The following is a 576,716-nucleotide window of genomic DNA, read 5'->3' as shown; positions in this document are numbered from 1 at the left end:
CTGATCATGAAAATTGCTTGAAACTCAATGTACAATTTCCAGATTTTTTTCTCGGGTGAAAATCTACAGATTTAAGATTTCAAATCAAGACGTTATTTTATAATTTTCTTGATGACTTACAAAAGATGTTAATGATTCCTCTAAAGTTCAAACAAAAATGGTTCTTATAAATCCAGAATCTTACATAGTCTTCATAGGTAAAATCTTTAAATTTATCTTCGGGAAGTGTACTGTTCGAACTGCTCTGATTGATCTGTCCTCAAACCCCCCTGCAATTTCAAAGGAAAACCTCATATTTGATTCATGGTGGTGGGTATTTAATATTCGGCTTGGCCGAACTTACTGCTGTATATACTTATTTTTTTTTGTGGTAATGAAATTACGTTCTTTTCGGTATAGGGCGCATTTTGATTTTCCTAGGAATTTTGAATTTTTTGGGGTAGCCATGAATTAACGTCCTTTCCACTTTAGGACGTATATATGGCAAAAAAAATCTTCATATAAAAATTTGGACTTTTTGAGGATTTTCATTGGAACTTAATTTTTTTGGGGAGGACGCATATTTAAGGAGATTTGGTCAAAAGCAATTTTCATATAAAAATTTGGATTTTTTGAGTATGTTCATAGAAATTTAGTTTTTTTTTGACGAATTGACGTTCTTTTCGCTCTAGAACGCATATTTAAGGAGATATGACCAAAATAATTTTTCAACTAAAAATTTGGATTTATTCATGATTTTCATAGGAATTTTCATTTTTGAAAATATTCGTATAAACTTTGATTTTTTGGGGTGGTAATTTCGCTTTAGGACGCATATTCAAGGAGATATGACCAAAAACAAATTTTCAAATAAAAATTTGGATTTGTTGATGATTTTCATAGGAATTTTCATTTTTGAGGATATTCATACACCCTCAAAAACAATCGTTTCTGTACCATATACCCCAAACACATTTTGCTTCAAGGATATATATTTTCAGGATTGGTCCAAACAAAATATTGGTTGTATTGTTCAAACATATTATGTTTCACCTTAGGGCATACACTGGTAGTAAAAAATTTTAATGAAATTTTCTTTGTGTAGATGTATTTTTAAGGCGCCAATTAGTTATATCCATTATTTTACTTGCAGCATACTCTCTAGGTCTCTCTTTCTAAACACATATATGTTTATAGGCTATTTCCAAATTAATAAATGTTTGCATCTAAGCATATTATATTTACAAACATTTTATGTCCCAAACATAATATAATCTAACATATTAACATATATGTCCCAAACATTGTATGCTAGTTTATGAACATTATATGCGTGCACTTAAAAATATTGTGTTAAAAAATATGAGTTCCAAACATATAATTTTTACATCCAAACATATGAAAAACAGTATTTTTCGTCCTTGTAGGAACTTTGATTTTTTCGGCTGGTCCTTTTCGCTCAAGGACGCATATTTAAGGAGATATGACCAAAAACAAATTTTCGAATAAAAATTTGGATTTGTTGAGGATTTTCATAGTGGTTTTAATATTTTTAGTGTGATCATGAATTAACGTAATTTTCGTTCTAGGATGCATATTTAAGAAGATATGGCTAAAATAAAATTTTCATATACAAATTTGGATTTTCGCAGGATTTCCATAGGAATTTTGTTTTTTTTTTTTTGCCGAATTAACGTTCTTTTCGCTCTAGGATGCATTTTTAAGGAAATATCGTCAAAAACATTTTTTAAGGATTTTCATAGGAACTTTGATTTTTTGGGATGGTCCTTTCGCTCTAGGACGCATATTTAATCAGATATGGCCAAAAATGATTTTCATAGAAATTTAGATTTTTGAAGATATTCATAGGAACTTTGATGCATATTTTAGGAGATATGAAAACATTTTGTGATGATTTTTGGCCAAACACAATTTTTCATAAAAAAACTTTGGGGTTTTTAGGATTTTCATAGGAATTCAATTTATGGGGTAGTCATGAATTAACATCCTTTTCGCTCTAGGATGCATATTTTAGAAGATATGGCTAAAATAAAATTTTCATACAAAAATTTGAATTTTTCGAGGATTTTCATAGGAATTTAGCTTTTTCCAAAAATGATTTTCATAGAAACTTTGATTTTTGTAGATATTGATAGGAACTTTGATTTTTGAGCTGGTCCTTTTTGCTATAGGACGAATATTTAAAAAGGTATGGTCAAAATAAGGTCTTCTTCTAAAACTTTGGGTTTGCATTGAAATTTTATTTTTTTGTGGTGGTAACGAATTAACCTCCTTTTCTAGAGCGCACATTTAAGAAGATATGACCAAAATAAGTTTTTCGTATAAAAATTTAAAATTTTTTGAGGATTTTCATTGCAATTTTAACTTTTGTTTGGGGTTGGGGCAGGGGCAGGGGGCGCATATTTAACGGTATATGACCAAACTAAATGTTTCATATAAAAATTTGATTTTTTTAGGATTTTCATAGGAATTTTAATTTTTGTTGGAGTGGTCATGTATTCCTTTTCCCTCTAAGACGCATATTTAAGGAGATATGGCCAAACACAATTTTTCATATAAAAATTTCAATTTTTAAAGATTTGCTTGAAATTTTAATTTGTTTTTGGGGTAGTCACGAATAAGGGTATGCATTTCATATAAAAATGTAGATTTTTCGAGGGTTTGCATTGAAATTCTGATTTTTTGGGAGTGGTCATGAATTGTCGTCCAGTATTAACGGCGCATATTTAAGGAGATATTGTCAAAATAAGTTTTTCATATAAAATTTTTGATTTGTCGAAGATTTGCATTTAAGTTTTTTTTGTGGTCACATTTTCACGTCATTTTCGCTCTGGGACGCATATTGAAAAAGATATGGCCAAAGTAAGTTTTTCATATAAAAATTTGGATTTTTTTTTGGATTTTCATAATTTTTTTTTCGCCACCACCCCAAAGGTGGCGAATTAACGCCCTTTTTACTCTAGGATGCATATTTAAGGAGATATGCCCAAATTAAGCTTTTCATATAAAAATGTGAATTTTTTCTAGGATTTTCATGTGAATTTTAATTTTTTTGGGGGAGGACGCTTATTTAAGGAGATGTAACCAAAAATAATTTATCATATAAAAATTTTGGTTTTTTAAGGAATTTTCATACGAATTTTGATATTTTCTGGTTGGTCATGAATTAATATCCTTTTCGCTCTAGGACGCATATTTAGGATATATGACCAAAATGCCCCATAAATAAAATCGCGAGAAAATCGTCGTCATTTGTGTGGCTAAAATCCATAGAATTTTCATTTATTGTACAATTTAATTTATTGTAATAAAAAAAAATTGTGCTCATAATGTTTTTATCTATGATGCGCATTAGAAACTGTGTTATACAAAGAAAACGTATCTTAAAATGTAATTAATTTTATGTAGCGAACTTTAGCTCATCCAAATCCAGCACTTTCCAAGAAGCAAGTATTAGTTAATCTTATAACCCAATTGTATGGTAAATTCCAACCCCTATAAAATATTTCAATCCCTATTTCTTTCTCAAAAAATAAAAAATAAAATAAAATTGAGTGTTAACAGTAAAATATTAGGCGTTGTCGAGTAAAATAGGCGTTTTTGTGGGGCTATGATAACAAAAAAAAAAGAATTCACGCTGTTAATTCACTTTCCCAGACAGACTCACAGCTTGCCATCGACACACTGAATGAATAAATGAATGAATTCCACAGTCTCTCCATAGATCCCCCAATTGATGTTGGCAAAAAAAAAACTGTAACAGTTTTCAATTTCTGGGTTGGGGTGGAGATGGTTGTGGTGTTGGATGGATGGCGATGGTTTCTTCTGGGGCGGGCAAAATGGTCAATGGATGTCGTTGGAAAGGCGTGCATACAGTCGACAAGACAATCGCTGTTGTTTCACATGAACAAGGAAATGCTCCAGACATGCCAGTGTAACAAAAGAAAAGTAAAAGTAATCATTGAGGTTATGGTAACACAACAGTCACAAAGATCAATGAGCGTTGGTGGCGGCATCGGACATTTGGTGACTTGAACGACTACTATGTTAGCTGACCCAACTGCAGTTACGGTAGTCATTCACTTCTCACGTACTTCTTGTCAAATGCAATACGTAACAGGTTACGTTGCATTGTGGTGTCCAGTATTTAGTATTTCTAAGAAGTGGATCGATCAATCGAATGAGATGGTTTCCTTCCCTTCTTTTTGAATGACAAGCTCATAGTAGGAAAATCCCACAGAAGTGTGCTACGAAAGGTGTGGTTTTTAAGGAGTCAACGAATCATGGCAAACATTTTAAATATACCTTTGGCACTTTAAGGAAAAAGCGTTAGGAAATTGTCGATAAAAATATGACAAAAGTAAAAAAAAAAATAATAAATGAAAACAAATTCTATGAAAGAAACAAGTATATACAGTAGTAAGTTCGGCCGGGCCGAATCTTAAATACCCACCACCATGAATCAAATATACTAGTTTCCTTTCTGGGGGGTTTGATGACAGATATTTTCCCAAACAGATCAGTTCAACCAGTACGCTTCCCACAGATAAATGTAAAGATTTTACCTATGAAGACTGATCTAGATTCTGAATTTATAAGAACCATTTTTTGTTTGAGTTTTAGAGGAATCATAAACATCTCTTGTAAGTGTGCAAGAAAATGATGAAATAACTCCTTGATTTGAAATATAAAATCTGAAATTTTTATCCTAATTATTTAAATGATTACGAGAAGTAAAATCTGGAAATTTGGTATTCAGTTTCAAACAATTTTCATGATCAGTGCGCCTTCTATACCCTCAATTGGTGAAATCGGTCTATATGGAGGCCTTACCAAATGGACCGATAAAACTAGATCAAATACACTAGAATGCTAGTATATTTAGGAGTTAAATCGGGAGTTCGGTGTAATGGGGGCTATTCCAAAACATGGAAAGATACACACAGTATTCAGCATATTTAATTGTAGTTCTAGAACCTGGACCCTAAATCGGAGGGCCGGTTTATAAGTGCGCTATATCAAAAACTGTAACGATACTCAATATATTCGGCACACCCCTTTATGGTACTAGATTATATCTAGATTTCCAATTTCTAGCAAATTGGTTAAGAACTACGGATTCTAGAAGCACAAGAATCAAATCTGGAGATCAGTCTATGTGGGGGCTATATCGAAACATGGTCCGATAATCACCATTTTCGGCACATCTCTTTATTTTCCTAGAAACCTCTAGATTTCCAATTTCAGGCAAATTGGGTAAAAACTACGGATTGTAGAAGCCCAAATAGTAAAATCGGGAGATCGGTCTATATTGGGGCTATATCAAAACATGTACCGGTACTCACCATTTTCGACACACGTCTTTACGGTCCTAGAATACCTTTAGATTTCCAATTTCAGGCAAATTGGATAAAAACTACGGATTCTAGAAGCCCAAGAAGTAAAATCGGGAGATCGGTCTATATGGGTGCTATATCAAAACATGGACCGATACACCCCATTTTCGGCACACCTCTTTATTGTCCTAGAATACCTTTAGATTTCCAATTTGAGGCAAATCGGATAGAAAATACACTTTCTAGACGCCCAAGAAGCAAAATCGGGAAATCGGTCCATATGGGGGCTATACCAAAACATGGACCGATAGGCACCATTTTCGGTACACTTTTTGATGGTCCTAAAATACCTCTAGATTTCCAATTTCAGGCAAGTTGGATAAAAACTACAGTTTTTATAAGCCCAAGACACCAAATCGGTAGTTCGGTTTATATGGGGACTACATCAAAACTTGGACCGATATAGTCCATCTTCGAACTTGACCTGCCTGCAAACAAAAGACGAATCTGTGCCAAATTTCAGGACGATAGCGCCATTATTGAAGGCTGTAGCGTGATTAGAACAGACAGACAGACGGACATTCTTATATCGTCTTAGAATTTCTCCCTGATCAAGAATATATATACCTTCTATAGTCGGAAATCGATATTTCGATGTGTTACATACGGAATGACAGACTTATTATACCCCCGTCACCATTCTATGGTGGTGGGTATAAAAGATTCTACGAAATGTTCTCTAAAATTCTATAAAATAAAAAACATCTACGAAATTTTCTCTGAAAAATCATATTTGTGAATTTTTTATACAGAAAAACCTTATATGAAATTGTCTTTATAGAAATGATTTCGATTAAATTTGTTCTAAATCAAAATTTCAATAGATTTTTTTCTAAAACAAAATTTTTATAAAAATTTCTATATCAACAAAATTACAATAAAATTTAGTCAAGGAACAAAATGTCAATGAAACTTTCTATAAGGACAAAATTTTCTCCAAGGAAAAAAATCCTGTGAAATATTCTGCAAAAACAAAAGTTCGATGAAATTGCCTTTAAAGACAAAATATCGATTAAATTTGTTCTAAAGGAAATATCTCGATGAAGTTTTATCTAAAGACAAAGTTTCAGTGATGTTTTTTTAAAGACAAAATTACTATGAAATTTTCTCTAAGACAAAATTTTCATGAAATTTTCTATAAGACAAAATTTTTATGCAATTTTCTCGAAGAAAAGTTCTACGAAATTTTCTCTGAAAAATCATATTTGTGAATTTTTTATACAGAAAAACCTTATATGAAATTGTCTTTATAGAAATAATTTATATGAAATTTTCTGTACAGAAAACGTTTATGAAATGTTCTCTAATGAAAAAAATTCTATGGCCAAATTTCGATGACATTTTCTCTAAAGACAAAATTTCGATTAAAACTGTTCCAAATCAAAATTTCAATAGAATTTTTTCTAAAGACAAAATATCCATAAACATTTCTATATCAACAAAATTACAATAAAATTTACTCAAGAGACAAAATGTCAACGAAATTTTCTATAAAGACAAAATTTTCTCCATGGAAAAAATTCCTGTGAAATTTTCTGTAAAAATAAAGTTTTAAAATTTCGTTATATTTCATGTTAGCCTGATACTGAAACAGGCAATTAACGTCCAAATGCATTATATCTAAAAAGGCTGTGGAAATATTCATTCGCCCGAATCGAAACATGTACAGTCCAGGCGTGTATAGATTTGTATCTGGCGTTTTCTTTTCAATGACTCTATTAATCATGTTCCTTAATCTAAATCTGTCCATAAAGCTCGATTAATAATTGTAAAGTTTTAAAATTTCTATGAAATTTTCTCTAAAAACAAAAGTGCGATGAAATTGCCTCTAAAGACAAAATATCGATGAAATTTTTTCTAAAGACAATATCTCGATGAAATTTTATCTAAACACAAAGTTTGTGTGACAAAATTACTATGAAATTTTCCCTAAGACAAAATTTCCATGAAATTTTCTATAAGACAAAATTTTTATGCAATTTTCTCGAAGACAAAGTTCTATGAAATTTTTTCTGAAAAATCAAATTTGTGAATTTTTTATACAGAAAAACAGTGGGAGAAAAAATGATTCAATTTGTACCCCCCGTCACCATTCTATGGTGGTGGGTATAAAAGATTCTACGAAATGTTCTCTAAAATTCTATAAAATAAAAAACATCTACGAAATTTTCTCTGAAAAATCATATTTGTGAATTTTTTATACAGAAAAACCTCTATGAAAGTGTCTCTATAGAAATAATTTATACGAAATTTTTTGTAAAGACAAAAAATTATGAAATTTCCTCTAATGAAAAAATCACTAACGACAAAATTTCGATTAAATTTGTTCTAAATCAAAATTTCAATAGATTTTTTTCTAAAACAAAATTTTTATAAAAATTTCTATATCAACAAAATTACAATAAAATTTAGTCAAGGAACAAAATGTCAATGAAACTTTCTAAAGGGTGATTTGTTAAGAGCTTGATAACTTTTTTAAAAAAAAAAACGCATAAAATTTGCAAAATCTCATCGGTTCTTTATTTGAAACGTTTGATTGGTCCATGACATTTACTTTTTGAAGATAATTTCATTTAAATGTTGACCGCGGCTGCGTCTTAGGTGGTCCATTCGGAAAGTCCAATTTTGGGCAACTTTTTCGAGCATTTCGGCCGGAATAGCCCGAATTTCTTCGGAAATGTTGTCTTCCAAAGCTGGAATAGTTGCTGGCTTATTTCTGTAGACTTTAGACTTGACGTAGCCCCACAAAAAATAGTCTAAAGGCGTCAAATCGCATGATCTTGGTGGCCAACTTACCGGTCCATTTCTTGAGATGAATTGTTCTCCGAAGTTTTCCCTCAAAATGGCCATAGAATCGCGAGCTGTGTGGCATGTAGCGCCATCTTGTTGAAACCACATGTCAACCAAGTTCAGTTCTTCCATTTTTGGCAACAAAAAGTTTGTTAGCATCGAACGATAGCGATCGCCATTCACCGTAACGTTGCGTCCAACAGCATCTTTGAAAAAATACGGTCCAATGATTCCACCAGCGTACAAACCACACCAAACAGTGCATTTTTCGGGATGCATGGGCAGTTCTTGAACGGCTTCTGGTTGCTCTTCACTCCAAATGCGGCAATTTTGCTTATTTACGTAGCCATTCAACCAGAAATGAGCCTCATCGCTGAACAAAATTTGTCGATAAAAAAGCGGATTTTCTGCCACTGATTTTGGTAATAAAATTCAATGATTTGCAAGCGTTGCTCGTTAGTAAGTCTATTCATGATGAAATGTCAAAGCATACTGAGCATCTTTCTCTTTGACACGATGTCTGAAATCCCACGTGATCTGTCAAATACTAATGCATGAAAATCCTAACCTCAAAAGAATCACCCTTTATAAGGACAAAATTTTCTCCAAGGAAAAAAATTCTGTGAAATTTTCTGCAAAAACAAAAGTTTGATGAAATTGCCTTTAAAGACAAAATATCGATTAAATTTGTTCTAAAGGAAATATCTCGATGAAGTTTTATCTAAAGACAAAGTTTCAGTGATGTTTTTTTAAAGACAAAATTACTATGAAATTTTCTCTAAGACAAAATTTCCATGAAATTTTCTATAAGACAAAATTTTTATGCAATTTTCTCGAAGAAAAGTTCTATGAAATTTTCTCTGAAAAATCATATTTGTGAATTTTTTATACAGAAAACCCTCTATGAAATTGTCTCTATAGAAATAATTTATATGCAATTTTCTGTAAAGATAACGTTTATGAAATGTTCGCTAATGAAAACATTCTATGGCCAAATTTCGATGACATTTTTCTCTAAAGACAAAATTTCGATTAAAATTGTTCCAAATCAAAACTTAAATAGAATTTTTTCTAAAGACAAAATTTCCATAAAAATTTCTATATCAACAAAATTACAATAAAATTTGCTCAAGAGACAAAATGTCAATGAAATTTTCTATAAAGACAAAATTTTCTCCATGGAAAAAATTCCTGTGAAATTTTCTGTAAAAATAAAGTTTTAAAATTTCATTATGTTAGCCTGATACCGAAACAGGCAATTAAAGTCCAAATGCATTATATCTAATTTTACAATTATTAATAGAGCTTTATGGACAGATTTAGATTAAGGAACATGATTAATAGAGTCATTGAAAAGAAAACGCCAGATACAAATCTATACACGCCTGGACTGTACATGTTTCGATTCGGGCGAATGAATCTTTCCACAGCCTTTAGTATAGATCTGGCTGGGAGACATAACTCAGTTTTGGGCTCTTTATGCTAACTCCTTATGGAGAAAACATTTGGGAATTTTTCTCTTACAAATCTGTCCATAAAGCTCGGTTAATAATTGTAAAGTTTTAAAATTTCTATTAAATTTTCTCCAAAAACAAAAGTTCGATGAAATTGCCTCTAAAGACAAAATATCGATGACATTTTTTATAAAAACAATATTTCGATGAAATTTTATTTAAACACAAAGTTTGTGTGACAAAATTACTATGAAATTTTCTCTAAGACAAAATTTCGATGAAAATTTCTATAAGTCAAAATTTTTATGCAATTTTCTCGAAGACAAAGTTCTATGAAATTTTTTCTGAAAAATCAAATTTGTGAATTTTTTATACAGAAAAACCTCTATGAAATTGTCTTTATAGAAATAATTTAGATGAAATTCTCTAAAGAAAAAAATTCTATGGCCAATTTTCGATGACATTTTCACTAAAGACAAAATTTCGATTAAATTTGTCCTAAATCAAAATTTCAATAGAATTTTTTCTAAAACAAAATTTCCATAAAAATTTCTATATCAACAAAATTACAATAAAATTTAATTTAAAGACAAAATTTCAATGAAACTTTCTATAGAGACAAAATTTTCTCCAAGGAAAAAATTCCTGTGAAATTTTTTGTAAAAAAAAGTTTTAAAATTTCTACGAAATTTTCTCTAAAACAAAATTTCTATGAAATTGCCTCTAAAGACAAAATATCGATGTAATTTTTTCTAAAGACAATATCTCGATAAAATTTTATCCAAAGACAAAGTTTCTGTGAAATTTTCTTTAAAGACAAAATTTCTGTGAAATTTTCTTTAAGGACAAAATTTCCATGAAATTTTCTATAAGACAAAATTTTTATGGAGTTTTCTCGAAGACAAAGTTCTATGAAATTTTCTCTAACGACATAAGGACAATTTGTATGAAATTTTCTCTAAGGAAAAAATTTTTATGATTTTTCTTCTAAAGACAAAATTTTTATGAAATATTCTTTATGGGCAAAATTTCCATGAAATTTTCTCTAAAGACAAAATTTCCATAAAATTTTCTCTAAAGACAAAATGTTTAATAAAATTTTTTTCTAAACACAACATTTCTATGAAATTTTCTATAAACACTAACTTTATATTAAATTTTCTCGAAAGACCAAATTATCCATGAAATTTTTTCTAAAGACAAAATTTATATGAAATTGTTTCTGAAGACATAGAAGAAATTTTCTCTTAGCACAAAATTTCTATCAAATTATCTCTAAGACAAAATTCTATGAAATTTTCTCTAAAGACATGAAGATAATTTGTATGAAATTTTCTCTAAAAATAAAATTTTTATAAAATTTTCTCTAGAAACAAATTTTCTATGAAATTTTTTCTAAAGACAAAATTTATATGAAATTGTTTCTGAAGACATAATTTGTATGAAATTGAGGACAAAATTTCTATGAAATTTTCTCTTAGCACAAATTTCCTATCAAATTATCTCTAAGACAAAATTCTATGAAATTTTCTCTAAAGACATAAAGACAATTTGTATGAAATTTTCTCTAAAAACAAAATGTTTATAAAATTTTCTCTAAAAAAAATTTTCTTTGAAATTTTCTCTAAAGGCAAGATTTTTATGAAATTTTCTCAAAACACAAAATATTTATAAAATTTACTCTAAAGATACATTTTTTTATAAAATTTTGTCTAAAGACAAAATTTCTAAAAAAAATTTCTCTAAAGGCATTATTTTTATGAACTTTTCTATAAGGACAAAATGTCCATGAAATTTTCTCTAAAGTCATAATTATGTATGATTTTTTTTAAATACAAAATTTCTATGAAAGTTTCTCTAAAGAAGAAATTTATATCAGACTTTCCCTAAAAAAAATTTAAATGAAATTTTCTCTAAAGACAAAATGTCATCGAAAACAAAAACCAAATTCAATGAAATTTTATCTAAAGAAAAATTTTCTATAACAATTCTCAACACTGAGGACTTTGCATCATCAGTTCATTCATCATCATCGGATCTGCTACCAATACTGAAGATGATTCCACTCCATGAGTCTTCTTAGACGCAATAACATACAATAGGTACAGGAAGTTGTCTGAAGAGCTTATCAACTCTCAAGCACCTTGATCTTCAGTCGCTGAATTCCTGCTCCACCTTTTGGTTCGAGTTCGAGCCAACAAAAAATGGTTCATACACAAACAGGATAATGTCCGGGGCATGCGAAAATTCAATCGAGAGCGATATCAAATTACCTTTCCTCAAAAGCCCAGTTTCCGTCATTAACGAAAGCCTTTGATTTTAAGTTATTTTTATGTATCATCCTACAAGCTGGCATCCAAAACGTCCCAGCTGCATAGTTATAATAAATTGATTAGCAAAGAGGCTTGAAATTCTTGTCATCATTCAATATTTGACACTCAGACAACATTTCATTCATTCCAAACAGCTTTATTACTATGACACTCCTCACAATGCACAAGCTCCATCGCATACACACCAACCGAAATGAAACTTCCGTATTTTTACAAAATGTTCAGGCAAATTGAGAAAAAACTAAGGATGCAAAACAGTGGAGGAAATGTTGAAAATTTCTGAAAATTCTTAGCGAAATTTTTCTGATGATTGGTTGATAGTTTCACTAAATGTGAAAATTCATAATATTTTATCTTTTAAAATCTTGGCATTTATGATTTTTTTTATTGAATTTAAAGATAATTCTAAAAAATAATCTTTTTAAAGTAATTCAAAGAAGATTTATCTTAAGGAAATTTTCTTAAAAATATTATCTTCTAATTTTGTATTCTAAGACATTTTATAGGAATATTTTTCTTCTGGGAAATTTCATAAAAATTTTATATTTAGAAAAGATTTAATAAACAAATTATCTTTAGAGAAAATTTAATTGACATTCATTCTTCAGTGAAAATTCTATTCATTTTTCTTGATATAAAATTTCATAGAAATATTGTCTTTATAGAATATCCTACTAAACTCTTTTCTTCTTTTTTCATATATCACCCACTGTGTTTCTTAACGGACACATTACTTGCGGTTTATCCAAAAACTCATAAATTATTTTAACTTTCCTTGTATTTTATGCCTGTTTTCATCCTGTTTTCAATTGAAACATTGTGCAATCAACTATAGCTGAAGCGACCTTGAAAGTATTCCCATTGCCATGGCAGTATAAGCGAAATATAAAAAAAGCTCAATTTATGCGCAAAAAATGAAATGTCCATGCAATGCAACCGCATAATACAAAGACTCAAAAAGTTTTCAATAAAAAGGTTGAAGAGCATTACTTACAACATCCTTTCAGTTGCCAACATTATAAAGGCGTTATTTGTTTTTTTTTTATTTGTGAGGACTGCATTTTCAGTTATTTGATTAATTTATGCCATGTAGAATACATGAATATTGTCCAACTAAATCCATTGAGGATTTTATCTTTAGACACATTGGTCAAAGGTGATATTCATAGCATTTCAATGTAAAACTTTTCTTTTCTTGTTTTTGTGATTGTTTTCTCGGAAATAATTAACAACTTCTGTTACATTCCTTTACAATGCCCTATTGTTGGCAATGACCTGAAAAAAAAAAATAAAATTTTAATACTTTTGTCCGACGATGGCTTACAATGCAATCAGAAATTGTATTTGGCGTAATCAAAAGACTTAAGCAACGAACTTGAACTTGGCATGCTATGCCTATTGAGGTGGATCATAGTGACCCAATTCGCTGTGTGTAATTGCGGGAGTTGAGTTGAGCTTTAATTTCGATTTCTTTTGTGTGTTTTGAAGATTGGATAAATTATGATAAAATAAATATTTTTTGCCTACTTAAAGTTAAATCGAGATTGACGGGGCGGGCCGTACTTAATTTTTTAAGGAAAGTCGAAATTAATTTGGTAAAACCCTAGTAAATTATACTAAACTACACAACTATTTGGACAGAGTATCAAACATCATCTGCTGTTTTCAATTTTTTATACCCTTTACCACCATTAATGGTTTAAGGTATTACAACTTCTCGATTCTTTCGATTGAATTGAAAACCAAAAATTGCAGTTCATTGGGCTAAGCCATTAAATAAAATCCAATTATATTCGGTACAAGAAATGAAGCAATTTTGATAGTCCAATTTGGTTTGCAATCCATAATTATGGCAATGCTGTCACTATTAGTAGTAGTGGCGTGAAATAGGTATTCGCTAAATACAAAATTCTTTAAAGCAGCTGCTCTCACCTATAAAATATTTTAAGTTAACCAAAAATAGTAGTGAACAAGAGCATTTAATGTTGAGTCAATTGGGTGTAAAACTGACTGGCTTATATATTGTCGCCAATTGACTTTTACTTTACGGCAGCAAATTGATATATTTTTATATATAACCATTTGGAGAATGGTGGCAAAAAAATACGTGATAAACTGGTTCAATTTTTCGAGACGTTGTAATTTACAGCAATGGTGTAATTTTAATATTGACACAAATGTCAAAGTGCTTTATATTCAGGCATAATTTTATTTAATATACAAATCATTTAATGATGACCTAATTGGTCAATAAAAGCCAGAATATTTATATATGCAAATTTATTTATAATTTTTTTTTTTGATTTTTCTAATAGGGAAAAACTCTCTTTTGCTTATTAAATCCAGTATTATAGTTATGAATAACACACACGCCCACATTCTTATTTTTATAAACACAACCATAGAATGTTGATCACGGACATCCAGAAAAAAAGACAACGAATTTTTTTATAGCCGATTTAACTTTATTTTAGTTTTTGAAAATTAATTTTTTTTAGTTCAATTTTACAAATGTGGGAAAATGTTTTTATTTATGCTTAATTTAATGAAGTGAACTAAAAATGAGAAGAAAAAAATTGTATACAAATGAAGTACACAATTTTACTAAATAGGAAAATGAAGTCTTGAACTTCATATGGCGTTCAAAATATTCATCAATTCTTAATTCCAATTTTTTCTTCCAAAATGTGAAATTTATTATTTTTAATACATTGTCTTCAATTTGACAAAAATTAATCACTTATGTTATTTGTATGACGTTGCAATTAATAATATATTTATATAATATATTAATAATATATTTAATATATATAAACCTACGTTTTCAATGAAGTTTTCTCTAAAGACAAAAGGTCAATGAAACTTTCTATAAAGACAAAATGTCAAAGAAACTTTGTAGAAAGACAAACTTTCGATAAAATTTTCTTTAAAGACTAATTTTGATGAAATTTTCTTTAAAAACAGATAAATTTTTTTCTAAAGACAAAATTTCTATGATTTTTTTTTTTCTAAAAATTTTCTCTAAAGACAAAATTCGATGAAATTTTCTCCAAAGACTTAATTTCTATGATATTTTCTCTAAAGACAAAATTTTTATAAAATTTTTTCTAAAGACAAAATTTCTATGAAATTTTCACTAAAAACAAAATTTTTATGAAATTTTCTCTAAAGATAAAATTTCTTTAACATTTTCTCTAAGGACAAAATTTTTATGATTTTTTCTATAAAGACAAAATTTGTATAACTTTTTCTCTTAAGAAAATATTTCTATAAATTTTTCTCTTAAGAAGACATTTTTATAAGATTTTCTTTGAAGAAAAAATTTAGATGAAATTTCCTCTAAAGCAAAAATGCGTATAAAAGAATTTAGATCTATTACATTTAAAAATAAAGTTATACGTAATGGAATTGAGGTGTGATAATGTTATTCCTTTTTATTTGGCTGGCAATCCACAAATGTGAATAAATCGTTTGTTTCTCGTAGCAGTACACAATATTACTAAATATGAAAATATTGCTGAATGAGTTCATAAGTTAGTCAAATAAGTAAAATTTTCTCAAAATTGTGTCTGTCTTGAATTTCATATGGCGCTCAAGATCTTTCATCAATTTTTAATTCCAATTTTTTTCTTCCAAATTGTGAAATTTATTATTTTTAATAAATTTTCTTCAGTTTGACAAAAATTATTCCCTTATTTGTATCACGTTGCAATGAATAAAATATTTCTAATATAAACCTATGAAATTTTCTCTAAAGACAACAGGTCAATGAAACTTTCTATAAAGACAAAATGTCAATGAAACTTTCTATAAAGACAAAATTTCGATAAAATTTTCTTTGAAGACAAATTTTTTATGAAATTTTGATGGAATTTCCTCTATAGATTTAATTTCTATGAAATTTCCTCTAAAGACAAACACTCTATGAAATTTTCTCCAAAAACAAAACTTTGATGAAATTTTCTCTAAAAAAAAAACAATAGTTCCATGAAATTTTCGCCGCAGACAAAATGTTGATTAAATTTTCCCTAAAGATAAAATTTCTACGAAATTTTCTATAAGGACAACATTTTTATAAAATTTTTCTAAAGACATAATTTTTATGAAAATTTATCTAAAGACATAATTTTTATGAAATTTTCTCTAAAGACAAAATTTTTAAAAATTTTTTTTTTATGAATTTTTTGTAAGACAAAATTTCAATAAAATTCTCTCTAAAGATAAAACGTCAATGGAACGTTCTATAAAAACAAAATTTCGATATAATTTTCTTTAAAGACTTAAAAATTTGATGAAATTTTCTCTAAAAACAAAATTGTGATGAAATTTTTTCTAAAGATTCAATTTCTATGAAATTTTCTATAAAGACAAAATTTCTATGAAATTCACTCTAAAGACAAAATTTATATGAAAAAAACAATAGTTCCCTGAAAATTTTGATAAATTTTTTTCTAAAGACAAAATTTCTATGAATTTTTTTCTAAAAACAATATTTCTATAAAAAAATTCTGTAAAGACAAAATTTCTATGAAATTTTCTCTAAAAACAAAAATTTGATGGAATTTTCTCTGAAAAAGCAATAGTTCCATTAAATTTTCGCTATAAACAAAATTTCGATTAAATTTACTCTAAAGATAAAATTTCTATGAAATTTTCTCTAAGGAATAAATTTTTATGAAAGTTTCTCTAAAGGCAAAATTCTAGAGACAAAATTTCTATGAAATTTTCTCTAAAGACAAAATTTTATAAAATTTTCTCCAAAGACAAACTTCTAGAGACAAAATTTCTATGAAATTTTCTATAAAGACAATGATGATGAGAAGCCACTCCAAATTGAGAAGTTTGTGAACAAACAAAATGATCGGGTCTATTTGCTATAAAAGTCAGTTGAAAATGTGCACCTTCATATGGCATAAAAACTCAAACGCCGAAGATGGTTAAGGTGTAGGCCGCCTTACCAGGTATACCGACATGAAGTGAGCGCCAAGATACAAATGTCTCGATAGGGAACATTTGTTGTGAACGAGCTCTTATTTTTTTATTTGTTTGCTATGACATCTATGAAAAATATTTAGTATACACCAAGTCATTGAGCAGACAACATCATAGTTTTTCATCGTGTTAATGTCGAATTTTGTACGAGAAAGTGATGATTTGCCTTAATTTTTATACCCTCCACCATAGGATGGGGGGTATATTAACTTTGTCATTCCGTTTGTAACACATCGAAATATTGCTCTAAGACCCCATAAAGTATATATATTCTGGGTCGTGGTGAAATTCTGAGTCGATCTGAGCATGTCCGTCCGTCCGTCGGTTGAAATCACGCTAACTTCCGAACGAAACAAGCTATCGACTTGAAACTTGGCACAAGTAGTTGTTATTGATGTAGGTCGGATGGTATTGCAAATGGGCCATATCGGTCCACTTTTACGTATAGCCCCCATATAAACGGACCCCCAAATTTGGCTTGCGGATCCTCTAAGAGAAGCAAATTTCATCCGATCCGGCTGAAATTTGGTACATGGTGTTAGTATATGGTCTCTAACAACCGTGCAAAAATTGGTCGATATCGGTCCATAATTATATATAGCCCCCATATAAACCAATCCCCCGATTTGGCTTGCGAGGCCTCTAAGAGAAGCAAAATTCATCCGATCCAGCTGAAATTTGGTACATGGTGTTAGTATATGGTCTCTAACAACCATGCAAAAATTGGTCCACATCGGTCCATAATTATATATAGTCCCCATATAAACCGATCCCCCGATTTGGCTTGCGAGGCCTCTAAGAGAAGCAAATTTCATCCGATCCGGCTGAAATTTGGTACATAGTGTTAGTATATGGTCTCTAACAACCATGCAAAAATTGGTCCACATCGGTCCATAATTATATATAGTCCCCATATAAACCGATCCCCCGATTTGGCTTGCGAAGCCTCTAAGAGAAGCAAATTGCATCCGATCCGGCTGAAATTTGGTACATGGTGTTAGTATATGGTCTCTAACAACCATGCAAAAATTGGTCCACGTCGGTCCATAATTATATATAGCCCCAATATAAACGTGCTAGTATATGCCTAACTTGGTCCATATCGGTCTATAGTTATATATAGCCCTCTGATAAATCGATCCCCAACCACACAAAAATTGGTCCATATCAAGTTCATAATTGTATATAGCCCCCATATAAGCGACCCCCATATTTCAATTCTGGCTCTCTACGTACCGTGCAAAAAGTCCATATCGATTCGTAATTATTTGTAGACTTAACTATACATAACTTTTTTGTTTAATATATACCACGTATGGACTAACTCACAATTTAGAAAACGAAGTTAAGCAGTTTTAAGATACCACAACCCAAGTAATTCGATTGTGGATGACAGTCTTTCGTAGAAGTTTCTACTCAATCCATGGTGGAGGGTACATAAGATTCGGCCTGGCCGAACTTACGGCCGTATATACTTGTTTATTTTCATTTGGAGAAAAGTATTGCATAGTCGCATCGAATGCTGGTCGAGGCATATGCTGACCATGCTCTATCATAACCAACATGCAAAAGATGGCTGATTTGAGAAATGAAGAAAGTGGAAGACCACCAAAAAAAAGTTTGAAGATGCCGAATTGCAAACGATATTGGATGCAATTGACACTTTGAGTCAAAAGCAAATGGAAGCAATGTTAAATGTTGCACAACAAACAATTTTTGACCGTTAAAAAAATTAATAATTAGTGTTTTATTTTCCAAAAAAAACCCTCATTTCATACCGGTAATTCGGTATAAGTGGTATTCGTCGATCATGGGATCAAAATATTGCTTCAGTAAGAATGACTCATTTCTACAGCACAATGGTCACCAAAATATACGGATCTCAATTCTTTGACCAGGAGCAGTTTGAAGAGTAAGGTTGGCACTAAAAATACTAAAGTGGCGAACATCTCAAGTGGCGAACGGGGCTTTGCCGGGAAAGAACCAAAATACCGTAGAGCCCCTATCGTGCAGCGTGTCATTAGGTTAAAGTGGCAGCCCGATTAAGTTTCAGGCTCACTTAGACTATTCAGTCCATTCTGCAGCGTGTCATTGCTTTGTCGTCTGTTTGAGGACAATTATTTCTGTCAAAGGTAGTCAATTCAAAAAAATTAAATGATTCCAAAGTATGATGTTACTTCCGACATTTTCTCTATTGAACAATAAAATTAAAAAAGTGCAATGAAATATAGACTCAATATGCAAAATTTCTTGTTATATATGTTTTTAAATAATTTAAAATACCTTTGAAGCGAAATTAATGTTAGTACCCATGTCTATATGTCAAGTGGCGACGCCATGCCCATCGGTTTACAGTAAGATTTAAGAGAAAACCCTTTTTAATGCGTTTGACCTAATTTGAAAACCGTTCATTTGTTTATTTCATACTTAATGTTCGTTAATATTAATTGGAGTTCACAGCTCGTATACATTTTGGTGGTATTAAGTTAAAAAAATGTGTGCAAAAAGATAATTGAGTTAAGTAGACACATTAAATAGATGTGGGAATTTGAAAATTAAGATATCTCTATTGTTAATAAGTAGTTGAATGAGTGTTGTGTCTGTGTGTGTGTGTTTGAATTTGAATTTGAGATAAGCCATTCGTTCAATGTTTCTTATGCTGGGGGCTATGAATTTTGGCATTGCATGTGTATATTACACGCATGTGTCTTAAGTCTTTTGTTTACATTTTCTTTATATCAATCAGTAGATTTTCTACAAGGCACTAAGAAATTATTTTCGTAGGCCAATTTAATTTTTTGTTTGCATGAAATACATTCAATACCTTTTGTTTCTAAATAATTTGGTATAAATGAAATGAAATAATTTTATTGCAATTATTTAGCATGAATTGGTTACATACATTTTTTTTCTTATATAAAAATATAAATTAGAAAACATATTAAATGTGATATGATGACATAAACAAATTACAAGCATGTTTCTGAAACCAATATCTTTGAAGTTAACAATCTAGATAGTACGCATGCCGTTTCTTGGCCATATGTTACTGGACTATGCGTTTATTGGTGTGTACTGTTAAGTCAATTTACACGTAAATTGAGCAAAAAAGCCCATACACATGTTACACATATTAAAACTTTATTTCATCCAAAAAAATAATTAAAAATAAAAAGTAGCCATAACAAACGCTTTATTTCCAGCTAGTTTGACAACCTGATAAATTGAAAGTGATTTTCGGACAAAGGAATTGTAAGGGACCAAACAAAAATATATCAAAAAATGCAATGGTAAATTATTACCTCCTCAAAATCATATAAAATGGAAGTAATATATCTTAGTACGAGTTGACAAATTTAAATGACACTATTAAGGAAATTTTCATAAAAAACACACATACAAAGAGTTTGGTAACTACCTATGATTGTCAAGTGCAAGAGCCATGGCATAAACCAAATATTTCCATTCACTTGACCTTAAGTGATTTTACGCATGAGATTTCTGAACATGTCCACCTCACAGCATGTATCTATCCCCTTTGGGGTGATGGAAGTAAAAACAAAACTAACAAAACAAGTGCTCACATCGCACCATATTCAATTGGCTATTGCTATGTTAAATGACACATGGAAAGGGTGTTCAATTGTACTTCAATTACCAGCTGAGCTGAAACATTTAAATTGATCTGGTGATTATTGTGACCCAATTGATTGTTGTCGCAGATCTTTGATTGTTTCGCTCGTTTTTTGTCTCTATATGACATATCTGATTGTTGGCTTTTGTGGTCATTGTTAGATTATGTCCTTCAACCTATGACTTGGAATTTATTTTGTCTTTAAGGTATGGAGATTTTGATGATATCTGACTGTTGGATTTTATTAGATTTTTATGAAAGATTGTTATAATAATGAGATATTTGTCCAAGTCATCCATCTGCAATATAATATAATTTCATATGCTATTTTGCATATTAACATTAATGTAATTATCTTTCTCATAGTTTTGATTGGATGTGGTTGCCAAATAAAATGAACTTTTTCGTTTGAAACAAATCTTGGTTCGTGATCTTGAAGAATTGCGTTTTGCAATTTATTAAAACTGTCTAGAGATTTAAAATATTACCATGCATTTAATAAATCTACACACATGCAATGTTGGCATCACCCAAGAAAACACCAAACATAGTTGGGATTGTTCGTTTATGTCATTGTACATTCTCTACAATAATGATGAACATTAGAGCACATCACCGATATCTTGGATTTGCTTTAAAATTGCCAAAGAAGTTAAATGTGGGATTCTATTGTATATATTATAATATATTATATTTATAACACATGACGATAGACTCGGAAAGGTCTTCTGAGCACGATCGCCACTCGAACCAAAAATAATCTACCAAAATTTGGAGACAAATTTACCAAAAAAACTACAAAAACAAAAAAAAAATAATATTACTTTGCAAAATTTTATTTCAATAGAAGAATTTGTCAAAATTTTAATTCGACAGAAAATTTTCTCAAAATTTTATTTTTATAGAAAATTTTTTTCAAAATTTTATTTCTATAGAAAATTTTGTCAAAATTTTATTTTTATAGAAAATTTTGTCAAAAATTTTATTTTTATAGAAAATTTTGTTAAAATTTTATTGCTATTTGTGTTTTTATTGTTGGAGTTTTTTTGGTTTCAGCTTAAAACCATGCATTGACTATTTCTATAGAAAATTTGGCCAAAATTTGATTTTTATAGAAAATTTTGTCAAAAATTGTATTTCTACAGAAAATTTTGTTAAAATTGTATTTCTATAAAAAATTTTGCCAAAATTTTATTTCTATAGAAAAATTTGTCGAAATTTTATTTTTATAGAAAATTTTGTCAAAATTTTATTTCTATAGAAATTTTGCCAAAATTTTATTTTTATTGAAAATCTTGCCAAAATTTTATTTTTATAGAAATTTTTTTATTTTGCCAAAATTTTATTTCTATAGAAAAATTTGTCGGAATTTAATTTCTACATAAAATTTTATCAAAATTTTGTTTTTATGAAAACTTTAGCCAACATTTTGTTTTTATAGAAAATTTTTTATTTCTATAGAAAATTTGGTCAACATTTTATTTCTATAGAAAATTTTGTCAAACTTTTGTTTCAAATTTTTAGTTCTATAAAAAATTTTTTCAATTTTACCAAACAAAAAAAATATTACTTTGCAAAATTTTGTTTCTATAGAAAATGTTGTCAACATTTAATTTCTATAGAAAATTTGGCCAACATTTTATTTTTGTCAAACTTTTATTTCTATAGAAAATTTTGTAAAAATTTCATTTTTATGGAAAATTTTGCCAAAAATTTATTTTTATAGAAAACTTTTTATTTCTATAGACAATTTTGTCAACATTTTATTTCTATAGAAAATTTGGTCAAAATTTTATTTCTATAAAAAATTTTGTCAAACGTTTATTTTTATAGAAAATTTTGTCAAAATTTTATTTCTATAGAAAATGTTCCAAAACTTTATTTTTATAGAAAGTGTTTTATTACTATAAAAAATTTTGTCAAAATTTTATTTCTATAGAAAATTTGGTCAAACTTTTATTTCTATAGAAAACTTTTATTTTTATAGAAAATTTTTTCAAAACTTTATTTCTATAAAAAATTTTTTCAAAATGGTTTTTCTATTGAAAATTTTGTCAAAATTTTATTTCTATAGAAAATTTTGTCAAAATTTTATTTCTATAGAAAATTTTGTTAAAATTTTATTTCTATAGAAATTTTGCCAAAATTTTATTTCTATAGAAAAATTTGTCGAAATTTTTTTTTTATAGAAAATTTTGCCAAAACTTTATTTGTATAGAAAATTTTGCCAAAAATTTATTTTTATAGAAATTTTTTATTTCTATAGAAAATTTTGCCAAAAGTTTATTTCTATAGAAAAATTTGTCAAAATTTTATTTCTACATAAAATTTTATCAAAATTTTGTTTTTATAGAAAATTTTTTATTTCTATAGAAAATTTGGTAAAAATTTTATTTCTATAGAAATTTTTGTGAAACTTTTGTTTCAAATTTTTATTTCTATAGAAAATTGTGACAAATTTTTATTTCTATAGAAAATTGTGACAAAATTTTATTTCTATAGAAAATTTTGTAAATTTTACCAAACAAACAAAATATTACTTTGCAAAATTTTGTTTCCATAGAAAATGTTGTCACCATTTAATTTCTATAGAAAATTTGGTTAACTTTTTATTTCTATAGAAAATTTTTTCAAACCTTTAATTTCTATAGAAAATTTTGTAAAAATTTTATTTCTATGGAAAATTTTGCCAAAATTTTATTTTGATATGAAACTTTTTATTTCTATAGACATTTTTGTTAAAATTTTATTTCTATAGAAAATTTTGCAAAAATTTTATTTCTATAGAAAAATTTGTCGAAATTTTTTTTATAGAAAATTTTGCCGAAATTTTATTTCTATAAAAAATTGTGCCAAAATTTTATTTTTATAGAAAATTTTCTATTTCTTTAGAGAATTTTCTCAAAATTTTATTTCTAAGAAAATTTTGTCAAAATTCTATTTCTATAGAAAATTTTGTCAAAATTTTATTTATATACAAAATTTTGTCAAAATTTTATTTATATACAAAATTTTGTCAAAATTTTATTTCTATATATAGAAAATTTTGCGAAAATTTTATTTCTATAGAAAATTTTGCCAAATTTTATTTCTATATATAGACAATTTTGCGAAAATTTTATTTGTATAGAAGATTTTTTATTTATATATAAAATTTTGTAAAAATTTTATTTATATATAAAATTTTGTAAAAATTTTGTTTCTATAGAAAATTTTGTAAAAATTTTATTTCTATAGAAAATTTTACCAAAATTTTATTTCTATACAAAATTTTTCCAAAATTTTGTTTTTATAAAAACTTTTGCCAAAATTTTATTTTTATAGAATTTTTTATTTCTATTGAAAATTTGCTCAAAATTTTATTGCTATAGAAAATTTTTCAAACTTTTATTTTGTCAAAAACATTACCAAACAAAAAAATATTACTTTGCAAAATTTTGTTTCTATAGAAAATGTTGTCAACATTTAATTTCTATAGAAAATTTGGTTAAAATTTTATTTCTATAGAAAATTTTGTCAAACTTTTATTTCTACAGAAAATTTTGTCAAAATTTTATTTCTATGGAAAATTTTGCCAAAATTGTATTTTTATAGAAAACTTTTTATTTCTATAGACAATTTTGTCAAAATTTTATTTCTATAAAAAATTTGGTCAAAATTTTATTTCTATAGAAAATTTTGCCAAAATTTTTTTTTATGGAAAATTTTGTCAAAATTTTCCTCTGTTGGATAAGCTACACTTGTAGTTTAGTCAATGTATGGTTTTAAGCTGCAATAAAAAACAACAACAAAATTTTATTTCTATAGAAAATTTTCTTAAAATTTTATTTCCATAGAAAATTTTCTCAAAATTTTATTTCTGTAGAAAATTTTCTTAAATTTTCTATATAAATTATATAGAAAATTTTCTCAAAATTTTATTTCTATCGAAAATTTTCTCAAAATTGTATTTCTATAGAAAACTTATTACGTACATTTTAGTTGGAGAGGAATATTTTCGAAAATCTATGAAAACTTCAAGAATTCTACGAATATACCAAACAGAAAAAATTACAATTTTTGTCAGAATTCTACCGACTGTGGCAACCTTGCATTTGAATCAATGTATCCATCTGTCTATGTATCGGTCTAGGTGGCCAGATTGTTGTTTGGAATATGTTGATTGCAATAGTTAATCGACATAACATATATGAATAACTAGTGACAATAACACTATATGTTAAACACTACCAAGGTTGTCTGTTGTATTTCGGGGATCGAGAACAGAAACAATCAATCATAAGCAAAAAGTAAAAATATTGTTCTTTTTTCGTATATTTTATTGTCGTTGCCAGATTTCAATAAAGAAAATCCCTGAGGAAGATGGAAATCCCCATCGAAACGTAAGATAAAAATATGAAATAAATAATTTTTTATTTGCATATACTCATGACCTTGAAAGCCTGACTAGAAACTCTAGAAATCATATAAAAAACGAAGATACAATAAGATCGATCTTTTTTCTAAATAAAAAGAAACAAATATTAATGAATGAAAATAGCTTTATTGTTTTTCAAAATATTCCCCACTAGTATCTATACAATTTCCATGCCTTTGAACCAATTGTTAAATCACTTTTTCCAACCTTATTGAACGCATCAACCGCTTCTTCAGGTGTCGAAAAACTCTTTTTATTTTTAAGTGTGGGAATAAAAAGAAGTCAGGACTATAAGGCGGATGACCCATCAACTCGATGCTCAAAAATGCAGTTGTTTGAGCCGGTGTGTGGTGAAGAGTGATCCGTCTGCAGGGGTTGGTTGGAAAGTGACTGTTCTGTAACTTTTCTTATGTATTTTGATCTGCTTAATTCGAAAATGAAAGTTAGTTTTCTTTATGGAACAGGAAATGCCTAAGAATTTGGGCACACAGCATAAGTTATGTGAAATCTGGTCCCAAGTATTGGGGCAATCTATTGATTTAATATTGGGCCTTATGAATAATAAATATATGAAGTTATGAGCTTATTCTCTATTCTAAATCTAATTTTCTGATTTAATCTAACATATGGTCTAGACTTCCTTCAACGACAACGTTCTTTGTTTCTGTTGATTTCACAAACTAATTTCATTATTATTAATTACTTAGCCGTGGGTGTGCAATTATACAATGTAGTCTTGTCTTATTATTGATAAATATTTTTATGGTATTGAACTAGATATTAATATTCATATTAATTGAGGGGCATTTGGTACCTGCATTTAATTGGTATTATTACAAGAATTCTGCATGCACTTGGTGTATAAGTTATAAGTTGTACTTGTTGGACAATGGTTGACAATTCGGAAACAGTTTTTGAAAAGCGTTTTATTCGGTCGTGGAAAATAAGAATTAGAAATTAGATAGTCTCAGAAGTAGTAGAATGTTTTAGATATACACTTACATCAAACGGTGGGGTTTTGTATTGGAATGCACTCGTATGGCTATATTGAAGACATTTCTATTCGATCATCTGCAAAATTGGCACAAAGTGTTTTGATTCTCAAACGTGCAAAATTTAAATAATAATTTAGCTCCCATATAGAGGTACCGTCTGATTTTCTCATATATTGCACTTTCAAATCTAAACCGAAATAAGAAATTCGAAATATTATTTTCCATAAATTTAAAGACAGTAAAAGGTGGAACTTTTTTTTCTGGTGACAATTATATTGATATTTTGTGTATATATTTTGTGTATATATCATGTATATTTTGTGTAAGAATTTCTAAAATATCATCCACTGTGGGCAACTCAGCATAGTAACTAGAATAAATACACCTTGCTTTTTAAGATCTACAAACTTTCTTAATCATTGACTATTTCTAGTTCATACAATAAATAATATATTTAAATTACTTTGTCAAAATTCATATGGATAAGTTGAAATGAACGGATATGTGACAAAGAAATTACAGACAAATGGAAAGTTTTAACGTTTTTTTTTTGATTCCAATAAGTTTAATAAATATATTCAATTTTCTATTTTGTTTCTTTTAATTTTTTTAAAACAGGTTCTATTAAGATAACGGTAATGCAACATGTAGACAATGCAAGAATGTGGATTGGCAAATTTGTCCAGTGGCAATATCGTAAAATTAGATTGATTTAATTCAATCAAATTATAACAGGTAAATATGCACATAAATTATATGTAAACGTTATTGTGCGGCAATATGACATCATTGCGTATCCGCATGTCTTACTAAACGCAAAAACATATTTCCTATAACGAAATCACATATTAATTGAATATCTTCTATCATGGATTGCACGAAACTAATATATCTGAACATCATCAAATTATGTATAGTATTAACATCTAGAATTACGCAAACAAACGCAATTTTTGTTTAGTTTGTAGGCAGTCTGCAAGAAAATTGAAGGACACTTTTCTCTTCTATACTGACCCCGCAAAAAAATTTGGAAGTTCTTCACACAACTTTAAAAGAACTTCCAAAAATGCCCTCCCAAGGATGTTTTTTATTTTAACTGCATAGGAAGTTCATTTGAGTCAATTTTTTATAACTCGCTTTTTTCATATTTTTAATGGGAAATTTATTTTTGTTTGCTTCGAATAGGTTAAAAACAGATTAAGAATTAACAAAATGGTACCAATAATTTAAATTTTGCCGAAAAAAATGCTAAATCCTTTCAAGACAAATTGTGAATTTTTGAAAACGTTTGATGACAAACGTTCCAGACAAGCGTTGTAATGAATTAAAAATCATAAAAAAATTAAAAATTATTTATTTGTCAAAATATCACAAAATTTCTTAATTCACATCCAAAACACTGAATTCGCCTCACACCTTAAGAAGTGATGCAAATTCAGTGCAGCGGCTGTTGAAATGGTGGACATCACTCCAATGACAAGCCCATGTAAAATTCATCGCTTCTGCGTCATTTTGGCACCACTTCCGGATCCAAAAAGAACATTTTCACCACTTTTCTGGCAACGCTTTTTTTGCTGGGGATCTATCCTATGCTGCACATCCTTTGGAAATATTGCAAAAATTAGAAATAAACCTTGGATTTTGACCTTAGTGTGTAAGGAAAGAATCAGAATCAGTGTAAAAACTTGTATATTTATGAAAATGTGCCTGCTAAATTGTTGTTGGGCAACGAATTCCCTCTTATGACGATCTCGTCCCGAATGTATTAGTATGATATGAGTATGCCTGCAGGGCTATCAAAAACTAATTAAAAAAGAGATTGATTTTTGTGTGGATCTCTTATTCAAATCTTCACTCTTGACCTCTTTGTGAAAATAAATCTTAATGCGATAATTTAATTATTGAAGACTACAGCGTGATTAGAATCCATTGGTAATGCGATGATCTAAACTGCCTTAGAAAGTGTTAGTGACAACATGCTGTTTACATCAATTTTGATTTACATTTTTCAACTAAGTATAAAGTGGTATAGTATGTATCACATTCTCAATAACAAGAAATGAATTACTTTTGTAATTTGTTCATATTAAAAGAATGTTGTCTATTAATTAAGAATTATGATCTCAAAGTCATATAGTATTTTCAATACGCACATGGAAAACTAGAAAGGCTACCAGAATATTATCATAATCTTTTAAATAAGTAACATTCTTGGCATTAAATAATATCCGATACGCGTTTATAATGGCTGATCCCAGAAAGGTGTCATTTTATTTGATAACTCATTATATAGGCGTCTTTAAGACAATGAATAAAATACTGTCGTAAATACAAAAATTATATTTTCCTTAAAACTGGTATTTAATTCTTAATGACATAGAAGACACATTACTCTGATTTGAAGAATTTGTTATTTAGCAACCCTTCAGGGCTTATATATTAGATGTGTGCACGTGAGTAATATTTTACTCGCGCCAACGCACACTCACTACGAAAAAATCTTACTCACGCACGATATTGTTTGATAGGACTCACGTGAGTCACAAAACGTCTTCACTCACGAAATATATCGATTCACGCGTGAGTCACGAAATTGTTCATGATTATATAAAAGCCTACACTGAAGAAAAGTGAACCCACCAGGAAGAAATCTTTTGGTTAATTTTAGAAAATTTTAACTAAACTGTATCACAAACGTGAGAAATACGAATTTAGTAAATCTTTATGCTTAATTTTTGTATAATTTTTTAGTTAATTTAACTAGCGTGCAAAAAAAAAAACAAACATATTTTAAGGACATGAAATCATTGGCCTCACCATAATATTTTTTCAGTGTAATTAAGTATTCGGCTTGTTGCGTGCTCTAACTTGTTCTTTCCATCGTACCTTTCTTTTATCTCTGAATTCCCTAATTTATTTCCCAGCCAGACCAATCACTTTTTTACCGATATGGTTAACTCATTGCCTAGTAAAGGCATGCCAGTGACAAAGATAGTGTTCCAAGGTTTCATCAACCTCAAAAGAATCCTGCTTGCACCATCCTCTGCTGATGCTATTCGGCACAGGTGTGCTCTCAATTCCAGGTGCCTGGTCATTTTTCGCACGGTCTTCCTGAATGTTGTCCTACCTACCTTGAGTAGTTCTCCAGTATGTTTATTATCTGGGTCACCCCATAGTATTTGCGTTGCCCTTCCGACTGTTGCATTGGTCCTCATCGCTTTATGTGTCATCTGTTCATCCAACTCGTTAACTCGGCCCGGGTTGCCCCTATTGGCTTTGCATTCTCTAAGTTCACTTCCCATATGTCTTAGCTTCTATACCCAATTCAATTGGCCTTTACGTTTCCTCTTATTCCGGCATGTCTCGACACCCATGTGAAGCGGAACCTCACGTAATTCGAGTATTCCTTGATCATGTTTTTGCATTCAAATACGCTTCATGATTTAACTACCATGTGTGATATTACCTTTATTGCCCTTTGTGAAAATGTTTACGGTTTGTGGTTTCGTATTATTTCCGAGCCATTTAACACATTCTGTTATGACACGCACTTCCTGCAGGATTGTGCTGCTGTCCGCTAATCGAAAAAGGATCTCGTTGTTGGGGCTTCCACATATACACCCAGTCATGTCTTCTAACCCATCTTTGATCCATCGGTGTAGCAGTTATTTTTCTATGGTCATCCACAATTTCACCAACCGTCTGTCCTATTATTGGAAGTCACCGTGATGCAATGGTTAGCATCCCCGCCTTGCATACATAGGATCGTGGGTTCAACCATAGTTTTGACCGAACAACAAAAAGTTTTTGGATTATCCCTTCTCAGTAATGCTGGTGACATTTCTGAGTGTTTCATAGCTTCCCTATGTGGATCGCCGTTCGGTCTCGGCTATAAAAGGTAAGTCCCTTGTCATTGGGCTAAACATAGAATCTGGCAGCACTTAGTGATAAGAGAGAAGTTCACCACTGTGGTATCACAATGGACAGAGTAGTCTAAGTGAGCCTGAAGAGATCAGTATCGACTCCAATGTTCTGGTTGATGTAGTCTTCATTGTGATGTAGTCTTCATGTTCATTTGCCAGACTACGTGTCCGTTGGATCGCCTGTAAAATTTTTATGTTGCACTTCCACTCCATCGACACATATGTTAGAATTATTACGCTCTTATATATCCAGTGCATCATCTTTGGATTCTGGTCTCATTTAGGTGTCCAACATCTATATGCTTTCTCAGTCATCTCTTTAGGTTAGGTAGGCAGCCCGATTTATTTAAAGCTCAGTCCATTGTGATACCACATGAACTAAAATTACTTTTACAAATAAGCACTTCTGGTTCCTACTATTGGATCAACCCGATTAGTTTTTCTGTTGAACCAACCTGATTGTTCCAAACGTTAACAGACTGCTTAAGTTAACATTTTCTAGGTCCGCCAGTAATTTAATTCTGGCGCTTACGTCTTACATAAAATGCAGGACATTTTGATGTGGCTCTTCCTTTCTAATATCACTCCTAAGTACTTTCTGGTATCGTCTTTCCCAAAAAACTCGATTCGATGTATTGGACAATTTTGGTCTTTCTAAAGAATATGCATATTTCTGTTTTCTCCCTGCTGACATTGAGGCACCTAGGTCTTGCCAAGTCATATGCCATCCTGCAGAGACTGTTAGGTTTCGTTCGCTGCAGAAGTATTTTAATATCATCTGCGTAGCAAATCCTTCCTTAACGAGAATCTTTAGCAGGCCGTGTATTTATGTTGTATGTTTTAAATATCTGTAAATTTTATTCTAACATACATATTTCATTTCTAGTTTTTGGTCAACGAATTTCATTTATGGAATTGGATAATAAATCTCTCTTATTAGTTTCTCTAATATGCCATATTATATAACACGCTAGATCGACACTTTAGATATCATTTATTAAATTGCCAATTATTTCAGCTTTATGGTAAATTCATTAATCAATATTTTGGCAATTAAAGTTGATCCAGCAATTAATTTATACACAGTCAAACACGGTTATAAAGAACTCGCAGGGATCGGGATTTTTAGTTCGTTATAATCGTAAAGAAAAATTATGATACATTCAGTAGCATAGAACTTGAGGGTTGGAGAGACATATAGTTACTTATAACCATAAATTCGCTAAAACCGTGTCCGTTATAAATGTCGCCACATGTATGGCGAAGTCAAGAAAACTCGTTTGGATCTGAAAAATGTGTTTGACTGTATATTTTATTTTTTTTTCAATAAACAAGATATAAAATTCATATGAAAATGAAAGTTCATGACAAGTTATTAAAATTGATCGACCCTTGATATAAAATTGAAATCGGGGAAATAAAAACAAAACGATGATGAGGTGGCAATTTCAATTCATTGAGCATTGTTTCTTATTCTTATTTTCCATTGTATGCAACCATCAACATCATGTAGAGCCAATTAACAAAAACATATATGTGACTTAAAAAATGGTCTAAGTACTTTAAAGTTGCTTTCTGGTTTCATACAGAAATTCTGTTTCAATTGTTGGACCAAAACCACAGTAATTAGTTGCAGTGACTAATAATTTAATAATCCATCATCTTACCAAGTCGGGTTTTCCCTTCTACATTGCCACCACAAAAATCTAATGACAATCACTTTGGTCACATATTTATTTCATATATTCAAGTATGGAAAAAAACCTAATATTTTGGTTGGTGGTCATTTCGTTGTTAATTACGTTTTGTTAAAAAACACAATAAAACACTTTGGAGCATTGGAAGGTACCAAATAGTTTTGAAACTTAAGCAAAATTATTTAGTGTTTAAAATGGAAAAAGACGTTCAAAAAAAGTGAAATCAAGATAATTTGATATTATGAAATCAGATAATTAACAATCGAAGCGAACCGGGTGCAATTGTTTGCCTTTTTTAATTTCCATTATTCCCCTTAGTGGTGCTAGTATTATTTCTGAATGTATTTGCCGTATAAATTTCTATGTAGGTTAGGTGGCAGCCCGATATATATGGCTCATTAAGACTATTGAGTCCATTGTGATACCACAGTGAGGAACTTCTCTCTTACCTGCTGCCCGATTCCATATTAAGCTCAATGACAAGGTACCTCCTTTTTATGTAAGTAGTGACCAATATTGGTTGGTACACCGTTCGGAATAGGCTATTACAGGGATATATTAGGTTAGGTTAAATTTAAGGGGCAGCCGGCTACATTTCAGACTCACTTAGACTATTCAGTCCATTGTGAGACCACATTAACCAAAAGTACCTATTACGTACATGCACTTTTAGTTATACCCTCCACCATAGGATGGGGGTATATTAACTTTGTCATTACGTTTGTAACACATCGAAATATTGCTCTAAGACCCCATAAAGTATATATACTCAGGGTCGTGCGGAAATTCAGAGTCGATCTCAGCATGTCCGTCCGTCTGTTGAAATCACGCTAACTTCCGAACGAAACCAGCTATCGACTTGAAACTTGGCACAAGTAGTTGTTATTGATGTAGGTCGGATGGTATTGCAAATGGGCCATATCGGTCCAATTTTACGTATAGCTCCATATAAACGGACCCCCAGATTTGGCATGCGAATACTCTAAGAGAAACGAATTTCATCCGATCCGGCTGAAATTTGGTACACGGTGTTAGCATATGATCTCTAACAATCATGCAAAAATGTGTGCACATCGGTCCATAATTATATATAACCCCCATATAAACCGATCCCCAGATTTGGCTTGCGAAACCTCTAAGAGAAGCAAATTTCATCCGATCCGGCTGAAATTTGGTACATGGTGTTAGCATATGATCTCTAACAATCATGCAAAAATTGGTTCACATCGGTCGATAATTATATATAGCCTCCATATAAACCCATCCCCCGATTTGGCTTGCGGAGCCCCTAAGAGTATCAAATTTTATCCGATCCGGCTGAAATTTGGTACGTGGTGGTAGTATATGATATTTAATAACCATGCCAAAAGTGGTCCATATCAGTCCATAATCATATATAGCCCCCATATAAACCAATCCCGAGATTTGGTTTTGGAGCCTATTGGAGGAGCAAGTTTCATACGACTAAGTTGAAATTTGTACATTGTGCTAGTATATGACCGTTAAAAACCATGCCTAACTAGGTTCATATCGGTCTATAGTTATATATAGTCCTCAGATAAATCGATCCCCAATCACACAAAAATTGGTCCATCTCAAGTTCATAATTGTAGCCCCCATATAGGGAGCAACCGTGGTGCAATGGTTAGCATGCCCGCCTTGCATACACAAGGTCGTGGGTTCGATTCTTGCTACGACCGAACACCAAAATGTTTTTCAGCGGTGGATTATCCCACCTCAGTAATGCTGGTGACATTTCTGAGGGTTTCAAAGCTTCTCTAAGTGGTTTCACTGGAATGTGGAACGCCGTTCGGACTCGGGTATAAAAAGGAGGTCCCTTGTCATTGAGCTTAACATGGAATCGGGCAGCACTCAGTGATAAGAGAGAAGTTCACCACTGTGGTATCACAATGTACTGAATAGTCTAAGTGAGCCTGAAACATCGGGCTGCCACATAACCTAACCTAGCCCCCATATAAGCGGCCTGGCCGAACTTACGGCCGTATATACTTGTTTTTTTTTTTTTACCGTTCAACCACCCGATTATTTTCTTCTGTTGAACCAACCTGTTTGATTCAAAAATATTAGCAGACTACTTAAGTTGATATTTTCCAGGTTCGCCAGTAATCTAAAGCTATCAGGCCTGTTCTGGCAAACTCATTCGCAAACATTGGCTTTTTTGGCGTGTTCCGGCCACCCGAATACGCAAAATTTTGCATAATTTTTACAGAATATGATCAAAACCAAAAGTTATATAACAGACAATACGCTTAAGAGTTGATTTGTACCAATCAGGCCCACATGCCAAGTTTACACACACAGAATCCAAAGATTTTATTGCAGGTTGACTATCTGAATATATATATTTATCCCAACATTTGTTGGAATATTACCTCTAGACCATTCTTCTTTTCCCATTTCTCAGTCTTAAAGCTACTTGGATTTCTACTTTAGAATTTAAAATGAATTTAAAAACGTGGAAAACATAGACCCTTTGCTCCCACACACTTTTTTTCCTTAGATCATTAACAGATAGTGAGCTTTCAATAAAGTTGATTAGTTCATGAAATGCGGTGTCACCCTTCGAGTAATCATTTTGTCATTTCGCGATCAATTTTGAATCGATGCTAGTTCCGTGGTGCAATGGTTAGCATGCCCACCTTGCATACATAAGGTTGTGGGTTCGATTCCTGCTTCGACCTAACATCAAATAGTTTTTCAGCGGTGGATTATCCCACCTCAGTGATGCTGGTCACTGAGTGTTTCAAAGCTTCTCTAAGTGGTTTCACTGAAATGTGGAACTCCGTTCGGGCTCGGCTATAAAAGGGAGTTCCCTTTTTTCGAGCTTAACATGGAATCGGGCAGCACTCAGTGATAAGAGAGAAGTTCACCAATGTAGTATCACAATTGACTGAATAGTCTAAGTGAGCCTGATACATCGGGCTGCCATCTAACCTAACCTAGTTCTAAGATAAACTTCTATCAGCCTCTTCAGAATATTAATAATGATTGGTCGGAAATTCTTCGCACTCGAGTGAAAGAATTTTTGCTTTATGAATGAAAACGACTTTTGTTTACTCCCCTTTCCTGGAATAAATACTAACCCAGCAAAAAAATTTGCAAGTTCTTCTAAAGGCATAACTTTAAAAGTGCTTCCGAAAATATCCTCCCAAAGATGTTCTTTATGTTAACTGCACAGGAAGTTCATTTGAGTCAATTTTTTATAACTCGCTTTTTTCAAATTTTTAATGGGAAATTTAAAGTTTTATTGTTTTAAATGGGTTAAAAACAGATTACAAATTAATAAAATAGGGCAAATTATTTAAATTTTGCCGAAAAAATGCTAAATACTTTCTAGAAAAATTGCGAATTTTTGAAAATATTTGATGTCAACGTCCCATAAAAATCGTAAAAAAAAAATTAAAATTATTTATTCGTCAAAATATCACAAAATTTCTTAATTCACATCCAAATCACTGGATTCGCACCACACCTTAACAAGTGATGCAAATTCAGTGCAACGGCTGTTGAAATGGTGGGCATTCGTCCTATGACAAACCCATGTTAAAATCATCGCTTCTGCGCCAATTTTGCACCACTTCCGAATCCAAAAAGAACATTTTCACTACTTTTTTGGCGACGCTTTTTTTTGCTGGGAAGTTATACAGCCTTTTGTCAGTCTCTGCTTGTAATTCCATCAGGTCGGGGGGGGATTAAAAACTATTTAAAGGCTCATTTATTCTAGATTCCGATGCAATTACCCCGATTGGAAATGACCGTTGAACCTCTATGGTACTGCCAGAACATGCCGTTTGATTTCCAGGAAAATGTTTGTCCAATAGTCACATCACTGAACGTTGTCCAATATTTTAATGAAACTCGGGACTCCGCAAAAGGTAAATTATTTTGAAACAACAATGAACTACCTCACGAGAAAATTGAAATAAATTATATTCCACATTTTGAAATTTCCATAAAGCTTTGTTAAAGCCAGGAACATTTAATGCCGTCGTGAACATTTTAACTAAAACTAACAAAATTACATCCTCTCATAGAAGAAAAAATGAACTAAAAGGAAAGAACTAAATCATTGGCGTCAAACCATATTGTAGTTCATTCTTACTACTTTTGGGAAGGTCAGTTCTCATCGATTCATCTTGTACATCGTCCCAATCCACCGGAGCTCTGGTTCATATTGTCCTGTTAAAGAGCTTTCTGCATAATTTTTCTCATATTACTACCATGGTGGTCGAGTTTTCTCTCTCTTTGGTTTCCTCACGGCTTCCAGTGAGATGTTGAATGTCTTCGTAATCCGCTCCACGGTGTATTCGATATCCTGTACATTTGTCGCTCGTATTTCCGGTATCATCATTAGAACTGGTATGTATTTTATCGTTGAGATGAAAAAAAAAAAAAATCGAGATGTATAATTTATACAAAAGAAATTCTGCCTTAACAATTATGGAATCGTGGGATCTATATATCTTACATTACTCATAAGAGGTATGCAGTGCCAAAAAGTTCGGGTGAGTCGAATTCTAAATATCGAACTTTGTCTTCGGTTATCAATTGACAAAAGGCTCCGATAGCTCTTCCTTACTGGTTTGAAGTATCTCTAGCATAAGTCAATCTTGATGAACTTCTTATAGATATAATTGGCATTCGATTTCTTAAAAATTTGGTATATGAGATTATTTGAAGAATTTCTTAGAAAAGCTGAACACCTATTTGCTGATTGCAGAATGACACTAACCAACATGTCCCCATTATTCAAAATCCCCGAACAGTTCAGTATCGTGCATGTATGTTATCCACTGATACATATGGGCGACCACATAACAGCACCATCGGTCATGGTGCTTCGGTGAGTGATAAGAGTGTACCATCAGCCGGTTAAGGGTAAAGTTATCGGAGAATGTTCTATGCCAGGACTGTACTTTGCCAAATTATTGGGTCGTTTCGACAATTTCAAATTTGTATATGGTATCTTGGAAGCTTAGTTACGTTTATCAAGTCTATTTTCCTGTTACAGTCATTATTAACAATTTGCAAATACTTGTATATTATAGTTTTTGTTGTTTTTCTGGTCTTGAGAATATGTGTCTATCGATGCCTTAGGCCAGAAAGTTCTGACAGGAAATTTCATTACAGAATACAACTTTTTGTTCCAATAATTTTGCTAATTCGCTTAATAGACAAAACAATTCTAGAGTAAAATTCTCCATTCAAGTTTGAAGTTTGTGTCTTGAGTCTTTCGTTTTAGAAAAATGTTAATTTTTTTAAGTTTGTATCTTAAGTCTTTCGTTTTGTTTGCCTTGAGAATGAGCGATTTTTGTTTCTTGACGCTAATTAATTCTTAATCTGTAATGGGAAATACTAACGGAAATGTCGATAACCTGGCCAAAATTTTATACTGACAAGCTCTTATCTTTAAAGCATAAAACAAAATGATTCTGTCAGTTGTTTTTTGTTGTTGTTTAATTTTAAACCTATTTTTTCCAATTGCAAATTGTACCAGATCTCATATTGATAGAATTAGCAATGATCTGAAAAAGAAATCAATTTTAGTAAATTAATTAATTAAATATAGCATTCATATGGTCATTATAGGGTAATACAAAGACTTCTATATCGAAATAGAAATCAAAAAATTGAAATCTCAATAGTAATCGATCTTGGACAAAGAATACAAAAATCAAATCAAAACAAAAATTGCAAATTCATGCCATTTGTGGCCTTTACAATTTTTTGTGAAGGAAAAAGCAATCTACATGGAGTTTAGAATAAATTTAAAATTGAATAGATTTGCGAATCCAAAAAAAACGCTAAATTCAACTTCAAGTTACCATGGGGGAATAGAAACCATAAACAAACAAATCGACTACTACAACAAACAAGAGCGGCAATTGTTAAAATGCAAAAATGGCAGAAAAATAGTAACAGAGTCAATTTAAGGTGGAGCACAGTTTGTTGCTGACCATAATGGAATCAACATCAATTCACTAACAATGGATCATTGCAGTTGGACATATGATTGAAACGGCACTGGCAGTAACACCAACACTCTTCGTTGGGTTAAGGAAGAGGTGTTATCATGAAGGGAAAGTATTTATCTATAGAACAAATTTAATTGAATTGGGTTGACTTAAATTCTTTTTGGTATAGGTTAACTAGACAGAGGCCTAACTGAATTAAGTTTCATTCTGGATAAATGTCAGCCCGACTGAATTAAGCATTCTAAAAAACAGCTTAATTTTAGAAGTGCAAAATTAGGTTTCAAGCAAAAAAAAAATTAAATTAGATTTAATTTGATTTTGAATTAGGAAACTATAATTGAAAATGACGAATAGAGGATATTAAAAAAAATTTTTCATATTAGAGAAAATTTTTATTTACTAAATTATATCTTTTATTTAAAATCTTTAATTCGAATATCTGTATTAAGATATAGTCTAACTTAACTGCCTGATATTTTTGTAGGAGAACTTTAAATCTCCTTTGGAGAATATTTTGGAAGACACATTCCTAGCCTTTCAATACCACCCCACTAAATTCTCAAATTTTCGTTGTCCTCTTCTTGCACTCTGTAAACTGTTAAACAATGCTTGTTGTTTTCCAAACGTTAATAGTTTGCTGTCTATAAGATTTCGTCTCAGTTTTGTTTAAACTCATTCATTTTCAGAATCTCAGTTGCGCAATGACTTAACGTATTGGGAAACTAAAGTAAAAGTAAAAATTATTTTTATTTTGATATGTTTTTTTTTTCTCGTCCAATTGTCCATTTAGAAGGTGTGGTGATTTGTACAAGTAGAGTAGTGATGTAGTGGGTTGATGGCTCATGCTGTTCTGACTAAACCTGGAAGTTGCTGGTAATATCTTAGGCTGTTTGAGCTTTGTTTTAAGTGATGTAAATGGCTTATGGGGTTTTGGAATAACAATTTGAAAAGCAAAAATGAAAGGTGATAATGGAAATATTGATCGTAGGGTAGACTTAAATGCTATTAAACGCATTGTGCTTTGGAATATCCGATTTGTTTGGCGTGGTTGTTTATGATACATCCGGAATGGTGTTGAAATGTATGGTTTTTAGAATAGAATGGAGAATGCTATACACAGAAAACATATTGGTTGGAAAATGTTTGCAGTAATAAATATTCGACACTCAGAATATAATATAAGTTGTCTCAATAGTTTTCCAGTATTGTTGAATATTTTTTTGTCACCTACAATCATTTGATGAAAATTCCAATTAGTTTTCTTGTGTGTTGCAAGATAAATAGTTGTGGCAACCAAATGTCTCTTCTATGAAAAATATTTCCTGACATCGGTACATACGACCTACCGCAAAGAAATTTATCAATTTATCAGAAATTTATTTAGTAATCATCAGTCACATTTGGTAACCACAGCCGAACTCGATTTGAATAATTTTTCAAATGTCAATGGCATCATTGTTAAATTCATTATATTTTGTATTATTAAATCCATAACATGTGAAAATGGATTTCAATTCAAAACGAGTACATATGGTGGAAAATACTACCAAGATGTAAAACCTCCACGGGCCGCATACATGGTATAATCTTCAAAAACTCGCAATGGACTGAAACCGAATAAAAAACAAAGGTTTGGAGCTGAACTGTTTATGCTTAAGGACTCAAAATAAAATTTCGAATTTCAGGAATCAATGAAATCATCAAATGCGGCCTGAGGAAATCAAGTTTAGTTTTTGGACCGTAAAGCATACTACGATGGGTTGTGGGCGCTAACATTGTCAGTTGATTCTTTCGTTGAACTGTTCATCAAATTTTTCATTGAGGAGGTGTTTGTGTCATGGGTAAAGATGAAAAGTCTAAGATTTTCGCAAATTTCAATCTCTTGTGGCATATGTACTTCCCTTGGGCCGGGTATGCCGTCTATAATCATTTTTTGTGCTTCTGTATTATGCTCTAAATAATATTTAAATAATAATAAACCTATAATTTGTAATTTAATAAAATATATGTATCAACTTTTCAATTCGATTGGGGGTATTAATATGGTTGGGTGGTACAATCGAATAACGAAGTCATCCATAACCTATTTCATCGGCTGACACAACCAACACCAGAAGTGGTATCAGTTGCATCTCCCATCATTCGATTGTGTCGACCGAATTAGTTAGGTGACACAACTGCCAACAAATAGTTTCTGCAACGTCCAAAATGAGGTTGGCAATAAATTTGATTATCACAACCAATCTGTATTCTCTGTGTACATATAAGAGACTTTAATGCGTCATAGTTTATGTCGTTTTAAGAGCTTATTCATTTGTATTTCCACTCTAATATGGTTTAGAATATTTTCCATTAGATATCTTCATATCACCAGATCAGTTCTTGAAAATGTTAAAAGATCACATCACGTTTGGATATTTCCAATCGAGAACGAGAATTAAGAAACACCGAAATCCTTTCTAGAATGACATACTGATTAAAGCATAAATATATGTGAACCTGCTTGATACCGATTCTTTATGGAGCAGAACTTCAAGTGAGTGATTATAATGAGAAAAAATGTTGAAATTACGACGAGATTATTGAAAAGTCGGCTTTTGAGTGCGATTCTCGACTTATTAGAGTAGGCTAGCCCGATGTCCGGGATTCACCGGGATTGTCCGGAAAGCTACAATAGCCTGGATTGTCTGGTGAAATGGTTCTAAAAATATATCCCGATCTAACAACCATGCAAAAATTGGTCCATATCGGTTCATAATTATTTATATAACCCCCATATAAACCGATCCCCAGATTTGACCTTCTGAGCCTCTTGGAGGAGCAAAATTCATCCGATCCGGTCTACCTATTTGGTCTCTAACAACCATGAACAAATTGGTCCATATCGGTCCATAATTATATATAACTCCCATATAAACCGATCCCCAGATTTGTCCTCCGGAGCCTCTTGGAAGAGCAAAATTCATTCGATCCGGTTGAAATTTGGTACGTGGTGTTAGTATATGGCTTCCAACAACCATGCAAAAATTGGTCCATATCGGTGCATAATTATATATAGCCCCCATATAAACCGATTCCCAGATTTGACCTCCGGAGTCTCTTGGAGGTTCAAAATTCATTCGATCCGGTTGAAATTCGGTACGTGGTGTTAGTATATAGTCTCCAACAACCATAAACAAATTGGTCCATATCGGTCCATAATTATATATAGCCCCCATATAAGCCGGTCCCCAGATTAGACCTCCGGAGCGTTTTTGAGCAAAAGCAAAATTCATCCAATCCGGTTGAAATTTGCTAAGTGGTGTTAGTATTGGGTCTCTAACAACCATGCCACAATGTATCCATATCGGTCCATAATCATATACAGCCTCAATATAAACCGATACCCAGATTTAGTTTTGGAGCCTCTTCAGTTGAAATTTGGTACATTGTCCTAGTATATGGCCGCTAACAACCATGCCAAACTAGGTCCATATCGGTCTATAGTTATATATAGCCCTCAGTTAAGCCGATCCACAATAACATAAAAAATTGGACCATATCGGTTCATAATTGTATATAGCTCCCATATAAAGCGACCCATAACAGGTTGGCTGATAAGTCCCCAGTCTAACAAAGAAAAACACATTTTTTTTTTGTCAAAATTCGTTTTTATTATTCAACATAGTTCCCTTCAACAGCGATACAACGATTATAACGACCTTCCAAGTTTTTGATACCATTTTGGTAGTACTCCTTCAGTTTTGCCTCAAAAGAGGCCTCAGTTTCGGCGATCACATCTTCATTACAGCCACATTTTTTCCCTGCGAGCATCCTTTTGAGGTCTGAGAACAAGAAAACGTCGCTGGGGGCCAGCTCTGGAGAATACGATGGGTGACGAAGCAATTCGAAGCCCAATTCATGAATTTTTGCCATCGTTCTCAATGACTTGTGGCACGGTGCGTTGTCTTGGTGGAACAACACTTTTTTCTTCTTCATATGGGGACGTTTTGCCGCGATTTCGACCTTTAAACGCTCCAATAACGCCATATAATAGTCACTGTTGATGGTTTTTCCCTTCTCAAGATAATCGATAAAAATTATTCCATGCGCATCCCAAAAAACAGAGGCCATTACTTTGCCAGCGGACTTTTGAGTCTTTCCGCGCCTCGGAGACGGTTCACCGGTCGCTGTCCACTCAGCCGACTGTCGATTGGACTCAGGAGTGTAGTGATGGAGCCATGTTTCATCCATTGCCACATATCGACGGAAAAACTCAGGTGAATTACGAGTTAACAGCTGTAAACACCGCTCAGAATCATCAACACGTTGTTGTTTTTGGTCAAATGTGAGCTCGCGCGGCACCCATTTTGCACAGAGCTTCCGCATATCCAAATATTGATGAATGATATGACCAACACGTTCCTTTGATATCTTTAAGGCCTCTGCTATCTCAGTAACATTATCTTCTGGCGGAGTAAAACACTATAATACGGATTAATACATAGGCTGTCAATTCAAGACGCTGGTACCTCATCTACAGTATAAGTCCACAATGCTTTCGGCAAAGAAACATTGTGGTCTCCTCACTCATCAAAAACTTACAAAGTGCAGTGGTGTCAACCATCCCAAATAATCTCAGGCATTATGTTGTCCTCAAGGAGACCAAATTGATTTGGTTCGATTTCATCAGCAATCACTTGGTTGCACACCAGGGATGATAAATAATGTTGACGAACAAATTTAGTAAAAATGTACTTTTCGAAGCCAAAAGGTGCTAAACTTACATAATATCAAATTTAAGGACTATTGTAAAAGTATACGTATATTTAAATTTAGACCGATTTTGAATTTTTTTATATTTTCTAAAATAAGATTTTGTCAAAATTTTATTTCTATAGAAAATTTTGTCAAAATTTTATTTCTATAGAAAATTGTGTCAAAAGTTTATTTCCATAGAAAATTTATGAAGAAGTACCTCTTTTCAAAATCTACCAAATTTAGAAATTCTGCCACAACAGTAAAAAATCCACCAACTGTGGCAACCGGCTCAGGCCTGCTCTAAGCATTATTGCTAAAGACACCATCTGTGTATTTCGTCTCCTTCTGGGCGTTTTAAATATTTACACTATCTTATAATATCCTGTTCCCCAGTGTAGAGGAAAAAATCACATTTCACGTTTCACATTTGCGCACGAATTTGGTATAGATTGTCTATACTCTCTCAAAAATGTTGAGATCCTGTAATAAAAATTAAAATATCCTCATTTTGGAATATGTTTATTTCTACAATGCCCGCTATTTATAAATTTCAGAGTTGAGTTGAAATCTCAGAAACGTTCACATTTAGGGCAGAATAACTCTATATAGAGTAATTGTGATGAAAAAGTACCAAATGGCTCGCGCTCCTGCCACGGTGCTTTTGGCAGTCGAAATGTATCAAAAAAGGACAAAAGTGTCAACTTTATCAACACCATTTCGGTGCTATTCTAGGCCGATAACCACATTTGTAGCTAAGGATTTCCATGTCCCAGAATATTTTAATTTTCTGCAGACTTAATGTGGTAATGGTGCTTATGCAAGGAAATATCGTTGAAAGCTCGCTAGTGGAATTGTGAAATGCTTAGCAAAGTAAACATATTGGTTCTAGAGAAAGCTATGATTAAGTAGTTGGTTAAGAACTAGAATCACACGTGCTTAATTTTTAAGCCAATATTCTAGTTTAATAAATCAACTTTCTACACATGTTTTTAGTCAAGGAACATTATACGAACCACTATATGTGATATCAAGAACTGCTCTCAAATGTGCATATATGCGACACTCATAATCAATCACCTATAATATTCAGATAACTGAATGAATTGGCCGCAAGGTCTAAGTTTTTTAGTACCACAACTAAGATAAATGTTTGTTTACCTAACCATTTCATCTCTTGAAGTCATTACGCCAGCAATTAAGAGCACTTCAACAACAGATTTTTTTTGCTGACCAATAAAGTGTTGACGTTGATTACTCAGTAGCCAGCAGTAGTAGTACATCTGTTTTACTTTCCATACCATATACCATTGGGAAGGTCAACCAGTAAACTGGGCTGCTGCTGGTGGTTAGCAAACTAAACGAGAATGGACTACATTTAGAATTGATTTGTTTGCACTTAATCTCTGGTAAGACTTTCAGTGTTCTTGGGCCTCACATAAAGCTACTGATCTTACTTGGAAACCAAAGGCAGGCCATTGCAATGATCAACGATTGTGATATATTAATTCATGGGTTGGGTTGATCTTGTCCTTCTCGGTCGTTGTCTTTTCTACCAACAGTTTACACCAATGCATTATGACCAATAACTAAACTAGAATTTCGATTTATTTTTAATGTCATATTTTTGTTGCATTTTTTGTTTTGTGTTAAGTCAATATTTCTATTGGATTAGTTCCTATAATTGTAACGAAGTTTTTTTTTTTAGTTATTAGACAAAGGTGTTTGGTTAGGGGTTTTGCGGTTACACTTTGTGTCAATCAAGGTGTGTCTTTGTTTTTACAATAGTATTGTTTCGTTTAACAGGAACTAAAAGTTTTTTTCTCTTCCATTTATTGATAATTTGCTGATATTTTATATTATTTTTAATAATATAGAAAGGAAAACATGATTCTCAATACTATTGCAAATTTTAGAAACAGACAGAGCTTTATTATATATTGCATTATTTGTTGACTAGGACAGGATATTATATGCTTGGAGATAATTTTTAATATAAGATTATCTCGCTTGGAAAATAAAAATTGTAGCTTTTGAAAAAAAAAAACACAAAATCCCACAAAACCATTCCTCAAAATGGTATTAAGTTTGTCATTGCGTTTGAAGTAAATCGAAATATAGGTCTGAGGTAATTATGCAGTCTGAGAATGATTAAATTTACGAATATGTCTAACCAGAAAGGAACATTTTTAGAAAATTTTTGTTAATTTTAGAAAATTTTTGTTAATTTTAGAAAATTTAAACTAAACTGTATTACAAACGCAGTTGTGATGCCGAGTAATAAGTAAACATTTTTCTACAAATTCTAAAAGATTTTGTAGACATAATAATATTTTTTCACTTTTTACAGAAAATTTCGTAGGAAAAAGTTGGAGTGCAAAAGTTGCAAAATTTTATTTAGTACCATACGAAGTTGCATTATTGGAACAATTTTAAGAAATTCTGAACTATTTTGTGGGAGACATGAATTTAGTAAAACTATAATTTTTCCCTTTTTTTGGTTCATTTATCTAAGTTACAAAAAAAAATAAAACTTAAGTGATGAAATGTAATGTAATATTTAATGCAACAAAGTGAAGCGCTATATTTTTTCATTTGTTTATTGTTGAGAAGCAAAAACTGTCGGAAATAACATCAAATTTTAGAATCAGTTCAGATTTATTCGAATTGGCTACCTTTGGCACGAATTATGGTTTTCAAATGGCCGATAAAGCCTTCACACGCTGCCCGAAAGTGGCTCTGCAGTATTTTTGTCCATTCTCGGTGAGGAGACTTGATTTTATCGACACTTTGGTATTTTTTTAGTGTCAACATAGAAATACCTAACCAAAGTCCAAAGGATTGTAATCCACATTTTTTGGTAAAAATGAAGTTAGAAACCTCCTTTTTTAAGCCATTCTTGGTTGACATGTGCTGAGTGCGTTGGTGCTGAGTACTGTTGGAATGCCCATGATTTGCCACAGAAATGTTTGTCTACCAAGGACTTCAATGGGAGCCACCGTGGTGCAATGGTTAGCATGCCCGCCTTGCATATACAAGGTCATGGGTTCGATTCCTGCTTCGACCGAACAACAAAAAATTTTTCAGCGGTGGATTACCCCACCTCAGTAATGCTAGTGACATATTGAGCTTAACATGGAATCGGGCAGCACTCAGTGATAAGAGAGAAGTTCACCACTGTGGTATCACAATGGACTGAATAGTCTAAGTGAGCCTGATAAATCGGGATGCCATCTAACATAACCTAAGGACTTCAATACTGTCTATAGGACATTTTCCCGTTAATATTTTGAATCTATTTTAACCCTACGGTCGATAAATAATATGGGGAAGCGATCATCGCACTATGGGGTCAACGACTGGTTTTAGAGGCAAACATTACAAAAATGCACTTATAGGTTTCTAATTTGGAATACATGCTCTACATTCTGTAAGGAGAGCTCATAAGAATTTTCGCATCGATCCACACACTATAACTGTAAATATTTATACCCTGTACTAGTTAGCTTGTGAACACATTTTTGTAATCAATGTCTAGATCGCGATTTTAGATGCGATGTATTGGGTCATAATAGAAACTTATTGATTTTGGATGAAATCAGTTCAGATTTAAGTATAGCTCCCATATTTAACTTTCGGCCGATATGCCCAGAAGCCAGAGTTCCACACTGATTTCAATGAACATTTTTATAAAGAGTGCTAAATTTGGTTGAAATCGGTTCACATTTAGATATAGCTCCCATATATATCCTGCGCCCGATATACACACATGTGACCACAGAGACCAAAGTTTTACTCCGATTTACGGAGAAAGCCATATTCGGTAACTGGCCACTTTCATGCAAGCAAAACAACTCTTTGACTCTTTCAGGTCTAACTTTTTTTGTGAATCGGTGAGCTCTTGCACTTTTTGGAACGTCAATGACTTTCCGTCATTCCCGCTATATATTCAGCTCACAATCAAGATTTCCTCCACTGTGGCGTGGATTTCGATCAAATTTGGTCTTCACTTTTCGGATTTTTTCTGGTGTTGTTACCTTTATTTTACGTCCATGTTTGGGCGAGATGCAACACTATCAGTATCATGCTAATGGGCAAAGGTACGAGAAACAAAGATTTTTGTTTAAATTTAACGAATGAAAGAGACCAAAATACTTTTCTATACTTGTAAACAATAAAATGAACTGTAAAAAATTTGTCAGCTGCCAGTCGAACGGTTTAGAAATGATACCGAGCTGTAGAGGGTTGCAATACATATCAGCCGAACTGTATAAACAACAATATAGCGACAGACAGACGGACGGTCACCGATAAATGGATTCTGAACTTGATTCTAAAATGATTTGAATAATAAATAATAAATATATACAATGCGATATATACAAAGGCACAAATCCTATCCTATATATACAAATATATATACAAAGGCACAAATCCTATCCGTAAAAGGTATAAACATCAGAGTTACTAAAGTTCTCACAATTTTAATCTAGATAGCTGCATACTGTGACAATGAAGGTGTGTCTATCTTTGTGTACTGCTTATTTTAACAGAAACTACTCTGCTACTCCTCTTCCATTTATTAACAATTCGCTGCTATTTTTTTTCAAAAAAAAAAAAAAAACAAAGAAAGAAAAATGTGGTGCTTAATATAACAACAAATGCTATAGAGATTTGCAAAATACAATTATGTTAATTTATTATAATATTAATTACATTATTTGTTAACTTCTGTTAACGGAAACAGGGTATCATATGATGTGAGTACCTTTTCATAAGGGATTATCTGGCTTAAAAAATGAAAAGTGGTGGCGTTTGAAATAGAAACTAAAAATCCCATTACCTGTAAATAAGAAATAATCAATCATATTAGTTACTTTAAGGTTCTAATCTTAAGAACGGTTCATTTATCGTAAAGCATTGATTAATAGAATTCCTGTGGCATATAAGTGAAGGGAAGTACTCTGGTACGAGTTGTTATTAACAGTAAGGCAAATGTTTAACGAGAATAAGGAACTATGTATAACTATCAGTTTCTATACAAATGTGAATGTCAATGTATGTCTAAGTTAGAGTATAAACCGTAATAGTGGGCGGATTTTTACAAAATGTTCAATAGAAATAAAATTTTGACAAAATTTTCTAGAGAAATAAAGTTTTAATTGCTTTTCCTATAGAAATAAAGTTTTGGCAAAATTTTCTATAGAAATAAAATTTTGACAATATTTTCTATAGTAGTAAAATTTTGAAAAAATTTTCTATAGAAGTAAAATTTTGACAATATTTTCAATAGAAATAAATATTTGATGAAATTTTCTATAGAAATAAAATTTTGGCGAAATTTTCAACAGAAATATAATTTTGACAAAATTTTGTATAGAAATAAAATTTTGACAAAATCTTGTACAAAAATAACATTTCTACAAAATTTTCTATAGAAATAAAATTTTGACGAAATTTTCTATAGAAATAAAATTTTGACGAAAATTTCTAAAGAAATAAAATTTTGACAAAATTTTTTATAGAAATAAAATTTTGACAAAATTTTCTATATTAATAAAAATTCGACAAAATTGTCTATACAAACAAAATGTTGACAAAATGTTCTACAGAAATAAAATTTCGACAACATTTTCTACAGAAATATAATTTTGACAAAATTTTGTACAAAAATAAAATATTCACAAAATTTTCTATAGAAATAAAAATTTGACAAACTTTCTACAGAAATAAAATATTCACAAAATTTTCTATAGAAATAAAATTTTTACAAAATTGTCTATAGAAATAAAATTTTGACGAAATTTTCTATAGAAATAAAATTTGTTGTTGTTTTTTGATTTCAGCTTAAAACTATGCATTGACTTAACTATAAGTGTAGCTTAACTAACAGAGGGAAAGAATGTTTGTCAAAATTATTTGAGCAAAGCCCTATAGACTGCAGGATGGTTGGATGGACGCACGTTTCGGAATTACCACATTCTTCATCAGTATCCTCTACTTGCAGCAAAATTATCAACCAATTACCAGAATAAATTCAGGCAGGAAACGGACTTTTTACCACGTTTCGAGGACAAAAATAGAAAAAAAATCATAAGTTTATTTTATGGGGAGAAGATTACCTTCAAGGTCATGTAATTTTTAGCCACGGTAGTTCATGCTAATCTAAATCAATCTAAAGTCGCAAAGTCAAATTTTCCAAAATGCGAAAGGGAAAGAAATAAGTATCCACATACCTACACGGACGAAAAAGATTGTTTTTCATATGTTTGGGTGTAAAAATTATATGTTTAGAACTTAACATAATATTTGTAAGTGCAAGCATACAATGTTTACATAAAATGTTTTTAAATATAATATGCTTAGATGCAAACATATATTAATTTGAAAATAGCAGCATAGAGAGTATGCTGCAAGTAAAATAATGGATGTAACCAATTGGCGCCTTAAAAATATATCCACACAAAGAAAATGTCATTAAAATTTTTTACTACCAGTGTATGCCCTAAGGTGCAACATAATATGTTTAAACAATACAAACAATATTTTGTTTGGACCAATCCTGAAAATATGTATGCTTGAAGCTAAATGTGTTTGGGGTATATGTTACAGAAGCGATTTTTTTGAGGGTGTATCCAATGTGGCTTCTGGCACCTTGATGAGGAACCTTGATTTGAAATAGGAATTGCAATGAGAAACAAAAAGTCGACTTTTTAAAATTTTGAAAATAGATTGTTCGAGCCTGCGCCTTTGTTAAAGTTAAACAAACGTAATTTTAACTTTTCGTATTTTTGGTACAGTAACTTATCGGCCTTTTTCAAGATTGGAAAAGTTTGTTTTTACACTTTTTAAAATTTGTAAAAAAAATGTTTCTTCGATTTTTTGGCGTCAATTAGGCGTAAAAATGCTAAATCCTATTCTCATTTCAATTCAAATTCCACTTTTTGATTATTTTCTTGTCAAAACTATATTTTACTTGATATTCTCTTACATAACCAGTGACTTTATTGCTACTGACTCATCAATTAAATTTTTCTCCTGAAAGCTTTACTTTCAATATTTGCTTAAAATAAGCTAGCATTTAGGTATTAAGTTATTTGTCTGATTCAATCATTATGGAACGGTCCCTACTTCGTCGGCAAACAAAACAAGCTGTCTGTTTGTCCCTCTGGACTTCTTGGGTAATTTTCAACTTCCAGTTGCAACATTTTTTATTCGTTCATGATGTGTAAGTGTTTTCATAGATTTTACAGAAATTTCTGCTTATAATGCGATAAATTATTTAATTGGGGTATGATTTACTATTTTCGGTACGATATTTGTCTGTGGTCAAAGTTGTCTTATGCTGTTATTTAAAAGATTTTTAGTATGAAATTGTAACTAATACAAATTAGTGGGCATAGAAAATAAGCCTAAAAATATAACATATTTACCAGAGAACGCAACATGTAACAAGCAATCTTGATGAAAGGCACAGTAGGTTGGGATAGAATATATATAGCATACATATGTGTTTCTCACTAACATCAAGAAAACGTATGTTAGAAACTAATTCACCACACCCCCAAAAAAAAATCGCTTCTTTAACATATGTTCCAAACATATTTTGCAGGAAGCACATATATTATTGCATACTGCTGAAACATTAATATGTTTGTTTTATGTGAACATATTATATGTTTGGAAGCATTTTGAGCCAAAAATATTATATGCTTGGAAGAATTTTTCCCAAACACGATTGTGCTCATTCCCTAACATACTCGTAATTTTCACTTCACCGAAATTTTTTAGTTATTGGCACCTTTTTCTGTAATACAAATAATGTTGAAGAAATTATTCACTTTTATAAATTTTTTAAATTTTACCTTTCGCCTGTACGGAGAATCGAACCGAGGACCATACAGTTTGTAAGCCAACACACTATCCACTGGGCTACGTAGCTGTTATAGTCACCAGTAGATAATTATCGTTTTAAGTTACATTTATATAGCATAGTTTGCAGCCCATGCAAACATAACATTATTTAACAGAAACATACATTTGTTTGCCACGTGGAGCAGTGGTTAGCATGTCTGCCTTGCATACAAAGGGTCGTGGGTTCAATCCCTGCTCCGACCGAACATTTTTTTTTTTTTAATTAAAACATTTATATTTATACTATATTTAATTTTTTTAAATGAAACTTCGAAATGTGTGTTTTTAAAGATTTATAGTCAGTAACAGTGCTTGATATAAACGAAATTGACTGATTTTTGGATAAAATATTATTTTTTATTGCAAAAATAACAACTTTAAAAAAAAAAACTGTTTTTGTACAAAACTTTAAAATTTGGAAGGAAATCAAAAACTAACAAAAGAAGAACGTGGAGTCGAGTATAAACATACATACATAATTTTATAATATAAACATAAATTTATTTAGGAGTGAACATTTTTTTACTAACATTTAACACCATCACTCTAAAATTCCTTTTATTTTTCTTTAATAATTCATTTTAAAGAAAATAAACTTTTTAAATTGTTTTAGCTGTAAAACTCGAACTTAATGTCCGCTTTTATATTTGATGGTGTCCGTCAACTCCTCGTGGACTACTTTTTAATAAAGAGGAACTAAAGTTTGGTTTTTACATTTTACTGTGTAATTTTTCACTATTTCCTCCTTATTTAATTTTACTGTCCCAACTCTAAAAAGAGTATAGTGCCCTTTCGTTATTTTTATGAAGATCCCTGATTTATTTTAACGAAAAATTGTGCCCATAATGCCAAAATGATAAACAAAACACATGTTCACACATGCATAAAATGCTGCTCTCAAGGCGAAAACATATGCAGTTTGTTTTTCAAATGTCTATTCTCTTGGTTCCGAATGTCTATTCTCTTTATTCAAATTAAATAATATTTAGACTATCAAATTTTTAGCCTTATCATAAAACAGTTTTCCGAAACAACATACAAGCGGTTTCACAGAAATTGTTCTTTTTTCATTCTCTCGCTTTGTTGTGTTGATATCTTTCGTCAACCCTCCCGGTTTCCATCTCTATTTCTTTCTCTGTACTCTCTTTTTGTCGCTCTCTGAATAAAATATCACAACATATATATGTTTACTCGAAATTTGTTAATTTATATATGTTTACATTCACACATATTATTTTTATGAAACATTCATGCCCCAAACATAATATATTCTAACATATTAACATAGATGTCCTAAACATTTAGTGTTAGTTTAGGAACATTACATGTTCGCACTTAAATATATTGTGGTTTAAAATCGTGCCCGAAACACATTTTGTTTATATCGGAACATATGAAAAACATATTTTTCTAACAGTGCACAAATAATTGGTGGTTGATAAGTACATATAGAGAATTAAAAACTCGATTCATGGATCTCTCAATTTGTTTAATATTTGGGGAAATGTACATTTTTCGATTGTTTCATAATTTGGACTATTAATACTTTTTGAGTTTTAGACATTTTCATTCAAAGTCGATTGATCGATACTGGTCCAACATCAAACGTTAATTTGCGTCAATATTCAAAAATCGATTTTTCGAGTTTGAAGAGGTTAGGTTAGGTTAGATGGCAGCCCGATGTATCAGGCTCACTTAGACTATTCAGTCCATTGTGATACCACATTGGTGAGCTTCTCTCTTATCACTGAGTCAGAGAATGAAGCCGACCCATTTTTGTCGGCGGCTGACATTAAATTTTTGCATCCGGCGGCGGCGGATTGACGGCTAAGCCGATATAAATAAGTCTCTTCGACGGCGGACAATTATCCATTATAAAATCAATTTGAAGTTATTCGAATGGTAATGAGATTAGTTGTACAACCAATCTTACAATCAAACTTACATTTCATTCAAATTTTCTGAGGTAAATTTTTGCAAAATTATTATAACACTTTGAAATAGATTGATTCTCAAAATTTTGGCTAAAATTACTACAATTATTAATAAAGTTTTTTGATTTAAACTAATATTTTTGATTAATTGGCGGCGGCGTCGACTGGCACAAAATGGCCGGCGGCGACTGAAATCGGCTGCGCGACTCGGCGGCTTCATTCTCTGCACTGAGTGCTGCCCGATTCCATGTTAAGCTCAATGGCAAGGGACCTCCTTTTTATAGCCGAGTCCCAACGGCGTTCCACATTGCAGTGAAACCACTTAGATAAGCTTTGAAACCCTCAGAAATGTCACCAGCATTACTGAGGTGGGATAATCCATCGCTGAAAAACTTTTTTGGTGTTCGGTCGAAGCAGGAATCGAACCCACGACCTTGTGTATGCAAGGCGGGCATGCTAACCATTGCACCACGGTGGCTCCCAATATAGAGTTTGAAGACAATAAGTCGATTTAAAAAAGCTTACTTGGATCCTAAGATTTTTACTTTCCCTTAAATATTTTAATATTGATGCGTCTTCTTCAAAATACAGACATCTTTTAGGGGGCTATCCATATGTTTTTATTTCATATTTAAGACGGAGTCAATATTTCAGTTTGTCTAGAGATTAGTTTTTTAAATCTATAATATTTCTATTTACTTTAAGGCAAATTTGCCTTACTCCAAAACCATAATACTTTAAGTTAGGCGCAGTGGTAGCTCGTTAATATTTCAAGTTTGTCTAGAGATTAGTTCTTTAAATCTATAATATTTCCCTTTACTTTAAAGCAAATTTGCATTACTCCAAAACCATAATACTTTATGTTAGGCGCAGTGGTAGCTCGTTATTTCAGACTCACTTAGGGTATGGTCAGACTAGGCAAATATTTGACCAAAATGAGGGCCAAACGTTTTTCAATACCATTTTCGAAATATCTCGATACTGATTTTGGGAATTATACCTATTGTGATCTTATACACCTAATATGAGCTAAAAACGTTGTTTGTTTCCACTACGTTTGGCACATCTGACAATATTTTGAGGACCGAACTGTGATCATGCCGTTTTTCCGAGTACAGCTATAGCTCAACCGTAGACAGTGTTGCTAGTATTTTCCTGGCTCTTGTCCCCAAATTTGGACAATTTTGTCCTCAAAAATCGCCAAAATAAATTAAAATTTTCAACAAAAATCCACAACACATCTTTGGCAAGTTTTTTGAAAATAAGTAAAAGAATAGACACCTCTGTAGAAAATCTGTATTAATTTAAAAATTTTAAAAATATGCAATTTTTGTTATGCTAGTTTGTGAGTTACAATAATAGGAAGATTTCAAAACACAAAACCAGGAGACGGGCGTTGAAAATACCATCCGATACAAGCCCTCATATTAATTTTGGGTATAAAGAGTCATGAAATTTTTATCTATGGAGATCGTCTATTAAATGCTCGAGAATTGAATATTAGACTTCGGTTACTATGTCTATTTAAGAATCAAATTTTTGTTCTAAATAAAATTTGGTGATCGATCAATATGAAGGCGTTGTTGGCCCAATATGAATTGTATTCTATATGTATAGGATATAGTTTCCAAACCAGTGATGTACACAGATGAGGGAACATCACTTTGATCCGAGTCCTAAAAATAATTTCACAATAATAGAAAGTTTTCTTAAGCAAGCAGGGTAAATTGTAAATTTGCTCTTGGGTACCCAAATAAATGTCGTGGGATCAAGAGGAGGAAAGCTTTTTTATATTTCGAAGGTTCGCTGTAGTTCTTTAATTTTATATAAACCATAACTCTAAACCTGAATTAAGTACCAAACTCAAAAATATATTCCCCATTTATGGAAAAATATCCCCAATTTGAGGAAAAATCCCCAATACTGGCAAGACTGACCGTAGAGCCGTTGTTTCGGTTGACTGTTTCACCAATAACATATATCTAAACGCAGCATGACGTTAAGAGAATATGTTCCTGTCTTACTGAATGCGCCTGAGATACAAAACTTTATCTAAACTTGCCGGCTGTTGAAGTACTGGCCACCAGACCTGAATCGATCACGAAATTAATTGATCCAATTAATTTTTTAATTGAAATGTCTTCAATCACGAAAATGATAATATCAATCACAGTTTTAATAAAAACTTAATAAAAAATACTTGATTAAAAAATTAATTGGTTTCATTAGCAAATTGCTATTATTTTTATACCCTTCACCATAGGATGAGGGGTATATTAACTTTGTCATTCCGTTTGTAACACATCGAAATATTGCTCTAAGACCATAAAGTATATATATTCTGGGTCGTGGTGAAATTCTGAGTCGATCTAAGCATGTCCGTCCGTCTGTTGAAATCATGCTAACTTCCGAACGACTTGAAACTTGGCACAAGTAGTTCTTATTGATGTAGGTCGGATGGTATTGCAAATTGGCCATATCGGTCCACTTTTACGTATAACCCCCATATAAACGTACCCCAAGATTTGGCTTGCGGATCCTCTAAGAGAAGCAAATATCATCCGCTGAAATTTGGTACATGGTGTTAGTATATGGTCTCTAACAACCATGCAAAAATTGGTCCACATCGGGCCATAATTATATATAGCCCCCACATCAACCGATCCCCCGATTTGGCTTGCGGATCCTCTAAGAGAAGCAAATATCATCCGATCCGGCTGAAATTTGTCACATGGTGTTAGTATATGGTCTCTAACAACCATGCAAAAATTGGTCCACATCGGTCCATAATTATATATAGCCCCTATATAAACCCATCCCCCGATTTTGCTTGCGGAGCCTCTAAGAGAAGCAAATTTCATCCGATCCTGCTGAAATTTGGTACGTGGTGTTAGTATATGGTCTCTAACAACCATGCATGAATTGGTCCACATAGGTCCATAATTATATATAGCCCCCATATAAACCGATCCCCAGATTTGACCTCCGGAGCCTCTTGGAAGAGCAAAATTCGTCTGATTCAGTTGAAATTTGGTACGTGGTGTTAATATATGACCTCAAACACCCACGCAAAAATTGGTCGAAATCGGTCCATAATTATATATAGCCTCCATATAAACCGATCCCCAGATTTGACCTCCGGAGTCCCTTGGAAAAGTTTGGTACGTGATGTTAGTATATCGTCTCTAACAACCATGCATGAATTGGTCCATAATTATATATAGCCCCCATATAAACTGATTATATATAGCCCTCAGATAAATCGATCACTAATCATACAAAAATTGGTCCATATCAAGTTCATAATTGTATATAGGAGTAATCATAGAGCAACCTTTTAGTATACGGATCGGAGTAGAATTGAATTCTGAGTCGATTTAGCGATGTCCGTCTGTCTGTCTGTCTGTTGATGTATTTTTGTGTTCAAAGTACAGCTCGCAGTTTTAGTCTGAGTGTCCTAAAATTTGGTATAGGGTCCTGTTTCGGCTCAAAGACGATCCCTATTGATTTATATAGCTGCCATATATATTTTTCACCGATCTGGTCATAGTTGGCGTGTATATCAACCGATCTTCCTCAAATTCCGTACATCTGAATATTTTATGAGTCTCGAAAAACTTGCAAAATATCAGCCAAATCGGTTCGGATTTAGATATAGCCCCCATATATAGCTTGAAATTTTGCATAGGGAGTAGAATTAGCATTGTAACTATGGGTGCCAAATTTGGTTGAAATCGGTTCAGATTTGGATATATCTCCCATATATATGTTTCTCTGATTTCGACAAATATGGTCAAAATACCAAAATTTTCCTCGTTAAATCGCCACTGCTTATTCGAAAAGTTGTAAAAATGACTCTAATTTTCCTAAACTTCTAATACATATATATCGAGCGATAAATAATAAATAAACTTTTGCGAAGTTTCCTTAAAATTGCTTCAGATTTAAATGTTTCCCATATTTTTTTACTAACATTGTGTTCCACCCTAGTGCATTAGCCGACATAAATTTTGAATCTATAGATTTTGTAGAAGTCTATCAAATTCTGTCAAAATCGAGTGACATTTAAATGTATGTATTTCGGACAAACCTTTATATATAGCCCCCAACACGTTTGACGAATGTGATATGGTATCGAAAATTTAGATCTACTATGTGGTGCAGGCATTAGCGTAGCTAGACAATTTTCCTAGGGGGGGGCTATAGCCCCCCCAGCTAAAAATTTATAGACTGAACTTATAGGTTCAATTAATGTTTTATTTCATAAAATTGAATAAAAAATTAGACATCAAAATAACTCGACAATTAATTTATAATAAAGCAACTAAAAGTAGTTCCACACTTTTCGCAGCAAAAAAATTTTGAGTTGTTCTAAAGACACAACTTTAAAATTACTTCCAAAAATGTCCTCAATTATTTTAACTACACAGGAAGTTTTTTTACTTCATTTTTTTCATATTTTAATGTGTAATTTTTTGTTTTCTTTTTTTTCAAATAGTTTAAAAAAGAGTAAGAATAAATAAATTGGTACAAATTATTCAAATTTTGCCACAAAACTGCTAAATCCATTATAGGAAAATCGATAATTTTGGAAATTATTCGAGGAAAAACGTTTCAAACAAGCGTAAGAATGCCCTAAAAATCATAAAAACAATATAAAAATTATTTATTTGTGAAAATATCACAAAATTTTTTAATTCACATTCAAAAGACTGTATTCGGATCTCACCTTAAGAAGTGATGCAAATTCATTGCAACGGCTGTTGAAACGGTGGACATTTGTCCTATGACAAGCTCATATTACATTCATTGCTTCTCCGCCAATTTTGCACCACTTCTAGATCCAAAAAGAACATTTTCACTACTTTTTTGGCAACGCTTTTTCGCAGCATTATTAAGATATTAATTTATGAAAGAATAGTTTTAATATCAATTACTATTTTTTAAATTAAATTGACTAAACTAAATCAATCAAAAGTTCAACCACAGCTTTATTTCATAAATATCTGACTTCAAACATTGCCATCGGCAACTGCTAGCACAACCCAAGTAATTCGATTGTTCATGAAAGTCTTTAGCGGAACTTTGTGCGATTATACTTGTTTAATTTTTATAAAAATTAAAAAAAACTATTGACATTTATTGAAAAATGGAAAATCATAAATAGAGTTTCAAATTCTGAGGGGGGCTAAAATTTTTCTGGGGGGGTCTAAGCCCCCTCCCCAGAGGCCTTCCTACGCTTATGGGTGCAGGGTATAATATAGTCGGCCCCGCCCGACGTTAGACTTTCGTTACTTGTTTTAATTAAATACGTAACGTTTTCTTAACTGACTTAGTATTTTTAGAAATTTTAAAAATTTCTATCATTGACTTAATTAACTTATTCTTTCTTTCTAGATTAAAAATTTTCAACTTCAATCAACTTTTTAATTGGAAATATTTTGGTGATATTTTTTCTGTGCATTGGCTGTATACGACAGTATACACTGAAAAAAGCATGCCAGGTTTCAAAGATTTTGTCTTTGGACTAATGATTTTGGTATTGATTCCGAGCGAAAGAAGCGGAGAAATGAAATAAAGTCACAAGACACAATTTTCATCTAAAATTGAGTTTTGTGTACTTGATTCTAGGAAATAAATTTTAATTTTTTAGCTATTTTCTTCATGTGCTATCAAAGTCCATTAAAAGCGTGTCAACTACAACTTAAATTTCCAAATTCAGACTTGACTACAATAAAAATTGAGCTATGTTTCAAGTAAAAAAGTCTTTGAAATAGAGTGTTAAAACCATCTCCTATTTTTAAAAGATTTTTAGGTTTGTAGCAAAAAGTCAGCAAATTTAAAGACAGTTTCATTAATATCATTGTGAAACACTGTGCTTGGTTCCATGTGTCCACCATTGCCAAAGAAGTAGTTTTTATGAATGAACTTCCCTGACGTTTATAAGCTCACATGCACATGAGTAGGCCATAGTCACCTATTGAGCTCGTTATAGGCCAACGTATTCATGTCCAATCTATTCAACGTGTAACCCCACAAATATGCCCGCTTAAGTAGTTCGAAAAGGTTCAATGAAGTTGTGTTCAAATCACAAATTAAAATGAAGCGTGGACAAGGTTAAATATTTGAAAACGCACTTTTTTCAGAGTTTTTTGAAATTACAAGCAGGCGTAACTACTGCCATTATCGTGGTATCGTGTCATGTGGTATTGCTGTTGTTACATTTTGACACATTGAGTATTATTGAGTTGTGGCTATTATCAAGAAATTGGCCTAATGCGTTAACTTTATTGTCATGTTGTTGTCGCTTCCAATCTATCTGATATATAGGCAAACCATCGATTTGAGCAGATGAGCACGAGTAGGAATTCGAAACGTCGAAACAGTTTAGATATTATGGAATATACTACAAAAAATTGGCCAGAAGATAAACTATCCACAATGGGAAACTCGTTAGTCAATATCACTAGTTTACAAAATAAAAATTTTTTCATGTACATTTGATGAGATGCGACTTTTCTTATGTATTTTGATCTGCTGAATTCGAAAAAAAACTAAACTATTTTTTATGGAACAGTTTTTGAGATATCCCGTTATTTTTAGTCTTCGCTCTTTTTTACTAAACAAATTGTATCCCGAGTTAGAAATGTCCGATTTATTCTGCTTGGAATCTATAGTTCGTTTATATTTTCTTTCAGATAAAAGAATTTACGCTTTTTTTTTTGATTTTCCGCGGCGTTTGACAAGATTCCGCGTAATCTTCTGTTCTACAAACTCAGCCAGATCGATATTTCCTCCAAGTTCCTAAACATATGGCGTAAGTTATACGAGAATACGTCGTTTCGAGTCTGGGATAGGTCATATCTATCCGAACCATTTCATGTTGCTTATGGTGTCAAACAGGGATGTCTTCTAAGCCCTACTTTGTTTTCGATTTATCTCAACGATCTTCCAGATGTTTTGTCACATGGTGTATCGATTGCTGATACTTCAATCAAAGTCTTAATGTATGCGGACGACATTGTCCTATTGTCGGATTCTCCAACGGAGTTACAAATTATGATTGATGAACTTTTTTCGTACTGTGCCTTGTGGGCTTTAGATATAAACCTTAACAAGTCCAAGATAATGGGTTTCAGGAAAGGCGCCAGAATCAGTGGCAACATGGGTTGGCATTATGGTGAGCAACGCATCGATATTGTTAACGAATACATGTATCTAGGTTTTTTGTGACCTTCAACCTGTCTGCCAACAAACATCTTGATCAGAAACTTATATCTGCTAAGACAGCAATTAACGATAATTGGTTGTGCTATATCTACAATCCCAAGATAACCCTTTCAAACAAGTTGAAGATTTTTGACTGCACTACAAAATTGATCATGTTTTATGGTGCCCAAGTTTGGGGTTCCAATGTTTTGAACAGGTTGAAAGGTTGCAACGATTTTTTCTCAAGAAGATGGTATTTCTTCCTGCGAACATGCCTAATTATATGCTCCATTTGGAAACTGGCTTGCCATCGCTATATATCAGTACGCTTCGACTACATTTGAATTACATTAATAACGTTTTTAAACTAGGTATGGAAAGATTGCCTATATTATAAGCGGAGGAGACAGTACGAAAGGGTACGTTTTGGTACACGAAATGGGTTTCTTTATGTAACCAATTAGATTTCAGTTTAGATTTTAGACAGAGGAGAACTGATCTACCAGTTTCACATACATACATACAAAATCATGCACGGCGTGCTCATTTCAAAACGATTCGTTCATGAAAGTGAATCAATACACATGTGGTGTCAAACTGTGAACAGGTGGTGCCAATCTGACAACGATAAAATGACACCATGCGTTGTCAAAACAACAACCAGCGTTCATGATCTGAAAACGTTATGGTTAGACTTTATAAACAAAATTAAAAAAATATTTCCGCTAGCGTGACTCAAACCTGTGTTTTCTGCACCATACGCGTTAACAGTCGCCTTAGCACATTGCACCACCGAGGGAGTTGCCATAATAACGTCAAACGATTATTTTAAGACTTTTCATGGCCAAAGAAAACCGAATGCCGTTCATGAAATCGTGAACGCCCGTGGACGAAATTGTGAACATTCCGTTTTGATTTTTTGTGAACGTTTCCGTTTCATTTTGTCACCGTCCGTTCACGACTATGGAACGTAATTTTTTCTATTAGTGTATAGTCGATTTATATTCGACATTACGGTATGACATAACTCCTTACTTTATAGATAGTAATTCAGCACATTTCGTAGGTTCGATTATGAAGATTAGAGGTGGTTAGTCGAACCTAAACTCTCGTGCTTTTCGATCTGTGAATATTAATCTACACTCAAAAAAAAGTGTACTTGGATCCAAAGATTTTGACCTTCCCTTAAGGATTTTGGTATTGATTCCGAGCTTCTTTAAAATAAGGACCAATAAAATTAAAATTAGGATACAGATCTCATTTATCAAATTTTCAATCTATTTTCGCGGTTTATTAATAAAGGTACTCACGTACAAACAAATGCCAGTTTAAAAATACAAATTATGACGGATACTTCAAAGTAAAAAATGGTTTCTTAATTCCAAAACAAACTTTAAAGCAAAGACGTTAAATCTTCAAAATAAGTCTTAGACTATATTTTAAGCGGTTTTATCTTAAATCAAAAGTTTTAATATTTCAGTTAATTTAAAGACAATTTCTTGTAATCAAAAGTGTGTTTCTTTACTTTAAGGAAAATTAGCCTTAGTCCGAAGACATGGGACTTTAAGGGAGTGACGCAAATTTACCAAATTTGTGTCCTAAATTTAATGAAAAAAGTATTGAAACAAAGATTATAAACTTCTTTTTAATTAAAATTTCATTATTTTAGAGAAATTTGTGCTTAATATTTTGTAAATTTCGCATCCTAAAATTTAGGTTATGTAATCTTTAATATCACGTCAATATTTTTTTCAGTGTATGTATAATTTGTAACCGTGGTGAAGTGGAAGATACATATCATTTCTTGGGATTATGCCCAATATGTGCAAGCTATCGTCTATATTATTTTGGAAAAAAGAGTTTTTAAAATCGATGAAATTAGAGAAGTATTGAACAGCACCGACTATATGCGGCTATACAAAAATTTACAAGATTGCATTAAATACAGATCTCTGTTAATTTCTGAATTCGATCAGATTTAACATTTTATTTTTATATTTATATTTTTAAATTTATTTTGTCTTACTATGATTTCCCAGCAAAAAAAGCGTCGCCAAAAAAGTAGTGAAAATTTTCTATTTGGATCCGGAAGTGGTGGCAAATTGACGCAGAAGCGATGAATTTAACATGGGCTTGTCATAGGACGGATGTCCACCATTTCAACAAACGCTGAACTGAATTTGCAGCACTTCTTAAGTTGTTAGCCGAATTCAGTATTTTGGATGTGAATTAAGAAATTTTGTGATATTTTGACAAATAAATAATTTTTAAAATTTTTTATGATTTTTAATGCATTATAACGCTTGTCTAGCTAGAACTTTTGTGATAAAATATTTTCAAAAACTCGAAATTTTTCTACAAAGGATTCGGCATTTTTTTCTGCTAAATTTAAATAATTTGTATCATTTTATTAATTATTAATCTGTTTTTAACCTATTTGAAATACAAAAAAAAAAATAACAAATAAAATTAAAAATATGAAAAAAGCGAGTTATAAAGAAATCGACTCAAATGAATTTCCTGTGCAGTTAAAATAAAGAACATCTTTCGGAGAGCATTTTTGGAAATTCTTTTAAAGTTGTGCCTTAAGAAGAACTTCCAAATTTTTTGCTGGGTTGTTTATACAATTTTGCTTTAACAAACCATTATTATTTATCATTTGTAATTGGAATTTATATACAATAAAATAAATTATACATATAGTCTGAATAAACCTGAAATAACATAATTTAATTTTAGGATTTCAGAAAACTTAGGTTCTGTATGGAATTATAAAAGCAATGACAACGGCAAATCCTTTATTTTAACTACCTCATAAATTTTATCATAACACTTGATACATTTGTGTTTTTCATTATTGTAACTTCCAATGGTTACTTTTATTTGGAATGACCTTAAAATTTTTCAACAATAGAATGCGGAGCATTTTTTTGTTTTGTCGATTTTTGTTTTTCGAAATATCATTATATATCTAAGCTTTACCAAACACAAGACAATTGGCTTATGTCTGAGGGTTTTCAATTGAATTTCATGCAATCGTAATCGTTCGATGGCAATCGTCAGCATGAAAATTGGGAATTATAAAACTTCCTGACCAACTAATAGAAATAAAGATCTCCATTGTGACATTAATTACAAAGTTAGACATGGTTGTGTCTCAAATCATATAAACCTCCTAACCGAACAGAAATTAATTATTTTTGATTTTAATGCATCTGTGTAAGGGCAATTGTGAAAAGTAATCAAAACAACACAAGCATGAAATTGTTACAAAATAAAAATAATTAAGTAATATCAGTTTGATGTCTCTATGTTTGCATGATCATCTATCGGATGGCTAATGTGATTCATATTGATTATATGTGGTTAATTTTGATCAATAGGTTAGATAGAAAAAGAAGATTTTCTGATTTTAGCTAATCAGGTTAAGTAGAAAGCTGACTTCTAGCCACTGGTCAATGTCATCACTTTTAGCCCTTCTTTTTCTATGAAAATTTAAAAGAAATTTTAATGGAAATTGTGCATTATAAAATTTTAGGATATTTTACCAAAATAAATAATTTGTATAATTTTTTATGGTTTTTAATGCATCTTCGGGAGAACATTTTTATACCCTTCACCACTACTGTGGTACAGGGTATAATAAGTTTGTGCATTTGTATGTAACGCCAAGAAGGAAAATTCTGAGACCCATCGCTTAGTATACCGATCATCAGAATTAAATAAAGAACTGAACTTGAAACTTTGCACAGGGAGTAGAATAAAGGTTCTGGATATGCGTGCTAATTGTGGTTGAAATCGGTGCATATTTTGATATAGCTCCCATATACATCTTTCGCCCGATTTTCCGTCATATGACCACAGAGGTCAAAGTTGCAATCCGATTTACGTGAAATTTTGCACAGGAAGTGGAATTAATATAGCAACTATACATGTGGAATTTTATTGAAATCGGTTCAGATTTCGATATAGTTAAGACGGTAACACAAATTGTGGTCTACAAAGTGGTGAAGGGTATAATATAGTCGGTCCCGCCTAACTTTAGACTTTACTTACTTGTTTGAAATGATTTAGAAGTTGTGCCTTTAGAATATGTTTGTTAACTTTCAAATATTTTTGCTGGAAACTTTTAAAATTGACAAGGCATTTTTTATTAAATTCGGAGTCATATTATTTAATGTCTAGAAAGGGTAATTTTGTGGATTCAAATATATAAACATTATAAATAAATAAGAATACAGACTAGTTCATGCATGCAGACTTAGTGTTCTGGCGATTCAAGAAAGGATTTCATATTGAGAGCAATTTTGCCTTCAGTTTTCAAGATTAGTTTTTTGCTTAAAATTTTCTTCATTTCCTCCTCACCACCCTAATATTCATATCAACATGGATAATTAGTAATTTCCTTTCAAATTCGTAACAACCAAATTAGCCAATGAAATTAAACCGTAATCAACATCGAACTTATATTCAGTTACCTTATGCACTACCTAACTAATAATGCGTTTTTGATTTTAAAGTTACTTTACACACTACCAGTAACCGTTTTAGGAACTAGATCTTCTGTTCCACATTCACAAATGACTACCTTATACACTACAAGTAACCGATTGGAGAACTAGTTCCTTTACACACTACCACTAAGCGATTGGAGTACTAGTTCCTATATACACTACCAGTAACCGATCGAGCATAGTGTGTAAAGGAACTAGTTCTCCAATCGGTTACTTTTAGTGTATGAGGTAGTCATTTAGAAGAACTAGTTTTTCAATCGGTTACTGGTAGTGTGTAAAGGAACTAGTTCTTACCCAATCGGTTACTTGGCAAAAGGGAATCGACTGTGGAACAATGTAACTAGTTCCCCAAGCGGTTACTGGTAGTGTATATAGGAACTAGTTCCCCAATCGGTTACTGGTAGTGTATATAGGAACTAGTTCCCCAATCGGTTACTGGTAGTTATAAGGTAGTCATTTGTGACTATAGGACAGAATAACTAGTTCCTAAATCGGTTACTGGTAGTGTGTTAAGTATATACGGTAATCATTTAGATAGTGTATAGAAGGAACTAACATCCCCAGTCGATTATATTCTATAGATATAGTTCCTTTACATACTACCAATAAGTGATTGGGTAACTAGTTCTTCTAAATGACTACCTTATATACTTAACACACTACCAGTAACCGTTTTAGGAACTAGTTCTTCTGCTCCACATTCACAAATGACTACCCTATCCACTACAAGTTACCGGTTGGAGAACTAGTTCCATTACACACTACCAGCAAGCGATTGGGTCACTAGTTCTTCTAAATGACTAGTTCCCCGAGGGGTTACTGGTAGTGTATATAGGAACTAGTTCCCCAATCGGTTACTGGTAGTGTGTAAAGGAACTAGTTCTGCAATCTTGTGACTGTGGAACAGAATAACTAGTTCCTAAATCGGTTACTGGTAGTGTGTTAAGTATATAAGGTAGTCATTTAGAAGAACTAGTTACCCAATCGCTTGCTGGTAGTGTGTAATGGAACTAGTTCTCCAACCGGTAACTTGTAGTGTATAGGGTAGTCATTTGTGAATGTGGAGCAGAAGAAATAGTTCCTAAAACGGTTACTGGTAGTGTGTTAAGTATATAAGGTAGTCATTTAGAAGAACTAGTTACCCAATCGCTTATTGGTAGTGTGTAAAGGAACTATATCTATAGAATATAATCGACTGGGGATGTTAGTTCCTTCTATACACTATCTAAATGACTACCTTATATACTTAACACACTACCAGTAACCGTTTTAGGAACTAGTTCTTCTGCTCCACATTCACAAATGACTACCCTATACACTACAAGTTACCGGTTGGAGAACTAGTTCCATTACACACTACCAGCAAGCGATTGGGTAACTGTTCTTCTAAATGACTACCTTATATACTTAACACACTACCAGTAACCGATTTAGGAACTAGTTATTCTGTTCCACAGTCACAAGATTGGAGAACTAGTTTCTTTACACACTAGCAGTAACCGATTGGGGAACTAGTTCCTATATACACTACCAGTAACCGCTTGGGGAACTAGAATCGACTGGGGGTGTTAGTTCCCTCTATACACTACCAGTCACCGATCTTTACTTCCACTTACGGTACCCCCACAATAGAACTATAAATTAGTGGTATTAAAATGAGATTTAGTTATATTACCCGGAGTCGACTCCGGAGTCGGAGTCGAGCTGATGAAAAATGCTGGAGTCGGAGTCGAGCAAAATTGGCTCGACTCCACAGCCCTGGTGTTAAGTACATAAGGTAGTCATTTAGAAGAACTAGTTACCCAATCGCTTACTGGTAATGTGTAAAGGAACTAGTTTTCCAATCGGTTTCTTGTAGTGTATAAGGTAGTCATTTGTGAATGTGGAACAGGAGAACTAGTTCCTAAAACGGTTACCGGTAGTGTGTAAAGTAACTTAGTTAAGTAGTGCATAAGGTAACTAATCATAGCCATATTCAGGAGTTTTATACATTCTAGCATTTGGCGAAATTTTTTACCACTACAAGTAACCGATTGGGTAAGAACTACCTCCACCAGTAACCGATTGAGGAACTAGCTCTTCTAAATTACTACCTTATACACTAAAAGTAACCTATTGGAGAACTAGTTCCTTTACACACAACCAGTAACCGCTTGGGTAACTAGTTCCTATATACACTACCAGTAACCGATTGGGTAACAACTAGCTCCTATATACACTACCTGTAACCACTTGGGGAAGTAGTTACGTTGTTCCACAGTCGATTCCCTTAGCCATTACCTGTAATCCTTATTCACTAAAAGTAAAAGATTGGAGAACTAGTTCCTTTACACACCATCCCCGATCGATTACTGGTAGTGTATAGAAGGAACTAACATCCCCAGTCGATTACTGGCAGTGGCATAAGGGAATCGACTGTGTGTATAGAAACTAGGTACCCAATCGGTTACTGGTAGTGTATATAGGAACTAGTTACCCAATCGGTTACTGGTAGTTATAAGGTAGTCATTTGTGACTATAGGACAGAATAACTAGTTCCTAAATCGGTTACTAGTAGTGTGTAAAGTAACGTTAAAAACAAAAACGCATTATTAGTTAGGTAGTGCATAAGGTAACTAATCATAGGCATATTCAGGAGTTTTATACGTTCTATCATTTGGAGAAATTTTTACCAAAAACCTACCAAACAAAAAAAAAATTACTAACTTATACACTTCAAGTAACCGATTGGGTAAAATCAATAAAAAATCAATTGATTCAATAATCGTTGATTGAATAGACACGACCCAAACATAAAAAAGTTTTTTAGTCAATTGTTTATTAATTTAACGGTCAATATTATGCATATGTTTATCAATATTTACGTTAATTTATTTGTTTTGTTTTTTTGTTTTTCTAATCCAAATCTCATGACAAAAACATGTGGGGCTTGGAGTATCCGTTTATAGAACCCATGCACATTTCAACTTCCATTACATTTCACTTAGTAGTTCCCCCGATTGAAGGCTGATCGATGTGGGGAGGACAGATTTTGTTACCATTGTCTGTCCATCAGTCTGTCTATGTGTCCTTCTTTTTCTTCGTGTTCGATTGGGGTGCGAAAAGTGTTAAGTCATTTTGGCAAATCATTTGTGTAATGTTTTAATCAAATAGCTGCGGACTTATGAGAGTCTATGCCAATGAATTGTCCATTTTGGCTTGTAATGAATCAACACCGGCTTTGTATGGTCCAGTTTGATCTAACGTAGTCGGGTGATCGTAGAAGTCCACACCCATGTGAGCATGTATGCCTATTGTTGAACATGTTACACTTTTCATTTATTGGCTCGTTAGCACCAGTGAAGGACGATTTGTTTTTGCCGGTTGGTTGGCTGGCCGGTTTGACCATTGGATGGATGGATTCATAGTATTTCTACTCAAAAAGTCAAAGTCAAAACCGTTGTTAAATCTGAGTATTGTTAAATTACATGATTTGCTATTTTCTTGTTGTATCGCAATTAATCCCAATTATTTTAAAGGATGTTGTGGTATTCCAAATTATTCAGGTATATGTATGGAGATTAGTATCAGGAAAGGAAGTCATAAATTTGCCAGTACCCTTTTAGACTTAATTATAAAAGGGAATATCCTCAATCTATACAAAACAGACTCTTTTTGTGAGAAAAATTTATATATTAGGAATTAATTTTAGTGAAGAAAATACAAAAGGAAGGCTATCTTATAACTCTAACCCCCATTTTCAGGAAGCTCCGTTAGTGCTACGTTAGCTAAAGAACTTTTAAACAGTACTATGGACATGTCTGTAATTTTGTCTACATATTTTATATGCCAGTTAGGAACTTAACTGCTAAAAATTTTTCAGTTAAAGTTAACCGGAGAGAAGATATTTCGATTTTACTTTCTGATAACTGGGAGTTAAAGTCTAACGGAGATACATGAAAATGGCCGTAAGTAAGTTAGAAGCACAACAAAAACGTGTGAAAAAAACTTTGAAAATGTTTACTTTCATTCCCAAAGTGGTTGACAACACATTTTTCACAGGATAATCTGAAGCATTTACATGTCGTACGGTGAAACGAGATAATAATAAAACTATAATCTTCCATTTGTAGGCGGGAAAAGATAGATTTAGATGTGCAAAATTTTACGATCGTAGGTGAACCAGGGTTCTAGTGGCAAGTGCCTAAAGTTGATAACTTCGGACTACTGAAGTTTCAATCGGAGTTCCGTTATTGTTTTGGGCTTAACTTTACTTTACGGACAACTCACGAAATTGCTTGCTATCAATCATGGCTCTATGATCTAGGAGATAATAATAATAATAGAAAAAACAAGTAAGGAAAGTCTAAAGTCGGGCGGGGCCGACTATATTATACCCTGCACCACTTTGTAGATCTAAATTTTCGATACCATATCACATCCGTCAAATGTGTTGGGTGCTATATATAAAAGTTTGTCCCAAATACATACATTTAAATATCACACGATTTGGACAGAATTTGATAGACTTTTACAAAATCTATAGACTCAAAATTTAAGTTGGCTAATGCACTAGGGTGGAACACAATTTTAGTAAAAAAATATGGGAAACATTTAAATCTAAAGCAATTTTAAGGAAACTTCGCAAAAGTTTATTTATGATTTATCGCTCGATATATATGTATTAGAAGTTTAGGAAAATTAGAGTCATTTTTACAACTTTTCGACTAAGCAGTGGCGATTTTACAAGGAAAATGTTGGTATTTTGACCATTTTTGTCCAAATCAGAAAAACATATATATGGGAGCTAAATCTAAATCTGAACCGATTTCAACCAAATTTGGTACGCATAGCTACAATGGTAATTCTACTCCCTTGTACTCCTCCAATTGTACTCCTTGTGCAAAATTTCAAGCTAATCGGGATAAAACTCTGGCTTCTGGGTCCATATAAGTGCATATCGGGCGAAAGATATATATGGGAGCTATATCTAAATCTGAATCGATTTCAACCAAATTTAGCACGCATAGCTATAATGCTAAATCTACTCCCTGTGCAAAATTTCAACCAAATTAGGCCAAAACTCTGGCTTCTGGGGCCATAAAGTTCATATCGGGCGAAAGATATATATGGGAGCTATATCTAAATCTGAACCGATTTCAATAAAAATTTGCACAATTGACTATACTACTAATTGTACTCCTAGTGCAAAATTTCAACCAAATTCGGCCAAAAATCTGGCTTCTGGGGCCATAAAGTTCATATCGGGCGAAAGACATATATGGGAGCTATATCTAAATCTGAACCGATTTCAATCAAATTTTGCACACTTGATTATACGACTAAGTGTTATGTTTGTACAAAATTTCAAGCAAATCGGTATAAAACTCTGGCTGCTGGGTCCATATTAGTGTATATCGGGCGAAAGATATATATGGGAGCTATATCTAAATCTGAACCGATTTCTTCCAAAATCAATAGGGTACTGACCCAAATTAGGAACATGTGCCAAATTTGAAGGCGATTGGACTTAAATTGCGACCTAGACTTTGATCACAAAAATGTGTTCACAGACAGACGGACGGACAGACGGACATGGTTATATCGACTCAGGCACCCACCCTGAGCATTATTGCCAAAGACACCATGTGTCTATCTCGTCTCCTTCTGGGTGTTACAAACATATGCACTAACTTATAGTACCCTGTTCCACAGTGTGGCGCAGGGTATAAATATGGGAAACATTTAAATCTGAAGCAATTTTAAGGAAACTTCGCAAGAGTTTATTTATGATTTATCGCTCGATATATATGTATTAGAAGTTTAGGAAATTAGAGTCGTTTTTACAACTTTTCGACTAAGCAGTGGCGATTTTACAAGGAAAATGTTGGTATTTTGACCATTTTTGTCCAAATCAGAAAAACATATGTATGGGAGCTATATCTAAATCTGAACCGATTTCAACCAAATTTGGCACGCATAGCTACAATGCTAATTCTACTCCCTGTGCAAAATTTGAACTAAATCGGAGTTAAAAATTGGCCTCTGTGGTCATATGAGAGTAAATCGGGCGAAAGCTATATATGGGAGATATATCTAAATCTGAACCGATTTCAATAAAATTTGGCACACATGACTATACTACCAATTGTACTCCTTGTGCAAAATTTCAAGCTAATCGGGATAAAACTCTGGCTTCTGGGTCCATATAAGTGCATATCGGACGAAAGATATATATGGGAGCTATATCTAAATCTGAATCGATTTCAACCAAATTTGGCACGCATAGCTACAATGCTAAATCTACTCCCTGTGCAAAATTTCAACCAAATTAGGCCAAAACTCTGGCTTTTAGGACCATATTAGTCCATATCGGGCGAAAGATATATATGGGAGCTATAACTAAATCTGAACCGATTTCAATAAAATTTTGCACACTTCACTATACTACTAATTGTACTCGTAGTGCAAAATTTCAACCAAATTCGGCCAAAAATCTGGCTTCTGGGGCCATATAAGTCCATATCGGGCGAAAGATATATATGGGAGCTATATCGAACCCAAGACCTTGTGTATGCAAGACGGGCATACTCACCATTGCACCATGGTTGCTCCCATAATACAATAAACAGTAGCTTTTATTCCCACAATTTTTTATCAAGTGTGAAACGATGGTTATTACAAGCCCTTCACTCGAACAGTGTTTTGATTAATACCATGAAATAACATGGTACACAATGTGTGCTTATCATTTCCTAATCACTGCTCGAGTTTTGGAAATATTTGAGAAATGCACTCAGTTGAAGACTTGTTCAAGTGGTCATTTCGATCGGCCAGGAAAAATAAAAAACCAAAACATCATCATTAATTACCCAAATTAAAAAGCTCACACCACAGGAGAATAAACTAATTACTATGCTTACATAAAGTCATGTGGAAAATTATTAATAATATCAATTATTGTTAAGAGTAAGTATATTGTAACACCCATTTGCAAAGAAAAATACAAAAAACGAAAACAAAATCCGTAATTGTATGTATTTCAATGTCGTACATACATGATGCAACCAAATGCATGTGGCGGTGAAAGCTTTAACCACAAACCTAAAAAATGATTTTTGTATAAGATAATTTTTCAAAAAATGTGTTTAATATTTCAAAAAATCTAGAGAATACTACATAAAAAATGTTTTGGGCTTTTTGGTTTGGTTTTGGGAAAATTTTGGCTTGGTGTATGTGTCTTAAGTCTTTTGTTTTCGATCAAATCATTATCTTAATTTTCACAATGACCACAAGAGTTTCCCTTTATTTTTTTGGAAATGTATAATGACCATTATAAATGCCGCCTTTTTTTATTCAACAAATCAATCATATCAAGAAATACACAATTAGTGCTCAAAAGGCTTAATTTTTACATCTTTGAGTAGGAGGATGGATATCACTATAATATTTGTATGATAATCAACACCCGTGAAAATTTAAAAACAATAGAGCATTCGTTTGTAATTGAGTAAATTCCAATTTTATTACTTAAGTTGGGATTTTATAAAAAAAAAATACAGTCAAAAAAAAAAAGTTTACTTGGATCCCAAGATTTTGACTTTTCCTTAAGGATTTTAGTATTGATTCCGAGCCAAAGATGCGCCTTCTTTGAAATAAGGAGATTTTTTTGGGAACCTTTCTGGCTTTAAATTTAGATTAAAATTTAGGATATTACAATTTAGGATATTGAAGTTTTATTCTCGTTTTGCGATATATTAATGAAGGTATTCATGTACAAACAAATTCCAGTTTCAAAATGCAATTATGACATATACTTCAAAATAAAAGGTCTTCTTATTTGCAAAAAAAAACTTTAAACCAAAGATGCAAATCCTTAAAATAAGTCTTAGCCTATATTTGAGGCGTTTTTATCTTAAATCTAAAGATTCAATATATCAGTTGACTGAACGATTAAAATTTGCCTTACTTCGAAGACCTACGACTTTACCAGAGGGACGCATATTTCCAAAATTGTTGTCCTAATTTAATTAAAAAAACTCATTTTTTGCACACCTATTTATTGTCCTAAACACCTCCAGGTTTCCAATTTCAGGCAAATTGGACACCAACTACAAACCCAAAAAGTAAAATCGGGAGATCGGTCTATATGGGTTCTATACTAAAACATTGGCCGATACTCACCATTTTCGGCGCACCTCTTTATGGTCCTAAATAAGCCCAAGAAATAAAATCGGGAGATCGGTCTATATGGGTGATATTCCAAAACATGAACCAATACACGCCATTTTCGGCACACCCCTTTATGGTCCTAAAATACCTCTAGATTCCCATTTTAGGTCTATATGAGGGCTATATCAATATATGGATCTATACTCACCATTTTCAGCATACCTTTTTGTGGTCCTAAAATACCTCTAGATTTTCAATTTCAGGCAAATAGGATAAAAACTACTGTTTCTATAAGCCCGAGAAGTAAAATCTGGAATTTGGTCTATATGGGAGCTATATCAAAACTTGGACCGATACTCACTATTTTCGGCATACATCTTTATGCTACTAAAATACCTCTAGATTTCCAATTTCAGGCAAATTGGATAAAAAGGTTTCTATAAGACCAGAAGTAAAATCCGGAGATCGGTCTATATGGGGGATATACCAAAGCATGGACCAATACACGCCATTTTCGGCACACGTATTTGTGGTCCCAGAAAACATCTAGATCTCCAATTTCAGGCAAATTGGATAAAAAACTCCGGTTTCTATAAGCCCAAGAAGTAAAATCTGGAGATCGGTCTATATGAGGGCTATATGAAAACATGGACCGCTACTCACAATTTTCGGCATATCTTTTTATGGCCCTAAAATACCTCTAGCTTTCCACTTTCAGGAAAATAGGATAAAAACTACGATTTCTATAAGCCCAAGAAGTAAAATCTGATGATCGGTCTATATGGGGGCTATATGAAAACATGGACCGATACTCACAATTTTCGCCACACCTCTTTGTGGTCCTAAAATGCCTATAGATTTCCAAATTGGATAGATAGAGCAAATTGGATAGGATAGGGCAAATTGGATAGAAACTACGGATTTTATAAGCCCAAGACCCTAAATCGGGAGGTCGGTTAATATGGTGACTATATCAAAACCTGGACCGATATAGCCCATCTTCGAACTTGACCTGCCTGCAGACAAAAGACGAGTTTGTGCGAAATTTCAGCACGATTGCTTCATTATTGAAGACTGTAGCGTGATTACAACAGACAGACAGACGGACATGGCTATATCGTCTTAGAATTTCTCCCTGATCAAGAATATATATACTTTATATAGTCGGAAATCGATATTTCGTTGTGTTACAAACGGAATGACAAACTTATTATACCCCCTTCACCAATCTATGGTGGAGAGTATAAAAAATATGGGAAACATTTAAATCTGAGGCAAGTTTAGGCAACTTCGCGAAAGTGTATTTATTTATCAGTCGATAGATATGTATTAGAAGAATAGGACTAGTAAAAGTTTTCGACTAGTAGTGGTGATTTCATACGGAAAATGTTGGCATTTTGGCCATTTTTGCCGAAATCAAGAAAACATATATGTATATGGGAGCTATATCTAAATTTGAACCGATTTCAACCAATTCTACTTCCTGTACAAAATTTCATGTAAATCGGATTACAACTTTGACCTTTTTGGTCATATGAGTCAAAATCGGGGAAAGATATATATAGGACCTATATCTAAATCTGAACCGATTTCACGTAAACCTTTGGCCTAAGTTTATATATATAAACAAAGACACCATATGTCTATCTCGTCTCCTTCTGGGTGTTATAAACATATGCACTAACTTATAATACCCTGTTCCACAGTGTGGAACAGGCTATATACCCTGGGTGGACATTAACTTATAAACTTCCTTTCAATTAAAATTTTATTATTTTTATGAAATCTGTCCTTAACACTGCGAAAATTTCGAGTACTACAATTAGGTTGCATATTTTTCAATATTAGGTCAATATTTTTTTAGTGTAAAGCAAAAATCTCAAATGCTTCGTTTGCGATACGTCCTATATATCATCGTATTATGTTCTTTCTTTATTGTGAAATTTGAAAACTGACTAAAATTAGAAACCCCAATATGAAATGAAAATTCGATATACTCGCCAATAATTTGTCGAGTACATGTGCACCATTGATTTGGCGTGTGGCACTAAGTTCGGAGCTGATATTTGACCGATATTTTGTACCAAGCATTAACATAGGGTGGTAAAATTACCCTATACCGCAATATTCGTTATATATGGAATATTTTATTGAATAATTGTTTCTGTGAATTTCAAATAAATATTTTCTATATTTGTCAGAAACCTCATGATATAATAAAATGACAGGTAATTCATAAAGAATTTAAAAGGCAATTAATTTGTCATTAAATGATTGATAGAGAACGAAAAGTGAAATGATATTTCATAAAAAAGGCATTAAAGACACAGTCAATGATAAAGCTCCCTTGATCAGAGATAAACCACACTTGAGGAATTAAAAGAAAAGGAAACAGAAATAAAACAAAAGTTGTATCATTAGACAAAAATTCAAAATCATACCGAAATTCGAGCATGAAAAATGTTTTAGTTTAATTGAGCAATTGTACATTAAACTTAAATTCCGGTATTATGACGTAAAGTGAATGGCCATGTGAATTAAGAAATAAACAAACAAACAAAAACTGAAGTGAATTGAGACCAAAAGACAAGACCCAAATGAATAAACAACGAATGTTGTTACCAATTTGTCACATTTGTTAAGGTTAATTAGATTTAAACCAATGGACAAGTACACCAAGGTAGCTGCAGTACATTTTCATGTGCTTCCATTTTTTTTTTTGAAGTTCGTTGCACAAAAAATTACTTAATAAAATCATTAAAATGAAATAAAAAAACCCATGACAAGAAATTCAATCATAAAAAGGCCTCCCTAAAAATTTAAAGTCTAACAAGTTTATTTCAATTTTTCGTCACTTTTTATAATATGCTTTTGTTGTTGTGAGCATTTTGTGTAACGGAACTAGAAAAAGTACGAGTTAGTCTTAAATATGAAATGCTACCTTTTAAAATAAAATAGATTTTCCTGACCGGTACTTCTTGGTTACGTTTTAAATAAGATTGCAAGCCAAGTGAAATAAAGTTGTATCACAAAACGAATATGGTTACAGAGTATTTCATTTTTTAATGGGATTTAATAAAAATAATTATTAATATTGAGCGGTTTTTATGTGCGAGTACTTATATATGGAACTATACTTTTATGTTTTTTTTTTTTTATTGGGTTAAGAAAAACCGAGGTGCATGTAGATTGTTTGGTTCATCATGGTCTGTATCAAACTTTTTTAGGTTTGTGACTGTCGCAAAGTTGTAAACGTCGTAAACGTCACATACGCGTCGTAAATGCAGAATAAGCAACAAACGTCGCAAACTCGAAATACTTATGTCGCTTCAGCTATCCAGCGAAGCGATGATATCAAAAATGATGATATGTGCGAAAAAGTTTTAATTCTCAGGAATGTTCATAAAAATATTAACGACATTAAAAAAAAACTTGAGAATAGACTTATTCAATGAGAGACACCAAACCAAAGTAGCTATGACTACTCGATGGTCCAGCAAACGTCACGGTCGGTATTCGCTCATAACAGATTGGCTGATAACCGGGGACTTACACATAGATGGCGTCGCTAGTATTAAATGCATATTATTTTTATATAGTACCAACCTTCAAATGATTCGTGTCAGAATTTGACGTCTGTAAGTCAATTAGTTTGTGAGATAGAGAGTCTTTTGTGAAGCAACTTTTGTTATTGTGAAAAAAATGGGAAAAAAGGAATTTCGTGTTTTGATAAAATACTGTTTTCTGAAGGGGAAAAATACGGTGGAAGCAAAAACTTGGCTTGATAATGAGTTTCCGCACTCTGCCCCAGGGAAATCAACAATAATTAATTCAAGCGTAGTGAAATGATTAAAATTAATTCAAGCGTAGTGAAATGAGCACGGAGGACGGTGATGAGGACGCAGTGGACGTCCGAAAGAGGTGGTTACCGACGAAAACATCAAAAAATCCACAAAATGATTTTGAATGACCGTAAAATGAAGTTGATGGAGATAGCAGAGGCCTTAAAGATATCAAAGGAACGTGTTGGTCATCTCATTCATCAATATTTGGAAATGCGGAAGCTCTGTGCAAAATGGGTGCCGCGCGAGCTCACATTTGACCAAAAACAACAACGTGTTGATGATTCTGAGCGGTGTTTGCAGCTGTTAACTCGTAATGCACCCGAGTTTTTCCGTCAATATGTGACAATGGATGAAACATGGCTCCATCACTACACTCCTGAGTCCAATCGACAGTCGGCTGAGTGGACAGCGACCGGTGAACCGTCTTCGAAGCTTGGAAAGACCCAAAAGTCTGCTGGCAAAGTAATGGCCTCTGTTTTTTGGGATGCGCATGGAATAATTTTTATCGATTATCTTGAGAAGGGAAAAACCATCAACAGTGACTATTATATGGTGTTATTGGAGCGTTTGAAGGTCGAAGTCGCGGCAAAACGGTCCCATATGAAGAAGAAAAACGTGTTGTTCCACCATGACAACACACCGTGACACAAGTCATTGAGAACGATGGCAAAACTTCGTATTCTACAGATCTGGCCCCCAGCAACTTTTTCTTGTTCTCAGACCTCAAAAGTATGCTCACAGGGAAAAAATTTGGCTGCAATGAAGAGGCCTATTTTGAGGCAAAACCGAAGGAGTACTACCAAAATGGTATCAAAAAATTGGAAGGTCGTTATAATCGTTGTATCGCTCTTGAAGGGAACTATGTTGAATAATAAAAACGAATTTTGACAAAAAAATGTGTTTTTCTTTGTTAGGCCGGGGACTTATCAGCCAACCTGTTAATTAACCTTTCACAAATTTCTGCAGAAAGTGGAAGGAAGGAAGTCTACGTAGGTCTTGCAAAAGTGAACTGCTTAGAGAGAATTTTATAAAATCACTTTTTGGCTTATTAAAGCCAATTTCCATACTAATTAAACATTTTTAAAATTCTATGATGCAACTAAAGCTTGGAGGTGTAAAACTCTATAGAGTTTTAAATAAATATAATATATAAGCATTATTTTGCTTCCCTTTTATCGCGGAGCCAAACAAAATTAAATAAAAAAATTTTGACAATTTTTTTTTATGCAAAGCTAGGTTTTCTACATTAATGGAGTTTTCGTTTCGCAAAAAGTATATTGCCTTCGTGTTGCACTACTTTGTTCCTCATTGTTTTTTCGCCCAAAAGATAGTGTCATTCCAAAGTTATTGTTAGTTCATAATATTGTGAGGGATACAGGATGAAAAATATATGGCAGTGCAATTAATTTCGAGAATGTTGCACCTTTTTCCCCAATCGAAATCACCATAAGTTAACGACCTTTGCCACATACGTATTATACCGTCGTAAACGTAAGTCGCAAAAGTAACAGTTTGCGACAGGCCAACCCTGAATCTAATACAGAGTAAGAGTTAGAATTTCAAAAATTCATCATTGTGTACTATGAGATCGGTGACATAAGGTCTTCCTAACCAGCTAATGCAAGCATTTCGAAGAATACCAAATGCAATTAAATATGACGTTTCTCATAAAAGAGTGGCATCGATTTGTATACCCTGCGCCACGGGAGCCACCGTGGTGCAATGGTTAGCATGCTCGCCTTGCATACACAAGGTCGTGGGTTCGATTCCTGCTTCGACCGAACACCAACAAGTTTTTCAGCGGTGGATTATCCCACCTCAGTAATGCTGGTGACATTTCTGAGGGTTTCAAAGCTTCTCTAAGTGGTTTCACTGCAATGTGGAACGCCGTTCGGACTCGGCTATAAAAAGGAGGTCCCTTGTCATTGAGCTTAACATAGAATCGGGCAGCACTCAGTGATAAGAGAGAAGTTCACCAATGTGGTATCACAATGGACTGAATAGTCTAAGTGAGCCTGATACATCGGGCTGCCACCTAACCTAACCTAACCATACCCTGCGCCACACTGTGGAACAGGGTATTATAAGTTAGTGCATATGTTTGAAACACCCAGAAGGAGACGAGATAGACACATGGTGTATTTGGCAATAATGCTCAGGGTGGGTCCCTGAGTCGATCTAGCCATGTCCGTCCGTCTGTGACCACATTTTTGTGATCAAAGTCTAGGTCGCTGTTTAAGTTCAATCGCCTTCAAATTTGGCACAAGTTCCTGTTTTGGGTCAGAATAGAACCCTATTGATTTTGGAAGAAATCGGTTCAGATTAAGATATAGCTCCCATATATATCTTTCGCCGGATATGCACTTATATGGAACCAGAAGCCAGAACCCTGATTGGCTTGACATTTTGCAAAAACATAACACTTGGTCGTATAGTCAAGTGTGCAAAATTTGATTGAAATCGGTTCAGATTTAGATATACGAGGGCGGTACTTAGCCAATCAATGAATGAGAATAGTTAGTTTTTCAAAAATATTTTTATTTTTCAATATAATCTCCTGAAACTTCAATACACTTAGTCCAACGCTTTTCTAGCAATTCTATCCCATGATTAAAATATTTTCCTCAAGGTCTTCAAAATAGTGGTTTACAACTGTAATTGCATCTTCATTTGAAGTAAAACGCTTGCCAGCGAGGAATTTGTTTAGATTTGGGAACAAGTGAAAGTCACTGGGAGCTAAATCAGGAGAATAAGGTGGGTGGTCAAGCAACTCGTACTTTAATTCGTTGCCTTGTCTTGATGAAAAATTATTTTTTGTGTTGTAAGCCAGGACGTTTTTCTCGAATTTGTACATTTAATTGATCCAAAAGTTGCAATAGTACTCTGAATTTATTGTTTTACCCTTTTGCAGATAGTCAATCAATAAAATACCTTTGAAGTCCCAAAAAACCGTGACCATAACCTTACCAGCCAATTGAATTGTTTTGCCTTCTTTGGGGCACTTCCTCCAGCATCAGTCCATTGTTTGGATAGTTGTTTTGTTCATTCTTATGCGTTTTTGATCGACTGTTAACAAATGCGGCACTCATCGCGCAGAAAGCTTTTTCATCTGTAGTTCTTCATGCAAAATTAAATGGACTCGATCATTTGAGATGTCCATGATATTAGCCATCTTTAATGCTTGTACGACCACGTTTAAATTCAGCAACCCAATTTTTTACTGTTGCATATGAAGGAACACTTTCACCTAACACATTCACATCATTATGAATTTCTTGTCCCGATAAACCTTTTTTATGTAAATATTTAAGGCAGCACGCATTTCTAATTTTTCCATTGTAAAAAAATTGCGGATGCGTCTTTTTTGAACGCCTGTTTCTATATGAAGGAGTTGCCAGATCGAAACAAAATTTAACATGTGTTCATAACAGAGATGGAAGTTTCCAAAACACTTAACTTTTTTCTGTTTATACCACGCTTTTTGTGCTAGGCTAAGAAGTTTCCGAACTGCCCTCGTAAGTGAATACAAATTACAAAACAATTTACTGACGTAACAATAATTAATATTGTTATCGTTCTCAGTAACAAATATTTAATTTTCCATCAGTTAGGATTCATTTTCATACAGTCGTTTAAATCAAAAGTGACAATGAGCCCTAATTCTGGTCTGGGGTCGATTTTAATGCTTTGGTTACATTTCGTTGGGGATCTTCTTCATTTGGGCTTCGGGACTCATTTTCCTTTCGGATGTTTATGTTCGGTTTATGTGGATGGCATAATCTTTCATATTAGGTAAACTTTTCCCCATTGCATGAATCTTCAACATATGTATGTTCTTGGCATTAGGACTGAAATCATAATACCATCCTCGTTTCGCTATATAACGTGTGCTGTGTGTCTAAAAGAGTGCAAGTTATGTTGGTTTTTGGCGTGGCATACAATTGCACAATTTGCCAAGCTCAGTCACCGGCCACAGTAGTAGACTAGAGACCAACGAGAAACCCCTCTTAGAAAAAAATGAAACATTTAATCTACCAAAAGACATTCACTTTATGTAGTTTTAAGGCTTTTTTTATGAAAACCTATGCTGTTTTATTTAATTTTCTAAACGTCGAAAACTGCATTTAGTCGCTGTTACCATGGCTATTTGGTGCTCTTGTTGTTTTATCAAAACTTCAAAATCTTTTTTACCGTTTGCATTTTGTTCCCTACCCAACCCCGTAAATTATTGAAAATATCAAAGTGTTATAAAACAGCTACGACTAAATGTTTGCTAGTGACTAACATATAGGACTTTAGTTTTGTGGTGTTTCATTTATAGAGTTTGGGTGCAGTGACCCGTTTTAGATTGCAGAACAATTAATTGCTGCCAAATTGTGTCTTGTCTTGACCAATGGTTATTTAATTGTTCCTTAAATGTGGGAACATTTTCATTAGATAGGTTAAGTTTTTGCATTAGATATGAGTCACCTGCTATGAACCAAAGGTTGATGGTCAAATTTCATTACAAATGATGGAAATAGGGATCATTTAAATATTTATAGCAAGTTGACCCAGATCTACACAGAAAAAAAGCATACCCGGTTCCAAAGATTTTGTCTTTACTTTAAATAAAAAAAATTTGGTATTGATACCGAGCCAAAGAAGCGGAGAATACAAGTAAGGATACTTTTAAGACACAATTCTCTTTTAAAATCGGGTTTTGTGTACTTGCTTCTAGGAAGCAAATTTTAATTTTTCGCTTTTGCAGCTTTTTTTCTTCATATGCTATCAAAGTCCTTTAAAAACAAGTTAACGACGACTTTATTTTCCAAATTAAGACTCGACTTCTAGTAGAAATTATGCTGTGTTTCAAGTAAAAAACTTCTTTAAAATAAAGTGTTGAAAAACATGTCTTATATTTGAACGATTTTTTGCTTTGTAGTCAAGATGCAAAAAGACAACAAATTTAAAGACAATTTCATTAAATTTAAAGATTTTTTCTAAATTATTAAAGTCAAGTTGACCTTAGCCCAAACATTTTTTCTTTCATGTTATGATATCCATTTTTAAATCAAATCACTTAATTATAAGGACAATACGACTTCATTGAAAAGTTTATCGACCTTTGGTCAAGGAAAAAAACTTTATACTAGAGAAATGCGTCTTCTATGCTAAGCAAAATTTGCATTCGTATTTTAAAGACATGAAATCTTTGACCTCACGACAATATTTTTTTTAGTGTACTACTACGAAAGTTATATGTGTCATAAAGTCGTATTCAACAATATCGGGTGAAGTTTAACAACAAAGATGGTTGGACTATAACGTCCTTAGCAGCATTCAAAAACCGGTTTACTTGGATCGAAAGATTATGACCTACCCGTAAGGATTTTGGTATTGGTTCCTAGCCAAATATGCGGCTTCCTTGAAATAAAGACATTTGTTAGGACCTATCTAGCTTTAAATCTACGATCAACAAAATTAAAATTACGATACATCCCATTTATCAAATTTGCATTCTCTTTTTACGTTATATTAATAAAGATATTCACGTACAAACATTTATTAGTTAAAAAAAAAAAAAAAAACAAATTAAACCAAAGATTCATGAAAGTCATTGCCTATATTTGGAGCGTTTTGATCTTACATTTAAAGATTCAATATATAAAATAATTTAAAGATGGTTTTTCAAAACAAAACTTTTTTTCTTTACTTTAAGGAAATTTTTCATTCGATCAAAGACATACGACTTTAAATGAGGGACGCAAATTTCTACGATTCGTGTCCTAAATTTAAGGAAAAAACTTTATGAACTTTTAATAAAAATTTCATTATTTTAAAGAATTTTTTCCCTCAATATTGCATAACTTGCGTGTCCTAATATTTGGGTTGTATAGTCCTTCATATTAGTCAATATTTTTCTTAGTGTGCCGAGTGTGACATTCTGACGTCAGAAAAATTGGTTCTAGGAGAGTGGGACCTCCGAACAGATACCACAGAAAACTATCAGCTACACAGATGGATCGAAGATGGGTCAGAGGGTGGGACTGGACGTATATAAGGAGATATTACATTGAGACTACCGAACCACACCATTATCCTGCAGACAGAAGTGCGTGCCATAAATGGCTCGGTAATAACACGAGGAATATTTTCACAGATTGCCGGATATAGCAGAGAAAAGCGTAGCCAAAAAAGCAATGAAAATGTTCTTTTTGGATCCGGATGTGGTGCAAAATTGACGCAGAAGCGATGAATTTAACATGGGCTTGTCATAGGACGGACGTCCTCCATTTCAACAGCCGGTGCACTGAATTTGCATCACTTCTTTAGGTGTGATCCGAATCAAATATTTTGGATGTAAAAATTCTGTGATATTTTGTCAAGTAAATATATATACCCCCCCTATAACCCCCCTAGCTAAAAATGAATAGACTGAAGTTATAGGTTCAATTAAAGTTTGATTTTATAAAAATAAATAAAAATTGGAATTCAACATAACTAGACACTTTATCTATAATAAAGCAACTAAAAGTAGTTGCACACTTTTTCCCACAAAAAAAAATGTTTTCACAAAAGATTTTTTTTTTAATTACACAGGAAGTTTTTGTAATTAAATTTTTTATAACTCATGTTTTTCATATTTTTATTGATTATTCTTTTGTTTTTTTTTTCCAAAAGGTAAAAAAGGGTAGGAATTAATAAAATGATAAAAAATTTTCAAATTTTCAGTTTTGCCATTTGATCAATTCTAGAAAAATCGATCACTTTTGAAGATATTCGGGGTGAAACGTTTCAGACAAGTGTTAGAACGCATTAAAAATTGTACAAATTATTTATTTGGGAAAATATCACAATTTTTTAATTTCATTCAAAACAAATTCAGTGCAACGGCTGTTGAACTGGAGGACATCCGTTCTATGACATGCCCATGTAAAATTCATCGCTTCTGCTCCAATTTTGTACCACTTTCGAAACATTTTCACTACTACTTTGGTGACGTTTTTTGCAGCTGTCATTAAGAAATCCATTTATGAAAGAATAGTTTTAATATCATTTACTATTATTAACTTTGTCATTCCGTTTGTAACACATCGAAATATTGCTCTAAGACCCCATAAAGTATATATATTCTGGGTCGTGGTGAAATTCTGAGTCGATCTGAGCATGTCCGTCCACCCGTCTGTTGAAATCACGCTAACTTCCGAACGGAACAAACTATCGACTTGAAACTTGGCACAAGTAGTTGTTATTGATGTAGGTCGGATGGTATTGCAAATGAGTCATGTCGGTCCACTTTTACCTATAGCACCATTATTAACGGACCCCCAAATTTGGCTTGCGGATCCTCTTGGAGGAGGTGTTAGTATGTGGTCTCTCACAACCATGCAAAAATTGGTCCATATCGGTTCATAATTACATATAGCCCCCCATATAAACCGATCCCCAGATTTTGCTTGCCGAGCCTCTAAGTGTAGCAAATTTCATCCGATCCGGCTGAAATTCGGTACATGGTGCTAGTATATGGTCTCTAACAACCATGCAAAAATTGGTCACATCGTCAATAATTATATATAGCCCCCATATAAACCGATCCCCAGATTTGACCTCCGGAGCTCCTTGGAAGAGCAAAATTCACCCGATCCGGTTGAAATTTGGTACGTGGTGTTAGTATATGGTCTCTAACAACCATGCAAAAATTGGTTCACATCGGTCCATAATTATATGTAGCCCCCATATAAACCGATCCCCAGATTTGAACTCCGGATCCCCTTGGAAGAGCAAAATTCAGCCGATCCGGTTGAAATTTGGTACGTGATGTTAGTATATGGTCTCTAACAACCATGCAAAAATTGGTCCATACAGGTCTTAATTATATAACCCCCATTTAAACCGATCCCCAGATTTGGCCTCCGGAGCAATTGGAGGAGCAAAATTCATCCGACCCGGTTGAAATTTGGTACGTGGTAAAATTTGGTACATTGCGCTAGTATATGGCCGCTAACAACCATGCCAAAATTGGTTCATATCGGTCTATAGTTATATATAGCCGATCCCCAAAAATAATAGAAAAGAAACTATAGAAACTGAATTATTTACGTATTTAATCGCCCTTTTTTGTTTAATATATACCCCGCATGGACTAACTTACGATTGAGAAGACGGTGTTAAGAAGTTTTAAGATACCTTGCCATCGGCAAGTTTTACCGCAACCCAAGTAATTCGATTGTGGATGACAGTCTTTAGTAAAAGTTTCTATGCAATCCATGGTGGAGGGTACATAAGAATCGGCCTGGCCGAACTTTCTGCCGTATATACTTGTTTTAAATTAAATCGACTAAAAATCAGACTAAACAAAATAATAAAGAACTTAAATCATAATTTCAACCATAGTTTTATTTCATAAATATCAGACTTAAAGGTAACTGCTACCACAACCCAAGTAATTCGATTGTGCATGAAAATCTTTAGCGGAACTAATGGAAAATCGTAAAAAGGTTTTCAATTCAAGGTGGGGGGGTTACAATTTTTGTTTTGTGGTGGAGGGGAGAGGGGTGATGTCTAAGCCTCGTCCCCAGAGGCCTTCCTACGCCTAGGCGTATTAGAATGCAAAACATGATCAACGAATACTCGGAATACGGCCACATGCGACATGCCAGAGTAAGGGGAAACATAAAGGCATAGAGCCGGGACACATAGACAAGGAACTTAGAAAACGCAAAGTCAATAGATGAAACGTGTGCTGAGTTTGATGAATACCCATGGGAGACATATAAAGCGAAGTGGACCAATGCAACGGAAGGACGACGACAATACTATGGGGTGACCCAGATAAGAAAAACATTGGAGAACTACTCAAGGGGAGTAGGACGACAGTCAGGAGGTTCGCGGCAATAATGACCGGCTTCCTAGAATTGAGAGCCAAATAGGAAGAATGGTGTATGTAGGGTGTATTTTTGCGATGATAATACCTTAGAATACTACCTTTGTCACTGCCCTGCTTTTACTAGGCAAAGAGTTAACTACTGGAAACATATTAGGGAATTTGTAGGGAATTCGAAACACAGAGTTCCTGAAATAAAAGACGGGACGATGGAAAGAAAAAGTTAGAGCGCACAAAAAACCGATTAGGTGTATGTAAGCCGACATGAAACAGGACAACCGGAATCCTCTTTTCAACCTATCCTAACCCTAAAGTCAAATATAGAAGGGACGAACACTCCACCGCCAAATTACATTACTAATAATCATCACTCATGAAATGTTAAGCGAAATGAATGAAAATGGTTCCCTAAAGGCTTAAGAAATCAAATCGGAGGACTGGTGGAGACTAAAGGTTATTGTGGACGGAAGTAATTTTTGAATGTCCTTGAAGGGATGGATACACGCCGATTAATTCAGGATCGGTTTATATGACCCTTTATTATTATGGACTCATATTTCTTTTTATTTTAGCCTTAGTACTTCCCTCTATGTTTCTTAAAATGGCTTTAATACCACATATTCCAGAGGACCCCCATCTAGGTTTTTTTGTTACAAATATAGAGAAGTTCCATTTCTGGTATAATGGTTTAGTTGTTTTAAATTGAATTGTCAATAAGAATATGATTCAAATAAAGATCTTAAGAACCGCCCATAGATGGCGCCCAATCTTATAATTTGTTTGTTTGATGAAATTGATTGGCAATTCTGAAGAAATCATATTTCCATATTGAGAACAATAGGATATATCAAATTATTACAATTTATTCTAATGTGGGTTTTTGATTACAGTAATATTAGCAAGCGGTGGAGCAAAGAACGATTAGTTTGACGTTGTTTGGTTTGTGTCTTAAGTCTTTTGTTTTGAAAAGTTCTTATTGCCCAAACAATGGTATATCGATATATTGATTATTATTTTGCAATTGATAATTGAATTTATGGATATTATCTGACAACATGGCGCCAAAAATATAACAACAAATATTACGTTTTGATTTTATACGAGGAAAACATTGGAGACTATAACGATATAAAATCATAAAAAATCAATAATAATTTTTTTTGCAATACAGAATCGATTGTTTCTATAGATAATATCTGTGTAAAAAAACATACTCTAGTAAATAGATTTGGTTGTTCCAACATGGACAAAAGACGACATTAAATGTTTCAAGTAATTACTCGAACAACAATAACTTCTTGTTTAACTACTTCACGAAACCCAAAAAAACGTATACCACTGTCAGATTATGTTGCTACACGTCCTTGTGAACTGTAAATCACGATTTCCACTATCGTTGTTATTATTTCCGCCCGCAACGTTCATTTATAGTTATTACAATTTTTGGGTTTATCTTTTTCTTGAAGGGTTTTTGCTATTAGTAAAAATAATAAATGACAGTGTATCAACTTGTAGATGCATTATAAGTGCGGTCTCCCCTTTGCCATATGACTGAACGAGTGAATGACTCCAGTCAGACCTTTTTAGGCATTTATTAAGTTACCTCAATGTTTTAGTTTTTGAAAGCTAAGCTTTTGTTCTTTCATGTTGGTGGATGTTTTTTTTTTTTTTACAGAAATGTCTAATGTGTCCATATTAGTACCCCCAGCTGTAAAGCAACCCACGACAGTTGCTTGGGTTTGACACTAAATTTTCAATTCAATTTTGTTTTTATTCTTTAAGCGATTTAATTATTTTGGCCAGTCATAGCGTTGGTTTTTTGTAATGTTGGGTTTCCCCTTTTTTCAGAAATAGCAAAAAGGTCATGATAATACAACTAAATGTTTTTAATTAATGGCGATGGGGCTGTTGTGTCGGAAAATTCTTTAGTAATAAAAAATACTCATAAATCACTTCCAAAGAGGAATTTTTTTGGCTAACAAAATTAATTTCAATCGAATTAATTACTAGCGCATTCGTGAATGTCTATGATAAGTAAAAGACGTTGGAATGTTTTTTTGTACTATAGGATAAAGTGTAATAACTTTGTATTATCCACTACGAACAAACATGGACTAACATTGTATTTATTGGACTATTCTTATTTTCTATGGTAATATAGTTCGGAATTTTTTTCTGCGCCAGGTCATATATCTGTATGTGCGAGGGGAGCTTTATCTGGCTATGGATATATACAGTGTGGATAATATGTACTGTAACTGACCTCAGTTTATTATGCCGACACCCAGCAAAAAAAAGCGTCGCCAAAAATGTAGTGAAAATGTTCTTTTTGGATCCGGAAGTGGTGCAAAATTGGCGCAGAAGCGATGATTTTAACTTGGGCTTGTCATAGGACGGATGTCCACCATTTCAACAGCCGTTGCACTGAATTTGCATCACTTCTTAAGGTGTGATGCGAATCCAGTGATTTGGATGTGAGTAAAGAAATTTTGTGATATTTTGACGAATAGTTTTTGATTTTTTTTTTTTTTGATTTTTAATCATTTTTAACGCTTGTCTGGAACGTTTGACATCAAATATTTTCAAAAATTCGCAATTTTTCTAGAAAGGATTTAGCATTTTTTTCGGAAAAATTTAAATAATTTGCACTATTTTATTAATTTTTAATCTGTTTTTAACCCACTTGAAATAATAACATTTTAAATTTCCCATTAAAAATATGAAAAAAGCGAGTTATAAAAAATTTACTCAAATGAACTTCCTGTAGAGTTAAAATAAAGAACATCTTTGGGAGGACATTTTTGGAAGTGCTTTTAAAGTTATGCCTTAAGAGGAACTTCCAAATTTTTTTGCTGGGCAGTGACATTCAGGAAAGGCGCTTTCGTAATAAAATTCGAATGTGATAGTTTTATATTTGGCTGGGAAACTACAAGTAAATATCGTAGAATCTCCAAAATGCGAATAAATCGTTTGTTTATTATACCATTGATCGTTGCCATGATACTGTCAGTGTTGTATCGCCTCCAAAACGCGGAGGGAAAAATCCGTTTACAACACCAGAAATGATCTGTAAAAAACTTGCTCGCGTGAACGGATACTTCATATATTGAAAAATAAGCATGAACTAAAGCCCTTGAAGTTCCAAAACCTGCAAGAGCTCATCGATGCACAAAAAAAGTTAGAAAGAGTCAATGAGTTGCTTCGATTGTACGAAAGTGGCCAATAACCAGTTCATTGTGATAACCAAAGTGGTGAACTTTCTATCTTCCTCCGATGAGAAGCCACCGCAAATTGATCAGTTTGTGAACAAATGAAATGATTGGGTGTACTTACTAAAGATGTCAGCTGAATTTACACATCCGATTGGCCACCAGAACTCAAACGCCGCCAATGGTGTACTGCACTCTTCACTTGTATTCATCGGCTGAGGTTTTAAATTATATGTTGAATATTACCGGGAAAATGTCCTAAAGACAGTGTTGAAACCCTGGACAAACAAACAATTCGGCAGCAGACCACGGACATTTGAACAAGACGCATCACCATCTCACTCAGTCGTATCTCAATACGTTGGACTTATGCTCTTGTGGCATTTTGAAGAGTAAAGTTGGTACTAAAATATCGATCACCTCCTCGGCGCTTCGTCGGGAATAAGCCGGCGCCGAGCGACTTTCATGAAGCGTGTGATAACTTTGTCGGCCATAATTTGTGCAAATACAGTTAATTCGAACTGATTCTAAAATTTGCTGTAATTTTCGCAATTTTTCGATTTTGAACAATAAAATTAAAAAAAAAAAAAAAAACAAAATATATAGCGCTTTAATTTGTTACCGTTACTTTTCGAGATACCGGATTGGGTGAGTAACTTCTCAATGATGGAGTTGCCAGCGAACCAAAACTTACAACAGAAAAACGCAAATGGAGAGCAATTGAATTGAATATACTCTTAGGGTACGGAAGAAAGGTGTCAGGATTGATTTGGGATACAAAAATCAAAAATAGATATTTCGAATAATCGACCTTTAGTCGTAAAACAAAAGGTCGAAGTAAGCTCTTCACACTGGACAAAACGACTTCTGAAGTTGACCAAAATTTACATTTAATTAAAAACAAACTCCGTTTGTGAGAAAAGAGAAATAAATGTTCAGATTTAAACATTAATTCTTATTTTATTTTATTTATTTATTTATTTAAGTCTATGGATTACAATCCTTACAGACTAGCAGAATTAAAAGTAAATTAAATCTAAAGGCGAGTTAACTTTAAGGACATTGCAAAGTCCAAATCATGCAAGCTACTCAATTTATTAAACTCTTTAAGTGCTCTTAAGATTGGTTCATGATTGGCATAGTTACTTCTATGTAAAGGTATACTAAAGAACTCAAATTGACGCAAACATCGCACTGGTAAATTAAAGCCAATTGTTTCAAGAAGCAATGGGAAATCTATAACTCCATTTACGATCTTATAGATACATTTAATAGAACATTTGGATCTATGATTGCTTAATGTTTCTAAATGAATCAATCTACATCTATCTTCATAAGAAGGTGGAGGATCAACAAATGCAATAGGGGCCAAAGCAAATTTAATAAATTTCTTTTGTAGTTTTTCAACGAGATCAGTATGTACTTTGTAGATTGGATTCCAAATCATGTTGGCATAATCAAGCTTAGATCTAACCAAAGAAGTATATAGTGACTTTCTGGTGTACGGATTAAGAAACTCTTTGCTATTACGCTTGACAAACGCTTTTTTTTAACAGCTTGAATATCAAATGAGTATAATATGGAGAGCAACCGGGGTACAATGGTTAGCATGCTGCCTTACAGACAACGGGTCATGGGTCTAATCCCACATTTGACCGAACACCAAACTGTATTTTTTTAGCGGTGGATGATTATCCTCTAGCAGAAACGATGTTCAGACTTGGCTATAACAATGTTGGCCGAATTCTACGAAATTGAGTTTGTTTGCATTTAAAACATCATAAAGCAGTTTTGAAAAATATGTTTTTTTTCCAGAAAATCTATAGTACTTCTGTGTACTCTGAAACCAAAATTTAAAACAAAGTTTTGACCGAAAATTCAAAAATAAATTGGAAGATAAAAAAAATTACCAGAAATAAAAGTAACGTTGGCAAAAAAATCTGTGTAGTCTACAAATATCTCTATTCTTTACTAAAATAAAATTGTGTATTTGTAAACTTAGTTTAATGTGTACTGTATCTTTTAAGACACCACTACAATTTTTGAAAAAAAATGTGCTATGCAGATGTTCTTTGTTTTACCATTTTGGTATATTTTTTCGTAGGAAACTGTGTTATTGTGCATTTACGGGATAAACAGGAGGTTCTTTGTCATAAACATAGAATCGGGCAGCACTCATTGATAAGAGAAGTTCACCACTTGTGGTATTACAGTGGAATGAATAGTCGAAGTGTGCCTAACAATAACGGGCTTTCACTATACCTAACCTAACCTAACTATAGAAATGCTCCCACCTTGCTTCATAAAATGATCCAAATTGAAAAGTTCATCAGAATGGCATCTGATGAGCTATGTGGATCAAGCGAAGTGCGAAACAAGTATCGAAATTTTTGGATAGAGCAGTTTCCAAACAAATTTCCGGATAGTAACAGGTAGATATGTTGATGTTGGGCCCCATGGAAACCAGCTGTGTGAAGTGGCCACAGCTCATACAATGACTTGAAACGGAAAATTTTTTACTTGACCACCGAATCACCACATTACCCGGATTATCAACATCGCTATCTACGTTGAATCGCCGCATCACCCGAATCATCAACATATCGCCGCATCACCCGAATCATCAACATCGGCCAACCATCGACACTCGACCAAACCAACACAACCAGCCACCGACGGCTGCCCAGCAACTACCATCACTGCTACCGAACCATTAACCGAATCATCAACCGAATCAACAACCGAACAATCAACTGAACAGTCAACCGAATCACCAACCGATAATCATCGAACACCGTAACAACGACTTTAGCCGAACCAAATCGTCAACAACCGCCGACTTCAGTACTAAGAGGCTACGTAATAAATCACCGACCCCTCAGCATACCGTGCAGAAATAAACATTATACGTATATAAGGTCAAATAAATAAAGTTCGTACTAATATTATTGTATAAATACCACCAAATCGTGTGTTCTTAATTTAAGGTTTGTGGGTCCTTAAAGTTGATCCTGGACAACCACTGGTCTACCTCAGCCGACGGCAAAGGCATTTGGTCTTCATCTCCCCCACCAGATCTAAAAAATCGCTTCTGTATTGTTTGTATTATGTTTTACCTTAGGCATACACTTGTAAGAAAAAAATTTAATTAAATTTTCTTTGTGTGGATATATTTTTAAGGCACCGCCAATTGGTTACTTCCATTCTTTTACTTGCAGCATACTCTCTAGGTCTCTCTTTCTAAACACATATATGTTTATAGAATATTTCTAAATTAACATATGTTTGCATCTAAGCATATTATATTTACAAACATTTTATGTCCCAAACATAATATGTTCTAACATATTAACATATATGTCGCAAACTTGTTGTGCTAGTTTATGAACATTATATGCTTGCACTTAAAAATATTTTTAATAATTAATAATTTTTAAAAACAGTCTTTTTCGTCAGTGTATACTGAAGGGTGTGATTTTTTTTTTTTTTTGATTAATTCCATTTTGACCCAATACAGTATTTTACGAAATCATAGTTATGAAAGCTATCAATAAATTTGCTTGAGTGGAGCAAAACTCAAAGACGATGTGATTATGTCTGTGATGATCCGTCTGATCCGTCAATAATCGCCCGTCTACCCGGCAATTTAAAAATATAGGTTCTAAATGGGGTAAGCTTTAAAATTTTAAATTATATATCGAATATTAGAAGAAACTTGGTCTAGTTCCTTCTAATATTCGTATAAATCATTATTATGGTTTAATGGGGAGTAAACCATAATAATGACCACCAAAAACCCAACTGTTCGATGAAGTGTTAATGTAATTTAACTCAAATTAAATGGTTGACTTCCTTTAAAATATTTTGCACATACTTAGTTTTTCGCTTTTGAGCTCACAACTTAGTTTTGTCTTTGTTCATATAAATAAATGCTAGTGTCTTTGGAACAATTTCAAACTGCCAAACTTGGTTTGAATTAAGTTCAATAAAAATTTCCTGTCGTTAAACAAATTGCCGTGGTAATAGACTAACCGACCATCAAGCGTTAAAGATGTGTATATTGAAGTCACTTGTAGTAGGTGGTAATGGTCGAGGTGGAAGCTTGCAAGTGGTTCTCTGTATCACCGTTTCAATGTCTTAAAATTACAATAGGAAGTTTTTTCGATTGCAGCAATTACTTGTTCAGTGAACGTCATCTAACTAAATGAAATAAAATAAAATTGTAACATGGACTACTCAGTAATTCTGTTGTCAGTTAGCCACACATATTTAGTATGACTAACAAGACCCCAATTTAAACAAAACTACAAAAACCTTCACAATTGAAATGATTTAGTTTTTGTTGTTTTTTTTTTTCAAAGACTACGTGCAAAAATTTAGTTCAAGCAAAATGGGTAAGGCTAAGAAATATCTTAAAATTGCCTTTTAAGACCCATGGATTTTCATGGATATGGAAGTTTATAACATTTTTTGTATGAATTTTAAGTGGCTCAGTAAATCGTATTTAGAATTATATTAGAAAATTAATATAGGAACACAAGAAATATTTTACGACCATCTTTATATAGTTGATCATGGTTGTCACCACGCAAAAAAAATTAAACATTTTATATCCTAAACCACCTAGTGATCTGTGAGAAAATGTTCTTATCATACCCTATGGACCCTATAAATTGTATTGTATTGTATACCAATCGACTCAGAATCACTCAGTGTCCGTCCATTTGCCCATGTGTTTGTTGTACATGGAGTTTCTTGGCGCAAGCTCAAATTTGGTGGATATCCATGGGTGCCTAAATTTAGTTTACATTTGAAAGATGTCCACTTATACGAGGTAAATTTTAATGTGATAATATGATAACACAAATACCACATTTGTTAGAATTCTACCAAAAATGATAGATTTTGGTAGAATTCTTGATCTTTTGGTAGATTTTGCAAAATTTTCCTCGCCAACTAATAGGTACTACAATTTTCTATAGAAATAAACTTTTGACAACATTTTCAATAGATATAAAATGTTGACAAAAATTTCGACAGAAATAAAATTTGTATAACAATATATACTTTTGATAACATTTTCGATAGAAATAAAATTTTGACCAAAATTTTCGATAGAAATAAAATTTTGACATAATTTTCTATAGAAATAAAATATTGACAATTTTTTCTATACAAATAAAACTTTGACAAAATTTTCTATAGAAATAAAATTTTTACAAAATTTGATCAAAAACTTCAAAATAAACTGTTTTAAATTTTGGTAAAATTTTATTAAAAGAATTATAGATTATTTTTTGCCCAAGTGGCATCCGTGTAAACTTAACCAGTGTGAATTCGAGGTGGAATCGTGTATAAAAAATTTTGATAACATTTTCGATAGAAATAAAATTTTGATAAATTTTCTATAGAAATAACATTTTGGCAAAATTTTCGATAGAAATAAAATTGTGATAAAATTTTCAGTAGAAATAAAATTTTTATAACGTTTTCGATAAAAATAAAACGTTGATAAAATTTTCGATAGAAAAAATTGAAAAAATTCTGCGTATAAATAAAATTTTGATAAAATATCCGATAGATTTTGATTGAAAATTCATCAAAATCAAATTTTGACCAAATTCTCCACTGAAATAAAATTTTGATAAAAATTTCGATAGGAAAAAAAATTATAAACTTTCCATAGAAATACATTTTTACAACATTTTCGATAAAAATAAAATGTAGACAAAATTCTCCATACAAATAAAATTTTGACAACATTTTCGATAGTGATAAAATTTCCAGTAGAAATAAAAATTTTGTAACAAAATTGTCTATAGAAATAAAATTTTGACAAAATTTGTTAATGAAAAAAAATTGACAAAATTTTCGATAGAAATAAAATTTTGACAAAATTGTCTATAGTAATAAAATTTTGACAAATTTTTTTAAAGAAAACAAAATTTTACAGAATTTTCAGTAGACAGCATTTTCAATAGAAATCAAATTTTGACAAAATTTCCTATAGAAATAACATTTTGACAAAATTTCCTATAAAAATTTAATTTTAACAAAATTTTCTAAAGAAATAAAATTTTAACAAAGTTTTCTATATATAAAATTTTGCCTAAATTTTCTATAGAAATAAAAATTTTGACAAAATTTTCTATAAAAATAAAATTTTGATAAAAATTTCGATAGAAAACAAATTGTTAAAATTTTGAGAGAAATAAAATTTTGACAAAATATTCGATAGAAAAACATTTTGACAAAATTTTCGATAGAAATAAAATTTTGATAAAATTTTCAGTAGAAATGAAATTTTTATAACTTTTTCGATAGAAATAAAATTTTGATAGAATTTTCGATATAAAAAAATTGAAAAAATCGCCATAGAAATAAACTTTTTATAAAATTTTCTATAGATATAAAAATTTTGATGAATTTTTGATAGAAAACTATTTTCATAGGAACTAACTTTTCTAAAGAAATATTTTTGTTTTGTTTTGATTTCAGATTAAAACCCTAACTGCACTCAAATCGATGATTTGACAGTTGCAAAGGAATAGAGATATGTTTGTACAAATTTATTTCGGCCACGGCCGGCTATCATAAACCTTTTTTCGGAAGGTTCAAGTGTGGTTCACTTTGGCTTTAGTGAACTGCCTGAATTTATTCTAATAAGTGGTTGATAGTTTTGCTGCAAGTAACGTGCGTCCATCGCACCATATTGCAGTCTATAGGGATTTGCCCAAATAAATTTGACATTATTTTCCTATGTTGGTTAAGCTACACTTGTAGTTTAGTCAATGCATGGTTTTAAGCTGAAATCAAAAACAACAAAATGATTGAAGAATAAATCAACAATAACAAAACAAAACGAATGAAATAAAATTTTGTCAAAATTTTCTGTAGAAAAAAAATTGACAAAAATTTTCTATAGAAATAAAATTTTGACATAATTTTCTATAGAAATAAAATTTTGACATTACTTTCTATAGAAATAAACGTTAGACAAAATATTCTATAGAAATCAAATTTTGACAAAATTTTCTATAGAAAAAAAATTTGACAAAAATTTCTATAGAAAAAATTTTGACAACAATTTCTATAAAAAAATGTTGACAAAATTTTCTATAGAAAAAAATTTTACATACTTTTCTATAGAAATAAAATTTTGACAAGATTTTCTTAGAATTAAAATTTTTACAACATTTTCGATAGAAATAAAATATTGACAAAATTTTCTATAGATATAAAATGTTGGCAAAATTTTCGATAAAATACAATTTTGACAATTCTCCATAGAAATAAAATTTTCCATAGAAATAAAAGTATCAAGAGAAAGAAAATTTTGACAAATTTTTTGTATAAATTTTTTTACAAATTCTAATTTTAGTAAGTACTCCCTTTTTGTAGAAGTGATCTAAATAGGTGTCATCTAAATCTTTAAAAATATTTAAATAAGGGTTATTTATGCACCCAAAAAATAGTCGCTAGTAGGAGAGATCATAATTCATAATATTGCAAATACTGAAATAAACTTATAAAATAAAATAATAAAACATTTAGTTGGAAGAACAAAAATATTTAGTTTTTCATACTAACCACAAAAATTTGATCAAAACAAACTGTTTTAAATGTTGTAGATTTATGGTAAAATTTTCTTAAAAGATTTGTTGATTATTTTTTGCTCAAGTGGCGTCCGTGTATGACAAACTGTCAAACTTGGCTAGTTTGAATTTGGTAATATTTCGTGACTACTACACCCAGAGAAGGAATATGATCACCCCAAATATGTGTTAAGAACGAAATATTATTTTTGGAAGGTGAACATACACTGAAAAAAAGCATACTCGGTTCCAAAGATTTTGTCTTTACTTTAAAAAGTTTGGTATTGATTCCGAGCCAAAGAAGCGGAGAATGCAAGTAAGGATACTTTTAAGACACAATTCTCTTTTAAATTTAGGTTTTGTGTACTTGCTTCTAGGAAGCAAATTTTAATTTTTCGCTTTCTCAGCTTTTTTTCTTCATATGCTATAAAAGTCCTGTAAAAACGAGTTAACGGCAACTTTATTTTCCAAATTAGGACTCGACTTTCAGTAGAAATTATGCTATGTTTGAAGTAAAAAACTTCTTTAAAATAAAGTTTTGAAAAACATGTCCTATATTTGAACGATTTTTTGCTTTGTAGTCAAGATGCAAAAAGACAACACATTTAAAGACAATTTGATTAAATTTAAAGAATTTTTCTGAATTATTAAAGTCAAGTTGACCTTAGCCTATACATTTTTTCTTTCATGTTAAGATACCCATTTTTAAGTCAAATCACTTAATTATATGGACAATACGACTTCATTGAAAAGTTTATCGACTTTTGGACAAGGAAAATAACTTTATATTAGAGAAATGCGTCTTCTATGCTAAGCAAAATTTGTATTCGTATTTTAAAGACATGAAATCTTTGACCTCACGACAATATTTTTTTCAGTGTAGAACATGTTTTCCGCTTGCGTATTATTTCTCGAAAATTATGTATATGCCTGCCGAAAAAACTAAATTTTTGCGACATAAATATTCCGTCCAAAAATAACATTTGGCTCTTGAAGCAAATTTGGGCTAATTAAGTTCCTTCTCTGCGTGTAACTTGAATATAGCTTTACAGGAAATATTTTATCCTGCACAGCTATATATAGTCGGTTCCATCCGACTTTAAAAGTTTTCTCACTTGGTTATTACTTGATACTTATGCTTTTTTTGTATTCCTCGTGAGAAAGGTCAAACTTAGTTGTATTATGCCCTGATTTATCTTCAATTTAGACACGCTTTTTTAATATCCATCTCAAAACTAAAGCGACCAGGCAGCCATTTAGCCAACAAGCTTCAAAATTCATGTCTAACTAAAGCAATTTATTTGGTTGATTATGTTGACCTAATTCTTGGACATATTAGCGGGTGTTGTTGCATTGTAATGTTTTTTTATGGAGTGGTATGGTGTTTTTGGTTCTTCAACTCAAGTGGCAACAAACCAAACTTAAATTCGATCTTTGTTCTTCAATGGAGTTTGTTTTTTGTTTAATTTTTTGTGGGTTTTCCCAATTCGAAGGAAAACAAAAGATTGTTCGTGTGCAGATATTGTTAGCATTAAAGTGGGGTTTTATTGCCATTTTCAAATGTAGAATTTGCAAAAAAAAAATGTTTCAAAGCCTTATTGCTAGTTGGTCAGCTTCACTTTCAATTTGTTTTTAATCCATTGATTTTAGATCGATTTTTCATTATAAGCCACTCACTCATTGTTGTCGACAAACTGTAATTTGTGCTGGTGTTTTTACGCTGATTAGTTATAATTGCTATGACTTAGTGGGATTGACTTGATTAGTTTTAATTCTTAAGACATGAACCTTAATTCACATTCAATATTGTTTCAATATTGAATTCTTATCTGTTATTGGGGAAGGAATTCTAAAATGCAATTGCAATATTCTTTGTATTAGTGAAGGAGAAGATATGAAGGGAAATAATCTCAAAACTGTCCAGTTTAAATTCTCTACACAAAAGGCTTTCGTCTGTTTAGTCGCTAATTATACCCTAAACCACATAGTGGTCAGGGTTGCCTATTCTTTAGTTAATAGTGGGCATTATAGTTTTCTACATCAAGCGGATAGGTTTACACAGCAGCCACTCTACTACAAGACTACATGACTTGGGCCACAGACCTGTACTGTGGCCCAATTCATGTAGTCAGTTCCAATCCTGACTACTACACCCATACATTCAACGATTATGCCAATAATTTTTATACCCTCCACCATAGGATGGGGGGTATATTAACTTTGTCATTCCGTTTGTAACACATCGAAATATTGCTCTAAGACCCTATAAAGTATATATATTCTGGGTCGTGGTGAAATTCTGAGTCGATCTAAGCATGTTTGTCCATCTGTTGAAATCACACTAACTTCCGAACGAAACAAGGTATCGATTTGAAACTTGGCACAAGTAGTTATTATTGATGTAGGTCGGATGGTATTGCAAATGGGCCATAGCGGTTCACTTTTACGTATAGCTCTCACATAAACCGATCCCCAGATTTGGCTTTCGGAGCCTATACACTGAAAAAAATATTGTCGTGAGGTCAAAGATTTCATGTCTTTAAAATACGAATGCAAATTTTGCTTAGCATAAAAGACGCATTTCTCTGATATAAAGTTTTTTTCCTCTCCAAAAGCCGATAAACTTTTCAATAAAGCCGTATTGTCCTTATAATTAAGTGATTTCACTTAAAAATGGGTATCATCACATGAAAGAATAAATGTTATGGCAAAGGTCAACTTGACTTTAATAATTCAGAAAAATTCTTTAAATTTAATGAAATTGTCTTTAAATTTGTTGTATTTTTGCATCTTGACTACAGAGCAAAAAATCGTTCAAATATAGGACATGTTTTTCAACACTTAATTTTAAAGACGTTTTTTACTTGAAACATAGCATGATTTCTATTTGAAGTCGAGTCTTAATTTGGAAAATAAAGTTGCCGTTAACTCGTTTTTAAAGGACTTTGATAGCATATGAACAAAACAAGCTGATAAAGCGAAAAATTAAAATGTGTTTCCCAAAAGCAAATACACAAAACCCAAATATAAAAACATAATTGTGTCTTAAAAGTATCCTTACTTGTATTGTCCGCTTCTTTGGCTCGGAATCAATACCAACATTTTTAAAGTAAAGACAAAATCTTTGGAAGCGGACATGCTTTTTACAATGTAAAGGTGAGTACTATGTTCGGTTTTTTCACCAAAACACTAAATTAAAAGTACAAATATATTTATGAAGACGATTATATTTTGATCGAGTCTTGCCAAATAATGGATGGAAAACATACAAGGAATTGATTGCAAATAATTTTATATTTCTAAATTAGTTAATTAAAAAAGTAACCGTGAAAACAAAACTGAACATAGTACTCAGCTTAAGAGAAGCAAATTTCATCCGATCCGGCTGAAATTTGGTACATGGTGTTGGTATATGGTCTCTAACAACCATGCAAAAACTGGTCCACATCGGTCCATAATTATATATAGACCCCATATAAACCGATCCCCAGAAGCAAATTTCATCTAATCCGGCTGAAATTTGGTACATCGCGTTGGTATATGGTCTCTAACAACCATTCAAAAATTGGTCCACATCGGTCCATAATTATATATAGCCCCCATATAAAACGATCCCCAGATTTGGCTTGCGGAGCCTCAAAGAGAAGCAAATTTCATCCGATCCGGCTGAAATTTGATACATGATGTTGATGGTATCTTACAACCATGCAAAAATTGCTCCATATCGGTCCATAATTATATTAGCCGTCACATAAACCGATCCCCAGATTTGGCTTGCGGAGCCTCTAAGAGAACCAAATTTCGTCCGATCCGGTTGAGTTTTGATACGTGGTGTTAGCATATCGTCCATATCGGTCCATAATTATATATAGCCCTTATATAAACCGATCCCCAGATTTGACCTCCGGAGCCTCTTGTAGGAGCAAAATTCTTCCGATCCAGCTGAAATTTGGTACATGGTGTCAGCATATGGTCTCTAACAACCATGCAAAAATTGGTCCATATCGGTTCATAATTATATATAGCCACCATATAAACGGATCCTCAGATTTGACCTCCGGAGCCTCTTGAAGGAGCAAAATTCATCCGATCCAGTTGAAATTTGGTACATTTCGCTAGTGTATGGCCGATAACAAACATGCCAATATTGGTTCGGATCGATCTATATTATATATAGCTCCCAAATAAACCAATCCCCAATCACAGAAAAATCACGATTGCCACTCGAGCCAAAAATAATCTACCAACATTTTATTGCCATAGAAAATTTTGTCAAAATTTTTTATTTCTATAGAAAATTTTGTCAACATTTTATGTCTTTAGGAAATTTGGTCAATATACAATTTTGTCAAAAATTTATTTCTATAGAAAATTTTTTCAAAAATTTATTTCTATAGAAAATTTTGTCAGAATTTCTGTAGATTCTGTAGAAAAATTTGTCAAAATGTTATTTCTATAGAAAATTTATGAAGCATTTTATAGTTGGAGAGGAGTATATTGAAACATCTTTCAAAACATCACGAATTCCACCAATCTACCAAACAGTAAAAATCTGCCATTTTTGGTAAACTCCTGTTCATAATTGTATATAGCCCCAATACAAAGCGCAATACGCAATCCTTGGTGGTGGGTACATAAGAATCGGCCTGGCCGAACTTACGGCGGTATATACTTGTTTTTCTTAAATTTTTTCTGTGTATGAATCTCATAATAGTCTTCTGCGGGTTCGACTGCTTCTGTTGGGAAGTTTGCCCTCTCTTAGAAAATTGGACCTACAGGTAGAAAAACGGTTTATGATATCTCGTAAATTTCACTCATAAGCTTTATCATGAGGGAGCTGATTAGTGTAGTCTCTGATGCCGTTTCAATTGGTCTTTTTTTAATTGAGAGAGGTGATAAAATCGGTCGGATGGTTATAACATAATGCCACAGATTGGAGTAGATTATATTTTCCTAGAACCAAACGGTTATGTTTGCAAACGAATTTCTCTTTAAATTGGTTCCATGATGTAAATCCATCGGGTCGACCCAGAAAAAATTGTTTATACTAAATATATTTTTTTTTTTATCTTGAAATTGAACAACAAACTCATCATACAACCCCATCATATTATTCAAAAGTATAGAATTATAATAACTTCACGAAACCTTAAAATATTAGCTCCAACAAGAATCACTTTCAATAAATTTTCAAAATCTAACAAATCATTTCCACTTCTATTGTTCTTAAATCATATTGCTTAGCAAATACGTTCTTTTATCTTAAAATTTCTGCTCCATTTGGCTTCATAAAATTAAAAAAAAAAAATATTGTGAATTTTCAAATTTATTCATTATTCATTATGACTATGATTTTGAATGCGCATTTATGTTGGATTTATTACGAACACCAAGAGTATCATTTTATGGCCCGAAATTATTATCAAAGTGTAAATGAAGTTGAAATTTGCGATTTGTGGTGTTAGCAAAATTGAAGTGTTCTGGTTCTAATGTGAAATAGATTTTATTCTTTGTTCTGTTTGGAAATATCAAATTGCAATCATTTTCAGTGTTTTTTTTTTTATTTCTTCAAAACGAAGTGCTTTCATGTACAATTTAAAGTTGATTGCTAATATCCAAGGTTTCCTTTTGTATTAGTGCCAATTTTTAAGGTTTTTCTTTGTTTCTTTTTTTTCTATCTATCAAATGTTCTTAAAATAAAAAAAAATATTTTGCATTGGTAATTTATTGAGAAGGTATGGGGGGGTGTTATAATTTTTTATTGTTGAAATTGTATTAAGAGTTTGCAATTATATGACTTTTTTGGTGTATCAATAAAACTGCTCAAGTTTGAATTTTTTACTGACCCATGGTTATTTTATGAAAAATTATTGGGTGATTGCTTATAAAATCGCTGTACTTTTCATTTTTTCTAGATCCGTTTTACACGTCATTGTTAATAGTTGGCACTCAGTATTGTATAGAATTTATTAATTTAATTATTTTAAAATTTAATATCAAGTTTCAATGTTTTTATTATATAGACACGTTCACTAGAGGCCAATCCTTTAACTGTCATTCTTTGCATTGTGGTTAAAGCCAATCTCTTATTTTTTGTTAGAAACAATAATGTGGGTATAGTTGGGCAAAACGATCCTTGGATTAATTTAAAATATGTATGTGTAAGGTGTGATTTAGAGGGGAAGTCTTATTTTCAATGAATGACTCGAGATTATCTGTAATGTTAAAATGGAGGAACAAATATTGGTTCTTCGTCCATTAAATTGTACTCTAAATTAACCAACAACCATGTAACATTTCTGTTAGGTTAGGTGGCAGCCCGATGTATCAGGCTCACTTAGACTATTCAGTCCATTGTGATACCACATTGGTGAACTTCTCTCTTATCACTGAGTGCTGCCCGATTCCGATTTCTTTTGACGAACCAAGAAACAAAATTATGCCCATAATGCCAAAATGATAAACAAAACATATGTCCACACATGCTTAAATTGCTGCTCTCAAGGCAAAAACACATGCTGTTTGTTTTAAATGTCTATTCTCTTGGTTCCGAATATCTATTCTCTTTACTCCGAATACGCAATTTAACATTCAAATTAAATAATATTTAGACTTAAGCATCTAAAATTTTTGGCGAAGCCTTGCTAAGATGCCAAGCGCATAGCCAAAACAAATGAACTCATAAAACAGTTTTTCGAAACAACATACAAGTACTTTCATAGAAATTGCTCTCTTTTGAATCTCTCGCTGTGTTATGTTGTTATCTTTCGTCAACCCTCTCGGTTTCCATCTCTATTTCTTTCTCTGTTGCTCCCTGAATAAAATATCACAACATATATATGTTTACTCTAAATTTGTAAATTTATATATGTTTACATTTACACATATGATTTTTATGAAACATTCTTGTCCTAAACATAATATTTTCTAACATATTAACATATGTGTCCCAAACATTTAATGCTAGTTTAGGAACATTACATTTTTGCACTCAAATATATTGTGTTTAAAAAATTGTTCCGAAACACATTTTGTATATATCGGAACATATGAAAAACATATTTTTTTAACAGTGCAGAAGGAGATGAGATAGACACATGGTGTGTTTGGCAATATTGCTCAGGACCGGCCCCTGAGTCGATCTAGCCTTCCGTCCGTCTATCTGTAAACAAATTTTTGTAATCAAAGTCCAGGTCGCAGTTTTAGTCCAATCAGCTTCAGATTTGGCACAAGCATGTATTTTGGGTCTAAATAGAACCCTATTGATGTTAGAAGAAATCGATTCAGATTTAGCTTCACTCGATATGCACTTATAAAAGGTTGGCTGATAAGTCCCCGGTCTAACAAAGAAAAACACATTTTTTTGTCAAAATTCGTTTTTATTATTCAACATAGTTCCCTCCAAGAGCGATACAACGATTATAACGACCTTCCAATTTTTGATACCATTTTGGTAGTACTCCTTCGGTTTTGCCTCAAAATAGGCCTCAGTTTCGGCGATCACATCTTCATTGAAGCCAATTTTTTTCCCTGCGAGCATCCTTTTGAGGTCTGAGAACAAGAAAAAGTCGCTGGGGGCCAGATCTGGAGAATACGATGGGTGGGGAAGCAATTCGAAGCCCAATTCATGCATTTTTTTCCATCGTTCTCAATGACTTGTGACATTTTGGTAGTACTCCTTCGGTTTTGCCTCAAAATTGGCCTCAGTTTCGGCGATCACCTCTTCATTGAAGCCAAATTTTTTCCCTGCGAGCATCCTTTTGAGGTCTGAGAACAAGAAAAAGTCGCTGGGGCCAGATCTGGAGAATACGGTGGGTGGGGAAGCAATTCGAAGCCCAATTCATGCATTTTTTCCATCGTTCTCAATGACTTGTGGCACTGTGCGTTGTCTTGGTGGAACAACACTATTTTCATATGGGTCCGTTTTGCCGCGATTTCGACCTTCAAACGCTCCAATAACGACATATAATAGTCACTGTTGATGTGTTTTCCCTTCTCAAAATAATCGATAAAAATTATTCCATTCGCATCCAAAAAAACAGAGGCCATTACTTTGCTAGCGGACTTTTGAGTCTTTCCACGCTTCCGGTCGCTGTCCACTCAGCCGACTGTCGATTGGACTCAGGAGTGTAGTGGTGGAGCCATGTTTCATCCATTGTCACATATCGACGGAAAAACTCGAGTGTATTACGAGTTAACAGCTGCAAACACCGCTCAGAATCATCAACACGTTGTTGTGTTTGGTCAAATGTGAGCTCGCGCGGCACCCATTTTGCACAGAGCTTCCGCATATCCAAATATTGATGAATGATATGACCAACATGTTCCTTTGATATCTTTAAGGCCTCTGCTATCTCGGTCAACTTCATTTTACGGTCATTCAAAATCATTTTGTGGATTTCTTTGATGTTTTCTTCGGTAACCACCTCTTTCGGGCATCCACTGCGTTCACCGTCCTCCGTGCTCATTTCACCACGCTTGAATTTTGCATACCAATCAATTATTGTTGATTTCCCTGGGGCAGAGTCCGGAAACTCATTATCAAGGCAAGTTTTTCCTTCTACCGTATTTTTCCCCTTCAGAAAACAGTATTTTATCAAAACACGAAATTCCTTTTTTCCATTTTTTCACAATAACAAAAGTTGTTTCACAAAAGACGCTCTATCTCACAAACTAATTGACTTACACACGTCAAATTTTGACACGAGTCATATGAAGGTTGGTACTATATAAAAATAATATGCATTTAATACTAGCGACGCCATCTATGTGTCAGACCGGGGACTTATCAGCCAACCTGTTATGGCATCATAATTCCGAATTTTACCAGATTTTTATATAAAGATCATATGTTCACATTACGTACCAAATTTCAACCAGATCGGATGAATTTTGCTCCGCAAGACAAATTTGGACGTCGGTTTAAATGGGGGCTATATATAATTATAGACCAATATGGACTAATTTTTGCATGGTTGTTACAGACCATAAACTTACACCACGTACCAAATTTCAACGGGATCGGATGAATTTCGCTCCTCCGCAGGCTAAATCTGGGCTTCGATTTTATGGGGGCTATACACAAACGTGGTCCAATATGGCCCATTTACAATACCATCCGTCTTGTTTCGTTCGGAAGTTAGCGTGATTTCAACAGACGGACAGACGGCCGGACACTCTTAGATCGACTCAGAATTTCACCACGTCCCAGAATATATATACTCTATGGGGTCTTAGAGCAATAGTTCAATATGTTACAAACGGAATGACAAAATTAATATAGCCCCATCCTAAGGTGGAGGGTATACAAATAAGAAATTACCCTGTGGGAATCGAAATCCTCACATCAATATGCGTGACTATTAATAATCTTATAGGCATAAAATGGCATCAGGTAGCCTCCTCCCTTTATAATGACTTCCTCTTCAAAGTAAACCAATCGAAAACTTTTACTTTCAATTAATTTGAATTAAAGCATTTATTGTTTTACTCTACAAACTATTATGGTAGTTGTCCAATTTAGATGCATTCGAAATCAAAACACACATTGCACTGAATTACATACTCTCACTCTTGGAGCGTATTACACCATTCGCTGTAACAATTATGACAAAATCAAATGTTTAATTTGAATTTCAATTTAAAAAAACAAAGTAACGAAAAACGTAGCATGTAATGCAATAAAATTTTGTTTTCTTTTGTCTTTTAAAAAAGTGGGGAAGGGGGAAATTAAATCAAATAATATCAAAGAAAACGCACAAAACCTTAAGTGTACAGATTTATTGTCGAATCACAATTAAAATTCCCCCCATTGGAAAAATCGAAAGTTTGAAAACCACAACAACAAATCGTCGACCAATCGATCGATGAAGGAAACAAAATCAGCATAGTTACAACAATGCTGTCAACTAAATAAAAATGAATCGACAAGAAATTCCTTGGAGCTCACAATAAGAAACCTGTACGACAAATCTTTGATGAGAGCAGAATATTTTAATGAGATGGCTGGTTAGAGAAAACCCAAACATAGTCGAATGTTGCAATGTAAGAAATCATACAATATAAAAGTCACCAAAATTATATCGAAACGCCTTTTATGAGCAATAAAAAAATTGAACATAGCAACGATGAAATCAAGACAACCAGAAAAATGCATTGTCAACTGTAAGAGATATCCACAGTGGGTTCATGAATTGCAGATATTTCAGATGATTTTGAAATTTTATATCTATGGTGCACTCTATTTCGTTTCTTAAAATATGAAGACCCTGAGTCAAGCCTAGGTTAGAGTAAAGGATGAATCGGAAGATTCGATACATAATGACCCAGAGTCCAACTCAGGAAGTGGTAAAGGACATTATATCTATATCTACCAGATATACCGTTATGAAATGAGCGTCAAGATACAAATGTCTCGATAGGGAATATTTATTGTAAACGAGCCCTTATTTCGTTGTTTGGTTGCTATGACATCTGTGAAAAATATATAGTATATATCAAGTCATTGAACAGATAACATCACATTTTTTCATCGTGTTAAAAATATCGACTTTTGTATCAGAAAGTGATGATTTGCTGAAAGCATTAATTTGTTGTTTTCATTTGAAGAAAAGTGCTGCAGAGTAGAGGTGTGCACGTGAGTAATATTTTACTGTCGCATGCTCACGACGGAGAAATCTTACTCACGTACACTTACCCATGATATTGTTGGTAGGACTCACGCACTCTCACGAAAAGAAAATTTGTACACACGCACGAAAATGTCGTCACGCACGAAAATGTCGTCACTCACGAAAATGTCGTGACTCACGAAAAATGACCGTGACTCACGAAAAATTACCGTGACTCACGAAAAATGTCGTGACTCACGAATAATTAATTTACCTTAGCAACGTGTCTAAAAACATGAGCATGATTAAAATCGAGAACTTTATTAAGCTCTTAACATTCCAGGTGTCACTAATATTGTAAAAGAATTCAACTCGTAAGCGCCCACGGAGGATTATTTTCGTGGGCGTATTTTTCCGAAATTCGTTACTCACGCACACACACACGAAGATATTATTTCACGACTCACGCGTGAGACATGACAATTTCGTGTTACGTGCACACCTCTACTGCAGAGTCGAATGCTTGTCGAGGCATATGGTGATCATGCTCTATCAGAAGCAACACACAAAAGATAGATGGTTTCAACGGTTCAGAAATAATGATTTTGATGTGAGAAATGAAGAACGTGGAAGACCACCAAACTAATTGAAGGCACCGATATTGGATGGAAAACCGTAAAAACACTTGTGATATTTTGCTTTAAAGACACGAAAGAAAATCGGTTTTGCATCGGATTGATACTGACGATGAAAAATGATTTTTTCCTAAACGGAAAAAATCATAAGTTAATCCGGGACAACCATCAATATCGACTGCAAATCAATACCGATTCGGTAAGAAGACAATGATGTGTGTGTGTGTGTTTGGTGGGAGCAGAAAGGTGCGATGTACCACGTGCTCCTAAAACCTGGTGAAACCGTTGCTAAAGGGTGATACGGTCAAAATTTGGTCAATATAAACATGACGTATTTATTTCAATTCTGCATTTAAAAAACCTGAACACCCCTCATTTTGAAGGTGTGTGTGTGTAGAATGTTGCTCCTATTTTGATTTTGGAATTCACTCTTCAGTTGTCAAAATGCCGTCCAAGCAAGAAGAGCAGCGTATCAAAATTTTGTTCGCGCATCGCGAAAATCCGAGTTACTCGCACGCAAATCAACCGTTACAAATGTAATTAAAGTGTTTGGGGAACGTTTGTCGACACCTAGGAAGTCTGGATCGGGGGGAAATCGAAAACCGGAAGCCGCTGAGACGACAAAGAGAGTTGCCGGTAGTTTCAAGCGAAACCCTAACCTCTCTCTCCGAGATGCCGCAAATAAGCTGGGTGTATCGTCTACAACCGTGCATCGAGCCAAAAAACGAGCCGGACTATTTACTTATAAGAAGGTAGTGACTCCAAATCGCGATGATGAACAAAATACGACGGCCAAAGCGCGATCCCGGAGGCTGTAGACGACGATGCTGACGAAGTTTGACTGCGTGGTAATGGACGACGAAACCTACGTCAAAGCCGACTACAAACAGCTTTCGGGACAGGAGTTTTATACGGCAAAAGGAAGGGGAAGGTAGCAGATATTTTCAAGCACATAAAACTGTCAAAGTTCGCAAAGAAATATCTGGTTTGGCAAGCCATCTGTACCTGTGGCTTGAAAAGCAGCATTTTCATAGCTTCTGGGACTGTCAACCAAGAAATTTACGTGAAAGAGTGTTTGAATAAACGTCTGCTGCCTTTCCTGAAGAAACACGGTTGTTCCGTACTGTTTTGGCCGGATTTGGCATCTTGCCATTACGGTAAAAAGGCCATGGAGTGGTACGCCGCCAACAACGTGCAGGTGGTTCCCAAGGACAAGAACCCACCCAACACGCCAGAGCTCCGCCCAATTGAGAAATACTGGGCTATTGTCAAGCGGAACCTAAAGAAACCCAAAAAACCTGCTAAGGACGGGCAGCAGTTCAAGGCAAACTGGCTTTCTGCGGCGAAGAAGGTGGACAAGGTAGCTGTACAAAATCTGATGGCAGGTGTCAAGCTTGAGGCCCGGCAATTCGGATTTGGAAAAGCGAAAGCCTAACTGAATATTTTTCCTGAATTTTATACTAATTGAACTTGAAAAAGAAATTTAATTTGATTTTTTAAATAAACGATATCACCGATTTACACGCGTTTTCCCTTGATCAAATTTTGACCGTATCACTCTTTACATGAATACTTAGTATTTTAATTCTACCCCCGTGCAAAATTTCCCGTCAATCGGACTACAATTTTGACCTCTGTGGTCATATGACGGAAAATCTGGCGAAAGATATATATGGGAGCTATATCTAAATGTGAACCGATTTCAATAAAATTTAGCACACTTGACTACACTACTAATTGTACTTCTAGCGTAAATTTTCAAACAAATTGGGCTAAAACTCTGGCTTCTGGGGCCATACAAGTCCATATCGGGCGAAAAATATATATGTGAGCTATATCTAAATCTGAACCGATTTCACTCAAACTTGGCACACCTGACTATAGTACTTATTGTTCTCCTGGTGCAAAATTGCAAGCAAATTAGTGTAAAACGCTGGCCCATATCGAGCGAAAGACATATATGGGAGCTATATCTACATCTGAGCCGATTTCAATGAAATTTTGTACACTTGATTATACGACAACGTGTTATGTTTGTGCAAAATTTCAAGCAAATCAGGGTAAAACTCTGGCTTCTGGATCCATATAAGTGCATATCGGGCGAAAGATATATATGGGGACTATATCTAAATCTGAACTGATTTCTTCCAAAATCAATAGGGTTCTATTCTGACCAAAAACAGGAACTTGTGCCAAATTTGAAGGCGATTAGACTTAAACTGCGACCTAGACTGTGATCACAAAAATGTAATCAGAGACAGACGGACGGACATGGCTAGATCGACTCAGGGACCCACTCTGAGCATTATTGCCAAAGACACCATGTGTCTATCTCGTCTCCTTCTGGGTGTTGCAAACTTATAATACCCTGTTCCACAGTGTGGCGCAGGGTATAAAAACTGTATACCGTAGGATCACTACACATAGCATCGTATATTGTACACAGAACAATTTTTTTTTGATTCATTCACAAAGTTAGAATCGAACCGCGGACCACACAGTTTGTAGGCAACCAGACTATCAACACAGAGTAAAAAGCTTACCCAGTTCCAAAGATTTTGTCTTTGATTTTGGTACTGCCCAGCAAAAGAAGCGTAGTCAACCAAGCAATGGAAATCTTCTTTTTAGATACGGAAGTGGTGCAAAATTGGCGCTGACGCGATGAATGTAACATGGGCTTGTCATACGACGGATGTCCACCATTTCAATAGCGGTTGCACTGAATTTGCATTACTTCTGAAACCGTGATCCGAAACTAGTGTTTTGGATGTAAATTAAAAACTTTTGTAATATTTTTCCAAATAAATAATTTTAATATTTTTATATAATTCTTAATACAAGCGCTGGACGCTTGTCTAAAACGTTTGACTTTAAATTTAAAAAAAAAATCGAACATTTTTTAGAAGGGGTTTAGGATTTATTTTCCACAAAATGTAAATAATTTGTATTATTTTAGTTATTCTTACTCTAACATCTGGCATAGCATGATGAATGAAAAAAAGTTGAACTATACTTATTATACTCCAAAGGATAAGAAGTATAAGATTACCTTTATAGTGAAATTTAGATACTTATATTCGAAATTCGAAAACATATATCATTTCTGGATATGCTTTTATATTATTAATATTTTTATACTTTTATTCATGCCCCGGTGTGCCAGAAGTTATCGAATAGACTTTAATGTAAACAGTCAATAGTAGCAAAAATGCTTATCACATAATATCATACGAATTGTCGTACAAAGTGACAACAGCAACTCCAAAACATATCCAATAACAGAAAACGGCAGCAATTGCTGGTGTCTCAATGGATAGCAATCGTTGGAAAAAAAAACTCCTAGCTAATAGAAGCTCAAGGCTTAGGGATATTGGACAAATGTAATAGTTTTGTGTAATTTCTGGAGGAATGGTGAACAAAAGTATTATAATATTTAAGAGAAAAAAATTGTTTACACTCAGTAACAGAAATAGTATAGCAACAAAGTTAGGTTAAAGTGGTAGCCCGATTTATTTATGGCTCACCTAGTCTATTGTGATAAAGAATAGTTTTGTTTGAAAGTAATATTTTGGCTTGTGAGAAATAAATTTTATTTCCCATTGACTTTCTTTTTGCGACAATTACACCTATTAAAAAGGCCGGCTTATATGGAATCTGCATATAAATATGTACTGATATGAGTAAATGAGCAACAAATGGTTATCGACGGGAATATGCTGACATCATATACCAAATTTTAACCGGATCGCTCCTCTGCTAAAGAAGTCTAATCCGGAGGTCCATTTATAAGGCAGCCATATAACAGGTTGGCTGATAAGTCCAAGGTCTGACACATAGATGGCGTCGCTAGTATTAAATGCATATTATTTTTATATAGTACCAACCTTCAAATGATTCGTGTCAAAATTTGACGTCTGTAAGTCAATTAGTTTGTGAGATAGAGCGTCTTTTGTGAAGCATCTTTTGTTATTGTGAAAAAAAATGGAAAAAAAGGAATTTCGTGTTTTGATAAAATACTGTTTTCTGAAGGGAAAAAATACGGAGGAAGCAAAAACTTGGCATTATAATGAGTTTCCGGACTCTGCCCCAGGGAAATCAACAATAATTGATTGGTATGCAAAATTCAAGCGTGGTGAAATGAGCACGGAGGACGGTGAACGCAGTGGACGCCCGAAAGAGGTGGTTACCGACGAAAACATCAAAAAAATCCACAAAATGATTTTGAATGACCGTAAAATGAAATTGATCGAGATAGCAGAGGCCTTAAAGATATCAAAGGAACGTGTTGGTCATATCATTCATCAATATTTGGATATGCGGAAGCTCTGTGCAAAATGGGTGCCGCGCGAGCTCACATTTGACCAAAAACAACAACGTGTTGATGATTCTGAGCGGTGTTTGCAGCTGTTAACTCGTAATACACCCGAGTTTTTCCATCGATATGTGACAATGGATGAAACATGGCTCCATCACTACACTCCTGAGTCCAATCGACAGTCGGCTGAGTGGACAGCGACCGGTGAACCGTCTCCGAAGCGTGGAAAGACTCAAAAGTCCACTAGCAAAGTAATGGCCTCTGTTTTTTGGGATGCGCATGGAATAATTTTTATCGATTATCTTGAGAAGGGAAAAACCATCAACAGTGACTATTATATGGCGTTATTGGAGCGTTTGAAGGTCGAAATCGCGGCAAAACGGCCCCATATGAAGAAGAAAAAAGTGTTGTTCACAAGTCATTGAGAACGATGGCAAAAATTCATGAATTGGGCTTCGAATTGCTTCCCCACCCACCGTATTCTCCAGATCTGGCTCCCAGCGACTTTTTCTTGTTCTCAGACCTCAAAAGGATGCTCGCAGGGAAAAAATTGGCTGCAATGAAGAGGTGATCGCCGAAACTGAGGCCTATTTTGAGGCAAAAACGAAGGAGTACTACCAAAATGGTATCAAAAAATTGGAAGGTCGTTATAATCGTTGTATCGCTCTTGAAGGGAACTATGTTGAACAATAAAAACGAATTTTGACAAAAAATGTGTTTTTATTTGTTAGACCGGGGACTTATCAGCCAACCTGTTACCATGAACTAAAATTTGAATGTTCTTCCCATGTTATTACTTTTAATACACATTCCAAAAATGGTCTTACATCCAAAAGATTCAATATGCAAAGATGACTTCGGCGGCACTTTTTTTTGCAGGGTATTTATGGAACAATGAGGGACACGTTTGCCTAATTTTTATACCCTCCACCATAGGATGGGGGTATATAAACTTTGTCATTCCGTTTGTAACACATCGAAATATTGCTCTAAGACCCATTAAAGTATATATATTCTGGGTCGTGGTGAAATTCTGAGTCGTTCAGAGGATGTCCGTCCGTCTGTTGAAATCACGCTAACTTCCGAACGAAACAAGCTATCGACTTGAAACTTGGCACAAGTAGTTGTTATTGATGTAGGTCGGATGCTTTTGCAAATGGGCCATATCGGTCCACGTTTACGTATAGCCCCCATAAAAACGGACCCCCAAATTTGGCTTGCGGATCCTCTAAGAGAAGTAAATTTCATCCGATCCGGCTGAAATTTGGTATATGGTGTTAGTATATGGTCTCTACTAACCATGCAAAAATTGGTCCATAATTATATATAGCCCCATATAAACCGATCCCCCGATTTGGCTTGCGGAGCCTCTAAGAGAAGCAAATTTCATCCGATCCGGCTGAAATTTGGTACATGGAGTTAGTATATGGTCTCTAACAATCATGCAAAAATTGGGCCACATCGGTCCATAATTATATATAGGCCCCATATAAACCGATCACCAGATTTGACCTCCGAAGACTCTTGGAAGAGCAAAATTCATCTGATTCAGTTTAAATTTGGTACGTGGTGTTAATATATATGCAAAAATTGGTCGAAATCGGTCCATAATTATATATAGCCCCCATATAAACCAATCCCCAGATTTTACCTCTGGAGCCCCTTGGAAGAGCAAAATCCATTCGATTCGGTCGAAACTTGGTACGTGATGTTAGTATATGGTATTCAACAACCATGCAGGAATTGGTTCATATCAGTCCATAATTATATATAGCCTCCATATAAACCGGACCCAGATTTGACCTCCGGTGCCTTTTGGAGAAGCAAAATTCATCCGATCGGGTTGAAATTTGGATATTGGTGGTAGTATATGATATTTAACAACCATGCTAAAAGTGGTCTATATCAGTCCATAATCATATATAGCCCCCATATAAACCGATCCCGAGATTTGGTTGTGGAGCCTCTTGGAGGAGCAAATTTCATCCGAGTCAGTTGAAATTTGGTACATTGTGCTAGTATATGGCCGTTAACAACCATGCCTAACTAGGTCTATATCGGTCTATAGTTATATATAGCCCTCAGATAAATCGATCCCCAATCACACAAATATTGGTCCATATCAATTACATAATTGTATATAGCCCCCATATAAGCGACCCCCATATTTCAGTTGTGACGTCACGTACCAAATTTCAACCGCATCGTATGACATTTGCTCCCTCAAGATGTTACAGAATTCAAATCTACACTCAACAGAAGTTTACTTGGATCCAAAGATTTTGACATTCCCTTAAGGAGTTTGGTATTGATTCCGAGGCAAAGACACGGCATCTTTAAAATAAAGAAATTTTTTAGCGACCTATCTGGCTTTAAATCTAGGGCCAATAAAAATAAAATTAGGATACAGATCTCATTTATCAAATTTTCATTCTCTTTTCGCGGTTTGTTAATACAGGTACTCACGTACAAACAAATGCCAGTTTAAAAATCCAAATTATAACGGATATTTCAACGTAAAATGTATTTTATTACTTCCAAAAAAACTTTAAACCAAAGACGCTAAATCTTCAAAATAAGTCTTAGCGTATATTTGAAGCGTTTTTATCGTAAATCTACAGTTTCAACAATTCAGTTAATTTAAGGACAATTTCTTTAAATCAAAAATGTGTTTCTTTACTTTAAGGAAAATTAGCCTTAGTTCAAAGACATGCGACTTTAACGGAGTGACTCAAATTTACAAAATTTGTGTAATAAAATTTAATGAAAAAAAATTTTGAAGCAAAGATTATAAACTTTATTTTAATTAAAATACCATTATATTAAAGAAATTTGTCCTTAATATTTTGTAAATTTCGCATCCAAAAATTTAGGTTGTGTAATCTTTAATATCACGTAAATATTTTTTCAGTGTATGGAAACGGTTATATAAATTTTATAGATAATTACGATATAGAAAAATTTTTGCGTGGTTGTTACTGACATCGGGTACCAAGTTTCAACAGCATCGGATGCAATTTGTTTCTTCAAGAGTCTCCGGAAGTCAAATATGGGCTATACCTAAAAGTGGACCGATATGGTCCATTACCAATACCATGCCACCTGGTTTCATTCAGAAGTTAGCATGATTTGAACAGACGGACGTTTTCGTTTCTGCTTTATGTATTTTGCAGTTCTGTAAAAATGTGTTAACCGCAATTTAAATTTCTAATTTAGATTGGGCTTGAAGCATAAATTATGTCAAGTTTCAAGTAAAAAGATCTTTAAAGTCTAAAGACACCTCTTATTTCTCTCACTGTGTTATATTTATATTTTTCGTAAATATTCTTGGTTGACAATTGAAAAAAAAAGTTAAAAATACCCATTAAAAATATAAAAAAGTCGAGTTATAAAAATTTGAGATAAAAGAACTTCCTCTGTAGTTAAACTAAAGAACATCCTTGGGAGGACATTTTTGGAAGTGCCTTTAAAGTTGTTCCTTAAGAAGAACTTTCATTTTTTTTGGGTATTTACGAAGAAAATTTGCGTTTATATATTTATTGGAAATATTTTTTGTTTAACAAAAATCTTAATATTTTAATTAAAAAGGTAAAAGTTTTCAAACATTTTCCTAATTGATTTTAGTTTTTAATTGATTATGTTTTCAACTTCAATCGACTTTTTAATTGGAAATATTTTAATGATATTTTTTCTGTTTACCTATCGGTTCCAACTTTCCTTCAGAACCAAAACGCAAATTTTTGTTAAAGCCAAAATGTATTTTTTACATTAAGCAAAAGGTACCACACTTAAAAACAAATGTCATTGAAGGAACGACACAATTAACAAAAATGGTAAACAAATATAAAACTATTTATTAACATTAGTGAAACTACAACTGCTTTCATTTTTTGTGTTATTGAAAATTCTTTTATGTAAAAAAATGCATCCTTAATATCAATAAAGTAAATTTTGTTTGTTAAAATTATGAAATTTTTGTTTCAAAGTGTTATAATATAGGTTAAATAAGATCGGAAATAACTAAAAATGAATCCATGACTGCCTTCATGTTTAATAGTTTTTTTTTCGCATAGTGCAGCTGCATTCCATTGAGGGCACAGTCAACGAAAAAAAGGAAGTGATAATTCCTTTTTGCTAACATTTAGTATAAGAATCAAGTTTTTTGTAATTTAAACTTTGTCTTTATTGGGAATAGATACAATACTTTAAATAAGAACTAAATTAAAATACATGCAACACTTTGGTAGAGCCACACTTAAATAAAGAAAAAACACATACAGCATAAAAAACAGAGCTGATTGTTTTTTTTTTTTTTGTTGCCATATTGCTTGGCTTACAGCACTGTGGTCGAACAAAACCACAAAACTAAATTGCACGAATAAATGCCCAAATTGTAACAATATTTCTCAATCATTAAATACCAAACAGAATCAAAAATGAATGTCGGTGGTACATTTCGACCATCCGTTTCGATTGCCAACAAATCGAGTGTCCCTCACTTTGCCGGTTCAATGTGTTGGTTCTCCGTATTCTCTATTAGTTCGATATGACAAACCACAATGAATAGCACAATAACTGTAGCAGTACCAACAATTACAACAATACCAATAGAAGTAAATGCAATTCTATAGGAACAAAAAAAGACTCGACCAGAAAATACCATAAAAAACTTACCATGTTTACATTTGTCATGGTATAGGAATTATATCATTTGTATATAGTTGCCCACCCAACAACAAACAATTACGGCCCAGTTTTCACAGTGTTTTACATAGAGATTAAAATATAATAAATTATCAATTCAGGTGATAAAGATTCGTGTGTTTCATTTCATAAGCATTTTACTTATGAAGACGACCAACGACCTAACCTTGATGTTAAGTTAAAATTTAGTGGTAGTGTGGTATTTAGGATCCCTTAAATGACCATTCCATTGTGATGATACAATATTTAAACACGAAAAAGTTCTAACGAATTATTGAACCTAGGATAATTATATCTGATAGACACATTTTTGGTAGTTAAAGGAGTATAAAAACTCGACAGTACTTTATAAATATGGTAATAATAAAAGAATATAATTTGCAAAAAATAATTACATTATTATTAACACAAATACTCTAAGAGATATCTGTAAAGTTTTAATAATATAAGAGCTTGTAGCTAAGGATACATCGGCGACTTTTAACTTAAAACTAGCAGTCGTAAGTATATGATCTACTAAAAACAAAAGACTTAAGACACAAACATTTTTCTGTTATCACAATGACGGTTGCCGCTCGTGCCTACGAAAATTTGAAGAAAATTTTACCAAAAACTACCAAATTTATTATTATTAGTTTATTTAAAATCATAATAAATTATGAAAATAAATACAAAACAAAGGGACTAACAACTATGGTTTTGTGGTTAGAATGAAGTAAAAATGTTTATTTCTTCGAAAGAATTGTTTTATTTTTTATTTTAGAACTCTATTTCAATATTTGCAATATTATCCATTCTGATCTTATTAGCGCCAATTATTTTTGGTATAAAGGGTGATACGGTCAAAATTTGGTCAAGGGAAAACGCGTGTAAATCGGTGAAATCGTTTATTTAAAAAATCAAATTAAATTTCTTTTTCAAGTTCAATTAGTATAAAATTCAGGAAGCTGCTTGTAGTCGGCTTTGACGTAGGTTTCGTCGTCCATTACCACGCAGTCAAACTTCGTCAGCATCGTCGTGTACAGCCTCCGGGATCGCCCTTTGGCCGTCGTATTTTGTTTATCATCACGATTTGGAGTCACTACCTTCTTGTAAGTCGATAGTCCGGCTCGTTTTTTGGCTCGATGCACGGTTGTGCCGCTTATTTGCGGCATCTCGGAGAGTGAGGTTAGGGTTTCGCTTGAAACTACCGGCAACTCTCTTTGTCGTCTCAGCGGCTTCCGGTTTTCGATTTCCCCCCGATCCAGACTTCCTGGCTGTCGACAAACGTTCCCCAAACACTTTAATTACATTTGTAACGGTTGATTTGAAACCTTTTAGCGATTTTGCCAGTTTTGCGTGCGAGTAGCTCGGATTTTCGCGATGCGCGAGCAAAATTTTGATACGCTGCTCTTCTTGCTTGGACGGCATTTTGACAACTGAAGAGTCAAAATAGGAGCAACATTCTACACACACACACCTTCAAAATGAGGGGTGTTCAGGTTTTTTAAATGCAAAATTGAAAGAAATAATTCAAGTTTATATTGACCAAATTTTGACAGTATCACCCTTTATCCATATTCCTTTAAATGTTTTAACGATTTTACCCTGAACCAACAAGGGAAAGTTACTACTTCTAAAAATAAGAAAGAATTTACAATGGACTTTGATAGTATGACCGAAATGTAAAAATTTAAAATGTTTAAAGATTTTGAATCTATAGAACAATTTTGTCAAAATTGTATTTCTATAGAAAATTTTGTCAAAATTTTATTTCTATAAAAGATATTTGTCAAAATTTAATTTCTATAGAAAATTTTGTCAAAATTTTATTTCTATTTGTTTTGTTTTGTTATTGTTGGTTTTGTTCTTTAAGCATTGTTGTTGTTTTTTATTTCAGCTTAAAACCATACATTGACTAAACTACAAGAGTAGCTTAACCAACAGAGGAAAAGAATGTTTGTCAAATTTATTTGGGCAAAGCCCTATAGACTGCAAGATGGTTGGATGGACGCACGTTTCGGAATTACCACATTCCTCATCAGCATCCTCTACTTGCAGCAAAACTATCAACCAATTATCAGAATAAATTCAGGCAGTTTATTAAACCCAACAAAAACCACACTTGAACCCTCCGAAAAAAGGTTTTACATTGATAGCCGGCTTATGCCGAAATAAATTCGAAACAAACATATCTCTTTTCCTATGCCACTGTCAAATCATCGATTTGAATTCACATGGCTGGGTTTATTTTGAGCGTGCCTCCTCTTCTTTTTCCATTTGTTTTGTTTTGTTATTGTTGGTTTTGTTCTTTAAGCATTGTTGTTGTTTTTTATTTCAGCTTAAAACCATACATTGACTAAACTACAAGAGTAGCTTAACCAACAGAGGAAAAGAATGTTTGTCAAATTATTTCTATAGAATATTTTGTCAATATTTTATTTCTATAGAAAATTTTATCAAAATTTTATTTCTATAGAAAATATTGTCAAAATTTTATTTCTATAGAAAATTTTGTCAAAATGTTATTTCTATAGAAAATTTTGCCAAATTGCATTTCTATCGAAAATTTTGTCAAAATTTTATTTCTATAGAAAATGCTGTCAAAATTTTATTTCTATAGAAAAATTTTGTCAAGATTTTAATTATGTAGAAAATTTTGACAAAATTTTATTTATTTAGACAATTTTGTCAAAATTTTATATCTATAGAAATTTTTTTTCAAAATTTTACTCATATAGAAAATTTTGTCAAAATTTTATTTCTATAGAAATATTTTGTCAACATTTTATTTCTATAGAAATTTTTGTCAAAATTTTATTTCTATGGAATTTTTTTTTCAAAATTTTATTTCCATATAAAATTTTGTCATAAAAAAAATTATAGAAACTTTTGTCAAAATGTATACAAAAGTTTGCCAAATTTTATTTCTATAGAAAATTTTGTCAAAATTTTAATTCTAATGTAATATTTTGTCAAAATTTTATTCCTGTAGATATTTTTTAAAAATTTTATTTCTATACAAAACTTTGTCAAAATTTTATTTCTATAGATAATTTTTTCAAAATTTTATTTCTATACGAAATTTTGTTAAAATTTTATTTCTATACAAAATTTTGTCAAAAAAAATATACAATTATAGAAACTTTTGTCAAAATGTATACAAAAGTTTGCCAAATTTTATTTCTATAGAAAATTTTGTCAAAATTTTAATTCTAATGTAATATTTTGTCAAAATTTTATTCCTGTAGATATTTTTTAAAAATTTTATTTCTATACAAAACTTTGTCAAAATTTTATTTCTATAGATAATTTTTTCAAAATTTTATTTCTATACAAAATGTTGTCAAAAAAAAATATACAATTATAGAAACTTTTGTCAATATGTATACAAACGTATGCCAAATTTTATTTCTATAGAAAATTTTGGCAAAATTTATTTTTAATTTTTATAGAAAATTTTTAAAATTTTTTTACGGAAAATTTTGTCAAAATTTTATTTCTAAAGAAAATTTTGTCAACAGTTTATTTCTATAGAAAATTTTGTCAAAATTAGATTTCTATAGAAAATTTTGTCAAACTTTTATTTCTATAGAAAATTTTGTAAAAATTTTATTTCTATAGAAAAGTTTGTCAAAATTATATTTCTATAGGAAGTTTTGTCAAAATTTTATTCCTATAGGAAATTTTGATAAAATTTTATTTCTATAGAAAATTTTGTCAAAATTTATGTATTTCTCATATTTTGTAAAATCTACCAAAACATAAAGAATTCTACCATTCTACCAAACAGTAAAAAATCGACCATTTTTGGTAGAATTCTACCAACTGTGACAACCGTGGTCACAATACACCAAATGATTTCTCTAACATTTTTCAGCTACTAATTCTTAAATCACTGTTCCGTTGAATAGTCATCACAAGCAATGCAACCTCCAAATACCCATTTCAACAACCACAACCTCTTGGTATATTTTACCATGCCATGCCAACCATACCTTAATCGTTATGGATACTCCAAAAAAGCACTTAGCCCACTGAAAGGTGTCTACAGAATAGTTGTGGTTGTCGGTGCATTTCTAATGCTGTTTCCATCGCTATGGCATGGTGAGGACATCGCAGTGAGGAGTGTTGTTGTTTTTGAATTTCCTTTCAAATATTATTTTCTGTTACTGTTGATTTTTCGGTGGGTTCTGTTCATTCTCTGATTCTCGTCGCTATTTTTTTACGACAGATCTGCAACACTTTTGCTGCAGACTTGTTATAGTTGCACGCGCCTAACTCTATTGTTGTGACCATTGTTTTTGTAAAGCCATAGGTCTGTCGGTCACTACGACAGCCAGTCCCGTTTGGGTGTTTTGCTGGTTTCTTGCTTTAGTGTCTTTTTGTTTGGAGTTGTACACATGTTACCGTTGTATTTGCTTCATGACTTTACTGTGTATAGTAGCGTTTGGTTTGTTATTTGACTTTAAAAGCTCTTCTGTGCAGAAATACAAGTTGAAAACAAAAAGCAAAAAGCTTTTTCTTTTGAATTTCTGCTAAGGTCGTTTAATGATCTCAACAGTTTTCTTGGAAATTTTTAAAGAGAAGTTTTAAGAGTTCCACGGGGAATTTAAGAGAAAGTCAATAAGAGTATTTTTTCAAAAGGCCCGAATTAATATTTAGCTTTCTGGCAAAAACCTCCTTGTTTCATTCTGCTAGAAATGTCTTATTACCCAAAATCTTCAGGATAAGATTTGTAGTAAAATGTGCTTTAATTTAGACCATAATCTTTCTCTTCAGTATTCCGCTTCCAGAGCACCTTCTTCTTATAAGGTACAATTTATCCGCCCTTTCAGATTCTTCTGATTGTTAACACTCTTGCCTTTTCCCGTGGACTTGAAAGTGTATTTGAAAGCACTTTAAGCCGTCTATTTTTTTCGATTTTTCATGCATTATCCTGTAGCAATTTTATACTTTTTGTCGTCAATCCCACAATGCAATTACTCACCTCCTCGACCAAAGGCCGGTCATATATAAAGAGTCCTGAATTTAACATTGAACGAAACAAATCGGCTATAGAATGCTATTAATAGCAACAAAAATATGTTTAGTTGCAACCATTGGAAAGTCCGACAAAGCCACTTCAAAACGAAACAAAATCTCAAAAAGGAAATTGGTGTCACTTTTGTTATTCCATTTGTAAGACGTCGAGGTATCTATTTCGATCGATGGGAGAAACTTCAAGCCGATATAACCCTGTTCGTTTGTCCGTGTGTCTGTATGTTGTAATCACGCTACAGCCTTCAATAATCGTACTTTCGTCCTGAAATTTGGCACAAATTCATTTTTTGGTTGCAGGTAGATCAAGTTCGAAGATAGGCTATACCAGTGCAGGTTTTAATTTAGGCGTCATATATACCGAAACCCACATTTGGGAACTTGGGCTTCAAGAAGCCGCTACTTTTATCCGATTTTCCTGAAATTTGGATATCTAAAAGTATTTTAGAACCACAAATAGGTTTGCCTAATATGGTGTGTATCGGTCCATGTTTTGGTATAGCCCCCATATAGACGGATTTCCGGATTTGACTTCTTGGGCTTGTAGAAACCGCACTATTTATCAGATTTGTTTGAAATTGTATGGTGGTTTTGTTGTTGTTGTTTTTTATTTTTAATGAAGTGGTCAATGTAATATTATTTCGCATTTACTCTTTTGAAAATTATTTTTATTGATATAATTCTCTTTAAAATATTTGCAGACTGAAGAGAGTTCCCTCATTTAAGTCTCTCATAGTGCAATAGTTCTTGTGCCTTAAGTCTTTTGTTTTCTTTGAATCAGAGTTTATTTCTATAAAGAGATCATTGTCAACAAAAGCATGTGCACCTCCATTACTGTAGCTGTATGAATATGATAGTCTTACGATTAGTGAATGAATACTTGGTAGTGCTATTGGTGGTATTTTTATGTGTGTGTGTATGTGTTTCGTCTTGTGGTGAATATCTCCATAAAGTATGGTGTATTCAGGAATTTCTTGTGGATTGTATTTTTGTTTTCTTTTCATCGTCTATCTTAAGACTTGGTCGCAGAGTGTATATTTGTATAATTTCTGCATTTGAAAAGCTACAGTTAAAGTTTCACGCTCACGTTCCACTGACAAAACGGAACATTGAACATGAGCCTGCTAGGTAGCTATAGCTAAGCCTAACGCCAAAACAGTTTAAGAAAAGTGCTCGTGCGCAAAGCACGCAAAAGCGGTTGGAAATTTTTAATATTACTTTTTTCCTAATTTGGGCGTTAAGTGTGGCAATAATTAAATAAATCAATTAATAAAAACAAAAAACTGAGAAGAAGATATTTTGAAGAAGAAAATAAAAATATATGTAAACTAAAACAGAAAATTAAAATAAAGAGTCAAACATTAAAAGCAACAGAAAAAGAATACAATTTAATTTGATTGAAGAATTTGTTTGCTAACTATTTCGAAAAAGAATGAAATAAAAATGTAATAAAAAAAATAAATATAAAAGAAAAAACTGAAACTGAAACCATAATAATTGGATTTAAATAAAGTGAAAAAGAAAGTTTTTTGTACTTTTTCGAAAATTTATTAATATTTTATTCTTTAGTGGATTAGTGAAAATATATGTGTTTTAAAAAACCCATGAAAATAAATCAAAACATATTATGAGATTTTTAAAATATTTTTGCTTCCCATTATTTACATATAATCAATAAATTTGAATATACGAATCAAAAAACATAAACATAACTATCTGCACTATTTGTGCTTGATGATATTGGCACACACTTGTCATATCATTGGATTGAAACTGATTTTTCTTTTCAAAAGACAAGTTTTGGTTTAAAATTAATTCAAATTTGAATTGAACAAACCAAGAGAAAAAAAGCACTTCGTGATACAGCTTAAATAATTTTTTATGTTAAATTACTTTTCGTTTTTCATATTGACTAGTTTCTTTAACTTACACCATATCAAAGTAGTAATGTATGGTGTTGTAATATAAACCACTCCAGACTTACAAAAAAAAAAAAACAACAACCTATCAACTAAACTATCTAACGTTCCACAAACTTAAAACTTCAAGCTTAATAAATATCTGTAAAAAAAAGAGATCAGTGCAAAGAAGAAAACCAAAAATCCGAAAACTTTAGTGCAAAATCAGTGCAACGGCATTGCAATGCAATGATTTTTTCGGTTGCAACCATTTGCAATTCAATGTGGTGGTTGTCGTGTAAATAAAATCATAAAGTGCATGTTATTCACCTATATCTCTGACGCCGTAAAAGGAAAACAAACAAAAGAAAAAAAATACGAAAAATAAAAACAAAAGTTGAGAAAATATAACAAAATAATAGCAAACAAATTGCATAGAAGTTGTAAAGGCAATAAAAATACATAAAAAAATATATGTGCAATTTTTCTATACTCCTAAAAACCAAAACGCAAAAGAAAAAAAAACATAATTTTATTGTATTGCATTAAAGTGAATTGTTTATAACTATCGGTTTATTTGTGTCTTCATTTTGATGTGAATTTTCTATGTCTCTAGCACATATACACTCATTCGCTTGGTCGTATATGATTTGTTTAAAAATTTTCGCATGAACTTTTGTCTATTTTTATTTTGTTTTGTTTTAGTAATAATTTTTTTCCATTCATTATCTTAGAGCAGAAGAAGCTGAGAAGTAGTTAAAGTAAAACAAAATTTAAAGATTTCATCAACATTGTCATTTGATCGCATTACAAAATCATTAATAATTATAACAATTGTAATTACTATTGTAAACTAATAAAATATCATAAAAGTTATAAAACAACACAACGACAATATTTTGTTAAACCAAAAAAACAATTAGACACTTGGATTTAATTCACCATTTATATCAAGAGATTCCGGCAAAATGGGTTTAATGAAACATCTTTATTGTCTTCTATGGCTGTTTGGATTATTCTGCTTAATTCAAAATTCAGGTAAGATAATTTTAACGGTATCAATAAAAACAAACGAATGTATGCGAATATAAATTATCAATTTTTATATGTTTGGTACCAAGGAGAGATGAAATTCGTTGTTGACTTTCCAGACCCTTAAGATTAAAAACCTTCAAAAAAAAAAAAAAAAATGGGGTACCAAAATCTTGTAATTTTTATTAATTAAAAGAAAAAGTGCTAAGGGGAGATTTTGGTATCTGTTGAGTTTTATTATCTATTTACAACAAAGCTAAGTATTACCAAGTTCTTTCGATTCATGATCATCAAAAATGGGGTGCTAAAATCTTATCATTTTTACTCATCATCCAGCATAGCCCTGGTATGAAATGGCATGTTAGTAAAATAAAGGACATTTTTGATTTTGCACAATTTTAATAAATATAACAAGAAAAATAACCAACTTGTACTCTTAAGAAATCTTTGTTTTAAAATTTGTTTTCATTTAATTATGGAGTAGAATTATTTATTTTTTTTTTGTAGCATTTAGAATTTAAGTTCATCCGTAAAATGTGTATGGCTTTGGAATAACGAAATTTTTTTAAAATACTGAACAACATTTTTGACTCACAATATTTAAATTATAGACACTAATTTTTAATTATAGGATGAAATTTACGTTGAGGTTGTTGCATCCATGAATTGGCTTCGATTCAATGCATACATTTTAAAGTGAAATAATTATTTCTCAGTTGTTCTAAATATGGTCTTTAGAAAAAATTCTTTAAATTAGAGGCATTTTCTTGGGAATTACGTCTTTTGAAAAAAGGCAAAAGAAACCACTCAGAAAGAAATTTCCGTAGTTAAACTAACACTAAATTTAACTTTTTTTATGGGAAAAAAACTATTTGCTAGAAGTTAAATTTTATTATTTTTTCTGAAATTTTCCACAACTTAATGAAATTTAACTTTTTTTATGTATGCCTCAAACATTTTATGAACTAAATGTGGGTATAAAATTCAATGACCGTACACATAAGTTCAATATGAACTAAAGCAAAAGAAGATTTTCGTACGATTCCCGAAAATAGTAAGAATGTATAATTAAAAAGTACAAAAGGGCATTAAATTGACCTGGTTTTTACAACGCTCTGTGGAAATCTCAAAATGTGGAGTAAAATTTAGTTCAATTTTCGTGCGAGGTAGTTTTTCGGTGCATAATTTGTAGTGCAGGTCATAATTTAGATTTCCAAACTAACATTTATGTAAAAAATGGAAAAATTTAATTTAATTTGGAAGATGCTTGAATACAACCGTTTTTTGTCTTTTTTTAATATCTTTAGAGAATTTTCTTATTTTTTTTCAGAAATTATGGTTTGTGGTATTTGCATTCTTAAAGAAATTATGTTTTGCCAAATTTGTTTGTAAGTTTCATCTTTTTCAAAAATTAAACAAAAAATATCTTGTTCGTGACAAAAATTTCATAGATTTTTTTAATTTTGTATTTTGATAAAAATTTAGTAGAATTATTGTCCTCCACAAAAAAGTCTTAAAAATTTTGTCTAAAGAAAAATTGCCACGAAATTTTTACATACTAGAACAGTAGTGCGAGTATGATTGTAATGCATAAGCAGTGTTACCGTTGTGCGACTTTAGTCGCATTTTGCAACTTTTTTGGTGCCAAGCAACTTTTTGTGCGGCTTTTTAAAAAATTTGAAATGTTCGACTTTAGCTGCACGCATGCGACTAAAGTCTCACAAAAGGGAAATGCTTAAATGTAAAGCAATTTTTATAAATGGGAAGTCGCCGTGCGCCTTACGCGGGAGCCACCTTGGTGCAATGGCCCGTCTTACATACAAAAGGTTATACGTTCAACCCCACTTTCGACCAAACACCAAAAAGTTTTCCAGCGGTGGAGGTTGAGTGTTTCAAAGCTTCTCACCGCAATGTAAAATGCCCTATCCTTCAAAAGGAGTTCCCTTGTCATTGACCTAAACATAGAATTGGACAGCACTCATTAATAAGGGAGAAGTTAATCATGTATGGCATCACAATGGAAACCTAACCGACGTGGTGTTCTAATTTGCTCAGTCGTTGTTTTATTGCATACCTTTTCAACCACTGTCAGCTGATCTTCGGTTGTCAAACGATTTTTTCTACAATGCAAATACATAAATATAAAAAGTATAAATTTAATAAAATGTATTTACTTTTACTGGACTTTATTTTGCAATAAGTTGGTATTACAATGAAACCTCTCAAACTTGGACACTCTGAAAACCGGACACCTCTATATTAATAAGAAATTAAATTTAACCTCTCACACGTGAACACCTCTGAAAGGTGGACAAAATTTAGTCGACCGTGGGTGTCCACCTTTCATGGGTTTCACTGTACATCTTTTTATGTTAATGGACTGTTCTTTGATTGTTTTTGTGTTGTTTTATATAATTTTTTTTTTAAAGACTCCACAAATGTAGGCGACCTTTTTTATCATTATGCGACTTTTTTTTTTGAATATGCGGCGTTTTTTTGCTACTTTTTCAAAATTTCCAACGGTAATAATGTTCGTTTCGTTTCATTTTTTATATTTTATAGTTGAAGGAATTTTTGTTGATGCCGATGATGAAATGGGCATGATAAGCAATAACTTGATATAAACCCTTGATTAAATTTAACGATTACGCTATCTTTATTGTACACTCAAAAAAAAAACAATGAACCCTAAAGACATTTTAACTCCAACCTTTTCCTTCAAACTACGAAATTTTCTTTGATAAGTGAAAATTTATAATGTTGTCTAATAATTTTTTTTTTTTAATTTGCCGAAAATCATTTATTTTTTTTTACATCTGCGTTTCTAATACTGTTTACATCAAATTTTCTCAAGTTAATCTAATTTTTCTAAAACTAACTAAAATTTTCTTCCCTGGTGGGTTCACTGTTTCTTCAGTGCATTTGGTAAAATATATGTTTAAATTTAATTATTTTATAAAATCCAAATCCGATACAAAACACAAGTGATGGGTTTGCAAAATTTCACTGTGACTGAAATAAAGTTTAGCATCGAAAATTTGATTTAAACATGTGTTGTGTTTTAATAAAGCTCTTGTATATAATAGGAATATATGAACGATTTGGAACAAATACATGTACATTTACAAATACATGTTACTTTTCCTCTGTTGGTTAAGCTACACATGTAGTTTAGTCAATGCATGGCTTTAAGCTGAGATCAAAAACAACAATAACATGTACATTTACTTCAAATATGTTTCTTATAAGATTTATTAAAATTAGTGAAGATTTTCACTGTTTCACTGAGATTTCCGCAATGCGTTGTTTAAAATGTAATGTCCTTGTATTCTTAGCATTAAGTACCAGTGGCAAAATTACACCGTACCATAAAAGAAAAAATTAACTAAAACAAAGAAGAAACCACTGGGGCCAAACTACGACTATTTTAACCGAGAAGTAGTCCTTAGAAGGAATCTTTTGCTTAAGTTTTATTTGTACGGTCACAAAATTATATACCCAGGTTTAGTCTATAAAATTTTTATACCCACCACCATAGAATGGTGACGGGGGGTATAATAAGTTTGTCATTCCGTTTGTAACACATCGAAATATCGATTTTTGACTATATAAAGTATATATATTCTTGATCACCGAAAGTTTTTATCAAATTTGCCAGAAATTGGAAATCAAGGGGTATTTAAGGACCACAAATATGTGTGCCGAAAATGGCGTGTATCGGTCCATATTTTGATATAGCCCCTATATAGACATATCTCCCGATTTCACTTCTTGGGCTTCTAGCAACCGTAGTTTTCATCCAATTTGCCTGAAATTAGAAATTTAGAGGAATTTTAGGACTATAAAAAGGTGTGGCGAAAATGGTGGTTATCGGTCCATGTTTTGGTATAGACCCCATATAGACCGATCTCCCGATTTTACTTCTTGAGCTCCTAGAATCCGTAGTTTTTATCAAATTTGCCTGAAATTTAAAATCTAGAGGTATTTTAGGATTATAAAGAGGTTTTCTAAAAATGGTGAGTATCAGACCATGTTTTGATATAGCCTCCTTAGAGACCGATCTCCCGATTTTACTTCTTAGGCTTCTAGAAACCGTAGTTTTTATCCAATTTCGCTGGAATTGAAAATCTGGAGGTTTTTTAGGACTATAATAGGTGTGCTCAATATATTGTGTATCGGTACAGGTTTTGATATAGCCCACTTATAAACCGGCTTCCCGATTTGGTGTCTAGATTCTAGAATCGCCATACAGGTCGATATAGAAGGCGCGCTGATCATGGAAATTGCTTCAAACTGAGTGTAAAAATTCCAGATTTTACTTCCCGTAATCATAAAAATAATGGAGGGTAAGAATCCACTGATTTTAGATCAAGGCGTTATTTAATCATTTGCTTGCAAACTTACACGAAATGATTATGATTCCTCTAAAACTCAAACAAAAATAGTTCTTATAAATCCAGAAATTGGTAAAATTTTTAAATGTACCTTCGGGAAGCGTACTGGTTGAACTGATCTGCCTGTGAGAGTATTTGTCATAAAACCCCCTGAAATTCTATATATTATCAAGTAAACCGCTACGAGGAAGAATTTTCAAAGAAAACTATTATATTTTATTCATGGTGGTGGGTATTTAAGATTCGGCCCGACCGAACTTACGGCCGTATATACTTCTTGAAATATACTTCGGATTAGAAAATTTTTGTGTAAAATTTCGAAAAAAAATATTATCGAATGTTTGTTTTTCGATCAAAATTAATTAAAATTTAGAATCAGTTCAACGATTGACTTTTTTCTATCTATATATATATTCTTAAACGTTATTATTTCGAAACATTATTATTGTGAAATCGAAAAAAAAATTGTTATTGCAAGAATCAAAAACTTAAGCAGTTTAAACAAGAAATGGAAGAAATAAATAATATTCTACCATTTTTCTTTGTGCATATAATGACCCTACGAGAAACGAATCAACCACAGGACAGATACAGGACTAGTCTCTGCACTCAACAAATAAGTGAACCCATAAGGAAGTAATATTTTGGTTATTTTAGAAATTTCTAACTAACCTGTATTACAAACACAGATGTCACGCGAATTTCACAAAAATATGTACATTGTTTTCGACAAATTCAAGAAAATTTATTAGATATAATTATTTTTTTTTCACTTCTTAACGAAAATTTCGAAGTTTGAAGGAAAAAAATGGAGTTCAAAAATGTCTTTAGTACCATACGAAGTTCACGATAAGCGCAGTTGAGATAAAATTTACAAATTTTAAGAAATTCTGAACTCTTGTGGGAAATCAATCGAGTTATCTTGGATATAATGCCATGCAATGACATTTAGTAGTCGTATGCAGCCTAATTTCGTTGTTTTGAATTTCAGTTTTTATAATTGGATATACAGACCGATCCCCAGATTTGACTTCAGGAGCTTCCTGAGATTTCTTTTCTCATTTGATTCGCTTAAGATATTGATATTCATCCCCGTTCATATAGAGCTTTTCCCAGATTTAATTTTTTTTAGTGTCCTGAAGGTTTTTTATGTATCATTTAAGCGCTATATAAACATTAGTCGTAATCTATTTCTAACTATTATGTGGACTATATAAATTAATACGCAGATTTAACTTAGTGAATATTCTAGGATCTTTATTTTCATAATCATTATTATTTTCATTCCATACGCTTTAAATTCGCTGGGCTTTGTTAGTATTCATAGTATTAAAGACACATATTCCAATTTAATTCCTGACTAATGATATTGACTAATCAATTACTATCAAGCAAAACTAGTCCACAGCATATAATTCGCACAAATATGATCCAATTCCAAGGTTACTTTATCCCATCCTAGCCTATGTATCTTCATTTAAATTGTTCAATTAATATTCCTAAGTTTTTTATGTCGAATACTTTTTATCTGTGTACGAGTATATTAGTTAATCCATATTGCATTTTATACTAAAAACAATATTTTCTATTCTTAAAAAAAAGAGAAACCATATGTATCATAGCCATTATCATTTTGAAAAACATAAAAAGTAAATGAATGAGATTAACGGAAATTTTATTTTCTAATTCTTTATATTATCATTTATAGTAATTTCAACTAAATTTTAATGACACAATGCCACAAGTCATACAAGGAGCTTCCGTGGGTTATAAAAAATTTAAGATTTTTTAATGTGCACTAAAAAAATGGTTTTACTTTTATATTAAAAAAAAAGTAAAACAAACCGTATTAGCCATACCGTAAGTCATTTAACCATAAAATGTGTTAGTATGTTAATAAAGCTGGTTATTACCACGTTAAGAGGGAGAAAAAGAGAGTACATAAAATAAATAAATATAAATTGTACGCAATGTGCTATTCATTGAAGTGTTTTTAGGGAATTTTAATAAAGATGAAATCTAAGCGGTTTTATAGAAGTCTGGTTTTAAAATAATTAAAACTAGTAATTTTCTAAAAAAAATCAAAATAGAACACATATTATTACTTGTTTATTTTGTAAGCTAGCAGTTAAAAAAGGTGGGGGGAATGTTAACAAACGATTTGATACATAAACCATTTTGTTTTTAATCAATGGCTTTCTGTATGGTAACAAAGTAATGTGAGAAATTTTTAATAAAACCGTATCCGTAATTGGTATTATCCTAAATCGCAGCAGATTTGCTTTTAGACAGCAAAGAACAAAAGACTTAAGGCATGAACTTGATTATTGCGCATTGAAAAAATAGCAGTCATTGCAATTTTTTCATTAATTTGGCTTATAAATACATTTTGATCACAATGAACTGAATAGTCTAAGTGAGCCTGAAATTTAATCGGGCTGTCATTTTAACTTAACCTTATAAAGACATTTTAAGTATAAATCAAGAAAGTTTGCTGACAGAAATGTGGGGAACCTTGAATAGACACTTCCAGTTCTTTCTAATGTTGTTTAATTAAAAAAAAAATTTTTTTGCATTTTTTTATTGTTGTCGAATTTTCATTTTCTTCTTTCCTATTGGTGTCTACATTTATTTAATTAATTTATTTATATATGGCTGATGTGTGCATTGATTAAAGATTATCCAAAAAGACACTTGTTCGTTTACTGCTTGTATAAATAAACGATGTTACTTTACATTTAATCTAAGCCATCGTTTTCTTCATTAATTCGAGCTTATATTTATAGTATGTTAATAAAGCTGGTTATTACTAAGATAAGAAAGCGAAAAAGAGAGTACACAAAATAAATAAATATAAATTGTATACAATGTGCTATTCATTGAATTGAGTTTTTAGGGAATTTTTAATGAAGACAGCGGTTTTATAGATGTCTGGTTTTTAAAATAATTGAAACCAGAAATTTTCAAAAATATAGACTCATAGAGAAATAAGAAATTGAACACATATTAATACTTGTTTATTTTGTAAAGTAGATAGCAATTAAGGAAGATGGAGGTTGTGTTAATAAAAGACTTACTATGCAAACCATTTTGTTTTTATTCAATGGTTGGAAGATAAAAATATTAACAAAGCTATGGCCATTTTCAGGTGTGATTCTTAAAAAAGTGGAACGGTGAAGAAGTATTGCCAGTATTTTTCTGGCTTTTGTCCCAAAAAATCCCAAATTTAAACATAAATTCCTCACAAAAATCTCCAATACATTTTGACAAAAAAAAAAAAAAATAAGCTGTAGAAAATCAGTAATAATTTCAAAATCAAAATTTTGTCCAATCCAGCAAGCAAGATCAAGATTTCGAAGCAAAACACCTTGTGATCGTCTTCCAAATTCTGGAGATATAAAAATGGGAGTTCGGTCACCTTGTATTTCTGAACAAAAATTTATTTCTAAATATTCAAGTAGTAAAATTGGATGGTAGACATGTTACCAAAGTTGGTAGAATTGTACCAGAAATGGTAATTTTTGTTTTGTTTGGTAGATTGGTCGAATTTTTGATGCTTTGGTAGATTTTGCAAAGAGGTACTTCATTTTCTATATAGAAATAACATTTTGACAAAATTTTCTATAGAAATAAAATTTTGACAAAATTTTCTATAGAAATAAAATTTTGACAAAATTTTCTATAGAAATAAAATTTTGACAAAATTTTCTATAGAAATAAAATTTTGACAAAATTTTCTATAGAAATAAAATTTTGACAAAATTTTCTATAGAAATAAAATTTTGACAAAATTTTCTATAGAAATAAAATTTTGACAAAATTTTCTATAGAAATAAAATTTTGACAAAATTGCTATAGAAATAAAATTTTGACAAAATTTTCTATAGAAATAAAATTTTGGCAAAATTTTCTATAGAAATAAAATTTTGGCAAAATTTTCTATAGAAATAAAATTTTGACAAAATTTTCTATAGAAATAAAATTTTGACAAAATTTTCTATAGAAATAAAATTTTGACAAAATTTGCTATAGAAATACAATTTTGACAAAATTTGCTATAGAAATAACATTTTGACAAAATTTTCTATAAAAATAAAATTTTGACAAAATTTGCTATAGAAATAACATTTTGACAAAATTTTCTATAGAAATAAAATTTTGACAAAATTTTCTATAGAAATAGAATTTGACAAAATTTCTTATAGAAATAAAATTTTGTTAAAAAAGATTAAACTGATTTCTCGAAAAGATCCCCAAATTGATGGAAATTCCCCACCAAATCCCAAAGTCCCCAACTCAGAAATTTCGTCCCCATTCACGAAAAAATATCCCCAATACTGGCAACACTGCGGTAAAGCGTTAATAATTTTTAATAAAAAATATCCGAAATTGCTATTGACTAAAATTCTGGGCTGAAATGCTTTTGAATAACAAAGAACAAAAGACTTAAGACATGAACTTGATTATTGCGCATTGCAAAAATAGCTGTCAGTACCGAATTGACTTATAAATACAGGTTAAGAATAATAGAATAGACACTTACAGTTCGTACTATTGTTGTCGATTTTTTTACTAGTTGTATCCACATTCCTTTAAATTATTTATTTATACAAAGTATAGCTGATGTCTCCATTGATTAGAGGCTGTCCAAAAATACATTTGTTATTTTACTGTTTGCATAATTAAATGGCGCACTTTGATTTTAATCTAAATTTGCTAATTCCAGATAATATTTGTTGGAAATTAAACACGCCAAAAATTAATATTCAAGAACTATCTTAAACATGAACATATCTATGATCTTTTTGTTATAGTAAAATTTTATTTTATCCCAATACTCAAACTCATCTATATCCATAGAGCGGGAGAGAGACAAGAAAAAGGCATTGAACTCTTTCATCTTTACGCTTTGGATTCGGTTTAACATTAGTCTCGATTGTGGTTTTCTTTTTCTATTGCTATGGTATCACTTTTTAAGCTTCGACAAAAAAGAGCTGCAATAGAGCTATTAATTTATGAAAATTAAATTAATGTGATGCAGCAGCAAGAGAAATTATAACAATTTATTCAAACGCCTAATAGTTAGTTAACATATTTCGCGTTGTTTTTTTTTTTGTTTTTTTTTTTTTGGAGGGAAAAAACTGGCTTAAAAAGTGACCAGATATTTTTGTATACAATGTTTTGCAATGAATTTCTCTTACTAACATAGTTTCCGAAGCTAATTCAATCACTGTTATTAGAGTCTTGTGGTGGCGCAGTTTAGTTTGCGTAAATATTTTTGTTATAATAGACTGATGTGGTTTTGTTGTAAGGATTGTTTTAGAAAAAATAATTCTACAGAAAATCAAAAAAAAAAGTATAAAGAATTTGTTTAGGAGATCAATATATATAAGATGGTCCGCGCAACAAATTATTAGGTTTGTCACTGTTGTAAAGATGTAAAAGTCGTACATGTTCCATACTTGTGAAAAATTCCATACTTGTCAAAAATTCTGTGGAAAAATATTGTTGTAAACTGAATGTCCTTGAAAAATTTAAAAATTCGGATACATAGATTTTCAGTTGTTAAAAATTCAATAAACTTTTGACATTGACGGAGTTTTGCGTGAGTGGTTCGACTTTAAAATGGTTATCTTTACATAAAAGACATAATATATACTTGAAGTCGATTTGGAATATGGAATTTTGAGCTGTAACATGCTATAAAGGATTTTAATTTTACACGATGACAAAAGATGAATAAATTCATAAATTAAAATTAAGCAGAGTATAATCAATAATTAACTATTTAAGGTAAAAACAAAATCTTTGGAACTGGTATACAAAATGTCACAAAGCATAAAAAAAATATATAAATGTCACAAAGCATAAAAATATCGACCCATTTTTGTTACCGACCATGGAATTGTGATACACTATCACGTTATGCCATTGAGAATTCTGTATTGATCTGGCCATAACTCCATCTGGTCCATCTGTCTGTCTAATGAAATCACGCTAGAATTTTGAAACATAGTGCAAGTTCTCTTTATTGCTAAAGGTTGGCGGGTATTTCAAATGTCTTTTAACTAAAATGGGATTTAAATACACTACTCGGTGTTGAAGCCGGTGTCAAAGCCTAGGTTAGTACAACACGGAGGTGCCACCATGGGAACAAAAATGTGAACCAAACAATAGAGAAAATGTTGGTTTATTTTATTAAGAACTTTTTAACAAAACTATTTTTATAATTGCAACATGTACAACTGAGCCAACACTTTTTGCCAAACTACAAAAAATTTATTAAAAACAAAACATTTTTTTTTTATTAAAAAAAAATTTATATTTTGCTTGTCAAAAATGGTAGATAAAAGTTTTTAAAATATCTTTAGCGTTATACGAAATTTAATACAGTCACAATGAGATAAATTTTACTCATATTGGAAAACCATGAACACAAGTTAAGTGAAAAAAAAATGATTTTAGAAAATTATGAGCTTTTTTTTAAGATTCTTGAATTTAGTAACATCAACATTCCCTTAAGGATTTTGGTATTGATTCCTAGCCTTCTTCTTTAAAATAAAGACGTTTTTTAGCGACCTATCTGGCTTTAAATCTAGGACCAATAAAATTAAAATTAGGGTACAGATTTCATTTATCAAATTTGCATTCTCTTTTCGAGGTTTATTAATAAAGGTAGTCACGTAGAAATAAATGCCAGATTAAAAATCCAAATTATAGGAGATACTTCAAAGTAAAAAATGTTTTCTTAATTCCAAAAAATAAACTTTAAACCAAAGACGCTAAATCCTCAAAATAAGTCTTAGCCTATATTTGAAGCGTTTTTATCTTAAATCTAAAGTTTCAATATTTCAGTTAATTTAAGGACAATTTCTTTAAATCAAAAATGTATTTCTTTACTTTAAGGAAAATTAGCCTTATTTCAAAGACATGCGACTTTAACGGAGGGATGCAAATTTACAAAAATTGTGTCCTATATTTAATGCAAAAAATTGTTGAAGCAAAGATTACAAACATTATTTTAATTAAAATTTCATTATTTTAAAGAAATTTGTCCTCAATATTTTGCAAATTTGGCATCCTAAAATCTTTAAATCACGTCAATATTTTTTTCAGTGCATATTTAGTTTTTGTTAAAATTGGACAAAATTTAACTAAAAAGAACTAATCTTCATAAGCACAAATAAAGTTAAATCGGCTACAAATATTTTCGCTGATTTTCTACTTTGATATTTGCTGCAGAATAGTTTACTTTGGTCTATCTACTGATAGTTAAATTCATTTATTTTATTTTTTTATATTTCATACTCGATTAAGAAAAATTGCCTTAATATCAGTGACATCGGTTGAGATTTAGGCTTATGTGCACACGAACTCCGATATTAACCTTATTGCTAAGGCTATATTTCTCAAATAAGTTACGAGGTATTTCATTGTCGGCTGGACGGACGTTTTCTGTCCTTGATCCTTTTTATCTAAAGGTTTATTTTTTGTTCAAAACAGTTTACGTTTATGTTTTAATTGTTGTATTACATTTTAATGTGGGAGGTTTTCATAATTGAAATTAATGGGGGAGGAGACACAACTGTTTCTATTCACAAAATTTTTAATTGTATTTTTCTATTTTTTCATTCTTCAATATCCCCTTAAAAAATTTTTACGTCACTTTATATACTTCATATTGAATTTATAAAATACACATATAGTTTTATCATTTCTCTTTCATCATCATGTCTGCTCTTATCAATTATGATTCAAAAAAAAAAAAAATATTTTCGTTAAGAAATGCTTAGATGGGTTCATTCATTTCACGCCTCAGCCATTGATTCCGATTGATATTCCACTTAATTGACAGCTCAAGTTAAGAGTAAAAGAGAAACGAAGAAGAAAGGTTGAAAAGATAGAAAGAGATGACGACAATAATGGTGATGATGATGTTTGATGCGATAATATTCAAATGAAAGTAAAATAAAACAATAAAAAAATAACAAAAACAAAATGTGCAAACTAATAATCATAACAAAAGGCGTCAAAGAAAGTCAATAATGATTTTTATTTGTATAGTTTTCTTTGTTGTTGTTTTTTGGGGGGCTTTGTTATTGTTATTCTTAGTTTTAAGAATGGGGGCTATCTATAATCTCCAAATGAATTCCCAAAAAAATTTTAAGTTCCATTAAGTTTTTTTCCAAAAATTTCATAACTTTTTGCTGTTTGTTTTGGTTTATCATAGCATACCATATGAAAGTGAAAGAAATGTGAATGAATTTTATGGTATGATCTTACACATTAATTTTGTTACACTTAACGGTTTCATATTGAGACTCTACATAAATTATGTAAATATTGCAGGAAGGGTGAATGTGTATTTATTTGTTTTGGATTGCGCATAGTAAAAGTTCAAAAAAAGTAGCAGTGAATCTATCTTGGTTCGTTCTACAACATTGCGTAGATAAATACTGAATGAACCGTTTGTAAACGAAAGACTTAAGAAACAAACTTATAATACACATCTCCAAGCAGGTAGTAAACATTTGTGGTCGATGTATCAATGAAATTCGCTGTAGCGAATGCATTAGTTTTCAGTTACTGTTTGTTATTGTTTGCTATCAATCACTTTACTACACTAATATATAAAAACAAACATTTCTTAATAAACTTTATTTTTAACATATGATTACTAACTCGATTTCCCAATAGAAAGATATGCATTGAACTAAACAACAAATTTTACCATTAATTTGATTTGCATTGTTTTAGTTTATTTGAAAATTTTATCCTATAATTTCTTTTTTTAATTTTTATGGTATCTTATATATAAGAAATAAAATATAGCTATTGTAAATTTTAATTGGCGATTTATATCTGTTTGGGGATTTACCGAAAATTAGAAATATTGCAAAAAAAAAAAAACAACTCAATTTAATTTTTTTATATACTTGTACTTAATATTAAATATTTTTAGACAATAGACAAAAGAATGTTTGGTATTAGAGTAAGCAATAATTTATTTGATAATTGAAGGCCTTTATAAATGACAGCTTCACTTCATTCAAACAACGGCATTTTTAAAATGAGCGTGGGCTAAAATTTTCGCAATGATCAATTTTGCAGAAGATTGTTATCGATCAAAGCGATATTATATATTATAGCAAGTAATAGAAACATTTTAAGATTTAGCGGAAACAAATACAAAAGGCAGATTTATTGAAGGTATTTCCAAGGCATTAGGCTAGATTGCAATGACAACATTTTAATTCAGGCTCACTTATACATGTTGTGATGCTAAATTCACTACTAATGTCAACTGTTAGAATACTGCATAACTAACTAACTAACTAATTATTCTGCTAATGAACCAATTTGTCGTGTGTTAATTGAATTTAATAATATCTCCAATAACGATCTTGATTCTTGTTTATCATTATCTAACTTTGAAGAGATTTTTGATTTAATATATTTCTTGTATTACGTTTTTTTGTTTATCTGTAAGGAAATTTATATCCATAGACATGAATAAATAAATTTTCAATTTATTCTTACTCAATTATACTCTTCTTCTATTGATTTGTTAAAAAAAAAAAAAAAAAAAAAAACTTGACTAACAAGTCCGATGTGAGACGACATGTGGTGAAATTCTCTCCCATAAAACAACACTGCTTCATTTTGTGATAATATTAATCTTAGGGTCCTTTACATATTTTATTTCGGAAGGGGTGTGGGACCTTGGGTGAATCAACTTACTATTATTGATAGGAGAAAACCATAGCTGAAATACTATTTGGCTTTAGTAGTTTTGTATGCAAGGTGGGCACGCAAATAATTGCACCATGATGACTCTCAACTGATTAATGTATTTTTCTGCAAACTTCCGACTGTCTACAGATTTTTACGAGTTGAGGAACACAGTCCAAGGGTGTTATTGCACTTTGACTTTGACTTGATAAGATAGGATAGGGTTATATATAGTGGCAGCCCGTTATTTTTAAAGCTAACTTTGATCATTCAATCCTCAAGTGGTGAACTTCTCTATTATCAATAAGTGATTCGCCATTCTATGTTTAGCTCAATGACAAGGGATCTCTTTTTTATTGGCGAGTTCAACTGGTGTTTCACATTGCGGTGAAATCACTTACAGAAGCTTTGAGACACTCACCAATATTATTCAAAGGGTATAATCCATCACTGAAAAATGTTGTGGTGTTCTGGCATTCTAACCATTGGATCATGTTGGCTCTGGTAATATATAGATTTTATTGAATATAAAACAAACCTTACTTCTCATTCAGTGTGGAACAATCGAATGTGAAGTAATATTTATTTCCAGGAGACATATGTACACTAAACATGACTATTGGTAAAAAATGTTTCAATTTTCATATTGAAAAGGGGTTCCACTTGAGTTTAATCCATTTCGCTTGGCACATCAGTTTTTGTTTTCGACCATAGCGATAACTCTCGCAGCCTTATTGTAGCTGACTGTTTGGTCAATATGTCTAAAGCCAATAGAAGCAACAATGCATTAAGAGAATATATGCTGAATAATGGTCTAATCTCATAGTATAAATGATGAAGATGTTCTTAAAAGCAGTCCACATCTTGAAGCCGAGGACTTGGACCTTGAAACTTTTCCAAAACTTGTGAGTAGATGTCAGACATTGCTTTCTCATTTTTATCCTATTCGAGCTTTTGAAAATATCGGCTTGCCAAAAATGTGTCGTAGTCTATCCAGGGTTGGCCAGTCGCAAACTGTGACTTTTGCGACATACGTTTACGACGGTATAATATGTATGTCGCAAAAGTCGTAAACCTAATGCAAAAAACCTAATTTTGAATTAAAGAAATTATGAATATTTTTTAATTTAATTTAGTTGGTCTTCCCGATAAAAGGGATGCAAAAAATGCTTTATTCAAAACTCTACTAGTTTTATATCTATCATTCGCAACTTCAAACTATTCTTGGTTTGCGTGGACCCTAATGTCCATCTAAGCCTCAATTGCATCAGCGAATGACTACCCAGCTAAAAAAGCGTCGCCAAAAAAGTAATGAAAATGTTCTTTTTGGATCCGGAAGTGGTGCAAAATTGACGCAGAAGCGATGAATTTAACATGGGCTTGTCATAGGACGGAAGTCCTCCATTTCAAGAGCCGTTGTACTGAGTTGGCATCACTTCTTAAAGTGTGATCCGAATTCAATGTTTTGGATGTAAATTAGAAAATTCTGTGATATTTTGTCAAATAAAAAATTTTTATAATTTTTAATGGATTCTAACGCTTGTCGGAAACGTTTGAAGTCAAATATTTTCAAATATTCACAATTTTTTCAGATTGGATTTAGCATTTTTTTCGACAAAATTTAAATGATTTGTACCATCTTATGAATTCTTACTCTGTTTGCAACCTATTTAAAACAGAAAATGTTAAAATTACTCATTAAAAGTATGAAAAAAACATGTTATAAAAAATTTAATTAAAAGAATTTCCAGGGAAGTTAAAATAAAGCACATCATTGGGAGTGCATCTTCTGGAAGTGCTTTTAAAGTTGTACCTTTGGAAGAACTTCCAAATTTTTTTTTGGGTAGCTACAGTTTTGAACATTTTTAATTAGTATGGAAATTGGCTCTAATAAGCCAAAACGTGATTTTATTAAATTTTCTCTAAACAAAAGTTCACTTTTGCAAGATTCAAGTAGTCTTCCTTCCTTCCAGTTTTTGCAGACATTTTGGAAAGAAAGGATGAATACCGACCATCAAGTTTACTAAATACCAAATAATAAGTTCTTACTTTTCCCATTCAAGACATAACAAAGCTATACTAATTTCTAAACTACCTTACAGAAATATCTTTATATCTATACACTAATCTAATGCCTAAATATGTCAGTAACATTTATATTTCATATCCCAAACTTCATACATAATGGGAAATGGTTAACAACCTATTCTTTGGCTAGAACTTGGTGTCAACATTAATAATAGGACAGTAGTAAAAACCACATATCTATGGTCAATGTTCTTCCTCATTACACCTGCTGAAATAAATCATTTTAATGGGATCCCCTCCTGATTTGGAGAAAAAATTTCAATCACTATAACATCACCACCAAACTCGGAAGGAATTAAAGACATTGGCCTAAGGCTAAATATTGGTTTTAATGAATGAATAATTGGGATTATGTCATTGAACTGAGTAAAATAAAAAAAAAAACTGGAAATTTGAATATTTTTATTTCTACTATAACTATAACAATCATATTTCAACGAAAGTTTTTTTCCACGCAAGTTCGTGTTAAACAATTTTTTTTTGAAATGTATCATTAAAAAAGTAAATGTGTTTGCATATCTATAGCTTCTATGAAGTAGGCCTTATTTTTTTATAGGCAAACATAAAAATTAAAACAAAAACCCTAAATTAATATTGCGCCAAAATCTTTCAACTATTAATTTGTTTGATGTTGTTCCTAATTAATCGCTTTGTATTTGGTTAATAATTTATTGGGGTTTTTTCTCTCGTGCCATCTAGCTTGAAAAGCAAAAATTGTGAATTATTGTTAGAAACATGGGCCGGTTTATAGTTTGCGTTGACACTAAAATCACATCACATTTCTTATAAAGTTTTGTTTTTTTTTTTTTTCTTTAGTTATAAGTTTTGTGAATTTTAGGCATGTTTTATTTTATCTGACGTAGTTTGCATTTTGTGTCATCATTTTTTTGGTTTGTGCTGAATTTATTGTTTTGTAAACTTGTTTTTTGTAGTGTTTTGTATTTTTTTTTTTTTGTTTACTTGAATAGAAACAAATTTCCATATTTATCGTCTTCACATAAATGCCATGTTTTTGCTTGTCTTTAGTGATAATTGTATTTATATGCGTCATCATCTTCAAGAAGATAGACATAGATGTTAATAGTAGTTAGGGTAAATTTAAATTTTGCCATCAACTTAAATAATATATGAAGTGTTTAAGACAACATTAGTTTGCATGGAATTGTCAACAAAGGTAATTGAAATAAAATTTAAGCGTTTTTTTATGCTTCTTCAAGAGCGTAAATTAATGCAGTTAGTATATAGTAAAGTTTATTTCTTAAGTCTTTCGTTTTAACTTTAGAAGTTATTGTCCATGGTGATTATCTGCCTAGTTTTGATTAATAGTTAACAAAGGTAACCACAAATATTTTCAAGATAAAAGGGGCGATCTTTATTATAGCTTCCGGAATTACTACTTGGAATATAGGAAACAGTGACAAATGGGACAAGCTTTTGGTTTTAGAGGTTGTTTGTTTTAATGAGTTCTAAAAATATTTCTATTGTAAATTCCACAAAAAAAGAAATAAATCGCTAAACTAATTATATTTGTCATTTTCTTATTTTTTACTTCGATATTTCTTTTTTATATATAAAAATGTAAAGAAATACAAATTTTTTTTCAAAAGACCGTGTAGAAACCCATTATACGATTAAGACATCAAATACATTGTGTTACTCGTATAGTAGACTTCAACTTCCATTGAATATTCCGATTAAAACAAGTGATAACCAGGTAAAATTTGGCTATGCCGACTATTAACACTTTAAACCAATAAACCAACCAAGTAATGCGGTGTTCTAAAAAATCACTCCTATCTACAAAATATATCTTGTGATTAACTGAAGAAATACTAGTTAGTAATCTTGTGAATTACTGGTATATTTGCCAAATCTGGTTTTCTATTTGTAATTGACATATATCTAATTCTCAATCAATAAAAACGTATGGGAGCTATATATATTTTTTATACTCACCACCATACCAGATGGTGCGTCATTCCTTATAATCGAAATATTGGTATTGGGCTCGAGAAAGAATATATTTTGTTGGTCGTGGTGAAATTTTCAAACATGATATCACGCTAACTTCCCAACTTCAAACATGATACAGTGCACAGAAAAATCCAAAATATTTTTGAAATTTATATTTTAGCTGTATTTGAAAAAAAAGACAAATAAAAGTTTGATTGGCTTCATTAATTTTATATTTAAAATAAAATTTAATTAGAAAAATTTTTACAATAAATTAGTTTTTTAATTGGTGTTCGTGGTTGTAGCAATTTCAACTAAAAAATTAATTGAATCATTTAATTTCGTGATTGAAACAGAAAATTAATTTTTTAAGTGTAGATGTTAGTGGTGATATTGGTCATATTGGGTATAGCCCTGGTCTCCTGTTGTGATGTTATTGGTCATATTGGGTATAGCCCTGATCTCCTCACCCAGAGAAGGAATATGATCACCTCAAACATGTTTTAAGAGCAAAATGTTATTTTTGGGTGGTGACCATATAACATGGTTTTCGCAACCATGTTATTTTCTCGGAAATCATGTATCTGATTTCGACAAGCAGGTTATATTTGACGAGAAAATAACATTTTAGTGACAAACATGTTACATGGTCACCATACAAAAATAACATTATGCACTTGAAACATGTTTGAGGTGATCATATTCCTTCTCTGCGTGCTGTTGTGACTTGTGGTCCCAAACTTTCATCGGAGTTGGTTAAAATTTTTACAATAAATTAGTTTTTTTAGTTGGTGTTCGTGGTGGTAGCAATTTCAATTAAAACATTAATTGATTCTCTTAATTTCGTGATTGAAACAGAAAATTAATTCTTTCTGTGTAGATGTTATTGATGTAGGTCTGATGTTATTGGTCATATTGGGTATACACCTGATTTCCAGATGTGACTTATTGTCCTAAATTTTCATCGGAGTTTATTAAAATTCGATATATAAGGTCAGAATCCATCATCTAGCTACACGCAAAGAAAAAAAAAGTTTTTTCTTTTGTTAGAGTTTTTTGAATTTTTTCGAAATTTTTACACTTTTTATTTTTTCAATAAACAAAAAAATATTTTTGAACCAACAACACAGTCCATTTCGTTTATATCAAGCACTGTTCTTTTCTGATTTTAAGTCTTTAATAAGACACATTTTATAGTTTCTTAGTATAAATTTAATACAGTAGTATGTAATGTTGAACACCTTTTCGGAATCTTCCGAACATATCTGGATTATATATATGTAAAAAACAAAACAAAAAAACTGTTTGGTGTTCGTTTGAAGCAGGGCTCGAACCCAGGGCCCTTGGTATGCAAGGCGGACGTAGCAACCACTGTTCCATGGTGCCCAATTAAATGTATGTTTCTGTTAAATAAAGTTTGTTTAATGGGCTCGTGGGCGCCGCAAGCTATGCTATATAAATATAACTTGTATGGATAATTGTCTATTGATGGCAATGTAAGTGTATTTAAACGACTGTGCTTCAATACGTGCTTATTATACACCTCTTTAGCCTATTTTTGAACATAGTCATCATCTGAAAAATATTTTTTTTTTCAAGTGGGATAATCCACTGATTTTTTCTGTGTCAATCAAAGGTTCCATGTTTCGTTGACTGCCATAAATCGACGCAGAACCTGCTTCCAATTGCACTTATGTACTAATGAAAAGAGGCACCTTTTTTGTCGTTAGTTTTTTCATGCCCAAAATTTCTACTATGTCTACCATCTCGCGCACTTTCAATCTGCGGTCTACAAGTACGAGATTGAATATTCTTTCCACTTTATCCTGCTTTGTTAAACCAGATGAAAATTATCCAAGACCAGGTTGTGACCAGGTTGAATCTTTACGAACCATTTTTTAAAGGCATTCAATAGCTTTCAAAAAACTGGATTCGTTGATAACTCAAAAATTAGTATTTTTAATTTCACTCAAACTTTAAAATTGCTTTTCTTTTTTTCTTGGCAGATATTGTATGCGTTCAACTCATATTGGAAGTAGAAGGACCAAAATTATATTTTTTCGTTTTATATACGAAAGAAAATTTCGCATGAGATAGGAGAACATGTCAAAAATTTATGAAACCTCTATTCTTCGTTTTTTAATTTTCTTTAGATTTTCTTTCTTCCTTTCTCTTTCACGTCTTTTTTCGTTTGATATACGAATAAAAACATTGGCATAATATAGGGTTTATTTTTTTTTCAAAATTTCCTTTAAAATGTTCTTTCTTATTTTTTTTATAACTTATCTATTTTATACAATCTATGTTTACGCTTAATTTAATACTTTCGTTGGGGTTTTTTTTTTTTAATTAACGGCTTCAAAATTCTGTAAACCTGCACAATGATAACAGCCTTTCTAAAAATCTAAACGCCCAAAGTCTTCCTTGTTTTATAATAATAAATCATAAAAAAAAATCTTACTTTCAATTTCATTTCACTGATCTCGTTTTCATTGTGAATTTTTTGTGCTACTATGTCCGTAAATGATATTACAAAATATTCTGTTGGCTTGCATATATAAACAGTAGACAATAAGCTCGTATTACTCGACGACTGACTGCATAACAGCATATTTATGTCCAACATGTATTGTTGTTTGTTTTTGTTCCTCCTAAAGTTTTTTTTCTCACATTTCTATACACAAAGCCTAACCGCAGTATAAAGAAAATGCAAATTAAATTTATTTAAAACAATTGCATTCAAGAAGTAAGCATTAAATGTAACACAAACAGTAGATTCCATAAGCGAGGCTTGAAAAAAAAAGTAAAAAAAAGAGGCACAAATATGCATAAATGCAATTTCTAATTACAAGCACGTAATATAAGTAAATCGACATGTGTTCCACTTTCATTTTTTCCCAACGCTTCTTACGTTTGTTTTTCTGGTTAAATAAATTTACAAAAAAACATTTGTATTAGAGTGAGTCGTTGAAAGAGAGAGAAATTGATCGAAAACTAAAATTGTGTGTAATAAAGAAAAAAAAAACTTATAAGAAAACTTCTAACAAAGAGAGAAATTGATCGAAAACTAAAATTGTAAGAAAAAAAACTTCTAAGAAATATTTAAGTAATTTTAAAGAGAAATTAAAATGATTTATTTTATATGTATGATAAATCCTTTAACATATTGTCTCAGAAGAAAATAATTGTACATGAAAAAGTATTTATAATGGGCTTGTCATAGGATGGAAGTTATCTCTTAAAGCATCCACTGCGTTGATTTCATTAAAAAAAAATAATACATTTTTTTCTTTAATTTTTAATTTGTATCTCTACTTAAAGACGTTCTCAATAATACCCAGCGAAAAAATTTGGAAGTTCTTCCAAAGACACAACTTTAAATGCACTTCCAGAAGATGCACTTCCAATGATGTTCTTTATTTTAACTACCCAGGAAGTTATTTTAATTCAATTTTTTATAACTTGGTTTTTTCATACTTTTAATGGATAATTTTAACTTTCTTTGTTTCAAATAGATTAACAACAGAGTAAGAATTCATTAAATGGTACAAATCATTTAAATTTTGTCGAAAAAATGCTAAATCCAATCTGAAAAAATTGTGAATTTTTGAAAATATTTGAGGTCAAACGTTTCCGACAAGCGTTAGAATCCATTAAAAATTATAAAAAATTTTAAAAAATTATTTATTTGACAAAATATCACAGATTTAAATTTATTATGAAATCAGAATAAAATAAAAGACTTTCATATATCACCTCAAAAGAACTCATGTGAAGTGAAAAATAAGTCCATTTCTAGATAGAATTTTTTGAAGATTTTTTAAAAGTAATGACTTTTGCTGTAAATTTAAATCATTCATTAAATGATTTAAAATTTGGACATGATGAAATGTCGACCACTCAGAAATATTATCAATATTATCATATGCTAGAGCTGAAAAATTGTTGATGTTATCTTTTGTTCCACCCTAATACATCAGCAAGCCAATACATAAGTACTTGTGCTTGTTTTAAACTCATTGATTGCATTTTAAATTCATTTTTTTCATAATTTTTTGTAAAGTAATTTCATTGCGTTTTTTTATAGCAAATTTAAGGTTTACATGTTTTTCTTTTAAATTAAATTATTTGTTTGTAAAAACTTGTATTCCTCTGTTTTTCAATTTGTGTCATTTCTATTTAATAATAGGAAGAAATAAATGTTTATTAGATTCCAGAGCATAGCTATTGGAGGGCTTAGTAAATCATTAGCATGTAATCTTGGTTTTAGCTACTGTTTCGAGCTATATTTTTGTGGGGAAATTCTTGTTAACGTTGACACCTGACTCAATGTTATACAATTATTACAGACTGTCCAATTGTCAGCAAAAGGAAATGTAAATCATATTTTTTGTTTGGCTTCTAGAACTTGTGGAATTTTAATTGAATAATTTCAATACTAACTACAAAGCTGGGTAGTTTCACTTTTCAGCAAAGTCTTAGACATTGAACATTCTTTGAAGTTGCTTTGTAGCATTGATTTTTATTAAAAACACGTTTTAGAAAGCCATTTTAGTGGTTAATATGATATTAGTAGTTTGTTCAGTAATCGGTATGAGAATGTATCTTGTGCTAATAATATATTGTCGTTTCAATCGAATCGATCAAGGAACAATTAATAACATACAGTAGATGGTTGTCCAAACTAATACGGTGTGCATTTGTATGGTATATTAAAAGCAATTACTTTTTTATCAAGAAGTATATGTAGCTTTCAATTTTTTTAAACCCTCAATCAAGTATCGTTTACAATTTTTTCCTTAAGAAACCAATTCCTAACGCCAGATTATGTGACCTCCTGTACACAGTGTTGCCAGAATTTTTCTGGTTCTTGTCCCCAAATTATGATGTTTTCATTCCCAAAAATTCCCAATTTAAATTTAAATTCTTCGGAAAAATCCCCAATACATTTTTGACAAGTTTTTTTTTTTATTGAAAAAAAAAAAAAAAAACAAAGATAAAGATAAAGGCTTTACTGTAGAAAGTCAGTAATAATTTAAAAATTAAAATTTTGTCAAATTCTGAAAGCTGCAATAACATTAAGATTTCGCACCACAACACCAAGAAACTGCTGGTCGTCCTCCAAATGCTGGAGATATGCAAATGGGAGTTCGGTCATCTTGTATTTATGAACGAAAATTTACTTCTAAATATTCAAGTAGTAAATTTGAGTGGTAGACACGTTGCCAAAGTTGGTAGAATTCTACTTGAAATGGTAGATTTTTTATTGTTTGGAAGATTGGTGGAATTAATGATTTTTTGTAGATTTTACAAAGATGTACTTCATAAATTTTCTATATAAACAAACTTCTTTGAAAATTTTCTATAGAAATAAAATTTTGACAAAATTTTCTACATACAAATAAAAGTTAGGCAAACATTTTCTATGTTGAAATAAAATATTGACAAAAATTTCTATACGAAAAATATTTAGATAAAATTATCTATAGAAATAAATTTTGACAAAATTTTCTATAGAAATCAAATTTTGCAAAATTTTTTATAGAAATAAAATTTTGACCAAATTTTCTATAGAAAAAAGTTTTCGGCAAAATTTTCTAGAAATAAAATTGTGACAAAATTTTCTATAGAAATAAAATTTTGACAAAATTTTCTATAGAAATAAAAATTTGACAAAATTTTCTATATTGAAATAAAATTTTGACAAAATTTTCTATAGAAATAAAATTTTGACAAAATTTTCTATAGAAATAAAATTTTGACAAAATTTTCTATATTGAAATAAAATTTTGACAAAATTTTCTATATTGAAATAAAATTTTGACAAAAATTTCTATACGAATAAAATTTTGACAAAATTTTCTATAGAAATAAAATTTTGACAAAATTTTCTATAGAAATAAAATTTTGACAAAGTTTTCTATAGAAATAAAATTTTGACAAAATTTTTATAGAAATAAAACTTTTACAAAATTTTCTATAGAAATAGAATTTTGACAAAATTTTCTATAGAAATAAACTTTTGATAAAATTTCCATAAAAATACAATTTTGACTAAATTTTCTATAGAGAAAAATTTTTGACAAAATTTTCTTAAGAAATAAAATTGTGACAAAATTTTCTATAGAAATAAAATTTTGACCAAATAGAAATAAAATTTTGGAATTATTGAATTTTGGTAGATTTTACAAAGATGTACTTTATAAATTTTCTATATAAATAAACTACTGAGAAAAGTTTCTATAGAAATAAAATTTTGATAAAATTTTCTGTAGAAATGAAATTTTGGACTAAATTTTCTATGGAAAACAATTATTGACAAAATTTTCTATAGAAATAAAATTTTGACAAAATTTTCTATAGAAATAAAATTTTGACAAAATTTTCTACAGAAATAAAATTTTGACAACATTTTCTATAGAAATTATATTTTAACAAAATTTTCTATAGAAATTAAATTTTAGACAAATTTCTATACAAATAAAATTTTGAAAACATTCTCTGCGGAAATAAAATGTTGACAACATTTTCTATGCAAATAAAATTTTGACAAAATTTTCTATAGAAATTACATTTTGAAGAAATTTTCTATAGAAATTACATTTTGCCAAATTTTTGTAGAAATAAAATTTTGACAACATTTTCTATAGAAGAAAAATTTTGGCAAAATTGTCTATAGAAATAAAATTTTGGAAAAAAATTAAACCGATACTCAAAAAAAAATCCCCACCAAAATCCCCAAATTTATGGAAATTCCCCACCAAATCCCCAAGTCCCCAATTTTCTTTAGAAATTACAGTTTGCCAAATTTTCTGTAGAAATAAAATTTTGACAAAATTTTCTATAGAAATAAAATTTGACAAAATTTTCTATAGAAATAAAATTTTGACAAAATTTTCTACAGAAATAAAATTTTTACAAAATTTTCTATAGAAATAAAATTTTGACAAAATTTTCCATAGAAATAAAATTTTGGCAAAATTTTCTATAGAAATAAATTTTTGAAAAAAAAAATTAAACCGATACTCAAAAAAATCCCCACCAAAATCCGCAAATTTATGGAAATTCCCCACCAAATCCCTAAGTCCCCAATTCAGAAATTTTGGGGAAAATCCCCAATACTGGCTACACTGCCTGTACCTGTCCAGTCAATTCTAGTGTGTTACTTCTACATACAAATAAAATTTTGACAAAAATTTCTATACGAGAAAAATTTTGACAAAATTTTCTGTAGAAATAAAATTTTGACAAAATTTTCTACATAAATAAAATTTTTATAAAATTTTCTATAGAAATAAAATTTTTACAAAATGTTTCATAGAAATAAAATTTTGGCAAAATTGTCTATATAAGTAGAATTTTGACAAAATTTTCTATAGAAACTAAATTTTGGAAAAAAAAAGTTTAAACCTATTTCTCGAAAAAGATATGCCCAAATTTATGGAAATTCCCCACCAAGTCCTCAACTCAGAAATTTCGTCTCCATTCACGAAAAAATATTCTGTACCTGTCCAGACGATTTCATTGTGGTACTTCCATAATCGAGTTAAGCATGGAAGGTCAGTTGTTTCTTCTACACTCTAAAAAACTATTGATCTAATATAAATGATAACGAGACTATAAGACACGTAATTTACAATTTGCAAAAAAATATTTATCAAAGGAAATTTCGTGATCATTGCGTTAAAATGATTTTGCATTAAATTTGGGACACTAATCATTGAAATTTACGTCCCACCTTTAATGTTGTATGTCTCTAAAGTAAGGCAAATATTCCTGAAAGTAAAGAAACTAATGTTTGCTTTAAAGAAATAATTTTTAAAGTAACTGAAATAGTGAATCTTTAGATTAAAGATAAAAAAGCATCAACTTAAACATATTTTGTTTACGTTGTTTTTTTAATTAAATTAAAATTAAGAAAATTTAGTTTTCTTTAAAGTATTTTTTATAACTTGGATTTTTAAAGTGACATTTATTTGTAAATCAATAGCTTTGTTAATATATCACAAAGAGGGAATGATAATTCGATAAATGAGATCACTATCCCAATTTTAATTTTCTAAATAGCACCCATTATTTTGAAGAAGCCACATATTTGATTCGGATCTGAGTAAAATTACTTTTGAGTGTAAAATATCAAATAATACTATCAGAAAAATATCAAGGAACATTTTTATAATCGATTTAGTTGAATTTTGACAAATCAAAAGATTGACTTTATTTTGGTTATTCGCTTCTAACTTTAAAGTACAAATGAAGTACACAATTTTATTAAATTCAAAATTCGCACAAAACAGTTCATAATTTTCTAATATGGGTGAGTTTTACTTAAATAGTGTTCATAAGCATTTTTGAAATTAAGAATTTTTTTAAGGTTTTAAATATAGGATCTATAAAACAAAAATTTGGATACAGATCTCATTTTTAGAGTTTTTATTTTATTTTTTTGATATATTAATAAAATCTTTCTAGTACAAGTAAACGTCAGTTTAAAAAACCAAATTCAGTCAGCCTATATTTTAAGCTCTTTTATCTTTAATTCAAAGATTCAATAATACGAGTGTGTGTGTTTTAGGCTTTAGTTAACCTCGGGCACGATTTTTGCGCGTTGATAGTGTATTACGGGCGTCAACTCGTCTCCAGTCATAATAGAATTCATGTAAATTATGTTATCACCGATGTCTGAAAATTTCGCCACAGGAAAAATTCCCTACGCTTACAATTTTAAATGGAATTTCTTTATTGAATAAATTCAATCATTGTAAACAATCAATCATGACAAAATAATTCTTATAAACCACACAACAATGAATGATTTTATACACACACTTAATAATTCATTTTCTCATATTTTTCCATTTCTTTTCAGGTATGATTGAAATTTTTAAATATCCTATTAAAGTAAGTAAGTATTAGATATCGGATTTATGTTTGAATTATTCCCGATCATCCTTTGTGTATAGATATTAATACACAACAAATAATATTTACAAAATTTATCAATTGTTTGATTTTCATTTTAAATATTTTTTAGTTCTATATCTAAACCTAGACCGATATATCCCATCCTCAAACGTGACTTGCTTGTAGACAAAAAAGCACGATTGCGTGGTTATTGAAGGCTGTAACGTGACTACAACAGACAGATCGATGATCAAGAATATATACACTTTATATAGTAGCAAATCGATATTTCGAAGTCTTACAATCGGAATGACAAGCCTATTACACCTTCATCGCCATTCTAAGGTGGTGGATATAATAATATAACAAAAGACTCAAGACACAAACTTCAAGTAGAAAATTTCCCTGTCGTTTTCACTTCATTATAAATTCTTAACTTCACAACAGACTGGCCTTTGACTCACCACAAAGTACAAAAGAAGGTCATTGAGTTTTTGATATTTTTCGTGGAATTTAATTAAAAACAAAATTGTTTTTACTTTCTTTTTGTTTACTTTTTATTTATTTAGTTTTCTGCGATTATGTGACAAAATGTCGACATATTGTTAATAAATCAAATAGATACTAATATGGGTGCTATGTACATATGAAGATATTTGTACTTTCTTCTGAGGGTACCAAACTATATGCGAAACGAAAAGTAGAAATAAAATACATGAATGAAAGCAGAGTTTATGATAGACAGAAGTCCATAAAAATAACATAATTATATTCGGCCACAAGTTCGGCATGACCGCTCGTTAACTCCATTTAACAAATTTTGTTAATATTACAAAGATTTTCTACAAGTGCCAGCGTTCAAGAAAATCGGAAAAAAATAATGTCTTTCAGACAAAAAATTTGGAAATTTAGTTTCAAGTTATTTTCACCTTCTATATACTTATGAAATCAAATCAGAAGACAGAGGTATATGGACCGATATAAATATATAAGTGCTAAAAATTTAATGGATTAAGACATCCATTTCTTTTTGACGCATATATTTTTGGTCTTAACAGCCTGTTTCTGTATGTCCAAAGAGCTCTATCAATCGGCTGGATTGGATAGAAACAGTTGATTTTTGATTATAAATTCATTTTTATTCCATTTCAGTCGATAGATAGAGCTCGTTCGACATCCAAAATCTGGCTGCAAGACAATACTACGTTTAAAATCCCAAACGAATCGGAAAAATATGCGTCTTCCATACTCTCAAGAAGTAAAATTTGGCGATCATCCTATATGGGGGCTATATCAGAATATTGACCCATACACATCCCAGAAAAAAAAGCGTCGCCAAAAAAGTAGTGAAAATGTTCTTTTTGGATCCGGAAATAGTGCAAAATTGGCGCAGAAGCGATGAATTTAACATGGGCTTGTCAAAGAACGGATGTCCACCATTCAACAGACGTTGCACTAAATTTGCATCACTTTTACTCTGTGATTCGAATTCAGTGTTTTCGATGTGAATTAAAAAAGTGTGTCATATTTTGGCAAATAAATAACTTTTATAAGTTTTTATGATTTTTAATGCTTGTCTGAAATGTTTGAATTAAAATATTTTGAAAAATTCACAATATTTCTTGAATGGATTTACAATTTTTTTCGATAAAATTTCAATAATTTGTACCATTTTTTTAATGCTATATATAATTATTATGGACCGATTTCGACAAATTTTTGCATGGACGTTTGAGGTCATACATTAACACACCAAATTTCAACTGAATTAGATGAATTTTGGTCTTCCAAGAGGCTCCGGAGGTCAAATCTGGTGATCGGTTTATATTGGGGCTATATATAATTATGGACCGATGTGTACCAATTTTAGCATGGTCATTAAAGACCACATACTAACACCATGTACCAAATTTCAGCCGGATCGGATGAAATTTTCTTCTCTTAGAGGCTCCGCAAGCCAAATCGGGGGATCGGTTTATATGGGGGCTATATATAATTATTGACCGATGTGGACCAATTTTTGCATAGTTGTTAGAGACCATATACTTACACCATGTACCAAATTTTAGCCGGATCGGATGAAATTTGCTTCTCTTAGAAGCTCCGCAAGCCAAATCTGTGGATCGGTTTATATGGGGGCTATATATAATTATGGATCGATATGGACCAGTTTGTGCATGGTTGTTAGATATCATATGCTGACACCATGTACCAAATTGCAGCCGGACCGGATGAAATTTGCTTCTCTTAGAGGCTCCGCAAGCCAAATCTGGGGTTCGGTTTATATGGGGGCTATAAATAATTATGGATCGATGTGGATCAATTTTTGCATGGTTGTTAGGGACCATATACTAACACCATGTACCAAATTTCAGCCAGATCGGATGAAATTTGCTTCTCTTATAGGATCCGCAAGCTAAATTTGGGGGTCCGTTTATATGGGGGCTATACGTAAAAGTGGACCGATATGGCCCATTTGCAATACTATTCGACCTACATCAATAACAACTGCTTGTACCAAGTTTCAAGTCGATAGCTTGTTTAGTTCGGAAGTTAGCGTGATTTCAACAGACGGACGGACGGACATGCTCAAATCGACTCAGATTTTCACCACGACTCATTGTATAATTAGACGACTCAAAATATATATATTTTATGGGGTCTTAGAGCAATATTTCGATGTGTTACAAACGGAATGACAAAGTTAATATACCCCCATCCTATGGTGGAGGGTATAAAAACTGGAATACAAATTGCGGCATATAGATCGGTTTATATGGGGCTATATCAAAATCTGGAACGATCGTGACCTATTTGCTTAAAGGCTGTAGCATGATTAACACATAACAGACAGATGAACATCGTAGATTGTCTTAGAATTTCATCCTGATCGTGATATATAAGTAATTTATATGGCCAGAAATCGATATTGCATTGTGTTACAAACTGAATGACATACTTATTATACCCCCCATCTCATGGTGGTGGATATAATTACAGACCCATAGTCATAAAGCATAAATTAACAGTAAATGAAAGCTATGGAATAAAGATATGCTTATGTACGGTATGGTACAAATCCGTAGACGGTTTATTTTTCGATTTTAATGCCAGACCAAAATATCATGCGCTTATAATCAATATGAAATATATACTTGTACAGAAAGTACTTATCATTATGATATAAAAAAGTTCGCATGGTATTACCTACTAAACGCACGTGATTATACATGAAATTTTTCTATAAAAATTTCATGCTGGCTTGTAGGTTTGCCATAGATTTGTCATCTGACCCATATGGTTGTCTATCATTTTGGTTATTGTTAATTTTTTTATTTGTCACCAATAACATGCAGCCCCTTACAAGTTATACAATTATTAAAGCCAGCTTTTTGTAAAGAGACAAAAGAAAAACAAACGGTGAGTTGAGTTAAAATAGTTGAATGATTTTTCATGGTTTAAGGTAGCAATTGAAAGAAATTCGGTAATGACAGTAATGGCGCTTATTCGTTGTGTTATTTAATTTATGTGTGTCGTCCAAGTAAGCCAACAAAAATGAAATTGAAATGAAAGTAATATAAGTAATTTTCTTTTCCCCTTTGGACATTGTTATTTTCTTTTTTGGACATTTATATTTGGACATTATTCAACGTACCAAAAACAAAACTAAAATAAACAAATTAAGGTCGTGTTCGCTTTTGGGTGTACGAATATCTCTTTTTGGGGAAGTGGCAAAAAATTGTGTTTTAAATAAAATTTCTAAATCTTTGTTTCTTTTTTTTGTTTATTTCAAGAAAGTCTTTTATGGAAATAAATATTTGCTACTATCTTACTACTTAATTCTGTAATACTATATAATTATTTAGTATGAGATGTATTCTTAATGATTATGATATAAAGTTCGTTGCCTAAGTCTTTTGATTTATTCACCTTAGCTACATATGTGCTGTGATGTCAAGTCATTAGACCCCAAGTTTCATCATCTGGGAAGCTTTCTTGATACGCGTTTTGAAAATTAAGAAACCTCTTCACTTTTGATTTGTTAAACAAATGTTGATTTGACAATATAATTGCTTGTTTATTTTAGTGTGTGTACGTTTTGAGAAGAAGTGACATGTTGACAAATACTTATGTGTATAATTGAAGACATTTTGCCTGACATTCTAACAGCCTGTTTCTGTATGTCAAACGAGCTCTATCGATCGAGTGAAATGGACACTAACAACTGAATTTATAACCAAAAATCAGCTGTTTTTATGCATTTCAGTCGATCGATAAAGCTCGTTCGACATACAGAAACAGGCTGTAAGTATTTTTTTTTTTTTTTTGAATACATTAAAATCAAGGTTATGTGAAAAATTATTATGTTCTGCAGGTCATTTGTTAACAAAAAAAAAACAAGGATGATATTTGAAGTTAATTCAGCCAAGTAAACTCCATGTAATGAAACTAATTCCAAAGTACACAGAAAATACACAAAATTATGCATTATTTTGGAAAATTTTATTTATCTATATGTACAATATGTACATCTCAGGCTCAACTGATAAATAAAAATTTAATCTATAATCCTATAGTAATAATAATATCAAGTTTCATTTAAGCCAAAGTGATATCAGGAGCTTTGCATAAATATACATATGAAGACAGGTACAGATTTGGTTAGACATATTGTTCTATCGAAATCTGAATAGATATGAGTGATATTTTGATGATTAGGGAATTACCTTGAACAAAATTCTAGTTCTGCATACATATGGAAACTAGATCTAACTTTTATACATTTTTTTTGGAATTCGATAGATTTTGTCCTTCGAAAAATCCCTCTATACCAAAAATTATGACGCCTGTGATACGCATGACAAATACATGGACATACGGATGGACACCAAGAGCTAGTTATAAATTCATTTTTATTCCATTTCAGTCGATCGATAGAGCTCGTTTGACATACGGAAACATATTATTTCGTATCATAATATATTTAGGCTGTGTTTGATGGACAGTCTTTGTTTTCAATAACCAATGATAGGAAAGAAATCAGATTATTTCTTATGGAATTATGTGGGTTCTCCTCCTTTTAACAGGGTTTATTAAATTTTTTGCTGGTACATTCACAGGCAATTAATTCAATTAAAAATTCATTTGATCAATTATTTTCGTGATTGAATTCAAAAATTAATAGCCTATGCATGTGAATTCAATCACGAAATTAATTGATCCAATTAATTTTTAATTGTATTAATAGCCTGTGAATGTGAAATGATAGTATCAATTACCAAAAACAATTTAAAATTAACTTATCTAATTAAAAAACAAGTAAGGAAAGTCTAAAGTCGGGCGGGGCCGACTATATTATACCCTGCACCACTTTGTAGATCTAAATTTTCGATACCATATCACATCCGTCAAATGTGTTGGGGGCTATATATAAAGGTTTGTCCCAAATACATACATTTAAATATCATTCGATTTGGACAGAATTTGATAGACTTTTACAAAATCTATAGACTCAAAATTTAAGTTGGCTAATGCACTAGGGTGGCACACAATTTTAGTAAAAAAAATATGGGAAACATTTAAATCTGAAGCAATTTTAAGGAAACTTCGCAAAAGTTTATTTATGATTTATCGCTCGATATATATGTATTACAAGTTTAGGAAAATTAGAGTCAGTTTTACAACTTTTCGACTAAGCAGTGGCGATTTTACAAGGAAAATGTTGGTATTTTGACCATTTTTGTCGAAATCAGAAAAACATATATATGGGAGCTATATCTAAATCTGAACCGATTTCAACCAAATTTGGCAGGCATAGCTACAATACTAATTCTACTCCATGTGCAAAATTTCAACTAAATCGGAGCACAAAATTGGCCTCTGTGGTCATATGAGTGTAAATCGGGCGAAAGCTATATATGGGAGCTATATATAAACCTGAACCGATTTCAATCAAATTTGGCACGCATAGCTAGAATGCCAAATCTACCCCTGTGCAAAATTTCAACCAAATTGGGTCAAAAATCTAGCTTTTAGGACCATATTAGTCCATATCGGGCGAAAGATATATATGGGAGCTATATCTAAATCTGAACCGATTTCAATCAAATTTTGCACACTTGACTATACTACTAATTGTACTCCTAGTGCAAAATTTCAACCACATTCGGCCAAAAATCTGGCTTCTGGGGCCATGTAAGTCAATATCGGGCGAAGGATATATATGGGAGCTATATCTAAATCTGAACCGATTTCAATTAAATTTTGCACACTTGACTATACGACTAAGTGTTATGTTAATACAAAATTTCAAGCAAATCGGTATAAAACTCTGGCTGCTGGGTTCATATTAGTGCATATCGGGCGAAAGATATATATGGGAGCTATATCTAAATCTGAATCGATTTCTTCCAAAATCAATAGGGATCTATTCTGAGCCAAAACACATACTTGTGCCAAATTTGAAGTCGATTGGACTAAAACTGCGACCTAGACTTTGATTACAAAAATGTGTTCACGGACAGACGGACAGACGGACATCGCTATATCGACTCAGGAACCCACCCTGAGCATTTTTGCCAAAGACACCATGTGTCTATCTCGTCTCCTTCTGGGTGTTGCAAACATATGCACTAACTTATAATACCCTGTTCCACAGTGTGGAGCAGGGTATAATCAATTCTTTTGATTTTAATTAAACAATTTGTTGAATCAAATAAATTTTTGATTGAATTTTTGAAAATTCATATAAAATTTTAATTGGAAATATTAAGGTGAAAATTTTTTCTGTGTAAGCTTGTTTTGGTCCAGGTAGATACACTTTTATTAATTTTTAATTGAATGCCTGTGAACGTGAAATGATACTATCAATCACCAAAATCAATTTAAATTAATTGTTCTAATTGAAAAATTAATTGATATTATTAATTCTTGTGGTTTCTTTTTTTTTAATTAAACAATTTGTTGAATCAAATAAATTTGTAAATTAATATTTTTGAAAATTCATTTAAAATTTTAATTGGAAATATTATGGTGAAAATGTTTTTCTGTGTAAGCTTCTTTTCGTTCAGGTAGATACACTTTTATGAGCGTTGTGTACGAACTTTCCTTATTTTCTTGAAACTCCAAACATTTAACGATAAAACATTAATTTATTTTTTGGTGTTTATTATGTAGTTTGCCAGGGGCCATAAATTTTCATAAACATTTCTTTTCCTGAAGGACATTCATTATATACACCAATACTATAATGAATATTAGAAATTCACACTGAATACTTCTTAATATCTCCAACAGCAATTCATATCCCTAGACCTATAATTTAGTCTCATATTTCCAATCCATGCTTACTGTATTATCAAATATAAATTCCTTACCCATTGTGGACAATAAAATGAGACACTCCTTTTCTTGATTATTGGATAAAATCAACACCCTGCAGTCATGTAAAATCTAAATACCACTTGCAAATTCCCTTTAGTATTTCGCCAACCTATCAAGTTGGCGGTATGGTACAATCAAACCACAATTGTTTCATGTAATTTGAAGTTCATTACAACCGTGAAAGTTGTAACGAATTATTTTGTTTTCCTTTTTGAACTGCAACGTCTGGAAATTATTGATTTGAAATACCACATAATAACCGCAATGCCTTCCTTAAAATACGAAAATCGACAAAAGGAATACCATCAACATTTTTGGCCCTTAGTGAGGAAAGTTGTTTTTTTTGTGTATAATATACAATACTGTAAAAAAGTTTAAATTTTTTTCAGTTTTTAACTTGGAAGCGAGGGATTATTGGGAACACCCTAACAGTACCCTCTTATCTTAGTTTCGTTTCTGTATAATATTCCAGCAACAAAATTTGGAATTGTTTCCTAAGTCTTGACCTTTAATGTAGATTCAAAAATACTTAGTGTACATTCTAAAGATGGAGTTAATCTTAGTCTCAAGAATTTTCTCTCTTTGGAATTTACCAGTAGGTATATCCGGTAAAACATTTAATGCGTGATAACCGAAACTATGTTGTGATGGTAAATCATTATTCTTAAGCTTACGCTAATGCTAATGGGTATGGCTCAAATGATCTCTGTAAGTACACTGAAAAAAGCATGTCCGGTTCCAGCGATTTTGTCATTATTTTAAAAATTTTGGTATTGATTCCGAGCCAAAGAAGCGGAGAATATGTTACAAGTAAGGATACTTTTAAGACACAATTCTCTTTTAAATTTAGGTTTTGCGTTCTGCTTCTACGAAGTAAATTTAAATTTTTCGTTTTTTTCAGCTTTTTTTCTACATATGCTATCAAAGTCCTTTAAAAACGAGTTAACGACAACTTTATTTTCCACATTAAGACTCGACTTCTAGTAGTACTTATGCTATGTTTCAAGTGCAAAACGTCTTTAAAATAAAGTGTTGAAAAAACATGTCCTATTTTTGAACGGTTTTTTGCTTTGTAGTCACGATGCAAAAAGACAACAAATTTAAAGACAATTTCATTAAATTTAAAGAATTTTTCTGAATTTTTAAGTCAAAACATTTTTTCTTTCATGTTATGATACCCATTTTTAAGTCAAATCACTTAATTATAAGGACAATACGACTTCATTGACAAATTTATCGACTTTTGGACAAAGAAAAAAACTTTATATTAGAGAAATGCGTCTTCTATGCTAAGCAAAATTTGCATTCGTATTTTAAGGACATGAAATCTTTGGCCTCACGACAATATTTTTTTCAGTGTAGTTTTTGACCTCATGTATTTACACAGTTTTTACTGTGTATATTCAATAACCTTATATAGCTCCAATATATAAGTGATCCGCAGTTTAGACTTCTTGAGACGTCTTATGTGATGGTTCTCCATGAGACATTATTTATTTTTCACTAATATGTTTTGTTTCATATTGGTGTTAATATTCTTCTTTAGTTTAAAGTCAGTAGGTCAATATGAATGAAAGCCTGGAGGGGTATAAAAACCATAGATTCTCTCAATATAATGCTTATGTTTATATTCTTATTAGTAGTTTTAGTATTTGATAAAAACATTAAAAAATCATTTGCAAAATATATTTAAAAGTTAAAATTTTTGTCAAAACAATTAACAAACTGTATACAATATTATGTCGTGATTATCATTAAGGAACCTGCATATAGAAAATTTAATATTTAGTCAAACAAACTTGCCATATAATTTATCATAACATTTAGTCATTAATTTCGATTTAAGTTAGATGATAATGACAAAATAGATGTTCTTAAATGCCTTATGAGAATCGTGCTGGATACTTTTTGAAATATTGAAAATTTAAATGTTGGCTTGAAACGACTTACCTACATTTTATGGCGACCAAAAAATATTTTTTTTTTACAAATAAAATCGAAAAGTCGAATGGGAATGTGATGTTCTTGTTTATGATGTACAAAAAGTTTCAAGAGACAAAATCAGTATTATCAAAATTCCACACTTATCTTTTCTACTAAGTGGAAACGTCTTGTTCTTTTACATGGGCATGACCAAAAAAATACTTCTATTTAGCATTAGGTTAAGTTAGGTGACAGCCCGATGTATCAGGCTCACTTAGACTATTCAGTCCATTGTGGTACCACATTGGTGAACTTCTCTCTTATCACTGAGTGCTGCCCGATTCCATGTTACGCTCAATGACAAGGGACCTCCTTTTTATTGCAGAGTCCGAACGGCGTTCCACATTACCATTTAGAGAAGCTTTGAAACCCTCAGAAATGTCACCAGCATTATTGAGGTTGGATAATCCACCGCTGAAAAACTTTTTGGTGTTCGGTCGAAGCAGGAATCGAACCCACGACCTTGTGTATACAAGGCGGGCATGCTAACCATTGCACCACGGTGGCTCCCTCTATTTAGCATTACCTGGAGCTAAATTGTATGCCTGGACGAGAACACGATTTAATTAATATATTTACAAAATATAATATTTATTAAATATTTTCGACGTTAATCGCTATTCGTGTGTTCTACACGCTCATGAAAAAATGGTTCTTGGTAACCGAAAGCATTCGTTCACTGTCCTTTCCAAGTAGAAAGTATTGCTGGTTGTAATGGAATGAGAGCTCCTGTTAATGAGCTTTTAGTCACAACTATTTACCAAGTTTTTTTTTCTGGGTGGTTGAAGTGAAACCCCGCTTACCATTTATAACATATCCTCAGAAACACTGAGCTACCATCAGCAGACATTTTGGTAACCCAAAATGTCTTTTTGTTGATTTTCGTATAGGATAGATCTTCATGAGTACTAGGATGTAGAACACACACTTATTATGTATCTCTCTCTTAAAATACATTGTTACAATTTAGCTTTTGGTTATGCAGCACGGAAAGACAATTTCCAAAAAGGCGCCCGATTAAAGTGGTATGTTTTCTTTAAATAAAGTTTCTTTATATCGGTTTGTGTGCCCAACAATATGGTCAATAAATAGAACTGCTTGTTTGTAGGGGTTGCTTGTGCGTTGATGTCTATAACAATAACTTGCTGTTGATTGACAATAGCTCAGTGTGGTTGCTTACAAACTGTATGGTCCCCGGTTCGATTTCCCGTCTGAACGAAAGGTAAAATTAAAATAAACACATAAAATTGAATATTTGCTTCTATATTATTTGTATTACAGAAAAGAATGTTAAGAACTGAATAAACCACATGGAATTGAGAAAAGAAGATACTTCTAGCGAGATAATATTTTTTTTAGTTTGTCTTTAAAACTAAACAAGACAAAATTTATCACAAACAGCCTATACTTTTACTCCAAACAATTTTGTTTACTTCGAGAGGCAATTGGTAAACGATTGCTATTTATCTACAATTTCGATTAAGAGGAAAAAATAGTTATATGTATGTCCAGAAAAATACGTTCCCCATGAGAGACGCCCACGCGAAAGTAAACAAAATTTTACAAATTTGGGTTAAATGAAGATGGGAAAGTCGAAATTGTTAATTTTTTCATTCTGATTCTTCAAAGGAAAACCTAGATCTCTTCAAATTACAATTTCTTAATTTTGATTCCAATTCATAATAATTAGCGGCAAAGAAAAACAGAACTCATCAGGAAATAACGTTTTAGTTAATTTCAGGAAAAAAACAAGAAAGGAAAGTCTAAAGTCAGGCGGAGCCGACTATATTATACCCTGCACCACTTTATAAATACACATTTTCGATACTATATCAAATCCGTCAAATGTGTTGGGTGCATATATAAAGGTTTTTGTCCCAAATACATTCATTTAAATCTGACTCCATCTGAACAAAATTTATAATCTATAGACTTAAATTAAAGTTGGCTATTGCACTGGGATGGTACACTACGTTAGTAAAAAAAATATGGAAAACATTTTAATCTGAACCAATTTTGAGGCAACTTCGCAAAAGTGTATTTATGTATTTATCGGTCGATAGATATGTACTAGAAATAAAGGAAAATTTGAGTCACTTTTATAATTTTTCGACTTTGCAGTGGCGATTTTATAAGAAAAATGTGGGTGTTTTGGCCAAATCGGAAAAGCCAATATATGGAAGCTATATAGAAATCTGAACCGATTTCAAATTTGGCATACATACTTAGTATTTTAATTCTACTCCCTGTGCAAAATTTCACCTAAATCGGACTACAACTTTGAACTCTGAGGTCATATGACGGAAAATTGGGCGAAAAATATACATGGGAGCTATATCTAAATCTGAACCGATTTCAATAAAATAAAATTTAGCACACTTGACTATACTACTAATTGTACTCCTAGTGCAAAATTTCTAGCCAATCATGGTAAAACTCTGGCTTCTGGGTCCATATAAGTGCATATCTGGCGAAAGGACAAAATTGGAGTTAAAAATTGCAAAACTTGCCATATAAAGTCATGGAAACTTTCTTCAAACGTAATAATTCCAGTAACTAAAATATAATTAAATCGGCTTTAGTGAAATATATGGTTCACTTTGGTTTGAGTGTGGGATTCTTATATTCAGACGGGTAAAATTCAAAGAATGCCAATATTGTTCCATTTTTACACTTTTACTCCGAGATGGGTTCAAATCTGGTTTTATTTTTATTTTAGATTTACAAACTGGTGTTCTGAAGATATGAAAATGTCTTTTTAAATTTATGTATGGGTACAATTTTTGTTGGAATCGTCTGGAATTTTAATTGTGGTATTTTGAAAGTTTTCAAAAATTAGGTGGATTTTTTTAATGCCAAATATTGATAATCCGAACCAAATAGGCAAATTCTTTAAAATAAATACAGTTTCCAGAGAGCAATCCATCTTTAAGGATATACACACAAAAAAATATCAATTAATTTTCTTGCGAATACAATTAAAATTATGTTTAAATTTGAGCTGACAACGTAATTTGTAAATACACTTACGATTTTAGTAATATTTTGTCACATTAGCAATTCAATGATAAAAAGTATAACATTTAAAGAAAATTTCCTTAAAACAAAAATGTTTATCTTTACATTACGCAAATTTCATGGATAATTGTCCTAAATTTAAAATTAAAAAAAAAAAAAATGATTATAAACTTTATATATATTAAGATTTCCTTAAAAAAATGTCCTTATTGTTTTGTAATTTTTGTTATCCTAAAATAAAGGAAACCTAATATTTGGTATTAGGACAATGGTTTTTTAGTGTATGACCCCCTTACTTGCTTCTATTCCATACTGAAAACTATTTCGATTATAAAACTGGATTTTTCTATTATTTTTCATTCATAAGTAAATGTTCAAATGGGAAATCATAAATATACAATATTAAGAAAGATGTAATTTAAGCCAATAATTTGCTAGATTTATTAATACAAGTTGGTGTAAAACAACTTTTGCACAAGTGATAATAACATAATATGCGTTCAAAAAATAATTGGTTTTGTTGGCACGAAAGCTAACCATATCTGGCGAATTTGTCTTAACTGTCAGTCGATCAATATTAAATGTTTATTTTTTTCTTAGAAAATTAAAAAAAAATATATATATATATATATCTACTATTCGAGCAAATAGTACAAAGGCTGGCTTAAACTTACCAAACACACACAAACATCTCCAACACTTTTCATAAATATGCCAAAATGTTTACAGCACAGATAAATGTTAAGATCTATTCATTTACTGAACCACCTCATCATAAACGAATCTGATCATTTTAGATCACTGCAGTTTCTTTACACTATACCGCTCGTTGTTTTATCGCCATGTCATGCTCTATCATGATATGTAGGCTAACAGCATTCATTTTAATTCCGCCATATGAGCATTTTCCCAAAAAAAAAACACACCATTACGTTCAAAAATCTATTCCAGTATGGTCATAAATGGAGAGTTGATTTTGAGATATTCAAAGGCAAACAAACGACTAAATATTTATATAGCTTGGAGTATGTGAGTGTGTGTGTGCTTTAGCTGTTTCAACGGAAAAGGAAACGATGCTTAATTAAAAAGGTTAAAAATTGTATGACTCCCAAATTGGGCCGGCATTTGTTGCAAAGTTATGCATGTGCAAATTGTTCAGTTGTTTCATATTTTTTTATGTGTTTTATTTATTTTAGGAGGGTATGAAGATCATTTATTTAAGGTGCTAAATTAGTTGTTGATAGATGGAGTTCATGCTCGAGTTTTTGTTTTTGCTGCCTTGGAATTTGCCGCTATTAATGAATTAAGTCATAAAGTTGTTGGTTGTTTTTTTTTTTTGTTTCAAAGTGCTATAAGATTTCTTTGTTTCTTTATGTATGAATTATCTTGGTTAATCGTCCACAATTTTTTTAAAAAATATTTATTGAGGTTATTCTCTACTAAGTACTATAGATTAAATACAAGTACACAGAGAATTTGTTGGGATGTTTGAGTCGTGAACAATAGTTATAGGATACACAGAAAAAAATATCTAATATGAAAGATCATGCAACCTAAATTTTAGAACACACATAATATTAGGGATACATTACTTTAAAATAAAAAAATTTTAATTAAGAGAAAATTCATAAACTTTAATTTAATGCTAAATAGTTTCCTAAAAAATGTCTTTATTTTGAAGAACGGGCATATTTTGATCGGAATCAATGCCAAAATCCATAAGGGAAATCCCTAAATAACAAGTAAGAAAAGTCTAAAGTCGGGCGGGGCCGACTATATTACACACTGCACCACTTTGTAGATCTAAATTTTCGATACCATATCACATCAGTCAAATGTGTTGGGGGCTATATAAAGGTTTAAATATCACTCGATCTGGACAGAATTTGATAGACTCCTACAAAATCTATAGACTCAAAATTTAAGTCGGCTAATGCACTAGGGTGGAACACAACGTTAGTAAAAAAATATGGGAAACATTTAAATCTGAAGCAATTTTAAGGAAACTTCGCAAAAGTTTATTTATGATTTATATATGTATTAGAAGTTTAGGAAAATTAGAGTCATTTTTACACCTCTTCGACTAAGCAGTGGCGATTTTACAAGGGAAATGTTGGTATTTTGACTATTTTTGTCGAAATCAGAAAAACATATATATGGGAGCTATATCTAAATCTGAACCGATTTCTACCAAATTTGGCACGCATACCTACAATGCTAATTCTACTCCCTGTGCAAAATTTCAACTAAATCGGAGTTAAATATTGGCCTCTATGGTCATATGAGTGTAAATCGGGCGAAAGCAATATATGGGAGCTATATCTAAATCTGAACCGATTTCAACCAAATTTGGCACGCATAGCTACAATGCTAATTCTACTCCCTGTGCAAAATTTCAACTACATCGGAGCAAAAAATTGGCCTCTGGGGCCATATGAGTGTAAATCGGGCGAACGATATATATGGGAGCTGTATCTAAATCAGAACCGATTTCAATAAAATTTGGCACACTTGACTACACTACTAATTGTACTCCTAGTGCAAAATTTCAACCAAATTGAGGTAAAACTCTGGCTTCTGGGGCCATATAAGTCCATATCGGGCGAAAGTTATATATATGGGAGCTATATCTTAATCTGAACCAATTTCAATAAAATTTGGCACACTTGACTATAGTACTAATTGTTGTTGTGCAAAATTTTAAGCAAATTAGGGTAAAACTCTGGCTTCTGGGGCCATATAAGTCCATATCGGGCGAAAAATATATATGGGAGGTATATTTAAATCTCAACCGATTTCTTCCAAAATCAATAGGGTTCTATTCTGAGCCAAAACACATACTTGTGCCAAATTTGAAGTCGATTGGATTAAAACTGCGACCTAGACTTTGATTACAAAAATGTGTTCACGGACAGACGGGAGACAGACAGGAGCCCACCCTGAGCATTTTTGCCAAAGACACAATGTGTCTATCTCGTCTCCTTCTGGGTGTTGCAAACATATGCACTTACTTATAATACCCTGTTCCACAGTGTGGCGCAGGGTATAAAAATGTTGGATCCAAGTAAACTTTCTTTTGGGTATAGAGAATATACAAAAAATTATTAGCAAAACTGCATAACAGCGATTTAAGAATTATTCGGCTTAAATGGTTACCTCCGACATTTTACACAGAGAGTTCATATGTGAATTTCCGGTAATATAGCATAAATGATGATCATATTTATATCATTTTCAAAGCTTTTCAACAAATATCGTACGAGAACAGGCCAGTAATAAATGATTTTTTTTCCAAAAACAATATTCTTTAAGAGCAGCAAAAATAGTCTATCCTTAAGCTGGTGCTAAAATTAAAGTATTTTTATCAAAAAAAAATATATATATAATTTTTGAAATAAATTTAGTCGAATACTTCTGTAACTGAAATGAATTTTCCCCCATGTTCTCGTTTACGAATTCACAAAACACAAAATTTTGAACTGTAAATAACTTCTGAACCACTTCATATTTTGCCAAGAAATTTCTTCCATTTATTTTTCTTATCCATAGGAACAGTATGTAAAAATTACCTATTATATATCATTGTCTTTCGGGAACTAGCGATAAAGGAAAGTTTTGCGTTTTTCGAATTCGTAAACCAGAACAGCGGGGATTGTTAATAAAAAATACAATAAGTAGTTTGAAACAATTTTTAAGAATAATCGATATTCCTAATCGAATTTATTATTGTGAATTATCACTCTACATCTTAATTTTCTTGGCAAGTTGAATTTATTGAAACCAAACGATGAGCATTAATAAATCCACAATACCTCAAAATTGTAATACCCGTCCTTTACTTTCTAATCTTCCCTGTTGCTCGACTTGGTGGTATAATTTATCATACACTGACGTTCATCAATGCTCCTAGTGTCTTGGTATCTCAAAGTGTTCTACAATCGACACACAACTCCAGGAATAAGTGTCCGTTTCGCTCCCACTCCAAACAGTCACCGCCACCAATCAACGCCAAAACACCAGAACGAAATTTTAGACAAACCAAATTTCCCTCTGTTAAACAGTATTATTTTTAAGAGCAAATAAGCCCGAATTTATAAAAAGCATTGCAGCTATTTTCTCCAGGCTTTCAGTGCAGTGTGTCCGTCTTCCTATTGTAAATTTGCTGAGGTCTGCAATAATGAAGCTATCATCCTGAAATTTCGAAGAGATTTGTTTTTTTTTTTTCAAATAGTTTGAGGGTGGATTACATCGGTTCAGGTTTTAATATAACCCCATATAAACCGATCGCCCTGATTTAGGCATCTAGACGACGCAAGTTTTATACGATTTGTCAGAAATTAGGTATCCTAAAGTACTCGTATTTAAGGTCCCTTCAGAGATGTGTTAAATTTGATTTGATATCGGTTCATGTTTTTATACTCGTATAGCAATCATATTGACTGGTGTCCCTATTTGAGTTATTAAAGGCATTGTCGTCGTATTTACCCGTATCACCCGATTTCCCTAACCTTTAAAAACTAAAAGTTTTTTTTTAATACATAAAGACCAGTGTCAAATATGATTTATGTTGGTCCATGTTTTGATATGGCCTCTTATGCACCACTCTCATGGGTTGACATCTTGAGGGCATAGAAGGCGCAACTATAGTATTTCCCCCGTTTTTAATTGTCGTGAGCATTCGAGTGATATCCATCCAGTGTAATCCATTCATTATTTAAATTCGGTCAGATCGAATTTACGAACGTATATTCATGTATTTTTGTTATATACTTCCATCAATAATTATATAGTAATTAAAATAGACCACATCGGTTACAATTTAAGATGGAATTTCTTTTTTTTATCTTAAGGCTATGAAAGTTTTATTCATAGGCTGGATCATCTTCGATGAAACAAATGATACATTTTACAGGCTCTTAATGAACTTATTTTAGCCTATAGCTATACTAAATAATCTATAACCACAAAACATTCGTTTTGCAAACTTTCTTTGTAATGGAAAAAAACATAAAGAAAAAATATTTATATGTGGGTTTGGTTTTGGCAAAATGGGAATACATAATAATTTAAGATACAAAATAAGAGTGAGTATTACGAAGAAGATATAATAGAATTGCATTTGGATAATATAATACAACCGTATGGAAAGATATGTGATTTAATAACCATCTCTCATTAAAAAAAAAAGTTTGTGTCCTGAGTCTTTTGTTACACTCTCTCTCTCACTCTCACTGTAATGTAAAGGCTTGTTTCCTGAGTCTTTTGTTTTAATGTGGCCATTTAGATATTCATTTGTTTTCTAAACTAAAACTAAACTCTCCAGTGTTCATGAATGGAGATGAAATGTTTAAAACAATTTTTTTTATCTATTAAGAGTTTTGTTTACGTAATGAAAGAGGCGGGAGAAAAGTTGCCTTCTCATCATATCATGTATTTATCTTTATGATATATTTTGATTTTCTCTTCTTATATTGGGTAAACAAAAAGCTCTTAATTTTAATCATTTCATTGCGATTAATTATTGAATAGTTTTCTTAAATATGTTTTATAAAAAGTATTTCTGTATTTGAAAAAATCCATATGATTGATTTCTTTTGAAAATAACTGCAAAATCTTAATTACATCTTTATTAATTTCTATTTGTTAATAAGATATGTTCACTCATCAGTTTTTTTTTGCTCAAACAAGCTAAAAGAAAAAATGTTTTGGTTGATGTAATACCACTTATCAATATGTTTGCTTTAATTTCGATGATTTAATTTGATGAGATTGTTATTTTCTTTTTGGATTTAATTTGTCTGTCTGGCAAATAGGTTTCTTCAAAATAGTTCAATTTGTTGAAGTCTTATTACTGCTATATATGCATGTATTTATTGCTCTTGCCCCCTGTCAATCTAACAAATTGAAAGTATTTTTGTTGAAGTCAATCAAGAGGCTTGTTTTGTTTTGGTTATCTTTTTCACTAATGAAATTGTTGGACTTAAGTATTTTAAAATACCAATGGAAAGACGGAACTATGTTATTTAAATTTTTGAAATATTATGCAAAAAATCCACAAAAGAGTAAAGGAAGTAAATTCATATTTTGTAATATATATGTATGTTTTCTTGCAAATTGATTTTTTTTATGTTAACGGTTTTCATGCTATTCGCTTAATGATGATGTGTTAATGTTAAAATATCTTCAAAAAATTAAAAATAAAAAATGTTTATTACCGTAACAATTTGAATTTTTTAAAGCAATCTTCGATTTTTGAATTATTTCGCTTTTTTATACAGCCCTATGAAGATTTTAATTGTATTTCTTAAGGTTGTGAAACTTAAAATCATAATAGGGTGTTGCTTATAGTCAAATATCAGATTTTATTTTCATCATAAATGGATATCAGTCACCGATACTTTACGACAAAAATTTTAAACTAGAAACCATAGTTTTTTGTATTGCCTTCCAACGGATACTTAGTATTTTTTATTCACATACATCGACTTCCTTGTAGTCTACATCTAGTTCTTCTATTTTGGGCCAACAAACGGTTTTTTCCTAAATTTAAAATTGCTGGAAATATTTTCCAATTTTTCGAACCATATTTTCCCAAGATTTGACCTGAACATGTCTGCCTTCGTCTATTCCTCTGTGCATTTAATTGGAAATTTAGCTGAGAGAATGAAATTAAAATTGTAAATCCACAACTGTCTCCGAACTTAGAGTAAGGATTATTAAACGCTACTATAAATAATAATTTATTTTATGTAATGGTTTTCTTTGAGACTTTGAGAAATCAGTTCCATTCATTTCATTTTTATTGCATTTGCAATCATTGTAATTCTCATATTCTACCTACACAAAAAATCATTTATTATATAGCATAAAAATAAATTGAATTCTATAATAGAATATTTCCAGATAAAAATATCCAAAGCATAAAATATTGTCGTTCTATTTTTCAATCATATCGTTAAATGAGATATAATTCATAATGGCTTTGTTGTTTGTAGCGTAGTGAAATCACTTGATTAAAGCAATTTTTTTAAAGTTGCAAAATATTGAACAATTTATCTTGGCCCTCCCAATAGAATGAGGCAAAAACTGAGACGACACAAATGAGTTATTAAGAATGTGGCAATCGTATGGTGTCACGCGAATTTTGTATTTGTTAGCAACCTTTAACGACCACATCGTAGGCACAACATTCATCGTTTGTATTCAAAACAATAAAAAGGTGAATAAAAGAAACAACATGCGAATTCACATTCATTTATGCAAAGGCAGTGGAGCAAATGCATTTTGCTGCTATGAATAAAAAGATTCCTCTTTTGAGAAGATAGGCTATAGTATATAGCGAAGTAAAATGGTCTTCGTATATTTCAAAAGAGTAGTAACACAAAATTTTGAGCGATAAGTCATATAAAGTAATAAAAAAAATTTACCGCAGAAATGTTTAGAGTTCTTGACAATTTTTACCACGGAATTTCTCTAAATATTTCCCAAAGACTATAATAATTTAAAAAAAAATTTAAAATACTTTTAACATCTGTGTTTTTAGTTATAACCCTCTTCCATGACAACTCTTTGGTAGTGTTACACAATATTGCGTGCAAATAAATTTAAAGAGCTCTAAAAGAAGATGATGGAACAAATACCTCCGAATACAATAAAAATCAATAGATTGTTTTTTTTTCTAAAATGATGATTGGTACAATGACAACGACTTAAGTTGATGATGTTCATCATGAGTGTTTCAAATTATCTATGGAATTTTTGGAGTTTCGTAAATAGGGTTCAATAAAGTCAGCCAATAGCATGAATAAAAAAAAAATTTGCATTCGATTTTCGAAATATTTGCGTATCGTTTTGAGCATGAGATATTCTCATTAAAACTAAAATGATATGACCATTTTTGGTAGTAGATTTTATTTGTATGGCGGTAATAATAAAAGATTTAAGCAACAAACGCGATGCGTAATTCAAGATGGATAATTCAAGTATTTACGAAATGATAGTTTGATAGACCACAAAATCACAACTAGGGTGATAAATTCATACTCCTAATTCGAATAAAAAAAATCTTCATCATCTTTTTTATAAAGAGCTTAATATTTTATGTTTCGCACAAAAGGGTTTAGATTTAGGAAAAGGATCATATACACAGTTGTCGCTTAACTTACTTTAGTATAAGTAAACAAGTAAACTTTGAATTTTTTAAGAGCCAGAATTTATGTAGTGGTTTCATAATATTGTGTTTAAATTTTGAAACCATTGAAAACATTTCAATTAAAAAATTTATTGGATCAATTAATTTCGTGATTGAATTTTTGTGTGTAGCTATCCGCGCAGCTGGCTTCAATTACACTTTCGGTCGAAACTCTAAAAGGTTTTTAACGGCCATAAAATGGAGTCCACCACAGAAAGAACCTTTTAGAAACTCAAAATAGCAATGTCTCCACCATACGCTATAACAGTCGCCTTAGCACATTGCAGCACCGGCGGGGTTGCCATAACAACGCCCAACGATTATTTTATGACTTTTCATGGCCAAATAAAAACGAATGCCGTTCATGAAATCGTGAACGCCCGTAAAACGAAAACATTCCGTTTTGATTTTTTGTAAACGTTTCCGATTCATTTTGTGACAATTCGTTCACGATTGTGGAACGCAATTTTTTCTCTTAGTGAATAAACTTTTCAATAAAGTCATTTTATCGTTATAGTTAAGTTATTCGTTATCTTTACATGAGAGAAAATTTTGTTTGACTAAGGTCAACTTGACTTTAATATTTCTGAAAACTTCTTCAAAATTTAATGAAATGATTTTTAAATTTGATGACTTTTTGCATCTTTTCCATAAAACAGAAACACGTTTAAAAATAGAAGACGTTTTTCAATATTTTATTTTAAAACGATATTTGCTTGAAAAAATAGCATAATTTGTGCATGAAGAAGAGCTTGAATTTGGAATTTTTAATGGGATTTAATAGCACGTTGGGAGCCACCGTGGTGCAATCGTTAGCATGCCCGCCTTGCACACACAAGGTCGTGGGTTCGATTCCTGCTTCGACCGAACACCAAAAAGTTTTTCAGTGGTGGTTTATCCCACATCAGTAATGCTGGTGACATTTCTGAGGGTTTCAAAACTTCTCTAAGTGGTTTCATTGCAATGTGAAACGCCGTTCGGACTCGGCTATAAAAAGCAGGTCCCTTGTCATTGAGCTTAACATGGAATCGGGCAGCACTCAGTGATAAGAGAGAAGTTCACCAATGTGGTATCACAATGGACTGAATAGTCTAAGTGAGCCTGATACATCGGGCTGCCACCTAACCAAACCTAACCTAATAGCACGTTAAGAAAATCGTTCCTCCCAGAATCAAGTACGGAAAATTCAAAGTTAAAAGAGTATTATGGTGTAAAAGTAGCCTTACTTGAAGAAAGTAGCCTTACTTTGTCTAAAGACAAAATCTTTGGAACCGGACATGCATTTTTATGTGTGGAGGTCTTCTTAGACGAAGTCTTGGATTGTTGTGACTTTATCCCCGATGGTAGTAGTTTTTGACGCATCTGAACGTGGCTGATCAATAAACAGCATGCGACCACTTTAAAACTCGCTATACCAATTTTTGATTGATTTTTTTGACAGTGAATGATTTTTTTCAATGGAAGTCTTACACTGCAAAAAAAAATATTGTGAAGTCAAAGATTCCATGTCTTTAAAATACGAATGCAAATTTTGCATAGCATAGAAGGCGCATTTCTCTAATATATATATTTTTTTCCTTGTCCAAGAAACGATAAACTTTTCAATGAAGTTGTATTGTCCTTATAATTAAGTGATTTCACTTAAAAATGGGTATCATAACATGAAAGAAAAAATGTTTAGGCTAAGGTCAACTTGACTTAAATAATTCAGGAAAATTCTTTAAATGTAATGAAATTGTCTTTAAATTTGTTGTCTTTTTGCATCTTGACTACAAAGCAAAAAATCGTTCAAATATAGGACATGTTTTTCAACACTTTATTTTAAAGACGTTGTTTTACGTGCAACATAGCGAATTTTCTATTGGAAGTTGGAAAATAAAGTTGTCGGTAACTCGTTTTTAAAGGTCTTTGATAGGATATGAAGAAAAAAAGGTGAAAACGTGAAAAATTAAAATTTGCTTCTTACAAGCAAGTACACAAAACCCAAATTATCATTGCTTGTATTATCCTTAATTGTATTCTCCGCTTCTTAGGCTCGGAATCATACCAAAATTTTTAAAGTAAAGACAAAATCTTTTTCAGTGTAGTTGAGCATGAAAATTTTTTCAACTGAGATAATTGATACAATTTGAATTGGAACAAAAATGCATTACATATTTAAATTGTATGAGTAACATCGATCAATAAATTTTCATTTGGCATGGTAATTGATAAAAATTAATTGGATCTATTAATTTTGCAAAAAATAAAATAAATTGGTGTGTCCTGAAATGCTACCGCTCTGGATAGCATTTCAGTAGTAGCCATTTACAAGAATGTGATATACTTGCTTTTGCGATATTCTACGGTGGAAGTAAAATCTTTTCATGTGGTGGGTTTTCAGACATTTCCCAGAAAATCGTTACTGTCAATAATTGATTAATTAAGTTTAGATCTTTATATTTGCGTTTGCCTTTTCCCCAGATCAGGTTATAGCATCTGATATGGGACAACTATAACCCTTCCTCATTTCTTTTGCAAATGCTTTCGTCATAACCTATATTGAAATAAAAAGCATTTAAAAAATTCCTTAGCATCATCCATATTACTGAAAGTTTTATTGTTGGCACATTTTGTAAACATAACAAAGGTTTACAGTTGATGCAACAACTTTTTCATTGCAGGTGCCTCGTTTTTTTTTTGCCCAGTAATTTTAAACCAATTCATATTGAAAAGGGCTCATTTATTTGCTACATTTGCGAGGAGTATTACAAACTTTTGCTATTTCCCCAGGCTGACTACCTTTTCCATTGTGTCATTGTGTCTATGATACTCGTGTTTGGTAATCATAAAAGCAAGATATATTTAGTTACATATTAAGGAGGCGGAATGATAAATACAGATGGTATTCACAGAAAATTTCATTAGGTTTTAGTTACAGTTTTCATGCAAAAGATAATTTTGTAAGAGGATTTAATCTTCTCCAGGGTAGGTTAGGTTAGGTTATGTGGCAGCCCGATGTATCAGGCTCACTTAGACTATTCAGTCCATTGTGATACCACAGTGGTGAACTTCTCTCTTATCACGGAGTGCTGCCCGATTCCATGTTAAGCTCAATGACAAGGGACCTCCTTTTTATAGCCGAGTCCGAACGGCGTTCCACATTCCAGTGAAACCACTTAGAGAAGCTTTGAAACCCTCAGAAATGTCACCAGCATTACTGAGGTTGGATAATCCACCGGTCAAAAACTGTTTGGTGTTCGGTCGTAGCAGGAATCGAACCCACGACCTTGTGTATACAAGGCGGGCATGCTAACCATTGCACCACGGTGGCTCCATCAGGGTAAATCTGGGGCATTCTGTCCGTCCATATGTCTATATTGCGTCTCGCAATATAGACAAGCACTATTATACTACCAATAAATATTTTTTTGAGCACATAATCCTGATTTATGACGAGCATAGCAACACTGTTTATGTGCTCTAAAAGGACAAATTCGTGTCTAAGATTTGTAAGAATGTTACCGAAAATTTCCAAAACTGCCTAGGATAAAAATGTTCAAGCTATTCTGTATTATCATACTTCCATCTTATATCAATAATTATAATTACGCTTTTCGGAATGTTAATAATGATCATTTGACAAGCGGTCCATATTAATGTAAGAGCTATTGACGTTCAGGACAACAATAACAAAAATTACAGATGATAATAAAACAACACTGTTGACTTGGTGTTAGATGAGACATTACTACAACTTTATGGCAAAAATTATGTTTTTATTTTTTTGTTGTTTTTCGACATATGATGATGTCGTGCGAATCTATTTGATTGAATTTGAAATAAACGTCACAGTTTTCAGTTCCAGCAGTAGTACCACCGTTTCTCGCATCAACTTTAAAGAAATCTAACTCCGCTATTTCGTTGGTGATGCATATGTGGTGAATTCAGTTCGTTTCTTAAATTTCCATTGTTTGATGGCCTTTTGTTTTGCAGAGTTGTTGCAAATTGAATTTTCTTAGTTTTAAGGTATTTTATATTCCATGTAGAAGCGGCGCTCATATAATATCTAGCAACTCCCAGTAAACTGAAAATAAGGCACAATGGGATAGTGTTGTGTGGAAACTTATAGTTTTTTTTTCATAAAAATTACAAAAAAAAAAATTATAAGTCTTGGTTTTATTAAATATTTCTTATATTATATTTAAAGAGCAGACATAGAAAAAAATATTTTTTGATCCAATTAATTTTTAATTGAAATTTGTTCTATCACAGAAAGGGTGGTATCAATCAATCACCAACATCAATAAAAAAATAATTGATCCAATTAAAAATTTAATTAATGCTATTAATTTTCGTGATTGAATGTTGTCCTAATTAACAAATTTTTGACCCAATTACATTTTTAATTGATTTTTTTTTTTAGAATTTAATTAAGGTTTTAATTGGAAAAATTTTGGTGATATTTTTTATGTGTATAACCAAGTACACAAGTAAAAAGGATGTTGAGTTTGGCCGATCCTATTTGAAGTGGTAAACAAAACATGAAATGGGGTCTTCTTTTTGCATATACCGAAGACACATTTCTCAGATACAAAGTTTCTTTCCCTGTCCAAAAGTCGATCAACTTATCAATGTAGTCATTTTGTCCATATAGTTAAGTGATTCGGCTTAAAACTGGGTATCTTTAGATGAAAGATTTTTTAAGGTCATCTTGGCTTTAATAATTCTGAAAAAAATTTCAAAATTAATGAAGTCTACTTTAAGTCGAGTCAGACACAGAAAAACGATTAAATTAAAATTTGTTTCTTACAACCAAGTACGCAAAACTAAAATTTAAAATATAATTGAGATTTAAAGGTATCATCTCTTAAATTCTTCGCTTCTTTGGCTCAAAATCAATACCAAAATCATTAGCGTAAAGCCAAAATCTATGCATGCTTTTTTCAGTGCAATAAAAAGTAAACTTAAAATGTATTATTTGTCAGTGTTCTGGTAGTTCCAATTACGATTTCAAATTTCTACACCTTAAATTTTAATATATTTCCGTGTTTAATTTGTTCTTTCTTTTTTTTAATTTTATCACCCATTTTTTATGAATTTAAAACACTGTGCACTAAACCAACATAAAGACATCTCTAGTCTTAAGGTATCACAATTTCAGAGCCATTCAAATATTTGTTAAACAAGCGAAATGCTTATTGCAAAATTATGCCTAAACATATACCCAAAAACAATAGATACAGACACCTAAAAGAATTGGTGTTTCATACAAAACTTATGTCTGACGATCTGTCTTCATATTTCAACGCCAATGTATTTTGCATTTTGTATAAAATTGTTTTCCTATTTTGAAATGGATATTCATTTAGCAGACAAGTGGATGAAATATAAAATTGAATCAAATATCATCATAATTCTTTATATGTTAATGCCTGGGAATATGACATTACACTAAAGCTTTTGTCTTGTTGCTTCGTACAAAAACATAGTTGACTGAAAGATGCCAGTTTACTATTTTGTCCAATTTTAAATATTCAATGTTTGAAGATTAAACGCTAACCATTTGCAAATTTTCTTTATAAATTTGATTTTAATGAAGGCTTTATGTAAATGTTTAGGTGTTTTTTGCTGCGATATGATATCGCTTGAACATTTTAATATAAAAATGTCAAATTTTACAAGCCATATGATGGTTTTAGGGCAAAACCAAAAATAAAAAAACCTTGCAAGTTTGTGCTTTGTGGATATTAGGTAGGAACAGGTAGATAAATACAATATGCATATTTATGGCTTACATCACTGTGGGTATCAATGCACCTAGTATATATGTAGCATTTATTTTTCGAACATTGAAACTAATTAATTTATACTAAATTAAGGAATCTTAAAGAATATTTTACAAAATTATTGTTGTACAGAAATACAGAGCGTGTAATTCAATTCACATAATCCCTTTATTTAATTCCATTGGCGTTTGTGTCTTAAGTCTTTTGTTTTAATTTTACTACCCATGTGGTTGTATCATCTATCTATACTAACTTTTGTGTTCTGAAAAAATAAGGCTTACTCAGTTCCCCAGGATTTGTCATTATTTTGAATACTTTGAAAATGATTTTGAGCCAACGATGGGAGCAATTACATTAAGGATTAATACGCAATCCATTTTTAAAGTTGACATTGGTACACATTCCTTAACGTATCCTCCTTGCCGTCTGTTTTCGTCATAAAATATCAAAGTCCAAGGTATAAGGAGTCTTTAAAATTAGGTTTTGAAAGACGTCTCACATTTTTAACTGCTTTTAGGTTTATATTCAAGATACAAAAATGCTTCCAAATTAAGCTGATTTCAATTGAAGAAAGGTTTATATAGGAGCTATATATTATAATGGACTGATATAGTTCAACTTTGATTTGCTGAGGGCACATATTAACATTGCGTAACAAATATAAAACCTATTGGATGAAATTTGGCCTTCCAAGAGGCTCCGGAAGTCAAATCTGGGGATCGGTTTATATATAATTATGGACCAATATGGACATATTTTTAAAAGGTTGTTAGAGGAGACATACCTGCATCGCGTACCAAATTTAAATAGGATTTGCTCTTCCAAGAGGTTCTGGAAGCACAGTTGCCACAGTTTTTACTGTTTGGTAGATTTGTAGAATTCTTGATGTTTTGGTAGATTTTGCAAAAAAAATCCTCTTTACCTACATAGACAAAATATTTTTTGTCTTCAATAACGAAATTAATTAAACCAATTAATTTTCAATTGAAATTTCATAAATCACAGAAATGATAGTATAAATCACCAACGTCAATTACAAAATTGAATTACAAAAATTGATATTGATTTCTGGGATTATTTTTTCTTTCAATTAAAAATTTAATTTAATTTTTTTTTCTTTAAATTTAAATAAAAATTTAATTGTAAAAATTTTGGTGATATTTCTTTGTGTGGTGATATTTCAAATGTGCTATAGAAATTAAATTTTGACAAAATTTTCTATAAAACTAAAATTTTGAGAAAAAATTATAGAAAAATAAAATTTGAAAAAAATTTTGTATAGAAATAAGATTTTGACAAAATTTTCTATAGAAATAAAATTTTGAGAAAAAATTCTATAGAAATAAAATTGTGAAAAAAATTTGTATAGAAATAAGATTTTTACAAAATTTTCTATAGAAATAAAATTAAAAAAATCTATAGAAATAAAATTTGAAAAAAAATCAAACGAAATAAAATTTTGACAAAATTTTCTATAGAAATAAAATTTTGACAAACTTTTCTATAGAAATAAAATTTTAACAAAATTTTCTATAAAAATAAAAGTTGGACAAAATTTTCTATAGGAATAAAATTTTTACAAAATTTTCTATAGAAATAAGATTTTGACAAAATTTTCTATAAAAGTAAAATTTTAACAAAAATTTCTATGGCAGTAAAATTTTGACAAAATTTTTTATAGGAATAAATTTTTTAGAAAACCTTCTATAGAAATAAAATTTTGACAAAATTTTCTATAGAAATAAAATTTTGACAAATTTTTCTATAGAAATAAAATTTTGACAAAATTTTCTATAGAAATAATTTAAAAAAAATCTATAGAAATAAAATTTTGACAAAATTTCCTATAGAACTAAAATTTGGACAAAATTTTCTGTAGAAATAAAATTTTTGACACAATTTTCTATAGAAATAAAATTTTGACAAAATTTTCTACAGAAATAAAATTTTGAAAAAAAATTTCTATGGAAATAAGATTTTGACAAAATTTTCGATTAAAGAAAAATTTTAACAAAAATTTCTATGACAGTAAAATTTTGACAAAATTTTCTATAGGAATACATTTTTTAGAAAACGTTCTATAGAACTAAAATTTTTACAAAAATTTTTATAGAAATAAAATTTTGACAAAATTTGTATAGAAATAACATTTTGACAAAATTTTCTATAGAATTTCTATAGAAATAAAATTTTGAAAAAATTTTCTATAGAAATAAATTTAAAAAAAAATCTATAGAAATAAAATTAAAAAAAAATCTATAGAAATAAAATTTTGACAAAATTTGCTATAGAAATAAAATTTTGACAAAATGTTCTACAGAAATAAAATTTGGACAACATTTTCCAAAGAAATAAAGTTTTGATATTTTATTTATCTACAGAAATAAAATTTTAATTTATAATTATAGCACATTTTATGGAGCTCTCTGATAGTATAGTAATCTTTAAATAAAAACAACCCTTTTAATTATAATACCACATACTATCTGATGTTTTTTATCATTAATAAATTAACACCTTGCTGTCAACAAATTAGAGAAATTTTAATTTTCATTGTTTCAACAAGTGTACAATGATATATTACAGCATAATGCACATCCATACCATGACCATACTCTATATAATTAGCTTTCTATCGTAAATTTTGAATAAACTTTCATTTTCTTTGTTTCAACTTCTTCTATTTCCAGGTAAGAATGAATACACTATGATATTACATTAAATTTGAATATGACTTCATCAAACTGGTACGTCCCCCTACGCCTCTAGGAAATCACGGCATTAACAATCATCAGAAAAAACCTTGTGGCCATAGGCCAAGAGCATCCATAAATTTGTTAGCACTTTGTCCGGCGTGCAAAAGGTAATAAATGACCGACTGACGAATAACATCAGCAATACATGGATCATGAAACGAAGACTACAATGGTAGATGTTGCTGTATATGGGGCTGGAATTCAGCCAAGCTTAGCAGAAATATTTAAAGCGTAAACAAATGTGAAAATTAGTTAACATATATAAATTAGATAATAATTAAGTCGACAAAAAGAAAACAAAAGATCCTAGCTAAAAATGAGGCAAACCGCCCATTATAGGTTTCCACACCAAAATACTGTTTTGCCAATTGCAGATATTTAGATATTTGAGGTTGAGGTTGCTAGACATGCGCATTTGACCAGCAATGCACATTTATTTCCAAAATACCAAAAAACATAAAGATATTGCCCCTTAATTTATAACCTCAAAAAATGTACGCCCCTTTCTTTGTCAGACAGTTGAATATAGGTATGGTATTTCAAGGCTTTCATTTTGTTTAAGGTTTACCGATGTTTGCATCACTTTACCATGGTGTATATTATTTAAACATGTACTTAGTAAGTAATTAATCAATTTCTTGTAAAAAAAAACAACAAATATTTCTGACCGTCTGTTTCTTTTTTCGTTTTATCATTGTTAAATATTAGTGATTTATTTCTTTATGTTTTTTTATTTATCAAATATTAGAAATTTGGGGTTTGCATCTTCAAAATAGCTGAAGATTAAGTATCGAACTTCAACTTCAAAAATGTGTAGATTAACAGCCAACTAGTTCTCATATTTTTAATATTTTATCTCAATCTTGCAGACAATCTTTCCATTGGGTTTGATTAGTGAATTATTAGTTTGATGGCTTTTTTTGTTTGTGTCTTAAGTCTTTTGTTTCATGGGACACATATTGCGATGTCTTTATTAAGGGCAATCATATAAGTTTTTTTTTTAATATTAATGTTTTTATCACATTTTTGTTTGTAATATACTTTCAATAAGAAGCATTTGTATTTATATACAGTTTTTGTATTTTAATTGGAAAGCGTTAGAAATAAATCTGTCGCCTAGTGGATGCATTTCGAAATTATTGTACCGACCTTTATAAAGGTTAATCGAAAATTGCTTCGTTCATCAAAAAAGAACAATGCGCAGACTGTCCCATTGCACTGACATTTTTGTTGTACAAAAAGTTGATGTCCGTAAAAAGCAAAGAAACTTTCCTTAAAGATTTTTTACTTGATCAAAAGTTTTCAATGAAGGCAATTTGTGCATAGAGTCAGGTGATTCGACTTTAAAATGGATATCTTTAAATAAAAGAAAATTCCATTTAACTGAGGACAATTTGGTTGTTTTTAGCCAGTTCGAGAATGATTTAGGGTTGAAGAAAATTTTACCATATTTGCGGTAAAATTTCAAAATTTATTTTTAAGTTTTTGATCAAAATTTTGTTAGTACACTGAAAAAATATTTACGTGATATTAAAGATTATGCAACCTAAATATTAGGATGCGCAATTTATAAAATATCTAGGAAAAATTTCTTTAAAATAATGACATTTTTATTAAAACAAAGTTTATAATCTTTACTTCAAAAATATTTTTCATTAAATTTAGGACACTAATTTTGTAAATTTGCGTCCCTCCATTAAAGTCGCATGTCTTCGAACTAAGGAAAATGAACTAAAATAAAGAAACATATTTTTGATTTAAAGAAATCGTCCTTAAATTAGCTGAAATATTAAATTTTTAGATTTAGGATAAAAAAAGCTTCACATATAGGCTAAGATTTATTTTGAGGATTTAGCATCTTTGATTATTTTTTTTTTTTTTTTTTGAATTAAGAAAACATATTTACTTTGAGGTATCCGCTATAATTTGGATTTTTAAACTATTTCTACGTGAATAGCTTTATTCATATACCGCGAAAATAAAATAAAAATTCGATAACTGAGATCTGAATCCTAATTTTAATTTTATTGATCCTAGATTTAAGGCCAAATAGGTCGCTAAAAAATGTCTTTATTTAAAAAAGCCCCATTTTGGCTCGAAATCAATACCAATACTTAAGAGTAGGTCAAAATCTTTGGGTTCAAGTAAACTTTTTTTTTTTAAGTGTATGAATAAAATTTATTTTCTTACCTCCTATTAGCGATAATTTTTTGGATCAAATTTTTAAGGATTTTTTTTAACGAATTTAGATTGCACCAAAAAGGTAGAAGTAGTAACTTTTACAAATAACGGAGAACTTACTCAAAATTGACTTTAAAGTATAAAATAACGCGAAAATTGAATTTGGATTGAATTTATAGAAAATTTTCTCAAAATTCTATTTATATAGAAATTTTTTTCAAAATTTTATTTCTAAAGAAAATTTTCTCAAAACTTTATTTCTATAGAAAATTTTCTCAAAATTTTATTTCTGTAAAAGATTTTCTCAAAATTTAAGTTCCACAATAAAATTTGTCAAAATTTTATTTCTATACAAATTTTGTCAAAATTTTTTATTCATAGAAAATTTTGTCAAAATTTTATATATATAGAAAATTTTGTCAAAATTTTATTTCTATAAAAAATGATACTGGCTAAAAACCCGTCACTGTTGCCTTGGGGTATGATTATCACCTAGGAACCTCTTTCGAAAGTAGCTGTGGCCAGAGATCATGTAATACTTCACTTCTCCATATTTTCTCTCTTGCCATAATTGTATGTCGGTTATTGCGGTCGGTTCCTGCCATTTATCTCTGGTCTCTTGTTGGATGTTCGTTATCAAGTTTGTCGCGCTTTGTTGTTTGGCATTGAAAACCTTTTACCGCTCAGTCGTCTGGATGTTTATTGGGATCGTTCCTACTATTACTAGCGCGGTTTCCCCTGATATTATGCGGTATGCTGAAGTGATTCTCAGAGCTACCGTTCTCTGTACATGAAACAGTTTTTAAAACGTTTATAAAGAACTTTAATATTACATGCCGAAAAGATTTTTGTCTAGAATCAAGTATGCAAAATCTAAATTTAAAAATGGATGTTAAATGTATCCTTAGTGTAATTTTTCGCTTTGTTTTGGCTCGGAATAGAATCTTTGGAACTGGGTAAACATTTTGCAGGGTGGTTGGAAAAGTGGTAGCCCTAATTGTTTGGATAATCGAATTGATTCTATATAGAAGAAGAACCGGCCAGAAAATTCGACTCAAAACCTCTCACTCGTAATGTTGAACTACTACACAAACGACCATATTATCCTTATTCTGCCCTTGTGACTTCTGTATAAAACGTCACCCATTTGACTCATTAAATCTACTACTAAAGGAAAACGGTACCATTGTCATAATTCGTGAAAACACCCAGAGAAATAGTGCTTCGTTCGTTAGTGTAAAATCGCTTATTTGCTTTAACTCAAATTTTTTATTTCTTCGCCCTTTATTACGGCATTCTGCAATGTTATTGAAAGGTCAATGTTTTCAAAACTCGTTGGCGCTCCAGTTTTTGTTTTTCTTAACTCTCGTCCCCTGGCATAATGTTGTATTATATAACCAATCTATACACAATCCAGAGGTTCGTTTGAGAATGCGAAATATCGAACAAGAAAATTGAAAGTAAAATAGTGGACTTGGTCACAAACACGTTTTCTTGCAGAGTAACAACAAAACAATTTAAACAATGCCTACTATAGGCAGAAAAAGAAACGGTTCTTAATGTTGACCGCAAAACAATGTAAGAAACAAGAAAAAACTAAAGAACTGCAAACTTCCATTCACTAGAAGAACGGCATGGAAAACATAAAAAATTATTCCGGTTAAACTGAACAACCTTGACGTTCCAGTTGCAACGCAGATGAGACAAGCTGACAGATTGCAACAGAAGCTCGAGATACCTCTAAAGGGTGGTATATTGATGGTTTGGAATGTTTCGGATATTTGGAAAAGGAAACTAAGTAATTTTGTTTTGATGATATATTTTCTTACATTTTTTTTTTCAAATAAGAAAATTTTAAGAGCGTGCTATAAGCCCCTCCGAATGGACAGCTATGCTAGTAGATGCCGGAATATTAATGAGTATACAGATAAGAGGATAAGAATTCAAAATGCATGTGAGGATTTAGCTTCTTTCGATAAGTACAAAGATTTTTTCTCCCTAAAATATGAACACCAGGTTCGCTTAGCATAGAAGATGCATTTCTCTGATAGAAAGTATTTTTTCATTTACCAAAAGTCGATAAATATTTCACGAAAAGAAAATTCTACTGAACTGATGTCTATTTGCCCCAATAAAAAGGGAACAAATCTTCAATATTACTGAAAGATTTTTTTCTACCTAAAATATGAACACCAGGTTCGCTTAGCATAGAAGATGCATTTTTCTGATAGAAAGTATTTTTTCCTTTACCAAAAGTTGATAAATATTTCACAAAAATAAAATTCTACTGAACTAATAAAAAGGGAACAAATCTTCAATATTACTGAAATCGTTTTTAATATCAATGGGTTTTTCTAACTTAACTGTAAAGTTAACTGTAGTTCACTTCGATCCAAAGATTTTGACCATTCTTTAAGAATTTTGGTATTGACTCACATCCAAAGATGCTGCTCCTTCAAAATGACGGTCATTTTTAGGGAGATATCTTGCATCAAGTTTACGATTTAGACAACTAAAAATTTCACATTTTCCTAGTATTAAGTACGCAAAACTCATATTTATAAGAGGCTCGTAAACATTCTTAACATAGTGCAATTTTTCGCTTCTTTGAGTCGGAATCAATATCAAAGTCTTTAGTATAAAGACAAAATCTGTGGAAACTGACACGTTTTTTCAGCGTAGCATCCTAAGAAATCAAATCAGGAAATAGTAAGATATATCCCACTTTTAAACCTGATATGCTTGACGGCGTGATTGCAACAGAAAGACAGACTTCCCGATCCTTAAATGACACTGGTAAAAAAAGATGGAATACTAACTTTAAAAAAGTTGCTCATTTGTAAAATAAAATAATAAATAAATAAATAAACACAAAATGCATTTATACTTCACTAAAAAAAAGCATTCCAAAGATTTTGTCTTCATTTTAACAATTTTGGTATTGATTCCGAGCCAAAGAAGCGGAGAATACAAGTAAGGCTACTTTTAAGACACAATTATCTTTTAAATTTGGGTTTTGTGTACTTGCTTCTAGGAAGCAAATTTTAATTTTTCGTTTTTTCAGCTTTTTTTCTTCACATGCTATCAAGGTCCTTTTAAAACGAGTTAATGACAACTTTAAATTCCAAATCCAGACTCGACTTTTAGTAGAAATTATTCTATATTTCAAGTAAAAAACATTTTTAAAATAAAGTGTTCGAAAAAATGTCCTATTTTTAAACGAATTTTTGCTTTGTACTCATATATCAAATTGCAAAAAATCAAGAAATTTAAAGACAATTTCATTAATTTTAAAGAATTTTTAATTTTTAATTATAAGTACCCCAGCAAAAAAAAAGCGTCGCCAAAAATAATGAAAATGCTCTTTTTGGATCCGGAAGTTGTGCAAAATTGACGCAGAAGCGATGAATTTAACATGGGCTTGTCATAGGACGGAAGTTCTCCGTTTCAACAGACTTTGCACTGCATTTGCATCACTTCTTTAGGTGTGATCCGAATTCAATGTTTTGGATGTAAATTAAAAAATTCTGTGATATTTTGTCAAATAAATAATTTTTATAAATTTTTATAATTTTTAATGGTCGCTTGTCGGAAACGTTTGACCTCAAATATTTTCAAAATTTCACAATTTTTTCAGATTGGATTTAGCATTTTTGTCGAAAAATTTAAATGATTTGTACCATTTTATGAATTCTTACTCTGTTTTTAACCTATTTGAAACAAAAAAAGTTAAAATTATCCATTAAAAGTATGAAAAATCCAAGTTATTAAAAATTTAATTAAAAGAACTTTCTGGGTAGTTAAAATAAAGAACATCATTGGGAGTGCATCTTCTGGAAGTGTTTTTATAGTTGTGCCTTTGGAAGAACTTCCAAATTTTTTTGCTGGGACAATACGACTTCATTGAAAAGTTTATCGACTTTTGGACATGGAAAAACATTTATATTAGAGAAATGCGTCTTCTATGCTAAGCAAAATTTGCATTAGTATTTTAAGGACATGAAATCTTTGACCTCACGACAATATTTTTTTTTCAGTGTTTTTTCAACTTAGATCCTCACTAACCTAACACTCAATTTTTCTTCATGTCATTGCATCTGATCACAAATATAGTTTTCGACATTTAAACTCAATTATTTATTAGGACATAGATATCAAAAAAGGTGGTACAAAAATGTAAAAAGTATGCCATTTAGTGGCACAAAGTTTTTATTCCTCGTATGACGGGCAATCGTCATTTCTATGTGTTGCAGACTAAATGACAAAATATGTATAACTCCATCCTATGATGCTGGGTATTAATAAGATATAAATTAAACCTGTTTAATTAGCTATTATAATATAAATTTGAAATTAGATGCAATTTTCTGGTGGACCACTAATATCCCAATCTATAATGCATAGACCCGAAAAAAAACTTAACAAAGTTCTTTAATATTTTTTAATGCGACTTAATCTTGGTTTGCTTTATAACTGGCTTTAGCTATATTGTTTTATGTTTTTGTTATACAAGGAATTTTTTCCCCCATACCTTCATGTTGTGATTGTCATATTATACGGTTTCTGATGTAATTTGCTACCATCATACATTGATCCCAAAATAGCAATGATTCAAAAATGATGTACACAACATCTTTTGGGAGAAGTTCATAGAACGAAAATGAAGGGATTTTTTAGGCTCCATACAATATTATCCCCTGTTGGGCATCATCAGTTATACCAATCTTAATAGTGAAGGTCATTGATATACGATGTAGGCAATAAGAAGATTGTAAGTAAATCTGTCACCATATGAATCATGAGTAATCCATGCGGAAGTATCTTAGTTACATTTGTCGTTGATGTATTTTTTTCTTCAATTTCCTCCAATTTGCCAATTTAAGCTAATATGCTATTTTCAGACCTTTCACTTGTAATAGGAATTACATATTTTTTGCACTGTTAGCGATTTAGCTATACTCGAATTTCCTAGCATTTAGCTCCACATGGAGATTTGGTTGTGTTGGATGGCCTTGCCGCGTAAAAAACCTATTTATTAAAATGTCTATGACATTGAGTAAATATTATTAACGTATCCTCCAAAGTGGTTTAGCATCACTATGGGGGTAATAGTGCCATCATACAAGTCATAATCATCATCCCAAAAAGCATCGTTAAGCTTGGTCCATGGCACATTCACGTAAACGCAAATTACACATTCACACATGTACACACAAACTGCAGACATACATTCTCCGTTTGGTTTATTTTACTTTACTTTGTTGCCCCCCAAATGTACGTAACTTATATTTTGAAATAATAAATTTTGATTAACTTTTAAATTTTCAAAAAAAATATAGAAAATTTAATTATATATCCGCGTTTGAATTTTTCCATAGACATTTATTTGTTCATTTGGTTTTCCGTCTTCACATCACTTTCAAGGAAAGGAAAATACGGAAAATCCATGACAGGGCAACACATATTTAATGTGATTCCAATTGTTTTAGTAGATTACTGGTGTGTTTGTGTTGATGAAAGATTTCTTTTCATTCGTAAAGGCGCTAAATTAACATTTTGATGAGTTTTTATGAATGCAACATATTCATACAATTGTATACTATTAGGTCTGTTATATATGTCTTCCGTTGTTTAAGTGTAACGATAATAACAGATCGACCACGAAAACCTATTTGATGGGAATTTTCAGTTTCAGCAAAAATAAGGAAATAATCGTTGAGAATTCTATGATCGGGCTTGAAGAAAATTTTTTGTTTATATAATCTCAAAAGGTAAGAAAAACAGATGAAGATATATTAAAGTCGGAGTGACCGTCGACGTCGAAGAGTGTGTTGATGTTACACACGGAAATTCTTTGTAATCTATAGTCAAAAAATGCCTTAAATACAAAAGGGTATAAAAACACAATTCTGAGATAGGTGATACAGCAGGAATTTTAAGATATTACGTGCCGCGTGTCCCCACTCTGCCCAATCAGATTTACCATATGGGAGTTTGGGTCACGGTTGCCACTGAGCCAAATATAATCGACTAAAATTTGGAGAAAATACTACCAAAGAACAAATCTTCTATAGAAAATTTTATTTCTCTAAAAAATTTTATCAAAATTTTATTTCTATAGAAAATTTGGAAAAAAATTTATTTTCTATAGAAAATTTGGACAAAATTTTATTTTCTATAGAAAATATAATCAAAATTTAATTTCTACAGAAAATTTTGTCAAAATGTAATTTTTATAGAAAATTTTTTAATGGGAAAAATGTTATTTTTATAGACATTTTTGACAAAATTTTATTCCTATAAAAAAATTTTGACAAACGTTTATATCTATAAAAAATTTTGTCAACATTTTATTTCTATAGAAAATATAATCAAAATTTCATTTCAATAGAAAATTTTGACAAAATTTTATTTCTTTAGAACATTTTGACAAAATTTTACTTCTATAGAAAATTTTGACAAAATTTTATTTCTCTGGAAAACTTTTTTAAAATTTTTATTTCTATAGAAAATTTTGTCAACATTTCATTTCTGTAGAAAATTTTATTTCCATAGAATATTTTGACAAAATTGTATTTCTATAGAAAATTTTGACAAAATTGTATTTCTATACAAAATTTTGATAACATTTTATTTCTTTAGAAAATATAATCAAAATTTCATTTCAATAGAAAATTTTGACAAAATTTTATTTCTGTAGAAAATTTCTATAAAAATTTTGTCAAAATTTTATTTCTATAGAAAATTTTGTCAAATTTTTATTTCTATGGAAATTTTGACATTTTTGTTAAAAATTTTGTTATAATTTTATTTCTATAGAAAATTTTGCCAAAATTTTATTTCTATAGATAATTTTGTTAAAATTTTATTTCTATAAGAAATTTTGACCAAATTTTATTTCCATGGAAACTTTTGTCAAAATTTTATTTCTATAGCAAATTTTGTCAAAATTTTATTTATATAGAAAAATTTGTCAAAATTTTATTTATATAGAAAAATCTGTTAAATTTATTTCTGCAGAAAATTTTGTCGACATTTTATTTCTATAGAAAATTTTGTCAAAATTTTATTAATATAGAAAAGTTTGTCAAAATTTTATTCCCATAGAAAATTTTGTCAAAACTTTATTCCTATAGAAAATTATGTCAAAGTTTTATTCCTATAGAAAAGTTTGTCAAAATGTTGTGCCTACAGAAAATTTTGTTAATATTTTATTTCTATCGAAAAGTTTCTCAAAATTTTATTTCTATAGAAAATTGTGTAAACATTTTATTTCTATAGAAAAATTTGTAAAAATTTCATTTCTATAGAAAATTTTATGAAAATTTTATTTCTAAATTTTCTATAGAATTAAAATTTTGACAAAATTTTCTATATAAATAAAATTTTTACAAAATTTTAATTCTATAGAAAATTTTGTCAAATTTTTATTTCTGTGGAAAATTTTGTCAAAATTTTATTTCTATAGCAAATTTTGTCAAGATTTTATTTATATAGAAAAAATTTTTCAAAATTTTATTTATATAGAAAAATTTGTTAAATTTATTTCTGCAGAAAATTTTGTCGACATTTTATTTCTATAAAAAATGTTGTCAAAATTTTATTCATATAGAAAAGTTTGTCAAAATTTTATTCCCATAGAAAATTTTGTCAAAATTTTATTCCTATAGAAAATTATGTCAAAGTTTTATTCCGATAGAAAAGTTTGTCAAAATGTTGTTCCTACAGAAAATTTTGTTAATATTTTATTTCTATCGAAAAGTTTCTCAAAATTTTATTTCTATAGAAAATTTTGTAAACATTTTATTTCTATAGAAAAATTTGTAAAAGTTTCATTTCTATAGAAAATTTTGTAAAAATTTTATTTATATAGAAAATTTTTTCAAAATTTTAATTCTATAGAAAATTTTGTCAAATTTTTATTTCTGTGGAAAATTTTGTCAAAATTGTATTTCTATAGAAATTTTTATCAAAATTTTATTGCCATAGAATATTTTGACAAAATTGTATTTCTATAGAAAATTTTGATGAAATTTTATTTCTATAAGAAATTTTGACCAAATTTTATTTCTATGGAAAAGTTTGTCAAAATTTTATTTCTATAGAAAATTTTGTCAAAATTTTATTTCCATAGAAAATTTTGTCAAGATTTTATTTATATAGGAAAATTTGTTAAAATTTTATTTCTATAGAAAATTTTGACAAAATTTTATTGCTATAGAAAATTTTGGCAAATTTTTATTTCTTTAGAACATTTTGACAAAATTTTACTTTTATAGAAAATTCTGACAAAATTTTATTTCTGTAGAAGATTTTGTCAACATTTTATTTCTATAAAAATTTTGTCAAAATTTTATTTCTAAGAAAATTTTGTCAAAATTTTATTTCTAAGAAAATTTTGTCAAAATTTTATTTCTATAAAAAATTTTGTTAAAATTTTATTGCCATGGAATAGTTTGACAAAATTGTATTTCTATAGAAAATTTTGATGAAATTTTATTTCTATAAGAAATTTTGAAAAAAAATTTATTTCTATAGAAAATTTTGTCAAAATTGTATTTCTACTTCGTCAAGATTTTATTTATATAGAAAAATTTGTTAACATTTTATTTTTATAGAAAATTTTTCAACATATTATAGAAAATTTTGTTAAAATATTTATTTCCATAGATTTTTTTTTTGTTAAATTTTATTTTTGTAGAAAATTTCTCTACACTTTGTAGAAAATTTGGTCAAAATTTTATTTCAATAGAAAATTTTGACAAAATGTTATTTCTACATTTAATTTGGTCAAAATTTTATTTCTATAGAGATTTTGTCGACATTTTATCTCTATAGAAATTTTTTGGAGAGGAATATTTTGCAAAATCTACCAAAATATTACAATTCCACCAATCTACCAATCAGTTACCATATAAATTATAAATTCACCTCTAATGCGAATCAATTAACTATATGAACCAAATGCCATTTATGAATATTTTATCGATTATTCGTCAAAAAATTTGTAGCAGCGAAATACGTGGAATGTCCTACTCAAAAGTCGCATTGATACTTTAAAGACAATACATTTGGTATTTATTATAGTTTCGTTTGTATTTTTATGTATGTAGGCATATCTCTTTATTGATTTAAAAAATTTGAAGGAAATTGGATGAAATTGAATCCCATATAACCCACTGGTTTTGAGTCATAAATAGCAGCTAATTTTAATTTTAAAACAAGTATATACGGCCGTAAGTTCGGCCAGGCCGAATCTTATGTACCCTCCACCATGGACTGTTATCCACAATCGATTAAATTGGGTTGTGGTATCTTAAAACTTCTTAACATCCTTTTCTAAATTGTGAGTTAGTCCATACGTGTTACGTATTAGACAAAACATGTATGTATAGGTAAGTCTACAAATAATTACGAATCGATATGGACTTTTGCACGTTACATAGACAACCAGAATTGAAATATGGGGTCGCTTATATGGGGGCTATATACAATTATGAACTTGATATGGACCAATTTTTGTGTGATTGGGGATCGATTTATCTGAGGGCTTTATATACCTATAGACCGATATGGACCTAGTTAGGCATGTTTGTTAACGGCCATATACTAGCACAAAGTACAAAATTTCAACTGGCTCGGATGAAATTTGCTCCTCCAAGTGGCTCCAAACCAAATCTCGGGATCGGTTTATATGGGGGCTATATATGATTATGGACTGATATGGACCACTTCTGGCATGGTTGTTATATATCAGATACTACCACCACGTACCAAATTTCAACCAGATCGGATGAATTTTGCTTCTCCAAAAGGCACCGGAGATCAAATCTGAGGATCGGTTTATATGGGGGCTATATATAATTATGGACTGATATGAACCAATTCCTGCATGGTTGTTGGATACCATATTCTAACATCACGTACCAAATTTCAACCGAATCGGATGAATATAATTATGGACCGATTTCGACCAATTTTTGCATGAGTATTTGAGGCCATATATTAACACCACGCACCAAATATCAACTGAATCAGATGAATTTTGGTCTTCCAAGAGGCTCCGGAGGTCAAATCTGGTGATCGGTTTATATGGGGGCTATATATAATTATGGACCGATGAGGACCAATTTTTTCATGGTCATTAGAGACCATATACTAACACCATGTACTAAATTTCAGACGGATAGGATGAAATTAGCTTCTCTTAGAGGCTCCGCAAGCCAAATCGGGGGATCGGTTTATATGGGGGCTATATATAATTATTGACCGATGTGGACAATTTTTGCACAGTTGTTAGAGACCACATACCAACACCATGTACCAAATTTCAACCGGATTGGATGAAATTTGCTTCTCTAAGAGGATCCGCAAGCCAAATCGGGGGATCGGTTTATATTGGGACTATATATAATTATGAACCGATGTGGACCAATTTTTGCAGAGACCATATACTAACACCATGTACAAAATTTCAGCCGGATCGGATGAAATTTGCTTCTCTTAGAGGATCGGCAAGCCAAATTTGGGGCTATATGTAAAAGTGGACTGATATGGCGCATTTGTAATACCATCCGACCTACATCATTAAAAACTACTTGTGCCAAATTTCAAGTTGATAGCTTGTTTCGTTCGGAAGTTAGCGTGATTTCAACAGACGGACATGCTCAGATCGACTCAGAATTTCACCAAGACCCAGAATATATATACTTTATGGGGTCTTAGAGCAATATTTCGATGTGTAACAAACGGAATGACAAAGGTAATATACCCCCATCCTATGGTGGAGGGTATAACAAATCGAGATAAGTTTGTTTCTTACATGACTTCAATAAGAAAAAAATAGAGAATTCCACACTCAAAATGTTAGGCGAGTGGGATAAATAAAGCAAATTCTTGATATTACAAAAAAAAAATGATCAGTCTATATTGGTGCGACAACCACTATAAACAATATTTGGAGCTTATGTCAATGGTTCTTAAATAATCCCCTACTTTTAATTTAAGACAAATAATGCATAAATTGTGATTTCTAAAAGCTTAAGAAAAATGTACCAAAATTCAAAATTTCACGTAAATTGGATTGATGTTGCGCATTCTTTATGCTCCAGAAGTAACGACAATATTCAACAAACTGTCAATAATAATTTGGATATAATTTATGTTTTCTATCAATCATAAATTTAATGGAAGATAAATTACAATGACTTTCTTTTAAAATAAATCTCTTTATTTGAAATAAATTTGTTCTTTAAATCGTGTAAATTTTGGTGTTACTAAGTTGCATATTAGATAAATATTTGTTTCAGTGTAGGTCCCATATCAAGAATACAGCATCATTGTCTAGGAAACCAATGAAACACAGTAAATCTAAAGATTCATATTTTAAGAGAAGTCAATAATCCAAAATTTTTAAGTATAAAATCGATCGATTCTATATGGCTGAACTTTAATATACATTTTGTTTCTTAAGTCTTTTGTTTTATTTAAAAAAAAAACTAACTCTACTCTACTCTTACACTTACCGTGTTCGAAAATCTTGCTTGTACAACCAGATTTTGATATAACGTTGTCAACGTTTATTTTTGTCTATCTTGCACATCGCAATTTATTATCGCACATCAGTTTGAGAGATTAGATCCTGGATATTGTTAAAATTAACAACAAAAGTCCGCAAACAGTTGAAAGCACTATGTGATAACATATTGTTGTATGAAAACAACTTAATGCAAGCAATCAATGTTTAATTGAAAAACTCTCTCGTGGGGAGATTTAGATTTGTTGACAAACATCCTTTCAAATACACAAATGAATTGAAAAGCACAATAGCTATGTACGCAAAACAAAACTCAAAACGATAAAGATGAAGTGCCATCGTGCCAAAGAAACACCCCAAAAACATACAATAAAAACAAAAAATAAATCGTTTATTTCAATGTCAACATTGACAAAGAGTAGCAAATTATTAACTGGTTTCCACATTCAATGCTTAAACTAAAATAAAGAAAACAAACAAAAATCAACTACAACCATTAAACAATAGTGGTCAAAACAAAAAACAAAAGAGCACAAAGCAGATGACAAAACTAAAAAACCGCCAATACTACTTGAAGATATATCTTAAGTGAAACATGTTGTTTCGCTCATGCTGTAAAACAAAACAAGGCTTAAACGACCAAAAGAAAAATATTTGCAAAAACAAAAACTGCCGCAAGATTTCTGTTAGCAATCGGAAAAATTACAACTGTAAGTGCAAAACAAGACTATGGACAGTAAAGCAAAGACCCCAACAGCAACAGCACAGTTGAACCGTTATATTTGGAGGGGGTTTAGGTACGTTTTACACAAAAGTTTGATGACTTTTTCGCAATAAAACAAAAGTCGTAATACTTGCCCACAAAATCCGTTTTTTCCACAGCCATAATGAATCAAGCCGCAGAAATGCGTAATCACAGGTGTCCCCCCATCGAAAAGGAGGCACAAATGTTTAGGAAAGCCTAAGTAGATTTTTCTTGTTTAATAGAGACTTGTATTTGTTCATCTTTGAAGGCTAGAGTGCATGAAACATAGGCGGCCGCTCATATAAATGCTTATAACTTTGTTATTTACAGTAGAGCCATTCCGTATGAAATTATACAAAAATGAAAATAGATAATATTGCTAACTAGACGGCAACGTTCGTTTGTCTCATATATAACATATAATAATAAATAAATAAATAATAATATGAAACCAATACTACACTGAAAAAAAAGCATACTCGGTTCCAAAGATTTTGTCTTTACTTTAAACAATTTGGTATTGATTCCGAGCCAAAGAAGCGGAGAATACAAGTAAGGATACTTTTAAGACACAATTCTCTTTTAAATTTAGGTTTTGTGTACTTGCTTCTAGGAAGCAAATTTTAATTTTTCGCTTTCTCAGCTTTTTTTCTTCATATGCTATCAAAGCCCTTTAAAAACGAGTTAACGGCAACTTTATTTTCCAAATTACGACTCGACTTCCAGTAGAAATTATGATATGTTTGAAGTAAAAAACTTCTTTAAAATAAAGTTTTGAAAAACATGTCCTATATTTGAACGATTTTTTGCTTTGTAGTAAAGATGCAAAAAGACAACAAATTTAAAGACAATTTCATTAAATTTAAAGAATTTTTCTGAATTATTAAAGTCAAGTTGACCTTAGCCTATAAATTTTTTCTTTCATGTTAAGATACCCATTTTTAAGTCAAATCACTTAATTATAAGGACAATACGACTTCATTGAAAAGTTTATCGACTTTTGGACAAGGAAAATAACTTTATTTTAGAGAAATGCGTCTTCTATGCTAAGCAAAATTTGTATTCGTATTTTAAAGACATGAAATCTTTGACCTCACGACAATATTTTTTTCAGTGTATGATCATATAAGCTTAAGCTCAATACCCCTGAAATTGTTCAATGTCGAATCAAGCGAGACTGCATGGTTAGGGTGAATGTCGATTCTTCCTCACGTATAGTCCGATATAGTTCAGCTGCAATACCCCCGGGCATTTCGAGTATCAACAAGTATATACGGACGTAAGTTCGGCCAGGCCGAATCTTATGTACCCTCCACCATGGATTGCGTAGAAACTTCTACGAAAGACTATCATCCACAATCGAATTACTTGGGGTGTGGTATCTTAAAACTTCTTAACATCGTTTTCTAAATTGTGAGTTATTCCATACGTGGTATATATTAGAAAAAAAACTTATGTATCGGTAAGTCTACAAATAATTACGAATCGACATGCACTTTTGCACGGTACTTAGAGAGCCAGAATTGAAATATGGGGGTGGCTTATATGGGGGCTATATAGAATTATGAACTCGATATGGACCAATTTTTGTGTGATTTGTCTGAGGGCTATATAACTAACATATAGACCGCTATGGACCTAGTTAGGCATGGTTGTTAACGGCCATATACTAGAACAATGTACCAAATTTCAACTGACTCGGATGAAATTTGCTCCTCCAAGAGGCTCCAAAACCAAATCTCGGGATCGGTTTATATGGGGGCTATATATAATTATGGACTGATATGGACCACTTTTGGAATGGTTGTTAAATATCATATACTACTACCACGTACCAAATTTCAACCAGATCGGATGAATTTTGAAATCTGGGGATCGGTTTATATGGGGGCTATATATAATTATGGACTGATATGAATCAATTCCTGCATGGTTGTTGGATATACCATATACTAACATCACGTACCAAATTTCAACCAAATCGGATGAAGTTTGCATCGCTTAGAGGCTCCGCAAGCCAAATGGGTGGATCGGTTTATATGGGGGCTATATGCAATTATGGATCGATGTGGACCAATTTTTGCATGGTTGTTAGAGACCATATACTAACACCATGTACCAAATTTCAGCCGGATCGGATGAAATTTGCTTCTCTTAGAGCAATCGCAAGCCAAATGTGGGGGTCCGTTTATATGGGGGCTATACGTAAAAGTAGACCGATATGGCCCATTTGCAATAACATCCGACCTACATCAATAACAACTACTTGTGCCAAGTTTCAAGTCGATAGCTTGTTTCGTTCGGAAGTTAGCGTGATTTCAACAGACGGACGAACGGACGGACAGACGGATGGACGGACGAATGGACGGACGGATGGACGGACGGATGGACGGACGGATGGACGGACATGCTCAGATCGATACAGAATTTCACCACACGTTTGCCTCATTTCGTGTGATTTGACCCATTCAGTTATCGTGTGAACTTCTGCCCACCTGATCATGATCACCTCAAACATGTTTTAAGAACAAAATGTTATTTTTGTATGGTGACCATGTAACATGTTTGTCACGAAAATCTTATTTTCTCGTCAAATATAACCTGCTTGCCGAAATCAGATACATGATTTCCGAGAAAATAACATGATTGCGAAAACCATGTCACAGGGTCACCACCCAAAAATAACATTTTGCTCTTAAAACATGGTTGAGGTGATCATATTCGTACTCTGGGTGCATAACCGTGTTATGAAGTCGACTGACAAAAAAAGCTCTCGACATCTGAAAATGAGAGTTCTTCTAAAGGCACAACTTTAAAAGCACTTTCTGTGTTTTTTTAACTACACAGGAAATTCTTTTAATTCGGTTCTTTATAAACCGGTTTTTTCATATTTTTAAAGGGTAATTTTAACTTTCTTTGTTTCGAATGGCTTAAAAACAGAATAAGAATTATTAAAATGGTATAAATTATTAAAATTTTGTCAAACAAAAATGCTGAATTGCTAATTTTTGAGCATTTTTGAGATCAAACATTTCAGACAAGCATTAGAATGCATTAAAAATCATAAAAACTTATAAAAATTGTTTATTTGGCAAAATACTACAAAATTTTTTTAATTCACATCCAAAACACTGAATTCGAATCACACATTAAGAAGTGAGAAAATTCAATGCCACTGCTGTGGAAATGGTGGATATCCGTCCTATGTCAAGCCTATGTTAAATTAATCGTTTCTGCGCTAATTTCGCACTACTTCTGGATCCAAAAAGAACATTTTCATTACGTTTTTTGCTGCCACAGCCGTTGCACTTAATTTGCATCACATATTGTGATGTGATTCGAATTCAGAGTTTTGGATGTGAATTAAAAAAAATTGTAATATTTTAAAAATAAATAAATTGAAAATTTTTTTATGATTTCTAACGCTTGATCTGAAATATTTTCAAAAATTCGCAATTTTTCTAGATTGGATTTTGCATTTTAATAGGTACAATTTGAGCAAGCTATAAAAGTTATCAGAAATTATTTTTTACTAAAATTAACTCCAATTTTATTCTTCAATAAATGAAATAAAAAAACATGTTTATTTTTATCCTATTGCTGAAGTTATGCTACATTTTTTTGTGTGCATACAGGTTTCAAAAAACTTTCATAACGTTTCAAAAGAAGAAATCTACCCATTCACAAGATAGTAGACTATAAGCAACATTCTTTGATAGAAACAAAAATTAACCGGTGGCTTTCCAAAGAATTGGTATTTAGAAGTAAAGGGTGATTTGTTAAGAGCTTGATAACTTTTTTTTTTTAAAAAACGCATAAAATTTGCAAAATCTCATCGGTTCTTTATTTGAAACGTTAGATTGGTCCATGACATTTACTTTTTGAAGATAATTTCATTTAAATGTTGACCGCGGCTGCGTCTTAGGTGGTCCATTCGGAAAGTCCAATTTTGGGCAACTTTTTCGAGCATTTCGGCCGGAATAGCCCGAATTTCTTCGGAAATGTTGTCTTCCAAAGCTGGAATAGTTGCTGGCTTATTTCTGTAGACTTTAGACTTGACGTAGCCCCACAAAAAATAGTCTAAAGGCGTCAAATCGCATGATCTTGGTGGCCAACTTACCGGTCCATTTCTTGAGATGAATTGTTCTCCGAAGTTTTCCCTCAAAATGGCCATAGAATCGCGAGCTGTGTGGCATGTAGCGCCATCTTGTTGAAACCACATGTCAACCAAGTTCAGTTCTTCCATTTTTGGCAACAAAAAGTTTGTTAGCATCGAACGATAGCGATCGCCATTCACCGTAACGTTGCGTCCAACAGCATCTTTGAAAAAATACGGTCCAATGATTCCACCAGCGTACAAACCACACCAAACAGTGCATTTTTCGGGATGCATGGGCAGTTCTTGAACGGCTTCTGGTTGCTCTTCACTCCAAATGCGGCAATTTTGCTTATTTACGTAGCCATTCAACCAGAAATGAGCCTCATCGCTGAACAAAATTTGTCGATAAAAAAGCGGATTTTCTGCCAACTTTTCTAGGGCCCATTCACTGAAAATTCGACGTTGTGGCAGATCGTAAGTCTATTCATGATGAAATGTCAAAGCATACTGAGCATCTTTCTCTTTGACACCATGTCTGAAATCCCACGTGATCTGTCAAATACTAATGCATGAAAATCCTAACCTCAAAAGAATCACCCTTTATATGTCGATTCCTTGCACACTGGTGGGCTAGAGTCTACTTTGAGTAAATTTCTTTAGATTTTATTGGAAAGTCTAATGATAAAAATATCACTAAACAATTGGTCGAGCATGACAAAACTATTAAACAATACAATTATAATACAAAAGTATAATAAATGAATTAACACCTTTTTCGTTTGATATTGCATGGCATGTCATTAAAATTGCTTTACATGTTAATAATTTTTCTAAAATATTTTTACTCCGTGGATGTACTTTTTTATAAAAAATATTGTCGTGAAGCCAAAAATTTCACGTCTTTAAAATACGAATGCGAATTTTGCTAAGTACAGAAGTCACATTTCTCCGATATGAAGTTTTTTTCCTTGTCCAAAAGTCGCTAAAATTTTTCATGAAGTCGTTTTGTCCTTATAATTAAAATGGGTATGGTTATGAAAGAAAATTTTATGTGGTTTTAATAATTCCGAAAAATTCTTCTTTAAATTTTTTGACTTTTTGTATCTTGACTACAAAGCAAAAAATCTTTAAGAAATAGGACATGAATTTCAACACTTTATTTTAAAGATTTTTTTTTGTTAAAACATAGCATAATTTCTACTTGAAATCGAGTCTGAATTTGAAATTTTAAGCTGAAAAACGAATAAATTAATTTTTTCCTAGAATCAAGTAAGCAAAATGCTAATTTAAAAGAGATTTGTTTTTCTAACGATATCCTTACTTCAATTCTCTGCTTCTTTGGCTCGGGTTGAATACCAAAATCATTAGTGTAAAAACAAAATCTTTGGAATTGGGCATTTTTTTCAGTGTGTTTATTACCATATCGTACCATCATCTACGACCAAAAAACTATCACAACTATGGAATGATTCATATAAAAATGCCTTTACCATTATGCACTCTAAACGCCAACAATATGTTTCTCCGCCTCCAATAAGAAACGTCATCCAAGAAAGTCATATGCCAAACAGGGATCGGAGTAAAGACCTTGTTTAGAGTAATAATTGTTGTAGTTGTCATACGCCACCACTGAGCAAATGGAACAGGATTGCAGAAAAAAAAAACAAACAAACAAGTAAATAAAAAGAAAATGGAATGCAATTTTGAATCACTTAACATTGAAATTTTTTTATATTCCCAATATCACGAAATCTTGTATCACAATTTCCATTGGTGCATTGAGCATTAACTGGTCACACTACATTAAATGAAAACTATTAGTCTAAGTGAGGTTAGGTATAGCGACAGCCCCAAAATAGGTCTTAGCCCATATTTGAAGGTTTTTTATCTTAAATCTAAAGATTCAATATTTCAGTTAAATTAAGGACGATTTCTTTATTTTAAGGAAAATTGTCCTTAGTTCAAAGACATTCGACTTTAACGGAGGGACGCAAATTGACAAAATTTGTGTCCTAAATTTAATGAAACAAATTTTTGAAGTAAATAAAAAATAAATTAAAATTTCATTATTTTAAACAAATTTGTCCTTAATATTTTGTAAACAGCGCATCCTAAAATTTAGTTTGCATAATCTTTAATATCAAGTAAATATTTTTTTCAGTGTGAATAGCTCTATAATTTTAAATTTAATGATCTTAGATTTAAAAATCGTCTATGGCTCGGAATCAATATCAAAATCCTTAAGAGAAGATAAACATATTTCAATCTTACACTGAAAAAAATATTTACGATATTACGATATTAAAGATTACTCAACCTAAATTTTAGGATGCGAAATTTACAAAACATTAAGGACAAATTTCTTTAAAATAATGAAATTTTAATTAAAATTAAGTTTATAATTTTTGCTTCAAAAAAATTTTGCATTAAATTTAGGACACAAATTTTGTAAATTTACGTCCATCCGTTAAAGTCGCATGTCTTTGAACTAAGGCTAATTTTCCTTAAAGTAAAGAAACACATTTTTGATTTAAAGATATTGTCCTTAAATTAACTGAAATATTAAAACTTTTGATTTAAGATAAAAACGCTTCAAATATAGGCTAAGACTTATTTTGAGGATTTAGCGTCTTTGGTTTAATTTTTTTGGAATTAACAAAACATTTTTTACTTTGAAGTATCCGTTATAATTTCGATTTTTAACTGGGACTTGTTGGTACGTGAGTATATTTATTAATAAAGCGCGAAAAGAGAATGAAAATTTGATAAGTGTATTCTAATTTTAATTTTATTGGTCCTAGATTTAAAGCCAGAAAGGTCGCTAAAAAATGTCTTTATTTTATAGAAAACGCATCTTTGGCTCGGAATCAATACCGAAATCCTTAAAGGAAGGTCAAAATCTTTGACTCCAAGTGTAGTAAACAGTTTTTTAGTGTACGTTTATGACTTTAATATTGTCTTCGATCCGAAAAGGAGAGAAATGACACTAAGGATACATTTAAGAAACTTTTCAATTCAGGTTCAGCTTCAATTGGAATTGAAAATTCGGAATTCCACCACGACTTAAAGTAAAAATTATATTTTGAAAGAAGCGTCATATTATAGAAGGCTTCTTAGATGCTAGTTACAAAAAATCTTTTAAACGAAGGACGATTGAAGAAAGTTTATCGACAATCCCAATATCAAAATCAAAAGATTTAAGAAACAAACGCAGAAGAAAGAATTTTTCTGCACATCTATAGTACTACCCTGCAAAAAAATTGGAAGTTCTTCCAAAGGCACTACTTTAAAAGCACTTCCAGAAGATGCACTCCCAATGATGTGCTTTATTTTAACTACCCAGGAAGTACTTTTAATCCAATTTTTTATAACTTGGTTTTTTCATACTTTTAATGGGTAATTTTAACTTTTTTGGTTTCAAATAAGTTAAAAACAGAGTAAGAATTCATAAAATGGTACAAATTATTTAAATTTTTTCGAAAAAAATGCTAAATCCAATCTGAAAAAATTGTGAATTTTTGAAAATATTTGAGGTCAAACGTTTCCGAGAAGCGTTAGAATCCACTAGAAATTATAAAAAATTATACAAATTATTTATTTGACAAAATATGACAGAATTTTTTTAATTTGCATCCAAAACATTGAATTCGGATCACACCTAGAGAAGTGATGCAAATTCAGTGCAATGGCTGTTGAAATGGAGGAATTCCGTCCTATAACCAGCCCATGTTAAATTCATCGCTTCTGCGTCAATTTTGCACCACTTCGGGATCCAAAAAGAACATTTTCATTACTTTTTTGGTGACGCTTTTTTTGATGGGTAGCCAATCATTTTGAAATATAAACGAATTCATAGAATACAATTAATGTGTAACACAAATGTACCAAAAGAAGCTATGGTACAGGTTTATGCCACTTATTGTTGTCAATTTTTAAGAGATAGTAATAAATCTGAATTTAATTCTTGCAATTAACCGAATAAAACCTGTTACCTTATAATCATACACAGTCAAAAAAGTAAACAATCAAATAAGCAAAGCCGCAAAAACGGCAAATAAAACAAGAAGCAATGGTGAAAAAAAAACACGCCAAACAAAAAGACACATTTTTGTATAAATAAAAATAATACAGCACAAAATAGTACTCGTATTCATCACAGACAAAGAATGTCATAATCCGGTTTATTAAAATAATACACTATAGTCTTCTCATATCACCTGTTTCAAAAGTAATGCTGAGATGAGAAACCAAAAGCATACGCGCCATCCATGCCAATATATATACGACTTTTAAGCAAAAAACCAAAATACATTTCTTTTGTCTTCATCCAAAAATAATGGCAAAACTAGCCTCGACTTTGTGATTTCAAATGAAATTTTGTCTCTTCTATATCATCCAAGTGTCATCAAAATGAGTCACAATATGAAAATTTCCGTATAATTTGAATATTGTATTTTTTTTTGTGATTATCAAGAAAACGAAATACAAAGCGTAAAAAATCTCATTAGGGTGTCATAATTTTGTCTTAATAGAAATCACCACCCTATCAACAGTGCCCCCCAAAACAAATTTCATTCGTGATTGGCTTTATAAGCCTTAGCCTAAATTATGTATTTTTTAACCCCAGCTTGTTTGGCCTTGACTTTGGAATTCCCTTAAAACTCATGGAATATATGTCTGGCAAGTCAAATGGCAAAAAATTGAATCCATTTACAGGTTCGAAGAGACAAGCAAGCTTTTAAGATTACAATAATTTTTATAGTTATAATCTTCTTAAAACGATTGATTCCATAACTATTATTGTGATTGGCATTTGTTGCGTCTACTTCATTTGTGATTTATTGACAGTTTTTTCGGTAGGTATTTTTATTAATGGCTTTAGTAGTAAATATTGCTACCTCCCAGGAAGCCATATTGATTGATCAATGACAAGGTGTCTTTATTTCTTTTGGAAGTGGGAATAAACTTGTTTTTAATTGTATATACGATGGTACTAAAAAAATTAGGGTACCTGATTGTGATGTATGCAAAATGTTAGCACAGTCATCAAATATAATTTATTATGAAATATAACTTTCTTCAATATAAAATGTATTTTATTTTCACTGAAAAAACCATTGAAATACATTTAGTCAAATAAGTTCTTTGAAAATCAAAAATTAAAGGTTCAGACAGTTATTATATAACTTAGGCGTACACCGATAAAAAATCCGTAGTTAAACTAACTCTTATTTTAACTTTTTCGATATTATCCACAGCCCAAAGCAATTTTTCGTTTTTTAAGTATGTCTCAAAAAGTTTATGAACTAAACGTGGGTATGAAGTGCGATGACGGAAAACATAAGCTCAATATGAACTAAAGCAGAAGAAAATTTTCGTACGATTCCCAAAAATAGTAAGAATGAACTGTTGTATCGTTAAAAATTTAAAATTTTCTGACAACGCATTGTGGAATTTAGTTTAATTTTCGTACGAGTTAGTTCATCCTTCCTACAAAAAAGGTTTATATTTTTTCTGTGTAGGATACAGTTGGAAGTACCCTTCCAGTATTTCAAAACTAGCTCCAACCACGGTTACAACAGTTGGTAGAACTCTATCAAAAATGGTCGATTTTTTACTGTTTGGTAGATTGGTATAATTCTTGATTTTGCAAATTATTCCTCTCCAACTAAGAGGTACTTCACAAATTTTCTATAGAAATAAAATTTTGACAAAAATTTATATAGAACTAAAATTTTGACAAAAATTTTCTATAAAAATAAAATTTTCATAAAATTTTCTATAGAAATAAAACTTTGACAAAATTTTTTATAGAAATAAAATTTTGACAAAATTATCTATAGAAATAAAATGTTGACAAAATTTTGTATAGAAATAAAAGTTTGACAAAATCTTCTATAGAAATAAAATTTTGACAAAATTTTCTATAGTAATAAAAGTTTGACAAAATTTTCTATAGAAATAAAATTTTGACAAAATTTTCTATAGAAATAAAATTTTGACAAAATTTTCTATAGAAATAAAATTTTGACAAAATTTTCTATAGAACTAAAAGTTTGACAAAATTTTCTATAGAAAAAAAATTTTGACAAAATTTTCTATAGAGATAAAATTTTGACAAAATTTTCTATAGAGATAAAATTTTGACAAAATTTTCTATAGAGATAAAATTTTGACAAAATTTTCTATAGAAAAAAAATTTTGACAAAATTTTCTATAGAGATAAAATTTTGACAAAATTTTCTATAGAGATAAAATTTTGACAAAATTTTCTATAGAGATAAAATTTTGACAACATGTTCTATAGAGATAAAATTTTGACAAAATTTTCTATAGAGATAGAATTTTGACAAAATTTTCTATAGAAATAAAATTTTTACAAAATTTTCTATAGAAATCAAATTTTGACAAAATTTTCTATAGAACTAAAATTTTGACAAAAATTTCTATAGAAATAAAATTTTCATAAAATTTTCTATAGAAATAAAATTTTGAAAAAATTTTCTGTAGAAATAAAATTGTGACAAAATTTTCTATAGAAATAAAACTTTGACAAAATTTTTTATAGAAATGAAATGTTGACAAAATTTTCTATAGAAAAAAAAATGTTGACAAAATTTTCTATAGAAATAAAATTTTGACAAAATTTTCTATAGAAATAAAATATTGACAAAATTTTCTATAGAAGTGAAATTTTGACAAAATTTTCTATAGAAAAAAAAATTTTGACAAAATTTTGTAGAGAAATAAAATGCTGACAAAATTTCCTATAGAAATAAAATTTTAACAAAATTTTCTAAGAAATAAAAGTTTGCAAAATAAGATTTTTGGTAAAAATTTATCCAAATTTGGTAGATTATTTGGGCTCATACAAATCTTTTTTTCCGCTATATCCGGTCTTGAATTTACACTGACATTGTCATAGAATAGTGAACCAATATAGCTGTTCCCAAGAAATTTTATCATAACCGGAATCAAGTTAATATTTTGAAATTTTCAAATCGTTCACTCCAAATTCGTGTAATAATTTTTCAATAACTAGCTTTTGGCAAACGCTGCAATTTGTATATTTATCTAGCGTAACTTTAAATGCAAGAAATGTATGCACTTGCCGAAAGATTTTTTATATCGATTTTCTCATGTTTTTATTTTTATATTGGGTGTTTTATATTCATCAATAGTTATAATTAAAATAATTGATTTTACCTTATACGTAATGCCAACTCGCGTCTTTAAAATTGTCAATGTTTTAAACTGAAATCGTTCATCAATTCAATTTAGAGACAAAGAAGACAGTCACCCACAATTCAGTTTCATTATTTGCTGCTAATAATATCTTTATTCATATTAGTAGTCTCAAATAAAATTGAGGTAAACAATTAAATCAAGTTTTTTTTTCTTCAAACTAAATCCAAATGTAGCAATTGGCAAAATACTTTTAATGAACTGCTGTTTTTATCATTTTTTGCTTTTAATTATAAATCATTTGTTTTGCAAAATATTTATTCATAATGAATTTATTGGATTATTGTAATATATGTCAGCATATTTTATTGGGTGTCGAAGGTTTTTAATTCCAACGATGTCATCATAGTTTACCTTGCATAGTATTTTTCTTACAAAATGTGTTTGTTGTCTTATGAAAACAAAGTTTCATTAGCTGTCAACACTCATATAACAATCGGTTTTAATGGCATATACAAATGATTTATAATTTATTATTTATTTTAATATATCAAGAATTATCTTGTGTAACTGTTTTAATTAGTGTGGGAATTGGAATATTAAGTACAAAATTTTGACCTGCAAAAGTAATATATTAAGTTCAAAATGGGGTGCATTTCTAGGAATACTTCATGTATAAATGACGAAATTGCTCGTTTTCCGATTTTAAGAAAATTGTTACATTTTGGAATATTATTGTTATACATAATTGCCAATGAATTTGCTATTTGTTATTAACGTTTTCTTTCATTTTCCAATTACAGGTATGTTGCCCTCTTTATATGTGAGTATACACTAAATAACTAAAACGAAACTGTCCAGGAAAAGCTGAAATATGATTATCTAGGACATGCGTTACTTAATTTACTTTATAGAGCGAAATAAAATCATGGTCATCTTTATTATTTTCTATTTTCTTTATTAAAATCAAATTAAAAAAAATATTTTCGTGAGGCCAAGGAAGACACATTTATCTGATATATTTTTTCCCCTTTTCAAAAGTTTAAAAACTTCTCAATTAGGTCGTTTTGTCTTTGGGATCACTTGCAGTATATACGTGCATCCAATATACTACTGTAACATATTAGCCTTCCATCTGCCAATACGGTCACTCTCGCTTTACACGACATAATCCTGCACTCATATTTTTGTGTACCATTTGTGGTGACCCTTAGCTACTGGAAAAAATTCACTTTTCAAATATATCTATTTTTCAAATCTAGTTGCCATAGTTTTTCATATTTAATTTTTAATTTACATTTTTTCATTTTTTACATTGCAGTAGGCATTTGCTTTATATAGATTTTTTGAATTTCACTTGAAAGAAAATAATATTTGTTTAATCAAGTAAGCTTTGATTTCTGTATTCTTTTACATACTAGTATGAGTGAACTAGAAATTTCGTACTATTTTTTCTACACCCATTTATAAATCGTTATTCATTTTATATCTTCACCACTTCACGTTTTTTCAAAATCTGAGCATACCTATAGACTTATACAAAACTTCATAAACACAACGGTTCATGTCACTACTTTTATGAATTATTTTAAAATTTAAGGAAATGAAATAACCCTCCAAAATCCATATTGGGGAATTATTTCATTATGACAAATTTGGGTGTTATTTCATTTGAAATAATTCCCTAAAATTGGAAATGAAATAGCTCGCCAAAATATGAAATAACTCCTCAAAAATCGTTGTTTTTGTTCTCTGTAGAGGACAAAACATGTAAGATTTAAGCTCATGTATGAAAATATATCCTTGCGTGTGATTCAATAACTAAATGTTTAGATTTATACGATGGACGAAGTCAAATCGGGAGATCGATCTATGTGGGGGCTATATCAAAACATGGGCCGATGTATACCAATTTCGCATATCTCGTGAAACAATTTAAAGCAAATCGAATAAAACTTGCGGGGTCCACATCTTCAAGAAATTAAATCGGGAAATCTTCGAATATGACCGCCCTTCAAGCAGGTGATTTTGGCAAAATTGCAACATGATTATTGAAAACTGTAATTTGATTACAATAGACAGCCAGACGGATATCGTAATATCGTCTTAGAATTTCACCCTGATATACGTTATATCGGAAATGGATATATCGATATGTTACAAACGGAATGGCAATGTTATTATACTTATCGCCATCCAATGGCGGTGGGTATAAAAACGATTTAAAAATATAAAAAAAATTTTAGTAGTATGACTAAGGAATACCAAATTTGAAACTGTGAACAGGGTATTATAAGCTAGTGCATATGTTTGCAACACCCAGAAGGAGACGAGATAGACACATGGTGTCTTTGGCAATAATGCTCAGGGTGGGTCCCTGAGTCGATCTAGCCATGTCCGTCCGTCCGTCTGTCTGTGAACACATTTTTATGATCAAAGTCTAGATCGCAGTTTAAGTTCAATCGACTTCAAATTTGGCACAAGTATGTGTTTTGGCTCAGAATAGAACCCTATTGATTTTGGAAGAAATCGGTTCAGATTTAGATATAGCTCTCATTTCGTCCGATATGGACTTATATGGCCCCAGAAGCCAGAGTTCTACCCTAATTTGCTTAAAATTTTGCACAACAAGAACAATTAGTACTATAGTCAAGTGTGCCAAATTTTATTGAAATCGGTTCAGATTTAGATATAGCTCCCATATATATCCTTCGGCCGATATGGACTAATACGGTCTCAGAAGCCAGAGATTTGCCCCAATTTGGTTGAAATTTTGCACTAGGAGTAAAATTAGTAGTGTAGTCAAGTGTGCCAAATTCTATTGAAATCGGTTCAGATTTAGATATAGCTCCCATATATATCTTTCGCCCGATATGCACTTATATGGACCCAGAAGCCAGAGATTTATCCCGATTAGCTTGAAATTTTGCACAAGGAGTACAATTAGTAATATAGTCATGTGTGCCAAATTTGATTATAATCGGTTTGGATTTAGATATAGCTCCCATATATATGTTTTTCTGATTTCGACAAAAATGGTCAAAATAACAACATTTTCCTTGTTAGTCGAAAACTTGTAAAAATGACTCTAATTTTCCTAAACTTCTAATACATATATATCGAGCGATAAATCATAAATAAACTTTTGCGAAGTTTCCTTAAAATTGCTTCAGATTTAAATGTTTCCCATATTTTTTACTAAAATTGTGTTCCACCATAGTGCATTAGCCAACTTAAATTTTGAGTCTATAGATTTTGTAAAAGTCTATCAAATTCTGTCAAAATCGAGTGATATTTAAATGTATGTATTTGGGACAAACCTTTATATATAGCACCCAACACATTTGACGGATGTGATATGGTATCGAAAATTTAGATCTACAAAGTGGTGCAGGGTATAATATTGTCGGCCCCGCCCGGCTTTAGACTTTCCTTACTTGTTTTTACTAACATTGTGTTCCACCCTAGTGCATTAGCCGACTTAAATTTTGAGTATATAGATTTTGTAGAAGTCTATCAAATTCTGTCAAAATCGAGTGATATTTAAATGAATGTATTTGGGACAAACCTTTATATATAGCGCTCAACACATTTTACGGATTTGATATAGTATCGAAAATGTGGATTTACAAAGTGGTGCAGGGTATAATATATTCGGCCCCTCCCGACTTTAGACTTTCCTTACTTGTTTATTTATAGATTTGACTAATCGACTTCTGATATTTTGGAAAATAGAATTAAACGATGTTGGCCAAAATCGACTAATAGATTTTTAGCGACAAAGTTGAGTTTTTGTATTAGAAGTTTTCAATAAATGTAGATGAAAACGCATTTCATACGACTCAAGATTGCCTTTGCTGATACCGCTGAGAAACAGCGATTTAGAGTATAATTGGTTCAACCAAACAAAAGCATTTTTTACTCGTGCGTACATCCTTTATACAAATTTTAATAAAAATTTTCTAAATTTTATAAAATTCAAATCAAGTGGCATTTGATTACTTGTTCGGTACGTCGATCATTTCAGTGTACCAATATCATACTCTGTATCAAATATCTAACGTAAATCTTGTGTATTGTCTAAATTTACTGTAAAAATATTTTCCTTTGGTAAGACTCATATAAAATTCTGAAATGTAATACAGTACTGAGAATATCAGTCATATAAAGTTCAATGGCCCAAAATCTCCTCCTACTGATGCCTGTTATTATTTGCAAAACCAAATACAAGAACATTTATAGTAAAACAAAATTAAAAAGTAGACTTTAAATAGACTTTAAGTAGGAGCATTTGTATGCTGCAGAAGAACATTGTTCTCTTGTCTCCATCAGAACCTATCAAGCAAAAAAAAAACAGAAACCTAAAACTATAGGGGATTAGTTTTAGGTTTCTGTTTTTTCTCTATGTTAAGCGGAGACACAAAAGAACATGGCGGTTAACAAGCAATAAATCCTACATAATTCTAAAAATTCCTGACACGTCTCGATGATCACAACCCTCAGATTATAGAACATGGTGCTTGGTACTTGATACCATCGTAGGTTTAAGGCTCTGGTACTGTGCCTTACCCAAAATTGATGTGAACATTTACAATTATTTATTTTTTGTACTTCCATTTGATGAAGAATCTTTGAGTTATGTTCGTATATTATTTTTGTGTAGATTTTTTTTTTGTAGTTTTTTGTGAAGGAATCCCCCAGTGACTTTGCTAACATCTTGTTTAATCTAAAAATTGAATTGTAAATGCAATTTGGCTTATTGCTGATTCATTGTAAGCAAAAAAAAAAAATCAGTAAACATACAATTCCATAATTCTACCGCCTTAATCATGCTGAACAATGAACATGAGTATGGTTTTGGCTAGCAAGAATTTCATCAAATCAATTTGGCTTGGAAATGCAATAAATTCCAAAAGCATCCATAGTTGTAGTTTTATTGTTGTGCACTTATCATTTCACAAAAAATCTCGTTAGCTGAGCTTTATACTCAGTAGAAACGGATCTTTGGGGTCATTCATCATGGATGAATTTGAAAGCGATGAGGTGCCGAAGGAACAAATATTTCATACTCTGTGAATAGAGCAAGGAAACTTTTTTGTGTTCACTATATACTCCAGTTAGGTCATTCAAGAAGAGTTTGCCAATTCTAGATGAAGAAATGAAGAAATATTTTTTATTAGTGGTAGATGGAAAAATAAGGACCAGTTGATGATTCGGAGCAAGGTTTGGAGATGACCAATCGTAAAAGATTCGAGGTTTTGGCGTAGTCACATGAAAATGGACATGCCAATGAGTGGAAAAACTCCAAAATTCAGTTTCCTGATTAGAGTTTTTATGTATTATATGGCATGCCAGTGGAGTGATGAATATTTTATGTCATCCATCCTTTTAAGGGAAAATGAAATTTTTCAGTCAAGGCACTCAAAACAAAAGTTTGCATGGATCCAAAGATTTTGACCTTCGCTTAATTCCGATTCCGAGCCAAAGATGTGGCTTCTTTAAAATAAAGACATTTTTTAGCGACCTATGTGGCTTTAAATCTAGGATCAATAAAATTAAAATTAGAATACAGATCTCATTTATAGAATTTTCATTCTCTTTTAGCAGTATATTAATAAAACTATTGAAATGCAAACAAATGTCTGCTTAAAAATCCTAATTATAACGGATACTTCAAAGTAAAAAAGTTTTCTTAAATCAAAAAAAAAAAAAAAATTAAACCGAAGATGCTAAATCCTCCAAATAAGTCTTAGCCAATATTTGAAGCGTTTTATCTTAAATCTAAAGATTCAATATTTAATTTCGTTTAAGGATGATTTCTTTAAATCAAAATGTGTTTCTTAACTTTAAGGAAAATTTGCCTTAGTTCAAAGATATAATTTCCAAAATGAGTGTCCTAAATTTAAAAACAAAATTTTTTGAAGCAAAGATTTAAATTGTTGGTTTTTATATACGACCTCGATTGTTCATTATTTTTGGATACTTTTAGAATAATTCTAAATCGGGCTTTAAGATTATAAATTTTATTTTAATTAAATTTTGATTATTTAAAAATTTTTGGACACGCGATTTACACAATATTAAAGACAAATTTTTTAAAGAAAGAATTTTTACTTAAAAGGAAGTTCATAATCATTGCCTTAAAAATTGCTTTCTTTCACCCATGTTCCGATATCCACTTCAATTCCACTTCCACTATTCATGTTAAATCCACGAACGTGAACATTTGGTGTACTTAATTCCACGTTCTTTTTTTGAACTTTTCTGTAACCAACTGGGTTGCACAAATCACACAAAAATTCACTAAGGCGGAAATCAAAATATGTGGAATATATTGACTTATTATAATTTATTTTTTAATTAAAAATGACGCAGTTTTAATAAAACTCATGTATTAAATATAAAACATTTCAAATTTTTTACGCGAGTACGTTTTTTTTAACCGGAAATACACCCATCTTGGACATAATTCAACTTTCACCATGACTTTTGCAAGTGAATTGATTTCACGAAAATTCCGGTGAAAGTGGATTGTAGGACACAAAAGTCGTGGATTTGATTCACATTCACCTGGAGGTGGATTTGGGAACATGGACATTTAACTTAAAGTCATAATCTTTGAAGTTTGTGTCCCTCCTAGAAGTAAAGCAAATTTCCTTCAAGAAAAGAAACATATTTTTGATTTAAAGAATAATTTCTAAAATAATTGAGATAGTGAATCTATAGGCTAAAATTTATTTTGAGGATTTTACATCTTTGGTTTAAAGATTGGTTTTAATTAATAAAATGTTTTTGTTTTTACATTTTTACAAAACATTTGGATTTTTATACCAACATTTATTTGTACGTAAATGGCTTTGCTAATATATCGCAAAAAGAGAATGAAAATTCGGTAAATGATATTTGTATGCTAATTTTAATTTTATAGTGCCTAGATATAGATAACTCCCCAAAAAGTGTCTTTACGTTAAAAAAGTGGCATTTTTGGCTCGTAACCAATACCAAAATTCATAAGGGAAAGGTCAAAATCTTGGAATTCAAGTAAATTTTTTTGACTATAGACAGATCCGTAATAACACAGAAAAAAATTATAAAAATATATGTCAAAATTGTCCCAAAATTTTTATTGCTTTTTATGAAATATGCAATTAAAATAATTGATTCAAACAATTTTCTTGTCAATACAGAAATCAGTTACAAAATTTAATTGAATTAATTAACATTTAATTATGTTAATTTATTTTATTGATACTAGTGATTGATCTCTTCAAGTTTTAGACAACACAGAAATCAATCACACAATTTAATCGAAGTATTTCGTATTTTAATTGGTTGAATTAAGTTTTTAATTGGCATTAATGATCTCTTCATTTTCGTGATTGGAGAAATTTCCAACAAAAATATATCATTTAACGCATTAAAAAAAAATAATGTTCAATACTAATCATCTTTAAGTAAAACCATTATTAATGTTCTTATATACCCATTAGATTTGAGAACAAAATTAACAAATAGTCCTTTAAAATTCATGAAATGTAGTCAAGCTGAAATTGGAATTTCTTTAATTCATTAGCAAATGTACAGTGCATCACCATTTTGGCATTAAATATATTTTGACATTTTACATTTTTTTTCTAAAATACACTTTTGTTAAAAACACCACAATAGACATTTAATGAAACCCACGCATTTGCCTAGTTGTGTTTAATCTGCCCTAGACTTTATCTATTCCCCCACACACAATGAAGGCAAATAGCATTTCATTTCGATTTAAAGTGTGAACACTTCATTCCAGACGCCCTCAGCATTTTTGTGGGCTCCAATCATGTGGTTCCCTTAAATTTACGATACATTAAAAAAACAAAAAAAAAATAAATACCAAAGCTCCAGGAGATGGTGGTAGCAAATCCCCAAATAAAAAAAAACTTAAATTGAAATTCTTGACTTTGAACCAAGACTTGAAGTCATAAATCCATCCATCCTTTACAATAGCGCCCAATATGCCAAGACATGGAAATGGGTTTTGACTTCCAAGCCATGTGTGAGAAGGATTTTTTGGAATTTTTTACCAATCTCATGTGGGGTACCCACTGACATTTGCCTTTAACATGTCTGATGTTGTATGTTTATTTTTATGATTCCATTATTTTTCCTATGTAGTTGATAAAGAATTCATTGCAACTGATGTAAAATAGTAAACATTTTATTTAGTTTGTTTTTGTTGTTTCTGCTTGTTTGGTGCTGTTTGATCCTCAGCTTCTGCTGGTGTGTTATGTAGTGTAGTGTTCTGGTAATCTGGTAGTCATAAATCCTTTTAAAAGCACACAATGTCAGATAGACTTTAGACATCATAAGGGCTCTTTAGTTTTTGTCTATAAAAGCCTTTTTCTGTTTGCTAGACTTTATTATATGGCAATTGTGGCATTGATTTGTGAATAGGTGTTGTTAATTTAAGAAAGTTAAAAAAAAAAAAAATTCCATGAAACAAAAACGTTGTATTGGATTTAAAGAAGGTCGGTGAAAAATTACAGTAATAAGGGCATATTCGAGAAACTTGGTTAATACAAATAAATGGAAGTAGGACTAGCAATAATACAATCTGATTAGCTTTGGACGATATACGGATGAAGTAGGCGAATGTGCCACCGGGGCTACAGGGACTCGAGAGTGATTCTCAAATCACATATTGCAAGACCATTCTCGATCCAAATTATATAAAAAAGAAAGGCCACTTGCACATATAACAATAGAATTTTCAAGTACTATCCAATCGAATCAAATAAATTCAAGGCCACTGTAACAAAATTTTAGGTTAAATTTACGGGATTGTTAAAAAGCTTTAAGGGCTGTTCACAATACAGAAAGAAAGTTAAGCTGTTTTATGAGAAAAATTAACTACCACTTGCGAAAATGTAACTAAATTTTATTCCATATTTTGATTTCTTTGATTAAGTTGGTAAAATAAAGTCGAAATTTTTCCTTCCCATTGAAGCATATATGAACTTAAAATAAATAAAAAATCATTGACGCCAAATCATTACCATAATAACCACTCTTACTACTTTTGAGAAGTGTGCAAAATTTTTCTTCAGTTTTAGTTAGCATTGAACTCATTTCAACGGTCACTGAAATTTATACCCATGTTCATACAATGTTTGATAAATACTGGAAAGAAAGAAAGTTAAGCTGTTTTATGAGAAAAATTAACTACCACTTGCGAAAATGTAACTAAATTTTATTCCATATTTTGATTTCTTTGATTAAGTTGGTAAAATAAAGTCGAAATTTTTCCTTCTCATTGAAGCATATATGAACTTAAAATTAATAAAAAATCATTGACGCCAAATCAGTACAATAATAAGCACGCTTACTACTTTTGAGAAGCGAAAAAGCTAAATTTTTCTTCAGCTTTAGTTAGCATTGAACTCATTTCAACGGTCATTGAAATTTATATCCATGTGCATACAATGTTTGATAAATACTGGAAAAAGTTTCTCAAAAAATTTTATCAGATTAAGACCCTATGTTCTCCGTTTGATATGATATGTGGCTTGCTTCACTTTTATGAACGGATAATTGTGAAGCTTGAATGCCTTTCTTGATTATTTCTATGGATATGCTTTAGCACAACTCTCATGACACAAGGGATCATGTCTTGAGGCCATAAACAATTTTTGGAAAGAGATGTCCCATGTTCTTAGCGAATATCCATACTTCGGACATACCTCTTGTACTATTGCTGGAATCAGAAGGGAGAGGTAACGGTTTAGGTACCTGTCCATACCCAATGGTAGCTGGAACAACAGAGATCAAGCTTCTCTATGCATCATTCTCAGTACAACACTGCCTTGGTAGGGAAATATTGCTTTGGGAACCTTTTCCGAAATCTAACCAGATGACTTGGAACGGTTCAGAATAAAGAACGAAGCACTGTATGAATGTATAAACCGAGAGGAACGAAATATTCAGCTTTCCAGCAAAAAAAATTGGAAGTTCTTCCGAAATCATTGCATTAAATATTTGCTAGTATTTTTCAAAACGTCTCTTCGTAGAGATAATAGTCAAAGAATGTAAGTTTTTTTTTTTCAAAGTTTTTCGGAACCTCTTTCGAAGTCTAAACAGATGACTTTGAACCGTTCAGAATAGAGAACGAATCACTGTATGAATGTATAAACCGAGAGGAACTAAATATTCACCTTCCCAGCAAAAAATGGTAGTTTTTCCGAAAGCATTGCTTCAAATATTTGCTAGTATTTTTCAAAGCGTCTCTTCGTAGAGATAAAAGTCAAAGAATGTACGTTTTTTTTCAAAGTTTTTCCTCATGTGTTAATTGAAATCCGAAGTACTGATGCGATACAAAAAAAAAACATTTCCATTGCGTTTTTGGCTACGATTTTTTTGTTGGGTTATATTGACAGTTCAAAAGGGGTCCACATAAATTGATAAGATGACGGCGAATTTACTTTCAAATTGTCTCCTTATTATGTCCTCAAATGATATTAGCCTATTCCTTCAAGGTTATGGTTTTGTATCCAAATATTTTAAAAGCCAATTTCGCGTGTTTACTAAAGAGGAAACAAGTTATCACACGTCACATTTCCATTGCGATTTTGGCTACGCTTTTTTTGTTGGGTTATATTGACAGTTCAAAAAGGGTCCAAATAAATTGATAAGATGACGGCGAATTTACTTTCAAATTGTCTCCTTATTTTGTCCTCAAATGCTATTAGCCTATTCCTTCAGGGTTATGGTTTTGCATCCAAATATTTTAAAAGCCAATTTCGCGTGTTTACTAAAGAGGAAACAAATTATCAAATGTCACTCCAAGAAACTTTGTGTCATTGCATTTGGAAATCATCAGGCGAAGGAAGAGTATGTCGAGATTGGGTAGTTCCGGGTGGACCTAGTTCATTGGAAATAATCACTTTAAGGACTACAGAAACTGGTTCCAGCTCTTTTGTTCTTTTAGTTCCACAGTTCATTTTCTTCTTTTTCTTCTTAAGCTTAATACTGTGCTCTTGTAAAAATTTTTCGAGCAAAGTAAACCTAATGGACATTTGTGATAAAAAACCACTACCTTATTGAAACTTTCTTCACTATGTCCAGTTATTCGCTCCCTTATGTGAGTTCAAAAATCAACTGATTTGTTGTTTCTTCTGTTTGTAATGATGTACTGAACCAAACTCTGAGAAAAATGAGCGGCGCTGACATGGGCAACGAAACTGAAAAAGGAACTAGGGAAATGAACTAGTTCATATTACGGAACGGAACTAAAGGGAGCCACCGTGGTGCAATGGTTAGCATGCCCGCCTTCAATACACAAGGTCGTGGGTTCGATTCCAGGTTCGACCGAACACCAAAAAGTTTTTCAGCGGTGGATTATCCCACCTCAGTGGTTTCAATGCAATGTGGAACGCCGTTTGGACTCGGCTCAGTGATAAGAGAGAAGTTCACCAATGTGGTATCACAATGGACTGAACAGTCTAAGTGATTCTGATACATCGGGTTGCCACCTAACCTAACCTAAAGGGAGCGATCACATAAAAGAACTATAATTTCAAACACTCTGGTTTACATATTTAGTTCACGATGTGAAAATGAGTCCCTACCAGTCACCTATTTTTTCCAAAATGTTCCTTCTTTTTTATAGGATAAATAAGTAAGTAGGTAAGTTCCATATATCCTTCATTGGTTCCTACCCATCAAAAAAAGCGTCGCCATAAAAGCAATGAAAATGTTCTTTTTGGATCCGGAAGTGGTGCAAAATTGACGCAGAAGCGATGAATTTAACATGGGCTGGTTATAGGACGGAAGTCGTCCATTTCAACAGCTGTTGCACTGAATTTGCATCACTTCTTTAGGTGTGATCCGAATTCAATGTTTTGGATGTAAATTAAAAATTCTGTGATATTTTGTCAAATAAATAATTTTTGTAATTTTTTGTAATTTTTTATAATTTTTAAGGGATTCTAACGCTTGTCGGGAACGTTTGACCTCAACTATTTTCAAAAATTCACAATTTTTTGGATTGATTTTAGCATTTTTTTTTCGACAAAAATTAACCTATTTGAAACCAAAAAAGTTAAAATTACCCATTAAAAGTATGAAAAACCCAGGTTATAAAAAATTGAATTAAAAGAACTTCCTGGGTAGTTAAAATAAAGAACATCATTGGGAGTACATCTTCTGGAAGTGCTTTTAAAGTTGTGCCTTTGGAAGAACTTCCAAATTTTTTTGCTGGGTAATTCTTCCTCAAATTTGGTAGAAGATAATCTGGAATACAATGTGAGCAATGCAAAATTATATATCGAGGATATTATCATTGCCATACTTACCTCGTTCACACCCTTAAATTTTCCTACACATTCTGAAGTGCTATGTAATTATTTGACTTTGAAATATTTTCTTAACTCTTTTGCATTATCTTGTACTTCATGTAAAAAGCCTGAATTTATTTATGTTTCTTATATCAAAGCAATACAACATTGACAGCATAAGTAACATAGGACGTCATTCTACATTAACATAGCTTCAAAATTCACCACCTAATATTACGGCATTGTAGAGACCATATAAGTTAAGTTTATATTTGTCTCAATAAAGTATATACATTTCACACAAATTTGGTTATCAGCCAATATTCAGATTTATGACGCTGAAGGTAATAAATGTTTTGTGGTGTTCAAAAAAAATTTATGGGTAATTTTAGGTATTCGACTTTAGGATTTTTTTTTATGGATGAAGGTGTTAATGAATTAATAAAATATGTCTGCAATTTTTACAAATAAAAAAAAAAACTTGCATAGTTAAAATTTTTGTAAATAGATTTATTGTTGAATTTTTACTAATAACAATGTCAAATATTGTTAGCTTCCACTTTATGATGCAAAGATAAAATAGGAATCCTGGTAGATGCATTGATTTGAAAATATAAATAAACATTTGTGTGAAAGAGAGCTACACCAAATTAGGCAGGTAAGAATAGGAGGAATATTTAATACAATAAATACCAATTCTTTTGCATTGAATTATTATTAAATTGTCATATAATTTTCAAAAATAGATGTAAATGCTAACATAGGCTATCAGATTATACACAGAAAAACCAGTAAACTATTTTATAGGGAAAATAAATTACCTCATGGTAAAATACCTCATTAAAACAAGGAAAAAATAAGGACCTGCTATACCATACTTTTTAACTATAATTTACGAAGAAGAAAAAAAAAGAACTGAAAGCAAAAAAAAAAAAAAAATCATTGGCTCCTAATCATGACCATTTTAAAACAATTGTAAATTATTCTAAAGGCACAACTTTAAAAGCACTTCCAAAAATGTCCTTCCGCAGATGTTCTTTATTTAACTACTCGCTTTTTTCATATTTTTAATGGGTAATTTTATCTTTTTTTACTTAAAATATATTAAAAACAGAGTAAATTAATTCTAGAAAAGTTGAGTATTTTTGAAAATATTTGAGGTCAAACATTTCAGTCAAGCGTTACAATGCATTAAAAACTATACTATTATAAAAACTATTTATTTGGCAAAATATCACATCCAAAACACAGAACTTGGATCTTAAGAAGAGATACGAATTCCGTACACGCAGAGAAGGAATATGATCACCTCAAACATGTTTCAAGAGCAAAATGTTATATTTGTATGGTGACCATGTAACATGTTTGTCACTAAAATGTTATTTTCTCATCAAATATAACCTGCTTGCCGAAATCAGATACATGATTTTTGAGAAAATAACATGGTTGCGAAAACCATGTTACATGGTCACCACCCAAAAATAACATTTTGCTCTTAAAACATGTTTGAGGTGATCATATTCCTTCTCTGGGTGTACAACGACTTGTCATAGAAGCCCACGTTAAATTCATAGCTATGCGGCTATTTTGCACCACTTTCGGATCCAAAAAGAACATTTTCACAACTTTTTGGAGACGGCGGTTTTGCTGGGCAGTTGTTCATTCTCACTATTTTTGGGATTCGTACGAAAATGTTTCTTGCTTTAAGGTGGGCATTAAGTTCGAGTTCAGCAGCTAAAATCGTCATTTTTTCACGATTACTTTTCTTTAATAATCCTTTTTAAGGAATACAAACTTTGTGAAAATTTGCTTTGGAGTATTCCCCATCAAGTTATAATAAAATTTGCCACAAATATGTATAATTATATGCCTTTTTTAGTAATTTAGTTTTCACTTTAGCGGCTAAACTTGAACTTAATACTCACCTTTAGTTCACATTGAACTTATGTGCACGTCCACTGTAGTTTATACACAGAGAAACAAATCCGTAGTTAAACCAACTTTAAATTTAATTTATTTTTATTGGAAAAAAAATTATTTGCTAGTAGTTAAATTTTATTATTTTTTCGAAATTTTCCACAGCTTAATCAAAACTTACTTTTTATACCCTCCACCATAGGATATCATTCCGTTTGTAACACATCGAAATATTGCTCTAAGACCCCATAAAGCATATATATTCTGGGTCGTGGTGAAATTCTGAGTCGATCTAAGCATGTCCGTCCGTCCGTCCGTCTGTTGAAATATTGGACCACTTTTACGTATAGCCCCCATATAAACCGACCCCCAGATTTGGCTTGGGGGCCAGAGAACGGCTGCGATCTACAGCATCCGACCAGTGTATTTAGTAAACACCAATATTTTCAATCTTAAAACACCAATTGGTAAAAAATTTCAACCATCAATATCCAATGCAACCGACGACTATCGGTGTTTGTTAGTATGAGTGTTGGTCTCTCGAAAACACCGTAGTAAAGCAATCACACAAATTGGTTACCTATATCTCAGCCAGGGCTGCCAATAAAATTTCAAGAAGAATCGTCACTTTTTTCGATAAAAATCGTCATAGTCGGCACTTGCTTTTTAAAAATCGTCAAAAAATCGGAAATGTAAATAATATTAAAATCAAACATTTTTTTGGGTAAACACAAGACAAAAACAAACAAGAAAATTAATGTACACAACAATGCATACACGCAAAAAAATAATTCTTTCCTCCCAAACGAAATTTTAGACAAACAAAGTTCGTTTCTCATTTGCTTTTCGCTGTAAGGAAGTGTATTTGGAAGAAAAGTATATACTTTTTGTGATAAACGTTTATTCTTTTCCAGGATGTAAAAACAATTTCATAAAGACTAACTCAAAAAAAAAAAAAAAATTTCTGGCTAATTGCATTTTCCCTCACATCTTTCTCACTTCCACGAAGATTTTTAGTTCTTAGCACCTTTTTCTGTAATACAAACAATGTAGAAGAAATTATACGATTTTATAAATTTTTAAAATTTTTTTACCTTTCGCCTGGACGGAGAATCGAACCGCGGACCATGCACTTTGTAAGCCAACACACTAACCACTGAGCTATGTACCTGTTATGGTCATCAATAGATAAATATCCATATAAGTTATATTTATATAGCATAGCTTGCGGCGCCCACGAACCGAATAAACAAAGTTTATTTAACAGAAACAAACATTTAGTTTGGCACCGTGGAGCAGTGGTTGCTACGTCTGACTTTCATGCCAAGGGTCGTGGGTTCGATCCCTGCTTCGACCAAAGTTTTTTTTTTTTTTTTTTTTTTTTACATACATTCTACATAAAGGGTGATTTGTTAAGAGCTTGATAACTTAAAAAAAAAAAAACGCATAAAATTTGCAAAATCTCATCGGTTCTTTATTTGAAACGTTAGATTGGTCCATGACATTTACTTTTTGAAGATAATTTCATTTAAATGTTGACCGCGGCTGCGTCTTAGGTGGTCCATTCGGAAAGTCCAATTTTGGGCAACTTTTTCGAGCATTTCGGCCGGAATAGCCCGAATTTCTTCGGAAATGTTGTCTTCCAAAGCTGGAATAGTTGCTGGCTTATTTCTGTAGACTTTAGACTTGACGTAGCCCCACAAAAAATAGTCTAAAGGCGTCAAATCGCATGATCTTGGTGGCCAACTTACCGGTCCATTTCTTGAGATGAATTGTTCTCCGAAGTTTTCCCTCAAAATGGCCATAGAATCGCGAGCTGTGTGGCATGTAGCGCCATCTTGTTGAAACCACATGTCAACCAAGTTCAGTTCTTCCATTTTTGGCAACAAAAAGTTTGTTAGCATCGAACGATAGCGATCGCCATTCACCGTAACGTTGCGTCCAACAGCATCTTTGAAAAAATACGGTCCAATGATTCCACCAGCGTACAAACCACACCAAACAGTGCATTTTTCGGGATGCATGGGCAGTTCTTGAACGGCTTCTGGTTGCTCTTCACTCCAAATGCGGCAATTTTGCTTATTTACGTAGCCATTCAACCAGAAATGAGCCTCATCGCTGAACAAAATTTGTCGATAAAAAAGCGGATTTTCTGCCACTGATTTTGGTAATAAAATTCAATGATTTGCAAGCGTTGCTCGTTAGTAAGTCTATTCATGATGAAATGTCAAAGCATACTGAGCATCTTTCTCTTTGACACCATGTCTGAAATCCCACGTGATCTGTCAAATACTAATGCATGAAAATCCTAACCTCAAAAGAATCACCCTTTATGTTCGGAAGATTCCGAAAAAAATGTTCAACATTACATTGTACTATATTAAATTTTGAACTGTAAAATGTGTTTTATTAAAGACCAAAAGTCAGAAAAGAACAGTGTTTTATATAAACGAAATGGACTCTGTTGTTGTTTCAAAAATAACTTTTTTTATTGAAAAAATAAAAAAATTGTAACAAACGAATTTTTTTGTTGATAAAAGTTTAAAATTTTCGAAGCAATTCAAAAAACTCTAACAAAAGAAAAACGTTTTCGGTACACGTTTTCCAAACGTTTTTTTTCTTTGCGTGTATCCATAAAAAAACATAACGAAGTCAGTTTTGGAGAACAATAAGATCAACATAAAATTCATTTTCTAAAACAAACAAAACAAAATATTACGTAATTTTTGTGTAAAACACTATATTTTTCTAAAATATTGTTATTAATTCAGTAGCATTTTTATTTAAAAATAAAACATTGTGAAATTCAAGAAAAAGTCCCGTGCTTTCCAAAGCAGGTGATGTATCCGATAGATATGTCTATATGTGGTTATTTATTTATTTATTTTTTTGTACTGTACTAGAATTTCATCATAATTAGTAAAAGTTTCTATTGCACATTCTGAGTAAATCATTATCAATTTTGGCATTAAAACAACTTGAATAATTTAATTTTAGGTCATGTTTTGAACAGAATATTCCTTCCAATAAATTATTTTCCAGATATCATCTAATTTTAGTTTACCTGATTAAAAATGTCTACGTTTGCTGTGGAGTGTGGAGGAATCATGATTATTTGTCCGAATTTTGACAAAACTCGTAAAGCCAAAGTAGTCCACGTTTTATTGCCGAATTTTTTTTGTCAACAATTTTTAAATTTATTTTAATATTTTCAAAAATTTCTTCAATATGTAAAAAGTTTAACTCCTTAAACTATATGTATTGTCAAAATCGGAAAAAATCGGAGTTCTCCATTTTTTGAGTAAAAAATCGTCAAAATGCCGATAAATCGGCAAAATTGGCAGCCCTGATCTCAGCAGTTTGGTATTCTCTTATTCGGTACTCTCTTAATTCTCTTGAGCTAATGCCAATTGCTGGTAATTGTTGTTGTTGAGTGCAATCACACTTAAGTGCCACACTCGCTTTTTGTTTACCAAGCGTTGTTACGATGCCGAATGGTTTAAGATTGCAAGACACTGCATACGAACATTGTTATATACTATTGGTGTTTTTATTCTCGCATTTGTATCAATGTAAAAGATCGCGTGGTAATTGGTGTCTTACTGCCACTGCCACCGACATTTTGTGGGTAAGATTGCAATACGAAAAAAGCCACCGGTTGCAGTTCTCTGTTGGGGGCCTCGTGGAGAAGCAAATTTCATCCGATCCGGTTGAAATTTGGTACGTGGTGTAAGTATATGGTATCTAACAACCATGCAAAAATTGATCCATATCGGTTCATAGCCCCCATATTAATCGATCCCCAAATTTTACTTCCGGAACCCCTTGGAGGAGCAAAATTCAACCGATTCGGTTGAAATTTGGTACATTACGCTAGTATATGGCCGCTAAAAACCATGACACAATTGGTCCATATCGGTCTATTTTTATATATAGCCGATCCTCAATCACACACAAATTGGTCCACATCGCCAAAAATAATTTAACAACATTTTATTTCTATAGAAAATTTTGTCAACATTTTATTACCATAGAACATTTTGTCAACATTTTAATTCTATACGAAATTTTGTCAAGACTTTATTTCTATAGAAAATTTTTCAACATTTTATTTCTATAGAAAATTTTGTCAAAATTTTATTTCTATAGAAAATTTTGTCAAAATTTTATTTCTATAGAAAATTTTGTCAAAATTTTATTTCTATAAAAAATTTTGTCAAAATTTTATTTCTATAGAAAATTTTATCAAGATTTTATTTCTATAGAAAATTTTATCAAGATTTTATTTCTATAGAAAATTTTTCAAAATTTTATTTCTATAGAAATTTTTTCAAAATTTTATTTCTATAGAAATGTTTTCAAAATTTTATTTCAATAGAAAATGTTTCATAATTTTATTTCTATAGAAAATTTTATCAAGATTTTATTTCTATAGAAAAAAAATTTTTTTCTATAGAAATTTTATTTCTATAGAAAATTTTTCAAAATTTTATTTCTATAGAAAATTTTTCAAAATTTTATTTCTATAGAAAATTTTGTCAAAATTTTATTTCTATAGAAAATTTTGTCAAAATTTTAATTCTATACAAAATTTTGTCAAAATTTTAATTCTATAAAAAATTTTGTCAAAATTTTATATCTATAGAAAATTTTGTCAAAATTTTATATCTATAGAAAATTTTGTCAAAATTTTATTTCTATAGAAATTTTTTCAAAATTTTATTTCAGTAGAAAATTTTTCATAATTTTATTTCTATAGAAAATTTTGTCAAAATTTTATTTTTATAATCTAATTACAAACAAATAATTTGTTGCAATAAAAATAGGTTAGATTTGTCATTAGCTAAACCACGGGCTATTTTTCTGTGTACATGAGTCATTATTCCAGTTCGGAATAGAATTTCATTAATCGAATAAAATACTAGAAGTTGAAGACAAATTTCTGGCGATCTTATTAAATGATAACTGGATATATGCACAACATTATATATGAAGAGTCAGACAGGCGCCAGCAGTTAAGTAAAGTAAAAAATAAGTCCCAATTGATTGGACTGGATACATTGTTCACATGGAATTATATAAAAAAGGGAATTAGTATACAATACCTATCAGTAGGTGTTCAATAGTCTTTACGCTTACAAAATGATCAATATTAAAATAAATAAATTAAAAACAATTAATAAAACGAACTTGTGTTGCAAACATTATAAACGAACAAACCACTATAAATATAATGAAAAAATAAATAAATATAATAAAATTATACCATATTCATTAAAACTAAGTTCCAGTATCAACAGCAAAAGTAGAACAAATTGTCTGAGCATGCTTGTGTCATTAATTTAATTCAATTCAAATCTTATACAATTGCTTACAATCACCAATTGGTGTATATTAATCGTCACTATTTCACACAAACAAAAATCTCTACCGACCACTTTATTAAACATGTAACTTTGTGTGGGAACACACTCTATTTTCGAATTTGATGTATGCAATAATAAGATGATAAATTCGTAAAGAATTTGAATTTCTCGTGCAACTTAGCTCAATATAATTTTCCATGGTCATACCTTGTTATGTGTTAGTACTTAAATGCATAAGTCATAAATTATATTTATATCAAGTCTGTTTGAAATGATCTGTAATACCTGTATTTTTGTTAAAATTTTTTTAGTGATAATTTGATTAATTTGCTTTAGTCGCCTTTTCCATATGTAAGTGTTAAAATTCTCACGATTTTCTTTCGTTAGTATAAAATAATGTAGGCCTTCTAAGAAAAGGCGTTGTTTTCAAAATAAACAAAGCCATGAATTTAATGTGATTTATTTAAAGTTCAATAGTATTGACATTTAAAATAACCATTAACCACTACGAGTACCATGCAAAATACTGGTAATATGCATGTGCTTAAACCTGAGATGATAAAATTGGCCTAGCCTTAGGTATGAAATTGCAGACAATTAAAAAGGTTATTGTGAATAACTTCCATATTCTAGAGATATATGATGTAAATATATTACTCTACGTTGCGTAGTTGCAACTTAAACCCATAAATGGAAATCTGTGTTACAATGCGCCTACTAGAAATATTTATGTTAGAGACTAAATATCGACACTGATACGATGTGATCGAACCTTGGATATACCACCGCGGTGCAGTGGTTAGCATGTCCGCCTTGCATACAAGGGTCATGGTTTCACTCCCAGTTTCGATCAAACACCAGCGTGTGATTATCCCCTCTCAGTAGTGCTGGTGAAATTTCTGAGAGTGGCAGAGCTTCTCTAAGTGTTTTTTGGAATTTAAATTAGGTATGTTTGGCTATAGTGGCAGTTTTATACTTCAGTCTCAATCAGTCTGTAAGATACAATATTAAATAACAGTTCATATTAAATATAGACATATCTGTCGCCAAATCTAGGAAATTATACTATTTTTTTAACATCAGTAGTAACATTATAGCTCTCTCAAGAAATATGAGTATTAGAAAACGTAAGGAATTTCTAGTCTTGCTAACTCATACAATTTGTAGATCCCCGATATTTACCCATAGGTCCGATTATTATGTTTTGTTTTGTTTTGTTGACAGGTCGTTATTTCAGGCTCATATTGACTATTCTGTATATTGCGACACAACAGTTGGCGAAGTACTCTCTTACCAACGAGTGCTGCCGGATTCTATGATAAGGAAACCAGGAATTGCAATGAGAATAGAAATGTCGGCTGTTTAATTTTTAAAAATTTTAATAAATCGACTTTTTAAAACATTGGAAAGGTCAACCTTCGAACAACTACCCAGCAAACAAAATTGGAAGTTGTTCCACAAACGTTTCTTTTAAAGCCCATACCAGGATCCCCCATCGATTTTTTCAACTTCCGAAGCAGTCCTTTTGGACAAGTCCATAAAGCGCATCGTGGGATCCCCCAATGATTTTTTTTACTTCCGATGCAGTCCTTGTGGACAAGTATTAGAAAGTACGCAATCAGGTTATTTTAAGTGTAAATTTTTGACAATTAAATTTTACAAAAAAAAATTAATAAAAAATAGAAAATTATTAAAAAAGTAAAAAAAATCATAACAATAAAATAAATTTCATCCCGCTGGGATTTTGAAACTGTGCCGTTTGATTTTTTCGCTTTCATGGAAGTTCTTTTGAGAAGCTTTTGCAAGTTACGAGAATTTTTATAATAAAAAATAAAACCGAGCATTACATAAAAAAATATTTTTTTAGAAAAATATTTGATAAAAAAATTGCCGCTGGTGAGATTTGAACCTGCGCTTCTTATTTTTTCGTTCATACTAATAAAGAACATCTCGAGAAGCAAGTAGAATGTTATTCCATGGTGTCGTATTACGATCATATCACAAACATTTGAATTGACGTTTCGACGCTTTATGTTCAATGGCGTTTGTGGCTGAGTGTGCTAAGGCGTTCTGTTGTAGTGCCATCAAACCCAGGTTCAACCCTTGGTCGGAGCGAAAAAGTCTTTCAAATTGTAAAAAATTAGATAATAGGAAAATAGTAGTGCAATAAAAAAAAATATGGTTGAAAAATTTTTTTTTTTCGCTTTTTTAATTTCTTTAATCAAATAAACTTCCAGGGAACAACTTCTAAAGCAATGTAAAGGATCCAAAAAGGGAGTACTTCCGTCCTATGACAAGCCCATGTAAACTTCATTGGAGATGATCCAAGTTTGCACTACTTCCGGATCACAGATTGGGGATCCAAACTACTTTTTTGGAAGCTCTTTTTTTGCTGGGTATAACGACTTTTGACTTTTATGATTATTGAAAAAACTGACGTCGCGACTTTCGATTTTAAATACAAATTTCACTTTTTCGTTACAATTTAGTTAATTGAAAAAGTGGACTGGTCGATTTTGAACAACATTAAAATTCGATTAGACGATTTGAATGTTTACAAAAGTCGACTTGGGTTTTGACATTGTAGCCTTAAAGGGAATCCATTTTTCAGCCGTGTCCGAAATGGGTATCACATTTGAGAAACCACCTAAAGAAGCTTTAACATACTCTGAAATGACATCAGTGTTGCTAGGAGAAATAAACCACCTTTGGAAAAACCTTTTGGTGTTCGGACAAATATGTACGCCAAAGGAAAGAAGTTCCTTATCAATAAATTCCACATGTTAAAGACGATGTGAGCTAAATAAATAGTGGTGAGACACGTATGTACGGCCAAAAGTTCGACCAAGACCCTCCAACCTGGATTAATTGGGTTGTGGCTGCCTATTACTAGGTGCCTTAGAACCTCTTAACATTGCCTTCTAATTGTAAGGAGTGTATGTTAGATAAAAAATCGGATTAAATATTTATATAAGTCACCTTAGTTTAGTCTATATGAAGCAAGGATACGTTTAAGACACAATGATAGATACAAAAATCAATAAAATCAAAGACAATTTCATTAAATTTGAAGAATTGTTCACAATCATTTGGGGATCGGTTTATATGGGGGCTATGGATCGATAGGGACAATTTTTTTATAGGACTTTTAAAGAGTATAAAACATCACGTACCAAATTTCAATAGAATCACATGAAATTTTCTCTTCCAAGAGGCTCTAGAAATGAAATCTGGAGATCCGTTTATATGGGGGGATATATATAATTATTGACCGATATGGATCACATTTTTTCATGGATCGATCAACATTTGTTCTACCTGAGCTATACTTAAAAGTAGTCTGATATGGCCCAAACGGACGGAATGTATATATTTTATGGGGATTGAGACCAATATTTCGATGCGTCACAAACGGAATGAAGATGTTTATTTATATACCATCCTATGGTGGAAATTACCGCAATATTACTTATATTGATTCTTAGAGAAAGAAACTGAAAGAAATTCATAGTGTAATAGAAATGGCGTTTATTATATTCCTTTTTATTATTACATATACCTCCGATCAAGTATTTCGAAGAATAACATTTTCTTTTCATACTAAAACAACCCCTGTTATTGGAAAAAAATTGTTTAATATTATAACGAATGTGTGCACAATAGGTGTAATTGAATTATTTCTCATTATTTAAACGTGAGCAAGAAGTAAGGATTGGCAGAGAACTTGTGCTACTTATAAACCAAAGTGGAATTCGGTGATATTCTATCCTCAAATATTGTAAAAGGCGAAGATAACTGGAATTTCAATTCTACTCACTGATCGAAATTTTGATCATTGAGCCAACGAAATAATTTCCAATAAATAAAATTTTCTGTAAATATCTTTCAGAACATTACTCTGCAATGAAATTGAATATTGAGTTGTGATTTCATTATGTTACTGTTGCTGGATACGATCTGATCTATATGTTATATATCTACGCATTGTACAGGAATAATTAGTTTGAAAAAATATTTTCAAGTTTTTTTCTTAAGTCTTTCGTTTGGACAAAAGTGATTTTATTAGATTTTAAAGAACATACCCTGGAGAATAAGTCCATGATTGCCATACAACATAAGCAAGTTCTTAAAGTAATAAACCACATTTATTCTCATTCGTATGAAAATCTGTAGCAAACATCAATTGGCATTTAATGCTAAACATTCTACAACGACTTGTACTGCATTGAACTTTTCACAAAATCAAACAACTATAACGAATGACACGTAAAACGTGATTCATATACAACATAGCTGCAGCATAACCTCTTCCACCTCCGCTAAACAACTACCATCTTACTTTGGAAGCGAAAATTTTCATTATTCGTGGACAAAAATCCTTTCACATGTCGCTAACAGGTTGGATTTAACTTTTGAAAAGCAAAGTACAAACCAAAAAATTAGCAGTATTAAAGGTCAAGTAATGGCCCCCATCATTGTTGTCATATTCAGTGGACGAAAACAACAAAGCAAAATATGGTGAACAAGAAATCAATAACCATGCCAACAGAAAAAGGCCTAAGACTCAAGTTCGATGGACAAAAATGCAAATAAAGCCAGATGCATGAAATATGAAAGCCACTACAAACAACGTTAACGCCAAAGGTTTTGCCAAGTGCATAAGACATGTTGCCTGCAAATAGCACCATAACCTCGACAAGTGGGTCACTGCAATTGGAAGCTGGTGGTGCCAAGTCGTGCCTTGGATTCACATCAATCTAGCCATGGCAAAACAATTCATTCATAGGCAAAGAATCGAGTCCATACATATAGGTATTTAAAAGGCAATTTGTAGCAAATGAATGGTGGCTAAAAAACAGAAGACACCATCAAAAACCAGCTCCCTAAGCGAAAAAGAAGCTGCTAAGGCGGTGACCATTTCTGTAAAGTAACCATCCCCCGAACAAAAATCACAATGATCGTTAGCCGATTCGAAATATACAAACCATAAAAAATCATGAGGTTAGCAGTAAGGCAAGCCTAAAGTTTTTTTCATAAGTACATTAGCGGTTAATGCTGAATCTCTTGATACCAAATCGAAAAAAACCCTCAAAAACATTTTGTTTGGCGCCTTTTTAATGCATCAGAGAGAAGGCAAATTTGCAAGTGCACCCAACAAAAAAAAAATGAAGAAGTACGAATCTCCTAAAACGTTTTATTGCCAATGTTGAACTTGAACCAATATTTGTGGTTGAAAGCGAAATAATCGTGAAAACCGCACACAAATTTTCAAAGCCGCAACTCAATGGGAGTAGAGACACAACAACGCCAGACAAGTGTTAACTGGCAGCTTTTCCAAATATTTAAGAAAGCGAAGAAGATATGAAATGGATAGGATACAGCAATCAGCTGCAACTGCAGATGTGTTATGCTACTGGAGTTGGTCACCACTGATACATATGCACCATGCAATTTTTTGGCATAAATAAAAAATTAAAAATTCCATAATACTCGAATTTCCAAATTATTTAAAATCAGCAAGTAAAGGGTTCCATTGATCACTGCTGATCCTAAGTTCATATATCCTTATGTAGGGTTTCGATACGACTCAGGATAGAAGAAATTGCACTGCCCAGCAAAAAAATTAAAGTACTTCCAAAGGCACAACATTAAAAGCACTTCCAAAAATGCCCTCCCAAAGATGTTCTTTAATTTAACGGCACGGGAAGTTCTATTAATTCAATAATTTTTTTTTGCTGGGGAGTTACCATAAGAAAAATGTCCAAATTCAGACACGACCAAATTATGACATGTTTCAAGTAAAGGCGTCGTTAAAATAAAGTCTTGAAAGACATCTCCAATTTTTGAATACGTTTTCGATTTATAGTCAAGTTACAAAAATAAGATACAATTTAAGGACGATTTTAATAATATTGAAGATGGTTTTCACCACCATAGAATGGTAATGTGGGTACAACAAGTTTGTCATTCCGTTTGTAAGATTTCGAAATATCGACTTCCGACTATAGAATTTGATCACACTAAAGCCTGCAATATTGACACTCTCTTCGTAAAATTCGGCGCAGATTCCATTTTCGTTCGCAGGTCTTGGGATGCTAGAGACCGTAGTTTTTAACCGATCTCCCGTTTTAAATTCTTGGGTTTGTATAAACCGTAGCAGGGATGGAAACTACAATTTTTAAGAAAGTACAAAAAGGTCTTTTTGAGCGAAAAAGTACTTTCCACTAAATTTCAACAAAAAAAATTATTGGAAGATTAATGTCTAGAGCTCCTTTAGACTAAATTTTGTTTGTCAACTCCCCATGCTAGAGACCGTAGTTTTTAACCGATCTCCCGTTGTGAATTCTTGGGCTTCTATAAACCGTAGCAGGGATGAAAACTACAATTTTTAGAAAGTACAAAAACGGTATATTTTTGAGCGAAAAAGTACTTTTCACTAAATTTCAACAAAAAAATTATTGGAAGATTATTGTCTAGAGCTCCTTTAGACTAAATTTTGTTTGTCAACTCCTCAATTTTAAATATTCTTCTTTTTCTTACAAAGACTACCGTAATTATAATCGCGGTTGCCACAGTTGGTAGAATTCTTCCAAAAATAGTAAAAATAAAAATAAATTTTTGACACAATTTCCTATCGAATAAAATTTTGACAAAATTTTCTATAGTAATAAAATTTTGACCAAATATTCTATCGAATAAAATTTTGACAAAATTTTCTATAGAAATAGAATTTTGGCAAAACTTTCTATAGAAATAAAATTTTGGCAAAATTTTCTATGGAATAAAATTTTGACAAAATTTTCTATGGAATAAAATTTTGATACAATTTTCTATAGAATAAAATTTTGATACAACTTTCTATAGAATAGAATTTTGATACAATTTTCTATAGAATAAAATTTTGACAAAATTTTCTATAGAATAAAATTTTCACAAAATTTTCTGTAGAAATAAAATTTTTACAAAATTTTGTAAAAGACCATTCGTTAAAGACTTTCTCAAAATATTAATATATTTTGTCAAAACTATTGTACCATAAGTCTGATATCGGCTCAAAACTTTATACACAAAATGTACTAAATCATTCTCCGGGGTACTACGGTACTGACCAAGGTGAAAAAGTATTGAAAAAATTACTATAGTACTGCATTTTCCATCCCTGAACCGTAGTATCCGATTTGCCTGAAATTGGAAATCAGGAGGTATTTTAGGCCCTGTGTCGAATTTAGTTTTTAGTAAAGCTTCCAAATAGACCGATCTCACGATTTAAATTTTGAGGGGATAGAAAGCGCATTGATTATCCAAATTGCTCGAGACCAAGAGTAAAGTTACACTGAAAAAAAAGCATGCCTGGTTCCAAAGATTTTGTCTTTACTTTAACAATTTGGGTATTGATTCCGAGCCAAAGAAGCGGAGAAAACAAGTACGGATATTTTAAAGACACAATTCTCTTTCAAATTTGGGTTTTGTGTACTTGTTTCTATGAAGCAAATTTTTATTTTTTCAGACTTTTTTCGTCAGATGCTATCAAATTCCTCTAAAAACGAGTAAACGACAACTTTATTTTCCAAATTAAGACTCGACTTCCAGTAGAAACTATGCAATGTTTCAAATAAAAAACGTCTTTAAAATAAGGTGTTGAAAAACATATCCTATTTTTTAACGAATTTTTGCTTTGTAGGCAAGATGCAAAAAGGAAACAAATTAAAAGACAATTTTATTAATTTTAAAGATTTTTTTCTGAATTATTAAAGTCACGTTAACCTTACACCAAAAATTGTATCTTTCATGTTATGATACACATTTTTAAGTAAAATCACTTAATTGTAAGGACAATACAACTTCATTGAGTTTATTGACTTTTGGACAAGGAAAAAACTTTATATTAGAGAAATGCGTCTTACATGCTAAGCAAAATTTGCATTCGTATTCTAAAGACATGAAATCTTTGACCTCACGACAATATTTTTTTCAGTGTAGGTTCGGTTAGTCATAGTAACAGCCCGGTATTTCAGGCTCACTTAGACTTTTCAGTCCATTGTGGTACCACACTGGTGAACTTCTCTCTTATCTCAGAGTGCTGCCCGATTCCACGTTTAGCGCAATAACTCCCATTTCATACCCGAGCCCAAAAGGGATTTCACATTACGCTGAAACCACTTAGAGAAGCTTTGAAATAATAAAAAAATACATTTGAAATTTTATATATTTTTAAATAACCCACTAAAACCGATTCCCAATCACACAAAACTTGGCCAATATCGTTTCATAAACAGAATTTTTTTTCACGAAAATTTTTCAAATTTAAGTCTTAATATTCAATTAAAAATATAATTTATTGGACAATTTTTTTAATTGAAGCAGAAATCAATCACAAAAATTAATAGTATCAATTAATTTTTTAATTGGGCCAATTATTTTTGTTAATTGATACTATTGTGTCTGTGATTGAAGACATTTCAATTAATTCAATCAATTGGATAATTAATTTCTTGATTGAAGAGAAACAATTTTTTTATGTGTAATTGTATATAGCCACCATAGAAAGCGACCCCCATATTTCAATTCTGGCTCTCTAATTACCGCGCAATAGTTCATATCAGTTCGTAATTATTTGTAGACTTCTCTATATATACCGGTCAAGAACACAATTAAATACGTATTTCATCTGCCTTTTTTTTACTAATATATACCACGTATGGACTAATTTACAATTTAGAAGACGATGTTAAGAAGTTGTAAGTTACCTTGCCATCGGTAAGTATTAAAACAACCCAAGTAATTTGATTTTGAATGACAGTCTTTAGTAGAAGTTTCTACGCAATCCATGGTGGATAGTACATATGATTCGGCTGACCGAGCTTACGGCCGTATATACTTGTTACCAAATAATCTTGTAGGCAAAATTAGTAAGCAATTACTGTTAAATTCGAACATGCCCTATTTTCTTTCTTTATTTTTTTCTTTTTCTTTAAAGTAGTTTGCGAGAAGTAAATGAAAAATCTTTTTGTCACGTTATATTAATTAAGAAAATCTAATATATGATCAGCGAAACTGTCCGATGACAGTAAGGCATTATTCTCAGGCATGTGGTAATGATAATGGATCAATATAAATTCTCTTGGTAATCATTTCTTCACTACTTACCCCGTTTTTTTCTGGGTCATTCAATTAATTCGTTTGCAACAACAAATGCAAACACCTACAAAAATTTTCTAAAAATTTCAATAATAATTGAAGAACCCGCTTTCTATCGGCACTTGTCTCCATGAGGTCTGATGCCTTAGAAATTATTTCTCTGCTGCTTCCATATATTATTCACTTGTGTTTCTTGTTGCTCTTTCTGCATTTACTGCCTGCCACACCATTCCAAGCAACAACATTTTTACATTTCGCATTGACTATGATTTGTTTGGTGTTTGATTTTCTGCAGATGTGGTCAGCACGAACCCAAATAAGAGTTTATTGAGCTTTTTCTTTTTGTCTCTTTTTCTATTTGCCATTGACTAACTTCATCCGTAGTGGTCGCTTCTTCTGGTTTTGTGGAGATGCCTGTTTGCTTTGGGGGGCATGTCTTTACCAATGTTATTGACCAAGTTGCATTTGATGATGCTGCCGCTAACCAGCAGCAACAGATATCAACAACCAGTTCATTGTATTCATTTAGATATCTAACATATGATGGCATCTGCAACGGAAAAAAGTGAAAATGTGTTCAATGAATCGAAAGGAAAACCGGCATGGTCTGTTTAGAAAATAGAAAATACTTAAATGATAGAGTCTTCAACAAGAAATTGTCACCGTGATTATTGGGGATTGCATTGAAAAAAGTAAAATGATGGGAAATTAGAATTTGGTATTGTTTCATTTGATATTTGTTTTTATTTATTTATTTTTTTTTTTGCACAGATTTAGCATAAACAAATGTTTATTGAAAATAATCCAAATATGATAAAATTTAAAGAAATTAACAAAAATATTTTTATATCCTTTATTATACTTGAAAAACAGTGAACCGACAAGGAAGAAAAATTTTGGTTAATTTTAGAAAATTTAGATTATTTATAGAAAATTTCAACTAAACAGTATTACAATCACTGATATCATGCCGATATCACAAAAATAAGTAAATATTTTTAGACAAATTCAAGAACATTTATGAGATTAATATAATTAAGTTTTTAAGTTTTTTCACTTGCTAAAGAATATTTTGTAGTTTGAAGGAAAAAATTGGAGTTCAAAATTGCAAAAATGTCTTTAGTGCCATACGAAGTTCAAGATGGACACATTTTCCGTAAAATTCACAAATTTTAAGAAATAATGTGTGAGTATGGATTTAGTAAATATTTGTGCTTCATTTCTGTATATTTTTCCCGTTTTTTAGATAATGTAACTAACGTACGCAGAAAAAAGTTTCAGTAAAGGAAACTTTCTCCAAACCTAATAATTTCAGGAACTAAAATAAAGTTAAATTGGCTTTAGCGAAATAGAGGGTTCAGTCTTTTTAGTGTATGGAATGGAAAAATAACAAGTAATAACAAAGTAGCAGTTATCGAAATATTAATTTCTGATCATATTTACGTGTATATGTACATATATATTTTGTTTGTCTGTTTTAATCATTTAGTAGAATTTAAAGTTTTTTGTCTGTAGTCGAGTTTGATCTACCAATTTGATTTCTTGAGGGCCTATAATGCATATTTTTAAATTAGATTTTTTTAAATACAGCGTTTCTATATTCTCTTAATGTCGATCTACTTGTAGAGTAAAGCGATTCTTGCATTTATCAATTTTTAAGTAGGTACTTTTTCTTGTACTGGAAATGAGTTGATCTAGTCATGTCCGTGAACCCATTATTGTACTCAAAGTCTAGGTCGCAGTTTTGGTCCAATCTAAAAGTATCTATTTTTGGTCAGAATAGATCCCTTTTGATTTTGGAAGAAATCGGTTCAGATTTAGATGTAGCTCCCATATATATCTTTCGCAAGATATTCACTTAAATGGTTTCATAACATAAGTCAGAGGTTTACCCTGATTTGCTTTAAATTTTGCACAAGGTGTACAACTGTTAGTGTCGTATTGGTTCAATTTGGTTAAAATCATTCTCACAATTCAAGCATAGACAACAGATGCCAAAATTTTCCCCGTTGAAACTTTGCACAGCAAATAGAATTAACATGTCAAATTTGGTAGAAATCGGTTCAGATTTAGATATAGATCCCATATGTATCTTTCACCCTATTTAGACTCAACTGAAATTTTGTGCATACGGAAAAAAAATTCACGAAATTTTGTCCAATTAAAGTCTTGATTAAGTTTTAAAAAATATTCAATTAAAAATTTAATTGATTTAACAAGTTTTTTAATTGAAACAAAAATCAATCACAAAAATTAATAGTATCAATTAATTTTTTTTTTTTTTGATCAATTGGATCAATTAATTTTGTAAATGATACTATAATTTCTGTGATTGAAGACATCTCAATTAAAAATTTAATTGGATCAATTAGTTTTGTCATTGAATTTAAAAAAAAATTTTTGTGCAGAGAGTAGAATTGTCATTCTAGCTATTTTTGGTCAAAATGGGTACAGATATAGATAGCCCCCATATATAACTTTCGCCCGATTTGGAGCCATATGACTTTAGACTTACTTGTTCATATAATAATATCAGTTTAACTATGGAATTGCTTGTTCTGTACTTGCGTCGGGGACCTTTTAGTTGACCTGCTAATTGATCGCATTTTGCACTTTTGGTTTTTACTTCGACCAGGAATATAAAATTTATTTTAAACTGTTTGGTCCGCTCTTTGAATTATCAAGTATTTGTCACAGGAATACAAATGACTTCAGCTTCATGGTGCAGAGTATTTGAGCTTCGATTCGAGCCAACTCACAGCCAGTACTTAACAGAGTAAAGAGTAAATAATTATACAATTATTTTTCGAGCTTTATGGACAGATATAGATTAAGGAACTTGGTTAATAGAGCCATTGAAAAGAAAACGCCAGATACCAATCTATACACGCCTGGACTGTACATGTTTCGGTTCGGGCGAATGAACCTTTCCACAGCCTTTAGTATAGATCTGGCTGGGAGAGATAACTCAATTTTGGGCCCTTTATGCTAACTCCTTATGGAGAAAACATTTGGGAAATTTCCTCTTACAAATTGAATCATCTTTTCTCCCACTGTACATCATCTTTTCATATAACTTACAAGTCCCTTAATCTTATTTTTATTTCGTTTTGTTACATAGTAATGCAACAACACGAAATTTATTTTTAGAAAGCTAATTTGTTAGAATTCACCTAAGTGGTGAACAGTCGAACAATGCTTATTGTTTCTACAGTCAACTACAACATATGACAATTAACAGAAACTGGTTTCCAGGATACAACAACAATTCTAACGCGTACATTAGTCGTGTTTTTCCTAGTTTTGCGACGGGCTCATCGTTGCTTATTATATTTCATGTTAGCCTGATAATGAAACAGGCAATTGACGTCCAAATGCATTATATCTAATTATACAATTATTTTTCGAGCTTTATGGACAGATATAGATTAAGGAACTTGATGCATTTGGACGTCAATTGCCTGTTTCATTATCAGGCTAACATGAAATATAGTAAATAATTAAATATTTCAGCATGAACAAGATAAATAATCGATTATCAATGTGTGCAGCTCGATTCTATTCCTAGTTTTACAATGGGAACCAAATACTTATAGTCCATTCGTAATGGCTTACCGTCCAAATACTCAAAAATATCGTCAGAATTATTGATTTGACATTGTCATGAGAATTGAACGCTTAAAGAAAATTAATATTTTATATAGCATTAGCTTTTGCTAATAATCTAAGATGATTAGAACATTGAATTATTTTCTCTTATTGTTATGACCTTCTATTAAAGATTAATATATATTTTAAGAATTATTTGTTATTTCTTTTCATTACAGGTATGCCCTACACTTTTAAAGCTTAATTTGTGAGTGGATAAGGTAATTTAACAAATTCAGAATTTTTATTCTAACTATCGTTCCACATAGAAGACAAACTACTAATATATTTTAAGGAATCTAGGCTGACCTTTCACTTAGAAAAGTCGTCCAGGGCTAACATATGGATACAGTTAGTCCAATAATTGTGGTATCGTTAGTGTATTTGTTATGGCATAGCGACATCAGTTTTAGCAATAACCTTTTTAGAGGTTACTTAGCAATGAACAAAATTTCTCTAATGCTAGCAAAATAGCCATACTGAAAAATAAATTTTCTATTTTTTCATAATTTTTTGGTTTGTTTTCTTTTACTCATATGAAAAAATAAATTAAAAATTGGCAGGCTAGAGACAGCATATATTGATTGATATATATATTATTGTTCTCAAGAAACATTAATTATTTGTTAAACTTATTTGCTCACACTACATATTATAACAATATTTAGTCGAGCTTATTGGACACACACAAAAAATTTTTTTTCTGATTCAATCACGAAATTAATTGATCCAATTAATTTTTAATTGAAATGTCTTCAATCACAGAAATGATAGTATCAATTAAAAAATTAATTGATGGTCAATTAAAAAGTTAATTGATCCAATTAAAAAATTAATTGATACTATTATTTTTGTGATTGATTTTTGTTTCAATTAAAAAATTTGTTGAATCAATTAAATTTTTAATTGAACATTTTTTAAAACTCAATTAAAATTTTAATTGGAAAAATTTTTGTGAATTTTTTTTGTGTGCAGGAAGATTAAGGGAATTGATACAATTAAGTTACTGAAAAGAAAATGCCAGATACTAATATCGCAAGACTGACTATACATATGTTTCAGTGTTGGCTAGTACACATTTCCATAGATCTGGCCGAGTGAGATGATTCAATTTGGGCCTTTTATGCTAATTCCTTATGAAAATTACATACGAGAGTTATTATTGCCGCCTCCAATTATTGATATATGTCCATATAAGATTTTTTTTATCCAATGTGATTTTTGTTATATCTACACTGAAAAAAATATTTATATGATATTAAAGATTATGCAACGTAAATTTTAGGATGCGCCCTTTACAAAATATTAAGGACAAATTCCTTAAAATAATGATATTTTAATTAAAACAAGTAAGGAAAGTCTAAAGTCAGGCGGGGTCGACTATATTATACCCTGCACCACTTTGTAGATCTAAATTTGCGATACCATATCACATCCGTTAATTGTGTTGGAGGCTATATATAAAGGTTTGTCCCAAATACAAACATTTAAATATCACTCGATCTGGACAGAATTTGATAGACTTCTACAAAATCTATAGACTCAAAATTTAAGTCGGCTAATGCACTAGGGTGGAACACAATGTTAATAAAAAATATGGGAAACATTTAAATCTGAAGCAATTTTAAGGAACTTTGCAAAAGTTTATTTATGATTTATCGCTCGATATATATGTATTAGAAGTTTAGGAAAATTAGGGTCATTTTTACAACTTTTTGACTAAGCAGTGGCGATTTTACAAGGAAAATGTTAGTATTTAGACCATTTTTGTCGAAATCAGAAAAACATATATATGGGAGCTATATCTAAATCTGAACCGATTTCAACCAAATTTGGCACGCCTAGCTACAATGCTAATTCTACTCCCTGTGCCAAATTTCAAAAAAAAAAATTGGTCTCTGTGGTAATATAAGTGTAAATCGGGCGAAAGCTATATATGGGAGCTATATCTAAATCTAAACCGATTTCAACCAAATTTGGCACACTTGACTACACTATTAATTATACTCTAGTACAAAATTTCAATCAAATTGGGGTAAAACCCTGGCTTCTGGGACCGTATTAGTCCATATCGGGCGAAAGATATATATGGGAGCTATATCTAAATCTGCAAAATTTTAAGAAAATTAGGGTAAAACTCTGGCTTCTGGGGTCATATAAGTCCATATCGGGCGAAATATATATGGGAGCTATATCTAAATCTGAACCGATTTCAAAATCAATAGGGTTCTATTCTGAGCGAAAACACATACTTGTGCCAAATTTGAAGTCGATTGGACTAAAACTGCGACCTAGACTTTGATTACAAAAATGTGTTCACGGACAGACGGACATGGCAGGAGCCCACCCTGAGCATTTTTGCCAAAGACACCATGTGTCTATCTCGTCTCCATCTGGGTGTTGCAAACATATGCACTAACTTATAATACCCTGTTCCACAGTGTGACGCAGGGTATAACAAAGTTTAAAATATTTACTTTAATTTTTTTTTCATTAAATTTAGGACACAAATTTTGTAAATGTGCGTCCCTCCGTTAAAGTCGCATGTCTTTGAACTAAGGAAAATTTTCCTTAAAATAATGAGACACTTTTTTGATTTAAAGAAATCGTGCTCAAATTAACTGAAATATTGAATTTTTAGATGTACGATAAAAAAGCTATAGGCTAAGACTTATTTTGAGGATTTAGCATCTTTGGTTTAAAGTTTTTTTTTTTGGAATTAAGAAAACATTTTTACTTTGAGGTATCCGCTACAATTTGGATTTTTAAACTGGCATTTGTTTGTACGTGAATAGCTTTATTAATATAACGCGAAAAGAAAATGAAAATTCGATAAATGAGATCTGAAACATAATTTTAATTTTATTGATCCTATAGGTCGCTAAAAATTTCTTTATTATAAAGAAGCCGCATTTTTGGCTCGTAATCAATACCAAAATCCTTAAGAGAAGGTCAAAATCTTTGGATGCAAGTTAAATTTTTTTTTAGTGTGTGGGTCATTATTTTCGTTCAATGCTTCTTAGTTCCCCGAAAGACAAGCCTCAGGAATTGCACAAAACGAAACTGTATTCCCCGTAAAAATTTTGTAAAAACAACCATCTTCAAAAATATATATAAGTAGAGTGATTGTTTTGGCAAGACCACAAAAAAAAAAATAAAAACTTAAGAAACAAACTTTCGCCTTTGCATTGTAAATTCAAAGCTAATTTCAATTTCCTCCCAGGAAAACACCCCAGAAAAACTATAACAATTAGTAAACAATTTTTCAAGAGTTTGTTTCGTTTTTTCGACAAATTAAAATTACACAGAAAAATTAGTACATTTTTTCATTTACTTACTTCGACGTTAAACAAAAGGCCATTCACAGCTATTCGTTATGTATGTGGTTGCCGCTAGCCCCCCTCTCCCTACTTAAGGGGTTTTGTTAGACACTTTGGTGGGTTTCATTTGAATTATTGCACTAACCTTGGTTTAGTTTATTGTTACACACACTCGTACACATATGAGCGAAACACTATCAAAGTTGTAAAAATCATATCGTATATACATGCATAAGAATATTTGCCGACATGTATACAATTTTCTAGAATTTTTGTTGGAATAGAGCCCAGAAACCAGAACAATGGATTGAATTGGTTAGTTTTCGTTTTCGTTTAGATTTTCCATATCATAGTATGGTTGCATAAAATAAGCTCAATAACATTTTACCCGTATGGGTATAGTTACTATGGGGGTTCGGTTGGGGCAAGTAAGTGGTTATCACTGAAGGACGGACGGACACAGATTCATATGTACCCAATACATATTAAAATATTTTCAATTTCTCGGTATTGTTGTTGTATTAACTTTTGCTTTTGTTTTCGCTTCATATGAATGTAACCCAACGAGCTTTCGTAGTATGGAGATATACGGAAGGTAATCAAGAACTTTAAATCATGACTGGAAATATTTTCCAAATTGCCACCGTATGGTAGTTGTAAATATATATACTTATTCAACAAGAGCTGTTTTGTTTGTTTCACAGTGACTCTGATTTTCTGGTAGTTTTCCATGTGAATATATGAAAAACGCCTTCTATTGATTGTCTGCTTGGTTGTCTTGGCAAGAATGAAAATGTTCACTAGAGACCTAGGATGGGCCATGATATTTCCTATTGTTTATTCTTCTCATGGCTTAGATTTTGTTGTTTAAATGTTTTGCTGTTTTTGTTTTCATTCAATTAAATAATTCATTTTGTTTAATATGTTTTTTGTTTATTTTATTAGTTTATTTAACTACTTTAATGATTTGCAATTATTACTCTTGAATAAACATGAGGAATTTGCTGGCTGTTTAATTAGCCATGTTAAAGGGGATCAAGCCAATTTAGAAAGACTTAAGAAACAAACCTTGAACTAATTGTGCAGTCAATGTAATTCTCTTGTCAAGAGGATTGGTATGAAATATACATTAATGTGGTTTACAATCCCAATGAGGGAGCTGAACTAAATGTTAGATACATGTAAACTGGACAATTATTAATTGGGGTTTCCAAAATAAAACGCTTTAAACATTAAAAAGGGATTTAATTTCAGATATCCAATAAAAAAATATATTTTTCCCACGAACAAAATTTTAAACAAACGAAATTTTGTTTTCTTTTTTTTTCATATTATAGTTCTTGCTGCTATTGTTTTTATAAAAAATTTCCCATAAAAATAAAATTTTGACAAAATATTCTATTGAAATAAAATTTTGACAAAATTTTCCATAAAAATAAAATTTTGACAAAATTCTCTATAGAACTTAAATTCTGAAAAATTTTTTGTAGAAATAAAATTTTGAAAATTTTTCTATAGAAATACAATTTTGACAAAATTTTCTATAGAAATAAAATTTTTACAAAATTTTCTATAGAAATAAAATTTTGACATAATTTTCTTCAGAAATAAAATTTTGACATAATTCTATTTATTTAAATAAAATTTTTGCAAAATTTTTTATAGAAAAAAAATTTGACAAAATTTTCAATAGAAATAAAATTTTGACATAAATTTCTATAGAAAGAAAATGTTGACATAATTTTCTTTAGAAATAAAATGTTTGCAAAATTTTTTATGGAAAAAAATTTTGACAAAATGTACTATAGCAATAAAATTTTGACAAAATTTTCTATAGAAATAAAATTTTGACATAAATTTCTATAGAAATAAAATTTTGACAAAAATTTCTATAGAAATCAAATTTTGACTAACTTTTCTATAGAAATAAAATTTTGACAAAAATTTCTATAGAAATAAAATTTTGACAAAATTTTCTATAGAAATAAAATTTTAACAAAATTTTCTATAGAAATAAAATTTTGACAAAATTTTCTATAGAAATAAAATTTTTACAAAATTTTCTATAGAAATAAAATTTTGACATAATTTTCTTCAGAAATAAAATTTTGACATAATTCTATTTATGTCAAAATTTTTGCAAAATTTTTTATAGAAAAAAAATTTGACAAAATTTTCAATAGAAATAAAATTTTGTCAAAATTTTCTATAGAAATAAAATTTTAACAAAATTTTCTATAGAAATAAAAAATTATAGAAAAAAAAATTTGACAAAATTTTCAATAGAAATAAAATTTTGACAAAATTTTCTATAGAAATAAAATTTTAACAAAATTTTCTATAGAAATAAAACAAAATTTTGACAAAATTTTCTATAGAATTAACATTTTGACAAAATTTTCATAGAAAAAAAAATTTGACAAAACTTTCTATTGAAATAAAATTTTGACAAAATTTTCTATTGAAATAAAATTTTGACAAAATTTTCTATAGAAATAAAATTTTGAAAAAAAATTCTATAGAAATACAATTTTGACAAAATTTTATATAGAAATAAAATTTTGAAAAAATTTTCTATAGAAATAAAATTTTGACAAAATTTTCTATAGAAATAAAATATCGACAAAATTTTCTATAGAAATAAAATGTTGATAAAATGTTCACAAAATTTTCTATAGAAATAAAATGTTGACAAAATTTTCTATAAAAATAAAATGTTGACAAAATTTTCTGTAAAATAAAATTTTGAAAAATTTTCTATAGAAATAAAATTTTGACAAAATTTTCTATAGAAACGAAATTCTGACAAAATTTTCTATAGAAAAAAAATTTTGACAAAATTTTCTATAGAAATAAAATTTTGACATAAATTTCTATAGAAATAATATTGTGACAAAATTTTCTATACAAACAAAAATTTTGGCAAAATTTTCTATAGCAATAAAATGTTGATAAAATTTTCTCTAGAAATAAAATATTGACAAAATTTTCTATAGAAATAAAATTTTGATAAAATATTCTATAGAAATAAAATGTTGACATAATTTTCTATAGAAATAAAATTTTGACAACATTTTCTATAGAAATAAAATTTTGACAAAATTTTCTATAGAAATAAAATTTTGACAAAATTTTCTATAAAAATAAAATGTTGACAGAATTTTCTGTAAAATAAAATGTTGAAAAATTTTCTATAGAAATAAAATTGCGACAAAATTTTCTATAGAAATAAAATTTTGACAAAATTTTCTATAGAAACGAAATTCTGACAAAATTTCTATAGAAATAAAATTTTGACAAAATTTTCTATAGAAATAAAATTTTGACATAAATTTCTATAGAAATAATATTGTGACAAAATTTTCTATACAAACAAAAATTTTGACAAAATTTTCTATAGAAATAAAATGTTGATAAAATTTTCTGTAGAAATAAAATATTGACAAAATTTTTTATAGAAATAAAATTTTTATACAATTTTCTATAGAAATAAAATGTTGACATAATTTTCTATAGAAATAAAATGTTGACATAATTTTCTATAGAAATAAAATTTTGACAACATTTTCTATAGAAATAAAATTTTGACAAAATGTTCTATAGAAATAAAATGTTGACAAAATTTTCTATAGAAATAAAATTTTGACAAAATTTTCTATAGAAATAAAATTTTGACAAAATTTTCTATAGAAATAAAATTTTGCCAAAATTTTCTATAGAAATAAAATTTTAACAAAATTTTCTATAGAAATAAAATATTGACAAAATTTTCTATAGAAATAAAATGTTGATAAAATTTTCTATAAAAATAAAATTTTCACAAAATTTTCTATAGAAATAAAAATTTTGACATAAATTTCTATAGAAATAAAATGTTGACAAAATTTTCTATAAAAATAAAATGTTGACAAAATTTTCTGTAAAATAAAATTTTGAAAAATTTTCTATAGAAATAAAATTTTGACAAAATTTTCTATAAAACTAAAATGTTGACAAAATTTTCTGTAGAAATAAAATTTTGAAAAAAAAAATTCTATAGAAATAAAATTTTGACAAAATTTTCTATAGAAATAACATTTTGACAAAATTTTCTATAGAAAAAAATTTTGACAAAACTTTCTATTGAAATAAAATTTTGACAAAATTTTCTATAGAAATAAAATTTTGAAAAAAAAAATTTTATTTCTATTGAAAATTTTGACAAAATTTTCAATAGAAATAAAATGTTGACAAAATGTACTATAGAAATAAAATTGTGACAAAATTTTCTATAGAAATACAATTGTGACAAAATTTTCAATAGAAATAAAATTTTGACAACATTTTCTACAGAAATAAAATTTTGCCAAAATTTTCGATAGAAATAAAATTTTGACAAAATTTTTTATAGAAATAAAATTTTGACAAAATTTTTGGATATGCATCCTAAATTTGGTTGATATCGGTTCATATTTTCATGTAGATCCCATATATATTTCTTTCGCCCCACATATGACCATGGATGCCAAAGTTTCAATCCGATTTAAATGAAATTTTGTACAGAGTACAAGTGGCTCATATTTAGGTATAGCGGCTATATATATTTACGTCCAATTTTAAAAGCAATATCTGGTAAATGGTAATCAATATATAGTTCCTCTATGCAATAATATAGTTATAATATAAATTACAATTAATAAAATTACGGCTGAAACACATTAGAAGATATTTATCGTTATACAGACGAAAGACTTAAGAAACAAAAGTGATTTTATTTATTACCATTTAACAATCTGGATATAGCTACCTCTGGACAATCAAAGCAAAACAAAACTGTCTCAATAAAAAATTATCACAAAATTTATTGTCTTTACACTCAGTTAGGATTATGTTCACAAACATTTTCAAAATGCCCGTTACGAAATCACAACATGTTCAATAAATTTTTGGATTACAGTACAGGGCAGCTTAATTGAAATGAAAAATGATTTCCTATTCAAAAGCGTTACAAATTACAAAACATAACAAAACACTGAATGTCTGGCTATAAGAAATACATAAATTAGAATTTTTTGAAATGCCAAAAATTCCAGTTTTTTAGGATTGCAAACAGGACAACCATACATGGTATTAGTCATAGTCTTTTCTAAAAGGGAACCAAAAACGGTAACACATATTAGCTATACAAATAGATACGGAATAGTGCAAGTTTGTCCATGCCTATAGCCAGTTTTGTTAACACTTTGATTTTTTCTAATTTACCCGAAATCGATTTTATTGAAATGTAAAGCATGAGTAGATAGGAATATAACAAATATTAGTGTGTTATTCTAATGATTTTATTGGAGTGCAGAACATGAGTAGCTAGGAGTACAATAAATATTAGTGTGTTATTCCACGTGTTTAATTGACATCTACTACCGCGATTTCCAATTGAAATTTGTGAGTGATTTGTTGTTAAAGAGAAAATTTATTAAATCCATTAAAATGTTCTTAGTTGAAAACAGTGTTGTCAGTATATTGCTGGAAATGATTCCCTCTGCAAAAATCCCAAATTTTAATTAAAGTTCCTTATGAAACTCCCCAATAAATTTCAGACAACTTTTTTAGAAAAAATTACAAATTTTATTGATTTCCATATGAACATTTATATTTGTAAAGCGGCCGAACATTCCAATTTATGTTTTTCTGACTGTTTATGTTGTCTGACCTTCCTTTGACCGAAATTCATATGCGCTACAATTAGGATTGGAATATTAGGTTTTTCTGAAGACAATCTTAATTATTTTAGAATCGGTCAAAAATCCAATAAGCCCAACATTTCAATACAGAAAACCAGCAGAACGGTAATCACAACATCATACGATACCAACCGTCACCAGAATATCAATATATGGTTATGAAGAAGCTTTCAAAGAAAGCGCAACGGGTGCTCCAGAAGCGATACCACATTAATAGTAAAATGTTTAAGTGGAGCGGAATAAAGTGTACATTTTCGCGTGGATCCCCGAAATTCAAATGCTCCATACCAAATTATACTGATATATTCCCCAAATTACCGAAATGTTCCCATCAAATCCGCATGTCCCCAAATGAAAATTATTGTCCCCATTAACAATAAAAAATCCTCAGTTTGAGGAAAGTTCTCCATATTAGCAATAATGTTTGCAAAGATTTGATAAAGACATTGTATAGATGATCCCACAGGTACTTAGTAAAATAGAAGAATAATTTGAAAAAAAAAAAAAATAGGTAAATGAGGCAGGAGTTCGTACTGTTATTCGACTAGAACCACTTATGAGTATGCTTTATTTGCTTAATAAACACCGTCTATTGAGTCCAATTACTGCAAAATTTATATCATTTATACTTTATTTCCTGAAACAAAACAATACATTCAGATAAATTATATAACAATACTAATGCATTTATTAAAATAAAATAAGAATAATTCGGAACCAAGTTTTGCACTTTATGCATAATACATTAAAATGCAATGTCTTAGTATTTAGCCCGAGTTAAAACCTTGATTAGAAATAAAGGACTTCTAATCATGGTTTTATCGCGTCTTGACATACTTCCACTAAATTTTTTATACCCACCACCATAGAAATGGGTGACGGGGGTATAATAAGTTTGTCATTCCGTTTGTAACACATCGAAATATCGATTTGCGACTATATAAAGTATATATATTCTTGATCTTGGAGAAATTCTGAGACGATATAACCCTGTCTGTCTGTCTGTTGTAATCACGCTACTGTCTTCAATAATGAAGCAATCGTGCTGAAATTTTGCACGAACTCGTCTTTTGTCTGCCAGGCAGGTCAATTTCGAAGATGGTCCAGGTTTTGATATAGTCCCCATATAAACCGACCTCCCGATTTGGCGTCTTGGGCTTATAGAAACCGTAGTTTCTATCCAATTAGCCTGAAAATGGAAATCTAGAGGTATTTTAGCAAAATAAAGGGGTGTGCTGGTGACTATAGGTTGATGTTTTGGTATAACCCCCATATAGACCGGGAGCCACCGTGGTGCAATGGTTAGCATGCCCGCCTTGCATACACAAGGTCGTGGGTTGATGCCTGCTTCGACCGAACACCAAAAAGTTTTTCAGCGGTGGATTATCCCACCTCAGTAGTGCTGGTGACATTTCTGAGGGTTTCGAAGCTTCTCTAAGTGGTTTCACTGCAATGTGGAACGCCGTTCGTACTCGGCTATAAAAAGGAGGTCCCTTGTCATTGAGCTTAACATGGAATCGGGCAGCACTCAGAGAGAAGTTCACCAATGTGGTATCACAATGGACTGAATGGCCTAAGTGAGTCTGATACATCGGGCTGCCACCTAACCTACCTACCTACCTACCTACCTAGACCGATCTCCCGATTTTACTTCTTGGGTTTCTAGAATCCGTAGATATTATCCAATTTGCCTGAAATGTGAAATCTAAAGGTATTTTAGGACCACAAAGTGGTGTGCTAAAAATGGTGGGTATCGGTCCATGTTTAGGTATATCCCCTGAACTTGGCTCTTGATCTCATACATATTTTTTGGTGCTCTTTGGTGTAATTTCAAGCACCTTTTAACCAGAGACCATAAATTCTCAAAGGGAGTGAAATCGTGGCTTTGTGGTAGCCTTTTGTGGATTTGAGAACTGTGTTACGACAACCATTTTCTTACTATTTTGTAAGTGTGCTTGGGTTTGCCGTCTTTTTGAAAAACAACTTGATCCTCAAGGTAGGCGCAAACCTTTTTTCATAATTCATTATTACTAACCAACGGCCAAGTGTCACCATCCCCATACAATGAAGCATCCCTCTCTATGTTTTACGGTTTGTGTGATATGGTGTTTTTTGAGACTTTGCCATTACCAGGTCATTACCAGTAATGTTCTATTGCATCAGATTAAAAATGGTTTATTTTTGTTTCATCTGACCATTTAACTTATTTCCAGTCATCAACGACACAATCTTTGTGGGCCTTACTAGGGTTGCAAAAAAATCAAAGCATGCACTCGGTTTTGCTCACCACTGTATATTAATCTTCGAAAGGAGCTATATTGTTCTTAAAAATATTCTCCATTAAGATCTACTTTTGCCACTCTGATTTGTACATCTGCTTCTTTGGGTGTGGAAAAACGTTGACCTCTCACTTTATTTTTTACATACGGGAATAAAAGGAAGTTATTCGGTGCCAAGTCAGACTATACGGCGAATGTCACATCAAACCTATGTTTTTGAGTACTCAAAAATGCAGTTGCTTGAGCCGATGTGTTTGAGATCTCGCATTGTCGGAGTAAAGAGTGATCCGTCTTCGTCAGTTAGTTTTCCTGATTTGAAACAATCATTTGTTTAGAAGTGATTCGTGCGCGAGCAAATTTTGTTGGATTTGACTCACTTTGAAATACTCATACGGTCGACTGCTCTTTACTTTCGGGCAACTGCTGTTTACTTTCAAAGCACCGCAACATACTTCTTTCGACCAATTGACATGGACCTTTTTAACAGGTTGGCTGATAAGTCCCCGGTGTAACAAAGAAAAACGCATTTTTTTTGTCAAAATTCGTTTTTATTATTCACCATAGATCCCTTCAAGAGCGATACAACGATTATAACGACCTTACAATTTTTTGATACCATGTTGGTAGTACTCCTTCGGTTTTGCCTCAAAATAGGCCTCAGCTTCGGCAATCACCTCTTCATTGCAGCCAATTTTTTCCCTGCGAGCATCCTTTTGAGGTCTGAGAACAAGAAAGAGTCGCTGGGGCCAGATCTAGAGAATACGGTGGGTGGGGAAGCAATTCGAATCCCATTTGTCTTGGTGGAACAACACTTTTTTCTTCTTCATATGGGGCCGTTTTGTCGCGATTTCGACCTTCAAACGCTCCAATAACGCCATATAATAGTCACTGTTAATGGTTTTTCCCTTCTTAAGATAATCGATAAAAATTATTCAATGTGCATCCCAGAAAACAGAGGCCATTACTTTGCCAGCGGACTTTGGAGCCATGTTTCATCCATTGTCACATATCGACGGAAAAACTCGGGTGTATTACGAGTTAACAGCTGCAAACACCGCTCAGAATCATCAACACGTTATTGTTTTTGGTCAAATGTGAGCTCGCGCGGCACCCATTTTGCACAGAGCTTCCGCATATCCAAATATTGATGAATGATATGACCAACTCGTTCCTTTGATATCTTTAAGGCCTCTGTTATCTCGATCAATTTCATTTTACGGTCATTCAAAATCATTTTGTGGATTTTTTTGATGTTTGCGTCGGTAACCACCTCTTTCGGGCGTCCACTGCGTTCACCGTCCTCAGTGCTCATTTCACCACTCTTGAATTTTGCATACCAATCAATTATTGTTGATTTCCCTGGGGCAGAGTTCGGAAACTCATTATCAAGCCAAGTTTTTGCTTCCACCGTATTGTTTCCCTTCAGAAAACAGTATTTTATCAAAACACGAAATTCCTTTTTTCCAATTTTTCACAATAACAAAAGTTGCTTCACAAAAGACGCTCTATCTCACAAACTAATTGACGTCAAATTTTGACACGAATCATTTGGTACTATATAAAAATAATATGCATTTAATACTAGCGACGCCATCTATGTGTCAGACCGGGGACTTATCAGCCAACCTATTACTTTATTGTATACCAAAAAGCGCAACTAAACTCTTACTGCCGAAGTATTTTTTTGCTGGGCCCTTATGATCTATCTCAGCTATTTTACACATCCTATAAAACGGTAATCACTTTTCCGGTCGATGATCATTTCTACAGTCTATTGAATAATCTTCGACAAGTTGACTGATTTCACTGACAGCTCCTTGGCCTACAGATAGTGGAGTTGAAATTATTATCGACCCAATCATTTAGAGAAAAAATCGCTTCTCATTGTAAATGTAATTAAACAGTATTTGGGATCCTTGATTTCTATGAACTAACTATAATATTCATACCTCATCTTAGTATCGATTTTCGCTTGTTAGAGGGTTTTGATAATTAGTTTAATGGGGTGGAACTTTTTGGAGGGTTAATGGAATTAAACTTTTATGTAAAGAATATTTTAACACTATATTCTGTAAAAAGGCTTGACAAAATTGAACCAGCAATACAATATCAATTGCCGAACTAAGAAAGATTGCAAAAAACGGAAAACGATTAGAATGACCCCGTTTAAACAAAATGGACTATTAACTAAGAGTGATAAAGCCAAATTTTATTATACCCTTTTCAAATATTCACTCCACTGTGCATTTAGATTTCCATTTTTTTATCGTTTATTGTAAAAAACAACGTTATTTTCTACACCGTAAATGGGTGTGGAGCAACAGTTTAAATGACATTCATGTTAATCGTGTTAGTCCACCAACATCCATGCCATTCTTGTTCACGGAATGATCATTCCTTTCGGGTATATCTTATAAAACGGACTAAAACAAACGTTATCTGACCAACTAGATCTTATATTTTTGTGATGCAGTAAGGCTTAGTTGTAAATGTCGTTCTTGTCATTGTCTCGTTGGATCATTCACCAAACTAACTAACTGGCTAAATCAATGAATGTTATAAATAAATAAAACACTTTTGTTTTTTTTTTCTTAAGTAAACCAGAAAATGTAGTTTTTCTCAGGCATTTTGCAAGATACCCACATGCATTCTCAGGAAATACAGTGAATAGACAAAGAAAAACCTTAGTTAGTTAAATGTTGATTTTAAGCGTCTAAATTGAATTCAACAACAATTCACAGCAAACATCTAGCTAATCAACTATGAATGAGAAAAAAGAATATTAGACTTTATGTTGCACTTTGTTCAACAAAAGCACATAGGGTGTGTCATTCTGAGGGGGTGGGAAGTATATTTACTTTAATGGGTAATGTTAGCATGTTATAGTGGCCATAAAAACGATCACATTCAATCTATAACTATCATATTTAGCGGACAAAATTTAATTGATTTGTTGGTCAGTGTTTCCCAATCAGGGTAATAAGGAGACCTTAAAGTAAAATATTTTTTTGTCATCATGATTTCACTCACTAACATTCACAAATAACATTTTTCATTTACGCTCGTATATAACACCATTTTGTTTCGTCTTACTCACACACATTCACGAGATTTTTAGTTCTAATTTCATTCACAAGTCACGTGATTCACACGAAAATTTCATCTCACGCGCAGACTTATACCCAGTACCACAGTTAATGCCCACACTCAAAAACAAATTTTCTTGCATCCAAAGATTTTGACCTTTCCTTAGAGAATTTGGTATTGATTTCGAGCGAAAGATACAGTTTCTTTAAACTAAACACATATTTTAGGGACCAATTAGTCATTACAATTAAAATTAGGATATAGATATCATTTATTCCCCAGCAAAAAAAGAGCTTCCAAAAAAGTAGTTTGGATCCTCAATTTGTGGTCCGGAAGTAGTGGAAATTTGGATCATATCCAATGAATTTTACATGGACTTGTCATAGAACGGAAGTACTCCTTTTTTGGATCCTTTGCATTGCTTTAGTCACAGTTATGGTCCAAGCGTATGGAATGGACCGGTCACTTTAATATGGGTTTGTCATTGGCTGGGAAAATTTACACTTTAGGACACGACTTGGACTCATCCCAAGACAAGTCCTGGAACAACTTAGTAGCACTACCCCATAGACAACTGCTCATGAAACAGTCTGGGACAAACTTATCGTATCCATCCGTATCGCACCAGAAAGAAAAAGTGTGTTTCAAGTAAATCGGTATAAAACAGTGGCTGCTGGGTCCATATTAGTGCATATCGGGCGAAAGAGATATATGGGAGCTATATCTAAACCTGAACCGATATCTTCCAAAATCAATAGGGTTCTATTCTGACCCAAATTAGGAACATGTGCCAAATTTGAAGGCGATTGGACTTAAATTGCGACCTAGAATTTGATCACAAAAATGTGTTCACAGACAGACGGACGGACAGACGGCCGGACAGACGGACGGACAGACGGACATGGTTATATCGACTCAGGGACCCACCCTGAGCATTATTGCCAAAGACACTATGTGTCTATCTCGTTTCCTTCTGGGTGTTACAAACATATGCACTAACTTATAATACCCTGTTCCACAGTGTGGCGCAGGGTATAAAAACTAAAAAAAAAAAAACAATTTTTTTCTCTAATTTTACTTTTTATTTTTATCAGTATTGTTTATTACATTTTTATTTTATTATTATCTAATTTTTACAAATTGAAAAACTTCTTCGCTTCCACCGGGGTTTGAATCCGGGTCTGTTGGCACCTTAACAGAACGCCTTAGCGCACTCAGCCACAAACGCCATTGAACACGATGCATCAAAACGTCTATTCAAATGTTTGTGAAAGTGAACCTAATATGACACCACGGCATAACAATCTAACTACTTTCTGAGATGTTCTTTATTATTATGAATGAAAAAATAAAGATCGCTGGTTCAAGCGGAAATATTTTTCTAAAAATATTTTTATTAAATATTTTTCTAAAAATATTTTTATTAATATATTTTTCTAAAAATATTTTTATTAAATATTTTTATTAAAAATTTTTCTAAAAATATTTATATTAATTATTTTTCTAAAAAATAATTTTTTATTTATGTTATACATCGTTTTTATTTTATTTTATTTTAGTTTTTTTTTCGACATATACTTTTGTATAAATATATTTTTTCCATTAAAAATCAACAAAAAAAAATTAATATTTATCGTAATTTGCAAAACCTACTCAAAAGAACTTCCATGGAAGTGAAAAAGTTAAACAGCACAGGTTCAAACCCCAGCGTGGATTAATTTTTTATTTTATTTATTATTTGTTTACTTTTTATTGATTTTCTATCCTTTTTTGCGAATTTTAATTGTCCAAAACTTAAGTTTTCACTTAAAATGGCCTTATTCCGTACTTTCTAAGACTTGTCCAAAAGGATTACATCTGAAAAAAAAAACTCAATAGGGGATCCCGGGATGCACTTTAAAAGAAATGTTTGTGGAATCGTCCAAAAAGGACTGCATCGGAAGTGGAAAAAACCTGATGGGGGATTCCAGGATTCGCTTTAAAATAAATGTTTGTGGACTTGTCCAAAAGAACTGCATCGGAAGTAGAAAAGACTTGATGGAGGATTCCGAGATGCGCTTTAAAAGAACTATTTGTGGAACAACTTCCAAGTTTTTTGTTGGGCCCAGTAAAAAAAGCGTCGCCAAAAAAGTAGTGAAAATGCTTTTGTTTTTTTTTCTTTTTTTTTTGGATCCGGAAGTAATGCAAAATTGGCGCAGAAGCGATAATTTTAACACGGGCTTGTCATAGGACGGATGTCCACTATTTCAACAGCCGTTGCACTGAATTTGCATCACTTCTTACTCTATGATTCAAATTCAGTGTTTTGGATGTGAATTAAAAAATGTTGTCATATTTTTACAAATAAATAATTTTTATAATTTTTTTATGATTTTCAATGTATTGTAACGCTTGTCCGAAACGTTTGAATTAAAATATTTAGAAAAATGCGCAATATTTCTTGAATGGGTTTTGAATTTTTTTTCGACAAAATTTCAATAATTTGTACCATTTATTAAAGCTTACTTTGTTTTTAACCCTTTTGAAACAAAAAAAATTTACCCATTAAAAATGAGAAAAAAGCGAGTTATAAATAATTTAATTAAAAGAACTTCCTGTGTACACAGAAAAAAATATCACCAAAATATTCCCAATTAAAACGTTGATTGAAGTTGAAAACTTTTTCAATTAAAAAACTAATTGATACTATTAATTTTTTAATCAAACTAGAAACATTAAATCAATTAAGTCAATGATTGAAATTATTAAAATGAAAAAATTATTAAAAAAAATGATATAATTATCTCTTTAATCAAACGGATCGAAAGACTAAGCCAGTTAAAAAATTATGGATATTTTTTTAAATTCTTAATTAAAATTTTTTTTGAAACTATACATTTTCGAATCAAACTAAAAAGGATTAAAATAGTTATAGAAAGTGATTGAAATATAGTATAACTATTAAAAATAGTTTCGTTTTTAATTAAAAATATAATTGAATTTTGCAATCGACATCAATTAAAAATTTAATTGAATCAATTAAAAAATTAATTGAAATTTGCTAATGAATTCAATTAATTTTTTAATCAAGTATTTTTTTGATTCTAAATTAAAATTGTGATTGATACTATCATTTTCGTGATTGAAGACATTTCAATTAAAAAATTAATTGGATACATTAATTTTGTGTTTGAATATGAAAAAAAATTTGTGTGTAGTTGAAATAAAAAACATTTTTGGGAGTACATCTTTTGGAAGTGCTTTTAAAGTTTTGCCTTTGGAAGAACTTTCAAATTTTTTGCATAGGGACTTAAATTAGACACGTTTTGGGCCTTCATAGTAAAAAGTTAATATACTAATATGTAAGGCCGAACAATAGAAATATTGTAAACATTTCCAAAAGTTGTATTTGGTACATTGTTTGTAAAAAAGGCCCGTCCTAAGTGTTTTATTTTCTTTAAATAAAGTTCTTTAACTTGGGGTTTTTGTATCCAATTGTGTGGTCTATAAATATATCTACACAATAAATATCAAATACAAAGGTCTATTAAATGTCTTGATAGCGGTTCCTAAACTGCTGTAATGATGTATTATTCTCAATATAAGTTCCTACATAAAATCTATCAGGGATGGTACTGGAGATTCAGGCTGACTGAACTGAATCGTTTATTCTCAACTATAATCACTTTACTTACATACTTTGTTTAGAAGCGGATATTGCACCCATTATGCTCCTGCTTCTATAAGTTTCTGTTTATTTCTGCAGATTGCCACTTTTTTGTTTTGCTTTTATTAATGATTCGCAATTAATGAATTTTAATGCTTGTGTAAACCTTGTAAGACATGACCGTAATTATTATAACAATTTTCTGCTTAGGCTAAAAACAGGGTTGTCCGTTTGTACCCGTTCAATCTATTTGTGGAAATTTACCCAGTTAATACTTGAAGCGTCCAATTTTCAATTAAAGTGAATGGTCTTTTTTACCAAAATAAAAAAAATGTATAATTCTTAACGTTAAGTAAATTAAACATACATATGCTTAATTTAAACATAGTTGATATTTATTTGCGAGTTTCCTCTCTAAGAAAATCTTGTAAGTACATATGGGTGTGTGAGTGGTATTTTTTGACACTGGGCGTTTGTTAGCCCCATTCACTTATGTCGCTAATTCTTTGCCTTAATGTCGTAGTTATTTATATTTAGTCCATACTAAACACTCCCCATAATGAGTTTGAATTTTATCTGCAAAGTTAAATGGATGTCTTGCAGTGTCGTAGCTATTAGAGGTGTGCGCGTGACTGAAATTTCACTCACACTCACGCACATTCACGAAACAAAATGTTTATTCACGCACGCTCACGCACGATACGCGTTGTAGCCAATCCCACTCACGCACATTCACGAAATGAAAACCAGTACTCACGCACGCTCACGCACGAACTACTTTTAAAGACTCACGTTCACGCACGATTCACGATAATTCTCGTGATTCACGACAAATTCACGAACCTCACGACATTTTCCAAACGGAAATCTGCAAAGGTAACAAACTTCAAAAATAGAATATAGTTCGAGAGATAAATTAATTTCAGTTAAAATACGAATATGAATTAAATCTTGATTTTTTTCGTGAGTGTGATTTTGCAGAAATTTTATTCACGCACATTCACGAACCGACTTTATTTCTCACGCACACTCACGCACGACATATTTATTTTAGTCCCATTCACGCACATTCACGAGACTTGCTTTGGATTTTGTTCACGACTCACGTGATTCTCGCGGGAAGCACGCGTGTCACGAGAATTTCGTGTCACGCGCACATCTCTAGTAGCTATAGCTACTGCTGTATGTGTCTTAAGTCTTTTGTTTTTCTAGATAATTTAACATAAAACTGTGATCTGTGGTTATAGTATTGTTTGTATATTGTTGTTGTTGTTTTGGATTCTGTTTGTTTGGTGTTTGTCGGCGCAGTGTTAAGCAATAATGGTGGGAAAGTTTTGTCGATGTCATTCGGTAACTTTGAAATGCAGTACCAATACACTTAGACACCAATGACTGTGTAACTCTAAAAAGGGGTGGCAATATTATTTGATGATAGTTGAGTTGGAGTTTGTGTTAGTGTGTTCTCGATTTCAGTGTTTTATGACTTGTCAAGGTCATCGTGTGGTTATGATTATCTGTTGCAACTATTCCCGCTGACAATATTGTTTGCCATAAACTTACTTTTCACCTAAGGGCGGCAATTTTCAAAACAATACTCGAACGCAGACAACCACATTTGCTTTGGCAATAATAATACCAAATCGCAATGTCATTGAAATGGATTAATATTATCTGTTGTGGTTAAAGTTGCATTTTATATGCAATAAAAATTATATGAAAGGAATATAATGACATGGCTTAATATTGAATTTTTGTTTTTGTGAATGGATTTATATTCATTTAAATTATAAATGCTTTAAATCGTTCAGTTAAAATTTTAATTGCTTTTTTGATGAACGGACTTCCCGATTTAATTTTGTATTCTTAATAAACGGATGGTTGAAAATTTATAAGCATGTGCCTCCAACCGCAGTTCTATAGAAGATCTCTAGATTGGTATAGAGTAACATAATTATGTGGTAAGAAGGATTATTGGTATATTTCAAGGTCTTGATATAGACACAAGTACAAATATATATTTTGGATAATTGTTCCAATCATGCTACTACTTTTAATAGTGTGATGATCACTCTGAAATTTGGACATGGATATAGTTGATATATAGAAAATCTTCAGGACATAGAAAGCACACATTTAGTCTACCTGAAATTTGTAAACCCATATTATTTTGGAAGCCTATCCGAGTAAATATTAAGAGATATAATTACAAATAACTAGATCCAATCTGTTGTTATTTTAATCCCATAAGGAGAGGTGCTTAGCAAGGTTCATCTCGGCCCAATTTGTAATCCTTAACCATAGTATAGGTTATGTATGCAATAATACTAAATAAAAGCTTTAGATCATTTAAAGAATATAAGCTCCCGATCTGGGTTAAACACTAAGTAGATCTAGCAATGCCCGCGTATCCCTCTGTTGTAATTGCTCTATATGCTTTTGTAATGGAAGATATAATCCCCATATTAAATGATCATAATTTTTATGGAACATTGCAAATCGGTCTTATAGGATCATATTTTGGTACAACTCCAATATAAAGTTATGTACGGATTTTGACATTTGCACGTCAGTGCAGTTTGTATCCCATCCGCTGGAAATTCAGCAATTCGATCATACAACAAATAGCCTTGAAACTCCTGGAGAACCAATCTCAACATTTGACTTCTTGAACCTCAGTATACTAGTCGGTCTATTATTTTATATATCCCCTATATAAACCGATCCCAAAATTTTGTTTATTATGTTTCCGGAATTTGATATTTCTATTAAGTATATCGGTCCACTTTTGTATATAGCCACAAATAAATGGAAGCATCTGAAGCGAAACCATACGAAAAGTGGCCCATATTGGTTCATACACTGAAAAAAATATTGTCGTGAAGTCAAAGATTTCATGTCTTTAAAATACGAATGCAAATTTTGCTTAGCATAGAAGACGCATTTCTCTAGTATAAAGTTTTTTCCTTGACCAAAGGTCGATAAACTTTTCAATGAAGTCGTATTGTCCTTATAATTAAGAGATTTGATTTAAAAATGGATATCATAACATGAAAGAAAAAATGTTTGGGTTAAGGTCAACTTGACTTTAATAATTTAGAAGAAATCTTTAAATTTAATGAAATTGTCTTTAAATTTGTTGTCATTTTGCATCTTGACTACAAAGCAAAAAATCGTTCAAATATAGGACATGTTTTTCAACACTTTATTTTAAAGACGTTTTTACTTGAAACACAGCATAATTTCTACTAGAAGTCGAGTCTTAATTTGGAAAATAAAGTCGTCGTTAACTTGTTTTTAAAGGACTTTGATAGCATATGAAGAAAAAAAGCGAAAAATTAAAATTTGCTTCCTAGAAGCAAGTACACAAAACCCGATTTTAAAAGAGAATTGTGTCTTAAAAGTATCCTTACTTGTATTCTCCGCTTCTTTGGCTCGGAATCAATACCAAATTTTTTAAAGTAAAGACAAAATCTTTGGAACCGGGTATGCTTTTTTTTCAGTGTAGTTTATGGTACATATTGCCCATATTAACCAATCAGCAGATTTGCAATAGAATTCGATCCTTATAAAATTCGGTATATGACATTAATAGGATGTATACTTAAAAATATCATCTATTAAAATATGTCATATCGATCCATTTTTAGATATAGGCCCATAGAAAAAAAATATGAACGGAGTGTTCATTTCCGTTCATGAAATGGAATAAACACACACATGTGATGTCAAACTGAGAACAGACGTTGCCAATCCGTCAACGATAAAATGACACCATGTGTTGTCAAAATAATAACCAGCGTTCAAGATTTGAAAACGTAATGGTTACGAATTTATAAAAATAAAAAATCCGCTATCGTGATTTGAACGTGGATTACCTGCACCATACGCGCCAACATTCCCCAATTGCACCACCGACGGAGTTGCCATAAGAATGTCTAAAGAATATTTTAAAACTTTTCATGGCCAAAGAAAAACGAAAGCCCTTCAAGAAATTATGGACACCCTTGGACGAAATCGTGAACATTTTGTTTTGATTTTTCGTGAATGTTTCCGTTTCATTTTGTTACCGTCCGCTCACGGTTTTGGGACGTATTTCTTTTTTATTAGTGTAGCCCCCATATAAACCGATCTCAAGATATTACTACTAGAGTATTCAAGAGACGTAATTTTTGTTTTATTGTTTATAATTCCGTAACCATTTACGACCTCCAATTTGTTGATTCTGTTTTACTAAACATTGATCGGTCTGGTGTCAATGAAGTTGTTGTGGGATATTTTAAGGTCCACTTCGGCACCGAATGCATTATCCCACATTTATTATGGCAGAAATCGAAAAAGGTGATAATAAATGGGTGTAAGGATTCGAGAGTACCGTGGATGCTTAAAAAAAAACCTCGAAAAGCAAAAAAGGAGATGTCGAAAATGTTGATTATTTGTTCCTGGATATTACATTTATGAGCATAATTAATGATAATTTAAATGATCAAAAAACAAAAAGAAACAAAAAACAAGTAAGGAAAGTCTAAAGTCGGGCGGCGCCGACTATATTATACCCTGCACCACTTTGTTTGTCCCAAATACATACATTTAAATATCACTCGATTTGGACAGAATTTGATAGACTTTTACAAAATCTATAGACTCAAAATTTAAGTTGGCTAATGCACTAGGGTGGAACACAATTTTAGTAAAAAAATATGGGAAACATTTAAATCTGAAGCAATTTTAAGGAAACTTCGCAAAAGTTTATTTATGATTTATCGCTCGATATATATGTATTAGAAGTTTAGGAAAATTAGAGTCATTTTTACAATTTTTCGACTAAGCTGTGGCGATTTTACAAGGAAAATGTCCATTTTTGTCGAAATCAGAAAAACATTTATATGGGAGCTATATCTAAATCTGAACCAATTTCAACCAAATTTGGCACGCATAGCTACAATGCTAATTCTACTCCCTGTGCAAAATTTCAACTAAATCGGAGCAAAAAATTGGCCTTTGTTGTCATATGAGTGTAAATTGGGCGAACGATATATAGTGAGATATATCTAAATCTGAACCGATTTCAATAAAATTTGGCACACTAGACTACACTGCTAATTGAACTCGTAGTGCAAAATTTCAACCAAATTGGGGTAAAACTCTGGCTTGTGGGACCGTATTAGTCCATATCGGGCGAAAGATATATATGGGAGCTATATCTAAATCTAAACCGATTTCTTCCAAAATCAATAGGTATCTATTCTGAGCCAAAACACATACTTGTGCCAAAGTCGATTGGACTAAAACTGCGACCTAGACTTTGATTACAAAAATGTGTTCACGGACAGACGGACATGGCTATATCGACTCAGGAGCCCACCCTGAGCATTTTTGCCAAAGACACCATATGTCTATCTCGTCTCCTTCTGGGTGTTGCAAACATATGCATTAACTTATAATACCCTGTTCCACAGTGTGGCGCAGGGTATAAATATTGTATACGTACCTATGCACAAATAAAATTTTCTACACATGAGATTATATGAATATTTTTTTTTAGTTGTAGTTTAGTAGTTTTTTTTCTTGCCTTATAATAAGAATTTCTAGAAGAACAGTATAAGGTAGACTGTTTTTCTAGAAATTCTTATTATAAGGCAAAAATACTATTATGCACTTTACATTTGGATGTATTTAGCTGTGGTCAGATTATTGTAATATGTCAAAGCAACAATGTAAGAAACATTACGAAACTCTTCAACATTCATTCGTGCAATTTAGCAACTAAAACAAATTTTATTCGTTCCAATTGAAATTATACTTAATTGATTTTCATGTTTGCTTCATTTTATTGAATAAAGTAAAATTTATAAATTAAACTAATATTAAAAAACGCCAGAGAAAATGAAAATATTAAATCTTATATATAGCATGGCCCATTGCAAATGACGATGAACAAAAGGTAAATGAAAACAAATCTTGCAAAAAATTATAAGATATTACAAAACTAACTAATATTTTCTCAACCGCTCAATAAACTATAGAGACGCTTAAATTGTTGTTATGAATGCGATCACATACATAGCTTCGAAAGAAAGAAAACGAAGTGACACACTCGTCAATTGAATTGTGCTTTAGCATTTCTGTTTGCCAGTTTTGATTGCATTATACTAAAGTAACAGGTGCAACAAAATATAACAAACCGACAAACCCCAATGCATTTAGATTATTGAGTAAACTAATATAGAAATATGCTTAAGGTATAATTAATACAATTTTAATTAATTCATAAAAGTATGGGATTTTATAAAAAAAATATGTATATTTTTATGCCCTGCGCCACACTGTGGAACAGGGTATTATAAGTTAGTGCATATGTTTGCAACACCCAGAAGGAGACGAGATAGACACGGGGTGTCTTTGGCAAAAATGCTCAGGGTGGGCTCCTGAGTCGATATAGCCATGTCAGTCTGTCCGTGAACACATTTTTGTAATCAAAGTATAGGTCGCTGTTTTAATCCAATCGACTTCAAATTTGGAACAGGTATGTGTTTTGGCTCAGAATAGAACCCTATTGATTTTGGAAGAAATCGGTTCAGATTTACATATAGCTCCCATATATATATTTCGCCCGATATGAAATCGGTTCAGATTTAGATATAGCTCCCATATATATCTTTCGCCCGATATGGACTAATACGGTCCCAGAAGCCAGAGTTTTACCCCAATTTGGTTGAAATTTTGCACAGGGAGTAGAATTAGCATTGTAGCTATGCGTGCCAAATTTGGTTGAATTTGGTTCAGATTTAGATATAGCTCCCATATAAAGCTTTCGCCCGATTTACACTCATATGACCACAGAGACCAATTTTTTGCTTCGATTTAGTTGAAATTTTGCACAGGGAGTAGAATTAGCATTGTAGCTATCCGTGCCAAATTTGGTTGAAATCGGTTCAGATTTAGATATATCTCCCATATATAGCTTTCACTCGATTTACACTCATATGACCACAGAGGCCAATTTTTAACTCCGATTTTATTGAAATTGTGCACAGGGAGTAGAATTAGCATTGTAGCTATGCGTGCCAAATTTGGTTGAAATCGGTTCAGATTTAGATATAGCTCCCATATATATGTTTTTCTGATTTCGACAAAAATTGTCAAAATACCAACATTTTCCTTGTAAAATCGCTAGTCGAAAAGTTGTAAAAAAAGACTCTAATCTTCCTAAACTTCTAATACATATATATATCGAGCGATAAATCATAAAAAAACTTTTGCGAAGTTTCCTTAAAATTGCTTCAGATTTAAATGTTTCCCATATTTTTTTACTAACATTGTTTTCCACCCTAGTGCATTAGCCGACTTAAATTTTGAGTCTATAGATTTTGTAGAAGTCTATTAAATTCTGTCTAGAGCGAGTGATATTTAAATGTATGTATTTGGGACAAACCTTTATATATAGCCCCCAACACATTTGACGGATGTGATATGGTATCGAAAATTTATATCTACAAAGTGGTGCAGGGTATAATATAGTCGGCCCCACCCGACTTTAGACTTTCCTTACTAAATATGTGATTATACGTAAAATTCGGTTGAGATTTGAATATAAAGGGTGATACGGTCAAAATTTGGTCAAGGGAAAACGAGTGTAAATCGGTGAAATCGTTTATTTAAAAAATCAAATTAAATTTCTTTTTCAAGTTCAATTAGTATAAAATTCAGGAAAGATATTCAGTTAGGCTTTCGCTTTTCCAAATCCGAATTGCCGGGCCTCACGCTTGACACCTGTCATCAGATTTTGTACAGCAACCTTGTCCACCTTCTACGCCGCAGAAAGCCAGTTTGCCTTGAACTGCTGCTCGTCCTTAGCAGTTTTTTGGTCTTCTTTAGGTTCCGCTTGACAATAGCCCAGTATTTCTCAATTGGGCGGAGCTCTGGCGTGTTGGGAGGGTTCTTGTCCTTGGGAACCACCTGCACGTTGTTGGCGGCGTACCACTCCATGGCCTTTTTACCGTAATGGCAAGATGCCAAATCCGACCAAAACAGTACGGAACAACCGTGTTTCTTCAGGAAAGGCAGCAGACGTTTATTCAAACACTCTTTCACGTAAATTTCTTGGTTGACAGTCCCGGAAGCTATGAAAATGCTGCTTTTCAAGCCACAGGTACAGATGGCTTGCCAAACCAGATATTTCTTTGCGAACTTTGACAGTTTTATGTGCTTGAAAATATCTGCTACCTTTCCCCTTCCTTTTGCCGTATAATACTCCTGTCCCGGAAGCTGGTTGTAGTCGGCTTTGACGTAGGTTTCGTCGTCCATTACCACGCAGTCAAACTTCGTCAGCATCGTCGTGTACAGCCTCCGGGATCGCGCTTTGGCCATCGTATTTTGTTTATCATCGCGATTTGGAGTCACTACCTTCTTGTAAGTCGATAGTCCGGCTCGTTTTTTGGCTCAATGCACGGTTGTAGACGATACACCCAGCTTATTTGCGGCATCTCGGAGAGAGAGGTTAGGGTTTCGCTTGAAACTACCGGCAACTCTCTTTGTCGTCTCAGCGGCTTCCGGTTTTCGATTTCCCTTCGATCCAGACATCCTGGCTGCCGACAAACGTTCCCCAAACACTTTAATTACATTTGTAACGGTTGATTTGGCAGCTTTGCGTGCGAGTAGCTCGGATTTTCGCGATGCGCGAGTAAAATTTTGATACGCTGCTCTTCTTGCTTGGACGGCATTTTGACAACTGAAGAGTGAATTCCAAAATCAAAATAGGAGCAACATTCTACACACACACACCTTCAAACTGAGGGGTGTTCAGGTTTTTTAAATGCAAAATTGAAAGAAATACGTCAAGTTTATATTGACCAAATTTTGACCGTATCACCCTTTAGTTGCCTTTTTAATCTAATACTCCAAATTTTTTTTTTTTTTATCGAAAAAATACAGTGAGTGTACATTTAACTTCACCCAATAGGTTACCCCTAATACTATTGTAATAAAATCAATAGAAATAAGTATCAGTTTACATCAACTACAAAAAAAATTAGGTTAAAGTGTAAGATTTCATCTAACCTACAAGATATTTGACTTTAAACAATTTCAAAATATTTTACCGCCATTTCAGCAATTCCATGTCAATTCCCTTGTCATTTAGAATATCTTAAGTCAATCGAGAAAAATATACAATCTTTTAATCTGTAACATTTTCGTTTTTATTTCCCGTAATGTTTGTCATACTACATTGGCAAAGATATTGATTGCAGTAATTTTGATTAAAGATTTGCGCTCGTAGCAAATGTCTTCTTATGTCCAAGAAATATTTCAACAATATTTCTACTGTGAGTCAAACATTTTTAGAGCACCACTAATCATTTATTAATTTTTGCTTTTATTTGAAAAAACAAAAAATGTATTTAATTTTGTATTGGCAAAATTAATCCATGCTCCAAATATGGCTTGAAATGTGTCTTAATGCAATAATGTGATTTTGTTTCCCAAAAAGTTGCAATAAAATGCTCTATTGAGGAAACCAATAACTTTTAGGTGGCAGGTTGATTGTTTCACCTCTCCCATCGACCAGCTTGCCTCGTAATGATAGTTTCCCAAGTAACGCATGATTTCATGTTGTAAAAATTTTAAGTAAGCCATGGGGAATAACAAAGGAAAGGTTTCATTTTTTGATGAAATATTTGATCTATAATGAAAACATAATTTGTTTGCCTTTTCTGGTCATTGCATTAAGGAGTGCTCTTGTAGCCCATTTATAGGCAGTTTCATTAAAGTCTGACGATTTAATATTGCGGTGGCCTGCGATGGTGGTGATGGTGAACGTTTTCCGAATTTGTAATGAAAGGCGCTAAAATTTCAAACGGAATCAATCAAAAGACATTAGTGAATGTAGACTTCTTGTCTTATATTTAAGCATTTGATTTTTACAAGTTAATAGACGAAAATTGGTCATTAGCTATAACGCCATGGTCTTGGTTAGCCACCAAAGTGTGGGCAAATGTTTTTTTAGTTTTTTGCGAATCTTAACTAATCGATAGCGCTAAAGCTATGTCACCTGTTTAAGGAACTTGCAACGTGATAAAAAATGTTGAAGAAAAATTCATGGCAATATATTTTCGAAAGGCTCACCTAATTTACAACAAAATGTTTTAATTTAATTGCATATTTTTATTAATGGGCATAAATTACTTAAGAATCTAATTCTCATTTAGAAAAAAACAAACGAAAAATTTGATCGACATACATATGTCTTTTAGAGTTTTTTTGTTTTTGTATATAACTATTTGTAGACAATTTTTGGATTGGCTTTAGTTGAATGGAATGACATACTGAGCAACGAATCATGTTTGATACCAGTTAGCTTTTTTGTATAGCCCCATATCGCCAGACATAATATCTGGTGATATGGGGCTATCTATCACCAGATCTTACATCTCGAAGTAATATACAGTGAAACTTCTGAGACGTGGACACCCACGGTCTTCTAAATTTGATCAACATTTGAGAGGTGTCCATCTATTAGAGGTTATTTTAGAAACAATTAAAATTTAATTTTATTGTAGCCATTATTTTTAAATTTATTTCATAAATTTTGCCACTGTTGCTCTTCGTGCTGCTCGACAATTTCTCCGAATGCATCGTCTCGATCCATACAAACTTCAATGTTCTTATCTTCCGTAAAAACATTTTGATCACCTTGAATGTATTTATCGGTTTTGTCACATGCACGAATTAGAGGTAACACTTCACTTAATGGAATATAATCTTCTTTTTCTTCAAATTCTGAAATACGGTGATTTGGATCGAATCCAACTTTGCGAAAATAGTTTGCAATGGTAGCTGAAATAACCTTAGTCCATGATGTTTGAATGAAAAAAAATTGATTCAAGGAGATATATGGGTTCTCAAGCTTGAATATTTGCATCAAGACTAGCTAATAAAGTTTTCATTAAAAGACTTCTACAGTGGAACTTGAAAGCTTTAATTATTCCTTGGTCTAACAGGTTAGCTGATAAGTCCCCGGTCTAACAAAGAAAAACACATTTTTTTGTCAAAATTCGTTTTTATTATTCAACACAGTTTCCTTCAAGAGCGATACAACGATTATATCGATCTTCCAATTTTTTGATACCATTTTGGTATTACTCCTTCGGTTTTGCCTCAAAATAGGCCTCAGTTTCGGCGATCACCTCTTCATTGCAGCCAAATTTTTTCCCTGTGAGCATCCTTTTGAGGTCTGAGAAAAACAAAAAGTCGCTGGGGACCAGAACTGGAGAATACGGTGGGTGGGGAAGCAATTCGAAGTCCAATTCATGAATTTTTGCCATGGTTCTAATGACTTGTAGCACGGTGCGTTGTCTTGGTGGAACAACACTTTTTTCTTCTTCATATGGGGCCGTTTTGCCGCGATTTCGACCTTCAAACGTTCCAATAACGCCATATAATAGTCACTGTTGATGGTTTTTCCCTTCTCAAGATAATCGATAAAAATTACTCCATGCGCATCCCAAAAAAAAGAGTCCATTACTTTGCCAGCGGACTTTTGAGTCTTTCCACGCTTCGGAGACGGTTCACCGGTCGCTGTCTACTCAGCCGACTGTCGATTGGACTCAAGAGTGTAGTGATGGAGCCATGTTTCATCCATTGTCACATATCGACGGAAAAACTCGGGCGTATTACGAGTTAGCAGCGGCAAACACCGCTCAGAATCATCATGTTGTTGTTTTTGGTCAAATGTGAGCTCGCGCGGCACCCATTTTGCACAGAGCTTCCGCATATCCAAATATTGATGAATGATATGACCAATACGTTCCTTTGATATCTTTAAGGCCTCTGCTATCTCGATCAATTTCATTTTACCGTCATTCAAAATCATTTTGTGGATTTTTTTGATGTTTTCGTCGGTAACCACCTCTTTTGGGCGTCCACTGCGTTCACCGTCCTCCGTGCTCATTTCACCACGCTTGAAGTTTGCATACCAATCAATTATTGTTGATTTCCCCGGGGCAGAGTCCGGAAACTCATTATCAAGCCAAGTTTTTGCTTCCACGGTATTTTTTCCCTTCAGAAAACAGTATTTTATTAAAACACGAAATTCCTTTTTTCCATTTTTTTCACAATAACAAAAGTTGCTTCACAAAAGACGCTCTATCTCACAAACTAATTGACTTAAAGACGTCAACTTTTGACGCGAATCATTTGAAGGTTGGTACTATATAAGAATAATATGCATTTAATACTAGCGACGCCATCTATGTGTCAGACCGGGGACTTGTCAGCCAACCTGTTAATGTCTGACATACAGATGTTGTAGATATGGGGCAACAATATCATGGTGATATTTGCCTTTGTCACACTAGACATTCCAATATTGAAACTTCAAGTGTTAATATTTTGAAATTTTGTTTCAAATTTCAAATAAATTTCCATAAAAAAGAAGTAAGTAAAGTCTAAAGTCGGGCGGGGCCGACTATATTATACCCTTCACTACTATGTAGACCAACATTTGTGTTACCATCTCAACTACTTCAAATTTACTGGGAGCTATGTAAAGGTTTGCATATGGGAAATATGAAGCGAGAGAAATTTTAATGCAATTGTACAAAAGAGCATCTATGATTTATCAGACGATACATATGTATTCGAGATATAGGACAATTTGAGTAATATATAGAATTTTTGCTACTCAGCAGTGGCAATTTTACAAGGATATTGGTTAGATCTCGCCAAGATATGTGGTCAAGTGTGGGTTGTGATATATTATTTGGTCAAGTCCGTGGAAAGTCTGGCATTACAGTGTGTAAGATATGACTAAGATATGGGGAAATCATCCCAGAATTTTCTGTAAAATGTGGGAATAGCCACATTTGTAACCATATTTGTATAAACCGGAAGAATGAATATATGGAGGCTTTATCTAAATCTGAACCAAATTGGATTAAACTTGACACACATAAATATCATATTAAATATATTTTCAATTGGAGGAAAATCCCAATGAAAATGTGTCTAAAATATGAAACAGTCTACCATATTTCTCCAACTCTGGTGTATATATATATGGGAGCTATATATAATCTGAACCGATTTTTACCAAATTTGACATGCATAGTTAGAACAACAATTCTGCTATCTCTGCTAAATTTCACGTGAATGGGAGTGGTCCTATGAGTGTAAATCGGGCGAAAGATATATATGGGAGTTATATATAAATCTGAGCTAATTTCAAGCACACGTATTGATACACGTACCGATACTATTAAACGTACTCCTTGTGCAAAATTTGAAGCAAGTCATGGCAAAACTCTGGCTTTTGAGGCCATATAAGTGCAAATCGGACGAAAGATATATATGGGAGCTATATCTAGATCTGAAACGATTTCAATCAAATTTTCCAAGCATTGGTAGAATGTCAATTCTACTGTCTGTGCAAAATTTCACGAAAATCGCTAGTAAACTATGGCCTCTGTGGTCATATGAGTCTAAATCGGGCGAATGATATATATGGGAGCTATATCTAAATCTGAACCGATTTGGCTGATATTTTGCAAGTTTTTCGATACTCATAAAATATTCGGATGTACTGAATTTGAAGAACATCGGTTGATAAACACGCCAATTATGAGCAGATCGGGGATAAATATATATGGAAGCTATATCTAAATCTGAACCGTTGTTTTCAAAATCAATAGCGATTGTCTATGTCCCGAAAAACCACCCTATGCCAAATTTTAGGACGATCGGACTTAAACTGCGACCTGTACTTTGCACACAAAAATACATGAACAGACAGACGGACATCGCTAAAGCGACTCAGAATTTACTTCTAAGACGATTGGTTACTAAACGATGGGTCACAGACTTTTCCTTATCGGCGTTACATACAAATGCACAAACGTATTATACACTGTACCACAATAGTGGTGAAGGGTATATAAAAATTGATTGATTTTGAACACATATAAAGCGGCGATATAAAATATAAAACTAATTTTCATTTTGTCCAGTTTCGAGAGGTTATTTGATCAAAAAACAATTAATTTGTACGAGGGCAGTTCGCGTTTTACCTCAAATGAAGATTCAATTACAGTTGTAAACCACTATTTTGAAGACCTTGAGGAAAACTATTTTAATCAAGAGATAGAAAGATGCTAGAAAAGCGTTGGACTAAGTGTATTGAAGTTTCAGGAGATTATATTGAAAAATATTTTTGAAAAACTAACTATTCTCGTTCATTGATAGGCTAAGAAGTTTCCGAACCGCCCTCGTATATCCACGACCACTTGTGAGAGTTTCGGTATGAAAACATTTTAATAATAAAACAACGTCTCAAAAAATTGTCCACCTTTGAGAGTTGTCCACTTTTGGGAGGGTCCAAGTTTGAGAGGTTTCACTGTATCACCATTCGGAATCTGGTATCGGTGCCAACTCCTAAATGTCCTACATTTGAAATGTAATGAGAATAAGAGTTTTCTGAATGCCTTCCTTATCAGTCACTTTTTTCTTAATCCCTATAGTTATACAGAGTTTGTATGTCCCGAAATGAAAAAAATTCGAAACCTTAAATAAATGGGTTTCAGACTGATTATAGGCCATCCTGAAATTGTTCCGCGAAAATTCCAATTTTTTTTATTGAACTATAGGACTTCTTTTGCACCACTTAAAAACATATCTTAATTTATATTATTTCTTTCGATTTGAAAATATTAAATTCTAAAAATGTATGTTAAAGGCCAGAAATGCATCGTATTTAAATGTTAATTTTATATTTCCTCGTCTCTTTCTATTATGGGATTTGCAGTTTTAGTTTTTCAAGACTCAACGTTGTAACCTCCATTCAATCTATTTTAAATGATCCACTTTAAATTGTAGCTACATGTTTAAATGCTAGTTTAACAGTTGTGATTTATAAATGTAAACGGTGGTAATTAATGTTTAATGTTAAAAAAAATAGCTTACACAAACATTTTCATGTGTGTGAATTTGGCAAAACTATAAAAACAAAATTAACAAGGTAATTAATTAAATAATATACAAGACATAAATAATATATCAAAATATAAAATACAAGAGGGTCACTAATAGGAATAAATGGTTTCACCACATAGATTGAACTACAAATAGATTTCACACAAGAATAATAAATTATGAGTTTCAATGTATATATTTCATGTGAAACAAAATAAATCCGAAAATGCCGTTGCTGGGAAACATAATGGTTTGTTTGGTCTCATTTTAAAGCAAAGGATATTAGAAAAAAGAAAAAAAAATTGCCCAGAAAAACTATTTCCCATGGAAAAATATACCCCGTAACATCAAAGAACATATAGCCTAAATTTTAGGACTCACATACACACAATATTAAGAAATAATTTCTTCAAATTTGTATTCAAAGAATGTTTATGATCATTGATTTATAAATTCATTTTCATAGAATGTAGGTTACGAATCTTTAAAATTCGCATCACCTCGCTAAAATTGCATGTCTTCTTAGTAAAGAAACTTTTCCTAAAGAACTAATCCAAAAATTAACTGAGATATTGAGTCTTTCAATGAAGGATAAAAATGATTCAGATTTAGGCTAAGACTTGTTGTGAGATTTTTTTTTCTATTTAGTTCATAAAGAGCCATGCCATTGGACCCTATATTACCTAAAAGCGACACGCAAAAAAAAAAATAAAACGTTTGGAAAACGTGTACCGAAAACGTTTTTCTTTTGTTAAGAGTTTTTTAATTTCTTCGAAAATTTTAAACTTTTATCACCAACAAAAAAAATTGTTTGTTACAAAATTTTTATATTTTCAATAAAAAAACAAAATATTTTTGAACCAAAAACACAGTCCATTTCGTTCATATCAAGCACTATTCTTTTCTGACTGTAAGGCTATGGTCACACTAGGCAAATATTTGACCAAAATGAGTGTCAAACATTTTTCCAGAAGAATTTTTCAAATATCTGGATACGGGTTTTGGAAAATAATCATACCATGATGTTATACACAGAGAATACAGATTGGTTGTGACAATCGAATTTATTGCCAACCTCCTTTTGGCAGTTGTAGCAACTACCAGTTGGCAGTTGTGCCATCCGACTGATTTGGTCGACACAACTAATATCTCATATGGTGTTGGTTGGGTCTTCCGACGACATAGGTTGTTGCTACCTTCATCATTCGGTTGTGCTGCCCGACCTTAATAGTACTCATTACCAAATTAAAAACCAATTCCTTCTTAATTAAATATTTTATTTTATTTAAATATATGTATGCATAGTAATAAACGAAAAACAATGTATTTGATCAAATGTCTTTTGTTATAACGCTACAGCTTTCAATAATGAAGTTATTGTGTTGAAATTCTTTTGTATGCAGACAGGTCAAGTTTGAGAATAGGCCCATGTTTTGCGTTCTTTATCATCGAGACATCGCAATTTCTATATTATTATAGGCTCACAAATCTAAAGTTATTATAGGCTCCCAAAAAGGGGCCGATCTTCCGATTTGAATTCTTGAATATATAAAACCGACATTTTTATTCGATTTGTTTAAAATTTGAAATTTACATGTACTTTATTTTTCCTGAAATTGTAAATCTAGAACCATGAACTGATTAGCAAATTTGGCATTGCTTTATTGCTAATCACCCAAATTGCAAGTGAATAGAAGTAAAATTTTCGAGTTTAGTTATGGTACTCATTCGATTAATGCGTGTAAAATGCGTGTAAAATGCGTGTAAAAATCAGATACTCTTACATGCTTGGAAAATAAATTAAAAATTCCTCTGAAACTCAACCAGAAATGGTTACTATAAGTCCAGAATCTTTTGTAGTCTCCATATGCATAAACTTTATACTTATCTTGGGGAAGCATACCATTTGAACCAATCTCTTTGGGAGAGTATCGGAACCAGCAGGATTTATGTGAAACCACTCCACTTGGGAGAGTATCGGAACCAGGAGGATTTATGTGAAACCACTCCTCGATGTTTGTTTGCCATACATGCTAGAAATTCGGTACATGGAGTTATTTTGAGTTATCTAAAAAAATATTTTCAATACAAACCAATGTTTTGAATTTTTTGTTGCGATCCCATCCATGGTGAAGATAATTTTGTCACATTCTTCGATTTAAAACTTCTATATTCAATATGAACATTTTTCTTGTTCAATTAATTTTAATATCATCAAATGACATTTAAAATTTTTTTAAATATCATTCGGCTGTAACTACTATATGAAAATGGTGGCTACTAACTGATAGTTAAGAAATGTTTGTACGGTTGGTTGTATCAACCAATTTGAATCAAAATTATTAAAAGGAGGTCGATTTGGTTGCCACTACCATTTATCTTGTGACACGACAGAAAATCTGTTGAAAATCTCACCAAATGGTTATAAGTATAACCAAATACACGTAAATACTGAAAATTGATACGAACAACTTATATATATTTCTAAATATAGAACGTTCTTAGCTACAACCGAATTCCAACCAATCTCTTCTCTGTGTGTATGTTATGAGCTAAAAATGTTTGCTGGTTTGGCTGTGGCGACGGATTCTTTTTTGATTTCTGTCAAATATTTGCCCATTGTGACCATAGCATAAGTCTTTAATAAGACACGGTAACTGTAAAATGTTTTATAGTAAAAAATTAATAGAGTAGTACGTAATGTTGAACATCTTTTTGGAATCTTCCTATCATATCTGGAATTATGTAAAAAAGAAAAAAAACTTTTTGGTATTCGAACCCACAAAACTTGGTATGCAATGTGGACTTACTAACCATTGCTCCACGGTGCCCAACTAAATGGATGTTTCTGTTAAATAAAGTTTGTTTAGACGGCTCGTGGGCGCCGCAAGCTATGCTATATAAATAAAATAACAGCTAGATAGCCCAGTAGATAGTGTGTTGGCTAACAAATTGTATAGTCCGCGGTTCGATTCTCCGTTCAGGCGAAAGGTAAAATGTAAAATATTTATAAAATTGAATAATTTATTCTACATTGTTTGTATTACAGAAAAAGGTGCTAAGAACTAAAAAACTTGTGAAAGTGAGAAAGATGTGAGGGAAAATGCAATTAGCCAGGAAAGATTGTTTCTTTTTTTGTGTTAGTCTTTATGCAATTGTTGTTACATCGTGGAAAGGAATAAATGTTTAACACAAAAAGTCTATACTGTTCTTCCAAATAAACTTACAGCGAAAAGCAAATTGTCTAAAATTTTGATTGGGAATAAAGAATTATTTTTTTGCGTCTAAATGATAGGGTCTATGATTTTGGAATAAATGTATTTTTTTATTGCAAAAATCAATTTTTTTTTTTAAATTTTTTTGTGAACTTTTTGAAAGAAATAAAATAACGCTATATGTTACATAAATGGTCAGGTGAACTACCCAAATAAGAATACTTGGTTCTTGAACGTTTTATGTAGAGAAATCTACAAAGAATTATGAACCGATATGAACCAATTTCCGCTATGCTAGTTATAGAGCCAAACTGCACACTGAAAAAATAGTAGCGTGAGAACAAATATGTCACATCCTTAAAATTCGAATAGGAATTTCCCTTACCATAGAAGACACGTTTCTCTGATATAAAGGTTTTTTCCTTGTGCAAAAGTTGACAAACTGTTAAATGAAGCCGATTTGTTAAGAGATTCGACTTATCTCAATGGAAGAAAATATTGTTTGATAGAGGACAAATTGATTTTAATAACTTTGAAAAACTCTTCAAAACTAAATTGATTGTCTTTTAATTTGTTGACTTTTTGACTACAATGCTAAAAAGCGTTCAAAACTAGATGTTTGTCAACTCTATACTTTGAAGACATTTTGTACTTGAAACATTGACTAATTTCTACTTGAAGACTGCTTTGATTTTGGAAGTTTAAGTTGTTGTTCACACATTTTAAAATGGCTTTGATGACACATGAGAAAGAACACAGAAAAACGAATACTTTAAAATTTGTTGCCTAATTTCAAGTACGCTAAACTTAAATTTAAAAAAAAAAAACAAGTAAGTAAAGTAGAAAGTCGGGCGGGGCCGACTATATCATACCCTAAACCACACTTGCTGAATTAGTAAACATAAGCATTTGTGGGATAACATTGATATAGGTATGGGAGATAAAACGCAGTTGCATATTCAAGAAAATTAAGGGGTACATGTTTATGGGTACTTAGTCTCAAACTGACTATTGCTCATTGTTAGTGTTGCCAGGGAAAATGTTCGGTTTACCCTACAAGGACAAAAAAGTTCCCTATTTTCCCAAACAATTTTCCCTACAATATTTTTCGTTAAATTTAAACAAATTTTACAAAACAAAAATGGTTGTAAGTACTTTATTATCTTAAAATATGAATATGCAATGTATATAACTTACAATATAAATTTGTATTACCACCACGGTTGCCACAGTTGGTAGAATTCTACCCAAAATAGTATTTTTTTTTCTTGTTAAATCTCTATAAAAATAAAATTTTGGAAAAAGTTTCTATAAACAAATTTTTGTGAGAAATTTTTCTATAGAAATAAAATTTTGACAATAAATTCTATAGAAATAAAATTTTGAGAAAAAATTCCATAGAAATAAAATTTTGAAAAAATTGCTGTCGAATTACAATTTTGACAAAATTTTCTATAGAAATAAAATGTTGACAAAATTTTCTACAGGAATAAAGTTTTGACAAAAATTTCTATAGAAATATTTGTTTGGTAGATTTGTGGTAATGTTCAAATTTTGTTAATTTTTTTTTGGAACAAGTGGTAAATGTTGTTAAAGATCAAGCCTTGCCGGCTTCTAATTTCCTTCTCTAGAGCCACCAAAATGTAAAAATTATTACAAATTGTGTTAAGTGAAAATATAGGGAATTTCCCCTACTTCTAGCAACACTGGCTGTAGTTGATATTCCACCTACGGAGTTAGTATGCCACTAATATTGAGCCCATTATTAAAAAAGAGAAAATCGTTCAATTAGTGTGGGTAATAAATCCAAATTTGTAAAAATCTAGCAATATTGTTATGTAAGAGCTACAAGTACATATAAATACGATCGGCCAGTACATCAAAATTTGATATTTGAGTAACATTGGTTAATAAATAAAGGTACTATGGCCAAATTTAGGAAAATCGAGCGATACATATATATGGAAGCTATATCTAAATCTGAACCATTTTGCATAATATTTTGCGGGTTTGATTAATACCACAAAAGGTTACCTTGTGCAAGATTTGGGTAAGATCAGTTAAGAAATGAGGCCTGTATGGTCAAACATAAGGTTATAAGGGCGAAGTTTTCAAAATCGGGCGACACATATATGAGAGCTATATTTAAATCTGAACCGATTTCGATGAAATTTTGCACATATAGTTAAGTTTAGTTAGTTAGTTAGTTTAACCTAACCTAACCTTGCACATATAGTTAGTACTATAGAGGACTGGATCTAGCCAACTTTGAGTAAGATCGGTTAATAAATAAGGGTTCTATGGCCAAATTTGGGAAAATCGGGGTATGCATATATATGAGAGCTATATCTAAATCTGAACCGATTTCGATGATTTTTTGCACATATAGTAAGTGCTATAGAATTCTACATTTAGCCAATTTTGAGTAAGATCGGTTGATAAATAAAGGTTTTGTGGCCAAATTTGGGAAAATCGGGCGATACATATATATAAGAGAGCTATATCTAAATCTGAACCGATTTGGATGACATTTTGCAGACTTGAAGGGCGATGAAAAAGATTACCTGTTGCCAAATATGGTGACGATCCGTTTGAAAAAAAGCGCAACGTGAGCCCATTTGTCGAAATCGGGCGATACATATATATGGGAGCTATATCTAAATTTGATCCGATTTCTTCCAAATTCAATAGCGTTCGTCCTTGTGCCCAAAAAACTCCCTGTACCAAATTTCATCAAAATGGGTTAATAATTCCGACCGGAATCTCGTGAACAACAAATACATGGACAGACAGACGGACGGACACCAAGCGCTAGATCGACTCAGGAGGTGATTCTGAGTCGATCGGAATATATTTAATGGGGTCTAAAATCAATATTTCTGGTAGGCACATTTTTTGGCAGATCAAACTTATTATACCCTGACCACTATGTGGTTTAGGGTATAAAAATTGTGTGAATAAGCCATTTTATATTTTTATGGAAAAAAATTGGGCAGATCGGCTATAGAAGTTTTAATTGACTTTGTTGAAGATATACTTTAGATCGCATTACAATACTTGTCTCAGTCTCCAGAATGTACATCCAATCGCTGAGCAGAAGAAGGCGTTGTAAAAATCTAATTAGGCTTTTAAATTTCTGATATAATCCCCACATAGACCGAAGTCCCGATTTTACTTATTTGGTAAGTTTCCTATCTTAATGAGTTCAAGTCCTATCTTAATGAAGTTTGAAGCTTTGAAATATTCATTCAGATCCTAGACATGAAGAGTGTGCTGTTCTTTTTGTTGTGCAACCCTTACATGGGCTCTTCTCCCAATTTTAATTCTTGAGACTATTTATCGCTGCAAAAAATGAAATTTAGTCATTTATGAACAATGCTCGTTAGGGGCTAATCTATCATTAATGGGATGATACCACCTTATAGGGGCCCTTTATTAATACTGATACAATCCTATTTGCAACTTTAAAATACTAAACCCAAAAATTAACGTTAAATAATTACATGTACTGCAGCAATAAAAGTTTTTACCTCCAATTTACAATGGTACAGACATACTCTCCTACTTGCTGTACTAGACAACTATGGATCACAATAAAAAAAATGCTCTCATTTTCAACGGGTAATGCTCCACATGTGATTGCAGTTTTTGTTTTTTCCATAGACATGACATGACATCCATTGTTGTCTCCTCCAACCTGAATTTTAAATCTTTGCGATTGTTGAACTCTTCGTTTTTGTCATATGCATTGTTTGGGGCAATCGTTTTCTTTGTAAGTTGAGTTAAAATTTTCCCATTTCGAATTTTCCTTCTTAATCCACCTTACTTCACTTAATTTTATTTTGGATAGTAGTTAATGGCTTCATACACTAAGAAAAATAGCAAAACTATTTATATTAAAAGAAAAAAAAAACAATACAAAATTTAAAATTGGAATGACTATTCGCATGAGAATTAAATCTCGAGGATATAAATTGAATCTTGTCTCTTCCAGATGATATCTATAATGAAGAGTTGTTTCGGTGTAAATATTTTAATATTCTTTTCTCAGAAACGAAATTATAAAATCGTAGTGTTCTTTATTTTAACTATTCTTTTTGGGCAAATGCAACATATTAGATAAAAACATTGCATAGTTTATCCTAAATTATGGATTAGTTATTCTTTCAAAAACTACCTTACAACAAAAGGCAATTTCGTTTGTCTAGGCATTCATTCGGGAGGAAAGTAACTTTTCTTTGGGTTAAATTGACGTTGGCTGTAAGGATACATCAGTCGATAATTAACTTTTGGACTCATAGTCGAAGTCAAATTTCGTAATCTGCCATTAGAGTAATCGATTTTTTGGTTTATTTCAAAATCTATACAAATACGCCTATACCTACTACTCCCAGTGGTGCTGAAAACTCCATAGTATACAGCTTCAATTATTTATTACTTGTTCTCACACATAATTAATTTATTCCAAACTAAGTCAAATTTTTCGAAGTGCACCAGCACACCAACAGTGCCATTTGCTTGAATCCCACATGAATTTAAGTTGCTATGAATAGACCCAAACAGCTTAGTTACTAAAGTGTATTTGTGTTTTCAAGTGAAATAATTTACAAAATAATTTGAATTTAAAATGACTCTCAATGATTTGTGTCATTATCTTCTATTTGAAATATCTGGTTACGCCTTTTCTCTTGTTTGGCATTACGTATGGGGAATACACAAAAAAAAAAAAAAACAAAATTCGCAAAAATTTGTTTATATTTTGACTATTTATTTGGGTATGGGACAAAATCATTTGACTAAACTCGTTTATTTTAAATAATTCTTATTTATTAGATCGTTCACGCTTTGATTTAATTAATATCGTACTTGTATTAACTAGAAGCTCATCATATATACACTCCCGAAATATCTTGGATATACAAATTGAAGCAGATGAAAGACAAGTGCCATCGAATTTAGAAAAAAAATCTAATCATATATTAAAAAACATGTCGTGTATATACCTCATCCGATTTTTCGATTATATATAAAATTTCAGTTGGATTTGATGTTAGATTCTCTCCCAAGCAGATCGGTTCCGATGATTATATACCTGAAGTTACATTTAAATTTTGTACATATGGAGACTACATTAGATTCTGGATTTCTAAAAACCATTTTTGTTTAAGTTTTAGAGAAATCATAAATCTATCGTCTAAGCGTACTCGAAAAACCAATGGAATAACGTCTTTCATATGATTTGAAATCGAAGATCTTTCGAATTTCGCCTCCATTACTCGAATTAGCACGATAAGTAGAATCGGGAAATTTTACTTTTAGTTTCATGCAATTTGGATGGCCAGATTGCCTTCTATCCTCTCAATAAGTTAAATGTCATATATACTAGGAACATAAAGAACCCTTGGCCGATATAAACCAAATTCCAATATACCTCTAGATGTACAATTTCAGGACTATCGGTTACAAATTGCAGTATCTAGATGCCCAAGAATTAAAACCGGGAGATCAGCCTATATGAGTGCCTTACGAAAATATAGACCGGTGCAAATTAAATCCGGCACATACTTTTGTGAAGAAATATTGCGGTGTCTAGACGTCAAATTAGGAGATCAGTTTATATGAGGGCTTTACTAACACATGGATCGATAGAGAATTCAACATAGATATTTGTGGACTTAAAGTATTTCCAAATTTCCAACTTAAAGCAAATCGAATAAAAGTTATGGTGTCTAGAAGCCCAAGAAGTAGAAGAAATCGGGAGATCAGTCTATATGGGGGCCATACCAAAACATAGACCGATGCATACCATATTCGCCAAACTTCCTTGTGGACCTAATGCACTTCCATATTTCCAACTTCAAATAAAATGGATAAAAATTGGTGTGTCTACATGTCCAAGAAGTCAAATCGGGGGCTATACCAAAACATGGACCGATACATAACAGGTTGGCTGATAAGTCCCCGGTCTAACAAAGAAAAACACATTTTTTTTTTTTTCAAAATTCAACATAGTTCCCTTCAAGAGCGATATAACGATTATAACGACCTTCCAATTTTTTGATACCATTTTGGTAGTACTCCTTCGGTTTTGCCTCAAAATAGGCTTCAGTTTCGGTGATCACCTCTTCATTGGAGCCAAATTTTTTCCCTGCGAGTATCCTTTTGAGGTCTGAGAACAAGAAAAAGTCGCTGGGGGCCAGAGCTGGAGAATACGGTGGGTGGGAGAAGCAATTCGAAGCCGAATTCAAGAATTTTTGCCATCGTTCTCAATGACTTGTTGTTTTTGGTCAAATGTGAGCTCGCGCGGCACCCATTTTGCACAGAGCTTCCTCATATCCAAATATTGATGAATGATATGACCAACACGTTCCTTTGATATCTTTGAGGCGTCTGCTATCTCGATCAACTTCATTTTACGGTCATTCAAAATCATTTTGAGGATTTTTTGATGTTTTCGTCAGTAACCACCTCTTTCGGGCGTCCACTGCGTTCACCGTCCTCCGTGCTCATTTCACCACGCTTGAATTTTGCATACCAATCAATTATTGTTTATTTCCCTGGGGCAGAGTCCAGAAACTCATTATCAAGCCAAGTTTTTGCTTCCACCGTATTTTTCCCTTCAGAAAACAGTATTTTATCAAAACACGAAATTCCTTTTTTTCCCATTTTTTTTTTCACAATAACAAAAGTTGCTTCACAAAAGACGCTCTATCTCACAAACTAATTGACTTACAGACGTCAAATTTTGACACGAATCATTTGAAGGTTGGTACTATATAAAAATAATATGCATTGTATTCTAGCGACGCCATCTATGTGTCAGACCGGGGATTTATCAGCCAACCTGTTACTATAACTCTTTGTCGACCTAAACGAATCAGTGGCAAAATTCAGGCCGATGCACAGTGCCTCGATCCCATACAACGAATTGACAAAAATAAAAGGAGGCATCATAGGAAAGCGCTTTGGTCCATTTTGTCAAATAAAATTGTTTTTCATTTGTTGTTAGCTTTCAATTTAAAAAATAAAATTTTACGTTAATTTTTCAATATTAGCAAAATTTTATTTTTTAAATGGAGAACTAGTAACAAAAATAAAACAACATCAAAGAAAGGCATGGAATTCAGAGATAAAATTTTTTGTTACAAGTCCACTTTGGGGACCACCAACACACAAATTTTATTTTCTGATTCACTCACGAAATTAATTGACCCAATTAATTTTTGAATTGAAATGTCTTCAATCACGAAAATTGTAATATTGATACTATCAGTTTTAATTGGGCATAAAAAATATTTAATTGAAAAATTTAATTTCAATTAATTTTTTAATTGATTCAATTAAAAATTTAAGTGATGTTGTTAGCTAATCTTGATTAGTTCTTGAATTAAAATGAATTAGTTAAATTACTTTCGAATCTGACTTTGTGTTTTTAGTTTGATTAACAAATTGATTGTTTGAAATAAATTTTTATTTTATTTTTAACTGACTTAGTCTTCCGAGTTTGACAAAAAATTTTATTATATCAATTAATTGTTTAATTAAAAATTTCAAAATTTTGTGTTTTAGTTTTAGTTTGATTAAAAAATTGATTGTTTGAAATAAATTTTTATTTTATTATACCCTGCGCCACACTGTGGAACAGGGTATTATAAGTTAGTACATATGTTTGTAACACCCAGAAGGAGACGAGGTAGACATATGGTGTCTTTGGCAATAATGCTCAGGGTGGATCCCTGAGTCGATCTAGCCATGTCCGTGTGTCCGTCTGTCCGTCCGTCCGTCTGTCTGTGAACACATTTTTGTGATCAAAGTCTAGGTCGCAATTTAAGTCCAATCGCCTTCAAATTTGGCACATGTTCCTAATTTGGATCAGAATAGAACCCTATTGATTTTGGAAGAAATCGGTTCAGATTTAGATATAGCTCCCATATATATCTTTCGCTCGATATGCACTAATATGGACCCAGCAGCCAGAGTTTTATACCGATTTGCTTGAAATTTTGTACAAACATAACACTTACTCGTATAGTCAAGTGTGCAAAATTTGATTGAAATCGGTTCAGATTTAGATATAGCTCCCATATATATCTTTCGTCCGATATGGACTTATATGGCCCCAGAAGCCAGAGTTTTACCCCAATTTGGTTGAAATTTTGCACAGGGAGTAGAATTTGTAGTAAAGGCAAGTGTGCAAAATTTGATTGAAATCGGTTCAGATCTAGCTGATATAGCTCCCATATATATCTTTCGCCCGATATGGACTAATATGGTCCTAAAAGCCAGAGTTTTGGCTCAATTTGATTGAAATTTTGCACAGAGAGTAGAATTAGCATTGTAGCTATGCGTGCCAAATTTGGTTGCAATCGATTCAGATTTAGATATAGCTCCCATATATATCTTTCGCCCGATATGCACTTATATGGACCCAGAAGCCAGAGTTTTATCCCGATTAGTTTGAAATTTTGCACAAGGAGTACAATTGGTAGTATAGTCCTGTGTGCCAAATTTGATTGAAATCGGTTCAGATTTAGATATAGCTCCCATATATATGTTTTTCTAATTTCGACAAAAATGGTCAAAATACCAACATTTTCCTTGTTAAATCGCCACTGCTTCATCGAAAAGTTGTAAAAATGACTCTAATTTTCCTAAACTTCTAATACATATATATCGAGCGATAAATCATAAATAAACTTTTGCGAAGTTTTCTTAAAATTGCTTCAGATTTAAATGTTTCCCATATTTGTTTACTAAAATTGTGTTCCACCCTAGTGCATTAGCCAACTTAAATTTTGAGTCTATAGATTTTGTAGAAGTCTATCAAATTCTGTCCATATCGAGTGATATTTAAATGTATGTATTTGGACAAACCTTTATATATAGCACCCAACATATTTGACGGATGTGATATCGTATCAAAAATTTAGATCTACAAAGTGGTACAGGGTATAATATAGTCGGCCCCGCCCGACTTTAGACTTTCCTTACTTATTTTTAACTGACTTAGTTTTCCGAGTTTTTTTTAAATTAAATTTTTTTAATTTAAATTTTTTAATTAAAAATTTTCATTTATTGATTAAACTAACTTAATGCTTCCATCTTGATTAAAAAGTTAATTATATAAATTTTTACTTTTTAATTGAAAATATTTTGGTGATATTTTCAACAAATAACGCTAATTTCTAAAATTTACAGTATTTTAATTTTGTGGATGATAACAAACATAAACTAAAATCAAAAACAAAAACTTGACAAAAGTAGCATTTATTTATTTATTTTATTTATTGATTAATTACATTTACAATAAAATTATAAATATAATTGCAAGCTTTGACTGCTAGGGTCTTAAGCTTACAAAAGTAGCATAAAACGCAATACATGACATAAACCCGTCCATCCAAAATCCCTTGAGGGATTTTTACCAAAAATATAGTCCAAAAGAAAAAACATTTTAAAAATATTTCTAAACAAATAAAGCAAAATTTTGTATCAATAATATACTCTATAATCAACCCAAAAAATAGTATGAGAACAAAATTAGGATATAATTTTTCCCATACAATTTTTGAAAAATACTTGGTATAAGTTAAATTATAAAAATAGACAAATGTCAAATATTCAAATCATCCATTGTCTGTCTATTACAATAGAGATACTAACCTTATATCTCCTTCTTAACTGCCATAATTTATCGAACATGATTTGTAAATGAATTATAAATTTTTAAATGAAAATTCTATTAGAAAATTCTTTCTTATTTCAAAATATAAGTTCCGGAAAAATATTTCCATTGTCACCTTTCGTTTTTTTGTAAAAATAATTACTTTTTCATACAAAAATTTTAACCATCCTATATTCTTTCATCATCTATGACGCGCATTTAAATTCCATAGTCAAAATGTGTATTCATATGAGAGAAAAATAAATACAACATTTTTCCATTGCCATCCAAAATTTGCATTAGTCTTAAATTACCTGCTCACATTTGACTCAATGATCGTAAATACCACTCACATTTAAATGGACAAATTTATTTCACTAAACAAACCACAAATTTCGGGGAAACATACAATATATAAAACGTCAAAGGTATCATCATTGTCATTACAAGTGAAGACAAAATTCACGTCTTATTGCACCATGATAGTCATTAACATACGCATCAACATTGAAGGCATTTTTCCTCCTCGACTTTCTTCTATAGAAATACTTTTGAAGGCAATTTCTTCCGCATTTGCAGAAGATTTGCAGCTGATATAAAATTCATATGAAACTCCCGCTTAAAAACAAGACAACAAACGACAAGCATTTGATTCACACAAGTGGAAAAGTGCTCCATACTGTTGGAGCACTTCTTACATTGAAGAAATGCATAACATCAACAAAATTGCCATTGAGGCAATTGAAGTGGCCTAAATAAAATGACGAAGGAATGAGAAGATCTCGAACTATAACGACTTTAGGATACCCTTTTTTCATACAATTGGATTTATCAACCTTATAAACCAATGTGTTACCAATGAATAGACCAACTTGATATATCTACCAATATTAGCAAACAGATGCTAAAGACAAATCCAGGCCACATTGACAAAAAAAACCCAGTGCACTAGAAATGTTAGCAGAAAATTCAACTGCTATGTGACATAGAGATCCCGAGAAACGTTAGTTTTTTTCACTTTCGAAGCAACCAGGCAAATATTAGACAATGTCTTTTAAAATGGTTGCAAAATGCGTTTGACAATTGAAAGTCATAAAGATAAATACGTTTGGAAATTGGTAACAAAAACGTGACTTTTGATTAAAGAAGAAGGCTGTATTTGCTGGCTATGATGATGAGGACGATAATGATGACGCTGATGATGTTGGTGATATACCATTAATGTTCGCAATATTATTTCAAACCGTTTTGTTTTTAAGATGTTTACTTGATGCTACTGGGGGATATTTATATAGCACTTTAAGTAAACTCTTTTTCTTGGTAAAAAGAGAAGAAAAAACTTTGTAAAAAACTTCCTCATCTGGCATAAAGAAATGTGTCATAAAATTTTATGAACAAGAAATATTTTTACTAACTTTTGAAATAGTTTGAATTGCCAAGTTTATTCACTGCTGTATGCTATATTGGTTTCCTTTTAAATATTCCTTCAAAGTGTGCCGAACATTAAATTTAACTTTCAATCTTTATCCAAAAGAGTTTTTTTTTATCCTTTAGTATATTAAAGCTTTTTTATAAAGTATTTGGCAAATATACCAGAGAATGAAATTTTTGTCCCAAAAAAAGTTGTTTTCTCACCAAGCATAACAGGTTGGCTGATAAGTCCCCGGTCTAACAAAGAAAAACACATTTTTTTTGTCAAAATTCGTTTTTATTATTCAACATAGTTCCTTTCAAGAGCGATATAACGATTATAACGCCCTTCCAATTTTTTGATACCACTTTGGTAGTACTTCTTCGGTTTTGCATCAAAATAGGCCTCTGTTTCGGCGATCACCTCTTCATTGCAGCCAAATTTTTTCCCTGCGAGCATCCTTTTGAGGTCTGAGAACAAGAAAAAGTCGCTGGGGCCAGATCTGGAGAACACGGTGGGTGGGGAAGCAATTCGAAGCCCAATTCATGAATTTTTGCCATCGTTCTCAATGACTTGTGGCACGGTGCGTTGTCTTGGTGGAACAACACTTTTTTCTTCTTCATATGGGGCCGTTTTTCCGCAATTTCGACCTTCAAGCGCTCCAATAACGCCATATAATAGTCACTGTTGATGGTTTTTCCCTTCTCAAGATAATCGATAACAATTATTCCATGCCCATCCCAAAAAACAGAGGCCATTACTTTGCCAGCGGACTTTTGATTTTTTCCACGCTTCGGAGACGGTTCACCGGTCGCTGTTCACTCAGCCGACTGTCGATTGGTCTCAGGAGTGTAGTGATGGAGCCATGTTTCATCCATTGTCACATATCGACGGAAAAACTCGGGTATATTACGAGTTAACAGCTGCAAACACCGCTCAGAATCATTAACACGTTGTTGTTTTTGGTCAAATGTGAGCTCGCGCGGCACCCATTTTGCACAGAGCTTCCGCATATCCAAATATTGATGAATGATATGACCAACACGTTCCTTTGATATCTTTAAGGTCTCTCCTATCTCGATCAACTTCATTTTACGGTCATTCAAAATCATTTTGTGGATTTTTTGATGTTTTCGTCGGTAACCACCTCTTTCGGGCGTCCACTGCGTTCACCGTCCTCCGTGCTCATTTCACCACGCTTGAATTTTGCATACCAATCAATTATTGTTGATTTCCCTGGGACAGAGCCCGGAAACTCATTATCAAGCCAAGTTTTTGCTTCCACCGTATTTTTTCCCCTTCAGAAAACAGTATTTTATCAAAACACGAAATTCCTTTTTTCCATTTTTTTTTTCACAATAACAAAAGTTGCTTCACAAAAGACGCTCTATCTCACAAACTAATTGACTTACAGACGTCAAATTTTGACACGAATCATTTGAAGGTTTGTACTATATAAAAATAATATGCATTTAATACTAGCGACCGGGGACTTATCAGCCGACCTGTTAAAATGACTGTTAGGTTAAAGTGGCAGCCCGATTAAGTTTCAGGCTCACTTAGACTATGCAGTCCATTGTATAAAATAGCTCTTGAAATCAAATACATAATGTCTGAGAAAATAACATGTTTGCGACAAACATGTTACATGTTCACCATCCAAAAATAACATTTTGCTCAACTTGGATATAGGAACGCAAATGGCAATTTGGCCCAAATAATTTTTTAAAGGAGCCTAAGGAAACCAAAGGGCACCAATAGATAAATTAATTGATATAATTAAATTTTTAATCAAGATGGAAACATTAAGTTAATTAAGTCAATGATTGAAAATTTTAAAAGTTTTAATTAGAAAATTAATTAGACTAATTCAATTAAAAATAGTAATGGAAAATTTTTAAATATTTAACTAAAAATGTATCTCAAACAATCAATTTTTTAATCAAACTAAAAACACTAAACCATTTAAGAATGTAATTGAAAATAGTGAAGAAACTGAAACTAGTTGAAAAAATTTTTGCAATCAACATCAATTACATTTTTAATTGAATCAATTAAAAAATTAATTGAAATTTGTTAATGGAATCAATTAATATTTTAATTAAGTATTTTTTAATATCCAATTAAAACTGTGATTGATACTATCATTTTCGTGATTGAAGAAATTTCAATTAAAAAATTAATTGCATCAATTAATTTCATAATTGAAGCAGAAAAAAAAATTTTTTTGTGTGCAGTGACTTGGAAAACTACGAAAAATATTTCCTTAAGCTGGCTATTAACGTTTTTCTAACCTAACTTACCCAATAACACCAAAATGTGTTGCAGATTGTTCCGATTCACTCAAACTTTTCAAATCGTATTTAATGTAAATTTTAACAAAAACTATTTTACCCATTTTTCTCCCTTATCCTGTTCAATCATCCATTCACACACATTTTAGACCATTTTCTTGATGTGGTTTTGCGTCATATACACACATCGTCGTACCCCTCTGGTCTGGTTAGGGACATACAACTTCGTTTCAAACTGTATTCACCATCATAATCATCATAATAGACCATTTGCTATGTTTCCCAGTACTTTAACATCCATTGCCTCGCTTTTTTACATTGATTTTACTAACTTGGCTTATGTCGTGCAAAATGTAGCTTTAATTACACCATTTCAAATGACATAAACGTGAAAATTATTTCTATAAATGATATGTACATTTTGTGTGTGTTGTCTCTCTTTATATCTTCTGATTTGAATCATTTTATGCAACCATTTGAATAGTCTGAGTTGCTGTTGGATATATATACGACATTTGATCCTAAAGCCATTTTTAGTGGGGGTTTTATTAAACGCCTACAATGACTAAAACTACATTAATGTCTAACGCAAACTAGGTGGGCTATTGTTTATAGAATTCTTAACGGGAGACTGGTCAAAAGCCATTAAGTATAACAACAAAAAATTGTCAAATAAATTATGCAATATTTCACCAAAAAGGGAAGCATGCACATTTTAAATAAATTAAAAAAATACTCCATAAAACGTTTCTTTTAATTTGATATCCAGAACTATATTCTAACTATTAGGAGTTTATGTTATATGTACTTTGTCCCAGACTGATAGATACAGTACGCATGGACTAATGCCGGTTGAGGTTTACAGATTTTCAAATATTAAAAGCTTCATTAGATGTTTGGTATTGATTCTCATACAAGAGTTTCCAGCTTCTTTGAAATAAAGAAATTTTAAGGACCTATCTAGCTTTAAATCTAGGATCTATAAAATTAAAACTATGGATCAGATCGTATTTATCGAATTTTAATTTTCTATATCAAAGTGAAGCTATTCACATGCAAACAAAGGCCAGTTTAAAAATAACAAAATAACTATTTTCTTATTAAAAAAAAAAAAAAATAACCAAAAATACAAAATCCTCAAACAAGTCGTGGCCCATATTTGAAGCGTTTTTATCTTAAACTTAATTCAATATATCAGTTATTTTAAGGAAGATTTTTTTAATCATAAATATTTTTCTTTAATTTGAGGAAATTGTCCCTTAATTCAAAGGCAAACGACATTAACGAAGGGATGCAAGATTTAATGAAACAAATTTTTGAAGCAAAGATCACAAATTAGTATTAAAATTTCATTAATTCGAAGAAAATTGTCCTTAATATTGTGTAAATTGAGTATCAAAAAATTTAGGTTGCATAATCTTTCATATAATAAATATTCTCCTTTGCCAGTGGTTATTATCCTTTGTTAGTGGTTATTAAAAACGATGTCCTTCTCTTTAAGGTATTATGGCAGGCAACGTGGTGCAATGGTTAGCATGTCCACCTTGCATACACAGGGGCGTGGCTTCAAACCCAGTCTAAAAACAAGTATATACAGCAGTAAGTTCGGCCGGGCCGAATCTTAAATACCCACTACCATGAATCAAATATTATAGTTTCCTTTGAAAATGTCAGTGGGGATTGATGACAGATATATTCCCGAGCAGATCAGTTCAACCAGTACGCTAGATAAATGTAAAGATTTTACCTATGAAGACTAGGTCGGATTCTGAATTTATAAGAACCATTTTTGTTTGAGTTTTAGAGGAATCATAAACATCTCCAGTAAGTGTGCCAGAAAATGATGAAAAAACGCCTCGATTTGAAATCTAAAGTCTGTGGATTTTCATCCCAATTATTTAAATGACTACGAGAAGTAAAATCTGGAAATTTGGCATTCAGTTTCAAGCAATTTTCATGATCAGTGCGCCTTCTATACCCTCAATTAGTGGAATCGGTCTTTATGGAGGCCTTACCAAATGGACCGATAAAACTAAATTATATACACTTTGTTATGGGTCTAGAATGCCAGTATATTTTCAATTTGTTGCAAATCGGATAAATATTAGAATTTCTAGAAATCGGAGGGCTGGTTTATAAGGGGGCTATATCAAAAACTGTACCGATACACACTATATTCGGCACACCTCTTTATGGTCCTAGAATACCTCTTTTCAATTGGATACAAACTACGGATTCTAGAAGCCCTAGAAGTAAATCTGGAGATCGGTCTATATATAACATGGTCCGATAATCACCATTTCCGGCACATCTTTCTATTTTCCTAGAATACCTCCAGATTTCCAATTTCAGGCAAATTGGATAAAAACTACGGATTCTAGAAGCTCAAGAAGTAAAATCGGGAGATTAGTTTATATGGGGGCTATATCAAAACATGGACCGATACTCACCATTTACGACACACGTTTTAACGGTTCTAGAATACCTCTAGATTTCAAATTTCAGGCAAATTGGATAAAAACTACGGATTCTAGAAGCCCAAGAAGTAAAATCGGGAGATCGGTCTATATGGGGGCTATATCAAAACATGGACCGATACTCCCCATTTTCGGCACACCCCTTTAAGGTTCTAGAATACCTCTAGATTTCCGATGTGAGGCAAATTGGGTAAAAATTACGGATTCTAGAAGACCAAGAAGTAAAATCGGGAGATCGGTCTATATGGCGGCTATATCAAAACATGGACCGGTACTCCCATTTTCGGCACACGTCTTTATGGTCCTAGAGTACCTCTAGATTTGAAATTTCAGGTAAATTGGATTAAAAGTACGGACTCTAGAAGCCCAAGAAGTAAAATCGGGAGATCGGTCTATATGGGGGCTATACCAAAACATCGACCGATAGGCACCATTTTCGGTACACTTTTTGATGGTCCTAAAATACCTCTAGATTTCCAATTTCAGGCAAATTGGATTTTTATAAGCACAAGACCCCAAATCGTGAGGTCGGTTTATATGGGGACTATATCAAAACTTGGACCGATATAGCCCATCTTCGAACTTGACCTGTCTGCAAACAAAAGACGAATCTGTGCCAAATTCCAGGACGATAGCGCCATTATTGAAGGCTGTAGCGTGATTACAACAGACGGACATGCTTATATCGTCTTACAATTTCTCCCTGATCAAGAATATATATACTTTATATAGTCGGAAATCGATATTTCGATGTGTTACAAACGGAATGATAAACTTATTATATCCCCCTCACCATTCTATGATGGTGGGTATAAAAAAGTTTACTTGGATCCAAAGATTTAGACCTTCCTTTCAGGATTTTGGTATTGATTCCGAGCCAAAAATACGGGTTCTTTAAAATAAGGAAATTGTTTGGCTTTAAATCTAGGATCTATAAAACTATAATTAGGATGCAGATCTTATTTATCGAATTTTCATTGTATTTTTCTGGTACATTACTAAAGCTATTCACGTACAAACAAATGTAAGTTTAAAAATCCAAATTATAACGGATACTTCAAAGTAAAAAATGTTTTCTTGATTCCAAGAAAAACTTTGAACCAAAGACACTAAATCCTCAAAATAAGTCTTAGCCTATGTATGAATCGTTTTTATCTTAAATTTAAAGTTTCAATATTTCAATTAATTTAAGGACATTTTCTTTAAATCAAAAATAGGTTTCTTTAGTTTAAGGAAAACTAGCCTTAATTCAAAGACATGTGACTTTAACGTAAACTGAAAAAAATATTTACGTGATATGAAAGATTACGCAACCTCAATTTTAGGATGCGCAATTTACACACTATTAAGGACAAATTTCTTTAAAATAATGAAATTTTAATTAAAAGAAAGTTTACAATCTTTGCTGTTCATAAAATTTAGGACAAACATTTTGAAAATTTGTGTCCCGTCGTTAAAGTCACATGTCTTTAAACTAAGGCAAATTTTCCTTAAAGTAAAGAATCACATTTTTGATGTAAAGAAATCGTCCTTAAATTCACTGAAATGTTGAATCTTTAGATTTAAGATAAAAACGCTTCAAATATAGGCTAAGACTTGTTTTTAGGATTTAGCATCTTTGGTTTGAAGTTTTTTTGGAATAACGAAAATATTTGCATTTCAAAATATCCGTCATAATTTGGATTTTCAAACTGGCATTCATTTGTACGTGAATAGGTTTATTAATATACCGAAAAAATAGAATGAAAATTCAATAAATGAGATATGTACCCTAATTTTAATTTTATAGATCCTAGATTTAAAGCCAGATGGATCGCAAAAAATTTCCTTATTAAAAAAAAACGCATCTTTGGCTCGGAATCAATACCAAAATCCTTAAAGGAAGGTTAAAATCTTTGGATCCAAGTAAACTTTTTTTTGAGTGTAGGCACGAAAATTTACAATACTTGTGTCTTAAATTTGATGAAGAAATTATTTGAAGCAAAGATTATAAACTTTATTTTAATTAAAATTTCATTATTTTTAAGAAATTTTTCTTCAATATTTTGTAAATTTCGCATCCTAAAATTTAGGTTGCGTAATCTTTAATATCACATAAATATTTTTTTTCAATGTAGTAACCGCAATTTTTATCCGATTCGTCGACACTGAAAATCTAGCGGTATCTTAAGACCACAAAGACCAGTGTTGAATTTAGTTTTTACCGGCCTCTACATAGACCGATCTCCTGATTTCACTTCTTGAGGGGATAGAAGGCCCACTGGTCATTCAAATTGCCTGAAACTAAAAGTAAAATTGCCAGATTTTACTTCTTGTACTCATTCGAAAAACGAGGTTAAGAATCTATAGAATTTAGATTTCAAATCATATGAAAGGCGTAAATTCGTGGGATTTTCTTGCACTCTTAAATAAGATGTTTTTGTTAAGAGAATATCTATCATCAAATCAATCTAACATTCTATATATTTTCAAGTAATCCGCTACTAATAAAAGTTTTCAAAGTAAACTATTATATTTGATTCATGGTGGTTGGAATTTAAAATTCGGTTGGACCGAATCTATGACTTTATTTGTTAGATTGGTTAGGTTGTAAAAATCCGAATATTTTTTTACGTTTATTACTCCAACAATAAATATTTGTAAAAATGTTTTACAAATTTGTATACACTATCCCCTTGATCCAAACCATAATATAACTCATTTCGCGTTTGTTACTTAAGTCTTTTGTTTTGAGAAAAATTTAATCATAATCCGCAACCGCCTTCACACACTACTGAATGCTCTAGCTCATCATAACTAGTTCCAAGGCGAAACCATATTGCCATGTCTGACTTGTGATAAAACGCAAAAATGTAATTTGCCAATCATAAACATAAATGGCTTCATTTCTCCCAATATCCATTATAAAAAAAGTGCATTGCATTGACGGATTTTCAACATTGAATATTTTTCATATCAACAAATCAATGACCCAAATGAAAGTGCAAGTTATTCCGTATAGGCTTACCTAATGTTGCATCATAAATCACTTCATAGTTTAAAACAACAAATACAGCGAAACAATTACAAGACATATCAAGCATAAGTATTCTGTACAACTGCATTGCGGTTTTATTTTTTATGGCTTTCAAATTGGCACTGACATTGTCTATGAAAATGACTTAAGGTGTCACATTTCAGGAAAGGCGGAAACGTAAAGCACACGCTCACACAACACAGGCAGCAGCCGCAGAAGCAATTTAAAATGCAATTGAATGTAGCCAACACCTTTTTGGAATGGATATATACCCAGACATTAAGAGGAAATTTAAAGAGGGGGTAGATGGTTTTGTACAATAACAAATATTCCTTTTTTTCACATTCATTCATAAATAATTTTTATTTGGTGAACAAAAAAAACTACACACCATGAAATAATGGACAAACCAAAGGTAATTGTTGAATCTCCATTGGATTGTGGCCAACTCATCAAAGTTGTAAAGTAAAATGTTTAACTACAAATAGTTATTTTTCCTTCACCTCTTTGCTCCACCTGCATCAAAAATAATCTTGAAGCTGGAAGCAAAGATGTCATTGATGTTGGCGTTTTATAAAATAATTCGTCATGTTTGTATTTTTTTTTCGTTATGGAGGGAGTTTTGGATAACTTGAGTTGTATTGCTGTACAGCTGGTCGTTGGTGGTAGGTAATAAATGACCAGTTTATGAGGATGATTTTTAATGCCAAAGCGTGTCAGAAGACGTTTATGATCATGTTTGAATGTCATCATTAATGTGTGAAGACAAATTCATGTACCCGCAAAACACCACCGACATTAATCTCATCATTGGTTCAGTATCACCATTGTCATCATTGCAATCACTCTTTTATTAACACTTGTTTACTGTAAACTTTTTCGGAAGGGATTTAACAAAGTTTGCGAGAAATGTGAGAGAATATTCTTTCTAGTAAATAGATTAATAAAAATTTTATAAAATTAGTAAAGGAAAGTTTTTAGAAAGGAAGTTATTAAAAGTATAAACCAATCAATCAATGTGTCTAAAGGACGCATTAGAGTTATAGTTGGAAATTAAGTTTAGGTAAATTGTATTATGTTTGTACAAGAAATAAAACTCCAGGAAAACATTCAAAGGACACTATCTTCACACCCTTTAACTAAATCTGAAAGAAACAGAAGCGGTTTACCAGTGGTTTAAAGCGATCTTGCATCAGCCAGAGATAATACTTGTTGAGGAAGATACTCTGGCCCACTGCGTTAAAATGTGCTCATGGAGAAACCTCTACGGTACCGTGATGTAATAGCATATGCGGCTTGATCAGTAATCGGATAAAATGTTACCCTAAAAGAAAAACAACAATCGTATTATTAACGTGTTCCTTAACTAACATTTGTGAACTTTACGTTAATACCAGGACTGTGGAGTCGGAGCCGGAGTCGGAGTCTGAAAATTTTGCTGGAGTCCTAGAAATTTTGCTCGGTCCATTTTTGGAATCCTCCACCATAGAATAACCATTGGATTGCTATTAAAAAGCGATCAAAATAAATTACCAGAAGTCGACTCCGGAGTAGAGATTAATGAGAAATGCTGCAGTCCAGCAAAATTGGATCGACTCCACCAACCTAGTTAATACAACGAAACATGTATTAGCAGTTTGTGTACACCACACCCAGAGTAGGAATATGATCAACTCAAACATGTTTTAAGATCAAAATGTTATTTTTGGGAGGTGACCATGTAACATGGTTGTCGCAACCATGTTATTGTCTCGGAGATTATGTATCTGATTTTGGCAAGCAGGTTATGTTTGACGAAAAAACAACATTTTTGTGACAAACATGTTACATGGTCACCATACAAAAATAACATTTTGCTATTGAAACATGTTTCAGGTGATCATATTCCTTCTCTGGTTGCACACTTCGGAAAGGGGAGCTCGTCACGCTTTTTAAGGTCTACCTTCCAGCACTATTATTATTTTAAAATTGATTTCAGATCTGAAGCCTTACTTTCTTGAACGCCGGTCTGTCTTCGAATTACCTTTTTTACAAAATTCAATTCAAAATTCAAATCATCGTCTGTACGAACTTCCAAAGCAATAATGATGGCGATGTATTCATCCGGCAAGCTTACCAATAGAAATTAAACTTGCAACTTATTCGATCTATCAACGGTTTCAAGGATTTCAGAAATATGTGTTCCCATATCTTCCCCACTCTTTACCTGCCGCCAACACAATTTCTTTAAAAGCATCGCTTTGTTTGATAAAGCTACCTTTTCGTGAACCTTTCTTAAAGCTTCCGAATACTCACGAGCCGATTTCAAAACATGAAATAGTTGAGAAGAAGACACATTGTTGCGCTAACTATTCCGTCATGGGAGTTTCAACTGGCATTTCCCAAAAATCCTTTTTAATCAACAATAGTTCCAATTTGTATTTCTCCATTCAGTTTCTTCACACTGTTTTTATATCCTCCATTTCGCATCAACCTTTTATTTCCTTGCTAACTCATTCGATTTGCTATTCCCTGATACGTTCCTATGGCTGGTACCCATATTAGGTGGATTTTGTACTGCTCAACCATCTCGTGGAGATTTTTCGGCAGTCTATGAGTTTTCAGTTTGAGGAACACATATTCCATGGACTTTAATGCATATTGATTGTCTGAGTATATATTTATGCCTGAAGATCTGAAGATGTTGATGTTTTCGGAGTTGGAGTCTTGAACAATTTGCTCGACTCCAACAGCGGCCAAAAACAAAACACTTAAAAACACTTTACATTTTTGGAACCTATTAATTTAATTTTTTTAAGACGATATAGCTATATCCGTCTGTCCGTAAACTTTACGCTCGATTATAGGCCACTCCGAACAATTTTTTGCCAAATTTAAATTTTCATATTGCTGTCTTTATTCCAGAGTACGCTAAGTCTAAAATGTGAATCTTACAGGAAAAAAGTTCAAAGTTTTTTTTTGGAATTTCTCAAAAACCGTATAAAATAGAAATTCACTTTTTTGGTCTTAAAATCATATTTATTACAGATTTTTTTAGTATGTACGAACTCAAACTAATGATAACAGAACATGGCTAAATATGACTTAGTGTTCTAAGTCACACAATGTGACTAAAATACAGCAATTTACTTATGGACTTTTGAAATGAACGATCCTACCCCTATGAAGGAAATGTATGAAATCCTACCAATATTCATTGACAAGTCCATTTTCTTAAGAAACCAAATGCTAACAATCAACTTTTCCTGTATGCCAGTGTAGTTGAGGTTTAAATAATTTGTGATGATTTGTTAAAGTTGTATTGTTAGTTTTTCCAAATCACTTAAAAAGTGATCACTCAACTACTCAACGTCATATGGTTATAGCCTACACCCATGGAGGGTGTTAAGTTGGCAAAACAAATTTTTCCTTGAAAACAAAAAAAAAAAATAACGCCCGAACATTTTTTTTCAGTTTCAGTTGCATTAGAGAAGTCGTTAGGAAAATTTTAATTATTTTGGTAATATAAATATATAAATGCTAGAAACATGTAAAATAAACTTTTATGGTTCAAATTTACAAAATTTGCCATAAAATCCAAAAATCCCAAAATTATGTATTTATATCATCACAACTGACATCCCTAATTCCGTATCATGGAAATCCTTGAGTGTGGTTAATTTGTTTAAACATGCATTGCGTTATTGCACCTCACTCCCACTTGCAATATCAATAGTATATCACTTTTAAAATTTATTTAATAGTTCATGAAGACTCTGGTGGCGATAAATGCTATTCGGAAATTGGCAGGTATTGTCATTTGGCTGATCACCAACCATTATGGGAAGCAAAATAAAATGAAAAACTAAAAAAAAAATATACTTAACTAAATTTCACTCCAGCTACAACAAACACACCACCCCACATATATTCATTGACTTATGGCCATACTAATCATAGGCCACATTTTTCAATTTTATTATTGAATGAATGGATTTCGCAAAACCATTGAAAAGTAAAATTATGATGCCATAATTGGGCGTAAGAAAAAAAAACCAAATGTCCTAAAGAAATGGTTCGCAGTTTGAGGAAAAGAGAGACTAACCAAAAAATGAAGTAAAAAAGCACGTGAGAAAATTTTTCAAAATCAATATTAACGATAATCTAGTGGGCAATTCATTTGAACAGCAATGTATTTTATGAAAACGATACATACATATTGATTGGTTGCTTTACATCAGACAATAGGGTATAGCTTCAAAGAAGCACCTGTCGGGGTTTTATATGTTTTGGCTTCGTGTCCACACATTAAAGGTATTGAACTTGAAGTGAAATGTTAGTTTTTTTTTTTGCATAATTTTGTGGTTTGAAGCTATCTGGAGAATTTTTAATATCTTACTTAAACATTGCACGCATAGTCGGAATAAATATTAATCGATATTATAACCTCATTTAATGAAAATCGAAAATGTTTTAGCTTGAATGGCATTTATGGGTCGCTTATTTCTACACTCAAATAAAGTTTACTTGAATCCAGTGCGTTTGACATCCATTTAATGATTTAAAGGCGGTTTTGATTCACAGTCAAAGATAGTTTAAGCAAACTGCCTTTATAAAATCGTTTATTAAGTTTTGGATTTTTTAGATATATTAAGAACTCCAAAGTTTATTTTCTTAAACTTGAAAAGCTCATCTATATCTAGATGTATATTTATTTCAACGAATGTGTTTATTTTAAAGAAGCGGCACCCTTCAATTAATACGAAAATCGTTTAACGCTAAACTAAATTTGTTAAAAAGATATATCGAATCGAGTATACTTATAAACTTAGCCTTACATTTTTTCTTAAATTTAAGACACGATTCTTTAATATCCTCCATTTCGCAGCAATCTTTTATTTCCTTGCCTGTTATGTTCCTGCGGCTGGCACCCATAGTAGGTGAATTTTGTACTGCTCAACCATCTCTTGGAGATATTTTCGTCAGTCCATGGTAGACTTCGAGTTGAAGAACACAGAGTTCAAAGGACTTTGTTGTAGGTTAACTGTCTGAAAATATATTTATGGCAACATTTGTTGGAACTGGAACTGTGAAGTTGGATTCGTAAACATTTTGCTCGACTCCGACTACGGCAAACCAAATTTCAATAACACTTTATATTTTTGAAACTAAACGAATATTTATGCAAATTAGATAACATTGAGATCTTCAATCGAACAAAACCAAATCGCCGGCGATAAGGAACTGTAATTGTGCTGCAACTTCCAAAGATGGAGATTATTCTATGTTTTCTAGAGGGTTAGATTAGGAAATGGGCTGAATCGATCCATTTGAATGTCCGCCACCAAGAAATTCTACTTCCAAGTATCGAAAAGTATGAATTGTTGCATTAATATGGTCAAGGTACTCTTCTAGGTGCGATATTTTCAATTCGTCGTCAAATTTTCGCAATATTCAACTTTGGCATAGTACGGTTTACTGATCATTTTGTCATGTATTTGATAATGAGCACACTGGACTGTCCTCGCCTCCTTCGGAAAACATATGCCAAATACCACCGTGGTGCAATGGTTAGCATGCCCGCCTTGCATACACAAGGTCGTGGGTTCGATTCCTGATTCGACCGAACACCAAAAAAGTTTTTCAGCGGTGGATTATCACACCTCAGTAATGCTGGTGACATTTCTAAGTGGTTTCACTGCAATGTGGAACGCCGTTCGGACTCGGCTATAAAAAGGAGGTCCCTTTGTCATTGAGCTTAACATGGGCAGGGCAGCACTCAGTGATAAGAGAGAAGTTCACCAAAGTGGTATCACTATGAATTGAATAGTCTAAGTGAGCCTGAAACATCGGGCTGCCACCTAACTTAACCTAACCTAAATACCGCTAGAGTTTTGATCATTCCTTGGTTTGGGGTGCATTACATAATGAAACAATGGATTGAGCTTAAAACACCGACAAGCATTGCTCTGAAATAGCCTTTTGGTTGTGTTTGTTGTTTAGAAAGAGAGCCGCTTTCTTAAAAACGCGATCTTTTTAAATTCCTTCCTCAATTTGGCAATCCCGTATTGTCAGTTTGATGAAATGTGGAGTTTTATCAAATTATCCTCAGTGGTAGCATTCATCGACGTTGCTAATCAAAATCCGATTCGACGTGGTCGTAGAAGATCATCGTAGAAGATCATCAACTATATATACGTATTGTGGGTCATGTTAAAATTCTGAGTCGATCTAATAATCTCTATCCGTCTGTTGAAATTACGTTAACTTCCGAACGAAACAAGCTATCGACCACCTGATTTCACTCGCGGATCCTCTTGGAAGAGCAAATTTCATCCGATTCGGTTGAAATTTAGTTCGCCATGTAAAAATTGTTCGAATAATTTTATATATACCCCACATAAACTGATACCCAGATTTGACATCGGCGGCCTCTTGGAATAGTAAATTTCATCCGATTCTGTTGCAATTTGATCCTCCAAATACCATATGAAAATGGCTTCATACGGGTTATTAATTATTTATAGACTCCCCTTTATAAGCCAACCAAGAATTAATGAGACTTGTGTAACTACACTGAAAAAAAGCATGCCCGGTTCCAAAGATTTTGTCTTTACTTTAAAAAATTTGGTATTGATTCCGAGCCAAAGAAGCGGAGAATACAAGTAAGGATACTTTTAAGACACAATTCTCTTTTAAATTTGGGTTTTGTGTACTTGCTTCTAGGAAGCAAATTTTAATTTTTCGCTTTTTCAGCCTTTTTTTTTCATATGCTAACAAAGTCCTTTAAAAACGAGTTAACGGCAACTTTATTTTCCAAATTAAGACTCGACTTCTAGTAGAAATTATGCTATGTTTCAAGTAAAAAACATCTTTAAAATAAAGTTTTGAAAAACATGTCCTAAATTTGAACGATTTTTTGCTTTATAGTCAAGATGCAAAATGACAACAAATTTAAAGACAATTTCATTAAATTTAAAGAATTTTTCTGAATTGTTAAAGTCAAGTTGACTTAGCCCAAACATTTTATCTTTCATGTTGATACCCATTTTTAAGTCAAATCACTTAATTATAAGGACATTACGACTTCATTGAAAAGTTTATCGACTTTTGGACAAGGAAAAAAACTTTTTATTAGAGAAATGCGTCTTCTATGCTAAGCAAAATTTGCATTCGTATTTTAAAGACATGAAATCTTTGACCTCACGACAATATTTTTTTCAGTGTATTTATTTCGTTTTTTATCTATACGCAATTCATGGTGGAGGGTACATAAAATTCGGCCTGGCTGAAGTTTCGGTCCTATGTACTTCTTTTTGTATTTACTAGAATCGGGATATTCCAGCTACTTACACATTAAAAATTCGAGTCTGCCTGAAATGTATTAAAATCGCCGCCAATAAAAAATTGAAGTCCTTCCTAGGTTACTACTTTTAAGCACAACCATAAAGGGTATTCTAGGCTTCATAGACTGCACAAAAAGTTCTTTTGAAGTGATACATAAAAATCCTTTGTCTTAGGAATCAATTAAAATTTTCTGAATTTTTGGTATAAGAAATAATAGGATAAAATAATGGAAATTGAAAAATAAAATAAAAATGAAAAGTGAACCAATCAAGTTCTCGTCTGGCATGAAATTTTCCATTAGATGTGTGATATTATATGGTACAATATGTGCTTTACATAGAGGTGAAAATCGAAAAAGTATATTTCCAAGTGAAATCTGAAACATCTGAAGAATTAATTCACTGATATACCAGCAGATGCTTAAGAATATGGCTTCCACCTATGTGTAATTCATTGCTTCTGATGTTTTTTGGTCGAAATGTATTATACGATAGAAATGTTCTATTGTGTAAGGCGAGACGAGACGAGACATTTTACTTCTTGAATTTGGACTACGATTTACCACTCATTATTATAACTTTAAAAAATGTTAGTTCTTGAACTGATTGACGTTAGATTTTACTTACTAGAATTGTTTTTTTTTTTTTTTCTTTTTAAAAACTGAGAATTACTTGATTTCAGATAGCAAATGTGTTTAATTAATTTTAATGTGTAACTGCAGGAGATTATATCATTGCAATGAAATATTTGATTTTGTCGTATAATTTCACACATGTAACAAAACCTAAATATCTTTTTTTAAAACTAAGCACATGCATTTTCTAAAATATTTTAGTAAATTGTTTATTCGCATTTTTAACATTTTCCCGTTTATTTTTCATGTCATTGCAGGTTAGTAGTATGCTGTTTAAATAAATATTTGAATTTATTATTGCAATTATTTTCAAACAACAAACAAAAAATGTAAGTAGCACCACATACTCCAAATACCAATAGAAAAGTTTGAACAAAAAAAATAGAGACACCCAAAGCTTGGATAAGTTACAAAATTGTAAAATTTTAAATTTGAAGCACAAAAACACCAACAAAATCTAATTCAATATAAAAAGGAGACCCAATTTGATGTTTCTCAACGAAGAAACTCTGTCAAAACATTGAATTAATAGTAGCTCATGAAAAAGCTAGCCACAAAATCAAATACCTGTGACAAAGAAGCAAAAAAAAACATAGCGAAATATTTTAAAATAACAGCAAATCCAACAGTAGAATGAGTACCAACAGCCCAGATGATGAAAATTAAAACCCCACAACATGACAAGTTAAACAACCTTTGAAACACCAACATTGCCGTAAGCAACAGCCATAGAATATAAACCGCAAGCACCCAAATAGCTATGCAACAAAAATCAAAATGACATTTAAGCTGTCACAAAGACAGCTCTATTGGTTATTACCAACAGCACTGGCTAAACAAAGTTCTACAGTGGAAGCAGGCAAAATCAGCAGTAGCAGAATATGAAAACAGACCCCAAAATTGACTGAAAACTAAATATAAAAAAAAAAACAAAAGAAATCAACCCTTTCGTATTTCAAATTATAAAACTTTTTTGTTGAGTGTACTATTTAAAATGTGCTTTTAGACTCTGTCTTAAGCAATCTATGTCATATTCGTAGATTTAACCTTAGAATATTTAGTGTTTACTGAAACAAAAAAATATATTTACAACCTGCTGTTATTCGTGTCTTTCATCGACCTCCTGGCGTTAACTTCGAATATAACTTCAAAGTTGTACATATATTTAGTATCAAATTACAATGGACCCTGTCATATGGGTTGCTGCACAGCAGGTCGAAAAGAAAATGATTGATTATGCTTGTAACGGATGCGAAGCAAGCGGCACATTTTGTTTTTAAGATGATTGACTTTTGGGAAAATTGGAAAAGACACCATACTAACTACATAATTTAACAACCGGAGTTGAAGTATATGAGTAAAACAAGTGAAACAACTCTGCGTTCAGCTGGAACGGAGCATCCAATGTGGAGTTAATCGTTATACTCTGCAGAAGCAAATCTATAATATCTAGGACTGGGATCTAAAATCGGTATATAAAAAATATATATTTTCATATCAAACATGTATAGAAATAGCATCCAATACTACTAAATTTAAAATACTACTAAATTTTTTATTTTTTCGATTCACAAAATTAATTGGTCCAATTATTTTCTTAATTGTATTTCCTTCAATCAAAAAAGAGGCTAATATAATCACAGGATTATTTGAAAATTAAAAAAGTTTTTAATTATTTTTAACTTTGTCATTCCGTTTGTAACACATCGAAATATTGTTCTAAGACCCCATAAAGTATATATATTCTGGGTCGTGGTGAAATTCTGAGTCGATCTAAGCATGTTCGTCCGTCCATCCGTCTGTTGAAATCACGCTAACTTCCGAACGAAACAAGCTATCGACTTGAAACTTGGCACAAGTAGTTGTTGTTGATGTAGGTCGGATGTTATTGCAAATGGGTCATATCGGACCACTTTTACGTATAGCCCCCATATAAACGGGCCCCCAGATTTGGCTTGCAGAGCCTATAGAGAAGCATATTTCATCCGACCTGGCTAAAATTTGGTACATGGTGTTGGTATATGGTCTCTAACAACCATGCAAAAATTGGTCCATGTCGGTCAATAATTATATATAGCCCCCATATAAACCGATCCCTCGATTTGGCTTGCGGAGCCTCAAAGAGAAGCAAATTTCATCCGATCCGGCTGAAATTTCGAACATGGTGTTGGTATATGGTTCTTAACAATCTTGCAAAAATTGGTCCACATCGGTCCATAATTATATATAGCCCCCATATAAACCGATCCCCAGATTTGGCTTGCGGAGCCTCAAAGAGAAGCAAATTTCGTCCGATACGGCTGAAATTTCGAACATGGTGTTGGTATATGGTTCTTAACAATCTTGCAAAAATTGGTCCACATCGGTCTATAATTATATATAGCCCCCATATAAACCGACCCCCAGATTTGGCTTGCGGAGCCTCAAAGAGAAGCAAATTTCGTCCGATTCGGCTGAAATTTCGAACATGGTGTTGGTATATGGTTCTTAACAATCTTGCAAAAATTGGTCCACATCGGTCTATAATTATATATAGCCCCCATATAAACCGATCCCCAGATTTGGCTTGCGGAGCCTCAAAGAGAAGCAAATTTCACCCGATCCGGCTGAAATTTGGTACATGGTGATGGTATATGGTTCTTAACAATCTTCCAGGAATTGGTCTACATCGGTCCATAATTATATATAGCCCCCATATAAACCGATCCCCAGATTTGGCTTGCGGAGCCTCAAAGAGAAACAAATTTCATCCGATCCGGCGGAAATTTGGTACATGTTGTTGGTATATGGTTCTTAACAAGCTCGAAAAAATTGGTCCACATCGGTCTATAATTATATATAGCCCCCATATAAACCGATCCCCAGATTTGGCTTGCGGAGCCTCAAAGAGAAGCAAATTTCGTCCGATCGGGCTGAAATTTCGAACATGGTGTTGGTATATGGTTCTTAACAAGCTCGAAAAAATTGGTCCACATCGGTCTATAATTATATATAGCCCCCATATAAACCGATCCCCAGATTTGGCTTGCGGAGCCTCAAAGAGAATCAAATTTCATCCGATCCGGCGGAAATTTGGTACATGGTGTTGGTATATGGTTCTTAACAATCTTGCAAAAATTGGTCCACATCGGTCGATAATTATATATAGCCCCCATATAAACCGATCCCCAGATTTGGCTTGCGGAGCCTCTAAGAGAAGCAAAATTTCATCCGATCCGTTTGAAATTTGGTACTTGGTATTAGTATATGGTCTCTAACTACCATGCCACAATTGGTCCATATCGGTTCATACATATATTTACCCCCCATTTAAACCGATCTCAATATTTGACCTCCGGAGCCTCTTGAAGTAGCAAAATTCATCCGATCCAGTTAAAATTTGGTATATTTCGCTAGTGTATGGCTGATAACAACAATGCCAAAATTGGTCCGTATCGATCTATATTATATATAGCCCCCAAACACAGAAAAATCACGATTGCCAAAAATAATCTACCAAAATTTTATTGCCGTAGAAAATGTTGTCAAAATTTTATATTTCTATAGAAAAGTTTGTCAAAATTTTATTTCTATAGAAAATTTTGTCAACATTTTATGTCTTTATATACAAAATTTTGTAAATTTTTTTCTATAGAAAATTTTGTCAAAATGTTATTTCTATAGAAAATTTTTTCATAGTTGAAAAGGAATATTTTGCAAAATCTTCCATAATATCAAGAATTCTTCCAATCTACCAATTAATAAAAAAAATCTACCATTTTTGGTAGACTCGTGTTCATAATTGTATATAGCCCCCATATAAAGCGACCCCCATATTTCAATTCTGGCTCTATAATTACCGCACAAAAGTTCATATCGGTTCGTAATTATTTCTTCGGTATATATACCGGTCAAGAACTGAATATATGCGTATTTAATCGACCTTTTTTGTCTACTATATATCCCGCATAGACTAACTTACAATTTAGAAGATGATGTTAGGAAGTTTTAAGATGCCTTGCCATCGGCCATAACCCAAGTAATTTGATTGTGGATGGCAGTCTTTAGTAGAAGTTTCTAGGCATGGTGGAGGGTACATAAGATTCGACCTGGCCGACCTTACGGCCGTATATACTTGCTTTTTAATATTAGCGTCCAAATTGATTACTTAACATATTATTGAAATTTTAATACGAGCTTATTGGACACGGAGATTAAGGAATTGGACATATTAAGTTATTGAAAAGAAAATACCAGTGAGATGGGTATCTGGTATTTTCTTATCAATAAATTAATAATACCAATTCCTTAATCTCCGTGTCCAATAAGCTCGTATTAAAATTGTTATACAAAATATTTTTATTAAAAATGAATTCCTTCGGACTTTTTTTTTAGATTTGAGTCAAAGTCTAATGAATATAATGGTATGCATATAGAAAAAAATTGATTTTGAACAAACCTTTCCATTAAACTTTTAATTGGAAATATTTTGGTGATATTTTTGACTGTGTTCTACTCTGATCTAATCACAAAATTAATTGAACCACTTGGTTTTTTCAAATTAAAAATTAAATTCCATCACATAATTAGTTAAACAAACAATACCACGCTTTAAGATTTTCCCAAAGTGTTGTTAAAACCAGGAAATTTGATTGTCCAGGTATACTTTTTAACTGCACTTCCATCCTCTATAGAAATTCCCGAAATTCCATCCTCTAATAGAAGAAAAAATTAACAAAAAGAAAAAAATCATTGGCGACAAATCATGACCATTTGCACCATACATTCTTATTATTTTTGGGAATCGTAAGAAAATTTTCTTCTGCATTAGATCATACCCACGTTTAGGTTCTTTAGCATCAATACAACAAAGATTTTACATTTTGAACACTATTGCATTGATGGTTTGGATCATTGTCTCTTTGGCTGGTAAAGACTTTTTTCTTAAAAACTTCTTGGCGCTATGCTTTCTAATACAAATCCATAATATGTGACCGTTATTATGTGTCTATCGCTCATCTGAAACTAACAATACTATTTGATAATTGATTTGTTTTCTAGAGTCGGAATATCCGACTGGGCAAGGCGTTTCGGATTGGGTGTTAACCCAAGGAAAACGGAGCTAGTGCTCTTCACTAGGGGGAGAAGAATGACCGGGTATAAGGACCCACAATTTAAAGGGACGAGATTGAGTCTTTCGAAATCGGCTAAGTACTTAGAAGTTGTCCTGGACTCCAGACTAAACTGGCCGGAGAATACGGCAGTTAGACTAAAGTAGACCTAAGCGGCACTGTATGCGTGTCAAAGGCTGGTTGGGGGACGTTCGGGGAATGAAGCCCTCCCACTTTCACTGGCTGTTCACGGCAGTTGTGAGACCTGTGGCTACCTATAGATGGCACGTCTGGTGGACGATTACGAACAATCAGAATCACATACAGAAATTCAACATAATAAACAGGACGTCCCTTATTTACATGACTGGCGCAATGAGAACAACGGCCACAGCAGCACTAGAGGTACTGATGGGAGTCACCCCGCTGGATCTGCATATCAGAAGAACAGCGGAGATTATACTCATGAGGCTGAAGAGCCTGGACTCGCTCGAAAATGCGGTAAGCAGACACACGGAACTCGTTGCTTCAGTTGGGCGAGATATTAGGACCAACTTTATGGCGACCCGTGTAAAAATTGGTAGATCCAATTAGATATGATTAGATCTCAAAATTGGCCTCATTAGATCTAAGAAGATTGACCCAGATATGATGAAACAGAATAAAATATAATTATATATAATTCCATATGTGACGAGATCTAACATCAGATCCAATTATACGTAAGGATAGATGTGATTATATCTAAGACATTAGATCTAGGCCAATATTGAGATCTGATCAGATCTAATTCCATAGTAATTAGATATTATTAGATCTTACCATTTTTCGGATCTGCACATATCTAATCGTATCAAATTAGATCTCTCAATTTTTACTCGGGGACTCAGCATGTATATGAGGGACAGCTGAGATCGATTATACCAAGTATAGAGGAGTGGAGAGAGGGTCGCATACATTTTGGAGACCTGCATATATATACGAATGGCTTGAAAATGGATGAAGGCACTGGCAGTGATATCTACTGCGAAGAGTTCGGTATCAGGGATTCATACAAGATGACGGATGCAGCATCTTTAAGGCGGAGGTATTTGCCATTGCGAAGGCTGAGGAACTAATGTTGATGAGGCCGATACTCAGGAGCGATATTAGCTTCTTCATCGACAGTCAGACAGCAATAAAGGCCTTAGGAAATCCGAACTATCAAAGGTAATCAGCCGCGAAGGCTGCGGAACTACTGTTGATGAGGCCGATACTCAGGAGTGATATCAGCTTCTTCATCGACAGCCAGGCAGCAATAAAGGCCCTAGGAAATCCGAAATATCAAAGGTAATCAGTCGCTGACGTAGCGAGAGCTTAGAGCTCCCACTGAACAGAATAATATCACTCTGTGCTGGGTACCTGGACATTATGGAATAATGGGAAATGAGGAGGCGGATGTGTTGGCTAAAGAAGGCGCAAGCGGGACGAACAACATCGTTACATATGTCTTCCCCCCGCTATATTTATATACTTACAGGATCAATGTCAGATACCATGTTTTATGGAAGGAACGTTGGGCTTCCTCTGCGAGCAAACCAAACTGATTTTGGACGACAAGAGCCGCAAGAACTCTGATTTCCTGATGGCAGAGATTATCTGAGAGTATTGATAGGCATTATAACAGGACACAACACCCTTGGAAAACACATGGTAAAGATTAGCTTAATAACTGACGATATTTGTAGATGGTGTCTGGACCCAGAGGCAACAGAAGACTCCTACCATTTTCTGTGCCAGTGTCCAGCATTATCCTTTGGGCTCCTTTTTCTTTCGGGATCTAACGGATGAACGGAACTACACCATGAAGGATATACTTGCCCAGTAAAAAAGCGTTGCCAAAAAAGTAGTGAAAATCTTCTTTTTGGATCCAGAAGTAGTGCAAAATGGGCTTGTCATACGACGGATGTACACCATTTCAACAGCCGTTGCACTGTATTTGCATCACTTCATACTCTGTGGTTCGAATTCAGTGTTTTGGATGTAAATTAAAAAATGTTGTCATATTTTGACAAATAAATAATTTTTATAATTGTTTTATGATTTTTAATGCATACTAACGCTTGTCTGAAATGTTTGAATTAAAATATTTTGAAAAAATTCCCAATATTTCTTGAATGGATTTAGAATTTTTTTCGACAAAATTTCAATAAAATGTACCATTATTTTAATCCTTATTCTGTTTTTGACCTTTTTGAAACAAAAAAAAATTAATTTACCCATTAAAAATAAGAAAAAAAGCGAATTATAAATAATTGAATTCAAAGAACTTCCTATGTATTTAAAGAACATCTTTGGGAGTACATCTTTTGGAAGTGCTTTTAAAGTTGTGCCTTTGGAAGAATTTCCAAATTTTTTTGCTGGGTGCCTCCATCAAGGTCGCGAGATGGAAGACCTAGGAAACGTTTCTTTGGAACTCACCTGCAAACTTAAATGATTGATGAGGACGAAGAAGAACAACTATGAGGAAACACTTGATCCATTGTGTTTCCTCATAGTCTATGGTCTAAGTGGGAGCCAGTGGGAGTGGGGAGTGGGGGCTGGTCTCATCCTCCCTAATCTAACCTAACATAGAGTCGGAATAAAATCTTATATTATTTTTCAACTGATGAATGATGAATTTTTCAACTCCTCCTTTAAAAACAAATATTCACATTAAAAAAAATTTGGTTTAATTTTCTTGAAAGACCTTTTTACACATAGTCAATATTTTTGGATATTCATCGAACGATCATTTCTGTTTCCAATCATCTGCATCATTCAAATTAAAATGCATGTTTAACTATCCATATCTTAATTAAATTCACACATAATCAGTTAATGATTATTTTGTCACAATTGTTGTCACAATTTCTGTCACAGCTGTCAACATTTGAAGCTACTGGCTCTCAGCAGTATTCGAAAAGACGAAAAAAAAAACACCAAACAAGGTGAAAGTATCACTATCTAGGTAGGGAAAAACTTCATGCCACGCCAAATTGGATTTTATATCTGATTTAAATGATCTATGAAAATAGTACTGGCCCCATGTGGGAATTGCAAATAAGTTTTTTGTGTAGTTTTTTTTTCTTGGAATGCACTATTAAATCATTTTGCTTTACCATTATGCATCTGTCTGAGAAAGTAGAGATATGAAGACGAAAAAACTCTTTGTATACATAACTGAATATGCGTGAGGTTAAATAGACATTTTACTGACATAGGCCAGATTGGCATATGGCATTTTTGCAGATATCCACATAACATTTAATAAGTACTTTTGCATTTATGAAGGCAAGAAAATGATTTCGTAAGAAATACAAAAGATATGCACCAATAAAAGTTCAAAGCTCTCGTTTGCAGTATGAAGCCCAATTGCAAATTTTATAATTGCAAAGTAACGATAATCTAATGAGTGGAATAGGAAAACTGCAATATATATGGAATTACGGGAAGATATTTTATATAAAAGCTTGAGGTTTCAAACGTAATTTATTTATGGGCGATATAGCAAAGAAACTTCTGGGGTAAAGATTCGGCAATAAATCCCCTAAATTAAGACAACATAATTATGCCTGCAGTCCATAATATATTGATTCAAATATAGTATTAATAAAATCAATACACTGTAGAAAAAATAGCCAATGGAAATATAACTTTAATCATAGCGAAAATAACACGAATTTTAAACTCGATCATTTATTATTATACCCTCCATCATAGGAAGAAGGTATATTAACATTGTTTCTCCGTTTGTAACACATCGAAATATTGGTCCCATAAAATATATACAGAGAAACCTCTCAAAACCGGACACCATCCAAACGTGGACACTTGTCTGGGGATGTTTGCTATATTAACACATAAAATTAAACTCTCATACACGCAAAAAAATAATTCTTTCCTCCCAAACGAAATTTTAGACAAACAAAGTTCGTTTCTCATTTGCTTTTCGCTGTAAGGACGTGCATTTGGTAGAAAAGTATATACTTTTTGTGATAAACGTTTATTCTTTTCCAGGATGTAAAAACAATTTCATAAAGACTAACTCAAAAAAAAAACATTTTCTTGCTAATTGCATTTTCTCTCACATCTTTCTCACATCCCAAGATTTTTTATTTATTATCACCTTTTTCTGTAATACCAACAATGTAGAAGAAATTATACGATTTTATAAATTTTTAAAATTTTTTTCCTTTCGCCTGCACGGAGAATCGAACCGCGGACCGTGCACTTTGTAAGCCAACACACTAACCACTGAGCTATGTACCTGTTATGGTCATCAATAGATAAATATCCATATAAGTTTTATTTTTATAGCATAGCTTGCGGCGCCCACGAACCGAATAAACAAAGTTTATTTAACAGAAACAAACATTTAGTTTGGCACCGTGGAGCAGTGGTTGCTACGTCCGACTTGCATGCCAAAGGTCGTGGGTTCGATCCCTGCTTCGACCAAAGTTTGTTTTGTTTTTTTTTTACATATATTCCAGATAAGTTCGGAAGATTCCGAAAAAATGTTCAACATTACATTATAGTATATTCAATTTGAACTTTAAAATGTGTCTTATTAAAGACCTAAAGTCAGAAAAGAACAGTGTTTGATATAAACGAAATGGACTGTGTTGTTGTTTCAAAAATAACTTTTGTTATTGAAAAAATAAAAATTTTGTAACAAACGAATTTTTTTGGTGATAAAAGTTTAAAATTTTCGAAGTAATTCAAAAAACTCTAACAAAAGAAAAACGTTTTCGGTACATGTTTACCAAACGTTTTTTTCTTTGCGTGTACCTGGACACCTCTCAAATGTGGACAAAATATAGGCGACCGTGGGTGTCCACGTTTCAGAAGTTTCACTGTACATATATTCTGGGTCGTGTTGAAATTCTGAGTTTATCTGGCAATGTCCGTCCGTCTGTTGAAATCACCCAGAGACAAGCAATTGACGAGTATTAGTATATGACATCGGATAACCACACACAAATGGTTTATATCGAACCATAGTTATATATGGCACCCATATAAACCGATTCCCAGACTTGGCTTGTGGAATCTCTGGAAGGAGCAAATTTTATCTGATCCGGTTGTAATTTGATACGTTATGTCTATTTATTACCTCTAATTACTGCAAAATAATTAGACAATATGGGTCCAAAATTATATACCGATCCCCAGATGTTATTTTTTGAGCCTCCTGTTGAAACAAAATTCATCCGATAGGGTTGAAATTTGGTATGTGATGTCAATATATGATTTCTATTCATTACCCAAAAATTGATACATATAGGTCTACATTTATAAATAGCCCCCATACACAGAAAAAAATATCACTAAAAATTTTTCCTATTGGGATTTTAATTGAATTTTAAAATATATTCAATTAAAAATTTAATTGGTTCAACAAATTTTTTAAATGAAACAAAAATCAATCACAAAAGGTTATGGTATCAATTAATAGTTTAATTGGAACAATTAACTTTTTAATTGACGTTGGTGATTGATACTATCATTTATCAATGATTGATTGAAGACATTTCAATTAAAAAATTAATTGAATAAATTAATTTTGTGATTGAAGGAAAAAAATATTTTTTTCTGTGTATCAACCGACCCGCCGACTTTGCTTGCGGAACATCTTGGTACGTGATGTCAATATATGACCCCTTATCACCATGAAGAAAATTGAATCATATCGGCCCATAATTATATAGAGCCGCCTTATAAACCGATCCCCAGATTTTATTTTTTGATCACCCTGAAAAAGCAAAAATTTGGTATTGGTATAAGATGTCCAACAACCTTGCACAGATTGGTCCATAATTATATATAACCACCATACAATCCGATCATCAGATCTGACTTAAATAGCCTCTTGGAGTAGCAAATTTCATCCGTTCCGGTTGAAATTGTGTACGTGATGTTATTATATGCGCTTGCACAACCGTGCAAAAATCGATCGATCTCGGTCCTCAATTATATATATATAGCCTTCATATGTATCAATTCTGAAGCTTCATGGAGGAACAAGACTCATCCGATCCGTTTGAAATTTGGCACTCTAATTATCGCTTCAGAATTATTAATAGACTTCTCAATGCAGAACGATTAAAAACTAAGAAGTCTTATATAGTTTTGTTATATGCCTACAATTTAGAAGACAATGTTAAGAAGTTTTAAGATACTTGCCATCAGCAAGTTTTACCACAACCCAAGTAATTCGCTTATGGATGACAATATTTTGTAGAACTTTCTACGCAATGGTAGATGGTACATAAGATTCGCCCTGGCCGAACATAGAGCCGTACGTGATTCTATTAACAATTAGTAAATTAATTTTGCAACTGAAAATACGAATTCATTATTTTGAAGAAATTTCAAAAAAAAAAAAGAATTGCAATTTATACGTCGGAAGAAAAAACGACTTCATTGAAAAATTTGTCGACTGAACTTTACATCAGAGAAATGCGTCTTGTATGCAAAGTAAAACTTGCAATTGTATTTTAAGGACAATTGTATTTTGGGACTACGAAAAAATTTTTTTTAAGTGTAGCCACAAAAATTGAAAAAAGAAGTTGAAAAAGTTTTTCGTCCTCTCTAAAAGACGCCAAAATAATATACTACTCTTCCAAATAATTTGTTTTACATCAAAAACAAACAAAAAAATACCAAACGATATTCGTTGGTCTCAAGTTTCGTTTGGGGGTCAAATATTTTTTTATTTTACGGGTAGATATGTGATATTTCAAAAGATAATGTAAAATTCATACAATTACAAAAGTTTTCCAATTTAATTGGATATTGATTGAATCAATGTCCATTTTAGATATAAGCACCAATAAAATGTCCTTAGCTACAAATTTTGATCCATCATATTTATGGTAACAAAGGCCACCCACGCACTCAATGTTGTTAACCACAGTCACTGTTGATGTAACACATCTTGCCATATGGCCAATATTGCAAGAATGGAAATCTGTCTATAAAATGCAAATTATATTAGCACATGCTGTATGCAGTCATTAGAGCTGGTCGGCTTGCATATAAGATTGGAGACAATCCTCCTTCCTCTCCTTCATTTTTTTCTTGTAGACTAAAAATATAGCTCCGGGCAAATGTTTAGTTGCCCTAATGTCGACCCCGCTAGCTGTGTGGCTGGTTGGCTTAATTGTTTAAACGTTGAAACTGACAAATTGCTGCAAATGAAGCTGGTGATCAGCCAAACAAATGAAACTTCCTTTTGATTGGTTGCGGCCAACACCACCATCACGATGCATATGCATACACCTGACTAACTGCTTACCAGAAAGTGCATTAAACAGGCATGAGTGTTTGTTTTCAATGAAGCACACATGAAAAAACACATGAAGCACACATGAAACAAAATGTTGACGATACTGCTAACCATGATGATGATGATGACAATGCGTAGGTTGTTGTGTGTAATAGTTTTGATAGAAACTGTGTTGACATTAGGGATGCCATTTAATAACAAAAAGAGACAAAAATTACAATATCTTATAGGTATATGTGGCATTTGTTTTCAACACTCAGAAGGAGACGAGATAAATAAATGGTGTATTTGGCAATATTGTTCAGTCAATATTAGTCAATTTAGCCATGTACGGCTGTCCCTCCGGCAGTCTTTCGACCACTATGGTCTCAAAAGCTAGGTATAGGAAGGAATCTTCTATTAGATATAGCTCCCACATATGTATATCTTTCGCCCGATTAACTCATTATGACACAGAGGCTAAAGCTTTACTCCTTTGAAGGATTTGAGATGTTATCGAAAATGTAGATATAGAGAGTCGGTCTTTAGGCCTTCCTTAGTTCTATTTTTATATCCTCCACCATAGGATGGGGGGTATATTAACGTTGTCATTCCGTTGAAATTTGGTACATGGTGTAAGTATTTGAAATTTGGTACATGGTGTAAGTATATGGTCTCCAACAACCATGCAAAAATTGGTCCATATCGCTCCACAATTATATTTATATAGCCCCCATATAAATCGATCCCCTGATTTGGCTTGCGGAGCCTCTAAGAGAAGCAAATTTCATCCGATCCGACTGAAATTTGGTACATGGTGTTAGTATGTGGTCTCTAACAACCATGCAAAAATTGGTCCACATCGGTTCATAATTACATATAGCCCACATATAAACCGATCCACAGATTTGGCTTGCGGAACCTCTAAGAGACGCAAATTTCATCCGATCCGGCTGAAATTTCGTACATGGTAGTAATTGCGTAGTTCTTAGAGATCATATACTTAGATCTCTAAGAACTACGCAAAAATTGGTCCACATCGGTCCATAATTATATATGGCCCCCATATAAATCGATCCACAGATTTGACCTCCGGAGCCTCATGGATGAGCAAAATTCATCCGATTCGGTTGATATTTTGTACGTGGTGTTAGTATATGGTCTCTAACAATCATGCAGGAATTGGTCTATATCGGTCCATAATCATATGTAGCCCCCATATAAAGCGATCCCTAGATTTGACCTCCGGAGCCCCTTGGAAGAGCAAAATTCACCCGATCCGGTACGTGGTGTTAGTATATGGTTCCCAACAACCATGAAAACATTGGTCTATACCGGTCTTAATTATATATAACCCCCATTTAAACCGATCCTCAGATTTGACCTCAGAAGCTCTTTGGTACGTGGTGAAATTTGGTAGATTGCTCTAGTATATGGCCGCTAGGTTAGGTTAGGTGGTAGCCCGATGTGTCAGGCTCACATAGACTATTCAGTCCATTGTGATACCACAGTGGTGAACTTCTCTCTTATCACTGAGTGCTGCCCGATTCCATGTTAACCTCAATGACAAGGGACCACTTAGAGAAGCTTTGAAACCCTCAGAAATGTCACCAGCACTACTGAGGTGGGATAATCCACCGCTGAAAAACTTTTTGGTGTTCGGTCGAAGCAGGAATCGAACCCACGACCTTGTGTATGCAAGGCGGGCATGATAACCATTGCACCACGGTGGCTCCCTAACCGCTAACAACCATGCCAAAATTGGTCCATTTCGGTCTATAGTTAAATATAGCCGATCCCCAAAAATAATCTACCCAATTTTTATTTCAATAGAAAATTTTGTCAAAATTTTATTTCTATAGAAAATTTTGTCAAAATTTTATTTCTATAGAAAATTTTGTCAAAATTTTATTTCTATAGAAAATTTTGTCAAAATTTTATTTCTATAGAAAAGTTTGTCAAAATTTTATTTCTATAGAAAATTTTGTCAAAATTTTATTTCTAAATTTTGTCCAAATTTTATTCCTAAAAAAAATTTGTCACATTTTTTTTTGCTATAGAAAATTTTGTCAAATTTTTGTTTGCTATATATTTCTATAGAAAATTTTGTCAAAATTTTATTACTATACAAAAATTTTTCAAGATTTGATTACTATACAGAAATTTTTCAAGATTTTATTTCTATAGAAAATTTTGTCAAAATTTTATTCCTATAGAAAATTTTGTCAATTTTTTTTTTGCTATAGAAAATTTTGTCAAATTTTTTTTGCTATAGAAAATTTTGTCAATTTTTTTTTTGCTATAGAAAATTTTGTCAAAATTTTATTTCTATAGAAAATTTTATCAAACTGAATTATATACGTACATAAACGGCCTTTTTTGTTTAATATATCCCCCGTATGGACTAACTTACAATTGAGAAGACGGTGTTAAGAAGTGTTAAGATACCTTGCCATCGGCAAGTGTTACCGCAATTCGATTGTGAATGACAGTTTTTGGTACAAGTTTCTATGCAATCTATGCTGGAGGGTATATAAGATTCGGCCTGACCAAACTTACGGCCGTATATATTTGTTTTAAATTGAGAACTGAATGAAAAATTTCCCAAAAATCTCCCCCATCGCCATCCCTAATTACCACAGTAGCTAGTGTTTGAAAATTATAAGACCAATTAATTTCAAACTGCTCCCAAAATTCATTACAGCTCCTTGCATAGACAACAATGTGCTCTGGATACTAGATACACGTTCACACAATTTCCAGTCTACGTGAGTATCTGTGGTACGGTCTGCCGTGTGGCTAATGTTTGTAAATGGTTTTTAAACAATTCATTAGAAAAATTTATTTAACTCTATTACATTGCACATTAAACACACAGACACACGCACACACAGATATGTGAAACATAAAATTATGTTTGCGTTTCTAGGATGATAATTATTTAACAATTTGGACATGAATTAGCTACAATAAAGCTTGCAATTTTGTTTTTGGTTTTCTTATATCAACAAATGGAGGTATACCTTTCACCGCAGAACTATGTGGGTGGTAGCGAAAATTTTGTTTTCTTTGTTTTAATTTTTAGTGCTTTTGGCTTAGCGAATGTTAAATGTACAAAAATCTATAGGGAAAATAATTTAAACTTCTGTTGTACTTCCGCGCATGTGTCTTAAGTCTTTTGTTTACGGGGCTTAGCTTAGAGGAGTGTGTGATGAATGGAGGAGAAACATTCGTTTTATCTTTATCCGCCAGGAAAATGTTGAAAATTTCAATTGGCTTATAAAAACACATTAACTTAAAGTATATAAATTTATTGCATTTGTTCGATAGGTCGCGTGCTCGAATTTGGGCAATATGACGGGAACAGTGTTAGCTTCTTGCCAATTTAGTTGAAAAATTTGCCACGTTTGTTATGTTAGTATTATATTAAATTAAATATTATACTTTGTTTAATTTTAAGCCTTTTTTATAGATTTGTGAAACTTTTTAATATTAAACACTTACCAGAACACATGTAGTAAATATTGATTTCGGGTGAGATAGATGCCTTGACAATAAACTATAAAACTTGATACACTGATTTATTTGTCATCGATATAAATAAGACATATTAGCAAAGTGGACATTTATTTTTTTGAAAACAGTCTATTTTTAAATCAAAATCGTCGATGCTAAAAATTCTTAAATCAGTTTCATATAGTTTCTCTAGGTGAGCAAACTACATAGAGCTTATGTTTGGAAATAAAACGGAGCATGATGCAGATCACAAGAATATAATGTGAATTTTGTCCTCCAATTTTAAAATAATAATAATGTTAGATGGGATCATCACAAATTGGTTTATAAAATCATGAAAACCAAAATAAAAAGTCGTAAAAATGTGTTATTATACCCTCCACCATAGTATTAGGGTATACTAACTTTCTAATTCAGATAGTAACAAATCGAAATATTGGTCTCATACCCCATAGAGTTTATGTGTTCTGGGTCAGCGATGTCCTCCATCCGTAAAACCACGCTATCTTCCGAACGAAGCCCGGCTATCGACTTGAAACTTGGCACAAGAATTTATGCATTCTAATTACTAAGCGAAAATTGGTTCATAATTAGTTATAGAATCCTCTGTATAAACCGATCAAGAATTAAAGAGTTTTATATAGGTATTTAATCTGCCTTTTTTATTTAACATAGACTCCATATAGATTGTTCTTATGGGGGCTATACTAAAATATGGACCGATACACGCAAAGAAAAAAAACGTTTGGAAAACGTGTACCGAAAACGTTTTTCTTTTGTTAGAGTTTTTTGAATTGCTTCGAAAATTTTAAACTTTTATCACCAAAAAAATTCGTTTGTTACAAAATTTTTATTTTTTCAATAAAATAAGTTATTTTTGAAATAACAACACAGTCCATTTCGTTTATATCAAACACTGTTCTTTTCTGACTTTAGGTCTTTAATAAGACACATTTTACAGTTCAAAATTTAATATAGTACAATGTAATGTTGAACATTTTTTCGGAATCTTCCGAATATATCTGGAATATATGTAAAAAAAAAACAAAAGCAAAAAAAAAACTTTGGCCGAAGCAGGGATCGAACCCACGACCCTTGGCATGAGAGTCGGACGTAGCTACCACTGCTCCACGGTGCCAAACTAAATGTTTTTTCCGGTAAATAAACTTTGTTTATTCGGTTCGTGGGCGCCGCAAGCTATGCTATATAAATATAACTTATATGGATATTTATCTATTGATGACCATAACAGGTACATAGCTCAGTGGTTAGTGTGTTGGCTTACAATGTGCATGGTCCGCGGTTCGATTCTCCGTCCAGGCGAAAGGTAAAAAAAATTTTAAAAATTTATAAAATCGTATAATTTCTTCTACATTGCTGGTATTACAGGAAAAGGTGTTAAGAACTAAAAATCCTCGTGGATGTGAGAAAGATGTGAGGGACAATGCAATTAGCAAGAAAATAATGTTTTTTTTCTGAGCTAGTCTTTATGAAATTGTTTTTACATCCTGGAAAAGAATAAACGTTTATCACAAAAAGTATATACTTTTCTTCCAAATACACTTCCTTACAGCGAAAAGCAAATGAGAAACGAACTTTGTTTGTCTAAAATTTCGTTTGGGAGGAAAGAATTATTTTTTTGCGTGTACTCACCGTTTGCGGCACACCTCTTTATGGCCCGAAAATACCTCTAGATTTCCAATTTCAGGCAAATTAGATAAAAACTTTCGATTCTATAAGCCCAAGAAGTAAACTCGGGAGATCGGTCTATATGGGGGCTATACCAAAATATGGACCGATACTCACAATGTTTGGCACACGTATTTGTGGTCCTACAATACCTCTAGATTTCCAATTTCAGGTAAATTTAATAAAAACTGCGGTTTCTATAAGCCCAAGAAGTAAAATCGGGAGATCGGTCTATATGGGGGCTATACCAAAACATGGACCGATATTCACCATTTTTGACACACCTTTTTATGGTCATAAAATACCTCTAGATTTCAAATTTCAGGCAAATTGGAGAAAAACTACGATTTCTATAAGCCCAAGACCCCAAATCGGGAGGTCGGTTTATATGGGGACTATATCAAAACCTGGACCGGTATAGCCCATCTTCGAACTTGACCTGCCTGCAGACAAAAGACGAGTTTGTGCAAAATTTCAGCGCGATTGCTTCATTATTGAAGACTGTAGCGTGATTACAACAGACAGACAGCCAGACAGACAGACGGACATCCTTATATCGTCTTAGAATTTCTCCGTGATCAAGAATATATATACTTTATATAGTCGGAAATCGATATTTTGATGTGTTACAAACGGAATGACATACTTATTATACCCCCGTCACCATTCTATGGTGGTGGGTATAAAAATTCGATATTACGGTTGCATCACTATTTGTTCAGAATATTAATAGTATCGGTTCAGATTTTTGTACAGCTCCCAATTATGTATGTCGTCCAATTTTAGAATGTTTAGCCATATTACCTTTACTACTGAATCAGTCAGCTTTAAACATGCCGATAGTATCCTATACAGATTTTTAATCGATACGATACATAAAGAATTTAGTTATTCGCTTTTGATTGCTATGTTGACACTTCTCAAAAAATTTTTAATAATAAACTCATTCAATGTCTTAAACAATAAAATCAATGCATTTGCCCATAGACAATGATCATAAAATAACCACAAATATTTCTTTAGAATAATGCATTTGTGAATTCTAGTTTTACTCAACACCAAGTGTAAAATAAAATTTAAAAAACAATTTTCATTTTTATGTTTATGATTTCATAACTCTTTTAGTATATGTCTTAAGTCTTTTGTTATAACAAACACAACAACATTCAATGGTATATTTCAAATAACTTATAGCATTGTTTGTTGTTAAAACCAGAACATGCAATAGCTATGTCGTTGCCAATACGATTTTTGGCTGAGGATATCCAAAAGACAGCTCTATCAAAAATATATAGAAACAAAAACAAACAAAAATAACATAATAACACTTAATTAAATATTAAATTTAAGTTGCTTTGCCACATATATCGCGTGCTTAAATGTTCGTAGCAAGACTCTATATGTTTATATATATTGAGTCTTGCTACGAACATTCAAGTTTGGATTTAGAAAAATACTAACCGATAAACACATATTTTGCGAAGCCTAAAAAAACAAAGTAAAAACCGAGACAACAGGTGAACAAGTGTAAAAGTTTATTGACACCTAACAAACTAAAATTGTTTACCAATTATGGCGTAAATGTAAGACGAGAAAAACGAACAAAAGTTGGTCTAACTTTTGTAACACCACATGAAAATAATGTTTATAAAAATAACAAAACCAAAATCAGCACAAAAAAAAACAAACGAAACATTGAAATAGTAGCACAATTTTAAATTTTACGCTTGTGCTCTATGTGTTAAATAGAAACATTAAGCATATTTTATGCTGTAATTAAATTTTAGTACATAAACACGATTTGTTTGCTGTTTTGTCTTTTTAACCGTTGACACATGCTAGCATGGTAATTAAATAAATTGTAAAGGGATACCAGCTCTTCATAAGGGCATGTTGTACACTTAAAAAAAAGATTCGTTTCTCGTGAACGAAATTTTATATAAACCAAATTTTCTACTGTTGAAAAAAAGTTTTTTTAAGCAAATAAAAAGTACTTTCGAATAAAACACTTTTAAAAAAAGGAAAATTGATTTTCTCTAAATTTATTTTCTCGTTGTGTACGGTAGCTTTTTCATGCTGTTTTTAATGCCACCTAACAGTGGAAGAATAGCGAAGATCCCCTATTGTCCACATTCTTGATCTCTGTGAAATTTTTAGGTCGTTTTGCGAGTGTTATCCATCTGAAATAGCTCTATATTTGCAACGAATTACTGGTACATGGTTAGGTTAGGTTAGGTTAGGTTAGGTTAGGTTAGGTTAGGTTAGGTTAGGTTAGGTTAGGTTAGGTTAGGTTAGGTGGCAGCCCGATGTATCAGGCTCACTTAGACTATTCAGTCCATTGTGATACCACATTGGTGAACTTCTCTCTTATCACTGAGTGCTGCCCGATTCCATGTTAAGCTCAATGACAAGGGACCTCCTTTTTATAGCCGAGTCCGAACGGCGTTCCACATTGCAGTGAAACCATTTAGAGAAGCTTTTAAACCCTCAGAAATGTCACCAGCATTACTGAGGTGGGATAATCCACCGGGAAAAACTTTTTGGTGTTCGGTCGAAGCAGGAATCGATCGACCCACGACCTTGTGTATGCAAGGCGGGCATGCTAACCATTGCACCACGGTGGTACATGAGTATTGCTAATTAGGATATTCACAGCAAAAAAAAATTGGTTAGAACAACTTCCAATTTTTTTGCTGGGAATATCCTAATTAGCAATACTTACGCACCAAAAAATATTCTCCCAAAGATATTTTTATTTTAACTAGACAGGAAGTTCTTTTAATGCAATTTTTATACCCTCCACCATAGGATGGGGTATATTAACTTTGTCATTCTGTTTGTAACACATCGAATTGTTGCTCTAAGACCCCATAAAGTACATATATTCTGGGTCGTGGTGAAATTCTGAGTCAATCTAAGCATGTTCCTCCGTCCGTCCGTCTGTTTAAATCACGCTAAGTTCCGAACGAAACAAACTATAGACTTGAAACTTGGCACAAGTAGTTGTTATTGATGTAGGTCGGATGGTACTGAAAATGGGCCGATCCCCAGATTTGGTTTGCGGAGCCTCTTGGAGGAGCAAAATTCATCCGATCCAGTTGAAATTTGGTACGTGGTGTTAGTATATGATCTCTAACAACCATGCACAAATTGGTCTATATCGGTCCATAATTATATATAGCCCCCATATAAACCGATCCCCAGATTTGACCTCTGGAGCCTCTTTAAGGTGCAAAATTCATCCGATACGGTTGAAATTTGGTACATGGTGTTAGTATATTGTCTCTAACAATCATGCAGAAATTGGTCTATATCGGTCCATATAAACCGATCCCAAGATTTGACCTCCGGAGCCTCTTGGAGGAACAAATTTCATCCGATCCGGTTTAGAAATTGGTACGTGGTGTCAGTATATGGTCTCTAACAACCATAAAAAATTGCTCCATATCGGTCTTTTATTATATATAGCCCCCATATAAATCGATCTCCAGATTTGACCTCCAGAACCTCTTTGAGGAACAAATTTCATCCGATCCGGTTGACATTTGGTACGTGGTGTTAGTACATGGTTTCTAACAACCATAAAAAATTATTCCATATCGGTCTTTAATTATATATACCCCCATATAAACCGATCCCCAGATTTGACCTCTGGAGCCTCTTGAAGGAACAAAATTCATCCGATCCGGTTGACATTTGGTACATGGTGTTAGTATGTGGTCTCTAACTACGATGCAAAAATTGCGTACATATGGGTCCATAATTATAGATAGCCCCCATATAAATCGATCTCCAGATTTGACCTTCAAAACCTTTTTGAGGAGCAACATTCATCCGATTCGGTTGAAATTTGGTACTGTGCGCTAGTTAGGGCCGCTAACAGCCATGCAAAAATTGGTCCATATCGGTCTATAGTTATACGTAGCCGATGACAAATCACACAAAAATTGGTCCAAATCGCCAAAAATAATCTACCAAAATTTTATTTCTATAGAAAATTTTGTCCAAATTTTATTACTGTAGTAAGTTGTGTCAAAATTGTATTTCTATAGAAAATTTTATTAAACTGAATTATACACGTAACAGGTTGGCTGATAAGTCCCCGGTCTGACACATAGTTGGGGTCGCTAGTATTAAATGCGTATTATTTTTATATAGTACCCACCTTCAAATGATTCGTGTCAAAATTTGACGTCTGTAAGTCAATTGGTTTGTGAGATAGAGCGTCTTTTGTGAAGCAACTTTTGTTATTGTGAAAAAATGGAAAAAAAGGAATTTCGTGTTTTGATAAAATACTGTTTTCTGAAGGGAAAAAATGCGGTGGAAGCAAAAACTTGGCTTGATAATGAGTTTCCGAACTCTGTCCCAGGGAAATTAACAATAATTGATTGGTATGCAAAATTCAAGCGTTGTGAAATGAGCACGGAGGACGGTGATGAGGACGCAGTGGACGTCCGAAAGAGGTGGTTACCGACGAAAACATAAAAAAATCCACAAAATGATTTTGAATGACCGTAAAATGAAGTTGATCGAGATAGGAGAGACCTTAAAGATATCAAAGGAACGTGTTGGTCATATCATTCATCAATATTTGGATATGCGGAAGCTCTGTGCAAAATGGGTGCCGCGGGAGCTCACATTTGGCCAAAAACAACAACGTGTTGATGATTCTGAGCGGTGTTTGCAGCTGTTAACTCGTAATACACCCGAGTTTTTCCGTCGATATATGACAATGGATGAAACATGGCTCCATCACTACACTCCTGAGTCCAATTGACAGTCGACTGAGTGGACAGTGGCCGGTGAACCGTCTCCGAAGCGTGGAAAGACTCAAAAGTCCGATGGCAAAGTAATGGCCTCTGTTTTTTGGGATGCGCATGGAATAATTTTTATCGATTATCTTGTGGAGGGAAAACCCATCAACAGTGGCTATTATATGGCGTTATTGGATCGTTTGAAGGTCGAAGTCGCGGCAAAACGACCCCATATGAAGAAGAAAAAAGTGTTGTTCCACCAAGACAACGCACCGTGCCACAAGTCATTGAGAACGATGACAAAAATTCATGAATTGGGCTTCGAATTGCTTCCCCACCCACCGTATTCTCCAGATCTGGCCCCAGCGACTTTTTCTTGTTCTCAGACCTCAAAAGGATGCTCGCAGGGAAAAAATTTGGCTGCAATGAAGAGGTGATCGCCGAAACTGAGGCCTATTTTGAGGCAAAACCGAAAGAGTACTACCAAAATGGTATCAAAAAATTGGAAGGTCGTTATAATCGTTGTATCGCTCTTGAAGGGAACTATGTTGAATAATAAAAACGAATTTTGACAAAAAATGTGATTTTCTTTGTTAGACCGGGGACTTATCAGCCAACCTGTTATTTAATCGGCCCGTATGGAATAACTTACAATTTAGAAGACGATGTTTAAAAGTTTTAAGATACTTTGCCATCGCCAAGTGTTACCGCAACCCAAGTAATTCGATTGTGGATGACAGTCTTTAGTAGAAGTTTCTATGCAATCCATGGTGGAGGGTACATAAGATTCGGCCTGGCCGAACTTACGGCCGTATATACTTGTTTATAACTCGCTTATTTTCATATTTTTAATGGGTAATTTTAAATTTCTTCGTTTGAACTACGTTAAAAACAGAGTAAATTATTTAAATTTTGTCGAAAAAAATCTAAATTCATTCTAGAAAAATTGCGAATTTTTGAAAATATTTGAGGTCAATTGATTCAGACTGTAAACCATTCCATTAACCCTCTAATGTAAGTAAATCAATTCCATTAACCCTCTAATGCCCCCATTTTTTTTCTTACATACACTGAAAAAAAGCATGTCCGGTTCCAAAGATTTTGTACACTAATGATTTTGGTATTGATTCCGAATTGGAATTTATTCATTTTGTCAGCATTTTCTTCATTAGCTATCAAAGTGCTTTAAAAACGTGCTAACGACAACTTAAATTTCCAAATTTAGACTCGACTTCAAGTAGAAATTATTCTATGTATAAGTTTTTAAAATAAAGTGTTGAAAAACATCTTCTATTTTTTAACGCTTTTTTGCTTTGTGGTCAAGATACAAAAACTCCACAAATTTAAAGACTATTTCATTAATTTGAAGAATCTTTTAGAATTGAACCTAGCCTTCTTTCATGTAAAGATACCCATTTTTAAGTTGAATCACTTAACTATAAGGACAAAACGATTTTATCGGAAAAAAGTTTATATAAAGTTTATATAAAAGTTTATATAAAAGTTTATATAAGAGAAATTCACAAATGCTATTATAACCAAAATTCGTGGCCGTATTTTAAGGACATGAAATCTTTGTCCTCACGAGGAAAAAACTTTACAAGGTATATTTGCTGCAAAAATGCCCGCATAATGGCTGGAATCATTACTAATGTGTCAATTGAGTTTTGAAATATTTGGAAAACCTTATTCTGGAAGCAAGACTTAGATAAAAACACCGTTTTATCCACATTTCAATAGAAACATGTCGAAAATAAAAAAGCCAAAAATAGCTAAAAGGGTTATGAAAATTCATTTTTCCCGCTAAACGACTTCCAAAAAAGCCAAATCTAGCGGGAAAATAGCTAAATTGGCAACGCTGCTTTCGACAATATTTTTTGCAGGTACTGGAATTCTCTCTGCTATTTAAAAATTAAAATCACTAGATCACACATTAATTAAAAAATCGCTCATTTAAATTAAATTAAAATTATATAAGCAAATGTATAACATCAAGATCAACAAGTGAATTAGATATATAATTTCTTTCGTGTTCTTCATATACGGTTGTGGTTTTATTATTGTTATAATTATTTTTTCAACAAAAAACTATTTTGGAGCAAATGGTCATTTAAGCAATTCTTCCCCACCATTTAACCCATATAAAAATGCCACGACAAATATAACTGGAGCACAAGGTACAAAACCAAATTCCCTCTAGACAAAAAGCACGCAGTTTGTGTTTCTATTTTTTTTTATCTCATGAAATATTTGGCAATTTTTCTTTGACTATAGTGTGAAACCCAAATCTTCACATTGCATTGCAAAAACTTCAATTCTGTAACACATACCAAATATAGCAGCGACACTAACTTCAATATGAAAATAGACCACTTGACTTTTTCATTTTCGCGTGTTTTTTTTCATGTTTTCTGCTTTAATTTTTGCAGCATTTATTGTTAGATATGCCTGTTGCCGTTGATGTCCACTGCTGTTGCTCGATTTTGAGCGAGCATGAAAAACCGATTGCTTCACATTTCCGGCATTTATACGAACTCTTTTATTAACGTGTGGCAACAAGCGCCCAATGAAATAAAAACGAATCTATCTGTGGTAAACTCCTTTAGTATCATAGTTTGGAGTTGGTTGCTCTGCTGAGAGCACAGTGTTACAAATAAAATATAAACTAAATTAAATTGGTACAAATTTGATTTCCTACACTGAAAAAACAGTGAACCCACCAGGAAGAAAACTTTTGATTAATTTTAGAAAATTTTGAATATTTTTAGAAATTTTTAACTAAACAGTATTACAAGCGCTGGAATCGCGCCGATATCACAAAAATAAGTAAATATTTTTCGACAAATTCAAGAAAATTTTTTAGACATAAATAATTTTTTTCACTTTTTGAAGAATATTTTGTAGTTTGGAGGAAAAAATTGGAGTTCAAAATTGCAAGAATGTCTTTAGTGACATACGAAGTTCATAATGGACACTTTTGTAGTAAAATTTACAAATTTGAAGAAATAATGAACTATTTTATGACAAATACGAATTTAGTAATTCTCTATCCTTAACTTGTATATAATTTTCTCCCGTCTTTTAGTTCATTTAACTAACGTACGCAAAAAATTATTAGAGTAAATGAAACTTTCACCAAATATAATAAGTTCATGAACTAAAATATAGTTAAATTAGCTTTAGTGAAATAGTGAGTTCACTTTTTTTTGAGTGTACGTCTAGAGGCCAATTTTTTTGTATTGTCTTCATATACACAGATCCTACGATTTTGTCTTCCAAAACGGAATAATGTTCTGATCCACGTCAGACCATTATTATTAAATTCAGCATATGGAAATATCAATATTTTATCGATATGGCGAAACTGTTTTTGATTGTATCCATTTATTTGTACCTACACAGAAAAAAATTTCACCAAAATGTTTCCAATTAAAAAGTTGATTTAGCTGATAGCCTAAGTAGCTAATGCTAGATTTTTTTTCTATAATTCTTATATTTACTATAAGTTTAATAAATAAATAAATAAATAAATAAAAAGTTGATTGAAGTTGATTTTTTTTTTTCAATTAATAAATAAATTGATACAATTAACTTTTTAATCAAGATAGAAACATTAAGCTAATTATGTCAATGATTAAACATTTCAATAATTTTAATTAAAAAATTGATTGATACAATTAACTTTTGAATCCAAGTCGGAAGACTAATTCACTTATCGACATTTTTTAATTTTTAGCTAAAAATTTATATCAAACTATCCATTTTTAATCCAACTAAAAACACAAAGTCAGTTAAGAAAGTAATTGAAAATAATTACGTTTTTAATGGAAACAATTAATTGAGTTTTGCATTCAACATCAATTAAATTTTTAATTGAATCAATTAAAAAAATTAATTGAAAATTTCTAATCAAATCAATTAATTTTTTAATCAAGTATTTTTTTAAATTTCCAATTAAAACTGTAATTGATACTATCATTTTCGTGATTGAAGACATTCCAATTAAAAAATTAATTGTATCAATTAATTTCGTGATTGAATCAGAACAAAATTTTTTGTGTGTACCTGGAACCTAGTTTACGGCATTTAGAAATCTCAATATAGTTTTGACATACCTGGATATGGCTTCAATTAGCAAATTTGATGTAGCCCTCAATCGTCTTAGTTCACTGGTAGACCATTAGATGACTCAATATTTATACGATTAACCTGAAATATTTAATTAATTTTTTTTTGTTAGAATCCATTATAAGATATACTGATGTACGATTTATTTTAAATTATAGAATGGGGGATATATTAACATTGTCATTCCGTTTGTAACACATCGAAATATTGCTGTAAGATCCCATAAAGTATATATTCTGGGTTATGGCGAAATAATGATTCGAGCTATCCACGTCCGCCCGTCCCTACATTTGTTGAAATCACGTTGACTACCAAACGAAACAAGTACAATATTCACCTAATATGGGTGCCTGGCCATAGGAACATACCGGGGAACTACGAAGCGGATGAGTTAGCAAGGCTACGAACTACCTTATAAATTTCAGGGGATCTAGAATCTGTTGGTATGCCTCTGGCTACCTGCAAGCTCTTACTGCGTGAGAAGGCTGTTGAGATGGCAAATGTTCTATGGGAGAATTGCAAGAGTTGTAACGACACAAAGCAAATATGGGCCCATTTAAACTTAAACCGCACACTAGTTATGCTAGTGTCCTCAAGACGTCAGATTTCACTCTCGATATACAAGTCGCTGCCCGATAGGCGATTTTGCAAAAAACTATGGGCGCAAAGTATAATGACTATTGTATGAGTTGTCATGAAGCGGAAGAAAAGGAATCAATTAAACACCTCTTGTGTGAGTGTCCTGCATTTTACACTCAAAAAAACAATTTTCTGATTCAATCACGAAATTAATTTATCCAATTAATTTTTAATTGAAATGTCTTCAATCACAGAAATGATAGTATCAATTAAAAATTAATTTAAGGTCAATTAAAAAGTTAATTGATCCAATTAAAAAATTAATTGATACTATTATTTTTGTGATTGATTTTTGTTTTAATTAAAAAAAAATGTTGAATCAATTAAATTTTTAATTGAATATTTTTGAAAACTCAATTAAAATTTTAATTGGAAAAATTTTCGTGAATTTTTTTTTGTGTATGTAAGGCGTAAGCGAATTTTAGGGGCATATAGCTTTAGATTACTGGCGAACCTGGAAAACGTTAACTCAAGCAGTCTGCTTATGTTTTTGAAACAAATCTGGTTGGTTCAACCAAAAATAATCGAGAAGGTTTAGCGGTTAAAACTAGAATTGTCCATATGTAATAGGTACTTTTAGTTAATGTGATATCACAATGGACTGAATAGTCTAAATGAGTCTGAAACTCAGTCGGGCTGCCACTTTAACCTAACCTATTTTAACCTAGCCACGTCCGTCCGACCGTCTGTTGAAATCACGCTTATTTACGAAACAAGCTATCGACTTGAAACTTGGCACAATTAGTTGTTATTGATGTAGGTCGGATGGTATTGCAAAAGAGCCATATCGGACCACTTTTGCGTATAGGCGCCATATAAACCGACCCCCAGATTTGGTTTGCGGAGCCTCTTAGAGAAGCAAATTTAATCCGATTCGGTTGAAATTTGGTACGTGGTGTTAGTATATGGTTTCTAACCACCATGCAAAAATTGGTCCAAATCGGTCCATACTTAGATATAGGCCCATTTGAACAGATCTCCAGATTTGACCTCCGGAGCCTCTTCGACTAGCAAAATTCATCCGATCCGGTTGAAATTGGTACGTGATGGTAGTATATGGTCACTAACAACCATGCAAAAATTGGTCCAAATCGATCCACAATTACACACCAACAATTTTTTTTTCTAATTCTATCACGAAATTAATTGATCCAATTAAATGTTTAATTGAAATGTTTTCAATCGCGGAAATGATAGTATCAATTAACAAATTAATTGATCAAATTAAAAAATTAATTGATACTATTAAGTTTTGTGATTGATTTTTTTTCAATTAAAAAATTTGTTGAATCAATTAAATTTTTAATTGAATATTTTTTTAAACTCAATTAATATATTAATTGGAAAAATTTTCGTGAAATTTTGTTCTGTGTATATATAACCACCATATAAACCACCATATAAACCGATCCCCAGATTTGACCTGCAAATGAGCCATATCGGACCACTTTTACCTATAGCCCCCATATAAACCGACCCCCAGACTTGATTTGCGGAGCCTCTCAGAGGAGCAAAATTGATCCGATCGCGTTGAAATTTGGTTCGTGTTGTTATTATATGGTCTCTAACAACCATGCAAAAATGTATCCATCTCGGTCCATAATTATATATATCCCCCATATAAACCGATCCCCAGACTTCGTTTTGAAGCCTCTTGGAGGAACAAATTTAATCCGATTGAGTTGAAATTTTGTATTTAGTGTCAGTATATAGACACTAACAACCAAGCAAAAATTAGTTCATATCGGTCCATAATTATATATAACCCCCTATAAACCGATCCCCAGATTTGACCTCCGATGCCTCTTGGAGGAGCAAAATTCATCCGATTCGGTTGTGCTTGTACATGGCCGCTACCAATCATGTCAAACTTGGTCCATATCGGTCTATAGTTATATATAGTCCCTAAATAAACCGATCCCCAATTACACAAAAATTGGACCATTGGATTTTATATAGCCCCTATATAAAGCGATCCCCATATTTCAATGCTGGCTCTCTAATTACCGCGGTTCATATTGGTTCGAAATTGTTTGTAGACTTTCCTATATATACCGGTCAATAACTGAATTATATACGTATTTAGTCTGCCATTTTGGTCTACTATATACCACGTATGGACTAATTTACATTTTAGAAGATGTTGTTAAGAAGTTTTAAGATACCTTATCATCGGTATTACCACAACCCAAGTAATTCGATTGTGGATTACAGCCTTTGGTAGAAGTTTCTATGCAGTCCATTGTGGAGGGTACATAAGATTCGTCCTGGCCGAACTTACGGCGGTATATACTTGTTTACAACTACGCTACTCAAACACTGATGAAGTTAAGATGGATGTATAGATCAATATGAATTTTGAATAGCTACAACTTAGCATACTATGACGCTTTTGCTGAAATATTTAACTATGACAATGTTAGTGTTAAGGACAGCTATGACGTTTTTGGTATGTCAAAAAATGATAGATATTCCCGAATAAAAGTGAAAGGTTTAATTTATTTATGTGCCATAGCAATCCTGCAATGAGTTATTATTGAGGCAACATGCTAGCCATCATAAAGACATGATAGTTGTTATTCATTGATGCATGTCAAAGCAAACAAATGCATTTTTTGCTTACTTCCCACTCCTCAATCTCTCTTGGCACCAGTACTATTATATCTGAGTTTGACTTAGGACTAGTGCAATCTTTATGATATGCCGTTAGTCAGTCTTGACATCTAGTGAACCGTTGACAAATATGAGGTATTTATTTTCAATATTTGCTTGTCATAGTCAAATAATAACTCAATTAAATATGTTAGTTTGTATGAATGGGGTGACATGGTTTGTTAACCACAAGATGACAAATACCATCCATGTCTGCATATGAAAAATATTTTCCGTCATTGTCATTTGAAGATGCAATAATGTTAGGTGTTGGTATTTGATGGAAACAGTTTTATGATATAACTTTAAAGGAAATAAAGTACTAGAGAATTTTCTGAAAACATAAATTAGTTTACAATCATTTGCCATTTTTATAGATTTATGTCCTGTTCCTGTATATCGCACGAAAGCTTTCTTTCGTATTCCAAAATTAATTTTGGTTCCCCTATATCGAAAGGCAAGTCACTTAATATTTTGTTGCCAAGTAGCAAACGAACGTATACAATATGTGTCAAGAAAAAAGTAAACACTTTGCTAACATTCGAATGAAGCCAAAAATTTGAAAATACTCATTTTTTATAATTAATGTGTTCTTATACAAATGAATCGAACTTTCAAAAAAGAGAAACCCAAATTCATTCGAATACGAGTGACTGCCTTCCTTTCGAATGGGGTTTCGTTCGATATGTAGGAACAGAGCATTAAATAGAAGAAAAAATATTTAGGGTTTATAATAGCAGTAAGGGGAAGGATTATATAGTAATAATTTATATATATTATAAAATAGTAATAATTTAATTATATAGTAATAATTTAATAATTTAAGTTAAAGTTTATGAAAAAAAGCAACAATTTTAATGTTTTTTCTTTACATCAATAAAATAAATATAAAAAAATTGAATTCTTAGAGTAATTCCTGGTGTTTTATCTTTGAATCCAATTCAGCATTTTTTCATTTATATATTGCCATTCATATGGCACGTATCATCCATGCTTTTTATTCACTTATTCAGCATCGATGTTTAGGTTTTTATTGATGACGATATGCATTATATTTCTACTAGTTCTTTTAAATGCAAAATGTTAATAAAATTCTGATAAACATTAAATTAATGAGTCTTACATTGAATGATAAATAACAAGTATATACGGTCGTAAGTTCGGCCAGGCCGAAGCTTATGTACCCTCCACCATGGATTGCGTAGAAACTTTTAATAAAGACTGTCATCCACAATCGAATTACTTTGGTTGCGGTAACAAAAAAACATCCTAACACCGCCTTCTAAATTGTAAGTTAGTCCATACGTGGTATATATTAAACTAAAACAATGGCCCATTAAATACGTACATAATTCAGTTTGACAACATTTTCTATAGAAATAAAATTTTGACAAAATTTTCTATAGCAATAAAATTTTGATAAAATTTTCTATCGAAATAAAATTTTGACAAATTTTCTATAGCAATAAAATTTCGACAAAATTTTCTATAGAAATAAAATTTTGACAAAATTTTCTAGAGAAATAAAATTTGCACAAAAGTTTCTATAGTAATAAAATTTTGACATAATTTTCTATACACTGAAAAAAATATTGTCGTGAGGTCAAAGATTTTATGTCTTTAAAATACGAATGCAAATTTTGCTTAGCATAGAAGACGCATTTCTGTAATATAAAGTTTTTTTCCTTTTCAATGAAGTCGTATTGTCCTTATAATTAAGTGATTTCTCTCAAAAATGGGTATCATAACATGAAAGAAAAAATGTTTGGGGTAATGTCAACTTGTCTTTAATAATTCAGAAAAATTCTTTAAATTTAATGAAATTGTCTTTAAATTTGTTGTCTTTTTGCATCTTGACTACAAAGCAAAAAATCGTTCAAATATAAGACATGTTTTTCAACACATTATTTTAAAGACGTTTTGTTACTTAAAGCATACCATAATTTCTACTGGAAGTCGAGTCTTAATTTGGAAAATAAAGTTGTCGTTAACTCGTTTTTAAAGGACTTTGTTGGCATATGAAGAAAAAAAGCTGAAAAAGCGGAAAATTTAAATTTGCTTCCTAGAAGCAAGTACACAAAACCCAAATTTAAAAGAGAATTGTGTCTTAAAAGTAACCTTACTTTTATTCTCCGCTTCTTTGGCTCGGAATCAATACCAAAATTTTTAAAGTAAAAAAATCTTTGGAACCGGGCATGCTTTTTTTTCAGTGTAGAAATAAAATTTGGACAAAACATTCTATAGAAATAAAATTTTGACACAATTTTCTATAGAAATAATACTTTGACAAAATTTTCTATAGAAATAAAATTTTGACAAAATTTTCTATACAAATAAAGTTTTGACAAAATTTTCTATAGAAATAAAATGTTGACAAAATTTTCTTTAGAAATAAAATGTTGACAAAATTTTCTATAGTAATAAAATCTTGACAAAATTTTCTATAGTAATAAAATTTTGGTATACTATTTTTGGCTCGAGTGGCAACCATGAATATGAACCGATATGGACCAATTTTTGTGTGATTGGGGATCGGCTATATAACATATAACTATAGACCGATATGGACCAATTTTGGCATAGTTGTTAGCGACCATATACTAACATCACGTTCGAAATTTCAACCGGATCGGATAAAATTTGCTCCTCCAAGAGGTTCCGGAGGTCAAATCGGGGGAACATTTTATATGGGGGCTATATATAATTATGGATCGATGTGGACCAATTTTTGCATGGTTGTTAGAGACCATATACTAACACCACGTACCAAATTTCAACCGGATCTGAAGAATTTTGCTCCTCCAAGAGGCTCCGGAGGTCAAATATGGGGATCGGTTTATATAATGGCTATATATAAATATGGACCGATATGGACCAATTCTGGCAATGGTTGTTAGAGACCATATACTAATACCACGTACCAATTTTGAACCGAATCGGATGAAATTTGCTTCTCTTTGAGGCTCCGCAAGCCAAATCTGGGGATCGGTTTATATGGGGGTTATATATATAATTATGGACCGATGTCGATCAATTTTAGCATGATTGTTAGAGACCATATACCAACACCATGTACCAAATTTCAGCCGGATCGGATGAAAGTTGCTTCTCTTTGAGGCTCCGCAAGGCAAATCTGGGGGTCCGTTTATATGGGGGCTATACGTAAAAGTGATCCGATATGGCCCATTTGCAATACCATCCGACCTACATTAATAACAACTACTTGTGCCAAGTTTCAAGTCGATAGCTTGTTTCGTTCGGAAGTAAGCGTGCTTTCAACAGACGGACGGACGGACATGCTTAGATCGACTCAGAATTTCAACACGACCCAGAATATATATATACTTTATGGGGTATGAGAGCAATATTTCGATGTGTTACAAACGGAATGGCAAAGTTAATATACCCGTTTCATAGGATATATGCTGGAGGGTATAAAAACGGAAATCACTCTATCATAAATAAAATTTATTTAACTTAACATATCTCTCACATAAGATCAAACCACATTATTAACTGTATTTTACTCCAGCCAACTACATTATATTTAAAATCCACTTTGTGAATTAAAGCAAACTAGCAAATACTTAAAAGTCTCATTAACAAACAATCAAAGTTAATTATTCGCTTAAGACAATTTGTTAACAAACAACATTAACAACACCAACAAAAACCGATGTGTAAAAACACACACACACTAAACCCTTAAAAAAATAAACGTTTAATAATTATGACTAGTATGGGGGGGCGGGGGTAGCTTGTTTCGTTTTTTTGTGAGGAAAAGGCAAACAATATGAATAACCTCTTTACGAGCCACAAATATGAAAGATACTCTAATCATCTTTACCAAAAAATAAACACTCAACATTGGTACATAAGTAATTTTGTATTAAAGTTCAAAATCAATGTTGCACTTGGCAAATATTTATAGGCCACAAATAAGACCAGCATCAAGAGTACGGATGCAGTAATTTGTTTTCGTTTTGGTTATTTCTGGAGGTGGTAATCCGCTTTTCTGCTCAGTTAACCTCTTCATAAAAAACAACGAGCTATACCATACCATACATACCAGCAGTAATAAGCATTGCAATTTAAACGTTGCATCCAAAGTGTAAATATTCACCAGTACCATACGAAACACTGCCATCAGCAGCGTAGTGTTGTAAGCCAAGGTGGTTTTTGAATACTTGAGGTCTTAAGTAGAGGCGGCAGACTTTTACTTCAAATAGATGTTAAGTGTTTTGTGAAAACATAAAACTACGGTGGCATAACCAATGTAACCGCTACCCCTAAACAACGTCAGATGAAAGGACGGACGGACCAGCGACGATCAAAAGGCATTGTTCCCCAGGTCAAGGTGCCTAAATATGCAAATATTCGAAATACTGTAGATGAGGCTTTTTACTATTTTTTTTTTTTGTGAAATTCGCATAGCATAGCTGAAAAATGATACATTTAGTTTGATATACAGTTATAACACTCATTATTTACGGCTTGACTAATTAGTTTCACTATTTAATGGAATTTCCAGTTTTCCATCTGTCCATCAAAGAATTGTAAATTAAAAATAAAAAGACTTAACTTCAAAATGCGTAACAAATTTTGAATGACCAAAATCACGAGCCAAAAATAAATTAACAGCCGGTTTTTTCAGATCTAAGAATTAATGATTTAATAAACATTTGTTTTTTTTACATTAGTTCAAAAATTCATTAAACACATTTTTCATATGATTTACCAAACGAATCGATTAGACATTTGATATTTGAAGAATTGTGGGTATGATTGGCATTGTGCATAATTGTTTGAATGTCAAAAGAACTGCTTTAGCCACGAACTTGATGTATATGAAGTGGTTTCCATCACCACTTTATTTCGCACCTGACAAACGAAACGAAAGACTTAAGCACCGTACTTGAGTTTGATAGAATATTTTCAAAACCAAAGACTTTAGCAACACACTTGAATTTGAGAGAACATTTAAGAAAACCCCACATGCACACGTGTATTACATTACCCTCCTCACCTTCTCAGGCCATAATAAAAATTTTAACATCTTGTTTTGACAGAATTTATGATTTCATTACAATTTATTTTTATTTAAGATTTTTTGTTTGTATAAATAAACGTTCTTGAACTAGAGCACTTGTGTCTATAGATCCGCCTAAAAATTTTGGTCATGTCACATTTAAATCTCGTTTAACCTGAACATGAGCAATGATAAAATTCTTTACTTTAAATACAATCACAAATATTAAGAAATATTTAAAAACAAAGTATTCATAAATTACAAATAAAATCGTTTTGAGACTTATGAGTGAAAGTAATATTCCAAAAGTTGTTAAAAAAAAATCATTAAATTTTATCTACTTGTCATTGATTACATATTTTGCAATTATTTTTGCATTTTTGTTTACGTCAAACACAATTTAATATTGATTGGATTATCGTTTAATACAGGCTCATTTACAGGAGTACATTAGTATACCTAAAAACAGAACTGGAAGTACCGGTGGGGAACTAAAAATGATCATTGGTGCAGTATCCTGCGGATATCATATACGGATATCATATACCACCACCACGTACCAAATTTCAACCAGATCGGATGAATTTTGCTTCTCCAAAAGGCACCGGAGGTCAAATCTAGGGATCGGTTTATATGGGGCTATATATAATTATGGACTGATATGAACCAATTCCTGCATGGTTGTTGGATAACATATACTAACATCACGTACCAAATTTCAACCGAATCGGATGAATTTTGCTCTTCCAAGGGGCTCCGGAGGTCAAATCTGTGGATCGGTTTATATGGGGGCTATATATACACAGAAAAAAATATCACCAAAATATTTCCAATTAAAAAGTTAATTGAAGTTGAAAATGTTTTCAATTAATAAATTAATTGATACAATTAACTTTTTAATCATGATAGAAACATTAAGTTAATAAGGCCAATGATTGAACATTTTAAAATTTTTAATTAAAAAATTAATTGATACAATTAACTTTTTAATCAAATTCGGAAGACTAATTCAGTTAAAAAAGTGCTGATTTTTTTTTTTAATTTTTAATTAAAAATGTATTTCAAACAATCATTTGTTAATCCAAATAAAAACTCTAAGTCAATTCAGAAAGTAATTAACAAGTATATACGGCCGTAAGTTCGGCCAGGCCGAAGCATATGTACCCTCCATCATGGATTGCGTAGAAACTTCTTCTAAACACTGTCCTCCAGAATCGAATTACTTAAGTTGCGGTAACGCTTGCCGATGGCAAGGTATCTTAAAACCTCCTAAGACCATATTCTAAATTGTATGTAAGTCCATACGTGGTATATATTAAATCAAAAAAGATCGATCCAATACGTATATAATTCAGTTTGACAAAGTAGACATAAAATTTTGACAAAATTTTCTACAGAAATAAAATTTTAACAAAATTTTCTATAGAAATAAAATTTTCACAAAATTGTCTATAGAAATAAACATTTTGACAAAATTTGCTAAAGAAAGAAAATTTTGACAAAAATTTCCACGGAAATAAAATTTTAACAAAATTTTCTATAGAAATAAACTTTTGACAAAATTTTCTATAGAAATAAAATCTTGGTAGATTATTTTTGGCTCGAGTGGCAACCATGATTATGAACCGAATAAAATTTGAACAAAATTTTCTATAGAAATAAAATTTTGACAAAATTTTCTATAGAAATAAAATTTTGACAAAATTTTCTATAGAAATAAAATTTTGACAAAATTTTCTATAGAAATAAAATTTTGACAATGATGAAAATTTTATTATGAACCGAATAAAAATTTAACAAAATTTTATCTAGAAATAAAATTTTGACAAAATTTTCTATAGAAATAAAATTTTGGTAGATTATTTTTGGCTCTAGTGGCAACCATGATTATGAACCGATATGGACCAATTTTTGTGTGATTGAACCAATTTTGGTATGATTGTTAGAGACCATATACTAACACCACGTTCCTAATTTGAACCGGATCGGATGAATTTTGCTCCTCCAAGAGGCTCCGGAGGTCAAATCTGGAGAACGTTTTATATGGGGGCTATATATAATTATGGACCGATATGGACCAATTCTGGCACGGTTGTTAAAGATCATATACTAACACCATATTCCAAATTACAACCGGATTGGATGAAATTTGCTTCTCTTGGAGACTTCGCAAGCCAAATCTGGGGATCGGTTTATATGGGGGCTATACATAATTATGAACCGATGTGGACCAATTTTTGCATGGTTGTTAGAGACCATATACCAATACCATGTACCAAATTTCAGCCGGATCGGATGCAATTTGCTTCTCTTTGAGGCTCCGCAAGCCAAATCTGGGGATCGGTTTATATGGGGGCTATATATAATTATGGACCGATGTGGACCAATTTTTGCATGATTGTTAGAGACCATATACCAACACCATGTACCAAATTTCAGCCGGATCGAATGAAATATGATTCTCTTAGAGGCTCCACAAGCCAAATCTGGGGATCGGTTTATATGGGGGCTATATATAATTATGGACCGATATGGACCAATTTTTGCATGGTTATTAGAGACCATATACCAGCATCATGTACCAAATTTCAGCCGGATCGGATGAAATTTTCTTCTCTTTGAGGCTCCGCAAGCCAAATCTGGGGATCGGTTTATATGGGGGCTATATATAATTATGGACCGATGTGAACCAATTTTTGCACGGTTGTTAGAGGCCATATACCAACACCATGTACCAAATTTCAGCCGGATCGGACGAAATTTGCTTCTCTGTTAGGCTCCGCAAGCCAAATCTGGGGATCGGTTTATATGGGGGCTATATATAATTATGGACCGATGTGGACCAATTTTTGCGTGGTTGTTAGAGACTATATACCAACACCATATACCAAATTTCAGCCGGATCGGATGAAATATGCGTCTGTTAGAAGCCCCACAAGCCAAATCTGAGGGTCCCTTTATATGGGGGCTATACGTAAAAGTGAACCGATATAGCCCATTTTCAATACCATCCGACCTACATCGATAACAACTACTTGTGCCAAGTTTCAAGTCGATAGCTTGTTTCGTTCGGAAGTTAGCGTGATTTCAACAGACGGACGGACGGACGGACGGACGGACATGCTTAGATCGACTCAGAATTTCACCACGACCCAGAATATATATACTTTATGGGGTCTTAGAGCAATATTTCGATGTGTTACAAACGGAATGACAAAGTTAATATACCCCCATCCTATGATGGAGGGTATAAAAATAGTTACCTTTTTTAATTAATAAATTAATTGAGTTTTGCAATCAACATCAATTAAATTTTTAATTGAATCAATTAAAAAATTAATTGAAATTTGCTGAAAATATAAATTAATTCTTTAATCAAGAATTTTTTCTATGCCCAATTAAAACTGTGATTGATACTATCATTTTCGTGATTGAAGACATTTCAATTAAAAAATTAATTGGACCAATTAATTTGGTGATTGAATCAGAAAAAAAATTTTTTGTGTGCAATTATGGACCGATATGGACCATTTTTTGCATGGTCATTAGAGACCATATACTAACACCATGTACCAAATTTCAGCCGGATCGGATGAAATTTGCTTCTCTTAGGGGCTCCGCAAGCAAAATCGGGGGATCGGTTTATATGGGGGCTATATATAATTATGGACCGATATGGACCATTTTTGCATGGTAATTTGAGACCATATATTAACACCATATACCAAATTTCTTATATTAACACCATATACCAAATTTCAGCCGGATCGGATGAAATTTGCTTCTCTTAGAGTCTCCGCAAGCAAAATCGGGGGATCGGTTTATATGGGGGCTATATATATTTATTGACCGATGTGGACCAATTTTTGCATAGTTGTTAGAGACCATATACATACACCATGTACCAAATTTCAGCCGGATAGGATGAAATTTGCTTCTCTTAGAGGCTCCGCAAGCCAAATCGGGGGATATATATAATTATGGACCGATGTGGACTAATTTTTGCATGGTTGTTAGAGATTATATGCTGACACCATGTACCAAATTTCAGCCGGATCGGATGAAATTTGCTTCTCTTAGAGTCTTCGTAAGCCAAATTTGGGGGTCCGTTTATATGGGGCTATACGTAAAAGTAGACCGATATGGCCCATTTGCAATACCATCCGACCTACATCAAAAACAACTAGTTGTGCCAAGTTTCAAGTCGATAGCTTGTTTCGTTTGGAAGTTAGCGTGATTTCAACAGACGGACGGACGGACGGACATGCTCAGATCGACCCAGAATATATATACTTTATGAGATCTTACAGCAATATTTCGATGTGTTACAAACGGAATGACAAAGTTAATATACCCCCATCCTATGGTGGAGGGTAGAAAAAGGGTCACATTGGAATATACACTCAAACAAAGTTTACTTGGATCCAAAGATTTTACCTTCCCTTAAGAATGCTCGTATTAATTCCGGGCTAAGGTACGACTTCTTTCAAATAAAGACATTTTTAGCGTTTGGAAAACGTATACCGAAAACGTTTTTCTTTTGTTGGAGTTTTTTGAATTTCTTCGAAAATTTTCGTTTGTTACAAAATTTTTATTTTTTCAATAAAAAAATGATTTTTGAACCAACGACACAGTCCATTTCGTTTATATCAAGCACTGTACTTTTCTGACTTTAAGTCTTTAATAAGACACATTTTACAGTTTCATAGTAAAAATTTAATATAGTAGTATGTAATGTTGAACAGCTTTTCAGAATTTTCCGAACATATCTGGAATATATATTAAAAAAAATTAAAAAAAGTTTGGTGTTCGGTCGAAGCAGGGATCAAATCCAGGACCCTTGGTATACAAGGCGGACGTACCAACCACTGCTCCACGGTTCCCAACTAAATGTATGTTTCTGTTAAATAAAATTGGTTTAGTCGGCTCGTGGGCGCCGCAAACTATGCTATATGAATGTACTTATAATGATAATTTTCTATTGATGACAATAACAGCTACTTAGCCCAGTGGATAGTGTGTTGGATTACAAACTGTATAGTCCTCGGTTTGATTCTTAGTCCAGGCGAAAGGTAAAATTTAAAAACTTTATAAAATTTAATAAATTCTTCTACATTCTTTGTATTAAAAAAAAGGTGATAGGAACTAAAAAACCTCGTGAGAAAGATGTGAGGGAAAATGCAATAAGCCAGAGGACATTGTGTTTTTCAGTTAGTCTTTATGAAATTGTTTTTACATCCTGGAAAAGAATAAACGTTTATCACAAAAAGTATATACTTTTCTTCCAAATAAACTTCCTTACAGCCAAAAAACAAATGAGAAACGATCTTTGTTTGTCTAACATTTCGTTTGGGAGGAAATTTACTAATTACTTTTTTTTTGTATCTAGCTTTAAATCTAGGATCAATACAATTAAAATTAGGATACAGTTGTCATTTATCAAATCTTCGTTCTGTTTTCGCGATATATAAATAACGTCATTAACGTACAAACAAATACCAGTTTATAAATCCAAAATGGATATTTCATAGTAAATTGTGTATCTTGATTACAAAATTTTAAATCAAAGATAATAAATTCTCGAAATAAATCTTAGCCTATATATGAATCGTTTTTATCTTAAATCTAAAGATTCAACATTTCTGTAAATTTATGGGCGAGTTCTATAAATCAAAAAATGTGTTTTTGTACTTGAAGGAAAAGTAGCCTTAGTCCAAACACATACGACTTTAGCGGAGGGACGCACATTTGCAAAATTTGAGTCCTAAATTTAATATTGTTTTTTTTTTTTTTTTTTTTTTTTAATATTAAAAATTTTATTTTATATTCAAATTTCATTATTTTAAAGAAATTTGTCTTTAATATTTTGTAAATTACGCAGCCTAACATTTAGACTGCGTAATCTTTAATATAACGTTAATACTTTTTCAGTGTGAGAACGTGATTAACGGAATTGTTATCCGGGACAATTGCGGCGTTGTCAGACGTAAAGAAAGGCAAACGATGGAATAGCGGGCTGAATACGGATAACGCTGAACACCCAACCACCGCAATTTTATTCCACTTGTCCAACGATATTACGGTTATGTTAATGCAAGCAGAAAACGAAAATAAATTGTTGACTATTCCACTTTTTGTCAAAGAGATGTCGACGTTTTTAGAGAGACGAAATTCGTCATTGTGATTTGTTAGAAACGTACGTTGTTAATTTTGTAAAAACTCAAAAAGATTTTGTCGTCCTTCAGCAACCACTTTTTTCAATTTTTTAAAAACCGTCAATTCGAATTTGTAATTCCGCTGTCTGAGTGATAGCATAGCTCTGTACGAATTATAATCACGGAGTTCACATTAATACCGAATAGAAATATCTAACGATAATAAAAGCTGGGCGTATTGGCTATTTTTTTGGTTTTTTCTTTTTAGTTACAAAATATTGACGTTTAAACTATATCAAACTTAAATTCTTAATTCTATAATAAAGGGTGATACGGTCAAAATTTGGTCAAGGGAAAAATTAAATTTCTTTTTGAAGTTCAATTAGTATAAAATTCAGGAAAAATATTCAGTTAGGCTTTCGCTTTTCCAAATCCGAATTGCCGGGACTCCAGTTTGCCTTGAACTGCTGCTCGTCCTTAGCAGTTTTTTGGTCTTCTTTAGGTTCCGCTTGACAATAGCCCAGTATTTTTCAATTGGGCGGAGCTCTGGCGTGTTGGGAGGGTTCTTGTCCTTGGGAACCATCTGCACGTTGTTGGCGGCTTACCACGCCATGGCCTTTTTACCGTAATGGCAAGATGCCAAATCCGGCCAAAACAGTACGGAACAACCGTGTTTCTTCAGGAAAGGCAGCAGACGTTTATTCAAACACTCTTTCACGTAAATTTATTGGTTGACAGTCCCGGAAGCTAGGAAAATGCTGCTTGAAAATATCTACTACCTTTCCCCTTCCTTTTGCCGTATAAAACTCCTGTCCCGGAAGCCGCTTGTAGTCGGCTTTGACGTAGGTTTCGTCGTCCATTACCACGCAGTCAAACTTCGTCAGCATCATCGTGTACAGCCTCCGGGATCGCGCTTTGGCCGTCGTATTTTGTTTATCATCGCGATTTGGAGTCACTACCTTCTTGTAAGTCGGTAGTCCGGCTCATTTTTTGGCTCGATGCACGGTTGTAGACGATACACCCAGCTTATTTGCGGCATCTCGGAGAGAGAGGTTAGGGTTTCGCTTGAAACTACCGGCAACTCTCTTTGTCGTCTCAGCGGCTTCCGGTTTTCGATTTCCCCCCGATCCAGACTTCCTGGCTGTCGACAAACGTTCCCCAAACACTTTAATTACATTTGTAACGGTTGATTTTGTAACTTTTAGCGATTTTGCCAGCTTTGTGTGCGAGTAGCTCGGATTTTCGCGATGCGCGAGCAAAATTTTGATACGCTGCTCTTCTTGCTTGGACGGCATTTTGACAACTGAAGAGTGAATTCCAAAATCAAAATAGGAGCAACATTCTACACACACACACCTTCAACATGAGGGGTGTTCAGGTTTTTTAAATGCAAAATTGAAAGAAATACGTCAAGTTTATATTGACCAAATTTTGACTGTATCACCCTTTATATGCATTTCGTAATGACCACAATAAATCTTTTAAAATCGCCCATCAAGGTAATTTCATGATTTGTAACTAAAATGTAATTTAGAGTGAATTTTTTTTTCGACACATTCCATTCGATTTAAGGTTGGGTATATTGATGACTCAATACAATTTCTAATTATTTTAAATTTTTCGATATCTAATGTTATGAATTATTCTCGATGTAAAAAATAATTCGTTAGCAAAATATACAGTTATATTATTGGTGTGTGTGTGTATGTGTGTGTGTGAATTTTAATTTTAATAGAAAATTATTTCTTAATGGAAAACATTTCTTGACTCTCAATTACGAACCAAATTCCTAAAAATTTGGCTCTTGGCCAAATAGATTAATTATGTATTCAATACTTTCATTTATATGTCATTTATTAAGTGTATTAATTGTTGTTGTTTTATTTTTTCATTACAGGTTAGTAAAATTGTCTGGTCTATCAAACTAAAACGAAGTAAGTGTATTTTAATTCGATAGAAATTGGTATAGGCGGCATGAAGTACAAAATATTAAGAAGATATACAGAAGGTCGTGGGTTCAACTCCCGTTTCGACCGAACACCAAAACGTTTATCAGCGGTGAATTATACCCTCTCAGTAAAGCTGGTGACTTTTCTGAGTTTTTCAAAATCTTCTCTAAGTGGTTTCACTTCAATGTGGAACGTCGTTCGGACTCGACTATAAATATGAGTTCTATTGTCATTTAGCTTAACATAGTGATAAGAGAAATGCAGCACTTAGTGATAAGATAAAACTTCACCACTATGGTATCACAATGGACTGAATAGTCTAAGTGAGCCTGAAATATCGGGCGATATTCAGAATTAACGATACATGAGCATTTATTAAAGGTCAAGATTTATTGTGAAGATGTTGCATCCATAATTTAATTAATTTATCAATTATAATATATCTAAAAAAAGAGAATGGTAAATTCTTTAAAAGGAAAATCTACGTATGTATATTTTGTCAATTGCAAACATATTTTATACGCTAAATTTCCAAAAATATATATCGAATTTTGCTTCATCTATTAAATTGTTAAAGAATATAAAACAGTCAAACAAACGATTCATTTAAGCCTTCAAACAACCTAATGTCCCATTCACTCGAAAATCAATGATTTGACAATTTGTGCGCTGCGATCTTGGTCTATTTCTACATTAGGCTCGTCTGGCCGATGGTTAGGCGTGGTATCAATAGGTTTGTTTAATGTTTATCGTTAAAGTGTTTCCAACATATTTCGCCAATATTGCGCTTAGCTGGAAACATGACCAAAGATCAATTTCGCATACAACCATGATAGGTGTATCACAAAAAAAAAAACACAACTAAGCTCTAGCGACAAGTACGCCCCATTGCATAGGATTTTAAAGCAAGTTTGTCTCGTAGACATTCTCTGCCACGAACCATTTGCGCCCAAAACGTCTGTCTGTCCCCTTGTCTGTCTTGATCAAAGTCACTCATAGAGAGTGTTTCGGTTTAGACCACCTCAACTCGATCCATTTAACATTGGAGTTTTTGAAATTGGAAAATATATTTTTACACAAAGAGAAAATATTTACAATAAAATAAAAATAAAACTGTTTTCTGAATTCCAAACAAACAAACTTTAAGTTAAAAATCAAAACGAAATAAAAATTATGAACTTTCTTCTAATACTTTTTTCTTAATTTTTATAAAATTAAATTACATTATCTTTCATATTAGGTCAATATTTTTTTCAGTGTAGTTATATTCCATTTTCTGTCTATTGGTTCTAATCATTCTACAGTGTTTAATAGTGAATTTGTATCATGAAAATTTTGTCAAAATTTTACTTCTATAGAAAATGTTGTCAAATTTATTTCTATAGAAAATTTTGTCAAAATTTTATTTCTATAGAAAATTTTGTCAACATTTTATTTCTACAGAAAAATTTGTCAAAATTTGATTTTATAGAAAATGTTTTCAATGTTTTATTTCTATAAAATATTTTGTCAAAATTTTATTTCTATAAAAAATTTTGTCAAAATTTTATTTCTCTAGAAAATTTTGTCAAAATTTATTTCTATAGAAAATTTTGTCAACATTTCATTTCTATAGAAAATTTTTTCAAAATTTTATTTCTATAGAAAATTTTGTCAAAATTTTATTTCTATAGAAAATTTTGTCAAAATTTTATTTCTATAAAAAATTTAGTCAAAATTTTATTCCTATAGAAAATTTTGCCAAAATTTAATTTCTATAAAAATTTTTTTCAAATCCTTTTTTGCTATAGAAAATTTTGTCAAAGTTTTATTTCTACAGAATTTGTTTTCAAAATTTTATATCTATAGAAATTTAGTCAACATTTTATTCCTATAGAAAATTTTGCCAAAATTTTATTTCTATAGACATTTTTTTCAAAATTTTATTTCTATATAAAACTATTTATTTCTATAGAAAATTTTGTCAAAATTTTATTTCTATAGAAAATTTTGTTAAAACTTTATTTCAATAGAAAATTTTATCCAATTTTTATTTCTATAGAAAATTTTGTCAAAATGTTAATTCTATAGAAAATTTTGGCAAAATTTTATTTCTATAGAAAATTTTGTCAACATTTTATTTTTATAGAAAATTTTGTCAAAATTTTATTTCTATAGAAAATTTTATCAACATTTTATTTCTATAGATACTTTTATCAAAATTTTATTTCTATTGAAAATGTTGTCCAAATTTTATTTCTATAGCACATTTTGTCAAAATTTTATTTAAAATTTGTCAAACTTTTATTTCTGTAGAAAATTTTGTCAAAATTTATTTCTATAGAAAATTTTATCAAAATTTTATTTCTATAGAAAACATTTTTTTCAACACTTTATTTCTATAGATTTTTTTTCAACACTTTATTTCTGTAGCAAATGTTTTCAAAACTTTATTTCTATTGAAAATTTTTTCGAAACTTTATTTCTATAGAAAATTTTGTCAAAATTTTAATTCAATAGAAAATTTTGTCAAAATTTTATTTCTATAGAAAATTTTGTCAAAATTTTAACTCTATAGAAAATGTTGTCAAAATTTTATTATACCCTGCGCCACTCTGTGGAACAGGGTATTATAAGTTAGTGCATATGTTTGTAACACCCAGAAGGAGACGAGGTAGACACATGGTGTCTTTAAGAATAATGCTCAGGGTGGGTCCCTGAGTCGATATAACCATGTCCGTCTGTCCGTCCGTCCGTCCGTCTGTCTGTGAACACATTTTTGTGATCAAAGTCTAGGTCGCAATTTAAGTCCAATCGCCTTCAAATTTGGCACATGTTCCTAATTTGGGTCAGAATAGAACTCTATTGATTTTGAAAGAAATCGGTTCAGATTTAAATATAGCTCCCATATATATCTTTCGCCCGATATGCACTAATATGGATCCAGCAGCCAGAGTTTAGTCGTATAGTCAAGTGGCAAAATTTGATTGAAATCGGTTCAGATTTAGATATAGCTCACATATATATCTTTCGCCCGATATGGACTCATATGGCCCCAGAAACCAGATTTTTGGCCGAATTTGGTTGAAATTTTGCACTAGGAGTATAATTAGTAGTATAGCCAAGGGTGCACAATTTGATTGAAATCGGTTCAGATCTAGATGATATAGCTCCCATATATATCTTTCGCCCGATATGGACTAATATGGTCCTAAAAGCCAGAGTTTTGGCCCAATTTGGTTGAAATTTTGCACAGAGAGTAGAATTAGCATTGTAGCTATGCGTGCCAAATTTGGTTGAAATCGATTCAGATTTAGATATAGCTCCCATATATATCTTTATCCCGATATGCACTTATATGGACCCAGAAGCCAGAGTTTTATCCCGATTAGCTTGAAATTTTGCACAAGGAGTACAATTGGTAGTATAGTCATGTGTGCCAAATTTGATTGAAATCGGTTCAGATTTAGATATACCTTCCATATATATGTTTTTCTCATTTCGACAAAAATGGTCAAAATACCAACATTTTCCTTGTTAAATCGCCACTGCTTCGTCGAAAAGTTGTAAAAATGACTCTAATTTTCCTAAACTTCGAATACATATATATCGAGCGATAAATCATAAATAAACTTTTGCGAAGTTTTAAATGTTTCCCATATTTGTTTACTAAAATTGTGTTCCACCCTAGTGCATTAGCCAACTTAAATATTGAGTCTATAGATTTTGTAGAAGTCTATCAAATTCTGTCCATATCGAGTGATATTTAAATGTATGTATTTGGACAAACCTTTATATATAGCACCCAACATATTTGACGGATGTGATATCGTATCGAAAATTTAGATCTACAAAGTGGTGCAGGGTATAATATAGTCGGCCCGCCCGACTTTAGACTTTCCTTACTTGTTTATATAGAAAATTTTGTCAAAATTTTATTTCTATAGAACATTTTTTCAAAATTTTATTTCTATAGAAATCTTCGTCAAAACTTTATTTCTATAGAACATTTTTTCAAAATTTCATTTCTATAGAAATCTTCGTCAAAACTTTATTTCTATAGAAAATGTTGCCAAAATTTTACTTCTATAGAAATTTTGCCACAATTTTATTTCTACAGAAAAATTTGTCAAAATTTTATTTCTATAGAAAATGTTGCCAAAATTTTATTTCTATAGAAAATTTTGTCAAAATTTTATTTCTATAGAAAATTTTGCCAAAATTTTATTTCTATAGAAAATTTTGCCAAAATTTTATTTCTATAGAAGATTTTGGCACAATTTTATTTCTGCAGAAAAATTTGACAAAATTTTAATTTATAGAAATTTTTGTCAAAATTTTATTTCTATAGAAGATTTTGTCAAAATTTTATTCCTATAGAAAATTTAGTCAAAATTTTATTCCTATAGAAAATTTTGCCAAAATTTTATTTCTATAGAAAATTTTTTCAATTTTTTTTTTTAGAAAAGTTTGTCAAAGTTTTATTTCCATAGAAAATTTCGTCAAAATTTTATTTCTATAGAAAATTTTGCCAAAGTTTTATTTCTATAGAAAACAATTTAATTATATAGAAAAATGTATTTCTATTGAAAATTTTGAAAAAAAATTATTTCTATAGAAATTTTATTTCTATAGAAAATGATGTCAAAATTTTAATTCTATAGAAAATTTTGTGAAAATTTTATTTCTATACAAATTGTTTCAAATTTTTTTCTATAGACAATTTTTTTCAAAATTTTGTTTCTATAGAAAATTTTGTCAAAATTTTATTTCTATAGAAACTTTTGTCAAGATTTTATTTCTATAGAAAATGTTGCCACAATTTTATTGCTACAGAAGAATTTGTCAAAATTTTATTTTATAGAAAATTTTATAAATTTTTTTCAAAGCTCTATTTCTATAGAAAATTTCGTCAAAATTTTATTTCTATAGAAAACATTGTCAAAATTGTATTTCTATAGAAAATTTTATCAAAATTTTATTGCTATAGAAATTTTTTTCAAAATTTTATTTATATAGAATATTTTGTCAAAATTATATTTCTATAGAACATTTTGTCAAAATTTTATTTCCCTAGACTTTTTCTCATTTTCTTTTTTTTTTGTTTTTTTTTTTTTTTCTACAGTGTATTTATATATATCAAATTATATATGTGAATTATGCAATGGTACACCCAACTTCTGTTTTCACTGGCCTACCCTGAAACAAAGACAAAAAAGAAAATGCCGAAAAGCGAAAACTATAGACGATTAGATCAAACGTGGCTGGACATTCACCATTCATGGTATTCACTGCATTTCCATCTTGGCAATGTCTTTCAACTAAAAACAAAATTACATTTCTACTCCACGCAAGTAAATTGTAAAGATTTTGGGAGCTTTCTGTTTCTTTAAAGTGCTCTCATTTCAATAAAAATTTTCGTTTTTTTTTTGTCTTCTACCTCTTTCAAAATGTTTTGCTTCTTTTCGACGCTTGTCAACCTGGCCAGCCACAAGGACTTTTGTTCATGGTATGAAATTTGAAGTGTTTGTATGTCAGGACGGTTAAATGGTTACGGTTGTGGTGTTTTGAAATTCTACATAACAAGCGCCTCCAGAGACATTAAATGTAAATTACTAACTTACCTACCAACTTAAAGCGGGCCACAACTATCTTGACTGTTTCTTTTACTGGTACTTGAAACATTGCAATTGGTGGCAGTTAGTCAGTCATCACAACCGTCGTCACTTATCTAATAGGCGAGTAAATTTTGTGGCATGCACCATGTTGTTGCAAATTGAAATAAATGCTTTGCTTCGCTTTTGCCTGGCCGTCGTCGTACTTCTTTTTGTCAATTTTATTACAGCAATACTCAAGCATTTATGTGCACAATTTTGAATTTTAAAAGGTTTTTCTGGTCTGGTGGTAAGGCTAACAAAAATCCCAACATAAACAAAATTGTTGCCCATATGGTGAAATTGTTGAAAAACTAATAACTCAATTATTAACTTAAGATAAATTGACGAAAATTTAACAAATATTTGCAAAATAGTTCAGGTTGTTAAAATATTGCAAATTTATAAAGTCATTCTTGTTTATAGCTTTGAAAAAATGGGATTTCTTATTTGATGCTTGTATATTTGTTGTTTTGTGTGACTTCGATATCAAACCGTGAACCAAAGCAAGTAATAACTTGATCAAGAACTAATATATAGAGATACTTCCATATGTTCTAAAATGAATAGCAGTCTCATCACATTCGCTTTCTATAACTTCGTATTCAGTCCACCAGAGAATGAACTTCGTTTATATTCCAGAATGAGTTGATGGAACCTTGTTTCATCCATTTTTATATATCGACGCAAAAACTCCGGTTTATTACAATTGATCATATCCACAGACTGCTTTGGATCATCAACTCGTCAAGCATTGAAACAAATACCGTCTTGAGGCCAAAGATTTCATATCCTTAAAATAAGAATGTGAATTTTGCTTAGGGTAAAAGACGCATTTCTCAGATATATTTTTTTTTTCTTGTCCAAAAGTCGATCAACTTGAAGTCTTTTTGTCGTGATTCGACTTAAAACTAGGTATCCTAACATGAAATACTTTTTGACTAAAAGTTATAAAAAAAACGATCAAATTAAATTGAGAATTGTGTCTTAAAGGTGTCCTTACTTCAATTCTCCGCTTCTTTGGGTTAGAATCAATAGTGCAAAGACAAAATCTTTGGCACCTGGCATGTTTTTTTTTTTCAGTGTTGTGGTAGCCTATTAGGTTCAGGCCATATTAGGTTTGAAGGCCATAATTGGGTTGCAAATGTAGACCAGTCAATCTAATCTAAAGTGATTCTCAAATTTGACTTATTTCCGACATTTTTTTGCTTTTGAACAACATGAAGTCGTTTTGTCGGGATTCGACTTAAAACTAGGTATCCTAACATGAAAGAAAATACTTTTTGACTAACAGTTATGAAAAAACGATAAAATTAAATAGAGAATTGTGTCTTAATTGTGTCCGTACTTCAACTCTCCGCTTCTTTGGCTTGGAATCAAAACCCAACTTCAGTGTAGTGGTAGCCTATTGGGTTCACTTAGACTATTCCATCAATTGTTGTACCACATGTGGTCAACTTCTCACTTACCATTGAGTCTTTAGGTCAATGACAAGTCCAAACTACATTTTACATTACAGTGAAACCACCACTCGGAGCGTGTCATACAAGAATTGCAAGAGGTTCCTCTCTTAATTTCTATAGCACAATGACCGCCAAAATCTCCGAATCCCAATCCCTGGAACAGTTGCACTTGAGACATTATGAAGAGAGATGTAAGCATTGAAATCTACCAAAATACCGATCATCTCAAAACGGCAATTCGCCGGGAATGGGCCAAAATATCGCAGAGACACTTTCGTGCAGCGTAAGATGGCTTTATCAGCCTTCGAAGGCCATAATTGGGTTGCAAATCTAGTCCATTCAATCTAATCTAAAGTGATTCTAAAATTTTTTTGCTTTTCGTATTTATGTGAAAGATTTGAAACGCTTCTTTTGTAAGTCAAGTAATTTTGAAATAACATTAATTTTAAGTCGAAGTTGAAGTTATTATTTCATTTACTTTTGACTAACCTATAGATTTTGTATTGTATTTATTGCCAACTTGCCGCTTTAAAGCCTTTAATTGGCGCTGAGGCCGCATTTTACTGAGCTTAATATATTATATGAATAATTTAAATAAAAAAAAAAAAAAAAAAAACAAAAAAATTTTAAAAAAAATATATCCCACCCAGCAAAAAAAATTTGGAAGTTCTTCCAAAGGCACAACTTTAAAAGCACTTCCAGATGATGTACTCCCAATGATGTTCTTTATTTCAACTACACAGGAAGTTCTTTTGATTCAATTTTTTATAACATGCTTTTTTCATATTTTTAATAAGTAATTTTAACTTTTTTTGTTTCAAATCTGTTAAAAACAGTTTATGAATTCATAAGATGGTACAAATTATTAAAATTTTGTCGAAAAAAATGCTATATCCAATCTGAAAAAATTGTGCATTTTTGAAAATATTGGAGGTCAAACGTTTCTGACAAGCGTTAGAATCCATTAAAAATTATAAAAAATTATAAATATTATTTATTTGACAAAATATCACAAAATTTTTTTAATTTACATCCAAAACATTGAATTCGGATCACACCTAAAGAAGTGATGCGAATTCAGTGCACCGGCTGTTGAAATGGAGGACTTCCGTCCTGCACTGAATTTGCATCACTTCTTAAGGTGTGAGGTGAATTCAATGTTTTGAATGAGAATTAAGAAATTTTGTAATATTTTGACAAATAAATAATCGCTTTGGATCTCTATACACAGAAGAACATTTCACGAAAAATTTTCCAAAAATTTTTAATTGAGTTTTAAAAAATATTCAATTAAAAATTTAATTGAATCAACAAATTTTTTAATTGAAACAAAAATCAATCACGAAAAGTAATGGTATCAATTAATTGTTTAATTGACCTTCAATTAATTTTTTAATTGATACTATCATTTCTGTGATTGAAGACATTTCAATTAAAAATTAATTGGATCAATTAATTTCGTGATTGAATCAGCAAAATTTGTTTTTGTGTGTCTGTACGTCTAAAATCCAATGTCTGGTTGACGTAGTTGTACAGGTTATGCCAAGACAACATGTCATTTGGATACGTGGCAAAATTTTAAAGTTGCTCATCGCTATCCAACAGGCCAATGTTTTTGGCCTCGTTATGTCAACTTTGGCTCCAGAGAGTCGACTTTTGATTCTGACCCCATTGCCAGCCCACCGATTTTTTGCATAGAACCCAACATCTGTATACTATCCTTAGGACGTATGATCCTTAAGACCCTTCTGTTCACCTGTTAGTATCAATCCACTGAAGAAGTAACACACAGACAGGATTCAAATCTTCCTTGATAAGAACCATTGATGCTGTTACCTAATTAATATTGCAAGATCATCATGTAACCTGTCTTGAAATTGAGACCTTAGGCATAAGTGGGTCTAGCATACATTCAATAATACATTTGACCGTCAAAAAAATGCGTTCGTGTTGAATCTCACAGAATTTTGCAATCGCTCAAAAACGGTTCAATTGGTCGAAATAAATACTCCAAAAATACGGTGCTTCCAAACACGTCTATGTCGCCGTGACAGGTGATGAATAGTGTTATAGTTTTCGCATATGAGCCCTAAAATAAACAGTAGTCGACTGTATGGTGTTTCAAGATGAACTAAATCTAAAAAAAATTGCTCGCATACAAGCAAATTATCATATTTTTATACCCTTCACCACTACTGTGGTACAGGGTATAATAAGTTTGTGCTTTTGTTGTAACGCCAAGAAGGAAAAGTGTGAGACCCATCGTTTAGAATACCGATCGTCTTAGAATTAAATTCTGAGTCGATTTAGCGATGTCCGTCTGTCTGTGTGTTTGTCTGTCCGTCCGTCCGTCCGTCTGTCTGTCTGTCTCTCTGTCTGTTCATGTATTCTGTGTGCAAAGCACAGGTCTCAGTTTAAGTCCGAACGTCCTCAAATTTGGCATTGGGTGTTTTTTTTTGGGACAGAGACAATCGCTATTGATTTTGAGAAAAATTGGTTCAGATTTAGATATAGCTGCCATATATATTTATCCCCGATCTTGCCCTGATTTGCTTTAAATTTTGCACCAGAGGTACGTTTTATAGTATAGTTTATTGTGCCAAATTTGGTTGTAATCGGTTCAGATTTAGATAAAGCTCCTATATATATCTTTCGCCGATTTAAACTCGTATGACCACGGAGGCCAAAGTTATACTCCCAATTACGTGAAATTTTGCAGAGATTGCAGAATTATTATACTAACTATGTATGTCAAATTTGGTAAAAATCGGTTCAGATTTAGATACAGCTGTGTGTACGCCAGTGTTGAGGAAATGTGGTAGAAGGTTTCATATTTTAATCCCATTTTTAATGGCCTTTTCCTCCAATTGACTTGATGGTTTCTACAGAGAATATATTTAATTCGCTATTTAAGCGTGTCAAGTGTGATCTAATTTGGTTCAGATTTAAATAAATCCTCAATATAGTTGTTCTTCCGGTTTATACAAATATGGCCAAAATAGCCGCATTTTACATAAAATTCTGTGTTCTGTGTGTCGTAATCATATCCTTTCACTGTAATCACTGTAATGCCAGACTTTCCACAGAATGGTTGAGTTTTAAATAAGGCTCCGACTTGTGGAAATATCGCCAGACTTGGCCAAATAATATATCATAACCACATATCACAATAGACCACATATCTTCAAACCGGTTAAGATATAGATATTTGAATATGGGAATATAAACCTTCATAATAACTCCAAACAAATTTGAAGGAGTTGAGATGGTAACACAAATTTGTGTGTACATAGTGGTGAAGGGTATAATATAGTCCGCCCCGCCCGACTTTAGACTTTACTTATTTGTTATCAGATAAATTGGGCATATGGCATTCGTGCCACTAAAACAACTTAGAACAGTCAAATCTATGTAGTACATAACCATTTGTTTGCCAGTTGTCTTCCAAGAAATCAGGAAAACCAACCGCCAAAGATGGATAACTCTTCAGCAGAACAATCCGAGTTCTCACACACATCAGCTCAAGCAAGTGCATTTTTGAGCACTCAAAACATCGATTTGATGGATCATCCACCGTATAGTTTTGACTTTGCATCGAATGACTTCTTTCTATTCCCGTACGTAAAAAATAAAATGAGAGGTCAACAATCTTCGACACCTGAATAATCGGTTCATGCGATGCATGTTATACATGGCGTACCTCAATCAGAGTGGAAAATTGATTCATACGCATACAAAAGTGTATAGATCTTAATCAAAAATATTTTGAAGAACTATAGAATGATGTGCGATGATTAACATTTATTTTTCTTCCCGAAATATAAAAGACAACAAACATGTTACATATTCACCATCCAAAAACAAGTAAGGAAAGTCTAGAGTCGGGCGGGGCCGACTATATTATACCCTGCACCACTTTGTAGATCTAAATTTTCGATACCATATCACATCCGTCAAATGTGTTGGGGGCTATATATAAAGGTTTGTCCCAAATACATACATATAAATATCACTCGACCTGGACAGAATTTGATAGACTTCTACAAAATCTATAGACTCCAAATTTAAGTCGGCTAATGCACTAGGGTGGAACACAATGTTAGTAAAAAAATATGGGAAACATTTAAATCTGAAGCAATTTTAAGGAAACTTCGCAAAAGTTTATTTATGATTTATCGCTCGATATATATGTATTAGAAGTTTAGGAAAATTAGAGTAATTTCTACAACTTTTCGACTAAGCAGTGGCGATTTTACAAGGAAAATGTTGGTATTTTGAACATTTTTGTCGAAATCAGAAAAACATATATATGGGAGCTATATCTAAATCTAAACCGATTTCAACCAAATTGGGCACGCAAAGCTACAATGATAATTCTATCCCCTGTGCAAAATTTCAATTAAATCGGAGTTAAAAATTGGCCCCTGTGGTCATATGAGTGTAAATTGGGCGAAAGCTATATATGGGAGATATATCTAAATCTGAACCGATTTCAATCAAATTTGGCACGCATAGCTACAATGCTAATTCTACTCCCTGTGCAAAATTTCAACTAAATCGGAGCAAAAAATTGACCTCTGTGGTCATATGTGTGTAAATCGGCCAAAAGCTATATATGGGAGCTATATATAAATCTGAACCGATTTCAACCACATTTGGCACGCATAGCGACAATGCTAATTCTACTCCCTGTGCAAAATTTCAATTAAATCGGAGTAAAAGGTTGGCCGCTGTGGTCATATGAGTGTAAATCGGGCGAACGATATATATGGGAGCTATATATAAATCTGAACCGATTTCAACCAAATTTGGCACGTATAGCTACAATGCTAATTCTACTCCCTGTGCAAAATTTCAATTAAATCGGAGCACAAGATTGGCCACTGTGGTCATATGAGTGTAAATCGGGCGAACGATATATATGGGAGCTATATATAAATCTGAACCGATTTCAATCAAATTTGGCACACTTGACTACACTACTAATTGTACCCCTAGTGCAAAATTTCAACCGAATTGGGGTAAAACTCTGGCTTCTGGGACCGTATTAGTCCATATCGGGCGAAAGATATATATGGGAGCTATATCTAAATCTGAACCGATTTCAATAAAATTTCGCACACTTGACTATAGTACTAATTGTTCTTCTTGTGCAAAATTTTAAGCAAATTAAGGTAAAACTCTGGCTTCTGGGGCCATATAAGTCCATATCGGGCGAAATATATATATGGGAGCTATATCTAAATCTGGACCGATTTCTTCCAAAATCAATAGCGATCTATTCTGAGCCAAAACACATACTTTTGCCAAATTTGAAGTCGATTGGACTAAAACTGCGACCTAGACTTTGATTACAAAAATGTGTTCACGGACAGACGGACATCGCTATATCGACTCAAGAGCCCACCCTGAGCATTTTTGCCAAAGACACCATGTGTCTATCTCGTCTCCTTCTGGGTGTTGCAAACATATGCACTAACTTATAATACCCTGTTCCTCAGTGTGACGCAGGGTATAATAACATTTTGCTCACGAAACATATTTGGACTGATACTATTCCTTCTCTGCGTGTAGTAGTCACATTCTAAATTATTTAATATATATTTTCACAAAAAAATCAAAAATCTAGATTGAAACTAAAATAACTTTAGATATATTTGCTAGAAAATGCTGATATTTGTCATGAATTCTTTATTTATAATTTGCTATCAAACACCGAAACAATTGGTATTCCACATACTCTGGTTTTCGAGATATCAATATGGGATTTTTGACGAATCGTTCGTCGCGAGGCGAACGAAAATTCCACGAACAGGCAGTAAGATTAACCAATCGATTATAATCACTCTCAAATTCGATTCAAAATACCACAAAACCTAATAAACGACCATATGATCGCACACACTCTATTTCTCTCTTAATTTGCACCCATTGAAAATAAATCGCATTTCATATGCACAACTCTTAGGTAATCTTTTCTATCCAAAGGCTATATGTAAATACTAATGTTGTCTCATAGCCTGATATTAGTTTTCTCTCTCAGGCCATATATAGTTGAAAGTATAAAACTCATATAGAGCAGTTATTAGCCTATATTGGCCACTTAACCCCCAGAAAAAAATGGAAATACTGAAAATGCAGACTCTTACAAAGAAAAAGTAAAAATTGTAATTTGAACCAGGTGATCTGGTACACGTTTAACCTGATTTCTCATCAGAAGATATACAAATCCAACAAAAGTCAAAACTAAATCCTAAACGAATTTGAAAATACTCCAGAGCAGCAGCTGGTGTGTTGTTGTTATTGTTGGTTACCATGTAATTTCTTGTAAATAATATTTTTGTTACTATTAACCTAATTCGTGGCAATTGAAGTTGCAGTTTGCCTAACAAGAGATCATTCAGAAAAAAAACAGAGTTTAACAACCATCGACTATGTATATTGAAACTCAAATTTTTCTTTCAACCAAATGCTTAATGACCCAAAAACAACTTATGGACTCACTACAAAATATATGTAAAGCCCATATGCCTTTGGTCATAGCGACGAAATTCATTGATGATGGAAAAATCATGACGATTGATTTGTTCAAGGAATTACGAGAGTACATAACTTTTAAAATATATATTTTTTTTACAAAACACTCTCAAAACATTTGTTTTCATTCATGTTGGCATAAAAACTCACACTGTTTATTGTTTGTATAAATACTTTGCAATTTAAAATCATAACAGTTCGGTTTGCCTTAAATGACTTGGGTGCAGTATATCTTCCAATCTATGCAAATTTTAATGCTGATCTATGGTTTTTGCTATCTTGAAATAAAGTGAAATAAAAATTAATAATTTAGAAACAAATATGCAACAAACAAACGAAGAAAATACCGAGAAGTATCAGAGGAAACTAAATTCCCAGTGACATAATGATGCTCCCATCGTGAAATACTTCAACTTGTTTTTCACAGCATGTTCACAGCTGCTTCGAAAACATCGAATTGAATTGAATCGCATAAATAATGTTGACTGTATGTATGCAGTATTAAGTGGTTAATTTATGACACTGTTGTCGGTAATTAAGATAATAAATAAAATCGTTGGGGTTGAAACACGAGATGCGATTGAGTCACCACCTAAAACTATATGAGATAGTTCGTCAGCAACGGGTCTGTTGAGACACGAGATCGAGATGTGATTCTCTGATAGAAAAAAAAAAATATTATTAGAAACTATGAACTTCTTCAATACCTAAATTTTGATGGATGAATGTCACAAAGAAAAAACAAAGTAGTAAGAGAAAACTTGAACTGTGTCGACTATTTAATAACCTACATCGAATCTAATATAAGCCTACTGCTTATATCCTAGGCTATATTTTTCCACTCGTTACCTGATACGACAGATGGTTATAGCTAATCTAAAGCTTGGGTAGAAGATGAACATCCGTAGCATGTGCAATCATGAGAACATTTCATTTGGTGAGACCAACTGTATTCCGGAATTTACAAGACCGCCGTAAAATTGACCCTGAATTGAAAAAAGTCACAAGGTTTTATTCGTATTTGTAACCAATGAAGATATCCACCATTTGATGAAAATATTGCTGTCAGTTTATCAAAATTATACACGAAACAAGTAAGGAAAGTCTTAAGTAGAGAGGGACCGACTATACTATACCCTTCACCACTTTGTAGACCAACATTTTTGATACCATCTGAAATCCTTCAAATTTGATAAGAGTTGTATAAAGGTCAATATTCCCATATACATATATTGAAATCTGGATCGATTTGGACAAAATTGTTTGCATTTCTACAAAATCTCTAGAGATAAAATTTATATGGGTCAAAGTCCTGGGAGGAAACTCAATGTTATTGAAAAATGTACACTGTAAAAAATATTGTCGTGAGGTCAAAGAGTTCATGTCTTTAAAATACGAATGGAAATTTTGCTTAGCATAAAAGACGCATTTCTCTAATATAAAGTTTTTTTCCTTGCCCAAAAGTCATTGAAGTCGTATTGTCCTTATAATTAAGTGATTTCATTTAAAAATGGGCATCATAACATGAAAGAAAAAATGTGTGGGCTAAGGTCAACTTGACTTTAATAATTCAGAAAAATCCTTTAAATTTAATGATATTGCCTTTAAATTTGTTGTCTTTTTGCATCTTGACTATAAAGCAAAAAATCGTTCAAATATATGACATGTTTTTCAAAACTTTATTTTAAAGAAGTTTTTTTCTTGAAACATAACAGGCTGATAAGTCCCCGGTCTTACAAAGAAAAACACATTTTTTTGTCAAAATTCGTTTTTATAATTCAACATAGTTCCCTTCAAAAGTGATACAACGATTATAACGCCCTTCCAATTTTTTTATACCATTTTGGTAGTACTCCTTCGGTTTTGCCTCAAAATAGGCCTCAGTTTCGGCGATCACCTCTTCATTGCAGCCACATTTTTTCCTTGCGAGCATCGTTTTGAGGTCTGAGAACAAGAAAAAGTCGCTGGGGGCCAGATCTGGAGAATACGGTGGGTGGGGAAGCAATTCGAAGCCCAATTCATGAATTTTTGCCATCGTTCTCAATGACTTGTGGCACGGTGCGTTGCCTTGGTGGAACACCACTTCTTTCTTCTTCATATGGGGCCGTTTTGCCGCGATTTCGACTTTCAAACGCTCCAATAACGTCATATAATAGTCACTGTTGATGATTTTTCCCTTCTCAAGATAATCGATAAAAATTATTCCATGCGCATCCCAAAAAAAACAGAGGCCATTACTTTGCCAGCAGACTTTTGAGTCTTTTCACGCTTCGGAGACGGTTCACCGGTCGCTGTCCACTCAGCCGACTGTCGATTGGACTCAGGGGTGTAGTAATGGAGCCATGTTTCATCCATTGTCACATATCGACGGAAAAACTCGGGTATATTACGAGTTAACAGCTGCAAATTCCGCTCAGAATCATCAACACGTTGTTGTTTCTGGTCTAATGTGAGCTCGCGCGGCACCCATTTTGCACAGAGCTTCGGCATATTCAAATATTGATGAATGATATGACCAACACGTTCCTTTGATATCTTTAAGGCCTCTGCTATCTCGATCAACTTCATTTTACGGTCATTCAAAATCATTTTGTGGATTTTTTTGATGTTTTCTTCGGTAACCACCTCTTTCGGGCGTTCACTGCGTTCACCGTCCTCCGTGCTCGTTTCACCACGCTTGTATTTTGCATACCAATCAATTATTGTTGATTTCCCTGGGGCAGAGTCCGGAAACTCAGTTTTTGCTTCCACCGTATTTTTTCCCTTCAGAAACACGAAATTCCTTTTTTCCATTTTTTTCACAATAACAAAAGTTGCTTCACAAAAGACGCTCTAACTCGCAAACTAATTGACTTACAGACGTCAAATTTTGACACGAATCACTTGAAGGTTGGTACTATATAAAAATAATATGCATTTAATACTAGCGACGCCATCTATGTGTCAGACCGGGGACTTATCAGCTAACCTGTCGACCTGGAAGTCGAGTCTTAATTTGGAAAATAAAGTTGTCGTTCACTCGTTTTTAAAGGACTTTGATAGCATATGAAGAAAAAAAGGGAAAAATTTAAATTTTCTGTCTAGAAGCAAGTACACAAAATCCAAATTTAAAGAGAATTGTGTCTTAAAAGTATCCTTACTTGTATTCTCCACTTACCAAATTTTTAAAGTAAAGACAAAATCTTTTGAACCGGCGATTTTATAAGGATTTTGTCTGTAGTAGCTAATCAGTAATCCACGGAATTCGGAACTTTATCTACACGGGAAAAATGAACTATTTCGTGCAAAAATTGAACAATATTGCCCGCTATGTCTTCGGATTGAAACGTTATGATAGTGTGACACTTTTTGCGAACAAAATTTTTGGTATCCCGTTTGACAAATACGTTCAACTCAGAACTCTGTTATTCCTCCAAAAAATTATACACACAAAGGAACCATCATACCTCTACGAACGATTAACATTCGCTAGATCCAACCGTGGTAACAATTTGATACAGACTCGACATAGAAGTCAGTTATCTGAGCGGCAGTTTTATATATATGCGACTCGTCTCTGGAATCAGCTACCCAATCAACTTCAACGTATATACAACACAGTGCAGTTCAAGACGAAACTAACAAGATATCTAATTCAGGGCGATTAAATAACAAAAAAAAAAAAAAAAAAAAAAAAATATTAATATCTAATTCATAACCATATTATATGTTATTCCTATTCATAATTATTATTATTATACTTCTTAAAATATCGTAAAATATCTACTTATTATATTTATTATAACATTATTGATTCTAATACTCATTATAAGATATATATCTTGTGTATTAGGAACCCAAAAATAAATAAATGAAATGAAATGAAAAATGAACTAAACTGTATTCCAAATTTTGAGATTCATTAAATTAACGAAAAATTTTCTGACATTTTTGGATTTATGACTGCTATTTACGAAACGTGTACTTCTCGAAAAGCAAAAATTAACTAAAAATAAAGAAAAAATCTTAGGCGCCAGATTATTCCCATTTTAACCACGCCGTAGTTCATTCTTACTATTTTTGAAAAGAGTACGAAAAACGTCGTTTGTTTTAGTTAGAATTGAACTTATTTGTATGTCATTGAAATTTTACTGTCATTTACTTCATAAAATTTTTGAGACATACTTGGAAAAAATAAAAAATCGTTGGGGAAATTTCTTACAAAATTAAAAAAAAAAACTAAAGCAAAATAATTTTTTGTGCAATAAATATAGAATTGAACTTATTTGTATGTCATTGAAATTTTACTGCCATTAACTTCATAAAATTTTTGAGACATACTTAGAATAAAGAAAAAATCGTTGGGGAAATTTCTTACAAAATTAAAAAAAAAAAAAACTAAAACAAAATAATTTTTTTGCAATAAATATAAGTTAATTTTAGCATCAGTTTTAAAACGGACTTTTTTTGTGTATAACTCCAAACCGATTCAGTATGCCATTACAGTGTGTAGGATATGACTGTGATATGGAGAAATAATCACTAAAATTGTGTGTAAAATGTGGGTATTCATGGAATAATTGCCTACATAGGAAGTACACATATATGGGCCAACTAAATCTGAACCGATTTGGATCAAATTCGACAAACATAAATTGAGTATTAAATCTATTCTCTATTTAACATATCAAGTCAATTGGAATAAAATCCCATTGAAAATGGATATAAAATATGACTTTTTTTTTTTGCTTCCGGTCATATGCGTCTGAATCGGATGAAAGATATATATGGAAGCTATATCTAATTCTGAACCAATTTCAACCAAATTTGGCATGCATAATTAGAATGTCAATTATACTATCTTCACGTAAATCGAAGTAAAAATTTGGAATTTGAAAATCTCCTATATGTGCAATGGAGTATAAGCGATATTTTGGATCGAATATGATCCAACTACCTTACGATAAACCTCTATGTTAAAGGTTCAAACAAATCGGATGACAACTACTCCATCCAAATATATCCGAATTGATGACAACGATTGTCTTTAATACTATTTATTTGCTGTTAAAGAAAAAATTTTTGGCGTCAAAAAAAATTGTCTACAATTTTGTTCCTGAGAAAAGAAAACTCTTCTTTCAGTGCATGATTAGAATTATTTCTGTAAAATTTCTAACTGATATTTCTGTTTATGGGAAATTTTGCTCGATTCTATTCAACGAACAAACGGACACTGTTCTGAATATTAGTTCATTGCACTATTCTAATAAGCAATGACCCCGTAATTAGTTTCAAGATTATTACACTCATAGACCCTTCCAAACCATAAACAAAGACATTTCTTATTAAACTCAACACATCATTGTGTTAATTTTAATTATCTCATTACAACGCCCGTGCCATAGAAATTAATTTGACCACAAAAACCACACTAAAGCAGGAAATGTTTGTTACTTTCTTAGGCACTGAAATATTAGCATACTTTGTTGACTTTTTTGTTTGTTTAAATATCGATTGATTGTTTTCATTGAAAAAAAAAACTGTTGCGACTTTTCTTTACCTTAGTTTTCCTTTGTTTTAAATTTCTTTTAGTTTTTTCTATAACTACTAATACCTTTGCCTCAATTGAAAAATGCAACCAAGTGTCTTTTTTTTTCAATAAGACTGGCTTATTATTTTTCTTCACCACAGCAGAAAGTGTATTTACAATAAAATCAAATAAATAAAAAATCTAAAACGCAACCTACTAACTTACATAATATTTGTAAGACGCTTAAAGGCTCATTGTGGTTTCTCCTCCATAACTTCAATGTATCTCCTTTAGGTCTAGCTGACTTTCCTTGTGGTACTTTTAACTGACGCAAATGTTGCAAGTGTTGGTGGTGACCAACTAAATAAACAAAAACGATCGAAATATCCAATTCAAAAGAATGTGCTCCAATTTCAATTGGCTTGCATGTAACGTTTTCGTTAGAGCGCAAAGCTAGCATTTGCCGGTTTATATATTTTTTAGCTTTCGATCTCACTATGGTGAGACGAAAGTGCTTTGGGTGCTCTAAGACAAGGATCCACCAGCCACCACTCGTATGTACAATCAAATATTGGCAATCTTTGAAACTTCCAGTAGACAAATCACAGTAGAGCAATAGCATAGAAAACTAATGTTAACTTTATTGTTAAAAAATATCGAAATTTACCCTATGTCCATATGTCTATGGTAATTATGCCATTTTCTCATATCTACTAATGTGGAAATGGGATATATGACATATAAAATCGGGTATATCTATCAGATAAATCATTCTTCATATATGTTCCTTAAAAGTATTAATTTTAAAAAATCTGAGAAATTCGGCATATGAATAACAACAATGCTCTCCAAACTCTCACAATTACTGTCCATTATAAAACAGATTTCACATCTAGATCATTCTGGAATACATTTTTTATTAATTTTACGTTGGCCGCATGAAGTAATTTTAAACTTCTTCTGTTGAACCAACAAGATTGTTCCAAAAACATTAGCAGACTGCTTAAGTTAACGTTTTCCAGGACCTCAAGTAATCTAAAACTATATGCCTCTAAAATTCGCTTAGCGCCCATCTTATTCTAGTTTCCGATACAATTTCCTCGACAGGAAACGACCGCTGAGCAACTGTGGCACCGCCAGTACATGGTTCAACGGTCTGATTTCCAGGAAAATGTGTGTCCAATAGTACCTCCAGCGTCTCCTCACTGGACGTTGTCCAATTGCCCTCCGATGTTTTAATGAAACCTGGAGCGGAGTTGGTGGATGCTAGAACCTTCCGTAGTCTGGAAGCCTCGGACGTATTCTCAATACTGCTGCAGTAATCATTCCAAGAGTTATGCTGAGCCTTTCTCAGTTCTCGCTTGTATCCTCTCAGATTCTTCTTGTAAGCGTCCCAGTCCTCAGGGGCTCTGGTGGACTTTGCCTTGTTAAAGAGCTTCCTGCAGGATTTCCTCATATTACTTAATTCCGTAGACCACCATGGTGGTCGATGTTTCCCTCATGGCTTTCCTCTAGGGCATGCAGCTTTCAGTGAGATGTTGAAGGCCTTAGTAATCCGCTCCACTGCGTGTTCGATATCTTGCACATTTCTCATATTTGTCTCTGTTATTTCCGGTATCATCATATTGAACGATTCCCTATACCTATTCCAGTCAGCTTTCCTAACATTTGGCGGAAATATGGTCTTGGTGATATAAACATCAAATTTGAAACTGATGTAGCGATGATCTGAGAAGCTGTGTGCACTTAAAACCTGCCACTCAGATATCATTTCATTCAGTTCTTGCGAGGCCAAGGTGATGTCCAAAACCTCTTGCCTGTTTTTAGTGACAAAGGTTGGGGCATCTCCCTTGTTGCAAACTACCAGATTAGTACGCAAAATAAACTCTATTAGCGACTCTCCCCTTGCATTAGTATCACTACTTCCCCATATACTATGATGTGCATTCGCATCGCATCCCATAATGAGTTTCGTCTTTGTTTTCAGTGACTCCTCCACTAAGGTCTTAACGGCATATGGAGGCATCTCCCTGTCATGTCCCATGTAAACCGAAGATACCCAATATTTGCATTTGGCTATTTCTAAACTGGCAACGACAGTGTCTGTATTGCACGTTGAAGGAAGCAGAAACAAGTTGAGCTCGTTTTTAGCAATTATACAGGCTCGATTTACATCATTACCAGTATACTGCAATAGTTTGAACCCCGGAGTACTTAATTCACATATTTTGTTTCTATAAACATATGGTTCTTGAATAAGAACTATATATATGTCCCCTTTCATCAGGAGAACTTTTAAGGCAGCACATGCAGCCTTACAATGATGAAGATTTATCTGGAGGATCCGTAGGACCATCGAGGTTTTCAACAACCGTCACATCAGCCGCTTCAATCGAGTCATCAAGAATGTTCTCTTCAGAGATCTCGGTGACTCTCGCAATAACCATAGGTTCAACTTTGGTGAGTTCTGAGGCAATAGAAACCTCCTCTCGCATACGGTGTCTAGCCATGTCTTCAACTTTGGTATCTCCCTCGACTTCGCAAGAGGATCCGCTTACTTCTGGTTCAGACAGAGGCTTGTCCATTTCACAAAATGCAGGACACTCACACAAGAGGTGTTTAATTGATTCCTTTTCCTCCGCATTATGACAGCTCATACAGTAGTCATTATATTTCGCGCCAAGAGTTTTTGCAAAATCGCCTATCAGGCAGAGACCCGTTGTAGCGGATATCAGGAGTGAAATCTGACGTCTTGCGAACACTAGCATAGTTTGCGGTCATAACAGTCTTCCCACGCAGTAAGAGCTTGCAGGTAGCCAGGGGCATTCCAACCGATTCTAATTCCCCTGGAATATGTAAGATAGTTCCTAGCCTTGCTAGCTCATCCGCTTCGCAGTTCCCCGGTATGTTCCTATGGCCAGGTGAATATTGTACTTCTCAGCCATCTCGTTGAGAGATTTGCAGAATCCCAGGAGTTTATTGCAGGTTGAGTGAGCAGTGATGCCAATTTGGTGCTTTTTTCACCAAATTTAGTGCTTTTTGATTTCCAAAAAGCACCAAATTGCCTTTTTAGTGCCTTTTCAAAAAAAGTACCAACTTGGTGCTTTCTGGCATTTTCATTTAGTGCTTTTGGTGCTTTTTGACAATTTGAACAGTATTAAGTTTAACCCTAGGATAGACTACCTGATCTGGCCAGACCAAATTTGACTTTGAGCGCTTAGTGATCGAAAGCTTATCGCCTATGCTAGGGTTAATTGACGATATCTTTTCATACAAAAATTCGGATTAGACTTTCAAAAGCTTAAACTCAACTAGATTACCAAATGTAGAATTTGATTATTATTAAGGTGGTATAGATTCTTTCTTTAAACAATATTGGTATTCAGGGTATTGTTTAGAACCAATTTGGCATACTTATACTTATACCCATATCTGGTAATAGGAGTGTTTGCTGGGAAATGTCTAGCGACGAGTGCCGAATTTCAGAACTTGATAAAGATGTAATTAAAAACGTTTATTTTAAATTAACAAAGGCACTCATAGCTGAATAAATATTAATATTTCCAAATTTAATGTCGAAAAATGTTTTTCTCTAAAAAGTATTTTGAAATTTGAAAGACATTACTGACCAAAATGAATTGGATGTAAGCATTCAAAGTGATAAAGGTGTACACTTGAATACAGGTTCATAATTTCATAAAATTGCAAATGCGTCAAATCAATACACAAAATCTTCTATAATAAATAAATCTTAGGAAGTGTTTTTTTTTTCTTTTTTTTTTTTAGTAGAGCATTGAATTTATGTTGGCTTTAGTAGTTTTTGTGGTTGGAGGTGGTATGTTAGAATTTATATTTGGTGCTTTTTGCCTTCCGGGAGTTGACATCACTGTGTCTGAGTATATAACATAAATGTATTGTGTTTAAAAAATTCATCACGACATAGATTTTGTTTACTTTGGAACATGTGAAAAACATATTTTTCTATCCGTGTATTTAAACCCTTTACCATTGTGGTACAGAGCATAATAAGTTTCTGCTTCTGTTTATATCACCCAGAACGAGCAACCTGAGATCCATTGTTTAGTATACCAAACGTCTTACAAATAAATGTTCAAAAATTTCAAATCGGTTTACCGCTTTCGGTCTGTCCGTCTGTCCGTCTGCCCGCTCATGTCAGCTTGTGTTGTAACATGCTCTTACATTGGCTCAATGATAATCCCTATTGATTTTTGAAAAACTTAATTGAGATTTAGATATCCCGGTCGAATATATTCACTAAAGATCTGACCATAGTTGGCGTATTTATCAACAGATCTTCTTCAGATTTAGAAAATCGAAATTTATATGAGTCTTGTAAACCGTGCTAATCAGTTTAAATTTAGATCCTCAATATATATATCTCCCGTTTTGACATATTATTTTGGACATATTTTTTTATACCCTCCACCATAGGATGGGGGGGTCATTCCGTTTGTAACACATCGAAATATTGCTCTAAGACCCCATAAAGTATATATATTCTGGGTCGTGGTGAAATTCTGAGTTGATCTAAGCATGTCCGTCCGTCCGTCTGTCACGCTAACTTCCGAACGAAACAAGCTATCGACTTGAAACTTGGCACGAGTAGTTGCTATTAATGTAGGTCGGATGGTATAGCAAATGGGCCATATCGGTCCACTTTTACGTATAACCCCCATATAAACCGATCGCCAGATTTGGCTTGCGGAGCCTCTAAGAAAAGCATATTTCATCCGATCCGGCTGAAATTTGGTATATGGTCTCTAACAACCATGCAAAAATTGGCCCACATCGGTCCATAATTATATATAGCCCCCATATAAACCGATCCCCAGATTTGGCCTGCGGAGGTCCAAAGAGAAACAAATTTCATCCGATCCGACTGAAATTTGGTGCATGATGTATATGGTATCTAACAACCATGCAAAAATTGGTCCACATCGGTCCATAATTATATATAGCCCCCATATAAACCGATCCCCAGATTTGGCTTGCGGAGCCTCTAAGAGAAGCAAATTTCATCCGATCCGCTTGAAATTTGGAACATGGTGTTAGTAAAGGGTCTCTACAACCGTGCCAGAATCGGTCCATATCGGTCCATAATTATATATAGCCCCCATATAAACCGTTCTCCAGATTTGACCTCCGGAGCCTCTTGGAGGAGCAAATTTCATCCGGTCCGGTTCAAATTTGGAACGTCGTGTTAGTATATGGCCGCTAACAACCATACCGAAATTGGTCCATATCGGTCTACAGTTATATATCTCCAATCACACAAAAATTGGTCCATATCGGTTCATAATCATGGTTGCCACTCGAGCCAAAAATATCCTACCAAAATTTTATTTCTATAGAAAATTTTGTCAAAATTTTATTTCTATAGAAAATTTTGTCAAAATTTTATTTCTATAGAAAATTTTGTCAAAATTTTATTTCTATAGAAAATTTTGTCAAAATTTTATTTCTATAGAAAATTTTGTCAAACTTTATTTCTATAGAAAATTTTGTCAAAACTTTATTTCTATAGAAAATTTTGTCAAAATTTTATGTCTATAGAAAATTTTGTGAAAATTTTGTTTCTATAGAAAATTTTGTTATAAATGTATTTCTATAGAAAATTTTGTCAATTTTTTTTTCTATAGAAAATTTTGTCAAACTGAATTATATACGTATTTAATCGGTCTTTTTTGATTTAATATATACACACAAAATTTTTTTTTCTGATTCAATCACCAAATTAATTGATCCAATTAATTTTTTAATTGAAATGTCTTCAATCACGAAAATGATAGTATCAATCACAGTTTTAATTGGGCATAGAAAAAATTCTTGATTAAAAAACTAATTGATTTTTTCAGCACATTTCAATTAATTTTTTAATTGATTCAATTAAAAATTTAATTCATGTTGATTGCAAAACTCAATTAATTTATTAATTAAAAAAGGTAACTACTTGTAATTACTTTCTGAATTGGTTTAGAGTTTTTATTTCGATTAACAAATGATTGTTTGAAATACATTTTTAATTAAAAATTAAAAAAATAAGCACTTTTTTTAACTGAATTAGTCTTCCGAATTTGATTAAAAAGTTAATTGTATCAATGGATTTTTTAATTAAAAATTTTAAAATTTTCAATCATTAACCTAATTAACTTAATGTTTCTATCATGATTAAAAAGTTAATTGTATCAATTAATTTATTAATTGAAAAAATTTTCAACTTCAATTAACTTTTTAATTGGAAAAAAGTTGGTGATATTTTTTTCTGTGTACCACGTATGTTATGGACTTACTTACAATTTAGAAGACGGTGTTAGGAGGTTTTAAAATACCTTGCCATCGGCAAGCGTTACCGCAACCCAAGTAATTCGATTGTGGGTGTCAGTGTTTAGAAGAAGTTTCTACGCAATCCATGGTGGAGGGTACATAAGCTTCGGACTGGCCGAATATACTTGTTCTTACAATAACATTTTAATGTGCCTATTAAACTTGCGAAATATCCGCCAAATCGGTTATAGCTCCCATATACACCTTTCACACGTTTTACACCCATATGACCAATTTCGTAAGAGGAAAAAAGAAAATACCACATAGGTCGCATTTGAATAATAATAAAAAATACGCCTCAATTACAGTTTCTCCGATATGAGCACGTTTCCTAAGCTTTATAATGTTTTTTTTTTTTAATTTAGTAAATGAACTAAACAAGAGGAATAAAATTATACAATAATAATTTTACTAAATTCTATTTTTCGTACTTAATAGTTTCTAGCTTTTTTTCCAATTTTTTCCTAATACGAAATTTTTTTAACAAGTGAAAAAATAATTACATCTAATAAATTTTACTTGAATTTATTTACTTATTTTTCTTTTTCTCTGGGTTAATTTTTTGAGTGTATATTAAGGCTTGCTAAAAGTCAAGGGTTCAATTCTAGTAACAATATATGAATATATGTTAAATCGCACTGACACATTCACCCTCAAAAAAATCGCTTCTGTATCCCAAACACATTTTGTTTCAAACATATATATTTTCAGGATTGGTCCAAACAAAATATTGTTTGTTTTGTTCAAACATATTATGTTTCACCTTAGGGCATACACTGGTAGTAAAAAATTTCAATGAAATTTCTTTGTGTGGATATTCCAAAGAAATATTTTTTACACCCAAAAATATGTGAAAAACAGTCTTTTTCGTCCGTGTTGACAAAAATTTTAAACTCCGAGTGTAAAACCGATAATAAGTAGCAGGACCATTTAAATTCTAATAAATTTTATTTTATTTTATAGCACCTTAACCACCCAGTGGACAAGGTATAGGTAATTTACTATTTATCCTAAAGCACTACACTGTGCACATATCATCATTATGTGCGAATTGTAGACTGTTTGTTTTTATCCCCTCTATTTGAGTGTGTCTTGAAGCCACACACATATGACAATCTGTGCCACAAATCTTTTCCAATGCAAAAAAATGTGTGTTCGACTTTCATCGTTTTCATACGTAGATGGTTTTTTTTCGACTTCATCATTACCGTGGTCTTTAGCCTAGCGATTTTTTCCCGTAAAGGTCTATCTTTTCCTCTTTCTCTATCTCTATTTTTGTATTTTTTTTTAAAGCCGTTTAGACCAGGAGCCACATGTTGGCGAAAAAATTATGTTAGCTTTATATTCAAACAGTGATAGAAATAGTACACAAACATGCAACACCACATGTTGACTTAGATTCAAGTATGTGTTGCAATATATTTTAGCTCGCTTTACTTTCATTGAACGACTTTTGATGTAGACCACAGTGGTCCAACTGACCACATTAGTCCAATGTAATTTTAGTCCACTCCAATGCAGTTCAAAGCAATCAATTGCCTTTAAATCCATAAATATGCACTTTGTTTATGGTTTATGCGGTTAGATTTAACGATCTAAGTACGTTGGGTTATTCACTGCGATTATGTTTTATTTGTTGGCGGATTACTTTAATCATTATATGAGATTTGGGAATAAAAGTAAATTTCCATTAAATGCATATGATGGCCTTAAATGCATAATTTCATGTTGTCTATGTGGTTATCATGGTGTAACGAGCAGTAGTTAATGTGATTTCTAGGAAATAAAACTTAATTAAGGAAAAAAATATATATGCTACATTTATACAAAGGGTCCAAATTAGTATAAACAAAAACCCCACTTTATACTTTAATTATAATAAATTAGAGTAAAACATGAAGAAAACTGAAAATATATTGTGTCATTTATTAAGAGAGAATTGTTTGAATTTATTATAAAAATATTGCTCATATATGAAATTGGAACGAGTTAACATTGTTTAAGTCATACACACATACAATCATAGGCTAACACATTCATTGGTCTTTAAACCATAATTTCAAAACAAAAGACTTAAGAAACAAACGTGCTTTAAAGTCAAAGCTAAAATGATATTGAAATTAAATAGAATATTAAAGATTATCAAATAAAACTGTTAAATTAAATTAGAGATTATAAATTCATAGATTAAAATGGCGCATAACAGTCTGCTGTTGTCTTATATGCACATCTGCCAGATGAAACAAATAAGGAACACACTCGTTTTAGTCGTGATATTGTTATAATGACATACATCATAAATATCAATATAACTTTTAACTAATTATCATCACATAATATTGCTTATTGATTTATTTATTTTGTTTCATTGTTCTAATTCTTATTGAAGGGCAAAAAACAAATAGCATGTTTAGAAGCGTAAGATTTTAATATGCTTTTAAAAATGTTTAGTACTAAAATTAATGAAACTAAGTTCCGGATAAGGACTACAAAAATTGTGATTTGATTAGTGGCCTAAAAGATTCAAATTTTTGAACCTCATAATGTTAACGGTGTGCGTGGGCAGTATATCACATTTGAAAACAATTGGACCGTGCTTATTGTGTTGGCAATATATACCAAATTGTAAGCGAACTGACGAAAAATGTCTGGTAGAAAGCAAACACATGTTTTTCTGATTGAATCACAAAGTGATTTGATCCAAATAATTTTTTGATTGAAATTTTTCAATCACGAAAATTATCAATCACAAATTATTAATCATAGAATTAATTAAAGATAAAAAATATGTTTGAGTAAAAAATTAATTGATTGAAATTAATTGATTAATTTTTTATCTCGTTCAATTGCAAATTTAATTGACTTTGGTCGAAAAACTCATTGAATGTTTTTAGTTAAGGCAATCATTTATTTAATGCATTTTTTTATTGTTTATTTAAAATTATTTTCCCTTTAGATGAAATAATTTTCTTGTAAGTTTACAAGAGTTTTTACTTTCTGCTAAGTTTTCCATTTAGATGTTTCTTTAGATTTTAGTCAAAATATAGTGGCCCAATGAGTAGTATGAAAGTAATTATTTCCAAATTAAATTTTTATTATTAGTTTTTTAATTGGAAATATTTTTTATTTACTTAAAATGTTAATTGGGATAATTAATATTTTAATAAAAAATATAAAAATGTTAAATTATTTTCTGCGCAACACTGTGGAACAGGGTTTTATAAGTTAGGGCATATATCTTCATTTCCCAGAAGGAGACGAGATAGACCCTTGGTGTCATTGGCAATAATTCTTAGGGTCGGCCCTGAGTCAATCTAGCCATGTCCGTCCGTCTGTCTGTGAACACATATTTGTAATCAAAGTCTAGGTTGCATTTTTCGTCCAACCAACTTCAAGTTTAGCAAAAGTATTTAATTTTAAACAAAATAGAATTGATTTTGGAAATCGGTTCACACTGAAATATAGCTCCCGAAAAAGATATAGATTTTTACCCTGATATGTTTTAAATTTTGCACAAGGAGTACAACTCATAGTGTGGTAAATTTATTTATTTATTTATTTACAAAATTAGACTTATAGTACAATATAAGAATAATATTACAATAGTAGCATTTGCTACAGAGGCCATCAGCTAACTAACATAAAATTAATTGTAATTGTTTTATATAGTGTGGTAAAGTTTGCCAAATTTTGTTGCAATCGGTCCAGCTTCCATAAATCTCTTTTGCGCGATTTGCACGCATATAACGCCATAAGCCAAAGCTTTAGTCCGATTTACGTGAAACTTTTCGCAGGGAGTGAAAGTAACATTGTAAATATGCATGCCACATTTGGTTGAAATCGGTCTAGATCTACACTGAAAAAAATATTGTCGTGAAGTCAAAGATTTCATGTCTTTAAAATACAAATGCAAATTTTGCTTAGCATAGAAGACGCATTTCTCTAATATAAAGATTTTTTTCCTTGTCCACAAGTCGATCAACTTTTCAATGAAGTCGTATTGTCCTTATAAATAAGTGATTTGACTTAAAAATGGGTATCATAACACGGAAGGAAACAATTTTGGGCTAAGGTCAAGTTGACTTTAATAATTTAGAAAAATTCTTTAAAATTAATGAAATTGTCTTTAAATTTGTTGTATTTCTCTTTAAATTTGTATTCTCCGCTTCTTTGGCTCGGAATCAATACCAAAATTTTTTGAGTAAAGACAAAATTTGGAACCGGGCATGCTTTTTTTTAATGTAAATATAGCTCCCATATATCATTCGCCCGATTTACACACATATGACCACAGAGGCCAATTTTTTACTCCGATTGTTTTTTTTCGCACTATAAGGTGAGTACTATGTTCGGCTTTTTCATCCAAAACACTAAATTAAAAGTACAAATATATTTATGAAGACGATTAAATTTTGATAAAGTCTTGCCAAATATAGGATGGAAAAGATCCAAGGAATTGTTTGCAAATAATTTTATATTTCTAAATTAATTAATTAAAAAAAGTAACCGAGAAAACAAGCTGGTTTTCAGCTTGAAAAGTGAACATAGTACTCAGCTATATTTGTTAAATTTGCTTGAAATTAGTGCAGATCTGGATATAGCTCCCATATATATGGTCTTCCAATTTGGGCACAAATGGCCTAAATACCCAAATTATCCTTGTAAAATCACCAAAGTCGAAAGTTTGTAATACTGATTCAAATTGTCCTATATCTCCAATACATATTGCTCGACCAATAACTCATAAATGCACTTTTGCGAAGTTGCCTAAAAATTGCTTTAGATTTATTTCCCACACGGAAAATAATATTTACGTAAAGATTTCGTAACCTCAATTTTAAGATGCGCAATTTACGAAATATTAAGAAAAAATTTCATTAAAGTAATGAAATTTTAATTCAAATAAAGTATTTAAACTTTACTTCAAACATTTGTTTCATTAAATTTAGGACACAAATTTTAGAACTTTGGGTCCCTCCATTAAAGTCGTATTTCTTTGAATTAAGGCAAAGAAACTTAAACTAAAGAAACACATTTTTGATATCAAGAAATCGTCCTTAGATGAACTGAAATGTTGAATCTTTAGATTTAAGATAAAAACGCTTCAAATATAGGCTAAGACTTATTTTGCGAATTTAGCATCTTTGGTTTAAGTTTTTTTGGAATTAAGAAAACATTTTTTTCTTTGAAGTATCCGTTAAAATTTGAATTTTTAAATTGGCATTTGCTGTAAGTGAATAACTTTATTAATATACCGCGAAAATAGAATGAAAATTCAATAAATGAGATCTCTAGCGTAATTTTAATTTTATTGATCCTAGATTTAAAACCACATAGGTCGCTAAAAATGTCTTTATTTTAAAGAACCCCATCTTTGGCTAAGGAATCAATACCAAAATCCTTAAAGAAAGGTCAACATTTTTGGATCCAAGTAAACTTTTTTGAGTGCATATTGCCTTACTAAAATTGTGTTCCACCCAGAGAATTAGCCAACTTATATTTTAAGTCGATAGATTTTGTCCAGACCGTGTCAAGTTTGAAGGATTTGAGACGGTATCGAAAGTGTAGATTTACAAAGTGTTGCAGGGTATAGTATAGGCGGCCGATTCCTTTCTTAATTGATTACTTTTCAAATTCAATAAAGTTTTAAGTTCAAAATGTTTGGTAATATTTTTTCTATGTACGGTAGACGACGTAGTAAAACATGAAGGAATTCTTTTAGATTAACTCCAAGCTCTATAAAAATTAAAATACAAAGTTATGCACATACAAACAACTGTCAGTATAAAAATATTAACTCTTAGCCTATATTTGGAGTTTAATTTCAAATATTTAATTCTTCAGTTAACTTAAAGACTGTTTCCTGAAAGCAAAAGTGGTTTTCTTTTCATTAAGGAAAATGTACCTTACTTCAATGATATACAAAAATTTTATAGATTCATATCCTAAATTTAGTGAAAACCCTTTTTAAAGAAAAGACTATGAACATTATTAAAATTAAAAAAAAAAAAAACATTATTTGAAAAAAAAATTGTCTTTAATATCGTGCAAAATTTCGTGTCCTAAAATGTAGGTTGCATATTTTTTAGACTAATATTTATTTTTAATATTTTTTAGAGTGTAGATATTCCATAAAAATCATTGGATTTAAGTAATTTCTTCTTTCAGTGTAGCAATAAAACCTTTCATATCCAAGAAACCTTACGGCTTAATTATACCATAAGAAAACCACAATTTCCAACTACTAAATATAGAAATTTACTTCAGAAATGCCCAATTTATTTCCCATGTTGCAAAAATAAGCAATTCTTTGAAACTCTTTGAGCAAATTCCCCAAGGATATACACCACCATATTGTCTCCCCCGCCACAAAAAAATGCGAAACAAAATGAACCAAGCTAAATATATATTGGACATTTGCGGCACACAACTTTGACCAACAACTCAATTCGAACTAAATTCCAGTAACTTATGAGGAGCACAGAAAAAAAAAAGAAAAAAATCGCTTATGGCCGCCAACTATGGAGCAATTGTTTGAACAAAAATTTATAGAAATCCCTTAAGACGAATTGTTGGTTAAAAATGAATTGAGGTAATACAGCTTAAAAACCCCTCTAAAATATTAGTAAAAACAAAGTGGATGCACTGAAAAAGAATCCACTTAAGAAAAGATCCGCGAAATAATCTGGGCATGACAAATACTCAGTTACAAATTAGTATACCAGTTACCAATTAATTTTGGAGTTGTTTTTCTTTTTTTTTTAATTTACCTAACTATGATCGACAAATATAAGATAAAGAAAACAACATTTTATTTAGATTCATATCATTATAAATAAATGTCAGAGATTGTTTATTGCTGAAGAAAAAAAGTGGTACTATTATATTTTATTCCTCTAAAAAAAATTGCCTGTTTATTGATAACCTCAATACGTCCATATTGGCTTGAAATTTAAATGCTTACGCATGATCTGTAACACTTAAACGAAAAACAACGAAAGCTCTAAGAAATGTGTTAATAAATTTAAATGTAAAAAAATATATATATTATGAAATTTTTCTGACGAAAAGTTTTGTTTAACAGTAAGAAAAGGTAAAACTGCCGCCAAAGGTTAAGTGAAATATATTTATCATACTTTTAATGTGAGTGCACTTTTTTGTTTAGTGGCGAGTAAAAGTTGGATTTAAACAAATTTTTTTTTTTAAATTTTTTTATTATAGTTAATTATTATAAACATACACCTTTGCCTAAGGATGACTCCCCAAATCTCTGAGTATAAATTTTTCTCTCACTAAGTTTGTGTCTTAAGTCTTTCGTTTCCAGCATCGAATATACGCTATCTTTATACCGAAATCTATGGCGTTACTCAGTTTTTACACACACTGTTTTTTTTTTTTTTTCAATAAAACCATATACGTCCATCACCACTATTAAGGCTTTTAAAATATTGCTCATATATATTGTTTTGGTACATATCTCGTCGCAAACTCGATGGTTATCAAAAGTACAAGATCAGCATATAAAATATTGGCGCTATTCGCACGTTTGTCCATAAATTGTTTATGGCATATTAATACTATGCATCAGGAATAACGTTGCATCCATTATAATAAGGAGCTGTGTAATATGGTCATTATAGGCACAATGTTCTACACGTTTTGCATTGTTTTATAGTGCATTCAATCCCATACAAAGGTGTCATAAATCAATGACTTACGACTTATATTTGCGTAACCAAGTATTGAGTTGAGATATAGAGTGAGGGCTTATTGTCACAATCAATTTAAAATTCTGAATTGGAAATATTAAGCTAGGTTTGTTTAAAAAAAAACAACGATTTTAAAATGACTACGAAACATTTTCAGTATTATTAAAGACAAATTGACCTTAGTCTAACAAAAATTTTATTAAGCAACGATCTAAATATAATATATCGTTGAAAATATATTTGAGAGATCTTTCTTTGCATGTAATCGATAAAAAATATAATTTTTTGGGGAATTAAAAATATGAATTGAATCATTATAATTTTTCAACTAGGTTAGGTTAGGTTAGGTTAGGTGGCAGCCCGATGCATCAAGCTCACTTAGACTTTTCAGTCCATTGTGATCACTGAGTGCTGCCCGATTCCATGTTAAGCTCAACGACAAGGGACCTCCTTTTTATAGCCGAGTCCGAACGGCGTTCCACATTGCAGTAAAACCACTTACAGAAGTTTTGAAACCCTCAGAAATGTCAGCATTACAGAGGTTGGATAATCCACCGCTGAAAAACTTTTTGGTGTTCGGTCGAAGCAGGAATCGAACCCACGAAATGCCTTCGTTTTTTTTTTTTTGAATTTACACCAAATTCTATGCTTCCAAGATAGCTTATATTGTGCTCAGGGATTTCCGGTACCATCATGTGCAACAATCCGCATTATTCATGTAGGCGTCGTGATTCTACGATGTTCCAATCTTGCCTTGTAAGGAGCTTAATGCAGGATTTTATCAGATTCTTAAAATCATTGGAACAGATACAAGGGAGGCTCCTTGTCATTAAGCTTAACGTGGAATCTGGCAGCACTTAGTTCACCAATGTGGTATCACATTGGACTGAATAGCCTAAGTGAGTCTGATACAGCAGGCTTCCACCTAACCTAACCATGGCGTCAGAAAGACCAGTCCTGAGAGAATGGAAGCAGAACAGATACTAGGGAAAAATAAATGTTACAACAATTTATCAAAAATGGGGCAAAAGGGGAACTGGACGCGATACATGATGGGCCCAGACACCGAGATGCTATTCCAGTGTTAATAAGAAATTCTGAATCAGAATATGACAGGATCCCTTTTATTTGGGTGTCTGGATCAGAGAATAAAGCCGACCCATTTTTGTCGGCGGCGGCTAACACTAAATTTTTGCCACCGGCGGCTGCGGCTTGACGGGAAAAATAAATTTTACAACAATTTATCAAAAATGGGGCAAAAGGGGAACTGGACGCGATACATGATGGGCCCAGACACCGGGATACTATTCCAGTGTTAATAAGAAATTCTGAATCAGAATATGGCAGGATCCCTTTTATTTGGGTGTCTGGATCAGAGAATGAAGCCGACCCATTTTTGTCGGCGGCGGCTGACACCGCTAAGCCGATATCAGTGTATCGGCTAAGCCGATATAAATTTGTCTACTCGGCGGCGCACAATTATCCGTTATAAAATCACATTGAAGTTTTCCGAATTGTAATGAGATTAGTTGTACAACCAATCTTATAATCAAATTTACATAAAAATTTTGTGAGCAAAATTTTTGTAAAACTATTATAGCAACTTGATACTAATTGTTGGTAGGTGGAACGTTCATAATATTGACATGAAATATAACAATTATTAATCTTTTTTTTTTGTTATAAATCAATATTTTTGATTAATTGGCGGCTTATTTTGAGTCGAGATTAGTCGACATATTCGGCGGCGGCGTCGACTGCCAAAAACTGGGCGGCGCCGGCTAAAATCGGCGGATTCATTCTCTGGTCTGGATATGTCGGAATAAGAGAAAACGTAATGACAACTGAACTGGTGAGCTAGGACACAAGAGATAAGTAAACTTGGAGAACGCAAAGCTTACAATGGAGGACAAGTTTAATGCATGCGCCCGGGCAGTGTTGTCAGTATTTTTCTGGCTCTTGTCCCCAAATTATGATATTTTCGTCCACAAAAATCCCCAATTTAAATTTAAATTCCTCACAAAAATCCCCAATACAAGTTTTTTTTGAAAAAAAAAATTTTAAATATTTTTTTTCTACCAAAGCTGGTAGAATTCCACCAGAAATTGTAGTTTTTTTATTGTTTTGTAGATTGGTAGAAGTTTTGACGTTTTGGTAGATTTTGCAAAGAGATTTTTTATAGACATAAATTTCTGACAAAATTTTCTTATACATATTTAGGAACGAAAATTTACTTTTAAATGTTCAAGTAGTAAAATTGGGTGCTAGACACGTCGCCGAAGTTGGTAGAATTCTACCAGAAATTGTAGATTTTTCGATTGAGAAATAAAATTTTCTATAGAAATAAAATTTTGACAAAAATTTCTATAGAAATAAAATTTTGACAAAATTTTCTATAGATATAAAATTTTGACAAAATTTTCTATAGATATAAAATTTTAACAAAATTTTCTATAAAAATAAAATTTTGACAAAATTTTCTATAGATATAAAATTTTGACAAAATATTCTATAGAAACAACATTTCCTATAGATATAAAATGTTGACAAAATTTTCTATAGAAATAAAATTTTTACAAAATTTTCTATAGAAATAAAATTTTGACAAAATTTTCTATGGAAATAAAATTTTGACAAAATTTTCTATAGAAATAAAATTTTGATAAAATTTTCTATAGAAATAAAATTTTGATAAAATTTTCTATAGAAATAAAAGTTTGACAAAATTTTCTATAGAAATAAAATTTTGACAAAATTTTCTATAGAAATGAAATGTTGGCAAAATTGTCTATAGAAATAAAATTTTGACAAATCTTTCTATAGAAATAAAATGTTCACAAAATAATCTATAGAAATAAAATTTTTGCAAAATTATCTATAGAAATAGAATTTTGACCAAATTTCCTATAGAAATAAAATTTTGTTGAAGATTACAACGATTTCTCGAAAAAATCCCCACAAAAATCCCCAAATCTATGAAATTCCCCACCAAATCCCCATGTCCCCATCTCAGAAATTTCGTCCCCATTCACGAATAAATATCCCCAATTTGGGGGAAATCCCCAATACTGGCAACACTGCGCACGGGAGATAACTAAAGTGATGAGAAATAGTGCTACGGCCGAGAGAGCGACAAAAATATTATGGACAGTCCCAAAGTATAAAAAGACTGGCGAACTACTTGAAGAGGGCAAGATTAATGGGTCGTGGCAGTTATGTCCGGACACCTGGAGTATATATACCATCTGTGCCGGAGAGAAGCCGTGTATGACGTTATACGCAGGTCGTATTTTTGAGAAGATACAGACCTTGAAACACATCCTATGTTACTGACCTGCTTTTAAAAGTTATAAGGCCCACCATATCAAATAAGATGTTTCGAGAACAGACCAAGCTTAGAAGCGGGACTGCAAACAAGTTAGGAAGACACAGGGTCCTAAAATAAAACATTTGTGATATTGTGACATTTCTGAGTGTTTGAAGCCCTTCGGAATTATTTAAAAAAATGGAGTCCCCTTGTCATTGAGCTAAACATGAAATCGGACAGCACCCAATGATAAGAAATAAGTTCACTCCTTGTGGTATTATAATGGACTGAATATTCTAAGTGAGCTTGACGTAAAGGCCTCCCAATATACCTAACCTAACATAAGATTATCCTTATACATTTTAAGACTGAAGAGAATGGGAGACATCTGGTTTAGAAATAGAATTTAGAAAATCTATAAAAACACGTCATTTTTGAAGCCTTAGCATAAACTGAAATCAACTAAAATCGTCATAAATAAAACATCAATAGATGGCCTGACCCAATAACATTTAACACCAGTCATATAGGTGAGACATAAGAGTGTCTGGTAGTATTACCATTCACCATATTCGAACCATACCTCATCATGCTGTAATAACTAGGAATATACCATTTTAGGATTTAATAATAATTGATAGAGCACGATTTTAAAATGGGGCTTTTTCATAGCCTTCGTTTTCGTTTTTTTTTTTTTTTGCTTAGGAAATAAAAACCTTAATAAAATTAGCTTTTAGCTGTGGTTTAATATATCAGATATCTCTCCTAAGTATATGCTAACCAAACGTTTATAAAAGCCGGAAAATGTTTTTGACCAAAGGAAAAGCCATTCAATGGCTAAGGATAGACAGATAGAGTTTAGGAGAGAAAATGTTACATTTATTAAACGACCAAAGGTTATGAAATAATAACACATGTCGTGGACGACAGCAAAGCCATGGACTATAGATAGACTAAACAGACAATAAGTACTGAAGGCAATATGGTAAAAAAATGTACACTTCCTTTCTATTTTATTTATTTTTTGATTAATTTTTTGTAAACTTATGTGTTAAGTAATTTTTGTATTAATCATTATTTCTATTTCCAAATATAATGAAATGATGTAAAACATAAATATTTTCACAATGAACATAAACAAATTAAAAAGTAAATATATCCACAATGTTATTCATTCGATTGACACATGTAATGATACTGGACTAGGAAAACTTCGTATAGAAAAATTAAGTTTTCTTTCGACTTTTACTAATTTTTTAAAACCAATAAAACTGATGAAACACAGTCGTTAGAGCTTCCAAAAAAATTTTTTTTTTGCAAAAGAAAATATTTACTTAAAAACTGGAATTTCGTTTTTGTAAAATATATTCCAGGGGAAAAATGTTAGTCCTCTATATCAATTTTATCCCTTGATTTGCCTTTAAATTCATTTTTTTATTTAATTTTTCTCAAATAATATTTTTAATCAATTTTTCTTTTTTTTATTTCAGGTACGTTTTCCACTCCTTCCATAGCTGTAAGCCTTTCAACACCATTTGATTTTATTTCACCTTGCATTACATTTGGAACTACAACAAAATGTGAAGGTGAACATATTGACCATATTCAACTAAAATTTTGAGACCATTTACTCTGATTTTTTTTGTTGCCACAAAAACTCAGTTTGTTTCTACACCACTACATTTCATCATCATTGGGCTTGGTTTGGTTTCTTAAATGACCGCCAAAAGAGGAAGTAATTAATGGCCTTTTTGGTTATGAACGTAATACTTCATTGGCTGATTTTACTTTAGTTGGGTTTACCATGGAGTTTCCTTCGAATTGTTGTTGTGGATTTTTAAATCGATTTTCTTTGCTACACATTTAAATCGAGCTTAACTAATAGATAAATGAAGTACAGGCTAAAAAACTATATAGAAGAAAAAATCATAAATAGGTATTGCACAATATTCAATGCAAAAATCACGAAATGCACTTTATTCGAATGGTTAAGAAAAAAAATATTTTTACAAACTAAAATCAAAACTCAAAAAATAATAATAAAATATTTGAGTATAGAGACCTAAACCATCGGCAGGTGCCTGTAAGTAAGCGATCAAAGGCACTGAATATATTACTAAACCAATACACAATGACCAAGGAAATATATAAATACCAAAAGGTTGCTAAGAGCTTAAAAATGATAAGAAGACTGACCGCTGTTATTCAGCGGTCAGTCGTCTTACTCTAAAGGAAAACACCACGGAAAAATTGTTAGAGACTCCAACATGTTAATACCTCGTAATAACTTAATTGAACTCAGCAAACATCAGAAAATCATGTGTCATTTATAAGTTTTTGTTTAGATATATCCATTTTTATCTTGTTGTTCATTTTATAGATGTTATCTTTGCCTATACCAAAATCAATATTTAACAAATCTTATCTATACGGTGGCATATTGAGTAAATTTTGATTTTATCAATCCAATGTGTCAATGTTTACATGTCAAAATCTTTATTTTTTAAATGACATATTTTTTATTACAATTAACGCCACATAGTCTCTTTAGTAAAACGAAAGACTTAAGACACAAACTTGATTTTGTCCCTCTTCAGCGGCGCTTGTTGCCAGATGTGTAAAAGTGCATAAAGCAGATAGATATTTTAAAGTGCACAAAATATTACAGCAAGTTACTAGGTTTGTTATCATAATCAAAAGGCCGACTTTTTAAAAATTTTGATACGACGATTTTTGACGTCCCTGTCCAAAATTTTAAAAATTTGGTATTGCACAGACCGCTAACAACCATGACAAAATTGGTCCATATCGGTCTATACTTATATATAGCCGATCCCTAAAAATAATCTACCAACATTTTATTTCTAGACAAAACGTCGTCAAAATTTTATTACTATAGAAAATTTTGTCAAAATTTTATTTCTATAGAAAATTTTGTCAAAACTTTATTACTATACAAAATTTTGTCAAGATTTTATTTGTATAGAAAATTTTATCAAAATTTTATTTCTATAGAAAATTTTGTCAAAATTTTATTTCTATAGAAAGTTTTATCAAATTTTATTGCTATAGAAAATTTTGTCAAAAATTTATTTCTATAGAAAGTTTTGTCAAAATTTCTATATAATTATTTAAAGAATTATTTACTTATTTAGTCGGCCTTTTTTTGTTTAATATATACCCCCGTATGGACTAACTTACAATTGAGAACACGGTGTTAAGAAGTTTTAAGATACCTTGCCATCGGCAAGTGTTACCGCAACCCAAGTAATTCGATTTTGGATGACAGTCTTTAGTACAAGTTTCTATGCAATCCATGTGGGGAGAATATAAGATTCGGCCTGGCTGAACGTGCGGCCGTATATACTTATTACCCAGCAAAAAAATTTGGAAGTTCTTCCAAAGGCACAACTTTAAAAGCACTTCCAGAAGATGCACTCCCAATGATGTTCTTTATTTTAACTACCCAGGAAGTTCTTTTAATTCAATTTTATTATAACTTGGTTTTTTCATAATTTTAATGGGTAATTTTAACTTTTTTTGTTTCAAATGGGTTAAAAACAGAGTAAGAATTCATAAAATGGTACAAATCATTTAAATTTTGTCGACAAAAGTGCTAAATCCAATCTGAAAAAATTGTGAATTTTTGAAAATATTTGAGGTCATACGTTTCCGACAAGCGTTAGAATCCATTAAAAATTATAAAAAATTATAAAAATTATTTGACAAAATATTACAGAATTTTTTAATTTACATCCAAAACATTGAATTCGGATCACTCCTAAAGAAGTGATGCAAATTCAGTGCAACGGCTGTTGAAATGGAGGACTTCCGTCCTATGACAAGCCCACCCATTCTTCCGGATCCAAAAAGAACATTTTCATTACTTTTTTGGCGACGCTTTTTTTGCTGGGTAATTATACCCTGCGCCACACTGCATACAGAGAAGGAATATGATCACCTCAAACATGTTTCAAGAGCAAAATGTTATTTTTGTGTGGTGACCATGTAACATGTTTGTCACTAAAATGTTATTTTTTCGTCAAATATAACCTGCTTGCCGAAATCAGATAGATGATTTCCGAGAAAATAACATGGTTGAGAAAACCATGTACATGGTCACCACTCAAAAATAACATTTTGCTCTTGAAACACGTTTGAGGTGATCATATTCCTTCTCTGGGTGTGTGGAACGGGGTATTATAAGTTAGTGCATATGTTTGCAACACCCAGAAGGAGACGAGATAGGCACATGGTGCCTTTGGCAAAAATACTCAGGGTGGGCTCCTAAATCGATATAGCCATGTCCGTCGGTCCGTGAACACATTTTTGTAATCAAAGTCTAGGTCGCAGTTTTAGTCCAATCGACTTCAAATTTGGCACAAGTATATGTTTTGGCTCAGAATAGAATCCTATTGATTTTGGAAGAAATCGGTTCAGATTTAGATATAGCTCCCATATATATATTTCGCCCGATATGGACTTATATGGCCCCAGAAGCCAGGGTTTTACCCTAATTTGCTTAAAATTTTGCACAAGAAGAACACTTAGTACTATAGTCAAGTGTTCCAAATTTTATTGAAATCGGTTCAGATTTAGATATATCTCCCATATATATCGTTCGCGCGATTTACACTCATATGACCACAGTGGCTAATCTTTCACTCCGATTTAATTGAAAGTTTGCACAGGGAGTAGAATTAGCATTGTAACCATGCGTGCCAAATTTGGTTGAAATCGGTTCAGATTTAGATATAGCTCCCATATATAGCTTTCGCCCGATTTACACTCATATGACCATAGAGGCCAATTTTTTCCTCCGATTTAGTTGAAATTTTGCACAGGGATTAGAATTAGCATTGTAGCTATCCGTGCCACATTTGGTTGAAATCGGTTCAGACTTAGATATATCTCCCATATATAGCTTTCGCCCGATTTACACGCATATGACCACAGAGGGCAATTTTTTCCTCCGATTTAGTTGAAATTTTGCACAGGGATTAGAATTAGCATTGTAGCTATGGGTGCCAAATTTTGTTGAAATCGGTTCAGATTTTGTTGAAATCGGTTCAGATTTAGATACAGCTCCCATATATATGTTTTTCTGATTTCGACAAAAATGGTCAAAATACCAAAATTTTCCTTGTAAAATCGCCACTGCTTAGTCGAAAAGTTGTAAAAATGACTCAAATTTTCCTAAACTTCTAATACATATATATCGAGCGATAACTCATAAATAAATTTTTGCGAAGTTTCCTTAAAATTGCTTCAGATTTAAATATTTCCCATATTTTTTTACTAACATTGTGTTCCACCCTAGTGCATTAGCCGACTTTAATTTTGAGTCTATAGATTTTGTAAAAGTCTATCAAATTCTGTCCAGATCGAGTAATATTTAAATGTATGTATTTGGGACAAAACTTTATATATAGTCCCCAACACATTTAATGGATGTGATATGGTATCGAAAATTTAGATCTACAAAGTGGTGAAGGGTAAAATGTAGTCGGCCCTGCCCGACTTTAAACTTTCCTTACCTGTTTTGTTTAATATATACCCCATGTTTAATATATATCTCGTATGGACTAACTTACAATTGAGAACACGGTGTTAAGAAGTTTTAGGATACCTTGCCATCGGCAAGTGTTACCGCAACCCAAGTTAATCGATTTTGGATGATTTGCAGGAATAGGCCCAATATCCGTAGATAGTTGGTACCAACACTGACTGCAACTGTTTGCACTTCAGCTCAGTGATCTCGTCCCTATTCTGCATTAACTCTCACTCTCTCAGTTGAGTGTGTTTGATAAACTTCTTGTTCACAGCATTTATTATAGAACAGTAGTAGCCCTTTGTATATTCAAAAGATCATGCACCTGATCAAGCGGTAAATTCAGATTAATAAATTGCCAGTGAAAAAACTAAAATCCGTGTGCTTTTTTATTTCTACACAAAAAAGATAGTGATTAAATTTCAATGGCAGTGGAATTTCCCATCTTCAGCAGTTTAGCCGGGAAGAATTAAAAATGGCAGGTTGCCGTGAGCTTGAGCTGCCATAGTTGGCATTGTCTCGATACTAATAATAAAAGAAACCTCTTGTTTGCGCCTTTGACTCAATTCGATCGTGGTTTAAGAAAACGTCTCCGTGGGGATAGGAGCAGTGGCTCGTTATTGTCACTTGAAGATAGTAACAAAGGTCTCAGGAAACATTGTGATTTCATCCGGGCATCCTTTGCGAAATGTTGGTGAGTACGCTAACACCATACTTCAAAGACGAAAAAATGTCAAAGAATTGGTACCCCAAACCTTATTTTAATTAAAATTTTGTTACTTTAAAGAAACATGTCCTTATATTACAATTAAATTAAAATATGTGTCCTTCATTTTAGTTTTCATTATCTTTTATAGCGGATCAAAAAATTTCTGTAATACATATTAATCCCAAATCCGCTCACAATTACAGTAATTAACCAAAAAAAAAAGCTCTCAAAATATTCACCTTAAATCATCAACAATTTCAAGCATATCCCTAGCAGATAATTATGCCATAGAAGAAGTTAAAAATTCCACACCTGAATGTTCATACAAAATTCACCTTACAAATGGCACGTGTTCATGACACTTTTTTCCAAATACATACATACTTACAAATAATCGTATATTCATGTAAATACATATTCCAAAAATTTGCATAACATGCAAATTAGTCTCAATAGGCTGGTGGAGTAATCTCTCTCAAACAAAGTCATAGTTACAAGTGTGATTTATCGTAACAATAAATCTTTGAATACAATTCAATTGAAGCTAACAACTCAAAACTCCACAATGAGACATGAAAATGAAAATGAAAGTTTTTCCTCAATTCTCCAGATGAAAAAAAAAATAAACATTAACAGTTTAAGATGTAAAATAGTTATGGTGTTTATATCTTACAGATATTTATTAAGATTATTGGTAATTTGTAAATCTCCGTTGAATAAATCATTTTTAAATTAAAATATTATATCGATATCTAAGATAATCAATTGAAATTTTCGCGTTGCATTTTCCGCCATAATAAAATCTATTCATATTCAGGTAAAATAAAAATTATCTTAGAAAATAAACAACAAAGCTTGGCTTTTTGCATTGTCTCCGTTTTAAAATGACACTCAAAAAAAAACTTGAAATATACTTATTGATATGTTGATGTTATGGGAATGATCCCTCAAAATATAAGACGTACAAATTTTAGCCACAGTAAAAAAAAACTATGAGAAGAAGTGCTACTACCACTAATAGTTGCAAAATTTTATGAATCTCAAAGATAAAATATAGTACCCCTCATTTCTCTCTGTGCTAAAACTAAAAACATATTGTGTTTCGATCACCATGGCGCTAGTTGGTGGGTCACCTCACTTATTAATTGTCATCAATTAAAATTCACAACAAGGAAATTGTAGCAATATCTATGAAACACTAATCAAATATCGTTCAAATTGAGTTATGTGGGGTATTAGAAAAGAAACATTTAACCGATATAGCAGTAATATAATTGTCAGCATAACGAAACGGAACGACAAAATTCATCATTATGAAATAAATCAACTAGTCGTTGATTGATCATGTCAATGATGAATCGATTCAAATTACCACTTGGTTTCCAATAAACATTAGAAAATATGTTTTCTGTTCAGCAATAATGACAAATTATGACGAATCGCGAATCGATATCCCAGCAAAAACTCCTATTACCAGGTATGAGTACCAGTATGCCCGCTCCAAAATACGTAACAACTTCTACGTACAGATATCAGTAGTAATACTTTTACAAGGGCATGACATTGGAGGAAAGTACTTCGGTGCAAATACACCAGCAGTCGAAAAATAAGTACTTTGTATATTTTTTATACCCTCCACCATACGATGGGGGTATATTAACTTTGTCATTCTGTTTGTAACACATCGAAATATTAATCTAAGACCCCATAAAGTATATATATTCTGGGTTGTAGTGAAATTCTGAGTCAATCTGAGCATGTCCGTCCGTCCGTCTGTTGAAATCACGCTAACCTCCGAACGAAACAACCTATCGACTTGAAACTTGGCACAATTAGTTGTTATTGGTGTAGGTCGGATGGTATTGCAAATGGGCCATATCGGTCCACTTTTACGTATAGCCCCCATATAAACGGACCCACAAATTTGGCTTGACGGTCCTCTTCATCCGATCCGGTCAAAATTTGGTCAATATAAACTTGAGGTATTTCTTTCAATTTTGCATTTAAAAAACCTGAACACCCCTCATTTTGAAGGTGTGTGTGTATAGAATGTTGCTCCTATTTTGATTTTGGAATTCACTCTTCAGTTGTCAAAATGCCGTCCAAGCAAGAAGAGCAGCGTATCAAAATTTTGCTCGCGCATCGCGAAAATCCGAGCTACTCGCACGCAAAGCTGGCAAAATCGCTAAAAGTTGTCAAATCAACCGTTACAAATGTAATTAAAGTGTTCGGGAACGTTTGTCGACAGCCAGGAAGTTTGGATCGGGGGAAATCGAAAACCGGAAACCGCTGAGACGACAAAGAGAGTTGCCGGTAGTTTCAAGCGAAACCCTAACCTCTCTCTCCGAGATGCCGCAAATAAGCTGGGTGTATCGTCTACAACCGTGCACCGAGCCAAAAAACGAGCCGGACTATCGACTTACAAGAAGGCAGTGACTCCAAATCGCGATGATAAACAAAATACGACGGCCAAAGCGCGATCCCGGAGGCTGTACACGACGATGCTGACGAAGTTTGACTGCGTGGTAATGGACGACGAAACCTACGTCAAAGCTGACTACAAGCAGCTTCCGGGACAGGAGTTTTATACGGCAAAAGGAAGGGGAAAGGTAGCAGATATTTTCAAGCACATAAAACTGTCAAAGTTCGCAAAGAAATATCTGGTTTGGCAAGCCATCGGTACCTGTGGCTTGAAAAGCAGCATTTTCATAGCTTCCGGGACTGTCAACCAAGAAATTTACGTGAAAGAGTGTTTGAATAAACGTCTGCTGCCTTTCCTGAAGAAACACGGTTGTTCCGTACTGTTTTGGACGGATTTGGCATCTTGCAATTACGGTAAGAAGGCCATGGATTGGTACGCCGCCAACAACGTGCAGGTGGTTCCCAAGGACAAGAACCCTCCCAACACGCCAGAGCTCCGCCCAATTTAGAAATACTGGGCTATTGTCAAGCGGAACCTAAAGAAGACCAAAAAAACTGCTAAGGACGAGCAGCAGTTCAAGGCAAACTGGCTTTCTGCGGCGAAGAAGGTGGACAAGGTGGCTGTACAAAATCTGATTGCAGGTGTCAAGCGTGAGGCCCGGCAATTCGGATTTGGAAAAGCGAAAGTCTAACTGAATATTTTTCCTGAATTTTATACTAATTGAACTTGAAAAAGAAATTTAATTTGATTTTTTAAATAAACGATTTCACCGATTTACACGCGTTTTCCCTTGACCAAATTTTGACCGTATCACCCTTTAGGTACATGGTGTCAGCATATGATCTCTAACAACCATGCAAAAATTGGTTCACATCGGTCCATAATTATATATAGCCCCCATATAAACCGATCCCCCGATTTGGCTTGCGGAGCCTCTAAGAGAAGCAAATTTCATCCGATCCGTTTGAAATTAGGTACATGGTGTCAGCATATGATCTCTAACAACCATGCAAAAATTGGTCCACATCGGTCCATATTTATATATAGCCCCCATATAAACCGATCACCAGATTTGACCTCCGGAGGCTCTTGGAAGACCAAAATTCATCTGATTCAGTTGAAATTTGGTACGTAGTGTTCATATATGGCCTCAAATACCAATGCAAAAATTGGTCGAAATCGGTCCATAATTATATATAGCCCCCCTAAAAACCAGTCCCCAGATTTGACCTCCGGAGCCCCTTGGAAGAGCAAAATTCATCCGATTCGGTTGAAATTTGGTACGTATTGTTAGTATATGGCCTCAAACACCAATGCAAAAATTGGTCGAAATCGGTCCATAATTATATATAGCCCCCCTATAAACCGATCCCCAGATTTGACCTTCGGAGCCCCTTTGAAAAGCAAAATTCATCCGATCCGGCTGAAATTTGGTACATGGTGTTAGTATATGGTATCTAACAACCGTGCAAAAATTGGTACACATCGGTCCATAAATATATATAGCCCCCATATAAACCGATACCCCGATTTGGCTTGCGGAGCCTCTAAGAGAAGCAAATTACATCCGATCCGGTTGAAATTTGGTACATGGTGTTAGTATATGGTCTCTAACAACCATGCAAAAATTGGGCCACATCGGTCCATAATTATATATAGCCCCCATATAAACCGATCCCCCGATTTGGCTTGCGGAGCCTCTAAAAGAATCAAATTTCATCCGATCCGGCTGAAATTTGGTACATGGTGTTAGTTTATGGTCTCAAATGACCATGCAAAAATTGGTCCACATCGGTCCATGATTATATATAGCCCCCATATAAACCGATCAGCAGATTTGACCTCCGGAGGCTCTTGGAAAACCAAAATTCATCTGATTCAGTTGAAATTTGGTACGCAGTGTCAAACACCAACGCAAAATAGGTCGAAATCGGTCCATAATTATTTATAGCCCTGGCTCTCTACATACCGTGCAAAAGTCCATATCGATTCGTAATTATTTTTAGACTTACCTATACATAACTTTTTTGTCTAATATATACCACGTATGGACTAACTAACAATTTAGAAAACTATGTTAAGAAGTTTTAAGATACCACAACCCAATTAATTCGATTGTGGATGACAGTTTTTCTTAGATGTTTCTACGCAATCCATGGTGGAGGGTACATAAGATTCGGCCTGGCCGAACTTACGGCCGTATATACTTGTTATTCTCTCTTACTCCCGGTCTTTTTCTACCCCTTTCTCTTCCTTTATACTTATGGTACAAATTTGTACTTTGAAAATCTAGGAGGAATCGAACTCAGACCTTTTGTTTTGTAATCCAATACACTCACAGAAAATAATATTGTAATTTTTGAGCTAACAATAAATTGTTGTTACAGAAAATTGTTAAGTTCAACAAAATTGTTGTTGATATAACAAAATGTTTGTTGATATAACAAAATTGGTTGCTAAAGTGACTAAAATCGTAATTGTATTAACAAATTACGTTGTTAGCTCAAATTTAAACATAATTTTAATTGTATTGACAATCAAATTAATTGATATTTTTGTGTGTGCTATACTCTACTCCATGGCATGGATTTATTCAATGTTGTAATTTTGCAATATAAATTATGTACTATACAACTTAAGAACACAAGGGTATTCTTAATTAATATGTTGCAATGTTTTTTCTGAAATGTAATTTTCGCTAAAAATTGCTTTTTGTATCATTATTATATTTGTTAATTAGAACACATTGTATTTAACGAAAATTAAACAATATTTCGAAATGTTATATGTACTTTCAAAAAATTAACAGGCACTTTATTTCATCCGTCTTATCATACATGTAAATATATGTGTGAGATGGTAAATTTTACCACCACGTGGACAACTAAAAGTTAACTGTGCCCACAATCGCTGTAAAGGTTATTCTTTTTTGAAAAATGTCAAGAAAAAAGCAAACTTTCAAGAAAAAATAAATTTATTAATATTTAATAAAAAAAAAAAAAAACAAAAAAAAATTAAAAATAGATGGTCATTGCTGAAATACGCCCTCAAATGCTTGAAAAGGTGGTCGAAAAGTAGACCTCCAGAATGAGTTTTTGCTAAGTAGTCGTGGCGGCCATATGCCTGAAATTCTATTTAAATGTTAAATGACAAGGAATTATTTACAACATCATTTTTATGCCATTTCATAATTTGGAAGGTGTTTTATTTAGAAAAACTCCCTTTATATATATTCTTGGTCAGAGAGAAATTCTAAGACGATAAGGCAATGTCCGTCTGTCTGTCTGTCTGTCCGTTTTCAAAAACGCTATAGCCTTCAATAATGAACTTATCGTGCTGAAAATTTGCACAGACTGCTGGCAGGTCAGCTCCTACACGCTCACAAAAAACCGCTTCTGTAACATATACTCCCAAACATATTTTGCTTCAAGCATATACATTTTTGGGTATTGCCCAAACATTTATATGTTTGATCTATATAATATATAATATGTTTGAAAGCATATTGGTCTAAACAATATATGTTTGGGTAGTCTAAGTTCCAAACATTTTGTATTTTTGCATCCAAATTCAATAATGTTGTCTTCCAAAAAACAATATGTTATTATGTGAACATATAATATGTTTGGAAGCATTTTGCACCCAAAAATATTATATGCTTAAAAAAAATTCTCCCAAACAATATTGTGCTCAAAATTTTATTTATTTATTTATATATTTACAATCATAATGAACTATGAAAATAAACAGGTAATATAGGTGCTAACAACATAGGTTTTCGACCTGAATGCTCAAAATTTTGTTTCTGCCCAATTGTATATTCCCCGACATCTTTCTCACTTCCACGTGATTTTTTAGTTCTTAGCACCTTTTTCTGTGATACAAACATTGTAGAAGAAATTATTCAATTGTATGATTTTTTTTATTTTAATTTTACCTTTTGCCGGACGGGGATTCGAACAGCGGACCACACAGTTTTAAGGATCAAAGAAGTAGCTGATCAATTACCCAAGGAAAAATAAAATGTTAATTTTGTAATAACAAGCAACAACCATCAACTTAATTCAATATCGCTCCCTGTTAAATAGCGCTCCAAGCTACTAAACACATATATGTTTATAGGCTATTTCTAAATTAATATATGTTTGCATCCAAGCATATTATATTTACAAACATTTTATGTCCCAAACATAATATGTTCTAACATATTAACATATATGTCCCAAACATGTTATGCTAGTTTATGAACATTATATGCTTGCACTCAAAAATATTGTGTTTAAAAATTTGTGTTCCAAACATATAATGTTTATAGCCAAACATATGAAAAACAGTCTTTTTCATCCGTGTAGAGCACAGTGTTACTTTTGGATGGGAAGAAAGCAACATTTTTCCAACAAAAAAAAACACAAAGTTCTTGTTCAAGGAGAAATTCTAAGAAGAATAACAATGTCCGTGTGTTTGTCTGGCTGTCTGTTCGTTTTTAATATGATAATGAACTTATCGTGTTGAAATTTTGCACAGACTGCAGGCAGGTCACGTTCGTAGATTGGCTATGTCGCTCCAGGTTTCGATATAGGCCCTATATAAATTTAGATTTCAATTCGTATGAAAGGCGTTCTTTCATCGGATTTTCTTACGTACTTAGGCGAGGAGTTCTAGAGTCACTTAAAACTCAAGCAAAAATGGTTATTATAAATCCCAAATCTGCTGTAGTCTCTATTGCTCATGTTCCCAAATTCACTTCCAGGTGAATGTGAATCAATTTTACGATTTTCGTGTCCTACAATCCACTTTCACCGGAATTTTCGCGAAATCAATTCACTTGCAAAAGTCTTGGTGCAAGTTGAATTATGTCCAAGATGGGTGTATTTCCGGTTAAAAAAAGTACTCGCGTAAAAAATTTAAAATGTTTTATATATAATACATGAGTTTTATTAAAACTGCGTCATTTTTAATTTAAAAAAATTATAAATTATAATAAGTCTATTGATTCAGGAACCAGCCTCGGACGAACCCTTAGAAATCTATTTCAATTTGGGCATCCCAATCGAACCCGAAATGAAAAAAAAAACTTTTGAAATATGTATGTCGAACAATAGATTATTGTCATAATCTAAATGTGAAAATACTTGATATTAAAATCTTAATGGATTTATGATTTTAATATTAAGCGAGTAGGGAAATAAATAAATTACGGCTATTTAAAAATTGCAACGAACTGGAGCACAGGTACCAGTTCTGTGATAGGTCCGTCAGTGGCAATTTGCACCAATTTCCCGTAGGGATAAAACTCCCTGAAATTCTATATATTTTCAAGTAACCCGCTTCGACAAAGAGTTTTCAAAGGAAACTACTATCATTGATTCCTAGTAGCGGGTATTTAAGATTCGGCTCGTCTGAATACACGGCCGTGTTTATGTGTTAGATCTGAGTACAGGAAATAGTCGGTGGGGCAAAATCTGGAGAATACGGTTGATGCGGAAGCCATTCATATCGACGGATTTTCGGCATAGTCGCTTACAATAGTCTTGGTGTGAAATAATTTTCTAAGATTGCATCTATTTTTCGTTTCGGCGTTTCCGTCCTTAATTATTCCAATATACATTTCCATTATTCATATTGCAGTTCTTATACAATTTTCTAAATATATCGCTACAATAAATCGACTGTCGTAATTGTCTTCCTCATCCAACCATTTAAAGTCCATTACTCAATAAAAATTACATCAATTTAGTTGCCATCTTCACTACCTTTAGGTTGTTTAGCGCCATTGAATGCATTGCATGTCCAACTAATTAGAAATGGATAACGATGAAGCTTAACGACACTAGAAAATTAACCATTAAGTAAACAAACGAAAAAATAAAAAATAAAAAAACTTTACAGGCCAACTAGTAAACAAGTGTTACTTTATCTTTATTACATTTGTAGTGGATGTCAATCGCCCATAATAGACACCATAAACCCTCTCCACGAGACATTATAAACGTTTCGTTATCTCAAATAGCGTACAACTAATAAAGAAAAAGACGTGCTCCCAGACGCCGCAAATTCCGTTAGCTCCATATATCAAATAATGCTCGATCTACTCTTCTTCATCTTCTTCAAATCGTTTTGTGGTATTTTTTTTTTGGGAAATTAAACAACAGCCAGCGTTTTCAAATGCAATCGCCGCTGAAATAACACTTGTTACTGTATTTGGAAGGAGATTGTTTAACATAATTAGCCATATAACAGCAGTCAATGAAGACACAAAATGCTGTTAAAATATTTTATTATCTTAACGTGTTAGCAATGTGAGTAATGTTAAAGCAAAAACAAAAAAAAAAAAAACAAAAATGCTTTACACTGACAAAACATATGTTCATTTGCATAAAGCCTAATATTGCCGAGGGGACATTTTAGTATAAGTGACAGAATATTTAAATCGAAATGATTGCGAAATACCTTACGTTGGGAGTATTAGGTGTCACATATTATACCAAATATTTTCGTGGAGATGATCAATCTAAAAGTCCACCCGCTGAGAAGGAATATGATCAGATCCTTGAACAAACTATTATTTTTGGATGGGAAGAAAACAACATTTTTGCGACAAAAAACATCTGCCGCCTTTTATACAAATGGTCGTGGTTTCAATCGCATTTCCGACTGAACACTAAAAAGCTTTTCAGAGGAGGTTTATGCCCTCTCAGTAATTCTGGAGGCATTTCTGAGTGTATCAAAGCTCCTCTAAGCGATTTCAAGCAATCCCAGCAAAAAAGAGCTTCCAAACAAGTTGTTTGGATCCAGAAGTAGTGCAAACTTGGATCATCTCCAATGAACTTTACATTGGCTTGTCATATGACGGAAGTACTCCATTTTTGGATCCTTTGCATAGCTTTAGAAGTTGGATGAACAAATTTAACCCTTATATTATGTTAGGGTCATTTGATGACCCACATCGTATTTTTCATCAGCGCATTTCTTACTGTTGGAATATAATTAAAAGTTCTTACTGCTCAGAAAGAATTCAGTACATGTCAACAATTCATGCACTGACTAGTAAGAACTTTTATTTATATTCCAAAAGTAAGAAATGCGCTGATGAAAAATACGATGTGGGTCATCAAATGACCCTAACATAATATAAGGGTTAAAAACTAAATTTTTTCTCCAAAATCACTTATTATTTATTTTATTTTTATCAGTATTTTGGTTACACTTTTATTTTTTATACCCACCACCATAGGAATATTGCTCTACGACCCCATAAAGTATATATATTCTGGGCCGTGGTTAAATTCTGTGTCGATCTAAGCATGTCCGTCCGTCTGTCTGTTGAAATCACGCTAACTTCCGAACGAAACAATCTATCGACTTGAAACTTGGCATAAGTAGTTGTTATTGATTTAGGTCGGATGGTATGGGCCATATCGGACCACTTTTACGTATAGCCCCCATATAAACTGACCTCCAGATTTGGCTTATGGAGCCTCTTAGAGAAACAAATTTCATCGGATCCAGTTGAAATTTGGTACGTGGTGTTGGTATATGGTTTCTAACAACCATGCGAAAATTGGTCCACATCGGCCCATAGTTATATATATCCTCCATATAATCCGATCCCCAGATTTGACCTTTGAGACCTCTTGGAGGACCAAAATTCATCCGATTCGGTTGCAATTTGGTACGTGGTGTTAGAGACCATATAGTCTCTAACAACCATGCGAAAATTGGTCCATATGGGTCCATAATTATATATAGCCCCCATATAAACCGATCCCCATATTTGGTTTCGGATCCTCTTGGAGGAGCAAATTTCATCCGATCGGGTTGAAAATTGCTACGTGATGTATGTATATGGTATCTAATAACCATGCAAAAATTGGTCCATATCGGTCCATAATTATATAGCCCCCCATATAAACCGGACCACAGATTTGACTTCCAGAACCATCCAATCCAGTTGAAATTTGGTACGTGGTGTTAGTATATGGTCTTTAAACCTATGCTAAAATTGGTCTATATCGGTCCATAATCATATATAGCCTCTATATAAACCGATCCCCAGATTTGGTTTTGGAGCCTCTTGGAGGAGCAAATTTCATCCGATTTTGTTGAAATTTAGTATATGGCCGCTAACAACCATGCTTAACTAGGTTCATATCGGTCTATAGTTATATATAGCCCTCAGATAAACCGATCCCCAATCACACAAAAATTGGTGCATATCGGTTCATAATTGTATATAGAACCCATGTTTCAATTCTGACTCTATAATTACCGCGCAAAAGTTCATATCGGTTCGTAATTACCTGTATACCTACCTATATATACCAGGGTTGGCCTGTCACAAACTGTGACTTTTGCGACATACATTTGCGACGGTATAATACGTATGTCGCAAAAGTCGTAAACCTGCTGTAGAAAACCAAATTTTGAATAGAAGAAATCCTGAACATTTTTTAATTTAGTGTGACAGCATTCGCTGTGAGTTTCTGCCGAAATTTGTGAAAGTTTTCCCATGATCAAGCCTATTTTCTTAGGTGGTATCGAAATTCCCGTTGGTGAGTGTGGAGACTGAACTTAAAGCTAAGAAAGGACGAGAAAATCCACGGTTACCCTGAACTCGTGCAAAAGGCAATAGGGAAAATGTGGGGACTAAAACCGAAAATTGTGAACATTCCTAAGAATTGAAACTTCTTCGCACATACCATCGTCTTGGATATCATCGAATTCGCTGCCTAGCTGACGCGACTAAAGTATTTTCAGTTTGCGACTTTTGTTACTTTTTCTACATTTACGACGCGTATGTGACGTTTACGACGTTTACAACTTTGCGACAGTCGCAAACCTAAAACAGTTTGATACAGACCATCTCTGATATATACCTCTATGGCCTAATATATACCACGTATGAACTAACTTACAGTTTAGAAGACGATGTTAAGAAGTTTTTGCTATGGGTATTTATTACAACATCCCATGTAATTCGATTGTGGATGACAGTGTTTTGTAGAAGTTTCTACGCAATCCATGGTGGAGGGTACATAAGATTCGGCTTGGCCGAACTTACGGCCGTATATACTTGTTGTTATCTAATTTTTACAAATTGTCAAAACTTCTTCGCTTCCATCGGGGGTTGAACCAGGGTCTGAACGCTTTTGCACACTCAGTCACAAACTCCATTGAACGCGATACATCAAAACGTCTATTGAAATTTTTGTGATACGAACCTAATATGACACCACGACATGACATTCTAACTACTTCCAGAGTTCTTTATTATTATGAATGAAAAACAAAGAACGCTGGTTAAAATTTTCCCAGCTGAATTTTTTTTTATCAAATATTTTTCTAAAAAAATATTTTTGCTGTTACACATCGTTTTATTTTGTTATTTTCGGCATATATTTTTGTATAAATATATTTTCCATTGAAAATCAACAAAAAATTAAAAATTATCATAATTTGCAAAAAAAGTCAAACGGCACAAGTTCAAATCCTAGCGGGGATGAATTTTTTTTTTAAAAATTGTGTACTTTTTTATTGATCCAAAACTTAAATTTTTCCCTTAAAATAACCTAATTGTGCACCCTCAAAGAAAATCGCTTCTGTAACATGTACCCCAAATACATTTTGTTTCAAGTATATATATATTTTCAGGATTAATCCAAACAAAATATTGTTTGTATTATTCAAACATATTATGTTTCACCTTAAGGCATACATTGGTAGAAAAAAAATTAATGGCATTTTCTTTGTGTTGATATAAGGCGCCAAGTGGTTACTTCCATTATTTTACTTGCAGCATACTCTCTAGGTCTCTCTTTCTAAACACATATATGTTTATAGCCTTTTTCTAAATTAATATATGTTTGCATCTAAGCATATTATATTTACAGACATTTTATATCCCAAACATAATATGTTCTAACATATTAACATATATGTTTCCCAAAAATGTTATGCTAGTTTATGAATATTATATGATTGCACTTAAAAATATTGTGTTAAAAAATTTGAGTTCCAAACATATAATTTTTACACCCAAACATATGAAAAACAGTCTTTTTCGTCCCTGTGTACATTCTAATACTTGTCCAAAAAGACAGCATCGGAAGTGGAAAAAAATCGATGAGGGATCTCGGTATGCGCTTTAAAAGAAATATATGTGGACTTCTCCAAAAGGACTGCGATGGAGAATTTTGGGATGCGCTTTAAAAGAAATGTTTGTGCTTTGCTGGGATATTCAAGATATGATTATTCGTCAATCTGTCTGTGGAATCTACAACCAATATAACTGATGGACACATTTTCACACAGATCAATATGTAAAACAAAAATAAAAAAATATTCTAACAACTTAAGGTTTTAAGTTTACGATTTGATACACTCTGTAACTTTGCTCTGTCCATACTTCACACAAAATTTGGACAAATCCATTTAATTTCCATATAAACGCTACACACCCATTTTACGTAAATAAGTTATTTAAGTTTTATGACATTTTGAAAATATGAACTCCGCAGGAATATAGCTTTATTAAAACAAAATGCTACCATAATATAATTTTACAGTTTTAAAATGTTTATGTTCCAAAGCAAAACCACACGAAGCATAGTAATTAAATGTCATAAAAATCACTACAGGGAACTCAAATGATTGACTTGGAATCTCTTCATTTATATTTTAAATTCAATTTGTAGAAAACTTAATCACAGCTAAGTGTCACAAAAGTGAATACATTTTGAATTTATTTTTATCAATTAAAACATTTCCATATTTTTTGTAAGAAAATTTGAACTGTTTTTACGTTTTTGCTAACTACATACGGGTATTAAAACATTCAAGAATAAATTTCATCTTCAAAAGTAAAATATCATTTTAATTGGACAAAAATATACATTAACAAATTCGTTATGGTTGAAGAGATAATAATGCTCTTTGACAAAGGCGAACACATCAATGAATGAATATTCATATGTAAAGATAAGATGTGCTGAGATGAATGAGTAGTGTTTGAAAAATGTGGATGGCCACACGCTTTATTTGTTTTCGATGGATGTTTAAATACAAATTAACATCATTTCCATGGGGAATTCAGTAAAAAAAATGCAAATTTTCTCTGAACAAAAGTCAAAATGATTTAAGGTATATCACAGATTTTGATTTCTATAGCGAAAAGAAAAAATTTACTGAAAATATTGGGTACACACAAAAAATTTTTTTCTAATTCAATCACGAAATTAATTGATCCAATTAATTTTTAATTGAAATGTCTTCAATCACTGAAATGATAATATCAATTAAAAAATTAATTGAAGGTCAATTAAAAAGTTAATTGATCCAATTAAAAAATTAATTGATACTATTATTTCTGTGATTGATTTTTGTTTCAATTAAAAAATTTGTTGAATCAATTAAATTTTTAATTGAATATTTTTTAAAACTCAATTAAAATTTTAATTGGAAAAATTTTCGTGAAATTTTTTTGTGTGTAGTGATGGTTTAAGAAATTCACTAAAATGGATATACTAGAGTCAATAAATCGGATAAAAAGATAATAGTTGACACTTGGGCGGAGTCAACTTTGCTGAACTTTATTTAAACCTGTGGGTTTAAATACTTAAATTTTAATGGAGCAGCACCCAGAAAAAAGGGGCTCTAATGCCAACTGAACTATATTTTAGTTCATGAAGATTAGTTGATTTTAGTTAAATTTTGCACAATATGAGTAAATGTTCCTTATTTGAATAATTTTTTGCTAACTTTAATGACGTGAACTAAAAATAAGGAAAAAAATTGTATACAAATATAGTGCACAATTTTACTAAAAAATAAAATAGTTCATATTTTCCTAAAATGGCAGAAGTTTGCTTAAATTGAGTTCGGGGTTTTATACAAAAAAGTTCAAAATTTTACATAATTCGAAATCCTTATATGTTAGTTCACATTTTTCTAAAATGAATCAAAAACAATTAGTTATTTGCATCTATAGTGAACTTCGTATAGCGATAAAGAAATTTTTACAATATTTTTACCTCAAAAATTTTTTATAAGTATAAAAGGCCGAACAAATTTTGTTCTTCTCGGGGGTTGAAGTTGGGTCTGTTGGCACCATTTCATAACGTTTAAAAGCTCGCCGATGCACAAAAACCAATTAGACTGGAATAAGCCAAAGTGGCCAGTTACTAAATTTGCTTTTCTTTTAAAAAGCAATACCATCGGTGGGCCACCAGAACTCAGGCCCTGCCGGTGCGGACCACTATAACGGCTGATGGTCGCTCCCAGGTCGCATTCATTGTCCGAGCGGTCAAAATAAATGTCGAATATTGTAGGGAAAATGAACCAAAGACAGTATTGAAGACCTAAGCAAAACATTTCAGCTGCAGACCATGAACACTCCAACAGGACTACGAGTACGCAACATCGCGCTCAGCATACACCAACCAAGAATGGCTTAAAACGAACACACAAAAAAATTCCCGATTCAATCACGAAATTAGTTGATCGAATTAATTGTTTAATTGAAATGTCTTCAATCACAGAAATGATAGTATCATTTAAAACATTAATTGAAAGTCAATTAAAAAATTAATTGATCCAATTAAAAAATTAATTGATACTATTAATTTTTTGTGATTGATTTTTGTTTCAATTAAAAAAAATTGTTGAATCAATTACATTTTTAATTGAATATTTTTTAACACTCAATTAAGACTTTAATTAGAAAAATTTTTGTGAAGTTTTTTCTGTCAACGTTCCTCCCTTGATTTTTACCTCATAATGGCGAGCCAAATATCCTGATTTCAATTCATTGGACTTTTGCACGAGAGTATGGTCGGCACTATTATCACAATGGACTGAATAGTCTAAGTGAGCCTGAATCTTAATCGGGCTGCCACTTCAACCTAACCATGGTTGGCACTAAAAAATACCAAAGTCTTGGTACCCTCAAAAAAATGAACCCTATATAGTTTCATGGAATTATTATGTTTTGAGAAAGTTTTCTTGACTTTAATAACTTTTTGCGTATGTTAGTTAAATGTACTAAAAATGACGGAAAATTATACACAAATGAAGCATAAAGATTTACTAATTGCGTGTCTTCCACAAAATAGATTTTCTTAAAATTTGTAAATTTTAACAATACTACGCTCATCTTGAACTTCGTATGGTACTAAAGACATTTTTCCAATTTTGAACTTTGTACTTTTTTTCATCACACTACGAAAAATCTAAAAATAATCAATATGTTCCCTTCTGGTGAGGTCACTGTTTTTTGAGTGTAGTCTCAAGCCTCGACGGAAATGGGCCAAAACACCACCGAACCATTTCCGTGCTTTCGGCCATAATTTATTATTTCCGACATTTTAATTTATGAACAATATAATTTAAAGAGCTTTGCTTTATTGCATTGCATATGTCACCCTATATACGAAGTATCCAAATGGCCTATATTTATACCCTGTGCCACACTGTGGAACAGAGTATTATAAGTTAGTGTATATGTTTGCAACACCCAGAAGGAGACTAGATAGACACACGGTGTCTTTGGCAATAATGCTCAGGGTGGGTCTCTGAGTCGATCTAGCCATGTCCGTCCGTCTGTTTGTGAACACATTTTTGTGATCAAATTCTAGGTTGCAGTTTAAGTCCAATCGCCTACAAATTTGGCAGAAGTTCCTGCTTTGGGTCAGAATTGATTTTGGTAGAAATCGGTTCAGATTTAGATATAGCTCCGATATAAATCTTTCGCCCGATATGGGCTTATATGGCCTCAGAAGCCAGAGTTTTACCCTTATTTGCTTGAAATTTTGCATCAGGAGGACAATAAGTACTATAGCCAGGTGTGCCAAATTTGATTAAAATCTGTTCAGATTGAGATATAGGAGGGGATATATTAAGATATTCGAAAACCCCAAAATTGGCATTCGTCCATATGATATTATTAAAACTGTATTGCTTTAAGAGTTTTTGGCAACAGCAAATGTCGTTCTGCGAATTCAATAACCAGGACAAACGTCACCCAAGCTCAAAACTTAATGTCTTACCTTTGATTTTCCCCAAAACTACTAATTCTCAAAAAAAAAAAAAATCGGTCACTTCCTTACAAATGTTCTTAAATGGACACCGGATATTAGGGTCATATTTGAGCAAAATGCGAAAATAGGCGTCATAAATCATAAAAAAATACCTTGGAGCAAATAAACAAAAAAGGAAAACAAAAAACATTTGTTATTGTCATATCGCTGCAAGATCTAACAGAAATGTCTATAGCAAGAGATATCAGCTACTTCATTTCTTTCTTGTCTTGTCAAACAAAAAGCTTTACAATAGTTTCAATTTTTTTTTTCTTAACTTTTGTTAGAAAACAAACATGGCCAAATATCAGAAGAAAACCAAAACGAAAACAAATAATCACTTCAAGACAAACCTTACATAATATTTCTTTTTTGTTCGATATAGTCAAAAATCTTTTAGCCAGAAAGAGACAAAAAATGGTAACAAAGTCAAAATGTATATCGAAGGTATGAAATGAACAACTGTTAGTCGCAATTTTTAGTTTTTCTCAAAATTTTTGGTTTAGTGGGTTACAAACGACACGAAACCTTTGAGTGACAATGGACGGTCGAGATGTAAGAGTACCAACAAAAAATAACAACACAAACGCCTCATTGACAATTGAACATAAAATGTACTTGTTGACAATTGCAAGAAATCCAAAAATGACAAAAAAAAAATACAACATAGTGTGGACTTTAGTAGGAAATGCAGTAGGAAAAAAACTAAATGAAGAAAAATAACCAATCAAAGCCAGAGTTAATATTAAACCATGTCAATCAGCTATGTTCAATATAATTTATTCAACAAACAAAGGAATAAATGTCATTTAGTTGGGTATTGTGTCAATGGTGAGCTTTTGGATGAGTAAACCTAGAGGAATTTATATTTGTGCCAGTTAACCGTCATGTCATGTTCGAAAGCCACTGTGATACGAGTGAACTAAGAAATCCCATTGTATAAAAAGGGTCATTGATTATATTCCCAAAAAAAAAAAATTTAATAAGATGTTCTTCCTTTAACGAACACTAGGCATTTTCATTTTAACACAAAGCTTCCCAAAGTGGTTTTCATCTACTCTGACACGTCCCTTATTACTGGGGTAAACTTAGAATTGGCAGAACTCAATGAAAAGTGTGAATTTCCCCATCGTTATCAACATTAAGACAAACACGGAGTTGGAGTTCAAGATTTTGCTAGAGTCGCTGTCGTTAAAAATTTCTTCGACTCTGGACAAACCACCCAGCAAAAAAATTTGGAAGTTCTTCCAAAGGCACAACTTTAAAAACACTTCCAGAAGAGTCACTCCCAATGATGTTATTTATTTTAACTACCCAGGAAGTTCTTTTAATTTAATTTTTTATAACGTGGTTTTTTCATACTTTTAATGGTTAATTTTAACTTTTTTTGTTTCAAATAGGTTAAAAACAGATTAAGAATTCATAAAATGGTACAAATCATTGAAATTTTGTCGAAAAAAATGCTAAATCCAATCTGAAAAAATTTTGAATTTTTGAAAATATTTGAGGTCAAACGTTTCCGATAAGCGTCGAACGCTTATCCATTAAAAATTATAAAAAATTATAAAAATAATTTATTAGACAAAATATCACAGAATTTTTTAATTTACATCCAAAATATTGAATTCAGATCACACCTAAAGAAGTGGTGCAAATTCAGTGCAACGGCTGTTGAAAAGGTGGACTTCCGTCCTATGACAAGCCCATGTTAAATTCATCGCTTTTGCGTCTATTTTGCACCACCTCCGGATCCAAAAAGAACATTTTCATTACTTTTTTGGCGACGCTTTTTTTGCTGGGCAATAACGTAGTAGTGCAATAAAGCATTTACTATTTCCCATATCCAAAATAGGTTTCAAACGATACAAAGTTTATCGGTGAGGGCGAAATTATACGTCAACATAGAAATGAGGGATTGACTGTAGTTGCGCTGTAAATTCCAATCATGGGTGTTCTTCTTTGTTTTCTGGGAAGGTTAGAATAGACGATGTGCTGATTCGACCATTTCAATGGCCCCTGCCAAGTTCGAAGATGGTTTATTTCGGAAAATTTTGTGAAACAGCACCCACATATAAACCGATCTTCCGGTTTGGCTTCTGGAGGGTTTGGATTAAGTTAGTGAGAATTCCCAAAAAAGTCTAGCGCATTTCCAAGCTTTACATTTTTATATAATTGCCGGAAACTATGAATTTAGAGTTAAAAATAACTTTTAGAGCTATAGGAACATTAAAACAAAAAACCGATACAATTCAGAAAACATCATGAACCGATAGTACGGTCCCTACACTCCAAAAAAAGTGAACCCTATATTTCACTAAAGCCAATTTAACTTTATTTAAGTTCATGGAATTATTATGTTTGGAGAAAGTTTCCTTTACTCTAATAATTTTTTGCGTACATTAGTTAAATGAACTAAAAAACGAGAAAAAATTATACACAAATGAAGCATACAGATTTACTAATTTCGTACTTCTTATAAAATATTTCATTATTTCTTTAAATTTGTAAATTTTACTACAAATGCGCCCATCTTGAACTTCGTATGTCACTAAAGACATTCTTGCAATTTTGAACTCCAATTTTTTCCTTCAAACTACAAAATTTTCTTTAACAGGTGAAAACAAGTAAGGAAAGTCTAAAGTCGGGCGGGGCCGACTATATTATACCCTGCACCACTTTGTAGATCTAAATTTTCGATACCATATCACATCCGTCAAATGTGTTGGGGGCTATATAAAGGTTTGTCCCAAAAATATACATTTAATATCACTCGATCTGGACAGAATTTGATAGACTTCTCCAAAATCTATAGACTCAAAATTTAAGTCGACTAATGCACTAGGGTGGAACACAATGTTAGTAAAAAAAATATGGGAAACATTTAAATCTGAAGCAACTTTAAGGAAACTTCGTAAAAGTTTATTTATGATTTATCGCTCGATATACACGTATTAGAAGTTTAGGAAAATTAGAGTCATTTTTACAACTTTTCGACTAAGCAGTGGCGATTTTACAAGAAAAATGTTGGTATTTTGGCCATTTTTGTCGAAATCATAAAAACATATATATGGGAGCTATATTTAAATCTGAACAGATTTCAACCAACTTTGGCACGCATAGCTACAATGCTAATTCTACTCCCTGTGCAAAATTTCAATTAAATCGAAGTGTAAAAGATTGGCCTCTGTGGTCATATGTGTGTGAATCGGGCGAACGATATATATGGGAGCTATATCTAAATCTGAACCGATTTCAATCAAATTTGGCACACTTGACTACACTACTAATTGTACTCCTTGTGCAAAATTTCAACCAAATTGGGGTAAAACTCTGGCTTCGGGGGACGTATTAGTCCATATCGGGCGAAAGATATATATGGGAGCTATATCTAAATCTGAACCGATTTCAATAAAATTTGGCACACTTGACTATAGTACTAATTGTTCTTCTTGTGCAAAATTTTAAGCAAATTAAGGTAAAACTCTGGCTTCTGGGGCCATATAAGCCCATATCGGGCGAAATATATATATGGGAGCTATATCTAAATCAGAACCGATTTCTTCCAAAATCAATAGGGTTCTATTCTGAGCCAAAACACATACTTGTGTTAAATTTGAAGTCGATTGGACTAAAATTGCGACCTAGACTTTGATTACAAAAATGTGTTCACGGACAGACGGACATGGCTATATCGATTCAGGAGCCCACCCTGAGCATTTTTGCCAAAGACACCATGTGTCTATCTCGTCTCCTTCTGGGTCTTGCAAACATATGCACTAACTTATAATACCCTGTTCCACAGTGTGTATATTAACTTTGTCATTCCGTTTGTAACACATCGAAATATTGCTCTAAGACCCCATAAAGTATATATATTCTGGGTCGTGGTGAAATTCTGAGTCGATCTAAACATGTCCGTCGGTGCGTCCGTCTGTTGAAATCACGCTAACTTTCGAACGAAACAAGCTATCGACTTGAAACAAGTAGTTGTTATTGATGTAGGTCGGATGGTATGGGCCATATCGGTCCACTTTTATAGCCCCCATATAAACGGACCCCCAGATTTGGTTTGCGGAGCCTCACAGAGAAGCAAATTTCATCCGATCCGGCTGAAATTTGGTAAAGGATGTTGGTATATGGTCTCTAACAATCATGCAAAAATTGATTCACATCGGTCCATGATTATATATAGCCCCCATATAAACCGATCCCCAAATTTGGCTTGCGGAGCCTCAAAGAAAAGCAAATTTCATCCAATCTGGTTGAAATTGGGTAAGCCTCTTTAAACAGAAACTTTCATCCTATCTGGCTAAAATTTTTGTCCATGATGTTATTTAGATATATCCCTCATAATTATATATAGACCCCAGTTAATATGGGGTTCTGGTTGAAATTTCGTTAGTTCTTTCCTTTAACAACTATGTAAAATTTACTCCATATTGGTCCATAATTGTATATAGCCCCCATATAAACAGATCCCCAGATTTGGCCTCCGGAGCGTCATGAAAGAGTTAGCTTAGGTGGCAACCCGATGCATCACGCCCACTTAGACTATTCTGTCCATTGTGATACCACATTGGTGAATTTCACTCTTATCACTGAGTGCTGCCCGATTCCATGTTAAGCTCAATGACAAGGGACCTCCTTTTTATAGCCGAGTTCGAACGGCGTTCCACATTGCAGTGAAACCACTTAGAGAAGCTTTGAAACCCTCAGAAATGCCGCTGAAAAACGTTTTGGTATTCGGTCGAAGCAGGAATCGAACTCACGACCTTTTGTATGCAAGGCGGGCATGCTAACCATTGCACCACGGTGGCTCCCATATAACATAAACCGATCCCCATATAACCGATATAGCCCCCATATAAATCGATCCGGCTGAAATTTGGAACATCGTGTTTGTATATAGTCTCTAACAACCATGCACAAATTGGTCCACATTGGTTCATAATTATATATTATATATAGCCCTCATATAAACCGATCCCCAGATTTTGATAAGAGAAGCAAATTTCAATCACGATTGCCCCTCGAGCCAAAAATAATCAACCAAAATTTTATTGCCATAGAAAATTTTGTCAAAATTATATATTTCTATAGAAAATTTTGTCAAAATTTTATTTCTATAGAAAGTTTTGTCAACATTTTACGTCTTTAGGAAATTTTGTCATAATACAATTTAAGAACTGAATATATACGCATTTAATCGGCCTTTGTTTTGCCTAATATATATCCCGCATGGACTAACTTACAATTTAGAATATGATGTTAAGAAGTTTTAAGATGCCTTGTCGTCGGCCGCAACCCAAGTAGTTAATACAATTGTGGATGACCGTCTTTAGTAGAAGTTTCTACGCAATCCATGGTGGAGGGTACATAAGATTCTGGCCTGGCCGAACTTACGACCGCATATACTTGTTGATGATTATTTCATGCAAATGTTGACCGAAACTGCGCCTAAAAAGGTCATCCGCTTAGTCCAATTTGGCATACTCTTTTCAACATTTCTGTCTAGACACTAGAGTGTTCACTTGTTTTTTTTAGTATGAATTTTGCTAGATTGAGATAACACAGCTATAGAAGTTTCTATTCGAAATAAGACATGAATGGTTCTATATTTAGCTCAATGGGACTTCCTTAAATGAGAGCTCAGAGATCAATGAGATCAATAAAAGGATGTAAACAGTGTTGTTCAAAACTTAAACAAAAAGTTGGTTATTTGTTATTGGAATCTTAGCTATGTTATACAATATTAAAAAATATTCAACAATCGCCAGAAAAGTCTAACCTCTTAAACAGAAATTTGAAAGTAAGCCTAGCTTTAATCTGCATGTAGAAATTATAATCCCTTCCATTTAACTCAACCAAAAATAAAAGTGTATCACATGTAACCATTTTTGCACAATAATAACAAACATCACCTCTATGCAATATATCTTCTTATTGTTTCCCACATAAATTAAAATTTATCATCGTTCGTTGAACACTGGATGAACAAGAAAAAACAACACATTCACTGACCATTATGTTTATGGCCAGCTATTACCACAATTTATAAAACCCTGTAACGTCAGTGCAATTATCTATGAAATTTATGTATTTGATTTTTATTGTTAACTAAAGAAACAAGAGTAAGTGCACATATCAATAGTATCAAATTTTATATTGAATATTGTTAAAATAGATTTTTTTCCTATTTATTTAAGAAACAATAGCAAAACATTCACTTTTTTTATAGCAAAAAAAAAATGTTTTACTTGTATCGATTATTTGTCCCGATCGAATAATGGTTATAAGTTCATACGAATTTGCACTTTTCCCTTTCACAATAAATTGTTGATTTGAGAGAAAAAAAATTGGATTACAAAATATAGACTGCCTCATTGGTCGTTGGTAAAGGATATTTTTTAGCATGATAGGTATTGTATTTTCGATAAATCGAACTGGCGGAAAACTTCAATAACTCGACCTGGAGCAATCACTTTATACATTTATATATACCTATATAATAACCCCATGATACCACATTGCGATGAACACCTCTCACCCACGAACCAACCTAATCTCCCCAGAAACACAAATAGCCTTATTTAACTGATTTTCCAGGGAGCAAATTACGACATCCGATATTGATATTTTTAATCGAAATCTACATTTTTCGACTCAAGGCGTTGGGCAAGTCTAGTTTTACAATCTGCCATCTGACAGCTCTAACGTAAAGTTTGACATTTTTGAGGTTATATGTACTCAGAACTTTTTGACACACGAGCGCGATTATTTCTTGTTTCGGAAGCCATTGATGATGTGCCCCAACCACGGTTGCCTCAGTTGGTAGAAATCTACCAAACATAGTAGATTTTTACTGTTTGATAGATTGGTAGAATTCTTTATATCTTCTCCAACTAAGAAGTACTTCATAAAATTTCTATACAAATAAAATGTTGATAAAATTTTTTATAGAACTAAAATTTTGACAATGTTTTCTATATAACTAAAATTTTTACAATATTTTCTATAGAAATTACATTTTGACAACATTTTCTGTACAAATAAAATTTCGACAAAATTTTCTATAAAAATTAAATTTTGACAAAATTTTCTATAGAAATAAAATTTTGACAAAATTTTCTATAGAAATAAAATTTTGACAATTTGTTCTATAGAAATAAAATTTTGACAAAATTTTGACAATATTTTGTATAGAAATAAAATTTAGACAAATTTTTCTATAGAAATAAAATTTAGACAAATTTTTCTATAGAAATAAAATTTTGACAAAATGTTCTATAGAAATAAAATTTTCGCAAAATTTTCTTTAGAAATAAAATTTTCTCAAAAGTTTCTTTAGAAATAAAATTTTCGCAAAATTTTCTTTAGAAATAAAATTTTGACAAAATTTTCTATAGAAATAAAATTTTGACAAAATTTTCTATATAAATAAAATTTTGACAAAATTTTCTATAGAAATAAAATTTTGACAAAATTTTCTATTGAAATAAAATACAATACAATTTTGAAAAAATTTTGTAAAGAAATAAAATTTTGACAAAATTTTCTATATAAATAAAATTTTGACAAAATTTTCTATAGAAATAAAATTTTGACAAAATTTTCTATAGAAATAAAATTTTGACAAAATTTTCTATAGAAATAAAATTTTGACAAAATTTTCTATAGAAATACAATTTTGAAAAAATTTTGTAAAGAAATAAAATTTTGACAAAATTTTCTATAGAAATTAAATTTTGACAAAATGTTCAATAGAAATTAAATTTTGACAAAATGTTCAATAGAAATAAAATTTTGACAAAATATTCTATAGAAATTAAATTTTGACAAAATTTTCTATAGAAATAAAATCTTGACAAAATTTTCTATAGAAATAAAATTTTGACAAAATTTTCTATAGAAATAACATCTTGACAAAATTTTCTTCAGAAATAAAATTTTCGCAAAATTCTCTATAGAAATAAAATTTTGAAAAAATTTTCTATAGGAATAAAATTTGACAAAATTTTCTATAGAAATACAATTTTGACAAAATTTTCTATTGAAATAAAATTTTGACAAAATTTTCTATAGAAATAAAATTTTGAAAATATTTTGTATAGCACTAAAATTTTGACAATATTTTCTATAGAAATAAAATTTTTAACAAAATTTTCTTTAGAAATTACATTTTGACAAAATTTTCTGTAGAAATAAAATTCGACAAAATTTTCTATAGAAATAAAATTTTGACAAAATTTTATATAGAAATTAAATTTTGCCAAAATTTTCTATAGAAATTAAATTTTGACAAAATGTTCTACAGAAATAAAATTTTGACAAAATTTTCTATAGAAATTAAATTTTCGCAAAATTTTCTTTAGAAATAAAATTTTCGCAAAATTTGCTTTAGATATAACATTTTCGCATAATTTTCTATAGAAATAAAATTTTGACAAAATTTTCTATAGAAATTAAATTTTAACAAAATTTTCTATGGAAATAAAATTTTGACAGAATTTTCTATAGAAATTAAATTTTGACAGTATTTTCTATAGAAATTAAATTTTGACAAAATTTTGTAAAGAAATAAAATTTTGCCAAAATTTTGTAAAGAAATAAAATTTTGACAAAATTTTCTATAGAAATAAAATTTCGACAAAATTTTCTATATAAATAAAAATTTGTCAAATATTCTATAGAAATAAAATTTTGACAAAATTTTCGATAGAAATTAAATTTTGACAAAATGTTCAATAGAAATTAAATTTTGACAAAATGTTCAATAGAAATAAAATTTTGACAAAATATTCTATAGAAATTAAATTTTGACAACATTTTCTATAGAAATAAAATTTTGAAAAAATTTTCTATAGGAATAAAATTTGACAAAATTTGCTATAGAAATACAATTTTGACAAAATTTTCTATTGAAATAAAATTTTGACAAAATTTTCTATAGAAATAAAATTTTGAAAATATTTTGTATAGAACTAAAACTTTGACAATATTTTCTATAGAAATAAAATTTTTAACAAAATTTTCTTTAGAAATTACATTTTGACAAAATTGTCTGTAGAAATAAAATTTCGACAAAATTTTCTATGGAAATAAAATTTGGCAAAATTTTCTATAGAAATAAAATTTGATAAAATTTTCAAAAGAAATAAAAGTTTGAAAAAAATTTCTATAGAATTAAAATTTCGACAAAATGTTCTATATAAATAAAATTTTGTCAAAATTTTCTATAGAAATAAAATTTTGACAAAATTTTCTATAGGAATAAAATTTTGACAAAATTTTCTATAGAAATAAAATTTTGAAAAAATTTTCTATAGAAATAAAATCTTGACAAAATTGTCTAAAAAAAAAGTTTAGCAATATTGTGCAAAGAAATAAAATTTTGACAATATTTTGTAAAGAAATAAAATTTTGACATATTTTTATAAATGTATACAATTACTTCTTTTCATTCCCGTGCTTAAAAAATAAAAAAGCGGTTAATGCGTTCAGAATGCATGTTTTGGAGATACCTCAATCAGGGTGGCAAAAGTGCTTCCACAATTGGTCCAAACGTATGCAAAATGTGTAGATCTTAATGGGGATTATTTTGAAAAACAACAAGGCGATTTTCAATGATTTAAATTTTTGTTTGTTATCTACTACCGATATATAATAGGCAAAACCGAGACCAATATATAATTTTTTGGAACATTAGAAACTTTACAGCCGATCAAAAGACCACTGAAAAACTGGGGTTAAGACAGAATATATTTAGAGGAGTCATATACAGCAGTCATAGAAACCTTTTCGCAGATATAACAAAATTATCCTAATTAGATTAATTATCTGGCAAAGGATCATATTAACGAATTTTCGACAAGTCAAACAAATTCATCACAAAATTCATCTGTTTTATTAGGAAAAACATTCTTTCGACTACAGAGAATAAATGATAACGGACCAACCGAACTTTCGATCATAATTTTTTCATAATTGTCTATCATTCGTCTGGAGATCCCCTATATGAAACAAAACATTTTTTTTTATATTTCTAAATACCATTTGGTAATTGACTTTTGATTAATTGTTCATTCATTTGAAATGGAATTTAGATAACAATACGGATACCATAGGTTAAATGCATAACTAATTTCTTTTAATTTTTCCCCATCGAAATTTTATACGCATGTAAAGCAAATATTTATGAATGAAATAATTCCAATTGGATTTGTAACAAAACATAAATTTAAATGATTTTATATCCCATCTACTGAAAGGGGGAAAAATAAAAAATTAAATCAAATTTGCAGGGATCAAGACGTACGATGACAGCATTAAAGCGTTATACCATCAATCATTTGGGAAATTAATTGATATTTGTGAAAATAAAAAAATACGTTTTTTGTTAGTTTCAAAACGACCTATAATTAATAGCAGAGCAAAATTCCAAAGTGTAAAAAAAAGTAAATAAATCTACCGCTATAAAATCCATTAACAAATGAATCATGGCTAATGGAAACATTTGAACCCAAAACATCCACACACACAAAAAAAAAATATTACGTAAATTTAAAAAAGAGACTTTTTCTTTTCAAAAATTGAACTCATTTTTAAAAGGGTTCCCGTACACTTGCTGTGAATTTTAAGCAAAATAAAAAAATATCGAACAGAAAAAAGTCAAGGTTGTATATTTTAAATGCGAGCAAATGATGCCAGTTCCCTGTGGCTATTGCAAATTTTTATTTCTATTTCATGGTGTACAAGTTTATTACAATTCATGAAGTTTAGTTTTTTTTTTTCAATTTCCTCTCTATTGAACGCAAATTCCAAATATATTTCAAAACAAATAAAAAATTAACACATCCGTAACGGAAAACAAAAAAATCAATAGTTTCAATAGTCGTCTTTTTGTGCAATTGAGCAATAATTGAACCAATTGTTTTATTGTTGACATTGTTTCGTGTCTTAGACTTCCAAAATTTTGCTAAATAATCCTCATCACGTGCCATTGGCGTAAATATTGAATTTTAAATACAAAACCTTGTCTTTATGTAGATGTTGTATTTTGCATCCAAGTGTTTTATTATTAGGGGTTGTTCTTCATAAAGTTTAGTTCAAAATTGAATTTTTTTTTGAGGTTTGTCTATTATGTTAGTGAGTTTTACTTCACCCAAGCCACAATTACTGTCTTAAGTAAAATAATAATGTAAGAAAATATAGTAATCCCAATTGTGTTAAAAGGAATACATTTCGTATTTATTAAAGGGAACTGGCATCATTGATTAAAGTTGGCCTTAGCCAAACAAAATTTTCTTTCATGTTAAGATACCCATTAAGTCGAATTTCTTAACTTTAAGGATAAAACGACTTCATTAAAAAGTTTATCGGCTTTTGGACAAGGAAAAAACTTTGTATCAGAGAAATGCGACAATATTTTTTTAGTGAAGGCAAGCAATTTGCAAAGCCAACTGTACTCGTATATATGTTGATGATGGGGTACACTATCAAATTTATGTGATCTTTCATATGAAAAACGCTCATCGTTGTTATTGGGATCTAAGACTTGTGCTGCCTACCAGAAGTTTTTATCCTACCAGAAGTTTTTATCCTATTTTGTAAAAGGAATGCACTAAAAAGATTAACTTTTCTGATTCCGAGCTTGAGATGCATGTTTTTGTTTTAATAAAGAAAAGTTTTTGGAATTTTAATTGTTATACCATCCACCATAGGATGGAGGTATACTAACCTCGGTTGCCACAGTTGGTAGAATTCTACCAAAAATAGTAGATTTTTTACTGTTTGATAGATTGGTAGAATTCTTGATGTTTTGGTAGATTTTCATTTTTTTTTTGGTAGAAATAAAAGTTTTATTAAATTTCTTGGCAAATATTTCTATAGAAATAACATTTTTACAAACGTTCTCGATAGAAACAAAATTTTTCAAAAAAATTATAAAGAAAATTTTGCAAATAAAGAAAATTTTGATTTACTATAAAAATAAAATTTTGCAGAAAATTTCTATAGAAATAAAATTTTCAAATGAAATAATAGATTTGCAAAATTTTGCAATAGAAATGAGATTTTGCACAAAAAAAAAAAAAAAAAAAAATTGCAAAAGTTTTCTACTAAAATAAAAATTTGGCATAAATTTTCTATAGAAATAGATATGGCAAAATTTTCTATTGCAATAAAATTTTCAAAAGTTTTCTATAAAAATAAAAATTGTCTATAGAAATAAAATTTTGACAAAATTTTCTATAGAAATAAAATTTTGACAAAATTTTGTATACAAATAAAATTTTGACAAAATTTTGTATACAAATAAAATTTTGACAAATTTTTCTATAGAGATAAAATTTTTTGCAAAAATAAAAATTTTGCAAAAGTTTTCTATAAAAATAAAAATTTTGCATAAATTGTCTATAGAAATAGATATATGGCAAAATTTTCTATTGCAAGAAAATTTTGCAAAAATAAAATTTTGACAAAAATTTTCGAAAAAAAAAAAATTATAAATAAAAGTTTGCTATAAAAATAAACATTTTACAAAAGTTTTCTATAGAAATAGATTTATGGCAAAATTTTCTATAGCAATAAAATTTTGCAAAAGTTTTCTATAAAAATTAAATTTTCGAAAAAAAAATTATAAAGAAAATTTTGCTAAAATTTTTTTAAAGAAAATTTTGCTTTGCTATAAAAATAATTTTTTGCAGAAATTGTCTATAGAAATAAGATTTTCTAAAGAAAAAAAATTGTCTATAGAAATAAAATTTTGACAAAATTTTCTATAGAAATAAAATTTTGACAAAATTTTCTATAGAAATAAAATTCTGACAAAATTTTGTATACAAATAAAATTTTTTGCAAAAATAAAAATTTTGCAAAAGTTTTCTATAAAAATAAAAATTGTGCATAAATTGTCTATAGAAATAGATATATGACAAAATTTTCTATTGTAATAAAATTTTGCAAAAGTTTTCTAAAAAACAAAATTTTGACAAAAATTTTCGAAACAAAAAATTTAAAGAAAATTTTGCAAAATTTTTTAAAGAAAATGCTTTGCTTTGCTATAAAAATAGAATTTTGCAGAAATTTTCTATAGAAATAAATTTTTCAAAAGAAATAAAAAAAAAAATAAAATTTGCAAAATTTTTCTATAGAAATGAGATTTTGCAAAAATAAAAAAATTTGCAAAAGTTTTCTATAAAAATAAACATTTTACAAAAGTTTTCTATAGAAATAGATTTATGGCAAAATTTTCTATAGCAATAAAATTGTGCAACAGTTTTCTATAAAAATAAAAATTTTCTATAGAAATTAAATTTTGAAAAAATTTTCTATAGAAATAAAATTTTGACAAAATTTATACACAAATAAAATGTTGACAAAATTTTGTATACAAATAAAATTTTGACAAATTTTTCTATAGAGATAAATTTTTTTGCAAAAATAAAAATTTTGCAAAAGTTTTCTATAAAAATAAAAATTTTGCATGAATTGTCTATAGAAATAGATATATGGAAAAATTTTCTATTGCAATAAAATTTTGCAAAAGTTTTCTATAAAAATAAAATTTTGACAAAAATTTTCGAAAAAAAATTATAAAGAAAATTTTGCAAAAATTTTTTAAAGAAAATTTTGCTTTGCTATAAAAATAAAATTTTTCAGAAATTGTCTATAGAAATAAAATTTTCAAAAGAGATAAAAGATTTGCAAAATTTTTCTATACACTGAAAAAAAGGTGAACCCACCAGGAAGAAAACGTTGGGTTAATTTAAGAAAATTTTGAATATTTTTAGAAAATTTTAACTAAACAGTATTACAAACGCTGGCATCACGCCGATATGACAAAAATAAGTAAATATTTTTCGACAAATTCAGGAAAAAATATTAGACACAAATAATTTTTGTTTTTCACTTGTTGAAGAAAATTTTGTACTTCGAAGGAAAAAATTGGAGATAAAAATTGCAAGAATGTCTTAAGTGACATACGAAGTTCATGATGTGGGAAATACGAATTTAGTAAATCGTTATGATTAATTTGTGTATAATTTTTTCCCATTTTTTAGTTCATTTAACTAACGTACGCAAAAAATATTAGAGTAAAGAAAACTTTCTCCAAACATAATAATTCCATGAACTAAAGTAAAGTTAAATTGGCTTTAGTGAAATAGAGAGTTATTTTTGAGTGTAGGAATGGGATTTTGCAAAAATAAAATTTTGCAGAAGTTTTCTAAAAAAATAAAATTTTTTCATAAATTTTCTATAGAAATAGATATATGGCAAAATTTTCTATAGCAATAAAATTTTGCAAAAGTTTTCTATAAAACTAAAATTTTGAGAAAAATTTTACCAAAAATTCAAAGTAAGACTTTTTATCTTTGGTAGATTTTTGGTAAATTTTTCTTCAAATTTTGGTAGATTATTTTTCGAACAAGTGGCAACCAAGATACTAAAGTTGTCATTCCGTTTGTAACACATAAAAATGTTGATCTCAAATCCCCAAAGAGTATATATAGTCTGGGTCGTGGTGAAATTCTCAGTCAATCTAGCAATGTACACTGAAAAAATTATTTACGTGATATTAAAGATTATGCAACCCTTATTTTAGGATGCGCAATTTACAAATTACAATTTACAATTAAGGACAAATTTCTTTAAAATATTGACATTGTAATTAAAACAAAGTTTATAATCTTTACTTCAAAAAATTTTTTTTTCATTAAATTTAGGACACAAATTTTGTAAATTTGCGTCCCTCCGTTAAAGTCGCATGTCTTTGAACTAAGGACAATTTTCCCTAAAATAAAGAAACGTATTTTTGTTTTAAAGAAATCGTCCTTAAATTAACTGAAATATTGAATCTTTAGATTTAAGATAAAAAACTTCAAATATAGGCTAACACTTATTTTGAGGATTTAGCATCTTTGGTTTAAAGTTTTTTTTTTTTTTAATTAATAAAACATTTTTACTTTGAGAAAGAAAATGAAAATCCGATAAATGAGATCTGAATCCTAATTTTAATTTTATTGATCCAAGATTTAAGGCCAGATAGGCCGCTAAAAAATGTTTTTATTTTAAAGAAGCCGCATCTTTGGCTCGGAATCAATATCAAAATCCTTAAGAGAAGGTCAAAATCTTTTGATCCAAGTAAACTTTTTTTTTGTTACTGTACGCACACCCATCCGTCTGTCCGTCTCTTGAAATCACGCTAACGAAACAAGCTATCAACTTGAAATTTGGCACAAGTAGCTGTTATTGATGTAGGTCGGATGGTATTGCAAATGGACAATATCAGATTACTTTTAAATACGGCCCCCATAAAAACTGATCCCCAGATTTATCTTCCGTAGCCTCTTGAAAGGGCAATTTTCATCCAATCCGGTCGAAATTGGGTACGCGATGTTAATATGTGCCCTCTAACATTCATTCATATATATAATATAGCCCCCATATAAACCGATCCCCAGATTTATCTTCCGGAGCCTCTTGAAAGGACAAATTTCACCAATCCGGTTGAAATTGAGTAAACCGCTTTAAACAGAAACGTTCATCCGATCCGGCTAAAATATTGGTCCGTGATGTTATTTATATATAGACCTCATAATTATATATAGACCCCAGTTAATATGGGGTTCTGGTTGAATTTTCGTTAGTTCTTTCCTCTAACAACTGTGTAAAATTTAGTAAATATTGGTCCATAATTCTATATAGCCCCATATAAACCGATCCCCAGATTTGGCCTCCGTAGCGTCTTGAAAGAGTTAGGTTAGGTTAGGTTAGGTTAGGTGGCAGCCCGATGTATCAGGCTCACTTTGACTATTTAGTCCATTGTGATACCACATTGGTGAACTTCTCTCTTATTACTGAGTGCTGCCCGATTCCATGTTAAGCTCAATGGCAATGGACCTCCTTTTTATAGCCGAGTCCGAACGGTGTTCCACATTGCAGTGAAACCACTTAGAGAAGCTTTGAAACTCTCAGAAATGTCACCAGCATTACTGAAGTGGGATAATCCACCGCTGAAATACTGTTTGCTGTTCGGTCGAAGCATTAATCGAACTCACGACCTTGTGTATGCAAGGCGGGCATGCTAACCATTGCACCACGGTGGCTCTTGAATGAGTAAAATTCAACCTTTGTGATTTGTCAATATCGGTCCATAATAAGACCTCTTATAAACCGATCCTCGACTAGATTGACAAAACAAGTAACCTGGGCCATGTGTACCTCGATTAGATAATTTTCTTCCTGAGAATAGAAATCTCTTCTTTCAGTGTATAACAGAACTTCAAGCAACAGATGTATGTCATTTCTTTTAAATCCCTAGGAAACCAAGCAAATGTTAAATTTCAACAATCCTTTTCTAAATATTGGTAAACTTTCCCGTTCCACATTGTCTATATTCTTCAATTTAAAAACTCCTTAAAATAACACTTGTATCGAGAACTAAAACAATTAAGTTTACTATGAATTCAATGTTTTTTGTCAATGCTTAAATTAATTAAACTGTGTACGCCATCTAAACTAGCAAAAGACTTAAGCAACAATCTTCATTTTCGGGCATAAGTAAGACTAAGCCAAACCAATCAATAAAAAAAATTAATACCCAAAAGCAAAATCATTAAGTCATTTGTTATTATTAATACCATTCATTTTAATACTAAGCTATATTTATTGAATAATTAACAATACTTAGGTGCGTTAATACCATCACATTCGGAAATAGACAATTTAATACTAATTTGATCGATATATACTTGAAAAATAATAATCATATTAGATTTATGCAGTTTTTCATTAGACCATAGAGAACTGGGTCAAGAATAGATAAAATTATATAAATTTGATTTCCATAATATGCTAGCAATAATCCTTTAAATATTAAGAAAATAAAAAAAAACAAGTATATACGACCGTAAGTTCGGCCAGGCCGAAGCTTATTTCTATAGAAAAAATTTCTATAGAAATAAAATTTTGACAAAATTTTCTATAGAAATAAAATTTTGACAAAATTTTCTATAGAAATAAAATTTTGTCAACATTTTCTATAGAAATAAAATTTTGACAAAATTTTCCATAGAAATAAAATTTTGACAAAATTTTTTATAGAAATAACATTTTGACAATGTTTTCTATAAAAATAAAATTTTGGTAATTTTTTTTTTGGCTCGAGTGGCAACCATGATTATGAACCGATATGGATTGGGGATCGGCTATATATAACTACAGACCAATATGGACCAATTTTAGCATGGTTATTAGCGGCCTTATAGTAACACCACGTTGCAAATTTCAACCGGATCGGATGAATTTTGCTCCTCCAAGAGGCTCCGAAGATCAAATCTGGGGAACGGTTTATATGTGGGCTATATATCATTATGGACTGATATGGACCAATTCTTGCGTGTTTGTTAGAGACCACATTCTTACACCATGTTCCAAATTTCAACCGGATCGGATGAATTTTGCTCCTCCAAGAGGCTCAGGAGGACAAATCTGGGGATCGATTTATATGGGGGCTATATATAAATATGGACCGATATGTACCAATTCTTGCATGGTTGTTAGAGACCATATACTAACACCACGTACCAAATTTCAACCGGATCGGATGAATTTTGCTCCTCTAAGAGGCTCCGAAGGTCAAATCTGGGGATCGGTTTATATGGGGGCTATATATAATTATGGACCGATGTGGACCAATTTTTGCATGGTTGTTAGAGACCATATACTAACACCATGTACCAAATTTCAGCCGGATCGGATGAAATTTGCTTCTCTTAGAGCAATCGCAAGCCAAATTTGGGGGTCCGTTTATATGGGGGATATACGTAAAAGTTGACCGATATGGACCAATTTTTGCATGGTTGTTAGAGATCATATACTAACACCATGTACCAAATTTCAGCCTGATCGGATGAAATTCGTTTCTTTTAGAGCAATCGCAAGCCAAATTTGGGGGTCCGTTTATATGGGGGCTATACGTAAAAGTGAACCGATATGGCCCATTTGCAATACCATCCGACGTACATCAATAGCAACTACTTGTGCCAAGTTTCAAGTCGATAGCTTGTTTCGTTCGGAAGTTAGCGTGATTTCAACAGACGGACGGACGGACGGACATGCTCAGATCGACTCAGAATTTCACCACGACCCAGAATATATATACTTTATGGGGTCTTAGAGCAATATTTCGATGTGTTACAAACGGAATGACAAAGTTAATATACCCCCATCCTATGGTGGAGGGTATAAAAATACCAAACGATATATTTTTGCAAAGAAAATTACGAAATTTAATATTCATTGGAAAATCAAATAAAATTTTTAGAAAATAAATATCTCTAGAAACTCAGTCACCCACTTCATAGAAATTTATGGAAGTCTGTAAAATCCCAACCATAATAATCAAATTTTCCATTGATTGATCCATACAGTATTGTATGGTATAGTAGACACGGCCCATGGCTGAGTAGCACTCATTTGAATTGTGATGCAATTTTGCTCCAAATATGAGCTTTGCATAAAAATAGGTGCAGTTCCCCCAAACACGAAATACCAAAAAAAAAACTATTTTTGGGATAATAATTATGACTGTAGGCATGTTGGCTGTCTGTGTAGAGTAAATGTGTCTGGGATTTTGTTTAAACTAAAAAAATTGAAGGCGTTATAAACATTGTTTTTCTTGGTGGTGGTAGAAATATAAACCCCCCCACCCCAAAAAAAAAAAAAATGTTCTTAAAATCATTTTTAAGTGTCTGCCATAAAAATGACTTTGCAATTGTTTTACGTATGCCTATGATTTATGCATTTACGCCACAATGACATAGTTTTCTCATAAAACCATGTCTTGGCAATTAATTGGCATTTAACCAACAAATGTTTGACATTGCAGTATTTGGGATTGTATAAGTTTTGCTTTACTGTTTCTGTGTTGCCCCACTACCTTACAACAAATGATAGTTTTGTGTTGAAGCTAATATAGGAAAAACGTTTTTGTCACCCCATAAATTAGGACTTGGGAAGCATATTTTGTTAATTTTTGCGGTAAAACAAAAAAGTTTGGACATCATATATAAGCTTTTGGTAAATACATGACAATTAATTAAAATTATAAATAAAAGGCTACATGTTCAAAAAGGAGTTTAATTTTAAAATAGAGGCAACAAAAACAATAAGTCAGTAATTTTGGACGGGGGTAAGCTGATCTCTACCACAGATTCCATACCCTATTTTTTTTAATACAAAGCCAATAAGGGGAATGTTCAGTGACTGCAATTGGTGGCAAAGAATGACGGGAAGTTTGGCTAGACAAAAGCTCATATTTTCCACTTCCTTCTACTATAAAGACCCCCAAATAAACGGAAAACAGGCTAGAAAGTAGAAATCAACTAATTTTGCAGTTTAAATTAGACTGAGTAGTACTCATTTGAATTTTAATTGAATTTGAATTGAAAACAATTTTTGGGATAATAATTATGAATGTAGGCATGTTAGCTGTCTTTGTAGAGTAAATATGTCTGGGTTAGCATATTGAACCAAAAATTAGCCCTCTTGCTATTCAAATGGAGATTAGTGTGTCCTACTACTGTATTAAAATGTGCCACCAAAGTCTTTCAAAAGCGTCTCAAGGACAACATAAATTTTCAAATGCCGACTCGACTTCAAGTAGAAATTATTCTATGTTTCAAGTAAAAAACAAGTATATACGGCCGTAAGTTCGGAGGGTCTTATGTACCCTCCACCATGGATTGTGCAGAAACTTCTACTAAAGACTGTAAATGGGTTCCGGTAGTACTTATCGATGGCAAGGCATCTTAAAACTTCTTAACATCGTCTTCTAAATGGTAAGTTAGGTACGTGGTATATATTAGACAAAAAAGACATATAGGTAAGTCTACAAATAATTACGAACCGATATGGACTTTTGCGCGGTAATTAGCCAGAGCCAGAATTGAAATATGGGGGTCATTTTATAAAGGGTGATTTGTTAAGAGCTTGATAACTTTTTTTTTAAAAAAAACGCATAAAATTTGCAAAATCTCATCGGTTCTTTATTTGAAACGTTAGATTGGTCCATGACATTTACTTTTTGAAGATAATTTCATTTAAATGTTGACCGCGGCTGCGTCTTAGGTGGTCCATTCGGAAAGTCCAATTTTGGGCAACTTTTTCGAGCATTTCGGCCGGAATAGCCCGAATTTCTTCGGAAATGTTGTCTTCCAAAGCTGGAATAGTTGCTGGCTTATTTCTGTAGACTTTAGACTTGACGTAGCCCCACAAAAAATAGTCTAAAGGCGTCAAATCGCATGATCTTGGTGGCCAACTTACCGGTCCATTTCTTGAGATGAATTGTTCTCCGAAGTTTTCCCTCAAAATGGCCATAGAATCGCGAGCTGTGTGGCATGTAGCGCCATCTTGTTGAAACCACATGTCAACCAAGTTCAGTTCTTCCATTTTTGGCAACAAAAAGTTTGTTAGCATCGAACGATAGCGATCGCCATTCACCGTAACGATGCGTCCAACAGCATCTTTGAAAAAATACGGTCCAATGATTCCACCAGCGTACAAACCACACCAAACAGTGCATTTTTCGGGATGCATGGGCAGTTCTTGAACGGCTTCTGGTTGCTCTTCACTTCAAATGCGGCAATTTTGCTTATTTACGTAGCCATTCAACCAGAAATGAGCCTCATCGCTGAACAAAATTTGTCGATAAAAAAGCGGATTTTCTGCCAACTTTTCTAGGGCCCATTCACTGAAAATTCGACGTTGTGGCAGATCGTAAGTCTATTCATGATGAAATGTCAAAGCATACTGAGCATCTTTCTCTTTGACACCATGTCTGAAATCCCACGTGATCTGTCAAATACTAATGCATGAAAATCCTAACCTCAAAAGAATCACCCTTTATGTAGGCTATATACAATTATGAACCAAAATGGACCAATTTATGTGTGATTCGGGATCGGTTTATCTGAGGGCTATATATAGCTATAGACCGATATGGACCTAGTTTAGCATGGTTGTTAGCGGTCATATTCTAGCACAATGTACCAAATTTACTCCTCCAAGAGGCTCCGAAGGTCAAATCTGGGGACCGGTTTATATGGGGGCTATATAAAGGGTGATTCTTTTGAGGTTAGGATTTTCATGCATTAGTATTTGACAGATCACGTGGAATTTCAGACATGGTGTCAAAGAGAAAGATGCTCAGTATGCTTTGACATTTCATCATGAATAGACTTACTAACGAGCCACAACGTCGAATTTTCAGTGAATGGGCCCTAGAAAAGTTGGCAGAAAATCCGCTTTTTTATCGACAAATTTTGTTCAGCGATGAGGCTCATTTCTGGTTGAATGGCTACGTAAATAAGCAAAATTGCCGCATTTGGAGTGAAGAGCAACCAGAAGCCGTTCAAGAACTGCCCATGCATCCCGAAAAATGCACTGTTTGGTGTGGTTTGTACGCTGGTGGAATCATTGGACCGTATTTTTTCAAAGATGCTGTTGGACGCAACGTTACGGTGAATGGCGATCGCTATCGTTCGATGCTAACAAACTTTTTGTTGCCAAAAATGGAAGAACTGAGCTTGGTTGACATGTGGTTTCAACAAGATGGCGCTACATGCCACACAGCTCGCGATTCTATGGCCATTTTGAGGGAAAACTTCGGAGAACAATTCATCTCAAGAAATGGACCGGTAAGTTGGCCACCAAGATCATGCGATTTGACGCCTTTAGACTATTTTTTGTGGGGCTACGTCAAGTCTAAAGTCTACAGAAATAAGCCAGCAACTATTCCAGCTTTGGAAGACAACATTTCCGAATAAATTCGGGCTATTCCGGCCGAAATGCTCGAAAAAGTTGCCCAAAATTGGACTTTCCGAATGGACCACCTAAGACGCAGCCGCGGTCAACATTTAAATGAAATTATCTTCAAAAAGTAAATGTCATGGACCAATCTAACGTTTCAAATAAAGAACCGATGAGATTTTGCAAATTTTATGCGTTTTTTTTTTAAAAAAAAGTTATCAAGCTCTTAACAAATCACCCTTTATAATTATGGACCGATATAGACTAATTTTTGCATGGTTGGTAGTGTCCATATACTTACACAAAACACAAAATTTCAACTGAATCGGATGAAATTTGCTCCTACAAGAGACTGCAAAACCAAATATGGGGACCGATATATATAGGGGCTATATATAATTATGAACCGATTTGGACCAATTTTTGCATGGTTATTACCCAGCAAAAACTCCTATTACCAGGTATGAGTACAAGTATGCCTGCGCCAAATTGGTAACAACTTCCTCGTACATATATCAGTAGTAATACTTTTACACGGGCATGACATTGGAGGAAAGTACTTCCGTGCAAGCATACCAGCTCTCCAAAAATAATATCTTTACCATAAAGATACCCAAAAAGTGCGAACTCACCCCTGTTGTTTTGTAATCCAACACACTATACCACGCATCACGACATGGAACTGTTCAATGATATTATTTTGTAATATAAATTATGTACTATACAACTTTAGAAAACAAAGGTATATTTTATTGGCAATTTTTTTCTGAAATGTAATTTGGCATTACTTATCGCTACTATTAACGGTACCCACTGTAGAACCGAACCCGGACCTCAAGATATTATTTTGATTACCGGTATTAATAGCAAGAATTAATTTTTGCCTACACCCTCACAAAAAATCGCTTCTGTAACATATACTTCCAAACATATTTTGCTTCAAGCATATACATTTTTGGGTATTGCCCAAACATTTATATGTTTGATCTCTACCAATATATAATATGTTTGAAAGCATATTGGTCTAAACAATATATGTTTGGGTAGTCGAAGTTCCAAACATTTTGTATTTTTGCATCCAAATTCAATAATGTTGTCTTCCAAAAAACAATATGTTATTATGTGAACATATAATATGTTTGGAAGCATTTTGCAACCAAAAATATTATATGCTTAAAAAAAATTCTCCCAAACAATATTGTGCTCAAAATTTTATTTATTTATTTATATATTTACAATCATAATGAATTATGAAAATAAACAGGTAATATAGGTGCTAACAACATAGGTTTTCGACCTGAATGCTCAAAATTTTGTTTCTGCCCAATTGTATATTTCCCGACATCTTTCTCACTTCCACGAGATTTTTTAGTTCTTAGCACCTTTTTCTGTAATACAAACATTGTAGAAGAAATTATTCAATTTTATAATTTTTTTATTTTAATTTTACCTTTTGCCGGACGGGGATTCGAACAGCGGACCACACAGTTTGTAAGGATCAAAGAAGTAGCTGATCAATTGCCCAAGGAAAAATAAAATGTTAATTTTGTAATAACAAGCAACAACCACCAACTTAATTCAATATCGCTCCCTGTTAAATAGCGCTCCAAGCTACTAAACACATATATGTTTATAGGCTATTTCTAAATTAATATATGTTTGCATTCAAGCATATTATATTTACAAACATTTTATGTCCCAAACATAATATGTTCTAACATATTAACATATATGTCCCAAACATGTTATGCTAGTTTATGAACATTATATGCTTGCACTCAAAAATATTGTGTTTAAAAATTTGTGTTCCAAACATATAATGTTTATAGCCAAACATATGAAAAACAGTCTTTTTCAACCGTGTAGGTAGGTATTTTTTAATCAGGTAGGTTATTATTTTTAAATCCCAGGTAATACTACAAGTAGTAACTTTTTGATTATCGGTATTACTGAATGTTATGTTATGTTATATGGGGGCTATATATAATGATGGACCGATATGGACCAATTCTTGCATGGTTGTTAGAGACCATATACTGACACCACGTACCAAATTTCAACCGGATCGGATGAAATTTGCTCTTCCAAGAGGATCCGGAGGTCAAATCTGTTGATCGGTATATATGGGGGCTATATATAATCATAGACCGATATGGACCAATTTTTGTCGTATGTCTTTGAACTAAGGCACAATTTCCTTAAAGTAAAGAAACACATTTATGATTTACATAAATAGTCCTTAAATTAACTGAAATATTTATTCTTTATATTTAAGACAAAAACGCTTCAAATATAGACTAAGACTTATTTTGAGGATTTTTTATCTTTAGACCTCATCAATATGGAAAATATTTATACATTATTTAGATTAAAGCCTCTACTTTAAAATAACATCAAAAAATAAATCGAAACTAAGTGGTCAAACAGAATTTGGTGTATTTTTCGAATGTCCTTCTAAGTGGACATCGGTAGTGAAAGGGTTAATTTTATTGAATTTTTAAAAAATATCGATATTTTAAAGAAGCCGCATCGTTTGGCTCGGAAGCAATACCAAAATCCTTAAAGGCTAAATCTTTGGATCGATGTAATTTTTTTGAGTGTACACCAGAGATGGGTTCATGGTTGTTGGAGACCAAATACTTACACCACATACCAAATTTCAACCGGATCGGATGAAATTTGCTTCTCTAAGAGGCTCCGCAAGCCAAAGCTGGGGGTTATACGGAAAAGTAGTCCAATATGCCCCATTTGCAATACCATCCTACATCAATAACATCCGACCTACATCAATAACAATAACAAAATCTTCCTTAATATTATGACAATTGTGGGTAGTAAAATTTCAATGCATTGAAGTGAGATGCCTTTGAAGTAAGATACACTTTTCTTAAAAATCACATAATATTTAATTTAACTGGCCTAATAACTCTTTGGATTTCTATTTGTATTTGAAACCGCTGCATACACTCAAAAAACAGTGACCCAACCAGAAAGGAAATTTTTAGTAAATTTTAGAAAAATTAGGTTAATTTTAGATATTTTTAAATAAACTGTATTACCGATTAGTAAATATTTTTCGACAAATTTAAGAAAATTTTTTAGACATATTTATTATTTCTTTTTCACTTGTAAAAGAAAATTTCGTAGTGTGAAGGAAAAAACTGAAGTTCAAATTTGCAAAAAAAAAAGTCTTTAGTACTATACGAAGTTCAAGATGGGCGCATTATTGGTAAAATTTGCAAATTCTAAGAATTTCTGAACTATTTTGTGGGATCTTTATGTTTCATTTATATATCATTTTTCCCCTTTTTTTAGTTAATTTAACTAACGCATGTAAACAAATATTAAAGTCAAGAAAACTTTCTTAAAATATAATAATTCCACAATTAAAACAGATATATAGAGTTCATATTTTTTAAGTGTACTCTATTTAATATGAATATCTTTGCTAATATAGATACACGAATAATTAAAACGCCGTTATATGATATTTGTAGTCTAATTCCAATTTTATTGAACTTACATGTTTGTTATTCCCAAAAAACACACATCGATGATAAGAGAAATCAATGTTAGAATTCTTGGTGAAGGTCAAAGTTTTTGGATATATTATTATTTGGTTTGAACTAAAGTATGTATCTAATTCATGTTTTATTTTTCTATTCCCTTCCAGGTATGGTTTTTTAATGCCAACTTCCGATTATGGTATAATAATAAAGGGTGATTTGTTAAGAGCTTGATAACTTTTTAAAAAAAAAACGCATAAAATTTGCAAAATCTCATCGGTTCTTTATTTGAAACGTTAGATTGGTCCATGACATTTACTTTTTGAAGATAATTTCATTTAAATGTTGACCGCGGCTGCGTCTTAGGTGGTCCATTCGGAAAGTCCAATTTTGGGCAACTTTTTCGAGCATTTCGGCCGGAATAGCCCGAATTTCTTCGGAAATGTTGTCTTCCAAAGCTGGAATAGTTGCTGGCTTATTTCTGTAGACTTTAGACTTGACGTAGCCCCACAAAAAATAGTCTAAAGGCGTCAAATCGCATGATCTTGGTGGCCAACTTACCGGTCCATTTCTTGAGATGAATTGTTCTCCGAAGTTTTCCCTCAAAATGGCCATAGAATCGCGAGCTGTGTGGCATGTAGCGCCATCTTGTTGAAACCACATGTCAACCAAGTTCAGTTCTTCCATTTTTGGCAACAAAAAGTTTGTTAGCATCGAACGATAGCGATCGCCATTCACCGTAACGTTGCGTCCAACAGCATCTTTGAAAAAATACGGTCCAATGATTCCACCAGCGTACAAACCACACCAAACAGTGCATTTTTCGGGATGCATGGGCAGTTCTTGAACGGCTTCTGGTTGCTCTTCACTCCAAATGCGGCAATTTTGCTTATTTACGTAGCCATTCAACCAGAAATGAGCCTCATCGCTGAACAAAATTTGTCGATAAAAAAGCGGATTTTCTGCCACTGATTTTGGTAATAAAATTCAATGATTTGCAAGCGTTGCTCGTTAGTAAGTCTATTCATGATGAAATGTCAAAGCATACTGAGCATCTTTCTCTTTGACACCATGTCTGAAATCCCACGTGATCTGTCAAATACTAATGCATGAAAATCCTAACCTCAAAAGAATCACCCTTTATAATAATGATTTTGGTAAGTTTTAAGATTAAGAAATCAGAGCCCTGCAGGAGAAGTTTCTACACCCAGAAAAAAGTGACCCCTTCTTTAAGTTAAAATGAACTCATTGTGAAGAAAGTTGAACTTCGTATAGCGCCAAAGACATTTTTATTTGTTTGAACGATGTGATTTTCGTAGAAATTAGGTATAATGCATTCCATATATTAGTTAACATTTTCCTATATTTATGTACAACTATACTACAGAATGAAAAAATTTAACTGATTTAAACTTTTAAACTTTTAAAACTTTTACTTCATAATTAAAACTGCTTACCTTCGTTTTTAAATACAATTTTATTTATTTATATAAGCAATTTTATCTTCAATAAAAGACATGTTTTATTAATATATTGAATATATTTATTAAGAATCAACAGCATCGAATCTTCTTGAAATATTAGTTTATTATTCCGCTGTTTCCAATTTCCATGTGATATTATCAACTGAAAAACGCACTTTTTCTTCTTCTTGTACTTTTCACTTTTAATAAGTTGCTGCCTAACGATTTTGTCCTCCTTTTACAATTTCAATACCTACAAATATAAAAAATCATAAACCATTTTTTTTACAAAAGGTTAGCGTCACTGAATATTACCTGATAATTGAAGATTCCAAAATGAAGACAAATGAAAGGGTTGTTATTCTGCTGGTGTTTTCTTTCTTTATATTCCATCACGAACATTGATAGATTTATTTTCAAAAAACGAAAATTTTTCTCACTAATAATATTTTATTTGTTATTTATTATATTATTTTACCACATTATTTTTTAACAATCTTTCCGTATACCACAACAACGCGATTCCAACTAAAAAAACAACCCACGCGCAAACATATCGATTACACCCACGCGCAAACACATCGATTGCGATGACAGGTATCGATTACAGGTAGACAATAGAAATATAGGAAAATTTCCTATATTCTAACAAGTGTGTTTCCTTAAGTTTTGAAAAGATTGCATCCTTCTTAGTACGAATGAACTAACCTATTTTTCTATGCCAAGTGTTGTTCGTATGTATGAAAAACTTTCTATTATAAAGGAAGTCGCAATTATCATTTTATAAGAAATTTTACTAATTTTGAGGAAACTTGGTTTTAGTTCGGTTTTTGTTTATTTTTACGAATGCTTTGTTATCGGTGAATAAAATGTTCTTGTTCGGTAGTAAATTCTTATACCCAGCGAAGAAAATAGTATGAGTAAAATTCCATGCCTTATTCTAGTTAATGAACTATTCCTAACTGCTTACAGTTTAGGATTTTTTTACTGAAACGAGTAAATTTTATTATTTCTCACAAAAATTTACCTTAATGGAAATAAAATGGATAAACTATATTGATGAAAAATTTTTCCTTTAGTTTCAAAGTCACTTTTTTCTGGGTGTATTAAGCCCAAAATGTGAATAAATTATAACGTATCAAGCAGCGAACTTTATAATTAATTTGCGCACCACACTTAATTCAAATAAGGGATATTTTCATTTAATTGAATAATTCTATCATATGATAGAGAAATGATAGTTTGTATTTCAACCTAATGTAGTGCCATTAATAGTTTTTCCTTAATGTAAAGAAAAATAACAAATCTATTCTTTGTAAAAACAATTTTTTAATAAACATAGATGACCGACTAAACATAAAAAGTTGCAAATATAGGCTAATGTTATTTTGACGATATTGCACTTTGATTAAAAGTATTTTTGATATTACGAAAACATTTTTAATTATTTATTAAATTCTTTATTATATTTACAAATTATCATAAATGTATAACAAAAAAGTAACTAGCAACATAAGCCACCGACTTTAACGAAAAACATTTTTTCTTTGTAATGTATTTTACAAATTGGATAAATAGTTAAAAACTGATATTTGATTTTTTTTAAGTTGAAAATTCTTTAAATGAGATTTAATGGGCCCTAGAAAAAATTAGAAGACGCGTCTTTGGCTCGTAGTTAATACCAAAAAGTGTGCAAGTCAAAAATCTTTGGATTCAACTAAACGTTTTTCGATTTGAATTCGATATAAAAAGTTTGATTCCATTTTTGTTTAATATTTTGACATAATTCCCTTGTCATTAGTATATATACCCACTGAAAAAGGAAAAATCAGTCACCCATAATGTTAATTAAAAAAAAATATTTACGTGGTGTTAAAGAATACACACTATTAAGGAAAAATTTCTTTAAACTAATATAATTTTAATTAACAGAAAGTTTGTTTCAATTTTTTTAAATTAAATTTAGGACAAAAATTTTGGAAATTTTCCTTCCTCTACTAAAGTCGTATGTATTTGAATTAAGGTAAATTTTTCTTTAAAGTAAAGAAGCACATTTTTTGATTTAAAGAAATCGTCCTTAAATTAACTGAAATATTTAATCTTTAGATTTAAAATTAAAACGCTTCAAATATAGGTTAAGACAGATTTTAAGGATTTTGCATCTTTAGCTTAAAGTTTATTTGGAATTAAGAAAACATTTATTACTTTGAAGTGTCCCCTATTATTTGGATTTTAAAACTGACATTTGTTTGTACGAGAAAGAGGATGAAAATCGATCGAAATGAGTTTTGTATCATAATTTTAATTTTATTGATCCTGAATTTAAAGCCAGATATGTCCCTTAAAAATTTTGATATTTTAAAGAAGCCGCATCGTTGGTTCGGAATCAATACCAAAATCCTCAAAGGTCAAAATATTTCGATCGAAGTACTCTTTTTTTTGGATGTACACAAAAATATTTGAATTCATATCAGCTGTCTTTATTATAATATAATTTAAGATTTTCACATGAATTGTCATTTAACAAAATATATTCGAGTAAAAAACTTGGGTAATTATTAATTTTGGCCTCTACAACATTAAACTTTAAAACCGTGTGTCTTTGAATTACTTCAAAGGCTAATTTTTCTTTAATGTAAATAACAGCATTTTTGAGTTTTTAATTTACAGAGATCAAAAAGCTTCAAATATAAGCTAAGATTTTTTTTGAAAATTTGATTTTGTTCCAAAACGCTTAAAAGAAGTCCAAACCTTGGGATTCAAGTAAACTTTTTTCTATGACCAACAATGGTAGACTTGTACTCAGAAAACAGTGAACCCACCCAGAAGGAAATTGTTTGTTAATTTTAAAAAGTTTAATTAACTAAACTATACTATAAACGCAGATGTCAAAAATAAGTAAATATCTTCCCAGCAATTCAAGAAAATGTATTAGACATAATTAAATTTGTTGACTTAAGAAAATCTCGTAGTTTTATGAAAAAAAAACAGTTGAAAATTGCACAAATACCTTCAGTTGTTCAGTTCAATACCCCCTTTTTTAGTTCATTTAACTAACATACACAAATAAAAATATTAACGTCAAGAAAACTTTCACAAAACATAATAACCCCACTAACTAAAATGGAAGTAAATTGGCTTTAGTGTCAAACAGCTCTACTTTAAAAAATCCCTGGAATGCTAACCATTAATTTTATTTAAAATCCTATGGAATAAAATAACATAAACCACATTTTAACCTCTTAAGAATCGGTCACTTAACATTCAACCAAGGTCATTTTAGTAAACCCATACACCATATGACATCATTAATGTAACTTCTATTACAAAATACTATGGGAATTTTGCAGAAAAAAAAGGAGAAATAACAAATAATAAAAATTTTTAGATAAATCTCTTAAAAAAAAAATAACATAAAATTTTTATTGGTATTTCCCGAGCATATACAAACACTCACTATTGAGATAAATAAAAACGGCGGCGGCAAAGAGTAACCCTCATAAATTTGTTAAGTTTATTAGCAAATCTTGCGAACAGATCTTTTTGTTTTGATTTTTTTAACCGTCGGTTTTGTTTATGACACAACTTACGACATGATTTGCAACAAGAAAAAATAAAGAAGACATCGCTAACTTGCCGCCGTGCATATTAATTTGTTTAATATTCACTTGAGGTTCTAAGATAATTAGTGGCATCTTCAAGCAACTCATTTGTGGTTGACTTTAATGATTGCTGAAGCTTTTCAAGAACTCATCATGGGTGATTAGAATAAGAAATATTTGCCATAAATGGTGGCAAATGGCAAATAAATCAATTAAACTGTTTACTCTGAGCCACACAGAGGCAGTTGATATAGCATTGTGGGAGCAACGATATATCATAAAAAGAAAATACAGACAAATGATGATTATTGCTATTGTTTGTGTTAAATTACAAGATAAAACTTGTTCTTCATTAAATAAAAAACAAAATATTATTATTTAATGAGTTGATTTGTTTTATTTTGTATCCAAACAATTGCATGTTTATTTACCTATTCTTGAAATTTAGCATACATTTCTTTTATTTTTTTATTGAATTTATTCAAGTTTTTAGTTCATTGACACTATTGTTCTATTTTATAATTTTTTTGGCAATAGCAAACTGGACAATAACTAGATCACAATATATAGTTTATGAAATCGCTTCATGAATTGCTAATTCCTAAGCAAATTGAAATTGTTTAGGTAATTTGAAGAAAACAATAACCAAAAAAACAAAAGACTTAAGCAACGAACGTGCGTAGAATTAACCAATAAAAAAAATACAGTGACTTTCAATTCAATAATCCTCTCCCAATTATCTCTGCCACTTTTGCCATAGTCTCAGCACACTACGCAGTGAAACACACACATGTAAACTAAATAGTATCGTAATACCACACTGTAAAAAATGATTGCACGGTTCCAAATATTTTGTCTAATGGTTTTGGTATTGATTCCGAGCCAAAGAAGCGAAGAAATGGACTAAAATTATTTTCTTTTAAATTTTAGATCTTTTTTCAATTGGGAAAGTTTTTTTCAGTTTTTTTTTTTTTATCAAGTCGAATTAAATTCTTTTAAAAATGAGTTAATTTTAATTTAAAATTCCAAATTCCTATAACTTGAAATAGAATATAAATTATGCCAGGTGTTTTTAAAATAAAGTTTTGAAGATTATTTACTATTTTTCAATAAATCTTAGCTTTATATACAATTTACAAAATATCATCGCATTTAAGGACGATAAATAATAATGTAGATTTGTAGATAGATTTTTTAGGACAAATTCACCTCAGTCCACTAAAAATGTCTTTTATTCCTTAAATCCATTTCAATGCTCTCGGAAGCATTCGTTAAATCCCTGCAACGGTCCCTAGCCTGATATTATTTATTTATAAATTAAATTACAAAAAATATTAGAAGAACAGTAGAACTGGTTGTCAGGACCTCAGGGCCTGATTTTAGTAATCGATAATTTCACACAATGGAACATATCCATTTCAAGGTCGAATCTCCGAAATTTTTATTGAAAAGCTAAAAGACTTTTTGTCAAGGAAATAATTTATAAAAATTTTAGAAGAGCGTCTTTTATTCTAAACTAAACTAGCATTTGTATTTTAAGGACAGGAAATCATTATGCTAAAGACAATAATTCTTTCGGTGTATATTATGCTAAACCAAAAATAATATTTTTCGAGTGAGGATAACTTAAGCGTATTACTTCATTTAATTTATACCACAATTTTTATATTCTAAATAAATTCCATATACAGTTATCTTTATTCTGTGCCAGGAATATTTTTACAAAATCTCATTACAAAAATTTCCAATTATTGGAAAACATTCAAAATCGATTTAACCTATTGCAGAAATAATGTATCACACATTATCTTTTTGTCCTATCGAACACTTAAAAGCTATTTAAAGCAATAACAACAATTAACACTTTTCACATGTAGCAATTCATTAATGTATTGTTGTTTTAATTAAGACAATTGTTGGCAGGCTATTTTACCATATACAATTGAAGAAAAAATATGTAGTAATCAATAAAAAAAAAACAACAACAAGATGTAATGATTCAAATCAAATTCCAGACAAGATAATGTCAACTTATGTCACTAAAGTTATGGCAATAAAAAATTTTAAATCTATAAAAAATAAATATGTGGTGTTGATAGATGTCATGAAATGATTTTTTTTTATCAAAGCCAATGAGAAATAGGTATCGCCCATAATTTTTATGGCCGGTTTTAATGGATTTAAAAGAAGAACAAAGGCTTTATAGCACTCCAAACCTTTGCTATTAAGGCAATTTTATATTGCTTTAGGGCGGATCAATTTTGAGGAATTTTGGCTTAATTGCTATAGAAAAAGACATGTGTGGATTAGATATAAAGAAATATCAAAATCAGCATAGGTCTCAATATAAAACCCGGATACCTCCCAAACATGGACATATACTACAACGCAAATTCGAAAATCTAACGACGCAAAGTTACAACTAGTACTAATTCAGCAGCGACGCAACTTCGAAAAAACGCAAAGCGAGGTCTAGGTGTATATATTTTGGGTCGTGGTGAAATTCTGAGTCCATTAAATTGTAAGGGCCGGTGTTGAATGTGAACCACACCTAGTTTTTTTCCGAATTTTATTTGATATTTCTCTATTTCAGACTTACTCAATTTGAACCATGGACGTCGTGAATGGGCAGAATGGTTCCAAGAAATGGCAAAAGTGCATGATCAATTTTCGAAGAAAATAATCTTCAGTGATGAGGCACATTTTCACATCAGTGGATTCGTCAATAAACAGAATTGCCGCATTTGGGCGAATGAGAATCCAAGAGTGATTGTCGAAAAACCAATGCATGATAACGAACTTTTTATGGCCCGAATTGGAAGATATGGATGTGGACGATATGTGGTTTCAGCAGGACGGTGCCACTTGCCACACAGCTAACGAAACAATGGCTCTTTTGCGCAACAAATTCAATGGCCGTGTTATCTCACGTAATGGCGATGTCAATTGGCCGCCAAGATCCTGTGATTTGACACCGGTGGACTTTTTTCTTTGGGGTTATTTGAAAGAAAAGGTGTACGTCGATAAGCCAGCAACAATTCAAGAGCTAAAGGATGAGATAATTCGGCACATTAACGGCATAGAACCTCCATTATGCCTCAGCGTCATCGAAAATTTGGACCATCGGATGAAGGTGTGCCACCGAGCTCGCGGCGCCCATTTGGCCAATATTTTGTTCCATACATAATTGAGTAATACCAATATATCATAAAGGGTGATACGGTCAAAATTTGGTCAAGGGAAAACGCGTGTAAATCGGTGAAATCGTTTATTTAAAAAATCAAATTAAATTTCTTTTTCAAGTTCAATTAGTATAAAATTCAGGAAAAATATTCAGTTAGGCTTTTGCTTTTCCAAATCCGAATTGCCGGGCCTCACGCTTGACAGATTTCAGATTTTGTACAGCCACCTTGTCCACCTTCTTCGCCGCAGAAAGCCAGTTTGCCTTGAACTGCTGCTCGTCCTTAGCAGTTTTTTTTTGGTCGTCTTTAGATTCCGCTTGACAATAGCCCAGTATTTCTCAATTGGGCGGAGCTCTGGCGTGTTGGGAGGGTTCTTGTCCTTGGGAACCACCTGCCCGTTTTTGGCGGCGTATCACTCCATGGCCTTTTTACCGTAATGGCAAGATGCCAAATCCGGCCAAAACAATACGGAACAACCGTGTTTCTTCAGGAAAGGCAGCAGACGTTTATTCAAACACTCATTCACGTAAATTTCTTGGTTGGCAGTCCCGGAAGCTATGAAAATGCTGCTTTTCAAGCCACAGGTACAGATGGCTTGCCAAACCAGATATTTCTTTGCGAACTTTGACAGTTTTATGTGCTTGAAAATATCTGCTACCTTTCCCCTTCCTTTTGCCGTATAAAACTCCTGTCCCGGAAGCTGCTTGTAGTCGACCACGCAGTCAAACTTCGTCAGCATCGTCGTGTACAGCCTCCGGGATCGCGCTTTGGCCGTCGTATTTTGTTTATCATCGCGATTTGGAGTCACTACCTTCTTGTAAGTCGATAGTCCGGCTCGTTTTTTGGCTCGATGCACGGTTGTAGACGAAACACCCAGCTTATTTGCGGCATATCGGAGAAAGAGGTTAGGGTTTCGCTTGAAACTACCGGCAACTCTTTTGGTCGTCTCAGCGGCTTCCGGTTTTCGATTTCCCCCCGATCCAGACTTCCTGGCTGTCGACAAACGTTCCCCAAACACTTTAATTACATTTGTAACGGTTGATTTGGCAACTTTTAGCGATTTTGCCAGCTTTGCGTGCGAATAGCTCGGATTTTCGCGATGCGCGAGCAAAATTTTGATACGCTGCTCTTCTTGCTTGGACGGCATTTTGACAATTGAAGAGTGAATTCCAAAATCAAAATATGAGCAACATCCTACACACACACACCTTCAAAATGAGGGGTGTACAGGTTTTTTAAATGCAAAATTGAAAGAAATACGTCAAGTTTATATTGACCAAATTTTGACCACCCTTTAATAAAATAAAATTACAATAATTTCCTAAATATTTTGTGGTTTATTCTAAATCAACATCGGCCCTTGAAATTTTAACCACCCTTTAGCAATGTCAGTCTGTCCGTACATCTGTTTAAATCGCGATAACTTCTCTTGAAATTTGGTTCTCTAATTACCGTATGAAATTTGGATCATACCGATTCATATTTATTTATAGATTACCTTATATAAACCGATCAAGAACTGAATTGGCTTATATAAGTATTTAATCCACCTTTTTTGTTTAGCATACACTCAAGATGTTATAGACTAACTTACAATCTAAAAGACAATGCTAAGAAGTTTTAAGTAATTCGATTGTGAAAATGTTACATCTGATGTTATTTCAAACACATAAGGTGAAATCTTTAATAAGCTTATCTCTATTCTGTTTTTGATATAAACTCTGGTCTATATCTCTTGGTGTATATTAAGTGTCAATTTCTCCAGCACAGTTTACCTTCCACCGTTCCCTTGCTGAAATCGCTAGGACATTTTCAGGTCCACACAGTAAATACAAGGTAAAACTGCGTGGCTCGTAATCGAACGTATTGCCTTCTATTGCTCTCGGAAGCATTCGTTAAATCCCTGTAACGGTCACTAGCCTGATATTATTTATTTAGTTATTTTGTATAAATTAAATTACAAAAAAAATAGAAGAACAGTAGAACTGGTTGTCAGGACCTAAGGGCCTGATTTTGGTACTCGGTATTTCACACATTGGAATATAGCACTTCCTTATGCACGACTGATCCGTGGTCGGCAGTGTTCGCAAATTATAGGAAAATTATATAAGAACTACACAGAAATACAAGTCTGTTGTAAAACTGATGCTAAAATGAACTAATATTATTGCAAACATTTTATTTGGTTTTAGTTCATTTTTCAAATTTTGTAAGAAATTTTCCCAAGTCCAACGATTTTTTCTTTACTCCAAGTATGTCTCAAAAATTTTATGAACAAAATAGCAGTAAAATTTTAATCGCATACAAATTAGTTCAATTCTAACTAAAACAGAAGAAGTTTTTCGTACACTTCTCAAAAATAAGTAAGAATGAACTACAGCGTGGTTAAAATGGGAATGATCTGGTGCTTAAGAATTTTTCTTTATTTTTAGTTCATTTTTTCTTTTCGAGGAAGATGAATTTCGTAAATGGCAATTAAAAATCCAAAAATATCGGAAAATGTTCATTAGTTTAATGAATCTCAAAATTTGGAATACAATTTAGTTCAATTTTACATTCCCATAATGTAGTTTACTTTTTTTTCTGTGTATATTGATAATTCGATTTTTCTTCTTGGAAGCGAAATCTAAAAGCGTTTAAATGCTGTATAAGGTAACTTATCTCTATCAATTGCAATGATCAAAACTTGCTTTAAAGGACTTCGGTTGATTGTGAGCCACGTCCAGGAGCATAGAAAATGGCTACTACGGAGAATAATGTGACCAAAAATCGACGTCTTCGTCATTGAAGTTAGGGTGTGACTAACAGAAAATCTCGATAGTGACGCTCTGCACGAAATTGTGGACTTGAAAATTATGTCTGAGCGATGAATGTTGCGTTTAATCTCTCTCCCTCTCTCTCTCTCTCTCTCTCTAGACAATTGGTCCATATCAGATCAGTATTTGATGCTGTTCCAGTGTAATTTCTTCATAATTTCGTGACTGTAGACAAAGCATAAGTTCCACTGGAATGGTCGAAACTGTGAATTACGTTCGGTGAACGTAAATAGAAGAGGGCGAAGAGTGTTAGGTTAGGTGGCAGACCGATGTATCAGGCTCACTTAGACTATTCAGTCAATTGTTATACCACATTGGTGAACTTCTCTCTTATCACTGAGTCCTGCCCGATTCCATGTTAAGCTCAATGACAATGGACCTCCTTTTTATAGCCGAGTACAAACGGCGTTCCACATTGCAGTGAAATCACTTGGAGAAGCTTTGAAACCCTCAGAAATGTCACCAGCATTACTGAGGTGGGATAATCCACCGCTGAAAATCTTTTTGGTGTTCGGTCGAAGCAGGACTCGAACCCACGACCTTGTGTATGCAAGGCGGGCATGCTAACCATTGCACCGCGGTGGCTCTGTTACATCGGTCGGAATGGTTTTCTGGGATTTATATGGTATGATCCACATGGAGAACGATTCGAACGCTGAATTGGTTCATTGGCTCACAGTCCCGCCTTGCTGCAATAAAATTGGTCGGATTTGGAACTGTTATCCCATTATCCATATTATAATTAATTGAAACCGTGCGAATTTTTTTTTTAATCAAAATCGCTGGGCACAGAAGGAGAATGTAATCACCACTACGAAGAGCGTTTTTGTACACAGAAAAAAATATCACCAAACTGTTCCCAATTAAAAAATTGATTGAAGTTGACAAGTTTTTCTATTAAAATATTTATTGACACTATTAACCTCTAGCTAGAAATATTAAGTCAATGATTGATATTTTTAAAATTCTTAGTAAAGTAACTAATTGATACAATTAACTTTTTAATCAAACTCGGAAGATTAAGTCAGTTAAAAATTTATGGATTTTTTAAAATTTTTAATTAATTTTTTTTTTATTTATTTATCGATCGATTTTTAATCAAACTAAAAATTGATTTAAAATAGTTATAGAAAATGATTGAAATATAATATAACTACGTTTTAAATTAAAAAATCAATTGAAATTTGCCAATGATATCAATTAATGTTTTAATCAAGCATTTTTGTGATGCCCAATTAAAACAGTGATTGATACTATCATTTTCGTGATTGAAGACATTCCAATTAAAAAATTAATTGGATCAATTAATTTATTTAACTTATAATCTTCCTATTTCATTTATATAACTATTTACTTCACAGAAAAAAAATGTTTGTGATTCAATCACGAATTGAAGATCGTGATTGAAGACATTTCAATTAAAAAATTAATTGGATCAATTAATTTATTTAACTTATAATCTTCCTATTTCATTTATATAACTATTTACTTCACAGAAAAAAAATTTTGATTCAATCACGAAATTAATTGATCCAATTAATTATACCCTTCACCACTACTGTGGTACAGGGTATAATAAGTTTGTGCATTTGTATGTAACGCCAAGAAGGAAAAGTCTGAGACCCATCGTTTAGTACACCGATCGTCTTAGAATTAAATTCTGAGTCGATTTAGCGATGTCCGTCTGTCTGTCTGTTGGTGTAGTTTTAGTCCGATTGTCCTAAACTTTGGTATAGGGGCCTGTTTCGGCTCAAAGACGATCCCTATTGATTTTGGAAAAATCGGTTCAGATTTAGATATAGCTGCCATATATATTTTTCACTGATCTGGTCATAATTGGCGTGTATATCAACCGATCTTCCTCAAATTCCGTACATCCGAATATTTTATGAGTCTCGAAAAACTTGTAAAATATCAGCCAAATCGGTTCAGATTTAGATATAGCTCCCATATATAGTTTTCGCCCGATTTACACTCATTTGCCCACAGAGGCCAATTTTTTGGTCCGATTTAGTTGAAATTTTGCACAGGGAGTAGAATTAGCATTATAGCTATGCGTGTCAAATTTGGTTGAAATCGGTTCAGATTTAGATATAGCTCCCATATATAGCTTTCGCCCGATTTACACTCATATGACCACAGAGGCCAATTTTTTCTACGATTTAATTGAAATTTTGCACAGGGAGTAGAATTAGCATTGTTGCTATGCAAGCCAAATTTGGTTGAAATTGGTTCAGATTTGGATATAGCTCCCATATATATGTTTTTCTGATTTCGACAAAAATGGTCAAAATACCAAAATTTTCTTTGTTAAATCGCCACTGCTTAGTCGAAAAATTGTAAAAATGACTCTAATTTTCGTAAACTTCTAATACATATATATCGAGTGATAAATCATAAATAAACTTTTGCGAAGTTTCCTTAAAATTGCTTCAGATTTAAATGTTTCCCATATTTTTATGATATCTTGAAAATCTCTTTTTACCAAAGAGATATACAAGCTAGTTAAAGTTCAACTTCCTTATAGTTACATCATAATAAACAAACGCTCATTTTAATTAGGTAATTTTCTTATTTAATTTAGATCATTATTGTTTCATTAATTAATACTAACCCATGGGTTTTATAGAAATTAATATCAATAAACAAATTTTCAGTAGGTGTTACTTTCCTATGTTATATCTCCTCTCCATGAGGTACCTTCATATTCCCATAATTAAGAAAATTATAGGAACATTAGTTATTATCAAATTTGAATAACCAATCAAACGCCCTGGATGGAGTTTGTGAGTACACTATAACAGGTGTCATCCACCTCTTGTATTAATAATGGATTGCACAATGCTTCTCTTTGTAAAATGTGTGGCATTAAGATAGTTCACATGGCAACATTCACTACTCTTCCCCATGCTCCATACAGCATTTATCATGTAAAAGCTGTTGATGGCTATGGCGCATGCGTCACTGATGCAGACGACAACAGAAACAAGATAACGACAAATTTCAACTTGAATCAAGGTCTTTGCCACACCAAAATAATCATCATGTTATGTATTTTTTATATATATCTGGATGGGGTATAGCCAAATTGGCTGTGTCGGTGGCAAGGTTGGATATTTTCTGTGACTTGCGGATTCCCCCGTTGTGTGTTTAGCTTCTTCAACAGATTCGTTTGTCTTTTTTCTCCTCGAATGATGATGATAGTCTGGAACCACATCTGCTTTAGCTTAAAAACAACAGAAAGCCAATAACGTGTTTAGTATCACAGTTAGATGATGTACAAGGTGGTGACTCTTTTGTAGCCTAAGTACATGAAGGCAATATCCCAACTATCATCGGACACATGGACTAAAATTTTACTATAATCTTCGAAAGAAAAATTGTTTAAAAGAGAAATGTAAGCGGTTTAATCCATTGTGAATTGTTTTTTAATGGTATATTGTAGACAATTATGGTTTGTTTGTTGAGGTTGCATGGCTTTCGATAATTGATTATCATTGTTGTATCCTTCAAGGTCAGAGTTGATAACTTATTTATCTCTGTTACTTAATTAAAGAAAAAGTGGGTACCAAATTTATTAGTGATCATAAATTTAAAATGTTAACGGATTTGAAATGGATAATAATGATTGGAACAGGGACGGTATAGAGGTGCGGATATTTACGTAATTATCCATTTCATTATCCATAAGTGACTCGCTTCATTCTGTCATTAAGGTAACCGTAGAATTCGGAATCACTCATTGCTAAGAGAGTAGTTCACTACGTGTCTAGGGATACAAAAGTAGAAAATCAACAAAAAAAATCTAAAAGTAAAGTCTATGGTAACTTTGGGGGTATGTGTGGATTATTTAAAAAAATATTTTAAACGGGTTACATATGTACAGACATGCAGTGATTATGAATGTAATACAATATCTGGTTTCAACTCAAAAGTTGAAAAATCCATTTTGTAAAAGAAAATTCGACTTTTGGAGAAATGTTGAATTTTCCAAATTAAAAAAAAGTAATAATAATAAAACAAGTATATACGGCCGTAAGTTCGGCCAGGCCGAACCTTATGGAACCCCATGGATTGCGTAGAAACTTCTACTGAAGACTGTCATCCACAATCGAATTACTTGGGTTACTTAACATCGTCTTCTACACGCAAAAAAATAATTCTTTCCTCCCAAACGAAATTTTAGACAAACAAAGTTCGTTTCTCATTTGCTTTTCGCTGTAAGGAAGTGTATTTGGAAGAAAAGTATATACTTTTTGTGATAAACGTTTATTCTTTTCCAGGATGTAAAAACAATTTCATAAAGACTAACTCAAAAAAAAGTTGTTTCTGGCTAATTGCATTTTCCCTCACATCTTTCTCACTTCCACGAAGATTTTTAGTTCTTAGCACCTTTTTCTGTAATACAAACAATGTAGAAGAAATTATACGATTTTATAAATTTTTAAATTTTTTTACCTTTCGCCTGGACGGAGAATCGAACCGCGGACTATGCACTTTGTAAGCCAACACACTAACCACTGAGCTATGTACCTGTTATGGTCATCAATAGATTAATATCCATATAAGTTATATTTATATAGCATAGCTTGCGGCGCCCACGAACCGAATAAACAAAGTTTATTTAACAGAAACAAACATTTAGTTTGGCACCGTGGAGCAGTGGTTGCTACATCTGACTCTCATGCCAAGGGTCGTGGGTACGATCCCTGCTTCGACCAAAGTTTTTTTTTTTTTTTTTTTTTTGTTTACATACATTCTACATACGTTCGAAAGATTCCGAAAAAAAAGTTCAACATGACATGGTACTATAGTAAATTTTGAACTGTAAAATGTGTTTTATTAAAGACCAAAAGTCTGAAAAGAACAGTGTTTGATATAAACGAAATGGACTCTGTTGTTGTTTCAAAAATAACTTTTTTTATTGAAAAAATAAAAACTTTGTAACAAACGAATTTTTTGGTGATAAAAGTTTAAAATTTTCGAAGCAATTCAAAAAACTCAAACAAAAGAAAAACGTTTTCGGTACACGTTTTCCAAACGTTTTTTTTCTTTGCGTGTAAATTGTAAGTTAGTGCATACGGGGTATATATTAGACAAAAAGAAGGCCGATTAAATACTAATATAATTCAGTTCTTGATCGGTATACATAGGGGAGTCTATAAATAATTACGAACTGATATGAACTGTTGCTTGGTTATTAGAGAGCCAGAAGTGAAATATGGGGGTTGATTTATATGTAGGCTATACCGCACACAAAATTTGTGGATTCGTTTATATGGTGGCTACATATATACATTATATATACATTTATAAAAATATTTATAGCCTCAGCGCCATATAATTATCCATATCCATATAATTATGGACCGATTTGGACCAATTTTTGCATGGGTGTTAGAGGTCATATATCAACGACATGTACCAAATTTCAACCAGAGCGGATGAAATTTGCTCATCCAAGAGGCTCCGGAGGTCAAATCTGAGGATCGGTTTATATGGGGCCTATATATAGTTATGGACTGATGTGGACTAATTTTTACACGGTTGTTAGATTCCAAACAAAACATACAAAGTTTCAACTGAATCTGATGAATTCTGCTCCTCCCAGAGCACAGTGGTCGGTGCTATATGGAGTTAGCGGCCAAAAATACTTCCCGTAGAGGTATCATCGTGAAACTTCGGTCAAGGCTTTATAATTATGTCAGGACTATTTAATGATAAAATGGGATTGATTGATGACGGTTTAGTATAGCCCCCCATATAGACCGATCTCCCGATTTTATTTCTTGGGCTTCTAGAAACTGTATTTTCTATCCGATTTGGCTGAAAATTGAAATCTAAAGGTATTTTAGGACCAAAAGTTGGTGTGCTGAAAATGGTGTGTATTGGTCCATGTTTTGGTATAGCCCCCATATGGACCGATCTCCCAATTTTACTTCTTGGGCTTCTAGGAACCATAGTTTATATCCGATTTCCCTGAAATTGGAAATCTAGAGGTATTTTAGGACCACAAATAGGAGTGCCAAAGATGGTGGCAATCGGTCCATGTTTTGGTATAGCCCTCATATATACCGATATCCCGATTTTATTTCTTGGGCTTCTAGAAACCGTATTTTCTATCCGATTTGCGTTAAACTTCAAATACAGAGGTATTTTAGGACCACAAATAGGTGTGAAGAAAATGATGGTTATAGGTTCATGTATTGGTATACCCCCATATATACCGATCTTCCGATTTTATTGTTTAGGCTTCTAGGAAACGTACTTTCTATCCGATTTGCCTAAAATTTAAAATCTAGAATTATTTTAAGATCACAAATAGATGTAACGGAAATGAGGTGAATCAGTCCATGTGTTGGTATAGCCCACGTATAGACCGATCCCCCGATTTTACTCCAAGGGCAGTAGTCTTTATCCGATTTTCATGAAATTGTAAAACAAGATTGTTTTGAAAATTCGCCTTATTTTCATCGATATATTTTGAACCAATTAACTTATCACAGATCCAATTATACACTTTTGTTCGTCATCTCAATACCTTGCATTCAAGTACAAACAACGATATAATCCGACATTTCTAGTTCGAGGTATAATTTGTTTAGTAGAAAAAGTCAGAAAAACTAAAAATAACGGGATATCTCAAAAACGGTTTCATAAAATTTTTTTTAACCTTCATTTTCAAATTAAGCAGATCAAAATACATAAGAAAAGTCATCAAATGTACATTTTCAGTGTAAACTAGTGTTAACAAACACCACACAAAAATTCATATTTGAATATAAAAAAAACAAGACCACTTCGGTATTAGGGAGATAACACAAAGGGGGGCAAAAGAAAGCAGCTGCTTTTTGTCAATTTAGAATCTTGAAATATTAACTAATAAACCATAAAAAATCCCATTGGAGACTTCAGGGGGAACACAACTAAAACTCTACATAAAATTTACATATAAGAACGAACGAACACGAAACAATGAGACTGACAAAAATTGATTTTATAACAAATTTAAAACAATTTTTACACACTTTTTTATTTTAAAATATAGTTAATACCATTTAATTCAATATTCATTTCGATTTATTTCGATATATTTTTTTCTTTTGTTTTATTTATTTAAAAGTGCACTTAATTTTATACTTTTTCACACTTCAAAAACCACCTGCTTACTTGCTCTCTTTTTGAAGCCGTTCTTAACGAGTGCAAATGGAATAAAACAAAAACAAATACACATTGTAAAACCTTGTTTGCATAAGAAACAGTGATGCCACACTTTTTGACAAATTTCTAACTTTGATTTTTTATTTTTGGCCAAAGGGATCGACCACTGTGCAGAGGCTCCGGTGGTCTAATCTGGGGATCGATTTATATGGGGGCTATATATAATTATGGACCTATATGAAACACTTTTTGCATGGTTGTTAGAGACCATATACTTACACAACGTACCAAATTTCAACCGGATCGGGTCAAATTTGCTCCTCTAAGAGGCTCCGGAGTTCAAATCTGGGGATCAGTTTATATGGGGGCTATATATAATTATGGACCGATTTGGACCAATTTTTGCGTGGATGTTAGAGGCCATTTATAAATACCAGGTACCGAATTTCAACCGGATTGAATGAAATTTGTTCCTTCAAGAAGCTTCGAATGTTAAATCTGGGGATCGGTTTATATGGGTGCTATATATAATTATGGACCTATATGGGTCAATTTTAGCGTGAATGTTAGAGACCATATACTAACACCACGTACCAAATTTCAACCGGATCGGATGAAATTTGCTCCTCCAAGAGCTTCGCAAGCTAAATCGGGGGGCAAAATCGACCGACATCAATAACAACTGCTTGTGCCAAGTTTCAAGTCGATAGCTTGTATCGTTCGGAAGTTAGCGAGATTTCCGCAGATGGACGGACATATACTTACACAACGTACCAAATTTCAACCGGATCGGGTCAAATTTGCTCCTCTAAGAGGCTCCGGAGGTCAAATCTGGGGATCGGTTTATATGGGGGCTATATATAATTATGGACCGATTTGGACCAATTTTTGCGTGGATGTTAGAGACCATTTATAAATACAAGGTACCTAATTTCAACCGGATGGGATGAAATTTGCTCCTCCAAGAGGATCCGCGAGCAAAATCTGGGGATCGGTTTATATGGGTGCTATATATATTTATGGACCTTTGTGAGCCAATTTTAGCGTGAATGTTAGAGGCCATATACTAACACCACGTACTAAATTTCAACCGGATGGGATGAAATTTGCTCCTCCAAGAGCTCCGCAAGCTAAATCGGGAGGTCAGTTTATATGGGGACTATACGTAAGTGGTCCGATATGGCCCATTTGCAATACTATCCGACCTACATCAATAACAACTACTTGTGCCAAGTTTCAAGTCAATAGCTTGTATCGTTCGGAAGTTAGCGTGATTTCCACAGACGGACGGACAGCCAGACAGACGGACGGACATCGCTAAATCGACTCAGAATTTCACCACGACCCAGAATATATATATAAACTATGAGGTCTTAGACCAATATTTCGATGTGTTACAAACGCAATGACAAAGTTAATATACATATATTGATTCTGATTACAAACCGTTTACGTGTTATATTACAATGGAATGAAATATCTAATTGAGCTTGACTTTATAATCAAAATGAAAAGGACTTATTAACAAATGTTTTTTGAATGAAAATTTTATTTAACTTAGGACAACTGGCTTTAATAAATTTCTGAAAATTTCTTTAAATTTAACGAAATCATCTTTTATTGTGTTGACTTTTTGTATCGTTGAAAACTAGGAGATGTCTTTCAATACTCTAACATAATCACCTAATTTTTGTAAGTTTTTTAATCATTTTTGAGAAAAGTTGCTGTCTATAGAGCCTGAAATTCACCTGATGTCTTTTAAGCTACATAAGTACTTGTAGGATAATACTTAATCCATCTCTTAGGTCGATATATTTGGATTTTATTTCGACTCTCAAACTCACGTATCGCAGTTCTTTAAAAATTTTAGATTTTGTTAGGTATAAATTTGGCATCGGCTTAGTTATATGCGAAATCAAAGTTATTGCGAGTTAAACAAAAAATCTAGCGACAAATATTCTGGTGCTTCTAAATTGTATTTGCAGGCGGGTTAGCCCCCCAGTACTCTTTAGCTACGCCCGTGTATTTAAGGCAATTAAAAATAGTTTCCAATGTTTGATGTTCAGTTTAGAGCTTAATGATTAACGATATTTTATTATACAACTTAGTAGATTATAAATTAAAATCAATTCATTTTTGTCATTCATGAAAACTACATTGGTTCTCATTAGCTTGATGGGAAAAATCTTCTTGACATTGTTTTGAATTTATTGATATCAAACCATTTATAAAACAAACATTTCAATTGTCGTATTGTATCTAAATACACTGAAATTTCCATAATTTATTCAACAGTTGATGATACAGTATTATAGACAATAAATGTTGTAAGAAAAATGGTTACAACCATTTTAAACATTTAGTGATGCACATGGATTAGAATGGTTTTACTGAATCATTTTACTGTATGTCTGATGACAACACCTGGCTAAAATGGGATTGTTTAAAGCGACTACAATACAATTAAACATTAACAATGGTAATAGAAAATTAATATCATATGATACAATAGAACAAAGCTTAATATAAAATAGTTGGGAAAAGAAGACAACATTTAGAATTGAGCGATCGGGTCGAAGTGAATACATGCTCCATGAAGGACTTGAAATGTTGGATACTAAAGGGTGATACGGTCAAAATTTGGTCAATATAAACTTGACGTATTTCTTTCAATTTTGCATTTAAAAAACCTGAACACCCCTCATTTTGAAGGCGTGTGTGTGTAGAATGTTGCTCCTATTTTGATTTTGGAATTCACTCTTCAGTTGTCAAAATGCCGTCCAAGCAAGAAGAGCAGCGTATCAAAATTTTACTCGCGCATCGCGAAAATCCGAGCTACTCGCACGCAAAGCTGGAAAAATCGCTAAAAGTTGCCAAATCAACCGTTACAAATGTAATTAAAGTGTTTGGGGAACGTTTGTCGACAGCCAGGAAGTCTGGATCGGGGGGAAATCGAAAACCGGAAGCCGCTGGGACGACAAAGAGAGTTGCCGGTAATTTCAAGCGATACCCTAACCTCTCTCTCCGAGATGCCGCAAATAAGCTGGGTGTATCGTCTACAACCGTGCATCGAGCCAAAAAAACGAGCCGGACTATCGACTTACAAGAAGGTAGTGACTCCAAATCGCGATAATAAACAAAATACGACGGCCAAAGCGCGATCCCGGAGGCTGTACACGACGATGCTGACGAAGTTTGACTGCGTGGTAATGGACGACGAAACCTACGTAAATATAATATGCTTGGATGCAAACATATATTAATTTAGAAATAGCCTATAAACATATATGTGTTTAGTAGCTTGGAGCGCTATTTAACAGGGAGCGATATTGAATTAAGTTGGTGGTTGTTGCTTGTTATTACAAAATTAACATTTTATTTTTCCTTGGGCAATTGATCAGCTACTTCTTTGATCCTTACAAACTGTGTGGTCCGCTGTTCGAATCCCCATCCGGCAAAAGGTAAAATTAAAATAAAAAAAATCATAAAATTGAATAAATTCTTCTACAATGTTTGTATTACAGAAAAATGTGCTAAGAACTAAAAAATCTCGTGGAAGTGAGAAAGATGTGGGGGAATATACAATTGGGCAGAAACAAAATTTTGAGCATTCAGGTCGAAAACCTATGTTGTTAGCACCTATATTACCTGTTTATTTTCATAATTCATTACGATTGTAAATATATAAATAAATAAATAAAATTTTGAGCACAATATTGTTAGTGAGAATTTTTTTTAAGCATATAATATTTTTGGGTGCAAAATGCTTCCAAATATATTATATGTTCACATAATAACATATTGTTTTTTGGAAGACAACATTATTGAATTTGGATGCAAAAATACAAAATGTTTGGAACTTAGACTACCCAAACATATATTGTTTAGACCAATATGCTTTCAAACATATTATATATTGGAAGAGATCAAACATATAAATATTTGGGCAATACCCAAAAATGTATATGCTTGAAGCAAAATATGTTTGGGAGTATATGTTACAGAAGCGATTTTTTGTGAGGGTGCGGGACTGTCAACCAAGAAATTTACGTGAAAGAGTTTTTGAATAAACGTCTGCTGCCTTTTCTGAAGAAACACGGTTGTTCCGTATTGTTTTGGCCGGATTTGGCATCTTGCCATTACGGTAAAAAGGCCATGGAGTGGTACGCCGCCAACAACGTGCAGGTGGTTCCCAAGGACAAGAACCCTCCCAACACGCCAGAGCTCCGCCCAATTGAGAAATACTGAGCTATTGTCAAGCGGAATCTAAAGAAGACAAAAAAAAACTGCTAAGGATGAGCAGCAGTTCAAGGCAAACTGGCTTTCTGCGGCGAAGAAGGTGGACAAGGTGGCTATACAAAATCTGATGGCAGGTGTCAAGCGTGAGGCCCGGCAATTCGGATTTGGAAAAGCGAAAGCCTAACTGAATATTTTCCTGAATTTTATACTAATTGAACTTGAAAAAGAAATTTAATTTGATTTTTTAAATAAACGATTTCACCGATTTACACGCGTTTTCCCTTGACCAAATTTTGACCGTATCACCTGTTATTGTCTTAGAAATTCTCATTGATCAAGAATATATATACTTTATATAGACGGATATTGATATTTTGATAAGTTACAAATGAAATGCCAAACTGATTATACCCCAATCCTATGGTGGTGGGAATACTAATTTTGTTTTACGATTTTTATTATAACAAATATTTAAATGTAATCACCATAAAAGTTCTGTATTTCAAACATTACTCGAACAAAAGACAAGTCATGGGAACAAAAAATTAGAGCGTGACATGTGCACTTACGTTGTGCAGCATATAGTTTTTTATACTGATTATTTTTAGAATTCTTTAGAATTTTACAATAGAATAGAGCCAACGATTTACGCTATAGCGTTCATAGTATCAGACTGGTAGACACATGTACCAGACATTTAGACTGAATATCAGCTAGTCAGACTGTTTAGAGCTTTAAAGAGAGTCATGTCTATAGTGAGATGAATAAAAAAAAAAAAAAAAACAAACAAATAAAAAATAAACATATTGTACTTCTATGCAGACTCCTCCTATAGCTGTTGTATGGTGGCAGCTATGTGCTATGGTATTTGGCATCTTGTAATTTTTACTGTTGCCGTTACAACAATAACTTCACAACTATGAGAAGGGAAGTTGTTTTCAAAGAATTTTGTTATGTGTTTTTTTTCTTTTCTTTTCATTAAGAATCATATTCAGGTTTCATTACATTCATTCTTGAATGGTGTTGATATCAATATTCAAGGAAGTTGACTGAATGCAGCGGTAATTCTAAGGTGGCATATAGGTACTAATACTGCAGCTTATGCAAAAGGCCTTGATGAAATATTAGCACTATCTGACAATGGTTAAGTCTGTGCTACTACTGCTATTGGTGTTAGTTTGTTGAATTGTTTCACAGCCACGCATTAATTTGTTTTTGCATTGGGAAATAACTTCTTGTTGTAATAGAAACTTTTGTAAAACAAGTTTGTTGCTTAAGTCTTTTGTTTATGGTGCCACCATATTGTTATAGACAAATATCCCAGGTATATAATTATTTGGTCATGATAAATATGCAGTAATATAACCATTTGACTGCGATAATTATATTTAATTTTTGTAAATTAAAATTTCGATAATTGTGTGTAAATTGTTGTTTGTGGTAGTTTGTTCTCTTTGCAATACTGTATAAGTTCTAGTTATTATTAATTTTCGATTTCGTTTTGTAATATTTTCATGCATATATGTTAACCGAAACTATTTTTTGGGAAAGGAAACAGATAATTTTGCTAAGATGTTAAGATTAGATTTAGAAAATTCGAATTTCGAATGTAAAGATTTGAAGCAGATGGAAAATGTCGTCTTATATCATCCCAGGAAGTAGACTCAAAAACTCGCCATATATGGTGAGTCGATATAAGTTTATCGAATTTTGGTAAAGTAAAAAACTACTAGAAAAAATTGCGCTCCACAATCGTGACCGGACGGTCATGAATTCTTGTGTCAGGACCTTCTCTGAAAATGTCATGTAGATCGGAGAAACTAAGTTGACATTTAAGAAAAGTCGAACAAAGGTGAAGAATCTTCCCAGATATCGAAAATTGTGTACCTTTTTCATCAAATTATCACTGGCTTTCTTAAAATTTAAAGTAAATCAAAAATTGGCAAAGCTACCACAAACTTATATCGCCTGGTTTTCTTAATATAGCTATTTTACCGCAATCTTCATAATACACTGAAAAAACATGTCCTGTTCCAATGATTTTGTTAAGATACACATTTTTAAGTCAAATCAATTTAACAATAAGGATAAAATGACTTCATTGGAAAGTTTATCGACTTTTGGACAAGGAAAACAGCTTTATATAAGAGAAATGTGTCTTCTACGCTAAGCAAAATTCACATTCGTATTTTAAGGACATGAAATCTTTGACCTTACGGCAATATATTTTCAGTGTATGTGGTATAGACATAATAACTGTGAGCTGCGTTAAAATGTGCCTAGCATATGTAATATTCCTGGATCCCTAATTTTATACAAAGTTTTTTTAAAGTTCGTCCGCTGACCCGTCTGTCTATCTAAAAGATTGCAATTTTGTTCCAGCTTGGAAAATATTTGGTATCGAACCTTTTTTATACCCACCGCCTTAAAATGTAAGTAAAATAAGTCTGCCGTTGCTTTTGTACACTGATTTTAGCATTGATTCCGAGCCAAAGAAGCGAAGAATTTATGTGACATTTAAGACGCATTTATCTCTTAAAATTGAGTTTTGCGTACTTGATACTAGGAAGCAAATTTAAATTCATGAACTTTTCGGATTTTTTTTTTCATGTGCTATCAAAGTCCTTTAAAAACGTGTTAATGAAAACATAGATTTCCAAATTCAGACTTGACTTCAAGTAGAAATTATACTCAATAGCACGTAAAAAATGTCTTTGAAATATGTTAGATATATCTCCCATATATATGTTTTTCTGATTTCGACAAAAATGGTCAAAATACAAACAATTTCCTTATAAAATCGCCACTGCTTAGTCGAAAAGTTGTAAAAATTACTCTAATTTTCCTAAACTTCTAATACATATATATCGAGCGATAAATCATAAATAAGCTTTTGCGAAGTTTCCTTAAAATTGCTTCAGATTTAAATGTTTCCCATATTTTTTTACTAATATTGTGTTCCACCCTAGTGCATTAGCCGACTTAAATTTTGAGTCTATAGATTTTGTAGAAGTCTATCAAATTCTGTCCAGATCGAGTGATATTTAAATGTATATATTTGGGACAAACCTTTGTATATAGCCCCCAACACATTTTTACGGATGTGATATGGTATCGAAAATTTAGATCTAACATACAAAGTGGTGCAGGGTATAATATAGTCGGCCCGGCCCGGCCCGACTTTAGACTTTCCATACTTGTTTTGTAAAGGGCTTCATGCATATACATAAAATTCTAGACAAAAACTAATCTATATCTAAAATCTATCTGAATTCCTTCAACCACAAAAGATTTTGCTCTGTGTCTTGTATTAAATTTTATGAAAAAATCTCAAATATCCTAAATTTCTTTTATATCAAAAAACAAAATTGTTTATGTGGGACACACTTCTTTATTAAGCTCTTGAGATGCTTCCCTAACCCCTAAGACCAGCCAAATATATGGTCATATTTTATTACTTGATTCTACCTCAAGCTTTTTACCATTTAGTCATTGCAATAATTCATCAGATTTATTTCAATAAAAAATTATTTTTGCCTAATCTCAAGACATATGTCACATGCTCTTCGTAGAACCATTATATCAAGTTTATGCCTTAAGTCTTTTCAATATAAATATAATTCTTATTATGCTTTAAGTCAATTTTTGTACGATTTATCCAACGAAAATATTTTGCACTTTATGTCATAAATTATTCAAACACCAAAGTCATCAATCAAATTGAATTTGCTGTAAAAAAAACCCCGACAAACGACCACCAAACAAATAGCATGGACATCAGACAACATCGCACTTCTTCAGCACGATCCAAGAGCCAAAAAAGAAGCAGCGATGATACTCCAACAAGTGTTGCACGAGCAAACACTTTGGCCACTAGAGAATGAAACAGAAAATTAATCCCCAAACGCCAAAAAACACACCAGGCCATAACGAAGAAGAAGAAGAAGACGAAGAATTAGCCCCCACAATAGACACGCGAAAATGATGATGAACTTGTGCTGGAAAATAGATGAAGACCAGCATGGCGGTTGCCAAAAGCAGACAACCAACTTACAGCGAGTTAACATAACTTCCAGTTAGCCAGTTAGATATACAGTCATCTAAGTCATTCGGCTGCAAACGGCTAACCAATATTTAAACTCATTCCCCACTACTTGGGCATCAAATGCGGTCATTATCTTTGTTAACTGCTTTGAATAGGTAAATCCGCAGTCGCCAAGAAGTTACTGCTAAAATTAAATACGAAAATGGTTAAAAAAGATGCTGCACAAAAAAAAAAAACAAATCCACTTCATTCCATGGAAAGAAACATAAACATTGGTAACTTTGGAAAACGATAATGCTGGCCATTAATTTCATTTTCAAGGGATAGGGGTAAAAAAAGAGGTTCAATTGAAGCAGTTAGTAGAAAATGAAGATGCTTTTGGAGATGAAAAAGAAGGTATCAACACTAGTCTCATTGAAAACTTCACGCCAAGCCTCAAATTATAGTTTTCATAGCACACTGGTTGAGAAGGCAATGCACTGTGGATCCGACCTAATCTTTTTTCAAATAAGAATGAGCAGAGAGATGTGTCCTCAGTAATGGATGAATTTCATAAGAGGTCCCTTAACTACTAAACTTATGATTCAAACGTAGGCAACATTGCGTTTTTTAACTTCCAAAGAAACTTTAAACCAAAGATGCAAAATCTTCAAAATAGTCTTTACCTACATTTGAAGCCTTTTTGTCTTTAATCCAAACAATTAATATCTCAGTTAATTTAAAGATTATAAAGGAATATTTGTCCTACTTCTAAGACTTACAAAGGAAGGATACAAATTTTAGGGATTCATGTCCTACATTTAAAGAAAAATATTTTTAAAGCAAATATTATGAACTTTGTTTTAATAAACATTACTCAGCTTTCTGTAAAATTATGGTTTTACAATGTCGGCAGCATAATCTTTAATAATTGTGCAATTTTTTTCAGTGTAATTTTAATATTTCTCTGTTAACGGTCTTCTACTAACCATTAAAGGCAGAGGCTTATGCAGGGATTTACCTTAACTCGACCGCATTACTATGATAAATGCATTGAAAACAATGTTTCTTCGAAAGAAATGATTTATTATTTTATATTAGAAGTTTATTATTTATTATTTTATGATCCTTGCTAATAGCGATAATTTATATGGGTGCATAAATATACATTGAACTTACCCACAATGGACTTTTATAGATGACCTAAAACGAGAATTATAATTTTTAAAGATGATGACTTAATATTGAATTTATAGAAAATTTACTAAAAATTTTGTTTTTATAAAAACAATTAACAAAATTCCATTTATATAAAAAAATATTCTTTTCTTTTTATTGCTATAAAAAATTTTGTGCGAACTTTATTCCTAGAGAAATCTTAGACAAAATTATATTCCTAGAGAAAATGTTGTGAAAATTTTATTCCTTGAGAAATTTTTCACAAAATTTTATACCTGAGAAAATGTTGACAAAAGTTCTAGTTCCTAGAGAAAATTATATCAAGAAGTTATTATTATAAAAAATGTTGTTAATATTTTATTCCTATAGAAAATGTTGACAAAATTTTATTTCTATGACAAAATTTTCAAAACTTTATTTTTATAGAAAATTTTGTCAAAAGTTTATTTATATAGAAAGTTTTGCCAAAATGTTATTCCAATAGAAAATTTTGTCAAAATTTTATTTCTATAGAAAATTTTGCCACAATTTTATTTCTATAGAAAATTTTATTTCCATAGAAAATTTTGTCAAAATTCTATTTCTAGAGAAAATTTTGTCAAAATTTTATTTCTATAGAAAATATTGTCAAAATTTTATTTCTATAGAAAATTTTGCCAACATTTTATTTCTATAGAAAATTTTGAAAAAATTAAATTTTTCTACAGAAAAAGTGTCAAAATTTTACTTTATAGAAAATTTTGTCAAAATTTTGTTTCTATAGAAAATTTTGTCAAAATTTTATTTCTATAGAAAATTTTGTCAAAATTTTATTTCTATAGAAAATTGTCAAAATTTTATTTCTATAAAAAATTTTGTCAAAATTTTATTTCTGTAGAAAATTTTGTCAAAATGATATTTCTATCGAATATTTTGCCAAAAATTTATTTCTATAGAAAATTTTGTCAAAATTTTATTTATATAGAAAATTTTGTCAAAATTTTATTTCTATCGAATATTTTGCCAAAATTTTATTTCTATAGAAAATTTTGTCAAAATTGTATTTCTATGGACATGTTTTTCACAATTTTATTTCTATAGAAAATTTTTTCAAAATTTTATTTCTTTCTAAAAAAAATTTTTTCAAAATTTTATTTCCATAGAAAATTTTGTGAAAATTTTATTTCTATAGAAAATTTTGTCAAAATTTTATTTCTATAGAAAATTTTGTCAAAATTTTATTTCTATAGAAAATTTTGTCAAAATTTTATTCCTATAGAAAATTTTGTTAAAATTTTATTTCTACAGAAAATTTCGTCAAAATTTTATTTCTATAGAAAATTTTGTTAAAATTTTATTTCTATAGAATATTTTGTCAAAATTGTATTTCTATCGAATATTTTGCCAAAATTTTATTTCTATAGAAAATTTTGCCAACATTTTATTTCTATAGAAAATTTTGTCAAAATTTTATTTCCTCAGAAAATTTTGTCAAAATTTTATTTCTATAGAAAATTTTGTCAAAATTTTATTTCTACAGAAAATTTGTCAAAATTTTATTTTTATAGAAATTTGGTCAAAATGTTATTTCAATAGAAAATTTTGCCAAAATTTTATTTCTATAGAAAATTTTGTCAAAATTTTATATCTATAGAAAATTTTGTCAAAATTTTATTTCTATAGAAAATTTTGTCAAAATTTTACTTCTATAGAAAATTTTGTCAAAATGTTATTTCTACAGAATATTTTGTCAAAATTTTATTTCTGTTGAAAATGTTGTCAACATTTTATTTCTACAGAATTTTTTTTCAAAAATTTATTTCTATAGAAAATTTTGCCAAAAATTTTATTTCTATAGAAAATTTTGCCAAAACGTTTATTTCTATAGAAAATTTTGTCAAAATTTTGTTTCTATAGAAAATTTTGTCAAAATTTTATTTCTATAGAATATATTGTCAAAAAAATTTTTTATAGCATATTTTGTTAAAATTTTATTTCTATAGAAAATTTTGTCAACATTTTATTTCTATTGAAAATTTTGTTAGAATTTCATTTCTATAGAATATTTTGTCAAAATTTTATTTCTATAGAAAATTTTGTCAAAAATTTTATTTCTATAGAAAATTTTGTCAAAATTTTATTTCTATAGAAAATTTGCCAACATTTTATTTCTATAGAAAATTTTGTCAAAATTTTATTTCTATAGAAAATTTTGTGAAAATTTTATTTCTACAAAAAATTTTGTTAAAAATTTTCTTTCTACAGAAAATTTTGTCAAAATTTTATTTCTATAGAAAATTTTGTCAAAATTTTATTTCTATAGAAAATTTGCCAACATTTTATTTCTATAGAAAATTGTCAAAATTTTATTTCTATAAAAAATTTTGTCAAAATTTTATTTCTGTAGAAAATTTTGTCAAAATGTTATTTCTATCGAATATTTTGCCAAAATTTTATTTCTATAGAAAATTTTGTCAAAATTTTGTCAAAATTTTATTTATATAGAAAATTTTGTCAAAATTTTATTTATATAGAATATTTTGTCAAAATTTTATTTCTATAAAAAATTTTGTCAAAATTTTATTTCTATGGAAATGTTTTTCACAATTTTATTTCTATAGAAAATTTTCTCAACATTTTATTTCTCTACAAAATTTTGTCAACATTGTATTTCTATGGAAATGTTTTTCACAATTTTATTTCTAAAAAAAAAATTTCAAAATTTTATTTCCATAGAAAATTTTGTCAAAATTTTATTTCTATAGAAAATTTTGTCAAAATTGTATTTCTATAGAAAATTTTGTCAAAATTTTATTTCTATAGAAAATTTTGTCAAAATTTTATTTCTATAGAAAATTTTGTCAAAATTTTATTTCTATAGAAAATTTTGTCAAAATTTTATTTCTATAGAAAATTTTGTTAGAATTTTATTTCTACAGAATATTTTATCAAAATTTTATTTCTAAAGAAAATTTTGTCCAAATTTTATTTCTAAAGAAAATTTTGTAAAATTTTATTTCTATAGAAACTTTTGTCAACATTTTATTTCTATAGAAAATATTGTCAACATTTTATTTCTATAGAAAATTTTGTCAACATTTTATTTCTATAGAAAATTTTGTCAACATTTGTTTCTATAGAAAAATTTTTCAAAACTTTATTTCTATAGAAAATTTTGTCAAAATTTTATTTCTGTAGAAAATTTGTGGAGTACCTCTTAGGTGGAGAGAAATATTTTGCAAAATCTACCAAAACATCAAGAATTCTACCAATCTACCAAAACTACAAAAATTGACCATTTTTGGTAGCATTCTACCAACTGTGGCAACATGTGCTCGTTATCCGATTACGATAACGTATTACATAGTACATATTTCTTTCCATATGTAACTCTAGGAGGCTCAAAAATGTGATAAATTAGTTGTGATGTCTATTGTCTTTTATGTAATCCCTAATATTTTTACACTCTCTTGTCACTGTGACTCATTGCCGAACTTCAATACTTGAGACCACTTGACTACGGCAACAATTTAATTTTATCTATTTATTTACAAAGTTTATGTGTTCGAAGGAGGTTTCTTATTGAATTTTCCATGATTATAGGCTAGCATGAATGCGGGTTAGATGTGAACTTTTAATAGAATTTTTTTGCACATGTTTTTGTGGAGGATTCTCCGTTATTGTTATGAGCGTTACATCTAGTGTTTGTTGCTGCTTTCAATGATTCTGTTTCATTTGCCTCCAAAATACAACTTGTTGGTTGAGTTTATTTTATTCATGATTTAATGTTACCGCATCTGCTGTTTTTAACCTACCAAATTCTGCTAGTAGTTGACCTTATAGTAAATGTCATTCAATGGAATTTATTTGACATTTTTCGTATTTTTCTCTTTATTTTCTGAATATTTGTAGAAAAAGTGCCAGGGTTTTCTCAAGAGGCATCTTTGTTTAAACGTGATTTTTTTTATTTATGGACATTAAACCCGTTTGGTGTATTAAATATTCCTTTGTGGCTTTAAGAATATTATAATATTAGCAACAATGTTTATAGGGATCATACTATAACAATGATTAAAGATTGTAGTATTTGATTATTATAATCACATTTAAATACAAAATCCCCAAAATAGTAGAGACAAGTTCTAAACACAGGATGACAATATTTTTCATAATATTTTTCAAATATTATGCAATAGGTTACCATTCTGTGATTGCGATTGATTGTCTGAAGAGAAGAAAACAAAAGACTTAAGGCACAAAGATGTAGGAAATCAATATATTTTTTTTCTCCTACATGTTTGTGTCTTAAGTCTTTTGTTTTCCTTTCTCTCATTAAATAACCAAGCACGGAATTCTTATACAGTACAGATAGTTCTTTTCATAAGGTGCATTACTTATGAAAGGAATATGCTATTTTAAGACAAAACGATTTTTGGATGTGAGGTGGTTCCCTTAATGAAGTAAATGAGTATTATAATTGTTTGTACAGGTTTCGTTGGGATCTACAAGGATCCCTAAAATGGTTAAATTTGGACGCAGTAAATTTTGTTTTTTTTTTTCTACATTAAACTGCAATTAACAAAAGAAAACACTAAATCGAATGAATTAAATCTGCCATATAATCTAAAACTCATCATAAGAACTACAGAGCAAGAAAAGCTAATGGAAAATTGTTCATTATGCATCAGTCTAAAAGTCATGGTTATGAAGATGTAATGTAATAGACTTCATAAAAACAACAGAACTCATTTAAAACTCAAATGGCAAACAATGGAACAGAACCAAATTAGAGACAAACTAGAAAAAATCCCAAGTAAACTCATACACAAAATATGTACAAATCCGTGTCTACATTTAACTTCATCAAGAAGACCCCAAATCACATTGGTAACATAAATTACAAGATGATCTTCAAATACACATACAAGTTCAGACAATACTGATCATTTGGTCTGTGGGTAGGTAGATAGGTCTGTCTCCCCAGCAGACATTCATTCCAAGTCTATTGTTTCTATTTTTATCGAGAAGACATTTAATTAGCCATAACAGTAGCCATAGGCTACTGTTTATGATGACCTTTAGAGATTTCAAGATTAGAAGATTACTTCAAGTGCACCATAAATAATGACACAAATGAGATTATTTAGACAATAGCAAAAAAAGAATTGAAAACAATTTGAAATTCTATGGCACAAATAATTGCATTTTAAATTAATGAAATAAACATTTATATATTTATTCAAGTAAAACCCAATTAACTTTTGTATTTTCATACCTTCATACAAATGCTGTGATATGTGCATATATGCAAAAAAATATTTTCTCTGAATAGAAATTTTAAACAAACGATTTTCGTTTTAATTTGAATTAAATTTTAATTTAAATTAATATTGATTTAATTTTAAATTAATTAGTATATATTTACATATTTATATAAAAAATTGAAATTTAAGCTGAAATCAAAAAAAAACAACAACAATGATTAAAGAACAAAACCAACAATAACGAAACAAAACGAATTTAATATATATTTACATATTTATATAAAATAATATAAATGTGTCATAAAGACATTATGATATAACTAACTCAAATGCATATACAACATTCATAATCTACGGGAAAAGGATCAACCCCAGATCCGATACAGAACTTTCGAAGTTTTGATAAAAACGTATGAAAGGCATCGGTCACTTTAACATGGGAAATTTAGGACATTGTTTGGACTCATTTCAATGTATTTGAACACAAATCAAATAATTTTAAAGTTCGTTTTGAGCATGTTAACCATCACCACACAACGTAATTTTTTCCAATATGTTGGATTAAATGTATACAGGGAATTCTAATAAGTGTTTATCAGTAAATACAAAATAATAATATACAATATGTTAAATAAAACAAGTAAAGAAAGTCTAAAGTCGGGCGGGGCCGACTATATTATACCCTGCACCACTTTGTAGATTCACATTTTCGGTATCATATCAAATCCGTCCAATGTGTTGGGTGCTAACATATATTTAAATATGAACAGAGCAGACAGAGTTCTACATTATTTATAAACTTTAAATTTAAGTCGGCTAATGCTCTGGGGCGGAAGAGAATGTTAGTAAAAAAATATGCGATACATTCAAATCTGCACCAATTTTGAGGCAACTTCGCAAAAGTGTGTTTATGACTTATCGGTCGATAGATATGTATTAGAAATAAAGGAAAATTTGACTCACTTTTAAAAGTTTTCGACTTAGCAGTTGCGATTTTACAAGGAAAATGTGGGTGTTTTGGCCATATTGCCCAAATCGGAAAAACATATATATGGAAGCTATATCGAAATCTAACCAATTTTAACCAAATTTGATATGCATACTTAGTATTTTAATTCTACACCCTGTGCAAAATTTGACGTAAATCGGACTACAACTTTGACCTCTGTGGTCATATGACGGAAACTCATACGAAAGATATATATGTGAGCTATATCTTAATCTGAACCGATTTCAATAAAATTTAGCAGACTTGACTACACTACTAATTTTACTCCTAGTACAAAATTTCAACCAAATTGGGCTTAAACTCCGGCTTCTGGGGCCATATAAGTCCATATCGGGCGAAAGATATATATGGGAGCTATATCTAAATCTGAACCGATTTCAATAAAATTTGGCACATTTGACTATAGTACTAATTGCTCTCCTAGTGCAAAATTTCAAGCACATCAGGGTAAAACTCTGACTTATGGGGCCATATAAGTCCATATCGGGCGAAAGATATATATGGCAGCTATATCTAAATCTTAACCGATTTCTTCCAAAATCAATAGGGTTATATTCCGACCCAAAACAGGATCTTGTGCCAAATTTGAAGGCGATTGGACTTAAACTGCGACCTAGACTTTGATCACAAAAATGTGTTCACAGACAGACGGACATGGCTAGATCGACTCAGGACCCTGAGCATTATTGCCAAAGACACCATGTGTCTATCTCGTCTCCTTCTGGGTGTTGCAAACATATGCACTAACTTATAATACCCTGTTCCACAGTGTGACGCAGGATATAATTAAAAATTGACATAAAATAGTAGATTTTTTACTGTTTGGTAGATTGCTAGATTTCTTGACGTTTTGGTAGATTTTGTAAAATATTCCTCTTCACAAGTGTTCTTAAAAAATAAAACTTTGACTAAATTTTCTATAGAAATAAAATTTTGACATAATTTTCTATAGAATTAAAATGTTGACAAAATTCTCTATAGAAATAAAATTCTGCAAAATTTTCTGTAGAAATAAAATTCTGACAAAATTCCGAAATAAAATTCGGAAAATTTTTTCTATAGAAATAAAAGTTTGACAAAATTTTCTGTAGTAATAAAATTCTGACAAAATTTTCTATAGAAATACAATTTAGAGAAAATTTCTTATTGTAAAGAATTTCTATAGAAATAAAATTTTGACAAAATTTTCTATAGAAATAAAATTTTGACAAAATTTTCTATAGAAGTAAAATTTTGCAAAATACGATTTTTGTTTGGTATTTTTTTTTTTGGTAATATTTTCTCAAAATGTTGGTAGATTTTCTGTTGGCTCGAGTGGCAACCGATTTTGCAACTATACCTATCCTAACCTATCGGTACCAATTCTGACAAAATTTTCTTTGGAAAAATCTGACAAAATTTTCAATATAAACAAAATTTTGACAAAATTTTCTCTATAGATACAAGGTTAGGTGGCAGCCCGATGTATCAGGCTCACTTGGACTATTCAATCCATTGTGATACCACATTGGTGAACTTTAGATACAATATTTTGTCAAATTTTCTATAGAAATACAACTTTGACAAAATTTTCTATAGAAATAGAATTTTTTCCTACAGAAATAAAATTTTGAAAAAATATTCTATGAAAATAATATTTTGACAAAATTTTCGATAAAAATAAAATCTTGACAAAATTATCTATAGAAATAAAATTTTGACAAAATTTTCTATAGAAATTAAATTTTGACAAAATTTTCTATAGTAATAAAATTTTGACAAAATTTTCTATAGAAATAAAATTTTGACAAAATTTCCTTTGGAAAAAAAGTCTGACAAAGATTTCAATACAAACAAAATTTTGACAAAATTTTCTCTAGAAATAAAATTTTGACAATTTTTTTTTTGTTTGTGTTAGGAATTTTTTGGTAGCATTTCTTCAAAATTTTGGTAGATCTCGAGTGACAACAATGGTTGCAACTATACCTATCCTAACATATCGGTACCAGTCTTATGATAGGTCCGTCATTGTCAATTTCCCGTAGGCTACTCAAAAATCTGGTATTTTATGAAAATGTATTAAAAACATGGATAAACAAAACTGAAAAAATGATGTTAAGGAATTTTATTAAATGAGTCATTGAAAGTATCTATACATGTTTCAATCCTTAGAATAGACATGGCTGGGGGAGATGACTTAATTAATTAATTAATTAATTATCCCTCTAAAATTAAAATTCTCCAAATTCGGAGTTAGTAATTCTTTACACATATAGAAAAAGAGATAGAGAGAAACTCATATTCTCATGCGTAATAACAAAGTTCCGCTCTCAACTGAAATGTTCCTTGGAACCACTAAAAAGCGAGTCCTCAAATTCGAATAGTGTAATGAAATAGACTACACTGTTAGAAAAATATGTTTTTCATATGTTCCGATATAAACAAGATGTGTTTCGGGCACAATTTTTAAACACAATATATTTAAGTGCCAACATGTAGTGTTCCTAAACTAACACTAAATGTTTGAGACACATATGTTAATATGTTAAAATATATTATGTTTGGGGCATGAATGTTTTATAAAAATAATATGTGTGAATGTAAACGTATATAAATTTACAAATTTCGAGTAAACATATATATGTTTACAATTTTTGTGAAACGGTTGTATGTTGTTTCGGAAAGCTGTTTTATGATAAGGCCAAAAATTTGATATGCTTAAGTCTAAATATTATTTAATTTGAATATTAGAATGAGTATTCGGAGTAAAGAGAATAGACATTCGGAACCAAGAGCATAGAGATTTGAGCATGTGTTTTCGCCTTGAGAGGAGAATTTTATGTATGTGTGGACAAGTGTTTTGTTTATCATTTTGGCATTATGGACACACATTTTTTAACGGCCTTAAAGGTAAAAATGAAATTAAGTACAAAACACGATAAGTTTTAAAGGCATTTATTATTAAATGCTAGTAAAAAACGATTTACGCCTAAATAAATTTATGTGCACATTATAAAATTATTTATGTATGTTTATACACTTCTTTTGTTAGAGTTTTTGATTTTCTTCCAAAATTTCAAACTTTTATACCAAAAACAGTTTTTTGTTATAAAATTGTTATTTTTGCAAAAAAATAATAATATTTTATTCAAAAGCTCAGTCCATTTCGTTTATATCAAGCACTGTTTCTGACTGCAAATTTTTAATAACCCACATTTCGAGGTTTCATTATAAAAATTTAATATAGTATAAATTTCTAAATTACAAAAAAAATAAAATTGGTTCGGTCGGAGCAGGAATTGAACCCACGACCCTTTGCATGCAAGGCAGACATGCTAACCACTGCTCCACGTTGCCAACACATGTATGTTTCTTTTAAATAATGTTTTGTTTGCATGGGCTCGTGGGCGCTGCAAACTATGCTTATAACGATAATTGTCTACTGGTGACTATAACTGCTACGTATCCCAGTGGGTAGTGTGTTGGCTTACAAACTGTTTGGTCCTCGGTTCAATTCTCCGTTCAGGCGAAAGGTAAAATTTAAAAAAATTATAAAATTGAATAATTTCTTCAACATTATTTGTATTACAGAAAAAGGTACCAAGAACTAAAAATTTCGTGGAAGTGAAAATTATGTTAGGGAATGAGCACAATCTTCTTTGGGGAAATTTCTTCCAAGCATATAATATTTTTGGGCTAAAAATGCTTCCAAACATATAATATGTTCACATAAAACAAACATATTAATGTTTCGGCAGTATCCAATAATAAATGTGCTTCCTGCAAAATATGTTTGGAACATATGTTAGATAAGCGATTTTTTTTGAGGGTGTAGGTTCCAATATGGCATTGACTTGTAAAAAGTATCATTAGCCTTAGGTTTATAAAGTTTTCAAAGGTACACCCCAAAAATTCTTCCGTCTAACTTTTCGTAGTCTCTAAAATTGTGTTTAATCGAATAATTCGATTAACCCTCTAACGTCCCAATTTTTTGCCAGCTGAATTAATATTCAATGTTAACGACACAAAAACAAGAAAACTAAACAAGAAAAATTAATACGGTAAAATTCAGTATATTTTGCAGCATATTTTTATTTTACCAATTTTGGTTGTCTTAAGGTGTGTTTTATAAAAGCTTCCTGATTTAACGAAGCCCGCCTAAAGGCAGGATTGGGCATTGCAGGTTTAAAACCAACTCTTTGGCGATAGTCCATACTAGAAAAGAGTTTTTGAATTTTAATGTAACTTATTGTGTATTTAATTTAATTCAATTTTGATTTTAATTTGAAATTTAATTTAACCTAAATCTTATTTTTTTAATTTAATACAAAATGGTTCAAATAATTTCGATCCATTTTAGCAAATAGATAAACACATTTTAAATTAGAGATTAAATATTATATCATTTTTATTTATTATTAATATTGTATTAATAATTTACTAATATTGTATTTTATATTTTCTTCTATTACAGTTGCACAAAGTAAACGTTCATCACGTATCACCAGCTCCCGCACCAGCTTCGGAACTAATGTCAAAAGTTCATCCAGTTCATCATCCAGCTCGAATGGTGTCAATTTCGATTGTCCCGAAGAATTCGGTTATTATCCCCATCCCACAGATTGTACCCAGTACTATGTGTGCGTTTTTGGTGGGGCCCTACTCGAAAGTTGTACCGGGGGTTTGATGTACTCGCATGAGTTACAAACCTGTGATTGGCCTCGCAATGTTGGTTGTGAAGTGGTCGATAGCGGTGAACGTGATGTTCTGGTCAGTAATAAACAACAACAAGTCCAACAGCAACATCAACACGTACCCAGTCGTATAAGATTTGGTTCTTCATTCACAAGTCCCCAGGCACAGGGTCAACAACAGTCGCAGCAACAACAATTGGTTAAGGCCACCGTACCGCCACAATATCATCGTCAACCACCGCAAGTAATACAGGCTCAGGTTCAAACCATTCCACCACCACCACAATTGAAGGTCTCTCCGAATCCTGTAATTACATCACGGGGTCAGCCCAAACATTTGCTCGAGGCTCAAGAGGAAATCGCTAAGGTAAGTAGAGATGGTCCGACGTTTACGGTAATAGGTATGATAAGTATGCTACTACAAAGCCCTTACATCTGTATCTTACTTGTGTATAATTTTGAAATTCTTTACAAATTTCTAGCTTTATGCCGATGCCCATGAAAGCCTTCCGCCCGTAGAAGAGGAAGAATCAGATCGTCAACAACGTGTATATCGTGGTCAACCCAGTACAGTGAGTCAAGTGCAAAAGGATCGTGATGGTATTCTGCATCAGGCTAGCATTAATGCTATACCCAGTAATGATAAATACATTTCATATAGTTTTGGAACACAATACAGGTAAGGTATTAAACTCGGAAAATGATTGCAATTAAAAAACCATATCTCTCTCGCTCTTGATCATACTATCTTAGTGCGAAATATTCTCATTAACCGTGGCTTTTAATGTATTTTATGGCAATTTAAAAACAAATGAGAAACCATTACTCTCTATCTCTATGCTTTTATTTGTCCAATATACTCAAATCTATCATTTAATGCTCTTTTTTTCTATTTTGTTTATTTAACTCTATCGAACAAAAACTCAATATCTTTAATTTTCATCGCTCAATACTTGAACTCGCTAAAACAAACCATCTCTACTTCAATCAAAAAAAAAAACTTCATCTAAATTCAAAATGCATATGCAACTGCACCAAAAATCACATTCTCTGACCAAATGACGGACTGGCTCTGGCACTTTATTGTGTTTTTTTTTTTTTTGTTTGCAAATATTACCCATAACCATACGATTAGAACTTATGACTTAGACCTTGACTTAAACAATAGACTGGATCATGGTAATGACGATGATGAGTATACGCATACGATAGACCCCAAAGATCTTGACCTCAATTTACACCATAGACGTTACAAACGTGATTTAGTTGTACAAAATGAAAAAGAAAAAATCACTGGACCACATAAGGAGATTTCCGCAGCTACAACAGTGGACCCTAAGGCATTCGGAGGGGAAACAAAAGGAAATAATGTCGATGACGAAGATTCTAATAGTGCGTTAAATTCTGAAGAAACTCTGAAGGAAATTGAATCATTGGTGGAAGAACTTTATGGCCCAGAATTTAACACAAAATCTACGGATGACCTTATGACTTTGCTTACCACCCGAGTGGCTAAAGATATGGAGAATACCAAAAGATTATTGGATTTAAAGGAATTGGTATCTAAGGGAAATGGCACCGAAAAAACAATATCGTCTGAAGAAAAATCTCAAGAATTCCCTCTAGATGTTGCTACAATTGAGGCTTTTGCCAAATATGAAAAATTAAAAGAGGACATGGAAGATAAATCGAACCTTGAACTATCCAGTACTGCATCTTCTCAAGAAGCTTTTAGTAACAGTATTCCACCACGCAAAGAAGAGGGATTCTCCAGTAAAATAGATTCTGATATATATAGTACAGAAACCTTACCCGAGATTCCCGATGTATCATCAAATATTAAGGGATTCTCCACCACAATAGATTCAGAAACTCTACCTATGATTGCCGACTCTGAAGCTCTCATTCAAAATTTAGAGAAAAAACCAGAAGTTGCGAAATCTCCAAAAATCTATGAAGATTCTTCTAGATCCACTGACGAACCAAGATCTGAATCCGAAAATCCTATATCTCTTACAACAAACGGTTCTGGTGATAATTTAAATAACAGAGTGAAGATTTTAGAACATCAAGAAGATTCCCCTATATCGTCTACAACAACTGAACCCCTTTTACCCATGAATGAAATTCGTACTGAAGTCATAATCCGATCTGCCGAAGAAGAGGAAATGGAATATGTGGATACCAATGATAATGCTGTAGCTGAATCGGTGGTACGGACCATACGTCAATTGAGACCAAATCATCCACCTCGACCAAGACAAAGAGCCCAATGGACAAGTACTCCACAGGCATTGGTTAGTCACAATTACCGCTCTATAGAAACAAATCCTTACCAACAACATCCGGTACCTCATCACCATCTACAACAGCAGCAGCAGCAACAACAATACCACCATCAACAGGGACAACAAGGAGCCTATTCCTTTGGAGTTTTCAATCCCTATTTAACACCACCTTCAACGCCCAGTTATTCACCCTTAAATTCCATAAATTCCCTGAATTCCGCTTACAAACCCAATTACCAGATCGTGGGGCAGCAACAACCCCAGTCATATAAACAAAAACCCAAAGTGGTCTATACAGGCTATAATTTATCCTTACCACCTCCACCTTCTCTCAAAGAACCACATCCTGAAAATGATTTTAGACCTATAATTGGAAATTATTATAGCAGTACGGGATCTTCTTCTACATTGGGTACGAGTACAACTATACGACCTTTGAATTATGTGAATGACAAGGATCTCTTACCATACATATTGCAATCTCTAAAGGAACTTAAGGAGCAGAGAAAGAAATTACAAGCTCTTAACTTTAGCTATTTCCATTTGGATAATCAACCTTTACATGAGAGAACCACACAGACACCTCCATCATTTGGTGATTACAAAAGTGCCCCAGTGAAAGTAACACCCAATTCTCATTTCTCACAAATCAGTACAGTGGGAGGATTTTATAATAATAAAAATTTACCATCCCAGCAAACGTATCAAACGAAATTCCCCCAGCCACCGGCCCACAATTATGGGACAGAACATGGATATGTTCCCAGTACCACAACAGAGAGCAATTATTTCCAATATAACATTATAGCCAATCAGAAAATGAAGAATTTCTATAGTACCTTGAAGGGGCAGACTACGAGTTTAGAAACTTCCACTTTGGCTCCAGTAACCTCCAATATCAATATTGTAAGTCCTCCGAAATTGGGAAAATTCCCAGGCTTTGAACAATTTACAACTGGTATCACATATGCCAATGCAACATCAGCATCTCAACCGGAATCATTTCAAACATTTATGAATCCCGTGACAACGACAGAGTCTCAGCACACAAGGCCATCTTCATCGTTGAAACCTCCAATCAAACTTCAATTCAATTTGCCCGAATTTATATCAAGTCTACAAACTCATGATATGGCTCATTTGAATCCAGCTGTGGTGGATATGTTGAAATATGTTCAGGAAGTTCATAAGGAGAGACCACCAATATCATCATCATCATCATCATCATCGCCAGCAATACCATCAACTTCGCAAGGACCGATGAATCCTACCGTAACTCCTATATATATTACCAGTAAAAGACCCACAAAAGGTTATGAATCCTATTTGAATAGCTTGAAGGGATCTAGTACCATAGGTAGCAGTACCAGTAGTACAACGTCCACTACCGAATACTATGATGAAGAATATGAAGAAGAGGAGGAAGATGAAAGTGAAACAGATGTTCGTCCACCTCCCGAAATGAAACCCTATGTACCCATGACTGAAACTATGGCTCCACCTAGACAACAAATGTTGCTACCTCAAAGTCCTACCGAAAATCCTTTGAAATCTTCAGTATCCATTTATGATACAGGATTCGTGCTAGCCACCACTACTCGGCGACCTTTCTTTGGACAATTCTATCAACATCCCACCCAGATTCAAGCCAATCAGATACCTTCCTTTATTAATTTCCCCAGTGATTATTTCCAAGAGATTAAACAAAAACTGCCCGGAATAAAACTTCAATTCAGTTCAGAACTTCCCCAAACCTCCAATAAACCTACTAGACCTTCATCCACCACCTCAACAACAACTAGGACAACGACTACAACAACATCGACTACCACGACTACGACTACAACACCCAGACCTATTTATTCTACTACCACAATGACCATACCGAAAATGCGTTATACCATAAGACCAAATCGACATAGGGGACAAAATAAATGGAATAGTCAGAAAAACACAACCACCGCCACAAATACTTTGACTGTAATAGATTCTAAGGATAAGACCGTAGGTCTTAGAAAACGTCCCCTACAATTGGCTTCGTCTAGTATGGCCTTAAATAGCGGAGTTGGCAGCAATCGTTTGAATACGAATCTCAAGGACTTGAACGGACCTAACAAGTACAGTGTGTAAGTTGAAATTTGAAAAAAAAACTACTTTGTGTTATGATCCAAAAATCCAATCAAACCCCAAAAAACAGACCAAACCAACCCCAAACAAACTCTTTTTGTTTTAACAATTATTCTGTCGTAATATTTTTTTATATGGCCTTTTGGTCAAAATTACAGTTTTTTTTTTATTCAAATAACTACCCTTGACCCGAAATCCTGCTGTTTAACAGCAAATAAAATACAAAAAACCAACAAAACGACACTTTACACCCTGTAAATATTTTTTTGTATTTTTTTGTTTTTCTTACTGTGAATACTTTTATTGAAAATAGAAAGAAATTGTGATGATATCCTTGAAACCAACTCCAACAACTGTACAGTTTATAACGGAATTTTAAACAAATACGGTGACTACAAATGGGACGCCTTTATCCTTGCATCAATGAGAATGAATAAGAAAATAAAAATTGGAATATCAAAGAATATATTTGGATAAAATATACTAAGAGTTGCAATTCATAGTGATGTAATGAATTAATACTATAAATATGTTAAATGTAACTTAAAATTATAAATTCTAGCTCATCGTGGAAAACTTATGTCATGTTTGAAGTAACAACGTCTGGCAAATACACATTCAAGTCTCCTTCTTCAGATTTAAGAACATAATATAAAGTTTAGGGATTTTTTTATAAGGTATACGAAATATTTGTACACATTCAAGTCTCCTTCTTCAGATTTAAGAACATAATATAAAGTTTAGGGATTTTTTTATAAGGCATATGAAATATTTGTACTTACGAGAACATTTGTTCAATGTGATATTTGAAAAGATTTACAAAAAAAAAATCCTAAAAATAAAAAAATCGAATAATTTCTATTGATCAAAAAGAAAGGCCTTCCTGCCTCCACGAAATATAGTAAATCGGAACAACTATATCGATTTAAAATACACAGGGAGGTCCAATTTAAATATCCATTATCACAACTTTGGGCCACCGGAAATAACATCAAATTTTAGAATCAGTTTTGATTTGTTGAATTAACTATCTTAGGAAACAATTATGGTCTTAGAACAGTCGACAAAGCCATCACACGCTGCATGAAAGTAGAGGTATGCCCGTGCCATGAATTTGTGGTGACTAGCGCGTGAGTGGGTCATTAGTGTGATTAATGAAAACGGCCTTAGTATAACAGGTTGGCAGATAAGTCCCGGTCTATCAAAGAAAAACACATTTTTTTTTGTCAAAATTCGTTTTTATTATTCAACATAGTTCCCTTCAAGAGCGACACAACGATTATAACGATCTTCCAATTTTTTGATACCATTTTGGTAGTACTCCTTCGGTTTTGCCTCAAAATAGGCCTCAGTTTCGGCGATCACCTCTTCATTGCAGCCAAATTTTTTCCCTGCGAGCATCCTTTTGAGGTCTGAGAACAAGAAAAAGTAGCTGGGGGCCAGATCTGGAGAATACGGTGGATGGGGAAGCAATTCGAAGCCCAATTCATGATTTTTTGCCATCGTTCTCAATGACTTGTGGCACGGTGCGTTGTCTTGGTGGAACAACACTTTTTTCTTCTTCATATGAGGCCGTTTTTCCGCGATTTCGAACTTCAAACGCTCCAATAACGCCATATAATAGTCACTATTGATGGTTTTCCCCTTCTCAAGATAATCGATAAAAATTATTCCATGCGCATCCCAAAAAACAGATGCCATTACTTTGCCAGCGGACTTTTGAGTCTTTCCACGCTTCGGAGACGGTTCACCGGTCGCTGTCAACTCAGCCGACTGTCGATTGGACTCAGGAGTGTAGTGATGGAGCCATGTTTCAACCATTGTCACATATAGACGGAAAAACTAGGGTGTATTACGTATTAACAGCTGCAAACACCGCTCAGAATCATCAACACGTTGTTGTTTTTGGTCAAATGTGAGGTCGCGCGGCACCCATTTTGCACAGAGCTTCCGCATATCCAAATATTGATAAATGATATGACCAACAGGTTCCTTTGATATCTTTAAGGCCTTTGCTATCTCGATCAACTTCATTTTACGGCCATTCAAAATCGTTTTGTGGATTTTATTGATGTTTTCGTCGGTAACCACCTCTTTCGGGCGTCCACTGCGTTCACCGTCCTCCGTGCTCCTTCACCATGCTTGAATTTTGCATACCAATCAATTATTGTTGATTTCCCTGGGGCAGAGTTCGGAAACTCATTATCAGGCCAAGTTTTTGCTTCCACCGTATTTTTTCCCTTCAGAAATTCCACACGAAATTCCATTTTTTTCCATTTTTTTCACAATAACAAAAGTTGCTTCACAAAAGACGCTCTATCTCACAAACTAATTGACTTACAGACGTCAAATTTTGACACGAATCATTTGAAGGTTGGTACTATATAAAAATAATATGCATTTAATACTAGCGACGCCATCTATGTGTCAGACCGGGGACTTATAGTACCAACCTTCAAATGATTCGTGTCAAATTTTGACAAAAAATTTGTTTTTCTTTGTTAGACCGGGGGCTTATCAGTCAACCTGTTAAACTCAAATATATTAGAAGCATTGTGACAATTGTCTCAAATTGTTTTTATTTGCTTCTAAAGAAAATGATCGACTCTTTGGTAATTTTTAGTGTCAACCTTAAACGCCCCAGGCGTAAAAATTCAACGGATTAAGATCCAAAGATTTTGATGACCATTTTCGGTAACCTCCTTTTTAAGCCACTCTTGGTTGATATGTGTTGAGTATTATGGTGCTGAGTCATGTTGCAACGTCCATGGTTTGCGGCCGAAATCTGTGTCTACACAGAGCTTCAATACTGTCTCTAGGACATTTTCCTAATAATGTTGGCCATTTATTTTAACCCAAGGTCGATTAAAGCAAGCGGGAAGCCACCATCGGCCCTTATGGCGGCCCTCATCATTATCATCGGCGGCACCACCGTGGTGCAATGGTTAGCATGCCCGCCTTGCATACACAAGGACGTGGGTTCGAATCTTGCTACGACCGAACACCAAAAAGTTTTTCAGCGGTGAATTATCCCACCTCAGTAATGCTGGTAACATTTCTGAGGGTTTCAAAACTTCTCTAAGTGGTTTCACTGCAATGTGGAACGCCGTTCGGACTCGGCTATAAAAAGGAGGTCCCTTGTCATTGAGCTTAACATGGAATCGGGCAGCACTCAGTGATAAGAGAGAAGTTCACCACTGTGGTATCACAATGGACTGAATAGTCTAAGTGAGCCTGATACATCGGGCTGCCACATAACCTAACCTAACCTAACCATCATCGGCGGCGCTTGAAATCTAGTGTCCAATCGCAGGTCTAAAGTCTCAGCTGAACTTTTTAGTAAGTAACCACGATTAGTTTGATTTTTAACAAACTTCTCATCGGACAAAATTAAATTTGTTATCTGGCCTCTTTCGTGGAAACGTATCAACACTTTTGGGCTTTCCAGTCTAACTTTCTTTTGTGCATCAGTGAGAACTTGTACTTTTAGGCACTTCAATGGCTTTAGTCCAAGCTAATATTTCAATATCCATTCTCGCACCCCTTCAGCTCAAGAGCAAGAGTTCTACCATTGCGGTATGGATTTCGATCAAATCTGGCCTTCACTTTTCAGATAATTTCAGGTGTTTATAACTTCCCAGCAAAAAAAAATGGAAATTGTTCCACAAACATTTCTTTTAAAGCGCATCTCAGAATCCCCCATCGATTTTTCATCAAGAAGATTCCACACAGACACCTCCATCATTTGGTGATTACAAAAGTGCCCCAGTGAAAGTAACACCCAATTCTCATTTCTCACAAATCAGTACAGTGGGAGGATTTTATAATAATAAAAATTTACCATCCCAGCAAACGTATCAAACGAAATTGCCCCAGCCACCGGCCCATAATTATGGGACAGAACATGGCTATGTTCCGAGTACCACAACAGAGAGCAATTATCTCCAATATAACATTATAGCCAATCAGAAAATGAAGAATTTCTATAGTACCTTTAAGGGGCAGACTACGAGTTTTGAAACTTCCACTTTGGCTCCAGTAACCTCCAATATCAATATTGTAAGTCCTCCGAAATTGGGAAAATTCTCAACTTCCGATGTAGTCCTTTTGGACAAGTCTACAAACACTTCTTCTAAAGCCCAATGATTTGTTTCCACTCTCGATGCAGTTCTTTTGGACAAGTCCACAAACATTTCTTCTTTTGGATAAGTCTCAGAAAGTACGCAATTTTACAAAAAAAAAAATAGAAAATTAGTAAAGAATAAAAAATAATAGAAACAAAATACATGTCATTCCCGCTGGGATTTGAACCTGTGCCGTTTGACTTTTTCACATCCATGGAAGTTATTTTGAGAAGGTTTTTCATGTTACCAGAATTTTTATTTTATTGTTGAATTTTAATGGAAAAAATATATTTATACGAAAATATATACCGAAAATAAAAAAATAAAAACTATGTATAACATAAAAAAAAAATATTTTTTTAGAAAAATATTTGATAAAAAAATTGCCGCTGAATTGACGTTTCGACGCTTTGTGTTCAATGGCGTTTGTGGTTGAGTGTGCTAAGGCGATCTGTTATGGTGCCAACAAACCCAGGTTCAACCCCTGGTCGGAGCGAAAAAGCTTTTCAAATGGTAAAAGTTAGATAATAGGAAAATAACAGTGTAATAAAAAATATGGATGAAAAAAGTGAAATTGGTTGAAAAAAAAATTTTTCGCTTTTTAAATGTCTTCATTCAAATGATCTTCCAGGGCACAACTTCGAAAGCAATGCAAAGGATCCAAAAAGGGAGTACTTCCGTCCTATGACAAGCCCATGTAAGATTCATTGCAGATGATCCAAGTGTGCACTACTTCCGGATCTCAGATTGGGGATCCAAACTACTTTTTTGGAAGCTCCTTTTGTGCTGATTTGTTTTGTCCTTTTTTTCTGGACGCGATGCAACACCGCCAGTATGACGTATGGTAACGACCAATGAAAACAAATTTATTTATTAACATGCTGGAGGGCACTTACGGTAGCCACTTGTGGATTTCCAGCCAAATATAAAGCAATTGTACTCGAGTTCCATCACTTTAATTCTTCTTTTGTAAGCTTGTAGCTTAAGGGCAAATAAACACGAATTTATGACAATTTTTAATTGTTTAAAAGAAAAAATCTTTACTTTGAAAGGAAACTTCGTTTGTCTAAAATTTCGTTGCTCTAAAACGGACCTCTTCTTTAAGTGTATATCCCAATAATAAACAGATTTCAATCAAACTCTCACATGCTTGGCCTTGTGCCTAAAATATACTCTGTATAAAATTTCATAAAGATCGGTTAAGAATCGGTTTGAGATATTTTTGATTTTCCAACCAAATATGATTAATACACTTGAGCTCCACCACGATGATTTTTTAACACTCCGACAAAAATGCTTTTGGTGGCTTGTAAACAATGCAATAGGTTATCAATGAAATAAATATGGTACTATTATTATGGTACTGTCACATGGTAATACTTCGTTTAACTTGACAAAACCCTGCAACCAGAAAAAAGGGGCTCTAATGCCAATTGAACTTTATTTTAGTTCATGAAGATTAGTTGATTTTAGTCAAATTTTGCACAATATGAGTAAATGTTCCTTATTTGAATAATTTTTTGCTAACTTTAATGATGTGAACTAAAAATCAGAAAAAAAGTTGTATACAAATATAGTGCACAATTTTACTAAAAAATAAAGTAGTTCATGTTTTCCTAAAATGGCAGAAGTTTGCTTAAATTGAGTTCATAAGTCTCTCAAATGAGTAAATTTTACTAAAATTGTACCTGTCTCGAACTTCATATAGCGCTAAAGACATTTTAACAATTTTTAAATCCAATTTTTTCTTCCAACATATGAAATTTTCTTAAACAGCAGAAAAAAATTAATTATTTAAAAAAAGTGTTCTTCAATTTGACAAAAAGTATTAACTTATTTGTAACATGTTGCAATTAGAAAACTATTTTAGTTAAAATTTTCTAAAATAAACCTACATTTTCTTCCACGGTGGGGCCACTTTTTTTTTTGGGTGTGTACTCCGCGAGATATCAGTCGTACTTGCTATTTCTTGCCATGAAAAGGTCTTTTTTTTAATTTCAACAGTTTTCAAAATTTGCAACTCTCTTATGTCCAAATATCTTCTTTGGTCTTTTAATGTTTACCAACCCTTTTATAATTATTACTTTCACTGTACTATTTCTAACAAATCTAACTGTTTATCTAGTTCATACTAATGCTTTTCTAACAAACTAAATCCTCAGACATTACACATTTTCTAAATATTTCATATTTTATTTAAAATCACTTTTGACATATTTCAAGCTTTTACTAAACTCCATCTTTATATGTTGTTGTAAACAAATATTTGTATTTTTTTAGATGTATATTAGTTAAGTTGTATGAAAACTAATCGAACATTTTTCTTATTATTTTTTCATTTTTTTCCTTTGTATATATTCAAAAATCAAAATATTCATAAAATTGTTATGTGTGTGTGTGTAAAAATAAATATCATTGTTATAAACCATCATCATCAAATTAATTTACCCCCTATGTTAAAAAAAAAAAATCCAACAAAATTGCAAATCCCAAAACAAATTGTATATAAAAAAATGGCTTTTATAAAAATTATTAAAAATATGTCAACATTGAATGAAATACATAATACATTAAAACAACAACATTTTCCTTTACACAAACAAAAAAAAACACATAATACAAACACAAAAAACGCAACAAAACAAACATACATCAAAACAAAAAACCTTACATATGTATTTGAATGGGTAGAATTGAATCTTCATCTCCCTCATCATCAATACATTCCCAATCGGCAACACCGGCCAATATTTTTATACAAAATCTAAGGCCTTCATTACAACACCACCAACAACAAGAACACGTGATTGTTGAGACTATACCATCAACACAAACCCAAAATCATTTTCGACATCAGCAACAGACTCAACATCATCAACAACAACAACAAATACCACCGCCATTACCAACATTAGCTCAACCTCAGCCATTCAGTTCAAATCGTAATTACTATAATACAACTGCGCCATCCTCGTCTTATAACAATAATAATAATAATATTAATAATAATAATCATCATAATCAAAACAATAATCATGAACAACAAGAACAACCACAAATAATACCCCAACATTCATCTCAACAACAACAACAAGAACAGCAACAATCACTAATACCACCATCCGATATCCAAGAATCTGAACAAAGTCCTTATGATAACTATTATTCTGTTTATGACGATGATATCGATTTGTATAGGGATATAGAATATCAGCAACAACCACCCCAGCATCAGCAGCAACAGCAACAACAACATCAATACCAACAACCAATTCGTTCATCGCAACAACAACAACAGCAGCAGCCACAATCGACCTATCGCCCATTGGAAATTTTCACTACTCCAGCACCGCAATCCGCGCTACGAGAGACTTATAAACCCCAATCCAAACCAGAAAGGCCAACATATACGAATCAACAAGCCTTGGTCTATAACACGGATTATGATGATGATCTGATTGCTCAGGTAAGTGAAATTGAAAATAAGTAGATACTACACACAAAAGAATGTCACGAAAAATTTTCCAATTAAAATTTTAATTGAGTTTTAAAAAATATTCAATTAAAAATTTAATTCATTCAACAAATTTTTTAATTGAAAAAAAAAATCAATCACAAAAGTAATAGTATCAATTAATTTTTTAATTGGATCAATTAACTTTTTAATTGACCTTCAATTAATTTTTTAATTGATACTATCATTTCTGTGATTGAAGACATTTCAATTAAAAATTAATTGGATCAACTAATTTCGTGATTGAATCAGAAAAATTTTTTTTGTGTGTAGCATCAATCTCAATTAAAAATTTAATTGATGTTGATTGCAAAACTCAATTAATTTTTATACCCTCCACCATAGGATGGGGGGTACAATAACTTTGTCATTCCGTTTGTAACACATCGAAATATTGCTCTAAGACCCCATATATATTCTGGGTCGTGGTGAAATTCTGGGTCGATCTGAGCATGTCCGTTTGTCTTTTGAAATCACGCTAACTTCCGAACGAAACAAGTTATCGACTTGAAACTTTGCACAAGTAGTTGTTATTGATGTTGGTCGGATGGTATTGCAAATGGGCCATATCGGCCCACTTTTACGTATAGCCCCCATATAAACGGACCCCCAAATATGGCTTGCGAATCCTCTAAGAGAAGCAAATTTCATCCGATCCGGCTGAAATTTGGTACATGGTGTTAGTATATGTTCTCTAACAACCATGCAAAAATTGGTCCTTATCGGCCCACTTTTACGTATAGCCCCCATATAAACGGACCCCCAAATTTGGCTTGCGAATCCTCTAAGAGAAGCAAATTTCATCCGATCCGGCTGAAATTTGGTACATGGTGTTAGTATATGGTCTCTAACAACCATGCAAAAATTGGTCCCTATCGGTCCACTTTTACGTATAGCCCCCATATAAACGGACCCCCAAATTTGGCTTGCGAATCCTCTAAGAGAAGCAAATTTCATCCGATCCGGCTGAAATTTGGTACATGGTGTTAGTATATGGTCTCTAACAACCATGCAAAAATTGGTCCACATCGGTCCATAATTATATATAGCCCCCATATAAACCGATCCCCTGATTTGGTTTGCGGAGCCTCCAAGAGAAGCAAATGTCATCCGATCCGGCTGAAATTTGATACATGGTGGTAACATATGGTCTCTAATGACCATGCAAAAATTGGTCCGCATCGGTCCATAATTATATATAGCCCCCATATAAAACGATCACCAGATTTGACCTCCGGAGCCTCTTGGAAGACCAAAATTCATCTGATTCAGTTGAAATTTGGTACGTGGTGTTAATATATGGCCTCAAACACCCATGCAAAAATTGGTCGAAATCGGTCCATAATTATATATAGCCCCCATATAAACCGATTCCAAGATTTGACCTCCGGTGCCTTTTGGAAGAGCAAAATTCATCCGATTCGATTGAAATTTGGTACCTGAAGTTAGTATATGGTATCCAACAACAATTCAGGAATTGGTTCATATCAGTCCATAATTATATATAGCCCCCATAAAAACCGATCCCCAGATTTGACCTCCGGTGCCTTTTGGAGAAGCAAAATTCATCCGATCTGGTTGAAATTTGGTACGTGGTGGTAGTATATGATATTTAACAACTATGCCAAAAGTGGTCCATATCAGTCCATAATCATATATAGCCTCCATATAAACCGATACCGAGATTTGGTTTTGGAGCCTCTTGGAGGAGCAAATTTCATACGAGCCAGTTGAAATTTGGTACATTGTGCTAGTATATGGCCGTTAACAACCATGCCTAACTAGGGCCATATCGGTCTATAGTTATATATAGCCCTCAGATAAATCGATCCCCAATCACACAAAAATTGGTCCATATCAAGTTCATAATTGTATATAGCCCCCATATAAGCGACCCCCATATTTCAATTCTGGCTCTCTACGTATTGTCTAATATATACCACGTATGGAATAACTCACAATTTAGAAAACGATGTTAAGAAGTTTTAAGACACCACAACCCAAGTAATTCGATTGTCGATGACAGTCTTTCGTAGAAGTTTCTACGCAATCCATATGGGCCGAACTTATGGCCGTATATACTTGTTTTATTTAAAAACATGTAGTGCACAGAAAAAATATCACCAACATATCAGTGCAAAAAAGATCCTTGGTTTTGACCTAGGTTAGGTTCGGTTAGGTGGCAGACCGATGTATAAGTCTCACTTAGACTATTTAGTCCATTGTGATACCACAGTGGTGAACTTCTCTTTTATCACTGAGTGCTGCCCGATGTTAAGGTCAATGACAAGGGACCTCCTCCGAACGGCATTCCACATTTCAGTGAAACCATTTAGAGAAGCTTTGAAACACTCAGAAATGTAACCAGCATTACAGAGGTGGGATAATCCACCGCTGAAAAACTTTTTGGTGTTCGGTCGAAGCAGGAATCGAAGCCACCACCTTGTGTATACAAGGCGGGCATGCTAACCGTTCCACCACGATGGCTCCCTGGCTTTGATCTAAATATAGAATCGGGCGTAACACTCATTACCAGAGAGAAAGATTACACAAATCGTTCTTTTAACCTCACCCAAGTGGACATTATTTTTATCTAAGCCAAGTTTCGTTTTATACCGGCCCCGAGATGATATTATTAGGAGAAACCACAAAAGGTCCTCTTGAATACTAACACAGTATGTTATTCGTAACCATTGGTCTATGTGCAAATATATTAACGCTAATCGGCCCAGACACATTTAACAAATTATGTTAATCTCCCAGATTTTCCCGTGCAGAATCGTACTATGACCTACCTGATGGACCACAGTCTCGGTGTTTGGGCCACATCACATCCTTAGGAGTACCTCATACCACGGCTGTGGGAAAATGTGAGGGAACGCATCAAAATCAATAAACTTGTTATCTATAACACATTATTTATCAAATATATGTATTTGCTAAAAAATAAAAATACAAAAGTAAAATAGTAATTGCCTGTGATTACATCTCAAAGTTGTCCCCATCAGATCGAAGCAGATATATCCAGGTAGAATTTGAAATGATTATATATAATTTCATACATGACAAGATCTAACAGCAAACCCAACTATATATAGAGAGATAAATAATTCGATCTAGGCCAATATTGAGATCTGTTCAGATCAAATTCCATAGTAATTAGATATAATCAGATCTTACCATTTTTCGAATCTATTCATATCTTATCGTATCAAATTAGATCTCTCAATTTTTACTCGGGTAATGAAAGAGAATAAATGAAATTAACAAATAAATAAATATTCATCATTTTTCAGATCGAACAAGATAATGCCTACGATCAACCCACCAGACCACCATCGAGGTAAGTGCTTCGTAAAAATTTTCTATTTGTCATTTCTTTGAAGCCATTAAAACAAACACGCCATAAATACAACACCTAACTTAAAGTTATTAATACTCGAATACCGAATGTCAACTGCAACAAGATCATGCTAACCTCATATATCTAACCAAAGCGCCCGACCAAAAAAAAAAGTACCCTATATATTTTCTCTAAAATGGGTTACCATTAATGTCATGCTATAGTGTATAGGCTTCATATGCAATAAAAAAAGCCATATCGGCCTAAAAAAAGGCATGCCTATAAATGTGTCCCGTTCTGCATATATGAATATAATCCTTAAAAACAGAATCAAGCTAGATTATAGGACCCTTTAAAAAATCTCCATTATAACAACAACAACACATAACTCATAACAACAAAACATAGTAAACACCTGAATACCAAAACTTTATATACAAAACCAAAAACAAACATCAAAATTTTATATTTTTCTTCAATCACTTCCCATCCACCAATCACTATACTCCAATCGACCTATCAATCAAAACACCAACATTGCAATCTATCATCTACGTTTGAATATCTCCCTCAAAAAAACAAACACCAACCACCACAACCATCACTTCACATCATTATCATTTTAAAGGAACGAACAAGTGGCGATTAAGACTCTAGGCAGTGATCGTGGGGCCAATGGATCCCCAACTACGGAGCGCACAGTGTTAATCAATGATGAGCGTAATTATTACAGTACCTTGACCACACCTAGGCCACCACAAATAGAAGCTCCTAGCAATGATGATGAATATGTCTATGAAACTGAATATGTCGATGGTCCCGACTATTATTACAACGAAAAGGTGGCGTCACCTCCTCCAGCGGTGCCACAAACCAATCCATCCTATGCTCCCTTGGTGAAAATAAATAATGACAATTACAAGAGTAATGACATTAATTCGAATTTACCACAAATCCATGAACCTGAGCATGTGCACCAAAAAACCATCCATAATCCAAGGCCTGAGGTTACAATGCCCAGTACAAGAAGTACAGCACCCAGTACCACAGTGCGCAGTCTCATAACAAGTACTACAATGCCTACGCCAACAACTACAACGACAACCATGGCAACAACGGTCCGGACGACACCAAGCACCACAATCGCCACTACTATTCCTACGACTATATCGACTGCGACAACATCAAGGCCTAAGACAACAAGTCCACATACATCATCATCGACCACAACGTCAACCACAACTAAATCAAGGTATTACCCATGATATCTTTAGCGAAAATCGAAAATGAATTCGAATCGCTATCTCCCGCATCCATTTAGAATTTTAGTAGGCTATCATTATCCTTACTATTCCACAAAATTCATAACACAATCACAGATGAATTGGCTTTTTATAATGTTTGAAACACACAGAGACACGCCAACACACTCGCTACATACTCTTACATATAAAGGAAATCTAATCCAATATTGTAACTCCTCTCCATAACCATGATGCATATCACAGATCCTTCTTCTCTGTTTTACTCTTTCCTTAATCCTTTTCTATATGGCTATCTGTCCCCACTTCCATTCCTTAGTAGTTGTTTATATTGCATTTAATAACAATTTCCACGAACACATACACAAATACAACTACACTCACACGAGGATGAAAATGCAATTTTTGACACTTATTGAAAAATCATCAATACCTGGTGGCATTGAAAGTGTTACAATTTCATAAACACTTCCAGTACCAATCGGTATTGATTACTTTTCTTTGGGTGTATCAAAAAATTGTGAATTCGAAACCATATGGAGATTCAAAAAAAAATAGTTTTTGTATATGACAACGTCTCTATGTCCTAATTGTCACACTAAACCCATAAAAGAATCATTATAGTTGTATGTTTGCATGATAAAAATGTATGTGTTTCAACGACAAACGAGGATTTGGCCTGTTGAGGATATTTTTAAGGACTTTAGTAAGGTCTACAATAATTGTAACTAACCCCTTGCTTTCATACGAATAAATTAAGGCTTTAAGCAAGTTTTTGCAAGCAAGTTAAAAAAATGAGTGTCTTAAGTCTTTCATTTTAACAGAACCTGTAACAAGGTTAACAAATTTGTTTCTTAAGTCTTTCATTTTAATAGAACAGATGAGCAATTTTATCGAGTTCGTGTCTTAAGTCTTTCCATGCAATATAATAGTTTATCAAGTTTGTGTCTTAAGTCCTTCTATTACAGATTGACAAAATATAAAAAGTTTGTGCCTTAAGTTTTTTCGTCGTATCTTTGCAGATTAACAAGTTTGTGTCCTAAGTCATTTCGTTCATTAGCAAGTTCGTGTCTTAAGTCATTCCTTTTAACAAGACTCTAGCACCAAAAAGTTTGTGTCTTAAGCCTTTCCTTTCAATAGAACTGATTAGCTAATTTAACAAGTTAGTGTTTTAAGTCCTTCCATTTATTTATTTAACATAAATTAAACAAAACTAAATAAAATTGAACTAAATAAATTAAATTACTTCCATTTTAAACTAAACTTAATTAAATTAATTAATAAAACAAAATTAAATTCATTTTAAATTTTCACTCACTGAAACCTGTTTTTTTATTTCAACATTATTTAATAACAATTCAAATGGTTCAACTATCAACCAAAAGTCCTCGATATCCTCAACATACCAAACCATATCTCTAAAAAAAATCATACTTCGAAATGTCCATGTCTAAATAGGCATTAACTAAATGCACGAATTGTATGTGTATGGCATGAGCATGATTAATTATAAAAATAAATCCAAAATTCCTTACAGCATGTCTTTTATAAAAATAAAATATGTTTAGCAAATCAGTGAGAACCTCTCTCTAGGATATTAGGAGGCATTTTACCTATATACGATTTTTTTTAGTATATAAAAATAAGAAAACGAAATAATTAAATAAAATATATTTTGTATTTCTTTCTCCATTATTAAAAAAATGTTTAATGAAATAAAAAAAAAAATTAAATTCCCTCTAATTATAAAATAACAATTTCAACAATATGTCACCGAACCCAAAAAATCACCACCACCACAATCCAAACTTCACCATGCCCAAACTCTATTTGTCCGGTCTTTGTTATCCACTCTCTGTATAACTGGCTCTTTCTATCGCTCTCTTTCTCTCTCAATGTAACCCATTTCCCCTGTATCGATTATTTCTTAATATCCCCCAACTGTGGGCAAAACTGTTTTCCCCACATTTTCATGTTGTTGGCTAATAGTAGTAGTTCATCTCGTGGTAATGCCATATATAATAGTAAAACTGACTTTCACCATCATGAGCGCCCTATCGACCACCAGCGACACCTACCCCAACTCAACCACCAATTTATAGGTCAACAATCTGTAGATGATCATGCTAATATCTATAGTAGTAGAAAAAATAATTTTCAACATTATGGTGGTCAGGCAAAATTTGAAAATGAGCAAATCATTATCAATATTGGCAAATTAAAAACACCAACATTCGCTCATTTTAGGAATGTCAATAATAATAGCAATGAAAATATTAATCAATATGCACAGACCACTGACTACCATCAACAACAATCACAAGAACATAGTAGACCTAATTTGATATTGATTGATACAGAATCATTGACACCAAGAACTTCACATTACCATGAACATGAACCACAACCACCACCTCCACCACGATCATATCAACAAGAACCTGAGACTATTGTACCTATTAAGGCTAATAAGACTGAACGATTTATACTAACTCTATTAACGGATAATGTGGATTTCTCCAACAGATCCAAAACGCATGTCAATAAAAAATTACAGCTTCAACAACATGAACTACCACAACAACAACAAAAGCAACAACCAGAACAAGAACAACAAAAGTCACAATTATCCCAGAAACATAATCATAGATCAGAGACTAAACATGTTAGGCCCTCAAATTCAGAAATTCCATTATCCAGTTCGTCTTCGTCTTCCTCTACAACCTCAACCACCACCACCACTACAACCCGTACTACATCATCTACCTTTAGTCCCACAACATATCCCATATCCTCTCCCTTACCCATAGTCCCAGAGACTTCTTATGACATTCGTCTGGCAAATAAACTTCCACAAAACAATCTTCACGATATAGAAACTGTTTACGGTGAAAGCCAAAATGTTCATGTAAAAAGTAAAGAACCGCCTAACACATACGCTGCAGAACACAACGAATATCAAGCTGCACGTTCAAATGATAATATAGTACGGTCACAAACCGACAAAACATCTAACAATAATGAATTTCGAGCGAAAAGTTATGAAATCTATGGAGGTGGTCTGAAAAGTAATGAATTCGTAGATGAGAATAATAAAAATGGTGCCACAAAGAAACATATTAAAAGTTTTGTAATATCCGATTTATCACCACAAAGTTTCAAGCCAAAACCCAACGATAAATTGGAAAACGTCAAAGAATCAGAAGAAGTTTTAAAAGGTGCTAGCTCAAGTACAACTTCGACAACATTGAGATATCCTGGAATGTTAACGAATTCCCCAAAACCCAAACCATTCGAATATAAATTACAAACAGGCGCCAATGGTTTCACATTGCGGGCCCAGCATATAGAATTTCCCGAGGAATCCCATAAACCTTTATTCGAAAGAAAACCTGTAACACAATATTTCACAACACCACATCCCGAAATAGAAAATGGGAACAGAAAAGGTGCAACTTCATCCTCTTTGAAACAAACCTCAACTACAGAAGTATCAAACTATCGATCTAGCACCACCTCGAGTAGTAGCTCGACTTCATCTACTACAACCACGACACCTAGAACTACTGTGAAAACTACACCCAGGACCACTTACAAACCTAGAGAAAACAAAATTTTGGAAGCTCCATATGACGAAGAGGATATTGAACCCACCACCTATGCTCCTCCATTAAGGACATGGCGTAATGGTAGGCCCACTATACAAGGGTCAACATCTACAACTACCATCACACCGTATAGACATCCCTTTAACGATTACAGCTATAGAGGGCAAACGGAATCGAGTAAACTGCTATCGTTGGCTAATGAATATTTACCAAGAAGTACATCCAGTTCCACTAGTACCACATCGACGTCAACAACAACTACACCCAAACCAACAACTACAACGACAACAACCACCACCACCACAACTACAACCCAAAAACCAACGACCACAACAACCACTACGACAACTACTACAACCACTCCGCCTCCAAATACCTACACACCACCTACATCGTCATCATCCTCATCCACATGGACTGTACAAACCTATACTGCTCGAGCTTCTACATTTAAGGATAGCCTTCAGAAAACCACTCTCGCCACAAATGTTCGCTATGTTTCACCATACAAAAGTCTAGAGGTAATACTACAAAAAGATGAAAAATCTGCCTATGCCAATGTTAGACCAACAGCAAAGACGAAATTTGCTACGCCCAGTTCAACGGTGCATCCATTTTTACAAACTACAGCTAAGCCATTAAGAAGTTATTTTTTGATAACCTCACCACCCCGAAACCTCAATGAAACTCTATTTGCCACCATGAGTTCAAATGGAAGAAATTTCAGTGTCAGTGATGCTGTAATAGGAAATATTGCGGGTTCTAATATGCGTAACAGTAAACCTCATGTCATGACCACAACCTCCACTACAACAACAGAGGCTCCCTCCACCAGTACAGAGAGTTCTACATCTACAGCAACCATGTCCACTGTGATAGCTACTTCTTCTCTACGATTCAATGGCGATAAACCCAGACCTAGGGGTCGATCTCGTTATACCGTGGCTACGGCAAGTAATTTATTAGAAACTGATGACACTCCCACTACGTATTCGCCACGCAATCGGTTTAGACCTTCAAACTCTGATCTGGATGGAACAACCACAGCTTCACCCGTTACCACGAATTTTGCAGGAAGACGAAAAATCCAAAGAGCCCGCATAGCTGCTTTGAAACCTCAAGCATTAGCTCAGATCAGTAACGTAAAATCACGAGATAAATACCAGTCACTAAAAGCAGACACTCCAAAATCTTATGAGTCTTCAGATGAGCGCCCCAAGGCTGAGGCCTTAATCGCTGAACCTTTGAATAACAATCAAGGAAATAGCATTGAAAGTCCTGCCAAATCTTCTATTTCCCAATCCAATGAAGAACATGTGGTGGAAATAACTGATAGGCCTTTGAAATATTATTTCTCCAATAAGTATCGCCAACAGGCCGGAGAACATAATTTAGCCGATGGTTTACAAAATGCCGGATACATTACCTCAACCTCAAAGACGAATTCGATTAAAACTTCTTCGGTATTGGAACAATTGAAACTATTCCTGTCGGGAGACAGTGAAGAGGAGAATAGTGAAAGTAGTTCGCCCCAATTTGTCAATGAAGATTTCCATGAGCCAGAGATTAAGGCAGCTGTTGAAGAAATCAAAAATCTTTATGCCTCAACGACGGGACAGAGACAGACGACAACCACATCTAGACCCATTACCACAATTAAACCGACAACAGTAGCATACACTAGCGGCAGTCTAAACCAACAATCACATTACACAAGCACTGAACCCAGTAGCCCATACTACACACAGACACAGTCCTCACACTCGGCCCAATTTAGATTAGGAACACCAACAAAAACCACAATAACAGCCACAACGCCTAAATACTATCCCAAATTTCCATCCTCAACCTTTAGTGTTCAATCCCCGTCCACTACCACTTCCACCGCCACAACTGCTAGCACCACAACAACAACCTCTATCACATCCAACCCCACCACGAACAACAAATCCAAAAATTACCAGTCATCCCAGTCACCAGCTTATACGCCGACGCAGGCTAAGGCAACAGGAGCAATCGGTTCAGGATCGGGCGCCAATAGTGGCAGCCAACATCACTCTTCCTCTTCTTCTTCCACATCCACCAATACGGCAAGTGCAACGGCTGTCCTACCACCCGCTCGTGTATCTCGAGTAAATAGCGCTCTGAAATCATCCATCGCTGCAGCTGCCACTGCCATACCCTCCTCGCTGAATGCTAATAACAATGCGGCTCCCGGTTCATCTGGCCAGAGAACTGGTCATAATAACAAATTTTCATTGGGTTCAACGGTTAAATGTTCCGATGCAACCTCCAATGCCAAATGCAACGAAATTCCCTCGAGGTATTGTTTATAAAAATTAAAAGAAAAACAAAAAACAATTAAATGACTATACTCTAGTCAAAGCCCTTGATTTAAAATTGCTATTCTATTGTCTCTCCACCCAGAGCATCTGTCTGTTTCTTAATCCGTAAAAAAAAATTCAGCAAAAATCACTGGCTTTCTAAAAAAAAGTATTTACTCTCCAGCAACAATCAGCAGCAATTAAAATAGTTTAATCAGCAAAAAAAATCTAAATGCACCCTAATTTGAAATTCTATTTCCTTTAATACTGTCTCTCCTCCACTTTGTATTGGCCAAGTTTACTAAAAAAAATCAAATACCAAGCAAAAAGAAATATAGTAGCTGCAATTCACCCAATGCAATTTTCTTAACCAAAAATATTGCAAATCAAACTACGAAAAAGATATTCAATCCCCAATAGAAAATATATTTTTAGCTACTTATTTTTCTAATACAATGTTTTCATATTGTACGCTCCAATTTGGAAAATTCAAAAAAAGTTTGTTTAAAAAAAATATAATTTAAAATAATTTTAAAAATGTTCAAAAATATTTGAAATAATTTTTAAAAATTGTCATTTTCAGGTGGTGGTAAAATTTTAGATTTGATTATGTTTGTTGTTTTTTTTCTCTAGTTTATACGTTGTTACTTGGTTTCATTAGTTTTGTTTAATGCACCAGCGTTTAAAAAAAAAACTCAAAATTAAAATACAAATACGTGAGAACCGAAAGGATCTTCCATTTATATCGCACCATTTATTAGCTTGATTTTGGTTGTTGCACTGTAGTTTGTTACAATGAAACGCATAATATTAACTTAATGAATTTTAACCAAATATTATTTCGATTTTAATACATTTTTGTTTTCACCCGAAAAAAAAATTGCATAGAATGTTATCCTCAAATTTGGATGTTAACTCTTATAGTATAAACATCCCATAGATGTTAATAATTAATTAAAGTACAGTTCGGCTTCCAACAATCTAAGCAAATTATACCATATGGGTTTCCGAAATGGTATCAATCTTAATTCATAATATTTCATCTGTAGAAGTAGATCTATTAATAAATCGTTATTATTCCCAATTAATCATGCAATGATGTCGAATACGTAACCAAAATATTTCTGTATAGTCGTTACTCAGGTCCCATCTTTAATTCTAAAAAGACGAAATCCACAGTCGATGGTCATTCAAGGGCATAAATTTCCCCTTGACCAAATAAACGCATAAATAAATTTTTTGAATCCAAAGCGACCATCTATCGCTGATGAAGAAAAGTGTCTTGAATGTCACGAGTTTTTTTTTTTTTCACCAATACCCCATGAATCCATTTTAATCGGCTCCCTTTTCTCACAGAATAGTTAATTACGATACCATAAGCCGTTAAATATTATAATGTCGAATTATTTTTGAAAGGTCAATGGTGAGACACGACGTTCTTTTAGCTGATTCTGATCACATACTAGATTTTTCGACACCATTATGAAAATTTATTTCACTTCAAAGAATTATTCGTAAGTTATTTCCCTTTTTGTAAGCGAGGATTACCTACCTTATGCGCCTTGCAGACTATAAGTTTATCCGGTCGACAGTGGTCGTGTCGAACATATTCCATATATTGGTCACATTATAAGCGGTGGGTTATCCCCTCTCAGTAATTCTGGTGACGTTTCTGAATGTTTCAATCGTTCTCTAAGTGGTTTCACCGCAATGTGAAACGCCGTTTGAACTCGGCTATAAAAAGAGGCTCCCTTGTCATTGAGCTAAACATAGAGTCGGACAGGACTCATTGATAAGAGAGAAGTTCACCATGTGTGGTCACAATGGCCTATGTGAGCCTGAAATAATGGACTATCACTACAACTAACTTTAGACCTGTTGGAAAATTGTTTTTAAAAAGTAATGTATATAACATAAGTGAAAACTACTCTTTACCGACAAGAGTGGTATGTTTTTCAGAAATATAACGATTGAAATCACAGATTCCTCGGGATTGTGATAAAATCGCAATCACACACGGTTGAGAATCTGAAATTTTCTTTATAGTAAAGATTTCTGTCTGAGCATGAAAGAAAACAGCCTTGGAAATAAAATTTTGACAAAATTTTCTATAGAAATAAAATTTTGACAAAATTTTCTATAGAAATAAAATTTTGACAAGATTTTCTATAGAAATAAAATTTTAACAAAAATTTTCTATAGAAATAAAATGTTAACAAAATTTTCTATAGAAATAAAATTTTGGTAAATTATTTTTGGCTCGAGTGGCAACCATGATTATGAATCGATATCATATGCTGACACCACGTACCAAATATCGGATCGGATGAAATTTGCTTCTCTTAGAGGCTCCGCAAGCCAAATCTGGGGATCGATTTATATGGAGCTATATATAATTATGGACCGATATGGACCAATTCCTGCATGGTTATTGGATACCATATACTAACACCACGTACAAAATTTCAACCGGATCGGATGAATTTTGCTCCTCTAAGAGGCTCCGGAGGTCAAATCTGGGGATCGGCTTATGTGGGGGCTATATATAATTATGGATCGATATGGACCAATTTTGGCATGGTTGTTAGAGACAATATACTAACACCACGTACCAAATTTCAATCGGATCGGATGACTTTTGCTCCTCTAAGAGGCTCCGGAGGTCAAATCTGGGGATCGGTTTATATGGGGGCTATATATAATTATGGGCCGATGTGGACCAATTTCTGCATGGTCATTAGAGAACATATACCAACACCATGTACCAAATTTTAGCCGGATCGGATGAAATTTGCTTCTCTTAGAGGCTCCGCAAGCCAAATCGGGGAATCGGTTTATATGGAGGCTATACATAATTTTGGACCGATATGGACCAATTTTTGCATGGTTGTTAGAGACCATATACTTACACCATGTGCCAAATTTCAGCCGGATCGGATGAAATGTGGTTTTCTTAGAGGCTCCGCAAGCCAAATCGGGGGATCGGTTTATATGGGGGCTATATGTAATTATGGACCGATATGGACCAATTTCTGCATGGTTGTTAGATACCATATACTAACACCATATACCAAATTTCAGCCGGATCAGATGAAATTTGCTTCTCTTAGAGCAATCGCAAGCCAAATTTGGGGGTCCGTTTATATGGGGGCTATACGTAAAAGTGGACCGATATGGCCCATTTGCAATACCATCCGACCTACATCAATAACAACTACTTGTGCCAAGTTTCAAGTCGATAGCTTGTTTCGTTCGGAAGTTAGCGTGATTTCAACAGATGGACGGACGGACGGACATGCTCAGATCGACTCAGAATTTCACCACGACCCAGAATATATATACTTTATGGGGTCTTAGAGCAATATTTCGATGTGTTACAAACGGAATGACAAAGTTAATATACCCCCATCCTATGGTGGAGGGTATAAAAATGCAAGATTTCACTTCTTTTCTGTGATTGTTTTTATACTGCTGATGACAGTGTTGCATATTTTTGGAGATGTCCTGGATACACGAGCACTCTGTTTTCTTTTAGTCCTTCACGGCTTAGGGTATCCAGTGCTAAAAGAAAACAGCCCTTATATAGAAAATTTTGTCAAAACTTTATTTCTATAGAAAATTTTGTTAAAATTTCATTTCTATAGAAAATTTTGTCAAAATTTCATTTCTATAGAAAATTTTGTCGAAATTTCATTCCTATAGAAAATTTTATCAAAATTTCATCTCTATAGAAAATTTTGTCGAAATTTCATATCTATAGAAAATTTTGTCAAAATTTTATTTCTATAGAAAATGTTGTAAAAATTTTGTTTCTATAAAAGTTTTCTTCAAAATTTTTTTCTATAAAAAATTTTGTCAAAAATTTTTTCTATGGAAAATTTGTTCAAAATTTCATTTCTATAGAAAGTTTTATCAAAATTTTATTTCTATAGAAAATTTTGTCAAGGCTTTGTTTCTATAGAAAATTTGTGAAGTACCTCTTAGTTAGAGAGGACTATTTGGGAAAATCTACCAAAACATCTAAAATTCTACCAAATAGTACAAAAATTTACCATTATTGGTAGAATTCTACCAACTGTGGCAACCGTGATTGGCATATCTGAGTGTTTCAAAGCTTCTCTAAGCGGTTTCACTGCAATGTAAAACGCCGTTCATACTCTGCTAGATAAAGCCTGAAATATCGGGCTGCCACTATACCTAACCTAATTTAGTATCAATACAGCCAAATGCGAGCAGGCGACATGAGATGCAGAGCGATTGGGCGGAATTATGTTAATACCATAGTCTTCAAATCAAAATCTTTGGATTAAAGGAAACTTATTTGAATGAGTATCAGACGATTAATATCCCAGCAAAAAAAAATTGGAAGTTCTTCCAAAGGCACAACTTTAAAAGCACTTCCAGAAGATGAACTTTTAATGATGTTCTTTATTTTAACTACCCAGGAAGTTCATTTAATTCAATTTTTTATATCTTGTGTTTTTTTTCATAATTTTAATGGGTAATTTTAACTTTTTTTGTTTCAAATAGGTTAAAATGATGTTTTTTATTTTAACTACCCAGGAAGTTCTTTTAATTCAATTTTTTATAACTTGGTTTTTTCATACTTTTAATGGATAATTTTAACTTTTTTTTGTTTCAAATAGGTTAAAAACAGAGTAAGATTGTATTGGTATGAAATTAATAAAAATAAATAAATAAAAATAAGAATTCGTAAAATGGTAAAAATCATTTAAATTTTGCCGACAATAATACTAAATCCAATCTGAACAAATTTTGAGTTTTCGAAAATATTTGAGGTTAAACGTTTCCGACAATCGTTAAAATCCATTAAAAATTATAAAAATTATTTATTTGACAAAATATCACAGATTTTTTTTTAATTTACATCCATAACATTGAATTCGGATCACACCTAAAGAAGTGATGCAAATTTAGTGCAACGGCTGTTGAAATGGAGGACTTCCGACCTATGACAAGCCCATATTAAATTCATTACTTATGAGTCAATTTTGCACCACTTTTGGATCCAAAAAGAACATTTTCATTACATTTTTGGCGACGCTTTTTTTGCTGGGATATATCAGCAGTTCTAGAACTTCAATTTGTTTTTATTTACCTTGCATTTCATCTAAAGACAATTATTCAAAATAACGTTAGATGGTCTTAAGTAATATTGTCTATATGTATATTAAACTCCATAATATATTAGCCGAATTGATCATTGACATTTCAAATATAATCTCATCACATTTCGTCATAAAATCGGTGTTTGTTCTAATCTAGTAGAAAAGCCAGAGCTCCATGAATCAGAATCATCATAAACATCACTTCAATATTCTACTAAGATTGTATAGAATTTTACCACTATTCCTCTAAGCTATTTACTGATTTAAAAAACATATATTAGCGTACAATGAAAATATATTAGAAAAATTGGGAGTGAAATATATTTCTTAAAAGAGAATTCAAACTACTAAACATTTACAACAACTTTTAAATATCGTATAAAATTGTCTGTTATAATATGCTACAGATTCTAAAACTGATATGCAATTAAAGAACCCGCGCGTCCTTCGTCCGAAAAACTTAGGAAAATAAGCCTTCGTTGCCTTACAAAATAACAATACGAGGATATAACGCATTCATCTTGAATACTTTTCTGAAAATAATATTTCACTTTCTTTTGCAGGATTTGAGGATACCTTTCTATCAATTAAACAAAACTATATACACTTTACACTTCATAATCTTGATACAATACTTGATACGATACACGCATTGTTTAAAACAAACCTTTTGGTTCTCACTGTAAACAAAAAAAAATTTTTGTCATTAAATTCATTTAAATTAAAAAAAAAGAATTAACGACGAATCTATTAATCTTACCAATTAGTATATCTAACTATGTGTTGCTAAGGTGATGGTTTAATTTAATATTTATCAATAATAATTGCACTGAATTTCTATGATTGTATATATGTATATGTGTATAATATATGTACATACATTATTTCTAATCTAATAATAATTTCTAAGGTCAAAGTGTCATTTTGTTTTCTTATGTGTCCTTATTTTACTTCAATTAAGTTTATATTTCATTGTTTTTTTTTTTTTATTTCATAATAACAATTAATCTAATATTGCTGCCTGTTTCTAAAATCTATTTTCTTTTTTTTCTTTTCTTATGCTGTTTCTAACATCTAAAATAATTTCACTAAACTTCTCAACAAAAAAACAATGTTTCCTCAAAATATATCAACATCTCCTACTATTGCCAAACATTTTTGTTTTTGCATCAATTCAATTCTTTGATATTCGAAAAAAAATAATCAGAATTAATTCGAACAGTAACAGGAATCGTGGTAGTTCATCATCGTCATCCAGTTATAATCAAGGAGGAGATAGTGGATCGGCACCTGTTTCAAGTAATCGTGGAACACATCCACCGTAAGTATTTCTGTTTATTATTAAATATATTTTCAAGTAGAAAAATTTTCAAATTTGTTTTAATGAATAGTATAATATCTACTAATAGCTATCAGACGATCTTGTTTATTTGTTGGCAATATTTTCTTAATCCTAAAACATATAAACTTAAAATTTGGCAATACAATTCGTTTGGTGAGATATTCAAATTAAAATTAGAAGTCCGGGAGTATCTTGATTCTTTCGTTATAGAAAAAAATAAAATCTTGCAATTTGCCATTCCGAATGACGGAACACAAATGAATTCATAATAGTACGTGCAACACTTAATTGATTGTGGAGTAATGTTAATGCCAATCGAGCACTTTTCCTGTACTCTGTTAAGCTTCGCTCCTTACTTGAATAAAACATAAGTTTAAATTGAGTTTGATTGGATTTTTTATTCTTATTTCACTACCTCAATCTCAAAATAGAAAACTTTGTCAAAATTTTATTTATATAGACAATTTTCTCAAAATTTTATTCCCATAGAAAATTTTGTCATTTTTTTTCTATATTTTATTTTTATAGAAAATTTTGTCAATTTTGTCAAAATTTTATTTCTATAGAAAATTTTGTCAAATTTTTTTCTATATCCAATTTTGTCAAAATTTTATTTCTATAGAAAATTTTGTCAAAATTTTATTTCTATAGAAAATGTTGTCAAAATTTTATTTCTATAGAAAATTTTGTCAAAGTTTATTTCTATAGAAAATTTGGTCAAAATTTTATTTCTATAGAAAATTTTGTCAAAATTGTAATTCAATAGAAAATTTTGTCAAAATTTTATTTCTATAGAAAATTTTGTCAAAATTTTATTTCTATAGAAAATTTTGTCAAAATTTTATTTCTATAGAAAATTTTGTCAAAACTTTATTTCTATAGAAAATTTTGTCAACATTTTATTTCTATAGAAAATTTTGCCAAAATTTTATTTCTAGAAAATTTTGTCAAAATTTTATTTTTACAGAAAATTTTGTCAAAATTTTATTTCTATAACAATATTTTTTCCATAGAAAATGTTGTCAAAATTTTATTTCTATAGAAAAATTTGTCAATTTTGTCAAAATTTTATTTGTATAGAAAATGTTGTCAAAATTTCATTTCTAAAGAAAATGTTGTCAAAATTGTATTTCTATAGAAACATTTGTTAAATTTTTATTTCTATAGAAAATTTTGCTACAATTTTATTTCTATTGAAAATTTTGTCCAAATTTGATTTCCATAGAAAGTTTTGTCAAAATTTTATTTCCATAGAAAATTTTGTCAATTTTTTTTTTTTTTCTATACACAATTTTGTCAACAATTTATTTCTATAGAAAATTTTGTCAAAATTTTATTTCTATAGAAAATTTTGTCAAAATTTTATTTCTATAGAAAATTTTGTCAAAATTTTATTTCTATAGAAAATTTTGTCAAAATTTTATTTCTATAGAAAATTTTGTCAAAATTTTATTTCTATAGAAAAATTTGTCAAAATTGTAGTTCAATAGAAAATTTTGTCAAAATTTTATTTCTATTGAAAATTTTGTCCAAATTTGATTTCCATAGAAAATTTTGTCAAAATTTTATTTCTATAGAAAATTTTGCTAAAATTTTATTTCTAGAAAATTTTGTCAAAATTTTATTTCTATAGAAAATTTTGTCAACATTTTATTTCCATAGAAAATTTTGTCAAAATTTTATTTCTATAGAAAATTTTGTCAACATTTTATTTCCATAGAAAATTTTGTCAAAATTTTATTTCCATAGAAAATTTTGTCAAAATTTTATTTCTATAGAAAAATGTTGTCAAAATTTTATTTCTATAGAAAAATTTGTCAATTTTGTCAAAATTTTATTTGTATAGAAAATGTTGTCAACATTTTATTTCTATAGAAAATTTTGTCAAAATTTTATTTCTATAGAAAATTTTGTCAAAATTTTATTTCTATAGAAAATTTTGTCAAAATTTTATTTCTATAGAAAATTTTGTCAAAATTTTATTTCTAGAGAAAATTTTGTCAAAATTTTATTTCTATAGAAAATTTTGTCAAAATTTTATTTCTATAGAAAAATTTGTCAAAATTGTAGTTCAATAGAAAATTTTGTCAAAATTTTATTTCTATAGAAAATTTTGTCAAAATTTTATTTCTATAGAAAAATTTGTCAAAATTTTATTTCTATAGAAAATTTTGTCAAAATTTTATTTTTATAGAAAATTTTGTCAAAAATTTGTTTCTATAGAAAATTTTGTCAAAATTCTATTTCTATAGAAAATTTTGTCAAAATTTAATTTCTATAGAAAATTTTGCCAAAATTTCTATAGAAAATTTTGTCAAAATTTTATTTCTATAGAAAATTTTGTCAAAATTTTATTTCTATAACAATTTTTGTTAATTTGATAGCAAACTTTTATTTCCATAGAAAATTTTGTCAAAATTTTATTTCTATAGAAAAATTTGTCAATTTTGTCAAAATTTTATTTGTATAGAAAATGTTATCAAAATTTTATTTCTAAAGAAAATTTTGTCAAAATTTTATTTCTATAGAAGCATTTATAAAATTTTTATTTCTATAGAAAATTTTGCTACAATTTTATTTCTATTGAAAATTTTGGCAAAATTTGATTTCCATAGAAAGTTTTGTCAAAATTTTATTTCCATAGAAAGTTTTGTCAAAATTTTATTTCCATAGAAAATTTTGTCAATTTTTTTTTCTATACACAATTTTGTCAAAATTTTATTTCTATAGAAAATTTTGCCAAAATTTTATTTCTATAGAAGTGTCAAAATTTTATTTCTATAGCAAATATTTTATTTTACAGAAAATTTTGTCAAAATTTTATTTCTATAGAAAATTTTGTCAACATTTTATTTCTAGAAAATTTTGCTAAAATTTTATTTCTAGAAAATTTTGTCAAAATTTGTATTTCTAAGAAAATTTTGTATAAATTTTATTGCTATAGAAAATTTTGTCAAAATTGGTATTTTTAAGAAAATTTTGTAAAAATTTTATTTCTATAGAAAATTTTGTCAAAATTTTATTTCTATAGAAAAATGTTGCAAAAATTTTGTATCTATAGAAAATTTCTATAGATACAATAGATAGATACAAATTTTAGATCTACAAAGTGGTGCAGGGTATAATATAGTCGGCCACTCCCGACTTTAGACTTTCCTTACTTGTTTTCAATTTAATTTTAAAATAATCCTTGATTGTTAAATGTTCAAAATAACCGACGACATTTATACATTGTGTCCGCCAAGCCCATTTGTACCTGTAGTTATTCCTAATCTTCAGAATGAATAATATCACCCCTTATAGGTCTGTAGGATCTCAGATTTTAAAATGTTCGACCACGATCGCTGGATATTCTCAATTTTTATCGCCAACCACTTGAGAAATGGGTCGATTCGTTCCATGAAGTTTTATTGCGTTGACTCATATGACACATCGAGAATCTATCTATACAAACCCAGCCTCAATCAAATAGTCCCAACAACTTTTAGATATTCGAAAGTGGAAACAATTATGGTCGTACTCGACAATGTCCACAATTTTATCAACGTTTTCGACGAAACAAACCAAATGTTCATAATAGGCTCATACACTGGACCATAAACGCTATTCACATTTTAATGTTTTTTTACTACACCTAATATATCCTTTAAAACTATAGCAAATAAAGTTAATTCCATAATCGTATTGTTTTAATTTCCAGACGCACTCGTCCCACATTGAAACCATCGGGAACCATTGTAAGCAAAGCCCAAGAATTCGTAGATATTTATCGTTATCCTCCATCACGCCCAGAACCCCTATATCCTCAACCAACACCCGATAAGACAGCTGCCAAATGTCGCAAGGATGTATGCCTATTGCCTGATTGTTATTGTGGCGGTAGAGATATACCCGGTAAGTTAAAAATTCGAAATAAACACTACACAACTTCCTACACAAAATTTTATATAAATAAAAAAAATCATTATACAAAAAATACACATATACAGGAGATCTAAAAGTTGATCAAGTACCTCAAATAGTTTTGATCACATTCGACGATGCTGTATCTACATTGAACATAGATATCTACGAAGAACTTTTCAATAATGAAACTCGTAAAAATCCAAATGGTTGTCCCATACGAGGGACATTTTATGTATCACACGAATGGACCGATTATGGCATGGTCCAAGATTTGTATGCAGATGGTCATGAAATGGCTTCGCATACTGTATCGTAAGTTTCAATTGTATGGAAATATTTATAAAATTTTTATTTATGGGTGACCAGAGAATACATCATCATGGTAATAGAACGTTTTTTTTTCGAAGAAAACAAAAATTTCGTTTCATACATGTGTTCTATATGTGCAATATGTTTTTTGAACTTTTTAAGCATTTTATATATTTTGTATATACGTTTTTTTTTTTATATTTATTTATAGGGGTGTAGCCAAGGTTAATTTTTTCGAAAAATATATACCTGTTTGTGTACAAAACTAACTTTATTTCCGAAATGAAATTATCTCCTAAATTACTACTAGTGATTACACAGAAAAAAATATTTGATCCATTTTATCAATTGATCCAATTTATTAATTGATTCAATCACAGACATGATAGTATCAATCACCAAAGTCAATTAAAACATTAATTGTTCCAATTAAAAAATTGTTTGTGATTGATTTTTGTTTCAATCACAAAATTTTGTTGAACCAATTAAATTTTTAATTGAATTTTTTTTTTTTAAATTCAATTAAAATTTTAATTAATTAAAACATTAATTGTTCCAATTAAAAAATTGTTTGTGATTGATTTTTGTTTCAATCAAAAAATTTTGTTGAACCAATTAAATTTTTAATTGAATATTTTTTAAATTCAATTAAAATTTTAATTGGAAAAATTTTGGTGATATATTTTTGTGTACTTGATTTTTTCCTTAGCTTATATATCATTTTTCTTTCACATAAAATCTTTTATATGTCAAAAAAATCGTTTTTCAAACCAAATGAAAACTTAAATAAAACATTTTCCATTTTGAATTAAGTGAAAAGTGAAAAGCTTCCAAATCACAGTAAACTTTAATTTGAATAATATCGTAAAATAAATGAGTGAAGCCCTCCCTCCCCACAACACATCTTGGCTACATCTCCGTTTATTATTTTCATATATGCTTTTATATTTTTTCTGCCAAACAAAAATATATTTTATCATCTATATGTGTATATCTTTTACTTTATTTTCATGTGGTATCCTTTCATCATCTCCTCTTCTCTTCCAAAACCAAATTTCAAAAAAAACAAAATGTATTTTGCTGTGCTTTATTCCATCCTCTATATTCGCCCTCTATCATCATATTGTCATTGTGCTCTCCCATGTGTCCTTATTCACTATTTGCCCATGATCAATCCTACGCAATCAACACATCCTTGGCAACCTGTAGGTGACCTACCTGTGGAAAGTGTCCCCCAAATTGTCCTGATTACCTTTGACGACTCTGTTAACGATTTGAATAAACAATTGTACATTGATTTATTCGAAAAGGGTCGTGTTAATCCCAATGGTTGTCCCATTACTGCCACATTTTATGTTTCCCATGAATGGACCGATTATAGCCAAGTTCAGAATTTATATTCTGATGGTCATGAAATGGCTTCTCACACTGTCTCGTAAGTATTGTGAAAAGTCTTTCGATCTGTAGTGTAATGCAAGTAAATGTAGTCATTGTAACACTGTAGTTAGTAACTGTATGAGCACTTGTAGTTTAGAACAATTAAATGTCAATTGCATTCAAATTACCATTTATATGAAATAAGTAACTAAGAGAAAAACATTAAATTCCATATAAATTCCCTCCTAAATAAAAATAGTGAGAAAATGAATTATTCTCCAATTTAACATTATTGCAAAAGAAGAAAAATTATACATATATGGAATTATATTTTTGCTGATCACATACCAAGAGTACAGAATTTTAAATGAGCACATTTTCGCGATATAGCTATGAAATTCCCACCTTACACTGAAAACTTTACTCTAACAATTTTGGTATTAATTCCGAGCCAAAGAAGCGGAAAAATGCTTTTAAGACACAATTCTATTTTAAATTTGGGTTTTGTGTACTTGCTTCTAGGAAGCAAATTTTAATTTTTCGTTTTTTCAGCTTTTTTTCTTCATATGCTATCAAAGTCCTTTAAAAACGAGTTAACAACTTCATTTTCCAAATTCAGACTCGACTTCCAGTAGAAATTATGCTATGTTTCAAGTAAAAAACGACTTTAAAATAAAGTGTTGAAAAACATGTCCTATTTTTGAACGATTTCTTGCTTAGTAGTCAAGATGCAAAAAGACAACAAATTTAAAGACAATTTAATTAATTTTAAAGAATTTTTCTGATTTATTAAAGTAAAAAATTCTTTCATGTAATGATACCCATTTTTAAGTCAAATCACTTAGTTATAAGGATAAAACGACTTCATTGAAAATTTTATCGACTTTTGGACAAGTAATAAAACTTTGTATTGGAGTAATGCATCTTCTATGCTAAGCAAAATTTGCATTCGTATTTTAAGGACATGAAATCTCACGACAATATTTTTTTCAGTGAATTTTTTTGAGGTGATCCTCTGTTTTAAACAGTTTTTGCCATAAATTTAAATTTTTATAAATTTTATTGTCTACAAAATACAGTAAGGATAACCCACCCAGCAAAAAAATTTGGAAGTTCTTCCAAAGGCACAACTTTAAAAGCACTTCCAGAAGATGTACTCCCAATGATGTTCTTCATTTTAACTACACAGGAAGTTCTTTTTATTCAATAATATGCTTTTTTCATATTTTTAATGGGTAATTTTACTTTTTTGTGTTTCAAATAGGTTAAAAACCGAGTAAGAATTCATAAAATGGCACAAATTATTAAAATTTTGTCGAAAAAAATGCTACATCCAATCTGAAAAAATTGTGAATTTTTGAAAATATTTGACGTCAAACGTTTCTGACAAGCATTAGAATCCATCAAAAAAATGTAAAAAATTATAAAAATTATTTATTTGAAAACATATCACAGAATTTTTTAATTTACATCCAAAACATTGAATTCGGATCACAACTAAAGAAGTGATGCAAATTAGGTGCCACGGCTGTTGAAATGGAGGACTTCCGTCCTATGACAAGCCCATGTTAAATTCATCGCTTCTGCGTCAATTTTGCACCACTTTCGGATCCAAAAAGCACATTTTCATTATGAATTTAACATGGGCTTGTCATAGGACGGGTGTCCATTCAGTGTTTTTGATATAAATTACGAATTCAGTGTTTTTGATATAAATTGCAAAAAAAAATTGTGATATTTTGCCAAATAAATATTTTTTTATAATTTTTAATGCATTCTAAACTTTGTTCGAAACTTTTGATCTCAAATATTTCCCAAAAATCCCAATTTTTCTAAAATGGATTCAGCATTTTTTTTGACAAATTTTAAATAATTTGTTCCATTTTAGAAGTACTTCCATTTTTCCTTAGAAGTACTTCCATTTTTTCGCTGGGAAGTAATATAATGACAATTTCCAAAAAATATGTGAAAAGTGTGCCGATTCATTTTTCGGTAGACGTGGGATTTGCAACTAAATATTTACTAGTTTTATTCGAAACGTCTATATGTAGAGATAAACAATTTTAAAAGTATGTTTTTTTGAGTTTTTCCTGACGCCCACCCTATGAAAACTCGACTAATGTGATCTGTATACTAATTTAATTTTTTTTGTGTGAAAAAAAATATTGTCCTAATATAAACGATTATGCAACCTAAATTTTAGGACATCCAATTTATACAATATGAAGAATAATTTTTAAGGAAATTTATAATTTGCTTCAAATTTTTTTCATTAAATTTAGGACACGAATCTTGGAAATTTGTGTCCCTCCACTAAAGTCGTATTTCTTTAAACAAAGTAAACTTTTTCTTAAAGTAAAGAAAAACATTTTTGATTTAAAGTAATAATCTTTAAATTCACAGATACTGAATTTTTGAATTAAAGTCAAAAAAATCATCTATTGATAATTTTACTGTTTTGTTTTATTTTTTATTTTTTTGAATAAAGAAAAGATTTTTTACTTTGAATTTGGATTTTTAAACTGGCATTTGGGCTTGCCATACACTCAAAAAGAAGTTTACTTGAATCCAAATATTTTGAACTTCCCTTAAGGATTTTGGTATTGATTACATGCCAAAGATGTGGCTTCTTTAAAATAAAGACATTTTTTAGCGACCTATTTGGCTTTAAATTTAAGATCAAGAAAATTAAAATTTGGATATAGATCTCATTTGTCGAGTTTTCATTCTCTTTTCACGGTATATCAACAAAGCTATTCATGCACAAACAAATGCAAGTTTAAAAATATAAATTATAACGGATACTTCAAGGTAAAAAATGTTTTCTTAATTCCAAAAAAAAAACTTAAATCCAAAGATGCTAAATCCTCAAAATAAGTCTTAGCCTATATTTGAAGGGGTTTTATATTAAATCTAAGTCTCAATATTTCAGTTAATTTAAGAACGATTTCTTTAAATCAAAAGTGAGTTTCTTTACTTTAAAGAAAATTTGCCTTAGTTCAAATTCATACGACTTTAACGGAGGGACTGAAATTTATGTCTTAAATTTATTAAAAAAAAATTTTAAAGCAAAGATTATAAAATTTATTTTAAGTAAAGTTTTGTAAATTGCTCATTCTAAAATTAAGGTTGCGTACTCTTTAATATCAGGTACATATCTTTTTTTTGTTGGTCGGTGGAAATCTTCATTTTAAGCAACCGCTTCATTGATTTGGCATTAATTTCTCAGATGTGATGCTATTTTAGTAAAAAAAAACTTATAAATATAAACTTTTTCATTACTTTTTCGATTTCTGCGTCAATGTAAAGACATTTCGAACAATACACTGAAAAAAATATTTACGTGATATTAAAGATTACGCAACCTCAATTTTAGGATGCGCAATTTACACACAAATTTCTTTAAAATAATGAAATTTTAATTAAAAGAAAATTTACAATCTTTGCTTCAAAATTTTTTTTCATTACATTTAGGACACATATTTTGAAAATTTGCGTCCCTTCGCTAAAGTTTCATGACTTTAAGCTAAGGCAAATTTTCGATGAAGTAAAGAAACACATTTTTGATTTAAAGAAATCGTCCTTAAATTAACTGAAATATTGAATCTTTAGATTTAAGATAAAAACGCTTCAAATATAGGCTAAGACTTATTTTGAGGATTTAGCATCTTTGGTTTAAAGTTATTTTGGAATTAAGAAACTATTTTTTTTACTTCGACCAAGGAAAAACACATTTTTTTGTCAAAATTTGTTTTTATTATTCAACATAGTTCCCTTCAAGAGCGATACAACGATTATAACGACCTTCCAATTTTTTGCCTCAAAATAGGCCTCAGTTTCGGCGATCACCTCTTCATTGCAGCCAATTTTTTTTTTTTTTTTGGGTGGGGAAACAATTCGAAGCCCAATTCAAGAATTTTTGCCATCGTTCTCAATGACTTGTGGCACGGTGCGTTGTCTTGGTGGAACAACATTTTTTTCTTCTTCATATGGGGCCGTTTTGCCGCGATTTCGACCTTCAAACGCTCCAATAACGCCATGTAATAGTCACTGTTGATGGTTTTCCCTTCTCAAGATAATCGATAAAAATTATTTCATGCGCATCCCAAAAAACAGAGGCCATTACTTTGCCAGCGGACTTTTGAGTCTTTCCACGCTTCGGAGACGGTTCACCGGTCGCTGTCCACTCAGCCGACTGTCGATTGGTCTCAGGAGTGTAGTGATGGAGCCATGTTTCATCAATTGTCACATATCGACAGCTGCAAACACCGCTCAGAATCATCAACACGTTATTGTTTTTGGTCAAATGTGAGCTCGCGCGGCACCCATTTTGCACAGAGCTTCCGCATATCCAAATATTGATGAATGATATGACCAACACGTTCCTTTGATATCTTTAAGGCCTCTGCTATCTCGATCAACTTCATTTTACGGTCATTCAAAATTATTTTGTGGATTTTTTGATGTTTTCGTCGGTAACCACCTCTTTTGGGGCGTCCACTGCGTTCACCGTCCTCCGTGCTCATTTCACCACGCTTGAATTTTGCATACCAATCAATTATTGTTGATTTCCCTGGGGCAGAGTCCGGAAACTCATTATGAAGCCAAGTTTTTGCTTCCACCGTATTTTTTCTCTTCAGAAAACAGTATTTTATCAAAACACGAAATTCCTTTTTTCCATTTTTTTTTTACAATAACAAAAGTTGCTTCACAAAAGACGCTCTATCTCACAAACTAATTGACTTACAGACGTCAAATTTTGACACGAATCATTTGAAGGTTGGTACTATATAAAAATAATATGCATTTAATACTAGCGACGCCAACTATGTGCCAGACAGGGGACTTATCAGCCAACCTGTTACCTAAATAACTTTATTAATATACCGGAAAAATAGAATGAAAATTCAATAAATGAGATCTGTATCCTAATTTTAATTTTATAGATCCTAGATTTAAAGCCAGATAAGTCGCAAAAAATGTCCTTATTTTAAAGAACCCGCATCTTGGGCTCGGAATCAATACAAAAATCCTTAAAGGAAGGTCAAAATTTGTGGGTCCAAGTAAACTTTTTTTTTTTTGAGTGTACTAGTACATATTTTACGGCAAATTCTACGTGAGACGAGGAACAATTTGGTTTACATTTCAAATATTTTTTGGAAACAAGCTCTATTTTATTTATTTTTCATGCAAATACGAATCTTTTAATTTATTACGAAAACAGCGTAAAACAAAGGATTTTTATATATCACCTCAAAAGAACTTCTTTTAAAGTGCAAGTTAGAAGAACAGTTTTGGATGTACATTAAAAGTAATTTCTTAGGAAGAACTTCCACATTTTGTTGCTAGAAACCTCTTTAAATACAATATAGAATTTTTGAAAATTTCATTGAAAGTCTTCGGTGGCCCGCAAGAGGCAATTTGAGTACATTATTAAAAATTTCAAAAGTCGATTAGTCAAATTTGAAAATAGGAAAAAATCGAGCTATATATCCCTAGACCAATACCTACCCCAAAAATAGATAATTTTATAAGAAAGACACAGGAAATGCCCCTGTATTCCACACTAAAAAACTAAACTTTGAAAAACCAAAAAATAAGTAAGTATACAAGACAAAAAACATATTGAACTTTTAATCATACAAGCAAAAATATTGTAAACAACATTATAAACTAATTTTCACAAGCTACAAAACAAAATTGCACATTCATAAATATTTCTATACTAATACGGGTAAAGGATAAACTATTCAACGATGTAGTGAAAAATCCTAACTAATTTTATTTTTCAATTTGCAAAATACAGTCACAGTTTTGGCGAACAATTCTCCCAAAAGAAATGGACCCGTGAAGTTGCTGGCCAACGTGAAATCCTATCAGCCTATGGTGGTGTAAAACTATCCGATGTTAGAGGAATGCGTGCTCCTTTCCTTTCTGTTGGTGGCAATAAAATGTTCAAAATGTTATATGACTCGAATTTCACCTATGATTCATCAATGCCCGTTTATGAAAATCGTCCACCATCATGGCCCTATACATTGGACTATAAGATATTCCATGATTGCATGATCCCCCCATGTCCCACAAAAAGTTATCCTGGCGTTTGGCAAGTTCCTATGGTTATGTGGCAAGATTTGAATGGTGGTCGTTGTTCCATGGGTGATGCTTGTTCCAATCCTTCTGATGCCGAAGGTGTAACCAAAATGATTATGAAGAATTTCGAAAGGCATTATACAACAAACAGGTAAGAGGATAATTAAAATGACTTATGTTAGTTATAAAACATATCACCAATTTATGACATCAAACTAAGGGTTTTTGAAACGTATTTGGATTTGATTTTTTTTTTTTTTTTGGTTTTTCTAATTGCAGAGCTCCTTTCGGTTTGTTCTATCATGCTGCTTGGTTTACACAACCTCATCATAAAGAAGGTTTCATCAAATTCTTGGATGCTATCAATGCCATGCCTGATGTTTGGATTGTCACAAACTGGCAGGCTTTGCAATGGGTCAGAGATCCAACGCCTTTATCAAGAATCAATTCATTCCAGCCATTCCAATGTGATTATTCGGTAAGTTCAAGCAATGTTACCAGTATTGGGGAGCCCCCTTAATTGGCAATATTTTTTGTAGATGGGATGCGAAATTTTTTAGTTGGAGAAGTTTCATAAATTTTAGAATTTTTGTGGGGATTTTTTCGAAATCAATCGAAACTTTGTTCTTTTTTATTTAACAGCAAACATAAGAGTGCCAGTGGAGAATATGATCTAGAAATGGTTACAAGATTTGATCTTGCAGGCCCGCTAGCCTTTATGGCAATAATTTTATATTTTTTAAATTTTTAAATTATTACTTATTATCTGCAGCACCTATCTCATTATGTTTTACATAAAAAAAAATTTCAAAAATGTGTTGGGGTTGTTTGTTAGGAATTTTTATTTAAAATAGGGAATTTTTGGGGACGAAAGCGCCCAAATTTGGGAACTAGAGCCAGACAAATACTGGCAACACAGAGTTAAAGTATAGGGGGTTGTAGTCAATATTCTCATTATATAAAAATATTATAATTATTATAATTTAACAGGTTGACTGATAAGTCCCCGGACTGACACATAGATGGCGTCGCTAGTATTAAATTATATAAAGGGTGATACGGTCAAAATTTGGTCAAGGGAAAACGCGTGTAAATCGGTGAAATCGTTTATTTAAAAAATCAAATTAAATTTCTTTTTCAAGTTCAATTAGTATAAAATTCAGGAAAAATATTCAGTTAGGCTTTCGCTTTTCCACATCCGAATTGCCGGGCCTCACGCTTGACACCTGCCATCAGATTTTGTATAGCCACCTTGTCCACCTTCTTCGCCGCAGAAAGCCAGTTTGCCTTGAACTGCTGCTCGTCCTTAGCAGTTTTTTGGTCGTCTTTAGATTCCGGTTAACAATAGCCCAGTATTTCTCAATTGGGCGGAGCTCTGGCGTGTTGGGAGGGTTCTTGTCCTTGGGAACCACCTGCACGTTGTTGGCGGCGTACCACTCCATGGCCTTTTTACCGTAATGGCAAGATGCCAAATCCGGCCAAAACAGTACGGAACAACCGTGTTTCTTCAGGAAAGGCAGCAGACGTTTAGTCAAACACTCTTTCACGTAAATTTCTTGGTTGACAGTCCCGGAAGCTATGAAAATGCTGCTTTTCAAGCCACAGGTACAGATGGCTTGCCAAACCAGATATTTCTTTGCGAACTTTGACAGTTTTATGTGCTTGAAAATATCTACTACCTTTCCCCTTCCTTTTGCCGTATAAAACTCCTGTCCCGGAAGCTGCTTGTAGTCGGCTTTGACGTAGGTTTCGTCGTCCATTACTACGCAGTCAAACTTCGTCAGCCTCGTCGTGTACAGCCTCCGGGATCGCGCTTTGGCCGTCGTATTTTATCATCGCGATTTGGAGTCACTACCTTCTTGTAAGTCGATAGTCCGGCTCGATGCACGGTTGTAGACGATACACCCAGCTTATTTGCGGCTTCTCGGAGAGAGAGGTTAGGGTTTCGCTTGAAACTACCGGCAATTCTCTTTGTCGTCTCAGCGGCTTCCGGTTTTCGATTTCCCCCCGATCCAGACTTCCTGGCTGTCGACAAACGTTCCCCAAACACTTTAATTACATTTGTAACGGTTAATTTGGCAACTTTTAGCAATTTTGCCAGCTTTGCGTGCGATTGTAGCTCGGATTTTCACGATGCGCGAGCAAAATTTTGATACGCTGCTCTTCTTGCTTGGACGGCATTTTGACAACTGAAGAGTGAATTCCAAAATCAAAAAAGGAGCAACATTCTACACACACACACACCTTCAAAATGAGGGGTGTTCAGGTTTTTTAAATTCAAAATTGAAAGAAATACGTCAAGTTTATATAGACCAAATTTTGACCGTATCACCCTTTAGTACCAACCTTCAAATGATTCGTATCAAAATTTGACGTCTGTAAGTCAATTAGTTTGTGAGATAGAGCGTCTTTTGTGAAGCAACTTTTGTTATTCGTGTTTTGATAAAATACTCTTTTCTGAAGGGGAAAAAATACGATGGAAGCAAAAACTTGGCTTGATAATGAGTTTCCGGACTCTGCTCCAGCGAAATCAACAATAATTGATTGGTATACAAAATTCAAGCGTGGTGAAATGAGCACGGAGGACGGTGAACGCAGTGGATGCCCGAAAGAGGTGGTTACTGACGAAAACATCAAAAAAATCCACAAAATGATTTTGAATGACCGTAAAATGAAGTTGATCAAGATAGCAGAGGCCTTAAAGATATCAAAGGAACGTGTTGGTCATATCATTCATCAAATTTGGATATGCGGACGCTCCGTGCAAAATGGGTGCCGCGCGAACTCACATTTGACCAAAAACAACAACGAGTTGATGATTCTGAGCGGTGTTTGCAGCTGTTAACTCGTAATACACCCGAGTTTTTCCGTCGATATGTGACAATGGATGAAACATGGCGCCATCACTACACTCTTGAGTCCAATCGACAGTCGGCTGAGTGGACAGCGACCGGTGAACCGTCTCCGAAGCGTGGAAAGACTCAAAAGTCCACTGGCAAAGTAATGGCCACTGTTTTTGGGATGCGCATAGAATAATTTTTATCGATTATCTTGAGAAGGGAAAAACCATCAACAGTGACTAAATATTATATGGCGTTATTGGAGCGTTTGAAAGTCGAAATCGCGGCAAAACGGCCCCATATGAAGAAGAAAAAACTGTTGTTCCACCAAGACAACGCACCGTGCCACAAGTCATTGAGAACGATGGCAAAAATTCATGAATTGGGCTTCGAATTGCTTCCCCACCCACCGTATTTTCCAGATCTGGCCCCAGAGACTTTTTCTTGTTCTCAGACCTCAAAAGGATGCTCGCAGGGAAAAAATATGGCTGCAATGAAGAGGTGATCGCCGAAACTGAGGCCTATTTTGAGGCAAAACCGAAGGAGTACTACCAAAATGGTATCAAACAAGTATGTACGGCCGTAAGTTCGGCCAGGCCGAAGCTTATGTACCCTCCACCATGGATTGCGTAGAAACTTCTACTGAAGACTGTCATCCACAATCGAATTACTTGGGTTGCGGTAACACTTGCCGATGGCAAGGTATCTAAAACTTCCTAACACCGTAATATATACCGCATAGTCCATACGTGGTATATATTAAACAAAAAAGGCAGATTGAATACGTATATAACTAAGTTTAAAGTTTCTATAGAAATAAAATTTTGATAAAATAAAATTTTGACAACATTTTCTATAAAACTAAAATTTGGACAAATGTTTCTATAGAAATAAAATTTTGACAAAATTTTCTATAGAAATAAAATTTTGACAAAATTTTCTATAGAAATAAAATTTTGACAAAATTTTCTATAGAAATAAAATTTTGATACAATTTTCTATAGACATAAAATTTTGATAAAATTTTCTATAGAAATAAAATTTTGACAAAATTTTCTATAGAAATAACATTTTGACAATGTTTTCTATAAAAATAAAATTTTGGTAGATTATTTTTGGCTCGAGTGGCAACCATGATTATGAACCGATATGGACCAATTTTTGTGTGATTGGGGATCGGCTATATAGACCGATATGGACCAATTATAGCATGGTTATAAGCGGCCTTATACTAACACCACGTTGCCAATTTCAACCGGATCGGATGAATTTTGCTCCTCCAAGAGGCTCCGGAGGACAAATCTGGGGACCGATTTATATGGGGGCTATATATAATTATGGATCGATATGGACCAATTCTTGCATGGTTGTTAGATACCATATACTAACACTACGTACCAAATTTAAACCGGATCGGATGGATTTTGCTCCTCTAAGAGGCTCCAGAGGTCAAATTTGGGGATCGGTTTATATGGGGGCTATATATAATTATGGACCGATATGGACCACTTTTGGCATGGTTGTTAGAGACAATATACTAACACCACGTACCAAATTTCAATTGGATCGGATGACTTTTGCTCCTCTAAGAGGCTCCAGAGGTCAAATTTGGGGATCGGCTTATATGGGGGCTATATATAATTATGAACCGATATGGACCACTTTTGGCATGGTTGTTAGAGACAATATACTAACACCACGTACCAAATTTCAGCCGGATCGGATGAAATTTGCTTCTCTTAGAGCAATCGCAAGCCAAATTTGGGGGTCCGTTTATATGGGGGCTATACGTAAAAGTAGACCGATATGGCCCATTTGCAATACCATCGGACCTACATCAATAACAACTACTTGTGCCAAGTTTCAAGTCGACACCTTGTTCCGTTCGGAAGTTAGCGTGATTTCAACAGACGGACGGACGGACATACTCAGATCGACTCAGAATTTCACCACGACCCAGAATATATATACTTTATGGGGTCTTAGAGCAATATTTCGATGTGTTACAAACGGAATGACAAAGTTAATATACCCCCATCCTATGGTGGAGGGTATAAAAATTGGAAGGTCGTTATAATCGTTGTATCGCTCTTGAAGGGAACTATGTTAAATAATAAAAACTAATTTTGACAAAAAATGTGGGACTCATCAGCCAACCTGTTAATTTTATATTTTTTTAAATTTTTAAATTATTACTACAGCAGAACCTATATCATTATATTTTTCATAAAAACTTGTCATAACTTTATTTGGGATTTTTGTGAGGAATTGTAATTTAAATTGGGGAATAGAGCCAGAAAAATACTGGCAACACAGAGTTGAAGTATACACTCAAAAAAGGTGAACTCTCTATTCACTAAAACTAATTTAACTTTATTTTAGTACATTATTATGTTTGGAGAAAGTTTCCTTTACTCCAATAATGTTTTGCGTACGTTAGTTAAATTAACTAAAAAGCGGGGAAAAAAATTATATACAAATTAAGCATAAAGATTGACTAAATTCGTATTTCTCACAAAATAGTTCATTATTTCTTTAAATTTGTAAATTTTACTACAAACGCGTTCATCATGAACTTCGTATGTCACTAAAGACGTTCTTGCAACTTTGAACTCCATTTTTTTCCTTCAAACTACAAAATTTTATTTACCACGTGAAAAAACTTAATTATATCTAATAAATTTTCTTGAATTTGTCGAAAAATATTTACTTATTTTTGTGACATCGGCGTGATGCCAGCGTTTGTAATACGGTTTAGTTCAAATTTTATAAAAATTTTTAAAATTTTCTAAAATTAACCGAAAGTTTTCTTCCTGGTTGGTTCACTGTTTTTCAGTGTAGGGGGTAGTAGTCAATATTCTCATTATATAAAGTATTATAATTATTATAAAAAAATTATAAATAATTATATATTTATTTTAATATTAATTTTATTTTTTTTTATTTTATTTTTAGGATCGTCCTAAACGTTGTAACAATCCTAAGGTGTGTAATCTATGGCACAAATCCGGTGTGCGCTACATGAAGACGTGTCAACCTTGTCCTGATATCTATCCATGGACTGGAAAAACGGGTATACGATCATCGCGCATTGACAATGACATTGAAGATTCGACAGCGTAAATATGCAGACAACTAAACATAAAAACATCACCTAGTATAAAGCAAACTAAGAACGAAACAAAAGATCAATCAACGAAATATACATACACTTTTTTAGGCTTTTTAAACACAAAATTAAGTAAACAAAAAGAGGCACAAAAACTTTAAGACAAAACTAAAATGTTGTCCATTATTCAAAACCGTCACCTTCCAAAACAAAAGAGAACATATTCACTCGTTTTTTCTTTTCAAAAGCATTTCATTCATTCTATCATTTTTATAAATTAAGTTGAAATATTTACAAAATTTTTATAAAAATATTTCTATAAGGACAAATGAAGAACAGATTACAGTAATGTAATATTCTTTAAATTAAATACTCTACTCCAATTAAGCCAATACTAAGTTAGACAAAGAAAAAAACAAGAAAATTTAGTTAAGAAATTTTTCTTTAGTAAAATTTTCATTATAACTAAGATGTGAGAAGTAAAGAGAAGAAAAGGAAATTAAAACGATTTTAATTTTTTTTTGTTTTATGTTTTGTTTGAAATGAAAAATTATTTATTTTATTATATTTTTCGGTGTTCATTTTTTTTTTTTAATTTTAAACAAAATTATTTATTCAAAATTTGTTATTTTATAATTATTATAGATAGATGATTAATTAATAGATTCGAATAAAAAAAAAAACAAATAAATCATTTTTTAATTGATAAGTTTGTAATTTGTAGTTTTAATGTTTTTGTTGTTTTCCCCCATCGCCAAGAAAAACAAGTAGGGAGTCTCTCTTGGAGTCTGGGCAAAAAGGGAAAATTTCAAAAATATGGCCACATTTAAGCGCAATATTAGTATTAAATACAAACAAAAAAATAGAAAGCAATTTCAAATTTTGATAATAAACCATCTATGCAATCCATGTAATCCATGTAATATATTGCAAAAATTATTATTCGTTAAACATTTGTATTATAATTATGTATTAATATAAAACAAAAATGTTATTTTAATGAAAATAGAAATATCAACAATTAAAAACGAAATGAAATGTAATTCTAATTATTAAGTTTGTCATATAACATAGTATAGAATATGTGATAAAAAACGAGAAAATATTACTCTTTTTTTAGGAATAATGCATAATTAAGGCATTCCACTCCAATCCATTACATTCCATACCATATTGTCACCAATTTATTACTCTCTCTTCACATATTCTCCTTTATCTACTTTGTTTTTAATTTTATTACTAATAACCTCTTTTTGCTATAGCTCTATGGACATAAAAAAATTTTCCTATAGACCAAGCATTTCCAAATAAGTACTTAATTATTTTGAACCATTGCCTTGTTTGAACATGAAATTTATATTATTTAGAGTCTCTTTCAAAATTGAAATAAAAATATATACAATAATGTTGATATAAATAATGGTTTTTCTCTTCCTCATTATCTTATCTTTAGATTAAAAAAAAAAACATAAAAATAAATAAAACCATTTTCTAATTTAATTAAAGTTTGAATTGAACAGAATCCGAACATGGATATTGTTATTATCGAAACTGATTGTTATTCCTGAGCACGATTGCCACTCAAGCCAAAAATAATCTACCAAAATTTGGAAAAAATTTGCAAACAAAAAAATCTTATGGTGATTTCGATTGGTAAAGAATATGTTGCATATTTTACACCTTACCCCCATAAATCAAAAATTTTTATTCGATTGGAAAATTCAGTGCAGCCTACCCAAAATGTGCACGTTCGATTGACGAGGTTTTACCCATCGCAAGAGCAAAAGTGCAACCCATTTTACACCGTAGCTGGTCTACGGTGCAGATGGTTACACTTTCAATCAGACGCTGAAGACGCTTTTATTCTTCGACCTAAATAGTAGCGTTGTTGCAAATACAAAACAAAGTGCGTGACGCGTTTATTGTGGTTGCTTTTCAATTTCTTCAACACAGCTGATTAATTTACAAAGAAGAAGCATATCAATTGATTAGTTCCGCGACAACAAAATTCGATATTAAATATTTTTAATATAATAGCAAAATGCCAAAAACAAATGCGTTTTTTTGGCCCGCACCATTGTAGATGCGCTATTGGAGAGTAGTTCTTCTGACGACGATGAAGAAGTTACAACATCATTGCTTGGACGGAATGACCAACGGCGAGTTAAAAACTTTGTTCAGGATGTAATTAATTTGTACTCTGAAGTAGAAGTAAGATCATTAAAAATATATAAAATCAAAAGTTTTAACAACTTCCCTTAGTTCAAGAAAAATTTGCATGGGATTCCAATAATAGTTGTTAATAATAATCAAAGTATTTCCGCCAAATTTCTTTTGTTTTCATTTTATATCAGTGTTGCACCTTTTTTGTTCGTTTTCACACGTAAACGGCGTTATCATTGCAAGGGGTTTCGGCAACACTGTGGTAACACCATAAAATGTTGTACCATTTGTATGCAACACTTTTTTTCCCCAAACGAAAACACCATTAGTTTACAATTTTTGTTTCTATAGAAAATTTTGTCAAAATTTTATTTCTACAGAAAATTTGTCAAAATTTTATTTTTATAGAAATTTGGTCAAACTGTTATTTCAATAGAAAATTTTGCCAAAATTTTATTTCTATAGAAACTTTTGCCAAAATTTTAGTTCTATAGAAAAGTTTGTCAAAATTTTATTTCTATAGAAAAGTTTGTCAAAATTTTATTACTATAGAAATTGTTTGTCAAAATTTTATTTCTATAGAAAATTTTGTCTAAATTTTATTTCTATAGAAAACTTTGGCAAAATTTTATTTCTATAGAAAATTTTGTAAAAGTTTTATTTTTATAGACAATTTTGTAAAAATTTTATTTTTATAGAAATTTTGTCAAAATGTTATTTCTATGGAAATTTTTACGAAAATTTTATCTCTATAGAAAATTTTGTAAAAGTTTTATTTTTATAGAAAATTTTGTAAAAATTTTATTTCTATAGAAATTTTGTCAAAATTTTATTTCTATGGAAATTTTTTCCAAAATTTTATTTCTATAGAATGTTTGTTTCAAAATTTTATTTCTATAGAAAATTTTGTCAAAATTTTATTTCTATAGAAAATTTTGTCAAAATTTTATTTCTATAGAAAATTTTGTCAAAATTTTATTTCTATAGAAAAATTTGTCAAAATTTTATTTCTATAGAAAATTTTGTCAAAATTTTATTCCTATAGAAAATTTTGTCAAAATTTTATTTCTATAGAAAATTTTGCAAAAGTTTTATTTTTATAGAAAATTTTATAAAAAATTTATTTCTATAGAAATTTTGTCAAAATGTTATTTCTATAGAAAATTTTGTAAAAGTTTTATTTTTATAGAAAATTTTGTAAAAATTTTATTTCTATAGAAATTTTGTCAAAATGTTATTTCTATGGAAATTTTTACCAAAATTTTATCTCTATAGAAAATTTTGTAAAAGTTTTATTTTTTATAGAAAATTTTGTAAAAATTTTATTTCTATAGAAATTTTGTCAAAATGTTATTTCTATGGATTTTTTTCCAAAATGTTTTTTCTATTAATTTTTTTTCTCAAAATTTTATTTCTATAGAAAATTTTGTCTATAGAAAATTTTGTCAAAATTTTATTTCTATAGAAAATTTTGTAAAAATTTTATTTCTATGGAAATTTTTTCCGAAATTTTATTTCTATAGAATTTTTTTTCAAAATTTTATTGCTATAGAAAATTTTGTCAAAATTTTATTTCTATAGAAAATTTTGTCAAAATTTTATTTCTATAGAGAATTTTTTCAAAATTTTATTTCCATAGAAAATTTTGTCAAAATTTCATTACTACAGAAAATTTTGTCAAAAGTTCATTACTATAGAAAATTTTTTCAAAATTTTATTTCCATAGAAAATTTTGTCAAAATTTTATTTCTATAGAAAATTTTGTCAAAATTTGATTTCTATAGCAAAACAGTGTTCCTGAGTTCATTTTCCCCTCTGACCATTAATCTGTCTACTTTGCAAAATTATTCACGAAGAGATGAACCTAAACTATAGAATTTGTTTACCCATTGTGAGTGAAATTCCTAGCTGTGGAGTAAAATCACAGTTCCTCTGAAGTAAAGGCAATGTTCCATTCCCAAAATTAAAAAAAAAAAAAAAATAATACAAAAATTTAATCAAACTTTGAACTGAACGGAATCCGAACATTGTAATTAAGGATAGGTTTAGTGGCAGCCCCATTTTTTTTTTTTTTTTGAGACTCAATATTCCGTCCCTTGTGATACCTATGCCTGCTGCCCGATTCTATGTTAAACTCACTGACAACCCTACGGGAAATTGGTGCAAATTGCCACTGACGGACCTATCACAGGACTGGTAGCGGTGATCCAGTTTGTCGCTGTTTTTAAATAGTGTTAATTTAATGATTTCCATACTCGCTTAATATAAAAATCTTATTGGATCTACACATTTTGTGAAGTAGAATTACCAGAATAACCTATTGTTCAACATTTTTCAAAAGTTTTTTATTTCTGGTGTGATTCGGATAACCAAACTGAAACAGATTTCTAAGAGTTTGTCCGAGACTGGTTCATGAGGACCTGTGCTACTACTAAAATGCCCCAAGACGTGTCCTTAGGAACGAGTCCAAGGCGTGTCCTAAAGTGTAAATTTACCCCGTCAATGACAAACCCATGTTAAAGTGCAGGTCCCTTCCATACGTCTTGACTAGAACTAGAACTGGTCCATGCACACCAGGGACTAATCCTGTACCAGTCCTGTAGTAGCCGAGTCCGAACGGCGTTTCACATTATGGTGAAGCCACTTAGAGAAGATTTGATCTATTCAGAAATGTCACCAGATTTATTGAGCGAGGATAATCGAATTGAAAGTAAAATTTAACCTAAGATCATTTATATGCAAGACGGGTATGCTAACCACTGTACCACGGTGATTCCGAACATGGATACCACGCTTCACAGAAAAAAATATCACCAAAATATTTCCAATTAAAAAGTTAATTGAAGTTAAATATTTTTTCAATTAATAAATTAATTGATACAATTAACTTTTTAATCAAGATAGAACATAAAGTTAATTAAGTCAATGATTGAAAATTTTAAAATTTTTAATTAAAAAATTAATTGATACAATTAACTTTTTAATCAAATTCGGAAGACTAAGTCAGTTAAAAAAGTGATGAACATTTCTTAATCCAAATAAAAACTCTTAGCCAATTCAGAAAGTAATTGAAAATAGTTACCTTTTTAAATAAAAAATTAATTGAGGTTTGCACTCAAAATCAATTAAATTTTTAATTGAATCAATTAAAAAATTAATTGAAAATTGCTAATGACATCAATTAATATTTTAATCAAGAATTTTTTCTATGCCCAATTAAAACTGTGATTGATACTATCATTTTCGTGATTGAAGACATTTCAATTAAAAAATTAATTGGATCAATTAATTTCGTGATTGAATCGGAAAAAAATTTTTTTGTGTGTTCGTAGGCGTATTGTGCTGTATAGTAATATGTTATTTCTGGGACCGCATGCCCATCTGTCCATTTATCCGCCAACTTTGCACAATATTTCTAACCACTTTCAATTTAAAATTAGAAAAATGTATACCTAATTTGAGTTAAATCCGTAGCTGAGGCGTAAAGGCACTGTTCCTCTAGAACAGGGAGCCAACGAGGTTAGCATGTCTGACTTTCATCGAAGCGGCCATGGATTCAATTCCAATTTCGATGGATCACCTCAAGGTTTTTCAACGGTGACCTATCTCCTCTCAGAAATATGGGACACTTAAACATAGAATCGGCCAGCACTTACCGATAAGGGAGAAGTTCACCACACTCACTAAATCATCAATATTTTTAATTAAAAAATAAATTCAATTTGAAAAAAAAAAATACTCAATTAAAATTTTAATTATAATAATTACTCTTTCACTTGATGACGGTGGGTATTATCAGATTCGTGACTAAAGTCTTTTCAATTAAAAATTTGTTAAATTAACAAACTTCCACAAAGCTTAAATATTTTGAAATTTCCAATGCCCATTGGAGGAGTTAACGCACGATCTTCATTTAAACCATTTATACCATATTGTTCGGAACATTTAAATATTCTAAAAAACATAATTTAAACGTACAACAATTGAACAACTAAGTGATTTGAAAAATTTGGGAAGATTAATTAATTATTTTTGCAGACATTTGAACATGGACATTCCTCAAAAAATTTTATCACATTTATGTTTGAAATATTGCTACACAGAAAAAAAAATTCACGAACATTTTTTCAATTAAAAATTTAAATTCACGAAAATATTCAATTAAAAATTTAATTGATTCAACAAATTTTTTAATTGAAACAAAAATTAATCACAAACATTAATAGTATCAATTAATTTTTTATTTGGATCAATTAATTTTTTAATTGGCCTTCAATTAATTTTTTAATTGATACTATCATTTCTGTAATTCAAGACATTTCAATTAAAAAATTAATCGAATCAATTAATTTCAATTAATTTTTTTTTGTGTGTATAAACAGTCGTTTAAGCTAATATCGAAAAGTTTAGTAATGATTAGACTTATTATGCTACAATATTTTGTGGGACGATGTACAAACTTCAACAAGCAAGAATTTTGGAAACTGTTCAAATGATGGCGCGTTAAGTAAAATTACTACAGACTCCCTTAATGCCATGTTGTATATAATGTGTATAATGCCTAAAATTTTGAAATTTTGTGAAACCTAAGTATAATTTATATATGATGTCCATAGATCCCTTATTTTTACTAACCACTTCAAGTCATAACTTACAATTTAAAAAAAAATATTAACTCTATCTTTAAATTTATAATTATGTCTAACACTATCATCCTGCAGCAACCATATCACGGAAAACCAATCCCTAATATCCTCCTTTTTAGAAAATAATACTAGTTAGTCATTCCTAAAATGTTTACAAATATATATACATATTTTTTAGATTTCTTGCCCTTCGCTTAGCCATTATTTTAAATAAATTTGTTTATCATATCCTTTAAAAAAAAAAAAAAACAGAATTATTTAAAATCAATGTGGATCTAAAAATTTGCGAATTGCATTAGAGATTAGCCAAAAAAAAATAATTGAAAAAAGAACTAAAAGCAAGTTGACATAACAAAAGTATTATTATTAATTCAAATTTCAAGAAAATTATTCATTAGATTATCATATGCACCCATACATATACATTATATTATATCATATATATATATATATATATATATATATATATATATACATAAATATTTACATATACATTTATTTTATCATTCATACAGAGACATTTATACCTTATTTATGTAGTCTGTTTATTATCCTTATAGTCCCCAAAAACACAAATCAACAAACAATTTGGTTGTTTATTTTTATTTTAGTTAATTAAATTATAATTAATAATTAAATGTTCTTCAAAAACAAAAAAACATGCACACATCAACGAAACGAGTGAATACGATTTAGATTGGTTTGCAAAAAGATTTTTTTTTTGTGCTTAGAATGGCTAGAAAATCAATTGATGTGACGAAATTACATATTGTCTTAGAAAATACTCTAAAGAAATTTCAATGGAAAATAAAAACAATATTATAAAATAAATAAAAACATATATGTGTATTTTTTTATTACTATGTATATTCTCTTTGAAGAAAGGAAAGAACTCCCAAGTGGTCGAAATAAAAATTGTTAAACCATAGAGAATGCCAGGAAACCGAGTTGAAGGAATCACTTTTATTGGCTTACTGATATGCATGACATAGGACTCTTAGTCTTCATATACAAAATTTGTGCAGGAAAATATTTTAAACGAACTCGAGTTTGAAGGCTGAAGATAAAACTTAGGAGTTTCCAAAAGTCTTACAATTTTACATCAAAACAAAGAATTATTTCTGAAATATTTCAAATTAAAAACATAACTGAAGCTGATAATTGGTTCAATGGAATGTTGGAGTTTTAAAATGGAAATTTTATAGATTTTTATAAAATCAAACAGAAATAGAAATATTAGACATGCTTCCGAAAAAAATTAATTGGTAGAATTATTTTTTCAAATGAATTTCCAAAAATGCAATCAAATTTAAATAAATTTTAAATTGAATCAAAATTATATGAATTGTTCCAAAAAAAATCTATAAATTTGTTAATCAAGAGTATTTGTATGTTTAATTAAATCTGTATTTGATGTCGTGAGTTTCTTGTTTGAATGAATTTCAATTAATTAAATTAATTTCGTGATTAAATCAGAGAAATGTGTTATTCTACACACGGAGAGCGTTATTGCCAAGTATGAAACAAGTATAAAACAGAAAAGACAGTCCTGGAAAAATTGTAACAGATTCCCTTAATGCCATGTTTTAACAATTGCCTTCAGACATCTTGGCCAAACAGTGATTTGTAACAATACATAGAACAAAATATTACCAAAATTTTACCAATTAAAATTTTATTTGAATTTTTAAAAATATTCAATTAAAAATTTAATTGGTTCGACAAATTTTTTAATTGAAACAAAAATCTATCACAAAATTTATTTGAATCAATTAATTTTTTAATTGGAACAATTGATTTTTTAATAGAATTTGCTGATTGATACTATAATTTCTGTGATTGAAAACATTCCAATGAAAAATTAATTGGATCAATTAATTTCGTGATTGAAGACAAAACATATATTTTTCTCTGTGATAGTAATAAGGATTCGCGATCTATAGACGTAATCGAGATAGAGGCATTAGCGTGGCTAGACAATTTCCCTAGGGGGGTTATAGCCTCCCTAGCTAAAAGTTAATAGACTGAACTTATAGGTCCAATTAATGTTTTATTTTATAACAAGTATATACGGCCGTAAGTTCGGCCAGTCCGAATCTTATGTACCATCCACCATGGATTGCGTAGAAACTTCTGCGAAAGACTGTCGCCCGCAATCGAATAACTTGCTCCTCCAAGAGGCTCCAAAACCAAATCTCGGGATCGGTTTATATGGGAGCTATATATAGTTATGGACTGATATGGATCACTTTTGCCATGTTTGTTAAATATCATATACTAACACCACGTACCAAATTTCAACCAGATCGGATGAATTTTGCTTCTCCCAGAGGCTCCAAAACCAAATTTTGGTCTTCCAAGAGGCTCCGGAAGCCAAATCTGGGGATCGGTTTATATGGCGGCTATATATGTAATTATGGACCGATGTGGACCAATTTTTGCATGGTTATTAGAGACCGTATACTAACACCATGTACAAAATTTCAGCCTGATCGCATGGCATTTGCTTCTCTTAGAGGCTCCGCAAGCCAAATCGGGGGATCGGTTTATATGGGGGCTATTTTTGCATAGTTATAAGAGACCATATAATTACACCATGTAGCAAATTTCAGCCGGGTCGGATGAAATTTGCTTCTCTTAGTGGATCCGCAAGCAACATCTGGGGATCGGTTTATATGGTGGCTATATATAATTATGGACCGATTTGGACCAATTTTGTTAAATGGTTGTTAAAGGTCATATACTAACACCATGTATCAAATTTCAGCCGGATCGGATGAAATTTGCTACTCTTAGAGGATTCGCAAGACAAATCTGGGGGTCCGCTTATGGATAGAGGTTATGCTCAATGAGGTCAATCACATCTCTGACAGCTGACAGATTTATGCCAGTGACAGTTAATTTTAGTGTTTACAAACTTATAAAAGCATTTTGATCTATTGCATTCAGAAATAAAGTTGTTCGTGATGGAAATCAAGTGCGATAGTGTGAATGCAGTATATTTTGCTGGAAAACCACAAGTGGCAATCGTTAGAGCCCTCTGGCATTTAAATGTGAATAAATTTGTTGTTTCTCGCTACCGTGATACTGGCAGTGTCCAAAAAGTTGGTAGCAACACCAGATCCATACCGCAGTGGTAGAAAACATATTGCACATATTGAAAAATGAACTTGGTCTAGACCATTGGAGCCAAGGAGTTGCATCGACTGCATGAAAGTGACCAATTGACGAATTTGGGTTTCTCTGATGAGAAGTCATTATAAATTAAGCAGTTGGTGGACAAACAAAATGATAGGATTTACTTGCAAAAGATGTTACATGAAAATTTACAACTCTAATTGGCGACTAGAACTCAAGAGCCGCCGATAAAAATGATGTGGGATGCCATAACTGTTGGTGGTTGTTCGTTCGTCAACGTCAACCGCACAATGACCACCAAAATCTTCGGATTTCAATCCGCTGTACTTTGCGCCCTAAAATGCTCCAGATTGTAAAAAGTGAGGTTGTCACTAAAACGAATATAGCCGACATCTAAAGACGGCCCTTCACCAAGAGTTGATAAAAATACCTCAGAACCACTTTATGGAGGGTGTGATGGTTTCGCCGGACTTTTGATGTTATTGTTTAATAAGCAATAAAATTAACAAAAAGTATATACGGACGGCACCAATAAACAAATTATTAGATAATATAGGCGAAGCTTCTGGCAACCAGACCTTATGTTATTTTTTTTATAATTCTTTAAGTTAGCCTGATATCAGGCCGGGTTTTCGTCAAAAAATAATGAAGGGGAAACAAATTATACTCAGATGAAGCATAAAGATTTACTAAATTCGTGTCTCCCGCAAGTTAGTTAATAATTTCATAAAATATGTAAAATTTTGAAATAATACACCCATCTTGACTTCGTATGGTACAAAAGACATTTTTGAAATGTTGAACTCCAATTTTTTCCAAACTACAAAATTTTCTTCAACAGTTGCATCGACTGCATGAAAGTGACCAATTGACGAATTTGGGTTTCTCTGATGAGAAGTCATTATAAATTAAGCAGTTGGTGGACAAACAAAATGATCGGATTTACTTGCAAAAGATGTTACATGAAAATTTACAACTCTAATTGGCGACTAGAACTCAAGAGCCGCCGATAAAAATGATGTGGGATGCCATAACTGTTGGTGGTTGTTCGTTCGTCAACGTCAACCGCACAATGACCACCAAAATCTTCGGATTTCAATCCGCTGTACTTTACGCCCTAAAATGCTCCAGATTGTAAAAAGTGAGGTTGTCACTAAAACGAACCATATATAGCCGACATCTAAAGACGGCCCTTCACCAAGAGTTGATAAAAATACCTCAGAACCACTTTATGGAAGGTGTGATGGTTTCGCCGGACTTTTGATGTTATTGTTTAATAAGCAATAAAATTAACAAAAAGTATATACGGACGGCACCAATAAACAAATTATTAGATAATATAGGCGAAGCTTCTGGCAACCAGACCTTATGTTATTTTTTTATAATTCTTTAAGTTAGCCTGATATCAGGCCGGGTTTTCGTCAAAAAATAATAAAGGGGAAACAAATTATACTCAGATGAAGCATAAAGATTTACTAAATTCGTGTCTCCCGCAAATTAGTTAATAATTTCATAAAATATGTAAAGTTTTCGAATAATACAACCATCTTGAACTTCGTATGGCACAAAAGACATTTTTGAAATGTTGAACTCCAATTTTTTCCAAACTACGAAATTTTCTTCAACAGGTGGAAAAAAACAAGTATATACGGCCGTAAGTTCGGCCAGGCCGAATCTTATGTACCCTCCACCATGGATTGCGTAGAGACTTCTACTAAAGACGGTCATCCACAATCGAATTACTTGGGTTGTGGTAATAAAGGGTGATTTGTTAAGAGCTTGATAACTTTTAAAAAAAAAAAACGCATAAAATTTGCAAAATCTCATCGGTTCTTTATTTGAAACGTTAGATTGGTCCATGACATTTACTTTTTGAAGATAATTTCATTTAAATGTTGACCGCGGCTGCGTCTTAGGTGGTCCATTCGGAAAGTCCAATTTTGGGCAACTTTTTCGAGCATTTCGGCCGGAATAGCCCGAATTTCTTCGGAAATGTTGTCTTCCAAAGCTGGAATAGTTGCTGGCTTATTTCTGTAGACTTTAGACTTGACGTAGCCCCACAAAAAATAGTCTAAAGGCGGCAAATCGCATGATCTTGGTGGCCAACTTACCGGTCCATTTCTTGAGATGAATTGTTCTCCGAAGTTTTCCCTCAAAATGGCCATAGAATCGCGAGCTGTGTGGCATGTAGCGCCATCTTGTTGAAACCACATGTCAACCAAGTTCAGTTCTTCCATTTTTGGCAACAAAAAGTTTGTTAGCATCGAACGATAGCGATCGCCATTCACCGTAACGTTGCGTCCAACAGCATCTTTGAAAAAATACGGTCCAATGATTCCACCAGCGTACAAACCACACCAAACAGTGCATTTTTCGGGATGCATGGGCAGTTCTTGAACGGCTTCTGGTTGCTCTTCACTCCAAATGCGGCAATTTTGCTTATTTACGTAGCCATTCAACCAGAAATGAGCCTCATCGCTGAACAAAATTTGTCGATAAAAAAGCGGATTTTCTGCCACTGATTTTGGTAATAAAATTCAATGATTTGCAAGCGTTGCTCGTTAGTAAGTCTATTCATGATGAAATGTCAAAGCATACTGAGCATCTTTCTCTTTGACACCATGTCTGAAATCCCACGTGATCTGTCAAATACTAATGCATGAAAATCCTAACCTCAAAAGAATCACCCTTTACTTGCCGAAGTCAAAGTATTTTCAAACTCCTTAACATCGTATTCTAAATTGGAAGTTAGTCCATACGGAGTAAACATAAAAAATTTCACGAAATTTTTTTTTATTGAGTTTTAAAATATACTCAATCAAAATTTTAATTAAGTCAACAAATTGTTTAATTTAAACAAAAAAACAATCACAAAAATTAATAGGCATTTCAATCAAGGCATTTCAATCAAAAAAATTAATTGGATCAATTAATTTCGTGATTGAATCATAAATAAAAATTTGTGTGTATACGAGTATATTAGGCAAAAATTTCTTGGCCGGTATGAATTTTCGCTCGATAAAAGAGTGGCAGAAGCGAAATATGGTTGTCCGAAGAAGTAAAATGTGGACCACTTTTGGCATGGTTGTTTGCGACCATATAGTAACAAAATGTACCAAATTTCAGCCGAATCGGTTGAAGTTTGCGCCTCCAAGAAATTTGCTCTTCCAAGAGGCTCCGAAGTCAAATCTGGGGATCGATTTTTATGGGGGCTATATATAATTATACGTTCGGTAAAAAAGTGGCAGAAGCGAAATATGGGTGTCGGAAGAAGTAAAATGTTGACCACTTTTGGCATGGTTGTTAGCGACCATATAGTAACAAAATGTACCAAATTTCAGCCGAATCGGATGAAGTTTGCGCCTCCAAGAAATTTGCTCTTCCAAGAGGCTCCCTAAGTCAAATCTGGGGATCGATTTTTATGGGGGCTATATATAATTATACGCTCGGTAAAAGAGTTGCAGAAGCGAAATATGGGTGTCGGAAGAAGTAAAATGTTGACCACTTTTGGCATGGTTGTTAGCGACCATATAGTAACAAAATGTACCAAATTTCAGCCGAATCGGATGAAGTTTGCGCCTCCAAGAAATTTGCTCTTCCAAGGGGGCTATATATAATTATACACAGATATGGAGCAATTTTTGCGCGGTTGTTGGAGACCATATAATAATATAACGTAGAAAATTTTAACCGAATCGGAAGAAATTTGCTCCTCCAGGAGGCTCCAGAGGTCCAATCTGGGGATTGGTTTATATGGGGGATATATAAATATGGACGGATATGGTTAAATTTTTGCATGGTTGATAGTGGCCATATAATTACACAACATAGAAAATTTAACCGAATCGGATGAAATTTACTCTTCCAAGAGGCTTCGAGCCTAATCTGAGGATCGGGCTACATATATTTATGGACCGATATGGATCAATTTTTGCATGGTTGTTAGATACCATATACTAATATAACGTACAAAATTTTAAAGAAATCAGATTTAATTTGCTCCTCCAAGGGGCTCGGAGGTGAAATCTGGGAATCCGTTTATATGTGAGCTATATATAATTATGGGTCGATATGGACCAATTTTTGCATGGGTTTTCGAGGTCATATACATGGGTGTTATATATATACTTTGCTCCTCCAAGAGGATATGCCAGCAAAATCTGGGGATCGGTTTATATGGGGGCTATATAATTATGGGTCGATATGGACCAATTTGCATGGGTGTTAGAGGTCATATACTAACATCATGTACCAAATTTCAACCAGATATAATGAAATTTGCTCCTTCTAGAGCATTCACAAGTTTCAAGTCGATAGCTTGTTTCGTTCGGAAGTTTGTATGATTTCCACAGACGGACGGTCAGCCGGACAGACGGACAGACGGACGGACGGACATAATTAGATCGAATCAGAATTTCACGACGATCCAGAATATATATACTTTATGGGATCTTAGGTTAAGTATAGTGGAAGCCCGATATTTCAGACCCACTTAGACTATTCAGTCCATTGTGATACCACAGTGGTGAACTTCTCTCTTATCACTGAGTGCTGCCCGATTCTATGTTAAGCTCAATAACAAGGGACCTCCTTTTTTATAGCCGAGTCAAAACGGCGTTCCGCATTGCAGTGAAACCACTTAGAGAAACTTTGAAACCCTCAGAAATGTCACCAGAATTACTGAGGTGGGATAATCCACCGCTCTGAAAAACTTTTTGCTGTTTGGTCGAAACTGGGCTTGAATCCACGACCCTGTGTATATAAGGCGGGCATGCTAACCATTGCACCACGGTGGCTCCATTGCACCATGGGGTCTTAGGTTAGGTTAGGGGTCTTAGACCAATTATTCGATGTGTTATAAACGGAATGACAAAGTTAATATACCCCCATCCTATGGTGAAGAGTATTAAAATAATTATGTCTAATAAATTTTCTTGAATTTGTCGAAAAATATTTGTGTATTTTTGTGAAATCGGTGTGACATCTGCGTTTATAATACAGTTTAGTTAAAATTTTCTAAAATTATCCAAATTTTTCTAAAATTAAACAAAATTTTCTTTTCTGGTGGGTTTGTTTAGTGTAGATCGACTCATAATTTCACCACGGCCCATATATACTTTATGGGCTCTAAGACCAATACACTCCCATTCATCATTTACTTTGTTGCATTACATATCAGCCACCCTATATTGACATTTTTAGATTTATAGTCAAGATATAAGAAATCATCGAATTTAATATTTCATTAATATAGAAAAATTTATCAAATTTATCAAAACAATATTGATCCAATTTCACCGAAATTTTCTCTTATGCGCTTTACAGACTATCAGTTATTCCGGACGGAATTTCGTTGTTTGTAAAGAATCTTACAGTGTGTCGGAACGATACGACTTGTCGGCGATGACTACCTAATCGGTAAATGTATTATCGATCCCATAAACATGCAGCAGTATCGATTATGCCTTCGGACTTAACTTATAATGTGCACAATATATGGGATATGTTCGACACGAGCACTGTCGTCCGGAACAACTGATATTCTGTAAAGCGCATTATGTAAAAACGAATCTTCTAAAACTATAAAGATAAACCGGCTTCAATGATAAACGATTGGTCAGCGTATTTATTTACCATATTTTTATGGTCGGAAACCGATATTTTCATAAGTCAAAAATTAAATGTTCACCCAGAAAAAAGTGACCCCTTTTTTAAGTTAAAATGAACTCATTGTGAAGAAGGTTGAACTTCGTATAGCGCCAAAGACATTTTTATTTGTTTGAACGATGTGATTTTCGTAGAAATTAGGAATAATGCATTCCATATATTAGTTAACATTTTCCTATATTTATATACCACTATACTACAGAATGAAAAAATTTAACTAATTTGAATTCATATATGGAATGATTTTATTGAAATTTTTTCATTCATTTCGACAAATGTTACACATTTGTGGTAAAACTTTTACTTCATAATTAGAACTGCTTACCTTCGTTTTTAAATACAATTTTATTTATTTCTATAAGAAATTTTATCTTCAATAAAAGACATGTTTTATTAATATATTGAATATATTTATTAAGAATGAACAGCATCGAATCTCTTTGAAATATTAGTTTATTATTCCACTATTTCCAATTTGCGTGCGATATTATCAACTGTAAAACGCACTTTTTCTTCTTCTTGTACTTTTCACTTTTAATAAGTTGCTGCCTAACGATTTTGTCCTCCTTTTACAATTTCAATACCTATAAATATAAAAAATCATAAAACATTATTGTTGCAAAAGGTTAGCGTCACTGAATATTACCTGATAATTGAAGATTCCAAAATGAAGACAAATGAAAGGGTTGTTATTCTGCTGGTGTTTTCTTTCTTTATACACTATCACGAACATTGATAGATTTATTTAAAAAAAACGAAAATTTTTCTCACTAATTTAAAATAACAAATATTTTATATATTTTATTTGTTATTTATTATATTATTTTACCATATTATTTTTTAACAATCTCTCCGAAACAACGCGATTCCAACTAAAAAACAACCGACGCGCAAATATATCGATTACACCCACGCGCAAACACATCGATTACGATGACAGGTATCGATTACAGGTAGACAATAGAAATTTAGAAAATTTTCCTATATTCTAACAAGTGTGTTTCCTTAAGTTTTGAAAGGATTGCATACTTCTTAGTACGAATGAACTAAAATATTTTTCTATGCCAAGTGTTGTTCGTATGTATGAAAAACTTTCTATTATAAAGGAAGTCGCAATTATCATTTTATAAGAAATTTTACTAATTTTGAGGAAACTTGGTTTTAGTTCGGTTTTTGTTTATTTTTGCGAATGCTTTGTTATCGGTGAATAAAATTTTCTTTTTCAGTAGTAAATTCTTATACCCAGCGAAGAAAATAGTATGAGTAAAATTCCATGCCTTATTCTAGTTAATAAACTATTCCTAACTGCTTACAGTTTAGGATTTTTTTACTGAAACGAGTAAATTTTATTATTTTTCACAAAAATTTACCTTAATGGAAATAAAATGGATAAACTATATTGATGAAAATTTTTTCCTTCAGTTTCAAAGGCACTTTTTTTCTGGGTGTTAAAACTCGGTACAACGTCTATCCTATCATAGAGGGAATAAATAACGTTTCACACAACAAAGAATCGATTTATCAGGCCAAGCAAAAAGCCATTTAAATTATAGTATTCATCCACATTTTTGCCTGTTGTCAAATTTTACTGGGTTAAGGCGAATCGTTTAACAACAGTGGTAAAAAAGAATAAATTCTACGTAGACAAGTAAAAATAAACTTTTGCTTTTTACAATTACAGGAAATTGACCGAATCAGATATCCATTTTTAATTGCTACATGTTTTATCGAATGTACCACTGTTGGTACTCATTTGGGTTTTGGTCCCCCTAGAAGCACATTAGGCAATGCCACCATCAGTTTGCCATATCATGGCAAAATTTTGTTTGCATTTATTGGTTGACCTCTGGCGACATTATGCCTTAGAGTATCATTCTTTTGTGGAATGTGGTGTTGCTGTACTAAGATCATATGCACGAATATCGAGCAGAACAACAACAAAAACCATACGGTTTGCAGTCGCCTCCCTATAAAAAAAGTGGAGACGTACACACAAAAAGCCACTGTCGATAAAATCAGCGTTGGCGGCTATGACGATATTAAAAATCCATACCGTAAATTTTGTTTCAATACTACACTAAACACATCGGTATAATGAATTGGATCATAAGTGTGATGAATAGCGTTTTACGTGGCGACATTATTTTCTATAGAAATAAAATTTTGAAAAAATTTTCTATAGAAATAAACTTTTTACAAAATTTTGTATAGAAATATAATTTTGACAAAATTTTCTATAGAAATATAATTTTGACAAAATTTTCTATAAAAATAAAATTTTGACAAAATTTTCTATAAAAATAAAATTTTGACAAAATTTTCTATAGAAATAAAATTTTGACAAAACTTTCTATAGAAATAAAATTTTGACAAAATTTTCTATAGAAATAAAATTTTGACAAAATTTTCTTTAGAAATAAAATGTTGACAACATTTTCTAAAGAAATAAAATTTTGACAACATTTTCTAAAGAAATAAAATTTTGACAAAATTTTCTAAAGAAATAAAATTTTGACAAAATTTTCTATAGAAATATAATTTTGACAAAATTTTCTATAAAAATAAAATTTTGACTAAATTTTCTATAAAAATAAAATTTTGACAAAATTTTCTATAGAAATAAAATTTTGACAAAACTTTCTATAGAAATAAAATTAAAAAAAAATTCTATAGAAATACAATTTTGACAACATTTTCGATAGAAATAAAATGTTGACAACATTTTCTAAAGAAATAAAATTTTGACAAAAATTTTCTAAAGAAATAAAATTTTGACAAAATTTTCAATAGAAATAAAATTTTGACAAAATTTTCTATAGAAATAAGTTAACAAAATTTTCTATAGAAATAAAATTTTGACAAAATTTTCTATAGAAACAAAATTTTGACGAAATATTCTATAGAAATAAATTTTTGACGAAATATTCTGAAGAAATAAAATTTTGACAAAATATTCTATAAAAATAAAATTTTGATAAAATTTTCTATAGAAATAAAATTTTAACAAAATTTTCTATAGAAATTAATTTTGACAAAATTTTCTATAGAAATAAAATTTTGACAAAATTTTCTATAGAAATATAATTTTGACAAAATGTTCTAAAGAAATAAAATTTTAATAAGATTTTCTATAGAAATAAAATTTTGACAAAATTTTCTATAGAAATAAAATTTGGACAAAACTTTCTAAAGAAATAAAATTTTGACAAAATATTCTTTAGAAATAAAATTTTGACAAAATTTTCTATAAAAATAAAATTTTGACAAAATTTTCTTTAGAAATAAAATTTTGACAAAATTTTCTATAGCAATAAAATTTTGACAAAATTTTCTGTAGACATAAAATTTAGACATAATTTTCTATAGACATAAAATTTTGACAAAATTTTCTATAGACATAAAATTTTGCAAAATTTCCTATAGAAATTAAATTTTGACAAAATTTTCTATAGAAATAAAATTTTAATAAGATTTTCTATAGAAATAAAAATTTTGGCAAAATTGTCTATAGAAATAAAATATTGATAAAATTTTCTATAGAAATAAAATGTTGATATAATTTTCTATAGAAATAAAATTTTTACAAAATTTTCTATAAAAACATAACTTTGACACAATTTTCTATAGAAATAAAATTTTGACAAAATTTTGTATAGAATACAAAATTTTCTTTAGAAATTAATTTTTGACAAAATTTTCTATAGAAATACATTTTTGGCAAAACTTTCTAAAGAAATAAAATTTTGACAAAACTTTCTAAAGAAATAAAATTTTGGCAAAATTTTCTATGAAAATAAAATTTTAACAAAATTTTCTTTAGAAATAAAATTTTGACAAAATTTTCTATAGAATACAAAATTTTCTTTAGAAATTAATTTTTGACAAAATTTTCTATAGAAATACATTTTTGGCAAAACTTTCTGAAGAAATAAAATTTTGACAAAACTTTCTAAAGAAATAAAATTTTGGCAAAATTTTCTATGAAAATAAAATTTTGACAAAATTTTCTATAGAAATAAAATCTTGACAAAATTTTCTATAGAAATAAAATTTTGACAAAATTTTCTATAGAAATAAAATGTTGACAAAATTTTCTATAGAAATAAAAATTTGACAAAATATATAGAAATGAAAGGAGCAAATAATCGTTTGCTATTTTTTTTTTTTTTTTTTTTGAAAAATTTATCAGAAAATCAAAAAAATGTTTATTTCTGTAGACTGCTTTCAATTCTACTATAACCATTCAAAATTATGGCAAAAAGTGTATCAGCCTCTTTTTTCTATTCAGCCTTCTATTGTTTATTTTATGATCTTACACAAAAGACCACGGAAAAATATGCCACACTTCTTTTGTCTTTCGGAAATAGCTTGCTTCTAAGGTCTCCGCCACTTTTTTTGTACTCACATAATATTTTTGTTTTTCGAACTGATGCCAGCTTACATAGAGTAATAATTGAATTTTCCTAAAAAATATGACTGCAGGCAACATGAGACTGATACAATTTGAGTCTATTACAACACAGGTTGTCCTAGATTTTTTCTATTGATTTTTGTTTTACGTTTAATATGGAAAACTATTTTGTTGTCTACGCGGTTATGGCTTACATCTTGTAATGCCTAAAAAATTGCAATGTTATGTTCTTATTGAGCTTCAGTTTTTGAATGTAACATAAATTCCCATTAAACCGAAAATACACTGTTTTCAATAGATGTAATGCGGAGGACCTTTGTTGACACCGATAGCTAAAATACATACATATATAAGATGAACGAATTTTTATAAAACTAATTTAATCTAATTGTAGTATGTACATATGATTTTTTGGATGTTGATGCAAACATCAACCACTTTAGTTAGTTTATAAAGGGAGTTTTTACATAATTATGAGCCGGTATGAACCTTCTTATTTATAGTAGTTACAGGGCTAAATTTCAATTGGATCAGATGAAATTTTTTCCTCCATGAGGATCCGATAGAGGACATGTACTAACATCACGCTCCAAATTTCAACCGGATCGGATAAAATGTGGTCTTCGAAGAGGCACAGGAGGATCCGTATATACTGGGTCTATATACACAGAAAGAATTTTCTTCGTTAATTTTACAAAGAATTCTTCATTATCTATTCTTCGTAAATTCTTCATTAAAACAACGAAATTTTCATTACTTTTCGTAAATTTTACGAAAAACTTTTTACGAATATAGAAATGTCTACCAAATATTCTACATTAACTTTTCTTCGTAAAAAGTTCGTACTACATTTTCTAACGTAACGACATTTTCTTCACAATTTATTTGTAAAGATATTTTTTAACGAAATTGTGAATATTTTACTACGTTAAAAAATCTTCATAAAAAGTACGAAAGTTTTTCGTTGATATTATTAAGAAGTTTCATTGTAGTTGCAAAATTTCCGTTCGCGAGATAAAATTGTCTCTGATAGTGTATTTGAGTGTGTTCCTTTATTTAATATTTTTAGTGCAAATCTAAACAACTTCTTATTTGGGTGATAGGATGTTAAAATAAAAATGAGACAACCAATCTTAAAATTATTCAAAAACTTAAGGTATAAAGTAGTGAAGACATTTTGCAAACTTGTTGCTACAATCCATTGCACTTTGGACAATAATTTTTTCTAACAAAAAAAGGTACGAAACTTTTTAAAAAAAAAAGTACCGAAATATTTCATAAAAAGTACGAAACTTTTATATACAATTATGAAGAACAAAAAAATAGTTTGTTCTTTTAACGAAAAATTCTTTGGATGTAAAAAATGACAAATTTCGTACTTTTAACGAAATTTTTCGTTCTTTTTACGATATGGACCAATTTTAGCATGGTTGTTATAAGACATCTAGTTTCAACCGGATGGTATGATATTTGTTTTTCAAGGAGACACCAGGAATCAAATCTGGGGATCGAATTATATGCGGGATATACCTAACGGCCCGTTTGCAATTTAACCCTAAAAATCAATAAAAACTTTTTGTGCCATGTTCCAAGCCGATAGCTTTTTTCTTTCGGTATTGAGCGTGATTTCAAGGGACGGACGAACACAGCTAATTGGCTTTCCTGCATTTAGATGTTATGAATTCGAAAATTGGGTACCTGCTTTATAATAATGGAGCCAGTAAGTTATCTTCCTTGGCCGTGCAAAATGTGTAGTTATAAATTTGCTTAGGTGAATGCCTACGCTCATAGAAAAAAGTCTGCTAAAAACAGCAGTCGATGTCTGCTGTTATATTATTGTACTTTAGGGTCTACACGCAAAGAAAAAAAAACGTTTGGAAAACGTGTACCGAAAACGTTTTTCTTTTGTTAGAGTTTTTTGAATTGCTTCGAAAAGTATACACTTTTATCACCAAAAAAATCGTTTGTTACAAAATCTTTATTTTTTTCAATAAAAAAAGTTATTTTTGAACCAACAACACAGTCCATTTCGTTTATATCAAACACTGTTCTTTTCTAAATTTAGGTCTTTAATAAAACACATTTTACAGTTCATAGTAAAAATTTAATATAGTAGAATGTAATGTTGAAAATTTTTTCGGAATCTTCCGATCATATCTGGAATATATGTAAAAAAAAAAAAAAAAACCTTTGGTCGAAGCAGGGATCGAACCCACGACCCTTGGCATGCAAGTCAGACGTAGCAACCACTGCTCCACGGTGACCAACTAAATGTATTTTTCTGTTAAATAAACTTTGTTTAATCGGCTCGTGGGCGCCGCAAGCTATGCTATATAAATATAACTTAGTTATATGGGTAATTGTCTATTGATGACAATAACGGCTACATGGCTCAGTGGATAGTGTGTTGGCTTACAAATTGCATGGTCCGCGGTTCGATTCTCCGTCCAGGCGAAAGGTAAAAAAAAATTTAAAAATTTATAAAATCGTATAATTTCTTCTACATTGTTTGTGTTACAGAAAAAGGTGCTAAGAACTAAAAAACTTCGTGGAAGTGAGAAAGATGTGAGGGAAAATGCAATTAGCCAGAAAAAAATTTTTTTGAGTTAGTCTTTATGAAATTGTTTTTACATCCTGGAAAAGAATAAACGTTTATCACAAAAAAAAATATACTTTTCTTCCAAATACACTTCCTTTCAACGAAAAGCGAATGAGAAACGAACTTTGTTTGTCTAAAATTTCGTTTGGGAGGAAAGAATTATTTTTTTGCGTGTAGCGAACAACAAATTATAAAAATTTTTAGGTTATACATTTTTCCCCAAGCTTACACTCATAAAAAAGTCTGCTAAAAACAGCAGTCGATGTCTGCTATTATATTTTTGTACTTCAGGGTCTAACGAACAACAAATTATACAATTTTTAGGTTATACATTTTTCCCAAAGCAAATTTAAGAACCCAATGTAGTTTTTGGTATATTTTTGCACTGTAATATACTCAGAAGCTCCTAAATGCGATCAGCAAACAATTTGTTTGCTGTTATGCCTGAATTTGATAAATATTCAGATTTTTGGCATATAACAGGTTGGCTGATAAGTCCCCGGTCTAACAAAGAAAAACACATTTTTTTTGGTTAAAATTCGTTTTTATTATTCAACATAGTTCCCTTCAAAAGCGATACAACGATATAACGACCTTCCAATTTTGTGATACCATTTTGGTAGTACTCCTTCGGTTTTGCCTCAAAATAGGCCTCAGTTTCGGCGATCACCTCTTCATCGCAGCCAAATTTTTTCCCTGCGAGCATCCTTTTGAGGTCTGAGAACAAGAAAAAGTCGCTGGGGCCAGATCTGGAGAATATGGAGGGTGGGGAAGCAATTCGAAGCCCAATTCATGAATTTCTGCCATCGTTATCAATGACTTGTGGCAGGGTGCGTTGTCTTGGTGGAACAACACTTTTTCCTTCTTCATATGTGGCCGTTTTACCGGATTTCGACCTTCAAACGCTCCAATAACGCCATATAATAGTCACTGTTGATGGTTTTTCCCTTCTCAAGATAATCGATAAAAATTATTCCATGCACATCCCAAAAAACAGAGGCCATTACTTTGCCAGTGGACTTTTGAGTCTTTCCACGCTTCGCTGTCCACTCAGCCGACTATCGATTGGACTCAGGAGTGTAGTGATGGAGCCATGTTTCATCCATTGTCACATATCGACGCAAAATGTCGGGTGTATTACGAGTTAACAGCTGCAAACACCGCTCAGTATCATCAACACGTTGTTTTTGGTCAAATGTGAGCTCGCGCGGCAACCATTTTGCACAGAGCTTCCGCGTATCCAAAATGTTTTCCATTTTTTTCACAATAACAAAAGTTGCTTCACAAAAGACGCTCTATCTCACAAACTAATTGACTTACAGACGTCAAATTTTGACACGAATCATTTGAAGGTTGGTACTATATAAAAATAATATGCATTTAATACTAGCGACGCCATCTATGAGTCAGACCGGGGACTTATCAGCCAAACTGTTACTATAGATATTCATAAAATATTGTTTTAATTGTGTTACGATAGCCCCTAAATTGACATTTTTATTTGTTTTAGCTAAACTAAAACATGTTTTAGTTTAATCGAACTTACAAAATAGCAGACAATGTTTGTTATTTCAGCAACTACTGCTTTCCCTTTTTCAGCAGACTTTTTGCTGTTTTAGCAAAATTTTCTGCTGTTTCTACTAAAAAATTTCTTTGGGTGTAAGTACTTGGTGTGCATTAGGTTAGGTATAGCGGCAGCCCGATATTTCATGCTCACTTAGACTATACAAACCATTGTGATATCACAGTGGTCAACTTCTCTCTTATCACTGATTGCTGCCCGATTCTATGTTAAGCTCAATGACAAGGGACCTCCTTTTTGTAGCCGAGTCCGAACGGCGTTCCACATTGCAGTGAAACCACTTGGAGAAGTTTTGAAACACTCAGAAATGTCACCAGCATTACTGGGGTGGGATAATCCACCACTGAAAAACGTTTTGCTGTTTGGTCGAAACTGGGTATGCATGCTAACCACTGCACCACGGTAAGTCTTTAGGTGTGCATTAAAGCATGCGGCACCAAACAGTTCAGCCCTTAAGAAGTTGAAAATCAAGTAAGTTATACATTGTATGACATTTTAATCATAGAACGAAATTGAATCTAATTTTAGATGTATGTCTGTATATACACGCAAAAAAATAATTCTTTCCTCCCAAACGAAATTTTAGACAAAGTTCGTTTCTCATTTGCTGTAAGGAAGTGTATTTGGAAGAAAAGTATATACTTTTTGTGATAAACGCTTACTCTTTTCCAGGATGTAAAAAAAAATTCATAAAGACTAACTGAAAAAAAATTTTTTTAGCTAATTGCATTTTCCCTCACATCTTTCTCACTTCCACTAAGTTTTTTTTAGTTCTTAGCACCATTTTCTGTAATGCAAACAATGTAGAAGAAATTATACGATTTTATAAATTTTTAAATTTTGTATACCCTTCACCACTACAGTGGTACAGGGTATAATAAGTTTGTGCATTTGTATGTAACGCCAAGAAGGAGTAATCATAGACCAACATTTTAGTATACGGATCGGCTTAGAATTAAATTCTGAGTCGATTTAGCGATGTCCGTCTGTCTGTCCGTCTGTCTGTCTGTCTGTCTGTCTGTCTGTCTGTCTGCCTGTTGATGTATTTTTGTGTGCAAAATAGAGCTCGCAGTTTTAGTCCGATTGTCCTAAAATTTGGTATAGGGTCCTGTTTCGGCTCAAAGACGATCCCTATTGATTTTGGAAAAAATCGGTTCAGATTTAGATATAGCTGCCATATATATTTTTCACCGATCTGGTCATAATTGGCGTGTATATCAACCGATCTTCCTCAAATTCCGTACATCCGAATATTTTATGAGTCTCGAAAAACTTGCAAAATATCAGCAAAATCGGTTCAGATTTAGATATAGCTCCCATATATAGCTTTCGCCCGATTTACACTCATTTGCCCACACATTCCAATTTTTTGCTCCGATTTAGTTGAAATTTTGCATAGGGAGTAGAATTAGCGTTGTAACTATGCGTGCCAAATTTGCTTGAAATCGGTTCAGATTTGGATATATCTCCCATATAAAGCTTTCGCCCGATTTACACTCATATGACCACAGAGGCCAATTTTTAACTCCGATTTAGTTGAAATTTTGCACTGGGAGTAGAATTAGCATTGTAGCTATGCGTGCCAAATCGGTTGGTTGAAATCGGTTCAGATTTAGATATAGCTTCCATATATATGTTTTTCTGATTTCGACAAAAATGGTCAAAATACCAACATTTTCCTTGTAAAATCGCCACTGCTTAGTCGAAAAGTTGTAAAAATGACTCTAATTTTCCTAAACTTCTAATACATATATATCGAGCGATAAATCATAAATAAACTTTTTCGAAGTTTCCTTAAAATTGCTTCAGATTTAAACGTTTCCCATATTTTTTTACTAACATTGTGTTCCACCCTAGTGCATTAGCCGACTTAAATTTTGAGTCTATAGATTTTTAGAAGTCTATCAAATTCTTCCAGATCGAGTGATATTTAAATGTATGTTTTTGGGACAAACCTATGTATTTGGGACAACCCCAACACATTTGACGGATGTGATATGGTATCGAAAATTTAGATCTACAAAGTGGTGCAGGGTATAATATAGTCGGCCCCGCCCGACTTTAGACTTTCCTTACTGGTTTTATCTTTCGCCTGGACGGAGAATCGAACCGCGGACCATGCACTTTGTAAGCCAACACACTAACCACTGAGCTATGTACCTGTTATGGTCATTAATAGATAAATATCCATATAAGTTATATTTATATAGCATAGCTTGCGGCGCCCACGAACCGAATAAACAAAGTTTATTTAACAGAAACAAACATTTAGTTTGGCATCGTGGAGCAGTGGTTGCTACGTCCGACTTGCATGCCAAGGGTCGTGGGTTCGATCCCTGCTTCGACCAAAGTTTTTTTTGTTTTAGTTTTTTGTTCATATATTCCAGATATGTTCGGAAGATTCCGAAAAAATGTTCAACATTACATTGTAGTATATTAAATTTTGAACTGTAAAATGTGTCTTATTACACACCTAAAGTCAGAAAAGAACAGTGTTTGATATAAACGAAATGGACTGTGTTGTTGTTTCAAAAATAACTTTTTATATTGAAAAAATAAAAATTTTGTAACAAACGATTTTTTTTTGGTGATAAAAGTTAATTTTCGAAGCAATGCAAAAAAACTCTAACAAAAGAAAAACGTTTTCGGTACACGTTTTCCAAACGTTTTTTTTTTTTCTTTGCGTGTATATGCATCACTAAGAAAATATTATCGTTATTCTGTCCTAAAATAGATTTCACCATTCAGTTTAAATTCATGCTCATGACACAGGTGCACCAAAATATTGTTAAATGCATGAGCGAAACGAAAAAGCCTATCAAACAATTGAAATTGATATTAAGGTAAAAATTATTAATAAATGGGATAAAATCAAATTAATTTTTATTGGGGTGGTGACCTATGGCGTGCGCTTTGTGTCAGACAGTGGCAGTAGAACAAACGTAAAAATGCAATCATAAACAGAAGAATTCTTCTAACCAGTGCATGGTCTAATTGGAGAGGATACTTGTACATACAGTGTTTCAAATTTAATAAATTTTCGACCAGGGTATAGAAGATATGATAACGTATAGTCTGACTGAAAAAATGTCTTTAAATGATATCAAATTTCCAATTTTCAATTTTTAATAAAAAAATAATTAATTTATACGTTTTCAATTTTTTAAGGTTGGTTCAATAAAATTTCATGTTTTGGAATAAAAATTGTTAAAATGTTGAATAAAATTGTTAAAATGTCTTTAATGTATATGAAATTCAAGACAGACACAAATTAAGATCATTTGAGAAACTTATGAACTCAATTTAACCCTTAAATACACAAGATTGCTGATTCTTTCGAACAAATATATAATATGCAAGATGGTAAAAAAGAAAATCTTACACAATATTTTTTTCCAAAACAAAAAATTTTTTTGAAAAAGATACTGGTTGTGTTATAAAAAATACAGTGCGTATTAAACTAAGTTTTTATATACAAATAAACAATTTGATTTAAGACGAAAATATAAATATTTTTACAATCCACGTTTTTTTTACCAACATTACCTTCAAATCTGGTAAATATTATTTATCGTCAAACTTGTAGTGTTTTGAATTTTTGGTCAAATTTTGATTTTCAATTTTGACTGAATATTACTTGGAAGTACTACAAATCTTCCGGAAATATTTTTTAGAAATAGCATCATGATGTTATATATCCACTAAACTTGATTTCATAGAATTCGGTCAAAATTTTAAAACGTAAGAATTTTCTGGTTGTGTCTTAAAAGATACAGTGCGCATTAAAAGGTTAAGCAAATATGAACTAGTTTCCTAATTAGTAAAATTGTTTACTTCATTTTTATACAACTTTATTTCTCATTTTTAGTTCACGTCATTAAAGTAAGCAAAAAATAATTAAACTAAAAAAAATCACATTTGCCAAAATTTAACTAAAATCAACTAAATTTCATGAACTAAATTAATATTAAATCGGCTATGAAAAATGTCGCTGTTTTTTCTGGGGGTAATAATTTTTGTTTATCATTACTTTAAAAAGAACTGAGTAGCAAAATAAACTAAATTATACCATTACCATTTTTGTTCACGATGCAATTTATAGAAATAGGAAATAGGTCATAGTCAAAATTACGAAGGATACATCATTGTTGTACAAAAAATAAGGATGACTTTCCAGGTTTAAGACAATATACTGAGCTGCACACACAGAATTAATTTTTCCAATTAAAACTTTAAATAACTTGCAAAAATTTTTAAAAGAAAAATTTAATTGATTTTTTAATTAAAACAAATATTAAATGTATGAATTATCTTTGGTTATTGCTACTATCATTTCTGTGATTGAAGAAATTTCAATTAAAAGTTAATTGGGTCAACTGATTTCTTATAAAGGGTGATACGGTTAAAATTTGGTCAATATAAACGTATTTCTTTCAATTTTGCATTTAAAAAACCTGAACACCCCTCATTTTGAAGGTGTGTGTGTAGAATGTTGCTCCTATTTTGATTTTGGAATTCACTCTTCAGTTGTCAAAATGCCGTCCAAGCAAGAAGAGCAGCGTATCAAAATTTTGCTCGCGCATCGCGAAAGTCCGAGCTACTCGCACGCAAAGCTGGCAAAATCGCTAAAAGTTGCCAAATCAACCATTACAAATGTAATTAAATTGTTTGGGGAACGTTTGTCGACAGCCAGGAAGTCTGGATCGGGGGGAAATCGAAAACCGGAAGCCGCTGAGACGACAAAGAGAGTTGCCGGTAGTTTCAAGCGAAACCCTAACCTCTCTCTCCGAGATACCGCAAATAAGCTGGGTGTATCGTCTACAACCGTGCATCGAGCCAAAAAACGAGCCGGACTATCGACTTACAAGAAGGTAGTGACTCCAAATCGCGATGATAAACAAAATACGACGGCCAAAGCGCGATCCCGGAGGCTGTACACGACGATGCTGACGAAGTTTGACTGCGTGGTAATGGACGACGAAACCTACGTCAAAGCCGACTACAAGCAGCTTCCGGAACAGGAGTTTTATACGGCAAAAGGAAGGGGAAAGGTAGCAGATATTTTCAAGCACATAAAACTGTCAAAGTTCGCAAAGAAATATCTGGTTTGGCAAGCCATCTGTACCTGTGGCTTGAAAAGCAGCATTTTCATAGCTTCCGGGACTGTCAACCAAGAAATTTACGTGAAAGAGTGTTTGAATAAACGTCTGCTGCCTTTCCTGCAGAAACACGGTTGTTCCGTACTGTTTTGGCCGGATTTGGCATCTTGCCATTACGGTAAAAAGGCCATGGAGTGGTACGCCGCCAACAACGTGCAGGTGGTTCCCAAGGACAAGAACCCTCCCAACACGCCAGAGCTCCGCCCAATTGAGAAATTCTGGGCTATTGTCAAGCGGAACCTAAAGAAGACCAAAAAACTACTAAGGACAAGCAGCAGTTCAAGGCAAACTGGCTTTCTGCGGCGAAGAAGGTGGACAAGGTGGCTGTACAAAATCTGGTGGCAGGTGTCAAGCGTGAGGCCCGGCAATTCGGATTTGGAAAAGCGAAAGCCTAACTGAATATTTTTCCTGAATTTTATACTAATTGAACTTGAAAAAGAAATTTAATTTGATTTTTTAAATAAACAATTTCACCGATTTACACGCGTTTTCCCTTGACCAAATTTTGACCGTATCACCCTTTAAGACGTAAAGTAGTGGGCATTTTTCAAACTTGTTACTACAACCAAATGCACTTTGGACATTTTTTTTTTCTAAAAGTTCGAACATTTTTCACAAAAATTACAAAATTTTTTTATAAAAAGTACGAAATTGTTTCATTAAAAGTACGTACAAATTTCAAAAAAAAAGTACGAAACAATTTCATAAAAAGAACGAAATTGTTTCATAAAAAGTTTGAAACTTTTTAATAAAAAGTTATTTTTTACAAACTACAAAAAATTTGGAAGAATATTCTTCGTAAACAGAACGAAATATTTCGTACTTTTAATGAAAAATTCCTTGGTTGTAATACAATGTGAAATTTCGTACTTCTAACGAAATTTTTCGTTCTTTTTACGAAGAAAATTCTTTCGGTGTAGAGCTTTGAAATAGGCCATAGTCAAAATGACGAACGATGACGTTGGTGTACAAAAAATAAGGATAACTTCCCAGGGTTCATGTCCATCACATAAACTGAATCGAATAATTTGAAACAAGCTGCTAAACTAGTTTCTTATTTAAAAAATAACTTTTGTACAAAATCTCTATCCTGGTCCGCAACACTGTTACACAGTCTGGTCAACGGTGGTTACCACCACAATAAATACGTGTGATGATATAAATCTCTATGTCAAAACACGGAAAACAATTGTCACGTTAACACCTCTTGACAGGGATTTTACAGTCGGTTTATGGACTAATAATTGGTTATACGGGCTTGGATATACGGATGGACAAATGTAGTTGACACAAAATGTTGACCATAATAATAAAACGGGCATTACTTTTAATTATTCTAAAGCATAGTGTCGCAAGTTCTTCACAAATTGATTCAACATCCTTTAAACAATTTGAGGAAACTCCGACAAAATGCCTAAGTGATAAAACCATAAAACGTTTTCAATTGAATCCGGATATTTATCAGTCATGTGAAAAATTAGCATCGTCATCATCACCGGAACTATGGAATGAATCCCACATTCGTAATCCGCGACGTGTAGAACCTATATTTCGTGGTAAACCAAAACCCCATGCTGAGGTCTTAGCTGCAAAATTCCATTTGAATACGAACAGTGATCAAACAAATTCCCTGGTGGCATTAGTTAATAAAATTGCCACAGAATATTTGCATAAATGTCCTCCGGTTATCTATTACGATAGTTATGTGGAAAAATCGGAAAGTTTACTTTTGGAGCTATTATTTAAGACGTTTCCTTTTACCTATTATCACGGTGAAATCAATAGCCGTTATGTGGCCCGAAATAAAATGCTAAGGCAACCAATCGATTCGAATTGCAAAAGTTTTATTTTATTTCTATCGGATCCCTTATTGACACGGAGTATTATTGGACCCCAGACTGAGAATAGAGTTCTTGTTGTCTCACGTTCGACACAATGGAAATTGAAGGATTTTCTTTCATCGGAAAAATCATCGAATATTGTTAACTTATTGGTTGTGGGTGAATCATTGACAACCGAATCAAATAAGGTGAGAAACGTGGAAATATTTTTTTGGACACAAAAAATTAAAAAAAAAACTAAATAAAATTGAAACAATATATCAATTTAACCCCTAAATGCGCACTGTATCTTTTAATATATGTTACAACCAGAAAAAATCTTACGTCTTTAAATTTTGACCGAATTTTGTTTCATCTAAAACATCAAAACTATAGTACTTCTGTGTAATGAGAAATCAAAATTGAAAATGAAATTTTGCCCGAAAATTCTATCTATCTTTTAAGATACAACCACTATTTTTGCATAAACAAAAACACAAAAAAAAATTTTTTGGAAAGCAAATGTGCTGAGCAGATGTTCTTTTTTACTATTTTCCATTATATATTTTTTTTCGGAGGAATTCGTGTTCTTGTTCATTTAGGGGTTAAGGGTCTAAATAAGAATTGCTGGATCTAAATATATTGAATATCCATGTTTGGATTTATTAAACATTGGCAGTAATACACTCAAAAAAAAGTTTACTTGGATCCAAAGATTTTGATTTTGGTATTTATGTACAAACAAATTCCAATTAAAATCCAAATTATGACAGGTACTTCAAAGTAAAAACTGTTTTCTTAATGTTAAAAAAAAAACTTTAAACCAAAGATGCAAATCCTTAAAATAAGTCTTAGCCTAAATTTGAAGCGATTTTATCTTAAATTTAAAAATGCAATATGTCAGTTGAGTTAAGGACGATTTCTTTAAATTAAAAATGTTTTTCTTTATTTTAAGGAAAATTTGCCTTACTGCAAAGATCTACAACTTCAGCAGATAGACGGAAAATTTCAAGATTTGTGTCCTAAATTTAATGAAAAAAAATTTTGAAGCAAGGATTATAAACTTTCATTTTATTAAAATGTCATTATTTTAAAGAATTTTGTCCTTAACTTTAGCTAAATTTCGATTCCTAAAATTTAAGTTGCATAATCTTCCATATTAGGTCAATATTTTTTTCAGTTTATGTAACTTATATTCAAGTTCAATAGTAATCATATATTCAATGGTGATCATGGAATACAGAGACAGAAAGGAAATCACCCAAATAATTTTAGCTATTTACAGACAAGCAATAACACTGAAAAAAATATTGTGTTGAGGCCAAAAGTTTCATGTCCTTAAGATACGAATGCGAATTTTGTTTAGCATAGAAAATGAAATAAAGCTATTTTCATTATCCAAAATGAAGTCGGTTTGTCCTTATGGTTAACTGATTCGACTTAAATCTGGATATCTTTACATGAAAAAAAAATTTTGTTTAACTAAAGTCAACTTGGCTGTAATAACTCATCAAAACATGCCTTTAAAATTAATAAAATCGTCTTTAAATTTGTTGATTTTTTTGTGTCTTGACTACATAGCAAAAAAGCGTTCAATAATTTTTTAAAGACGTTTTTTACTTGAAACAAAACTGAAACTTACGTTGTCGTTAACACGTTTTTAAAGGACTTCGGTAGCTGGCAAAAGTGAATAAATTCCTTATATCAAGTACGCCAAACTCAAATTTTAAAAAGAACTGTTTCGCATAAAGTTATCAAATTTTGGTAGGATAACTTACCACGTTACAACTTTGGTCTGCATTTTTATGAGTCTAAAATGACATTAGATTTCAAATTTCATACGGCCGTAAGTTCGACCAGGCCAAATCTTATGTACCATCCACCATGGATTGCGTAGAAACTTCTACTAAAGACTGTCATCCACAATCGAATTACTTTGGTTGTGGTAATACATACTTACCGCTGGCAAAGTATCTTAAAACTTCTTAACATCGTCTTCTAAATTCTAATTGAGTCCATACGTGGTATATATTAGACAAAAAAGGCAGATTATATATGTATATAATTCATTTCTTGACCGGTATATATAGAGAAGTCTACAAATGATTACGAACCGATATGAACATTTGCGCGATAATTAGAGAGGAGGAATTGAAATATAGGGGGGCTGTATACAATTATGAACCCGTATGGACCAATTTTTGTGTGATATGGACCAAGTTTGGCATGGTTGTTAGCGGCCACGATGTACCAAATTTCTACCGAATCGGCTGAATTTTACTCCTCCAAGAAGCTCCGGAGGTCAAATCTGGGGATTGGTTTATATGGGGGCAGGTTGGCTGATAAGTCCCCGGTCTGACACATAGATGGCGTCGTTAGTATTAAATGCATATTATTTTTATATAGTACCAACCTTCAAATGATTCGTGTTAAAATTTGACGTCTGTAAGTCAATTAGTTTGTGAGAGTTTGAGTTTGTTATTGTGAAAAAATGAAAAAAAAGGAATTTCGGTTTTTGATAAAATACTGTTTTCTGAAGGAAAAAAATACGGTGGAAGCAAAAACTTGGCTTGATAATGAGTTTCCGGAATCTGCCCCAGGGAAATCAACAATAATTGCTTGATATGCAAAATTCAAGCACGGAGGACGGTGAATGCAGTGGACGCCCGAAAGAGGTGGTTACCGACGAAAACATCAAAAAAATCCACAAAATGATTTTGAATGACCGTAAAATGAAATTGATCGAGATAGCAGAGGATATTTGGATATGCGGAAGCTCTGTGCAAAATGGGTGCCGCGCGAGCTCACATTTGACCAAAAACAACAACGTGTTAATGATTCTGAGCGGTGTTTGCAGCTGTTAACTCGAGTTTTTCCGCCGATATGTGACAATGGATGAAACATGGCTCCATCACTACACTCCTGAGACCAATCGACAGTCGGCTGAGTGAACAGCGACCGGTGAACCGTCTCCGAAGCGTGGAAAGACTCAAAAGTCCGCTGGAAAAGTAATGGCCTCTTTTTTTTGGGATGCGCATGGAATAATTTTTATCGATTATCTTGAAGGGAAAAGCCATCAACAGTGACTATTATATGGCGTTATTGGAGCGTTTGAAGGTCGAAATCGCGGAAAAACGGTCCCATATGAAGAAGAAAAAAGTGTTGTTCCTCCAAGACAACGCACCGTGCCACAAGTCATTGAGAACGATGGCAAAAATTCATGAATTGGGCTTCGAATTGCTTCCCCACCCACCGTATTCTCCAGATCTGGCCCCAGCGACTTTTTCTTGTTCTCAGACCTCAAAAGGATGCTCGCAGGGAAAAAATTTGGCTGCAATGAAGAGGTGATCGCCGAAACAGAGGCCTATTTTGAAGGAGTACTACCAAAATGGTATCAAAAAATTGGAAGGTCGTTATAATCGTTATATCGCTCTTGAAGGGAACTATGTTGAATAATAAAAACGAATTTTGACAAAAAAATGTGTTTTTCTTTGTTAGACCGGGGACTTATCAGCCAACCTGTTACCCAGCAAAAAAACAGCTTCCAAAAAAGTAGTTTGGACCCCCAATCTGTGATCCGGAAGTAGTGCAAACTTGGATCATCCCCAATGAATTTTACCTAGGTTTGTCATAGGACGGAAGTACTCCCTTTTTGTAAACTTTGCATTGCTTTGGAAGTTGCATCAAAATGGTATCAAAAAATTGGAAGGTCGTTATAATCGTTGTATCGCTCTTGAAGGGAACTATGTTGAATAATAAAAACGAATTTTGACAAAAAAATGTGTTTTTCTTTGTTAGACCGGGGACTTATCAGCCAACCTGTTACCCAGCAAAAAAAACAGCGTCCAAAAAAGTAGTTTGGACCCCCAATCTGTGATCCGGAAGTAGTGAAAACTTGGATCATCCCCAATGAATTTTACCTAGGTTTATCATAGGACGGAAGTACTCCCTTTTTGTATACTTTGCATTGCTTTGGAAGTTGTGCCTTGGTAGTTCATTTGCATGAAGAAATTTAAAAAGCGAAAAAAAATTTTTTCTTCAACCAATTTCACTTTTTTTTCATCCATGTTTTTATGACACTGTTATTTTCCTATTATCTAATTTGTACAATTTGAAAAACTTTGTACAATTTGAAAAACTTTTTCGCTCCGCCCACGGGTTGAACCTGGGTTTGTTGGCACCATAACAGAACGTCTTAGCACAGTCAGCCACAAACGTCATTGAACACAAAGCGTCGAAACGTCAATTCAAATGTTTGTGATATGATCGTAATGCGACACCAAGGAATAACATTCTAACTGCTTCTCGAGACGTTCTTTATTAGTATGAACGAAGAAATAAATAACGCATGTTCAAATCTCACCATCGGCAATTTTTTATCAATTTATTTTTTTTATGATATACATCGTTTTTCTTATAAATATATTTTTTCCATTAAAAATCAACAAAAAATTAAAAAGTCTCCTAATTTGCAAAACCTTCTCAAAGAACTTCTATGGAAGCGAAAAAAGTCAAACGGTACATATTCAAATCCCAGCGGAGATGAAATTTATTTTTTTACTTTTTTATTAATTGTCTACTCTTTTGTGAAATTTAATTGTCCAAAACTTAAATTTGCACTCTAAATAGCCTTATTGCGTACTTTCCAATATTTGTCCAAAGGACTGCATCGGAAGTAAAAATCATGATGCGATTTAGAAAAACTGTTTGTGGACTTGTTCAAAAGGACTGCATCGGAAGTTGAAAAAAATCGATGGGGATTCTGTGATGCGCTTTAAAGAAATGTTTGTGGAACAACTTCCACTTTTTTTTTGCTGGGATAATTATGGACCGATATGGACTAATTTTTCCATGGTTGTCAATGTCCATCCTATGGTGGAGGGTATAAAAATTCGAAGGATGGTCTAAGACCCTATAAAGAATGTCGAGGAAGTTTTCAAACACATAGGTTTACTGCTACATTTTATGGAAATATATTTTTTTTTTTTTTAATGTGTCGCATTCTTTCTTTCAGGAACGCCCATATGTTCTGTACACACATAAACTATATTCCGATGGATTGGGATCTAATAAACCGATTGTGTTGACTTCATGGATTAAAGGGGGACTTACACGACCTCATATCAATCTTTACCCAAAAAAATTCGATAAAGGATTTGCAGGACATCGTTTCCAAGTAATGGCCATCAACCAACCCCCATATATATTTCGCATAAAAAGTTTAGATCTTAGTGGCGGTGTTCAGGTTCATTGGGATGGTGTTGAATATCGATTATTGCAAATGTTTGGAAAGAAACTTAATTTCTCAGTGGATATACGTGATATACCAAATCCGGAAAACAATAACAGGTAATAATGAAAAAAAAAATCGGTTCACTCAAAGAATGAAAAAAATTGTTGGTTTTGTAATTTCCATACATTTTTAAGACTCTTAACCTTATAAATAAAAAAGTATACTCGTAAATGCATGAACAAAAGAATATTAAAAAAAAAATCACCAAAAATGTAAGCTTATATTACATCGAAAATAGCTAATACTTCGTGGTATTACAAGCACGGTTGCCACAGTTGGTAGAATTCTATCAAAAATTTTAGATTTTTTACTTTTTGGTAGATTGGTAGAATTCTTAATGTTTTGATAAATTTCGACAGAAATAAAATGTTGACAAAATTTTCTGCAGAAAAAAAATGTTGACGAAATTTTGTATAGAAACAAAATTTTCTATAGAAATAAAAAGTTGACAAAATTTTCTACATAATTTGTTTGTTTAGTAGTTTTTTTTTGGTAAACTTTTCAGAAAATGTTGGTAGATTATTTTTGGCTCGAGTGGCAACCGTGATTACAAGTGTTACCCGCAATTGTCCCTAGTTTCCTCTTAATTTTATCTCGTAATTTCTGAATTTTTCAAAACTATTTGTTATTATTACAGACCTTTGGAATATTTGGATCGTAGCATTGCTAGAGGATTGGCCGATATAGGAATGAGTGGCGTGTATATATCTACTGAACGAATGAATGGCATCGAACTCTCTGTGGGACATTCCAAAGATTGTGCAGCATTCATAACATTGGCCTCTAAAGCGTTACCCAAGTATTTGGAGAGATTTAATCGATTTAAGTTTATACATAAAATTGAGTTTCTTCTTTACAGATATCGTGCAATTATGGGTCCATTCCAATGGCCCGTCTGGGTTGCTTTAATATGCATTTATTTGGGTGGTGTGTTTCCCATTGTTTTTACCGATCGTTTAACCTTGAGTCATTTGCTTGGGAACTGGGGAGAAATTGAGAATATGTTCTGGTATGTCTTTGGTATGTTTACAAATTCTCTGACCTTTTCCGGAAAATATTCCTGGGGAAATACACAGAAGGTCTCTACAAGGATTCTAATTGGTTCCTATTGGCTGTTTACGATAATAATTACGGCATGTTATACGGGTTCAATTATTGCTTTTGTGACATTGCCTGCTTTTCCGGATACTGTAGATTCTGTTAATGATTTGCTGGGATTATTTTTTAGAGTTGGAACACTGGGTAAGTTGGAAAATAATTGAGAATCTATGTTTTTTATGTTTTGTTTCTAAAGTCGATATTATTTAGATAATGGAGGCTGGGAGACATGGTTTCAAAATTCTTCACACGATGCTACAGCACGTCTATTTCAAAAAATGGAATATGTTTTATCGGTGGAAGAAGGAATTGGTAATGTAACTCAGAGTTTCTTTTGGAATTATGCTTTTCTAGGTTCCAGATCGCAACTGGAATATTTGGTACAGTCAAATTTCTCAAATGAGTAAGTAGCAAATGAAAAATAGGCTAGATCGATTCAAACAATTGTTCAAAGTCTATTAGTATATTCAATATCGAATTTATGACGAATGTTTCAGGGAGACAGATTTTCATGCAAATTTAATTTAATATCCATTCATAGAAAAAGTCGAAAAAACAGTCGTATTGGTGTTATATTTTGTACTTTATGGTCTAGTACACAACTATTTGTAAGATTTCTAAAATGTTACCCATACTATTTCCAAAAACCAAAAATAGTCTTTTGTATATTCCTATCCTATTTCTAGCCTTAATATACAAAATTTTCGGCAAATACAAAACATATTCTTAATTATGAGAGATCCTAGTTTAAGTTTTTTTTTTTTGTGTATTTCACCCCAATTAAAACATTTTAAATGTTTACAAATAGCATACAAAATTTGCTGTTCCATCAAACAATGGCTACACTCATAGAAAAATGTCTGCTAAAAACAGCAGTCGATGTCTGCTGTTATATTTTTGTACTTCAGGGTCTAACGAACAACAAATTACAAAAAATTTAGGTTATACTTTTTTCCCCAAAGCATATTTAAGAACCAAAAGTAGTTTTTGGTATATTTTTATGTGTGTGAAGATAAATTCGAATTTGAAATTTGCAGCAAAAACTTAGCCGAGACACAAACCAACACCAAAAATATTTTTCATATTCGAATTTAGGATTTCAAATTCGAATTTGGATTTTTAGTATTTGGCTTATTATTTAAAAACTAAGCCGCGTGCGATATAGAGAGTAGGTTCATTGGAAAGGGCTTGAGCTCAGCTTTCATAATCACAAAAGTCTTCATTAGAAAAGTATTTGTGAAAAGCGAAAATTTGAAAACAAATTTTTCATCAAATTTTTACAACGGGCCCACTGTGCCAAAACTAAGCCGCGTGCGATATAGAGACTAGGCTCATTGGAAAGGGCTTGAGCTCAGCTTTCATTTCCACAAAAGTCTTCATTAGAAAAGTATTTGTGAAAAGCGAAAATTTGAAAACAAAATTTTCAACAAATTTTTATAACGGAGCCCACTGTACCAAAACTAAGCCGCGTGCGATATAGAGAGTAGGCTCATTGGAAAGGGATTGAGCTCAACTTTCATAATCACAAAAGTCTTCATTAGAAAAGTATTTGTGAAAAGCGGAAATTTGAAAATGCTTTTTCAACAAATTTTTACAACTGTGCCCACTGTGCCAAAACTAAGCCGCGTGCGGTATAGAGACTAGGCTCATTGGAAAGGGCTTGAGCTCAGCTTTCATAATCACAAAAGTCTTCATTAGAAAAGTATTTGCGAAAAGCGAAAATTTGAAAACAAAATTTTCATCAAATTTTTACAACGGGCCCACTGTGCCAAAACTAAGCCGCGTGCGGTATAGAGAGTAGGCTCATTGGAAAGGGCTTGAGCTCAGCTTTCATAATCACAAAAGTCTTCATTAGAAAAGTATTTGTGAAAAGCGAAAATTTGAAAACAAAATTTTCATCAAATTTTTACAACGGGCCCACTGTACCAAAACTAAGCCGCGTGCGATATAGAGAGTAGGCTCATTGGAAAGGGATTGAGCTCAACTTTCATAATCACAAAAGCCTTCATTAGAAAAGTATTTGTGAAAAGCGGAAATTTGAAAATGCTTTTTCAACAAATTTTTACAACGGATCCCACTGTGCCAAAACTAAGCCGCGTGCGGTATAGAGACTAGGCTCATTGGAAAGGGCTTGAGCTCAGCTTTCATAATCACAAAAGTCTTCATTAGAAAAGTATTTGTGAAAAGCGAAAATTTGAAAACAAAATTTTCATCAAATTTCTACAACGGGCCCACTGTGCCAAAACTAAGCCGCGTGCGGTATAGAGACTAGGCTCATTGGAAAGGGCTTGAGCTCAGCTTTCATTTCCACAAAAGTCTTCATTAGAAAAGTATTTGTGAAAAGCGAAAATTAGAAAATAGCGTTTTCAACAAATTTATCTAACGGGCCCACAGTGCCAAAACGGAGCCGCGTGCGGTATAGAGACTAGGCTCATTGGAAAGGGCTTGAGCTCAGCTTTCAGACCCACAATAGTCTTCACCATATAGATATAATTAAATTTTAAAGTTTTACTTAAATGTTAAAAAAAATCTCTATATTGTCAATGTTCTTTTTTGTATACACACAAAAATTTTTTTCTGATTCAATCACGATATTAATTGATACATTTAATTATTTAATTGAAATTTCTTAAATCACGAAAATGACATTAAAAAATTAATTGAAGTCAAGAGCAAATTTGAATTAATTTTTTAAATGACTAAATTAAAAATTTAATTGATGTTGATTGCAAAACTCAATTAATTTTGTTCATTAAAAAGTTAATTGTATCAACTAGTTTTTTTGCTTAAAAATTTTAAGATTATTAATCAATTTAATGTTTCCATCTTGATTAAAAAGTTATTTGTACCAATTAATTTATTCATTGAAAAATTTTCAACTTCTATCACCTTTTTCAAAGGAAATGTGTTGAAGATATTTCTTCTGCGTAGGACTCATACTTTGGGAACAGCTGATATTTATCAATAAACTTTTAGGTTCAATGCGTTTGTATGCGAAAAAAAACAAAATTTTGATATATCGCAAAATTAATTGATCCAATCAATTCTTAATTAAAGTTTTTTCTTTCACGAAAATGATAATATCAATCATCTATAACAACTAAAAATTAGTTGTTCCAATTCAATTTTGCAATTGATTTTTATTTTAACTAAATAAATAATGAAATCAATTAAATTGTGATGAAATAGATTTTAAATTAAATTATTAATTAAAACTTTAATTTAATATATATACGTGATGAAGATTTTGTTGATTCGCGCTTCGGATTCCCAAATTTAATTAATTCAATTAATCAAATTAAAAGTGTAATTGATTACGATAGCAAAACACAATTTTTTAGTTTAGTTTATTTATTGCCTCACATACAACAAGATTTATAATCTTATAATTATAGTATGTGACATAAAATATATGAAGTTATCTGCGTTGCTTATGCGTTGAATAACGGGAGGGAGAGAAAAAAGTAAACAAAATTTTTTGTGCAAAAGCCTAAAAATTAATTAAAAACTCATAGCAGTCCGTACACAGAAAAAAATACTACCAATTGATTCAACAAATTTCTTAATTGAAATAAAAATCAATCACAAAGGTTAATTGCATCACTTAATTTTTTAATTGACTTTGGAGAGTGCTACTATCATTTCTATGATTGAAGACATTTCTATTAAAAAAAGTAATTGGATCAATTACTTTTGTGATTGAATAAAAAAATATTTTTTTCTGTGTATGACTGAACATAATATGTCTTTTCCGATTACAATTGGTGTTGGACTTTTTCTGGGATTTGTGAATATGATAACATTTGTACAGAAACTATAATAATTGTTTGTACTAAATTTTCAATTATAATTTTAATTGCACAGAATTTTTTTCTGATTAATTGATCCAATTAATTCGCTAATTGAAATTGCTTTAATCACGATAGTATTAATCATAGAAGTAATTAGAAATAAAAAATATTCTTGGTTAAAAAAGCAATTGTTTGCTTCGGCACTTTCAGTTAAGTTTTAATTGCTTCAATTAAAAATTTGATTGATTTTGGTAGAAAACTCAATTTTTTATTAGAGACAATCAATTGTATAATTTTCTATTATTTATTTGTTTTTTTTTTTACCAGTCGAAGAAATATTTTTTTGCAATTGTTTAAGAGTTTATATTTGTTATATTTATTATTATATAATAGTCTTAAATTATTAATGAACTGCCAATTGAATTAAAAAATGAAAATAACATACATTTCTTAAAAAAGCGCTCATTTTGTATGTAAAAGAAAATGTTGAACCTGCTTCGTAATGTCAAATTACCAAATTAAATAAACAAAATAATATCAACTTTAATTTAATAATTTAACGAAGTATTGTTTAAAATTATGCATGTTATGCTAAATAAATAAATTGGATTTATTTATTTTCAATTTGATATTTCTTTTTAAATCTTATTTTCCAATTTGAGCTTTTCACAAATACTTTTCTAATGAAGACTTTTGTGATTATGAAAGCTGAGCTCAAGCCCTTTTCAATGAGCCTAGTCTCTATATCGCACGCGGCTTAGTTTTGGCACAGTGGGCCCGTTAGATAAATTTGTTGAAAATATTATTTTCCAATTTGAGCTTTTCACAAATACTTTTCTAATGAAGACTTTTGTGATTATGAAAGCTGAGCTCAAGCCCTTTTCAATGAGCCTAGTCTCTATATCGCACGCGGCTTAGTTTTGGCACAGTGGGCTCCGTTGTAAAAATTTGTTGAAAAAGCATTTTCAAATTTCCGCTTTTCACAAATACTTTTCTAATGAAGACTTTTGTGGAAATGAAAGCTGAGCTCAAGCCCTTTCCAATGAGCCTAGTCTCTATACCGCACGCGGCTTAGTTTTGGCACAGTGGGCTCCGTTATAAAAATTTGTTGAAAATTTTGTTTTCAAATTTTCGCTTTTCACAAATACTTTTCTACTGAAGACTTTTGTGATTATGAAAGCTGAGCTCAAGCCCTTTCCAATGAGCCTACTCTCTATATCGCACGCGGCTTAGTTTTGGCACAGTGGGCCCGTTGTAAAAATTTGATGAAAAAGCATTTTCCAATTTGAGCTTTTCACAAATACTTTTCTAATGAAGACTTTTGTGGAAATGAAAGCTGAGCTCAAGCCCTTTCCAATGAGCCTAGTCTCTATATCGCACGCGGCTTAGTTTTGGCACAGTGGGCCCGTTGTAAAAATTTGATGAAAATTTTGTTTTCAAATTTTCGCTTTTCACAAATACTTTTCTAATGAAGACTTTTGTGATTATGAAAGCTGAGCTCAAGCCCTTTCCAATGAGCCTACTCTCTATATCGCACGCGGCTTAGTTTTGGCACAGTGGGCCCGTTGTAAAAATTTGATGAAAAAGCATTTTCCAATTTGAGCTTTTCACAAATACTTTTCTAATGAAGACTTTTGTGGAAATGAAAGCTGAGCTCAAGCCCTTTCCAATGAGCCTAGTCTCTATACCGCACGCGGCTTAGTTTTGGCACAGTGGGCCCGTTGTAAAAATTTGATGAAAATTTTGTTTTCAAATTTTCGCTTTTCACAAATACTTTTCTAATGAAGACTTTTGTGATTATGAAAGCTGAGCTCAATCCCTTTCCAATGAGCCTAGTCTCTATATCGCACGCGGCTTAGTTTTGGCACAGTGGGCTCCGTTGTAAAAATTTGTTGAAAAAGCATTTTCAAATTTTCGCTTTTCACAAATACTTTTCTAATGAAGACTTTTGTGATTATGAAAGCTGAGCTCAAGCCCTTTCCAATGAGCCTACTCTCTATACCGCACGCGGCTTAGTTTTGGCACAGTGGGCCCGTTGTAAAAATTTGATGAAAATTTTGTTTTCAAATTTTCGCTTTTCACAAATACTTTTCTAATGAAGACTTTTGTGGAAATGAAAGCTGAGCTCAAGCCCTTTCCAATGAGCCTAGTCTCTATACCGCACGCGGCTTAGTTTTGGCACAGTGGGCCCGTTGTAAAAATTTGATGAAAATTTTGTTTTCAAATTTTCGCTTTTCACAAATACTTTTCTAATGAAGACTTTTGTGATTATGAAAGCTGAGCTCAATCCCTTTCCAATGAGCCTAGTCTCTATATCGCACGCGGCTTAGTTTTGGCACAGTGGGCTCCGTTGTAAAAATTAGTTGAAAAAGCATTTTCAAATTTCCGCTTTTCACAAATACTTTTCTAATGAAGACTTTTGTGATTATGAAAGTTGAGCTCAATCCCTTTCTAATGAGCCTACTCTCTATATCGCACGCGGCTTAGTTTTGGTACAGTGGGCTCCGTTATAAAAATTTGTTGAAAATTTTGTTTTCAAATTTTCGCTTTTCACAAATACTTTTCTAATGAAGACTTTTGTGGAAATGAAAGCTGAGCTCAAGCCCTTTTCAATGAGCCTAGTCTCTATATCGCACGCGGCTTAGTTTTGGCACAGTGGGCCCGTTGTAAAAATTTGATGAAAATTTTGTTTTCAAATTTTCGCTTTTCACAAATACTTTTCTAATGAAGACTTTTGTGATTATGAAAGCTGAGCTCAAGCCCTTTCCAATGAGCCTACTCTCTATATCGCACGCGGCTTAGTTTTTAAATAATAAGCCAAATACTAAAAATCCAAATTCGAATTTGAAATCCTAAATTCGAATTTGAAAAATATTTTTGGTGTTGGTTTGTGTCTCGGCTAAGTTTTTGCTGCAAATTTCAAATTCGAATTTATCTTCACACACATTATATTTTTGCACTGTAATATACTTACATATATAAGTATATTACAGTACATAAACAAAATGTTTGCTGATCCTATTTAGGAGCTTAAATACGATCAGCAAATATTTTGTTTGCTGTTATCCCCCAATTTGATAAATATTCAGATTTTTGGGCAAATACTATAGATATTCATAAAATATTGTTTTAATTGTGTTTGGCTCCTAAGTTGACACTTTTATTTGTTTCATCCAAACTAAAACATGTTTTAGTGTAATCGAGCTTAAAAAATAGCAGACAATGTTTGCTATTTATGCAAACAGTGGCTGCTTTACCCTTTTAAGCAGACTTTCTGTTCTGCTGTTTTACCAGACTATTCTTCTGTCCCTACTAACAAATTTCTTTGGGTGTACTTTCCGTTTTTTTTTTCAGATTTTTTTTATTCTGTCATTTTGGACTATTTTTTCTTTTTATTTCAATTTACAATTTTTTAAAATATTAATGAAGGAAATATTTAATAAAATTAAAAAATTAATTAAATAAAAAAGAAATAAAAATTGTACATACCAATTATAACTCCTTTACACACCAAATTGCTTGGCTCATTTATACCATCCTTGTTTGGTTTTTCAGAAATATGTCTCGTCGCTCTGCCTTACATTTAAGCGAAGAATGTTTTGCATTGTTTTATATTGGATACATGTTTCCTGAAAATTCAGTATATAAACAAAAAATTAACTCCCTCATTCTACTAGCACAACAAGCAGGGCTTTTAAACAAAATCCAAAATGAGGTAAAATGGGACATGCAAAGGACATCAACTGGCAAATTGTTGCAAGCTAGCTCCTCGTCACCATTACGGGAATCCATACAAGAAGAACGCCAATTGACAACCGCCGATACCGAAGGTATGTTTCTTCTGATGGGCATTGGTTATGCTATTGGAGCAATAGCTCTTATATCCGAAATTGTTGGAGGCATAACTAATAAATGCCGTCAAATTATAAGACGGTCACGAAAATCCATATCATCTGGTTGGTCTTCAAAACGGGATAGTGTAGTTGCAGATACTGTAAAAATGCCTCGCACTAAACAAGAAGAAATGGAACATGCAGCCAAAAAACTGGAACGAAAATTAGCTGCTAACAAAACTCGAGAAAATGAGGGTTTCGGCTGGAAACAATTTAATTTGACCAGAACTACTTTAAGAGAAATATATGGCGATCATAACAGACATCAAACGGAGAATATGTCTAAGGAGAGTCATTTATCGGAAGAGGACCATTCAGAAACTGTTGTTGTCAATTCCGAGAACACTACATCGTTAGAGTTAAATGATTGTATAATAAATGAAAATATTCATAATAAAAAGAATCGCCTTCTAAATGAGGAACTTCAGAATACCTTAAATTCACTCGATCAAACATTGGCAACATACTACGATGACAACGGGGAAGACGATGCAGATGTGGAACAAAAGTATCTCGATATTATCGAAGAAGAAAAAGTATTTGGAAGTCCTCAAAAACCCGTTGGTCATTTGGAAGAAAATATCAATATTTTGGAAAATCTAGAACTGTTCAAAGACCAAACAAAAAAATCTATTGGCGACTCTGAGGATAAGTACGAGAATCCTTAAAATTTTAATTAATCTGTGTTTAGGAATAATTAAAAAGTTATAAAATAAATATAATAAATATAATTATATATATACCTGTTGTTGATGTTGTTTGATGTTCATTTTATTTGGTTTTGTATTTGTGGACTAACTTGTTTTTCCTTGTGGCTATCTTAAATAATTAACACAGTTCTTTTGTAACTTATAACTAGTAGCTTAATTCATAAATGGAATGAAGAGGCGTTGCATTCTACATTGTCTATATTAGCGTGTTATAAGAAGGGTTCATAATTCATCTCTGAGATGAGGTGCCTCTATTTGTGTGTACTCATCCTCATTTTCTTTACTTTCTTCATCTGCAGGTGGATCTATAGAATCATCTAAAATGAAAAATTATAAAAAAAAAAATAATTTTGAAAAAAAAACATACTAAAAATGTGGAAACAAATAAAAAATATATTGTAATCGTAATAGGTATTATTTACTAATAGCTAGTGTTTTGGTACAAAAGGCCGTATGCAAAGAAATACAACGTCATGTTTAGGACATTCAGAGACCATTGAAAGGAATTTTGTATTATCCCACAGAATCGTTCCCAAAAATGTAACTCTTTCAGGACTTATAATTAGTACAAAACCAGAAGATAAATCATTTTGTTGTGAAATCAATTGAGAGAATTGCAATTAGGCTACATCCCATGAACGAAATTCTTTTACCACAGAAACCCCAATTTATGTTTTTTCTGTCGTCTTTATATACCTTCGAGCTAGCTTCCGAACGGAATAGTTTTCTATGGTAGGTAAACTGATTTACTGTTAAATTTCAAAGACTGAGTTTCTGTTCGGTAAACATAGATCTAATTAAAACAAAGTGATTTCACAATCCTATATAAATAAGTACAAATTGGATTTGTTCTTTATGAAAATGGGTTACACGATATTAAGGTTGAAACCATTTAGAAAATTGTCACGGAAATGCTGTATGTATGTGATATTGATAGGATATATCCGGTGATTGATAATACAGTCTTACCGGCTATTGTGATACCAAAAATTCTGCCCAATTGAAAGTTTAGAAGAGATTTCCTTTGTATAGCCATTTCTGTACGGCCTTTTATAACATTTGGAATTCGGAAAGTGGGGTTAGGTTAAAGTGGCAGTCCGATTTATTTCAGGCGCAGTCTAGATTTTTTCCGTTGAACCCACCCGATTATTTCCTTCAGTTGGACCAATCACATTGTTACAAAAAACATTAGCAGACTGTTTAAGTTAAATTTTTCCAGTCCGCCAGTAATCTAAAGCTATATGCCCCTAAAGGTTGCTTACATCTTACACAAAATAAAAGACGTTTCAAAATTGATTTTTTGGCTTTATCTTGATTGCCGTACGCTGATTGTGTCTTTTGGTGATTCCTATTCAAGGTGCTTTGATGTCCCATCAGGTGTGCCTCAGGGTAGTCATTTGGGGCCTGTCTTATTTTTGTTATTTATAAACGATTTACATAAGTCCGTAGTTAACTCTAGGATTTTGATGTATGCTGATGACGTTAAGTTATTATCCTCGTTTGATAATTCTGGTCAGGTGCATTTATTTCAAGGTGATTTGGAAAGCTTTGATGATTGGTGTAGGGTAAATCTGATGGATTTGAACTTGAGGAAATTCAAGTTTATGCGATTCTTTAGGTCTAGACCTATTGATGTATAGTATACAGGGCTCGTTATCTTGGCATTGTTATGGATCGTAGGCTTAATTTTAATGGTCATATTGATTCGATGGTGAGTAAGGCGTATGGGGCTCTAGGATTCATAAAGCGTTGGGCGAAGGAGTTTTCGGACCCTTATGTTACAAAGAGGCTTTTTACTGCCCTTGTTAGACCCATTCTAGAGTATGGTTCTATCGTGTGGGATCCTCAGTATGAAGTTTATATTGATAGGATAGAATCGGTTCAGAAGCAGTTCTTGTTGTTCGCTTTGAGACATCTTCATTGGAACAGTGATTTTGTTCTTCCTTCATACACTTCTAGATTGAGGCTGATTAATTTGCCTACTCTTAGGAGCCGACGGACGATGTTGAGCTCCATGATGATGTATAGGTTAGTTAGTGGGGATATTCCATGATCGGAATTGATACCTAGGATTCGGATAAATGTTCCTTTTAGGGCATCTAGGAATTAACAGTTTCTTTACATTGATTTTCAACGTTCGAATTATGCTTCTGTGGAGCCTAGATGATGAAGTCTAGAATTTTAGCATATTTGGATAACTAATACATTAGTTTTACTGAATAACTTAATATTTGATCTTGTGTTTTAATATATCCGGCTGATTAGTCCTTCTCTGTAGCTGGTCAAATTCCTCTGCCTCCACCCTGCCATGGTCCGGATCATGGTGTGTACGCTGTCCCTACGTCATGGGGACGAGGCCCTCACGGTCGGAAGGGGCGGGAAAGTGGGCGATGGGACCGTTCGTTAAAAAAATGACAATTGAAAAGTCAACTTTTATTATCCATGGAAATCAATATTTTAGCTTCACGACGGTGTTGAAAGTCAATCAGTTGTTTTCGGCCCGTTTAGTAGTTTCCAATATCCAATTTAATGATACAAATTCATATAAATTTTTAAGAAAACGTTATCATATTAAGTGTTATGGTTTTTATACTAAATTTAATATATCTACTTCGAGAGACAGAAGTCCAAAAACTTAATGAAATTTCCACAAAAAAATGTGAACTTCTTTCAGACATTAATCAAAATGAATCCACCAAAATTGTACAAAACAATTTCATGCATGTACCTGTAATTCTTGTAGAAAGTTTTAAATTTAATAGAAATTTAATTATACAATTATTTTGTATAATTAGATATAATGCATTTGGACGTCAATTGCCTGTTTCGGTATCAGGCTAACATGTAATATAATTTAATAAAAATTTTGGTATCAAAATAATAGTCGTCCTTATATTGGAGTATATGAATTGAGTTTAAATTAATATTAAAAATATTAAAACCATACTAAATTATGATATTAAATGAGGGAGGTACTAACAACAAAGGGTTTCGACCTACGGATTGAGTTTATATGCATTAAACTATGGAAAATATTAAACTGATAGAACGAAAAATTGCAAAACAAATTGTACGAAATTGTAACGAAAACTATAGATATAGATGTAAACATAAAAAAATAACTTGATACCATATTTTATAAATCAATTTTATTATAGCTTTGTTACGTACTTTATTCCAATATTTGGTGTCTTTTGGTGTATGTATGTAGCTGCCACTAATTATTCATAGAATAAATACTATTGGTTAGATTATCTTCCTCTCAGCCACTGTTATTAAAAACTTTTTTTTAAACCAACATTTTTAACGCTTTCTTAGATTTAGTTAAAATTATAAATACATTTTTCTGAGGTCGAACCATGGTGAGGTGTATATATAGTACTACTGGTGATGAGACGTTGATGTATATTGTTACGTTTTACAAGGATTTCATTAACATTTCTTCCAATTGTTTTGTATCAATTTGTGGCTTATTGGCACCAGCTGGGACAGAACTAAGCCAATATTCTGAAGCTGCTATGTAGATAGCAACAGCTGCTCCCACAATATAGGCAATATGTGTTGAACTTTGGAAGATGACACAGGTGGCCACACAAAGACCGAAATACGTTAGAAAACGTGTTATATTTACATATTGATCACGTTTCTCATTGGAATCATCTGATAATGTGAGATATTGTGTCAGCATTGTGTATTGTAAAGATAGCAAAATAAACAAATACAAAATACTTCATTTTATGACATAATTACCTATAGGTTTAAATTGATCTTACCTTGACATTTGCCATCTTTGAGACTATAACCGGCAGCACATTTTTTGCACATATCTGGTCCATCGCCATCACAGCCTTCACAGGATCGATCACATTCCAAACAAGAATGGGAACCTTCATTGTTTACACAAAATTGATTGGGTCGGCAAGTTCTTGGCTTATCAAGGCACTCATTAATGTCCTGACATCCGTTTGTATCATCCCAGCGCCAGCCTTCATTGCATTTTGAGCATGCTGAAATAGAAATTTGATATAACAATGTCAATACAATACGATTAAATTTTATTTTTTCACAATAAAACTATTTTATCATTTAAAAGTAAATCGAAATTTTGATTTTTGACAATACAAGACAATTTTGCCCCAAAACTCATTCTTTTTCTGAAAAGCTCAGATATTAGTTATAATATAAAATCATGCAAATGCACGTTATTCCCTCTTTTTAACTTCAGAAAATATTGAAACCATTCTTACCCTTCTAAAACATTGTAACATCTACCATCCTGTTTATATTTTTCTCTTCTAAAATATTGTAAAAACTAAGTTTATCTACTTTTAACATATGTACTATATTAGATCAAAATCCTGTTGTTGACAACTACTTATACTGTTTACTTTCATAATTTATTATGATTGTAAATCTTTTAATAAATATATAATTTTTGATTTTTATTTATTTTTTATTTATTTATTTAACTCATTTTACAACCAAGCCAAAATGGCCATATTTTTTCGTTAAAAGTCGATAAATTAATTTTTTAATTAAAGACGAAACTATTTTTAATTACGTTCTTAACTGACTTACCCCCATTTTCCGGAAGCTCCGTTAGTGCTGCTACGTTAGCTAACGAAATTTTAAATCGCTCTATGAAAATATCTGTCATCTTCCCTATATATTCCATGTGCCAGTTAGGAACTTAACTGTTGAACATTTTTCAGTTTTCAAAGTTAACCGGAAAGATATCTGAAATTTAATTTCTGTTAACTGGCAGTTAAAGCCTAATGGAGCTACTGAAACTTTATCGGGCTGCCACTTTAACCTAATCTAACCTAACCTACATGAAAATGGCCGTTAGTATTTTTAGTTTGACTAAAAAATTGCTTGTTTCAAATAATAATTTTAATAAAAAAATTTCCAACGAATTTGATTAAAACGTTAACTTATCAACATTTTTTTTAAATTGTCACCTTCAATCAACATTTTAATTGGAAATATTCCGGTGCTATTTTTTTCTGTGAGGATGGGCCTCATCCAAAATCGCTTAAACTAATTTTTGACGGTAACAATAAACCAATTTAATTATGACTACCATCGCAAGAGAAGAATCGCCGTGCCCAGCATCCCTCTATTAATTTTCCTTACCTTCTCGAAGAACAATAATAGATATAATTTTATAATACACGTTCTATGTAAGGTTGGCTGATAAGTCCCTGGTCTGACACAGAGATGGCGTCGCTAGTATTAAATTCATATTATTTTTATATAGTACCAAGGCAAAACCGAAGGAGTACTACCAAAATGGTATCAAAAAATTGGAAGGTCGTTATAATCGTTATATCGCTCTTGAAGGGAACTATGTTGAATAATAAAAACGATTTTTGACAAAAAATAGTGTTTTTTCTTAGTTAGACCGGGGACTTACTGATAAGGTTAGCTCCTATAAAGCCTTTATGGCGCTGGGTCTGCATAAAATTTATGATTCATAAAAAAATAGAAGAAATATAGAATTAAAAAAATCCACAACTGATATCGGCAGACCCATCTGCATTTCTGCACTAGACCGTATTTCGACTTTTTATTCAACAAATCTAAAAAGCAATGGAATAAATAGTCTATGTGAGTCTAAAATAGCGGCCTGGCCCATTATCCCTAACCTAACCTACCGCAAAATCGACCGCAAACGTTATTTGTACATATTTACAGTGATGGTCTATACTACCTTTTGGTCCCGCTCCCGTACAACCTCCATCCTTTGTGCACGATTTGTGGCATGGTGAGCACAGAAGTTTTTTATCATCTCGGAATGCCTCATAGAAACCATGGGCACATTTACTACAATCATCAGCTGTATAACCAGCGTCGCAATTACATTTCCCATTGCCTTTACGAGTACCATCACCTTTGCATTTGCCGTTTCCACCACATTCTGTACATTTTTTGCAATCAGCTCCATAATGGCCTTCGGGGCAGCAAACTTTTAGTTGATCTATGCAAAACCATTTGTGTAGATCTTCTTCCTCGCCTTGTTTGTGCGTAAACCATTCTTCAAGCAATTGTTCATAATCATTAGCCATATTGTGGCATTGAGTTTGACCACGATGAACTTCACGGCAAAGATTCTCTTGAATTTCCACAAAACGTACTTCACTGGTTTTGTAGGAACGTAGTTTTTCTTCTTCCCAGGCGGCATCTCCGCCTGCATGTTTGCCCCGACTAAAAAACAAAATGCATTAATTATTAATATATATCCTTTGAACTGATGTAAAGATCAAGAAGGGGGCGGGGTAGATAGGATGTAAACTTCTAGAAGAAATTTTCCATACGATATGCTAGCACTTTACCTTACTTTTCCCTTACCTTGTTTTCTCCATTCCTAGTTTGAAGGATGAAACCAATGTAGAACAAGCTTTACATGGTGGCAAATTTGTAGCCTTCTCCTTAATGTCATGGGGATTTAAATAACCTTCTGCACTAACAGCTCCCGCGAAACACAGTAGAAAAACTGCAAAAACATTAGGAAGACTTTGCATTTTTGTGATTGCTCCGTTTGCCTCCAATCGCTTGCCGCGTTGTCACTTGAAGTGTTTTTGTTAAATTTATCTGCTCCGAAGTTTTTATTGATAATCTTCCACTATCCGTCAAGTATAGGTTTACGTGTTTTTTTATTTTCCTAAATTACAGAGTAAAAATCGATTTTCTATTTGCCGACATTCGATAACACATTTGTAATCGATAGCCCTGAATGTTCCCTAAACAAAATGATGTTGGCGTTGCTCAATGATTAATGAACCGCTCACACGTACATGAATTGTGTCTTTCGTGAACTTTGGCTATGAATCTATGATTATGACATCTTTACCACTGGTAATATGGCCATAAATGGCGTATTAGAAGTTCAAAAATGATCCGGCAACTGGTATTTGCTATATATTCGATCAAATTTCGAGAAATCGGGCTTTCTTTCCTCACTATAGGCAAGCGAAAAACCCGTTGTTGCCAACGGCGGACGCCGACGAAACTATCTAAGCAGCTTTGTCATGAGGTCATATGCCATTTCGACAATTTGAATTTTGGCAGTTATTGATGAGAGGAGAAGTCAAGTTTATTATATTTCGTTTATTAAACATGAACTACTAGAACTTGAATTAGAACTCTATAAGTAGAGAAATTTACATTGTATGAGAAATAATAAAGAATCCGTGTAAAATTTCATTAATGTGCTATCAATAGGTTCTAGGACGGCTTTTCCGTGAATCCTTGCAGTAACAGCCGTCCTGGATTTTGTAGGTATAAGGAGTAGCTGCTGAAGTCGCAATAACGCATGATCATAAGTATGAGGTGGCATTCTAATGCGATGTTGGGAGAATTTGACAGAACAGGTACCAGATATCGAGATCCTATTTGAATTGCTCGACCACATCACATCCCTGGATGCAGAAGTACACACGATAATGGAATGTGTTGAATCACCAAAGAAAGTGAACATATTCATGGATATTGTAATGTATTGGTGAGTAATATATTTGGTTTTCGCGATCAATTTTGAATTGCCTTTCAATCAATATCCGCATTTTTTGATCCATGATTTGACCAGATCAATAGACATATTATCGTAGTGTCCCATACAGTTAAACCTCTCAGTAGTAGATACCGACGGTTGCCTAAACTTTGTCCACATTTGGGAGGTGATAATTTAGCAAACTACTCACGAAGGTTGTCCACTTTTGAGAGGTATCTGTTTTTCAGAATGTCCAAGTTTGAAAAGTTTCAGTGTACATTTTTGCACTTCTAATTTAGTGTTTTGGTGGAAAAATCAACCACGAAAATTACACGAAATACGTCAGTTCTGCATCGTATGTATGCTTGGATATGTCGGAATAAGACAACGTAAAGGCAAAGGCACTGCCGATTGGAACAACGACATAAACGAAAGAGAACGCATATCCCATGGAAGCTATGTGGGCCAAATTGAATGTGTCTGAAGACTTTGGACTTCTTAAATAAATGGAAATAATAATAATGACCCAAAATAAGAAAAAACAGAAGAACTATTGAAAAAATGTTAAACAATATTTTAAAAGGTTGTGGGAATCATAGATTGGTCCCTAGAGTTGAGAAGAATAGGAGCAGGAGGTGATTTTTTTATGTAAGTCGTGTATTGAAGTAAAAACCTTGAGACAATATCTATGTCACTGCCTTCTTCTTTTACAAGATATAGAGGCATACATACGGCGAAGAAATAATTCGGAACCTGCTAATGCCCAAGCCCGGTTTTCATTTAATAGGGAAACTTTAAGTAAAACACATAACATAACAAAAATGGGCAAAGTAAAAACAAAACTTATTTGAAGCTATTCAAGAGGCTTTGCAGCACATGCTGAATTTTACGGTATAATTTTTTCTGGCTTAGTTATCTTGCTTTTGTGTCGTTAACATTGAAAATTTAATCAGATGGCAAAAAAATTGGGGCATTAGAGGGTTAAAGACTTGGACTGAAAATAAATTAGGATGTAGTATGTTAGTCACTCTAAGGTTCAGGAATAAATAAAGAATACGATGGAAAGAAGATGTGGAGAGCAAAAAAGCTGAATTTCTATGGAGCCACCGTGGTGCAATGATTAGCATGGCCGCCTTGCATACACAAGGTCGTGGGGCTCGATTGCTGCTTCGACCGAACACCAAAAAGTTTTTCAGCCGTGGAGTATCCCACCTCAGTAATGCTGGTGACATTTCTGAGGGTTTCAAAGCTTCTCTTAGTGGTCTCACTGCAATGTGGAACGCACTCGGCTATAAAAAGGAGGTCCCTTGTCATTGAGCTTAGCATGGAATCGGGCAGCACTCAGTGGTAAGAGAGAAGTTCCCAATGTGGTATCAAAATGGACTGAATAGTCTAAGTGAGTCTGATACATCGGGCTGCCATCTAACCTAACCTGAATTTCAAATTTTCTGGTCTCTAAAATCGACTAACCCCCTTTGATGTTGGCAAAAATCAATTTTCGAACTGACAGAAATCGTTTGATTTTTAATCGAAAAATCGACTTTGAAACTCAAATTTACTTAAGTTAGGGGGCTAATCACGGCATTCGATATCGAGAACTTTTGATCGAAATCTAAATTTTTCGGATCACGGGAGTCGATATCGAGTTTATTTGATCGACAATTTTTTCGATTGGTAAATTGCAATCGTAAAACATTTTTCACTTGTTTTTACCATTGTTTTCGCCATATAGGAATAGTAAATATATTAGTTTTAGTTCGAATTGTTGCTAGTTTGTAGTAAATTTACATATGTTATAATGAACATATTTTGAATATTTAGGACTAATGCAACTCCAATAAATGTTAAACAAAAATTGGTCATAGTCGAGTTCGGGAGCGAGCATCCTAGCTTGGCGGAGAACCATATGTAAAGTGCATATGCTAGATCGGTATCCAAGAGATTGTGATCAACCAATTACCGTACCATTCCGTGACAACATAACGCTTCTGGACCACCTTGTAAGAATAGTGAATGATGAAGGCTTCCACTGGAAAAATGCTTTAAGACGGCAGACAATTGTAAAGCGATAGAATTGACGTTGACATGCCACCAAAAGTTATTTTCTATTTCGCCTCCTTCGTCAGCCGAAATCGCCCATTGAGCCTGCAAAAAGGTGACATTCTAACAGTGCACACCATTTCAAACCCATGTACTTACACCAATAACAATGTGCCCTTTTATTCCTTATTTGTCGCCGAATTATTTTATATTCATCTCATCCTCCAAGTAGGAAGGAATATTGCTCCATAAGATATAATGCAATACAATTTACTTTTTACTTTGAAATCTTCAAAAACATGTGTTTTTCTACATTCTATTTTGTGTCGCTAACTTAATTTTGTCATTTCATCTTGTTCTGCTTCGTTTTTTGCTGTTGGCAATGCTAGAGAAATTGCATCAAATTTCGATCGAATGCCGAGATCCAAACTTTTAATCGTATCGACAATTTTTTCGATACGATTATGAATTCGATATCGAATGCCGTGATTAGCCCCTAGGTAAGTTTTAGAAAAAAAATCGTTTAAAATCCTAGTTATTTTACTCAATATAAACTATCTTTGAAAATACCGATAAATATGGGTTCGATGATAGTAAGTTCGTGTTACACAAGTGAAAACCAAATCTAAAACTGCAAATTAAAATTAAAGAAACGTGTTTTCTTTACAAAACCCCACATAACTTGGAAGGATGATATAAGATAGTAAAGTAACCGTGAAAATATCCGATCTTCAGATATGCAACATGAACTTAGTACCGGTCTTAATTATTATTTATTATTTTGTTTTATTTAATTATTTTTTCCAACATACCAGAAAAAAATTCTGGAGGTTTAAACAGAATTCCAAACAACTCCAAAACGTCTTTATAGCTCCCATAAAAAAAACTCCATGTTATGCACAATTATGTACTCTTTATTGATATATTAGGTTCTTTTTTAGTACAATATATAACAAATATTTTCTTTTTTATTCGGTTTTACTTAAAAACTACATATAATTATTTTTTGTTGTTGGTTTTATTTTACATTAGCTAATATTCTCTAAAAAAAAAGATCACATAAAAACATATATTTTAAAAAAAATATTGAAAACAAATTAAAATAAATAAAGCCGACTTACATAGCAAAATTGTTATAATAAAGCGTGTATTTATTATACATAAAACCTTTGTGAGAAATACAAAACATTGAATGGAAACAATCGAATGGCTGGTTCGAATAGATTGGGTTGTTTGAAACGCTTAGCGTGTTTGTATTATAATCTTAAAAACGAATCTTGTGCACTAAAAATATTTTCCAGAAATATTTTAAATACTGCGATATTATCACTGTGAATGTATGTATATTATTTTGCGAGTTTTCGTAGTAATTAACCTGAATGGGTTGACAAGGTAAAACCGACAAGAAATCACAGCAAGTAAACTGACTTATTTATGATTAACAGACTCAAATCAAAGCAAAATTCTATTTATATATTCATTTAATTTAGTATAATTTCATTTACATTAATATAATCATATTGCTAGTTTTTTTTTAACTGAATTCAACATGAAATAATTTAATTTAAGCATGAAACTATACTGAAGTCAGTCATATATTTTAGTTATAACTGAGGTTATTTATTTTGTTGTTAAATGAAACTTTATGTTAAATTCAAATTACAGTGCACTCGCGGTAACATGAACTAATTAAAACCAAGAGAGTTCACGTTAGCGAACTTCAGCCAATTTCAGAACAAAACATTGCCATATTCGGGAGTTTTACGCGTTCAAGCGTGATAGTCTTTTATATTCGTTATTAGTAATATTAAAAACTTAATGTAAATTCATGAAAAAATAAAAAAAGAGATTGGAAAAAATATCAGTGGATATGGAATTATAAAACAATTTAAATTAATAATTAAAATTCACGAAAAAAAAACCAAATTAGATCACTAAAAAATTCCGTAAGTGTATTTGAAATTATATTTGGCATTGTAAATATTGTCGTTAAAGGTCAAATTTCATGTTTTTCAGCGTTACGTTATGGCGGTTTTCACGTTACCGCGAGTGCACTGTATACAAATTGAATTAAAAAACAAAATAAATAAAATTAATAAATTATTAAGTCTGCTTATAAAATAAGTCTTGTTAACAAAACGCATACAATACAATAGCCTCAAAATTACATATTGTTTATATATTTTACCCCAACCAAATCTGATATTGGGCCACTAGTGTTCATAAAATTGTATATTAATTTGCTATTTAACCTCCAACATCAGAAGAATTAACAAGATTTTCTGCTGTGTCAACTGACAAACTTTTTACCTGAGTTCCTGGGTAAAAACACATGAAATAAACCATATGCATATATTCTTTCATACTTGGAAGAACATAGCCAATAAAAATCGTGTTACTGAATATTTAGATATACTGCTGTTTTGGCAACAATACATCTTTGCCCTTTTCCAGCAGACAAAAACTGCTGAAACATCTAATTTTTATAATTTTTTGCTGTTATAACTGAAAATTTGTTTTGAGTGGAGAAAATGGAAAAGTTTCACATGATGTTGGAACGTATTAATTATGTTACTCTGTATCCAATTATTTTAAATCTGATATCTTTATGACTTGGGCTGCCTCCAGTGATAGACAATGGGGTAAATCATTTAGCATTATTGTCATGGAGGCAAGACGAAAGAGAGACATATTATGGGATTAAAGAACTATATAATTTTTCTATAATAGAATATTAATGAAATACCCATTACCACCTCATTTCATTAATTGATAAATTTGAAAAATATTTGTGAGTACATATTTACAAAATTTAGCTGATATTAGGATTGTTTCATTTTGTAACGATTCTGACATTTGCACAGCACTGATAAATTAACTAAACATAATCTGATAAAAAAAAGTCTACACACAATAACATTTACTAACTACATTTGGTTTTATTGCACAATAGTAAGATATAAAATGGGATAAGTGAAGTGATATTGTTGCAAATTTGAGCAAATTGCGCTAAACTAGGAAAAGTGATATTTTTTAATTTATCTTTTATGTAAACTTCCTAATTTAAAAATCTCTAAAACAAAAGACGTTCAAATTGTATGCCAACTATCAAAATCTTATTTACAAAAATTAGTTGGTATTACGAATGTTTGATTTCGATTCTAACCATTCACAGCACAGATAAATCAATTAGGCATAATCTGATATAACATAAATCAATTAGGCATAATCTGATATAAAAATCTAAAAATGATCAAATTTATTAACTACATTTGCACAATAATAATTAGAAGAATGGTTGGGTTTTGCAAGACAAAACAAATTTAACCCTTTTGGATAATATAAAGTAATGAAAAATTCTGTTGCAAATTAACAAATATTGAGAAATTTTGAAACTATGAATTTTTTTAGAGATCTATCAATTTATCTTTGAATAGGTACCCCTAAAACAATAAGCATTACAAATTTGAGCAAACTACCAAAAATCCTCACACCCACCCTTGCTAGATCTTAAGAAACTGATTTTTCATTTTCTTCCCTTTCTATGTCCTAGCATTCAAAGTACTTTGACTTGTACTCGCTGACAAACCCATTTCTTCATCAGATTCATCTGAATCCAGGGGACTTACTCTAATGGCCTGATACCATTTATTTGTCAAATCGGCCATTTGTGATTTACATTCATGCAATTCTTGACTATTAAAACGTCGTGTAAAGAATGGTATAAAATATTTCCTATCTAAACGTCCAAATCCTGCTATACGTGTTTGTGCAAATGAAACATCTTCCTCTTCTGTGAGTTCAGACAAATGCTCGGAATCAATAGCTTGGCCCCATTCCCTTGTCTTTGACAGTGATATAGATTTAGAACGTTTACGTGAATTACTACGGGTTCGCGATGATGCCGATGATGAACTACCTCTTGATCTGGCACGACGTTTTTTACCGGGTTTTAAATATTTCAGTAATGGCATAGTTGACCCTCCAAAAACTAACGTGGTGAATAATACTATAATTAATGTGGTGGTTATAATTACATGTCTCGTCTCATCACTTGACAAATCTAAATGCAATGACAAAGCATAGGAAATTGCCCCTCTCAGGCCTGAGAACCACATTATAAATTGCATTTTATTGGTAATCTTATGTTCGCGAAATTTATTCACCAAATAGGCCAGTGGAAAGATGTTACAAGCCCTACCAATTAAACATAAAACCATTGACCATATTACAAATGACAATTCCACCTGATGTTTAAACGAGAATATAGCCAAGCCCAAATAGGCAAAAACGCATGTCTCCGCTATAAAAGCCAAAGTTCGCATAGTTTGTTGCATTGTGATTTGCGTTACGGTAGATAAGTTAAAATGAGTGTAATGTGACATAACAATGCCACAGAATAATATAGCCATAATACCACTTAAATGTATACCCTCAGCTAAGACATATGGAGCATAAGTAAACATTAACATAATGGCAAATTCCAATGATGGATGCTTTCTTAGATCTATGTGCTTTAGGAGTAGAGCCGAAATTAAAGCAAATATAACTCCAATACCGGCCGAAGCAAAAAACATTTCGCAAAATGTTTTCAATGCCGAAAATATGGCCTCACCTGTTGTCATTTTAGCATAAAGTGGACTGTTTGCAGATTGAGTAACAGTTGTGGTTAGGACAATAGAAATTGCATCGTTGAGAATACTTTCGCCAAACACCAACATGTTAAGTATGGGATCAACATCGAGAGCATGAAATATGGCCACAGTAGCAACGGGATCAACCGCAGAAATAAGTGAGCCAAAAGCGAAGGATTCGGAGAAATTTAAACTGAAATGAAAAGTTTGGGTTAGGTAATTAAGTCTGAATTTATATTGAAAAAACGTACAAAATATTTAAAAATTATGGAAATCAATCTTTACCAATAAATATTAACTACGACTATTATGAAAACAAAACTCCTGAGTTAGCTAGCTTAAGCCAACATCACAATGAAAAATAAAATTGTTGTTAAGTTATATTGCAAATTGAATTGAAAGATGAATCTTAATTTTTTGACAAAAGATCTTACAGAAAGACACTCTGCCGTGGAAGTGAAATTAACGACAACCATATCTTAATGATATTTTTATTAAGCATACATTCCATAACACTTACCGATATGCTACCTCTGCCATACCCAGCAAATAAATACCAGCGCCTATTACCAAAGCAGAAATTGTTGTGCCCACAATGGCAAAAACCAAAATAGAGCCAATATTTTGGAAAAAGTTACCCTTATGTAGATTATAGCCAGACTCAAATATAATAGGAGGCAATAAAACCAAAAAGAAGCCAGTAGGCGAGAAGACCTCTTCACGTTTCCAACTGGCATTTTCACCGGACATCACCTTAAGTAAGAGACCAATCAATGCTCCAAGGAATACTACAACAATAGACTCAGGTAAATATTGGAATCCAGTCTGTAGCATTGAATGTATCAACAATATGCCTAGCATAATAACACATATCACGAAGAATAAAGAAAGCGATGAGTTATGTTCCTGCTCGACGGCATGATGATCCGGCAAAGGAGGTTCGGTAACGGTTTTTGTATCATTTTGTGTGATATTCGCGGCTGGGGGAGATGGCGATGGTATTGTGCTTGAATTGTTATTGGATGTTACCGCAGAACTACTAGGATTGGCAATCCTACTGCTGTTCTCCGTAGATGCTGTGCTGTTGACTTTTTCTTGTGGTTTATTTAGATTGTTGTTGTTGGCATTTCCTGTTTGTGCTGAATTGCTGGAAATTGTGGAATTTTGTGGATTGCCACTATTGCCATCGGGTTTCACGAAACCCACTGAAGCAGATACGTCATTAGAATTGGCTAAGCCCCCGCTGGAAGGCGATTGTTGTTGCTGTTGTTTCTGTTCCTCTGCCCTTATCGTGAAGAAACTGACCAACGTTATCAGCAAAACAAATGCTAAAATTTTTGTACTTCGTTTTTCCATATTTGCCCATATAAATTTAAAAACTTAATTATTCTTATGACTGCAACTCCAAGCAATTTTCTTTCCAAAGAAAATTGTTCACGAATGTTCCTTTCTATTAAAAAATGGAATTGTTACTCATTTTCCGTCAACAAGAAAAACCAAAAACAGACAGATTGACAGATTGTGACAATTACAGCACATTGGTCAAAAAACAGCTGACTTCACAAAAGTTGTGAAATTATTTTACATATGGTTACTCTACTCCAATAAACAGTAATGTGGTTAATTGTGTAACGGTCATTTTGTTTGAAAAATCTTATCGTCTTAATGTGAGGGTTAGAGCTCGACCGAAGCGGGTTTTGTGGCCGTAGCCGAAGTCGATGTTCAGCAAAAAAGCAATAATTTGTAATTAAAGAAATTTGGAGTGTTTTAATTCAATATTAGCTTATTATTTCAACAAGGGCATAAAACTAAAAAGCTTTTCAGTATTCAACATTCAATAGTTTGATATTATAATGACAAACAAGGATTTATTATTATTTTTTTACGTTTTATTTGTATTGGGTGTTTTGACTGAGACAAATTCAACACAGGGACAATTCAATATGACATAAATTATACAAAAAGCTTCGGCTTCGGTTAATCGGGCTCTTGACGCCGAAGGCCGATTATTCCTTTTTTGCCAGAATGCCGGTCGAGCTGATTTTTTCATTATAATTACACTTTGTATCACTTATATACTTAAAATATTTCTACTTACAAAAAAGTTTTAGAGAGTAGGCTGTCACAGGTTCCTATAGAAACTGCTTGGAAAAACTAAAAAAAAAATTAATTTAATTTGAATCTAAAAACGATAAGACAAAAAATATTTACTTTAAATATTTTTTCAATATAGTGGGAAATATCAAAGGAATCTGCGAACGTTTTCAAAATTGAAAAAAGGCCTATTACCGTTGCGAATTTAGATGATTCTTCATGATCTTCGGCTAGAATTGTCCCTCACATCCTATATTGCTTATAACAGGTTGGCTGATACGTCCCCGGTCTGACACATAGATGGTGTCGCTAGTATTGAATGCATATTATTTTTAGCACCAACCTTAAAATGATTCGTGTCAATATTTGACGTCTGTAAGTCAATTAGTTTGTGAGATAGAGCGTCTTTTGTGAAGCTACTTTTGTTATTGTGAAAAAATTAAAAAAAAGGAATTTCGTGTTTTGATACAATACTGTTTTCTGAAGAGAAAAAATACGGTGGAGGCAAATACTTGGCTTGATAATGAGTTTCCGGACTCTGCCCCAGGGAAATCAACAATAATTGATTGGAA

The 576,716-nt window shown here is 31.9% G+C and overlaps 6 protein-coding genes across 14 annotated transcripts; 3 read left to right on the top strand and 3 right to left on the bottom strand.

The window, feature by feature from the left end:
* Positions 1-89,042: 89,042 nt before the first annotated feature.
* LOC142225158 (uncharacterized) lies at positions 89,043-90,703 on the bottom strand. The gene is made up of 2 exons (XM_075294935.1): positions 90,622-90,703; positions 89,043-89,548 (listed from the first exon to the last, which is right to left on the bottom strand). The coding sequence occupies exons 1-2, from the start codon at positions 90,701-90,703 to the stop codon at positions 89,043-89,045; spliced, it is 588 nt and encodes a 195-aa protein (XP_075151050.1).
* Positions 90,704-121,964: 31,261 nt separating this feature from the next.
* Positions 121,965-515,334, top strand: Cda5 (Chitin deacetylase-like 5). 8 transcript variants are annotated; one of them, XM_075296832.1, is made up of 14 exons: positions 121,965-122,081; positions 123,517-123,820; positions 467,000-467,586; positions 467,702-467,898; positions 478,957-479,224; positions 482,569-482,615; positions 483,244-483,867; positions 486,404-489,808; positions 496,161-496,259; positions 499,981-500,174; positions 501,705-501,930; positions 507,679-508,116; positions 508,245-508,443; positions 513,761-515,334. In XM_075296832.1, the coding sequence occupies exons 2-14, from the start codon at positions 123,751-123,753 to the stop codon at positions 513,926-513,928; spliced, it is 6,522 nt and encodes a 2,173-aa protein (XP_075152947.1). In that variant the 5' UTR covers positions 121,965-122,081; positions 123,517-123,750; the 3' UTR covers positions 513,929-515,334. The 8 variants fall into 8 exon arrangements, with proteins under 8 accessions (XP_075152947.1, XP_075152940.1, XP_075152948.1 ...); XM_075296825.1 differs by having other exon boundaries at positions 496,146-496,259; XM_075296830.1 differs by having other exon boundaries at positions 121,981-122,081; positions 123,522-123,820; positions 496,146-496,259.
* LOC142226703 (uncharacterized) lies at positions 468,652-471,687 on the top strand. The gene has a single exon (XM_075296834.1). It carries the CDS (start codon positions 468,707-468,709, stop codon positions 471,635-471,637), a length of 2,931 nt encoding a protein of 976 aa, XP_075152949.1. The 5' UTR covers positions 468,652-468,706; the 3' UTR covers positions 471,638-471,687.
* A 29,137-nt stretch (positions 515,335-544,471) lies between the features above and the next one.
* Positions 544,472-559,910, top strand: Ir21a (Ionotropic receptor 21a). Its single transcript, XM_075296822.1, has 6 exons — positions 544,472-545,308; positions 550,114-550,448; positions 551,030-551,191; positions 551,252-551,634; positions 551,701-551,893; positions 558,837-559,910. Exons 1-6 carry the CDS (start codon positions 544,574-544,576, stop codon positions 559,840-559,842), a joined length of 2,814 nt encoding a protein of 937 aa, XP_075152937.1. The 5' UTR covers positions 544,472-544,573; the 3' UTR covers positions 559,843-559,910.
* A 10-nt stretch (positions 559,911-559,920) lies between these two features.
* Creld (Cysteine rich with EGF like domains) lies at positions 559,921-566,556 on the bottom strand. 2 transcript variants are annotated; one of them, XM_075296823.1, is made up of 5 exons: positions 566,236-566,556; positions 565,598-566,091; positions 563,658-563,891; positions 563,056-563,544; positions 559,921-560,201 (listed from the first exon to the last, which is right to left on the bottom strand). In XM_075296823.1, exons 1-4 carry the CDS (start codon positions 566,406-566,408, stop codon positions 563,303-563,305), a joined length of 1,143 nt encoding a protein of 380 aa, XP_075152938.1. In that variant the 5' UTR covers positions 566,409-566,556; the 3' UTR covers positions 559,921-560,201; positions 563,056-563,302. The 2 variants fall into 2 exon arrangements, with proteins under 2 accessions (XP_075152938.1, XP_075152939.1); XM_075296824.1 differs by lacking the exon at positions 563,056-563,544 and having other exon boundaries at positions 566,236-566,555.
* A 3,753-nt stretch (positions 566,557-570,309) lies between these two features.
* Nhe1 (Na[+]/H[+] hydrogen exchanger 1) lies at positions 570,310-575,569 on the bottom strand. Its single transcript, XM_075296821.1, has 2 exons — positions 574,571-575,569; positions 570,310-574,243 (listed from the first exon to the last, which is right to left on the bottom strand). Exons 1-2 carry the CDS (start codon positions 575,404-575,406, stop codon positions 572,959-572,961), a joined length of 2,121 nt encoding a protein of 706 aa, XP_075152936.1. The 5' UTR covers positions 575,407-575,569; the 3' UTR covers positions 570,310-572,958.
* Positions 575,570-576,716: the final 1,147 nt, after the last annotated feature.

Source organism: Haematobia irritans, chromosome 2 (genome assembly GCF_050003625.1).
Source record: "Haematobia irritans isolate KBUSLIRL chromosome 2, ASM5000362v1, whole genome shotgun sequence".
NCBI classification, from domain to species: Eukaryota; Metazoa; Arthropoda; class Insecta; order Diptera; family Muscidae; genus Haematobia; species Haematobia irritans.
Note: the sequence above shows the minus strand (reverse complement) of the source record. Positions and strands in the feature narration are given on the sequence as shown.

Bases quoted from the DNA above. Each gene is read 5' to 3' on its own strand.
- LOC142226703 (XM_075296834.1), top strand. From the start codon at position 468,707: ATGACTTTGCTTACCACCCGAGTGGCTAAAGATATGGAGAATACCAAA.
- Ir21a (XM_075296822.1), top strand. From the start codon at position 544,574: ATGTTGACCATAATAATAAAACGGGCATTACTTTTAATTATTCTAAAG. The intron at 551,192-551,251 runs GTATTTGGAGAG...TCTTCTTTACAG, and splicing joins GCCTCTAAAGCGTTACCCAA to ATATCGTGCAATTATGGGTC. The intron at 551,635-551,700 runs GTAAGTTGGAAA...GATATTATTTAG, and splicing joins TTTTAGAGTTGGAACACTGG to ATAATGGAGGCTGGGAGACA.
- Nhe1 (XM_075296821.1), bottom strand. From the start codon at position 575,406: ATGGAAAAACGAAGTACAAAAATTTTAGCATTTGTTTTGCTGATAACG. The intron at 574,244-574,570 runs GTAAGTGTTATG...TTTTCATTTCAG, and splicing joins ATGGCAGAGGTAGCATATCG to TTTAAATTTCTCCGAATCCT.
- Creld (XM_075296823.1), bottom strand. From the start codon at position 566,408: ATGCAAAGTCTTCCTAATGTTTTTGCAGTTTTTCTACTGTGTTTCGCG. The intron at 566,092-566,235 runs GTAAGGGAAAAG...TTTGTTTTTTAG, and splicing joins CTAGGAATGGAGAAAACAAG to TCGGGGCAAACATGCAGGCG. The intron at 563,892-565,597 runs GTAGTATAGACC...TTTCTATTTCAG, and splicing joins TACGGGAGCGGGACCAAAAG to CATGCTCAAAATGCAATGAA.
- LOC142225158 (XM_075294935.1), bottom strand. From the start codon at position 90,703: ATGGTAGTTGCTGGGCAGCCGTCGGTGGCTGGTTGTGTTGGTTTGGTC. The intron at 89,549-90,621 runs GTGATGCGGCGA...GTTAAAAAAAAG, and splicing joins GGCCGATGTTGATGATTCGG to CGTTTGTCAAGCGTAATAGC.
- Cda5 (XM_075296825.1), top strand. From the start codon at position 123,751: ATGGGTTTAATGAAACATCTTTATTGTCTTCTATGGCTGTTTGGATTA. The intron at 483,868-486,403 runs GTATTACCCATG...TTTCTCCAACAG, and splicing joins TCAACCACAACTAAATCAAG to ATCCAAAACGCATGTCAATA. The intron at 508,444-513,760 runs GTAAGTTCAAGC...TTTTATTTTTAG, and splicing joins CATTCCAATGTGATTATTCG to GATCGTCCTAAACGTTGTAA.